The sequence below is a fragment of the Aquarana catesbeiana genome, linkage group LG05 (genome assembly GCF_042186555.1).
Source record: "Aquarana catesbeiana isolate 2022-GZ linkage group LG05, ASM4218655v1, whole genome shotgun sequence".
In the NCBI taxonomy this organism is placed as follows: Eukaryota; Metazoa; Chordata; class Amphibia; order Anura; family Ranidae; genus Aquarana; species Aquarana catesbeiana.
This window is the reverse complement of record NC_133328.1, coordinates 367846907-368423622: the sequence shown is the minus strand read 5'-3', so window position 1 is coordinate 368423622 and position 576716 is coordinate 367846907. Positions and strand designations below refer to the sequence as shown.

Genomic DNA, 576716 nt, shown 5'->3' with positions numbered 1-576716 from the left:
TTTATATACTGCATGGAGTTGTCTTGTTGTGACAGTTTTCTCTGCTTGATGTGATTTGGATTAATGTGAGTGTAATGGTGGAAGAGTTTTTTACATTTTTTATTAAACTGTGAATGCAATATCACACTATTTGAGCACTTTTATCATTTACATATGGAGAAATTATATACATGTGGAGATATCCTGGATGCACACAGTTGAAGTCTGGAGTCCATTATTTACCCCTTTTGTGTGGGTTAAGGCGATTTCAGCCGAACACGAGAGTGTGAGGCAGATTGAGCTGGTGAGTGCGTTTCCCAAGGGAGTGGAATCACTAACACGAAGGTGTGGTGGAAGATTATGAAAGCAAGATTTGTTTTGCACGTCACATCGCAGTGAATTTTATTGTTTTATATTTTTGTGATTTTTTTTTTGGGGACTTTTGTCACAGTGTACTATATAGTTTTGGTAAACCGCTGTGCCTCACCACCTCACATCATCTCATGTGGATTCGCCAGCTGTTTATGGACATGCTGAAGCCTGCAGTCCCTCTCCTCTCCTCTCATCCAGAGACATGCTTGAATGCAGATATGCTATCTTCCATGTGAGTGGATATTGTTTTTTATAATAAATGTTTTATTGGTACATACTCAGAGGCGCCCCTTTTCCTTGTTTCTTCTATATATTTTTGGTGTTCATTTTTTCAAGGAATATATACACACTTTTATTTTTATATAGACTTTTTTTGGACTTTTTTTTCTTCTTTTTTTCACTTGTCACAGGGTGATAAAATATTGAGTTAAGCACTCAATTTTGCATATAAGCCTAATAGGTTTTTCACTATCAGTGGTTCATCTAGCACTTTTATGACTCAATATTCTCTGTCTTTTTTTAAGATACAGTATTTGAGTAGTTACTTATTATTGCTTTTCAGTAGTTTAGTAATTTTAGCGACACTGTTTATTTTCGCTGTGTTAGGATTGTCGGTATAACCGAGAATTTAAACATCGCTCACATTGGTTTCTTTCACTTAAGTGGCTGCTTGAGTTAGTTGGATTCCACTTTTTTTCCAAGAGCGCAGTGCTGGTATCATAGGTGTGGGCGGGTTACCTATTTACCATCAGTTTTGACATACTTAAATGTACACCCATGGGAGGGCCACGTTAACCTGTTCAGTCGCTGCATCCCAGTTGACATGAGTGTGACTGCCTGCATCTGGATGCATTTGACACTTGTTCATCCTCGTGTGGGCAAACACAGCCCTGGCATGGATATATGCTTAAATATGCCCATGCGAACAAAGCCTAAAATGCAGTTTGTGACAAAGTTTAGTGGTCAGTAGTTTGTGATGCAGAGTTGCCTTGCACCTGTACAATATTCAAATCAGTGAGAAGTATGTAGTGGTAAGGCAGTCAGTGATAAGTATGTATTGGTAGGATGCTTAGTGATCAGTATATAGTGGCAGGCAGGTCAGTGGGCAGTATGTAGTGGCAGGGTGGTCAGGGAGCAGTACATAGTGGCAGGGTCGTATTTTTCGATGCTATTAAATGATTCAAATTCACTGTGGGGTGCCACAACATTTGGCGTTATTTTGGCTTATACTTTGGAGTGTTACCCCCTTTCCCACCCTCATTATAAGGCCCGTTGCTTTACAAAAGAACCTATGTATTAAAAGACATTCCACACAAATGGAGGTTGTGGAGGTACTTCTTCTGTTTATCACAATCATAACCCATAGCACCAGTATTGTATGGTTTACAGCAGGTTTTTTTCAAGTATCAGTAGTTTGTACAAGATTTGCTGGGCTGGCTGGTACCATGCACAGAGGCTGTAAGGCTATAGGGAGAGTACTAGTTTGCCAGGTTTATTGGGTTCATTGTAAGCAGAACAGTTTTTTGCTCCATCTCTGTGTTTCAATAACCCTGTATAGCAATTGTTTTACATCAGGGTGGAATACCATGGTCTACTTAACCACTTAAGGACTAGCCTCGTTTTGGATTTTAGGTGTTTACATGTTTAAAACAGGTTTTTTTGCTAGAAAATTACTTAGAACCCCCAAACATTATATATTGTTTTTTTTTTTCTAAAACCCTTGAGAATAAAATGGTGGTCATTGAAATACTTTTTCTTGCACCGTATTTGCATTGCGGTCTTAAAAGCGCACTTTTTTTGGAAAAAATTCACTTTTTTGAATAAAAAAAATAAGACAACAGTAAAGTTAGCCCAATTTTTTTTATATTGTGAAATATAATGTTACGCCAAGTAAATTGATACCCAACGCTTGTCACGCTTCAAAATTGGCCTGCTCGTGGAATGGCGTCAAACTTTTACCCTTAAAAATCTCCATAGGCGACGTTTAAAAAATTCTACAGGTTGCATGTTTTGTGCTACGGAGGAGGTCTAGGGCTAGAATTATTGCTCTCACTCTACCGGTCAAAGCAATACCTCACATGTGTGGTTTGACCACCGTTTTCATATGCGGGCGCTACTCACGTATGCGTTCGATTCTGCGAGCGAGCTCGTCGGGACAGGGTGCTTTAAAAAAAAAAAAAAATTATTTTCTTATTAATTTTACTTTATTATATTTATTTTTGCACTGTTTTTTTAAAAAAAATGACATAAAAAAAATGCCTTTAAGATACTGTATATAGGCGGAGCTGACGTCATGACGTCGCTTCCGCCTTCCTATGGTATGGAGACGGGTGGCAGCCATCTTAGCCTCACTTGTCTTCATACCTCAGCAGTGAGAGGTCCCGATCGCTTACCGGAGCCGTCGGTAGCGGTGGAGGGTGTGGGAGAGCGGCGGGAGGGGGGGTGGCACCTCTCCCGCCGCCGATAACGGTGATCTTGCGGCAAACCCGCCGCAGAGACCACCATTATCCTACAAAGAATCGGCTCCTGTAAAGATGGATACCTCGGTTGTGGCAGCAGCTGCTGCCGTTACCGCGATATCCATCTTCAAAGTGCCGATGTATATGTACAGGAGCCGGTCAGTAAAACTGCAACCAAATGGTTGTCAGACCAAATGAATAGACTGAACCTGAAAAAGATGACCATGAGTTATCTGGCCTGTAGCCTGATCCCAGTTAACCAACCCATTATTATTATTATACACGATTTATATAGCGCCAACAGTTTGTGCAGCACTTTACAATGCAGAGGGGAGACAGCACAATTACAATACAGTTCAATACAGAAATGACAGGAGTGCCCTGCTCATGGAGCTTACATTCAAAAGGGAGGGGGTACAAAAGATAATAGCTGCGGGGGGATGATTTGATGGGGTTGGCTCGGGTACAGTTCTTAGGTGAGTGTGGGCTTCACTGAATAAATTAGTTTTTAGGGATCTCCTAAAGGTGGACAGGGTAGGGGCTGATCGGACATACCGGGGCAGGGAGTTCCAGAGGATGGGAGAGGCTCTAGTGAAGTCCTGGAGGCAAGCATGGGAGGAGGTAACAATGGAGCTAGAAAGCAGGAGGTCCTGGGAGGAGCTGTGGGGACGATTTGGGCGATATCAGCAGATGAGGTTGGTGATGTAGCTGGGGGCGATGTTGTGGATGGCCTCATGTGGTTAGTATTTTGAATTTTATACAGTGGGGTAGGGGAAGCCAGCGAAGGGATTGGCAGAGAGGGGCGGCAGTTATGGATCGGTTAGTGAGGTGTATATGTCTAGCAGCAGCATTCATAATAGACTGAAGAGGGGATAGCCTGTGTAAGGGTAGGCCATTAAGGAGAGAGTTGCAGTAGTTGAGGCAGGATATAACCAAGGAGTGGATAAGTTGCTTTGTGGTGTCGTTAGTCAGGAAGAGGCAAATTCTGGAGATTAGGCGGTTAAGGTTAAGGCGGCAAGATTTAGCCAGTGATTGGATGTGGGGGCTGAAGGAGAGGTCAGAGTCAAGAATTACACCCAGCATCCTGGGATGTGTGGAGGAGCCAATGGTTGTGCTGTTGATCTTAATGGTAAAGTCAAGGAGAGGGAACCGGGAAGGAGGAAATATAACAAGCTCAGTTTAAGAAAGATTGAGTTTGAGAAAGTTGTGTGACATCCATATCATTCAGTAAGTTTGTGATCCGTGAGGAGATCGAGGGGGTGAGTTGAAAAGTGGAGAGTTAGATCTGGATGTCGTTGGCATAGAGGTGGTATTGGAAGCCATGGGAGCTTATCAACTGGCCTAGGGAAGAGGTATAGAGAGAAAAATAGGAAGGGCCCAAGGACGTAGCCTTGGGGTATCCCAAAAGAAAGAGGAAGAGGAGCGGAGGAGATGGCGTTGTAAGTGACACTGAAAGTGTGCTGAGGGAGGCGTGGCTTGGACATGGCGGAGTGAGGAAGCTTTTTGTTAGTGCTCCTGACTCCCGGCTTACATATTTCAGATGAAATGTCCCAAAATCTTATGAAAGCCAGCTGGAAATGACTTTTAAAAGAAGGGGGAAGACAAATAGATCGCCACAGGCTAACCCAGTGACATCGATCGTAAAGTACCTCAAATCCCAACCTAAAACAGCAAGCTCCTCTGCGGAACCACGAGGCAAGACAAGGCCGCAAAACCTGCCATCCGTATCTATGGCTGCCTCTCAAAGTCTTACCTCGCACTCGCTGGAGGGGATGCCCTCGCTGTTGCTTCCATCACCGGGTAGTCCGGGAGGCTCGGAGGCATCCGCAGGATCTTCACACCCCCGAGACTTCCACGAGCTCCGCTCTGAGGTCCGCACTCTGAATGAGAGGGTCGGGAAGGGGGAGGCGGAGACGAACGCTTTGGAACTCCGGGTCTCACAACTAGAAAAAAGTCAGCCAGAGACCCAAGATAGGCTGGCAGAGGTACAGTTACAAGCCGAGGACCTGGAAAACAGAAGCCGCCGGAACAATCTCCGGATTCGAGGGTTGCCGGAGGCAACGGGTCCGGAGAATTTACAAGAAACCATAGCGGCCATTTTCCGACAGCTATTGGGAACAGACTCGCCAGCCTCCATGGAGATCGATAGAGTCCATCGCACGTTGGGGCCAAAGCCACAAGATCCTGATCACCCCAGAGACGTTATTTGCCGTCTGCATCGGTATACACTCAAGGAACAAATTCTTAGAGCGGCATGGTCTGCAGATCAGATAGACTTTGATGGGGCAGAGCTGTTGATCTATCCGGATGTCTCCAGGGCGACGCTGCAGCGGAGGGCTATGCTGAAACCTCTTCTTGAGCGGCTCCGTCGGGCTGCGCTGCCCTACAGATGGGGCTTTCTGCTCCAATTGACAGTAAGGCAGGGGGGAGCCTCCTTCACGTTGAAGCACCATGCGGATCTCCCAGCCCTTTTCCTTTTCCTGGACATGGAACCTTTTCCCATACCCGACTGGATGAAGCCACTGCCTGCGAGGGACTTCCATCAAGCCCCACGGGCACAAGGTCCCAGTCTACCACGTCACTCCAGCAGAAGAAGGAGAGGGGGCATGCAGCTGGCTACCGGCCGAGACCCTGAAGCCTGATATGGTTGCGGGGTGGGAGGTAGGTGGAGAGTCTTCTCCCCCTTCTGTACCCACTTCGGTTCATTTTGTTGAATGTGCATGGCCTCTGCAGATCTCCAGACTGGACCCCTGAGGATTATCGACCTCCCATCGGCATATCATATTTAGGGAAGTGAAGCCTTCATTATACATGCGACGAAGTGGGGAGTTTTGCCCTTATGCTTTACAGGGATGATCCGTGTTGGGCTCCTGCGGGGACACTGCGCTGTTGCTTCACCTCTGAACTAGGACATATGGAACCATTCTAACACCACAGTTTTCACATACTTGTTGACCCCGTATACCTTGAACTGAACCGCGTTGGACTACTATCAACAGCTGAACCTCGTGGCTCCGATCTGGGGAGGTTTGCCGGGGGGGGGGGTTGTGGGGAGGTGTGGAAGGGGTACAGGGGGACTTGGGGTGAGTTTACCAGAGTACAGTATATGTTGACTGTGTTTATTTTATAAATGTTCAAGCTGAATGAGCACGCCCCATGGAAGTATCTCGGGAGGAGGGCTGTAGTAATGTGTTGGCTCTCTACTTTCTCCCCCTCTCATGTAGCGGCACTTTCTCCCCTTCCTCCCTCCTCTTCCCCCTTCCTCCCTGTAGGGGATAGTCTCATATTTAGGGGGGGAATCTTGTCCTGGGTTCTCCCTGACCCCCCGCATGCGTAGGTGGTGGGATCTAGATACTGAGAGGGATGGTCTGTGCATGTGGTTTCTCAGACCGCGGCCTCCATGCCTCCTGACTGTTAAGACATAGTGAGGGCGTGAGGTCCCCCCCCTCCTCCCCTTGTTACTTCACGTTCGGGCGGGGGGAGGTTTGATTGACTGGGAAAAATAAGGTCCATCCCCACGGGATCTATGAGAAAAGGTCGATGGGACCCTTCCATACAAGTGCCTGGCGTCACTCCCCTTACCAGGGATAGGGCCTGGGGGCATATGGGCGGGGCTATGTAGAGGCTATATGCAATATTGTATTTCTGGTTTTTCTTGAGTGTTCGGTGTTTTTTTTTCTATCTGTACCGCATATACCAACGTTTTTTTTTTTTTCTGATTAGCTATGTTATATATTTTTTTTCTTTTATTTGTCTCTCATTAAACAGGTTGAATGAAACTATGTTGTTATTGGGAACCAAATGCAATAAGTATAACATTTTGAGGTTAAGCCAAAGAGTCAGGTCATGTCGGCGGGGCCACGCCTGTTCCGAGCAGCCTTATACGGGAGCCGGCGTTGCCGGGCCGGAATGTTATGGCAGTTGTTCTCTGAATCGGTTAACGCATTTGGCTCTAAACATTTTATTATGTGAGTCGGGATAGGGAGCCTCCGATCCCTGTTGTGTCTCACCAATTCCCCCACATAGAGTTGCGCCTGATTGATGCCCTCTTTCCTTCAAGAGGTCATCAGGGTGCACTGAGACTAGGTCTCACATACGCCTTAGGCGTACTAGTTCTCCCTCTACCTCCACCGCTTTCTTTACTGTGGTCCTTTTTCTTTGTTTCTGTTCTTCTTTATCTTTTTAACTAATATCATTCCTTTTCATTTTTTCTATTTTTTTCTGCCTTAGCCAACTTTTGTTCACTTCTCCCCGCTCCTCCCCCCCCTTTTTTTTTTCTCTTTCTTTCCCCTTCTCTCCCTTCCCCCCCTGCTCCGGTCGTAATCATGACTAGAGAGAAACTGGATCCAGTCCGTCTGATGTCCATCAACGTGAAGGGGTTAAATTCCCCCGGAGAAGCGCTCTATGGTGCTTGCCAACCTGAAAAGTATGAAAGCTCACGTGTGCTTCCTCCAGGAGACGCATTTCCGTGAGGATAAACCACCAAGACTCCAGGACCGCTGTTTCCCGACAGCATACCATGGTTGCTCCTCTGAGTCCAAGTCCAAAGGGTGAGCATTCTTATCCGGAACAATACCCCGTGGGTGTTGAAGGATCGATGGAGCGATGCAGAGGGAAGAGCGCTCTTTGTAAAGGGAACTCTGGGGGTAACCCTGGTTACTCTGGTGAATCTTTATCTCCCTAACTCTAATCAGATAACCTTTCTGGAACAGACCTTGAACAATTTGGGGGACTTCGCCGAAGGGGAAGTAATCATAGGGGGCGACATGAACTATATCTTGGATCCGAGTTTAGATTCCTCCAGAAGCACCACACAGCATTCTTACGCATCACTGAGGCGTTTTAAGAGAAATCTTCATGCTTTTCACTTGGTGGACGTGTGGCGAGTCCTCCATCCAAACCAAAAAGACTATACTTTTATTCGCACCCCCACAACTCTTACTCCAGAATTGACTTGTTGATGGTGCCACAGTCGCTCTTATCCAGGGTCGTTTCAGCCTCGATCGGCTCTATCACATTCTCAGATCATGCACCAGTCTTTATGGAAGTGGACCTGTTAAAGCCCACTATGAAACAATGGATATGGAGACTCAACGACTCCATGATACAAACTCCAGAGATAGTGTCGGAAGTGGCGGGAGAATTAAAACATTATTTTTCCACCAATGTGACCCCAGAGGTACACTGAACAATAGTGTGGGAGGCGCACAAAAGCTGCATTAGAGGCGTCATGATAAAAATAGGATCTCGTATAAAAAAGGAAAGGATCAAACAAACTGCTAATCTATTAGAAAAATTAGAAAATTGGAGATTATTCATAAAAAATCGCTGGCATCCCAGGCCTTGTCAGATTTAACCGCTTTGAGAAACCAGCTCCGGTCCTTGGCACTGTTTAAGGCCAAAGAGACAATATCTAAATGTCGCCGCACCTTTTATGAGCATAGCAATAAATGCGGCAAGATGCTGGAGCGAGCACTGCGAGCTCAGAGAGCCCGCACGTTCATCTTGGAAATGAGACACATAATAAAATACATACTACGGAAGGGATTGCCGCGCTCTTTAGGGACTATTACACGGCGCTGTACAACCTCCCGTCCCCACGGTCAGAAAGAGACAGTTCCGTCAAACAAAAAGCCATTCAAGAATATCTATGCAAGTCAGGCCTCCCGCGGATTCCAGAGGAGGAACTGAGTGAACCGGACAAACCAATCTCAACAGAGGAGGTGACGTTGGCAATGGCTCAAATGCAGCTAGGCAAGGCCCCAGGCCCAGATGGATATTCCCTCTTATATTACAGAACTTTTGGAGATGTATTGATTCCGCATTTCCTGTCCGCATACAATGCGGCAGGAGAAGGGACGATCCTTCCAAGGGATACATTGAGAGCCCACATTGCAGTGCTACCTAAAGAAGGAAAGGATCCATTACGCTGTCAAAATTATAGACCGATTTCCCTATTAAATGTTGACTTAAAATTTTTTACGAAAATCCTCCCAATGCGGTTGATTAACTTGATCCCATTATTGATTCATTCTGACCAAGTAGGATTTGTCCCGACGAGGGAGGCACGGGACAACACCATAAAGGCGATCAATTTGATTCAGGCGGCAAGAACGCGGAAGATCCCTATGCTGCTCCTCTCGACGGATGCCAAAAAGGCGTTCGATAGGGTGAGCTGGCCTTTTCTATTTGAAACCCTAAGATGCATTGGTTTGAAAGATCGAATGATGAGTTGGCTATATGCCATATATTCATTTCCATCAGCTCAGGTCAAGATTAATGGCTATCTCTCGTCAACGTTTAACATACTGAATGGGACAAGACAGGGGTGCCCTCTGTCGACACTAATTTTTATTCTCACCCTCGAACCTTTTTTGAGGTCTATCAGAAATAACCCAGACATTGAGGGCATACACCTGGATGCCACCTTGTCCCCAAAATTTGCGTCCTTTGCGGATGATCTCCTCTTCTTCTTGACTAAATCCTTAGTGTCCATCCCGAACTTGCTTAAGAAACTAAAAACATACGAGGGATTATCACAATACTGCATTAACTACCAGAAATCAGAAGCACTCGATGTTAATTTGCCATCCTCCCTAACCACAGTACTTTAGTCAGACTTCCCTTTCAAATGGGCCACTTCAGGTATCAAATATCTGGGTACCTGGTTACCCAGCAAGACAGAGGATATTTTTCGTCTCAACTTCCCCCCTCTCCTGACAGAGATAAAAAAAGATTTGAAAGAATGGCAGCATGGTCTCTTTACCTGGTTCGGGCGTTGTAGCATAGTGAAAATGAACATCATGCCCAGAATCCTATATCATCTACAGGCACTTCCAACACCAATCTCTATCGCTTTCTTGAAAGCGGTAAATAGAACGATTACTCAATTTGTCTGGGTGGGTAAGCCTCCACGGTTGGCACAAACAATACTCCACCTTCCAAAATTGAGTGGCGGTATTGCCCTTCCTGTCGCCATTCTCTATCACACAGCTTGCCACTTAACTCGAGTATTAGACTGGAGCAGACACGCCACCCTGAAACAATGGGTACAAATAGAGAACGCCTTAGCGGGGTTCCAATTGGACCAATTGCTCTGGTGTCAGCAACCTCTGCCAAAACAGGTACTATCTCACCCCACAATAGGGGTGACAATCCGGACAGCGCGAAAAGTTTTTCGAGATCGGTCACTCGCACCGCTTCCTTCTCCACTCACTCCTGTAGTGGGCAACCCGGCCTTCACTCCGGGAACTAAAGATCCCAGATTCCAAGATCTGAAATTGAAGGAGAGATCACAGGCCAGGCATTATCTCATCAATGGACAATGGAAAAATAGACAGCAGATCATAGATGACCCTGCATTGAGGGGACTTTCCTTTTGGCAAAAGATTCAACTGTCCCATTACCTTAGTTTATTAACCTCACCAGAGGCCTATGGTAGGCAACTAACTCCCTTTGAATTGCTATGCATGGATCAGTCTCCACTGAGACACGCAATTTCACTAACATACCAGCTCCAGGTGTCCCCACAGGCGCATACCAGACTTCCCTACATTGACAAGTGGGAACGGGATCTGGGGCTTAAATTCACAGTCAAACAGATTGAGTGGATCATCCTTTTTTCCCACAAGACTTCTATATGTGCGAGACACCAGGAGATGGGATACAAATTGCTGTCCCGGTGGTATTACACGCCAGTTAGGATCCACAAGATGTTTCCCCAGAGCACAGACCTGTGCTGGAGATGTGGGGAAGAAGTTGGAACACTCCTCCATGTTTTCTGGTCATGCCGGTTGATACAATCCTTTTGGACCGAGGTCCATCGCATCGTCCAAAAGTTCTCGTACCGGGCTTTGCCGGAGTCCCCTGAATTCTTCCTTCTGCATCATCATGAGATCCCAATCAAAAGCTACAGGAAATCTATATTGCCTATCTTGCTCACGGCAGCAAAAAGCTGCATCCCACTGTACTGGAAGCAGAGACAGCCTCCGACATGGCGACATGGTTGAACAGAGTAGCGGACATACACGCAATGGAGGACTTGGTGGCCACGGAAAAAGTCTTAAATGAGAAATTCTCCAAAAAATTGTACTTTTGGCATGAGTTTATATACTCCAAGGAATACGAACGGCTGGTGAACCGGGGGGTGAACCGGGGGATTGGGAAGGTTGTTGTCAGTGAGGTAGCAGCTCATTCAGCCATGGACAAGGTGTTCGATGAGTTTGAAAGAAAACGGAAGCAGGGAGATGGGTCTTAAGTTAAACAGGTGGGGTCTAGTGAGGGTTTTTAAGTATTGGGGTAACCGATGCATGTTTGAGCGGGGAGGAAAAGGTGCCAGAGGAGAGGGAGAGGTTGGAGAGGTGGGTTAGAGAGTTTAGGATAGAGTGGGAAGGTGGTCGCAGTAATTGTGACAGGGTCCAGGGAACAGGTGGAGAGGTGGGCCATGGAGAGGAGTTTGTCAATTTCCTTGGTGGTAACAGGGCAGAAGCAGGAGAGTATTGAATGTGGTGTTGGACCTGATGTGTTGGTTAGGGGAGGAAGTTGGATGCTGGATATTTCCTTGTGAATTGTGTCGATTTTGCTTTTGAAATGGTTGGCAATCTCCTAAGCGGTAAGTAAATTGGTGGGTGGGGGCAGTGGGGGGTGAAGTAAGGAATTAAGGGTAGAAAATAGTTGACGAGGTTTAGATGAGAGGGTTTTGATGAGAGTGTTGTAATTTTTTTAGCAGCATGGAGGCAAGAGTTGTATTTGAGAAGGGCAGATTTATAGAGGGTAAAGTCTTGCAGGGATTTAGATTTATGCCACACTCGGTCAAGAGCACAGCTGCATCTCTTGAGACTTCTGGTGTGGTCTGTTTTCCAGGGTTGTGGCAGATGAGACCTGGTTCTGCATGTAGAAAGAGGAGCAAGTGCATCAAGGGAGGATAACAGCATGTTGTTGTAGATGGAAGTGGTTAGGTCTGGGCAGGACAGGGGTGCGATTTTGTCGTACAGGCTGTCAGTAGCAGAATGAAGGAGGGAAGGGTTGTGGTGGCGAAGGTTTCTGCCGGTAGCGGTTTGCAGGTTGGCAGCATGGGAGGTATGAGGCAGGGAGAGTGTGAAACAGATAAGGTTGTGATCGGAGAGAGGAAAGGGGGTGTTAGGGAGGTTGCAGGGAGTGCAGCGATGGGAGAATACGAGGTCAAGAGTGTTGCTGTTGGAGTGAGTGGTGGTTTGTGTCCATTGCATTAGGATAAAAGAGAGGGTTGAATAGTTTCATAGTTACATAGTAGGCAAGGTTGAAAAAAGACATCAAGTCCAACCTATGTATGTGATTCTATGTCAGTATTACATTGTATATCCCTGTATGTTGTGGTCGTTCAGGTGCTTATCTAATACTTTTTTGCAATTATCAATGCTCCCCGCTGAAACCACTGCCTGTGGAAGAGAATTCCACATCCTAACTGTTCTTACAGTAAAGAACCCTCTACGCAGTTTAAGGCTAAACCTCTTTTCTTCAAATTTTAGTGAATGGCCGCGTGTCTTATTAAATTCCCTTTTGCGGAAAAGTTGTATCCCTATTGTGGGGTCACCAGTACGGTATTTGCACATTGAAATCATATCCCCTCTCAAGCATCTACTCTCCAGAGAGAAGAAATTCAGTGCTCGTAACCTTTCCTCATAATTAAGGTCCTCCAGTCCTTTTATTAGTTTTGTTGCCTTTCTCTGGATTCTCTCCAGTTCCAGCACATCCTTCCTGAGGACTGGTGCCCAGAACTGGACAGCATACTCCAGGTGTGGCCAAACCAGAGTCTTGTAGAGTGGGAGAATTATTTTATTATTTTTATCTCTGGAGTTAATCCCCTTTTAAATGTATGCCAATATTCTGTTTGCTTTGCTTGCAGCAGCTTAGCATTGTATGCCATTGCTGAGCCTGTCATCTACTAGGACCCCCAGGTCCTTTACCATCCTAGATTCCCCCAGAGGTTCTCCCCCTAGTGAGTAGATTGCATTCATATTTTTGCGACCCAAATACATTATTTTAAATGTTTCCACAATAAACCTCATTTGCCATGTAGTTGCCCGCCCCATTAATTTGTGCAGATCTTCTTGCAAGGTTTACACATCCTGCGGAGAAGTTATTGCCCTGCTTAGCTTAGTATCATCCGCAATACAGAGATTGAGCTGTTTATCCCACCCTCCAGGTCGTTTATAAATAAATTAAATAGAAATGGTCCCAGGACAGAACCCTGGGGGACCCCACTTTCCACCCCGGAACCATTCCGAGTACTCCCCATTTATCACTACCCTCTGAACTTGCCCCTGTAGCCAGTTTTCAATCCATGTACTCACCCAATGGTCCATACCAACGGACCTTACGTTGTATAGTAAATGTTTATGGGGAACTGTATCAAATGCTTTTGCAAAATCCAGATACACCACGTCTACGGGCCTTCCTTTATCTAGATGGCAGCTCACCTCCTCATAGAAAGTTAATAGATTGGTTTGGCAAGAACGATTCTTCATGAATCCATGCTCATTACTGCTAATGATACCGTTGTCATTACTAAAATCTTGTATATAGTCCCTTATCTTCTACTCCAAGAGCTTGCATACAATTGAGGTTTGGCTAACTGGTCTGTAATTCCCAGGATGTATCTCGGCCCTTTTTTAAATATTGGTGCTACATTGGCTTTTCTCTAATCAGCTGGTACCATTCCAGCCAGTAGACGGTTCGTAAAAATTAGGAACAAAGGTCTGGCAATTACTTGACTGAGTTCCTTAAAGATCCTCAGGTGCAAGTCATCTGGTCTTGGTGACTTTTTAATGTTAAGTTTTTCCAGTCTCATTTTAATTCTGTCCTCTGTTAGCCATGAGGGTGCTTCCTGTGACAGATCATGAGGATAAACATTGCAGTTTTGGTTACTGAAGCCCCCCGATTCCCTAGTGAAGACTGAGGAGAAGAATAAAATCAATACCTTCGCCATCTCTCCATCCTTAGTAACCAGATTCCCTTCATCATTCCTTATGGGACAAATATGATCTGACCTCCCTTTCTTACTATTTATGTACTTAAAGAATTTCTTGGAATGTTTTTTTACTCCCCTCCGCTATGTGCCTTTCGTGTTCTATCTTAGCTGTCCTGATTGCACCCTTACATTTCTTGTTACATTCTTTGTAAAGTTGGAATGCTAATGATGATCCCTTAGCCTTGTATTTTTTGAAGGCCTTCTTCTTTGCTTTTATATGCATTTTTACATTGGAGTTAAGTCATCCAGGACTATTATTAGCTCTTTTAAATTTATTTCCCATTGGGATGCACTGGCTAATGCCCTTATTTAATATGCTCTTAAAGCATACCCATTTTTCCTCCATGTTCTTTGTTCCTAAGATTTTATCCCAATTATTGTCTTCTAGCAAGGATCGTAGTTTATAGAAGTTAAAGCGGGGTTCCACCCAAATTTTGAACAATATCTGTATGTATTCTCTTCCTTGCCTAGATGCTGACATGCCGTTTAAAAAAATTTAAATCGCCGTAATTACCTTTTATTTTTCTATTCTTCTTTGCACTTCCTGGTTTTCCTCCCATGGGAGTAGGCGTGTTTCTAGCCTCTCCCAGACTCCGCACAGAATCCTGGGAGCTAGTCTCAGGCTTCCCAGGATGCCACTGAGCATGTGCGGGAACGAGCAGTGAATGCTGGGAGCACAGTATTCACCACATCCAGGAAATAAATGCTTGTGGGCTTCAAATGCCCACAATGAAGATGGAAACCGCCTGCAGTGAATAATATAAGTTATTCTTTCCGACGAAATCTGACACAGGCGGACATATTACACAGAATATGTGAGTATGTAATGCTGAGAAGAAAAGTTTGTGAATGAACTAAAAAAAAAAAAAAACGATAGATAGGTGGACCCCCGCTTTAACTCTTTTGAAATTCAGTGTTTTTGTGTTTCTGTTTCCGGCAGGGCAAAGAGTGAAGGGGTGCACAAGACCTTAGCCACTTTGAGGAAAAAATGTTCCCTGCATTGTGGCGACCAGGAAAGAACCTCAGCACGAAGCCAATCAAAAGAGGGGTTGTGCCTCTGTAACCAAGGATAACCAATAACCCCCAGAAAATGAGGTGAGGAAATTACTTGGAATTGGATTATCTCATGGTGAAGAGCCCCCACAAACATGGTCAATGGAGCAGTCTCATGAGTCACCTGGGCAGGCTGTAGAGGTCTCCCATCAATAGCCTCAATGGCAAGTGGAGTGCCATGCAGCTGCAGTGGAATTAAGTGCTTAGACACTAAGGCACCATCTATGAACCGGCCTGCAGCCCCAGAGTTGATTAGAGACAGTATCTCGATGGACGACTTGGATCAAGAAAGGGCAACTGGTACTAGGGGCTTATCCTTCTGGATAACTGGGGACATAACAACACCACCTAAGGTCTGTCCCCTACAGGATCTCAGGTGCAAGCGTTTTTTGGATGGGTAGGACAAGACTTCAAAAAGTGACCTGCCTGGCCACAATAAAGGTACAATCTCTCCCTCCTCTTAAAGGCCCCCTCATCCACAGAGAGACATGTGAAGCCCAACCCCATGGGTTCTACCTCACTGGCAGACTTGGTACCAGGAGGTATGGGAGGTAAGGGAGGCAAGGGTGGGACTGCAAAGCTTGGAGCCAAACGTACAGGAGGTTTCTGCAAGCCCTCCTTAAAGGAGGGTCTCTCTCGGAGTCTGGAGTCAATCAGGATGGCAAACATGATCAACTTCTCCAGCTCCGTGGGTATGTCTTGGGCTGCTATCTCATCTTTGATGTGATCCGAGAGACCATGAGAAAAAGTAGCCACGAGGGACTCATTATTCAAAGCAACCTCTGCTGCCAGAGTATGGAACTTAATGGCTTAATTGGCAACAGTTCTCGTACCCTGTTTGATGGACATCAGATGTTTGGTAGCAGACGTGGAGCATCCGGGAATGTCAAATACCCTCTTAAAGGAAGCCACAAACTCTGGATAACTCTGGACAACGGGTTTTTGTGTCTCCCATAGAGGGTTTGCCCAGGCCACGGCTCTCTCAGAAAGCAAAGATATCATGAAGCCTACTTTGCTTCTGTTCGTGGGAAACGCCTGGGGCAGCATTTCAAAGTAAATCTCAACCTGGTTGAGAATCCCTCTGCGTTGAACTGGATCACCCCTGAATCGCTGGGGAAGCAGAGCGGAACCAGACATACCTATTATAGAGGTAATATTTGAGGTGGGTGCCTGCACAGAGACTGGAGCAGCAGCAGGCACGGCCTGCAACACAGGTTGTACTGGAGCAGAGGTTCCAGGTGAACAGTGTGAATCAGGAGCGTCTGTTACGCTAAGGCAAACTGATCCATGTGGTAATCCTGCTCATCCAATCTGGAAAAAAATATTACTATTAACTAGTGGATTGCCAAATTTTTTGTTAAAAAAATTAAAAAAGACCAAAAATTAAAAAAAAATACTAAACTGTTTTATATTTTGTTAATAAATTTTGCAAACAGGTAATTTTTCTCCTTCATTGATGTACGCTGATGAGGCTGCACTGATAGGCTGCACTGATGGGCACTGATGGGCACCGATAGGCTGCACTGATGGGCACTGATAAGGCGGCACTGATGGGCACTGATAAGGCGGCACTGATGGGCACTGATAAGGGGGCACTGATGGGCACTAATAGGCGGCACTGGTGGGCACTGATGAGGTGGCACTGGTGGGCACTGAGAGGTGGCACTGATGGGTGGCACTGAAGGGCATTGATAGGTAGTGCTGAAGGACACTAATAGGTGGCACTGATAAGTGGCACTGATGGGTGGCAGTGATGGGCACTGATCAGCAAAAAATGCCCTGGTCATGAAGGGAATAAAACCTTCCAGAGGTTCAATGGTTAATGTAGGGAATGCATAAACGTAAAAATGTTTAGGCTTTTAGAACCACTTTATTTCTGCTTTGGCATTGCCTTCCCTGCCCTGTGCACACTAGCTGTTACATTGATATTTCTACCCATGCTGCAGAGCCTCATACAAGTACACAAATAAATAACAATAAAAGTTACAGCTTTCCCTCTGATGTAAACCCACGCACCCTGCTCCTGTGAAAAGCACAACATTTTACTGCGTATATTTCCATTCATACAAAAGTCTTTTCAGTACAGACCAAAGACCAAAAGGAGCCAAATAAAAGAGGTTATTGTTTGGCTTTATACCACTTTATAAATAAAACTTTAGAAATAATTAAACCAAAGCTACTAACTATTTTATTTATTTATTCCAAATATATTTCACAGTGTTTGTCAGCTTAGTATATTTTAGTACTATTTAGCTTCAAAATAATATTCATAAAAATCCATAGTATAGAGGTATATTATTTTTTTCCCAATAAAAATACCTTAGCATTTTTCTGAAAACTATGACTTACTAATTTAACTTTGATACTTCTATACGTACAACAGTTTTTTCAGTAGAGAATCTAGAAAAGAATAGCAAAAAAAAAACCTGCAATGCTTTTACCACAAAAACCCTTTTCTTCACAAATACATAATGCATACCTTTATATACATGTGGCAATCTGAACAGAAAGCATTTTTCTCTGCTTACCCCCTTCCTCCCAAAAAAACGAATTCTAAAGTAAAATAGCAATAGAGAAATTGTGATTTGCAGCAAGACATCAAAGCAAGTCAATTATATCTATACCAGGGGTGTCCAACCTTTAGCCCACAGGCCGCATGCAGCCCATGACGGCTATGAATGTGGCCCAACTCAAAATTGTAAACTTACTTAAAAATTTTGATTTTTTTTTTTTTTGTAAAAATGTGTTTAGACCTAGCAAACACATGCAGCTGAAGAAAACTTTGTCTGTCTCTTTACTGGACTTGTATACTGTAAGTTTTATCTTCCCAAAGAAAAATATTCCAAATATCTTCACGATCACACCTTATTTATGTCATCAGTTTTCGACAGCACCTTTATTTGTGAGCAAATATTTTCAAGGATAAAGCACACGAAGGGCAAAATTAGAACAAAAATATCTGATGAGCACCTCGACAATTCAGTGAGAATTGCTGCTACATCCATTGAACCAGATATTTATGCGTTAGTTTATAAAAACAGTGCCAAATATCGCACTACTTTTATGTTGCCCTTGTTTACTTTTATAATAAAAAATATTACCAAAAAAATGAAGTTTTATTACTCATATAGGTACATTATATCAGTGATCGTTAACTTGTGATCTGCCCCACTTTTTCTGCTCATCGGCTATCCTTATTAGTGTACTTAATGCGTGGCCCAAGACAATTTCCTCTTCTCCCAGGAAGGTCAAAAGGTTGGACACCCCTGATCTAAACATTAGTGTACTATGCCACAGTTTGTCTAATACAGGTTCCTAAGGTCTACAATTGCATAATACTGGAGGAGTAGAACTGAAATTTACATTTGTTTTTACTTAACATAATACTAAAGGCTCGTTGTTGTTTTTTTTTTGTTGTTTCTTTTAAATTACCAAACATTTTATACCTACCTGCTCTGTGCAATGGTTTTGCGCAGAGTATCACTGATCCTCCTCTGCTGGGGTCTCCCACCACAGCTCCTTACTCCAACCAGGGTTGCCAACCTCCCACAGCATTTTTTACTGACAAAACATGGAAAATTTATTGGCGGAGCACATTTTTTACTGGCAAATTGAGAAATTACAGAACTCCTATTGAAAACTAACACAGTGAATATTTAAACAGTATAAACATGATATGGAAACACTGACAATACCTATAACAAAGTCATTAGCTTGATTTACACTTAAAATGTCAACACAGCATGAGATTATCAGCCCCTGATATTTACTGTCAGTTGTAAAAAAATCACAGATTTTTACAAACTGTCAGTAAATTTACTGGCGGTTGGCAACCCTGAATCCACCCCCACTGAGTGCCCGAATAACAAGCTGCTTGCTATGGGGGCACTCACTCATGCATGCTCCCAAGCCATGCTCTGTGTGTTCAGAGGATGCCCCACCTCCTGTTTCCTCCTCACTGGCTCTGATTGACAGCAGAGCCAGTGCTGCTGTATCTGAACCAATGAGGTGCAAGAGACCTGAGAGAGCCTCGGCTCTCGTGCACATCATTGGATCGCGGTCGGGTTAAGGTATGTATTTAGGGTGGGCTGTGGCAGAAGCTTCATGCTGAAGGTTTTTTAAACTTACAGAATGCAGTAAGGTAAAAAAAAAAATTCTGCCTTTAGAACCACTTTCATTTTTAATTATGTATAGAGTCACATAACTCATAGCAATCAATCAAATATAATCTTTCTTCAGCTTATAGCTGTTAGAACAACAAAACATAATTAATAATTTGTTGTTGCAGTTTACTGTTTTTTTACATATTGCTTTTTGCTTCATTCAGTAATTCAGAATGTGGACAAACAGGCATAAAAAGAAGCACTGTGCATTTTTGTGGTTCAAAACCAAGTAGCATTTCCTGGCTGGCTGTACATTTTAAAATTTGTCTGGCCCAGTAATGCTACTGGCACCAGAGGCTGGCTATAATATATTTTTTAACACCATGTGCTGGCACAACACTTTTTACTGGTTCCAGGGGAGCTAAAGGAGACCTGTCACAAATGTACAATTTAAACCCAGCACATAATGAAAGAAAGCATACATGGTGGTTACCATCAGTGAAAACCTCAAGTGAAAATGATTAGTAGATCCAAAGATAAAGGCAGCTGACGTTATATGCAAATGTAGACTTTACATTCTCTGTTGGCATCGGCGTTCAGATTTTCTGAGACTGGCACTTTGCATTTTGCTAACATCCAAATTTGGCACAATATATTTTTTATTGATGCCAAGTGGAGAGAAAATACAGTTTATTGGTACTAGGGGGTGGCGGTATAATTTACGTTGGCTGCACAGACTGGGGGAATACAGGCTCACATTTTATTGTGCTTGCTTTGATTACAGGTAGGTAGTGTTTTTTCTTGTAATGCCAGCATATGACTTGTTCTGACAATATAGAGAGCTGGCATGTTTTCCAAACACGTTTGGTAAGACAGATGTAATAAAACATATTCTTGGTTTTAAAAAGTACAGAAAGTGCTGTTTTTTAATTCATATTCATACTCTTGCAAAGGAAAGCTATATAATCTATAGAAGACTTTCAATTTTTTCCCTTTTTTCTCCCCTTCCTTCAGCTATAAAAGAGGTTATGTGTACACACTTCTATTACTTTCTATATACCAGTACTTAGAATGTATATAAAACATTTATTAGAACTAAGCCATCTGAGGTCCATTGGGTGGAGAGTATAGTATCTTCCTGCTCGGTAGACTCAGACAGTAAATGTAATTTTTTTTTACCACATTTTTATCAACATAGCTTCTACAACAGAATCTAAACTCAATAACAAAGGTTTAATATATTGCAGCTTCCCAGGCTTTGATGTGGTGGTTTTATTCGTTTTTTCAAGCTTTTTTTCCCCAACACACTTCCCTGCCAGTAATGCACGTCCCATCCTAGAATGAACGATCACTCAGTAAACTGTATCTAGAGAAAAAACTGTTACCCTAGGACAGAACTACAAAATACCTGCCCTATTCTCATCTCCAGAACAAAGAGGGGAGATGTTCTGTAGTACGCATAGATAGCTGGAAATAATGTAAATGATAACAAAGAGGACAGGAAGTTATCAGCTCACAAAATTACTGACAGAATTAACAGGTATTGTTTCTAACATATCAAACAGATATTGCAACACTTTTCAATTATATTTTTATCAGACAAAAAAGAGATCAAATAAATAAAGGTTGCTGTTTGATTTTATACAGTGCACACTTTAATATAAAATAGATAAACCAATATTTTAATTATCTCAAATATATTTTAGGATGTTTGTGAGCTTGCTACATTATCGTACCATTTACCTTCAAATAATTTGCTCCTTAAAACAATGCCCAAAAAACTATGGTATAAATGTTTGTTTATTACTTTTTCCCCAATAAAAAAAAACAAAAACTCAGCATTTTTCTGAAAACTATGATTTACTAATTTAACTTTGATAAAATACCCTCTTTAGTGGTATTGGCCTGAGCTCACTGGCTGAACTCCCGCTGACTGCATGTGGCGCAGAAACAGACAGATTTAGTGTTCTTGCATAGCTGGGCCTTCCTGTGACCTGAGTGAAACCCTTTGCCTTTTTCCCACATCTCTGTGTTAAAGCCCTGTTACAGTTCTTAGTTTATTTTTTCAGGTGAGTAAACGCTGTATCGAATACTAGTTTCTCAGTTGCTTTTAATTAGACTTCTGGAATCTGCTCTTTCATCTAATGGAATCTGCGTCACTTCAGCTCATCTATTTTCAGTTTCAGAGCTGTGGGTTTTTCTTTTATGCAGCTAATTAAAGGCATGCAGGGAAGCAGTGATGCCTAATCCCAATAACCTGAGATGTTTTTTAAGTTATGATAAAACCACACATTTTTACAACCACTTTCTAAATTTTATGTCATAACCACTTCCCTTGGGGTATATGAAGTGTAAACCAAAAAGGCATGCATACCAGGGAATTTGAACATCTTTCCCTATACTTGCAGACATAAAAGCATCATAGGAATTTAGTAAACAAAATGATTCTGTTGCACGTCTTTCCATGAATTCAATACATAAATTACCTTCAATCATGGAGCTAAAAAAGGTACAGAGGTACCCACGTCATGAACTTTATTTCAAACAAAAGTAAACACCATACTCGTTTGTGTTTCCAAGTGTCTGAGCCTCAGTATATCATTCAGTAAAAGAAATTGTATTCTATGTATGTATGATTCATAACTTGAACCACAAAATAAAAGGTTACTATCATAGATGAGCACTTCAGTTTGCCAGTTTAAAGGCTGGATCTGTATCATTCTAATTCATTCAAGGTGGATAATTGCAAACATTTAGAAGTCAACATTCCCTATAGTACTTGGGGCACAGCATCCATATAGGGTTGCCACATCATCCCTTTAATCCAGGACACATGTAGCCAAGGGTTTGCTACTATAGATATTATAGTTAAACAGTTCATTGTTGTTTACAAATGGGTTTGGCTCCCCCTAGTGTTTGCTAGGATCTTTCTCTTACACAGAAGGAGGGATGCAGCAAAGTATTGTGGGAGATGTAGTTTGGAGGAGGAAGTGACTCTGTTAACTGGATTGGCCCTGAACTACAGGACAGGCATTGCAAAGCGCGCAGAACTGCCTGCTTGGAGGAGGGGTAAAAGGACAGGCGTGTCCTGCTTTCAGCCTCTCGGGACGCCATTCAACACCTGCCAGTAGGAGGTCTGTGTGTGTGACCAGGAGTGAGAGACTGCGGCTTATACAGCAGAGAGCCGGATCGCCCCCCTCTGAGGGATCTTGGAGGACAGCCCTGCTATTCCAGCAAGCGGACCGGCCTGCACTTCAGAGCAACTGGAAGCCACCTGCACTTCAGCCCATCGGGGATTTGCAGCATGGCGTGGCAGCGCCATCTTCACCAGACTGAGACATCAGGAGGAGATTCCAGGCGGAGCCTCACAGTCATCAGAGTCTGTTGTGGTGAGAGGGCACCTGCCCATTTCAGTAGAGAGTACAGTATTGCTGAGTGAGTTCTTTCTACAGACTGCTGGTGAGGCTTGTAGTTCCACGGAGGTGAATCTACTTCTCCACAGGAATCATACAGCTGGACTTTGGGGCCTTGTCTTTCTCTCCTGCGCTGTAAGGTCAGTACTGTATTGCACTCACATGTAAGGAGGAACACACAAGTGGTGATATTTCTTCAGTTAAGTCGTCATCAGTATATCTTTTGTCCTACAGTCATTTCTTTCCATTTGTCTTTGCTGATTACAAATACTGCAGTTTAAACATCAGGCTAGCTGAAGATATCCAGAGTTGAAAAGAACTTTCACCATCTTCCTCTTTTACTAAGCATTGCTGCTTCACTCACAAGTTGAACTCTGAATTATAGCCTAGGAGGAGCCATTGAGTATATGTTAGACATTACACTGTTCAAAGGGGTTGGAAGCCAGATCCCCAGTCAGGCGACCAAAAATAGGGGCATATTGGACTATTCCGGTACAATAAACAGAGATAATAATATGAAGTATATAAATTTTTATTACCATCTTTATATACTTCATATTATTATCTCTGTTTATTGTACCGGAATAGTCCAATATGCCCCTATTTTTGGTCGCCTGACTGGGGATCTGGCTTCCAACCCCTTTGATTATTGATTTCTGGATGATGGTACATTTATACAATTTTTGCTACCTCAACTACCCATCATAGAGGCCACTCTACTAATAGTAGACATTACACTGTGTTCTTGAATGTAAAGATTATATACTGCATTTTGGTCTGTGTGTTGAGGCCTCAGTGGGAAGGTATTTAATATATGTTTTAAAGATATTGAGTACTTATCCCTTATGCACCTGTTCACATATAAGGATTTATGTTCTGTATATGTTCCGATTATAAGGATATATGTTCTGTATATGTGCATAAGGTCAATCATAATTTGTGTTATTCATGCTCTTTATTGTGTTCCATTACTTATCTCAGTAAACTTTTCTGAGTGGTTCAGTGATAGTGTGAGTTTCTCATTGCTAACGTCACATTGCAGAATGGAACCCAAGGTGTCAGAGGTAAGAGAGGATCTGCAGAGTCGGGATAGCCAGTGGGGTATAGAGTCAATCAGCAGCCCTCACGGGGGTACCGCTACACACATTAATTACACAGGTTCTGAGGCTGATTTAACGCAGATAAGGCACCAAGTGAGTTTAACTACAATCGTAACCACCTCCGGACCGGCTCACGTGATATACGTCGGCACTTTGAAGAGGGATATCGTTGTTATGGCAGCAGCTAGCTACCATAATCCCGGTATCCTCTTCTTCAGTGAGCAGTTCGGTTTCCGATAAAAGTGGTCTCTGGGGGCCCCCCTCCCGCCACTCTCCGTTGCCCTCTGCCATTTACCAGAGCCACCAGCAGCGGCGGCGGTGATCGGATCCTTCACGGTGTTAGGTATGGAGACGAGTGAGGGGAAAATGGCCCCCACCCGTCTCCATACATTTGCGGGCCGGCAGCGACATCAAAACGTCTTTTCCGCCCATAGCTCTTAAAGGGACATTTTTTTTTCATTGCATTTTAGGGGTAAATATGAGATCTGAGGTCCTTTTGACCCCAGATCTCATATTTTTTTCTATTACACAGGATGTTTACATTCCTTGTAATAGGAATAAAAGTGACACATTTTTTTAAAGAACAGTGTAAAAATAAAAAATAAAAAGTAAAAGAAAAAAGAAAAAAATTATAATTTTTTTAATGCGCCCCGTCCCGACGAGCTCGCGTGCAGAAGCGAACACATACGTGAGTAGCGCTCATTGAAAACAGTGTTCAAATCACACATGTGAGGTATCACCACGATCGTTAGAGCGAGAGCAATAATTATAGCTCTAGACGTCCTCTGTAACTCAAAACATGCAACCTGTAGGATTTTTTAAACGTCGCCTATGGAGATTTTTAAGGGTAAAAGTTTGTCGCCATTCCACGAGCGGGCGCAATTTTGAAGCGTGACATGTTGGGCATAAATTTACCCGGCCTAACACTATCTTTCACAATATAAAAAAAATTGGGCTAATTTTACTGTTGTCTTATTTTTTTATGCAAAAAAGTGTATTTTTTCCAAAAAAAGTGCACTTGTAAGACCGCTGCGCAAATACGGTGTGACAGAAAGTATTGCAAAGACCGCCATTTTATTCTCTAGGATGTTAGAAAAAATATATATAATGTTTGGGGGTTGTAATCCTGTGGGTATAATTGAGAAAAAGGCGTCACTACTCAAAATACCGCTACTGCGCCTCTGGATAGATACAGAGTATGTGGAAGCTGCCACTTAAAAAGATCAAATATAAAAGCTGAATTTTAACTACTGGTCAATCTGGGATAATGACACAAAGTCAAAATAGCGGCGCTAAATGTTTGTGCACAAGGAGTATTAAATCCCCTAAAGTGACATGTGACTCACAATTTACAAATGACACATGTGCTAAAATATAATAAATGCTATAGCACTAAATTGACAAATAGCACTAAACACCCTGTGACAAGTGAAGTGATATGATGTAGCTAGTGAAGCTACAAAAAAAGAAAACAAAAAAAAATTTCCAAAATATAGAAAATAAAGTCCATAAAGTATTGAAGAGGATCTATAGTCAATGTGAAGATCTCTTAATCCATTCACCACACCAATGTGTCTGTGATTCCACTCCCCTTAAGAAACACACTCACAAATTCCAATGCCTACATTCTCATGTTAGGCTAAAGTGCATTTAAACCACATGGATAGGGTTTTAGAGCAAGCATCCGAACTCCAGCCGTGCGTCTCATATAATATGGTGCAAGTTAAAAGACAGCAAAAGTGACTAAGGTAAGCCTTTCAAAGCCTCCAGAGCAGCGGATAAAACGGCCACGGTGGACCCAAGGTGTGCAGGCATAAGGTTGAATCTCACCCCTCCCTTGGTTCTGGATCTAAACCTGCTCGTCAACTTACTGGTGTGTCAAGCAATGTCCTGCCTCAATGATGTTGATTGCCGTACAGCCACGCCCCGACATGTTTCGTCACAAGGACTTACTCATGGGATTGCCATGAGTAAGTCCTTGTGATTAAATTAATAAATATGTCTAATTTTTATTTCATTATATTCAAAAACACAAGATTATATCAACATCAAAAATACATACATTTAAAATAATCTAAAATCTTTCCTCGGCAGAGCATGCATATATGACACCTTATGTTTATCATCACCAAATCTTCACATTATATACAGGTGCATCTCAAAAAAATAGAATATCATCAAAAAGTTAATTTATTTCAGTAATTCTGTTCAAACAGTGAAACTCATATATTATATAGATTCATTACACACAGAGTGATATATTTCAAGCATTTCTTTCTTTTAATTTTGATGATTATGGCTTACAGCGAGTGAAAACCTGAAATTCAGTATCCCAGAAAATTAGAATATTACATAAGACCAATAAAAAAAAAGGATTTTTAATACAGAAATGTTGGTTTACTGAAAAGTATGTCCATGTACAGTATAATATGCACTGAATACTTGGTCGGGGCTCCTTTTGCAAGAATTATTGCATCAATGCGGCGTGGCATGGAGGCGATCAACCTGTGGCACTGCTGAGGTGTTATGGAAGCCCAGGTTGCTTTGATAGCGGCCTTCAGTTCCTTTGCATTGTTGGGTCTGGTGTCTCTCATCTTCCTCTTGACAATACCCCACATAGTCTCTATGGGGTTTATTTACATAGTAGTTACATAGTTACATAGTTTGGTTGAAAAAAGACACAAGTCCATCCAGTCCAACCTTAAAAACAATAAATAAATAAAATAAAAAATATCGTACAATCCAATATACCCAATTTTATACCCACAGTTGATCCAGAGGAAGGCAAAAAACCCCAGCAGAGCATGTTCCAATTTGCTACAGCAGGGGAAAAAAATTCCTTCCTGATCCCCCAAGAGGCAATCGTATTTTCCCTGAATCAACTTTACCTATAAATGTTAGTACCCAGTTATATTATGTACATTTAGGAAAGTATCCAGACCTTTCTTAACCGGTTCCCGACCGGCGCACGCCGATGTACGTCGGCAGAATGGCACGCCTGGGCAAATGGACTTACAGGTACGTCCATTTGAATTCCCCGCCGTGCCATTGCGTGCGCGCCGCCGGTGGTGCGCACTCCAGCCGGGAGCTCCGTGAGTCGGGTCGCAGGTCCCGCGGAATCGATCGCCGTGGGGATACCCACAATCGCCTCACGGAGAGGACGAACGGGGAGATGCTGATGTAAACAGCATCTCCCCGTTCTGCCTAGTGACAGTGTCACTAGATCTCTGCTCCCTGTCATCGAATCAGAGATCAGTGACGTCACACACACAGCCCATCCCCCCTACAGTTAGAATCACTCCCTTAGGACATACTTAACCCCTCCCCGCCCCCTAGTGGTTAACCCCTTCACTGCCAGTGTCATTTACACAGTAATCAGTGCATTTTTAATCGCACTGATCGCTGTATAAATAACAAAGGTCCCAAAAATGTGTCAGAAATGTCCGACATGTCCGCCATAACGTCGCAGTCACAATAAAAATCGCTGATCGCCGCCATTACTAGTAAAAAAAAAAATTATTAATAAAAATGCCATAAAACTATCCCCTATTTAGTAAACGCTATAACTTTTGCGCAAACCAATCAATAAACGCTTATTGCGATTTTTTTTTACCAAAAATATATAGAAGAATACGATCGGCCTAAACTTTGGGAAAAAAAATGTTTTTTTTATATATTTTTGGAGGATATTTATTATAGCAAAATGTAAAAAATAATGCGTTTTTTTCAAAATTGTCACTCTTGTTTGTAAAAAATAAAAATCGCAGAGGCGATCAAATACCACCAAAAGAAAGCTCTATTTGTGGGAAAAAAAGGACGTCAATTTTGATTGGGAGCCACGTCGCACGACCGCACAATTGTCAGTTAAAGCGACGCAGTGCCGCATCGCAAAAAACGCTCTGGTCAGGAAGGGGGTAAAATCTTCCGGGGCTGAAGCGGTTAAAGCAATCTATTGAGCTGGTCAGAACCACCTCTGACGGGAGTCTATTCCACATTTTCACAGCTCTTACTGTGAAGAAACCTTTCCGTATTTGGAGATGAAGTCTTTTTTCTTCTAGACGTAAAGAGTGCCCCCGTGTCCTCTGGGTTGACCGTAAAGAGAATAACTCAACACCAAGTTCACTATATGGACCCCTTATATATTTGAACATGTTGATCATAGCCCCCTTATTCTCCTCTTCTCAAGAGTGAATAAATTCAGTTCCTCTAATCTTTCCTCATAGCTGAGCTCCTCCATGCCTCCTCCATTAGTTTGGGTTTAGGTCAGGCAAGTTTGCTGTCCAGTCAAGTACAGTGATACCATGATCATTAAACCAAGTATTGGTACTTTTGGAAGTGTGGACAGGTGTCAAGTCTTGCTGGAAAATTAAATCAGCATCTCAATAAAGCTGGTTAGCAGAGTGAAGCATGAAGTGCTATAGAATTTCCTGGTAGAGGGCTGCGCTGACTTTGGACTTGATAAAATACAGTGGACCAACACCAACAGATGATATGGCTCCCCAAATCATCATTGACTGTTGAAACTTCACATTGGGCCTTATGCAACTTGGATTCTGTGCCTCTCCACTCTTCCTTCAGACTCTGGGACCTTGATTTCCAAATGAAATGCAAAATTTACTTTCCTCCAAAAAGAGGACTTTGGACCACTGAACAGTCCAGTCCTTTTTCTCTTTAGCCCGGGTAAGACGCTTCTAACATTGTCTCTAGTCCAGGAGTGGCTTGACACAGGAAATGCCACAGTTGTAGCCCATGTCCTGGAAATGTCTGTGTGGTGGCACTTGAAGCACTGACACTAGCCGTAGTCTTCCCCTTGTGAATCTCCCCCAAATTCTTGAATGGTCTTTGCTTTACAATTCTTTCAAGACTACGGTTATCCCTGTTACTTGTGTACCTTTTTCTACCACACCTTTTCCTTCCACTCAACTGTCCATTAATATGCTTGGATACAGCACTTTGTTAACAGCCAACTTCTTTAGCAATGACTTTTTGTGACTTACCCTTCTTGTGGAGGTTGTCATTGACTGTCTTCTTGACAACTGTCAAGTCAGCAGTCTTCCCCATGATTGTGTAACCTACTGAACCAGACTAATAGACAATTTAAAAGCTCAGGAAACCTTTACAGGTGTTTTGAGTTAATTCGCTGATTAGTGTGACACGATAAGAGCCCATTCACACAGGGGCAACTTTGGATCCGACTTCAAGTCGCCCCAAGTCGCCCCTAGTCGCCTCAAGTCGCGCTACATGAAAAAATCAATGTAAGTGAATGGATCCATCTTAATGCACACTACTGCAGTCGCTCCGACTTCAGAAAAGGTTCCTGTACTACTTCAATCCGACTTGAAGGCAACTTGTACCCATTGATTTCAAAGGAAGTTGCCTCCAAGTCTGATCACTGTTCATACTGAGGCAACTTTACAGGAAGCAGAAAGGAAACAGAAAGTAATTTCCTCCACTAAACAGCCAGCCCCCTCCTTCTCACACACAGTTGATAAGCTCTGATTGGCCACTTGTAAAGTTCCCTGTCCTGCAGGCGACTTCAAGTTGTGTTGTAAGTTGCCCCAAGTCGTGCTATGATTCATACTCAAGTCGTGTCCAAGTTGCCTCCCAAAGTCGCGCTGGAAGTCGTGTTGCCCCTGTGTGAATGGGCTCTCAGTCTACAATATTGAACTTTTTCACAATATTCTAATTTCCTGAGATACTGAATTTTGGGTTTTCACTAGCTGTAAAGCCATAATCATCAAAATTAAAAGAAAGAAGTGCTTGAAATATATCACTATGTGTGTAATGAATCTATATAATATATGAGTTTCACTTTTTGAATTTAATTACTGAAATAAATTAACTTTTTGATCATAGTCAAATTTTTTGCGAAGCACCTGTATATCTCTGTCCAATCCATTGATTTTCCAATGTAGGATAATAGTGTCTTTTATCCCAACCCATGAGTTGTATTAACAACCAAGTGTGATTGTGTATACTAGTTCACAGAAATGAGTAAAGAAGTTCAATTGGGATTTCTAAGTTGCAATACTACTCTGTTGTTAAATGTAAAGGCTTCAAGGTAGTTGCTGCAAAAATGCAATTGTAAATGGCAAACGCGCGTTACGTCACCACATCACATGACTTTGTCATGTGATGTGGTGATGTAGCATGTAGGGAGGAAGAGCCGGCGAAGCCGGTCTCATCAGACCACAGGACATGGTTCCAGTAATCCATGTCCTTAGTCTGCTTGTCTTCAGCAAACTGTTTGCGGCTTTCTTGTGCATCATCTTTAGAAGAGGCTTCCTTCTGGGACGACAGCCATGCAGACTAATTTGATGCAGTGTGTAGCGTATGGTCTGAGCACTGACAGGCTAACTCCCCACCCCTTCAACCTCAGCAGCAATGCTGGCAGCACTCATACGTCTATTTCCCAAAGACAACCTCTGGATATAATGTTGAGCACATGCACTCAACTTCTATTGTCGACCATGGCGAGGCCTGTTCTGAGTGGAATCTGTCCTGTTAAACCGCTGTATGGTCTTGGCCACCGTGCTGCAGCTCAGTTTCGGGGTCTTGGCAATCTTCTTATAGCCTAGGGAAACTTTATGTAGAGCAGCTATTCTTTTTCTCAGATCCTCAGAGAGTTATTTGCCATGAGGTGCCATATTGAACTTCCAGTGACCAATATGAGAGAGTGAGAGCAATAACACCAAATTTAACACACCTACTCCCCATTCACACCTGAGACCTTGTAACATTAATGAGTCAGATGACACCGGGGAGGGAAAATGGCTAATTCGACCCAATTTGGACATTTTCACTTAGGGGTGTACTCACTTTTGTTTCCAGCGGTTTAGACATTAATGGCTGTGTGTTGAGTTATTTTGAGGGGACAGCAAATTTACACTTTTATACAAGCTGTACACTCACTACTTTACATTGTAGCAAAGTGTCATTTCTTCAGTGCTGTCACATGAAAAGATATAATAAAATATTTACAAAAATGTGAGGGGTGTACTCACTTTTGTGACATACTGTATATATATATATATATATATATATATATATATATATATATATATATATATATTGTGACAGTAGGAGATGCTGTTACTGTAAAACTGGTAGTTTGTGGGACACAGGGTGTGCACATTGGCTTGGTGCAAGACTGCAGAGCATAGATGTGGACTGGAGAAAACTGTTTTCACAGCTTTCTCCAGGTTTTCGTATTCCGGCATGGGGCTCTGTAGTTTGGAGACTCCATAGTGTCTTGGGTGGGACGGGATCTCCAACCCTGTGTCCAGATTTTGTAGATGACCAGCAGGGTGTGTAGCCCTTATAACAGTCCTTATAATGAGGGTATGGGAATACCTCATGGCTCCCAGATGGAGACTTCTCTACACCCAGAGAAACAGGAGGTCTCCAGGAGTCAGAGGGGCTGCAGGTGGCAGCCAGAATGTGTGTGACTGTAAGAAGCAGTAAATGGCCTGAGGACTAAGGCCAGATCGTAGCTGTGGGTGCTAAAGTAAAGCCATCCACATTGAAGAATCCTGTGGTCTGTGTGACCAGAATAAAGAGCAGAGGTGCTGCTATAGAGAACCAGGTGAGCTAGTATTTTCTGTTGTGTGTATTTGGTGGAGAAGAACTCTTATGTTACAGACTTTTATTTGCCTTTTTAATAAAAACGGGCTAACATGCCCTTAAATATAGTTCCTGACTGGCTTGAATCACTGACAAATGCATCTATCACTGAGCTGAACAATCCCCCATAGTACAATATATATAGATAGATAGATAGATAGATAGATAGATAGATAGATAGATAGATAGATAGATAGATAGATAGATAGATAGATAGATAGATAGATAGATAGATAGATAGATAGATAGATAGATAGATAGATAGATAGATAGATAATTTATATATATATATATATATATATATATATATATATATATATAAATATATATAAATAAATTATATATATACACAGTCAGGTCCATAAATATTGGGACATCGACACAATTCTAATCTTTTTGGCTCTATACACCACCACAATGGATTTATTTTTGCAATAATATATACAGTATATTTGCGCTGAAGAAACTTCACAATTTAAATTTTGACATAAGTATAGCGCTATGCCTGCAGGGGCCGCTGGTAATGGCTCGTTCTGTCCTAATAATACAGAGGCTGCTCACCACCACAAGCACCAGTTCATACAGTCTGGCTCCAATAACTTAGTCTTGGGGGATGTCTTTTTTAAATGTATTGCTTGAAGAACTCTAAGCAGGAGGCACCGTAAAAAGAGGACGCTCTTTTCTAGGCTCTCACTCCAGGATTCTGCAGAGGTCATGGGAATGGCCAGTATTCTGAGACCTTATGAGAGCTGTCTTGGTTCCCACCTACCACTGGCACTTACATCCCAAAAGCACAAAGTCAACAGGGATCACAAAACAGGGTCGTTACTCACAAGTCCCCAGGACAGCTGTCCAGCTTTCTACAGTTCAGTGACAATCCCTATGGTGGTAAGTCCCACAGCCGGCTCCTCAGGAAGATCACTCCATAATCTGGTGCACCATAAGTGAAGTCCTTTTTTTTTCATATTTAATATTTTTATTACTGATTTAAGAGGAAGAAAGGCATACACTTTACCAACATCAAATATAACATATTATGCATATCTATATATGCTAATCTAATATACCACCATAAGTGAAGTCCTAATCGTTCATATGGCTGAAGGCACATAAAGACAGTCTCTGTATTACAAATAACCAGGAAGCGAAGCAGCGACAGCCACTGAGCTTAGCTTCCTGGTCATTTAGGATACAGAGACTGTCTCTATGTGCCTTCAGCCATATGAACGTTTGGGACTTCACTTATAGTGCGCTTGCTTACTCCTTCCCTTTGTACCTCTGGGAGGCAGCAGCCCTCCTAAGGCTTGGAACCTCCTGGCGAAAGAGAACAATCTTTCCAGGGCTTCAGACTACTTATCACCTCCACAGCCACCTGCTGAACACTCCTCTCCAGGAATTGGCTGGGCTATGATAAAAATTCAGGCTGGTCATCTAAATCTCCCTCCCTATTTTCTTGAGTCTTCTTCCACAGGCAGGGGGAGGCAATCAAACTCCCAGCCTGCAAAACCCTAAGCAGACCAGAACAAATAATCACTGTACCCTTGACTACAAAAGGAGCCAAAAACTAACCCTTTTATACACAGTCTCTGGACTTTCAGTAAAAAATGTGGATAATTTTCCAGTGTTTTTGGAACATCTATGTGATGGCATTACAGTAGGTCATTTACCTCCTACTTTTTAATTCCTTTACCTGCTGGCTAGTGTTTGACTTTTTGCAAGCCTTACATAAAACTCTATTTTATATCCATGTTGGTTCAACCTATTTCTAAGTTCTTTTGCCCCCTTCTGCAATTTTAACCTACCCAGACGTATTGTCCATATAGAATACTTTTTAGGAAAGGTTTAGGATGGTTGCTACCTGCCTCCAGGATATTATTCCCTGCTCCTTCATCCTTGCAAATGTTCAAGTCAAGAAAGGGAAGTTGCCATTTACTTCCCATGTAAATTTTAAATTATATTTATTAGCTAATTCTCCCAACAAATTAGTTCAACATGTCACTTCAGAGAAAAAAGATGTTATCTATGCACATGATAATACATGGCACAGGTACACGTATCATCCCTGGGCCATATCTTGTTTCTACCCCCCAGGTACAAGTTAGCATATGATGGTGCACAAGCTGTGCCCAATCGTTGTCTCCTGCACCTAGAGGTAGTGGGACCTATCAAATAGAAACATATTAGGTTTCAAAGAAATTCAAGTAATAACAGCAGAAATTCATTATGGCCATGTTCTGCCAATCCAAGTTCATCCAAAATATTTTTATTGTACCTAATCCTTTATTGTGAGGCATTTAAGAATATAAGGCATCTGTGTTCAAAATACAAACAAGTGGCCACTGCCCCCCACCTATAACTGGTCTAGTACAGCAAGGAGCACTGGAAGGGTGACGTATGTCAAAGTAAATACAAGGAGATCCCAAAGCTCAAACTTACCAACCAGCCAGCGACCAACCGAATTGGCATCTGTGTTCAAACCTGGAAGCAAACTTTTTTAGGGAATTTCAAGATTACTTATCAACTAAATATGGTTGGATGTATTCCTTACATAAGACAGCAATGATTCCACATGAGATGTTAAAAAAACAAAAAGAAGGCGCCTCTAAGTGCAGAAACACCACAACTTATTTATTGCCAAAGGATTTTGGCAATAAATAAGTCTGCGGCTTCTCTTTGCTGGATGGCCGGGATATCTAGCACCTTGCTGCATACTGGATCCTTCCAGGACTACCATCACTGCTGGACTCCCTTTTTAATATGATGAGCCTTTTTTACTTCAGACTTCTAGTAAGTGCTTTTAATCCTTTGGCAATAAATAAGTCGTGGTGTTTCTGCACTTAGAGGCTCCTTTTTGTTTTTTCTTCCTGAGAGTTGTTGCTTCCCTCTTGGAGTGCTGCCCTAATGTTTGTTATTGACTTTTATTAGCCAGATTCACATCTGTCTCTTTGGGGACACCTTCTCTAGTTGGATGTTGTTGTTGGGGGATGCCCCTTCATCCTCTTATCCTATGTTAAAAAAGAATCTATAAAAACACATTTTCATTCAACGATCAATTTCCAGAAGTATTGGGCCTCCACGGAGGATAGTCTTGATTTTTATGAACCTTTAGTGGAGGTGTTCTTGTAAACTTCACTTTTAAAAATTCTGCCATCTCCCTAGCTATGATTCCATTTTCTAGGGATTCCACAATGATTTTAAACAGTTCTCACTGATAGTGCATCTAGAATTCTCCTATATTCATTGATATTTTTCTACATTCGCATTACTATCATATGATATTATACAATACTGGTCCAAAGTCATTATCACCACATTACCCCTTTGTCCACCGGCTTTGTCACAATATCCTGCTTCTGTTCTAACCTTGAATAACATCTCTTTGCTATTGTTATGTTGTCATTATGTTTTTTTTAATTTTTAAAACTATACGGAAATACACATTCCAATAATTTTCTATGTCCTGCAGACGTTCAGTGGGTTCTCCCATACTTTCATGCATGCTTCTCATCTATGCCTTTGCATGTTTGCCTTCTGCACAGCCTCCCAAGAGGGACCATGTTGTTAGACACAACCATTGTTTACATTGGCCCTGGGATATCTTTATTTTATGCCCCCCCTCCAAGTTACTAGGAGAACAGATATAACTTATGTGAGGCACCTGCCAGTTTGACTCCTTATTAAAAAGCCCTATTGCCGTTGTTAACCATTGAACAAAATTGACCTGTTTATACAGTCTACTCACTGGTGCTCTGTGGTAACCTATGCACCTATTCCATAGTGACACACCTCACACTGGTACCAAATCAATTTTCTCTTTCTTGACATCCACATAAATCCAATAGTATATATAACTAGGGGGAAAGGTGGAATATAACAGAGCGCATGGGAAAATAAAGCACATTTAATTTTGAAAAATAAATTGCACTTACAACATAGTGACTTGATCAGTGGATGTAGCCGGGTAAATTAACTCCCACTGAATGTCAGGTCATTGTACACATGCAGCAACTATCATGCAAAAAAGGCATCAAGAGGAGAGATAGCATGCAACAATGGGGATGACTCTGGAGTACAGCAGAGGTTTAGCTGCTAAAATATTTCAAGAATGGTGGAAAAACATGGAGACTGATTTTACAGCCTCAATATTTGGTCCATCTAATTAAATGTTTCCAGGCAGTTTTGTGTCTTTCTCCCATGAATGGATCATGAAACATTATCATATACCACAAAGTATAGAAACAGGTGCTCAGTGAGTCTCACAAATTTTCCTTGGACAAGTGTTTTTAGATTCTGAAATAATTTGCTTGTATGGGGTCACACACGTGTGCCTCTGAAATGAAACATTATAGAGGAAACTTAAAGTGGAACTAAATAGTGTGGGTAGTTTAAACACTTACCATTTGAGATTAGGACACCTAACTTTTCCTCAGCTATCAGATACATAAGATGCTATGGAGAAGGGTTACTAAAACTGGTGCACCAGTTTTAGTAAATCCCCCTCTATGCTCCTGTTATGCCGCGTACACACGAGCAGACTTTTCGTTGGACTAGTCCGGCGGACCAGACTCCGTCGGACAATTCGACCATGTGTGGGCTCCAGCGGACTTTTTTTCCCCAAAAGTCAGACGGACCTAGAAATAACACATGTTTCAAATCTGTCCGACGGACTCGAGTCCGGTCAAAAAGTCTGCTCGTCTGTATGCTAGTCCAAAAGACAAAAACCGACGCTAGGGCAGCTATTGGCTACTGGCTATGAACTTCCTTATTGTAGTCCGGTCGTGTAGGCAGGTCCGTTCATTTGAAAGTCTGTCAGAAAGTCCATCGGAAAGTCTATCAAAGTTCGCCGGACCTAGTCTGTCAAAGTCCGCCCGTGTGTACGCGGCATTATTCTAATAACAAGACCAGAACATTATTCTGCCCTGTGCCAACACAGATGTCAAAATAATAGGATAAATATTGAGTTATGGAATGTCGATAAGGTAATACCATAGTAGTTCACTCACTATTGTTGAAACCGCAACTTGTAAATAAAACATGTGATAGTAGTGTTTTTATGCCCTATACAGCTGTGCTTTGCAATGAAATGCTTTTAAATAAAAGAAGTATTTTGATTTATGTGATCTATGGTATTTCCTAATTTTTTCACCAATGTATATAAAGGGGGCTATCTTATATGCAATTTTTTCTTGCTTTTCATTTTTTTGTTTACAGAACATTTCTTTCTTTGCACTGCTGGCTACAGACAATAAAATTGTTAAATATCTTTGACAGTATATAAAAACTAATTATTTTGTGTATTTGGACTAAAAGATAAGCTTATTAAACAGAAGAGAGACTATGTGCCCATTTTCTATTCTGATTCCTAGGCTCATTCTACAATGATTTTTGGAGTTTTTTTTTTTTAATCCCTGCTCTGTTAGCTTGCCATAGCAATTTACTTGGTTGACTTCTATATATACATTCTGCTTGCTCTGCTCCCTTTGGGTTTTTTTATTTGTAAAAACACTGTTATACTTTTTTAACATCCCCAAGCTCAGATGTAACATCCTACAACATCCAGGCAAGAAAAGGTACCAGAAACTGAAACGTACAAGATTAGTATCATACGGGGGTGGGGGAAGAGACAGTACTGGACAGAGACAAAAAGCTGACATACAAAAGCACTCCATGACTTTACTCCCTTAACACAACCTCCCCTACTCCAACTGGATCCTTGTAATAAAAAGACCCCTTGAGGGCAAACGCTCATCTTAAGATTTATCCCTCATTGCAGAGGTCAAAATGCACATCTTTATTATACCAGAATCCAGCAAGGTACTTAGCAATGGACACAGACATGGCAACCCTACAGTCTGTTTCATCCAACATGTATTACTAACATGACTCCATTAGGCTCATAAGGAACGGCTTCAGTAATTATCCAGCAGGTTAAACCATTGCAATGAGGGTCAAATCCTAAAGTGAATGTTTACTGTCAAGAAGATGGTGGTGGCTATTCACCTGGAGTGCACCATTATACAGAGTTTTGTATATTTTGGACTTTTCACATATTGCACAGACTTTTTGCACCATTTAGATACTATAGTGCACTGTTTCTTTCACCTTTTAATTTATGGAGTTTATAAACATATTTCTGTATTTGATTTAATAGTTACACATTTATGTATTGTGATTGCAATATTTACACTTTTGTTTTATTTTCTGGTATTTTTATGTATTTAATTGAGAACTCCCTAAGTGGTTTGAGCATGGAACATACAGTATATACTCAGATGATTTTGGTCACATTGCCCGTGCAGCTTGTTCATTTTTGAGTTGTTACACAAATCTAATTATTCACAATATATATATACAGTATGTTTATTGGCCATGGTTTCAATAAGATAACGTTAATATAAAAGAACTGTACAATTCTGAAAAAAGATTCCCCTTTTTGGCTGACCTGAGATCTTATTAAATTACTCCGTTCTACAAAACCAAGAAACAACTTTTTATGCCTGAAGCCAACACTGCTGTCAACCACTTATTCTGATTAAGGAGCTACTAGAGCTACAGATGTTTTCAAAAAGCTGCCATAATAATTAAAAGCCATAAACTGACATACTGTATTTAAGAAGTCAAAACATTTTTTTCCTCCCTTGCTGTTGGGATTGATAAACTGACCAGTTGTGCTGATTCTATTCCTCGCCAATGGCCTCATTTTACTGCCATCTCTGTCAGCCAAGGGACACTGCCTACTGTGACAACATCACCTGTTACTGGATATAACATCAACACAATACAAATACAAGAGAAACAATTAGTATATTGCCATTTTTTTTTCATTTGTTGAATCATTGGGAATAAAGAAAGAAACAGCCTGACGAGTGTGATACTTACCTAGGAATGGAGAATCAATATTTGACCAGGCTGCCTAAAGCGCTACTTGACCACTCAATATTTTGGGGGTTAATTCAGTTTGTTAGGTGTGGAAGTCTTGGTGATTCTTATTTATCTTGCACATTGACCATTCTTGGTTATTAGCACTGGAGTTTAAATTGTCCACTGTTTCAGCACTGAAGTTATTACCTTGCAACATACTGGAACTGTATATGGACAGTTATAGAGTATATAAACAGTATATATATATATATATATATAAATATATATATATATATATATATATACTGTATATATATATATATATATATATATATATATATATATATATATATCTATAAGAAATTCAGTAGATCATGATTTTCTGAAGAAGGGCGTGATCCAGAATAGCCCGAAAACGTTTACATATCATGTATGCCTGATTGTCGGATGTCATGTTGATGTCCTTTTGATGAATATTTTCTAAATACAACCAACTGTGACTGTTGTGTACCTCACCCTCTGGACGGCTTCTATATATATATATATATATATATATATACACACACAGTAATACCTTGGATTATGAGCATAATTTGTTTCAGAAGAATGCCTGTAATCCAAAGCACTCGTTTATCAAAGTGAGTTTCCCCACAGGAATCAATGAAAACTCAGATAATTCATTCCAGTGTCACTGCTAGTGTATGCAGTACCACATGTGGCCAGAGGTGGGGGGGCGCCGGAGACAATCGGAAACGCTCAGAGACCACTCTGAGGCTTTTCAGAAACACTCAGAGACACTCAGGAACGGGGTGTTTCCGCGTGTTTCCGAGTTGCTCCAAGCGTCACCGGCGGCCCCGCACCTCTGGCTAAATACGGTACTGCACACAGCAGAGGCTTGAATGCTCACAAAGCAAGTCAGGATTTAAAAAGCTTGTATTACGAAACACTCGTAAACCATGTTACTCGCAATTTGAGGTTCCACTGTATACAGTATATTGTAGGTGTTAGCTCAAATGGGGATCACCTTTCCTGGGAAAAGGCAGTCCAATGGCAGGTCTTTTCTTAAAATTCTGACTTGTAGTCAGCTTTATATAAAAGGTTGCACAGAAAACAAACAAAACAAAACAGAAAATAAATCCTTTTCATCCAGGCACTAACTGTTCGGGTTCCTAACTCACAGATAACGGGCTTCTCCCAGTCACCAACAAAAACAAATGTTATGCAAACCTTTTCCTATCTCATATAGAGCAATCTCCACATTCACAGCTCTCTCAGGGTAGCTTCCTGAGTCCCAGAGCAACCTTTTGCTCCAGTTCTTCCTTATTTATATCACCTGCTGCTAGTCACAAGTGGAAAGCAAAATCCGGTTCTGAACCAACACTGCCTAGACTGGATTCCACCTTAGTTTCCCACATATGAATGCATGTGAGGTGATACATACAGTAAATATCCCCTTCCAGCCCAAGCCTATTCTGGCACTCCTCTCCTACATGTAAAAATCCTCTGTTTTTGCTAGAAAATTACTCAGAACCCACAAACGTTATATATGTTTTTTTTAGCAGAGACCCTAGGGAATAAAATGGTGGCATTGCAACTTTTTATGTCATACAGTATTTGCGCAGCAAATTTTCAAACGTGTCTTTTTGGGGGGAAAAAATGTTTTATGAATTAAAATAAAAAGAAAACACTAAAGTTAGCCCGATTTTTTTGTATAATGTGAAAGATGTTACGCCGAGTAAATAGATACCTAAGATGTCATACTTTAACCACTTCAGCCCTGGAAGGATTTACCCCCTTAATGAGCAGGCCATGTGATGTTGTAAGCAAGCAAAATGAATGTCCTTTTTTCCCCACAAATAAAGCTTTCTTTTGGTGGTATTTGATCACCGCTGCAGTTTTTATTTCGTGCGCTATATTTTTTTAAAAATAAAAACTATATTTTTTACTTTTTTGCTATAATAAATATCCCAAAAAAAGTAAAAAAACAAATGTATTCATCAGTTTAGGCCAATATGTATTCTACATATTTTGGTAAAAAAAATCACAATAAGCGTATATTGATTGGGTTGCGCAAAAGTTATAGCGTCTACAAAATAGAGGATAGTTTTATGGCATTTTTATTATTATTTTTTACTAGTAATGGCGGTGATCAGCGATTTTTGCGCCATTGCGGTGGACAGATCGGACACTTTTATCATTTTTTGGGACCAGTGACATTTATACAGCGATCAGTGCTAAAAAAAAATGCACTGATTACTGTATACATGACACTGGCAGGGAAGGGGTTAACACTAGGGGGAAATCAAGGGGTTAAGTAAATCCTAGGGAGATTTTTCTAACTCTGGGGGAGTGGACTGACTGGGAGTACAGAGAGATCGTTGTACCTAATCACTTGGAACAGACGATCACTCTGTAATCCTCTGACAGAACGGGGATCTGCTTTGTTTACATTGGCAGATCGCCGTTCTGGCTCTCTGTGGAGCGATCACGGGTGATGTCCGCCGGCCACATGCATCAGCTCCAGCGACATGCTGCGGGCACACACGCGCTCCTCTGGCGCTGTGCACGTGCCCACTGTATCTATTACACAAAGCGCCGTACCAGTATGCAATAGAGCCGTCCTACCGCAGTATAACTGCTGCAGCTGGTCGGCAAGTGGTTAAACTTGCATACACTCGTGGAATGGCGCCACACTTCATTACTTAAAAACCTGCATAGGCGAACATGGAGCTGAACAGTCGCTATGATTGTTTTTACATGACAGGGAATCGCCTGCAGTTATTACCAAAGTCTAGGACGTCATATGATGCCCACCTAAGGAGAAGTGGATATGTGTGTGTGTGTATATATATATATATATATATATATATATATATATATATATACACACAGTAAAAATAAAAGTTCACACACCCCTGTTAAAATGTCAGATTTCTGTGATGTAAAAAAAAATGAGACAAAGATAAATCATTTCAGAACTTTTACCACCTTTAATGTGACCTACAACTCAGTTGAACATCAAACTGAAATCTTTTAGGTGGAGGGAAGTAAAATTAAAAATTAAAATAGTGGTTGCATAAGTGTGCACACCCTTAAACTAATACTTTGTTGAAGCACCTTTTGATTTGATTACAGCACTCAGTCTTTTTGGGTATGAGTCTATAAGTATGGCACATCTTGACTTGGTAATATTTGCCCACTCTTCTTTGCAAAAACACTCCAAATCTGTCAGATTGCGAGGGCATCTCCTGTGCACAGCCCTCCTCAGATCACCCCACAGATTTGCAATCGGATTCAGGTCTGGCCATTCCAAAACCTTAATCTTCTTCTGGTGAAGCCATTCCTTTGTTGATTTGGATGTATGCTTTGGGTCGTTGTCATGCCGAAAGATGAAGTTTCTCTTTATGTTCAGCTTTCTAGCAGAAGCCTGAAGGTTTTCTGCCAATATTGACTGGTATTTGGAACGGTTCATAATTCCCTCTACCTTGACTAAGGCCCATGTTCCAGCTGAAGAAGAACAGCCCCAAAGCATGATGCTGCAACCACCATGCTTCACTGTGTGTATGGTGTTCTTTTGGTGATGTGCAGTGTTGCTTTTGTGCCAAACATATCTTTTGAAAGTATGCCAAATAGTTCAACCTTGTTTTCATCAGACTATAACACATTTTCCCACAGGCTTTTGGGAGACTTCAGATGTGTTTTTGCAAAATATATCCAGGCTTGGATGTTTTTCTTTGTAGGAAAAGGCTTACGTCTTGTCACTCTACCCCATAGCCCAGACATATGAAGAATACCGGAGATTGTTGTCACATGTATCACACAGCCAGTACTTGCCAGATATTCCTGCAGCTCCTTTAATGTTGCTGTAGGCCTCTTGGCAGCCTCCCTGACCAGTTTTCTTCTCATCTTTTCATCAATTTTGGGGTGACGTCCAGTTCTTGGTAATGTCACTGTTGTGCCAAATTTTCTCCACTTGATGATGACTGTCTTCACTGTGTTCCGTGGTATATCTAATCCCTTGGGAATTCTTTTGTACCCTTCTCCTGACTGATACCTTTTAACAATGAGATCCCTCTGATGCTTTGGAAGTTCTCTGCGGACCATGGGTTTTGCTGTAGGATGCGACTAAGAAAATGTCAGTAAAGACCTACTAGAACAGCTGAACTTTATTTGGGGTTAATCAAAGGCACTTTAAATTATGGCAGATGTGTACTGACTCCTATTTAACATGAGTTTGAATGGTATTGCTTAATTCTGAACACAGCTACAGTACATCCCCAGTTATAAGAGGGTGTTCACACTTATGCAACCACGTTATTTTAGTTTTATATTTTTATTCCCCCCCCCCTAAAAGATTTTAGTTTGTTTTTCAATTGAATTGTACAGTTTATAAGTCACATTAACCACTTCAATACCAGACACTTAGATACCTTCCCGCCCAGGCCAATTTTCAGCTTTCAGCGCTGTCACAATTTGAAGGACAATTGCGCGGTCGTGCTACACTGTACCCAAACAGTTTTTTTTTATCATTTTGTTCCCACAAATAGAGCTTTCTTTTGGTGGTATTTGATCACCTCTGCGGTTTTTATTTTTTGCGCAACAAATAAAAAAAGACTGAAAATTTAGAAAAAAAACAAGTTTTTCTTTGTTTCTGTTAAAAATGTTTGTAAATAAGTACATTTTCTTCTTCAATGATGGGCACTGATATGGCTGCACTGACGGGCACTGATAGGCAGCACTGATGGGCACTGATAGGTGGCACTGATGGGCACTGATAGGTGGCACTGGTATGCGGCACCGATGGGCACTCATAGGTGGCACCGATGGGCACTCGTAGGTGGCATTGATGGGTACTTAGGGGTAGCACTGATGGGTACTTATGGGTGACACTGATAGGTGGCACGGATGGGCACTAATGGGCATTGATAGTAGGGCACTGATGGACACGGATGGGCACTGACAGGTGGCACCGATGGACACTGATGGGTAGCACTGATGACACTGATTGGTGGCACTGATGCTCTTAAGGTTGGCATTGCAGGGCATCTAGGCAATATTATGTTGCCAATCGGTGCCTAGGGCCCCTTTCCCTGGCTGATCTATTGGTCTTCCCCTCTGCATTGCTCCCACCCACAGTCATGTCGCACTGTGCTTAGGGGCACAGCGTGATCCTGAAAGTGAACACAGAAGGTTTACTGGGATGGCAGTGCTAGACAGATAAAAGACTAAGAGCACAGGAGACAGACAAGGCAGAATCACATATCTGAAGACATGGATAGCAAGGCAATTTTGCTAAGACTGGAAGTAGCAAGATCAGAAAACAAGTACCGTATTTATCGGCATATAATACGCACAGGCGTATAACACGCACATTCATTTTAAGAGGGAAGTTTCAGGAAAAAAACTTAAATTTTAAATAAGGAACTTTGAAGCAAAATAAGGGTCAGTGCCCATCTGCAGCCTCACTATTGCCATCAATGCAGCCTGATCAATGCCCACCTGCAGCCTCACAAGTGCCATCATTAGAGCCTTATTAGTCCACATCAATGCAGCAGCCTCGCCATTGCCATCAATGCAGCAGCCTCGCCATTGCCATCTATTGACTTCCTATTACAGAGGCTGCCAAGTAAACAGGAGATTCTCACTGTATGTAATCTGATGGCACTCGTCCCGCCCCCCCCCCCCCCCCCCCCCCCCCGTTGCCTCCGAGGCAGCCGAAATTGTAGTATTGGCGTATAACACGCACACGCTATTTGCACCCGATTTTCATGGTGAAAAAGTGAGTGTTATATGCCAATAAATACAGTAAGTAGAAAGAAATAAAAACAATGAAACAGAAAAACATAAAGAGATACCTGCATGCTTACAAAGGAGTAGAATGTATTAGGATAGGAAAACAAAATGTAGCCTAGGCCCCTATAAATATGGCTGCTCTAGGCTGTAGGCTCTGACAGCTTTGGCTCCTCTGTGTTTGCTGTCTTGTGTCTAGCCTTAGTATCACAGTAGCAAGAAGTTATACCCACACAAGGCATGTCAAGGCTGGGGATGGAAAGGCTGAAAGACGCAGTTTGTCTATTATGAATTAGTACACCTAGAAACAAGAATTAGAAAAGCAGGACAAACTTGGTGAAGGGACCTAAAGTGGGTGAATTGTACACATTATATTATTTCAAAAACACAGACCCACCAACTATGCAAGGACAGAAGCAGAAATTAAACAGCTGTATGGCATTGGCAGGCAGGGTGGTGGCCTGGAATCTTTTATTATGCACAATAACTTCTTGTTCCAGGTTTTAATTCTTGGTATAAATAACCAGAGTGAGTGAACTGTAAAGCCCCAGGAGACATCGGCCGGTTAAAAAAAAAAAAAACAGTCGACATTTGGCCCGTGTTTATGCCTCCCTGTCCGCTTCTGTTGGACAAGCATGTTGGAAAACTAGCAGCCGACCGACTCCCGATCAGCGCTCTCAGCCAATGGCAGAGAGCGCTGATTGGAGAGTTCTGGCGGGGGGGGGGGTGTTCCCCTGTTAGAACGCAACAGCTCAGCAGGGGAGATCGCTATACTAACTTTGCATAGTTAGTGCAGCAGCTCTGACCAGCTTTAGTGTTCTTTTCCACCAACAAAAACCCACCAACTCTGCAAGCACAGAAACAATTAGGATACAGCTAGACTGTAGTGGTAGGCAGGGTGACGGTCTTCTTTTATTTTACATGATGTAGGACCCTCTTAGATAACTTGCTATTTAGGTCAGGCAAATTCATTTTTTTTTTTGTAATTAGTGGACCAACATGTGATTACTTTGGGTTGTTCTGGGGTCTGCAGGCTGTAGGTTTCATTGCTCTCCCCTGACTTCTGGAGGATCTGATGATGCTTTTGATGCGTTTTGCATTTTGCTAGGGTTAGAGTTAAATGTTAAGGTTAGGGTTAAATGTTAGAGTTAAGGTTAAATATCAGTTAGGGTTAAGGGTTAGGGTTAGAGTTAAGGTTAGCAGTAATGGTTAGGGTTAGTGGTAATTGCTAGAGTAAACCCTAACAATTACCACTAGCCCTAACCCTAACATTTAACCCTAGTCCTTAACCCTAACATTTAACCCTTACCATATCCCTTAACCCTAACCTTTTTTTTATAATTAATATTTTATTAAATTTTTATCACATTCCAATCTTAAATACATTACAAAGCTTTTCATCCTGCTTACATAATATATAAACACACACTCTGTTGGGTATTTCCCTCCCCCCCCCCCCGTAAAATAATAAAAAAAAGTATTGAATGTATACAATGTATACATAATTAAATATACATATGCTTTTCCCTTTTCCCTTAGTCCCCCCCTCTTCCCCCCCTCCCTCTCATCACCTCCACCCAAAACATTCACCCCCTTGAGTTATCTACATTCCCAATCAATGTGTTCACATATTTCACTTTACCACATCGCCTAGTGTTCTACAAGTGGGACAATACCAAAAAAAAAAAAAAAAAAAAAAGGAAACACCCCACATCAAATTTTCCAGTGTCAACCAAAATTACACTCCCCACTACCATTACTCATAGCTTTAAAACCCCAATCCTTCTTTAGCTACCCCTGTGATTCTGTTTACATTCCTTTTTCTTGTGTTCACACTCTTTCAACATTCCAAATTTTCCTTTTCTTTCCCCCATTCCCAATGTGTCCATTCCCTCCTTCCCTCCCGAAACTCCCCCCACATCACCCAGTAATCCCACCCCACTCAAGATTATATTCCTCCATACCTTCCCATTCTAATTCTTACTCCTTTAATCCCTTCTTTAATTCAATAACCCTTTCATTGTGATCATCTTATTTCTTTATTCCCCTTTACCCTTTCTTTCCTCACCCCCAGTATATTATACACCCCCCTCCCTCTACCCCACCCTTATTCCAGTTACAATATTCTCTTTCCCCCCTTGTGGCCACAAATTACAATAATTACAAGTGTCTTAACATTTAACTGGACTAGGGTTGGGGTTAAGGGCTAGGGTTAAGCACTAGGCAGCTGACAGGTGAATGTAAGCAAAAGAAAGCCAGCATTAAAAAATAAAATGCGTGGGGGTCCCCCCAATCCATACCATTTCCTTCAAGTGTGGTACGTATTTTAACACCACAATAAAAAAAGAGTGTAGGGTCCTCCCCAAATCAATATCAGACCCTTAGGTCTAGCGTGTTAAGGGCATGTGGCCTGGTATGGTTCAGAAGGGTGGGTGCGCTTGCACATCAAACCACATCAAAGGCAACCACATAGATGTGAACCTAGCCTTATTAGCTAAAGTCACAACATCATGTGTGCATGACTGTATGTTGGCTCTGCTGCTGCCTTGGGCCATGACCTGTGCTGGCCATACAGAAACCTGTCCCTAGTCTTTTATGCCTTTCCACAAATCTGAGCCTGCTAAAGTTGTATACTATTCTAGAATGTTTTTCTTTTCTTCATTTGGGCATTTGTTTAACACTAAAATATTCCAAGGTCTAGAGATAAAAACCCTACTACCTAAAGATTTAATCAATGACGGCCAAAAAGGCCTCCTGCACAAAGTAATATGCCACAGTCAGTGTAGGAGGGAGACAGTCAGAGAGATATTAATATGTTTTAGCTGGACATCGTGTTTCAGATTACAGAAATGCTCCTGACCCAAGTCTTCTGATTCTTAAGTATTGTAATGTTTATTTTTAAATGTCACAAAATATATATTTGCTTTCATTTCTGTTTAAATACATTAACTATAAAGTGAAAAGCATATTGTATTAATCTTATCTCCCAGCTTGTTATATTAATTTGAAAGAGAAAAAATGACATAGACTACCGATTAAAATATTTTCATGCTTCCCTGACATATTAAGAGTGTTTGCAGTCATCTTTTTCTCCCCTGCGAAATATTAGCTGCGTTCTGACCACACTCCTATCTGCCTCCTTATGGATGAACTGTGTAGAACATTCATCTGTTAGACTAACATGATGACCTGACAGAATGTAGGATAGAGAGAGACTCAGGTGCCACTCAAGAATGGGGCCTTTCACTATTTGCCAAGAAATTTATTAGAGGTTTAAATTTTTAAAAGCCTTTGAAGATAGAAGGATGCCATTCTTATGACAAGTTTGAAATCACTAAAACTGTGCTATGCAGTGCTCTTGCCAGCAGCAGCCACACGATAGGTAGGCCCAGTGAAGGGCTTGGTGGTCACCCGTTCCTTTGTTTCTGATTTGGACTGCTGCTTGGCTGGCAATAGACTTTCCCCAGTATGTCCTTCTGTTGAGTCTTCTGTTGTTTTCTGCTGTTGTTCCCACTGTCTTCCTCTGGTCCTTCAGACCACCTGTAGCTCTTGCTGCTGGTTGCTTGTTGCCTGGTTGTTTCCTGAAGTCCTCTCTGGCTTCTCTTGCCCTCCCCTCTTGTGCCCCAGCATTATTATACTCCTATAAATTGATACTATAGAGTAGACCATAGTGTTCAGATTGCTGTCACTAGTATGTGCCACAGTATGATTCTGTGTTGATTACATATTGTCATTCTGCCTAGCCCCGCTCCTGTCTACTGTATTCCTGGCTCTGTCTCCTAGCTTGTACGACTCCTTGTTCCTGCCTGCTTGCTATTAGGGGTTATCAAATTTTCCTGGGTTTTGTTAACAACGGAGACAGCATTTTGTGTTACCCCTGGGTTCTATATGTGTGGTTTGTGCTGAAAGAGTGAATGGGCTCTTCCACTTGGGACAGTGGTATTTCTGAACAATATCCCTCAGGAAATTAATTCCACCTTTCCACCTTTCCAACTGCTGGAATATTGTATGAGCTTGGTCTCATAAATTGTTGTAGACTTTTTACTAGATTGTTTGAGGTGTGGCTGTATCCCATTGTTCTATTGTTTGTCTGCCTTGAGAGCAACCTATTATGGGATGTATATGTGTTTCTAGCATGTAGAAAAGGGGCAGGGTGGAGGGAGGAATTCCTCCAACAGCCCTCCCTGCTGATAAGACAATCTACTCATGGGAAGTTTGAATACACCTGTGTGTCTCTTGTTACTGAATGTAGAGTGGTTACTGAATAGAGTGGGACCCAGTGGTCGGTCGGTCACCAGCCCCGCACTTACCCCATCTATTAGGCAGCGCTTCCTCCGGGTGATGGCTTCCCCTGCGTCTCCTCCTCCTCTGCATCATGGCGGCTTCCGCCGTGTGTCCCCTCACTAGGAGCACTTCTCCTTTTAGCCAGTTGGGTGATGGGTCGGGAGGAGAATCAGGAAGACAATAGCGAGACAATAGCGAATATTCATTTGCTATTGTCACACAACTGGGTGGGCCCACCTTTTTTTAAGCCTTTTCGAGCCTTTGGCTCAAATCACATGCTTCAAAAAAAAGAAAAAAACCCATTGGAATCCATACATCCGGCGCCCCACATGTAGATATGCAATAAGGGGACACCACTGGTGGGGCCTTGATAGAAGTTGCATTACGCTTCTTGTGTCTTCCTGTTCTTGCAATACTTGTTTGCTTTTTCTCTTGTTCTAGTGTCACAACAGAAAGTGAGGTGAAATCTCCTCAGTAGAGTAACAGACATCAAAACATTTGAATGAACAAAAGAGGGTGCACCAGCCTAGTGCATTATCCCAAAAACATTTATTCAAATATAAAATCACAATACTCACAAGCATGAGAATAAAAGATCGCTTAACAAGCCACTTGTCCATAGCTCACGAGTCTTGGGCTCAGCAGTCTCCAGACCATACGTGGAATAAATGTTTCTGAAAAAATGCTCTAGGCTGGTGCACCCTCTTTTGTTCATATTTATAGAGGCTCAAGGACATCCCCAGCCTTGGAGGGCAGTGAGGCTTCAAGCAATTTCCCTTGTGATGTGGAGAACCACTTTTATCTTTATCTTTGCCAGTCTATCACACTTAAGCGCAAGAGACATTTGCTGTTAGTGATTAGCAAAAAATTTGACACACATTCTCTTTCACTCAATCCAATATATAAATATATATATATATATATATATATATATATATATATATATATATATATACTCTGTCAGTATAACAACCTTGGGGGGACATTGAATATACTTCCACCCAGTAATTCACTTTTGTCTAGACTACTGCCCTGACCTCTGCTCTCTCTGCTCTACTTACTGGTGACTGATCTCTCTCCATTCATTTCTGCTGACATGACTTCTGATTTCTTTGCGTAACTTACTCCTGACCCGACCTCTGCTCTCCTTGTGTTACCTACTGTATTCCTGATTTCTGTCTGTGTTATTTTTTCCTGACCTGAGCTCTGCTCTCTCTGTGTAACTTATTCATATCCTGACCTCTGCTCTCTCTGTGTTGCGTAATTCTGAACTGACCTCTGCTCTCTCTGTGTTACTCACTGCTGACTTGACCTCTACTCTCTCTGCTTTACTTGACCTATGAATGGATGCTGGATGAAGGATTGAAGGTCAGGCCCCTCCATTTATAGATTCCTTTTCATCCATAGATGCTATGGCTTCTATGAATGGAGAACCTGGGTAGAAAGGACGGGCATAGCTGGGTACTCTCGAGGAGTGCCTGTGACAGCTCCCTCAGTTCTATTTACCACCACTGCACCAGGGACAGGACAGAAGCACATGGGACACATCACACTGAAGGTAAGTAACGCCACTAGGCTTTAAGTTTTAGAGTTAAAGTTAGGAGTTAAAGTTTAAAAGTTATACTAAAAGGCTTTTTCTTATATCGATGCATTCTCTACACTTTGATTAGACCGAATATTGGTACTTAAGTTCATAAGAGTACCTGAGTATCTGACAACAGACTATTCCTAAAACATGCTATAGCTTTCCCCTCTTGAAAGGGTAATAGAGTAAACTGCATACATTTTAAAGTTTATCCTTTTTTCTTTTTTGCCTGATACATATTCTCATATTCATTTGTTTGACTTGTCCATTTTACTTTATTTCTTTTCCTATATTTATTACTGTTTGGTATTATTATACCGTGGCTCAATACCCTTAGTCAATTAAGACTTGCTGCTTTCATATTTCTTCAGACAATTGCTGTTTAAATAAGTTTGCTTATACACAAGGAAAGCTGTATTAATGTTAAAAATCTATGTTTTGTTACTGGGGCACAAAGGTTGATTCCATTTTGCTAATATCTTGTGCCTGGCATAATATAAGCTATTTTTAATAGCGTTTTATAATGTGTGATACAATTATGTTATCAGCTTAAAGCAACAACATAAGTCTGGACTATGAATAAGGAGAAATGTTAGGTACATGACTGATAAGCCATGTCACTTTTAATTAAGAACTCTTAGAAACGCACTATATCCCTGCCGTCACTAAATATCGACCCTCGGTCCGAACACGGACCGATCGACGCTCCTGCCCAGACCGTCAGTCTGCCAGTGTGGTGCCCCATTTTAGCAATCATTGGTTGCTGGACCATGGGTGTCCCAGCAACCAGTAATGTCGCGTGTGCACTCCGCTGCTTTCTGCTGAGCGCAGCTCTTATTCCCGAATGCAATGGGTTCCCACACCAGCCACATCTTTACCAACCACTGACATTACCCAGTCTATTCACTTACATGGCAGGAAATCCACATCCACATAAGGAAAGGGGCAGGGATAGGGGAACATCAGCCATATTGGGTAATGATATCACCACTACCTCTGCTCCTTCTGTTATATTGCTGATGACAGCTCGGGGAGTTTTCATTTGGTGAGTGGTATTGTCGCACATAGATCATTGGGTTTTTTCTTTGGCAGGCAGTGAGCATCGTCATTGATGTGGATCTATATTGTGGATTTTTTTTTGTAGCCTCCCTGACGGTAATCCCAAGTGTGGCTTGGGGTTAAATTTCAGCACCATTAGCGTTAACCCCCAGCCACACTCGAGATTGCATTGCAGGATCCTGGTGCGGTATACTTACCTTGTCCCCAGGATCCTGCAATGTCCCCCCGCGCTGTCTGTGGGCTCTGTCCTCCTCCAAAGCCTCTCTTTGCCAGGCTCCATTCCCTGCGAGTGTCGCAACGCACGGGGGCAGAGCCTGGCGGCGAATTAAAAATCATAACACATACAGTACTGTAATCTTACAGATTACAGTACTGTATGAAATCATGTCACTTCCCTTTTGTCCCCTGCGCTTTGTTCAATGCCCTGCATGCAGTTTGATATTATATATAATGTTCTTTCTGCCTGGAAACTTGAGATTGTCCATAGCAAACAAAAAGTGTCCCTTTAAGTCAAAAGTGGCTTTAGACCTGCTAAAAAACAGCGATAGTTAATTAGAACACTTGCAGAATTAAGTGATAGTGAATCGTGGGGACATTTATTTTATTATCATTATATTATTATATTTTTTTAATTATTAATATTTATTATATCATAATTTATGATTTTGTGCTTCAAACTTCATCATACCCGGGATATCTACTAGACTCTTGGTGGATAGATCTAAGTGTGTTATTGTTAAGAATTACAGGCCTACAATATAAAACGTCAAATTTCCATGCAAAATAATTGTACCGCTTTCAGCACCTAAAATCCGAAATAATCATACCGCCAGGGAGGTTAAATAAAGGGCTTTAACTTTTTAATGTGAATTGCCTATGTTGTGGGGAAGAGGCCTTTATTTACATCCACATGGGGGCAAAGAACAACCCCGTGTTTAGAACATGTGGCCTGACATAGTTTGGGGGGGTGCACATTCATCCTGGCTTGCCAGGCTGCATGCTCGGATAAGGGTCTCTAGTCGATTTTTGGAGGGAATGCCACACACCCCCCCCTGTAAAATCTATGCAAGGTCTGAAGGGTCTGGTATAGAATTTAGGGGGAAATCATGCCATTTATTTGTTTGTTTTTTAAAGGGTCCTCTTTGTAATTTATTCCAGACCTGAAGGGCCTGGAATTAATTATGGGAGAACCCCCCATGTCATTTTTTTTGTGTGCCCCATTAACATTTACACCAACGTCTGGTATAGATTAAGGGAATTCCTGGCCACTCCGTTTACAAAAAGATGCTTCTGCTAGGAGCTGCCATTTTTTCCAGCAATATAAAAAAACTTTTTTCTTTGTAAATTTCTTTTACTGTAGTTTTGCTGTGGTAGGTTGCATATTTCAAACATACAGTATGTCATAGGCAGGGTCAGGGCATCCCCAAGACATGTTATTTATTGAACTTTTTCCATTTTAATTTTTCACTGTAAGCTTTACTAAAATCACTGCTCCTGACAAAATGCCAAATGGCTCCCATGCCATTTGTTTAACAATCCCTTGCCTATCAGCCTAGAAAACATCAGTTACCATTTTTATTTTTCCACCTTTATTGACTTCCATTACCTCTAAATTTACATTCAAATTATGTTAAAACTAAGCACTTCCAGATTTCACATAATCCCAAGCCCTACAACTGGAGAGTCCTGTGTAGCGCCACCCATGAAGGAGCCTCTTGGTTTGATGGGTCCCCTGTTCCTGGTCTCGACTTCCTCAAAAGTCCTCCTGACACACCCGACTGAGTATACAAACCCACAATATTGCAAGAAATGACTAATAACATTATTGGATCATCAGCAGTAATGCAGTTTTAAGATTACACTTGCAGATGTTTCAGGATGGAGAGTGGGGGAAGGGGCTAATCAATATGTTATTTACCGGCCCCTTCCTTTACTCAATGAAGACAGTGAACACACTCACTGTGTTCAATCATAACTAAAGTATAGTAAACTGTGTCCAAAGACATGCTGGTAGGTTAATTGGCTTCTGTCCAAAAAAATGGCCCTAGTATATGAATGTGAGTTGGGGACCTTGGATTGTGGGCTCCTTGAGGGTAGGGACTGATGTGAGTGTGCGATGTATGTGTGGTGCGCTGCGTAAATTGACGGCGCTATATGGATACCTTAAATAAAATAATAATATAATAGATGAGCATCTTAATGAGACACAATGTACAGGGATAGGGACAATTGTAGACACTCACTCAGGTTGAACTGGATGAACTGGTGTCTTTATTCAACCTTACTATGTAACTATGCGTGCTTCAGTTTGTGAGTGAACAGGAAGCTGCTCAGCACAGAGCACTTCCCATTCATTCACTGTCCAGTACAGCTGAGGATGCAGAAAAGGCATGTGTGTTTGAGCTTTGGGGTGCACACCCTAATGCAATGGGCTGCGCACACCTATGCTGCTGCTGTTGCTCTGTCCCTTTGTTTAGTGGTGGTGGGAAAGGTGAGTAAGAAACTATACACCTGTTATATTTAGATTTTTTTATTAGCTTCACTGTCATAAATATTGTGACATTAAAGGCAATTTTTAATAGAGTGGAGAGGGATTAGAACACCTGTCAGGTTTTATTGCTAGTGGTGTCCCCAGTAGAGAGATTCGCCCTCTCTATTTGTCCTGTTTACCGTTATCATAGAAAGTGAAAGTGGAATAAAATGCCAAATTTTGGGATGTTTCCAAAACAGTAATAGAGGGGAAATCTTCCAAATGGGACACTAATTCTGGGGACCCTGGTGACACTCACTTCCTGTTGTGGGTATGAGACAGGAAATGAAGGGAAATCTTGGCAATGGGATCCAAAAAAACAACAACCGACAGGGGTTATAATCTTCCCTTTCTCTATACAAAAAAAAAAAAAAAAGTTTTGCCTTTTTGCCTTTAGACACTTTAACTGACAGGTAAGTGCTGTACTGAGAAGCTCTGTGTGAACAGACATACATAGTGCAAGTGAATAAACCCAAATAAAATAAATAACACATTAGAGCATTTGGTCTAATCTGCATTTTAATGAAATTTTGTCCCTGTAAGGATTGCTGACAAATGATTTCATAGCCTTCAAATACAAACATTTATGATGAGACAAATTGTTGCTTCACAAAATTAAAACCTCATGTTGTCTTTTATAACATAATGCAGTCAAGGACAGAAAAGTGGTTTCATAATTCGTCTGTTTTTATGACATCAGTGAGCCCCATCGTTGGAAAAGCAATATTCCTTCTCAAGTTGTGACCATATGTCATCTGTTATTTCCTTTGTATCACATCGTTTGAAATATGTAGCAACTACCACAAACAGTAATGAGATATCCCTTAACTGCACTGATGTCCCAAACAGCTGCTACTGGAACCTTACAGTTTGAAGACTGTATTTTTGAGACAACAGCGACCTCTGCTGACAATAGTGGAACAGTGACAACAAGTTAAAAAACAAAAAAAAAACAAAAAAACAAAAGAACTGTATAGCAGATCTAAGAACAGTTGCACCCTACAACCATCCCTTTACATGACTAACAGTTCACATTACATGAAATCTTCTGGTGTATGTCCGAATATGTGACCCAAATACAGGCTCACTAGATCAATGTAGGAATAACTCCCTATATACTTGGAAACATTCAAATCGCTCTTGAAAAAAAATATTGTATGCTGGTAACTGTATGTGATTAGTATTTGCAATGATAGTATTTGGTATAGGAATGCTCTTGACTTTTTGTACATGTATTTATAATTTTCTCCACACATACACACAGACCAAGCTAGTAAGCCAAAAATTAGAGATAAAGAACTGATGCAATTTACTGTTGGTGCATGTTTGTGTGTATATATATATATAGATATATATAGATATATATCTATCTATAGATAGATAGATAGATAGATAGATAGATAGATAGATAGATAGATAGATAGATAGATAGATAGATAGATAGATAGATAGATAGATATAAAATATAATTGTATTTATTTTTTATTTTTGTTACATGGCTTTTGGTTTAAAAAATTATTTCATATCATCTTGCATTTTTTTTATATGCAATCCCTTGGTATGAATGCATAAAACTGTAAAAAGCACCAGTGTTAAAAAAAAAAAACTAGTGTTAAGTAAAGTATAAATGTTATTCCATATTTTGTTCCATTTATAATGATGCTAAAATTGCAGAGATTTTTATTTTCACAGCACTTAAAAATTATTATACAAAAAAAAGTAAAATGTTATTGGTAAACAAAAGTTAGTAAAAAAAATCACTAGTAAAATAATAAAGAAGGAATGAGTTCATTAGGGCTGATTAGGGATTCAGCAAGAGTTAACAGGTGGTAAATAAGAAAACTAGAAAGACAAACTTTTTTTTTATTTTTTTATTTTTATTTGTAAGGTTAAAGTGGATTTCCAGTCAAATACTAACTAAGCCTAAACCTGCTCCCACCCCCATTTGAAGCCTATTCTATCTACCCTGTAAAAGAAAGATGCCTATACTTACCTATTCTGAGGGAGCTCCTGTCTGGTCACATGATCAGGTCCTGGCACCAGCTTCAGTGTAGAGGAGGGACAGCTCACAACGGATGTCTCTTAGTAAGCATGTGGGAGATGTCATTGCCCAGGCTCTGCAGCCATTGTCAGCGATGTCTCCTCTTCATTGAAGCTGGCTGCTGGAGGGATCATGTGACCGGACCAGTTTGCCCTCAGCATAGGTAAATATAGACATCTTTACTTTACAGGGTGGTTAGAATGGGCTTACTTTTTTTTCTTAACCTCAGATGGAGAAATCTCCCACTGCAGTGCTGCATGCACTGATGAATGTATTCTGAGAGCAGCACCCTGCTGCTGTCAGCATACAGAGATCAGTGCAGCAGCTGATTGGCATTCTGCAAAGCAAATAAAAGTTGACAATAACACACAGTAACAATATAACATTATTTCTATAAAACAACTTTGTTTTTGTTTTTTTTTGGGGGGGGAGTAGGCTTAGGCCTATTTAGTATTTGTCTATATTTCCACTTTAACTGACATCATATGCAGATCAAATGTCACCACTTTGATTTGAACCTGAAAGAAACAATATGATGTAACAATAATATAAACTTAATAATAACACTGTTCAGGGGCTTCACTTTAAACAGCAGTGACTGCAGAGCAAGTCCCACCTCTCATTTTCACAGTCATGATTTGCCAACATTAGCACTGGAGGGGGGTTAGACGTGGGAGGAGATACACATGGTGAACAGTATATGCCTAAAGTATTAGTTTAAGTTTTTTAGGATATGCACCATATGCCCAAAGCCTTCACATGGCTAAAGTTGATCTAAAACTATATGTCCATCAAAAACGACCTTGTCCACAGGATAATAACACTGTCCATCCTGCAGTGAAATCACTTTTAAAGGAATGCTGGGAGATTTAACAGAGAATAAAACTTAAAAAGTCACGGGGGGGGGGACACAGATATAAAACCGGCTAAAGTGGAACACCAGTTCTTTGCCACCCTCCAACTACATTCCTAAAACTCCCCTAGAAACATACTGGTGTTGTCAGGACAGGGAGGACAAGCTTTCTCGGTAGACCGAGCAGCTTTCACGTAATAATGTCAGTCCTGGAGTATTGTAAACACAACCTGTGTGATGCCCCCCCCAAAGCTGAGCTCACATGAAACGGGCAGAATGACATGAGCATTGTCCTGGCTGAAGAGGACTGGCAGCACTAGACGAAGGGACAGCTGGAGTCAGTGCTGCGGCATAGGAAGGGTAACTTGAACTTGGAAACATGTTTTTTTTCATACAGGAGGAAGAGGTATTTAAAAGGTATAAAAAAATGAATCAATAACAGGGAGTTTCAATATAATGCTGTCGTGCTGACAGACTTATATCTTTTTTTTGTTTATTTGCCCACGGTCCTACTTTGCAAAAGAAAAAAACATTCCCCTGATTAAGAATTAACGTTTGAGTCAAAAATGTTGGTCTGGTGTTATTATTAGTTTCTATATATAGCAGAAAATAGTAGTAAATGTTAAAACACTAATAAATAAAATAGAAGTCTATAAGTAGTTTACTAAATTATCAGAAGGGTTGATCCACTTAAAAGTGACATGTCATTTGTATGTAGAGTCTGCTTTCATTTACCTTTTAACTCTAGTACAAGGGTTGTTCACATCAACATCAGAGCAAGACTGGGATGTCTTGAGACTAACAGAGCAATTATACTGTATGTCTGGAAACTCCAACAGAGGGATCTCACCACCATAGTCCCTAAGAGACTTAAAGTGGTTGTAAAGGTTCAAGGTTTTTTTACCTTCATGCATTTATGCATGAAGGTAAAAAACCTTCTGTGTGCAGCAGCCCCCACCAGCCCCCCTTAATACTTACCTGAGCCCCATCTCGATCCAGTGATGTGCACAAGATCAGCAGCTCTCCAGGTCTTTTCCTCCTCATTGGCTGAGACAGCAGTGGGAGTCATTGGCTGCCACTATTGTCAATCACAGTCAGTGGGTCATTGAGGAAGAGTGGGGGCAGGCCAAGCGGCGCTCTGTATGTGAATGGACACACAAAGTAGCAGCTAAAGAGTAAGGCTACTCGGGTGCCCCCATAGCAAGCTGCTTGCTGTGGGGGCACTTGCAGGAGGGAGGGGCCAGGAGGGCTAGGTAAGGGGAGGATAGGGATTGCATTGTGCAAAACCACTACACAAAGCAGGTAAATATGACATATTTGTTATTTTTAAAAAACATCTGCCTTTAATATCACTTTAAGGCAGAACATGAGGGATTAACTCCCTAAAATATCAGTTTTGGGTATACTGACCCTTGAACACCTTATTTGTACAAGGTGCAACCATAAAAAACTAAATCTAAATACCTTGAGCATAGCTGGCGTGCCTTGGGCTTCTTCTCTTATGTTTAATGTCCCCAGCAAAATAACCGGCACTGGCTGTAGGACTGCTCCTGTATAAACAAAACCTGCAAGCAGAGTTTGCAGGCTTCATTCAAGTATACATTTTGCTAGAATTGTTTTCAGGCTATTTAAATTTGTGCGCTTATGTGTAGTATCCTTTGAGCTACTGTAAACTTAATACTGATTCAGCAGCTTAGCAATTAAGATAAAAATTATTATTTATGTCTGTATACAGACATAAATAGCAGAATAAAAAGACTACTTTTCATCTGCAGTAACACTAGTTGTTTTCTAGCTATACTGGTCAAATTTGAAAAAATCAATTTTTTTTGCATTTTGATATCTCTTTTTTTGTCTGCTTAGAAAGACATTAATAGCAAAATAAAGCTTTGTTTGTCCAGAAAAAAAAAAAATTACTGACAAAATCACAAAGACATAGGCCTGTAGCTGAAATGTAAAAGATGCTCTGGTCAATAAGAAGTAAAAAAGGACAGAAACTGATGTGGTTAATCAACTAGAAACAAAATAAGTCACTAAATTAAGCAATGTGAACCTACAAAATGTTATCTAAACACATTTTGAAATATATAGCTACATTTTATGTGTTCGTTAAAAATGCCTCCCACTGTCTTTATTCTCTGTAATATGAATACATCCTAGTGAGCTAGAATTCTGATTTAGGCTAGAGCTACAATTATTAGTAGCTCAGTCTTCAAACTAATATCTTGATATCTTTATGTGCCATGTTTTTTTCACAAGCGCTCTGATTAACAATTAGCCATTGATTTTGCATTTTCACACAATACTGCAGTTTATTAATTACTGCAGAATGTATTCATCACTATTCTCATCTCTTTCATACCCTTCAATGTGTGTAGAGGATTCATCACTCTACAATCGTCCATTGCCCCTTTTCACTATCACAAAACTGCAATTTTGTCTGTAGGACAATTGTTTTACTCTCTAGATTTAGGAATTGCTTCTTTAACCCCAGCCTTGGTCTAGCTTTATTTGATTATATGCAAATACATTCTTTCACAATGTGGGGAATAAAAATTTTATGAAAATGCTGGAAATTCACAAAAGGAATAAAGATAGAAAAGATCCAGACTACTTTACAACAATTCTTCCATCCTTTCTTAGTATTTCATTTGTTGTGCATTTTAATCTCTTTTTGTTTTAGTCCCATTTTCATTACATTAAAAAGACTGAAGTTTAAAAAAAAAATTGATTGAAAAAAAAAATAGAAACCAAAAGAAAAAAAAAAAGAAAAAAATAATCAAATATTTTAATGTGATTTCCATAGACTATGATGTAAAACTACCAGAAAGAACATAACTACAATATATTGTAGCTTCAAGGAAGGAAAATAACGGGTTGACTTTGTTAAAGCAGCAGAGAATAGTAATGTTTACTGAGCTTAGTAAATAGAATGCAGCATGTTAATTTCAATCGACCAGTCTCAAACTATAATTCCTGTTTTTTTTTTTTCCTTTCTCTTGCTCGATTGGTTATTTAAAGGGAACATAGCTTCAAATTATTTACTCACACTCACTCTGCAAAGTAAGCATACACTTTGCTAATTAAATAGCCTCTGCTCTTTTAGAAAATTGCCCCCTATAGACATTATAAACAGTTTCCCTAAACCTTAAGAAAAAAAAAAACTGCTCTGTCCTTTATAGTGGAATCACAATAAGGTTTTAATAAAATTAAAATAAAAAAAGCTGTGTTTTATTCTGCACCTCTATCTCTGTATTTCTGTGCTTTTCCATGCTTTATTGCAGCTTAGTGCATTAAATATGCAGCTATACACACAAAAACAGCAAAATACACACTCAAATGCAGTAAAACTAAAATACATGGTAAACTGCCTGCTAAAAATAATTTTCATAGCACCTTAGTGTAAATCCAACCTAATGAGACAATTCCTTGCAATTTCAGGCAGTTGGGACATTTTACTGCACATAAGTCTGCTGTAACCAATCAGAGGGTTCCTTTCTTTGAGGCATTTTGCTATGTTATGTTTATGGTTCATGGTAATGAAAGCATTGCTCATAAAAATGAGAGAACTGATTCTCTAGTGTATCCGAGAACCTGAAAGTGAACAAGTGACTCATCTTGTATTAATTGCACGAATATGCGTGTTCCTATTTGAAATTTGAGTACTTTGTTAGATTTGCATGACCTATTTTTTTTTTATCTTTTTTTTTCTTCCTACTTTTCTTATTCATTTTATTTTAAAATCAGTTAACCCAATTTTAACCCCCAGGTAGATGCCAAATTCATGTTTTATCTTTTTTTTTTTTTTTTGCTAGTTTAATAAAAATGTTTATATAAGTATTTTCCCTTTGCTCAAACATCTCATCATGCAAAGGAGAATTTTTAAAAAATTAGACAGTTTCCCCAGTCCTGATTGGATATTTAAAAAACATGAGCTCAGGTGATAATTATTTCTTTTGTAAAGCAGCTCTTTATATTTTATTCAGGGATACAAGTGTTCTACAGGAAAATCTTCCTTAATGAATGCATATTGTATGAATACATCTATTGTTCACATTTTATGGTACTTTATTCAGTGGTTTGCTTCATTAACTCACATCCCATCTGTACATAAGCTTTGTAATGTACAACTTGTGTGGTCTGCTCTCTCATCTCTGTAAACACAATATGTGGAATACATATTACGCCATTTTTTATTTCTACTTAAAATATATTTTAAAATAAATTTAATAAAGCTTGTGCATGATTTATGTTTTGGATTTTTCTATTAGAAACACAGTAAAGTTAAAGCCAATAAATAAATAAACTTGCATATAATAATTCTCGGCTTACATTTAAAGTAAACCAGTGCTATGAGTAAAAACAGGAACTGCTATTGCTGACCTGCTTTTAAGCAAACGGGCTGCCTGGTTGTTTCTGTCTTCTGAAAAAAATAGTTGCTTGGTTGTCATGCTGATCCTGTAGCTTCATTACTCTGAGTCACAGACCTGGAAGGAGCATGACGATTAGAAAGTCAGAGTGCAATCAGAGTTGATCTGTGTTTTTTACGGCTAGAGCCTCAACATATTGAGTGGATAGCAGTGGATCAACATGATAGCCAGGCAACTAGCATTTTCAGAAGGAGCATACAGCAATGGTTTATTCTATATTTTCTTAGTACGGAAGAGGAATACAGAGCAGGTAGAGAAATGCAAAAATCTCTTTTATATTTTAATGTCATACTTCCATCGCCCCAGTAATCCATTATGGTTTTAGCACCTTTTCTTTACAAGTCCTGTCAAATTTGCATAGACCATCCTTTTAGCTATACAGAACTTGCACGGAGTTTTACAGACACTGTCGCAGGTCTGAACATTACAGGGATTCTTTTTTTTTTTTAAATGGCAGTGCCCAGAGCAAGCATTATTGCAAATACTGATAAACTTGGCTAAAACTTGGCTAAAACATATTTTTGTTGTAGAATAATCTGACACCTACAACAGAAAGCTTAGACATGAATGCAGAGTGTTGCTATTATTATTTTAATTATTATTTAATCTATTAATATATCTAGATTAAAAAACACTTGCCAACTGCCCAACTGCGAATTTATGTCATGATTTTGACGATAAATGCCAAAACAACCGGTATCATTTATTCCCTTAGGTGGCCAGTTTTCAGATAAAAGTGATCCCAGCGACGGATTCGCCGCAAGATAATTTTTATAGGTGGTGGGAGAGGTGCCAGCCCCCCCCCCCCTCTTTCCGGCCGATTCTGAGCTTACTGGAGCCGTCAGTAAGCCCAGAACAGATCCGACGCAGCCTATGGCTAGGCAGAAAGTCGAGTGAGGGCAAGATAGCCCCTACTTGGCTCTATGCCCTTGGAAGACTGGAGTGACCTCTGACGTCACTTCCGGTTATCAGGCTTGAAGACATTATTTTTCAGACCCCAGATCTCAATAAAGAGGACCTGTCATGCTTATTTCTATTACAAGGAATGTTTATATTCCGTGTAATAGGAACAAAAGTGATACAAAAATTAAAATAAAATAAAGGGACAGTGTAAAAATAAAGAATAAAAAGTAAAATAAATATGATTTTTTTTTAAAGCTCCCCATTCCTCTGTGCTTGCGCGCAGAAGCAAACATATATAGGTAAGTTGTTCCCGCATATGTAAATGGTGTTCAAACCACACATGTGAGGTATCACCATGATCATTAGAGCGAGATAAATAATTCTAGCGCAGGACTTCCTCTGTAACTCTAAACTGGTAACCTGTAAAAAGAATTTAAGCGTCGCCTATGGAGATTTTTAAGAACCGTAGTTTGTCGCCATTCCATGAGCTTTTCACAGCTAATTGACAAAGTAGTTGTTCAGCGTTTCAGGTCAGTTTTTTAATCAGTATCAGGACAGATTTACAGTGCCTTGAAAAAGTATTAATAACCCTTGAAATTTTCCACATTTTGTCACGTTACAACCAAAAACATAAATTTATTTTTTTTGGGATCTTATGAGTTGGACCAACACGAACTGACACATAACTGTGAAGTGGAAGGAAAATGATAAAGTGTGGCTTGCATTTGTATTCAGGCCCTTTACCCTGATACCCCTAACTAAAATCTATTGGAACCAATTGCCTTCAGAAGTCACCTAATTAGTAAATAGAGTCCACCTGTGTGTAATTTAAACTCAGTATAAATACAGCTGTTCTGTGAAGCCCTCAGAGGTTTGTTAGAGAACCTTAGTGAACAAACAGCATCATGAAGGCCAAGGAACACACCAGACAGATCAGGGATACAGTTGTGGAGAAGTTTAAAGCAGGGTTAGGTTGTAAAAAAATATCCCAAGCTTTGAACATCTCACAGAGCACTGTTCAATTCATCATCCAAAAATGGAAAGAGTAGGTCAGAACTGCAAACCTACCAAGACAAGACAGTCCACCTAAACTGACAGGTCGGGCAAGGAGAGCATTAATCAGAGAAGCAGCCAAGAGGCCCATGGTTGACTCACTCACTTTTTTGAGTGAACACTTTCAACCTCGAAGCAATATCTTTGTCTCCAGCCTAAATAAAGAACAGGGTGGTCTTAGTCTAATAGCGGCCCTGAATTGTTACTGTTTGGAAGTAACAAAAAGTTAACTGGTGGCTGGTGACCAGCTATGATTTTTGTATGTCATGTGGTTATCTGGAGGACAGTAAAGTTGTTCGTAAATGTCACTGTTGTTTGTTTGGAGAATACAAGCATTCTTCAGAATAAAACATATTTTGTATACTTTGCACCAACAAATAGTTCCTGTACACAAAATCTGTGTTGTAGCTCATTATTTGAGGTCACATCTGTACTTAAACTTTGTAGACTACAAAATGTGTGTGGTCTCTGATGTTTGGAGTACATAAGTCTTTTTAGATAGAGATGGCAGATAAAAATAATGACAATTATCTGTAATTTTCTTTGGAAATTTAAATACTTAAATAGATGTAGAGATATACCAACTGACACCTCTGCATCACATTTTGTGATTAAACTAAATGTCTTTTTTTGTTTTTTTGTCTTAAGAAAGGCGAAAGAAATTAGTGTAGAATGTAGGTAAAAGACCCGTTATTGCAAATGCCCCTGTACGGAGCTTTTAACGTAGTGATAGTTTCATCATTTCAAATGCTGCCCCTAAGATAGATTAAATGACATGTAAAACAAACAGTCCCTTGCCATCCTTAGGCTTCCCACTGCCTTTATGTTTCAATGAAGATATTTAGCTAAAATCTATTCATTGTTTTAAAATGGAAGTTGGTGAACAAAACATTCTATGTCAAGAAAGCTGCAGTTTTTTTAATTACTTTTATTTATCTATTGTGTGTTACTGTAAATTTGAATGGTCAGTAGACTGATGCACAGCTTGCTAGTGGTGACATGGACTTATTTTGTGTCATTGTCAAGACTTTACTTTTCAGCAACTGTAGTTTGGCATGGCCAAATATGGACTTTACTGAAAGCGCACATACCCCTAAATTATCACCCTCATACTTAACTTAAAGCTATACATCCCCTAACCTTAAAGTGGAAGTTCAGTCAAATCCTAACTATACTTAATCCTGCTCCTATTCTTATTCTAGGCCTATTCTAACCACCTTGTAAAGGAAAAATGTCTATAGTTACCTATGCTAAGGACATTCTGGTCTGATCTCATGGTTGGCTCACAGCGCCAGCTTCAGTGTAGAGGAGGGACAGCTGACAATGAATGCCCCATAGTAAGCCTATGGGTGACATCATCACCCAGGCTCTGCACCCTTTGTCAGTGATCTCTCCTTTTCACTAAAGCCAGCCACTGGAGAGATCATGTGACCAGACCGAAGCACCTTCCGCATAGCTAAGTATAGACATCTTTCCTTATAGGATAGTTGGAATAGGCTTAGAATAGGGGTGGGATCAGTTTTAAGTATAGTTAGAATTTGACTGGACTTCTACTTTAAAGCGCAACTCTGGACTCCCTCAGGCCCTCGGGCTTCTCAGTGCTCCTTCCTCTTCTTCCTTCCCCCGAGGGCATCCTGACTGTGTGTTTTCCTTTTCTAATACTTACTTTTTGCGAATGTCTTCAGGTTGGTCACATAATGTGCAGCGTCCTATGTCTCTTCGTATTTTTTCCTTGCGATGGGTGGTCCTCAGTGACGCAGAAAGCAGGACTGGTGTGATAACATCAGGGTCGTTCTCTCCCTTATTACACTGTGGGTGCAGAGTGCCAAAGTGACAATTTCTCAGGGGGTGGGTTTATGATACCCTGACCTGCCCTGCATGTCCTTGGTCTTCCAAGTTTAATCATACTCAGCATCATGTTGCAGAATGGCATTACTGGAGGGGACAGCACTAAAAAGAAGTGAGTACTATAGCCAGAGCTGTATTTTAGTTTACACCTGTGCTGGTGGAATATTTTATAGAATTGCCTGGATTTGGACTTTAAGGTTGGATTCACACCATTCTTTGGACATTTTCACAAATTTTTACATGAGTTAACAATCATGAGTCTTCATACACTACCATTGTCATCAATAGGCCCTATCAGGCGTGTCAATGCAATGTCAACCTTTAGAGGGAAAGTATACCTTTTATTTACATTTTTTAAACATTTTATATTTAATGTATTTATTTTGTATTTATAGAATTGTATTGTAGAATGGGCCAAACAGTAACTATTCCTTTTGTGATTGTCTCTCTAATTGAAACGCCACACAAACCATATATAGCAGGGAGGGAGTAGGGGATATGTCACTCATTCACCTGTATATATGTATGACCTCCTCTATTCAGCTATATAAACAACAGCCTTTTGTCACCAAAGCAGTTGATGTCAGCCAACATGTGAATAGAAGCCAGGAGCTCTACCCTCTTGCTGGATTATGTAATTATGAAATATTCCAAGCATATAGAAAATGTGTACACAATAATGTACCTACTTAACACACTTCAATACAGGGCATTTTCCCCCCTTCCTGCCCAAGCCAATTTTCAGCTTTCAGCGCTGTTTAAATGACAATTGCGCGGTCATGCTACACTGTACCCAAACAAAATTTTTATAATTTTCTTCCCACAAATAGAGCTTTCTTTTGGTGGTTTTTATTTTTTGCTAAACAAATAAAGAAAGACCCAAAATTTTGAAAAAAAAAAGTTTTTTGCCGTTTCTGTTATAAAGTTTTCTAAATACCTAAGTTTTCTCCTTCACTGATGGGCACTGATGAGGCTGCACTGCCGGGCACTGATAAGGTGGCACTGATGAGCACGGATGAGGTGGCACCAATGAGGTGGCACTGATGGGCACTGATGATGGGCACTGATATACGACACTAATGGGCACTGGTAGGCGGCACTGATGGGCACTATTAGGCAGCACTGATGAGCACTGATAGGTGGTACTGATATGCCGCACTGATGGGCACTCATAGGAGGCACAGATGGGCACTCATAGGTGGCACAGATGAGCGCTCATAGGCGGGACAGATGGGCACTAAAAGGTCGGCACTGATGGGTACTTATGGGTGGCACTGATGGGCACTGATTAGGGTTGCCACATCATCCCTTTAATCCAGGACACATATTAATTACACAGGTTCCGTGGCCGATTAAGATGGTAATTAAACTCACTTGGTGTTATCTACATTAAATCAGCCTCAGAACTTGTGTAATTCATATGTGTCCTGGATTAAAGGGATGATGTGGCAACCCTAGCACTGATAGGTGGGTACTGATGGGCATGGATGGGCCCTGATAGGTGGCACTGATGGACACTGATGAGTGGCACTGATTGACACTGATAGATGGCACTGGCATCACTGATTAGGAGGCACTGGCAGGTATTGCTGGTGGGCACCAATTGGCATCATGTGCGGGCACATATTGGTATCATTTGTGGACACACATTGCCACCCATGGCCACCAGGGATGCCATACCTGATGGTCATCAGTGGTGGCCATCCCTGGTGGCATCCCTGGTGGTCCTTGGGTGGGCATCAGAGGAGGAGCTGCATTGATAAACAATCAGCGCAGACCCCCCCTGTCAGAGGAGCAGCCGGTCGGCTCTCCTCTACTCGCGTCTGTCAGACGCGAGTGAATTAAACCCGATAAATGTCTCTTCCTGTTTACATCGTGATCAGCCATGATTGGACATGGCTGATCACGTGGTAAAGAGTCTCCGTCAGAGACTCTTTACCTAGATCGGAGCTGTGGTGTGTCAGACTGACACACCGTTTTAACGATTGCCGCGATGTGCGCCTCCGGGGGCAGTGGCTTGTTATCCTGACCACGTCATATAACATCCGGTCAGGATATCGCAACCACTTTGCCGATGTCATTTTGCTATATGGCGGGCGGCAAATGGTTAAACACATTTTTAACCACTTGAGCTCTAGAAGGTTTTACCCCCTTCATGACCAGGGTATTTTTTGCTGTTCAGCATTACGCTAATTTAACTGGCAACTGTGCAGTCATGCAATACTGTACGCAAATTACATTTTTATCATTTTTTTGCATAAATACAGCTTTCTTTTGGTGGTATTTGATCACCATTGGGTTTTTTATTTGTTGCGATATAAATGAGAAAATACCAACATTTTTTTAATAAAAAACAACAAGCTTTTCTACTTTCTGTCATAAAACATATCTAATAAAATCAAATGTTGTCATAAATTTAGGCCAAAATGATTTTGGCTTCATATCATTGGTAAATAAAACCCCAGTATGTGTATATTATTTGGTTTGTGTTAAAGGTATAGCATCTACAAACTATGGGATATATATTTGAAAATTGATCGATCCTGATGTACTGATCTCATTTCCTGAGGCCCCAAAATGCAGGACAGTACAAATTTCCCCCAAATTTCCCTTTTTTGGAAAGTAGACAGTCTGAGGCATTTATTAAGAGCCATGGCAAGTTTTTTGAAGTTGTAATTTTTTGTCACTACTTTTTTGAAAATTAAGAAACTGAATTTTTTTTTTTTCACAATTACCATCACCAGTGCAGTACAGCATCATCATATGACTGATGTGGCAGTGCTTAGGGACACTGACTGGTAACAGTATGTTAAAAAACATAATAATAATTTGTATTCAATTTTTAAATTTTTTCTTAATTTTTTAACATTTTTTATAATCTATTTACTTTTTTTTTACATACTTTCAACTGAGTAGTTTAGTGTCACCATAGTAACACTGCACGACTCTGGGGGGGGGGGGGGGCTTGGGGGGTGATCAGGGATTTTTTTTTTTTACACATTGTTGTTATAGTGAAGATTACTGTAGCAACAAATTTTTCAACTAGTGATCTGTGATTATCTACAGCTAATCACATGGTACAGGTACCATGTGATAGCTCTGGGCCAGTCACAGCATAGTCAGCACAGCTGTTATGAATAAATTCATAACAACTTTGTTGACATTGTGATCACATGATCATCGGGCCACGAGTACCATGACCCTCAATCCACTGTGTCCGCTGGACACAGTGGTTGCGGTGGAGGGGTGCCCCCCTTAGCCCGAGAAGGCAAAACGTGATTTTGCCTGCATGTGCCAACCTGCCTCAGTATATGTACTGTAACTGTGTAAGGAAAGGTCTTCTGTGTACAGGCTAAAACATGTTCCCTTTCGTGCTCGCAAGAATTGGGCACTGACTGATGCATATGCGCATACACGTGCACACAAGTCGTCGCTCATTCTTACCGCTTGTGTGCACCTGTGACAGATGCTGATGCCAAATGGGCTTTTAACTGTAACTACTTAAGGGCCAGCCCTATGTTTCAGACTCAGTGTTTACACGTTAAAATCATTTTTTTTGCTAGAAGATTACTTAGAACCCCCAAACATTATATATATATTTTTTCAGACACCCTAGAAAATAAAATGGCGGTCATTGCAATACTTCATGTCACACCGTATTTGCGCAGCGGTCTCACATGCGCAATTTTTTGGGAAAAAATACACTTTTTTGAATTAAAAAATAAATTCAGCCCATTTTTTTTATATTGTGAAAGATAATGTTATGCCGAGTAAATTGATACCCAACATGTCATGCTTCAAAATTGCGCCCGCTCGTGGAATGGCGACAAACTTTTACCCTTAAAAATCTGCATAGGCAATGTTTAAAAATCTCTACAGGTTACCAGTTTTGAGTTACAGAAGAGGTCTATTGCTAAAAGTATTGCTCTCGCTCCTACGATTGCAGCGATACCTCACATGCGTGGTTTGAACACCGTTTTCATATGAGGGGCGCAACTTACGTATGTGTTCGCTTCTGCGCGTGAGCTCAGCGGGACGGGGGATGTAAACATCCTTTGTAATTAAAAAAAAAAAAAACATGACAGGACCTCTTAAATGTGAGGTCGGGGGTCAAAAAGACCTCAGATTTAACATTTACACTGAAATGCATAGAAAATAAAAAAAATCAAAATACAAATTTTTTTTTTTTTTTTTTACAAAATATAAACAAAATTGCCCTTTAGGACCATTGGGCGGAAGTGACGTTTGACGTTACTTCCGCCATCCAATGGTGTGGAGCTGAGCAGGGGCCATCTTTCCCTCACTTGGCATCCAGCCTATGAGGAAAGAGGACCTGATCGTCTCTGCTGCTACCGACGGCTCAGGTAAGTGGCAGAGATGACCATAGCACAGCGGGGGGGCCCTCTCCCACCACTGATAAAAGTGATCTCACAGCGAATCCGCCGCTGAGACCACTTTTTTCTGAAAGAGGACCGCTAGCTGCTGCCATAACAAGATTATTCCTCTTCAAACAGCCAATGTACAACTGCGGTAGGCGGTTCTTAAGTAGTTAAACACAGCCAGTGCTCAGGATCAGTGCTGCTTTGTCTTCAGCCTCCTGTTTAACCTGTGACCCTGTGACTCTGTAGCCTGCTTCCAGTTGCTAACCGAGCTTATCTTGACCATTCTCTGAACCCCACCTGCATCAACCTTAGCTTGTCTCCTGACATCTGCTTCTGTTTGCTCCATTGGCTCCTGCTTTACTGATTTACTGATTTCTTGACCATGCTCCTGTTACTGTGCCCTGTACCTGATCCATCCTGTCTGTATATGGCATGGCCTGCCTAACTCTACTACTCTGCCTGTTGTCGCCAGTATCAGCTGCCTGCCTGCTCGCCTGCTTGATGGAGCGATCTGACGACTTCTCCTGCCCAGTGTGGACATCTGCCCTGATGCTAGCAAGACATACAGGCACTCGTGCCACTCTGTACTCCTGAGCCTTCTGTCTACACTACCAGGGGCCCTGAGTCAGAGGTGTACGAGAGGCCTTCCTCATCATATCAGGCTCTGCTAATAGATATGTGGTAGGCTGGTCAGCAAGTGGTTAAAATGTGTTTTAGGTCTGAAAATAGTAAAGAAAATATAAACATGTACACTATACTTTTCCTCAACAGTAAACTTCCTTTTAACATCTGAATTAAATTTAATTTAACCCCCAACATAACATTTAAAAATTAACAAAACCTTATCTTTAACCTGCCACTTAATCTAATTTAACTATTATCTTGTAATTTACAACACAATTTAACTTTTAACCCAATCCTATAAACAGTAAAGGCATACTGTAAAGGTAACAGTTTGATGCCAAAAAGTTATTGTGCCCGATCTGCAACACTGACACACGTCTTAGGCTCTATTGTCCACAACTACTAATTTTCTTCTCCTTTCGTCATCAAAACTTGAACTAGAAGGGACCAGGGTGACTACTTTGTTGCTATGTTCAAAGCAAACAGTGCTTCTTTCAGATACCTTGATAAATGAGAGGCAGAAAAATGAGCTGTAAATGGGGTGAGAAAGTGATGAATCTGCATGTGACACAGATGTCAGGTCATGTCATGTGTTGTGTAAAGTGTAGAAATCCTGTCCTTTTTCAGTATGGATTGATGGAAAGGCAGCTGTATTTTATAGACATTAAATAGTTAAGATAAACATAGACATAGATTTACAGGGATATTCTGAGGGTAATGCTTTTTGAATGTATCCTTATATTCCATCACTCTAACACATCCATTATTTAATACTCTCTTTTAATTTGTCTGAGGGAAGGCAAACTTGAGATTCAATGCATAAAAATGTTTTACAAAAATGCTTTAACTGTAAGAATTAATTAAAAAGACACCTAGAAATGCGCCTCTAGGGATTCGGCTATATTAAAGTTGTAAAAATATATTTGGCCTAAAATGGATTGTGAACAGGTGTTCTGTAAATGGTGGAAAAACACTGAATCATGGGTTGCACTGAGCACTTAAGTGCCTCAGAAATTTTGTGTGCAGCTTTGTACATAGTCTCAGCTTGGGTTTACTTTAGATTTATCACACAGTGATAGAAATACATTATTACCTATTAAATAACCCGTTAACCTAAGAATACCCATAGGTGTCCTTCAGTTAAAACAAGTTCTATTTATGTACCTGCAATATGAAAAGTGTGCTAAAGGTAACATTTCTTGTTGGTCAAATCAACCAATTGGCTTTCTTGGTTTAGTTCCAAAGCCGAATTGTAAAAACAAGGGTTGGAAGTTGATTAGTTGGATACACATGAAACCAGTAGGTGCCCATTTTCAGACTTCTTTTATGAGAAATGTCCTTTCCTTTTCTCTCCAATATTCCCTTTAAAAATGCAAGTTTCCTGGTTGTTGCTGTGGAACAAATGTGCAGATCAGGAGTTCCTTGGATTTTGCTAGATCACAGTTGCTATTTGGCAGAACTGTCCCTCTTTTGGAACCAAGCTGTCCCCTGTTGTACTGCTCTAAACCTTTCCTGCAACACCTGAAAGATTGTATTTGTTATTTTGAAGATGCACTATAAGGCTTCATGCACACAGGCCTTAAAAAAAACGCATTGCGTGTTTAGATGTGTCCAAGCTTAAAAAAGATTCCAGTGCTCAGAAAAAAGCTATTGTGATTAGTAAAATGACAATTCAGGAATTCCTATCTGTACAGGGCTTGTCCCCTCAAGGTCTTCTGCTTTCTGGCTGGAGTTCTGTGGTGTGCTGCTACTGTACTGGTCTGCAATGGTGAAAGACGTTGCTCAAACTCAGGTTATCACTGCGCTGGAGATGCACCCTGAACTGTGAGACCTTTCCCATCCCTGTTGTGCACACCACATCTTCAAGAAAAAATCTTGGCAGAAAATAGCCCATGGTCTCACTTCGGAACTGGCATGGACTCAGTAGAAGGCAGAAGACAGATAGGGATACGTGCATATCTTTGATGATTCACCTATCCATGTAAACTTTCCAGTATACATGAAATATTGACTTTTTTTCAGGGAAAGCACTCTGGGAACTCACCTTGGGGAAGGATGCAGGCCAAAGTGGAGCCCAATCCCACAACCCAAAACCCTACCCTTTGTCATTGGAGCTTGTCTGCCTAAGAAGGGCAATGGAGTCTAGAGATTAAGTACAGTTATTCATTTTTTTGGGAGGGGTGGGGCCTGTGAGAAAGGGAGAACTTTAATAATGTTTTGTTACTAATATTAGATAAATGGTTGGTCAGATGTAATGGATTTACTCCTGTTTTAATCTGACCACATCCAAGTACAACTTCACAGAGACAGCATAAGAATTTGCTTCTGTTTGATCTAATTTGTATTTTTTTCTCTTTTAAAGGACCACATCCAACTGGTCTGTGGATGAGAGAAAGGAGTAGGTGGATTAGAATGAGGTTGGGCCCTTCAACTCACCCACGATCGTTAGCACCCTGCTCAATCCACCACCAGCCACTTAGGATCCAAACATTCAGAAAGCCTAAATATGTCACTTCATTATCTATCTATCTATCTATCTATCTATCTATCTATCTATCTATCTATCTATCTATCTATCTATCTATCTATCTATCTATCTATCTATCTATCTATCTATCTATCTATCTCCATAATCTATCCATCTTCTATACATTGTTATTATTTTTATTATTATACAGGATTTATATAGCGCCAACAGTTTACGCAGCGCTTTACAATGGATCCTTTAGCTGCTTGGGGAAGTGTGGAAAGAATGAAGTGCCAGGTATCCTCTCACAGTAGGATACTGGAACAACTGGAACACTTTGGAACAGCTAGAGCAAAATGACCAACAACGCACTGCAGCAGCAGCAGCAGCAGCAGCAGCAGCAGAGAAACAGCAAACCTGATCTTGGGATTCTTTTGCTCACCCTAGATACGGCACAACAGCCTTGTGGTCTAGTAGAAAAAACCCCTGTAACTCTGTCTCACAAATGCATGTGGTCCAGCAGCTTTCTCTCTCTACAGCAGGATGTGGAACCCAGCCAGGATACTTTCAATGTCATCTGACCACTAAAGTTTCTGAGCCCATCACAGGGGCATCCCTACCTCTATGGGTCCAAGGTCCTCAGAAACACCTGTGTGTCTGAACAAGCTGAATGGGTGATATATCCGCCAACGGATGAGCTTGTCAGTCTACTGCTGCTCTTTCACTGTTCAGTCAACAGGCTGGGATTGGGAAGATGACACTAACTAATTATCCCAAATGTAATAGAGAAAGTGGTATTCTCCTCCTGGCTGTGCTGTCTGATAGGGCTGTGTAAATAACGGCATTGGAAGGACATAATTACAAATCCTTTGACAGCTAAAAGAGCTGCCTTATATGTATTTCATCTGTGGATTTAGCTATTTGCCAGGAGTTCAGCTTTTAAAACAATATGTTTTAGGTTCTCAGATACCCTGTTTTTGGTATAGTCACAATTTTCGTTCCATAGGACAGAACTGCACCTGAAAGACATTACTTTAAATAAAGATCTCTTGCACATAGTTGAGTTCATTATATTTTAATACTATCACAGCACCAGTAGTCTAACACAAGGCTCAGGTAGACTAGTAGGAAATGCCCCTTACTGGCAAGGCCAACGGGCCCCTTTAGTGTAGCAAAGAAAATCCTAGTGCACAGCTGTCCTATCTGTGGCTACTACTCCCAGTACCACCTCTTCAGGCACTGCCAGCCCACCTGGATGCAGCTGCCCCTTTCTCCTGCCCTTTCCACCACAGTCCTTCCGACTGACTCTGCATCCATCCCAGGCTGCTTTCTCCCAGTCCTCTCAGACATACCTCCCAGTTCTCCCGACTGTGTGTCACTCACCAGCACGTCTTCCTCCCTGGAGATTTGCCCAGCAATGTCTTCCTGCTGTCCTCTCCTTTCTCCCGTGCCTTCTGGTCAGGATCCCTCCATGTGTCATGAGAAGGGTCCCTTCCACACCTGAGCACAGGCCTGAGTTCACCTCCCCCCCTGACTAGGGGGTTACTCTCAAATGCCTCTGACAGCCAAACACTCCATCTCCAGCTTCCACCCGAACTCCACTGCACCAGCTGGGCTGACCCTGAGTATTTGAGGGGGCATGTCCCCTGCCAACCCATCTGTTGGCAATTGGTCAGGACCCTTGTCAATACTCCAGGCAGCTCCTCCTTCCCTCCACTCCCTCCACTCCCATCCTTCTAGAATCTTCAGCATGTTTCTAGAAGTGGGGGAGGCCTTAGAGATGCTGCCTGTGAGTCTTTCAGCGCTCCCTGAGTAACTCAAACCCTGTCCCAGAAAAACACACAGGCTTGGCTGCCAGCCAATTTACCTATACTCAAATAAAACCTGACTCTAGCACTCTAGCAATGCTAGGGGGTGATATATATATTTATATATATAGTTAGTGACATGTTGGGGAATTTGGTCATTGGTAGCACCAAACAGTGAGTTTACTCTACGCCAGAAGTATTATTATATTATTATTATTATACAGGATTTATATAGCGCCAACAGTTTACACAGCGCTTTACAATATAAAAGGAGACAATACAGTTACAATACAATAAAATACAAGAGGATTAAGAGGGCCCTGCTCAGAAGAGCTTACAATCTAATAGGGTAGGGCAGGTGGTACAAAAGGTTGTAACCAGGGCCGATCCTGGCCGGGGTGCACGGGGTGCAGTGCACCCAGGCGCCACAGAGGTGGGGGCGCTGTCCGCTGAGTGCTCCCCTCCCTCCTCCTCTCCTTGTCCGTAGGCAGCTCTCTCCAACGGTCACCGCCACTGCCGCCACTGTGCCCACCATCCCCCCTTCCTCCTCCTGTCAGAGGAGGAGAGCGAGACAGCTGGAGACCGGAGCGGCTGTCTCTGTGTTCAGAGAGAGGCCAGCCGCGGCCGTGCAGTGACGTCATGGGGGGGTGGGGCGGCCCGAGCCCGACATGTTCCACTTCTCCTGTCTGTAACTCCGAGTCCCGCCTGCTGCCCAAGCCTGAACTCTGTTCTTCACCCGGGCGGCGGGGCTGCACACTGTCCTCTCCTCTCCAGCTGCCGCCCGGGTGTTTTTAATTAGCCTAACGGAGGGGGGTCTGTACTAATGTAGGGGGGTGATTTGTCCTGGGGGGTCTGTACTAATGTAGAGGGTGGTTTGTCCTGGGGGGTCTGTACTAATTTAGGGGGGGTGATTTGTCCTGGGGGTCTGTACTAATGTGGGGGGGTGATTTGTCCTGGGGGGCTATACTAATGTAGGAGGGGTGATTTGTCCTGGGGGTCTGTACTGATGAGGGGGGTGATTTGTCCTGGGGGTGTCTGTACTAATGTGAGAGGGGGTGATTTGTCCTGGGGGTCTGTACTAATGTAGGGGGGGTGGTTTGTGCTAGGGGGTCTATACTAATGTAGGGGGGGTAATTTGTCCTGGGGTCTGTACTAATGTAGGGGGAGTGATTTGTCATGGGGGTCTGTACTAATGTAGGGGGGGTGATTTGTCATGGGGGTCTGTACTAATGTGGGGGGAGGTGATTTGTCCTGGGGGGTCTGTACTAATGTAGGGGGGTGATTTGTCCTGGGGGTCTGTACTAATGTAGGGGGGTGATTTGTCATGGGGGGCTGTACTAATGTAGGGGGTGATTTGCCCTGGGGGGTCTGTACTAATATAGGGGGGTGGTTTGTCCTGGGGGGTCTATACTAATGTAGGGGGGTGATTTGTCCTGGGGGGGTCTATACTAATGAAGGGGGGTGATTTGTCCTGGGGGGTCTGTGCTAATGTAGGGGGGGTGATTTGTCCTGGGGGTCTGTACTAATGTGGGGGGTGATTTGTCCGGGGAGGTTTGTACTAATGTAGGGGGGATGATTTGTCCTGGGGGGTCTGTACTAATGTAGGGGGGTGGTTTGTCCTGGGGGGTCTGTACTAATATGGGGGGTGATTTGTCCTGGGGGGTCTATACTAATGAAGGGGGGGTGATTTGTCCTGGGGGGTCTGTGCTAATGTAGGGCGGGGTGATTTGTCCTGGGGGGTCTGTACTAATGTGGGGGGTGATTTGTCCGGGGAGGTTTGTACTAATGTAGGGGGGATGATTTGTCCTGGGGGGTCTGTACTAATGTAGGGGGGTGGTTTGTCCTGGGGGGTCTGTACTAATATGGGGGGGTGATTTGTCCTGGGGGTCTAAACTAATGTAGGGGGGTGATTTGTCCTGGGGGGTCTGTACTAATGTAGAGGGGGTGGTTTGTCCTGGGGGTCTATACTAATGTAGGGGGGTGATTTGTCCGGGGGGGTCTAAACTAAGTAGGGGCGGGGGTGATTTGCCCTGGAAGGTCTGTACTAATGTAGGGGGGGTGGTTTGTCCTGGGGGTCTAAACTAATGTAGGGGGTGATTTGTCCTGGGGATCTGTACTAATGTAGGGGGGGTGATTTGTCCTGGGGGGTCTGTACTAATGTAGGGGGGGTGGTTTGTCTGGGGGGGTCTGTACTAACGGAAGGGGGCAGGTGGTTTGTAGCTGAGGTCTGTACTAATGGAGGGGGGTGGTTTGTCCTGGGGGGTCTATACTAATGGAGGGGGATGATTTGTCCTGGGGGTCTGTACTAATGTAGGGGGGTGATTTGTCATGGGGGGCTGTACTAATGTAGGGGGGTGATTTGCCCTGGGGGGTCTGTACTAATATAGGGGGGGTGGTTTGTCCTGGGGGTCTATACTAATGTAGGGGGGTGATTTGTCCTGGGTGGTCTATACTAATGAAGGGGGGGTGATTTGTCCTGGGGGGTCTGTGCTAATGTAGGGGGGGTGATTTGTCCTGGGGGTTTGTACTAATGTAGGGGGGATGATTTGTCCTGGGGGGTCTGTGCTAATGTAGGGGGGGTGATTTGTCCTGGGGGTCTGTACTAATGTGGGGGGTGATTTGTCCGGGGGGTTTGTACTAATGTAGGGGGGATGATTTGTCCTGGGGGGTCTGTACTAATATGGGGGGGTGATTTGTCCTGAGGGTCTAAACTAATGTAGGGGGTGATTTGTCCTGGGGGGGTCTGTACTAATGTAGAGGGGGTGGTTTGTCCTGGGGGTCTAAACTAATGTAGGGGGGTGATTTGTCCAGGGGGGGTCTAAACTAATGTAGGGGCGGGGGTGATTTGCCCTGGGGGGTCTGTACTAATGTAGGGGGGGTGATTTGTACTAATGTAGGGAAGGTGATTTGTCCGGGGGGGTCTAAACTAAGTAGGGGCGGGGGTGATTTGCCCTGGGAGGTCTGTACTAATGTAGGGGGGTGGTTTGTCCTGGGGGTCTAAACTAATGTAGGGGGGTGATTTGTCCTGGGGATCTGTACTAATGTAGGGGGGGTGATTTGTCTGGGGGGGTCTGTACTAATGGAAGGGTGCAGGTGGTTTGTCGCTAGGGTCTGTACTAATGGAGGGGGGTGGTTTGTCCTGGGGGGTCTATACTAATGGAGGGGGGTGGTTTGTCCTGGGGGGTCTGTACTAATGTAGGGGGGTGGTTTGTTCTGGGGGTCTGTACTAATGGAGGGGGTGGTTTGTCCTGAGGGGGTCTGTACTAATGGAGGGGGGGTGGTTTGTCCTGAGTGGGGTCTATTCTGATAAAGGGGGGTGTTTTGTCCTGGGGGTTCTATACTGAGGGAGGTGTTTATACTTAGTGGGAGGTCTGCACTGACGGAAGGGGGTCTATACTTAGTGGAGGGGGGTCTGTACTGAGGGGCGACTATAATTGGTGGAGGGGGGGTGACACCATGTTTTACTGCACTGGGTGACACCAAGCCTTGTGACCCCACTGCAGCCGCGGGCTCGTTTCCCCTCTCCCTCTCCTCCTTGCACGCACTGCTATACTAGTGAGCGGCGCACTATGTTTCTTCCCCCGCCTTCATATCGGCCAGGGAAGAAAAAAAAGGAGCAAAGAAGAGGATTGTGGGACATGTAGTCCCAAGGACTGGCAGCCCCACTGTAACACAGAAAATGCAGCCCACACAGCATGCTCAGCTGAATGGGAGAGAGAGAGCAAGGAGCCCAGGAAAGCTTTCAGGGAAGTGCACCCAGGACTCCAGAGGGAGAGGACAGTGCTGAGGGAACACCACCAGAGAGAGAACCCCGCTGCCCTGCACCACATGAGGGAAAGCAACACAGCCTGGCGCCATCCCTGGTGGAAAAAGGAATGGAGTCTTTGCCAGAATATAGATCTGGGCTCTACCCAGCGGAGTCACCACGGGCAATTCAGAGTGAGCTGACTCCTGATCAGAGGAACCGTTGTTGCTGTATCGCTGGGTCAGGTGAGAGGGCCGATCGGCCATTATTTACTGACGTCCACAGGAACTGCAGTCTCTGACCATCTCTTGTAACATGTCTGCAGTCTCCGACCATCTCCTGTATCATGTCTGCAGTCTCTGACCATCTCTTGTTTCATGTCTGCAGTCTCTGACCACCTCCTGTATTATGTCTGCAGTCTCTGACCATCTCCTGTAGTATGTCTGCAGTCTCTGACCATCTCCTGTACTATGTCTGCAGTCTCTGACCATCTCCTGTATTATATCTCCAGTCTCTGACCATCTCTTGTAACATGTCTGCAGTCTCTGACCATCTCTTGTAACATGTCTGCAGTCTCTGACCATCTCTTGTAACATGTCTGCAGTCTCTGACCATCTCCTGTAGCATGTCTGCAGTCTCTGACCATCTCTTGTAACATGTCTGCAGTCTCTGACCATCTCTTGTAACATGTCTGCAGTCTCTGACCATCTCCTGCAGTATGTCTGCAGTCTCTGACCATCTCTTGTAACATGTCTGCAGTCTCTGACCATCTCTTGTAACATGTCTTGTAACATGTCTGCAGTCTCTGACCATCTCTTGTAACATGTCTGCAGTCTCTGACCATCTCTTGTAATGTCTGCAGTCTCTGACTATCTCTTGTAACGTCTGCAGTCTCTGACCATTTCTTGTATCATGTCTTCAGTCTCTGACCATCTCTTGTATTATGTCTGCAGTCTCTGACCATCTCCTGTAGTATGTCTGCAGTCTCTGACCATCTCCTGTAGTATGTTTGCAGTCTCTGACCATCTCCTGTATCATGTCTGCCGTCTCTGACCATCTCCTGTATTATTTCTGCAGTCTCTGACCATCTCCTGTATTATGCCTGCAGTCTCTGACCATCTTCTGTATTATGTCTGCAGTCTCTGACCATCTCCTGTACCATGTCGGTGGTCTCTGACCATCTCCTGTACCATGTCTGCAGTCTATGACCATCTCCTGTACCATGTCTGCAGTCTCTGACCATCTCCTGTATCATGTCTGCAGTCTCTGACCATCTCCTGTACCATGTCTGCAGTCTCTGACCATCTCCTGTATCATGTCTGCAGTCTCTGACCATCTCCTGTACAATGTCTGCAGTCTCTAACCATCTCCTGTACCATGTCTGCAGTCTCTGACCATATCCTGTACCATGTCTGCAGTCTCTGACCATCTCCTGTATCATGTCTGCAGTCTCTGACCATCTCCTGTACCATGTCTTCAGTCTCTGACTATCTCCTGTACCATGTCTGCAGTCTCTGACCATCTCTTCTACTATGTCCGGGGGCTCTTTCTAACAGATTCTCTAACAGAAGCTCTCTCTGTGTGCATCAGAGAGACTCCGCTACAGGTCTCATTAGTGTACGCTCTTCCTGTATTTTCTTTATTGTTAAAAGATCATGGGAGGATCCCAGGGAAACGAAGAGTTCTTAGGGGAACATCTCTGTGTATGAGTCGTTGCCGTAGAAACATTTGTAAAGGGGAGGAGTTGGTAAGATGACCACGCCCACGTGGGGGTGTAAGAAATATTTCTGCACCCAGGCGTCTGTGACCCTAGGATCGGCCCTGGTTGTAACTGTGGGGAATGAGCTGATGGAAGTGGTAGGAGATTAGCTGGAGACGTGATAGGCTTTCCTGAAGAGATGAGTTTTCAGGGATCGCCTGAAGGTAGCAAGAGTAGGGAATAGCTGGACCAGTGGAAGTAGCGAGATCCAGAGGATGGGAGAGGCTCTGGAAAAATCCTGGAGACGAGCATGGGAGGAGGAGACGAGAGAGCTTGAGAGTAGGCAGTCTTGAGAAGAGTGGAGAGGACGATTTGGGTGATATTTGCAGATAAGATTGGTGATCTAGCTTGGGGCAAAGTTGTGAATGGCTTTGTATGTTGTGGTTAGTATTTTGAATTTAATTCGCTGGGTGGTTGGGAGCCAGTGTAGGGATTGGAGGAGAGGGTTGGCAGACACTGAGCGGTTGGTAAGGTGAATAAGTCTAGCAGCATCATTCATGATAGACTGAAGAGGGGATAGCCTATGGAGAGGCAGGCCAATGAGAAGGGAGTTGCAATAGTCAAAGCGAGAGATAACAAGGGAGTGAATTAGGAGCTTGGTGGTTTCATTTGTTAAAAAGGGGCGAATTTTAGAGATGTTACGGAGGTGAAGTCTACAAACTTTTGACAACAATTGGACTTGGGGCTGAAATGACAAGTCAGAGTCTAGGATTACACCTAGCACCCTGGCGTGAGGGGAGGGACTGATGGTTGCATTGTTGATTTTGATGGAAAAGTCATGGAGGGGGGCACGGGGGGGGGGGAATATTAATAGCTCAGTTTTAGAGAGATTTAGTTTAAGGAAGTGGTGCGACATCCATGCTGATATGTCAGTTAGTAAGTTAGTAATGCAAGAGGAGACTGAAGGAGTGATGTGAGGAGTAGACAGATATATTTGGGTGTCATCGGCGTATAAGTGGTATTGGAAGCCGTGGGCAGTTATCAAGTGACCAAGGGAGGAGGTGTAGATAAAGAAGAGAAGGGGTTCAAGAACAGAGCCTTGAGGGACCCCCACAGAAAGGGGCAATGGAGAGGAGGAGACAGAGTTGTAGGTGACACTGAAGGAGCGCTGTGATAGATAGGCAGAGAACCAGGATAGAGCAGAATCTCGGAGGCCAAGGGAATGTAGTTTATTGAGAAGGAGCGGGTGGTCAACAGTATCAAAGGCCGCAAAGAGGTCAAGTAGTAGGAGTATGGAGTATTGGCTGTTGGTTTTAGTAGTTAGTAAATGGTTAGTGAGTTTTAGTAAGGCAGTGTCCGTGGAATGCTGCAAGTGAAAGCCAGACTGTAATGGGTCAAGAAGGTTATTTTCACTGAGGTAGGAGCCAAGACGGTTGTACACTAAGTGTTCTAGAAGTTTAGAGGTGAATGGGAGCAATGAGATAGGTCTTAAGTTGTTTAGATTGGTGGGGTCCAGTGAGGGCTTTTTAAGTATGGGAGTGATCTGTGCATGTTTTAGAGGGGAGGGGAATGTGTCACTAGAGAGGGAGAGATTGAAGATGTGAGCGAGGGAGCATAGGATAGAAGAAGAGGGTGACCGTAGTAGTTGTGAGGGAACAGGATCCAAGGGACAATTGGTTAGGTGGGCATCTGAGAAACGTTTTGTAACCTCTTCAGTAGTAGCCAATTCAAAAGAGGAGAGTGATGAATGTGCTGTTAGGCAAGGTAACTTGGGTGGGGAAGATGTACTAGTGGAGGTGTCCTCACGAATTGCATCAATCTTGTCTTTTGAAGTGATCGAAAATCTCTTGGGCAGTGAGAGAGTTAGTGGGTAGAGGGGGTGGGGGACGAAGCAGATAGTTAAAGGTTGAGAAGAGCCGACGGGGACTGGATGACAAAGTATTAATAAGAGAAACAAAGTAGGCTTGTTTGGCAGCATGGAGGTATGAATTATATTTTAGAAGGGCAGATTTATATAGGGTGAAGTCTTGCAGGCATTTGGTTTTACGCCACAGTCATTCAAGAGCACAACAATGTCTCTTAAGATTTCTAGTGTTGTCAGTTTGCCAGGGTTGTAACGGTCGGGGCCTGATTCTGCGTGTGGTTAGAGGAGCAAGTGCATCTAGTGATGATGAGAGCGAACTGTTGTAGACAGAGGTGGCCAGGTCAGGACAGGACAGGTGGTCAGTAGCAGAATAGAGAAGAGAAGCGTTAAGGTGGGGAAGGTTCCTACAAGTAATTGTTTGCTGCTTTGAGGGATGAGTGGTTGGAGGCAAGGATACAGTGAAACTAATGAGGTTGTGATCAGAGAGAGGAAAGGGGGAAGAAGTACGTTTCAAGACTTTTTCTGCCCACTTTTATTTAAAACAAAGCAAAAAGTTCACACTTGAATAGTTTCCCATGCAGGGGGTTCTCACCATCAATTCAACAAAACATAGAATTCACCTGGCCACCTACGTGGCCCAGACCACCATTTCAAACAGTGGCACGGGCTCGACCTGCCACAATATACTATCCCCTTAGCTCCGACCATACGCACATATGCGGCCTCGGCTTTAGGGGTTATACCAAGATAATGCCTGCAGCTACCATTTTTTAGAGCGGGCGGTCGGCTCTTTAGGGATAAGAACCGATGAGGCTGAAAGCCGCTCGGCTGTTATCCTAAAGGAACGGGAGGGGACTCCCCCCTCCCGCCACCTTCTGCCGCTCTTCCATGGCCTTCCGTCCCACCGGGAGACCTGAACCACGATCCAGATCTTCCGCCGGCTAGAGTGAGACTAAAACAAAGCTTGACATATTTCAGGTGTAATTTCAAGACCAAAATTTGACAAGGCCAGAGCAACTCTCATGTCTAACCCGATAGCGTCAGAGGTCAGAGCAGATCCATTGCCTACCCAATTACTGTTTTTATTAGTTATTTATTTTTATTTTTTGGTTTTTATACTTATCTTACCATCCATCCCCGTTCCATTCAAGCGCTGAATGTATTTCATAGAGTCAGTGTGCCACCTTAGTGGATCATGTGACTGGGCAGGTTTATCTCCCCAGCACACATATACTACAACAAAGATGACATTTTGTATGGCCTGAGAAAGGAGCAAGCACGCCACCTCCTCTCCCCCTGCACATGGAAGTGACATAATCTCCGATCGCCCCTGTGTTCCTTGCTGTTCTCATAGACTGCGAATGCTGGAATCCACCTGCATGAGCTGTCAGCTGTACTTCAGAGACACGGATGTTTAGGAGAAAACCACCCCCAGATTTTGCTGTAGGATTACTATCATGCTTGTGTTTATGCTCCCTTTGTGAGTAGTTTCACTTTTGACTTATCATTAAATGGTTTACCAATACTGCACTTAGAGGCGCTGTGTTTCTTTTCCTTTAATGTCAGAACTAGGCTTAGGCATGAAAGGGAAATAATACAGAATCATAGTGCTCTGAAAGCTAGCTTTCAAATGTTTTCCAGCTACAACTTAAAAGATTTCACTTCAACAATACTTTTTTGTTAATTTGTAAACCCATCCAAAAATTTTAGCATTACTGGTTCAGGGGGTGTTTTTTCACTTTTTCTTTTCACTTCTGCAAATATATTATGTACAAGTAGTTAGTGAGTTAAAGCTCTTTATTAACCACATCAGCCCCGGAAGGATTTGCTCCCTTCCTGACCAGGCCATTTTTTGCGATATGGCACTGCGTCGCTTTAACTGACAATTGCGCAGTCGTGCGACATTGTACCCAAACAAAATTTCTGTCCTTTTTTCCCCACAAATAGAGCTTTCTTTTGGTCATATTTGATCACCTCTGCGTTTTTTATTTTTTGCGCTATAAACAAAAAAATAGCAATAATTTTGCAAAAAACAATACTTTGTAGTTTTTGTTATAATAAATATCCCCAAATTTTTAAAAAAAAAAAACTAATTTTTTCCTCAGTTTAGGCTGATGTGTAAGTGTATTCTTCTACATATTTTTGGTAAAAAATTGCAATAAGCGAATATTGATGGGTTTGCGCAAAAGTTATAGCGTCTACAAAATAGGGGATAGATTTATGTAATTTTTATTATTATTTTTTTTACTAGTAATGGTGGCAAACTGCGATTTTTATCAGGACTGCAACATTGCGGTGGAAAGATCGGACACTTTTGACACTATTTTGGGACCATTGACATTTATACAGCGATCAGAGCTAAAAATAGCCATTGATTACTGTAAAAATGACACTGGCAGGGAAGGGGTTAACACTAGGGGGCGATCAAGGGGTTAACTGTGTTCCCTATGTGTGTTCTAACTGTTGGGGGATGGGACTGAATAAGGGGAGGAGAGAGATCAGTGTTCATACTTAGTATGAACACACTATCTGTCTCCTCTCACCTGAGAGAACCAACATTTGTGTGTTTACACACACAGATCCCGGTTCTCGCTCTGTCACGCGCGATCGCGGGTGCCCAGCGGTCATCGCGCCCGCCGGGCAGTGCATCGGCTCCAAGGACACGTGACAGCGTGTGCGCCTGCTGTAACGTCTTAAAGGAGCGATGTACAGCTACGGCAGTGGTTAAAGATTTATTTATCGGTCTGTTAACTCAAATTTTTTGGAAAAGTGACCCCTAAAGTGGCTGTGGTCCCTGGCTTGCTACATAATGTAGTCATTGAAAGAGACTTCCCTTTGTTTTGGAAATTATGGGAGGATGCCTCTTTTGTGCTGCACTATAAAATCCAGGGGTTGGAGGAATCCTATCCAGGATAGCCTTGTAGACAGTCTAATGCTAAGACCCAGGTGAATAATCTACCAAATTGCCAGGAGTATAGGGATATCAAAAAAGTGGTGTTCCCTGACAGGGTAAACAGGGGTAATGTTGTTAATGATATATCTGCCACGCTTACTCCCAAGCTATTGGTACATAGTACAGAGGTACAGATGCTGGGAGTAAACGTTCCAATGACTGAGTATGTTTCCTCTAGATGTGCTACTGGGAGAAATTGAAGATCACCAGGAAACTCCTAATGCTCCTCCTATGGGGGGTTTGGAGGTGTTGAGAGAACATTTTGATATGCCACTGGTAAATAATCCAGCTCTCCAGAAAGCTCAGAAGAATATCAAGAGACAGATGTAATTCCTCAAGTTCTAGGGGTGGCAGACACATTTACGAGAATGAGGATAGTGGTAGTTAACAACCTTTTGTGCAACATTGTCAAAATAAATGCACTAATCACCCTCCTGTTGCCACAATCCCCTTAAATGCACCAGGCACTTTCCCTTTCCATGATCCCCATAACCCTGCTGCCCAGGCCTTCCTGTGTGCCCCTTTCCCCTGCCGGCTGCTGGCTTCTCTTTCTCTCTCTCCCGCCAGCTTCTGCAGCCACATAGGGGGATAGTTTTAGGATGGAGAGCGGGGGCTGCTAAATATGTCATATTTACCAGCCCCTTCCTTTTCTGAATGAAAACATTGAGTGATTGATATCATGTACAGTACATCTAGCATTTGCTGTGTTCTAGCATCTACTTTTTAGAATTAATTAATAAACTAATAATACGCATCCATGATCCATTTTACAGATCTCACCACTTCATACTGATATCCTGGTCCCCTACTTTCTGAGCTTAGAGCAATTCATATAATGATATAACTTTATGTATACTTATTATATTACTTATGTTTAAGTTTTTGAAGAAGTGGTTTCAGATTTAAAGATGTACTGTACATGATCGGTACCAATCACTCAATGTTTTCATTCAGAAAAGGAAGAGGCTGCTAAATATGACATATTTACCTGCCCCCGCTCTCCATCCTAAAACTATCCCCCTATGTGTCTGCAGGAGCTGGTGAGAGAGAGAGAAAGAGAAGCCAGCAGTCAGCAGGGGAAAGGGGCACACAGGAAGGCCTGGGCACCATGTACTTAAATGATGTGACTACCTATATCTGGGCCATGCTCTCCGGTAGGGATGTAGGTAAGGGACCTAACGGGAAAAGAATCGATTTATGCCAATTTATGGCAAAATCTGATAACTGTCCAAACTGGTCAATAAACTGCATCACCTCTGTCAGAGAACCCTCAGTGTCCCCCAAATACAATAGAGTGTCATTCACATACAGCGAGATTTTGTCTTCCCTTTGTCCTCCCTGAAAGCCCACAATAGTCAGGAAGTTCGAGCCGCAGCTGCCAGAGGTTACAATGAGAGGGCAAATAGCAGGGGAGACAAGTGGGCACCCCTTGCCGTTTTCCCCCGAAACAAAGGGAAGGATTCTGACAATCTATCATTAACTCTAACTTGTGCCGTAGGAGCAGCATACAAAAGTTGTATCCAAGAAATTAAGCGCTCTACTAGGCAAAATCTATGGAGCACCTCCCACAGATAAGCCCACTCGACGCTGTCAAAAGCGCTGGCAGCGTCGAGGGACAAAATAGCTCAGTTTCCCTAATTGTCCACAGTGATTTGAATATTTAAGAAAAGCCTACGGATATTCAACAAAGTAGAATGGGCAGGGATAAAGCCAGACTGGTCCAAATGCACCAAAACCACAATAACACCCACCATTCTGGTAGCCAATACCTGTGCCAACTGTTTAACATCTGAGTTGAGCAATAAATTAGGCCCATACGAATCCGGTTGTAGATGGTCCTTGCCTGCCTTAGGAATAACTACTATTATAGCCTCATTCATAGATACAGGCAAACAACCATTCTGGAGGGCATCATTCAGGGTCTTTAAGAGGGCAAGTAAACATTTTATACGTTTCAGTTGGTAGCTTGTCAGTTCCTGGTGATTTACTATTGGCCATCTGCGCAACCGCTAAGAGTTTATTTGGGGCATTGAGCACATTAAAATTCTTTTTTGAGATGCATGGAAGGGAGCTTCGATCCAAAAAGTGATCAATCGCCTCCTTCGTGGGATTCACCTTGCAAGTGTATAAATCTTGGAAAAAATGTGAAAATACTGCAGAGATCTGCTCCTGACCAGTGACCATCTCCCCGTCTACAGTTTGGATGGCTTATATGTGCGGAACTCCTTGTTGGGCCCTAGCTATCACTGCTAGCAAATGTCCCGTGTTTTCGCCTTCATTAAAGTATCGCTGCTGCATAAAAAAATCTCTTATTTTCCGCCGCATTAGTGGAGACCTGCTGATAAAGTGCCTGGGCTTCCAGCCACTTCCGTTCAGAGTCTGAGGTGGGGGCAGTAACATAAAGCTCTTCCACCTTAGCAGCTTCCCTTAGCACTAGGTTCTCCCATTCTTTAGTTTTAGTTGTAATGGCAGGTATTTGGGTAATAATTAGCCCCCGCAGATGGACCTTAAGGGCGTCCCAGACCACCACGGGCCTGGCCGTACCTCGATTGTATTCCAAAAACTCCAGGATTGCTTTTGGAAAGGGATTGGAGGCCGGAAAAAGAGTAAACCAAAAGGGATTAACCTTCCACAACCTACATTTGTGAGTGTGAGACATACCAATTTTAACATTAAGAAGGGAATTGTCAGAGATGTTTCAAGGGGCATAAATCGCAGAGTCAACCATCTGGTGTGCCAAGGCATTACCCAAGCACATATCTATATGTGATAAACACTTATATGATGCTGAATAGCACAAAAGTGGTCTAGCAAAAGAGGTTGGACCCCCCTGCTGAGGACTACCGCCAGATCTGGATGAAAACGTATCCATCTGTTTATCCATGACATTATTAAAGTCACCCAACACCCAAATAGCGATATTGGAGTATGAAGCGATAAATTGTGCCAAGCATTTCAGGCTATAGAGAGAGAGGGGCAGAGGGACATACCGTATATGTTCGCTATGATACAAACTAACCCCGCCAATTTACTAAGTAAAAAAATACAAAAGATTATTAGGCCAATGATATTGCACAGGGGTTAGTGCCACATCCAGTATCAAACAAAAACAAGAAAAAATCCCCTATGTGGTGGACTTTTAAGGCACTATACTATTTTAAAGGATTTTAGTGAAAATGTATTGATAGTTTCAAAAATGTATTTAGCAAATATATAAACGAAAAAGGATCCCCCTCACTGCTGTGCAGGATGTGGAGGCGAGCGGTCACGCAATACACACTCTGGCTGCTAAGAACCTTTGGTTCTATGTTCTTCCTTCCATCTGCTCTGTGCAAGAATATCTTTACCTTCAACAGGGCTTCTTCTTTTCCGACCCCAGTGTGTCCTCAGGCTCTCCCCACCCCCTTTCTCAGGCCATCCCTCCCTCTGTGGAGGAGGGGGACTTTTGGGTTAGTGGTGAGGTCTCTCCTAGGTTTGACATCTATGAACCTCTACACACATGTGCAACTGTGGGTCTCCAGAGCGAGAACTTAAAGGAACCTGTACCCTTGCACGTTTTTAAGATACAACTATTGGAATGTTGACTACACTGTTATAATATTTAAATATGGTTTCTCCTCGCACATACCCCTGAAGAAGGAGGCAACTTAGCACTCTGAAACTCGTTGGGCGCGAGAGATTATAAACTGTATTGTATATATATTTTTATATGTATAACAGTGTACAAATCTACAGATATGCTCAAACATTCCCTGTTTTTATACATGAATATTGTTTTTCGTTTATATATTTGCTAAATAAATTTTTGAAACTATCAATACATTTTCACTAAAATCCTTTAAAATAGTATAGTGCCTTAAAAGTCCACCACATAGGGGATTTTTTCTTGTTTTTGAGTAAAAAAATAGGCCTGCCTTGATCATCCACCATGGAATGCATCAGCTGAAAGGGTACAGCATGAGATATGAGAACACTGACACCTCTGGAGTAGGCTGTGTGAGTGGAGTAAAACTGGGTAGGTTGGCCACCGTGTTTAAGTACAGATTAAGAGTTAACATGTAGATGTGTTTGCTGCAAGCACACCACTGCTGGTTTGTGGGCTTTAACAGTTTCACTCCATCACCCAGCCCCTGAACATTCCATGATATTAGGGTACGTACATTAGCCATAACAAAAAGAGATAACATATGTTAGACTGAAAAAGGCCACTCATGTTCCAACCACGGATAAGCAAAAGGAGGGATCCCATGGCTAGGAAGGCACCATGGAATTTCCGATATCTCCACATGAGCATTAAAAACAAAGGGGTGTTCCAAACAATGTCCTGATGATAGGGCATTAACCTCTGCCAGAAGAAGTTGATTCAAGTCAAACAAACAGAAAAAATCAAATCATATTCCCTGCAACCAGCAGGGGTCAGAGTACTCAAAAAAAAGAACAAGTATCCATGTCCTTGAAACAGTCAAGAAGACAGGAAACGTGAAACATGTCCACACAGGACAATCGTGTAGGGGGGCCCCAATGTGTCAGTTCAGTCAATGATCCGAAGGAACTTACAAATCCAAGTCTTTGTAGGAATATAGCATGTATGCTTTACACATAGGCTCCTTACCACCTTAAAAGGAAAACAAATAAGAGAAAAGAACAGGTATTTGATTCGTCTCCCAAGATTCTTTTACCCTGCAGGGATAAACATCCTGATAATCAGACCATATTGGTAGATGCTTTTGTAAGAGTGTGCTCCACACGATCCAGCCAGATGGAAGCATGAATAGGGTTATCAAAGAATTGGCTTTCGCCATTTGCTGCGATGCAAAGCTTAGCAGGATACAGCATGGTTTATGTGACATCATATCACCTGAGACGCTTTTTCACCTTTGTGAATTTGGCCCTCCGGCGTTGAAGGTCAGCAGAGAAATCAGGATAAAACGATATGCGCACATTATCCATCTTCATAAGGTTGCCTTTGGTTCTGGCCTGATAAAGTATAGCATCCCGGTCCTTAAAATTTAACTTGAAAAGGAATGGCCTAGGAGGCTCTCCAGGTTTTGGTGGTCTGGGGGACTCTATGAGCTCTTTCAATAGCAAACATGGAGGATAAAGTTTATTTGCCAAATTAATAAAGGAGCCAATTTTCCATGAAAGCAAGAGGATTGTTCCCCTCTGTCTTCTCCGGTATACCCACAGCACAGACATTATTGCGTCTTTGTCTGTTTTCCATGTCCTCCAGCAGAGCCTCATGGCCTGATGTAATCGATTGCATAAGGCGAATCTCTCTCTGTAATGGCACTACTTCATCCTCCACATTGCTCATCCTGTCCTCCAGGGCCGCATTGCGGTCTCGAAGTTTCAGCATGTCCTGTCTGACTAATTTAAGCTCCAGTTTTACACCTTTAATCTCAGAGGTTAAGGCAGTGATGGATGTGCTACAAGATGTGACAGCAGCAAAAATATCCCTAAGGGTAGGTTCAGGAGCAAGCAGGTCTGAGCCCTCTGTATCACTGACTGCGCCAGCAGGGGCTGGAGTACTCACCGTGTCCCACAAAGGTGCAGCGTCTGGGTCCTCAGGCCAGAGAGGCTCTGGGCCCTCATGCAGGGACACCTTTTCAGTAGGTTCCAGGAGGAGAGATGCGGCTTTGGAAGGAATGTCCTTGCCAAGCATTTTGGAGAAGAGCTTTATGGCAGCCTTTTTAGCTGACCGCTGGGAGCGGCCACCATCTTGCTCCGCATGTTCTGCTGCTGGCTGGGAGTCTTTACCTCCTCTCCTGGACATGTCTGTCGCTGGATTACAGGCACCAGAGGATAGATCACACTGCAGGGTTCCCCGCTGAGCAGGAGAGGTATAATGGGGCTAGATCAGGATAATGGAAACAGGAGATTTTCAGAAGAGTGATCACACCACGTTGCCTACTCCATGAACTGTAAGCTACACCCCGACTATTTTTTAGCATTGGAGATATTATGGTGATTACATTTTGGGCACCTAATTTTTACTACTTTATGTTGATCTATACTTGCATTCTTAGACATCTGGCTCATATGATTTTACTTTGATTTGGGAGAGTTTTGTGCTCCTGAAATGTGTTGGCTACTTTTATATCATAAACCTTCTACTGGACATATTTTATTGTCGTCGTGCTCTTGACTTACAAAAACCCTAAATTCTTTTGCTGGGGACACGTGCAATGCCACATGTTGATGAAGAGTAGACTCAAAAGCTTTTAATCCTTTGTACTTTTGAATCCCAGTCAAATTGGAATCCACAGCCCCTACATCACACATTTTGCTCCAAAAATGTCTACTGTTACTGTGGCCAGTCTCGTTTTTGACTGTATGTTCAATAGCACACTGTAAAAATGTTCTTTTTAAAAAGCAACTGCTTTTTTCCTGGAATAACTCCTATGTAGGTCAGTAGATGCAATCTCTTTATGATTTTATAGGAATGCAAGAGCCCTTGAAATTTCAGGGTTCTTGAAGACCTCTTTTAGCATCAAATGATCAGTTCTTGTGCTGGCCAGTGCTGGACAAATAAGCAGTCAGTTTAATCTTCACCTCTTGTAGAACACTTTCTCTATAATTAAATTATTGATTTCAAGTTTGTTGGAATTTTTTTTAAAAATCCATTCCCAGACTTATTGGCATCCACAACCTTCTTTTTGAGGGCCTTAGAGAGCTCTCTTCATGTTGGTGATACCACACATGTCAATAGGAAAGAAAACACCAGAACATAGCTATCGAAGGTTTAAATAATGTTATTAAACATGTGTAACCAAATGTAGATGAGTGCAGATGTGAATATACAAAGCAAAAAACACGTAAATAAAGTCCAAATAAATGTGCTGAATGTTCTGATCCGCAATGGGAAAAAAACTTTTGAAGTGCAATGGACCACAGACACTCCAGGACTTTTCAGGTGCAGAAACGCCACCCCCACATGTGTCCCCACTCACCAAATGACGATGACCCCCAGCTTTGCAGTCTGGGGGTCACTTCAGGTTTATGCAATGGTATCCAGAGAAACTCAGGAGTGGTGTTGTGCACCTCAGAGGCACAGAGAAACACACATGGATTACTTTAGAAAAACAAAAGTTCAATTTTTTCATCCTTTTTTGGTGCCTGGTAATTCTGCTGAGAAATTCCAACAAGAAATCCTTTGATCTGATGTGCACAACACCACTCCTGAGCTTCTCTGGATACCATCACATAAGCCGGAAGTGACCCCCAGACTGCAAAGCTGGGGGTCATCGCCATTTGGTGGGTGGGGACACATGTGGGGTTGGCGTTTCTGCACCTGAAAAGTCCTGGAGCATCTGTGGTCCATTGCACTTGAAAAGTTTTTTCCCATTGCGGATCAGAATATTCAGCACATTTATTTGGACTTTATTTACATGTTTTTTGCTTTGTATATTCACATCTGCACTCATCTACATTTGGTTACATGTGTTTAATAACATTTGCGAGCGCCACATTTTCATAATTTTACATTTCTAGTGAGTAGCACTTTGTGTGTGGCAGCTGCTTTAGTTTTCTTTTTCACTGTTTTTTCACCATTCAGCGCGAGTTTAAATGTTATATTATTCACTAAGGTTTAAATAAGACAGGTTCCACCTGCGTATTTCCAAAGAATGTTCTGATCATTGGCACGTAATCTGCAACACTTATTCATTTGATTTGAGGGTCCAGAGGCAGAGATAGCCAGCGCGGAAGATATTCCAGAGGGTAGTATTGGGGGCATTAGTGGTAGGTTAACCAAAGCACAAAAACACAAGGTGAGTATAGTAGCAAGTCCTAGTTGCAATCTCGAAACACCCAATACGAAGACAATATGCGACCGGTCTAAACTATGTGGCATGTTCACCAATGCCAGGAGCATGGCGGACAAGATGGGTGAACTAGAGATACTGTTGTACGAGGAGGATTTGGATTTTGTGGGAATTTCAGAGACCTGGTTCAACAGCTCTCATGATTGGCTGGCAAACATTCAAGGGTATACCCTATACCGCAAGGATAGAGAGGGTAAAAAAGGGGGAGGGGTATGCCTATATATCAAGAATAATGTACAAGTGAATGTGAGAGATGACATCACTGAGGGAGCTAGAGAGGAGGTGGAATCCTTATGGGTAGAGCTCCAAAGGGATAAAGCTAAGGGGAAAATAATACTGGGAGTATGCTATAGGCCCCCAAACCTGAGGGAGGAAGTGGAGACGGATCTCCTATCACAAATTGGAGTAGCAGCAAGGATGGGAAGTGTTGTCATAATGGGGGATTTAATTATCCAGACATAGATTGGGCGGAGGGAACCGCGCATTCATTTAAGGCTCGCCAGTTCCTTAATGTCTTGCAGGACAATTTTATGGGTCAGATGGTAGACGCACCAACTAGAAATAAAACATTACTGGATCTACTGATTACCAACAATACAGACCTGATCACGGATGTGGAAATACGGGGCAATTTAGGTAACAGCGATCACAGGTCAATTAGTTTCAGTATAAATCACACAAATAGGAAACATAAAGGGAATACAAAGACACTGAATTTCAAAAGAGCCAACTTCCCTAAACTACAAACCTTGCTAAAAGGCATAAACTGGGATAAAATATTAGAAACAAAGAATACGGAGGAGAGATGGGTTTGCTTTAAGAGCATATTAAATAAGGGCATTAGCCAATGTATCCCATTGGGTAATAAATTTAAAAGAGCAAACAAAAGTCCTGGATGGCTTAACTCCAATGTAAAAATGCATATAAAAGCAAAGGAGAAGGCCTTCAAAAAATACAAGGTTGAGGGATCATCCTCAGCATTCAGACTTTATAAAGAATGCAACAGGATATGTAAAGGTGCAATTAGGACAGCTAAGATAGAACATGAAAGACACATAGCGGAGGAGAGCAAAAAAAATCCCAAGAAATTCTTTAAGTATGTAAACAGTAAAAAAGGGAGGACAGACCATATTGGCCCCATAAAGAATGAGGAAGGACATCTGGTTACAAAGGATGGGGAGATGGCGAAGGTATTGAATTTATTCTTCTCCTCAGTCTTCACGAGTGAATCGGGGGGCTTCAGTAACCAAAACTGCAGTGTTTATCCTCATAACACAACACAGGAAGCACCTCCATGGTTAACAGAGGACGGAATTAAAATTAGACTTGAGAAACTTAACATTAATAAATCACCGGGACCAGATGGCTTGCATCCGAGGGTACTTAGGGAACTCAGTCAAGTGATTGCCAGACCGTTGTTCCTAATTTTTACAGATAGTCTACTGACTGGAATGGTACCAGCTGATTGGAGAAAAGCCAATGTAGCTCCTATATTTAAAAAGGGCCCAAAATACATCCCTGGGAATTACAGACCAGTTAGCCTAACATCGATAGTATGTAAACTCTTGGAGGGGATGATAAGGGACTATATACAGGATTTCAGTAATACAAACGATATCATTAGCAGTAATCAGCATGGATTCATGAAGAATCGTTCTTGCCAAACCAATCTATTAACCTTCTATGAGGAGGTGAGTTGCCATCTAGATAAAGGAAGGCCTGTAGACGTGGTGTATCTGGATTTTGCAAAAGCATTTGATACAGTTCCCCATAAACGTTTACTGTACAAAATAAGGTCGGTTGGCATGGACCATAGGGTGAGTACATGGATTGAAAACTGGCTATAAGGGCGAGTTCAGAGGGTGGTGATAAATGGGGAGTACTCAGAATGGTCAGGGGTGGGTAGTGGGGTTCCCCAAGGTTCTGTGCTGGGACCAATCCTATTTAATTTGTTCATAAACGATCTGGAGGATGGGATAAACAGTTCAATCTCTGTATTTGCAGACGATACTAAGCTAAGCAGGGCAATAACTTCTCCGCAGGACGTGGAAACCTTGCAAAAAGACCTGAACAAATTAATGGGGTGGGCGACTACATGGCAAATGAGGTTCAATGTAGAAAAATGTAAAATAATGCATTTGGGTGGCAAAAATATGAATGCAATCTATACACTGGGGGGAGAACCTCTGGGGGAATCTAGGATGGAAAAGGACCTGGGGGTCCTAGTAGATGATAGGCTCAGCAATGGCAGGCAATGCCAAGCTGCTGCTAACAAAGCAAACAGAATATTGGCATGCATTAAAAGGGGGATCAACTCCAGAGATAAAACGATAATTCTCCCGCTCTACAAGACTCTGGTCCGGCCGCACCTAGAGTATGCGGTCCAGTTCTGGGCACCAGTCCTCAGGAAGGATGTACTTGAAATGGAGCGAGTACAAAGAAGGGCAACAAAGCTAATAAAGGGTCTGGAGGATATTAGTTATGAGGAAAGGTTGCGAGCACTGAACTTATTCTCTCTGGAGAAGAGACGCTTGAGAGGGGATATGATTTCAATTTACAAATACAGGACTGGTGACCCCTCAATAGGGATAAAACTTTTTCGCAGAAGAGAGTTTACCAAGACTCGTGGCCACTCATTAAAATTAGAAGAAAAGAGGTTTAATCTTAAACTACGTAGAGGGTTCTTTACTGTAAGAGCGGCAAGGATGTGGAATTCCCTTCCACAGGCGGTGGTCTCAGCGGGGAGCATTGATAGCTTCAAGAAACTATTAGATAAGCACCTGAATGACCACAACATACAGGGATATACAATGCAATACTGACACATAATCACACACATAGGTTGGACTTGATGGACTTGTGTATTTTTTCAACCTCACCTACTATGTAACTATGATTTGAAGTGGTGGTAAATGTTGGGGTTGTACTTACTTTTTCCACATCAAAAATCAGCATTTTCATTAATATAACTTATAGAAATCACAATTATAGAACGTGTAGGCTTTGTGTAAAGATATAATGTTTGCTATATTGAAAAAGTCCACAATGGTCCAGATGGTATACTTACTTTTTTACACGACTGTCAATTGTTTTTGCATTTTAAAGCAGAATTCCACCTGAAAAAAAAAAAAATTAAAAGTCAGCAGCTACAAATACTGTAGCTGATGACTTTTAAAATAAGGACACTTACCTGTCCGGGGCGCCCTCGATGTTCTCCCCCCAAGCCGGCTCGTCCCTTGGCTCCGGGTGGAGGCACCGACATCTTCAGTAAGGGAATCAGGAAGTGAAGCCTTGCCGCTGCAAAGCCTGGTTCCCTACTGCGCGAGTTGCGCTGCACACTCTGAGTGATCCCTGCTGTCTTCTGGGACCTGTGTGTCTCCCAGAAGACAACGGGGGGTGGAAGAGGGGCCGGATAGATACTGCGGTGATGATTCACCAGAAGTGGGAGCAAATACCTGTATTAGACAGGTATCTGCTCCCCCCTCTCCCCTGAAAGGTGTCAAATGTAACATCGGAGGGGGGGGGAACAGGATCAGCAGAAGTTCCATTTCTGGGTGGAACTCCGCTTTAATGTGTTTTTCCTAGGCAATATAATATCTATCCTATCTATGTTTCTGCGGGGTGATATGATTTTCTGTTGTAGTCTATACTCTTGCTGGATGGTATATTGGGTAGTTTCTGGTGGATGTCATTTGCTAATCAAGTGTAATATGTTCTTTTGCTCATTTTCATAATTTTATGTAATGGCATGATACAATAAAATGTGCTGTTGCAGTGCAATGTGGTATGGTTATGTGGCAGTGACATTAGGCTTAATTCATAGATGAGTAATATCGACTCAATTCCCATTTTATCTCATAACAATATTCTTCTATAATTGAAAAAAGAAATACAACTTTAGTATGGATTTTTTTTTTTCATGAAATTATTATTTACACAATTCAGTGAACTATAATGCACAGTTTGCATGCCATTAGCATAGTTATTTTTAGCCATAAGAATCTTCGTCTTTGGCTTTTATAAATGTTTTTGCACAAGATTGACAAGATTCACACAAATTTGACCCAGGATTTACACATTTTTTTCCAATTAAAAATTAGAAAATTGTGTGAATCATGGGTAAATGTTGCGTGAATCTCTAGTGAGCATATTTATAAATAGACCCTACACTTCAAATTAATTCAGTTATATTAAGTTATTTATATATTTTTTTACAAGTGACGTGCCACATTCATAGAACATTTCAACTTTTAAAAATTAAGACAAATCAAAACAATAACAGATAACTTCTTATTTTATTGCTCTAAACCATAAATACATTACAGACCAAAATGTTCACAATATTGTTTTTAAATCTCTCTGAACTCTAAACCATACACTCCACCATTTGAAGTAAGCTCAGCTTTAATTTGTGTGCCTTTGCTTAATATCAGATATTCATTTCTATATATGTGACCTATTAGGTTTAAGATAAGTTTAATACACATTAATAGCAGAAACAAGATGTCTGATCATTAATTTTAATTTAAACGCAACGCTGAGCAATGGGGTTGGGGCCTGAACTCTACTGGCACCTCTGACTGTGTTTTTCAGTAAAATAGCGTCAGACTTTTATGAACTTTGACATACGGACAATCAACAGTTCAGTATTTTAGCCATATTTTTTTTTCTGTAGCAGCAGTGACGTGTGCCTTACCCACATACCCACCCTGCTGAACACATTTCGGGGAAGCGCTCCATGGGAAATGTTGTGTTTGGCCAGTCCGTCACACATTAGCAAGAGTGAGGAAGAGTTTAGCCAGAGTGGAAAATAAACAATGAAAGTTAAACAACAGGTCATTAAAAAAAGCAAACGTTACAATAATGCAATATGCATGAAGTGAAAAGTATACCAAAAATATGGATGAATGCAAGGTGAAGATATGTTGAAGCAGTTGCTAAAAATCAAAGGACTGTCATCCAGAAAAACGTACCTATATAACTGAAGAGCTTACCCCCGAAGTAGCGGTTAAATAATTGTTATATACGCAATTCACTTTTACCACCCAACCCTCGCAGCCCATAGATTCATAAAACACAGTCCATAATGCTTTTTCTCTTGCTTTATTGATTAACATAAACTGGGATGGGAGAAGAACTTCTTTTGAGATGCTCTTTTGTTACATTATCATCTTTCATGGTCTCTTACGGGAAAACTAGAATCACTTGCGGATAATTGGGAAATCACTTTGTGTGATTTCTTCAATCAGGGAAGATGGAAGTAGATTTGATAGAGAATGATTGATAAAGAGTCACTCTGAATAACTTCTTCATCTGCATGACTTTTAAAGAATAGTCCGTATCTCTATATGTGTGCTTGCAGCGTCACCGCTACCTTTTTACCACTACTTCCCATCTGCATGGTACTTCCAAGTTGAGCCGAGAAAGAGTCACTCTGAATAACTTCTCCCGCCCGCCTGATTGGAAACCCCGGGCACTGCTGAACCCAAAATCACAGGCCATCACTGCCCATCTCACTGACTTGCATACCAACATGCCTCAGCCTCTGGCAGTACCCTTCCCTTGGGCTTTCACTCACATGATCAATAGTCCATGTGCCACTCATAAACGATCGATCGCCCAGTTTTCTTCCGCTTTGTTGCTACTTCTCATCTCAATGATTCTTAGTTCCTGTTCTCCTTTATGGCCCGCTCCCCTCCCCGCAGGGGCGGACAACGACACCAGCGATTACATGCTGTAAGATGTCGTCTCTTCCTCCACAGAGACCGGTTCCCCACCCTTCTTGCAAGGGGGGAAAGCTCCGTTGGCTCCCCGGAGGGGAAACCTCTCCCCTCTGGGAACCAGGCTCGCTTCTCCTCGCTCCTACAGGACACCCGGAAGACCTCTCCTCAACCATGTGACCCTGCTTTTATATGAGAGTCCCGGGCATTACCAAGCAAATTAATGATTGGCCGAGACCAGCATACAAACTACCTGTCACTCAAAAGAGAAATGAACAACAACAGGCCTGTTGTAATAGCACAAGCCTGTCTAAATTTACCTGACATAACGAACTACCAGGAAAGGTCACCTACCGAAAAGTAGGTGCCCGCTACATAACATTTAGAACTTTTAATATGGGGTTATTTTGCTAAGGTTTTTTGTTCCTCAGTGAAAGAATTACTGCACATCCAGGTTAATTGCATATGGTTAGATAAGGATTGGTCAATAACACATTTTGGTGAACATCAGTTACATTGGTTGTTTGCCTGAAGTTATTCTTTTTTGTAAGCTGTTTATTGCTTCTTCTCTTATGTCTCAGCTTTCTAGTAATCCTTAAATAACAGCTGTGAAAACTCTGTGTAAAAACAAATAGTGTTAAATTTCAAAAAGATATTATCTATATAGGGCACTGATTTATTGAACCGATTCTTAAAACAAACCATGCTAATCCTCCCCGGCAGCATTTTTGAAATTCCCTTGGGCTCTCCTCCAAAGCACCTTGTCCCCATGTTGATGGGGACAATGGCCTCTTCCCCACAACCCTGGCCAGTGGTTGTGGGTCTCTGCAGGTGGGGGACTTATCAAAATCTGTAAGCCCCCTACTCATGCTCAAAAAGTCACTGGGTGGCCCGCCGCTTTGTTTATTTAGCAATGCGAGCCAGCGCTGGGTGTGGACATCTTTTTCTTTTAAAGGGGGCTTTCAGATTCTGATAAGCCCCCCACCTGCAGACCCCCACAACCACCTGCCAGGGTTGTGGAGAAGAGGCCATTGTCCCCATCAACATGGGGACAAGATGCTTTGGGGGAGAACCCAAGGGAATTTCAAAAATATTCAGGAAAAAAACTGATAGTTCTATTTGACACAAAAGTTAACAGCCTAAATTTAGACTTAGGGTTTCTTACTCATTATCCAACAATTTTTTGACCCCCCTCTCTGACTGTCACTTCCCCCCACCCCCCATCCCCTTCAGTCCATGTATTTCTCTCTGTCTTATCTTATTAACTATCATAGTTTCATTACCATTGCTGTGTACATTTGTTTGTGTTTTTTTGCATTGTGTTTTTTACTCCTTTTTTTTTCTTCTCCCTCAGAAGTTGTCTTTTTTTAACATTCTGCTAAAACTTTGTGCATTAGTACTGCTTGGTCCTTGAAAAGAGGACTAACCCCCCGAAAGCTTGTCCTAAAAAATTGTATGTTAGTGCAAATAAAAAAAGTACCACGGACAGTACTCAATTGTTTCTGTCGCAAGTGCACTAATACAGCTACATTCACCTCAAGCTAGAACCAATTTAAGTGCTTGTTCACTATTTGCTGTATACACATTTTATCAAGTACTGTATATTTAAATTTAAAGTAAATCTAAACTTTTTTTTATTCTGAATAGAGTAGGACAGAAGTAAAACTGCTGTCATGTTTTTGCCATCTGTGTCTTTGGGGAGATGTCCTTTTTACTTTATGTCCTGTAAACCCATCAGGAAGTAAGAGGATATCTTTCCCATGTGAGGGAAAGGTACTCTTAGATAGTTGCCACAGGAACAAGTGTCTTTATTGGAAGGTGTCCAATGGTTTTAACCACTCTATCTAAATAATTTACCATTATTTATAATTTAACTTTCATGGAATATTATGTGACAATAGTTTCACATTCTATGTGTAATGACTTGTTACAACTCCCTGGTATGGGTAGGTGCAATTACTACCCTGTTTCCCTGAAAATAAGACCTAGCGTGATTGTCAGTGATGGCTGCAATATAAGCCCTACCCCCCAAATAAGCCCTACCCTGTTTCCCCAAAAATAAGCCCTACCCTGAAAATAAGACCTATATGGACTTTAACTAGGGCTTATTTGGGGGGTAGGGCTTATATTGCAGCCATCACCAACAATCATGCTAGGTCTTATTTTCGGGGAAACAGGGAAGATTGTCCGCTAGGATATGTGCCCTTCATGTGCCCATGAAGAGATGGTGCTCAGTTATTTCCTGTATTTTGTTGAAGCTCAGTAAAGACAAAGCAAAGGTCTCTTGCTGTTCACTGAACATAGCCTGCTGTATGCATGTGTGAAAATGAACAGGAAGTGTCCATACTATGGGACTGAACTTCGGTACATCACAAGGCTAGAAGCATAATTCTCCCTCTGGGAGTGGGGCATAACTTACAGTCCATAGGATGCATCACTTGTGCTGATTCCTCTTCTTTTAGTGAACATCTTCCTCCATCCCTGACCCCTTACCCCACACCCTCTGCCATACCATTCCAGTGCATCTGAGGTTAATACAACAAAGGGGCTGTCACAGGCTCCAGTCCTCCATTCATAGGAGCTGTTAAACAGGGTCACTGAATGGAGGATGGGTGGATGATAGATCGCTCCACTCCTTCCATTCATATGTGCTGTTTTTTCCATTTTTAATTTTTATCACACTTTAAAGTGTAATTCCAGGGAAGGGTCAGAATCTCTATCAGGCTATGTTTATTTCTATCTGTATCTCTGGAGTCAAAACAGGAGGTTAGGGTGACCTCTCCAACAGAAGCATCACCATTAATAACAATCTGATAGAGGGGCTGATCCTTCCTAAATGAAAAAAACTGACAGCTCCGGTGGGAGCCCCCCCACTGAGCTGTTGTGTTCTGACAGGAGGACGCCCCCCCCCCCCCCCCGCCAGAACAGTCCAGTACCAGATCTGATCTTCCTGTATGCTCATCTGACAGAAGCCATTTTTGCCGGCTTCTGTTGGACCAGCTGACATACACATGGGCTGAATGTCAACCGGTTTTTATTGAACCGACCAAAGTCTCCCAACATTCAGCCCATGTGAACTAGGCATTACTCTGTGCAAAGCTATAAAAGTGTTTGCTGCATTTTCACCAACTTTTGCAATGCACTACAACTATTGTAAATACTCTAATTTAACAACAGTTATAATTGTATGCAGTTGAAGTTGTAAATCTTTTGTATTTTATTTTCTGTATCAGAAGAGGATGGTGCCCCTGAAAGCCTAAAATCAACAACATTACACACACTGCACACAGTAAATATATATTACAACTAAAACACAAATATTTAAATAAAATGTATTTTATTTCATCTACAATAGTTCATCTATTACATCAAAACATGTAGCAATAAAAATGTACATTGCATGTTAGTAACAATTACAATCCAATGTAAAGCAAACTGCTGCAGAGTATAATTAAGCAACACAGTTGATATAGCTATTAGATGCATAATATTTTCTGGAAAAGCAAAATATAATGTGCTATTAAATAATTTAATGGACATTTCCAAGGTTTTCTTTTTTTCAATTGAGGACATTGCTTCATACCCATATCTTGTCCTCCTGAACACCTCACATTTCTAAGGAGCCTGAGTCATGATTCCAGATTACTTGTATGCTGGCACCAGTTAGTAAAAACTGTCACTGGTCCCTCATCCCCAGGTGACATTCTAGGCACATATAATAGTTGAAGAGGACAGACTTTGGTCTGCAAAGTAAAGGTAAATATCGCATGGGTTTGAGGTTACTATAAAACACAGTTTTTTGGTTTTGTGCTGCTGGGAGTCATATGAAAAGTTGCCAACTTTTAAAGCCAAAGTGATATGACAGAAATAGAAATGTAATTAGACAGACAATGCACTAAAACCTCAATTTACATTGTTTTACCTCATCTTTCCTGTTACAACAATTTGGCAAGGTGTCTTATTATGGCTGTGCAATCCAGTAGGCACCTCAGAAATCAGCACTCACTTACAGGTCTGTCGGGCCCTAGCTCTTCTTCTGCAAGTCCCTGTGAGGACATTTGTGTTGAGGGTTGTGACAGTTAATCTGCTATACCAGCATAGAGAATAGTAGTGAAAGAACAGAAAGCAGCATTTTTACTAAAAGAAAAAAGTTATTTTAGGAAAAAATAATTTACAAGGACTATAAACTGCTAAAACGGTGTGAGATTTTGTGCTTTAAATAATCCTGGATATCAATTTTACCAAATGCCTTCATGGAAGGCACAACTACTGTAGACTACCAAAATATACTAGCTAGGGAAATCCCCCTTTATTCTATGCAAATGGCATGTTTGAAAATCTGTTTGAAAATTAGTGCAGCAAAACAACATCAATATGCTGTGACAATTAACCCCGACAAATTGTGAAATTTTCTTGGCGGTGGTCAGTTAATCCTTTTGGGACTCTAAAAATAAAGAGCGCCATCCTATCCCCTTAGCCTTTGCCTTTGCATTGATTAAAATATGTGAGGTCCATAGCACTCTCTGAATTCTAAGTTTGACTCACTGGTTTTACATATATTAACAATATGATAACACAGCCAAAATGTCAAATTTTGTACTTTTATGCAAAAACATAATACCAACATTATAGTACTGAGAAAAGTTAATTAACAGTATGCAGCAGTCTGGGTGCCTGAACTGGAGCAAAGGGGATACTCTCAATAGCCTTCAAAGGCACCTTTCACCCATTCCTGAAAACCATCACTCATCATTTCAACGTTTGGGAAATCAGTGGGTTATTAAGGATGACACTGGATCAGCCTTCTTCCCAGATTAGGGATGTTCTATGTTCTTGAGTGTTTGTATATAGTGCTAGAATAACAGAGAGCGGGGGACCACTGCTAGACACTTATCCCAAACTGCAATTTTCCATTTGCACATAAACTGTAAAGTTATTTGAAAGCAGCCTTTGACGAGCCCTGAGAACTCTTTTTCTTATCAAACTGTTGCCAACATGCAGCCATGATCCCATAGCCAGTGACAGGTGCATTATAATAATGGCGAGGCATTAGAGGAGGGGAGGAAATACCATGGCTACATTACACCATGAAGATTATTTATACAATTTGGAGGAAGACAGTCTCAAAAATATAATGACCAGTGAGATCTTAGCTGTCTTTTTCTATCCTGCATATTAATCTATTGATAAATCCACCCCAGGTTAAACTATCAGGTCATCTGACTTATAAAACATGCAATATCATATAAAATTGTGCTCTTTCAGCTTATTCATACTTTAAAACTCACTCAAAAATCCTTATCACACCTTCAGTGACTGCTCATAAATACAGAAAATGCATTATAATCAACTTACAAATACATTGTAAACATTATGCAGTTGAATACAGAGGGTATTTATTGCACTAAAGAGAAAAGTACTATGTGCAAGGGCGCAGCAAAATTGCTCTTCAATTTACAAAATATATTATACCAAAGTATCACATCAATAAAATTAATTGTTTATTAAATAAAATGTATCATTTCTTGCATGCTGATTAGATTTTTAATATGTGGCTCAGTTTTAGTGAGCATATACTGTACATTTCTCTTAAACACTCTTTATAACGGATTATAGTTAGATATATGACTAACACAGAGACTGGAAGACATTCAAAGTCTTAATCATGTGACCCATAAAAGGGGCATTATATAAACCCAGGAAAAAGAGCATGCCTACTTACATATTAAATTTTAAGGTTCCTAAAATATTTGTATTGTGGTTGAAATAACATATAACATATAACATAGAAGATACTTGGAGAAAATTTTAATATGTACATAGTTTTACATATTTTTAAACACATTTCTGAATGCAGAACTAAGCTCACCAAATGTCAATCCACATACATAACAATCAATATGTAACTCCAGCCAAAACTTGTTTTTTAGTTTTGGATAGCATGAGAAAAGGGTCTGAGGCTCTCTTAGATTTTTATTACTGTTTTACATTAAACAACAGGAGTTTTTCAACAGTGGAGCTAAGGAGATCCTGGAAAATATTTAAAAAAGGAGCAGAAAGATCCACCTGCTGGCTGCTTTTAAAACCATAGAGTATTAATATGCAGTCTTTGATCTTATCAGCAATTGAACTGTAAAACATTTTGTAAGTCCGGAAAATAAAAAAATACAAACCCAGTGCATTTTTCCTCTAATTTTTCCTCTAAATATGATAGTTAATAACCATTGCATACTCAAAACAAAAAATAAAGGTTTGGCTGGGGTTTCATGTTCATAGATGAATGCAAGGGGCAATTTATGTAAGATGTCTGTAGTATGTGTACACACGTAAAGATCCATACCCTATGCCAGTAGCATATTTACTATATAAAGAAGGGGATGTGCCATTGTCCAAACATTCACTGCAGGTAAATCTTCCATGTGAATGTGTTTTAATATATAGTGAGTAATTCATCACCAGTGAATGTTTAGTAAATGACACATTTACTGTTTTAAAAGTGACTTTTTTAAAAGCAGGTCTGTTTTGCAATGCTGTCAAAGATAATCACTTGAAACTGCATAACACAGTAATGGAACAAACAATATGTATGTTTCTCCTTGTTGTATTCATATATTAAGGACAAAAGAATAGTATTTTTTGATGGACCAACTGAAAATGCACTAGGAACCAAATATGTAGTAGTGCTCAACTTTGCTCTTAAGCTACCTTAACAGATAGTTATATGTTTTCTTACAATAGTACTAATTAATACAGCTGTCCCCCACCTAGTAGTCAATGAAGATGAGTGAATTGTTTTGCCAGGTTCGTAATAAATTAGTAAATTGCTATGCTGTCACAGGAGTTCTTTAAGCTTTGCCTATTCATCTTGATGCAAATAAATTAAAAAAAAGACACATAGGGGTTGATTTACTAAAGGAACATAGACAAGTGCAGTTGCTCCAGAGCTTAGTAAATAAGCAGAAGCCCTGCTGACTTCCATCATCCAATCATGTGCATGGAAAAATGCAGTTTTTTCTATTTTCCTTGCAAGTGATTGGGTACTCATTGCAAAGTGAAGCCTTACCTCATTTACTAAGCTCTGGAGCAACTGCACTTACAGAAGGCAACTGCACTGTGCAAAGTGCACAGTCTATTTGCCTTTAGTAAATCAACCCCATACTGTTTTATTAAAAAAAGGGTGTAAGGGTTTAAGTTTGGGTACGAATGCTTCCCCTCAGTTTTACTCCAGGGTTTACAGCCACAATATGACAAAATCATGGAACAGTGTAACAGCAATGTTTCCTACTGAATAAATAATGTTATTAACATAAATAGTAACAGAACTAGAGATCCAGTTGCCACATAGAATCTCTTTGAGATTCAGGAACAGTTAATATTAGCATTTTTAATGTTTTTAATGCTGAGTAGATATGAATCAGGGCAATTGTATATTTTTATTATTTTCTCCCTTCAACTTTCACAGGTAGATTAGTTAATGGAAACCCAGCAAAGCTAATAATGAGAGTGGTTTGTGGAACAATATAAACAGAGGGTGCCAGATCAGTATAAGACAATTAAAAACAACAATTTATTCAGTATCACTGAGAAACCTCAGAAACGTTGCGGCCCGCCCCCTCTCTTGTTCTGTTTGTCTGCAGACCTACTATCAGTGGCATTTTGTGAGAGCCTAGCAAGCTGCCCTGTATGCAGCCTGCAGCGATTTTATATGTAAGTAATACTGAATAAATTGTTGTTTTTAATTGGCTTATACTGATATGGCGCCCTCCTTTATTGTTTATATGCCTTGAAGGGAGTTCCCAACCCATCGAGGAGCTGCCGGTAAATGTTTTTGAGTCATTCCTCCTATCAAGATCACCATCCCCCGCATTTATTTCCCATGGACTCCTTATGACTGTCTGCTTGCCAGTTGAACGCTGACTCACCTGCTAAATTTAGTGTTCGATTTTGGCTGTTGGGGAACAATAGGTTGGGAGAAGTATATTTCTCTTATATTCTGTGGTAGTGCACAATTTGTTAACGGTCCTTTAGGGCCAGAGCTGAGTACTTCCGGAGTAAAGGACAGTGCAAAATAAATACACAATTTTATTTAAAGTGAAAATCTGTTACACTTTTTTATTCAGCAAAATTTCAGAAGGAAGGTCTGAAGCCTAACAAAGCCAAAGCTTTTACACCTTAAAGATTATGTTGGTCCAGTCAAAGGTATCATCAAGCCCAGAGAAAATAGGCTTCTCCAGCACAATGACTACTAAGGAATCTGCACTACACGTGACTTACTGCATATGGCTATGATTCATCCCTTTTATTAGGCAGATCTCAAACTACTTGTATTATTGACAAAAGACCACCCAGACATGGAAATACTGATACATGTCCAGGCTGAGAGGGTGTAACAGCTTGATATCTAATGTCAAACACATTTATGAAGCACAAATGTGTAAGTAGTATGTTTCATAGAAGAGAGCCAAGACTGGGCATGTAGTACAAGTGTGAATGTTGTAAGATTTTACAGAACTATATAACAACCCTAAACCAATGTATTTAAACTGGCACTATGAACATATTCCTGCTTTCCTTCTACAGGTAAGAACACTTCAGCATGGCAGACCCTAGTAAGTAGTTAGTGAGACTCGGGAACTCATGACATCAGTTTAACATAACACATGAAAAAAATAATTGAAGCTAGGCCAGCAATGCCAAGACATGCGCCAGAGGTGAAATGGCACTCATCCAGCTAGTAAATGCCCCAGTCATGTCATAGAAGGTCACAGCACCAGAATTGCTTCAATGTCTCACAGTAGAAGCCACACAGCAGTGTTTCTGTAAAACAAAATACAATACTTTATTTTTTTTTAGTTCAGTGGTTAACTCTGCTACTTTCCTTCAGTTCATTATTTTTATTACTCAGGGTTATGGCTCTCTGAAAACCTTATTATTAGTTGCCTTGAGGGTAGATTAGTAAGAATGGCCATGCTTCTACAACACAAAAAATGTATTTAATAATGCAGCTCAAAGACCAATGATGTGCTGCAATTAACCTCAAATCAGCTTCTAGCAGCTTGTTAGATTTAAAGATGCTGAGTGCTGGATGCTTGCTATATTTTACAGTGAAACATTATTTTTCCGATTAGTTACAAAAGAATTGATTATACTATTTAGAAGAAGAAAAATATATATATCTATATATACAGTGGGGACGGAAAGTATTCAGACCCCTTTAAATTTTTCACTCTTTGTTATATTGCAGCCACTTGCTAAAATCATTTAAGTTCATTTTTTTTCCTCATTAATGCACACACAGCACCCCATATTGACAGAAAAACACAGAATTGTTGACATTTTTGCAGATTAATAAAAAAAGAGAAACTGAAATATCACATGGTCCTAAGTATTCAGACCCTTTGCTGTGACACTCATATATTTAACTCAGGTGCTGTCCATTTATTCTGATCATCCTTGAGATGGTTCTACACCTTCATTTGAGTCCAGCTGTGTTTGATTATACTGATTGGACTTGATTAGGAAAGCCACACACCTGTCTATATAAGACCTTACAGCTCACAGTGCATGTCAGAGCAAATGAGAATTAAAGGAACTGCCTGAAGAGCTCAGAGACAGAATTGTTTGAGATCCAGCTCTCAAATTTTTGTTGGCAGAAATTCCGACAACAAATGTCCGATGGAGCCTACACATGGTCAGAATTTACGACAACAAGCTCACATCGAACATTTGTTGTTGGAAATTCCGACAGTGTGCACGGGGCATTAGTGTCACATACTAACCATCAGCTGAGAGGCAGAAAAAATAAAATGACAGGGTAAAAAAAACTGTTAAAGGTATTTGTCATTAACCAATAATATTTCAGTATGTGACATTAGCAATAAGTATATTCCTTTATCCCTTAACGAAACTAAGACATGACTTAGCAATAATTCTTAACTGTTCAAATAAAAAAATGGAAATATCATTTTGGTAAAATCCCATTTTATGTTGTAAACACAAGTTTTCTAGTCTGGCCTAAATCAAACACCTCTTGGGATATTAAGAAAAGTACCAAAAAGGAACCCAAACATTTATGACAATGGGTTAAGATTATAAACAGTGGAGAAAGCAACTTTCCTTCATGTTATTACCCACACTGGGAAAATATCAGTTGAAATCTGGTAGCTTCAGACAACACCCTCATGTATCTCTCAATTTTTAAGTCAGCCCAGTTTGTATCAGAATACAGACAGTAACACTCACAGCAGACATTTGTTAAACACGGTATATATGACACAGCGAGACTGTGCAATGTACGCAATTTCAACAAACCTGCTTATTACAGCCTGGAATATGTCACTGCTCTACAGGTGTCTCAGACACAGGGCAGCTTTGCTTTTTTCTCTGAAATGGAAAGAAAGAATGAATAGTAGCTTTTATTGCCTACTTGCGAGTAACATATATAAGGGAAATAAAGCCATTAAACACACTGGTAAGAAATTAAGACTGTTGGCACTTCAAATGACAGCTATGTATTAGAGGTCTATGATTACTTTGTGTTTCATTATAACAATATTATGGCATTAACTTTGAGATTAAAACATGATAATGAATTCTGAGCTTGTTCATTTTCTTCTGTATTTTTCCATGGGGTATGTATGGTAGAATACATTAATTTAACTATTAAACCAAAATTATTCTTGTAACATGTTATATAATATTTAAATACAATATGTTATATGCAACATAAAAGAAAATATCAAAGATAATTGTTTTTTAATTGAAAAATAAAACGTTAGGGTTGTTTTACTGAAGCAGTAAAGTCTTTTCACCAGGCTTAGTAAATAAGGTGAAGCTGCGTTCACATTGAATATTCAACGTGCAAGGGAAGTTTAAAAAAACAATGTAAAGAGTAAAAAAAGTATTTACTAAGCTAAGTGAACATTCACTTTGCAAAGTGAAAATTTACTTGGCTATGTTAGCAGTTTCCATCTCTTTAGTGAAGTGAACCTACTGAATGATATTTTTTTTTCTAATCTAATGATTTGTTCATGTTTTTAATAACTTATACTTGATAAATAATATTTAGCACTTACCAACATGGTTGAATTCTGGCTAATGGTATAGTGCAATTTGGAATTTGATAACCAAGAATGCTTTAATGTTTCAGTTGCGCTCATTCTCCAACTAGAATTAAAACAACCATTTGTGAAATAGAGTAAACGGCCATAATCAAATATAATAAAAAAATATATCATACAAATTAAATTAAAAATTGGAGTGAAGTTATCTAGCAAACTGTGACTGGTTAATTTAATCAACACAATAGAAATAAAAATAAACTGCCATATAATGAAAAGTGTTGAAACTAATTTGCTGTTTCTGGTCACAGAAAGAAGCTCATCTCTAATAACAAATAACAACAGACATTCTGATCCTTCCACTTTATATAAAAAGAGCTTGTATTCTGTATTTGTGTATTTTGTTATAGAGTTCTTAAGATCACTCAGAAAGAAATGGGAAATCTCCCCACCGGAAAGAAACCTGACAGAGGTTGTAATCTCTTCACACTTTATCCAGAGCTTTGACAGATTTACTACATGCCACTTGCTGGCTTAGATACCCTATATCAGTGGTGGTCAACTTGAATTTCATGTAGGGCCTCAAGTGCAGCCCCAATCACTTCCAGAGGGACTCAGAATAGCAGTTTTTTGTACATTGTGTTGAGTTAGGCATGCCATTCACAATGAATGGGCTATAACACACCTCAACTCCTGAAAATGTTGGTCCTGCTGCATTTCTTTCATTTGTAGTGATTATTGGAGTTGGTGGCTGCTATAAATACCCCAGCATAATCAATGAAATCAATAATAACCCCGAGCATTAGTGTTAGTGATCGTAATAAAAACCCTCAGGAATGATGGCAGTGCTGTCAACCACCCCCTGTGCCCAGTAGCGATGCTATTTATTTAATTCCCCCATTAATTGTCAGTGACAGTGATTTTGAATCCCCCCCCCCATTTGTGGTCAGTGCAGTGGCAGTAAAGTGTATCCCCCCCACCGCCTCGCATTAGGGGTCAGTGCAGTGTCAGCAAAATTTGCCTCTCCCTTACCTAATCCAATGCTCCTGTGCAGCTCTCTCTTCCCAGCAAGGTAAAGACTATAGGTGTACTGTGGGGCAGAAATCACTAATCTTGACAGTATTGTCTATTAAATGCCAGGTGCTGAAATGCAGGGAGCACTTCAGAACCTGCCACATCAATTCTTCTCTGCAAAGCAGTTTCTACTGTTGGTTAGAGATTTAAACCAAAATACTAGTAGTTCGGCAATCTGCTATATTAAAATGTAGTACACATATAGATTTTTCATTTGCATTAAACAATTTGGAGGATTATATTTCTTACCATTTTTCCTTGATGAGTAACTTATTAATGAAATCTTTTGCAATGTCTGAAATATTTTGAAATTCTTCACCTTCAAAATCAAATTGTGCAGCCAAAATGTTGTTTAGAGTTTCATTGTCGTTTTCCCCTAAAAATGGTGAAAGCCCACTCAACCTATGGTTCAAAAACAAAAATATTTTAAATAATTATTGGTTATAAACAATAAAATGTTCTGAAAAAATACAAAAACTGTGCTACTAGATCTAATTTACACATGCGGCTTTCCTCTGAAAAGCGATCTGCAGTGGATCACTTTTTACAGGAATTTGACAGGTGACTTGGAAGCGATATGTCCCTTTCTCCCTGCCTATGTTAACCATTAAAAGTCTGAGGGAGCCATTCTTCTTCTTCTCTTCCAGCCCCTCTCCTCCTGTGTGCATTGCAGGCAGTGTGAAACCCACCAGCTGAATGATCAAATTCAGCTGCTTAGCTTTACACTTCCTGCGGTGCATACACAGGAGAAGAGGTGCAGAAGTAGAAGGAGCAGAATAGCTCTCTCCTCTCCCATCCATGCAAGGGAGGAGGGAGGGGGAGCTGTTAGTACAGGCTCTGAGCTGTATGAGAGATGCTCTTAGCACAGAACCCTGCGACAAGCAACCCTGCTGGGGGCCCCCTGACAGTGGCAAAAATGCCAGGGCTTGGTCGCAAATGCAACCTTTGCGACCCTGGTTGTTTCACCATTGGCATGCACTACTTTAGTGCGATGCAGTGCGATTGGAGCCCATTTAAAATGAATAGGTTCACATCACACTGCACTTAATCACATGTGAATTGCACAGGAATGTAGTGCGCATCCCTGTGTGATTCATTGGTGATTCATAGTGTGAACCTAGCCTTATAGAATAAAATGTATACTTTTATTTACAGTAAAATATTCTCTTTTTTAATTAACACTGGTCAACATTTAAGAGGCATTTATGTCTATCAATGAAATAAAAAAATAAAACAATTTTTTGAATACTAGAGAAAAAGAAGAGAATTTTTGCAATACAAAAGAAAGCCATGTTTGTTCCTAAAAAAGCAATGTATGTATTAGTTTGTCACCTTGCGTAATGAAAACACTATCACTAAGTAAACAGGGCCATATTGGAAATGAGAAAAATGATCTGGTCCATAATGTGCATACAGATGAAGTCATTAGGCCCATTTAAAACTACCCTGTCAACAGGGTGACAGTATTGCAGTGGTTTCCTTCTCACAGTGTTAAAGTGGAAAAAAATGGATCTACTATTAGAACAAACACATAATACAATTATGTTACTTGGTGATTCAGAAAAAAATGCTGTGCTAAAGCTAGAGACAGAGAGCATCATATACAGTATGTATTTTATTTTTTTTTATATTGTACATAGCTCCACTTTAACCAAAACAATTTAAATATGATATGTCTATCCTCACCATAAGTACATTGCACTGTGTGCTGTAATAAAACTAACAGACTAAATTTGTGAGGCATGCATCCCACAGGGTGCACAGAGGGCCACATTAAATGTGATTGATATAACTCTCTTTAATAGATGATAAATAATTCTACCTCTTTGTCTCTCTACCCTGCTGTATAAAAAGATAAAAATATTTATTTTTCATTTGCCCTTGCTGTTTCAGCTATAGCACTCTCGTTTTCCCTTTCAAATATCAGCACAAAAGCTAGTTCAGCAAAAGAGCCCACATAGACAGGAAACCAAGAATAAATCTGAAAAAGAAATTGATAAAGAATATTTCACACAAAACAGACGTATGCTCTTGGCCAACTCACAGCATGTAGGCAATGACTCCCACACTCCACATGTCTGTGGGAAAGGAGACAAAATCATAGTTCACAACTTCAGGGGCAAGGAACTCTGGAGTACCAAAGTGCACTTTCAATTTTTCCCTTGGCTTGTACCTAGAACATGAATAAAAAGAGAGATAAAGTATCATTTCAAAGAGACGACAAAGCATAAAAGCTCCCCACAGACTGGATTCTGGCAAAGTTGTAGTGACATGCTGCACCATTCCTTCCAGTATACTCCACAGGAAGAATGAAGTCTGACACAGAACATAACCAGCCATTTATACATACAATGAGTAATAACCAGAATGGAATAAACTGGCATGTAACCTTACAAAGAAATGCCTAGGAGGTTTTTTCCACATAAATCAAATCTGAGGAGTTTCTGTAAATAATATGACAGTCTTTATGCTTTATTGTAAATGTTGTCACAGCTCATACAGTAAGAACCCAACAAACAGCCTTAGCTTCCTAAAGCTATTCTTCATTGCCTTTTGTTTTGAACCTCATAGAACACTTATCATAGACTTTTACAGCAGGCTGTTTTACCTGGTACTCTGCACATAAGGCAGGTAGAAACAGACCTACTGGTACCAGAAGCCCCCCCACATAGAAAAAATGCCTTTACATCTGTCTAATGTCCTTTGAAAAAGACTACGCTATCTACAAAATGAAAACTTAAAAAAATGTACTGTTCAAAATGATATGTTATCAGCACACCTGGATATTTACTTCAAGTTACAGTATATTAGATATGTTGAAGTTGCGTGATCACACTCTGGCCAGCTTTGACAAAATATGTTCTGAAATTGTTTAATGCTATACTGTTGGTTATTCTTAAATCAAATTACTTTATTGTAAAAATTAAAAGCACATTTATTTTTTACTTTTAGCTCTTTAGTTTGATTATGGTACTCTACAACCGCTCATGCCGCGTACACACGAGCGGCACTTTACGGCAGACTTTGCCTGGCGGACTGGATTTCGTCAGACAATTCAATCGTGTGTGGGCTCCAGCGGACTTTGTTTTCTCAAAAGTTGGAGGACTTAGATTTGAAACATGTTTTAAATTAATCTGTCAAAATCGAGTCCGGTCGAAAAGTCCGCTCGTCTGTATGCTAGTTCGACGGACAAAAAGCCACGCTAGGGCAGCTATTGGCTACTGGCTATGAACTTCCTTGTTTTAGTCCGGTCGTACGTCATTACGTACGAATTCGTCAGACTTTGGTGGATTGTGTGTAGGCAAGTCCGTTCATTCAGAAAGTCTGTCGTAAAGTACGCTGAAAGTCCGCCAGTCAAAGTCTGCCGTAAAGTCCGACCGCGTGTACGCGGCATAACTCCTGTGTATATATATATATATATACTGAATTTATGCCATTCCCTATGTTGATTATTTAACAAAATTTTGCTGTGATATGTATATATAACATGATATGCAGTGATCTATTCATGTGTACCTTCTTATTAACTCAGTAGATACTTGTGAGAAGTAATTGGCGTGCAATCAATTCTTTCCCTTTTTTTGCCTTGAGCTCCAGCGCTGGAGCTACTTGAAACATATACCCACTTTACTAGAATGAGGGATAGAAACCCATCTTAGTCCCATATGTTTAGGTTGTTGGAAAGAGGAAGTCAGAAGACTGAAACTTAGGACTTGTATAAAAGTGAATGACAAAATGGCCTGCGGGATAAATTACTGAGCCTCATTGCTTGAATTGTGCTGGGAGACTGTAGTGCACTGCATGGCTAAACAGCAAAAATACAGATGTATTTTGGTATATCACACACTCTATTATACACAAAGCACCATTCTGCTCATAGTGAGGCTTCGCGGGCACCTTGGCCTCAAAGAGCAAACTGTTTTGGAGTAGAACGTGGTGTGTTTTCCTAATTTGCATAACATTATGTGGGGAACAAATAATTTTATTTTGCCTTAATTCTGGACTACCTTGTTAACACCACAGATAACAACCACCAGCAAGGCCACTGATTCTGTTTTTTCTGGGACCTTTATGACAAACTTTGCATAGGCTGACTGTATAGTCTTGCCTGTTTCTATTAAAGAGTTGATACATTTCGCCATTAATTCTTCTATTGATGAAATATATACATTACTCATGATCATTCATTGGATTAGTACTCGGATGTGCTTTTTTTTTCCCCATAATTTTTACTGTTTTCTGGATAATTTGTACAAACAAGAGGTTATCATACAGCATGTGTCAAATAACACTTATATTGGAAGAATGGTAATTACAGTATGTGCGGTTCATCTGATAACAATTTGTACTCTTAACGTAATAGTAATTGTTAAGCATGGATGAACAGTTGGACCATTTTACAGTTTAACATTTTAACAATATTAGATTCCTTGTCAAAAACCCATTCTGAGTAATTTAGAGTATCTTAGAGTATGATAAAGTATAATAAAATAAAATAGGTGCTTTTTTAACCACAATCCATTGAACAGAAGTATAGAAGCTGCAAGTACAACAGGGAAAGGATATAAAGCATTTGCCTGCCACTAAAAGTGTTTACATACAAAGTGTATGCTATGAATGTAGAAGGCTTTTGGTGTGACAATTTTATTGAAACAATTAATGATGTCATAGCCCTGTAATTATAAGGATATCATCACATCAGCAAGCCTTGGATAAAAGGATTCATAACAGAACATGAAATATACTTTGTTGACACAAATAATACCCCAACAGTTTTCTGTTTAATTTAATGGGTTATTAGAATTATTATATCAATAAAATGCAACTATCTTGGGCTCTTTTTTTCAGAATGACATCATGCGCACATATGTATTATGTGTTGTAGATGATATGTGAAACTAGAAGCTTTTTTTTAAATGATTACAGATCATTCTGTAGAAATACATTAGCTTTATTTTAAATTATTATTTGCTGTACCTTCAATATTATGCTAAGACAATTGTTCAAGCAATAAAAGTTTACCTTCTAGCCAGGCCAAAATCAATAATTTTGATCTGATAATCTGCACGGCTCACACACATAATATTCTCTGGCTGAAAAGAAATAAGAATAAAGTCAGAATCCATCCTAGAAACATAAATACAGCGTGCATAGGAATGTTGTAAATCAGCTCATCTTACATGTGCATAAAGTATTCATTTGCAAAATGGAGTCCAGATAACAAAGGTATAACCAGCCAGATTCATGTACTATTGTAGATTTGACAATGAATACTAGGATTTAAAACTTATTGGATTTAAATTGGGAAGAATAGACTAGTCTCCCCCCCCCGACAGTGCTCAGTGCCTAAATATGCTTTAGTATTTTGCTAGCCTATTTATATATTTTTTGCCTTTTTGAAAGTTAATATTTGCATAAGAATGCATGCTGGCTCCAGTGGCACCAGAGAATTACTAAAGTGTGAAAGATAAAATGTGGCACACTAGAGGGTTTTTTTAGGAAAGCTGTTTTTATTTCAGCTGGGTACACTTCAAATATACAGAACAAAATACAATATTAGCTGTACTCTGCCATACTGCTATGGTCTTGTTCCCCCTTGCCTTAAAAACAGCTTGTAAGTAAAAATGCCCCAAGTTACAGTACCTTAAGGTCTAAATGTATAATGTACATTTGATGCATGTACTGAATTCCTTCACAGATCTGCTTTATAAATAATATTGTATCCACTTCAGAAAGATTGCAATTTTCATCAATAATCCTGTCAAACAGTTCACCACCATCCACGCTGTTGAGAAGAGAAAACAATATTTCATATAAATATTTGTTAAAGGAAATGGAGGGGATAAAATCGCTGTTGTAAAACTGCAAATGATTGTACAGCAAATTAATAGCATAACATGAACAAAACATATGCTCATCAGAGCCATTAACTAAACTTGGGTCAGGTCCTTAGTAACATGGTACCCCATTGGGTTTCAAAATACAAACAGGTAGTCCTTGTACTTTTTTTGTGTTCTGTCAGCAGTCAACTTTTTCAAACAGCATCAGTCAGCTCACATTTATGAAGGCCTGTGCACAGCTGAGACTAATTATTTCTGGTTTGGCAACCTTTTAAAATGTGGACCTAGGAATATTAGACACTTTATTCCACTCAAAGCTCTACAAAGTCTCCATGCTCCAGGACCCAGAACAGAATGTATTAACCACTTCAGCTCCAGAAGATTTGGCTGCTGAATGACCGGGCCATTTTTTGCGATTCGGTACTGCGTCGCTTTAACTGACAATTTCACGGTTGTGGGACGCTGTACCCAAACAAAATTGGCCTTTTTTCCTCACAAATAGAGCTTTCATTTGGTGGTATTTGATCGCCTCTGCAGTTTTTATTTTTTGCGCTATAAACAAAAAAAGAGCGACAATTTTGAAAAAAACACAATATTTTGTGCTTTTTGCTATAATAAATATCCCCATTTTTTTTCTGAGTTTAGGCAGATATGTATTCTACAAATTTTTGGTAAAAAAAAAATCACAAAAAGCGTATTTTGATTGGTTTGCGCAAAAGTTATAGCGTCTACAAAATAGGGGTTAGATTTATAGCATTTTTATTATTTTTTTTTTTTTACTAGTAATGGCGACGATCAGTGATTTTTATCATGACTGCGACATTATGGCGGACACATCGGACAATTTTGACACATTTTTGGGACCACTGGCATTTATACAGTGATCAGTGCTATAAAAATGCATTGATTACTGTAAAAATTTTACTGGCAGTAAAGGGGTTAACACTAGGGGGCGATCAAGGGGTTAATTGTGTTCCCTGGCAGGTGATTCTAACTGAATGGGGAGGGGACTGACTAGAGGAAGTGACGGATCGTGGTTCCTAGCTAATAGGAGCACACGATTTGTCACTCCTCTCAGAACAGAACAGGGAAGTGTGTGTTTACACACACGTGTCCCTGTTCTGTGTCTCCTGCTCACGATTGCTCATGGCCGGCGGCCATCGCGACCATTGGCCACGAGCATTGGCACCCCCGCTGTGCAGCGGGTGAGCTGTCCCGATCCCGCAAGCCGACATATAGCTACAACGGTTTTCGGGATTGTGCTGACCTGCCGCAGTATAATGACAGGGGCTGGTCGGCATTAAGAGGTTAAGATCTAAAAATAAGAAAACAAAATGTTTACTTTTTTCACATCCAGCTGTAAAACATGGAGCCCTTAGACCCCTTTCACACTGGGGTGGTTTTCAGGCGCTTTAGCGCTGGAAATAGCCTATGCTACGCGCCTGAAAACCACCTCCCATTCATTCCAGTGTGAATTTTCACACTTGGGCGGTGCGCTTGCAGAACGTTATGAAAAGTCCTGCAAGCAGCATCTTTGGGGGGAGGGGGGTTGGGAGCACTGTATACAACAAGCGCTTTGAAAGCACGGCAAAACTGAAGTTTTTAACCCTTATTTTGGGGTAAAAGCACCCCGCTATTGGCCAAAAAAGCGTTGCAAAAGCACCACTTAAAAAGCGGTAAAGCGCCGCTCCCCCAGTGTAAAAGGGGTCTTAATCATGTGCATGTGAGAAACCTGGTGACACATTAATTGCTACATTCACACGAAGGATTTTGGCTGGCGCAAATTGTAGCGGCAGCAATCTTCTGATTCCTGCTGCGGCTTTGAGCGACTAGGTGCGTCCGCTGGCCCCCTTCACTATAATGATAGGTCTCTGGCGGCTGCAGCTATTTGTGGCTTTTCTGCACAGCCAGTGATTACCTGTGGTGATCGCTGGCTCTACGAACAGCTGCGAATACCTGTGGCCTCTGGTGATCTGTCATTATGGTGAATAGGTCTAGTGGACGCAACTAGCTGCTCAGAGCCGCAGCAGGAATCAGAAGATTCCTGCCGCTACAGTTTCGATATTGAAATCATCTTTATTTTTTAGCAAAAGGTGAAAAGTGAAAGCACTTATTTTTAGCAAAATAGCAAATAAGTCCAATAAAAAATATATTGGCCTGTTTCGAGAACAGATGTCAGGAAGGTACTGTCAGAAGACAGAATAATAGCGACAGACAAATCCATATTCCCCAAATGCCTGGAAGAAGAGCTAACGTGCGCACGCATATGCGCATGCACCGGAATGTGAACAAATGTGTGTGGCACATACCGTAACAGATAAAGGCGCCAAATGGGCTATTTAAGCTAGATCAGCACCCAGGATCAGTGCTGTCTCATCTACAGCCTTCCCGTAATTGTCCTGTTACCTGTTGATCTGTTTCTGTTCCAGTTATTGACCCAGCTTGTTCTGACTACTCCTGCTCTCCACCTGCATCAACCTCGACTCCTCTACTTCCTCCGCATCTGTACCCGATCTGACCGCATGTGTATGACCTAGCTTATTTGACCCTGTCTGTGTTTCAGTCCTCACGGAACTAACCAGCTGCAAGCATCTGCCCGTTAGCCACTGGGACCTGCTCTTCTGCTTTTTACATCCAAACACCAGCCTGTTCCAGTTTACAGGACATCCGCTGTCATCTGGCATGCCAGCCTACCAGCAACCCAGCAGTCAACAAGACCACCGGCACTTGTGTGACTCTGCACTCCTGCGCAGATAATCTTATTTTTTTTATCTTGGAGTAAGGATGTTCCTGTACTATCTGGACCACTGCCCACCTCTTTTTCCTTTCAGGGTTTGATAAGATTAACATGTTAAATTTGGTAGCATGTTCTCTTTGGGGAATAATGGAGACTGGGTTCCAGGCGCTAATAGCTGAAAAGTCATTATATGTGGTCACAGCTCAACAGTGCTGCTGTCCAGTAACATGGGATTGAATGCTAGGAAACTGAAGACACAAAGCTGACAGCGCTCAGGAGCTGAGAAGATGTGATGAGTGGTGGTTCAATAAGTCATAGGGAATTCTCCAGTACAATTGTTGGCAGTTTATTCACCAAATGTAAAAACAACAATGTACTTAAATGATTATGGGGTTACGTTACCACGCTGGTTGTGAGGTTGGCTAAAGCACTGATGAATAAGCTCTGGGATGGGAAGATCTGTGGGAGGTGTCAACCATAGCGGCCATGGGATGGAAGAAGCAAGCAGTGTATGCAAGCCAGACCAGCCAGTGTGTGTGGATGAAATCACTGGAGCCCTGGACGGAGGCACGGTACTCAAATAGAGAGGCCTCATGTAGGAATGATGTCACTGGTACTCTGGATGGAAACACGATCCCGGAAGAGGAAGCTGCCATGGCCAGCATGGAACGCATGCTCCCCTGTTACCCTGACAATGCGTTGCGCGCGCATTCGCTTTATCAAGTCAGATTTCTTTACATTTTGTGAATAAACTGCCAACAATTTGATGGAGAATTCTTATGACTTATTAAACCACTACCCATCACATCTTCCCAGCTCCTGAGCACTGTGAGCTTTGTGTGTCTTTGGGGCATGGTAGATCTTATACAGTGCCTTGAAAAAGTATTCACACCCCTTTAAATTTTCCACATTTTGTCATGTTACAACAAAAGACTTAAATGTATTTTATTAAGATTTTATGTGATAGACCAACACAAAGTTGCACATAATTGTGAACTGGAAGGAAAATGATAAATGGTTTTCAAATTTTTTTACAAATAAATATGTGAAAAGTGTGACGTGCATTTGTATTCCACCCCCTGAGTCAATACTTTGTAGAACCACCTTTTTCTGCAATTACAGCTGCAAGTCTTTTTGGGGCTGTCTCTACCAGCTTTGCACATCTAGAGGGTGACATTTTTGCCCATTCCTCTTTGCAAAATAGCTCAAGCTCTGTCAGATTGGATGAAGAGCGTCTGTGAACAGCAATTTTCAAGTCTTGCCACAGATTCTCAATTGGATTTAGGTCTGGACTTTGAATGGGCCATTCTAACACATGGATATGCTTTGATCTAAATTAGGGTTGTCCCGATACCACTTTTTTAGGACCGAGTACAAGTACCGATACTTTTTTTCAAGTACTCGCCGATGCCGATTACCGATACTTTTTTTTTAATGTCACGTGACAGTTTTTTTTTTGCTATTTTTTTTTGGGGGGGGGGGTGAACGTTGTATGTGTGTGTGGTTTTTTTTTGTTTTCTTTTACAATTTTTATTTTTTACAATAATATTTTTTTATTATTTATTGTTTTTTTTTGTTTTTTTTTAAATCAGCCCTGTTGGGGGGCTTTGGTGAAATATCAGGGGTCTTAACAGACCTCTGATATCTCCCCCTTGAAACAGAGAAAGAGACAGAGGATAGAGATTCCCCAGTCCCTTTCTCTGCAGCGTCAGCTGCACTGAGAATGAATGGAGAGAAGACAGCGGCTCCTCTCTATTCATAAACTGACACATCGTAATCACAGAAGATTACAATGTTTCAGTTATGTGAATGGACAGAGTCAGCTGACTCTATCCATACACAAAGGAAGGAGGGGGAGGACGGAGGAACTGAGGGGGAGAACGGAGGGGACAGATGAGAGAGGAATGCAGGGGACAGATAAGGATAGAGGAACGGAGGGGGAGTACGGAGGGGGACAGATAAGGATAGAGGAACGGAGGGGGAGTACGGAGGGGACAGATAAGGATAGAGGAATGCAGGGGACAGCGGAGAGGCACAGAGGAACGGAGGGGGCACGGAGGAGGATGCAGTGACAGTCAGCTGTGAGCGATCACCGCTGTATGTCACTAAAGCTGGTGAAAGCCGCTGGGGGAGAATCCTGTAACTCCCCCACGCGCCGATCACAGCTGTCTTCCAGGTATCGGGGGAAGCATCGGGAGCATTTGCCCGAGTACAAGTACTTGGGCAAATGCTCGGTATCGGTGCCGATACCGATACTAGTATCGGTATCGGGACAACCCTAATCTAAATCATTGCATTGTAGTTCTGGCTGTTCTGATGTTTAGGGTCATTGTCCTGCTGGAAGGTGAACCTCAGCCCCAGTCTCAAGTCTTTTGCGGACTCTAATGCCCTGTACACACGACCGGTTTTCCCCTCGGAATAAACTCTGAAGGTTTTTCCGACGGAGTTCCGACGGAATTCCGCTCAAGCTGTCTTGCATATACAAGGTCACACCAAATTCTGACCATCCAGAATGCGGTGACGTTCAACACGTACGACGGGACTAGAAAACGGAAGTTCAATAGCCAGTAGCCAATAGCTTCCGTCTCGTACTTGCTTCAGAGCATGTCGTGTGTACACGGCATAACAGGTTTTCTTCTAAGATTTCTGTATCTATCTCCATCCATATTCCCATCAACTCTGACCAGCTGAAGAAAAGCATCAACACAACGTGAGGCTGCCACCACCACGTGAGGATGGTGTGTTCAGGGTGATGTGCAGTGTTAGTTCTCCACCACACATAGCATTTTGCTTTTATGCCAAAAAAGTAAAATTTTGGTCTCATCTGACCAGAGCACCTTCTTCAACATGTTTGCTGTGTCCCCCACATAGCGTCTCGCAAATTGCAAACAGGACTTCTTATGGCTTTCTTCTTGCCATTCTTCTATAAAGGCCAGATTTGTGGAGTGCACGACTAACAGTAGTCCTGTGGAAAGATTCTCCCACCTGAGTTGTGGATCTCTGCAGATCCTCCAGAGTTACCATGGGCCTCCTGGCTGCTTCTCTGGTTAATGCTCTCCTTGCCCAGCCTGTCAGTTACGGCCATGTCTTGGTATGTTTGCAGTCATGCCATTCTCTTTCCATTTTCCGATGATGGATTGAATGGTGCTCTGTAAGATGTTCAAAGCTTGGGATATTTTTTTATAACTTAACCCTGCTTTAAACTTCTCCACAACTTTATCCCTGACCTGTCTGGTGTGTTCCTTGGTCTTCATGATACTGTTTGTTCACTAAGGTTCTCTAACAAACCTCTGAGGGCTTCACGGAACAGCTGTATTTATACTGAGATTAAATTACACACAGGTTGACTCTATTTACTAATTAGGTGACTTCTGAAGGCAATTGGTTCCACTAGATTTTAGTCAGGGGTATCAGAGTAAAGGGGGCTGAATACAAATGCACGCCACACTTTTCACATATTTATTTGAAAAAAAATTGAAAAACATTTATCATTGTCCTTTCACTACACAAATATGTGCCACTTTGTGTTCCCAATAAAATTTATGAAAATTTCAAAGGGTATAAATACTTTTTCAAGGCACTGTAGTTAAATCTTCCTTTCGTACCGCCTGCTATTTTATCTAGAAATTTGCCCTCAACAGCTGGCACCAATACAAGAACTCAATCGACAGGCTGAAATTCTCTGAACTTAATGAACTAGTTGGATAATCAGCTTTGAGCCTCTTGCCCAGCCTGCAAATGCTCTCTTAGTATGGACATCACATGTGCCATTCAGTTCTGCATTTGTGCAATGTGTCCCACTATACTGCAATAGGGTCTAGTTCCCATGTATCTTTAACCACACCTGTTAATGAACAAGCTCAAAGGGCAAGAACCTAGTGGATGCCTTGGAACCTGCCATATGGCAAATAACAAATGCTATAGAAAACAATACCAATCACAACCATTGTTTTCAAGCACTTTCTCAAATGTCCTATTTAGGGTTTTGCTGACCCGTTCAACTAACCCATTAGTTTAGGAAAGATACACAGAAGTCTGTAGATGCTTAATTTTAAACACTTTGCATAACCTCTTTATAACCATAAAGAAGGTCCCTTTATTAGTTAGGATCTTGGACAAAAACTATGTTCTTGCAAACATCTGAAACATCTCCCACAGGGCCGATCCTGGCCGGGGTGCACGGGGTGCAGTGCACCCAGGCGCCACAGAGGTGGGGGCGCTGTCCGCTGAGTGCTCCCCTCCCTCCTCCTCTCCTTTTCCGTAGGCAGCTCTCTCCAACGGTCACCGCCACTGCTGTCGCTGTTCCCACCATCCCCCCTTCCTCCTCCTGTCAGAGGAGGAGAGAGAAACAGCCGGCTGTCTCTGTGTTCAGAGAGAGGCCAGCCGCGGCCGCGCAGTGACGTCATGGGGCGGCGGGGCGGCCCGAGCCCGACATGTTCCACTTCTCCTGTGTGTAACTCCGAGTCCCGCCTGCTGCCCAAGCCTGAGCTCTGTTCTTCACCCGGGCGGCGCGGCTGCACACTGTCCTCTCCTCTCCAGCTGCCGCCCGGGTGTTTTTAATTAGCCTAATGGAGGGGGGTCTGTACTAATGTAGGGGGGGTGATTTGTCCTGGGGGGTCTGTACTAATGTAGGGGGGTGGTTTGTCCTGGGGGGTCTGTACTAATGTAGGGGGGTGATTTGTCCTGGGGGTTCGTACTAATGTGGGGGGATGATTTGTCCTGGGGGGGTCTATACTAATGTAGGGGGGGGTGATTTGTCCTGGGGGTCTGTACTGATGTAGGGGGGGTGATTTGTCCTGGGGGTCTGTACTAATGTGGGGGGGTGATTTGTCCTGGGGGTCTGTACTAATGTAGGGGGGGTGGTTTGTGCTGGGGGGTCTGTACTAATGTAGAGGGGGTGATTTGTCCTGGGGGTCTGTACTAATGTAGGGGGGTGATTTGTCCTGGGGGTCTGTACTAATGTAGGGGGGTGATTTGTCATGGGGGGCTGTACTAATGTAGGGGGGGTGGTTTGTCTGGGGGGGTCTGTACTAATGGAAGGGGGCAGGTGGTTTGTCGCAGGGGTCTGTACTAATGGAGGGGGGTGGTTTGTCCTGGGGGGTCTATACTAATGGAGGGGGGTGGTTTGTCCTGGGGGGTCTGTACTAATGGAGGGGGGGTGGTTTGTTTTGGGGGGTCTGTACTAATGTAGGGGGGTGGTTTGTTCTGGGGGGTCTGTACTAATGGAGGGGGTGGTTTGTCCTGAGGGGGGTCTGTACTAATGTAGGGGGGGTGGTTTGTCCTCGGGGGTCTGTACTAATGGAGGGGGGTGGTTTGTCCTGGGGGAGTCTGTACTAATGGAGGGGGGTGGTTTGTCCTGGGGGAGTCTGTACTAATGGAGGGGGGTGGTTTGTTCTGGGGGTTCTGTACTAATGGAGGGGGCGGCTTGTCCTGAGGGGGGTCTGTACTAATGGAGGGGGGGTGGTTTGTCCTGAGGGGGGTCTATTCTGATAAAGGGGGGTGTTTTGTCCTGGGGGGTTCTATACTGAGGGAGGTGTTTATACTTAATGGGAGGTCTGCACTGACGGAGGGGGGTCTATACTTAGTGGAGGGGGGTCTGTACTGAGGGGCGACTATAGTTGGTGGAGGGGGGGTGACACCATGTTTTACTGCACTGGGTGACACCAAGCCTTGTGACCCCACTGCAGCCGCGGGCTCTTGTTTCCCCTCTCCCTCTCCTCCTTGCACGCGCTGCTATACTAGTGAGCGGTGCACTATGTTTCTTTCCCCGCCTTCATATCGGCCAGGGAATAAAAAAAAAGGAGCAAAGAAGAGGATTGTGGGACATGTAGTCCCAAGGACTGGCAGCTCCACTGTAACACAGAAACTGCAGCCCACACAGCATGCTCAGCTGAATGGGAGAGAGAGAGCAAGGAGCCCAGGAAAGCTTTCAGGGAAGTGCACCCAGGACTCCAGAGGGAGAGGACAGTGCTGAGGGAACACCACCAGAGAGAGAACCCCGCTGCCCTGCACCACATGAGGGAAAGCAACACAGCCTGGCACCATCCCTGGTGGAGAAAGGAATGTAGTCTTTGCCAGAATATAGATCTGGGCTCTACCCAGCGGAGTCACCACGGGCAATTCAGAGTGAGCTGACTCCTGATCAGAGGAACTGTTGTTGCTGTATCGCTGGGTCAGGTGAAAGGGCCGATCGGCCATTATTTACTAACATCCACAGGAACTGCAGTCTCTGACCATCTCTTGTAACATGTTTGCAGTCTCCGACCATCTCTTGCATCATGTCTGCAGTCTCTGACCATCTCTTGTTTCATGTCTGCAGTCTCTGACCATCTCCTGTATTATGTCTGCAGTCTCTGACCATCTCCTGTAGTATGTCTGCAGTCTCTGACCATCTCCTGTACTATGTCTGCAGTCTCTGACCATCTCCTGTATTATATCTCCAGTCTCTGACCATCTCTTGTAACATGTCTGCAGTCTCTGACCATCTCCTGTAGTATGTCTACAGTCTCTGACCATCTCTTGTAACATGTCTGCAGTCTCTGACCATCTCTTGTAACATGTCTGCAGTCTCTGACCATCTCCTGTAGTATGTCTGCAGTCTCTGACCATCTCCTGTAGTATGTCTGCAGTCTCTGACCATCTCTTGTAACATGTCTGCAGTCTCTGACCATCTCTTGTAACATGTCTGCAGTCTCTGACCATCTCTTGTAACATGTCTGCAGTCTCTGACCATCTCTTGTAACATCTGCAGTCTCTGACTATCTCTTGTAACATCTGCAGTCTCTGACCATTTCTTGTATCATGTCTTCAGTCTCTGACCATCTCTTGTATTATGTCTGCAGTCTCTGACCATCTCCTGTAGTATGTCTGCAGTCTCTGACCATCTCCTGTAGTATGTTTGCAGTCTCTGACCATCTCCTGTATCATGTCTGCCGTCTCTGACCATCTCCTGTATTATTTCTGCAGTCTCTGACCATCTCCTGTATTATGTCTGCAGTGTCTGACCATCTCCTGTATTATGTCTCCAGTCTCTGACCATCTCCTGTACCATGTCGGCGGTCTCTGACCATCTCCTGTACCATGTCTGCAGTCTCTGACCATCTCCTGTACCATGTCTGCAGTCTCTAACCATCTCCTGTATCATGTCTGCAGTCTCTGACCATCTCCTGTACCATGTCTGCAGTCTCTGACCATCTCCTGTACCATGTCTGCAGTCTCTGACCATATCCTGTACCATGTCTGCAGTCTCTGACCATCTCCTGTATCATGTCTGCAGTCTCTGACCATCTCCTGTACCATGTCTTCAGTCTCTGACTATCTCCTGTACCATGTCTGCAGTCTCTGACCATCTCTTCTACTATGTCCGGGGGCTCTTTCTAACAGATTCTCTAACAGAAGCCCTCTCTGTGTGCATCAGAGAGACTCCGCTCCAGGTCTCTTTAGTGTACGCTCTTCCTGTATTTTCTTTATTGTTAAAAGATCATGGGAGGATCCCAGGGCAACGAAGAGTTCTTAGGGGAACATCTCTGTGTTTGAGTCGTTGCCATAGAAACATTTGTAAAGGGGAGGAGTTGGTAAGATGACCACGCCCACGTGGGGGCGCCAGAAATATTTCTGCACCCAGGCATCTGTGACCCTAGGATCGGCCCTGATCTCCCATGTGATAACTCTAAATGAGGTAATTCTTTAACTGATTGTTTCTGGGTTTTTGAGTGTTTATTGACAGACTGGGCAGGAATCACAGAAGTTCTGGATCTCCCTGTCTACCCTGGGCCAGTAAAAATATTGCAAAACCCATTCCTGAGTTTTAGCTTTCCTAAGATGAGCATCAAACACATGAGCATGAGCCAAATGTAACACGTTGTATCTAAAAGGCTGGGGTATCACTAGTTGTTCAACCACTTTGTCATGCCCCTTGGTGTTTCTGTGTAACAGATTATGATTTACAGCAAAGTGGGGAACTGCACATCCACCCCAGATTGCCGTCTGTGTCTTACTGTTTAAGACTAGAGATAAGCCAAATGTAACTAGATTTTGGTTTGAGGCAGATTTGGTAAACAGTACTAAAGTATGGATGCTAAATGCAAACCCCACTGAAGACAAAGGGAGCTGACTGTTAATCTTTTGTCATGTAATTTATTTATATGTTGGCAAGAGAGGTGGGATTTAACATAGAGATACAGCACATATGCGTCCATGGTTGCAAGAGATTATGCACCCTCAGTATGTGCTCCAAGCACACCGACCAAGCTATCAACAACAGCTCTCAGTCAAGGATTCTGATCAGAAGACAGTGGGATGGGCTCCCTATTATGTAACCAAATTTTGAGGGGGGTGGGGGTGGGGCTGTGCACTGATCCATAGCAGTCCAAATGCCTCAACATGGGGTGGTCTGTGTGTGTGTGTGTGTGGGGTGTACCTGAATCTGTAAGCCCTCTTTAATAATAAGAGGGCTACCAGATACTAACAAAATGTGTTTTTCAATCCGTTCCCCTTTGTTTACATTCTGCTCTCAATCGTGAATTCTCTGGTGACGGCTGAATATATTGGGGTAGGGAAGAGTCATGGTTCTTAAGATGGTGGCTTCCTCACAACAAGCCTGAGGGGAACTTGTTAAATTTAGTAGCAGTAGTAATAATGCTGCTAGATATATCACTTCCCACTGCTGCTGGAGGTTCAACTTGGCTAAACACCAATTTAGTTCGGCCTCTTTCCAAACTTCTAATCGGGATAATTTTGGTCTGAACATAAGTTCGGACTGAACTGGCATTAGACATTTCTTCAGATGGCTCCTTCTTATTTTCAAAGGGTTACAGGATCTTTAACACCAATTTAGTTCGGCCTCTTTCCAAACTTCTAATCGGGATAATTTTGGTCTGAACATAAGTTCGGACTGAACTGGCATTAGACATTTCTTCAGATGGCTCCTTCTTATTTTCAAAGGGTTACAGGATCTTTAAATTTTGTCCATATATGACCCAGTCTTGCTTCATTAACAGTTCATGGTGTGACCCCTGCATCACTTCCACCTTTAGTGAGGCAGTCCCCACTGGGGTGGATAGCTTTGGGATGTCCACATCTCTCTACGCACAAATTACATCCACTCATTCTTCAGGTATCAGCTTTCCTTGTAACCTGTCAGATCCCATAAGAGTGATGACATTCCAAAAGTTGAGGCGTGCCACAACCTCCCATCCATTAACCCGCATCACACAATCCTGTGGATTTACAGTTGCAGCAGTATGCACCACATAAGGATACATGGAGAATTGTTGGCCCAAGGTAGACTCCATCATGCCATTCTCTTAGGGCACTGGGCTGCTAGAAAACCCAAAGAACCTTGAGGGGTTCTCTTTCAGCTTGACTTTTTTTTGGAGAGTTAGTTGTCAAGGTGCTTTTTGAGGCAGTTTTACACCCCCAGGGGACCTTGGGGCTGACGTGCATTCCTAGCTCGGGAGTGGCTCTTTCGATAAAAAAAGCACCCCTAAGAACCCTACCCAGTAGTACAGTTTCCTGGAAAGACAACTATAAATCTGCACAGGGTGACCCATTCCACAATCTTAATGGGGATCAGCACCTTTGGTTGTAGCCAATTCTGGTGCACGTGCATCAGGGAATAAAGTTGTGCACGTGCAGGTTTAGTCTTGTCAAAGCTCCAGGTATGGACAAGGATTGCCCTCATGGTTGGAGGTACTCCCTACCTGGCCAATATTTTACCCTTCAACAGTTTTTAGTTGCATGCCGATTCCAGGGGCAAGCTGAACTATGCCTACTGGGGATCCACAATCAGAATTAGAAAACCAGCCAGCCCTTTTCTCATGACAATTCATTCAAAAAGCATTGGAAAAGCTTCAATGCACTGCCTTTTGCTTGTCTAGAATGTTTGCCACATTAAGCTGGCTGTTAGCAGGATCCAGTTACCTAACAGTTACCTTCAATATTATCCTATGGCTCGATGCTGGAAATATTTATTCAGAATGGCTGCAGCTACAATGACGTTGGCATGAGACTGTAGCAATGATCAGGACAGTGACCTACATCTTATGCCCTGTACACACAATCGGACTTTCCGACGAAAAATGTGCGATCAGAGCTTGTTGTCGGAAATTCTGAACGTGTGTGGGCTCCATTGGACTTTTTCCATCAGAATTTCCGACACACAAAGTTTGAGAGCTGGATCTAAAATTTTCCAACAACAAAATCCGTTCACGTAAATTCCGATCGTGTGTAGACAATTTCCGACGTACAAAGTGCCACGCATGCTCAGAATCAAGCAGAAGAGCAGCACTGGCTATTGAACTTAATTTTTCTCGGCTCATGTTCTTGACGTTCGGAATTTCCAACCAACTTTGTGTGACCGTGTGTATGCAAGACAAGTTTGAGCCAACATCCAAAGGAAAAAATTCGATGGATTTTGTTGTCGGAATGTACAATCGTGTGTACAGGGCATTACTCTACATCTACAGTTAGAAACTATTTTGCATCCAGACTTTCTTTGCTTCATGACAGATGCAGATGTGGTAAACACTTTGGAGTTCATTAATATCAGAGAAAAGAGAATTGCAAAAGTAAAGTTGTTGCCCATAGTGACCTGTCAATCTCCTTGCTTTATTTGTTTTCATAACATGAAAGGTGATACTTGAGTAGTTTACTAATCAGAATGCTTGAAAGTCATATGATACCTTACCTGGTTTCTGCAATTGTATGTGAGCCATGGCTTTTATATATACATCAAGAAAAGGAAAAAAATAAATACACTTACTATTCCATAACAAGGACTAAGTCATTTCGGGACTCAAAGGCATCATATAACTGAATGAGATTAACATGATTCAGCTGGTTCATGACTTGAATCTCATTTTTCACTTCCTCCTAAAAAAAATAAACGTAATATTTTTATTAGCAACATTTCTGCTCCCACTTTGAGTATCATAGCTGAGCAACCAAGTACCATTGATGTTTGTTCACACTTGTGCAACAGCCAGCATTGCACAGCCACGACTAGGGTATAAAAGATTACGTTAAGGCCTTACCAAGCTGCCTGGTCACTCCACTACCCAAACTTGTTCAAATCAGACACTCTGACACCAACTGGAATTTAATGGCCCTAGCAGCCACTTTATTTAACAAAATATAAATAACAAATTAAATAACCTATATAAATACCAAATATACATAACGAAAAACAGCAACAGATTGAATGTATACTGGAGTCTCAAGTCCCTTGTAGGCAACCAAGTTATACCTATGACCCATAACGTAGGCCTCCAGTAGCACCCCATTTACTCAGAGACAGGGCGAGGTACTCAATTACTGAAATAAAGGTACTAAATTAGGGGAAGCCATACCCAAGACGGGTCCTAACCTATAGACCTTCACCACTGCTTAAATTCTAGGGCCTTGAACCCTGCCAGTCGCCATGACAGATCCCCTATCCCCAAGAAAACTCAACCCTGTAAGAACAAAATCCACCACTGTGACACTCACCCGGGATAGAGGCTTTTGGAGGGGACTGAATGCAAGCCTCTTGCCGACCGATTATGGGCCCTGGCATTTGGGGGAACAGTGCTCTTTGTGAGCTGTATGCCTGGGGACCCTTGAGATGGTATTACTGTGGATTCGGGTCCTGGTCCCCCAGGACACACAGACTCTGGGGACCCTGGATTTGCAATATTGGAAACAGTGGCTGATTCATAATCCTGGGACAAACACTGTTAGGAGATGCTGATGTCAATTCCAGACACCCAGCTGAAGCACTGACAGCCAGACAGAGAGTTAATGACTTCTTACCCACATCTACTGAGGTCAACTATTCCTTGCAGCCAAGAAAGGAGATCATGTGGACAGACTTTGCGAGTTCACTCTGCCTGACTAACGCATGTCCAGACCAGGTGGAGGTCTGGGACCTTGTTAGTCAACCTTTGATGGGGGAGAAATGTGACAGACTCACCCGGGATGGACGCTTTTGGAGGGGACTGAATGCAAGCCTCTTGCCAACCGATTATGGGCCCTGGCATTTGGGGGAACGGTGCTCTTTGTGAGCTGTATACCTGGGGACCCTTGAGGTGGTATTACTGTGGATTCCGGTCCTGGACCCCAGGACACACAGACTCTGGGGACCCTGGATTTGCAATATTAGAAATAGTGGCTAATTCATAATGCTGGGACAAATACTGTTAGGAGATGCTGATGTCAATTCCAGACACCTGTCTGTCTGTTGCCTGATAGAATGTGTTTATTGTAAATAAGTCTAGTATGGGATCTAAGAGTCATTAGATCCCCATTGTTGTTTGTGTTAATTAACTCTGCTATTGTGTAAAGAAGAGTTCTGTGTTGATTTGTGATAATGTTGATTGGATTTTCTGAGCTACAAGACGGACAGTCTGGCCTAAAGGTCATGACTGAGTCATCTAGGCTGTCTAAAGGGATTAGTTAATTAGCCCATGTTAATTAGGTTTCTGGTCATAGGTGTATGTTCAGAGTAATATGAGCAGGAGGTATGCACCTCCTCTTTTACTGTATAAAAGAGCCTGTATTACTTTCAATAAAAGAGATCCCTGTTTGAACTTACATACAGCCTGCCTGGTGTTTGTTCTGAGCTATCACAACTGGATTCGAATGGCACATAGCTGTAGTTCAAATCCCAGAGCATTGGATGACTGAACCATCAGACGTTGCGATCTGCAATATGATTCTATAGCAGCAGAGGAGTGTCGGGAGAGTGGAACCGAGCGAGCAGGGGCTCGTTACATTGGTTGGCAGCCGTGGGATTTGCTCTCCAGTTACTGGGACACTCCAAACCAGCCTGCAGGAGAGCCACACTGAAAGACTTACTTGAGAGCCGGGAGGGACCGATGGGATCGCGCTTCCTTGCTGTGAACACATCCAAACCATCACCTGGAAACAAGGTCCAGATAGCAGGAGAGGAGAGGTACAGATACCAGCCACCATGGATGAGGAATTCAGAAGGAGGTTGCGAGAGATGCAGATACAGCATAGAGGACCAGTATCAGAGCAGGTCTTGCTGGGATGGTTTGATTCTATCCGCTGCAAACTCTGGAAGGAAGCGCTAGCCCGTGAGCAGCGAAACCAGGGAAAAGTTCTCCCCTCCATCCATGTAAGGTACTGGTCGCAGTATGAAGTGCGAATGCTGTTATTGGGGGAACAGCCGAACCAGGAGTGGACAGCTGAGTTAAGCAGGCTGATCCGGGCAGAAATGCGGTTGGACGAGAGCTACAGAGCCCTCCAGTGGTATGTAGCCCAAGTGTGCCCGTGGACAGCGGATGACAGCCCCACGGAAGGCTTTGATGGTCTGGGATTGTTGTACTGGAGGCTGTCCAGGGACCCTGACTTTGGGAGTGATCGGGAGTGGCGTTTGGAGGAAATAATGGAGCACAGAGAGCGAAGACTGAATGTCTCGGAAGTGCACTGGACACAGGAAGATTTGGAGTTTCTGGCCATTCAGGAATGGGAGCTGGAGATTGCCTACAGACAGCTGCTAGACTCTGCTTAGCAGCAGGGTAGGGCTCCCTTTGCCTGGGACTATCAGGAAATACCAGTTGACAACTCTGAAATCTTGGCTGAAGAGTCGACAATGTGGCAGAGTAACAGTGTGCTTTGCCAACCTGCCCCCGCAGCTATGGACGTGGAGGTCTTATGGCGGGTGGAGCAAGTGCTGACTGACCTTGATGAACCTGTTTCTGCATTGGATGATCTTGGATGGAGGAATGTGCCTGTCCAGCAGAATGCCAGAGAATCGGCAGTGGAAAATCTGGAGATTGCTATCCCCAAAGCTGAAGTGCTGACAACAGGGCAGAGCTCTGTTAACCTCTGCCCAGCACTGATAGCATCTTCTGGGTTCCACGGAGAGGAGATGGTGAACCTTTATCCCCAGACACCAGTTGCAGAGACAGGGGATTTGATAGACTTTTCTGCTGAGGAAGAACAACCTGGTGAGCCTCCAGCAGAAGAAGAGCTGTTATTAGGGCCAAACTTCACTGTGCTCTGCCCAGCACCAACAGCAGTATCTGTGGAGTTACAAGGAACTTCCCCAACTGAAGTGCTGGTCACCAGACAGAGGGGCCAAGATCTCTTCCCTACACCTGTAGCAGTTTCGGAGGCTCAGGGTGAGAAGGTGGCAATCACTTCCCAGCAGCAGACACAGGGGGAGAAGGGAGAGGTGTTCTTTGTCCCTCCCCAACAGTTGGGCAGGGTGGAGGAAGCGATCTTTCCTCCCCAGCAAAGATCCGTGCACCTGGGAGACAGTACCACAGACATGTCATCCCAGCAGCCAGATGAGGGAATGGAACAGGAAGCAGCCGGCTCACCTCCCCAATGGCAGCTGCACAGTTTGGGAGTGGAGGAATCCAGCCTCCTGCCCCAACGGTTAGCCAGAGCAGAGGGTGTGAAGTCACCAGCAGAAGTGCTGGCAACAGGGCAGAGTGCTACCAACCTCTGCCCAGCACCAGCAACAACTGTGGAGATCCAGGGAGCTGGGGCAGTCGGCCCCTCTCTCCGGCGACAAGCTGATGTAGTGGAGCTGCTACTCCCAACTGAATGGCTGGCAACAGGGCAGAGCGCTACTGGCCTCTGCCTCGCACCTACAGTTTCTTCTCAGCTTCAGGGAATTGGGACAGTGGGCCCCTCTGTCCAGCAACAGGCCAAGCCATGGAATGGTAAACACCACCCAGATGAAGCGCTGACAGCCAGACAGAGAGTCAATGACCTCTGCCCCACACCTACTGAGGTCAACTATTCCTTGCAGCCAAGAAAGGAGATTATGTGGACAGACTTTGCGAGTTCACTCTGCCTGACTAACGCATTTCCAGATCAGGTGGAGGTCTGGGACCTTGTTAGTCAACCTTTGATGGGGGAGAAATGTGACAGACTCACCCGGGATAGAGGCTTTTGGAGGGGACTGAATGCAAGCCTCTTGCCGACCAATTATGGGCCCTGGCATTTGGGGGAACGGTGCTCTTTGTGAGCTGTATGCCTGGGGACACTTGAGGTGGTATTACTGTGGATTCCGGTCCTGGTCCCCCAGGACACACAGACTCTGGGGACCCTGGATTTGCAATATTAGAAATAGTGGCTGATTCATAATGCCCGGACAAATACTGTTAGGAGATGCTGATGTCAATTCCAGACACCTGTCTGTCTGTTGCCTGCTAGAATGTGTTTATTGTAAATAAGTCTAGTATGGGATCTAAGAGTCATTAGATCCCCATTATTGTTTGTGTTAATTAACTCTGCTATTGTGTGAAGAAGAGTTCTGTGTTGATTTGTGATAATGTTGATTGGGTTTTCTGAGCTACAAGACGGCCAGTCTGGCCTAAAGGTCATGACTGAGTCATCTAGGCTGTCTAAAGGGATTAGTTAATTAGCCCATGTTAATTAGGTTTCTGGTCATAGGTGTATGTTCAGAGTAATATGAGCAGGAGGTATGCACCTCCTCTTTTACTGTATAAAAGAGCCTGTATTACTTTCAATAAAAGAGATCCCTGTTTGAACTTACATACAGCCTGCCTGGTGTTTGTTCTGAGCTATCACAACTGGATTCGAATGGCACATAGCTGTAGTTCAAATCCTGGAGCATCGGATGACTGAACCATCAGACGTTGCGATCTGCAATCTGATTCTATAGCAGCAGAGGAGTGTCGGGAGAGTGGAACCGAGCGAGCAGGGGCTCGTTACAACCACTAAATAGAGGGGAAGGAGGGTGCAAAGATTCCCTGATGTCTGACATCTTCCTACTGAAACTTTCTTGGGACCGCCCTGCCTACAACCCCCTACGGACCCCACCCGTCTCGTCCGCTTCACCAATCAGGTCAGTACTCTTCCTTCCTGCATCCTACAAATTTTACCAACTTTCCACCCCAGTCCACCACTCCCCTTTTAACCCAGTCATGCTGTCCCTCCGTCTATTCCTTCCGGGTTTTTCCTCCAGGCCTGACTTTTCCTTTCCTGGCCACAGTCTAGTTCATACCCCTCTGTAGTTCTTAAAACTACACGAGAGACATAATTACATTGCTGGTGCTGCCAGTGGATGTTACTAGTTGCAGAGATACACCCACATGGCATGACTGACATCTCTCTCATCCTTGCTTATGATGTATTTAGGAATGACAATGGATGTTACTATGTTCAAATATGAAACAGCCTACTGCATCCCACAGCATGAGATGCTAGGTCTTCTGGGAAATGTAGTCTCTATGCATGCCTCCCAACTTTTTGAGATGGGAATGAGGGACATCTATTATGTAGCCATAGGACACACCCCCTGCTATGCCCCTTAGAGGAGAGTTATAAAAAAAAGATTAATTAAACCCAAAAGTACTTTTTTTATTCCTTTAAACTGGCTCTGAAATTTAGAAATGCAATTCAGAAATTGGATGAAAGGTTTAGCACTGGGGAACACTTTTCGAAAGATAAAAAGTGCATTTATATATATAATTATATACAGGGCTGGCCCAAGACATTGTTCTGCCTGGTACCAAGAATTAAATGCTGCCCCACCCACCACAAAAAAACAAACACGCCCACCAAAATGCCCCCACATGCATTATTTTATATCATGATAACTAAAGTGGACCTGTCATGGCTCTATACATGTATATAGGAGTATAAAGCAGACCTGTTAAGGATGTTTACAAGTATAGGAGTAGAAAAAGGACCTGTTATGGCTCTATTCATATATAGGAATATAAAAATGACCTGTTATGGCTCTATTCATGTATAGGAGTATAAAAAGGACCTGCTATGGCTCTATTCATGTATAGGAGTATAAAGAGGACCTGTCATGGTACTGTACGTGTATATATAAGTATAAGGAGGACCTGTCATGGCTCTATTCATGTATAGGAGTATAAAAAGGACCTGTTATGGCTCTATTCATGTATAGGAGTATAAAAATGACCTGTTATGGCTCTATTCATGTAAAGGAGTATAAAGAGGACCTGTCATGGCACTATACGTGTATATATAAGTATAGAGAGGACCTGTCGTGGCTCTATTCATGTATAGGAGTATAAAAAAGAACCTGTTATGGCTCTATTCATGTAAAGGAGTATAAAGAGGACCTGTCATGGCACTATACATGTATATATAAGTATAAAGAGGACCTGTCATGGCTCTATACATGTAAAGGAATATAAAGAGGACCTGTCATGGCACTATACGTGTATATATAAGTATAGAGAGGACCTGTCATGGCTCTATTCATGTATAGGAGTATAAAAAGGACCTGTTATGGCTCTATTCATGTATAGGAGTATAAAAAGGACCTGTTATGGCTCTATTCATGTAAAGGAGTATAAAGAGGACCTGTCATGGCACTATACATGTATATATAAGTATAAAGAGGACCTGTCATGGCACTATACATGTATATATAAGTATAAAGAGGACCTGTCATGGCTCTATACATGTAAAGGAGTATAAAGATGACCATCATGGTTGTTTACATGTATAGGAGTATAAAGAGGACCTGTCATCGCTCTATACATGTATGTAGGAGTATAAAGAGGACTTGTCATGGCTTTATACATGTGTATAGGAGTGTAAAAGGACGTGTCATGGCTCAATACATGTATGTAGGAATAAAAAAAGGACCTGTTATGGCTCTATTCATGTATAGGAGTATAAAGAGGACCGGTCATGGCATTATACATGTATATAGAAGTATAAAGAGGACCGGTCATGGCTCTATACATGTATATAGGTGTATAAAAAGACCTGTCAGGGCTCTATACATGTGTATAGGAGTGTAAAAGGATGTGTCATGGCTCAATACATGTATGTAGAAATATAAAGAGGACCTGTCATGGCTCTATACATGTATGTAGGAGTATAAAGAGGACATGCCATGGCTCTATACATGTATGTAGGAGTACAAAAAGACCCGTCAGGGCTCTATACGTGTGTATATAGGAGTATAAAAGGACATGTCATGGCTCAATACATGTATGTAGGAATATAAAGAGGACCTGTCATGGCACTATACGTGTATACATAAGTATAGAGAGGACCTGTCATGGCTCTATTCATGTATAGGAGTATAAAAAGGACCTGTTATGGCACTATTCATGTATAGGAGTATAAAAAGGACCTATTATGGCTTTATTCATGTAAAGGAGTATAAAGAGGACCTGTCATGGCACTATACATGTATATATAGGTATAAAGAGGACCTGTCATGGCTCTATCCATGTAAAGGAGTATAAAGAGGACCTGTCATGGCACTATAAGTGTATATATAAGTATAAAGAGGACCTGTCATGGCTCTATCCATGTAAAGGAGTATAAAGAGGACCCATCTTGGTTGTTTACATGTATAGGAGTATAAAGAGGACCTGTCATCGCTCTATACATATATGTAGGAGTATAAAGTAGACTTGTCATGGCTCTATACATGTGTATAGGAGTGTAAAAGGACGTGTCATGGCTCAATACATGAATGTAGGAATATAAAAAGGACCTGTTATGGCTCTATTCATGTACAGGAGTATAAAGAGGACCGGTCATGGCATTATATGTGTATATAGAAGTATGAAGAGGACTGGTCATGGCTCTATACATGTATGTAGGAGTATAAAGAGGACCTGTCATGGCTCTATACATGTATGTAGGAGTATAAAAAGACCCGTCAGGGCTCTCATGGCTCAATACATGTATGTAGGAATATAAAGAGGACCTGTCATGGTTGTATACATGTATAGGAGTATAAAGAGGACCTGTCATGGCTCTATACATGTATATAGGAGAATAAAGAGGACCTGTCATGGCTCTATACATGTATAAAGGAGTATAAAGATGACCGGTCATGGCTCTATACATGTATATAGAAGTATAAAGCGGACCTGTCATGGCTCTATACATGTATATAGGGGTAGAAAGAGAACCTGTCTAGGCTCTATACATGCATAGGAATATAAAGAGGACCTGTCATCACTCTATACATGTATGTAGGAGTATAAAGAGGACCTGTCATGGCTATATACATGTATGTAGGAGTATAAAGAGGACCTATGATGGCTCTATACATGTATATAGGAGTATAAAAGGACCTGTGTGTGGCCGGGAAGCCACGATGTCAGCCAGCCACCCGCAATCGCTTCACAGGGAGCCAGAACGGGGATCTGTCAATGTAAACAGACAGATCCCCATTCTGACACGGGAGGCGAGACAGATCTGCTGTTCCTAGTGATTAGGAACAGAGATCTCTCTCCTCCTCTAATCAGTCCCATCCCCCCCGTTAGTAACACCTCCCAGGGAACACATTTAACTCCTTCCCTGACAGTAAAATTTACATAGTAATCAGTGCATTTTTATAGCACAGATCGCTGTATAAATGTCACTGGTCCCAAAAATGTGTCAAAAGTGTCCGATCTGTCCGCAATGTCGCAGTCTCGCTAAAAATCGCAGATCACCGCCATTACTAGTAAAAAAAAAATAATAATAAAAATGCCATAAATCTATCCCCTATTTTGTAGACACTATAACTTTTGCGCAAACTAATCAATACACACTTATTGCGTGTTTTTTTTACCAAACATATGTAGAAGAATACATATTGGCCTAAAATGATGAAGAAATTTTTTTTTTTGGATGTTTATTATAGCAAAAAGTAAAAAAACATATATATTTGTTTCAAAATTGTCGCTATTTTTGTTTATAGCACAAAACATAAAAACCGCAGGGGTGATCAAATACCACCAAAAGAAAGCTCTATTTGTGGGGAAAAAAAAAGGACATAAATTTTGTTTAGGTACAACGTCACGCGACCGCACAATTGTCAGTTAAAGCGACGCAGTGGCGTATCGCAAAAAAAATGATTGAAGTGCAATATTTCTATTATTACATTGTTATATAAAATAAAATAGTTCAACTCACCATAATGCAGAATCAGTGGGAGCCCTGAGCGTGTCACTTGCCAACGTCACCTGCCTTCAAATGTGGATTGTCACTTGCCGCGTCACCTGTCACCAGATGCGGATTTTCACTTGCCACGACGTCACCTGCCACACATTGCAGATTGTCACTTGCCACAATGCCACCTGCCACACGTAGTGGATTGTCACTTGCCACGTCACCTGCCACACATTGCGGATTGTCACTTGCCACAACGGCACCTGCCACACGTTGCAGATTGTCACTTGCCACAACGTCACCTGCCACATGTAGCGGATTGTCACTTGCCACGTCACCTGCCACACATTCCGGATTGTCACTTGCCACGACGTCACCTGCCACACGTACTGGATTATCACTTGCCACGTCACCTGCCACACATTGCGGATTGTCACTTGCCATGACGTCACCTGCCACATGTTGCAGATTGTCACTTGCCACGACGTCACCTGCCACACGTAGCGGATTGTCACTTGCCACGTCACCTGCCACACATTGCGGATTGTCACTTGCCACGACGTCACCTGCCACACGTTGCAGATTGTCACTTGCCACAACGTCACCTGCCACACGTAGCGGATTGCCACTTGCTGTGTCCCAAAGTAAAGGCAGGCAGTAGAGAGATGATGTAATCTCTCTGCTGCCCGCTGCTGCACAGTGAGGGCGGAACTGCAGTGATGCAGGGAGGGCAGTGAGAGATTATGTCATCTCTCTGCTCCCCCGCCCACCGGTGTTCTGACGAGAAAGGCCCCCTGTCGAATAATGCCCGCCCTGTACTGCGCAGTACGGAACGGCCGAAAGCCGCCGAACATAAGAATAAGCTCCCGATGCTCATGCAAGTCTGCAAGGGGCGGACTTGTTCATGATGGGAGCGTGTGAGCGGCGGATGGCAACAGAAGGGGGCGTATTATGTAATGATGGGCAGTGGTGCTAAGATGGGGACGGAATATGTCACAAAAGCTGAAACACATCTCCTAAGCAAATATATCTCTGCTATTATTCCTACACAAATTAAGGGCAACACGTGTAGGAAGAATAGCAGAGATATATTTGTTTAGATGATGTGTTTGCGTGTCGTGACAAATTCTGCCCCCATCTTAACAGCACTGCCCATCATTACTAAATACGCCCTATTGTGTGTGCAATCCGCCCCTCACACGCTCCCATCATGAACAAGTCTGCCCCTTGAAGACTTGCACGAGCATCGAGAGCGCGTGGCACTATGTCGGCTATAGTGCGCAGGCGCCGTCTACAGCTGATCATCAATTTGGATGTTCGGAGGCTTTCGGAGGCACGCTACTGTGCAAGCACTGCGCATGCGCAGTACCGCGCGGGCATTATTCGTTAGGGGGCATTTATCGACAAGACACCTGCCCGCTGATTGACCATCGGCGCCGGGCTCCTCACAGTGGGATCCCCAGCGGAGCAGGCGGAACAGGCTGGCTGGCTGGAGGCAATTTGCCGCCCCCCTGAAAGTGCCACTTGGGACGATGGTACCATCGGGTCCCATGGTAGGGCCAGCCCTGATTATATACATCAGACCAAACTGAAGGTCAAATGAGGACAAAAGAGGGACAGATGGATTTTGTTCCTAATATTCTTCCTTGCCTCATGTGAGGGCCATGTTTACTCTGAGTGCAGTCCCTCGAAATCAGGGACAGTTGGGAGCTATGCCTATGCAGGTATATGAGGATGTTGAGCTCTGCTTCTTTCCACCCTCAGTGAGAGCACTGCAAGGGAAAGGTGAAGAATGGAGCAGTCATGAGACAAACGTTAGCAAGAAATAATAATTATATTTTCTAAAATGTAGCAAAAATGTATCAGGGGAGGGGGTGGTAACGGAGGCTATGTATGATTATTGCTGACTAGGGCTCTGTTTTAACCACTTAAGCCCCAGTCCACTTGGGTGGCCAAAGACCAGAGCACTTTTTGCGATTCGGCACTGCATCACTTTAACTGACAATTGCGCAGTCGTGCGACGTGGCTCCCAAGGAAAATTGATGTCCTTTTTTTCCCACAAATAGAGCTTTCTTTTGGTGGTATTCGATCACCTTTGCGGTTTTTATTTTTTGCGCTATAAACAAAAAATAGCGACAATTTTGAAAAAAACGCATTTTTTTTAATTTTTGCTATAATAAATATCCCCAAAAAATATATTAAAAAATTTTTTTTTCCCTCAGTTTAGGCTGATACGTATTCATCTACATATTTTTGGTAAAAAAAAATCACAATAAGGGTTTATTGATTGGTTTGCGCAAAAGTTATAGCGTTTACAAAATAGGGGATAGTTTTATGGCATTTTTATCAATAATTATTTTTTATTAGTAATGGCGGCGATCAGTGATTTTTATCATGACTGTGACATTATGGCGGACAGATCGGACACTTTCGGCGCAATTTTGGGACCATTCACATTTATACAGCGATCAGTGCAATTAAAAATGCATTGATTACTGTGTAAATGTGACTGGCAGCGAAGGGGTTAACCACTAGGTGGAGCTGTAGGGGTTAAGTGTGTCCTAGGGAGTGATTCTAACTGTGAGGGGGAGGGGCTGTGTGTGACACAACACTGATCACTACTCCCGATTACAGGGAGCTGTGATCAGTGACAGTGTCACTAGGCAGAATGGGGAGAAGCTTGTTTACATCAGCATTTTCCCGTTCTTCCTTTCCGTGAGATGATCGCATCATCAAGACATCAAGTCCGCAGGACCCGCAATCGCGCTCAAGAAGCTTCCGGCGCACATGCCCGCAAGCCGCCTCTTACAGGGCAGCGTACAGGTATGTGATTCTGCCTGTATGTGCCCTTCTGCCGACGTATATCGCCATGAGGCGGTCAGGAAGTGGTTAAAATAACAAGGATGTGTTCCTGTGGGTAAAAAGCACACATTTACTCTATGAAAAGGTTTTATGCAGCGCAGAGGAAAAAGTACAAGCAGATGACCTTTGGAATGAACTGCTGCCCGTATTAATATACTATCACCTAAGTGAAGTACACAATTGTAGTACAATTCGTTTAAAAGGAGTGTAGGTGTGGCACGGTTCCAATTTAGAAAACACTTGAGTGTTTAACTTTTAAACCTGATAAGTGGTACCTTTGTGTTGTATCTTCACTCTTAAAGGTAATTTCCTTTTTGGTGTTGCACCTTGCAGAGAGTGTAACACACCGAACACCAGCATACTAATTCAGTGAATGTATTTGTCATACGGAATCTCTTCCTTAAGCCCGGGTTCACACCTATGCAAATTAGATGTGCGTTTCCCCGCATCTAATTCGCATAGTATGAGAATGTGACTGGCTCCCTATGGAGCCGGTTCACATATCACCGGGGCGGCTGCGGAGCGCACTGCACAAAAATGATTTGCGTCTTTGGCTCCGTTTCAGGGCCGAATTCAGGCATAGAAGTGCCCCTGATTCGTCCCTGAAACGGGGAACAGGGATGCACAATGCTCCTCTGCGATCCGCAGCCCGGTATAGTGTGAACCCGGGCTCAAAGTTTAATTTATTTAGTGCTGCACTCTGCAGAGGGTACAACACAAAAGTACCACCTTATCAGGTGTAAAAGTTAAACACTCAAGGAGTTTTCTAATTGGAACAGCGCCACACCTACACACATTTACTCTATAACTTGTGACATTTATGATGATTCTACTGTAAAGCATTCTTAAGTTATTTACAAATTTAAAAAGTATCTATTTTTAAATTTTGCTATCTTTTTAAATGCAAAATAACATTAAAACAAAAAGTTTAATTGTTAAAAGGGAAGTATGGGAATGTTTAATTTTTTTTTAATCATACTTTCCTAGGTGGATGCAGCATCGGTCCAATGTTGCATCTGTTCCCCGCCAGGTCTAATGCCCTGTACACACGGTCGGACATTGATCGGACATTCCGACAACAAAATCCATGGATTTTTTCCGACGGATGTTGGCTCAAACTTGTCTTGCATACACACGGTCACACAAAGTTGTCGGAAAATCCGATCGTTCTGAACGCGGTGACGTAAAACACGTACGTTGGGTCTATAAATGGGGCAGCCAATAGCTCTCGTCTCTTAATTTTTTCTGAGCATGCATGGCACTTTGTGCGTCAGATTTGTATACACACGATCGGAATTTCTAACAACGGATTTTTTTGTTGGAAAATTTTATAGCAAGCTCAATTCCGATGAAAAATGTGTGATGGAGCCTACACACAGTCGGAATTTATGACAACACGGTTCTATCACACATTTTCTGTCGGAAAATCCGACCGTGTGTACAGGGCATAAGACTGAGAACCAAGCGATCAAACACCTCTGTTCACTTGGTTCTCAGAGCTCCCTGAGCAGAGAGCTGGTAACTGCTCTACCCCCCCCCCCCACCTCGCTCACTGGAGTGCTGGACTGTGAAGGGGTGGGAGCGGCCGGCTCAGACTCACAGCAGTTTAACTCAGCTAGGCAACTAGCATTTTCAGAGGGAGACCAACTACTGAGTAATATAATGTAACGGTCCCTTGCAGAGGTCTGCAAAATTCCATCTGTACAACACTAAAATTATGCAATACCCATGCAAAGGGGTATGCCTTTTTTATACACTGTATTTATTGGCATATAACACACATTTTTTCACACTGAAAATCGGGTGCAAATAGCGTGTGCATGTTTTACACCGATACTTCAATTTTAGCTGCCTTGGAGGGGACAGGGAGGGGGGCGGGATGAGTGCTGTCAGATTACATACAGTAAGAATCTCCTGTTTACTTGGCAGCCTCTGTAATAGGAAGTCCTGTCTCCTGGGCCGCCATTGGACTGTTCTGTCTATCATAGAAGAGTCTCACTGTATGCAATCTGTCGGCGTTCATCCCGGCCCCCCTCCCTGTCCCTTTTAGGCTGCAGATGGGCATCCATCAGGCTGCACTGATGGCAATGTTGAGGCTGCTGCATTGAAGGCAATGGTGAGGCTGCTGTATTGATGGCAATGGTGAGGCTGCTGCATTGATGGCAATGGTGAGGCTGCTGCATTGATGACAATGTTGCGGCTGCATTGATGTGGACTGATGAGGCTGCATTGATGGCACTTGTGAGGCTGCAGATTAATATTGATCAGGCTGCATTGATGGCAATGGTGAGGCTCCAGATGGGCACTGCCCCCTATTTTGCTTCAAAGTTCCTTATTTAAAATGCAATTTTTTTTTTCCTGAAACTTCCCTCTTAAAATGAATGTGCGTGTTATACACCTGTGCGTGTTATACGCCGATAAAAATGGTAATTACTGTAGTATAATCATTTCTTCAGTTGACTTGTCTTGTTCTATAGTGAAACTGTGGAACAATTGTGTCTTTCACACTACAGCATTCACAAACATAGAAAATAAAGAATTTTCTAAGAAAAAGATTCTGGATCAATTAGATACCCAGTAATTGCTACAGGCAGTTCTAAAAGTTTACAATGTATACAAGAGTAGCTCTGCCCATCACTAGAGATCTCTATTGGATGACATATATTTCTATTCATAGCTATCAGATGCCTATAGTAAATTATGCTATTAAATAATTTCATGGTAATTAATCAACAGTTTACAGATAGACACACTTCTTTTCATCTTAAAGTATAGCTAAATGAGAAACTTTTTTTTTTTTTTTAGTTTTGGATAGAGGGGAGATGAATTAGAACACCTATCAGGTTTTATTGCTGTCTGTATACCCAATAGGGAGATTTACCCTCCCTACTTGTCCTGTTTACCATGTTCATTGAAAGTGAAAGTAAAAGAAAATTCTATATTTTGGGTTGTCCCCAGAAAAGTAATACAGTTAAATATTACAATGGGGACACTAGTACTGGTGACCTGGGGGTTCTCAAGAGATTCCCTAATTTGCAGAATTTCCTCTCACTTCCTGTTTGACTACGGGACAGAAAGTGAAGGGAAATCTCCCCAATGGAACAAAGATGGTAAAAATAAAACTTACAGTGGCTATAACCCTCCCTTACTCTATCCAAAATGAAAAAAAAAAAGTTTTGCCTATAATTCTACTTTAAAATTGTGCAACTGGTGCATTCTAGAAATTACACTGACCTTTTCTTTATGTCCTCTAACCTTAATGATTTTAGCCGCCAAGGTAAGTCCTGATGACTTTTCTGTGCATCTGTGTACTTGTCCAAATCTTCCACTGTAAATAAATGTAACACATTTTTCTCATATTTTAAAAAGCCCTCATAAAATTGCAGTCATTACTTCTACATAGTTGCTGATGTGATCAATAGTTTTTCTCACTTGAAATAGGAGAATATCACTTATCCTATTACTTACCCTCCCAGTAAATGTGCTGTTTCCACGGTATAATAACTATTAATCTGAGTATGTTTGGCAGAGACAATTCTGTGGTCGAAAGGGGCCGGAGGAGGAGGTGTGACATCTACAAGGGATTGAAAAGCAAATAGCATGTTATGGATGTAAAAGCCAGTAGAAGGCATTTCCGATAAGATATTAAAGGGCCACAAAACCATACAACACAAGTTCAATAAAACATTCCCATATTCATACAATGTAACATATAACGTTTTGTACATTTTCTCCTACAAAGAAATGTGATGCAGATTGCAGATTCTGTCAGTTGAAATTCCTAATAGGATTTAACTTTGTACAGCAAAATATGTCCCTAAACATGATAAATAACTTCACATAGTCCTTAACATGGTCAAGTAGATGTATGAATGTTAATAAAACCATTTTAGAAGCTAGACTATAATTTAGGTATGTTCATCTATTTAACATATAGGCAGGTGCAGTCTACTTTCTCCACAGCAGGTGGTGCTCTTCTCCTGTTGCTGGAGAGGAAGTCAGGAGGAACAAGGTTCCTTTATGGTTTCCTGCATCACTGGGGAAGCTATCCTATTGGATGCTGCCACCCCATGTGACTCAAGCAGCCATCTTGGGACATGCAGAGCCTGTTTAAGACCCTGGCTCCCGGGTTTTGGCACAGTTTGGTGAGTAGGCAGAGTAGGGACATGTACCCATTTGTGAGGGACAGTAATAGTGCTAGGGAAAGGTTCCTGACAAGGAGGGTAAGAGTTGGGCCTCATCTCTTCTGGACATTCTCCCTACAGGGGACCAGAAGGCCAGGCCACATTCAGTCCCCTTGCAACAGGCACTGTCATTCTGGCCTGGCTAGGTGGCTTTCCCTCCGGGTTTGTGGTAAACTGTTGCTGTATTTCTTCAACACAAGTTTATTGCACCTGCCTGTGTGTGAATTATTAACTACACACCAGGCTGCACCCCACCTACAAACATACTGAGACCAAACTAGCATAACAACTGTATGTTATTAAATTCAAAAAGCCAAGTAAAACCAGTGAGTGACCTGTACATTGCTCTGTAGCTAGAAGTTAATTAATTGTACCTAAAAAGTGCATTTAACCTGATCTGAATTCTCTGCAATTCTCTGCAACCTACATTCACAGAGCTCCTCAGTGAGATAATCTGCTTCCTGAATCCACACTGTCTAACTTTCTCCACTTTACAATCATTCGGATTCCAAACCTCCAAAGCACGTTTAAACATAATAAGAGGCTGTGAGAAACCTATTAAAGCAGTAGTAAACTCTTTTGTCTTAAAAAAAGAGGTCCTCCTGCAGGTTAATGTCATAATGTGCTAGCATGCATTGCATACTAGCACATTATGACAGACTTACCTGTAAAGCAGGTCCCTCCACCAATGCACTATCACCAGTGACAGAACTTCCATCCTTACCCAATCTTCCTTCCGGGTTCCTGTAATTTAAATGGACGGACCATGATAGCCTCATCCCTGTGCATGGGCGTCACAATAGTGGCATATATCTCTAAATGAGGGGCGCTCAGTCTTTTGAAGAGTGAGGGCCACTTAAATAATTTTGGTAACCAGTCGTGGCCACAATGAACTGTGCTGTTTTTGAAGCCCCCCCCCCCCCAAATGAGTTCTTACTGTCCTGAGCCCCCTATAAGGCTGCTTTCACGCTGATGTGCTGCGGTTTACCCGCACCACAGCTGCAGCACAGTGCACCTGTGGCTTTCATGCGGGTTAGCTACACTGAGCCATAGACTTCTATTACAGCTTGCGGGTGTGGTGCACTTTCTGAAAGTGCTGATAAACTTCTGCATTCAGTTTTGTGGATTAGCGTGAAAGCAGCCTAATAACCTTTTGTGCTAATATGCCCATTTTAAAAGTGCAGTGTATGTGGCTGCCTGCTTCCTCCGCTGCCGGTGCCGACTCCATGCACTCTGATGCTCTGCAATGGTGGCTCTGCAACCCGTTGATCATGATCTGTGCTTGCCAACCCACCATCCCAGAGCATGGGCATGCCTTTCCTGGTTTGAGGTCGTTTGCCATATCAGAGGGCTCTGTGGGCCATGGGTTGAGCACCTCTGCTCTAAATGGACGGCACACTTAACTGTATTCAGAGTGCAGTGTGCACGTGCCAGTGACGTCACCAGCTGCTACAAATGTAATTATCTCCTAAACGGTGCAGGTTAGTTTTTTGCCGCGATCAGCGGCCGTTTACCGTGATCCATGATGCGGACCCGGCAGTCACGGATGTGTTCAGGTGCACGCCCCAGGGGGTGTGCGAGAGCGGGATTCTGGGAGGACGTCACTGTATGCCATCCCAGGGTTATGCAACCGCCCTGTAGCCGTCATTCGGCTATGGGCCGGTTGTTAAGTGGTTAAATAAATAAGTAGTATCTGGTTGATTAGATAATGCCACACTGAAAAATTCTAATGCAGGGTTGGAATTACAAATTCATCTAAATCTTGCCAAATAAAATGTTATATGGCTGTTTAATGCAGTTAGTGAACAGCTTGTTGTGACCAAGATGTGAATGTTATATTTGTGATCAATCCGCCTAGCCATGAGTCATGGGAATGCACCACTGGATATTATGAGGATATTATGAGGACATATTACTTTCATGTTCCAATACACATTTAGACTTTAACAAAAAAATAAAATTTTGACTAACATAACAGAATTTCCCCGATTGCAAAACTCCGAAATGACTAATAACTATTTAATAAAACCTGTATGTTTCAACTTCTTATAACCAATTATCCAGTAACATTTGTTTTGCTTTCTCTTTTTTGTCTATATTCCTGTATACCACATTCAAAACTGCACAATCAATACTTTTTATTTAAGGGCTGAGGAGTAGGAGTAGGAATTAATCTCCTATAGAAAATTAATTAAAGCACATATCATGCAAAAACTTACAGTTTGGATAGAATAGTGAAGCATTGGAATACTTGTGAGGTTGCTGTCTATGTCCCCAGGTTTATTAAAGCTAATTGGGGGAATGGGGGAGGCGCAGTTTAAAGGACATAAAATATATCTGTGTTTTTTTCCTTGTTAATTTTGTATATTTTATTGATATTTTAATATTAATGTGATGGCACAACATTTTTTAATGCTCATTTTTTATTTTATACTTCCTTATGTGGGAAATATTTATTTTTATGAAAAGCTTTGCTAAAACAGTCCACATGGTAAAATTTAAGTCTCATTTTGACAAAATTTTGGCAAAGACAAAATCCGAAATTTTCCTGAAGCCAATCCACTCATTCAAAATCCTTATTTTTGGCCAAACAATAAACAGAATGATACAATTTGAATCCTGAACTTTGCTGCTTGATTCATTCATCTCTCTTCTAGCTGATCATACACCACTCCCCTCTGCAATCATCTCCACTGTCTGCCAGTTAATAAATACAGTTCAAATGTATATCTGAAGGATACAAGGTACTTTCCAGCATTGCTAATTTCTAGATAATACCCCCAGATAATTCCACCTTTCCCACTTACATCTTCATACTCTTCATCTTCGGGATGTCTTTTGAGTCACTTCTGTATTCTAGGATTTGCTCTCACAAGCTGTTTTGGCAATCTCCAATCCTTGAATCTTAAAGCACACTCTTAACTAAAGCATTTCATCTTAACTAAAATAATGCCTTAAGTCATTGATCCAGCACTACTTCCTTCTCTGCTATTCACCCTTGTTTATAGTATTTACATTGCGTAACTAACTGAAACAGGAGTAAATCATCAATAAGGATAATAAAATATGAACCACTAGTCTCACTGGGAAGTTTGCTTGTTATTCCCCATACACACGGTCGGACTTTGTTCGGACATTCCGACAACAAAATCCTAGGATTTTTTCCAACGGATGTTGGCTCAAACTTGTCTTGCATACACACGGTCACACAAAGTTGTCGGAAAATCCGATCATTCTGAACGCGGTGGCGTAAAACACGTACGTCGGGACTATAAACGGGTCAGTAGCCAATAGCTTTCATCTCTTTATTTATTCTGAGCATGCGTGGCACTTTGTCCGTCGGATTTGTGTACACACGATCGGAATTTCCGACAACGGATTTTGTTGTCGGAAAATTTTATATCCTTCTCTCAAACTTTGTGTGCCGGAAAATCCGATGGAAAATGTGTGATGGTGCCTACACACGGTCAGAATTTCCGACAACAAGGTCCTATCACACATTTTCTGTCGGAAAATCCGACCGTGTGTACGGGGCATTAGCAGGTACAGTTAGCTAGTCTGCCACCAGGTGGCTAGGTGCGTTTTAGGCCCCTTTTAGAGAAAACCTTCCTCTAGTGATATATAAATACCAGGGTGGGAGGAGCCAGTGAGTTGGGAGCCAAACACCTCAGGGCTATTATTGATGTAGTCAGCTGCTGCCAAGGGCCCTCCATGGAGCTGAAACTTTGGATGAGGTAGGTCAACACCCAGAAGGACTAGCTGTAGTCAACCTGACTATTTTATGGGCTGACATGAACTGTGAGAGGAATGCAAATGGCCTTTTGGGCCAGGCTAATGCCCCGTACACACGATCGGAACTTCCATCAGAAAAACCTTAAAATGTTTTCCGAAGGAATTCCGCTCAAGCTTGCCTTGCATACACACGGTCACACAAAAGTTCTTTGAACTTTCGACCATCAAGAACGCGGTGTCGTACAACACTACGATGAGCCGAGAAAATGAAGTTCAATGCTTCCAAGCATGCGTCCAATTGTTTCCGAGCATGCGTAGGAATTATGCGTATCGGAATTGCAATAGGAACTTTTTCCGTCGGAAAAATAGAGAACCTGCTCTCAATCTTTTGCTGGTGGAAATTCCACCAGCAAAAGTCTGATGGAGCATACACACGGTCGGAATTTCCGACCAAATCTCACATCGGACTTTTGCTGGCAGAATTTCTGATTGTGTGTATAAGTGTCCTCTGAAGTGAGTACTAGTACACCTGGGTATAAGTGTGTCATCGGAGAGCATGTCTGGCTGGGTAGAGCTATACATATACAGTGGGGAAAATAATTATTTGATCCCCTGCAGATCTAGCAAATTTGCCCACTTACAAAGAAATTAAGGGTCTATAATTTTTTTTATCATAGGTGTATTTTAAATGATAGAGACAGAATATCAACCAAAAATCCAGAAAAAAAGAACACATAAAACAAATGCTATAAATTAAAGTGGTTGTAAACCCACTTTTTGGACTTCTACCTATAGGTAAGCCTAGAATAAGGCTTACCTATAGGTAGTGGAAATATCTCCTAAACGTGCGCCGTTTAGGAGATATTTCACTTGTAGTCCGCCGGAAATTCCAATGGCGCATGCGCAGGGAAGAAACGAAACTAAGTGCCGTTTCTTCCCTAGCCTATGCCGTTAATCACGACTCCCGTGCGCATGCGCGGGAGTGACGTCACGCGGCTCTGGCAAATCACAGAGACAGAATCCGCGGCCCGGAAGGAAGAGGGCCAGAAGATGGATGCTGCCCACACAGGGGACATCGCTGGATTCTTTTGCAGGTAAGTGGCACATAATGGGCTAGTATGCGATGCATACTAGCCCATTATGCTTTTCATTTGCAGGCTGCAGCAGCGGGCAAAAGAGGAAGTAAAACCCATCAGGGTTTACTTCCTCTTTAAGTTGCAGTTCAGTGAGTAAAATAAGTATTTGGTCCCCAAACAAAACATGAATTAGTACTTGGTGGAGAAACCCTTGTTGGCAAGCACAGAGGTAAAACATTTCTTGTAGTTGGTGACCAGGTTTGCACACATCTCAAGAGGGATTTTGGTCCACTCCACTCTATACAGATCTCTAAATCCTTGAGGTTTCTTGGCTGTCGATTGGTAACTCGAAGTTTCAACTCCCCCCATCCATTCATTTTCTATAGGATTAAGGTCTGGAGACTGGATAGGCCACTCCATGACCTTAATGTGCTTCTTCTTGAACCACTCCTTTGTTGTCTTGGCGGTATGTTTTGGGTCATTGTCATGCTGAAAGACCCACCCATGACCCATCTTCAGTATTCTGACTGAGGGAAGAAGGTTCTCATCCAATATTTTACATTACATGGCCCCATCCATTGGCCCCTCAATGCGGCAAAGTTGGTCTGTACCTTTAGCAGAGAAACAGCCCTATAGCATAATTTTTCCACCTCCGTGCTTGACTGTAGGGATAATGTTCTTAGGGTCATAGTCAGCATTTTTCTTCCTCCACACACGGCGAGTCCCCCTCCTCAAGAAGGCACATGTACAGTCATGCCAATGAACATCAAAATGATTCAGAGAAGGATTGGGAGAAAGTGCTGTGGTCAGATGAGCATTAACTGGACTCGCAGTGTTTGGAGGAAGATAAATGCTAACTATAATGACACTAAGAACACCATCCATATAGTCAAGCAAGGAGGTGGAAGCATGATGCTTTGGGGCTGTTTCTCTGCTAAAGGTACAGGCCAACTTTGCCACATTGAGGGGCCATATGTTGTAAAATCTTGGATGAGAACCTTCTTTCCTCAGCCAGAACACTGAAGATGGGTCGTGGATGGGTCTTCCAGCATTACAATAATCCAAAACATACCACCAAGGCAACAAAGAAGTGGCTCAAGAAGAAGCACATTAGGGTCATGACGTGGCCTAGCCAGTCTCCAGACCTTAATCCTATAGAAAATGAATGGAGGGAGCGGAAACTTCGAGTTGACAAGAGACAACCAAGAAACCCTAAGGATTTAGAGAAGATCTGTAAAGAAGAGTGGACCAAAATCCCTCCTGAGATGTGTGTCAACCTGGTCACCAACTACAAGAAATGTCTTACCTCCAACAAGGTTTTCTCCACCAAGTACTAAGTCATGTTTTGCTTGGGGATCAAATACTTATTTTACTCACTGAACTTCAACTTAATTTATAGCATTTGTTTTATGTGTTTTTTTCTGGATTTATGGTTGATATTCTGTCTCTATCATTTAAAATACATCTATGATAACAATTATAGACCCTTCATTTCTTTGTAAGAGGGGAAACTTACAAAATCTGCAGGGGATCAAAAAAATATTTTTCGCCACTGTATATATTTTCTAAATGTATTTTATCAGTACCCCATTCTACTATTACGTGAATCATATCAGTTAAAAATAAAAGTCATCAAGCAGCACTAAGCCTGCTTTGACCGGTGGAAGAAGCTTGGTAAAAAATGTCCCGTGGCACAACAGTTTGATGGCATAGTTCAGCGTTTCTCAACCGAGGTGCCGCAAAGAGCCCTTAGGGGTGCCGTGGATAAAGGACAAAAAAATCCATTTTTGTTAACTCCGCTATACAGAGAGGAGGAAGAGAGCACAGTCCACACCTTCTACAGACTCTCTCCTCCTTTCTGACGCTATCTATACTCCTGTTGGCAATCCAGAATGCCGTATGGGCCGACTGTCTCCGTCCTGCCAACTGATGACATCATCAGTTGCTAAGAACAGGTCGAGCGGCCCTCACAGCTTTCTGGATTGCCGACAGGAGTATAGATAGCAGCACAGAGAAGGAGAGAGTTGGGAGGAGGAGTGGGCTGTGTTCTCTTCCTGCTCTCTGAATAATGGAGTGAGAAACGCCACCCTTCGTCTCTCTCTTCCTCTCTGCTGCTGTCAATACTCCTGTAGTGATGAGAGGTTTTATGTTAGGAGGGGGCATTTGGATGGGGAAGGAGGAACAGAATTTGTGCTAGAAGGGTGAATATGAGAGGGGGGATTTGGGAGGAGGAATGTGTGCTATGAAAGGGTTTGGTTGGTGTATTTGTGCTAGGAGAGGGGATTTGTGCTAGCAGAATGGACTTGGTGGGGGGAAGGAGTTACAAACTCTGCCTCACAAACTCCATTTTAAGGCTTGCTCACATCAGGTGTAGTGCAGTAACATGTGCGAAATCACATGTTTTCCCACACTGCACAAAAATGTGCTACCTTTTGCACTGTTAATGGAACCCACATGCATCTAGCAAATTTGCTCTAGATTGCACTAGTTTGCACCCGCTAAAGAACATAGTACCGTAGTACTATGAGTCTTGGTGCAGCGTGATTTTAAAAATCATGCTGGCAACTTTTTTCTGTTTCACACAAATAGAGCAGCCTATTAAACAACACAATTTGTGGGAATGCGCAAAAAAGGGCACATGTTCGGACGCACCTCTTGGTGTGAATGAGCTCTCAGACTGGTGTGCGCCGAGATTGTGCACAATTCTAAAGGGTGCCTTGACTGAAAAAAGGTTGAGAAACACTGATTTAGCTATACGATTCTAGAGGACCCTGGAGGAATGGCAATGTGAATTTTTTATAAATAGACCCCAAGTGTATTCTTCTTAATATTCTTTGTCATAATCTATTGGTTGCTAAAACTGGCTTAACTTAATTTAAAATACAGGCACATGTAGCACTTCACCTGTACCATTACTGTATAAAACAGAATTTCTCAACCAGGGTTCCTCCAGAGATGGCTAGGGGTTGCTTGAGCTGTGGCTGATTTACCTCTTGTTTGATGGTGCCTACATACTTCTGAGCCAATGCCACTTGGAGGAGCCAGTGGTATGACACCAATGATCTTTATAGCTCTCTGTAAGAGGGCCATTCTTACCACCACTGTAAAAAAATGGCATTCTTCTTACTGACCACCAAAGTAAGGGGCATTGTTCCCACTGACCCCCAATTAATTGGTTTTATCAGGGGTTCCCCGAGACCTGAAAATTATTTTAAGGGTTCCCCTGGGGTAAGGAGGTTGAGAAAGGCTGGTATAAAGCTTGTTTTGTAGACAGGATTGGGAATGTCTTTGGATTTATTTTTAACATCTAATAATGAGACACCCTTTGCCTATATTATAAAAAGCAGGGTATTCAGAAAGAAAAAAAAACACATGTTATACTGTATATGTATTTGCTATAAAAGCAAAACTTAGCCACAAATAAATCAATAAGGCATATTAATGGTATTGTATAAGAAACAACTTCATGTAACAGTTCCAATATAGCAGGGCCAAGTCTTTAGCATTAACTTTTTGTATACTTTCTTTTGCTCATTTTTGACATATTGTATGCAAATTGTACAAACAGTGTAAATAATATTGATAGTTCAAATAGGCTTTACCCACTTGCCGACCATGTTACTCAGATATACTGCGGCACAATGGCACTCCTGGGCGAAATCCCGTACGGGTACATCCTACCCGTTTTCGGCCACCAGAGGGCCTGCTGCACGGCGGGGGCCGGTTGCGCAATCGCGTGCATGAGTGCTAGCATGGGGATTTGTGTGTGTAAACACAAAAATCCCTGTGCTGTCAGAAGAGAGGAGCCATATAGTTTCTTCCCTCTAAGGAAAAATGACATGGCTCCTCTCCTAGTCACTCCCATCCCCACACATTTAGAACATGCTGAGGGAACACGCATTTAACCCCTGGAACGCCCCCTAGTGTTAAACCCTTCCTTGCCAGTGACATTTACACATCAATCAGTGCATTTTTATAGCACTGATCGCTGTATAAATGCCAATGGTCCCAAAAAAAAGTGTCAAAAGTCTCTAATCTGTCCATCACGATGTTGCAGTACTGCTAAAAATCGCAGATCACCGCCATTACTAGTAAAAAAAAATTATAAAAATGCCTTAAATCTTTCCCATAGTTTGCAGACCCTATAACTTTTGCGCAAACCAATCAATATATGCTTATTGCGATTTTTTTTACCAAAAATATGAAGAATATATATTGGCCTAAACTGTCCAAAATTAGTTTTTTTAAAAACTTTTGGGGATATTTATTATAGCAAAAAGTAAAAAATATTGTTTTTTTTTGTTTTCTTTCAAAATTGTCGTTCCTTCTTTGTTTATAGCGCAAAAAATAAAAACCGCAGAGGTGATGAAATACCACCAAAAGAAAGCTCTATTTGTGGGAAAAAAAGGACGCAAATTTCTTTTGGGTACAGCGTCGAACGACCGTGCAATTGTCAGTTAAAGTGACACAGTGCCAAATTCTAAAAAGTGCTCTGGTCAGGAAGGGGGTAAAATCTTCCGGGGCTGAAGCGGTTAAAGCCCTGCTATAGGGACAATAAGACTGCCAGAAGCAGAGCAATCCACCAGAAGCTAAGCATTAGCAATGACTGTAAGTATGAGCATAGGCCTTGCGCTTCTGCTTTGCACTGGTTCCAGGATAAAGGTTATGTTGGGCATCATAGACATGTTCTGCACTAAATATTGTTTCTTACCAAGAAACAAGGACAGATCTTCTTTCTTTAATTTGGTTTGTTTTTTAACTCCAGCACTTTGGCGTGTCTGCTCATTAATGATCAAGTTTTGTGTTTTTTCTTCAGTGTGTTGGATACTGGTGATATCCTCTGTGTCTAGTTTGCTTTTTTTGTTGTCTTCTTTAGTGTCCACTTCATCAGTTACCCTCCTCTTACTGTTACAGCTTAGTTCCTGGTTGATGTCACCATTCTGAGAAAATTCCTCCAAAGTTTCTTCTTCTTCTTCTTCTTCTTCTTCTTCTTCTTCTTCTTCTTCTTCTTCTTCTCCTTCTTCTTCTTCTTCTTCATCATTGTCCTCTTCTATGGATAGCGCCTGTGCATCCTCTTCATTCTTCTCACTAAAACATATATGTATTTTCAATTCAATATATTGCAACTTTTCAGAACAGAGCTAATATGGTTTCTGGTGACTAAAGGTGGTCATTCATGCACAATATATAAAAAAGTAAACAGTGGGAGTTATTTACTAAAGAAGCCAAGTATGTTCATTTAGCTGGCCAATTGGCCATATACTGATAGATTTTTTTTTCAGCCAGCAGCCTGAACGTAAAAACATTGAACAGATTCCTCCAGCCATGCTAACAGCGTGGATCAAGGAATCCTCCTACCAGGCTGTCAGAATACCAGAAAAAGTGAACCACTATGTAAATACATGCTTTGAGTTTATTTCTGTTGACTCCTGGCTATTTCATTTTTAAATCCAGATGTATATTGCCACTATGCATAATACATTCTAAATATAGAAAATGTGTGGAACAAAAACAATGGCATTGATGTAATGAGGGAGGCATGGGCCAGAGAGGGGAAATATGCCCTACTGGGAGCTTCGCTATGGCAATTCAACGTAAGAAGGCTCTTCTGTTAAATTCAGCTTCAAAAGATGAACCTAGCCTTTAATCATCCAGTCATTTACAAGCAAAAATAAAACATTTTTGGTTTTCCTCACATATGATTGGATATTCTTTGCAAATTTTGACCTTAAAATCATTGCTAAGTTTTTATTGCTAAATGTGACAAAATTCTAACAAGCATTTCCTATTGACAACAATTACATGGAAAAAATTGCAACATTGTGAAAAATATTTAAATAAAAGTCAATATAATGCTGTGAATTCACAAACTATCACAGTTACAAAAACTGGCGCTACATTAAAGAGTTGTTAAAACCTGTGAAATAGTTTGACCTTTTTGGGGTTATATCAAGTGCAAAAATTTGCAATCATGGATTTTGCCTGTAATATATGTTTCTAGATTTTCTAGATGAAAATGATTTTAATGTAGATGAGTTTAGTCAAGTCAGGTCTTAGTGTATGAAATACAGTATGTGATTTAGGAATCACAGCACTCTTATGCCCCGTACACACGATCAGATTTTCCTACAACAAAACCGTGGATTTGGACATACACACGGTCACACAAATGTTGGCCCAAAATTCCAAACGTGAGAACACGGTGATGTACAAGACATACAACGAGCCGAGAAAAAGGAAGTTCAATAGCCAATGCAGCTCCTCCTGCTTGATTCCAAGCATGCATGAACTTTTGTGCGACGGACTTGGGTATACACGATCGGACTTTCCGACAACACATTTGTGGGTGGAAATTCTGACAGCAAATGTTCGATGGAGCATACACACGGTCTGACTTTCCGACAACAAGCTCACATCCAACATTTGTTGTCGGAAAATCCCATCGTGTGTACGGGGCATCAGTATGTTACGTTATGAAAAAAAAAACACACAACTAAGTTCTATCAGTGTGTCTGCTAAGGCAAGAGATGGTCTACAAAGAAGATACATTTATGATATCTTGCATAATAACTATGATTTTAAAGGGTAACTCCACTTTCATGGAAAAAAAATAGCAAAAAAAAAAAAAAATGATAGAGCATATACAATTGCGACTCAAGTCATATTGTAATGTAATGTTATTTAAAATTACCTTTCCTTTTCAATCTACAGCTCTGTAATTTTCTGTAAAGTGCAATGCAATATGGCTACCTGGAGTTGTTCTATACACAGATTATGTACAGAACGACCCCTAGAAACATAATTTCCTGCGTGTGCGATTGGCACACTAAATTTCCCAGAAGTCTGTCATTTTTGGTGAGATACTCCCAAAAGGATATTGCATCTAAAGGGATATTGAATTAAGAGTATAGCCTCATATAGAAGTTTTTAATTCAAAAGTAACAAAGTACCATCATCCAAATTAATATACAGAGAAAAGGGATGAGAATGGAAGAAAAGGACAGTATTGAGGCTCTCCATGAATCTATTCACAGACTCAAAAAAATGTGATGGACTATCTCGGTACTAATAACAAACTATATAAATCATATAAAAAACTATTTATTACATTAAAAAAATTACATACAGGGTGCATTAAAACAACAATTTAGAAAAGATCATTTTTCAAAAAGCAAATACTCATGGTTCCTCCCAAAATTAAAACAACAATTTAGAAAAGATTATTTTTCAAAAAGCAAATACTCAGGGTTCCCCCGAAAAGTATCTCCTAGATAGATACTTTTCGGGGGAACCCTGAGTATTTGCTTTTTGAAAAATAATCTTTTCTAAATTGTTGTTTTAATGTACCCTTTATGTCATTATTTTATGTAATAAATAGTTTTTTATATGATTTATATCATTTGTTATTAATACCGAAATAGTCCATCACATTTTTGAGTCTGTGAATAGATTCATGGACAAACCTCAGCAACTGTCCATGTCTAAAGGGATGCAGACCCTGCAATTTTCCTCATCAGAGCCCTGCAAGTGCAGCACTTACTTACCACTTACCACATAGACACAGACAAACAAACAGGGTTCTCATCAAATAAGCGAAAGGTAGAAATCTGCTACAAAGTTTGTTAAAATTCTTGCAATGTACATAGATCATCCAAGAGGGATGTTTTTTCTCAACAAAAGTGGAGTTACTCTTTAAATTACTTAAAAAACTATCAGGCTATATGAAAATAATTTAGAAAACATGCTGCCTTCTATAGTATATTTTAGCATTTTTTTTTTATCAGAAAAATCAAATGCCACAACAGTTCTGGCTTTCACAGAAGACCATCTTGGATCTGGATTTTGCTTGGGCAGCATAATATTTTACAGCATTCAATATGGCCAAAATTCTCAGACTAAGATTTCCTAGTGTTGGCAGTTATTTAAGCTATTGTGAACTCAGTTTCATAAGCAAGTATAGCTACTTATATATATTCAACCCTGAAAGTAGGAGTATTTTTATAGTAGTTGCATAAAAATAGTATAAGGTAAATACTGTCTTTGATTAATTGTTTTCTTAAACTCCTGTTGCATTATGGCAGTTTTTGTTTTAAGAATATCAACATATAGTCCATTTATTAAGCCTCTTTTGCATGGCATGTTTATATCAACAGAAAATGAGAATAGTAGCCAATAGTACTTATGTTAGTAGCTAATGTTCTCAATGTTAATGTAATGAGCACTTGTTAAACAAGTCTGGTGCCTATAACAGCATGAGAGATAATATTCATGTCTACTCCAAGTCCATAAGATATCCATGTAACACTGTACAAGAGATGCCTTACAGTCTCCCACTTACAGTAGCAATAACATTGATGCCTATATAAACAAACCGCATTGTTTTGCTTGGCTTTGAATTATCAAGATGAAAATCCAGTTCCAGTAGGAGAAAACATGATGAGGTTTAGAATATATGCATCAAAAATACTCAGACAACAAGATTGTATTCTTTGTGCTTTAAAGGGATTTTCCATTTTAAACCAAAAAAGGATTTCTGCTTCAGATTCCCTCCTACAGTCCCAGCAGCAACTACCCATCTGTTGCTGGCTGGGTCCAATTTTTTTTTTAGAATTTTTAGCATGATTATCACCCAACGGACAGGAATTGTAACAATCTACTTTTTATCTAATATCAGGGACATGGATGCCCAAGGGCATTGATATAAAACTCACAACCTATTTGCTAATTCGTAATTTGTATTACAGTTGGTTCTTTATACCCCCCCCCCCCCCCCCCCAGAGAATTTGTATTATAGTTGGTTCTTTGTACCCCCACAAGAAATCTATTACATATAAACCCTTAGACTTTATTTTGGAAATGTGCATTTTGTGAAACTGGAGTTGCACATTAACTTCCCTGGCGGTATGATTATTTCATATTTTTGATGCTGAAAGCAGTACCATTATTTTGCATGGAAATTTGGCGTTTTATATTGTAGGCCTGTAATTCTTAGGAATAACACACTTAAATCTGTCCAGACAAGAGTCTAGTAGACATCTCGGGTATGAGAAAGTTTGAAACACGAAATCATAAATTATAATATAATAAATAACTATAAATAATTATACCAAATAATAATATAATAATAATACAAATTATTCAATAATGTAATTAAATCAAAAACACTGAAATTTGCTCAGTTGCAGAGTTGTCACTGTCATTACTTTTCAGTGTTTGATGACGGATCTCCCCACATAACACTATCGCTCAATTCTGCAAGTGATTCTAATTTATTATCGTTGTTTTCTAGCCGGTCTAAAACCCCTTTTGATGTAAAGGGACGGTTTTGGTTGCTATAGACAATCTCCAGTTTCCAGGCAGAAAGAACAGTTTTTATAATATAAAACTGCATACAGGGCACTGGACAAACCACTAGGGACAAAAGGGAGGTGAAATAATTTCATACAGTAATGTAATATGTAAAATGTTTCACTTTTTGAATTTTGTGCCGTTCTCTGCCCCCATGCGTCGCAACGCTCGCAGGGAACAGAGCCCGGCTCCGTGATGAATCGAGCGGAGGACGAGCCGCTCACACTGCAGGGAGACATTGCAGGATCCTTGTGACAAGGTAAGTAAGCTCTTCCCGGATCCTGCGATGCGATCCCGAGTCTGGCTCGGGGTTACCGCTTTTGGTTCTGAAATTCCACACCGAGCCAGACTCTGGAATACCGCCAGGAAGGTTAAATGTATCAACCCATTGACCAATCGTTTCCACATTTCAGATTAACCACTTGCCACCCCAGCACAGTACATTTACTGCGGTGGGGTGGCAGATGCAGGCTCAGTCATGTATATATACTGTATGTGGTTATGCCTCTTCTGGGTTCAGAACCCACAGCGCACTTTGCTTGTAACACAGCGGATTACTGTTACCGGTAACCGCACATTATGTGATTGCTATGATTGGTTAATGTATGATAACAATGTCTTTCAATTCATGAACAGCTTGCTTACTGTTGTAATCTGTGACTGGCCCACTGCAATTACATGGTACCTGTTTACCTGTACCATGTGATTAGCTGTAGCCAATTGTAGATCACAACCATAAGCAAGCTTTTCATGAATGGGAAACCCATTATACTAATGACAGCTAAAAATATTACTTATGCAGTGTTTACCTTCCCAGAGTAGTACAGTGTCACTATGGTGACACTGACCCACTCTGATCACAGGATTTAAAATATATATATATAAAAAGAAAATAAAAAAAAGTAAAAAAAATGAATAAAAAGCTGTTTAATTGTTTTTTACATACTGTCACCAGCCAGTACCCATGATCATTGCCACACCAGTCAAAAATGACCGTGCAGTTGGCAGTTAAAGTAGCACGTTGCTGAATAGCAAAAAAATGTTCTGGTCAGGAAGGGGGTAAAACCTTTTGGAGGTCAAGTAGTTAAAAGAAAAGTTTCCTAAAATGGAAAAAAATACCATTTATTTGTGGCTAGAAAGTGGGACATTGAGACATTCTTCTATCACCAGGAGCAAAAAGTTTGTTAAGGTTCCCCAGGGGATACTGGGCACATAACTCGTGTCCCCATTACAATCTAAGCAGTACAAGTTAAATAAAATACATTTTTGTTTTGTGTCATTGCTGGCTGGAACTTCACCTCTCCTGAAGCCTCAAAAATATGTGTTTCAGGAGGTGTGGAGCTACTAAAGCAGGGGGGCTCTGTGTACACTGCCTGTTATGCCTCCTCTCCTCTTGAGCTGTCATTCAGAAACACATCTTGATTGATCTGTGTTGTCAGATAGCTAGGCAGGTGGAAGGGGTTAGCTATCTGACAGTACAGCTGAGCAACCAAATTTATATGGAGGCAAGTGCCATGTGCAAAGTATACCCTTGGGGGGGTTAAAATCATTTTATGTTCTTCTGGTGATAGATCTTATTTAAAGTTCAATGAGGTCAAAATTTTCCATTGAGAGAAATAGATATGTTCCAGGCAAAACCAGTTACAAATTCTAACATTCCTTTAAAAACATAAAAAGGTGTGAGACTTCAACTAGGATTTAAATGTATGTATTCAATTAAATAGTTTATAAAATATACTATTGCTATTCCCCTGAATAAATCAAAGGCATAAAGGACAGGTTTAAATACAAAAACAATATGTACTAGGGCAGCTTACCTTTTTGCTACAGAGGCTGTCTCCTGTTCTGTATCATAAGCAGGGCATGGTGAGAGAGGTTTAGAAGTGTCCGTGACCCTAAGTATTTGCTTAGAATCTTCTGAAGCTACCAACTTTGTGGTTTCCAGTACTTCTTGTATTTGATCATAAACTGCAATTGTATGGCTGCTGTCATTATCATTATCTTCCTCGGTGATAGCTTCCTCGCTTTCCTCATTCTCTTCGTGTTTGTCCTCACACTGTATTTCTAATTCATTTTCAGTCACTAACACAATTAGTTTTTCTTCAGCTTGGTCTTCAAGGACATTGACCAGTTCTTCTTCCTCCTCAACTCCTGTTGGTGCCTTGACATGCTCTTCATTTGTAGAAATGGGTTCCTCCTCTTCAACAGAGCAAATGATGGGCATTCCATCTTGTACATGAATTTTAGTATGTGAAACTGGTATGTCTATAGATATAAAGCTTTGTGCCTGACTGTTCTCTTCATACTTTATTTCTGAAGATTTGTTCTCAACAAATATAACAGTTGCCTTTTCTGCATTTTCTCTATTGAGTTTTTGGACCTTTTCTTTATATTTGCTGGACTGGGTTCTTTGGACACATCGCTCTAAAAGGACAGGACAGCAAGCGTATCATAGCTGGTTTGATTAGTGTTTAAAGCTTACGCCCAGAGGCCTGTTTACTATGTTGTGAGTAGCAATAGCCATACAAAAACAACACACAAAGCACCATCATCAAGCTATATTAGCTGGTTATGCAATTGGAGAGAGATTTCAGATATTTAAGCTCAAGAAATATAGAAATGAACAAGAAATGAAAAGGCAATTAATAGAATCATTTGAATGAAAATATGTGAATAAAAATATATCAGAGATCTGAAAATGACATTTAAAAAAAAAAAACAATAATAGTAATCTTTCCTAATTGTTTCTTTTGGGAACTAGTCAACTATGTGAACATCTTCATAATTACTAATATTTCTATGTACATAATACCAAACAACAAAACTTAACATGGAATGTGTGGCACTCGTGCCTTGGTGATGTGGATAAATTAATTAGGCCGCTGCTGTGAGTGATGTCCCTCCCTTGGGGAAACAGAGAACTAGAAAAAATAACTAAACTGCACTTGCCTTACCACACCTTGGATATTACTAATTAACTATGTGCGATTACTCCTGTGCCTATATCTGGACTGATAACATACCTGAAATGCAATTTTTGCTATATTAATCAATCAATGAATAAAATAAAACAATCACATGCTACATTAATCAAAAAAATATATAAATGTGATTATGGTTCCACACTCACCAGATAGGTTGGACTTTACCATAAGGTAGAGAAGTCCAACTTATCTGGTGAGTGCGGAACCATATAGCCCCATAGGAGGTGGATGCACAGTCACTGTTGGAGCATGGATCACAAGAGCACTTTAATAGACTTTGTTCACACATGTTATCTTACATGTCACTTAATTCATTTAATTTATATATTTGTCATCACTAGTCACTATTTATTTATTTAATTTCCAACAAAATTGGTCAAATAAGTCATATATTCACATGAGTAATCACATTTATATATCTATTGATTAATGTAGCATGTGATTGTTTTATTTTATTCATTAATTAATTAATATAGCACAAATTGCATTTCAGGTATGTGATCAGTCCAGACACAGGAGTAATCACACATAGTTAGTTAGTAATATCCAAGGTGTGGTGAGGCAAGCACAGTTTAGGATTTGTTTTCTAACAAAATTTAACCATCACATAAAGTTGATAGAAAAAGTTTGATTAGTCCATTCATTTAGTCTTAATCCTTTTACTGTATATAGTATTTATCGCACATTTGTTGTACAGATCTACTAATCTTTTAGAGATACAAATATATTTATCAGGCCTCTGTTGACTGTATCTACTAGGCTTTCTAGTGACATATAGTTTAATTAATTGTATCAGTTCAGCTGAAATTAAAACAAACTCTATGGGGTTGACACCAGTTTATTGGGAAATCCTTCCTGCCAATATCAGTAGCAGTTTTACAAATTCCTTTGACTAATTCTTTTCCACCTCTGTCAATTATTATAGCAGAGAAAACAGACACATGTCTGAAAAGCATGTGTTTATTTGCCATAAAGATCATTATTTTCAGCTATGTGTCTGATATGTTCAGCTCTCATTGCAAGAATAATATTATTTATGGCAAATAACGATCATTAAAGCTTAGTTTAATTCTACTTTAATGTAATCAAATGCTTCTTGTGCATAATTTGCAATTTGTACCTGCATATTTACGCACATAATTACAAACACCCACATTTAAAGATGTACTGTGCATCTGGTGAACCTGATGTAAATAATCTGCATTTAAAGTGTTTGTAAAGGTCATTTTTTTCTTAAAATAACAAAGATGTTATACTTACCTGCTATGTGCAATAGTTGAAAACCTCGTATTTTTGCCCCCTCGCCAGCACTGCCTACTCCTCTTATTCTGTGTTTGCCCCCATAGCAAGCGGCTTGGCCTCAACCCCCATTTCCCCCTCACTGGTTTTGACTGACAGCAGCAGTAGCCAATGGCTCCCGCTGCTGTCAGAGCCTCTAGTGGGACACCAGGAAGAGGAGAGAGGAGCTGCAGCAGATGAGCTCAGTGCTGGATCGAAAATAGTAAATATTTTCTTTTGGGGCGGGGGGGGCACTGGTGAAGCTACTTATGACAGGTTTTCTTTGCCTTAATGCATAGAGTGCATTAGGGTAAAAGATAACTATTACCTTTAGAACCACTTTACCCACTTCAGCCCTGGAAGATTTGGCTGCTCAATGACCAGGCGATTCGGCACTGCATCATTTTAACTGACAATTGCGCGGTTGTGCAACGCTACACCCAAACAAAATTGACGTCCTTTTTTTCCCACAAATAGAGCTTTCTTTTGGTGGTATTTGTGCATCTCTGCATTATTTGTTTTTTGCACTATAAACAAAAAAAGAGCAACAATTTTATTTTGAAAAAAACACAATATTTTGTAATTTTTGCTATAATAAATATCCCCATTTTTTCTTAAAAAAAAAGCAAATTTTTTCTCAATTTAGGCCGATATGTATTCTTCTATATATTTTTGGTAAAAAAAATCGCAATAAGCATATATTAACTTGCAAAAGTTATAGCATCTACAAAATAGATTTATAGCATTTTTATTATTATTATTTCTTTTTACTAGTAGTGGGGGGATCTGCGATTTTTATCAGGACTGCGACATTATGGCAGACACATCAGACACTTTTGACAAATTTTTGGGACCATTGGTATTTATACAGTGATCAGTGCTATAAAAATGCAATGATTACTGTAAAAATGTCACTGGCAGGGAAGGGGTTAACACTAGGGGGCGATCAAGGGGTTAACTGTGTTCCCTGTGTGTGTTTCTAACTGTAGGGGGAGGGGACGGACCTAGAGGAAATGACAGATCGTGGTTCCTAGCTATTAGGAACTCATGATCTGTCTCTCCTCACAGAACAGAACAGGAATTTGTGTGTTTACACACACATGTCGATGTTCTGCCTCTCATGCCCGTGATCGCTCGTGGCCGGCGGTGCGCGTGCGTGTGCGCCTGCTATCCCACTTAATGGAGCCAACGTATAGCTACGATGGCTCGCGGGATCCTGCCTACTTGCCGCAGTATAATGGCGGCGGATGGTCGGCAAGCTGTTAAGCACTTGCTGACCGTATAACTTAAATATAAGGTGGCAAGTTGACACTGCTGCACCAGATCATGGATCAAGGACATCGATTCATGCCTTCGCCTAGTAAAAGTACCTCCCACACAGTAAAAAAACACTAGCTAGGAACACAGCTAACTCTTTTATTGTCCTTGATGTTAAACTCTTCCCAGCCAGTGTCATTAGTACAGTGAATACAGTAAAGGTAGGAGATTAGGGCGCTCAGACCTTCATTGATCTGTAAAGTCTCTATATAAATAGTCCAAAATGTGCTGATGATGGCAATAATGTAGGGAAAATCTTCAGCACAGAGGGCTGCAACTTAGCAGACTGAAGCAAAATCTATGAGACATAAACAAAACAAAAGGCGCCTCTAAGTGTAGAAGAAAAGCTGTATTTAATACCCCCACAGGGTTAAAAACACTTACAAAATAGAAGAGATAATCAGGCACATCATAGGTATGGTGAGCGGCTGCATTGGAAGGGGTCACGGTGGACGGAAGTCCTCAGGAGGATGAATATTTGACTGGTGGAAATCGTCACAGTCCACAGCAGGATGGAGTACTCCAGCGCTGTGAAGCCGGCGTCACAGCGCTGGAGTGCTCCATCCTGCTGTGGACTGTGACGATTTCCACCAGTCAAATATTCATCCTCCTGAGGACTTATGTCCACTGTGACCCCTTCCAATGCAGCTGCTCACCGTACATATGATGTGCCTGATTATCTCTTCTATTTTGTAAGTGTTTTTAACCCTGTGGGGGTATTAAATACAGCTTTTCTTCTACACTTAGAGGCGCCTTTTGTTTTGTTTATTAGTACAGTGACAGTGCATATTTTTAGCACTGTTCACTGTATTAGTGTCACTGGCCCCCAAAAAGTGTCAAAAGTGTCAGTTAGTGTTCGACTGTACATCGCAATATTGCAGTCCCACAAAGTTGCTGATCGCTGGCATTGCTAGTAAAAACAATTAAATATCCCATAGTTTGTAGACGCTAAAACTTTTGCACAAACCAATCAATATGCGCATATTGGGTTTTTTTTTTTTACTAAAAATATGTAGTAGAATACATATTGGCATAAATTGATGAAGAAATTTGATTTTTTTTCTATTTTTTTATTGGGTATGTTTTATAACAGAATGTAAAAAAATTGTGTTTTTTTCAAAAGTGTTGGTCTTTTTTTTTGTTTATAACACAAAATATAAAAACCACAGAGGTGATCAAATACCATGAAAAGAAAGCTCTATTTGTGGGGAAAAAAGTACATACATTAATTTGGGTACAGCGTCACATGACCACGCAATTGTCAGTTAAAATAACACAGTGCTGTATCGCAAAAATTGGCCTGGTCAGGAAGGGGGGTAAATATTCCGGAGGTCAAGTGGTTAAGGCATTTAGTGTCCTCCAATTGCACCCCTGGGCAAAGTTCAATCTGCACAGGAGCTAAAAAACATGCAGTTATACGTCTCATACAAACAAGAGGCAAACCAGTTTAAAAAGAAGGTGTTTGCCTGATATGTAAAACAAAGCTCAAACAAGCAGTACAAATTGTACATTACTGACAACTGCTAAACCCTCCCTCCCAGAACAACAGGCAAACTTCACTAAAGCTAAAGCTTTAAAAAAAATAAATAAATAAAAAAAAAAAAAAAAAATATATATATATATATATATATATATATATATATATATATATATATATATATATATATATATATATATATATATATATATATATATATATATATATATATATATATATATATATATATATATATATATTGTGTTGAGTGAATGTCTTCTGGAAATGTGAAGGTTAATAGCAACAGTTCCCAATCAGGAAAGTAGCTCTACTCATCTGCCCCTCCTGTTTCCTCCGCCATTTATAGAACTTGTCTTACTACACTCCGATAACACAAAACGTTCTGTGAATGGAGAAGGAGAAGTTGATTGACAGCATTCCCTCCAACCATTCACAGAACTCAACCTCCTTCTGACCTGTTTGATTTCCTCCTATGCTGCATCAAGCTGCTTTGCACTCCCGTTAACTTGTTCTAGTGCAAACAAAAGTCTGTTGCCCCAAATCTATCCAATATTCCAAGTCCATTCATTCCTTAAATGTGAAATCTCCAATCAAAAGAGTTGTGTCCATTCATTTTAGTTGTTGCAAAGTCTACCTGCATCTGGTGGCTTCTTTTTCTTCAAAGACTTTGTTCCCTTCACACTAAAGGAGAGGTTTTTCTTTTTTTCAGTTGTGATTTCATCCTTGACAATCTGTCATGAAATATAATATGAAATATAACACTAAATATGGAGAGAGTAAAATAAGGATGGTACAATACAAACATACATGCTGCATCAGTAAACAATTTTATGTAATTCTTTACACGACATTTGGCATTACTTTAACTGTAGTGTTTGTTTTTTCCTGTACTCAGACAAATGAATATCAGAAGAAAGAAACATAATCAAATCACCCAATGGAAGCTCCATGTCAGAAGGTGTCAAAGCTTACAAAGGGTACTTTGAGGTGGCTGTAATGGAAGAAGTATTGTACATGGGATGGGGAATAGTAAATATAAGTGGGTTGAGTAGTGGTCATTTTTCTGTGCATTATAGAAAGAAAGGACAAGTTCAAAATTTTCCACAAGTTACCTAAAGAAAAAAAAAAACGGCCAAATGGGAACTTCCCCAGTACGGCTGGAGGTACCTGTATGTCTTTCCACTTGTGTGCACCTTCAGACATAAAGGATCACAACTCGGGACCTGTACCATGTGATCACTGTGACCAATCGCAGCTATCACATATGTAAACAAACGCTGTGGGATGTGAGAGGGAACTGAGTGCTTAATGCAGTCATTGGGACTGCAAAAAAAAAGAGTAGCTATGGCGACACTGTAATAATTGAAAGAAACAGGTGCGCTAATCTAAAAAAAATTCTCAGTGCAAAAATACGCATAACAAAATTAAAGTCATAAGATCCACTCCTCCAAAAACAAGTGCATAAAATAAGTGAAAAATAGATATGATGACTCATAAAGTAAAATATATACTATTCAGTCCATTAAAAGTGCCTAAAAAAGCTCACACTTTTCCTTCACCAGGAGGGTAGGCTAAGCGCAGGATTTTAATCCTTTTTGATGGTGACACTGTATTACGTTGTCTATTGATCAGAGACACTGACTGCTGCATTTTTTGTTTTTGGGTAATTCTAAGTATGTCTGTGGTGTGTGTTAGAAATATATTATTAATTGACAACTTTGTGTAAAAATACATTTTATTTTTTTTCCCGCATTTTCAAAAAAACCTGTGGCAAAAAAATAACACTTTCAAAAGACTCACTAAGCCTCTCAGAATATACCTTGGGGTGTTTGCTTTTCATAATGGGGTCATTTTGTGTGTGTTTGTCCTGTCTTGGCACTTCAAGGGCTGAGAAATGAGACAAGTAGTCAGAAAATGATATGTGTAATTTATGCTCTTGAGAGACCAAAAGTGCTACTTGGATTTTGGGCCCCTCTGTGTGTCTAGGCTGTGAAAAAGTCTCACACATGTGGTATCTTCATATTCAGAAGGAGTAGCAAAATGTGTTTTGGGATGTAATTGTAAGTATGCCAAGCTGTGTGTGAGAAATAACTTGTTTAAATTAAAATTTTGTGATAAAAAAAAAAACTTTAGCCCTTATTACTTGCCGACCGCCCACCGCAGATATACTGCTGCAAGGCGGCTCAGCTGCACGAACCGGCTTACCTGTATGTTGATCCGTGCATGTGATCGTGTGGGCGCATGCGCGTGCTCGCTGCACGCGGGGGGAGCGTGTGCACGGGCCACCCGCGATCGCTCCTTACAGCGGCGGAACTGCCAATGTAAACAAGGCGGATCACCGTTCTGACAGGGGAGGAGAGAGAGAGATCTGCTGTTCCTAGTGATCCGGAAAAAAGCGATCTCTCTCTCTCTACTCCCTGTTAGTCCACTCCCCCCCACAGTAAAAAAGCACCTCCCTAGTTAACACTTAACCCCTTGATCGCCCCCTAGTGTTAACCCATTCCCTGCCAGTGTATTTATACAGTGATCAGTGCATTTTTATAGCACTGATCACTGTATTGGTGTCACTGGTCACCAAAAAGTGTCACTTAGGGTCAGATTTGTCCACCGCAATGTCGCAGTAACGCTAAAAATCACAGATTTGTACCAGTAAAATCAATTAAAAAATCTAAAAGTCCCTAAATCTATACCCTATTTTGTAGACGCAATAACTTTTGTGCAAACCAATCAATATACGCTTTTTGGGATTTTTTTAACCAAAAATATGTAGCAGAATACATATTGGCCTAAGCTGATAAATTAATTAGTTTTTTTACATTTTTTGGGGGGATATGTATTATAGCAAAAAGAAAAAAATTTGGTTATTTTTTTCAAAATTCTCTGACTTTATTCCTGATATGTGTCTGCTGTACTATGTACTTGTAGGAAAGGGTATCCTATTCTCTCTGTATTGCTTCCTTGTGTAAAGTCCCTGGGGTTCCTGCCTGTCCCTTTGCTTTCCTGTTAAAAACTAACCACACAAAGCAGGCAAACAGCAGGAGGTCAGTTCTCTAGCTATGCTTGGAACTCAGACCCCTTTCACACTGAGGCGTTTTTCAGGCGCTTTTGGGCAAAAATAGCGCCTGAAAAACGGTTCCCCTGTGGTCTCAGTGTGATGCACTGGCAGGACGTTAAAAAAAACTCCTGAAAGCAGCATCTTTGGAGCGGTGAAGCAGCAGTGTATACAACGCTCCACCACCACTTCTGCCCATTGAAATTAATGGGCAGCGCTGCCGAACTGCAGGGTTAAAAGTGCCCTGCTAGTGCCCGAAAACCTCTGCAAAAACGATGGTAAAGCACCACTAAAAATAGCAACGCTTTACCGCCGACGCCTCGGTATGAAAGCAGCCTCAGTGTGCTGTCCTGGCACCCCCCCCCCCTTGCACAGCCTTTCACTGTGAAGATCAGTATGCTGCTGTTTCTCCTCCCCTAGCGCTTATGCAGCTGAGAAGAGATAGAATGTGATCACTTATAAAAAAAGAAAAAAGGTATTTATCATTTTTTATATTTATACACAAATGCTTTGCCTTTCATTTCTATTTTAAACCAAAAGGATTGTTTTAAGAGGTGAGGGTTTACAATCACTTTAAACTAGAAAACTGTCTTTTTCTAATTTTCACAATATTTCAGAATGTTTGTGTTGATTTTTGTAGAACTATAGAACGTTAGTACATTTTTGCAGAATACATTACCAAATGACTGTACCCTCTAATGAGTTTAATGTATTAATAATTCATTTAAAAATGTCCTTCATGTAAGAAAATAATCAAGTGAAAGTACGTTCACATGTAAAGGATGAATATTCTTGTGGGTTGTGTGACCTTCTCTCAGAACCTTGTATCCTCTCAGACAGAAAGACAGATGTTAGAGTCAGACATCAGCTCTGGCTATAAAAAGTATCAAGGGTTACAAGTGGCAAGGAAGATGAATAGCTGAAGTGTCTTGTTACTTACCAAGTCACCCTCTTGCATATGTTCATTGACTTTTATGTAACAGATGCAAAGGCCTCTTCACCAGTTTGCTATCTGTTGTAGACATTTGGTAACATATTTTTTCAGTGACCAAATTTTAACCATTAGAGTATATCTAAAGCCAGATTGTTTGTAGTTTGAATATAGTAAGTTAAGGTTTAAACCCCTGCCATTTTATTTTGCACTGCCTACAACCCATTGGTAAAATTTCCTTCCGTTGCCTGTTTCAGAAACAACAGGAAGTGAGAGGAGATCTCTCTAGCTTGAGAGAAAGCTTCTCCTAGACCTAGACAGATGTCCCATCAGAAGATTTCTGCTATATTCCTATTCTAATGACAACTCAACATTTTTTCTTCACTTTAAGTCCCTGTGACAATGGTCAATAAAGAGGGTGAAACTCTCCAGTGGTGGAACACACAATAATCAAAACCTAGTACAAGAAATGTCAACAAAAGGCTTGTAAAGTCTCATTAGTTCAAGATCCACATCTATTTCTACATCTATTTCTAGCATTTGACAGGCAGTGACGAAGCATTGTATCACCTCCTCACTACTTGCTTTAAAGTGTTGTAGAACCCAAAAGCAAACATTTAGTATATTGCAGCTTAAAGTGGTTGTAAACCCTGTTACGCTACTTGTACCTACAGGTAAGCCTATAATAAGGCTTACCTGTAGATACTGTAAATATCTCCTAAACCTGCATGGTTTAGGAGATATTTACCATATATGCTTGCGCCGACGTCATCGGGGCATGCGCTGTAGAAGAAACGTCCCTTCCTTCCCTTTTTTGTTCACTACCAAGTGCCGTAACTGACAGCTTCCGCACGCATGCGTGGGAGTGACGTCACGTGAGCCTGGACAGTTACAGAGCCAAAGTCCATGGCCCCGGAAGGAAGAGGGGCGAAGATAGATGCCAGCGGGGACAATGCAGGCTTCCTTTGATAGATGCCAGCGGGGACAATGCGGGCTTCCTTTGCAGGTAAGTGCCACATAATGGGCTAGTACGCGATGCATACTAGCCCATTACGCTTTTACTTTGCAGAGGAAAAAAGAGGAAGTAAAACCCATCAGGGTTTACTTCCTCTTTAACAATTTTTAACTATAAAGGCTGAATTTGTTTTCTTTTTTTAAGCTTTCGTTCCTTTATTTTCATCTGGTGATCCAGCCAGTAAGTCTATTGTTTTTCAAAAGAACAAGCAGTCCTGCAAATGTAGAAGTTAGAGTTTTCAGACAAAACATTTGCCACTGACAGGGGTGCTTACAATGATCAGCTTTCATTTATGTAAAACCTTTATGCCAAAAGAAAAAAAAAAGATTTCAGTAGCTGCTTGTGCAACTGCAGTGTTAGCTGAAGTTTGGCTTCAATGTGTTAGTGTATCTAAAGCTGCTAGTACATCTAACACTCCCCCCCCCCTCAAACTGACAATGTTGCTGTACAAATGTGCCCCCTGTGCTCCATCATCCAGAGTGTAGGCACTCTAATACAGGAGGGCATGTTACTGGCCAGATCACCAGAGAGAAAAAAAAGCCTAAAATAAGAAAACGAATGCAGCCACCACATCTACTAACTGGTAGGTTTCAATATACCCCATTACATTTTTGGTTTTGGGTTTAATACCGCTTTGATCCTGTGAACCCTGCACTGGCGTGCCACATCCTTATACATTGCATGTGGTTGTAAGGCGGGTTGCAGTGTGGCACAATTTATTTGAATGGGTTGTGTTCAGCATGCGGTAGTGCCCGCTGAAAGTGACAGGAAGTATAATTCCTGCCATGAAGCAAAGTATTGTGGCCACAGTATGTGTTCACCCTCAACTAATACCTCTACAGCTACAGGGGGGATCATTTGGGGGCAGGATAGTGCAGCTTACCCACAGAGCTTTAACGCTTGGTGGCGGCTGTGCGCCAAGGAATTGTTTCTTTTTTTTTTTTTTTTTTTTTTTTTTTTTATACTTTCCTACTTTACAGAATTTCTTCACACCTGCTTAAAACAAATGCCCAGTACTGTGTGTATACCTCATGTTTAATACTAATATTGTGCACAATAATAAAAAAAAAACATTTTAAGTCTGAAATCCAAGCATATAGTTAAGCAGTGAATTCAGATATGTAATAAAAAAATGCAAATAGTGTAAGCACCTAAAATTTCTTGATATCTGCCTAGTAAAATCTCCTACACTGTAGCTCTCAGACACTGTGAGCCAATCAAACTCTACTGAAGAATGTATGCGCTGAAAGTAAAAATACTGACAGGAGAAAAAATAAAAATGCGCATTCTGCTCTGTCTTTTCGGATCATCCAGATTGGAGTATACTGTATTCCTTACCATGGTGTGCTGATGGAAAAAAGGTCAAGGATCTCAGTGTACTGTCTGGTAGGGTTGCTTAGGTCACAAGAATAGTCACACGGGATTAAAACCTTTTTGGCACATACTTTATTAAATCTCAGCTAGCTGAAAATCTTTTTGAGAGCAGTTTGAATCCAAATGAATGGCAGAAAGCTAGGCCAAGAACATGCTATTCCTAATGTACTCCATATTACTCCAAGACATTGATTCACCACTCTCATTAGTGGTAAATTGAGAAAAAGGCTTAAATATCTAGAGTTCATTTGAACAAAAAATCTGAAAAGATCTTCCTATAGTGCTCCTGTCGCTATAGTCAATATGATGTAAATATGACAATAAACCTGTAAAAAAAAGTCTGTAAATACAGTAAAACCTTGGTTTGAGAGTAACTTGGTTTGAGAGTGTTCTGAAAGACAAGCTAAATTTTTAAATACATTTTTACTTGATATACAAGCGATGCCTTGATATACAAGTAGTGTCATGTTACAACTGAGTGTAAAAGAGAAGAGAGGCGCCTCTAAGTTTAGCAATATGGTTACATTTAATGAAGGTACAACATTTAGTAACATATTGCTTAATGTAGAGGCGCCTCTCCTCTCTTTTATACTCTGTAGCTCCTGCAGGATTTTGTTTCTAATCCCCTTGTGGATGCTTCCATTTGTGAATGGACATTTTATGGTTACACAACCTGGTCACATTGCTATAATTGTTTTATATGGACTATAAACTGAAAGACCTATGAATAAATGGCTGTGGAACGAATCATTTGAGTTGCCATTATTTCTTATGGGGAAATTCGCTTTGATATACAGGTGCTTTGGAATACAGCCATGTTTCTGGAACAAATTATGCTCGCAATCCAAGGTTTTACTCTAATTACCTTCCCTGCTGTCCATGTCACCAAACTCTGCACTGAATCTTCATGTGACATCCGCAATGAATCCGACACTTTGCGATTGCTGATCTCTTGGGAACCCAGTACCTCTAACTAGTTTCTCCTGTTGACCTCCCCACATTAAAAGATACAGTAGTGGCATAAGGCTCACCAGGAACCAGGGAGAGTTCTGGGGGATCCAGGTGATTGACACAATTAGAATTGTTTCTCAGCATTGAAGAAGAGTTCTTTAACAAGTGCATTTCATTTAAAATATTAACTATATTAACAGTGTCCATTAGTAAGGTTCACACTATTGTGGCTATGCAGGCCGTGTTTGCATGGGCGAGTCAGCCCGGAGCTACGGTGCCCCGTGCACACATGGCCCGCAAAGCCGCAATAGTGTGAACCTAGCCTTATAAATCGAAACACAATGGTACAGAGCACCAACCAAAGAAAGAGGAAAGGAGGGCGCACCGACCTTGTGCATTACCAAATATAACATTTATTAAAAAACTAAAACAGTAGTAGACATATTCACAAACAAATGTGTTTAAAAAGCGCTTATCAGTACATCAGAAAATGGAACTGTGTCTCTAGACACCTGCAACCTGGACCGGGTGTTGAAGGGACCCGATGGCTTCGCAAACGTCTAACGCGTTTCGAGGAAGAACCCTCTTCCTCATAGCCAAAGCAGTGAAAGCACCAACCACCCTGCATTCTCTAAATCCATCCATTTCAGAGAAATGTTGAAGATGCGAATCGGCAATAGAATAACTCTTTCACATATTCTGGACATCTCCTGTGACATCTCCCGGAAATATTAAAAATAGCAAAAATGTACAGCCATTCGCATTCTACCAGATCCCACACTCTTTCTGCGTTATATAGCTCTTAAAACATAAAAGAGTTTTGATACAATTGCTGAACTGCACACGATCCTTCATCTCTTGGTTGTGGAAACAATCCACACTACCAACCACAGCAATGTGGCCCCAGAGAATTAACAATATTAAAGGAGTTCTATGGTCACAGCATAGAGTTAAATTTTATAACATCAGCATTGTAATAACAATACAAACAATAGGTGTTTTTGAAAAACCAGTATAAGCTACAAAGTCTTTCTTGCTGTGAGTTTTGCCTGTCTGCTGGCCACCTCTTTCCATAACTTCCCTGCATGCTTTCAGCTTCTCCTTGGCTGTTTACTTTGATTTTCCAAGGACTACATATCCCATGGTACCTTGCTTGCATTGCCTGCAAGCAATGATTCCTGTACTGACTTCACCTCCTGAAACTCCTCCTCTCAGCACCTCTGTAGTTCAGAAAGCAGGCTCTGTGACACAACAGTGCCTATTCACAGTGAACACTCGTCATAGAATTCAAGGAAGTAAATGTGTGGGGTTCTTCACAGAGGAAATGTAAAAACTTAAATATTGTTTAGAATAATAGGAGTTGGCTAGAAATAATTGACATACAATGTAGAAATGAAAATAGGATTTGGATTTTTGACCATAGATATACTTTAAGCTGATAGAGGACTACACCAGCCCAGTTAAAGCGGAACTTCAGTCATTTTTCATCTTTCTATCTATTAAATCTTCTGCCCTTATTGTTTTAACTTTGTATAGTAAAACATTTTTTTCTGCCAGTAAATACCTTATACAGCCCACTTCCTGTTTCTTGTCTGGAAAACAAGCCTAGGCTTATGACATCATGCACAGCTCTCTCTCTCACTCTCGTGAAAGTTTAAGAGGAAGGGAGGGGGGATGAGTCATAAGAGGGCCAATGAGAGCTGCAGAGCTGGAGGTGTGCCTCTATGTGTCTGTGTAAATCCAGGAAGTGAACAGGCAGCAGCTTCAGCTGCACACACTTAAAATGATTGCAGCCAGACTCGGTGGAGGGAGATTTCTGCAGCATATTTGGCAAATACAGAATCACATAGATTCTGTATAGTATTCTCATATATAGAATCATATACAAAATAATATGCAAAGTGGTTGAAGGGAAGCTTCAGAATGGCAAAGATGTTTTTTTATTACAAATTATGTGAGCAGACTGCGGTTTCTCTTTAAGGGATGGTCTAAAAATGTTGCAATGCAAAAAAGGTACAAACAACACTGTAATGCCCTGTACACATGATCGGACATTCCGACAACAAAATCCATAGATTTTTTCTGACGGATGTTGGCTCAAACTTGTCTTGCATACACACGGTCACACAAATGTTGTCGAAAATTCCGAACGCCAAGAACGCGGTGACGTACAACACGTACGACGAGCCAAGAAAAATGAAGTTCAATAGCCAGTGCGGCTCTTCTGCTTGATTCCGAGCATGCATGGAACTTTGCGTCGGAATTGTGTACACATGATCGGAATTTACGACAACAGATTTTTTTGTCGGAAAACTTGAGATCCAGATCTCAAATTTTGTGTGACGGAAATTCTGATGGAAAATGTCCGACGGAGCCCACACACGGTCGGAATTTCCGACAACAGGCTCACATCGAACATTTTCCATCGGAAAATCCGACCGTGTGTACGGGGCATAAGGGATTCAGTAGTTCCATAGACAGAATCAAATGTATGCTTCTCGTCTTAAGAAGTTACTGGTATCACACATACTGTATACCACATCAATCAAGTTGTATATACAACACCACTAGTGTAGGGGAAATACTGGAGTGATCTGTAAGTTGTCTTTCAATATAGGTTGACAATATATCTGGTGAAGAACTTAAAGTAGAACTAAAGGAAAAACTTGTTTTTTTTTCATTTTGGATAGAGTAAGGGAGGATTATAACCCCTGTAAAGTTTATTTTAGCCACCTGTGTCCCATTGGGGAGATTTCCATTGGGGGGACCGAGTCACCAGAACTAGTGTCCCCATAGGAAGATTTCCCCTCTATTACTTTCCTGGGGACAACTCAAAATTTGGGATAATATTTTACTTTCAATGATAATGGTAAACAAGACAAATAGAGAGGGATAATCTCCCAATGGGGGGCACAGACAGCAATTAAAACCTGATAGTTATTCCAATCTATCTGCACTGCAATCTAAAACTAAAAAAAAAAAAGTGTGCAGGTAATTTTATTCCCTTTTATTTAGTTATATACTGTGCACATGGTAGCTGAAACGGAATAAGATGGAGACTGCCGGCAAACATCAGGGATGGTGAAGGGCTTGGAAGGGGGGAGTCCACCTCTACCCAGTACCCCCCTAGATCGGGGCATATTCTTACCACTGCTGTGCTGGACGGATGGGTTTCTGGATGTAGGGTGCTCTGAGCAACAAGACTAGCCAGAGATATGTCCGCAGTATAGATCCCAGTTTGGCCAGCAGATGGAAGCCACAGATGGAGACACCCAGAGGTCAGCCGCGCTGCTGGTGTTCTGTCAAAATAGCCAACTCCTCAGAAACTCCAACTACTTAACTTCTGGTTTCTTTAAACCATCAGTAATTGGAGATTTTGACAAATTGCTGTTTGGACACAACACCAGCAACCGAATAGAGTCCGGGGCACAATATTATGAGCGGAGATTGTTACTCCGCTCCGATACTAGCTGACAAAATGGTTGCCTCCGAGGCGGCAAAAACGTTGTCCTCGTTAGCCGCTGCGCTGTCAAAACAGCTAAATCTTCCTGTACCAGACTGTATTCGGTTGCCGGTGTTGTGTCCAAACAGCAATTTGTCAAAATCTCCAATTACTGATGGTTTAAAGAAACCGGAAGTGACATGGTTGGAGTTTCTGATGAGTTTTGGGACCAGTGTGGAATGCAGGGCCTGAAAGTGACGTCAATGGGAAGTAACCGTGTGACTGCTTTGATCCCTGCTGCTGGAGGGGAGGAGGAGGCATTAGGCGAAAATGCGTAGTATCGGCACCGATATCAGTATCGGTATTGGTGCAACTCTACTCCCTACACAGAATTAAAATCAAATTTCCACATGGTTACTAACCCTATCATTACCAGCATCACATGTGTAATGACAACTGATCCACTGAAAAGAATTAGGTCCTAGCACGGTTATTAACCCCATTTGCAGCATCACACGTAAATGACAACTAGGTCAATTATTATAACATCTGTACTATGACATGTAATGTAAAGTAATAAAAAGCTTTATATGTTCCTTTGGTTAAAATCCAGTATATAGACCAGTGTTTCTCAACTCCAGTCCTCAAGGCGCCCGAACAGGTCATGTTTTCAGGATTTCCATTATTTTGCACAGGTAATTTGATCAATCTGACTGCCTTGGTAATTACCACAGCCGGTTCATCTGAGGGAAATCCTGAAAACATGACCTGTTGGGGCGCCTTGAGGACTGGAGTTGAGAAACACTGATATAGACGTATGTAATTAAAACTGTAGATAGGAGAACTGGGACTGGATGCACTGCAGCCTGAGCGAGCTGCAGCAAATCCAAACCAAAGCCAGCCAAGCGCAACAAACCAAAGAGTGGAGATAGCAAGGCAATAAATCATCCTGCCCACTGCTATTCACTTTCAAGCAGGGAGGCAGAACTGACAGGGAACTACTCTTCTATCGTCTCTGACTGGCAGACCGAGTACTCTCCCTAATCTGCATCAAAGGCCTATACTTGATCCCCTGTCTATAATACCCAATATACCCACTTGCGAACCAAACATTTTCTGGCACATTTTGTTTATAAATTTAAATCAGTATTTTTTACTAGAAAATTAATTAGAACCCCCAAACATTATACATTTTGTTTTAGCAGAGACTCTAGAAAATAAAAAGGCAATCATTGCATTATTTTATGTCACACGGTATTTGTGCAGCCGTTTTTCAAATGCAAATTTTTGGGAAAAAAAAATACACTTGAATGAATTAAAAAACCAAAACATAATATATACCCCAAGAGCAGGTAAGTATAACATGTTTGTTACTTAAAACAAAAAAAGAAAGCCTTTATTATCACTTTAACAATAAATTACAATATGACTTGTGTAGCAATTGTATATGCTATATAATTTTTTTTTATTTGCTATTTTTTTCCCCACATAAGTAACCTTTTAAGGCCTGAAGATGGAATTCATTACACCTCTCACTGTAATATATCTAATCTATCATTTGATTTCACAGAATAGGCCCAAAGTATGTGTATTTGAAGTTTAAGACACAAGCTTGGGTATGCAGACATCCACTATGTAGTGTATAACTAAAAACAAAAAAATGATAATCACTGATAAAGCCACACTGTAAAGGATATTATGTATTGCCAATTTAGTATGCAGATCATGTGATATATAGTGTATCTGTTTCCAAACACATCCTATGATGTCAGGCATATAGAGAACTTTAGGAAACGTACTGACCTATATCATGGATAACCCTTGGATGTATCATTTAAAGAGGTTCAGTCACACCTGTTGGTTCCAGTCAGTCACTGGAAATGACAACATATTTCACACATTATTTGTTACATTAAACGGCAGAGTAACTGAAGTAATTTAAACCAAGAGACTATTTGTCCCCAATTTAAATGAATCCTTAAGTGTAAATATTGGAGGTCTCAGATGCCTTCAGGGCCCACACAGGGAAAATATAGACAAGATTATAATGCAGAACACTAATATAATGAGACTGTCAACAAAGTTTATAAATGGAAAAAAATTTAAATGGTACTAAGATTTGCTGAACCAGCAGAACATGAAAAATGCCTAAGCCTATGCAACCCCAGCACACGTTCCTAAGCTTTAGAGGGCAGCACTTATTAAATGCCAGTAATAGCGGCTGGTTACCAACATTGGTTTTTAACAAGCATGAGTATGGAAGGAAATACACTGCTCAAAAAAATTTAAGGAACACTTTTTAATCAGAGTATAGCATCAAGTCAGTGAAACTCCTGGGATATTGATCTGTTCAGTTAACTAGTACGGGGGGTTGTTAATCAGTTTCAGCTGCTTTAGTGTTAATAAAATTAACAACAGGTGCACTAGATGGGCAACCATTAGACAACCTCCAAAATTGGAATGGTTTTTCAGGTGGAGGCCACTGCCATTTTTTCCCTACTCATCTACAGTATTCTGACTGTTTTTCACTAGTTATGCATTTGGCTAGGGTCAGTGTCACTACTGGTAGGAGAGCTGGACAGGGCCGTAAAAGGTCCTTAATCCATCAGCAGGACCAGTATCTCCTCCTTTGTGCAAGGAGGAACAGGATAAGCACTGCCAGAGCCCTACAAAATTACTTCCAGCAGGCCACTGGTGTGGATGTCTCTGACCAAACAATCAAACTTCATGAGGGTGGCCCGAGGGCCCGAGGGCACTGTGGAGCTCGATTAGCATTTGCCATTTAACACCAGAATTGGCAGGTTTGCCACTGGCGCCTTGTGATTTTACAGATGAGAGCAGGTTCACTCTGAGCACATGTGACAGACGTGAAAGGGTCTGGAGAAACCTTGGAGAACGTTATGCTGCCTGTAACATCGTTCAGCATGACCAGTTTGGTGGTGGGTCAGTGATGGTCTGGGAGGGCATATCCATGGAGGGACACACAGACCTCTACAGGCTAAACAATGGCACCCTGACTGCCCTTAGGTATCGGGATGAAATCCTTGGACCCATTGTCAGACCCTACGCTGGTGCAGTGGGTCCTGGGTTCCTCCTGGTGCATGAAAATGCTCTCCTTACCTAAACCCAATAGAAAACTGCTGGGACATTATGTTTCGGTCCATCCGACGACGCTAGGTTGCACCTCACTCTGTTCAGGAGCTTAGTGATGCCCTGGCCCAGATCTGGGAGGAACTAGGCCAGAACACCATTCGTCGTCTCATTAGGAGCATTCCCTTATGTTGTTGTGCTTGCATACAAGCACGTGGGGGCCATACAAACTACTGAGTACCATTTTGAGTTGCTGCAATGACGTTTCAGCAAAATGGTTTGATTTTTGGAGTGTGTTTGAATTCAACCCTCTGTAGGTTGATAATTTTAATTTCCGTCAAACAATGTGTTCCTAACACATTACCCAGTCCATATCAGTATAGATACCCAGCATGATATTTTTCCCCATTGAGATCTGATGTGTTTTCAAAGTGTTCTTTAAATTTTTTTGAATAGTGTATATGCTGCTGTGAGATAAGAGAAAAGGGAACATATTTTAAACATAAGTGTTCATTTGTATAAGCAAAAAAAGGTGTAAATCAATGGTGCCAAGTCTCTGATTCCTTATTTGCAGCAGCGCTATGTGCCCGATGTCAAGACACATATAAATAAGACAAAAAATGGTAAAGAAGATGTGCAGGACAGTTCAAAAGAATTCCAGTCTGTGCATATGAAGAGTTTCTTGTCACCAGGAAAAAGACAACACCGCGTGAGGGGGTGTCCCCCAGTGAGTTTGCACTCACCACAATTCCAGAAAATACAGGCCTTTGTACTGTTGTTATTTAATAACCATCCATCTTCTATCACCAACCACCAGATGTCGCTAGCATTCTCGATTAATAGTATACCATAAGGGGAAAAAAACAAACTCATATAGCGTAATATTGCTAATGATAAGTTTATTAACATATAATGTTCCCTCCCCCCTTAAAAACTGCGTACCAAAAATAAAACAATAGTAAAGCAGAAAGAGCGTTTGTAAAGTGCACTGTGCCTTAGTCTACGTCTCCCGGGAGGAGTTGCCAGAGCGCTCGCTGTATGCGGCTGGTTTCACTTGCTTCCTGGTTCCTTCCGGTGCGTGGAACGCACACGTCACTTCCGGTGGATTACGACCCTAAGGGTCGTAATCCACCGGAAGTGACGTGTGCGTTCCACGCACCGGAAGGAACCAGGAAGCAAGTGAGTAATCCACCGGAAGTGACGTGTGCGTTCCACGCACCGGAAGGAACCAGGAAGCAAGTGAAACCAGCCGCATACAGCGAGCGCTCTGGCAACTCCTCCCGGGAGACGTAGACTAAGGCACAGTGCACTTTACAAACGCTCTTTCTGCTTTACTATTGTTTTATTTTTGGTACGCAGTTTTTAAGGGGGGAGGGAACATTATATGTTAATAAACTTATCATTAGCAATATTACGCTATATGAGTTTGTTTTTTTCCCCTTATGGTATACTATTAATCGAGAATGCTAGCGACATCTGGTGGTTGGTGATAGAAGATGGATGGTTATTAAATAACAACAGTACAAAGGCCTGTATTTTCTGGAATTGTGGTGAGTGCAAACTCACTGGGGGACACCCCCTCACGCGGTGTTGTCTTTTTCCTGGTGACAAGAAACTCTTCATATGCACAGACTGGAATTCTTTTGAACTGTCCTGCACATCTTCTTTACCATTTTTTGTCTTATTTATATGTGTCTTGACATCGGGCACATAGCGCTGCTGCAAATAAGGAATCAGAGACTTGGCACCATTGATTTACACCTTTTTTTGCTTATGCATATATGTTTTTCATTTAAGTAGCTGCTTTTCTTTTTACTACATTTGATTTCATGGGCAGTCCTAGGCGCAGAGCATTGTGAGATATAGGCGTCAGTTTTTCACATATTTTGCATAAGTGTTCATTTATTGAAGTAAAGATGGGGTGGATAAAGACCAAAGTAATAAAAGGTGAAAGGATTTTTTCAGTTGCTAATAGAAACACCATTGAAATAGGAGAGAGGATGAAAATTGTGGAAAAGAAGTGCAAAAAGAATATATAAGTATTCAAGAGTTGAGCTTTAACTCCATGGGGTTGATTTACTTAAGACAAATAGACTGTTCACTTTGCAAGGAAATTTTTCCTGGAGCTTAGTGAATGTGGTGGAATTTCACTTTGCCAATTACTCAATTATGTGCAAGAAAAAATGTAAAAATCAGCATTTTTGTTTGCATATGATTGGATGATGGACATCAGCAGAGCCTTTCCTCATTCATTAAGCACTAGGGAAAATTCCTTTGCACAGTGAACAGTCTATTTGCCGTTAGTGAATAACCCCAAATCTCCAATATTTGGGGGGTGGGGGGGGGGGGGTGGGAGGTAGCTCTTGCTGTGTATAGTTCTACTCTTAGTTGGTACAACTATGAATATTGCAAAACTAGATAGCTGAGCAAAGCAATAATTTTTTTTTTAAACTTCAGTGTCCTAGGCTGGCAGAATTTCAGTTGTAAAAATGTTCATACTGCCGTCAATTCTATACCTAATCCTGACCCTACCTATGTCCTTTGCCACATCTTTTCTCTCTAGTTTACAATCATCACTCAGCCAATACATCTGGGGAAGGTCTAAGCCCAGGTTCTGGGGCACCACTAAAAAAAAATCAAAAAATTAAAATAATAAACATAGTATACTTACCTGCTCTGTTTAATGGTATTGCACAGAGCTAGCCCAGTAATTCCTCTTCTGGGGTCCTCTGTCTGTGCTCTTGGCTCCTCCTCTTCTCTGCGTGCCACCATAGGAAGCTACTCCCCAGCCAGGCTGTGTACATCCATCGATACGTGTGGCGTAGCTCAGCCCCGCCCCCCACTCCCACTTTACAAGACTTGATCGACAGGAGCAGGAGCCAATGGCTCCCGCTGCTGTCTCTGAGACTTTAAGGAGAGAGACAGAGAAATCGGCACTACTGCACATGGGCACAGTGTTGGATCAAGATAGGACTCAGGTAAGTATAAAGGGATGTGAGGGGGGGGTTCCAACTAGTGGGACATTTTTTACCATAATGTAGGGAATGCATTAGGGTAAAACATATCTAGCCTTAAGAGCCCTTTCACACTGAACCGCGGGAAGCGTTATCGGTAAAGCGTCGCTAGTTTTAGCGGCGATTTACCGCTGTTTTAGCGGCGCTATTCGTCCGCTAGCGTGGTGTTTTTAACCTCCGCTAACGGCTGAAGAAAGGATTAATGTGCCCGCTTTGCAGGCGCTTTGGCAGTGGTGCCCATTCATTTCAATGGGCAGGGGCGATGGAGGAGCGGTGTATACACCGCTCCTCTACCGCCCCAAAGATGCTGCTTGCAGGACTTTTTTTAACGTGAAAGCACTTGAGCTTTCACATTGGGGTGGCAGGGAAGGTGTTTTTCAGGCGCTTTACAGGTGCTATTTTTAACCCTTTAGCGTCTGAAAAATGCCTCAGTGTGAAAGGGGTCTTAGATCCACTTCTTTAGCAACCATTGACAGATAGGAAGCTGTCATATATATACTACTATATATGATGTTAGGCTCCCTACTGCTAACCCTCATCCCTACTACCGACTCATTCCTTCATACTTGGATGGCCTGAGGTTACCAAAATGTTGGACAACTGTATGTCAAAAACATGTTGAGGACACTCGAAATACAATCTCCCTAATGAAGAATTTTATAAATATCTTTGCTTTAGGCTTTAGAAACATGTTATTTTCTATAGTGCTGTGCAAACCTTGCATACGAAGTACTCTCTCCTACTACAATTGGCAAATTACCAAACTGCAAAAGGGAAGATCTCATGACATAAACTCTACAATTGGATAAAACTGAAATCATGCTCCTCTGGGAACAGGATCTAGACCCAGTTTACACAGATACTCAATGGCAGCAGGTTACAATTTGGACTTATGGACCACATAGTGTCTAATACACTGGGGGTAATCTATTAACCTCCCTAAATGTTGATACTATACACCACAAAGATTGTCATTGTCAAATTATTTCCCAGACTCCTTCCACTTGTGCTAGACAGACTGCAGTCAAAAGGGTACTCTGCTACACACTTGGTGGTCATGTATCAGAATTGCCCCTTTCTGGGGCATGGACTTTAATCAAATATCATCAGTTACTCATCTGAGTACCCAGGCCAAATCCAGCACTAGCCTTGCTCCATCTTGAAACGGAAATTTAGCCTTGTAGTTTCTGGACATTCCTTATGCACTCTCTCATCGCTGTCAAATTGCAGTCATATTTCTATAAAGTTTTCATTCAGCAAACCCAATTTGAGTATAGGTTCACAATGAAAAATGGTAAATGGGAGCACTGTTGGCAACATTGGAATGGATGGTTCGCACTTTACAGATGTATGGTGAGCTGCTAATAAGTAGTATCCTGATATTCCTATTTAATCTTGGTTCTACTTTTATCACTATAAGCACATACACACAGGTTGGACTTGATGGACTTGTGTCTTTTTTCAACTGTACAAAGTTATTATCACAGAGTGAGGTAGACTACTCCACCGAATAAGGTATAGGAATAAGCCAATCTGTACCTTATGGAGGCTGTTTTATGTTCTTTGTATATAGTTTTGTATTAGCCTTATTGTTTGGTTAGACTGCCACTAGTGACAATATAATCTTCAAAAGTGCTGTCAGTGCTCCAATGTTCCTGTGGCAGTAAATCATATGGGAGCACTGTTGGCAACATTGGAATGGATGGTTCGCACATCACAGATGTATGGTGAGCTGCTAATAAGTAGTATCCTGATATTCCTATTTAATCTTGGTTCTACTTTTATCACTATAAGCACACACACACAGGTTGGACTTGATGGACTTGTGTCTTTTTTCAGCTGTACAAAGTTATTATCACAGAGTGAGGTAGACTACTCCACCGAATAAGGTATAGGAATAAGCCAATCTGTACCTTATGGAGGCTGTTTTATGTTCTTTGTATATAGTTTTGTATTAGCCTTATTGTTTGGTTATACTGCCACAGTGACAATATAATCTTCAAAAGTGCTGTCAGTGCTCCAATGTTCCTGTGGCAGTAAATCATGTTTTTGCATTTTATTCATAAACTCTATTTATGAACTTTTCTCATGATTGGATTTAAATTGTAGTCTGATTGTTTGTATATATATATGATTTTTTTGTAAAATATGGGGATAGCGATGGGATTTGTATACATTTAAAGGGATATCGCACCTTCACCCCAGCAGCCGTCCAATCAGGCACGATCACATTTGAACACACCGTAGCGTGGGTACACAAACACTAGAATATTATCCATCTTGCATTCTGTCTCTACTGTAGCAGGGGCAGCTACTTCCATACCTGCCTACTCTGATGCACTGTGATTTTTTTTTTATCTAACTGTGCAATAACATGTCATTTATGTGTAACCTTTTGTAAGAAACAGTTATGTGCTTTACAAATGTTCTTTGTGCTCTGCCAGCTTTAGAGTCCCAAAAGTCAGATAATCTGCTCTCCTAAAATCATGGTGCTTTCTCTGTTCAATGGAGCAGAGAGATTTTTTGGGGGCTTTGCAGGCTTCACACCATGGTCCAATTTTTTTTTTTAATGCAATGGGCCACGATGTGAGTAGTGCAACGGTGCACAAAAGAGATTGGATAGATATATATGCTCTCTTAATTAATCGAGCCCCTAAGTGCCTGAAGCCTTTTATGGAGGATAAAGTAGGTAGTTACCAGAATTAATTCATGAAGGAGAGATGGACAATTTACCATATTTTTACAATCTGTGAAATTATTTAAGGTAAGTTAGATTGAAGGTAAATAAGGCATGAAATACATGATCAAGACAAGAAAAAAAATGGCGAAAGGAGTACAAAAATGTGAAGCAAATATGCTGTTAATAAATGGTACGGTACATAAAAAAGTAAAAAATCATTCTGCTATCTGGGCTCCAAAAAAAAATAAACACAATGATGAGCAGGATCTAGCAAGGATGCATCAGAGACTTGGGTATTAATAAAAAACCGAGGTGGACAGACAAAACAGGAGAAAATGAAATGCAGTTTGAAGTTAACTAACTAAATGAAAAATATGAACAAAAAAAAAATTGAACAGCTATGAACATCAAACTATAGTAAGAGATAGACAGAAGCAGAATCTTTGTGATAGGAATGTAGGAAAGAATCTCTAAGAATAAATACAAAATCTAGTAGGAAGAAGAAAATTGGGAAAACTAGGAGAGTCATGAGTCATATAAGACTTAGAACTACACTTGAGGTTGCTCACAATAAGCATTTTTCTTTTTTTTTTTTGCTCTCTGCCTTTCAGTTTGAACATCTGCTTCAAAAAGATATTCTTATTGCCAAGTATAGCTCACATTAAACAGAATTGTGGTTCATGAGTTGACAAACTTAAACGTTTGGAAGTTTCTGATTTAGATATAAAGCATAATGAAACTATAAAGTAAAATTCCAACCATTTTTTTTTCCGTTCTTTTAGCACAGCAGAGAAGGATAAGAACCTTTGTGCTGTGCTCTTTTTAATATCATAGATTTTAATATTGCTGTCTGTGTCTTCAAATTCATGGCAAACAGTGCCTTTTTATTAAGGGGGACCTTCACACTAATGCCCTGTACACACGATAGGATTTTCCGATGGAAAATGTGTGATAGGACCTTGTTGTCGGAAATTCCGACCGTGTGTGGGCTCCATCACACATTTTCCATAGCAATTTCCGACACACAAAGTTTGAGAGCTTGCTATAAAATTTTCCAACAACAAAATCCGTTGTCGGAAATTCCGATTGTGTGTACACAAATCCGACGCACAAAGTGCCACGCATGCTCAGAATAAATTAAGAGACGAAAGCTATTGGCTACTGCCCCATTTATAGTCCCGACGTACATGTTTTACGTCACCGCGTTCAGTACGATCGGATTTTCCGGCAACTTTGTGTGACCGTGTGTATGCAAGATAAGTTTGAGCCAACATCCATCGGAAAAAATCCATGGATTTTGCTGTCAGAATGTCCGATCAATGTCCGACTGTGTGTACAGGGCATAAAGGTCATATTGTGCCACCCTGCCTCTTTTCCCTTCCCCCTCAAACGGACAGTTTATTTTCTAGCAAAGTAATTTATTTGTGCTGCGCTTCTGGAAGAATGCAAAGCAGCACTTTCGCATTTTTCGTCTCCCTGCCCTTGCATGTGCACAGATGTGGTGGAGGGCTTAAGCCCGGAAAAAGCCCTGCAGCACATATGTGCATGCGCTGGTTTCCCCAGCCATTTGTGCACGTGTGGGATTTCACACGCATGCCCAAAAACTCTGTGTGGGTAAGCCCAAAACATTCCCCGCCTTTGCGCACCTGCAGAAAATCACCTGCCCATGCGCAGATGTGCCAACAGGCTCTGCCAGGACCCGAAGGCCGGTCAGAGCCTGTGGGCACATCTGTGCATGCATCATAATGATGGCGCCCAAGGGAAAGGCAGAGCCAACTGGGTGACAGAATGAAGTTGTACTTTAGCCCACGTTCACATTGGGCTAATTTGGCATGCAATTTGACATGTCAAATCGCATGCCAAATCTGCGGCTATTGCCGGCAATGGCACCGTCCGAATCAGCGACGCACCGTTTCCCAAAATAAGTTCCTGTACTATTTTTGGCAACTTCAGGGGGTGATTTGAACAGCCATCTGTGCAGGAACCCGCACAGATGTCTGTCAAATCGCCCCCGAAGTCAGACTGCAATGCCAGTTTGAAATCGTGCGAGTTCAGCTGAACCGATTTCTAACCCACAGCAGTGTGAACCTAGATTTAATGTTTTGGTGTCACAGGGACAGAAAATGAGGGGGGATCACCTCACTGGTGTCATAGACTGGAATAAAAATCTGAAATGCCCCGTACACACGGTCGGATTTTCCGATGGAAAATGTCCGATTGGAGCGCGTTGTCGGAAATTCCGACCGTGTGTGGGCTCCATCGGACATTTTCCATCGGATTTTCCGACACACAAAGTTGGAGAGCAGGAGATAAAATTTTCCGACAACAAAATCCGTTGTCGGAAATTCCGATCGTGTGTACACAAATCCGACGGACAAAGTGCCAGGCATGCTCAGAATAAATAAAGAGATGAAAGCTATTGGCCACTGCCCCGTTTATAGTCCCGACGTACATGTTTTACGTCACCGCGTTTAAAACGATCGGATTTTCCGACAACTTTGTGTGACCGTGTGTATGAAAGACAAGTTTGAGCCAACATCCGTCGGAAAAAATCCTAGGATTTTGTTGTCGGAATGTCCGAACAAAGTCCGACCGTGTGTACGCCCTAAAAGAGTCCCTAACCTTCCTACGTTCAATCAAAATTAAAATAAATAAATAAATAAACACAAGTTTTGACTAGACTTGGGCTTTAAAATGTGCAGCAATAAATACAAGCCTCTTAAAACCATGCCCATGAATGTAAAGTCTGCTGGCATATAGCAAATGATGAAACTTGTGTACATCACGGACAATTGTACTGCTAAATATGTTAATAGTAATACTTGCTCATAGACCCAATGCATTATTTTACAACTAATGGAACCAAGTGGCCATCAATAATTAGACTAGAATTGGGCTATAAAATGTGCAGCGTCAAATACAAATCTCTTAAAACTATGCCCATGAATGGAAAAGACTGCTGGAATACAGCAAATTATGAAACTTGTGTACATCATGGGCAATTGTACTGCCAAATAAATTAATAGTAATACTTGCTCATAGACCCAATGCATTATTTTACATTGGAATCGAGTGGGCATCAATAATTGTGTTAGTTCCTCATACATGCCCCTAGGTGTTTCCAGTTTTACCCCATTCATTGTGTGGCCACTTATTTCCTTCAACTAAACTATAGGCAATCAACCTCCTGTAATGTCCTTCAATAGTTGTAGCCAGAGCGATTTGGGACCCAGTGCTGTGCAATAGGCTGAACTGAACAGGATAACCTCTTTATCTCTATATAGACATTTCTATGTTACGTGGATAAAGCTTTAGCAGAATAAAACAAATTGAATACATTGTATTGTATCTCTACATGTTGATCTCTGATTAAATTATAGGACTTGTTCTATCTACATAATAGTGTTTGACAATGCAGCTGTAGCCCCAAAATAATTCTAAACCAGGACCACATTTGGATTCATATGCATCAAGTAAGAACAATAGACGTCTGTTCCTTTTTATGTCTGACCTGCGAAACATTCTTGGATCATTCTCAAGTTTGTTTCTTCAATTTTAAGAGGTGATGAGTGCAACAGCACGCCTTCCAGAGGACAAAGCATGCCTGAATAGACGTCAATTTACTAAGTAGCCTATCATGTTCTCTCATGCTGTGCTGAGGGAATGTGCTGCCTACACATTAATATCAACCTTCAGAGATCTTTAGATAGTTTCTCTCTGTTCCAAATAGATTCAATTTTCATGTGTTATGTAACAGGGCTTCTGAAAACTAAAAAATAACAATCCATGAGAAAGTCAGCCACACTGAAAGAAATTATGTGGTTCTTATATTTGGCTTCTGTGGTCATTTCTTGGCCGGATCACAAATACAATAGAGGTTATTAAAGGCAGACTCATTGGAACTTATGTCATAACATGGTACAGTGTGCTAAGATATATATAGCAACCAAGTAGGTAACCTAAAAAATTAAAAGTAGTAATGATACACTGCACTGTTACATATTTAAAACACTTCACATTCACTAGATAATCAACCCTCACGTCCGTTGCCATTGTTCTTTGAGGTTATAACACACAATCGACAAGTCAAGCCACATTTGTTGCCAGCCACGATTTTATATTGTTCCATAGGAAACCTAATTCTCAGAAGCATTAATTTAATCGGAAATATTTCCAATAATATAGCCACTAAACCCTTTTCTGTATATTCACTAGTTGCAGAGGGCAACACCTGCACTCTATTTCTTGTTTTCACGCATTCACTGCACCTCAGATGCTCTGCAAATGTTCTTTTTAAACTTAAAATCTTCATTTGCAGGTTGTATTGGATAGATTTTCCAGCATTTTATTAATACTACCCATTCCAGAATGGGCAAGTTGACTGATAATACATATAATGCGGAAGAAATGGCTTAGCATGCAGTATGTGCAGGAGTATATGTAGGAGTAGTGAAACAAGAGGTATAGGTTAGGACTTTATATGAGACCATGACCATCCGGTACACAGGTCTCCATCCAATTATATCTGAGAAAAATAAGGGGACTAGGGGAAAAAAGGGGGACAATGGGGACTTTATATGAAACACATCACTAGGGCAGGCTGAGTCATCAGATGTAAAAAAATGTAAATTTATTGATACCACATGAGAAACAAGGTGCAATAGATGATACTCGCATATAGTCAATAGATAAGGTACAAAGTATGTAAAACATGGCAGTAGAACATATAATAGTAGTATTACGCGTCGAGTAATACAACTGAACATTCATAACTTCTTGACATGTCACAACGAATATGTATCTACCATGGGCATTTTAGTGTTTTAGCCATCAGTTGGATTTTAATACAATATTAATTACGTATACACATGTGGGGTGTAATTTTGATGATGCTGCAATCTATCTATGTTACAATGTATAACATGTTACTATGCTACTATTATATGTTCTACTGCCATGTTTTACATACTTTGTACCTTATCTATTGATTATATGCGAGTATCATCTATTGCACCTTGTTTCTCATGTGGTATCAATAAATTTACATTTTTTTACATCTGATGACTCAGCCTGCCCTAGTGATGTGTTTCATATAAAGTCCCCATTGTCCCCCTTTTTTCCCCTAGTCCCCTTATTTTTCTCATATGTAGGAGTAGGGTACATAGTGTATGTGCTGGAGAGAAGTCTGGAAGGTATGACAGTGGGCAGTAATTGCAAGAAAGATGTATGGAGAGCATGGCAGAAGGCAGTATGTTCAGGAAAGAAGTGCGGGAGGGTATGACAGATTGTATTTGCAAGAGATGAGTGTGAGGCATGATGGAGGGCAATATGTGCAGGTGAGGAGTGCCAGAGGGTATGACAGTGGGTAATATGTGCAGAAAAAGAATGCCTAGAGGTTATGAGAGGGATACTATGTGTAGAGAGGAGTGCCAAGGGTATAAAAGCAGGTGTAATGTTTGCAAGGAAGATGAAAAAGTGTAGGAAGACCGCCTAGGATAGGCTACATGTTTTTATGCCTTGCACTTTTTTTAACTGTTGTGACAAAATCTCATTATGGAGACATTAGAGAGTCCTTGATTTTCATGTTAAATTTCTGTTCTTGAGTTTATATACACTTTTAATTTCAGCCTACAAGTCCCTAAATATGGTGGCTGCTCTACATTCCTTTGATCATGTTTTCTTTCCTTTATTTTCACCTGGTGATCCAGCTAGTAACACGCTTCCTGCAGTAGAGATACAATGCTCATTCACAGTACAGTATCTGTGGAGGAGTACACTGTTACCCTAGGCCAGGAAAACAAAACACCTTCGCCTCTTTAACATAGATAGAGGTGCTTTGTAGTTCTCAGAGATGCACTATATTGTCAAAAGTATTGGGACACCTGCCTTTACACGCACATGAAGATTTTAAGATTTGAATGGCATCCCAGTCATAGTCTGTCGGGTTCAATATTGAGTTGGCCCACCATTTGCAGCTATAACACCTTAACCTTTTCTGGGAAGGCTGTCCACAAAGTTTAGGAGTGTGTCTATTGGAATGTTTGTCCATTCTTCCAGAAGCGCATTTGTCAGGTCAGGCACTGATGTTGGAGGAGAAGGTCTAGCTTACAGTCTCTGCTCTAATTCATCCCAAAGGTGTTCTATCGGGTTGAGGTCAGGACTGTGCAGGCCAGTCAAGTTCCTCCACCCCAAACTCCCTCATCCATGCCTTTATGGACCTTGCTTTGTGCACTGGTCCAAATCATTTGGTGCAGGGGGGATTATGGTGTGGGGTTGATTTTCAAGGGTTGGGCTTGGCCCCTTAGTTCCAGTGAAGGGAATTCTTAAGCAGCATACCAAGACATTTTGGACAATTTCATGCTCCCAACTTTGCGGGAACTGGGAAGAGTTTGGGGATGGCCCCTTTCTGTTTCAACATGACTGCACACCAGTGCACAAAGGTCCATAAAGACATGGATGAGTGAGTTTGGGATGGAGGAACTTGTAAGGGCTGGAGTGTGAGAGGAAGAAGTCATGCAAGGAGCCAATCAGTTTTATATGCTGTCAAGAAACATGCTGATAGGAAGAGAAAGCAGAGTGACAGTGGGATGAGCTCATTACTGTACTGCTCCATTCATTCATTATCCAGTCACGGGCTAAGGGGGGGGGGGGGGGGGTTCAGGTGGATCTAGGTTCAGGGGGATATAGAAAAAGGAAATTCCCCTAAATGGATTTTACCGGCACTTGCTAAAAAGTATATATTTACATAATAAGTGTGTGTAACAGAGTATAAGGAATAAAAAGATTTTTTATTTAGACATAACAAAACTTAAAAACATAATATTTCATAAATTCAACGGAGCATATTACATGATCAACAGGTATGATATTATTAACAAGCAGTAAATTATGCAAGGGCTCTTTTTCACACCCAAGGCGTTTCGGAATACACAGTGTTTTTGTCCTTCTTCAGGGATGTAGCAAAAAAGAGCAATTCATTTATAATATGCTAGGTTGGGTTACTTTAAAAGTCCAAAATTGGAGTGGCATTGGGCATTGTTGCTGGTACAGTTGTCATTAGAACATAACATCATGATTAGTACTGGATGATATCAATTGGTGATGGTCCCATTTACTGGGGCATGGTATCTCACCTATCCCTGTCCCTCCCGGATGCATGCAGGCCAGAGCAACTACTGAGGCAAAAGAGGAGGGAAGGCGTTATGCACGCTGGATGCTGGGATCCGCGGCTGGCAATTTTGAAACTTGAGCTTAATAGATGTTCCCTCCTCTTTTGCCTCAGTAGTTGCTCTGGCCTGCACGCATCCGGGAGGGACGGGGATAGGTGAGATACCATGCCCCAGTAAATGGGACCATCACCAATTGATATCATCCAGTACTAATCATGATGTTATGTTCTAATGACAACTGTACCAGCAACAATGCCCAATGCCACTCCAATTTTGGACTTTTAAAGTAACCCAACCTAGCATATTATAAATGAATTGCTCTTTTTTGCTACATCCCTGAAGAAGGACAAAAACACTGTGTATTCCGAAACGCCTTGGGTGTGAAAAAGAGCCCTTGCATAATTTACTGCTTGTTAATAATATCATACCTGTTGATCATGTAATATGCTCCGTTGAATTTATGAAATATTATGTTTTTAAGCTATGTTATGTCTAAATAAAACATATTTTTATTCCTTATACTCTGTTACACACACTTATTACGTAAATATATACTTTTTAGCAAGTGCCGGTAAAATCCATTTAGGGGAATTTCCTTTTTGTATATATATATATATATATATATATATATATATATATATATATATATATATATATATATGTATTTGGATGTGGCACAGCCTCTCTCTACCTAGGGAAGCAAATCACCCTATATTGACTACTAGGTTCAGGGGGAAGTTGGTGAAAGGGTGTTGGCTATTAGACTGAGGACATCTAATGGCACAAAACGTACTACAGGGGAAATCTCTAGACTGAAGTTGAATGATGCAGCATCAGCTAGTATTGTTATTTTAACTTGTATTATGCTATTAATTTGTATTATTTTTGGTTGGAATTCTGCTTATATGAGTTTTTGACCTTAGCTATAGATTTATTCAGCTCTCGTGTTCTCTCAGATATAAATCAGCTGAACGCTAAGGATACACATTTGTATAGGACAGCAAAAATATGTTGTTGCAACAATCATAAAAATGTTTCATCTATAGATCAGTGTTCTGGCAATTAGATTCATCACAAACCTGTAATAAATCACTATAGAGTAACTTATCTAAGACAGAGCTGGCTGGTACTATGAGGCTGCAGACAACAGTTAGGATCTTAGAGAGTAATATATTTTATACCTGATTACAGCTTCATTTAGTTAACACCATTTTCACTAATATATGAATTCTGTCACTTTTTACTGTCTTAAAAGAACATGTTATGAATTTGAATTTCCCCTTATATCAGGACGTAGACAATTATGGGATACAATATTTTAATTGATGTTTAATAAAATGTATGAACGTTCTTTACCCACACTCAGTAACTATAACTGTAGCAACTTGGACATCTGATAGCACAAAAATAATATTAGACTTAAAATACGGAAACCAGACACATGAGACTGAAAATATAATTTGCTGGATTTCCCCTGGCATGCCATTATATTAACTACACAGACAAAATTATATTTGAACTTGTGTCAAGGTTAAGACAGAGATTAAATATTACCCAGGGAAATTGTTAGAAGTTTTAGGATAACTAACACAAATTCACTCTTTAACCTACCATTAGACATAGCAGCCTAAGAATGATATGCATTATTTTTAGCATTCGTTGATACATTTGCAATACAAGCACAGACTCCTTGAGCACTCACGCCATTGATCTCTCTTTCTCATGTAGCGCTAGCACCCAAGGAACCGCTTGAGTATATTTGGTTCTGTACTCTGCCTCTCAATCCCAAGAACAGTCTCAGCCCCTCTGGCACACCTGGTGTAAGTGTTAGTGCAAACACCACCAATAAGGGCCCTTTCACACTGGGGCGGTTTGCAAGCGCTATTGCGCTAATAATAGCGCCTGTAAACCGACCCGAAAGTGCCGCTACTTTGTCTCCAGTGTGAAAGCCCCGAGGGCTTTCACACTGGAGCGGTGCGCTGGCAGGACGGTAAAAAAAGTCCTGCTAGCAGCATCTTTGGAGCAGTGAAGGAGCGGAGTGTATACCGCTCCTTCACCGTTCCTGCCCATTGAAATCAATGGGACAGCGCGGCTATACCGCCGGCAAAGCGCCTCTGCAGAGGCGCTTTGCGGTGGTTTTTAACCATTTCTCGGCCGCTAGCGGGGGGTAAAACCGGCCCGCTAGCGGCCGCATACCGACAGTAAAGCGCCGCTTACATTAGCGGTGCTTTACCGCCGATGCCGCCCCCGCCCCAGTGTGAAAGGGCCCGAAAAGACACAAGTTATAGTAAAATACAGAAATGGTCTTTACTGTGAAATTGCTCAGAAATAGAAACAAACAGAAGCAATATAGCTGAACAGTAGACAAATATATCTCAAATAAGTCAACTGTGTAATAATGACTGAAATCAGGAGCAATAGAACTCAAGGGTACTGTATGGCTGCTTTCAGGGGGCTCCTCAAGGCGAGTAACCCCAAGAGCAGAGGCAAAACACTTTAACAATTGACAGATCACAAAATTGCAAACACTGTAATGGATTGGTCACCACTCTACCTAAATTGGGCTCTATAAGTCCAGGCAGGAGGAGATCAGAGTAATGACCCTCTCTTATGACAGACCTCTTCCTTCTGTCTCCTGACACCACAGGCCCACAAAACCATAAACAGTGCACCTAATTCAATGGTCAATAGCGTAACTCCCAAGTCAGACTACCCTGTTCATACACTACATATACTGAGCCCTGAGTATATGTGTGTGCCAGTATGACACCAGTAACTTCAGTGCCTTGGAAGAAGAAGGCCTTGAATCTTCTGCTAGCCACTTTAGTTGGTGCACTTAGATATCCCATTTGGTAGGAGTGATGCAAAATGTACTCTGTAACTCCTGCAGCAGAAAGAACACTTTTACTACCTGGCAGCACAGTGTTTTTTTAGTGTAGGTAACCACAGGCAACATTATCTGCATGCAGTGTCTCTGTATCTCGGTAAAATGGGCAAGTGCCCACTCACCAATCCTGCGCTCAAGGTCCAAGCAAAGTGTCTTGCATCAGGCAGGTTCTACAGATAGCCAGACCGGCTACCTCAACAACTGGAACACTTCACGCCGTCTGTACCAGTGCGCCTGGAGAATGCATCTGGGATCCCCTCTCAGGCAGGATGCCCCCGACCGGACGTGGATATGTGGGAGGAATGGCACACCGACCGGGGAAGGCAACACCTCTCCACTGGGTCCGGTCTTCTCCCTTGCCTCGTGGTGTCTGTCTAACTCCCAGGCAGCCTATTGATCTTTTTCCTCTCTTTTCACACACAGAAATTTTCAGTGAGGAGAGGGAGGGGGAGAATTCCCCTGTAGCTGCTGACAGGCACGCTCTCCCTTCTGAGAGTTGATCCGTGCCTGTGTTAAACCTGGCGACGGACAGCAGGAAGTGCTAAAAATTAACTGCTCAGTGCAAAAAATAAAGTGCAGTGGGGAGCCAGCTGTGATTGTTCCGGAAGTCACATCCAGCTTTCAAATTCAAGATGGCAACGCTGTGGAGCCACAGTGGTGAGAAGAATCAGTTGCCGGAAGAAAGCACTGTACTTTATGGACCAGTAAGTACCTTATTTTTAAAAGTCAGCAGCTACAGTATTTGTAGCTGCTGACTTTTAATTTTTATTTTTTTTAAATGGGTGAATTTCCCCTTTAACTTTTTTTCTAGAATTCATGTGTAATTTAGTTTTTTTGCAGAACTGAAGGAACTATAATCCAAGCAGTTACTAAACTAGCTTCAGAAGCGAGTTCTTTGTGGCATGTTCAGTGCCTTGCAAAAGTATTCACCCCCTTGGCATTTTTCGTGCTTTGTTGCCTCACAACCTGGAATTAACATGGATTGTTTGAGGATTTGCATCATTTAATTTACAGAACATGCCCACAACTTTGAAGATGTTTTTTTTTTAGGGCTGGGGAAATTAACGATTAATTTCTCAATTAATCGTTAATTTTTTTTATCGATCAAAATTCTTTTGATCGGTACTCATCTCTCCGCTGGCTTCCGGGTCTTCAGGGAGGTCCATTGGAGATCCGGTGATGTCACGGACATCGACGTCACCGGACTCCTCCCCCTTCCCCAAAGTGCCTCCGTCTGCTAACGAAGGGAAGGGGGGAGGAGTCCGGTGACGTCGATGTCCGTGAAATCATAAATTGAGGAAAACAGATCCTAACAATTTGATTGATCTCACTGGTCAAAGTATTCAGTTAAACATCTATGTAAATCCTGGACTTGGCTATGAAAATCAACATATCTGAGGGCTTTCCTGGTTGTAAGTCAGTTTGACAATGAACTGACATTGATTGGTTATCCAGCAATCAAGAAACATTTATGATAAGGGCACTTTTTTTCCAAAGAGCTGACACTTTGCTGTCTCAGCAGGTGATAGATGTCTCTGGCTCTCCATCGGTCCTCCTGATGCACAACTGTGTTATTTAAATATACTAGGGTGACGCCGCAGCCCCGCTGAGGAAGTTCTGAGAAAGTTCTGATTAAACGTAACGCGTACGGGAGAGGAGCTACGCATGACGTCAGCTAAAAGTAGTTGGATCTGTATGTGCATTATAATTAATCGAAATTAGTCGATTAATCGATTTTTAAAAAATCGATTAATTGAACACGAAAATTTTAATCAGTAACAGACCTAGTTTTTTTTTTTTTTATTATTGTGAAGTAAACAACAAATAGCACCAAATAAAAGAAAAAGTCAATATGCATAACTATCCCCCCCCCCCCCCTTAAGTCAATACTTTGTAGAGCCACCTTTTGTGGCTATCACAGCTCCAAGTCACTTTGCATGAGTCCCTATGAGCTTGCCACATCTTACCAATGGGATTTTTGCCCATTCTACCTTGCAAAACTGCTCCAGCCCCTTCAAGTTGGATGGTTTGCGCTTGTGAACAGCAATCTTTAAGTCTGACCACAGATTTTCTATTGGATTGAGGTCTGGGCTTTGACTAGGCCATTACAACACATTTACATGTTTGAATCAAAAGAGGGCTGGCAACTCGGATGCTCTTGAATAAAACTATACTACATTCAGAGTCAAGGTGCATCTATGGGGGCAAAATTTTCCCCCTCTTTGACGAATCTCTACATGGGCTGGTGGGAAGAATCTCTTTTATTTGCCCACGGTAATCCATTTAAAACCAATATCGCCTGGTATGGTCGTTTCATTGATGACCTGATTGTAGTATGGCATGGATCGGGTGATGCCATTGGTGATTTTTTTAATGAAAAATATTAATACTAACTCTATAAATTTGGAGTTCACCTGTGTGCACCACCCAACCCAAATAAACTATTTGGATTTGACCTTGATGGGGCATTTAGATAGCAACACAGTGACTTCCAGAACCTTTAGGAAGCCCTGTTCAGGGTATTCCCTTTTATTGGCTGATAGCTGTCACCCCAGTCATACCATTAAGTCTTTACCCACTGGTGAATTCATCAGGGCCAGGAGGAACTGCTCTACAGACAAGGATTTTTTGCAAGAATGTACAGCAATTCAAAAGCGACTCAAAGAAAGGGGCTACAATACACGAACAATAGCTAGAAGTAAAAATATAGCGTTTCACAGAGATCGGGTGGAGATAATTTAGAATAGTAGTATAAATAGACATAAACAGTGCAGTGATTTCAGTAGAAATAAAGTAAATTTTGTCACTACATTTTCTTTAGAATACAACAAAATTGTTGTGATTCTTAAAGAACATCTTCCCATCCTATATGCTGACAAGGACCTGTACAGTGCCATCCAGGGGGGTTGTCATTTTTCCAGTAGAAGGGCTCCCAGTCTGGGTAATATGCTGTCACCCAATTTGTTTTGCTCTCAGAAGACAAACAAACCACAGACCTAGCTCTCCACTGTAGGTTCTTACATGTGTGGCCATAATACTTGCAGGCAGTGTCATAGACATAAAAAAGCACCTCAGTTTTTTCCTTTTCTACGAAGAAAACCTATACCATCAAACAGTATATTAACTGCAATTCTCAATCGGTGGTTTATGTTATTCAATGTAGTGCCTGCAGCCTGCAATACGTTGGGTGTACTATACACCCTTTGAGAGTTAGAATCTCGAACATGTAAATGACACTACAAATATTAAAGCTAAAAATATCTCAAATGTGTCAAAACATTTCCGAGAACTTCATCATGGTAATCTCGTCAGTTGTTAAAAATCCCCCAAGAGGAGGTGACACTCATCGTATTTTGCTTAAGCGTGAAGTGTGGTGGATCCATACTCTTAATACTAGGAAACCATATGGCTTGAATGATAGGATGGACATAAATCTTTTTCAAACATAATCACATTGTTTGATACATTTATTGTACCACTTTGAACATGTTTTATTTTTGCCTGCTGTGCTTCTTCCTTTCTTCTCTCCATTTTTTTTTAAATTGTTTTGATTGCTTCTGATTAGGATGCACCCGCCCTATTTGGAGTGCTTACTTTGTTATAAATATCAGTTTTTAAATCAAACATGTATGCTTTGATGAAGACTTCTTAGCCAAAACACGTCAGCGTATAGCCTGTACCGTTGTACCCATGTAACCAATAATGACTTTTATTCAAGAGCATCCGAGTTGCCAGCCCTCTTTTGATTCAAGTATTGTATTTGGGGCCTGAGTTAGCTGGCTAGAGCACCGGATCACAGATCGTGGACTTTCATATTGGCAGTGGAGCTGGGGTAACATTTTGTTTCACATTTACAGGTTTCCCCTTAACCACTTGCCGACCGGCTCACACCGATATACGTCAGCAGAATGACATGGCTGTTGGCAGATCAACGTACAGGTACGTTGCCCTTTAAGACGCGGCATTGTGGGCGCACACCGCAAGCTCCGTGAGTTTGACCGCGGGTCCCGCGGACTCAATGTCCGCGAGGATACCTGCGATCGTCTCACAGAGAGGAAAAGCGGGGAAATGCTAATGTAAACAAGCATTTCCCCATTCTTCCTAGTGACAGGACACTGATCACAGCTCCCTGTGAGCGGGAGCAGTGATCATTGTCGTGTCACGCATAGCCCATCCCCCCTACAGTTAGAACACATCCCTAGGACACACTTAACCCCTCCACCCCCTATGGTTAAACCCTTCACTGCCTGTCACATTTATACAGTAATTAGTGCATTTTTAATCGCACTGATCGCTGTATAAATGTGAATGGTCCCAAAATGGCGCCAAAAGTGTCCGATGTGTCCGCCATAATGTCGTAGTCACAATAAAAATCGCTGATTGCCACGATTACCAGTAAAAAAAATATTATTAATAAAAATGGCATTAAACTATCCCCTATTTTGTAGACGCTATAACTTTTGCGCAAACCAATCAATAAACGCTTATTGCGATTTTTTTACCAAAAATATGTAGAAGAATACTATCGGCCTAAACTGAGGAAAAAAAATAGTTTTTTTATATATTTTTTGGGGATATTTATTATAGTAAAAAATATTGCTTTCTTTCAAAATTGTCGCTCTTTTTTTGTTTAGCGCAAAAAAATAAAAACCGCAGAGGTGATCAAATACCACCAAAAGAAAGCTCTATTTGTGGGAAGAAAAGGATGTCAATTTTGTTTGGGAGCCACGTCACACGGCCGCGTAATTGTCAGTTAAAACGGCGCAGTGCCGAATCGCAAAAAGTCTGGTCTTTGGGCAGCCAAATGGTCCGGGGCTTAAGTGGTTAAACCACTCAAGTGTTGCTTTAGCAGTGTGTTTGGGGTCATTGTCCTGCTGGAAGGTGAACCTCTGTCCTAGCCTCAAATCACACACAGAGTGGTACAGGTTTTGCTCAAGAATATCCCTGTATTTAGCACCATCCATCTTTCCCTCAACTCTGACCAGTTTCCCAGTCCCGACTGCTGAAAAACATGGTGATGTTCTTTGAGTGATGTGATGTGATGTGAGGACAGAATTAAAATTAGAGGACAGAATTAAAATTAGACTTGAGAAACTTAACATTAATAAATCACCGGGACCAGATGGCTTGCATCCGAGGGTACTTAGGGAACTCAGTCAAGTGATTGCCAGACCGTTGTTCCTAATTTTTACAGATAGTCTACTGACTGGAATAGTGCCAGCTGATTGGAGAAAAGCCAATGTAGCACCAATATTTAAAAAGGGCCCAAAATACATCCCTGAGAATTACAGACCAGTTAGCCTAACATCAATAGTATGTAAACTCTTGGAGGGGATGATAAGGGACTATATACAAGATTTTAGTAATAAGAACGGTATCATTAGCAGTAATCAGCATGGATTCATGAAGAATCGTTCTTGCCAAACCAAGCTATTAACCTTCTATGAGGAGGTGAGATGCCATCTAGATAAAGGAAGGCCCATAGACGTGGTGTATCTGGATTTTGCAAAAGCATTTGAAACAGTTCCCCATAAACATTTACTGTACAAAATAAGGTCTGTTGGCATGGACCATAGGGTGAGTACATGGATTGAAAACTGGCTACAAGGGCGAGTTCAGAGGGTGGTGATAAATGGGGAGTACTCAGAATGGTCAGGGGTGGGTAGTGGGGTTCCCCAGGGTTCTGTGCTGGGACCAATCCTATTTAATTTGTTCATAAACGACCTGGAGGATGGGATACACATACTGTAGCTGCTAACTTTTAATATTAGGACACTTACCTGTCCTGGAGTCCAGCATTGTTGACACCGCAGCTGTTTCCAACAGCTGTCGGTTGCTTCACGGCCGGGTCCCTACTGCGCATGCGCGAAGCGTGCTGCGCTCTCTTACCGGCCCGGCGGTGGAGGAAGGAGAAGGGAGCCGGACCTCTGACATACCTCGCCGCAGCGAGATCTGACAGAAGTGGGGACAGGGTACCTGTCAAACAAGAGACAGATGAGCGGAAGTTCCACTTTTGGATCGAACTCCGCTTTAATAAATTTTTAAAATTTTTTGGACTTTGTTTTTTTTCTATTATATTTTGTGTATTACACTGGATGTGGACATTATACGTCTGTGCACTATAAGGAATTTTTTGGTCATTGTATATCATATATTTGTTTGCAATTTTTTTTAGGGTATTACCGAATGTGGCTATTGTGTTTAAGGTGCACTATTCAAAATGATATCTTGGTGATATTTACAAGGTTTTGATATACGTTTGATACACAATACTTAGATTGTATAACAAGCGCACCATTAACCATTTAAATTGATGCCATTGAACAGCCACTCATTGCATAATTTTCTTTTCCTCACCAAACAGAAAGCTCTGAAATAGATAAACAATGATTTCTTTAGCACTTAGGAGATGTTGGGTGAACACTGGCAGCTACACTATGCAACCTCAAACCTCTCCAGATGTTATTTTTTTAGTCCCATTAATTTATGTTGCTGTAAAGTTCTATTAAGTATACAGGCTACCTCTGTTAAATGATCTGTTTATGCGTAAGCAGGCTACAATAATAAAGGCACAAGTTGCTTGTTCGCCCTAAAGTGTATGTAAAAATGTTTTCAGTTATGGATAGAGCGAGGAAGGTTTAGATTAGAGGTCTCAAACTGGCGGCCCTCCAGCTGTTGCGAAACTACAAGTCCCATGAGGCATTGCAAGGCTTACAGTTATGCCCAGTACACATGGTCGGACTTTCCGACGTAAAATGTGCGATTGGGGCTTGTTGTCGGAAATTCCGACCGTGTGTAGGCTCCATCGGACAGTTTCCATCGGAATTTCTGACGCGCAAAATTTGAGATCTGGTTCTCAAATTTTCCGACAACAAAATCTGTTTGCGCAAATTCCAACCGTGTGCACACAATTCCTACGCACAAAGTGCCACGCATGCTCGGAATCAAGCAGAAGAGCAGCACTGGCTACTGAACTTCATTTTTCTCGGCTCGTTGTACGTGTTGTACGTCACCGCATTCTTGACGTCTGGAGTTTCCAACCAACTTTGTGTGACCGTGTGTATGCAAGACAAGTTTGAGCCAACATCGGAAAAAATCCATGAATTTTGTTGTCGGAATGTCCGATCATGTGTACGGGGCATTACAAGCATGACTCCCACAGGCAGAGGCATGATGGGACTTGTAGTTTTGCATTAGCTGGAGGGCCTTCAGTTTGTGACCCCTGGTTTAGATCCTTCCACGTTTTTATTGTTGTCTGTGTCTTTGCTCTGGAGATTAATCTCTCCATTTGTCCTGGTTCACTAAGGTGAAATCTTAAATTTAAAGTTGTCACAAAAACAAGTGTTCAAGTGGACAAATCTCTATGAATTCCTATGAATTCCCCTCACTTTGGGGAGCTTTCCTTGATTCCAGGTGCATCTCAATAACAGAAAGTTAAGGAAAATTTCCCCACCAGGATACAGACAGCAAAAAACTGCTAAAGATTTTAGCCCTTCCCTACTCTATTTAAAACTTAAAAATTGGCTATACATACACTTTAGAAGCAACAAGATACTAAAGGCCACAGACTGCTATAAACAACTGGCATGTTTAGTATCACACCAGCATTCACCAAATATTAAAATATTAGTTTTAAGTAGACTTAGCATTTAAAAATAAATATATACAGTGCAACATTAAAGGGCTTTAGTTATGTTACATTAAACTGGTCAACAGCAGGGGATGCCACTACTCAACCATGCTAGCATATTGTTGCACATGTGGAAAGGTGGTCTTCTCTATTTCACCTGCTTGTGGCTTGTAACGTACGAAAAATGACTACCACACCCTAGCCAGGATTTTAACAATACTGTTCACTGTAGAACATCTGCTGTGCAGGTGATACTAGATATATAACAATGAATGCAACCCTACATCTTTGGCAGGTTCTTCACCGGTGTTGACATTTCTCACATAAGACAAATCAGCAAACTGGACATTTTATGATGTTCTCTTAACACGTTTGCAGATTTGTTTAGTCTTCACAGAAATATCCAATTTATAGTACCCCATACTATGAATTGTACATTTCATTGAAAACTAAGCAAATATGCAAACGTGTTAAGAGAACATCATAAAATGTCCAGTTTGCTGATTTGTCTTATGTGTGAAATGTCACCACCATAGAAACCATTCAGCTTCCAGGTTTTTTGCAAAAGCTTAATTGAACAAGCTGAAGTTAGAAGCTGATTGGCTACCATGCACAACTGCACCAGATTTTGCACTTTCCAGTTTTAGTAAATCAACCCTAATATTTGGCTTTCTGAAATGTATAATTATCTGCCAATCAGACACATGTGTATACAAATATACAGGTGAAGATGTGTAAATTTCAAATTCTCCAGGTTTAATGTATCACTATTCTATACTTGCCAATGCAGACTGAGACTGTTTGGTGTTTTGATAAAGAATAAGGATGAGCCAAGCTGCCCTGAGTTTGGTTAGAGCAGGGTTTGTCAAACATTGTCAGAATCTGTATCCCTTTGAAATCAATAGGTGCCTAATCTGTCATCCTAAAAATGCCCATTTTTTGGACTAATAGGCAAGGGATTGTCAAGAAATAGCATGGGTGTAGTGGGTGTTCATCTGGGGAACATGGAATTTTTTACAAATCTAATTTTGGCCAGGAGCAGTGATTTTTTTAAATGCTTAAATTAAACATTAAAAATGCCAGTCATTTACTGGACCTGTCATTTGGTGGGAGGCAAGAGACCAGACAGGCTCAACGCCTGTGGTTTTTTTTTCTGTTGGCAGGCATTGTGATTAATGTGGATCTACCTAGGTGGACAATGTTACCCTTCGCATGTTAAAGAAATGTGGCCTAGCATGGTTCAATAGGTGGGGACCACATCTCCCTCCCTTTCTTTTATACTTGGACCCCCCCCCCCATACAACCTGTACCAGACCCTAAGAGTCTGGTGTAGACTGGGGGAGAAGGGCTCATGCCATTTTTTTTTTTTTTTTTTTTGCACCAGGTCCCACTTAAAATTCCTTCCAGACTTTTCAAGCCTGGTAGGAATGGGGGGGGCATGCTGTTTTATTTTTTATTTATTTACCTATGCTCGTCCCTTCGCTTACTTGGCCAGGGATTTCCAGCCATGTAAGTGAATAGGGCCAGCAATGTCACTGGTTGTTAAAACGGACCTGCAGTCATTTTTTTCAACTTTCCATCTATTAAATCTTCTGTCCTTGTTGTTTTAACTTTGGATAGGTAAACATTTTTTTCCTGCCAGTAAATACCTTATACAGCCCACTTCCTTTTTCTTGTCTGGTAAATAGCCTAGGCTTATGACATCATGCACAGCTCTCTCTCTCTCACTCTGGTGAGAGTTTGCCAGGAAGGGAGGGGGATGAGTCATAAGAGGGCCAATGAGAGCTGCAAGGCTGCAGAGCTGGAGGTGTGCCTCTGTGTGTCTGTGTAAATCCAGGAAGTGAACAGGCAGCAGCTTCAGCTACCCACAGTTAAAATGGATGCAGCCAGACTTAGTGGAGGGAGATTTCTGCAGCATATTTGACAAGTGCAAAATCACGGTATATATAAAATAATATGCAAAGTGGTTGGAGGGAAGCTTCAGAATGGCAAAGATGTTTTTATTACAAATGATGTGAGCAGACTGCAGTTCCTCTTTAAGGGCTCTGTGGTGTCTTCAACCACTGGCGTCCTTAATAACCTTTAACAGCTGTCATGTGTAATAGCAAAAGTAACGTTTGGCTCCCGTCAAACAGGTAAATGTTTGGCATTTGTTTGAACACCAAAACTGCCAAAGTTTGGTCTGAACGTGTGTTCCCCTAATAAAGCACATGCCTTTTGCCTAGCTAATTAACACACCCTGCAGTTTGCGTAGTCTTCAGAATTCATATGATCAATGATACAGGTTATGGAGGCGACAAAAATATTAGTAATTTGAAAGCTCTAAGGCCTTTCCAAGAGGCCAGATCTGGGGCCAGTAAAAAAGCTATGTTTTTTTATTAAAAGAGACTCCAGCACATTTATACAGCACTGCTTTGTGTTGAACAGAGAAAATAAATGAGAAAAAAAAGGTGTCAGAAAGGAACAGGCCTTCTACCTGCGAATATTCTCTCTAGCATTGTGCAGAGAATATACCACATGCTGCAATTTAGTTTCCACATTGTATTCTACATTTTATAAATAAGATGTAAAATGCAAAGGACAGTGTAAAGTATATCATAGCAAATCATTTTTATAATATAAATAAGCTCTAATTTATTGTATATTGTAATGCACAACACAATAAACATTGCAGTTAATATTCATGGATCATAAAATGTTCTAATGTTTTCTTATGCTAATAAACATATTACTGTTATTAATGATTTTCATATAAAGTCTAGACAAAATATAGAATACGTAGAAAGTATTTTAGGAATCTGACCTCTTTAACCTTGACTTTACAATTTATTTGAAGCACATATCTTTTATTTTTGTACACACATCCTCCTAGAGAATGATACAGAAGTTATTTTCCATTGTACAGAGTAGTATTTAATATCTCTGTTTATCTCTATTTGTATCTCTATTTAATGACTTTAGTATCTTTCTGACACCTCTCAAAGCCTCAAAATGGGCCCCCAGATAATAAAAAAGACAGTCCATGTGGACCGAGACAAAAGTTCATTCTGGTTCAGAGATGTCACTTTTGGGGGGAGGTCAGCACAGTATGTTTACACAACCGTGAGGAATCATATCCGTCAGTAACAGGTGGTGTGTCCGTCCTACACAGAAACATGTGCTGCCTTTTTTCTTTATTCAAAAAGCATCTGTCCTAAGGAGATTTAAATAAAACAAACTGGGGATGAGTCAGAACTGCCATGAAGCAAAAGCAGAGAATGGACTGAACAGTCAGAAAATAACGACATAAAAAGTGAGAACTCCACCTGGACATGTAAAAGCAGTTTATTAGTAGTTATTCTGCAAGTTTAGACCACCGAGTAGCAATTAAAGAAGATCTCCACAAGGGGATAAACAGCAATGTTTTAGAAGGTAAGTGGAACCAGTATGTTGCACTTACCTATGTGCTCTCTGTCACTGAAAACATTTTTTTCTTAAACATTGTTAACTCTCCCCTCTACCATGTAGCTCAAACACTGCAAACAGTCTTCCTGTACAGGCAATATTGTTTATCCACTTCAATACTGGGCACTTTTACCCACTTCCTGCCCAGACCTATTTTCAGCCTTCAGCGCTGTCACACTTTGGATGACAATTGCGCGGTCATGCTACATTGTACCCAAAATACATTTTTATGATTTTTTTTCACACAAATAGAGCCTTCTTTTGGTAGTATTTGATTACCACTGGGTTTTTTTTTGCAAAACAAATTAAAAAAGACAGACATTTTTCTAAAAAAAAAGTTTTTCTTTGTTTCTGTTATAAAATTGTGTACATAAGTACGTTATCCCCTTCACTGATGGGCTTTGATGAGACAGCATTGATGGGCACTGATGAGGTTGCACTGATAAGGTGGCACAGATGAGGAGGCACTAATATGCAGCACTGATGTATGGCACTGATATGCAGCACTGATGGGCACTGATAGATGGCAGTGATAGGCAGAACTGATGGGCATTGATAGGTGGCACAGATGGGCACTGATAGGCGGAAATGCTGGGCACTGATAGGTGGCACTAATGGGCACTGATCGGTGGAACTGATGGGCACTGATGGGCAGCACTGATGAGGAGGCACTGACAGGAATTACTGATGGGCACTGATTGGCATCTGTGATGGGCACTGACAGGCATTACCGATGGGCACTGACAGGCATCACTGATGGACACTGACAGGCATTTGTGATGGGCACTGATTGGCAACTGTGACGGGCACTGACTGGCAATTTTTTTTGCACTGATTGGCATCTGATGGGCACTGATTGGCATCTGTTGTGGGCACCTCTAATGAGGGCTGCACTGATAATCAATGCCAAATTGGGCCCAAAGTGTGAATATTTTGTGTGGCCACCATTATTTACTTTATATGGTCTCATGTGTCAATGGGGAGTGGGTGTGTTAAATTTGGTGTTATCGCTCTCACTCTCTCATACTGGTCACTGGAAGATCAACATGGCACCTCATGGCAAAGAACTCTCTGAAGATCTGAAAAAAAGAATTGTTGCTCTACATAAAGATGGCCTAGGCTATAAGAAGATTGCCAAGACCCTGAACCTGAGCTGCAGCACGGTGGCCAAGACCATACAGCGGTTTAACACAACAAGTTCCACTCAGAACAGGCCTCGCCATGGTTGACCAAAGAAGTTGAGTGCACATGCTCAGCATCATATCCAGAGGGTGTCTTTGGGAAATAGACATATGAGTGCTGCCAGCATGGCTCCAGAGGTTAAAGGGGTGGGGGGTCAACCTGTCAGTGCTCAGACCAATTTGATGCCATATTGCATCAAATTGGTCTGCATGGCTAAAGTCCCAGAAGGAAGTCTCTTCTAAAGATGATGCACAAGAAAGTCCGCAGTTTGCTGAAGACAAGCAGACTAAGGACATGGATTACTGAAACCATGTCCTGTGGTCTGATGAGACCAAGATAAACTTATTTGGTTCAGATGGTGTCAAGCATGTGTGGCGGAAACCAGGTGAGGAGTACAAAGATAAGTGTGTCTTGCCTACAGTCAAGCATGGTGGTGGGAGTGTCATGGTCTGGGGCTGCATGAGTCCTGCCGTCACTGGGGAGCTACAGTTCATTGAAGGAACCATGAATGCCAACATGTACTGTGACATACTGAAGCCGAGCATGATCCACTCCCTTTGGAGACTGGGCCACAAGGCAGTATTCCAATATGATACGACCCCAAACACACCTCCAAGATGGTGTAAAAGTGATGGACTGACCAAACATGTCCCCAGATCTAAACCCTATTGAGCATCTGTAGGGCATCCTCAACGGAAGATGGAGGAGCGTAAGGTCTCTAACATCCACCAGCTGCGTAATGTCTTCATGGAGGAGTGGAAAAGGACTCCAGTGGCAACCAGTGAAGCTCTGGTGAACTCCATGCCATGCTGGAAAATGATGGTGGCCACACAAAGTATTGACACATTGGGCCCAATTTGGACATTTTCACTTAGGGGTGTAATCACTTTTGTTCCAGCGGTTTAGACATTGATGGCTGTGTGTTGAGTTATTTTGAGGGTACAGCAAATTTATACTGTTATACAAGCTGTACCCTCACTACTTTACATTGTATCAAAGTGTAATTTATTCAGTGTTGTCACATGAAAAGGTATAACAAAATATTTACAAAAATGTGAGGGGTGTTCTCACTTTTGTGAGATACTGTATGTAATGTTTACGTTTATTTCTGATTATGTAAGAAGGAGGCTCTCCCTCCTGTGTGCATTTATGTTTTTCATGTCGCCAGTCATGGCCCATGCTTGGGCAGACTAGGTGCCTTTTTTTGTATTACTTTACATTTTTTTGATATATTTACAATGAAAATTATTGAACCAGAAAAGCATCAAATACAGCCACTTTAAGATGCTCCTTAGTACATATCTAAGAATGTACCGCCTGTCAAGTGCTCCTTTTGGTCGCAATCAATGGAGTAGCAGCCTAGGACCAAAACGAGGTTTACCCACAATATATTTTCATCAGGGATCTGCTTCTTTGAAGAAAAAAAAAAGAAAACATACCTCACTGTTTATCTGTCGGAACCAATTTTTTCTTCTATCGGTCCAGAGCTATCATACTCACATCATGTAATTGGATGTTCTTTGCAAAATGAAATTTCACTGCATGTACTATGTTTTGAGGAAAACTCCCTTGCAGTGTGCAACTTCCTTTGCAAAGTAAACAACTTTTTTTGTCATCAGCAAAGCCAATTAGCCCAATTCAAGTAAAGAAGTTCAGGACTGGAAGTCTTTGCAGTGTTTACAGCTAGGGACCCTAAAGAGGACCATAAACCTCTAATCTAGGCAGATTTCATAGATAATACACCTAGGTACACTTGCTAATAACATCAATATGCACTAAACACGCTGCACCTGCAGTAACTAATAGCAAACATTTTTCACTTTTTACGTGAGCTAACCACAAAAATCACATATTTAAATAAGCCATAATATAGGCCATGGCCTATTTTCATCACATATTAAGTAAACATCTGTAATACTGAGAATAATGGGGGAGATTTACTAAAACTGGAACACTCAGAATCTGGTGCAGCCGTTCATAGTAGCCAATCAGTTTCTAAATTCAGCATGTTCAAATAAGCTTTGGCAATAAACCCTGCAAGCTGATGTTTCTATGCAGAGCTGCACCAGATTTTCCACAGTCCAGCTTTAGTAAATCCCCCTCAATGTGCTTTAAAACCCAATAACGAAAATAAACATGATGGGTGTAACATACTGCAACTAATCAGAAATCACTTTTCATTAGTATGTTTGTTCACTGACTGTTCTGGGATACTGAAGCTTTTTACTGTGATTTTACCTTTTTCACCAAAAATGCTGTATTCAATGTTTTTTCATATTTTTACTATATTTATATATATATATATATACTATATATTTTTATTATACAAACAATAAGTCTGTCTCAACAAAATGCATTTAAAAAATATATACCTTATTACATAAGATCTACGTATAGAGTAAATAATGTTGTAATGTTAGTTAAACAGTTAAGGGTATGCATAGTCTAATAAAAAAAAATCTGTATTTCTAACATTAAATGAGACAAATGAAATTGTGTGATCAAAAAAGTAAATTCTGTACAATGATATACAATAGTCTCACCTTTTTTTTGATCAGACAAGCTAGCTTTTTTCTTTTGGTCTCCTGCACCCTTATACATTTCTTCTTTTTCTCTTTAGCTTTTAGATGGGCTTTTTCTTCAGCTTTGGTCATTTTTCTATTATTCGGAGCTGGCTTTGTAGAACTTTGTTTCTGCTGAAGAAACTCAAACAATGCAGAAATCTTGGTTTGCTTCATTACAAAATGAAACACACTTTGCATACCAAGCAATATGCATTCCACTCCTTCCAACCTTTTTGATTGCTGCTCTGAATATTTACTTATTAGCGAGAGGTAGCTTATCATATCCATAAAATGATATCTCATGTCTAAGAAAACATCTTTAACTTCCATATGATTGCTGCTATTGTCAGTTTTAATACCCTCTGTTTTGAGCTCTTGGAGTCCTTTCGCAATGCCCACAATATCCCGCGAAATATCCTCAATCTTCTCAGAAACATTATTGTTTTCCACCAGAAGCGTGTCGATTTTGCTGTGCAGGAAGTCCAGCTTTGTGTCCATGGTGTTTTTGCTTGTTGGTGACTTTGTGGCTATGGGAATCTGTAATGCTTTTTGTGCATTGGCAGGCCCCTGGTTTTGTAGAGCTTTCGGATCATACCTTTTGGCCAGAGAGTTCACCAGTGATGATTTGGAAATCTTAGCGGCTGTGCTCATACTCAATGCTTAGTCAGTGGAAATCTATATTCTGCTGAGAAGACGAAGCTGTCTGTTTTCTCTTGGTGTAAATCACAGCTGTTTACAGACCAGTCTAAACTTGAAGCAGAGCTTCCTCACAATTAACAAGAAGGGACAAAACTGTCTTGAAAAAAACAACTGGTCCCCTTTACATTCAGTTTACTTTTAAATAGTGAGGGGACTGACAACTGTGGGTCCTAAATCCACTCTGTTTTGTGACGTCACATTGAGTACAGGGAATGGGTCTATTCTAACTTCAATGTAATTTGACAGCAAGAGGCCTGCAAGACATTTGAGAAGTCTCCTTTTACACAGGCTCTGTCTAGCTCTTGCATGTCAGATTTGTGCTTGTTTCACGCAACTTGATAGTACAGCTCAAAGAATAAAGCCCTTTAAAGACTCTCAAAAATTGATGTGGATTAATGGGTTATAATAAAATAATGAGCCAATATATCAAATAAATTATCTCAGTAAATGACAGTGAAAGACTACTTCGGTTTTTTGCATGCAGAACAAATTAGTGCTTAACCACTTCAGCCCCGGAAGGATTTACCCCCTTCCTGACCAGAGCACTTTTTACAATTTGGCACTGCGCCGCTTTAACTGCTAATTGCGCGGTCATGCAATGCTGTACCCAAACAAAATTTGTGTCCTATTCTTCCCACAAATAGAGCTTTCTTTTGATGGTATTTGATCACCTCTGCGGTTTTTATTTTTTTGCGCTATAAACGTAAAAAGACCGAAAATTTAGAAAAAAATGATATTTTCTACTTTTTGTTATAAAAAAAATCCAATAAACTCAATTTTAGTCATACATTTAGGCCAAAATGTATTCGGCCACATGTCTTTGGTAAAAAAAAGTCAATAAGCGTATATTTATTGGTTTGCGCAAAAGTTATAGCGTCTACAAACTAGGGTACATTTTCTGGAATTTACACAGCTTTTAGTTTATGACTGCCTATGTCATTTCTTGAGGTGCTAAAATGGCAGGGAGGTACAAAACACCCAGAAATGACCCCATTTTGGAAATAGACACCCCAAGGAAATTGCTGAGAGGCATGTTCAGCCCATTGAATATTAATTTTTTTTGTCCCAAGTGATTGAATAATGAAAAAAAAATAAAAATAAAAAAAATTACAAAAAGTTGTCACTAAATGATATATTGCTCACACAGGCCATGGGCATATGTGGAATTGCACCCCAAAATATATTCAGCTGCTTCTCCTGAGTACAGGGATACCACATGTGTGGGACTTTTTGGGAGCCTATCTGCGTACGGGGCCCCGAAAACCAATCACCACCTTCAGGATTTCTAAGGGCGTAAATTTTTGATTTTACTCCTCACTACCTATCACAGTTTTGAAGGCCATAAAATGCCCAGATGGCACAAGACCCCCCCAAATGACCCCATTTTGGAAAGTAGACACCCCAAGCTATTTGCTTTGAGGCATGTTGAGTCCATGGAATGTTTTATATTTTGACACAAGTTGCGGGAAAGTGACAAATTAATTTTTTTTTTGCACAAAGTTGTCACTAAATGATATATTGCTCACACAGGCCATGGGCATATGTGGAATTGCACCCCAAAATACATTTAGCTGCTTCTCCTGAGTATGGGGATACCACATGTGTGGGACTTTTTGGGAGCCTAGCCGCGTACGGGGCCCCGAAAACCAATCACTGCCTTCAGGATTTCTATGGGTGTAAATTTTTGATTTCGCTCTTCACTGCCTATCACAGTTTCGGAGGCCATGGAATGCCTAGGTGGCACAATCCCCCCCCCCCCCCCCCAAATGACCCCATTTTGCAAAGTAGACACCCCAAGCTATTTGCTGAGAGGCATGGTGAGTATTTTGCAGCTCCCATTTGTTTTTGAAAATGAAGAAAGACAAGAAAAAAAAAAAATTTTCTTTTTTCAATTTTCAAAACTTTGTGACAAAAAGTGAGGTCTGCAAAATACTCACTATACCTCTTAGCAAATAGCTTGGGGTGTCTACTTTCCAAAATAGGGTCATTTGGGGGGGTGGGTTTATGCCACCTGGGCATTCCATGGCCTCCGAAACTGTGATAGGCAGTGAAGAGTGAAATAAAAAATTTACGCCCTTAGAAAGCCTGAAGGCGGTGCTTGGTTTTCGTGGTCCCATACGCGACTAGGCTCTCACACATGTGGTATCCCCGTACTCAGGAGAAGCAACAGAATGTATTTTGGGGTGTAATTTCACATATTCCCATGGCATGTTTGAGCAATATATCATATAGTGACAACTTTGTGCAAAAAAAAAAAAAAAAATTGTCTCTTTCCCGCAACTTGTGTCACAATATAAAATATTCCATGGACTCGACATGCCTCTCAGCAAATAGCTTGGGGTGTCTACTTTCCAAAATGGGGTCATTTGGGGGGGTTTTGAACTGTCCTGGCATTTTATGCACAACATTTAGAAGCTTATGTCACACATCACCCACTCTTCTAACCACTTGAAGACAAAGCCCTTTCTGACACTTTTTGTTTACATGAAAAAATTTTTTTTTTTTTGCAAGAAAATTACTTTGAACCCCCAAACATTATATATTTTTTTAAAGCAAATGCCCTACAGATTAAAATGGTGGGTGTTTCATTTTTTTCACACAGTATTTGCGCAGCGATTTTTGAAACGCATTTTTTGGGGAAAAAACACACTTTTTAAAATTTTAATGCACTAAAACACACTATATTGCCCAAATGTTTGATGACATAAAAAAGATGATCTTAGGCCGAGTACATGGATACCAAACATGACATGCTTTAAAATTGCACACAAACGTGCAGTGGCAACAAATAAATACATTTTTAAAAGCCTTTAAAAGCCTTTACAGGTTACCACTTTAGATTTACAGAGGAGGTCTACTTCTAAAATTACTGCCCTCGATCTGACCTTCATGGTGATACCTCACATGCATGGTGCAATTGCTGTTTACATTTGACGCCAGACTGACGCTTGCGTTCGCCTTAGCGCGAGAGCAGGGGGGGACAGGGGTGCTTTTTTTTTTTTTCTTTATTATTTTTTTGCTTTTTTATCTTATTTTTAAACTGTTCCTTTCATTTTTTTAAAATCATTTTTATTGTTATCTCAGGGAATGTAAATATCCCCTATGATAGCAATAGGTAGTGACAGGTACTCTTTTTTTGAAAAAATTGGGGTCTATTAGACCCTAGATCTCTCCTCTGCCTTCAAAGCATCTGACCACACCAAGATCGGTGTGATAAAATGCTTTCCCAATTTCCCAATGGCGCTATTTACATCCGGCAAAATCTAAGTCATAAAGTGCTCGTAGCTTCCGGCTTCTTAGGCCATAGAGATGTTTGGAGCCACTCTGGTCTCTGATCAGCTCTATGGTCAGCTGGCTGAATCACTGGCTGCATTCTCAGGTTCCCTGTTGAGACAGGAGAGCTAGAGAAAAACACGGAAGACGGTGGGGGGGGGGGGCATTCCCTCCCACTGCTTGTAAAAGCAGTCTAGAGGCTAATTAGCCGCTAGGATTGCTTTACATGAAAGCCGACCGCTGGCTGAAAAGAATGATACCAAGATGATACCTAAACCTGCAGGCAGCATTCTGGTATAACCACTCAAAGTCGTGAATGGCGTACCTGAAGACAAAAAAATGGTTAACAATAAAACACAGTAAACTGTAAAGTATAAAAAATTGCATACCTGAAAAGCAAACATGATAAAACATAATAACAATAAAACATTGCAGAATAGATTACAGTAAAAAAGAGCAGAACAATAGAGAGAGAATAGAGAGAGAGAGAACAATAAAACGACAACTATTTTTTTTTAATTTTATATTTTTTTTTTTACACTTTTTTTTGTAACTGTAACTTTTATAACTGTAACCGGTTCCAGGTTCGGGTCTCTCAAAATGCGATGGCATCTTGGGAGACCCTGTGAAAGTGTGCCTAGTCTGTGCAATGCTGTAAACATTCACCAATGCAAAGACCAGGATTGTCAGGACAGGAGGGAAAATAATAGCGGGTGTCACACCTATATCCGCGCTTGCTGCAGACACAACATCTTTTTTGGGGGGGTTCGTTGGGTAGGGGTACTCGGGAGGACATAAAGAAAATGCCTCTCATGCAGCCGACTGCATTTGGTTGGGGATGTGAATGGGGGAAGTACGGGCGCTGCAGAAGTGGTGGGTTCCCAATTAGGATTGGCGAATGCAGCAGGAAGGGCACTATGGGCACAACGGGCCTGTGTTTGTCTTCTTGGTGGCAGCGGGACACTACTTGTGCTTGCCACCTCACCAGCTTGAACTGCACTTATGGGACTCGCCACGTCACTAAGTGTTACTGCAGTGCTGGTTTGACTACGACCGGGGTGTACTAGGCCGCTGGTGCTTGCCAGTTCACCAAAACGCTACCAAAAAAACTGTTAGCGATCGCAGGGATCAGGCCTGACTCTGCGAACGCTGCAGTTATGTGTTTAGTGTTTTGTAAGTGACAGTGATTGATCGATACTGCACTTGGGTGGGCTGGGCTGGGCTGGGCCGGGCGGAGGGGCAAAACGCAGGTGCTACCAGGTATCTGGGCTGATCCCGCTAACACTGCGTTTTTGGGAACCCTAAACTGCTGGGGACGCTAGTATAGATCTGATCGGATCAGATATTGATCCATTAAGATACTATACCACTAAGGGAGGTGTACGGTGCATGCGTGGGTGTTAGCGCTACTGGCACTAACCTGATGCTGCCTGGGGCTGGTGCTTGCCAGTTCACCAAAACGCTACCAAAAAAACTGTTAGCGATCGCAGGGATCAGGCCTGACTCTGCGAACGCTGCAGTTATGTGTTTAGTGTTTTGTAAGTGACAGTGATCGATCGATACTGCACTTGGGTGGGCTGGGCTGGGCCGGGCGGAGGGGCAAAACACAGGTGCTAGCAGGTATCTGGGCTTATCACGCTAACACTGCGTTTTTGGGAACCCTAAACTGCTGGGGACGCTAGTATAGATCTGATCGGATCAAATATTGATCCATTAAGATACTATAGCACTAAGGGAGGTGTACGGTGCATGCGTGGGTGTTAGCAGTACTGGCGCTAATCTGACGCTGCCTGGGGCGACGCATATCACCGCCGGGCGATCAGGGGGCTAAACCTTTATAAGGTAATAAACGGCGGGTGCCCTGACACTATAAAAAATAAACGAACTAACCAGCGTCACCCGTAACGGTTATACGGTGATCAGTGGTGAAAGGGTTAACTAGGGGGCAATCAAGGGGTTAAAACCTTTATTAGGTAGTATATGGGGGTCCCTGACGCTATAAAACGCTGACGGCGAACCTAAATATTTACCTCCCTAACTAGCGTCACCAGCGACACTAATACAGTGATCAGAAAAATGATCGCTTAGCGACACTGGCGACGGGGGGTGATCAAGGGGTTAAAACTTTATTAGGGGGGGTTAGGGGGGTACCCTAGACCTAAAGGGGGCGAACACTAACTGCCCTACCACACTAACTGTCACAAACTGACACCAATGCAGTAATCGAAAAAAAAAAAAACTGCTTGGTGTCAGTGTGACGGGGGGGGGGGGGGGGTGATCGGGTGGTGATCGGGGGGGGATGGGGGGGGGGGATCGGGGGTGTATTGTATGCCTGGCATGTTCTACTGTGATGTGTTGTGTTTTACACTCACATTGCAGTCTTCTCTCCTCGGCGCCGGAACGGAAATGCCGAGCCGAGGAGAGATGACATAATTTCCTCTGCCTCTGTGTACTATACAGAGGCAGGGAAATGATCTCATTGGCTGTGAGCGATCGCGAGGGGGGGCCATGAATGGATGGTCTCCCCCTCATCTCTGAACGCTCCCAGACCAAAGCCGACTGCCAAAGCCAGGTACGTGATTTTGCCTGCCCGTGCCATTCTGCCACAGTATATCTGCGTGAGGCGGTCGGTAAGTGGTTAAAAGCTATAACCAGATTATTTTTTTATTATATGATAGAAAATTACTTTTTAGTTTTGGAGTGACAACTACAGTTGTTTTGGTGCAGTATGAATTTGTATTACAGTAACCACCCCAGTGTTTGTAGTCACATCTACTTACTTAACCTCCCTGGCGGTATGATTATTTCAGATTTTAGGGTACTGAAAGCGGTACAATTATTTTGCACAGAAATTTGGCGTTTTATATTATAGGCCTGTAATTCTAATGCCCTGTACACACGGTCGGATTTTCCGATGGAAAATGTCCGATCGGAGCGTGTTGTCGGAAATTCCGACCGTGTGTGGGCTCCATCGGACATTTTCTATCGGATTTTCCAACACACAAAGTTTGAGAGCAGGCGATAAAATTTTCCGATAACAAAATCCGATCGCGTCAATTCCGACCGTGTGTGGCCTGTTCCGACGCACAAAGTGCCACGCATGCTCAGAAGAAATTCCGAGACGGAACAGCTCGGTCTGGTAAACTTAGCGTTCGCATTGGATACAACACTTTCGTCACGCTGCAATGTTAAAAATTATTTAATACAGCGCACTCTCTTCTTCTTTATAATGTGAGAAGAATGAAGTAGTTTTGCTGCTCATATTCACACAGACTTCTCACAAACTTCTTTCTTTATTATTTATTGGGATTCCCTTAATATATTTTGATTTGTCACATCTGACAAAAATATTTTTGTGTTTTTTTTTTTTTGTTTTTTTTAAAGGCAGATTTTTTTCTTTTTTTTTAGGTTTGTATTTTTTTTAAGGCTGATCTTTGTTTTATTTTAGTTTTAGTTTTACTCCAGAATATTTTTGTGTGTGTTTTGTGTGTCAAGTTACCACAACACCATTGATATCTTATATTATTTAATCTCAAGGAGATTGTTTGGTGTTGGTGTCCCTTGTTAATTTCACATTGTACTTTAGAAATGTACCTGAATCCTCACAAACAAACTGTCCTTTTTGAAGGAAAACACACATAGGAGAGTATAATTGAACCAAAATCCTTTATTAAGGGCTCAGAACCAAACAAAGAGGGAGGCAACGCTGGAGAAACAGCAGAAATTGGCGAAGCCTTGGACCCCCAGGGCAGACATCAATTCTTTAACATCAAAATTGGTGGCCTGAGGAGTCCATATGTAAGTGAGTGCAGTCTGGTCCAGAAGTCCCAGAGATCCGGAAAGCAGCAGATAACATCTGTGTCCCCAGGCTGTGGTACCACAAGAGGCTGCATCTTTTGCCAGACCAGACTGAACCCAGGTCATCACTTTCTGGTCTTCTTTCCACGCTTCCTTCCCGGCTGTGGCTCTGCTGTTGGAGATGTGGCAGGAAGAGGAGTAGGACCTGGAGGAGGAGGAGGACTAGAAGGACCTGGAGGAGGAGGAGGAGAAGTAGAAGGACCTGGAGGAGGAGGACCATGTGTGAGGTCACAAATGTGGGTAGCAGATGTTATTTGGCCCCTCAACCCCTTATTGAGAGCTTCCAATATTAATGACTCACACATGAGTTGTTGGCCCTCCTCCATCCGCTGCATTTTACAGGCAATTATGCCAGCAAAGTCTTCCTCCACAGTGTGGGGGGCTGTCAGGGCCTCTGTAGCCTTCCAAAAGAGGCCTATGGCAGCCTCCTCTAGGGTACTCCTCTTCCTGCCACTTTCTCTTTGCGGGTGTAGGGGAGGGACCCGGATATCAGGCAGCCTGCTCGGCCCGGCCACCTCCTGGCTGAGACTTCCCTGTGTATGAAAAAGGGACATGGTTTTAGTTTCTGCATCATCAATCACAATCAAATTAGTACTCCAAACTAACATCTAGTTAACATCATTGATTGGACAACCTGAACTATTTAGAGGAATGCTATACCTGGCTCAAGCTGGGCTCCTCCACATGTTGCTGCCTGGAAGGCCAAGGTTGGGCGTCAGAAGCCTCAGCTGGGGGGGAAGGAAGACTGGAGAGTGATGACCTGGGTTCAGTCTAGCCTGCCAGAAAATGCAGCCTGTCATAGTACCACATCCTGGGGGCATAGATGTCATCTGCTGCTCCGAGTCTCTGGGAATCCTGGGGCTTCTTGTGCTCCCTTAGATAAGTGCTCCTCAGGCCACCAATTAGGATCTTCAAATAGTTCAAGTCTGCCGTGGGGATCACCGTCTTCACAAATTCCAGCAATTGATCCAGTGCTGCCTTCCTCTTTGTTTGGTTCTTATAATGTGGGTGGTTTATCTCCCAAAGACAAGGCAGCTCCCTGAACATATCTATGAAGATTGCCATAAAGTCGGTATCTTTCAAGATATCCATTTTCACTGCAACACACAACACAAGACAATCCCTAATGTCAGGCAAAACTCTCCTAATCTAGTTACAATATAGGCCTCAATTTAGAAGCAGTATAGGCCCAAGTTTGGCTCTTACCTTCGTTATCACGATTGGCGCCTCCGATACTCCTTCCTCCGCTCACAGATCGTACGTACTACGCACGCGTGTTACGCTTTATACACACTGCGCATGCATGTAACTCCGCCCGCCCCAGACGTTCTTTCTAATCTATTCCCCGCCCCTTTTCGTTCGGCGCAGTGGGTGAAGAGCACATGGTGGAGTCAGAGCAGGTGCGTGCTAATTATAGCAACGAGGAGGAGGAGGAGGAAAGCCCGGATCCGGAAACGTCCCGATCCAGAAGGAGACGATTTAAGGCATCAAATATGTCCTTTGGGGAGATGTTGGAGATGGTGGACATCCTGAAGAAGGCCGACTATGATGGAAAGTATGGACCTTACCCCAACCCCAATATCAGAAAGGCCAAGATCATGGCGAAAGTGGTCAAAAGTCTGCACTGGAATTTCGGGGTACGACGATCGAAAGATCAGCTCAGGAAGCGGTGGTCGGACCTGAAATTAAGAGAGCCCGAGCAGTACAGAAAGATCCGGAGAGTGCTGCAAAAAAGTAAGTAGTTGTACTGTGTTCCTATTCTTTTTGTCTTTATTACGTTCGTTCTGCTCCATGTGATTTTCTTAAGTGTTGTACAGTTTAAAATGGCAACTTTCATGTTCATGGGCACATTATTCGTTTGTATCAAACATTTTTCTTTCGGCCTATAAAACACCATTGTTTAGGCCATATGCATTTGCCCACATTTTTTAGGGCCTAATTGTATGAAAAATATTTGGTTGTGTAGATGGGTTTGTTACTAGAATGAAATGCAAACTAGATTCTGTGTAAGGAGAGGACACTCAGCAGCTGTTTTCACATCTGGACGCTGGAGCATTAGTGTGGGACACAAGAACACCCTTTTTATTAGGGGGCCCACACAGGTGCTCCAGTGTATACTATAGAGGGATCTCCATCTGTGAAGCTTGTACAAAACAGGTAAAGTCTTGAAGCTTGACAACGGACAATAAAAATTCTACATCTTGGAACTCTGCAAAAATAGACAATTGTACACCACTTCCAAGCAATGTTTCATCTGTATATTTCGGCCATCAAATATCTGTGTGCTAATTATACCATTTTTGTTTTACATAGGGGAGAAAAGACTCGGAGGACACCCCTCATCCGAGGAGACCACAGACCCCCCACCTCGGGAAGAAGGGGAAATACCCCCAACCCAAGCAGAGCAGGAGGAGGAAGAAGACGTGGTGGAAATTGGCACCACAACAGGTGAGTGTCTGCGACCACAGGCTCAGGTAAGAGATGGATGCCGGCATATTTATAATACCTGTTTTTTTGTGGTTTTCTCTCTTTTTAGGTGATCGTGATGTTGTGGATCCAGGGCATTTCACCTCAGAAAGTCCACAGATCCTGATTGGGGAGATCAAGGGGTGTAATTTAGCTTTGGAAAACATCAAGAAAAACATCAATGATATTATTAAAAAAAATAATAACATCATTGATGTTTTGGGGAGAGTTTAAAACTGCTCCAAATCCCTGTGTTTTTTTGTGTGCTACAATGTTAAAAATGTTTTAGCGATTTTTAGAAAAGCCAAAGGATGCACACAGTGTGTCAACATGTGCTATCTGCCATCACGGGAGATCAATGGACGCGTTTTGGGTAGGGATGAGCTTCGAGTTCGAGTCGAACTCATGTTCGTCTCGAACATTGGCTGTTCGCAAGTTTGCCGAACAGCGAACAATTTGGGGTGTTCGCGGCAAATTCGAATGCCGCGGAACACCCTTTAAAAGTCTATGGGAGAAATCAAAAGTGCTAATTTTAAAGGCTTATATGCAAGTTATTGTCATAAAAAGTGTTTGGGGACCCGGGTCCTGCCCCAGGGGACATGGATCAATGCAAAAAAAAGTTTTAAAAACGGCCGTTTTTTCAGGAGCAGTGATTTTAATAATGCTTAAAGTCAAACAATAAAAGTGTAATATCCCTTTAAATTTCGTAGCTGGGGGGTGTCTATAGTATGCCTGAAAAGGGGTGCATGTTTCCTGTGTTTAGAACAGTCTGACAGCAAAATGACATTTCGAAGGAAAAAACCCATTTAAACCTACTCGCGGCTATTGCATTGCCGACAATACACATAGAAGTTCATTGATAAAAACGGCATGGGAATTCCCCACAGGGGAACCCCGAAACAAAATTAAAAAAAAAAAAAATGACGTAGGAGTCCCCCTAAATTCCATACCAGGCCCTTCAGCTCTGGTATGGATATTAAGGGCAACTCCCGCCAAAATTTTTTTAAAAAATGACGTGGGGTTCCCCCTAAATTCCATACCAGACCCTTCAGGTCTGCTATGGATTTTAAGGGGAACCCCGCGCCAAAAAAAAAACAGCGTGGGGTCCCCCCAAAAATCCATACCAGACCCTTATCCGAGCATGCAACCTTGCAGGCCGCAAGAAGAGGGGGGGACGAGAGTGCGGCCCCCCCCCTCCTGAACCGTACCAGGCCACATGCCCTCAACATTGGGAGGGTGCTTTGGGGTAGCCCCCCAAAACACCTTGTCCCCATGTTGATGAGGACAAGGGCCTCATCCCCACAACCCTGGCCGGTGGTTGTGGGGGTCTGCGGGCGGGGGGCTTATCGGAATCTGGAAGCCCCCTTTAACAAGGGGACCCCCAGATCCCGCCCCCCCCCCGTGTGAAATGGTAAGGGGGTACTTACCCTTACCATTTCACTAAAAAACTGTCAAAAATGTTAAAAATGACAAGAGACAGTTTTTGACAATTCCTTTATTTAAATGCTTCTTCTTTCTTCTTTCTTCTTCTGGTTCTTCCTCCGGCATTCTCGTCCAGCATCTCCTCCGCAGCGTCTTCTATCTTCTTCTCCTCGGGCCACTCCGCACCCATGGCATGGGGGGAGGCTCCCGCTCTTCTCTTCATCTTCTTCTTCATCTTTTTCTCTTCTTCATTTTCTTCTCCGGGCCGCTCCGCATCCATGCTGGCATGGAGGGAGGCTCCCGCTGTGTGACGGCGTCTCCTCGTCTGACGGTTTTTAAATAACGGGGGGCGGGGCCACACGGTGACCCCGCCCCCCTCTGACGCACAGGACATGACGGGACTTCCCTGTGGCATTCCCCGTGACGTCACAGGGAAGTCCCGTCAAGTCACTGTGCGTCAGAGGGGGACGGGGTCACCGGGTGGCCCCGCCCCCCATTATTTAAGAACCGTCAGACGAGGAGACGCCGTCACACAGCGGGAGCCTCCCTCCATGCCAGCATGGGTGCGGAGTGGCCCGGAGAAGAAAATGAAGAAGAGAAGAAGAGAAGAAGAGAAGAAAAGAAGAAGAGAAGAAGATGAAGAGAAGAGCGGGAGCCTACCCCCATGCCATGGGTGCGGTGCGGCCCGAGGAGAAGAAGATAGAAGACGCCGCGGAGGAGATGCTGGACGAGAACGCCGGAGGAAGAACCAGAAGAGCCAGAAGAACCAGAAGAAGATGAAGGAAGATAGAAGAAAGAAGAAGCATTTAAATAAAGGAATTGTCAAAAACTGTCTCTTGTCATTTTTAACATTTTTGACAGTTTTTTAGTGAAATGGTAGGGGTAAGTACCCCCTTACCATTTCACACGGGGGGGGGGGGGGCCGGATCTGGGGGTCCCCTTGTTAAAGGGGGCTTCCAGATTCCGATAAGCCCCCCCGCCCGCAGACCCCCACAACCACCGGCCAGGGTTGTGGGGATGAGGCCCTTGTCCTCATCAACATGGGGACAAGGTGTTTTGGGGGGCTACCCCAAAGCACCCTCCCAATGTTGAGGGCATGTGGCCTGGTGGAGGTGGGGGCACACTCTCGTCCCCCCCTCTTTTCCTGCGGCCTGCCAGGTTGCATGCTCAGATAAGGGTCTGGTATGGATTTTTGGGGGGACCCCACGCCGTTTTTTTTTGTTTTTTTTTTTGGCGCGGGGTTCCCCTTAAAATCCATACCAGACCTGAAGGGTCTGGTATGGAATTTAGGGGGAACCCCACCTCATTTTTTTTTTACATTTTGGCCGGGGTTCCCCTTAATATCCATACCAGACCTGAAGGGCCTGGTATGGAATTTAGGGGGACTCCCACGTCATTTTTTTTTAAATTTTGGTTCGGGGTCCCCCTGTGGGGAATTCCCATGCCGTTTTTATCAATGAACTTCTATGTGTATTGTCGGCAATGCAATAGCCGCGAGTACTTTTAAATGGGTTTTTTCCTTCGAAATGTCATTTTGCTGTCAGACTGTTCTAAACACGGGAAACATGCGCCCCTTAACAGGCATACTATAGACACCCCCCAGCTACGAAATTTAAAGGGATATTACACTTTTATTGTTTGACTTTAAGCATTATTAAAATCACTGCTCCTGAAAAAACACCCGTTTTTAAAACTTTTTTTTGCATTGATCCATGTCCCCTGGGGCAGGACCCAGGTCCCCAAACACTTTTTATGACAATAACTTGCATATAAGCCTTTAAAATTAGCACTTTTGATTATTCATGTTCATGTCCCATAGACTTTAATGGTGTTCGCGTGTTCGAACAAACTTTTTTCCTGTTCGCATGTTCTGGTGCGAACCGAACAGGGGGGTGTTCGGCTCATCCCTAGTTTTGGGGGTGCAACCCCTTCCTCAATAATAAAGTAGCTGAGAGGAAGGGGTTGCTCCCCCAAAACACGTCCCTTGATCCCCCGTGATGGCAGCTAGCACATGTTGACATTCGTAAATTGGTGTGCATCTTCAAAATTTGGCCTTTCCTGGGGTGACTTCACCCCATCTGAACGCAATATCAAATACAGTTCCTAAATACTCATGTCTGATATTGCCTTCAAGTTTTACCATATGTGAACTTTGTAAGTTCAAGATTTGTGTCTTTCTTGTTGTTTTGAAACATGCCTGTTTTATCTTAAATGGACATTTCTATTTTTGATAATGCCACCCAAAAAATTGTTATACAACAAACATGTTGGTTTGTTTTAAAAACCTTTTCTAAATGCACATGTGATTGTGCAGGTATTAAAAAGATTGTTAATCAAGAATTTGTGGATTATTGTCTCAACGCTACAACACTTTTGTGGTGATGTAACTGCTGCTTTCTGTGACAATGGGTGTTATTTCCTAAGGGCAAATCCACTTTGCACTACAAGTGCAGTTTCAGTGCATTTTCAAGTGCACTTGTAGTGCAAAGTGTATTTGCCTTTAGTAAATAACACCCAACAGTGCTTTGTATAAGGTTACACAATCACGCCATTTTCAGGACTCACCACATTTCGGTCAGCTAAAACAAACACAAGCAGTAAATGTCACCAAAGATTTGCTTATTTTTTTTTATTTGATCAAGGTTTCACAAATTGTCTGGCATATTGATGGCCCCCCTACCCACAAAGAACTCAAGGTATCTTAGCCGGACATCACAGGCACTCAGGGAGGGCAAGCCAGGACGGCCACTTTCAAGCGCCGTTGGGGTTGTTTCATTTATAATTCCGGCCTCAGGCCCAACTGAGCCAGCATAGTTGGCAGAATGTTGCCGTAAAAAGTTATGTAGAACACAGCACGCCAGGATTATATGATTCAGTTTATACTCCGCCATATGGATGGGTGTAAGAAATAGGCGGAACCGGCTGGCCATGATTCCAAATGTGTTCTCCACCACTCTTCTGGCTCTGGCCAGCCGGTAATTAAAAACCCTCTGTTCCGGGGTGAGGGTCCTCATCAGGAATGGCCGCATAAGATGGTCCCCCAGCGCAAATGCTTCATCCGCCACGAAGACGAATGGGAGTCCTTCCACATTCTCTTCTGGAGGTGGTAAGTCCAAGCTGCCATTCTGGAGACGCCTGTAAAACTCCGTCTGGGTGATGACTCCACCATCGGACATCCGGCCATTCTTCCCCACGTCCACATACAGGAAGTCGTAATTAGCCGACACCACCGCCAACATCACAATACTATTGAACCCCTTGTAATTATAATAGTACGACCCCGAGTTGGGTGGTGGGACGATGTGGATGTGTTTCCCATCAATTGCCCCTCCGCAGTTAGGAAAGTCCCACCGCTGGGCAAAGTGGGAGGCCACAGTCTGCCATTCCTGTGGCGTGGAAGGAAACTGTGGAGGAAACAAAAAAAATTTGTATTTTTGCACATTAAAACATGGAAAGCAGATTAGACACAAACATTCTTGGCCAACATCAAGATAACATTTATTAATGTGAATTTTTAAACACCAAAGTATAAGGTACACCTATCAGATCCCCCCCCCCCTCATGGGCCATTTCTAACATTAGAGGGGGGGAATCTTGGACAGGTAACCCTCACCACTTCGTTGAGAGATGAATGCCTAAATAATGGGTATTACTTGGAACAGCCCCTCCTTAGTTACACTATTGGCAGACCACTGGACAGGTAAGAAGTGTCATAATACAAAGATATAAATACACACTGTACACATTTGAGCACATTTGGAAATTCTGCTATTACCTATCAAGATAATAATATAATACAAAAACTTTAAACAGTACCATTTGAAAGTATACAGGCAGGCCCTTGCACTACATGCTTTGGGGAATTCATCAATAAATCTGAGCACAAAAGAGATGGCTATAGTGTGTATGGGTTTGGCAAAGTCAGCAGATAGAGGATTGAGGATAGATAGAGAATTGGGATCAGCTGACTTAGCAGTTGGGGGGGAGGGAGGGTTCAAAATGATTTGGGGACACCACAAAAACAAGCCTCTGGCACTCATTCACTGCCTGAATTTAAAGCACTAATCACATTTCAAAACATTTTAGGGGGTGTTTGGGGTAAAGCACTACTATGGAGCTGATAAAATACATTGTTAAGTGACTACATGATGTGAATATAGGGCCAGGAGAGCATGCTGGGGAGGTAAGTGAAGGCAAATATGTATGAAGGACAAAAAAAAATTACATAAAATTCCAGCATGAATGAGGACAAAGGGGACATTCACAGCATATTACAATCATGGTAATTAGGGAATGAGAAAAGAAATACAATATATTAGCAAACATTTAATACAATAAAATTTGATATTAAAGGATAAAAATCTTACCTTCATATACTCCTTCTGCAGGACCTGGATGATGGCAGAACAGGTCTCTGGGATAATGATACCCAGAGCCTGGGGGGGAGATGCCTGTTGAGAACTTCAAGTCCTGCAGGCTTCTCCCCGTCGCCAAGTACCGCAGGGTGGCGATGAGCCTCTGCTCCGGAGTGATGGCTTGCCTCATGCAGGTATCCTGCCTGCTGAAATAGGGGGTGAGCGAAGCCAACAAACGGGAAATACGGGGTCCGTCATCCTGAGAAAGTTCCTGAAATCATCAGGATTATTCTCACGGATCTCACGGAGCAAAGGCATATGAGAGAACTGGTCACGCTGAAGCAACCAATTCTTGGTCCATGAACTCCTCCCCACCCTGTTCATGGACTGGGCTTGTGTAAAGGTCAGGACCCCAACACCAAGCTCCGCACAGCACGAACTCTACGAGGAGTACGTATACGCAACATGGCTAGAAAACGGTCGGCTGCTCAGAACGTAGTAACAGAACGCACTGAAGAACAGCAAGGCCTGTGAAGAGCGACCTGAAAACAGCAATGAGCGGACAAGATCGCACAGAAAACTCCAATACGAACTGACTGGCACCACCGAAGAGCAGATACAAACCCACAAGCACAAACTGAACCGCAGAAAACGATCTGAAAGCCACGAGTCTGAAAAAGCGCGAATCGTCTCTCACCAAACTTTTACTAACACGAGATTAGCAAAAGGAGCCCAAAGGGTGCCGCGCTTGGTTCTGAACTGGCCTTTTCTAGTCTCGTCGTATGTGGTTGACGTCACCGCGTTGTTGGCGATCGGAAATTCCGACAACTTTGTGCGACCGTGTGTACGCAAAACAAGTTTGAGCCAACATCCGTCGGAAAAAATCCTAGGATTTTGTTGTCGGAATGTCCGATCAATGTCCGACCGTGTGTATGGGGCATTAGGAATAATTCACTTAAATCTGTCCTGACAAGAGTCTAGTAGACATCCTGGGTATGATAAAGTTTGAAAAATGAAATAAAAAATTATAATATAATAAATAACTATAAATAATTATACCAAATAATAATATAATAATAATAAAAATTATTCAATAATGTAATCAAATCAAAAACACTGAAATTTGCTCAATTGCAGAATTGTCGCTTTCGTTACTTTTAGTGTTTGGTGACGGATTTCCCCACAAATCACTATCACTCAATTCTGCAAGTGATTCTAATTTATTATCGCTGTTTTCTAGCGGGTCTAAAGCCGCTTTTGATGTAAAGGGACAGTTTTGGTTGCTATGGACAATCTCCAGTTTCCAGGCAGAAAGAACAGTTTTTATAATATAAAACTGCATGCAGGACACTGGGCAGACCACTAGGGTCAAAGGGGATGTGTAATTATTTGATACAGTACTGTAATCTGTAAGATTACAGTATACTGTATCTGTACTGTGTGTTTCACTTTTTGAATTTGGCGCCGAACTCCGCCCCCGTGCGTCGCAACGCTCGCAGGGAGCGGAGCTCGGCACTGTGAATCGAGCGAGACACGGCGGCTTGCAGATCACAGCGGGGAGACATCACAGGATCCAGGGGACAAGGTAAGTATCCTCTACATGGATCCTGCGATGCGATCCCGAGTCTGGCTCAGGGATACCGCTTTTGGTATTGAAAATCCACCCCGAGCCAGACTCAAGAATACCGCCAGGGGGGTTAAAGTGGTTGTAAACCTCAGACATGAAATATGAACAAATCATATCCCTCTATAGCAGGGATCTCCAAACTACGACCCTCCAGCTGTTGTGGAACTACACGTCCCATGAGGCATTGTAAAACTCTGACATTCACAGACATGACTAGGGATGATGGGAATTGTAGTTCCTGGACAGCTGGAGGGCCATAGTTTGGAGATCCCTGCTCTATATTGTGTACTTGTCTTAATTAAGAGCACTAAGGGGTTCATTTACTTAAGGCACCTAGACTGTGCACTTTGCAAAGTGCAGTTGCACTCAGCAAGTGCAATTGCTTTAGAGCTTAGTAAATTAGGTAAGGCTTCACTTTGCAAAGAATATCCAATCACATGCAAGGAAAATAAAAAAACAACATTTTTGCTTGCACATGATTGGATGATGGAAGTCAGCAAAGTTTCTTCTCATTTACCAAGCTCTGGAGCAACTGCTTTTGCAGAATGCAACTGCACTTTGCAAAGTGCACAGTCAATTTGCCTTTAGTAAATCAACCCCTGAGTGTCACTTTTGTCTGCTGCTTTGTTCCTCTATTATCAACATGAATCACTTCTAACATGGTTTCCTGACACCAAGACAAAAATGGTGACAGGGGAGGGACCTCCAGTTGATTGACAGCCTCAGCTCTGTTCCTGTGAGCTGTGTGAAGGGAGTGTGTCCCTTCCCTCCAACCAGCTCTCAGAGCTCTCCTCACTGAGTGTAACTTCAGCTCTCCACACCCTTTTTTAAACTCAGACAAGATTTAAAATGTAGCACTTTGAATGGATGCAGGGAATAGAGGGCTGCAGACAGACAGGTACAATTTATGTAGAATGATTTGTTTCATCTCTGTGTATCACCTGAGGCTATTCACTTCACTGGGTATATGTAAGGGTTTACTACCACTGGGTATATATAAGTCTTTAACAATGTCATCAGTGCCTATAATTTTAACAAAGGCAAAATAATGGTTATCTTTTACACTGGGGTGTTAACCTGTCCTTTATAGTCCACTAACACAAAAAATGGTTTGAGTGATGTGAAAGAACACCTACAATGTTTACATAACTACCCTGTGGTATTCATGTATGACAGTACTTGGAATTTCAGTATAGACGGATACTGCCAACAGATATACTTTATTAACATGACATTTCATATACAGTATGTTAGTGTTTCTGTATTGGAGTTTCATTATGGCATCCACAGGTTGTCACATTAAAGCTAAACTGGGGCATATGTATGAGCTGATACAAAATATAGGATCGCTATACCTTACACTTGTAGGATACACAAATGTATTTCATGGAGAGGCAGCATTGTGCATGCACTGCAACACATCAAAGGAAAAAGAGAGCAGAGTTTTGAGGGAAGTGATATCACACTAGATCAGCACATGTAGGAAGACTAGGCAAATATTGCAGATGTCAAGAGCGCTGTATCTTCACTATGATGTCCAATATCTTCTGGGGTGAATGGGTGTTAGGGACATTGCCTGCATTCTTATATGTAGTGAAAGTTTAGGTAACAGGATCTGATTCTTTTATATATCAGGACTACTGATTGGCACATTTTCTAACTCTCCTGAACATGGGAAGCATTGAAGCCCCCCCCCCCCCCCCCCCCACATTATAATAGATGCTGTTCTGCCCCATTTCCATGCTGTTTTTTTATCCTGTATTGAACCGCATTAGGTTATTATTGTTTTGTAGTATGCTGACATCTAGTAGCGTTTTTTAGCCACTGATGCCGCGTACACACGAGCGGACCTCTCATCGGACTGAACTCCGTAGAACTTTTCAACGGAGTTCCGACGAAACAGAATTGCCTACACACGAGCCCACCAAAGTCTGATCGTTTCGAGTAGCCAATAGCTGCCCTTGCGTCGTTTTCGGTCCGTCGGACTAGCATACAGACAAACTTTTTTTCGATAGGAATCAAGTCCATCGGAAAGATTTGAAACATGTTCTATTTCTAAGGTTCGTCAGAATTTTCGACAGAAAAGGTCCGATGAAGCCCACACATGATCGGAATGTCCGACTTAATGATCCTGTCGGACCTTTTCTGACGAAAAGTCCGGTCGTGTGTACGCGGCATTAGACATGTTTACAAAGTGATTTTGGTATCTTCTTTTTTCCCCTCCTTTTTAATACTAGTTATTTTAGTCTCAACTAGTCTCTCCCAACTTCTTCCATGTTCCCTCAGTCAGTATTTCACAGAGCCAGGGAGGCCACTGTCATCTAATACTTCAAGAGACTGTATAAACATCCCCTGTACTGAATTAGCTGAAGAAAAAATGTGTTAGATTCAACTTCTGTGTCTTATTGAAGAGTTAAGCTGCCTGTGGATGGTGTCAAGTAAGCAGTTGACCATAATGCCCAGATAGACTGGGTCTAAAGAGGTATGTCAATGCATAAAGCAGAACTTGAAACAGAGCAAATGCCATGCTTTAGATCTGAGTTAAGTGGAAAAAGTGAAATTCCTACTTCTGGTGTGATTCAGATGTGTAGCACTGTAGGAACAGGAAGGAGCATATGTGGTATTTAAAAAGAAATTGATTTGAATATTCCATCACATTTTTAAGTAATAATATCAAGATTTGTAGGCTGGAAATAAGTGGTGGCAAACTGGTAAAGGTTGTCAGAAAAATAGTCGTAGCACAGGCCTCTTGCCGTATTTGGACTAGGCCAAGGTATGACCTCTCTTATCTATTACTATGCCACTGATACTCATCAGTCGTACTGGGAATCCAGAAGTCCACAGACCACCAGTACAGAAAACTTCAAAATACTCTCTAGACCAGGGGTAGGCAACCTTAGAGAGATGGAGATCTACTTGAACAACACACAGTCTGTCTCCTCTCCCCTGACAGAACTGGGATTTGTGTGTTTACACACACAGATCCTGATTCTCGCTCTGTCACAATCGATCGCGGGTGCCCGGCGGTAATCACGCCCGACGGGCACGCGCATCAGCTCCGGGACGCACCCGCCTGCTACGGCGTCTTAAAGAGCTGACATACAACTACAATGTCTCGCCCAGGGGAGCCAACCTGCCGCAGTATAACTGCAGCGGTTGGTCGGGAAGCGGTTACACCCGAAAGCAAACATTTATTATATTGCAGCTTACCAGTTCTTAAATGTGATGGCTGCATTCATTTTCTTTTTGGTTTTCTTTCTGTTATGTTCATTTGGTGATCCTGCCTGTAAGTATGTTGTTTTTTAAAAGCACAAGCTCTCTTTCCGATGTATCAGTTACAGGGATACGACAAACCATTTAACACCAACAGGGGTGCTTACAATGATCAGCTTTTATTTATTTATGTAAAACCTTTATCCTAAAAGGAAAAAAACTGCTTGCTGTTTGGCTTTAACGTGTTAGTGTATTTAAATTTGCTAGTGGCCTACAGATACAAGTATAGATGGGCAATAAGAATACAGTACCCACTTTAGGTAAATTGGCCCTTTGTTATGATGATAGTCTGTGGTGGCCCGTCCACTTTTTTTTTGAAGCACGTGATTAGAGCCAGGGGCTCTAATGGGCTTCAAAAAAGGGTGGGTTTGGGGCGCAGTGCCCACCCAGCTGTGTGACAATAGCGAATGAGTATTCGCTACTGTCACACTGATTCTCCTCCCGGCTAAGACCTGTTTCCTGATTGGCCGACAGGAGAAGCAATCCTATTGGCCAAGGAGGAGAAGGGAGGAGACGCACGGCCGCCGTGATGCCGCCACTGCTGCAGGGGATATGCTTGCAACAGCTCTGGGCATCCCCAGGCTGTATCCAGGAGTGTGAACCCGAAGGAGGTACCGGGGTCAGCATGGAAATGATGAGCTACCCCGGGGTCAGCGTCCTGCTGTCTTCTCTCCTCCACCTGACACTAGCTAGGTGACCTAACTTCTCATTAACTCTTCAATCCCCTGAGGCCCCAATACCAGCCATATGATACCCATCTGTGCCATCCTGTACCTGTCATGTATATCCTGTCTCTGTGTGCCATCCTATGTGTGCCATCCTATGTGTGCCATCCTATACCTGTCATGTACATCCCCTGTCTGTTTGCCATTCTGTACCTGTCATGTATATCCTCTGTCTGTGTGCCATCCTATACCTGTCATGTACATCCTCTGTCTGTGTGCTATCCTGTACCTGTCATGTATATCCTCTGTCTGTGTGCCATCCTCTACCTGTCATGTACATCCCCTGTCTGTGCCATCCTGTACTTGTCATGTATATCCACTGTGTGCCATCCTATGGCTGTCATGTACATCCTTAATGTGCCATCCCATACCTGTCATGTATATCCTCTGTGTGCCATCCTGAACCTGCCATGTGCATCCTGTCTGTGCCATCATATACTTATCATGTACATCATCTGTCTATGCCATCCTATACCAATCATGTATCCTCTGTCTGTGCCATCCTTTACCTGACATGTGCATCCTCTCTGTGCCATCCTATACCTATTATGTGCATCCTCTGTGTGCCATTCTATACTTGTCATGTACATCCTCTGTCTGTGCCATCCTATACTTGTCATGCACATCCTCTGCATGCCATCTTATAATTGTAATGTACATCCTCTGTGTGTGCCATCCTATACTCGTCATGTACATCCTCCGTGTGTGCCATCCTATACATGTCATGTACATCCTTGGACTCTGCTCAGTGATCACACTCTACATGTTTTTGATGTTCTATGTACATGTTACATTGTATCTGATAGAATGTTCAGTGTCACTGATCCTCCGCTTCCCTCCCATCCATCTCCCGTGGGGGAGATTTGCTGCCCTTCCCCAAAATATTGAGAGAAAGATTTAAGACTATGATATGTGTGATCATATCATGTGTATATGTGTGATCAGATGTGTAGTCTTTCATCTTTTATAATATATGCTGCATATATATATATATATATATATATATGTATTGCGATGCCTGCATTAAATTTTAATGGCATCCCAGTCTTAGTCCGTAGGGTTCAATATTGAGTTGGCCCACCCTTAGCAGCTATAACAGCTTCAACTCTTTTGGGAAGGCTGTCCACAATGTTTAGGAGTGTATCTATGGCAATGTTTGACCATTCTTCCAGAAGCGCATTTGTGAGGTCAGGTACTGATGTTGGACAAGAAGGCCTGGCTCGCAGTTTCCGCTCTAATTTATCTCAAAGGTGTTCTATCGGGTTGAGGTCAGGACTCTGTGCAGGCCAGTCAAGTTCCTCCGCCCCAAACTTGCTCATTCATGTCTTTATTGACCTTGCTTTGTGCACTTATGTGCAGTCATGTTGGAACAGGAAGGGGCCATGCCCAAACTGTTCCCACAAAGTTGGGAGCATTAAATTGTCCAAAATGTCTTGGTATGCTGACGTCTTAAGAGTTCCCTTCACTGGAACTAAGGGGCCAAGCCCAACCACTGAAAAACAACCACACACCATAACCCCCCCTCCACCAAATGATTTGGATCGGTGCACAAAAGCAAGGTCCATAAAGACATGGATGAGCGAATTTAGGGTGGAGGAACATGACTGGTCTGCACAGTCCTGACCTCAACCCGATAGAACACCTTTCAGATGAATTAGAGCATGGACTGCAAGCCAAGCCCTCTCATCCAACATCAGTGCCTGACCTGTGCTTTTGGAAAAATGGTCAAACATTCCCGTGGGGGGTTATTTACTGAAAGTGTACTTGGAAGTGCAGTCACTCTAAATCTAAGGGGTAGATCTGAAATGAGTGGAAGCTCTGATGATTTTATCATCCAATCATGTACAAGCTAAAATGCTGTTTTTTATTTTCCTTGTATGTCCCCCTCGGATCTACAGCGACTTTACTTCCAAGTGCACTTTCATTACACTTTCAAGTGCACTTGCAGTGCAAAGCGGATTTTCCTTTAGTAAATAACCCCCATAGACACACTCCTAAACTTTGTGGACAGCCTTCCCAGAAGAGTTGAAGCTGTTATAGCTGCAAAGGGTGGGCCAACTCAATATTGAACCCTACAGACTAATACTGGGATGCCATTAAAGTTTATGTGCTGTGTCTGCACTACACATTTGCAGTATCTCTATTATTAGGCAAATTTTAAAGTAAGAGAAGGTTATAACCCTTCTCAGTTTTTTCTTTTTTTTTGCCATCTGTGTCCCATTGGGGAAGTTTCCCTTCACTTCCTGTCCCCTAACCAAAACAGGAAATAAGAGGAAATCCCTTAAAAGTGAGGGAATCTCAGTGTGTCACTAGGATCACCAGAACGAGATTTTCCCTCTATTACTGTTCGGATGTCAACCCAAAATAAGATAGAATAAGGAAAGAAACTGGCTGAACACCAACATTCTTGAAGTCCATTTTTTGAATGTTCCATACAAACAATGACACACACTACGGTTGCAGTAGTCAGAGCAGAGCTGGACTAGTTTCGCACAGCTACACTGTGCTTGCTCAACACCTTGAGTTGTGCTACTGACATTCCTTAAATAGCCCCCCTCCTCACACTCGTGTACACAGGTGTGGGTGGGTATTAGTAGACACACCACCTGTTCCAATTACCTATAGAGCTGCACATTCAAAACCAGATGGGGGGGGGGGTGACACATGTAGCACCTTCTACCTAGGTAGTTGATAAAGCTGAGATTTTTGTCAGTGCAGGTAAATTTAGGCAGGCCTAGCTAGACTTGTTTGTTTTGATCTGTGGCTGGGAGTAGTTAGAGTAGGCTGGAGACCTACAGTTAGTTTCATCTTTTGGTTACCTCCCTTCTGCTTCTAGAGGCTTCTAGAAGGAAGGCAGGGAAGAGAGGTGGAGCTGGCTGGGGTGTTCTGAGGAGCCCTGACCAATCCCCAACCTGGATTGGCAGGGAGCAGGCCTCCTTAATGTCAGGGCTGGGCTTAGCCCTTCCTTCTCTGAGCTGGCTGCCCAGCTGTCGGCTAATTGCCAGCTCCTATCTTTCCACAGCTACTCACCTGTTCATGATATCCTGCTTGTCAGTCCTGCCTACTTAAGCCGTCTAGCCCAGAAGATCTCTGCCTTCGCCTTGGTCAACATCACAGAAACTATCTCCTGCATTCCTGTTAAAGACTGCTTACTGTTTTACTATACTCATCTCCAGCTCCTTGACATTTGGCTTGTCTGACTATCTGTGCCAGTTCCTAAAATCTGGCTATGTTTTGACTACGTTTACTCTGTTTACCTTTTTTTTATATTATTAAACAAGTGTGGTTTAACTGTACTTCTGTCTCAGTCTGATTCATGGTTTCTGACAGTAGGCAAAGGCCATGAATTCAGAGAGTCAATCCACTTGTTGGTAATATTTTTTCCAGATTGGATGAGCAGGATTACTGCATGGATCAGTTTGCCGTGGCATTACAAACGCTCCTGAGTCGCACTGCTCATCTGGAATCTCCCACTGTGGCTGCTCCAGTACAATCTGTGTTGCAGGCCATCCCTGCTGCTGCGCCAGTCTCTGTGCAGGCACCCGCCTCGAGTATTACCTCTATAAGAGGTATGTCTGGTTCCGCTCTGCTTCCCCAGCGATTTGGGGGTGATCCAGTCCAATGCAGAAGGTTTCTCAACCAGGTTGAGATCTACTTTGAGATGCTGCCCCAGGCATTTTCCACAGACAGAAGCAAAGTAGGTTTCGTGATATCTTTGCTTTCTGAGAGAGCCCTGGCCTGGGCAAACCCTCTATGGGAGACGCAAAAACCTGTTGTCTTAAGTTACCCTGAGTTTGTGGCCTCCTTTAAAAGGGTAATTGATGTTCCCGCATGCTCCGCTTCTGCTGCCAAGTGCCTCGTGTCCATCAAACAGAGTACGAGAACTGTTGCCGATTACGCCATTGAATTCCGTACTCTGGCAGCAGAGGTTGCTTGGAACAATGAGGCCCTCGTGGCTGCTTTTTCTCATGGTTTCTCGGATACCATCAAGGATGAGATAGCAGCCCGAGATATACCCACTGAGCTGGGGAAGTTGATCACATTTGGTATCAAGTCGGTCAGTGAAGGTGAACCCATGCACTTGGGTTTCACATGTCTCTCTGCGGATGAGAGAACCTTTAGGAGGAGGGAAAGATTGTGCCTTTATTGTGGCCAGGCAGGTCACTTTTTGAAGTCTTGTTCTACCCAACCAGGGAACGCCTGAACCTTGAGGTCCTGTCATGGACAGACTTTAGGTGGTGTTGTTATGTCCCCAGTTATCCAGAAGGATATGCCCCTGGTTTCGGTCACCCTTTCTTGAGCTGAGTCGTCCGTCGATACAGGCTCTAATCGACTCTGGGGCTGCAGGCCTGTTCATTGATGCTGCCTTTGTATCAAAGCACTTGATTCTGCTACAGCTGCGTGACACTCCACTTGCCATTGATGCTCTTGATGGGAGACCTCTACAGCCTGCCCTTGTGACTCATGAGACTGTTCCGTTGTCCATGGCCATAGGGGCTCTGCACCATGAGATAATCCAATTCCAAGTTATTTCCTCACCTAAGTTTCTGCTGGTTATTGGTTATTCTTGGTTACAGAGGCACAACCCCTCTTTTGATTGGCTCCATACTGATGTTCTCTCCTGGTTGCCACAATGCAGTAAGACCAGGGCTTTTTTTCAGCGGGAACGTGGGGAAACGCAGTTCCGGCACCACCAGCACCAAATGTATGTAATAGCAAGGGATGTGCTAGACTAGAGGGTCTATTAATGCTGTCTGCTGGGGGATTTATGGTCACTGGTGGGGATCTGTTTGTTTATATACCACTCTATATATACTATCTTTTAGTGGATTGACGGACATTTTAGTGGACGCTCTCATAATTTGTGTTGAAAGTAGTGTAATATGACAGTATTTGATCATTGAATAATCTAAAAAAGGGGAATTGGCGCTGTCCGGCTATATGTGCATAGATTGTTGTTCATATATAAATGCTCGTAGAAGTATATATACAAAAAGAACATATATAAAAAATAAAATTATTTTTACGTTCAACCAATGTGCTCTGGGGGCTAAAAAATATATGTGCAGAAGCCCCACCCACCAATATTATATAATAAAGTGCAACGTGCTAAAAAAAATATATATGTATATATGTACCCCTTCGTCATCAAGACGTCATCTGAGGCGGTGAGGCTTTGAATCTTCCGGTTTCAGGCAGGCGGGCGGTGGAACACACACCACACCACACCATGCTGCCCACCAGCTGTGAGCCGGTTATTGGAGGGCTGTCAGCTCCTGTTTTAAATAGTTTTAAAGTTTTATGGATCTACTTAATAAATCTAATTTTTTTCGGATTCACGCTATGAGGTCCTTTTCTTTTTTGCCTCATATGGATGTTTACTATTGGGGACACCGCAACACCAGAGAAGGATAAACATCTTTGGATGGAGGATCGCTTCCCGGGTTCATCATCGCTGGATTTTATCCACACGCCTTTTACCCCTGCAGGGGTTGGGCAGTCCAGTGAGTGAAAGCATGAGTGGGGGTGTAGTGAAGGACGGGGAACACCAGTCACACTGAGACTACGGTTTTTTTCATCAGAAGGACACACATTTTTTTTTCATCAGAAGGACACATTTAAGGAACTTTATTTTTGACATTTGCTGTTTTTTATAGATTTGGGATTTTTTTCAGCAATGTTTTTTATAAATAAAATTTTTTTTTTTTTACATTTTTTCACCACTGTGTTTATGAATTGGATTTTTCACGTATTCACGTTGGGGACTTTTATTCTAAAGGTTTAATTGTAAATGAGTTTGCATCTAGGATTTTGGATTTTTTGAGATTTTTTGCTTTTTATAGACATTTTTTGGGCACATATATATATATATATATATATATATATATATATATATATATATTCAGGTTCTGATCTTTCCAGATGTTATGGGGTACATATTTATTTTAGCACGTTGCACTTTATTATATAATATTGGTGGGTGGGGCTTCTGCACATATATTTTTTAGCCCCCAGAGCACATTGGTTGAACGTAAAAATAATTTAATTTTTTATATATGTTCTTTTTGTATATATACGTCTACGAGCATTTATATATAAACAACAATCTATGCACATATAGCCGGACAGCGCCAATTCCCCTTTTTTAGATTATTCGGTTATTTTGAATTTCACCTAGGTGATATTCAGTTTTAGGGGGGCTGCAGTCCCTTCTTTCTCTTCCTCCTAAGCGCGGAACTACTGCCATTCAGTATTTGATCATTGCACTACATGAGATATCATACTGTTGAATATGTTTTTATTCATATGAAGCGCTGTTAATGCTTGGTTTTTATAATTGGGCATATTTTTATATAGCGGCTGAAAAGTGCAGGTAACATTTTTAGATTGAGCGCTGGGTTCAGGATTACTTAGTATTTCTGATATTTATTTTATAATACTATAGACTAGTTTGGCTCAGTCTAACCTTGAGGGGCAACATGTCTGGCAAGACAACCTCACTAAGGGTGAACGTCTGTCTTTAAAAACCCTAGAAGAGGATGAATCCATTGTAATCCGAAATTCAGACAAGGAGGGTCTTATTGTGGTGATGAATGTACATCAATATAGGGAGGATGAAGCTAACCCTCAGTTATTAGATTCCAATACATACACCACACTTAAAGGCGACCCCACACAGAGATACAAGGTCTTGCTTTCTGGTCTGATGGACAAGGGGGGCTAGGTTAGGGTTATTTACCCATAAACAAACAGAGATACTGGTCCTGGAACATCCGCAGACTCACTATTTCCACCCCCTTCAGTGCAGAATTCGTCTTCATAAGGAATATCATTCTTAAACGACTACCGATTTTATGTACTGAGGAGATTTGTGCAGAGATTCTAAAGGAGGGAGTAAATGTGGTATCCCGCCGGTCACCTACCCTGGGACACTCCCTGTCCCCTCAGTTTTTTTTTCAATAATTTTTTTGATTAGGTTTTACATAAGAAAGAACAAGGTATACATAAACATGCAATCCTTCCATTGTACAACAATTTATAATGTAGAATGACATATAACATTAGATTAACTAGGTTTGGATCATAAAAACGCTTTGGATATTGTTTTTTGTGGAAACGGGAGGAATTAGAGATGACCCTACCGCCCCAACACCCCTAATGGGATCAAACTGTGTCCAGGGCAGTTTGGTCAACCCTCGTCTCACTTAACAGTTCTGATCAACTAAATGTACAAATCACTGTCAAAGAGTATACTCCAAAATGAACCATAACTGTAACATACAAGGGCGATTGCTTGCAAAAACATAACCATAGAGGTCGGAGATCGGGGATACTCCAAAAATGAACCATAACTGTAACATACACGTGCGATTGCTCGTGAAAACATAACCATAGAGGTCGGAGATCGGAGATACTCCAAAAATGAACCATAACTGTAACATACACGGGTGATTGCTCGCGAAAACATAACCATAGAGGTCGGAGATAAAGAGTAGGGGGGGGAAAGGACTGGGGGGGGGGGAGAATAGAAGGGGGGGGAGAAGGGTATAGGTGAAGAGTTCAGTGTGTCTTGATGGAATGCTAACAAGGGCTTAAAGCGGGGTTCCACCCAAATTTTGAACAACATCTGTATGTATTCTCTTCCTTGCCTAGATGCCGACATGCCGTTTAAAAAAATTTAAATCGCCGTAATTACCTTTTATTTTTCTATTCTTCTTTGCACTTCCTGGTTCTCCTCCCGTGGGAGTAGGCGTGTTTCTAGCCTCTCCCAGATTCCGCACAGCCTCCTGGGAGCTAGTCTCAGGCTTCCCAGGATGCCACTGAGCATGTGCGGGAACGAGCGGTGAATGCTGGGAGCACAGCATTCACCACATCCAGGAAATAAATGCTTGTGGGCTTCAAATGCCCACAATGAAGATGGAAACCGCCTGCAGTGAATAATATAAGTTATTCTTTCCGACGAAATCTGACACAGGCTGACATATTACACACAATATGTGTGTATGTAATGCTGAGAAGAAAAGTTTGTGAATGAACTCAAAAAAAAAAAACGATAGATAGGTGGACCCCCGCTTTAATAGCCCTGTGGAGGCTTCAATGGGATGCAAATATAGTTAGCCCAGAGTTTCCATGTGGCTTCAAACTTCCTTACGTTATCCTGTAGTATGCTGACAATTTCTGCTGAGCCATGATCCACAAGATCTTTCTTTTCGTCATGGCAAGGGATACACAGGGTGGCTTCCAGGCTCTGGCTTATGTTAATTTAGCCCCAAGAAAGATGAAATAAATCAGTCGCCCCGCATTTCTAGAAGTTTCTTCTATAGGGGAAATTCAGTAAAGCTATGTGTGGGGATTTGGTCACTTGTATGCCTGTAGTCCCCCAGTTTTTTTAATAGGAAATCAATTAAATCCTTAACATGGTTGCACAGCAAGGGGAACTACAAATGTGGGGCTGCTGAATGTCCCTGCTGTAGGTATATTCTGGGGAGAAATAAGTTTAGCTCCATGTCCAACAAGAGAGAATTTGATAGGGACTCCTTTTACAATTGTGTCCAAAATGTGGGGAGGACAACTAGACGTCTACGTGACAGGTTCTATGAACATGTCTATAGTATTGATAAAAATAAATCTACAAATATAGCTAAACATTTTATTTCATGTCATGGAGGTAATAAATCCACCATGCAAGTTCAAGTCATAGACAAGATTAAAGTCCAAGAGAGGTGGAGATGCCTTTCGACTGCTGTGCCGCAAAGAGGTATTCTGGATATTCCATCTGTAGACTTGCATCCCTTTGGGTTTGATCTTTGAATGGGATGTGAGTCATTTTTATGAATAAGTCCCAGTGCCTCCCTGCGGCCCAGCAGCACACATCTTTTATGCAGGTAGTTTATAATATACTCTGTTTTGCGTTATCTTTGCCTTTTGCTCCATGTGGTTTTACTAGTTCATTCTTCCATCCCTTACAGTATCCATCCCTTTTATATATATATATATATATATATATATATATATATATATATATATATATATATATATATATATATATATATATATATATTCATATACCATTTTGGTGTAATGATCTGGAAGGTGGGAGCTCACATGTATGGTACACAAAGTCCTATACGTGGCATGGATTTGTCGAGATGTCTAGGACAGTGTGAGATAGTCATGTTTAGAATTTGTTATTTATTAATCAGTCCTTCCATTGGTTATTTTATAACCATAAGACATATGCATTAAATATAAAGGTTAATTTAGTATATGATACTTATATGTGCACTCATGATTTTTCTCTATATAAAGAAGATTATTCATGATTTTACATGCAATTTTTGGTCTTATTTTTTTTTCCTTTTCCTTTTTGTGTGTGATTTTGAAGTTTGTTTTATTATTATATATACATAGATGATATTTTTTCTTCTTTTTTTGTTTAAATTTCTTTATATGGTTATATCTATTTATATTTGATGGTTTGATATGTATTGTCATGGTCAATTGTCTGTGGCATTTTTGCATATGGGCATTTTCAGATATGTAGGGGGTGATCAGTTTTTACTGATGTGCATTTGACATTTTAAGTGAAATCTTTTTCTTTTGCCTATTTTCAAAACAAAATGAGATAATGTGTGTATTTTCCCTTGCCCCCAATCTGGTTTTGAATGTGCAGCTCTATATGTAAGTGGGACAGGTGGTTTGTCTACTGATACCCACCCACACCTGTGGATATGGGTGTGGGGGGGCCTATTTAAGGAATGTCAGTAGCACATCTCAAGGTGATGAGTAAGCACAGTGTAGCTGTGTGAAACTAGTCCACCTCCTTACTGCACCCATGGTGTCATTGTTTGTATGGAACATTCAATAAAACGACTTCAAGAAGGTCGGTGTGCAGCCAATTTCTTTCCTTATTCAGTCTTCTATGGCAGGTGAGCCGGGGCATGTGAGGTGTCTCACACTATTCATTGTGCCTGGAGTTTCTCACCTGGAGCAGTGATTTTCCTTTGCTATCTACTTCTATGTTACATAAGATAGACCTATCAGGGGCGGCGCATCCATTAAAGGGGCACGTGCGCCGGCCCCTCTATCCATGGTTGCCCTCCCTATCCATACGTCTGGCCCCTTTCAGGATGCCGGATGCATGGATTTGGAAGCACCTAATTAGAGCCAGAGGTTTTAATAGGCTTCAAAATAGGGTGGGCTTGGAGCACAGAGAATGCAAACGGAGCCCACCCAGGTGTGTTACGATAGCAAATGAACAGCGAATTCCCTATTGTAACACCGATCCTCCTCCTGGCCAATCAGGAAGCGGGTCTTGAGACCTGTCAGACGAACCTATTGGAAGCCCAGGAGGAGGGGAGGAGACACATGGCCACTGTGATGGAGGAAAGGACAGAGGAGCTGTTGCCCAATGCCCACTGCCCATCCCTTGCCCGCTACTTGCCACCTAGATTGGGTAAGTGCCAGAGCGGCAGAGAGCGAGTGGGCGGGGGGGTCTACAATAATATTATCTTGTAGAACATTGTAACAGTTTCAGCATTACAAGTTCCCTAGGATTTAGCCCAAGTGTGTCTAACCAGGGGGCCCAGAGACTCTTGAACTTGCCTGCAATAAAGCTTGGGAGAAGGCTGTTCTGGTCATGTCCCCTGGAATCACTTCCTCCAAAACAATGTTTGTTATTTTAATTTTAAAAGGAATTGAAAGTTTAATGTTACTTGAAATTCTAAAGTAAAATTAAAAATAAAAACAACAGAATTGGGAAGCGCAGATCCAGGAGGTGGCAAGGAATCAATTGAAGATGGAATCCATGGAATCCAAACCTACTTGCCTCAGGTTTACATTTGCTGCTAAGGTGGGATTCACCATCCTTCTGGCAAGATCCATACTGAGTACACTGTATTGGAGCATCTGCTTTGCGATATTTGTGGTCTGACGTATTTTCTAAGATCTACCCCTGTACAGTAGTATTGAATCTGGAGGAAGATAAGTATTTTACTAACCTTTGCATCCCTGCAGGCTTTTTTTGATTTTTTAAGCAGCCTTATGGCATGAGGAAGAAGGGGGCTTGAATAAACAAGTGGACCTTGTTTGTAGTGCAAGGCCTGGTTTAATGCACAAGACTGCATACATGGAAGATTTGCTGAATGACTGCTTTCGCAACCAACCCGTCTGCATTGATGACAAATTAGGAAAGGATTAAGGAGATTTTCTGTTTCTTATTTTTTAACTAAAGCACAGTTATAAATACCCCCTTATTGTTTCAATCCAAACTATGTGCTCTGAACTGCATAGGCATATTTTGACTGGAGGGAGAGCATTCTAACCCACTGCGATGCTTGGCACCCTAGTGCTGTTGACAGTCTGAGAAGGACACTCTTTACGTGCACAGTTTAAGAGTAGAATGAGGCAATTAAAAACTTGCCAGGTTTTCTATCATTTCTATAAAATAGTAACATTTTGGCTGAATTTTCTATCCAATGAAACATTTTGGAAGCTATTGCCGTGAATAAACAGAACCAAATCCAGAAGTGTTATATTTTAGTACTCTATATATGAAAGAGCCTCTGTGTACAGGTGTAATGTCTTGTTTGATCAGTCAGAGCACTTGTTTATATCCAGCAGTAATCCAGCAGCAATTACCCCACATTCAAAGCCTTTGCTTGCAGTAGAATCACTACATTTTGACTGCCATCTAGCAACTCTATGGTTTTATTTCACTGTATAATCGTTTTTTTTTATCATTTCTAACTTAGTGGTTGTTAAACTGCTGCTACCATTACCAGAATTTCTTGGCAACTTTAAGAATAAAATGTATATTCTCAAGACTGCATGAATACTGAACACTCTCAATGTGCTTCACATTTTTCAGATACACATTACTTTGTGTAGCTGAGCTTGGAAAATTGCTATTTAGACTTTATGGACAAAGCTTTACTTCTATGATGAGTTAAAGTCAAGTTCAGAGGCATAACTAGAACCTTCAGGACCTTCAAGCCGTGGCCCCTTTATTCCCGTCATGGGGCCCTTTATTTCGTCCCTGCAGTGGGTCTCTTTCACATGTTCTGCAAGGGGGTCCCCTTCCTGCTGTCTTGGAGCCTTCAACGTTGGGGGAACACCAGGGCCTGGTCACAAGTGCGACCTTTCGACCCTGGTAGTTCAGCCACTGTGTGAAATACTCTGTAGTATCATGGGATGGGCGGAATGCTCTGCAGTGTATAATGGGATGAGTGGAATGCTTTGCAGTGTGTCATGGAATGGGTGGGATACTCTGCCGTGTATCATGGAATGGGAGGAATACTCTGCACATATACACACATACAAACAGATATAAAAGCACATATAAACACTCAGACACACAGAATCACACACAATTATACACACAAATGCACACACACAATTATCTATATATATCTATCTATCTATATATATATATATATATATATAGATATATATCTATCTATATCTATATATATAGATATAGATAGATATATATCTATATATATACACACAACCGGGTACTGCACTGTAGGGGGAGTCAGAGGGTTAGACACTTCTCCCTCCTTTGCTTTCACTTTGCTGAGTGTGTTCACTGTTTGACAGAGCTCCCAGTGCCAATGCACGATGGAGAGTTTGATCTGACAGCCTCTCTCTACAAGCTGCACGCCCCCCCCCTCTTGGCACAGGGGCAGGGTTGCCATTATGACCCCTGTAGCTACGCCACTGTATCATTTACCTATTGGAACTTCAATGGTAACATACAGTATGTTTTGAGCTCCTGGGTCTGCCCCCCTGCCCATCACTTACTTAGTTGGTCAAAAGTGTCATGCTAACTCCCTCCCTTTCTACAAATTTTAAAATGAATGAATAAAAGGATAGCCTATTGGCATGACTGGAATACCTTTGCAATAACATTAGCAGGAGGCCAGCATCTAACTGTGGAACGATATCAACAATATTCTCAAGTGGCTTTAAAGAAAGGGTTGAAAAAACACCCCGCACCTGAATATCAGTTCTGGCCTTATACCTAACAATAAACTACTGAGTGATCATACATTCAAATGCTTCAAAAGATCTCTGGTACAAAAATTATCATTGGGCAGGAAAGAAGCAATTTAATCAAATTCAGCTGCATTTTCTATCAATCCAGATCATTCCTTCCAGAATAAAACCACAATTTGTTTATCAACAATCAGTTACTATAATTTCTGAAATGTGATTCTTTCAACAAACATTGCTCTATAGAGCAACTGCTCTGAACATCCTACATTGGCATATCTTTATTACACATTTAAATTCTTGTATTTGGTAAGGGACATGCTGTTTTATCCAGCTTCTCTAAATGACTGTAATATGTCCAGAGTCAGCAAATTTCCCACACAGTTATTATTGTATCACCAAAATTAACAATGATATGTGGTTTTGGTGCTGGTGCGTAGACATTTGTGTACATTTACCAAGACAGCCAACATTTGTCATATCTTTCTACAGTATACTACTGCAGCGGTGTTGTTGAACATGGGCGGAAAGTGCAGAATACTGCAGCTCTTCAGATGTCCTTCTTGCATCTTTGTCACCTGGGAATTGTCTGCCATGGATTTGCATAGCATAGTAACAATATGCACTTTCTTTCTTTTGCAAATTACATGCCTGACTTTGAATTATTGGAAGACAAACACTCCGAGTCCTTTTTCAGTCTTGCAACAATTTTTACGAGCTGCTTTAAAATAAATTTAGATAAGGCTATATGCAGTCCAACAGAGTTATGTTAAATCAGAACTTCACTCAAAAGGGGAATTTCCACTCTTCCTCCTCCTCTCCCCCTCCTCTGCCACATTTGGAATGTTTTTTTTGGATGGGGAGCAGGTACTTAGTTTTTACAGGTACCAGCTTCCACTTTTGGTCAAATTGCTGCAGAGAATCAGCTGGATGTCCCAGTCCCCCCCCCCCCCTTCTCTGCCCGCAACCTTCTGGGACACATCACAGGTCCCAGAAGGCTGTGGGACCATTCATAAAGTGCAACGTGGCTCGCGCAGTGGGCATCTGCCTGGATCCCTAGACAGGTGAGTGTCTGTTTATTAAAAGTCAGCAGCTACAGCTTTGGTAGCTGCTGACTTTTCATTTTTGTAGACCTGACTGAAGCTCCTCCTTAATAAGAACAGGTGACCAAAATTACATATTCTATTTTCATATGGCACAGAAAGACAAGCCCATACTTTACTAAACTTTAGCTAAACTTTAGGTTAGAGTACCCAATTCATTGATTGTAATATCTGACTCCAATTACCCTTTTTTAGGATGACATTATGCAAAGGGTCACATACTTTTTCCATAACTGACAACTGGTTCAGTTAGGGTACAGCAACGTACAATGTAGTAGGTATTCTTTGTTAAAAAGTTTATTTTGACATTGAAAAAGATTAGTTTGGATTTTAGGAGCCATAACAATCATCCCACTGCTGTGTAATTCTTGCAGTCTTTCTAAAATGTTCCAATTACGCTTGCTGCTGACATCTGCTGGATGATATTTAGCACTGTGGCATGACCGTGTTGCTGCTGTACATTTGGCTTCGATTAGAATTCAAATTGAAAATTACAGCACATAGGGCTCATTTACACCATGTTCAGTGATCTACATTGTTCTGCACTGGATAAACATAGGTCACTGCAAAAGCACTGCAAACGCACCTAGAAAACAACGGTTTTCCTTGTGCCTCACTCACATCGCAACACACATTAATGCATATAAATGCAAGGAAATGCGCATAAAAATGCCTCAATGGATATGCATGTCTCTGTGTAGTATGGTATAAAAGGGCATTTTGTGAATACCAGATGAAATGAAAGATGTTTGCATCCTGACATACCAGGTTGCTATTGTGTTTTTTGGATCTGTCTTCCTGAAAATTTGACTTGTAATCAGCATATGTCTGTGTATTTTCTCATCTTATCTTTGGACACTGAATCTGGTTGCCTCTGGTTACAACTAGAACCGTTTTCAATTTTCACCTTCTGTCTTCCCCAAACTTCAGCTTGTTATTTGACTTGACTTCTTGACAATCCACACCTCACCTCTGACCTAAAATGCGGTTCTGTGTTCTTGTCCTGTGTGAACTAACAGATGTTACCATCCAAGCAATCCTAAGGGTTGCATTCTAGTGCTGTCTGTAGCACAACATCCTCACAAACAGTACACCATCAGTGTCTTTGAAGAAGATCAAACAATGCTAGACCCTGGGCCTCAATAAGAGCCTTCTGTTTTCTGCAGGTTAAGGATTCAAAAATATACAAATACACTATATTACCAAAAGTACGCCTGACTTTTCACACACATGAACTTTAATGGCATCCCAGTCTTAGTCTGTAGGGTTCAATACTGAGTTGGCCCACACTTTGCAGCTATAACAGCTTCAACTCTTCTGGCTCACAGTCTCTGCTCTAATTAATCCCAAATGTGTTCTATCGGGTGGAAGTCAGGAACTCTGTGCAGACAAGTCAAGTTCCTCCACCCCAAACTCACTCATCCATGTCTTTATGGACCTTGCTTTGTGCACTGGTCCAAATCATTTGGCAGAGGGGGATTATGGTGTAAGGATGTTATTCAGGGGTTGGGCTTGGCCCCTTAGTTCCAGTGAAGGGAACTCTTAAGACGTCAGCATACCAACATGTTTTGGACAATTTCATGCTCGCAACTTTGTGGGAACAGTTTGGGGATGGCCCCTCCATGTTCCAACATGACTGCGCACCAGTGCACAAAGCAAGGTCCATAAAAACATGGATGAGTGAGTTTGGGGTGGAGGAACTTGACTGACCTGCACAAAGTCCTGACTTCAACTCGACAGAACACCTTTGGGATGAATAAGAACAGAGACTGCGAGCCAGGCCTTCTCGTCCACATCAGCGCCTGACCTTACAAATGCACTTCTGGAAGAATGGTCAAACATTCCCATAGACACACTCCTAAACCTATAGACAGCCTTTCCAGAAGAGTTGAAGCTGTTATAGCTGCAAAGGGTGGGCCAACTCAATAGTGAAACCTATGGACTAAGACTGGGATGCCATTAAAGTTCATGTGCGAGTAAAGGCAGGTGTACCAATACTTTTGGTAATATAGTGTATGTGTATACAAATTTATCAGGAAAACTACAAAAAAAAACCTGGAACTAGTATCTGCAGCAATAAATTGGATGTTACCTTTCATTCTAACTTGCACCAAAGAACAAACAGGTGACATTTAATTGTTTATGGATTCAACTCTGACTTCATCTGTAACTATAGACCAGGTATCACTAAATGCTGTCCACAGTCCACATCTGGACTATCTGACCGGACCTCCGTGGCCACATCAATTAGCTGCCAATGTATCCTCTCTTCCACCCACCGCTGCTGTCATCTTCACAGCAGGGCAGAGGGCAGAAGGTGTGACAGGTCTGGACGGATGGTAGGAGCCGCCCCACCTTTTGCAAGTTAACAGCAACTGATTATTTGCTAGTGTGGTCCTCGCAATCGATCACTCACCTATTATCAGGAACAGTTGGAAAGCTCCCACCTGTCCAGACCTGTCTCACTTCCTGCTCTCTGCCCTGGTTTGAAAGGCAAGACTGGGAAGGGGGGCTGTGATGTAAAGAGGGGGGACTGAGGACGGACACTAATGTAGAGGGAGGAGGGTTGTGCTGTTCAGAGGGGCTATGATCTAAAGGGGGGCTATGATGTACTGGGGGAACTGTGATTTAAGGGAGGGCTCTGATGTAAAAGGGACACTGTAATGACAAGAGAGGGTGTATTACAAAGGGGGCTGTGATGTAAAGAGGGGGACTATGATTTAAAGAGGGGGGGCTGTGATGTAAGGGGGCTGTCTTATATAAGAGGGGTTGTAATGTAAGGGGAAAGCTGTATTGTATAAGGGGCTGTGATGTAAAGAGTTGAACTGTGATGCAAAGCAGTGGTCATCAACCCTGTTCTCAGGGCCCACTAACAGGCCAGCTTTTTATGTATTACCTTGGGGAGATGCAAACTAGAATACTGCAATCACTAAGCAGCAAATTATATCACCTGTGATGACAGGGTTGATGACCACTGATGTAAAGAAGAGTGCTGTGATTTAAAGAGGACAGTGTGATGTAAAGATGGGGCTGTGATGTAAAGGGGGAACTATGATTTTTAGGGGACGCTGTGATGTAAATGGGGTCGTATTGTAAAAGGGGGCTGTGAAGCAAAGGAGGGGGGGTTGCTATGAATGGAGGAAGACTTTGAATTAAAGAGGTGTGCTATGATGTAAATGGGGGCACTGTAATGTAAAGAGAGGGCTGTGATGTAAAGGGGAATACTGTGATGTAAAAGCGGCGCTGCAATGTAAAAAAGGGGCCTTGATATAAAGAGGGGCACTTTGATGTATTAGGGGGATGCAATGTAAAGGGGGCTGTGATGAAAAAGTGGCACTGAGATGTAAGGGGGGGTTGCTATGTAAAAGGGTGCTGTGATGTAAAGAGGGGCAGCACTGTGATGTAAAGGGGGTTGCTATGTAAAGAGGAAGACTGTGATTTGAAGGGGTATATTGTGATGTATATGGGGGGCTGTGATGCAAGGGGGGGTGTGATGTTAAGGGGGGGACTGCAATGTAAGGGGGGTACGGTGATGGAAAAGGGTCACTGTAATGATGTAAAGGGGGACTCTGCAATTTAAAAAGGTCTGTGATGTGAAGGGGGCTGTAATGTAAAGGGGGGGGGGACTTGTGACACTATAGTAAAGAGGGAACTGTGATGTTCAGACCTTTCCTGGAAGAAAAATTTACTGAACGGACCAATATGAATTTTAATTCAATACTTCTGCTATTGATTGTATATTTGGTCATGGGCACCTCACTCATGTACGCTGCCTGTTTTTCTTGGCTGTAGCCTCCAGTCTGTATGCCTAATCAGTTTTGCAACCAAGGAATACAAAGACCTGTACACTGGTGGGACAAAACAATCAGCACTCAACAAACAGATGGCCCAACATAGAATTAATCTGAAGTTTAGGACTGTACAGTTTTCCTACAACTTAAGAAAAAGAAAATAGGGCAATATTTAGTGGACAATAGGGTGTGTATTTTGGACAGAGGACACATGCTTCACAAAGTCATGAGAGAGGCCATGTATTTCAAACTGGAACAACTATTCTTAAACAGGAGTGGAGTTCTTCGAACAAGCAGCACCTGTCCCAGGCCTCATGGCACCATGGTGACTGGATTATGTAATTAGGACAATATGGTTTCACAAACTTCACACCTTACATCATGATCTTGAAGAACCAACATCTGCCTAGACTCATCACATAGTTATTGGATCAAGCTAAATGAGCTACCCGTATGGCTATAGAGTATGTAGCAGACACTCATTTCAGCTTGGGAAGCCACTTGGATGAGTGGCAAAACATCTTCAACATTACAGAACAAGTCCAGTTCAATGTGACGAACTACTACTAGCTATACAATGATAAGGGTTCACAGATATACTCAGTTTTGATTTGATCACTTGCTTCATAATCTGCTATTCTTTTTCTTTATTTCCTGGTATGCATGCCCACCTAGTTACATTAGAGTATTTTAAGAACAGTAGGGCAAGAGGCAACTAATGTTAGACAAATTACACTGTTAAAAATATTTTTCATTCAGGCAGCGAGCTCAACAAAAAACAAAACAGATTCCTCTATCCCCCACAAACAAGGTGAATGGAAGAATCTACCCCTCCCCCTTCCCAACAAGAACACGGTATTTTGACAGTGGCACCCACTACTATCCGAATAAACTTATCAGCAGCTGCGCCCCACCTCTTCGATTCGACTTGGCTCCAAATTATCATCTCCCTTCAAATTGTTTAGGGGAACTAGGCAGGGCTGCCCCCCTCTCTCTTGTTTGCCATAGCTATTGAGCCAGTTGCTGAAGCCCTACGTACATCACCCCACATTAAGGGGCTGCGTATTGGCTTGCTGGAGGAGAGGGTAGCCCTATACGCTGATGGTATGGTCCTTTTTCTCGCAGATGCTGGCCCGTCGCTCCAGGGTGCATTATCGGTCCTAGACACATTCTCTGAGGTGACGGGTCTTCGGGTCAATTGGTCAAAATCCACCCTATTCCCCATAGATCAGGAAGCAAAAAACACCTCTCCCCCTGATAGCCCGTTGAGATGGGTAGACACCTTCAAGTATCTTGGGGTCCAGATCTCTGCCCATGCCCAAGATTTCATTAAACTAAACCTTGACCCAGTGGTGGGAGATATGAAACTTAAACTCAAATCATGGAGCAATCTACCCTTATCGGTTTGGGGTAGAGTTAATCTCCTTAAAATGAAAATCATCCCCAAATTTACTTACCTCTTTCGCCACTCCCCACAGTGGATCCCCAAATCATTCTTTACCAAACTTAACCAAAAATTTTCAGACTTCTTGTGGGGCCCCACCCCACCCAGATATAAACTGTCTACCTTGATGAGGCCCACATCACAGGGAGGCATGGCTTTCCCAGACTGCTACAAATATTTCCTGGCCTCTCAGTTAGTGACAGTGGTCTGGTGGTTGGTCCCTGACAAAACTAACGCGGCCTCAGCTCTGGAGGCTACGGTGGTGGGTTCCTGGGAGACCCTTCAGTTTTTAATTCACAGAGGTCCACGCGCCCTGCACCCACTTACCCCCTCCATGCACACTACTCTGCGAGCATGGCGAATAAGTCTTAGTATTGGTAAATACAACCGCTCAGAACTTTCCCCCAACGCTCCACTATGGTCAAACCCCAATTTACCACATATCTTTAAGCTCACAGACCCCCAGGCATGGACTAAATATGGTATTAAATTAATTTCACAAGTGGTGTCACAGACCTCATTGCTTTCTTTTGCCCAGTTATCTTCAATGTACAATCTTCCGAAACACTACCAATTCCGTTATTTTCAGCTAGCACACGCATTTGCGGCTCAATTTCCCCACGCATCTTGCATCCTGACTCAATCCGAGCTGGAGAAGACGCTCAGATCCGGCTGCGCTGAGAAGCCTACATCATCTCTGTACGCGCACCTGGTGTTTGTGTCCCTACCACCTCTGGAAGGGCTCTGGTCCCGTTGGCAACGCGACATTCCTGCGTTGGATAATGATGACTGGGATGACGTCTGGGATTTCCCCTTCAGGTCACTTGTTTCCATAAGAGACAGAGTAGTACAATTTAAAATTGTTCATAGGGCTTACTTTACCCCACATAGACTACATTTGATGAACCCTCAGCATTCTTCGGAATGCTGGAGATGTGGTCTATCCCCAGGAGACTTCGCACACATCTTCTGGCGCTGCCCAAAAATACAGCAATATTGGGGAGAGGTACTCGACTTGACTAACAAGGTGGCTTCAACTAATTTATCACCGCTGATGGAGATATGCATACTAGGTTTACTAGAAAATATTGTTCCAACCATAGCCAAACGCACGTTGACCAGTCTATTACTTTTCTATGCCAGGAAGTGCATCGCAATACAGTGGAAAAAACCTAACCCCCCTTCAATTACACAGTGGAAACGTTTGGTCAATGAGAGCCTCCCGCTATACAAAGACACATACGCTAACAGAGGTTGTCCTTTGAAATTCGACAGGGTCTGGTGTAAATGGATGGAGGTTCTGAATATTTCACAATGAACACAGATTCACAATAGTCCTCAGGTTAATGTATTGATTAAAATACTATGTTTCTAGGCTTAGATATCTGAAATCTCAGGCGTAATTTGTTATGGTATCTAACTAATTAATTCCCTCTGAGGAGAACCATATACATACCTTGATTGCTGTTAATTAACCTAGCAACTCACGTTGTCATATGTTCTATCAAATGTTCTATTTAATCTGGCGCAGTCTTGATGTACTGTAGCAGCCATGTGTTATTGTGTTGTTTGTCTCAAAAATCTAATAAAAATATATTAAAAAAAAAAAAAAACTTATCAGCAGCTGCATCTGACTGGCTGCAGCTGTTGATCAATAAAAAATTCCCAAAGTCAAACGATCAACTTCTATTAAGCAAAAACTGCCACACACTGTTTGAAATTTGGCTGATCACTTCTGAACCATCTGAATTGCGATCAGTGTATCGCCAGCCTTAGTACTGCTAAACTTATCAAGTTTATAAAAATGTGGCTGCTACAGGAAGAAGAGATTGCAGGGACTAAGTTGCTTCTCCCTTCCCATGTAATTTGTATTTTCATGTCTCCTTGCATGCTACTTGTGCTGGTGCAATGGAATGTGCTAACAGAAATGGTGCATGTTTGCTTTCTTGGATGTTGAAATGCATTGTCAACCGATTCATTTTGAACGGGTTGTCTAATTGCAGTGCACATTAACATACGAGAAAGCATAACCTACAGTATTAGGGCTCATTTATACAGGTACTTGCTTCCACTTTGCCTATCGCTTCAACGTTTATGATGCTTCAGTGATGCTTCAGTGATGTTTTTTTGAAGCTTGGCAAATGCCCTGTGTGTGTGTTGATTTTCTATTTGCTTTAAAAGGGCCCAGTAGAACATCGGCTCAGTATTACCCCCACTTGGTAGATCCTTAGCTCATTAGTAGCCCTGTTCAGCAGATCCCGAGCTTATTAGTACTCTCGTTTAGCAGATCCCCAGCCCTGCTGATGCGCCACTCAATAGTGCCCCCAACTTTGCTGATCCCCTGGTCAGTAGTAACCCCCAGCTCTGGTGATCCCCCGCTCAGTAGAAACCCCTTGTTGTGCTGATTCTCTGCTTTGCTGCTCCTCCTTCCTCCGGTCCCCACTCACCTCCTGCTATATTGATCCCACGCTGCTCACCACGTGTGACATCTGCTAGTTTCTCCTGCTCTGATCCTCTGGCTCTAGTGATTCTCTGCTGCTCACTCCTCTCGCTCCAGTCCCCGCTCACCTTCTGCTATAGGGTTCCCATGTTGCACACCACGTGTGCCGTCTGCTAGTTGCTCCGCTGCAATATGGACTTCACTCGCCTTCCTGCTGCTCCATACTGCACACCAAATGTTACGTCTGCACCAGACACTTCCAGAATATATACTGTACACATGAACCAGACGTGACTGTTGATGACGTCTTTCCAGTTTGCTTGTTGGTTTTCCAGTGCATCCTGACATGTCTCATACCCGCAATACCTCCAAAACAAAGTGACTCTAATGCTGAATAAAAACCCATCAAAGCTTCAGGTTCTGTAAGAGAGTGCTGTCATAGATTTCTATGGAGGCTTTGGAGAAAGGAACATGGGGTATCATTTTTGAAGGAGGAATGTAAGGTAACCATTTTATTTAGTGACAGGGGCAGAGATAAATAGATTGGTGAACTTCTCTACACAGACCGTAATGAAAACGATCTAACTCTTCCTCCCTCTATCCAAAACTAAAGAAAAGAGTGTTTCCTTTACAGACACTTTAAATATGATTACCGGGCCTCTGCTGCACTTAACTCAACAACTGGTGAGATTTCCCCCCTATTAGCTAAATGACAAAAGAGAACAAAATTAAAGCTGGCAATACACTAGTAGAGTTTCATTTGAAAATGGTAATTTTAAGAACGTTCATTGAATTTTCTAATAGTTAGTGGAGTAAAATCTGCGGTCGTTTTCAGCTAATTGCCGCTTCTGAACCCAGCAACACTCAGTCAGCATCTATCGTCAGCTTGTTCAGCTAAATTTTGAAAATGCAAGACAGAAACTGATTGGTTGCCATGCACAACTGTTCCAGATTCTGGCTGCTTCAATTTTGATAAATTCCCCTATGTATGCAGCCAGACATGTGCAGAAATGCCGACACTGGTTGCACACTGTCTATGTTCTATTCACATGTAACTGTTCGGATGAACAATTACTTTTGAACAGCAGAGGAACCAGCCATAAGTCTGACAGCCATCAGTGACAGCTGCTTTTGGGTGCACACAATGTGTGCAAGCAGCCTTTACAACTGCTGTCAAGAATCTACTGATTGTTGTCAACGACTGCCCCTAGCCACTGCTATTTGGGCTAATGCCGTTTACACACGGGCGGGCTTTTCGACCAGACTGGTCCGAAAGAACTAATACGTCAGACAATCCGACTGTGTGTGGGCTTCATCGGACCTGCAGCAGACTTTTTTGGAAAAGTCCGGAAAATCTGACGGACTCTAGATTTGGAACACGTTTCAAATGTTTCTGACGGACTCGAGTCCGGTCGAAAAATCCGCTTGTCTGTATGCTAGTCCGACGGACAAAAACCGACGCTAGGGCAGCTATTGGCTACTGGGTATCAACTTCCTTATTTTAGTCCAGTCCTACGTCATCACGTACAAAACCGTTGGACTTTGGTGTGATCGTGTGTAGGCAAGTCCGTTCGTTCTAAAGTCCGTCGGAAGTCCATCAAAAGTCCGTTAAAAGTCGGACCTTTGATGCTGAAAATTCCGCCCGTGTGTACACGGCATAAGGCTGGCCATAGACGGAGCAAATTTCTTTCCTGTCCCATGGGTTTCAGGAAAGAAATTCACCCGATTCCCCCATCAACACAGTGTTGACAGTGGAATCCGTCCCACCAAGACATTGTGTTCTCCTGGTGGGTGGGTGGGCGAAGCTTCCCCCCCCCCAGGAGAACACACTGATTATTGCTAGCAGCTATAAAAAGTGATGATTGCTAGTGGCATGAAAAGTCCGGCAGGCTGGTTGCACCCAAGTTGATCGATTGATCAACTTGGGTACATTCAGCCTGCCCATATATGGTTCAAATGATTTGAACCATCTATGGCCGGCTTTAGAGTGATACTCGCAGAGAACCGCACTAAAATACATTGCTCCTAACTGTCTCTCTTTTATTTGTTATTTTGCATTTAACCAATCAGTTTTTTGTGCAGAACTCCTTTATGGCATGCAAAAGAGAGGCTATGTTAGGGATGTAGGGATCAAAATTTGTGCTAAAAGAAGTCCCTCTCTCCCATCTCAGAATGTTGTAGGTATGAAAATGTTTACTTTATGGGTTATTTACTAAAGGCAAATACACTTTGCACTGCAAGTTCACTTGGAAGTGAAGTCGCTGTAGATCCGAGGGGGACATGCAAGGAAAATAAAAAACAGCATGTTAGCTTGCACATGATTGGATGATAAAATCGGCAGAGCTTCCACTCTTTTCAGATCTACCCCTTAGATTTAGAGCGACTGCACTTCCAAGTGAACTTTCAGTGCAAAGTGGATTTGCCTTTTGTAAGTAACCCCCTATGTGTCATAAGGCACTGAATGTGATTACACAGTGTTTCCATCTACTTTTCGCCAGCAGGTTCTTTATGGGAACAGAACAGGTCACATTTTTACTTCTCCTTTTACTTGACTGGTGCTGCTGCAAGGGGGCAGCTGCCGGTTTACTGACAATCTGAATATGTTTCCATGATGCAAATCATGTCAGCATATTTTCTCAAGGTCCACGTTATCTTTATATAGTCATGGTATACATGCCTATTACACTGGCTCATTTATAATATAGTACAGAGAAATTAATATCATGGATGTACGTATTGCAGTTTTCATGTGAATGTTAAAACATAGTGCTTTAATGCTTCACATATACTGACAACCTTAACAAAGAGCAAGGGCTTGGGGTGATAACAATAAATCAATAAAAAGAACATCTACAAAATCAACATTTGAATGAATTGTGGAGCCAAGTAATAATATTTTTGAACAGCATGCATCATTTGGCATAGAATGAGGGGTGTGCGTTTCTCCATTTATACATATAGGATGGAAAATAGCAAAATATTATAAACATTTAAAGCAATCCAATTTTATAAGAAAAGATTAGCTAAAGCTTTTTGCAGTATAGTCTGGACTTATTAACTGACTTCCACGTGTTAAAGCTACATCTGCTTAACAGATATATGAATATAAACTCATTTGGCTTCTAGGAAACTAGGACCCATTTACACTTATGCTTTTAAGGAATGTGCAGAGAATTGCCATTGTTTTTAATGGTGCTAGTTCACATATATACACTCTTCCAGACTGACACTCTCCCATGGAGACATTTTGATATTTGCATAACTCCTTCCAAGCACTGCATACGCCATGACCTATGACTCTTGAGATAGTACAGAGGCAGGGTGCTGTGATATTTTCAGGAAGCTATGTACACCACCTTGCCTGCCCCTCCTAGCAGCCATGATCCGCCTACATTGCATAGAGAAGCACAATGACCAAATGTTGACATCACTCGGTCCAAAATACGTTGTTTAATGAAAATGTAAAGGTTTTACTTTATTTGTAAATTAATTAGCATGTTGGTTGGGGGTGGGGGGTAGTGAAGTAATCGGGGAATGCAAAATATAGGCAGATTAAAATTCAATTTTAAAATAGCAGTATGGGCAAAGCTTTTTTGGCCATACTTCTTTTTTGGGTCAAAGGAGTGCATTTGTACTCCTGTGACCCACAATTGGCTAACAGTGGGCTAAAGTCTGCTGTTAGTTGACGTTACTCAGCTGTTCCAGGCACTGGAAGGATCCTGACAATAATGTTGGGATCCACCAAGATGCCTGATTGGCCGCTGAGAGCCTGAGCACGCTGCTTGCACCCCCCTCCCAAGCTCAGCGTTCCAGTGAGCGCTGGAGGGGCAAAGCAGAGAGCGGTGAGTGACAGTCACCACTATCTGTTAGAGATGACTGCGCGATCAGTGGTCATGTGATTGCTCAGTTCTTGGGTTTAGAGCCATCGGGGACAACTTCAGCTTTAGATAGATGCTGCATCAGGGCGGTATGTATATTTGTTTTGTTTTTGTTTTTTAATCCTACACTTCTTCTTTAAAGTGATTGTTAAGTCTAATTTTTTTTTTCATTTAAAAATAACAAACACGTTATACTTACCTGCTCTGTGTAGAGGTTTTGCACAGAGCAGCCCAGATCCTTCTTTTCTTGGGTCCTTCTTCAGTGCTCCAGGCCCCTCTGACCTGTTGAGTGCCTCCACAGCAAGCATTTTGCTATGGGGGTACCCAAGCCCCGCCCCCTTTCTTTCCTCACTGGTTGAGCCAATGGTGCCCTGCTGCTGTCTCAGCCAATGAGGAGGGGAGTCCCGGGCAGCTGAAACACTCCTGCAACATCGCTGGATCTAAAGGGGGCTCAGGTAAGTATTAGGGGGGCTGAGGGGGGCTTCTGTAAACAATGCATACAATGTTTAAAAACTTTAAACTAATTGGGTTTGATTTGGATTTGCAAGGTCTGACGTTAGTAGTTAAAGTCCATGGGAACTAGCCACACAAGTTATAATGTGATTGCACAATCTGCTAAGTTTAAAGGGGTTGTAAACCCTTGTGTTTTTTCACCTTAATGCATCCTATGCATTAAGGTGAAAAAACACCTGGCAGTGACCGACCCCCAGCCCCCCCCCCCCTGTTTTACTTACCTGAGCCCTGTATTTCTGTCAGCAGAGATGCGCTATCCCTCTCTCCATGAGGTCTCGGCTCTTGATTGGATAGATTGATAGCAGCGCAGCCATTGGCTCCCGCTGCTGTCAATCAAATCCAATGACGCGAGCGCTGGGGGGGCGGGGCCGAGTCCGGCATTCGTGTCTATGGACTCAAATGTTGGACATGGAAGCGTGCCCGCAAGGTAACCCCCCAGGAGAGCGCTTCTCCTAGGGGGTTATCTGATGTGGGGAGGAGCCGCGAGAGTCGACGGGGGACCCCGGAAGATGAGGTTCAGGGCCACTCTGTGCAAAACAAGCTGCACAATGATGGAGGTAAGTATGATATGTTTGTTATTTAAAAAAAATTAAAAAAACGAACCCTTACAATCACTTTAATAGAACTGTAGGGAGATCGAAAGGCTTTGAGCTCCAAAAAGATCTAATATAGTCATAACATTTGGATAAGTTAGCACATTTTTGTTAGACCTAAATTAATTGCAAAGCTGACCCCACACAATACAGTTTTATTAAATGATATCCTTTAGGCCCCTTTCACACTTGTGCGACTCCAAAGTCACGCGATTTTGCTGCGATTTCGCAGCCGTGATTTTGACAAGACAGTCATACGAAAGTTGATCCGACTTTGCCTTGCGACTCGAAGTCCGACTTCAATGAACAGGGATCCAACATTTTAATCCACAACAATACCAGGCACTGTCTGTTATGAATCTTTAGGGGGAACTCCACGCCAAATTTTTTAAAAAAGGTCGCTCGTCACCACCCCCTTTCCTGACCTGCCGGGCTGCGCGCTCGGATAAGGGGCTGGTATGGATTTAGGGGGGGGGGGGCCCTCACACCGAAAAAAACGTTCCCCTTAAAATCCATACCAGACCGAAGGGCTCTTGGAGGGAGAGCCCATGCCGTTTTTTTTTTATTTGGCATGGAGTTCCCCTTCAAGTTCATCAGAGCACAAGTCACATGCCAAAGTTGGATCCATTAATACTTTGATCCGACTTCAGTGATATTCAATGGGCTGAAGCAGGATCAAAGTTGGACCAAAGTAGTGCAGTCGAAGTTGGCATGACTTGAAGTCGTACTAATATGAATAGTTGTCATTGGAAATCATGGGGAACGAACTGTCTCGCTACTTTGCAGTCCCAAATCGTGGGACAAGTCGTACAAGTGTGAAAGGGACTATATAAATGTATCCACTTTTTATTAATAATTGCCTCTATGTTCAAATATTACTGGTTTTAGTAATAACTTATAACTTAACTTAAGTAATAACTTAAGACATATGCCCTGTACACACAATAGGATTTTCCCATGGATAATGTGTGATAGGACCTTGTTGTCGGAAATTCCGATCGTGTGTAGGCTCCACCACACATTTTCCATAGGAATTTCTGACACACAAAGTTTGAGAGCTTGCTATAAAATTTTCCCACAACAAAATCCGTTGTCGGAAATTCCGATCGTGTGTACACAAATCCGACGCACAAAGTGCCACGCATTCTCAGAATAAATTAAGAAACGAAAGCTATTGGCTACTGCCCCGTTTATAGTCCCGACCTTTGTGTTTTACGTCACCGTGTTCAGAACGATCGGATTTTCCGACAACTTTGTGTGACCGTGTGTATGCAAGACAAGTTTGAGCCAACATCTGTCGGAAAAAATCCATGGATTTTGTTGTCGGAATGTCCGATCAATGTCCGACCGTGTGTACAGGGCATTAGTCCCCTTTTACACTTATACGACTTGTCCCACGATTTTGTACTGCAAAATTGGATGACAAGTCATTCTCCATGATTTTCAATGACTACCATTCATATTGGCACGACTTTAAATCGTGCCGACTTCAAAGTAGTCCCTGCACTACTTTGGTCCAACTTCCATGCGAGTTGTACTCCATAGACCTCAATGTTAAACCCTCAAGTAGCATGCAAATCATACCTGAATAGTATAGACACGATTTCAGTACGACTTTGTAAGCACAAGTCTCACACCATGTATGTTTTCATTTGTTATTGCCAAAGTTGTGGCAAAGTCGTACAAAGTAGTACTGATCCCAAATCGTGGCAAAATCGCGCAAATTCGCTATAAAATCTTGCCCGCGAAATTGCTGTAAAATCGCACTACTTTGAAGTCGCACAAGTGTGAAAGGGGCCTTAAGCTGTGAAGGACAGGCACAGACCAACACAGAGCCCACTCATACTCATGTAGCAGATGCTGCAAGTCTGAAAAGGAGGGTTGCACATCGCTGGTATCATCCACAAGAAACTCTATTGTAAACAGCTCAGATAGAACATGATTCTGCCATGGTGTTCTGTCTGAGCAGTCTCCTATAAAGTTTCTTGTGGATGATACCAGCAGTGTGCAACCCTCCTTTTCAACTGGCATAGAATTGTATTATTCTCATAATAATAATAAGCAGATGTCTAGAGCACCCCGTCACCCTCTTACATCAAGTGTCAAGAGAGCCCCCCACCATCAGAAGTCTTAAATCACCGTGTACCCCCCTTACCATGTGCTGCCAGGAAAAAGCCGGGGGCAGATCTGGGAAGTAGAAAGTGTAGGGTCTGGAGGAGGACCAGAGGAAGGCTGGAGTCTGTGAAATGCTGAGACTAAGGGAGGCTGAGATGAGAGATTGCTGTGGCTGCAGAGAGAGGTGCAGAATCTGTAGGAGGAGTTCTGCCCTCCTTTCTATGGCTGACAGCTAAGACAAGGGTGGTGCCGCAGCTGCAGGAGAGGTGCGAAGGCCACATGAAAGGGCCTGGCGGGCCACATTCGGGCGGCGGGCCTTGTGTTTGACATAGATGAGCTAAATTATTATATCAAACCATCACATTGTTATGGCAAACTTAACACTGGACAAATCGTACAACCTTTACTTTCCACTAGTTTTCTTACTTTTTGCTTTTAAGCAGGGCTGTATTTAGGCTTAATGGTGCCCTGCAAAATTGATAATACCCCTTTCTTATAGAACAAAATAAAGCTGGCCATACACTCCTCAAATTTTGATCCTGATGAACCTGCTTAAGCTTACTTAGATGGTGTCCAATTGGCACCCTCCTACCTGACATTTTTAAATCGAAGGAGCTAGGCATAAAATAGTCAGACAAACAGCAGCTACATCCAATCAGATGCAGCTGCTGGCCAGGGATTTTAGGTAGTGGATGCCAGAATACAATGGCCCGGCAGGGGGATTTATCCATCCACATCGTTAGCCTCAGCCAAATAAAAATATAAAAAGTATATAATCATATAATATGGATAATAAGGATGGGATGTTTACCTGCCAAGTAATTTCTATCAATCGGCACTGTAAGGCAGACAGCACAACACCACAGAGCCTGCAGCTTTCTACAGGAGCTATCCAGGTGTCTAAGATGAGTGCTGACCAGAGAGCTGTCACCTACAAAATCTTCCCCACTCAGTTCTACTAAAGTACTACAGCCTATATATCCAGCAGCATTGGGAGAAAGAAGCAGAGAAAAAAATATTTAAACATTAAAAAAAAAAGTTTCCATGTTGTAGTGCCATATTGAGAAATGTGGCCAAGCCAATAAGATATTTTCATTTTTGCACCATTCCACCTAACACTACATATGTCATGTGTGTATATTCTGAATTGTAAAGTAAATGTAAATGTGATGCCTTTGTTAAACACGTAGGAAACAAATATTTCTGGAGAATAAGGATAGTGCATTCAGCAGGTGCTGTGCACAATTCAAACATGCAAGGAAGGCTGGACTTGAAAACTACATAGCAAATGTGGAGAATCAAGAAAAAAAAACACATTGTATGAAGTTGGGCTTATTTGTTACAATTTTATTGTACAATCCATTGAGTTTGTTTGAAAAAGGTCTCTCACGCTACTTAAACTAAACCCATAAAAGTACAAATAAAAGTGCAGCAAAATCTATAAGTGTATCACATAACACTAAACACTCAAGGTGAATAAAGTGATTTCGCGCAAATTGTGATGAAATATTCGAAATAAATCGTCCCAAATGGGGTGTATATACAAAATAAAGAAATAATAAAAAAATGTTTTTAAAGGATTTTCAAACCGTGTATTAAAACATCTATCTGAAGTGACAATGTATAATATACAAAATACACGTATAGGTCATATATTCTCAATCAGACCGTGTATATTCCACATGTGTCCTTATATAAACTCATGTGAAAATAGGTACCACCTTATGTGAAGGAAAAACAAAAATCAAAACGTAAAAAATGAAAAATAAAAACTAAAACAAAGCTTCAAAATATCAAAAATCTAAATAAAATAGTAATGTAAGTGTCAATAAATGTCCTAAACCTCCTAAAGTGATGAAATTCTGTGGCTATTAGGATTAATGAAGATGATTATCCATACATGATCCTGCTCTGGCTTCTTCAATATTTAAGTCTCCCAGAACTCTTACCTCAATGCTATAGATAGCAGGCAATCACCATCTCGCAACATTGCCTCATGTTGCCTCACATGGAGATAGCAGGCAATCACCATCTCGCAACGGTCCCCAGATGAACCAGAGGCAACCTAACGCGTAGGGATTGGCCTAGGGATTTTTGTTTTTCCTTAACATAAGGTGGTACACACCTATTTTCACATGAGTTTATATAAGGACACATTTGGAATATACACGGTCTGATTGAGAATATATGACCAATACGTGTAATTTTGTATATTATACATTGTCACTTCAGATAGACGTTTTAATACACGGTTTTAAAATCCTTTAAAAAATGTTTTTTATTATTTCTTTATTTTGTATATACACCCCATTTGAGACGATTTATTTAGAATATTTCATCACAATTTGCACGAAATCACTTTATTCACCTCAATCCATTGAGTTTAACAATATAAAAATGCAAATGTTCATAAAAAAAAATATAGAATATTGAAACATTTAATGAATATGTTGGGTACATTTCTTTGTTAGACTAAAGTGGGTTGTAAAACATTACAATCTAATGGTACAATCTTTTAGAAATTTAGCAACAACTATCCAGTGTGAGGTTCTACGTGTAAATTTAGTGAATTCTACAAGTAGGCCAAGTACTAGAGGTTGGTAAGTCTAAGATTTGGTGGCAATGTCTGAAATTAAAAAAAAAAACAGCATTGGTGCCAGTGGCTGCAATAATAACCCCTGCAACATCTGGAGAATGTTTGACTGACTACAATAAGACCCAATGTTAAATAAGGCCCAATATTTGCAAGAGTTAATAAAATACAATATTTACTATGTTATCCCTGGATTTTTATTAAATAACAAAGTTAAAAATCAATATAGTTACAGTATATAACAGATTTAATTGCACTGTGTGTGTTATATGAATGTCCAGTATCTACACTAAATAGAATTATTACTAGTTATATTAAGTAAATGGGTAGAATTCATAAAATATGATTAAATATTAGTGTCTTTAAATAAAAAACAGCAGCGATAGTAATGCCAATATATAAAGACATTCCTAAGGGAGAGGAGACAGAAGAACTGTAATGTTACCAAATGGATACAGAAATGTGAATTGAAGCAAATAAAAAAATATTAAAAGGGAACATTTTTTTTTTAGAAAGAAGCATACGAAAATAAATGAGGTAAGCTATTTTTTTACTACTAATATTAATACTACTACTAATAGTACTAATTATAATAATAATAATTATTATTATTATTATTATTATATTTTCTCTCATTTGAATACCCCACAACTATAACAACAGATTAGCATAATCTTTATCTATCTTTATCTGTTAGCAGAACTACAAATTCTAAAAGGACATTTGAATAGTATTAATAGCCATACAAATAAATGTATATAAAAAAAAAATTAGCCACACGCGTCCATGGCAGTAGCCTACAAAAAATATAGCATAACAATAGCATAAAGTGAAAATTCTCAAGGTAGAAAAGATAGGGGGACTTTAGGGAAAAATTAGAACAGAACAATCATGATAAAAATGGATGCTAAAAACATTGCATAAACAACTAACTAGGTTCTCTCTTTCCATAATAGAATGTCATACACCTATAAGAGGTGAAAATAAACATTTTTATATACCTTTGCCTATTTGTTACCTAAAACTTGGCAAAGTATGGATGGGTATAATATGTATTACATTGAGGTAAACAAGTGCTTTCATATATTTTGAATGCAACTTGTTATTTGCCATTAGTAATATTTAAATTAGAATAACGTTAATCTGGATGGAACCATTTGTGTACTGCAAAGAAACTAATTTAACAGAAGTTTTTTTAGTACTATACATCAAAATGACAACTTACAATAGGCAAAATTCCCTGGTATTAATTTTGGCATATGCACAATACTTGCAATATAGTGTTTAATTTCAGCAGCATTAACATGAAAAACACACATAATTGCTATACCAATATTGCAATGCAACTAGCAATTAATTGAGTAACCAAAGTTGTAGGAAAGAATGTGTAGCCAAAATTTGTGTAAACAATTCCAAAATGTTTTAGAGCAATCAGATAATAGACGTACATAAATAATGCTGAACATATAAAAAGAGTGTGCACAAATTAAACAGTGTATACAAATGAAAACATCCATCAAGAAGTACCCTTTGTTAAATTGAATACTTCATATGAAATTGAAGCATTAATGAATCATTTTATTTTTCTGAGTAAAAAGTGGCACTTCACTGCAAATTATAAGAAAAGTGCTTCCTCAGAGCTCCCTTATGTAACCTAAAAACTGCAAAGCCTAAACCTCATGGTTTCTGGTTATCTGCATTTGGGGTGTATTATAGACTAGAAAGTCTATTGATTTCAATCACACAGATCCTGTCAGGTAGACTTGCAACGAGATAAGAGACAAAATGCTGTCCATCTTACCATGCAGGAAGTAGTGCCTGCATATGTAATGTGTAAAAATGGCTGCCCCCATGTAATGCATTAACTGATACTTGTTATGTTAGTTAACATTATGCTGATTTCTTTCACATCTAAATCTTCTAAATTAAGAAAAAAACCTACAGTATAATCCCCTTTTAAGGAACAAGAAAAAATAATTTAAACAGTCTGACATTTCTTTGACTACAATGCCAAAAAAAGCATTTACAACAGCCTGCTGCCAGGCACCACATGACAGAATGAAAGTATGTGAGAAATCTATACATATGCAGAGGGTTTGATACAATTTAAAAGACACCTAAAACTTCACTTGTACAAAATATGATATCACTAGGGCTACCTGAGAATTTCCAGAATCTGTTGTCCTCTTGTCTTTCTTGACATGCAACACATTCCACAATAGATGCCAGAGTAAACTTGCTAAAATGCAAAGGTTATCTGTAATCCACAGTAATCTGCCCTTAAATGATATGTCCATTTTTATAAAATGTTGGTTGTCTCTTGTATAAAAATACTCCCCTATTTACTGCACCCTTGTCTTGCTAAGCTGCAAAGAAACTAGGCTGCAGCAGGAGACATAGTAAAGGACAGGTTGTATCTGGTATCAGGCATCAACAAGTTCAATGTACCTAAAATGGTATAATGTGACAAGTGGCTGACAAGCCTGGAGCAGATGCTAGGGATAAGGGGAAAGGAGGACTGAGTCTGTGCTTGACAGGTATTTACTGTGACACTCTAGCACTTGTCGACTGTGCAGGAACTCAAGGCACCATCAGCAGTAGCAGAATGTACCAAGCACATGTTCCCCATCAACAGTACACACTTTTCCCACTGCAAAGGCTGGAGGGCATATTTTGTTAGGATAGTAAATCTTGGAAGCCATGTCTACATTCATCAGGGAGGAAAATGTTTATAGAGTTAACACTGCCAATAAATTTCTGCCATATTTTGGAGTCTGAATAAAATGAAAGCTCTTGGAAAGTGTTAACAGCTAACTGTTGTCTTGTATCAAACAAATGGGCTGATTCACCGAGTCAGCATTTGCCTGGCCAAGAAATATTTGTTACTTTTGAAGTACAACTAAAGGCAAAGCATTTTATAGGTTTGGATAGAGTGGAGAGAATGACTGTCAGGTCCCATAATTGCTGTCTGTGACCTCATTAGGGAGATTCACTCTCTCCTTTTCTCATTTTTACTGTTATCTCCACAAGTGAAAGATAATCCCAAATTTTGGGTTATCACCAGAAGAGGGGAAATCTTTCAATGGGTACACTAATTCTGGTGACCCCCTAGAGAACAAGGGATTGCTTCACTTTGGAGGGATTTCCTCTCAATTCCTGTTTTGGCTAAGGGACAGGAAGTGAAATCTCACCAATGAGACACAGGGGGCAAAACAATTGACAGGGGTTATAACCCTCCTGTATAAAACATTTAAAAAAGAAGATTTTCTCGTAGTTCTACTTTAAAAAAGCTTTAAATGTAAATTTGAGCTAAATACACTGCACAAAACAAGCTGCCTTCGCAGTTTTTAGAAATCTGGTATACATGTAGCTTAGAATGAATTTAAACTCATACATTGTTTATACTGAATATAGTTGCTGTCATTACACAGAGCTTATGGGTAGAGATAAGCACATCTTTGTAAACTTTGCAAGTTTCAAAGCTATGAGTGTACATGGTTTACCATTATTTTCCACTAGGGGCATTAAAATGTTTTTGTGTGTGCCTGTATGAAAATATAGCCATTATTGTACCATCTCTTCCAAATGCACCTAAATAGCTAGTAATAAATTGATTGCCCTACTACCACTTTCTATCTTTGCTGAAATTGAGTAATTTTATATTAGGCAAGAATGCATTTATTGATGGCCAATATGCATTTGTGTTGCAATATATTTTATCTGCCAAATTCTCCGTAAGGCTATACATGCATGCGTTTCTCTTGCTAAGCCCACTGCTAAACAGTATGGATGGAGAAATTTCCCCTGCCAACTATTGTGTTCACACAGTCAGCACCCACAAATGTCTAAATACCTGAACAGTGACTGTATCCGGTTGGATGCAGTGACTGTTAGTCCAACAAGTCTCCATTTGGCTCTTTTGATTTTTCAGTCAAAGTTTGTTGAGCTGGGTGGTGGCAACAGGGCCACCGATGGGTCGAATTTTGTCTGATTCTGCATAAATTGGCTTAAATTTAAGTGGTGTATGACAGGCTTAAAGTGTTTGTTCACCTTTTCAGAAAAAAAATGAAAAAGTGAACTAATGCCCTACACCCTCCCACTCTCCTGGTCTCTGATGCACTTCTCTCTTTGGATGATACAGTTTCAGGGATACGGCCAAGTGCAGAGGTTCCAGGGTTCTCTTCTTACTCTAGAGATGCTGGGACAGATCGGAGAGGTTCTGATTGGTCAGCTCAGTAACGTGTATCCGATTTGTCCTGGATGGTATAGCTGTATTACCCACGTAGGTGAGTAGATTGTAGAATGTTATTTGTATAGAATAATAAACACTGAGGTTGATATACTAAGGAGTAGAGCATGTTCAGTTTGTAAATTATTATATTCGTGTGCATTAACCACTAGCCGACCAGCCGCCGCAGTTATACTGCGGCAGGTTGGCTCGGCTGGGCAAATCGCCATAGCTGTACGTCGCTCCTTTAATACGTCACAGCAGGCACGCGCCCGGAGCCAATGTGCGTGCACAGCGGGTGTGATGACTGCCGGGCACCCGCATTCGCTCGTGACAGAGCGAGAACCAGGATCTGTGTGTGTAAACACACAAATCCCGGTTCCCTCAGGGGGGAGGAGAAAGATTGTGTGTTCATACTAAGTATGAACACCGATCTCTCTCCTCCCCTAGTCAGTCCCACCCCCCTACAGTTAGAAATGCACCTAGGGAACACAGTTAACCCCTTGATCGCTCCCTAACCCCTTCCCTGATCTGATCTAGATATGCTATTAAAGCTACCATTGCACCATTTTACTAAATCACAATATTTGGAGCGCCGGAATCCCTCCCCTTTTTTATGTTAACCCCTACCTTGCCAGTGACACTTATACAGTAATCAATAGCTATTTTTAGCTCTGTGTCCGATTTGTCCACCACAATGTCCATATAAAAATCGCAGATTGCCGCCATTACTAGTGAAAAAAATAATTAATAATAAAAATGACATAAATCTATCCCCTATTTTGTAGGCGCTATAACTTTTGTGCAAACCAATCAATATACGCTTGTTGCGATTTTTTTTACAAAAAATATGTAGAAGAATACATTTTGGCCTAAACTGAAGAAAAAATATGTTTTTGTTTTTTAAAAATTGGATATTTATTATAGAAAAAACTTCAAAATATTGTGTTTTTTGCAAAACTGTCACTCTTTTTTTTTGTTTATAATGCAAAAAATAAAAACATAAAAAAACGTAGAGGTGATCAAATACCACCAAAAGAAAGCTCTTTTATGGGGAAAAAAGGACATACATATTGTTTGGGTATAACATCGCACGACTGCTCAATTGTCAGTTAAAGCGACGCAGTGCGGTATCGCAAAAAAATGGCCTGGTCAGGAAGGGGGCAAATCTTTCCGGGGCTGAAGTGGTTAAAGGCATGTATAGTACTACACCCACATTTAAGAGCAAGTACATTTTTTATAACACCACTAAAGCCTTTTTTACATTTTATTTATTGTATTTTTTATGTGGCACTACGAAAAAAATTGATAAAAAAACAATAAAATTAAAAATTAAAAAAAAAGTTTGTTGGTACTGACTGTAATGTTCAGATTTGAGCCTTCATCATTTGCTGGTTGTTATGCAGCACTGCAGCTCAAGTTTCCGATATGCACACCTAACTTCATTAGCAGACTTAAAGTGATTGTAAATGATCACCTTGTAAAACAACCCATTCAGTTTAAAATAGAAGTGAAAGGCAAAACATTACAAATATATGAAGATATAAAAGAACATTATAATATTTATAATTATTTTCCCTTTTTTATAAGTGATCACATTCCCTCTGTTCCCAGCTGCATAAGAGCTGTGAGGAGGAGAAGCAGCAGCACACTGTGTTTCCCAGTGAATAGCTGTGCAACGGGGGTGTCAGGACAAGTCTGATAATTGGAGGAGAGTACACTGAGTTCCTAGCATAGCTAGAGAACTGACCATGGTGTGCTCTCCTGCTTAGTATGGTCAGTTTTTATTAGGAAAGCAAGGGGACTAGCAGGAACACCAGGGATTTCACATAAATAAAGCAATACAAAGAGAACAGGATACTTTCTCATACAAGTACATGGTACAGTAGACACATATCAAGAATATTAAATGTTGGGGTAACAAAAGCTTTAAAGCAAGGTCAGAAATGTAAAGTGGCTCTAAAGTCAGAAGGTAATTTATCTAGATCCAACAAAGTTACACGAGAGACTCGGCTGTCCACGGCTCTCCCTCCTGATTGGCGCCATTGGCTCCTGCTGCTGTCAATCAAAGTCAGTGAGCCAATGAGGAGAGAGGGGGCGGGCCGAAACACGGTTCCATGTCTGAATTGACACTGAGAGCAGCGGCTCGGTTCTGGTGACCCCATAGCAAGCTTCTTGCTGTGGGTGCACTCGGCTGGGGGGGGGGCAGGAGCACTAGCGGGGGATCCAAGAAGAGGAGGATCTGGGCTGCTTTGCACAAACCCACTGCACAGAGCAGGTAAGTATAACATGTTTGTTATTTTTAACCAAAAAAAAAGAGACTTTAGTTTCACTTTAAGCATGCCAGTGATCAACAGGTTTAGGCCCCTTTCACACGATCGGACCGTTCAGGTCCGCCTGTCAGTTTTGACGGCGGACCTGAACGGGCGCTCCATGTTAGCCTATGGAGCGACGGATGTCAACGGAGACATGTCCGCTGACATCCGACCCAGTCCGATCCGCAAAAAGCAGACAGATGGCCCTACGTTCAGATCCATCGCTGGCGGATTGGATCGGGTGAGATCTGATGAAAACGGACATGCTGTCCGTTTTCATCTGATCCCTCCATAGGCAGCAGCAGCGCCTGACAAGCCCCTCCCCGCTCAGTGAGCAGAGAGGGATCTGTCATCCGCCGGCTCAGCGGAGATCAACGGAGTGTGAATGAGGGTCTAGTCTGTATTCTCATGCCCTGGGCTTGACTATCTGTTCATGTAGGATTATTCCTGTATATTGTTTGGACTGTGTTTGTCTTTGCTTATCCCGATCATTTCCCTGTTGCCTATTAACCTGTTATTGTCAGTCATTGCTCCATTTACCTGTCTAGAACCTGGACATCTATTGACTCTGCTTGTCAGGAACATTGGGGTCAATAACGGCTAATAAAATGCGGTAAAATACTGCATGCAATAACAATTGTGCAAGTGTTCAATTCATTAAGAATTTTGTGTTAAATACCGAATGTGGCACTTGTTAGATTTAGCGGTAATTACCGCATTATTTAACGCAGTAATTTACCACATTGAGCTGGTAGCTCAGAAACGGCCACCGGCCGCCGAGTTCTTGACAACAGATGACTCATCAGCTGTCAGCAGGTTCCCCGCTGACAGCTAAATGAAAAATAAAACAGCGTGGGGTCCCCCCCAAAATCCATACCACAACCTTATCCTAGGCATGCAGCCCGGCAGGTCAGAAAAGGGAGGGGGGCAAGCAAGCGGTAAGCCCCCTCCTGAACCATATCAGTGGGTGCTTTGGGGCACTGCCCCCCCTCCCACCCCAAAGCACCTTGTCTTCATGTTGATGAGAGCCTCACCCCCCCCAAACCCTGGTCTGTGGTTGTGGGGGTCTGCGGGCAGGGGGCTTATTGGAATATGGAAGCCCCCTTTAAGAAGGAGGCCCATAGATCCCCCCCATGTGAATGAGAATGAGGTACATACAGTAGTACCCCTACCCATTCACCATAAAAGTGTCATAAAGTAATAAAAACACAGAGACAGTTTTTGACAATTCCTTTATCAAAAAAAAAAAAAGTGTTCTCCAATGTAAATCCATTGTCAATCACGCCGGACTGTATGCTCATATAAGGGTCTGATGTGGATTTTGGGGGCGTAATATTTTTAAAAAATGTTGGCCTGGCATGGAATGGGAGGGGGGGACACTCTGTTTTTTTTTCATCATTTTTAATTCTCTGCATTTATGACAGCTGATGAGTCATCCGTTGTTAAGGATGAAAGGGCCGGTTTCCTGGCCCACTCCTTAGCAACCAGCTATTTGTCAAAAAAAAACTGTGTGGGGGTATGGTATCGCATGGTTTTTTACTCTCTGGTCCATTTGAGAATTGGACTTAAGAGCTTTTAAACTATATTTACAGCATAATCGTTTTTTTTTTCTTTTTATGAATTGGTCTTAATTTACCACATGCAATAATTTATGCAAAGTCATGTGACCATGGTATCGCATGCAGTAAATGTTAATAAATTAACCCCATTGTGCTAACCAGGGCCAGACTTATCATTGGGCTTGACTGGGCTCAAGCCCATGGGCCCTGTCCAATAGGGGGCCCTGCGGGCCCCAGCTGAGTGTACTCAGCTATACTCGGCTAGTTCCGCTCACAGTCACGCCTAGTCCCACCCTATGATGGACATAACACAGGGACTGGGAGTGACTGTGAGCAGAGCTAGCCGAGTACACTCGGCTATGTATGTCGGCGCTTGGCTCCCCTCACAGTCACGCTCAGTCCCGCCATTGGACCTGTGTTATGTCCATCATAGGGCGGGACTGGACGGGACTGCGAGAGGAGCTGAGAAAAGCTTTCAGGAGCCGAGATACACAGGACCGGCTCTGTGTATCTCGGCGGCGCCATATTTAAACTGCAGTGACACTGACAAGTCACTGCAGTTTAACTGCAGCCTGGGCAAGGCTGCAAATGATACGGACAAGGCTGCAGATGGACACTGATAAGGCTGCAGATGGATGCTGCAAGGCTGCAAATGACACTGACAAGGCTGCAAGGCTGCAATGTCACTGGGCAAGGCAAATGACACTGACAAGGCTGCAAATGACACTGGACAAGCATGCAGATGAACGCTGTGCAAGACTGCATTGATGAGCATTTAAATGTAAGTTTTTTTTCCTTAAAATTCCTTAAACTCTTATCTTGAGGTTTGCTGATTGGTTATTGGCAGTTACGTAGTGCCTCATTTACTGCCGTTGAGAAAACCTGTCTGCATTAGACAGTGATGTAATGGCGGACAAACGGTATCAGAGTGGCGCGCTTAAAAGAAAACTAAAGGTTTAAAATAATGTATAGAAGGTAGGGCCCAAAAGTGACTCAAGCCCAGGGGCCCCCACCACCCTAAGTCCGTCCCTGGTACTAACCATCAAACTCATGTACATGTGCATAAACATACATATCTCTCTATGCATAGAAGCCTAACTAGATGAGGACTTTGTGCATTTGCATTAGCATGACTGCATGACAGCATGTGCAGGAACATGCATGCACATCCACCATAGACATTAGAGCCGACTGGGTTATTTAACCACTTCAGTACTGAGCACTTTCACCCCCTTCCTTCCCAGGCCAATTTTCAGCTTTCAGCGTCATCGCACGCTGAATGACAATTGCGCGGTCATGCAACACTGTACCCATATGACATTTTTTTTCATTTTTTTTTTAGACAGATAGAGCTTTCTTTTGGTGGTATTTAATCACCACTGGGTTTTTTTTTTGCTAAACAAACAAAAACATTTTGAAAAAATGCTGTAATTTATAAATAAATAATTTTTCTTCCTAAATGATGCTCACTGATAGGCTGCACTGATGGGAACTGATGAAGCGGCACTGATGAGGCTGCACTGATAGATGGCACAGATGGGCACTGATAGGCAGCACTGATGGAGCTGCAATGATTATCAGTGTAAACAATGTGCTGACAGGCTTGCCAGTTAACAGCTCTCCTTTCCTCACACAGACACAGCGTGCGAGGAAAGGACTGCTGATAACTGGCAAGTCTGTTTACATGTGATCAGCTGGGATTGGACACAGCTGATCACATGGTAAAGGGCCACCATAATCTGTGACCTGAAGAAACAGAGCAGTCCCAGAGCATGCCAGATGCGAGCCCCAGGGGGCATGTGGGAGGCGGGGTTCTGGGGGGTCATCCATGGACGCCCTCCCAGAACTGGAAGCCTGCGCTGTAGCCATATTTTGGCTATAGTGTGGGCAGGAAGAGGTTAAACCTGAGTTTTGCATAGGCTCATTGCTGAATGGTCTTTCAGTCGGTATTCTGGTGATTGCTGATTCTGAGGTTTTGCCTGACCTTTGTCACTGACCTGGCTTCCACCTTGACCTACTTATACAAGATGCTCCCCTCATCATCCGAGCTCCTCATACAGAAAAGTGATACTACTGCTGTATGTTATTTTCTTTGACTATATGTCTGGGGTCTCACATCTCTGTAGCTTCTGTCTTGCCTGTTGTTAGGCTCCCGGTAATAGAAAGGATTTACAGTATATAGCACAGAAATATCACTTTTGGAGTACTGCAAGAGATATGAAACCCCAGATGGTTTTTATTCCATCTGAACCTGTAATATTGATTTTTGAGAAAATGGACCTCTTAGCTCACAAAGAGCCATATAAAAATGAAAATAAAAAAAAATATGAATATTAAAACATACACATTGTTAATCCTTATTACAAACACACATGTACCACCAACCTATTATCAAAGAATATCAAACATTGATTTTTAAAGCCCCCACACAATAAAGGGGTCAGTCCTCGGAAAACCAGTATTGCCGTAACTCAGCAGAAGTTAATGGGCTGATTTACCCTATTTTCTTAATTGACGTGCTTTACCATGACCTGTAGTTGATATTACTTCCCACTTCCTTTAGGCTCGGTTCATACCTAAAGCGGCCACGGATCGCACAGCAACACTGTCAGTCCCTGTTCCTGTTACAAATCAGGGCAGAATCTTTGCCTGAATTCGGCCCTAAAACGGAGGCAAAGACGCACAGCAATTCTGTGCAGTGCGCTCTGCGGCTGCCCCGGAGACACATGAATCGGCTTCATAGAGAGCCAGTCACATTCTCCTGTTATGCGAATTGGATGCGGACAAACTCGCATCCAATTTGCATAGGTGTGAACCCAGCCTGAGTGTTTTTATTTGATTATACCTTATAGAGAATGCAGCAGGAATAGAGTATCAGAATAAAGAGAGAAGACTTTGGAATCACAACGGGAAGATTTAACCACTTGTGTTCTCGAGATATAAGAAAGTGCAATTGTTCTATTCAGCCTACTATTATCCTCCCGTAAGTAAAACATCAATTTTGGGGGGGGTGGGTTTAGGCTTATACATAAGTATAAAAACATACTTATACAAAATTGACGTAGAAGCTCAAATTAATCAAGGTAAACTAAACAAAACTAATGTAGGTGTGCAAAACTATGCTAGATTTTAACTTTGCTTAATTCGTGTACAATCACGATTGTTATATTTATTAAGTACCAAAATAGGTATTATACTTAATGAGGCACTGGCACATATTTCTAGGAATGACAAAACTAAATAGAAAAAAAATCTACAATGATCCTAATGTTTTAGCAAATGAAAAATTGACAGGTGCACACTGATAATTTTACCTTATGTGTAATTTAGCCATTAGCTGAAAAATATAAACTCCTAATATATTTTGTATATACATGTAATTTGACTGTGAATGTTTCAACAGTGTTTCAAAAACAATTTAAATATTTTAAGTAACTATTTAAAATTGTATGTATTTATTATATATTAAACATTTAAATATACATAAAAATAACATCTTATATTGAACACAAATGCATAGTATATAAAAAGTATACAATTTACTCAACTACAGATTAGGTTCTGGCTCCACCTAGTGAAATATATGAAAAAAACACATGCACATGAACTTCTAAGCAAAACGATATCAATTGGAATTTTCTCTATACTCCAATGCAGCCTTTTTCAATCAGGGTGTCCAGGCGTCTTGGGGTGCCTTCTGGATCCTTCAGGGGTGCCTTGGCAAAATGTCTAAATTTGTTTTTGTAGGAAAAAATCACCTCTAATTTTGAATGTCCTACATGTGTAAATGTTGCCGACTTATGTAAATATATTAGTTTATTTATTTACATTTTAGAATAGGGTGCCTTAAAGGGGTCCTCCTCCTAGGCGTACAATAGGATCGCCTGTCCTTTCAGCCAATCGGGTGATCTGTGTCAAAACCCGCTTACTGTTTCTTCCTATCAACCCTTTGAGCTCTATCCCAAATCTGCTTGCGGAATTGAAGGCCTATGAAACGCTGTCAGGGTTCCGAGTTAACTACCAAAAGTCAGAGGCACTGAATGTCTCCTTGTCGGCCTCCATGCTAGCGCTGCTACAAGTTGACTTTCCTTTCAAATGGGCCTCGGAACACATTAAATATCTGGGTATTCGCCTCCCCAGAAAGCTAGAAGATGCTTTCTCACTGAACTTCCCCCCGCTATTGACGAAGATCAAAAAAGACTTGCAGTCCTGGCAGAACGGCATGTTCTCATGGTTCGGAAGCTGCAACATTCTAAAAATGAATGTGATGCCTCGCCTATTGTATCACTTTCAGGCACCACCCATCAAAGTTCCGCGCTCATTCCTTAGGGCGGTGAACCGAGTGTCAGTCCCTTTCCTATGGACACTGAAACCGCCCCGGTAAGCACAATCTACCTTGAGATTACCCAAACTCAGGGGGGGCATGGCCCTCCCAGATGCTAACCTTTACCATATGGTATGTCATCTGACCAGGGTCCTAGACTGGTGTCGCCACGGTGAACCTAAACAGTGGGTCAAGGTAGAGCGTATCCTGTCGGCACTGCCACTCGAGTCCCTACCATGGTGCCAAACAGACCTACCCAGGCAGACAATGGACCACTCCATGATAGGGGAGACTAAGAGGATCAGTCGGAAGGCTTTCCGGGACTTCTCGATAGCGCCTCTGCCGTCACCACTCTTGCCCATAGTGGAGAATCCAGCTTTTACCCCTGGACTCCAGGACCCCAGATTTCTAGATTTGAAAATAACAGAGTGGTCACAGGCTTGAAATTTTGTCACAGGCAGACGTTGGATGACGAGACAACAAATTATGGCCGACCCAGGCCTGTCACTGTTGTCCTTCTGGCAAAAGATCCAGCTATCACACTTTCTTGGATCTCTTCCTCCCCCGGCGTTGTTTCAGAGGTCTCTTACCACCTTCGAACAGCTCTGCCTGGATCAATCTACACTCCCCCATGCGGTCTCTCTAACCTACCAACTGTTGACATCACCTCCAGCAGACCATAGGCCTCCATATATCGCAGGGTGGGAGAGGGAGTTGGGGTTAGAACTGACTGAGAAGCAGGTAGACAGACTCTACCTATTCTCCTACAAAACTTCGATCTGCATGAAACACCAAGAGGTGGGTTTCAAGGTACTAACCCGGTGGTACCACACCCCGATAAAGATCCATAAAATGTTTCCCCAATGCTCGGATTTATGCTGGAGACTGGCTCCCTCCTACACATTTTTTGGTCCTGCTGGCTCTTGCAACCCTATTGTACTGAAGTTCATCGAATCGTCCAAAAATGTACCGACAGAGACATTCCAAAAGATCCAGCCTTTTTTCTCCTGCATCACCACAACATCCCCAGTAAAGCATACATAAAGTCTATTCTGCCCCTCCTGATCACGGCTGCCAAGGGTTGCATCCCACTGTACTGGAAGCAGATGCAGTCTCCGTCGATTGCCACCTGGTTGAAAAAGTTTGCCGATATAATTGCAATGGAAGACCTGGTAGGTACTGAGAAAGGCTTTCACGAGTAATATACTAAAAAATGGTTCTACTGGCATACATTCGTATACTCTGAGGAGTATGCAGGACTAGCTCTAAGTTCCCCACGAAGGGAGGACACATTTGGAGAACTCCTTTGCCTGGATGGTGGGTTACACTGCTGGACCCCTACCCCCTTCCTTTTTTTTTTTTTTTTTTTAGAGCCTCTGGCTCTAATCAGTGCTTCAGAAAAACAGCTCCTCAGCATTGGAATCCATGCGCCGATGCCCTGAAAGGGGCCAGACGCATGGATAGCGGAGGTGGCGATGTACGGGGGGGGGGGCGGCGCCTGTGCGCCCTTAATGGACGGGCCGCCCCTGATGCAAAACTGGTATTCAAAAAAAGCTACTACTTGTTCTTCCTACAAAAATGAGTGTAACAGAGAAGGTCATACTCATTTTCATTTGTTAAAAAAGACCCTGTCATGTGTGCAGCAATGTGCTACAGTGCCATTCATGTTTAACCTCATTGCAATATTGAGCCTACAAAATGCAATTACCATGTGCTGAATTACAATGTAAAACAAAAAAATGCTGTATGTACAATTTTAGGCTCCTTTTTGTGCATTAATCAGCCCATTCAAATTATTGGGCTTCCTTAATGCAATGCATGTTAAAATGTTATTTTAATGCACCTTAATGGATCTGACTAGTAAATAAGCCATAAGAGTTACTGGTCCAGAATAGGCATGCAGATTCAGACTTCAGACATTTCTTTAACTGTTCTTATTGGCATTCTAATTTCAGGGCAGGGACTTATTTCAGGGCAGGGACTTCAGGGCAGTAAATATTAAAAGCAGTTGCCAACATAAGAGCATGGCAACTAGCATTTTCAGAAGACGATCAACAATGGCAGCCCCTGACAGGTTTACTTTTAGGACTTGTTCACACAAGCAGCTGTGATGATTGCATGACCACTGGTGTGCACTGGTTTCTTTTTTTTTTTTTTTTTAAGTTAAAACTTTAGTTGTATGCCAAGAAGACAGGGGAACAATCCTCCATGTATTCTGGTCCTGTCCAAAATTAGAACAGTTCTGGAAGACAATCCAGCAAGTAGCACAAAAATTCACGGAGAGTCATATCCCAAATGACCTGGCCTTCCTCTTGCTCCATGCTTCTAGTATCCCAACCAAAGCCTATAAAAAAATCCATCCTCCGCCATCTCTTCAATGCAGCCAAGGCGTGCATTCCCTTATGCTGGAAATCCACACAAGCTCTATCCATAGGCCTGTGGCTCAAAAAAGTAGAGGAAAACAAAAAACTGGAGGATCTCAGCCTCACAGCACAACCCCAAAATGAATGCTATACCAAGACATGGACACTCTGGAATATGTTAATTTTTTCGGACGAGGGAAGAGACCTTCTTGAAAGCGACACGGCAGCCTAATCTAGTTTCTTAGGGTCACACAATGGACTATGGCGGAGTCTTACCAACCCTCCCTGATGGTGTGGAGACCCGAGAGATGCACATTTGCCACCCCCCCTTCGTGCCCTTCTGCCCTCCCCACTTCCCGGCCCTAGCCTCCCCCCCACTTCCCCATTCCTCTCCCCCCTTCCTTCATCTCCCCTATATTGTAGGGTGTTACCCACCTCCCCGCTAATCTCTGGCTCCCGCTTTGCTTTGTCTCCCCTCCCTATTCTTCTGCAACTTTCCAAAAGAGATACACCCTATCTCTGGTCAATTAGGTTTGAAAAACTTAGACGGGAAGCACGGAGGGAAAAACCCGAGGGAATAGACACTTAATAGACACAGAAATAGTGGCTCAAGCCTAGACCCTATAAAAGGGTAAATGTATTTGTAGAAATGGTTGATAAGTCTCCCACGCTATATGTACCTGTACCTTGAAACACTATTTCTGACAGAATAAGTTAACTAGTCAAACTAGATACGCTGTCATTTGATAGGTTGTCATTCCTCATTTCCCATGTACTTGATGATGTTGTGTTTCATGTTTTCTGGTCTCTTCAAATAAATGATTTGAAAAAAAAACAGCGGCTTTGCGGTGTGGTAGTTTGACATGCAGCACACCACACTAAAATAAGAACAGGCCCGGAACAAAAGGGAACCTGGGTGCAGGGCCCACATGACTGGGGGGTTGCTGGGAAAGTTGCACAGGTTAGTTCCTGCAAAATGTGCAGGTCAAGGGGTGGGGGTAATTTTTGCACTGAGCAATGGCAGGGCTAGTAGGTGCGGCCTGGGTACTGATCATTCTCGGGGGGCGGGGGTTTGTTTCAGTTAGGGGTCAGCAGAAGAAGAGACAACGTCACAGAGATTTTTTATTTCCCTACCTCCCTCCCTGTATTTAAGCTGTGTGGTTTGTTTAATGTTATGTTTTATGTTTATAGGTTGATGGATGCAGGGGTTTCTGGTTCGTGATCTGGTCGGAATGGTGGAAGGTATACAGTATATGGTGTGGAACAGGTTGGGCCTATCTCGGTATGGGTACCTTCCCTATCTGGAAATAATGGGCTGTCGGTCATTGGGCTGCATTGGGCAAGAAGGTGGCAATAGTTTGTCCCTGAGCTGGTGGGATTGCGGCTAGGGGCCAGGAAGCCGAGATGATGGTGGTACAGCCATCACCTCGGCGATAGAAAACTGGCCTTCATGAACCCCAGACATAGCAGTCAGTTTAAAAAAGTTGGGGATATATTTAAAATTTAATTTATTTTTATAGTAATTTTGTTATGGTTGTTAATAAAGGGGCCATATGGCCATTTAAACCAGAAGGTGTGGCGTGTTTGTTTCTTTAGGTATTCTAAGGGGGTAAAGGTTGTGGGTTGGGGGTAGCAGGTGGGGCAGATGGCACATCAGCCATACACCAGTCAAGTACTTCATGCAGTACTTTTTCCAGTCCACCCCACTGCAATACATGACTTCATGGCAAACTAGGCAAACTGCCTTCACTTTGTGTTGGTACTGCACCAAGCAAGACTACACAGCTTAGCCCAATGCAAATGTTATGAATGGGCCCTTATATCCACACTATGCAAAGGGCTTTTAACACCCGCTACGAGCAAAAAGCTAAAAGACATCCATTTATAAAATTGACTTTTGATAACATTAAATTTACTTTTCTCATTTTCCAAATTGCTTAATCCACATCGTTGAGGATGCAGGAATTGCAGCTACTTCAGAGTCATTAGAGCTAAAGGGGGCCCAGTTTGTTACCCTTTCATATATGAGGAGAATAAATTGGATGCTGTGAGTGCTTTGTATTAAACATGGAATAATGGGGGTAATGGTTAAATAAGTTACAGATAGGAGTAAAAGTAGAGATTTATAGTTATTGTTTGTTTGTATTAGATTTTTTTTTTTTTTTTGGTATATGCACCATAATTCGTATTGCCATATAGACTGAAACAAGATACCTATGTACAGTATATTAGTGCTGAAATGTTTACATTAAAGCGGTATTAAACCCAAAAGAAAACATTTAATACATTGCAGCTTACCAATTCTTAGATGTGATGGCTGTGTTTGTTTTCGTTTTAAGGCTTTCTTTTTTCTTTATTTTCACCTTGTGATCCGGCCAGTAAGTCTGTTATTTTTCAACAGAACAAGCTTTCCTGCAAATGTATCAGTTAGGGTGTTCATAAAAACTATTTACCACTGACAGGGGTGCTTAAAATGATCAGCTTTTATTTATTCATGTACTGTAAAACCTGTACAGGACACTGGGAGTGTGTCCTGCATGGCAGATATACAGTATTGCAACAGTATTTGAGATATGGTCCCTTTTTAATGGGGACAGTTTTAAGACTTGGCTGAGTACTCAGGGGTTCTCACCCATGCATGGTGAAGGGTTCCGGTGTGATCTGTTTGAAAGAGAGGACTGATTGTCAGTACTATCTTAATTGATCTTATTAGCGATCCGACATTTTGGAGGTTCAGGTGGGAAGAACCTCCAAATCCTGATTACCAGGACTTTGGTCCTGAAGAGGCTAAGCCCCAGGCCGAAGAGGCTTGAAAGGCAGCAGAGGGAAATCAGCACCTGTGTCAGGGAAGCAGAGAGGAGAGAAAGGCTCACAAGCTTTGAGTAAAGCGTGAGCTCTTGGACAAACTGAGATGCTGGTTGCTGACCCCCTTGTTGTACCAAGACTTTGGACTGTTAAACAAAATAGCTTTTTTCAGCTTAAACAAGTTATCTGTTTTTTCAAATAAACAAACTGGTTGATTTCACCAAACCAGCTGGCTGTGATTCCTGAGCTGTCTCACATCACAAAAGAAGAAACAACTGTTACAGTAACTGCTTGTGTAACTGCAATTTGAGCTGGAGTTTAGCTTCAATTTGTTACTGTATCGAAATCTGCTAGTCCATCTAACTCAATTCCTCCCCTAAGACTGACAATGCTGCTGTCCAAAAGGTTGTCCCTGTGTTCCTTCATCCAGAGTAGAGGCACTCTAATACAGATGGTGTGTTACTGGCCAGACCACCAGGTGAAAACGGAGGGACAAATGCCTAAAAATAAGAAAACTATTGCAGTCACTACATCTAAGGATTGGTAAACTGCAATATATTACATTTTTGGTTTTGGGTTTAATACAATTGTAAGACTCCCATACAAAAAAAAGCGCTAGATTTCACAAGCTGGAACCCAACATAGCATTCACACCACCTTCTGTTTTAGACCTTGCAAGAAAACAGAATACTGCTGTGGCTCAGATCCAATGCATTTGGCAGACTGGGTAATTTTAAAAAAAATAGGGAATCTCATTAAATATTTAAGCAAGTTCTGATTACAGTTCTGATTACAAGTCACTGACTCATAATGTGACTCATATAGTGGTCAAAATGTAAAATCATATATTCATTTCCATGTTGTATTTTCATTATTTGCAGTATACTCCTAATAATCTAAATGACCTTAAAGTTCGTACACTTACTTTGTGAAGATCCTCACATATTTACATCATTGAATTCTGTGAAACATATTCACTATGCCCTGTGAGTAGGCACTGCTGTGTCACACATTTCACAGAGCTTGCCTTCTGAACTACAGAAGAGAAGTTTAGGAGGCGGAGTCACCACAGCAATTACTGGCAAGGTACCATGGGATATGTAGTCCTTAGAAATTGAGAGTAAACTGTAGAGGAGAAGCTGTGAAGCATGCAGGGAATCCAAGAAGTTGTGGAAAGAGATAGCCAGTAGAAAGGCATCACTCATAACATGAAAGGAGATTTTTCAAGTAAACCTATATTGGATTGTCAAATATAACTATTGTTTGTAATACTATTACATTACTGATGTTAAATGTACATGTATGCTGTGACCATAGATCTCTTTTAAGATATCAGCAAAAACAATTATGAATATATACAGTATGAAAAAAATTGATTTACCTCTGTACTGTCGCTGTCTTCCTCAAATCCTTCACATTCTTCTTCCCAAAGACAGTTCACGACTTGTGTGTTATGGCATGTACCCATTTTGTCCAATGTCATTAGTTGAAAAGGCATACATATGTGATCTCCTATATCCCCATTTTCATCTGGATGCTGATTGGCTTCTATCCTCTCATTCCTAAATAAAGAAACTTTTTTGCTTCCTATGCCTCCAGTATTTTGCCTAAAAATAAAAACATCAATTAGCATGTAGTACACATCTTATTAAAACACAGTATATATAAAAAGTGTGATCATGTGTGATTCTATACTACAGTATATCACCTTGTATATTCGTAAAGACATATACCGGTACATTCTTTATGCAAAAACTGTGATATGATATGTGCATTTGTATTCTTCTGTAAAATGTGTTAAAAATAATAAAAACAGATGATATAATCTACTAAAAATACTATAAAATACTAAACATACTAAAGTCAATTACTAAATAGCAATCTGCTACACTTCATTTTAAATGCAGAATAATTCTTTAACGCTGCCCCTGTAAGAGCCGCTGATTAGAATGGGTGCTCTGTTCTTTGCCTTGACCTTTTCCAAAAAAACTTGGCCCCTCTAGTACACCAGGTTGAGTGTATAAACATACAGAATCACAGGAAATCACTGAAGGTAATGCTTAGCACCCAGTAGTAGTGCTATATCAAAGAAAACAGGCACCAAACCAAGTAGTAAAGGCAAACTTAAAGAGGACCTTCAGCCTACCCCTCCCCCCATTTTTTTTACTATACTCCTGCTTATGGGGTGGTGTTGTAGGCATAGTACAGATATTTTACAGCCACCAGATCCAGCGCTGTCCCACTGACATCCTTCTGTCAACAGACACAGCTCAGCCCTGTGCTGCCGTCTTACTTGTGGCATCATTGAGAGGTCCCCCGGCTCTTCCAGGTTCAGCTGGCCTGGTCCTCACGATCATGTGCCACTTGGCCCGCCCGCTCCTACTCACTGAATAAATGATTAAGGGCCTCCTGGGACATGCATATCCAGCAAGCACTGTGCATGTCATTCGCCTAGGTGAATGAAGTGCACAGAGGGGAGGGCCATGCTTTTGTTAAAACATTTTAAAAAAGGTAAAAAAAAGAAACACGGCCCTATTTGTGTGAAGGAGGGGTCGAGAGGGGGGAACTTCACATAGAGGGTGAAGATCCATTTTAGTATATTGCCACCTAATATGGTTGGTAACTAGACAAGCATAAAATAGATTAATATTGGTAAAAATCAGATCAGCAAAAACAGTAGCAAGGCCACCTCAAATGCAGCAGTGAGCAGTAGTAAAGTTTAATCTACCAGGTGCTATATTGTGAGAGCGCATCTATGGCAGTGATGCTAGTCCTAGACCGAGTGGGTATGCACTATATAAAAGTAAAGTAGGCTGGTAGCATAGGGGACAGGGAAACAAAAGGGGCTTGCAAAATAATTATTACGGGAGGGGCAGTCCTTTGAGATGTTCTTTAGCCTGCTATCGTTGGGGCCCTTTAACCACTTCCCTACCCGGCCATAGTAATATGACGTCCACAGATGGGATCTCCCATCCTGGGTGGATGTCATATGACGGCCTGGGCTCCCCGGCCGTCTAGGGGGCGCGCGCGCGCACGCCTGCCGCGTTGCTCGGGACCTGGCGCGTGTGCCCGGTGGCCGCGATGTCCGCCGGGCACCTGCGATTGCCCGTTAACCGGGCCGGACCGTGGATCTGTGTGTGTAAACACACAGATCCACGTCCTGTCAGTTGAGAGGAGACCGATCTGTGTTCCCAGTACAGCGGAACACTGATCGGTCTCCTCCCCTTGTACGTCCCCGCCCCCTACAGTTAGAAACACTCCCTTAGGAAACATATTTAACCCCTTGTGTCCCCTAGTGGTTAACCCCTTCACTGCCTGTCACATTTATACAGTAATCAATGCAATTTTATAGCATTGATCGCTGTATAAATGTGAATGGTCCCAAAAACTTTGTCAAAAGTGTCCGATGTGTCCGCCATAATATCGCAGTCACGAAAAAAAATTGCGATCGCCGCTATTACTAGTAAAAAAAAAAAAAAAAATATATATTTTTTTAAAAATGCCATAAATCTATCCCGTATTTTGTAGACGCTATAACTATAACTTTTGCGCAAATCAATCAATATACGCTTATTGCGATTTTTTTTTACCAAAAATATGTAGAAGAATACGTATCGGCCGAAACTGAGGAAAAAATTTGTTTTTTTAAAGAAAAATTGGGATATTTATTATATCAACAAGTAAAAAATATTGTGTTTTTTTTTCAAAATTGTCACTCTTCTTTTGTTTATAGCGCAAAAAATAAAAACCGCACAGGTGATCAAATACCACCAAAAGAAAGCTCTATTTGTGGGGAAAAAGGGACATCAATACAACGTCGCAGGACCGCGCAATTGTCGTTTAAAGTGCGACAGCGCTGAAAACTAAAAATTGGTCTGGGAAGGAAGGGGGTGAAAATGCCCTGTATTGAACCGGTTAAGAGCGTTGTCGCACTTAACAACAGTCTTTTTTAACCTGCATGTGGTATAGGTGCAATACAGGTACGTATAGTCTCTGCGCAGGTGCAAGGTAGATGTAATTCAGATACAGTAAATGTTCGGCTTAATGCAGAATAGGCTTAGTATAGGTGCAGTCCAGGTTAGGAAAAAGTGCAGTATAGTGTGCAGTATGGGTGTAGTATGGTATAAGTGTCCTGCTCTGAGTGGCTCAGTCCCTGCTAGCAGTATCAGCAATGGACGAATAGCCCTCTCAATAGTACCCAGGCTGCTGCAGTGACCTCTCGCTGTAGAAGGGGGGCCCCCCTTAGTCTCTCCCTGAAAGCCTCCAGTGATCAGTGGTGGGAAGAAGAGGGTGAGTGGATGCTCCACTCTCAGTTCCAGGCTCAGATCTCTGCTGGTATGGTCTGCAGCTAAGACAGAAGTGCTCTCTCTAACTCCCTTGGTGCCAAGAGGAAGTACCTTCCCAGGCAGTTTAATAAAAATCCTCTCTCCACCCTTCCTACTTCACAGTGTATATTGGGAAATGTAGTGTAACCATTAAAGTGTAGCAATTATATGGCTGCTGTCTCAAACTACAACTCCCAGGATTCTCAGTGCTCTGCATAGAAGTCTATGGGCTTGCTTGGTTTGCTTGGGGTGGGGGAAGCAGTCCCCGCCGGGAGAACACAGTGATCATTGCTCACAGCTATAATTGCCGCTAACGATAATAGCATGTAAGATCCGGCAGGCTGGTTGTGCCTAAGCTGTTCGATTGATCAACTTGGATGCTTTCAGTCTGCCCATACATGGTTCGAATCCCGGCCCCTTTCTGCTGAATCGGCTGAAATTCGAACTGTCGATGGCTGGCTTTACTCACCAGTATATGGATGCCTTTCTTAATAAAAATCATGTGAGTATTTAATCAACACCTAAGGGATATCTAAACCCAAGAATAAAAATAAACTAAAACCATCCTAACCATAGATGGAGTGGCTGCATTAGTTTTCATTTTTCAGGTCAAAGCTAACTGGTAGCGTTTTGCTAGTAAATTGTAATTTTCGGGATGCTTTTTCAATCTTTTAAAGGTTAGTGGAGTCAAATCAACATTTGTTTTCGACCATAGTGATAAAAAATTTTGAAGTAGCAGGATGGAAAATTTTTTTGAACAAATTAAATTAGAATTTTTCGTTTGGGGATAATTAGAAATAATATTAATGAAAACTGTTGAGTATGTCCGGGATTTTATTCCAAAAGCAGGTCTGGACAAAATTTTATGGGCTTTCAAATTAAATTAGATGACACAGTGATGGTAAGAAAGAATGTTCTAAGGAACAGTTTTTCTATAAACATTCCAATGGAAATGTAACTGTGTATGGCCACCTTAAAGCGGAGTTCCACTTGTTTTTCTGTTTATTAAAAGTCAGCAGCTACAAAAAGTCTCACGGTCCCACGGTCCATCGATGCAGCTGCCCGAAGCCTCTCTTCACTCCCTCTCCTCTCTGCGGCGCCGGCATTGCAAGTGTGAGCACTCGCATGTGCGAGTCGGCTGTGCATCCTGAATGGCCGAGCAATCTTCTGGGACCTGTGACATGTCCAGGAAGATTGCAGGAAGGGAAGGAGAGAGGATTAGACGCCTAGGCGGCATGAGCGGAAGTGGGAGCTGGGTATCTGTCAAAACTAGGTACCCCCCCCCTCCAAAAAAAATGACATGCCAAATGTGGCATGTCAGGGTGTCAGGAGTCCTTAAAGCAGAAGTTCCACTTTTGGGTGGAACTCCGCTTTAACCACTTCAGCCCCGGAAGGATTTGCCCCCTTCCTGACCAGGCCATTTTTTGTGATACGGCACTGCATCACTTTAACTAACAATTGCGCAGTCGTGCGACGTTGTACCCAAACAAAATGTATGTCCTTTTTTCCCACAAATGGAGCTTTATTTTGGTGGTATTTGATCACCTCTGCGGTTTTTATTTTTTTTGCGATATAAACAAAAAAAGAGCGCCAATTTTGAAAAAACACAATATTTGCTATAATAAATATCCCAAAAAAAACAAAAAAACACAAATTTCTTCATTAGTTTAGGCCGATATATATTCTTCTATATATTTTTGGTAAAAAAAAATCGCAATAAGCGTATATAGATTGGTTTGCGCATAAGTTATAGCGTCTACAAAATAGGGGATATATTTATGGCATTTTTATTATTATTATTTTTTTCACTAGTAATGGCGGCGATCTGCGATTTTTATCAGGACTGCGACATTGCAGTGGACAGATTGGACACTTTTAACACTATTTTGGGGCCATTGACATTTTTACAGCGATCAGAGCTAAAAATAGCCACTAATTACTGTCTAAAAGTAACTGGCAGGGAAGGGGTTAACACTAGGGGGCGACTGGGGGATGAGACCGATCGGTGTTCCTACTTAGTAGGAACACAGGATCAGTCTCCTCTCCCCTGAGAGAACGGGATGTGTGCGTGTTTACACACACCCATCCCTGTTCTCGTTCTGTCACAAGCGATCGCGGGTGCCCGGCAGACATCGCGCCCACCTGGCATGCGCATTGGCTCCAAGGACATGCGGCGGGCGTCTGCTATGATGTCTTAAAGGATGTATAGCTACGGCGATTTGCGCAGCCGTGCCAACCTTCCGCAGTATAACTGCGGCAGCTGGTCGGTTAGTGGTTAAGAACATTTTCAGCGAGCTGAAAAAATATCTGTTGACTTTATCTTACTAACAAACTATCTTCTGTAATTCCAAATGAAGTGCAGCTTGTGTGACAATCATGGCTCCTTCCATAGATACAGTAGAGTGAGTAAACATAGTCACTCTAGGACAGAAAGTGTTATTTGCAGGATTACCAGCTGAAAATAAAGTAAAAAAACTAAAAAGGGAAAACAAAAGTAGTCATCCAATTTAAGGACTGGTAAGTTGCAATATAATACATTTTTGTTTTTAGGTTTTGATAAACTTTAACATTTATTTCTGCCTGGATTTTCTTGTCTGGGTGATTTCACCTTATAAAATTAGTGGAGGTAGGACTGGTGAGAAATGAGCCAAGGGAGCATTAAAAATTAAACTGTAGGTAAGTATAAACATCCATGCGCCCAGCCCCTAATCTACATGCAGAGCGCCAGACGCATGGATTTCAATGTTTTTTTTTTTTTAAGCACATGATTAGAGCCTGAGGCTCTAATTGGCTTCAAAAAAGGGTGGGCTCGGGGCGCAGAGCATTGTGCTCTGAGCCCACTCAGTTGTGTGACAATAGCGAATTAATAGTCGCTATTGTCTTCCTGCTTCTCCTCTCAGTCAATCAGGAAGTGGGTCCTGAGACCCGATTGGCCAGGGAGTCTTAGGACTCCTGGCCAATCGGGTCTCAGGACCCAATTCCTGTTCGGCTTGGAGGAGAAGCAACAGCCCCGGCTCTTCCCTCGGCAAGCTGGAGTGAGGAGCAGCTTTCGGCCTCCTAAGGTAAAGCATCGCTGTCTGTCTCCTGTGGGGGGGGGGCACTGATCGCCACCATCCGTCCACTGCAGAGGGGGGCACTGACTCCCACGGAGGGGGAACAGATCGCCGCTGTCCGTCTCCCGGGGGAGTAGATTTGTTTGCCACCCCTACAAAATATTGAGCACCAGACTCCACTGGTGCCCTCACTATGCTGACACTTCTAGATTGGTGATGTTGGACACTAGCTCCTATGTTCTAAACACCGGCGACAGTTACTCATATGTCTAGCTTTGAGTGGCACTGTAAGCTTTCCAAAGGTCGCAGCTCTAGAATACAGTTTATGCAGAGAAAACAGACTATGTATGGGCTAGAAAATGGCAATAGCAATTTTGATATGTATTGGACTGAGATGACCATTGTTAACAATATCATTTTTAATATTACATATAAACAGTATACTCGCTGCAGTTTTTCACTACTGTTCACAACAATCTTAGTGTAGGCTACAATGTATAACTGCCAGTCATAAGTCTTGGCAAAGATTTTGCATATTTATTAAGCTAGACTAAATTTTTATTTATTTCCCTAGAGCCGTTAACGATACGTATTAAACATTTTCATCACATTACTCGATATTGACAGAAGTGAATCAACATAGATCTTTAACCTGGTAGGGAATCCGGTTACAGTGAAATTTCAGCTGAAAGATGACACAGGGTCTGTCAAGTTCAGTCTTTAGGCCTTGGCATTCTCCTCTTTCTTACTGAGTGCTGGTCCAGAGACAGCAAAATAATCTTTGAACTGCAGCCAACAGAGAGCAAACTTGTCCAGGTTTGTTTATATTTCCAAATATGAGCTACACGTAACAACCCTGCTGTTCTGTCTCATTAGGCATAATTTAAAGCCCAAAAGATTTTAGGAGGCCCCCAACCCTCTCTCTGAAACCCCCACAACGTTTAAAAAAACCTAAACAACGCTATATAAGAAACGTAAAGCAGAATTTCAGGCGGAGGATGAACATTTTACAAAATGTAAGCACCCAAAATTTCCAAAAGCACCCCAATCCCCCCCCTCGCTTTTGGAAATTTTATATATTTTTTTCTTTATACTCTTTTCTTATATTTTATTTGGGACTTCTGTCCCAACGGCTTCAGCTGTTTTTTTTTTTGTCCTCCTCATCCCCCCATCGCCTTCTGGGACCTGTGTGTGTCCCAGAAGACGACGGGACCATTCAGAAAGCGCCGCAAGACTTGCGCATGCGCAGTAGGAAGCAGGCTGTGAAGCCACAAGACTTCACTTCCTGTTTCCCTTAGTCAGGATGCTGGCGCCTGCACCTGGAGCCGATGGACGGGTCAGCTTCAGGTGCCAACATTTCTGGCTTCCTGGACAGGTAAGTGTCCTTATATTAAAAGTCAGCAGCTAAAGTATTTGTAACTGCTGACTTTTATTTTTTTTTACCCAGGCGGAACTCCGCTTTAAAGAGGAACTTCACCCTTATTTTAAAATTACAACAAAAGCAACTTTAGGGACGTTCACAGTGGAATGCAGTGGGGGAGAACCGCATTCCACAATTTTCTTGTGATTTACTGCAGGGGTAGGTTCAAGTTAATGACACCCCAAACGCAGGTCTCAAACTCAGTTTGCCCGCACCAGATCGCATTGTACAAAAGTATACACTCCATGCACTACTTTTGGTTTGGTGAGATTTCAGCCCATTCAAAATGAATGGGGCTGAAATCGCACTGCACAGAACTGCCCAAAACTGCATGTGAAGCGTACAGGAACTGCACAGCGTTCCAGTGCACTTAAGGTGCAGTTCCTAATGTGAATGGTCCCTAAAAATGTGAGTAATAGCAATCTACCAACAGATATTTATAGATAATTGCAGCTTTTTATTCTTCGCATATCTTTTTTTTCTTTTCCTCCCCATTCTTCATTCTTCTCACAGTGGCCAAAAGGGAAAGTTCCACTTGTCTGCCTCTCCTCCCCCCCACTTTAAGTTTTAGCACTTTATTGTTTTTTTGGGGGGGGGTAGCGGGTACCTGGTTTTGACCACCTCCGCTTGGATCACCGCGGCAATCCAAACGGAAGTTTGACGACCCGCCCCCCCCCCCCACAGTGGGAAGCCGTCTGTGAAGCCACAAGCAGTCAAAGCCGATTTCCCAAAGTGAACATGCTGCCGCCTGGACCCCAAGACGGCCAAAGAGCTGGCTCAGGTGAGGACTGCGCTGGATCCCTGGACAGGTAAGTGAATAATTATTAAAAGTCAGCAGCTACAGTATTTGTAGCTGCTGACTTTTAATTTTTGGTTCTAGGGTGAAGAACCGCTTTAAGGACAGATGAGTCCATCTCCCTTTATTCCTGGAAGTCTGTCTTAAACTCTGGGCCTGCCTCCTGGAACATGTGACAGTGTAAATCGGGGATATGCAATTAGCGGACCTCCAGCTGTTGCAAAACTACAAGTCCCATCATGCCTCTGCCTCTGGGTGTCATGCTTGTGGCTGTCAGAGTCTTGCTATGCCTCATGGGACTTGTAGTTCTGCAACAGCTGGAGGTCCGCTAATTGCATATCCCTGGCGTAAATCATCTAAAGGGGAGGGGCTGGTGATGTCGTTTTTCCAGGATGCCTCTGTGAGGCCCTGGTTACATCACCAGAGCCTCAAGAAACCAGGACCTGTAAAAACAGTAATTGTAAGTAAAAGCAAAACATAATTTCATCACACAGAGCTGCATACTGATGTGCTTTTTTGAGGGGATTAGATCCCCTTTAAATTCTGCAGTCTTCTTTCTGAATAGGGAACTGCATGGGTCTGGATACAGCTGGATAGATAAACAGTCATAAGGAGTCTGAATATAATATGTCAAACAGTGTAAACAATAGTTATAACAACACAACAGAGAAAAATAAGGTGCATAACTGCTTACCAGTGACTCAATGACCAAACAATATCTTGGGGGGAACCTTTGGGCGACTGAAGATATTGTTTGGTCATTGAGTCACTGGTAAGCAGTTATGCACCTTATTTTTCTCTCTTGTGTTGTTATAACTATTGTTTATACTGTTTGACTTATTGCATTCAGACTCCTTCTGACTGTTTATCTATACCATCTACTTTATAGATTTATCCTCCTGAAGAAGCGGTCCTATGATCACGAAACTGATGAGGACTGTATAAATCTGTGAACATACTCTTTAACCAATTATCAAGCCTGGAAGTCTATACGTATCATATTAATATATTGATTTTCCCATTGCGTTTATAATTTCTGTTGTGAATAATATTTGTATGTAATAAATGAATTTTATGATAAATCTAACCTTGTTGTTGGTGCTGAGATAGTCCACTGCTTTTAGGAGGCTATGGTCGACAACCTAAGCAACTGTCCCCATCTCTCTCCTCTGTTCCTATATACATTTACTTTTTTGGATGCTGGTAACATTTAAATTTTATCAAATTTTTGATAATGATTGAGGCCAACTCATAATATAGTTTTGTGCTGATGACATTGCTGAACATCTTTCTTTGTGGAAGGGAAGTATGATGTGTCTTTCATCTGCTACATTATGTTTCCTTGGCAGAACACTGTGTCTATGGTCCTCAATGTTGCCTGTTTCTTTGTGCTTCTTCAAAAGGGCTTGAACAGCACATCTTGAAGCTCCGATCTATTTGGAAATCTTTGCTTGGGAGAGACCTTGCCAATGCAGTATCTGCAGTAAACCACCTTGTGTCTTGTTGCTGTGCTCAGTCCTGCCATGGTGACTTAAAACTATCTTCCACAACCTCACCTTAGTAACAGTGTTTGGCTGTTCCTCACCCAATGTTAAGCCTCTTACACAGCTGTTTCTGTATCACCTTTACAGACCACTTTTTACTACAGGTAAGCCTATAATAAGGCTTACCTGTAGCTACCCCGGATAATTTCTAAGGCTGCATGGTTTAGGAGATATCCCTTGTATCTGCATGTGCCGATATCATCAACACATACGCACTGAGGTAATGGCTGGTTCATGCCGTTGCTTCAGCTAGTGTGTCGTTACCGGCGGCTCCCGCACACATGCACAGTGCCGGAGCCCGCGATACCCGGAAGTAACTCCGGGAGCGATGTCGCCAGCCAGAGCAGTGTACTGGGACCGCTACGGGGGGCTTCGATCTAAGGTGAGTATATCATAATGAGCTAGTATATTATGCATATTAGCTCACTATGCCTTTGTCTTACTTAATTACTGTGTTTCAACCTACATATGAAATTGATGATCATTAGCACCTGTTTGGTATAATTGGTTAATCATACACCTGACTCTAATCCTACAAAACCTTTGACTTTGTGAAAGTGTTTGATGCTGGCTTGAAGCCAAAGGATAATCACACAAAATATTGGTTTTATTTAGATTTTGCTTCTGTTTGCTCACTTTGAAGTTTGCAAATTGTTAAAAATAAACAATAAAATATATATTTTTTAACGCATGCTTACTTTATAACATTTCTAAAACACCTGCCTAAAACTTTTGCACAGTAGTGTGTATATATATAAATATATATATATAATTTATATAGTATTTGAGTGAATGTGCTCCACACCAGAAGTACTTTTCAGGGCTTTTTCTGCCCACTTTTATTTAAAAGACAGCAAAAAGTTCTCAAAGTACTTGATGTCCACCAGCCACAAGTGATAGAGAAAGAGAAGGCAGAACGGGATCTGCCTTTGTAAACAAGGCGGATCCCTGTTCTGACAGGGGAGGAGAGAGAGATCAGTTGTTCCTAGTGATCAGGAACAGCGGTCTCTCTCTTCTCACAGTCAGTACACCCCCCCCACAGTTAGAAACACCTCCCTAGGGAACACTTAACCCCTTGATCGCCCCTGATGTTAACCACTTCCCTGCCAGTGCCATTTATACAGTGATCAGTGCATGTTTATAGCACCGATCACTGTATTGGTCACCAAAAAGTGTCGCAGATCGCAGCCATTACTAGAAAAAAACAATAACAAAAATAAAAAGTCCCTAAATCTCTCCCCTATTTTGTAAACACTAAAACTTTTGCGCAAACCTATCAATATACGCTTATTGGGATTTTTTTTTTACCAAAAATATGTAGCAGAATATATATTGACCTAAACTGATGAATACATTTTTTTTATATTTTTATTTTTGGATATATATTATAACAGAAAGTAAAAAATATTGGTATTTATTTTCAAAACTGTCGCTTTTTTTGTTTATAGCGCAAAAATAAAAACTGCAGAGGTGATCAAATACCACCAAAAGAAAGCGCTATTTGTGGGGGGAAAAAAGGACGTCAATTTTGTTTGGGTACAGCGTCGCACGACCGCGCAATTGTCAGTTAAAGCGACGCATCGCAAAAAATTGCATGGTCATTAAGGGGGGAAATCTTCCAGTCTGTAAGTGGTTAACCAGTTGATATCCGCGCTATAGCCGAATGATGGCTACAGCGCAGACCTGAATTCCCAGGAGGCTGTCATATGACGGCCTCCCCTGTGCACGCGCCCCGCGCTCGCCCTACAGGGCGTGCATGGAGCACGCTGTGATCACCGAGTCACTGAGACTCAGGTGATCACCGATCCAAGTAAGGGGCCGGACCCGGCCCCTTACCATGTGATCAGCTGTCAGCCAATGACAGCTGATCACATGAGCAAAACAAAAGCTCTGTGATTGTTTTTTTTTCTCCTCGCGCTGACAGTGCGAGGAGAAAAAAAAGCAGATCACCGGCTCATCAGCAAGGGACATTGGTCCCGAAGAGGAGGAGGCAATAATGCCTCATACGTGCCTCCAGTACCCCCTGCCATTGCCACCTGCCAGTGCCCACAGTGCCACCTATCAACGCCCACGAGTGCCACCTATCAATGCCCACCAGTGGTGCCAATCAGTGCCACCTAGCAGTGCTGCCTATCAGTGTACCAGATCAGTGCCCATTATTGCCCATCACTGCCACCTATCAGTGCCCTTCACTGCCACCTATCAGTGCCCATCAGTGCCGCCTCATCAGCATACATCAATGAAGGAGAAAAATTACCTTTTTTAAAATTTTATAACAAAATATAAAAAAAAAAATTTTTTTTTTAAGTTCGGTCTTTTTAAATTTTTTTAACAAAAAATAAAAACCGCAGATGTGATCAAATACCACCAAAAGAAAGCTCTATTTGTGGGGAAAAAATGATAAAAATTTCATTTGGGTACAGTGTTGTATGACCGTGCAATTGTCATTCAAAGTGCGTCAGCGCTGAAAGCTAAAAATTGGTCTGGATAGGAGGGGGGTTTAAGTGCCCTGTAAGCAAGTGGTTAAACAGCGGTAAAGCGCCACTAAAACCGCTAATGGCCGGCGCTATCAGTGTGAAAGCAGCCTTAAAGTAACGCAGTGCGGTATTGAAAAAAAAAATGGCCGGTGTTCTGCCGAGAAAGTTCCGCTCGGCGTATAAGTTCCCCCCTCTACTGCGCCTGCGCAGTAGGTATCGGCGGAAATAGCCGAAGCAGAACAGCTGAAAATCAGCTGTACACGGCGCCTGTAAGAGGGCCCCTCGCGGGCTCGCTTCGCTCGCCACGCTTCGGGCACGGCCTCGCTGCGCTCGCCACTTTTAGATTCCCCCTCTAGGTCCACTTGGATGGTGGGGAAGGAATCTGGACCCAGAGTGCAGGCGCCGTGTACAGCTGATTGAAGCATTTGAGCTTCGGCTATCTCCGGCGGCTGACAGTAGTATGTACTGCGCAGGCGCTGCGCCTGCACAGTACGGGGGGGAACTTATCCGCCGAGGGAACATTTTCGGCAAGACACCGGGTCAGGAAGGGGGGCAGCTCTTCTGGAGGGCAAGTGGTTAAAAATGAATGAATAGTGTTTGTGGTGCTCAGATGCAGCAAAGTTTTCCTTACATGGTCTATTCCAGACGCGTCTGCTAGTGATAGTAGCTATGACTGGAATACAGAGTGCTTTGGTAAAGCTAATGAGTGGCTATTGTTTGCTCTCCAGCCCACACAGTGCACTCTATACAGGACGCGCTGTGGAGCCAGCAGCATGTAATGGCAGCGCGCCATGAGAGGAGGAGCAGAGCTCCCATACTGCCTCGGTCTGTCCGCTACCTCTGACCCGGGAGGAGGAAGCTGGGCTAGATAGAAGAGTGTGTGTAATGCCGAGCCTCTACTAATTCTTTACATTGTCACCTCTAACGTGCTCCTGACTGAAATAACCCGGGAGCTAGTGCTAGTAGCGGCTGTGCTGCCTTCATTGAGGTTCCTCACACGTTGTGTAGTAACATGTACTAGTGATAGGAGGAAGCTGCACGTGTTGGTTGGAAGGCTGCAGCAGTCCTGTGATAACTTGGGCTCATTTATTCAGTGCAAACACATTTTGGTTTAATTAGTGTAAGTACAGAATATCATTTTTCATTTATAAACAAAATTGCAATCCTTGGTTCCTCAATTGAGTACCGAGATGGAAGAAGGTGCTGAGATGCAGGGTATGGCCCTCAGCGGCAGCTCGGACAGTACTGTGACCTGCCCCGTGTGTGACCAGGCCATGCCAGCCCAAAACATCAACAGCCATCTTGATTCCTGCTTGGACGCGAAGCCAAGCGGGGTGATGCCTAAGAAAAGGCGTCTCTCCTCATATGAAGAGGGGCTGGAGGTTCAAGGGAAGGTCTTTGGCTCAGCAACAGCCAGTTTCCCCGTGTTCCAGAAACATAAGACCGCTGAGCACTTACGCGAGGAGACCCCGTCTAAGTCCCCCTTTTTTTCCATGACCTCCCCTACGAGGACTGATATGAATGACAAGTGGAGGGATATCAATGCGGGATCCAGTGCTAAGGTTGTACAGAGTGAACCATATAATAGAGAGTTGCCCCAGCCAAGTGAGGTCATACAAGGACACCCCAAAGGGAAGAATATGGCTGAGAAATTGGATGGAAAGCCGCTAGCTGACAAAATGAGACCCTGCACCCTCCAACATTACATGGGCCAAGAGAAGGTCCTCGGAGAAGACACCATGCTAAGAAAACTCTTACAAGCCAACGATATTCCTTCTATCATCCTGTGGGGGCCTCCTGGTTGTGGCAAGGTGGGTGTACATTTCTGATTTTTGTATTGCCTCTATACCAGTGTTTCTCAACTCCAGTCCTCAAGGTGCCCCAACAGGTCATGTTTTCAAGCTTATCATTATTTTGCACAGGTGGTTTGATCAGTTTCACTGCCTTAGTAATTACCCCAGCCGTTTCATCTGAGGGAAAGCCTAAGGCCCCTTTCACACGATCGTACCATTCAGGTCCGCCTGTCAGTTTTGACGGTGGACCTGAACGGATGCTCTATGTTAGCCTATGGAGCGACGGATGTCAGCGGAGACATGTCCGCTGACATCCGACCCCGTCCGATCCGCTAAAAACAGATGGATGGCCCTACGTCCGGATCCGTCACAATCGGATCGGGTGAGATCTGATGAAAACGGACATGCTGTCCGTTTTCATCCGATCCCTCCATAGACCGTAGCGGCGCCTGACAAGCCCCTTCCCCGCTCAGTGAGCAGAGAGGGACCTGTCATCTGCCGGCTCAGCGGAGATCAACGGAGAGATCTCCCGCTGAGCCAGCGGACTCCGTGGAAGCGGAGTCCGCCTCGTGTGAATGAGGCCTAAGGCCGCGTTCACACTGGATCATTTTGCAGGCGCTATTGCGCTAAAAATAGCGCCTACAAACCGACCCGGTACAGCCGCTGCTGTGTCTCCAATGTGAAAGCCCGAGGGCTTTCACACTGGAGCAGTGCGCTGGCAGGACGCTGAAAAAAGTCCTGCTAGCAGCATCTTTGGAGCGGTGAAGGAGCAGTGTGTATACCGCTCCTGCCCTTTGAAATCAATGGGGTGGCGCGGCTATACCGCCGGCATAGTGCTGCTGCAGCGGCGCTTTGCAGGCGGTTTTAACCCCTTTTCCGCCACTAGCGGGGGTTAAAACCGCCCCGCTAGCGGCTGAATACCGCCAATAAAACGATGGTAAAGCGGCGTTTTACTGCCGACTCACCCACCACCCCAGTGTGAAACCGGCCTAAAAAAAAATGACCCGTTGGGGCGCCTTGAGGACTGGAGTTGAGAAACACTGCTCTATACATACATATTGCATACATGCTGAAGCTGGCTATTAACCACTTCAGCTCTGCAAGATTTTACCCTCTTCATGACCAGGCCATTTTTTGCTATTCGGCACTGCGCTACTTTAACTGGTGATTGGGTAGAGTTGCATTAACCGCACAAACTAAATTTATATTATTTCTTTCCCCACAAATAGAGCTTTCTTTTGGAGGTATTTGATCACCACTGGGGTTTTTATTTTTTGCAATATAAACGAAAAAAGACAAAACATTTAGAAAAAAAACAAAACATTATTTTTTACTTTTTGCTATAAAACCTATCCAGTAAAAAAAAAAAAAAAAAAATTGAATTTTTAATCCTAATCCCAATAAGTGTATATTGATTGGTTTGCATGAAAGTTAGCACCTAAAAACTATGGTGTGTATATATATATATATATATATATATATATATATATATATATATACTGAAATTTTTTTTTTTAACCACTTCAGCCCCGGAAGAATTGGCTGCTCAATGACCAGGCCATTTTTTGCGATACGGCACTGCGTTGCTTTAACTGACATTTTGACATATTTTTTAGCGCTATAAATAAAAAAAGAGCGACAATTTTGAAAAAAAACACAATATTTTGTACTTTTTGCTGTAATAGCCCCAATTTCTTTTTAAAAAAAGCTAATTTTTTCCTCAGTTTAGGCTGATATGTATTCTTCTACATATTTTTGGTAATAAAAATCGCAAAAAGCGTATACTGATTGGTTTGCGCAAAATAGGGGGTTAGATTTATTGCATTTTTAATATTATTTTTTTTTACTATCAATGGCGGCGATCTGCGATTTTTATTGAGACTGCGACATAATAGCGGACACTTTTGACACATTTTTGGGTCGATTGACAATTATACAGCGATCAGTGCTATAAAAATGCACTGATTACTGTATAAGTGTCACTGGCAGGGAAGGGGTTAACACTAGGGGGCAATCAAGGGGTTAAATGTGTTCCCTATGTGTGTGTGTTCTAACTGTGGGGGATGGGACTGACTATAGGAGATGAGAGATCGTTGTTCTCAGCTCGTAGGAACTCACGATCTTTCTCTCTCCTCACAGAACTGGGATGTGCGCGTTTACACACACATGTCCCTGTTCTGCCTCTCTTGCCCCTGATCGCTCATGGCCCGCGGTCACCGCGACCGCCGGTCACGAGCATCGGCACCCCCGCTGTGCAGCGGCCGTGCACTTGCCTGCTATCCCGCTTAAAGAGACCGACATATAGCTACGACGGTTCGCGGGATCGTGCCGACCTGCTGCAGTATAATGACGGCGGCTGGTCGGCAAGTGGTTAAAAACTTCTAATGACGGTGATCAATTACTTATAACGGGACTGTGATATTGTGGCGAACAATCTTACACTAACTGACACTCAGGGGAACTGACTAACTGCTACTGACATCACCAGTGCCATTATTACAGTGATCAGTGCTACAAATATACACTATCACTGTAATAATGAAGGGATTAACAGCTAAGGCAATCAAGGGGTTAAATATGTGTAATGTATGTACAGTGTGCTGCATTTTCCTAATGATCTCCCAATTGCTTATCCCTGCTTTACAGATGAGAAACTGACAGATCTCTCCCTCTGTACAGAGTTCTGTGTTGAATTCCAACACAGAGCTCTCGGCTGTGAAAGTACGCAGCCAATCAGCACGTCCCGACTGTGAATCGTTGGCCGTGAATTGCTGACAGGCTCCTGTCGTGTACAATAACTGTGGGAGCTCGTCGGGGGGCGCATGTGCAGGTCCTGAGCCTGTTAGTAGCCAGTACGTTGCTTTGCCTACAGTGGCTGTCCATCCACAGTACAATGTGGGCAGGCAGTTGTTAAGTGGTTAAATATGGCATCTTCATAATTTCATGGTACTCCCCCATTTTATTGGGTGTGATTACATGTTTAATTCATTTATGAAACCTATATTTTGTGAAGATAATATACTATAATATGCCTTTCAAGTCAAGCATGCAAAAAGTGACCTTCAGGCAGCACTCTGTGAATAAGTTTACACTAGCAGCAGCCTTTGATACCCCTTGGAAACGTGTTCCACATTAGATGGATTTTCAGAGGTGTTTGACAGATAATGAGGAGGCGATATGTTGCCTCTGCGCTGCCTTTTTTAACCCTGTACACCGATCAGCCATAACTTTATAGCCGCTGAGAAGTTAAGGGAATACATTAATTATCTTGTTACAATGGCATCTGAAAGTCAGTGGTATATAGTAGGCAACAAGTAAACATGTTCTCCCAGAAGTTGACGTGGTTAAAACAGAAAAAATGGCCATCGCAGTTTGTTGTGTATGGCACTGTGTAGCCACAGACTAGTCAGGATGCCCATGTTGACCTGTGCCCACAGCCAAAAGCACCTGTAATGGGCACATGAGCATCAGAACTGGACTACGGAGCAATGGAAGAAGGTGGCCTGGTCTGATGAATCACATTTTCTTTTACATCATGTGGATGGCTGGGAGTATCAAAAAGGAAGGGGAGGGGAAACCTCTAGGGTCACCCCGCCATGTCCAGAGTTGTATAAGGAGGACCAACTACGATACACTGAGCAGGTGATTAACACTTAAAAAAATTCTATATATCAGATTGGGGGTAGGCACAATGGGCCTGCCCTTCCAGACACATGGAAGGGTTAAAAAGAGATAACGTTGTCACTTAAACTAAACACTCAGGACGTCCCTCACACATACAATTCATACCACAAACAGCCTATGCATGGCTTCCAAATGTCTGAGCCTAGAAGTCTAGGTATGGGGTTATCAGGCGCCAAGCAATACTTGTCCCAATCAGGGCTAATGGTATGCTAATGGCACCATAGTACCCACTAAACCTTAAGACAATGCCAGAATCTCGCAGGACTAGGCTCAATGATACATATTGGAAGAGCTACTCCATATGTTGTGAAGTGGTGGTAAAGGGCTGTAGCTGGGTGGGTACCCCGAATGGCTGCTGCATACCACCAAAGAGTCTCAGATATATTGCCTCCAAGATAGAGGTTGGTAAATGAACGTCAGTCCAGAGAGAAAATGCATATAGCAGTGATGAACTTCAAAAGTGCCATATAGTTAACTTCATGCGCATTTCACTTTCCTCATCAGCCGAGGATCCACAGTCAATAATATTCAACATTCAGAGTGCATGTAATCCAGCGATGTTCACTTTGAGTCAAAAATGACTGTACATACGCTCCAGTGGGATCAGGAGAGGGTAGTTGGAACCGGCCCCCTGGAGGCTCTCACTGCTCCTGGATATGGGTAACCTTGTTCCACTTGATTCCCAATATCTCTGTCAGACCACGATTGGTGGCAATTGCATTACTTGCAGCTGAGTCTCCCCTGATATTGGTCTATGACCTCAGCATGGACATCTTGTAGTATATCTTATGGACTCAGATTGCAGCTTCCCCCTTGCAGCAGTTGGGGTGTACTAGGGCCGCATGACAAACCCCGCCGGTCTACTAGAGCGCATGGTGAGGCCGGATGTCCCGTAGTGTAGTAAGTGTCATTTACCTGGGGAAGAGATTTCACCAGGATGTAGTATGGGAAGAAGGCAAGCCAGTGGAAGCAATATAATGCTTTAGGCAATGTTCTGCTGGGAAATCTGGGTCCTGCCATGCATGTGGAAGTTACTTGACACATACCTAAACATTTCTAGTGACTAAGTACACCCCTTCGTGGAATCAGTATTTCCTGATTGCAGCGGCCTCTTTCAGCAGGATTATGCGCCCTGTCACTTTGCAAAAATGGCTCAAGAATGATTTGAGGAATACAGCAACAAGCTTTGAGGTGTTGGTTTAGCCTCTGAATTCTCTAGCTCTCAATCCTTCGAGCATCTGTGGGATGTGCTGGAAAAACAAGTCCAATCCATGGGAGCTCCACCTTGCAACTTACAGGACTTAAAGGATCTGTTACTGATGGCTCCTTGCCAGATATCACAACATACCTTTAGAGGTCTAGTGGCATCCATGCCTTGATGGGTCAGTGCTGTTGTGGTGGCAACTGGGGGACCAACTCAGTTTTATGTGGGTGGCCATAAAGTTTTGGCTGGTCAATGTAAATCCTGCACCACCATGCTGCAACTGCTTACATTGCATGTGGTTACAGGATGGTCATGAAGCAGCCCCAAGTAGTTAAGTGGGTCACAGTCGGCCGCGGTACTGCCTACCGAACACAAGAGCACATGTACACCCAGGTCTGGCTGCCTTTGCAGCTTACAGTGGAACTGTGCTCCCCTTCTCCCCAAGCGCTGCATCATCCCCGAGCTCCCTACCTTCCACTGACATCTTCAGCCAATCTGTTTTCAGGTATCGATCTCCGTCTGTTTTCATTGGCTGGGCTGAGATGACGTTACTCCCTGGCATGCACAGGAGTTAGTTTATTTTGGCATTGCCAAAATTGTACACTCAGTGTACAGTGTGGACAGGAAGGTAAAGAAACTTTTTTTTTAATCAAAACTTTTTTATTGACAAGAATAATGGGTAACTGAGTTACAGTAATAGGGATAAACATATTTTCCCACAGTTGGATTGTGCACAAAATCAAAAGGTAAGAAACTTTAATGTAAAAGAGACATAATATATCTCTTCTGCATTCAAAATTCTGCCTGGTTTTGTACTAAATTTCCACTTTGGGTTGGGACCCAGCTGCCTGTTTTATCGCCTGACTGCAGGTGTAAATGAGTCTAGGTATGATCTTTATTGCATAGTTACATTGGGCCAACATGGACCGATTTAAATCTGCATATCTTTAAAGACCGTCACTGTAGTAGTCAGCGCTACTACAGTGATCACGACTAGCTTCCAGGTCCTGTGCCAAGCGGCTTCTTTTCTGCGTAGTGACCACAGGGATTTGCTCATTTAGCATTTGCCCCCATTCACAGAAAACCATGTATTTTTTTGACGAATACAAGGGTTTCTCTTGGTGGGTGATGTGTAGGTCTTGATGTCACCACCCCACCTCTCCATTTCATTCGATCAGAGAATGCCTTCTATTTCTAAATAAAAATACAAGTTGTTTTGTGAATGGTGGCATTGCTCAGCATGTTTACCTCTGCGGTCACTATGAAAAGACAGCAGTGATCACTGTAGTAGTGGTGACTACTACAGTGATTTTCACCTTCCACAACAGTCCCCCCATGTATGAAATATGCATATTGGTGCAAACTGGACCTGTGTAACTATGCAATAAAGATCATACCTGGAGTTCAGTTTTAATAGAATATATTTTTATGTCCAAGAATTCAAAAACAGGGCCGTATTTATAAAGCAGTGAATGTGACTTTCACTGACTATTCACTGGTGGTAAATCAAGCAGTCCATCATTTTAACAATCAGTCATTTAAAACACATGAACCAAAAAAGAATAATTTTTTTAGCAAATGTTTTGGTAAATGTCCGATTGCTTTATAAATATGTGTCCTGTTGGTGGCTAAGACGCTAGGTGACTTGGGCCACCTGCATCCTAGCAGTAGTGTGGGAAGAGCTAATGCTCTTTGTGTTAGGGATGTACTGGTATCGGTGCCGATGCCGAGTATTTTCACGAGTACTCGTGAAAATACTCCCGATACCCGCAACCGATCCTTTGCAGTGCGATTTGCGCCCATACAAAATTAATGGTCGCAAAACGCACTGCAAAAAATTGCATGCAATTTGAACAGGAATGCGGTGCGATTCCTGTCCGAATCACATGCGGTATCCTGCATCACTCCTGAGTGAACCCAGGCTGAAATCACTTTGACAAGCCTGGGTTCACACAGAAACAGTGGGGAAACCGCATGTGATTTTGGACAGGAATCGCCACTGCATTCCTGTTCAAATTGCATGCAATTATTTGCAGCACGATTTGCGTCCATTCATTTTGTATGGATGAAAATTGCACTGGAAAGTATCGGTACTCGTATAGATGAGTACTTGACAGAAAGTATTGGTACTCATACTCGCCGAAAATCCGGTATCGGTGCATCCCTACTTTGCATAAATGGTTTGGTGTTGAGTTTCCCTATTAGGTCTGCTCAAACAGCCTGTGTAGAACTTTATTGGTCAATCAGATTATACGCAGGCAGAAATGGCTCCTCCCACCGGCTGTCTGAGCAGACCTAAGGCCCCTTTCACACTTGTGCGACTTGGGACTGCAAAGTCGCATGACAATTTGTACCTAATGATTTCCAATGAGTACCATTCATATCTGTGCGACTTAAAGTCGCACCGACTTCAGAGTAGTCCCTGTACTACTTTGGTCCAATTTTGATGCAAATTGAGGTCCATAGACCTGAAATCGTGGCACTTTCAAGTCGTGGCAATGTGAAAGGGGCTTAATGAGGAACTGTAACACTTTAAAACAAAGCCGGCTCCGCTTCCTATGTTTTACATGTTCTCCTGAATGAATAAGTCATTAGTTATTGGCCACACAATGGAGACTGGGCATTTTGCGCATAAGCCGGCGCTGTATGAGCCATTCATTCAGGGCTTATGTAAACATCAATATAGTGATTACACACAATTTACATGTCAGCCACAGCCAATAGTACCGCCTGCCTCCTAGTAACAATTACCTCAGTTGAGGTCCATGGTTCTAGCAGATGTAAATATATTTTGATTTTGAATTGCACCCTCGGCAGTGCTGTATTTGAACACATTTTAAAATGCAGAATGTTTTATAAATGCATTATTTGGTTTAGTCTGTAGAGGGCACTACCAGTTTAGCTGGTAGAATGTACTGAGGTAAGGATAAGGATGACAACTGTTGAATTTGCACCATCCAATAAAGTCAATATTTCTCTGCAGACAGGTTTACGAAAGGAGTTTACTTTGCAAGAGCAAGTTGTGCTAACTTCTGTCATATAATCATGTGCAAGCAAAGACCCTGTTTTCTTACTTTTCCTTGCAAGTAATTGGACATTCCTTAACAAGTACATTTTCCTAACATTCACAAAGGTGAATGTTAAATTGGATGCAATAACTTGGAATAAGTATGCAAATTAGAAGTTGTGACATCACTGGATTCTGTATTTTAAATCCAGGTCAGTTTTGACGTCACAGACAGCCAGGTATTTTTTTTAGAGAAAAGGAAAGAAATGACAGATTCCATATTTTCCCAAGTATAGTACACCTAGCATGAGAAATATTTTTCATGTAAAAGTTTGTGGTGATCTACTGCACGGACTAAAATCCACAGGTGCTTACAAGTCTGAATGCTCATTTGTAATTCTGTTACATGCAAATGTAGAATAAAAGCATTCTTTGTGAGCTTGGCCTTTTATTGATTTTATTTCCTCATTTTCGTAGGCACCGGTGATGTAGCCAGTGCCGTTCAGCTGCCCTTGGGAAAGGGCTATGTCACCAGTGTATTCCAGGGGGATCTTGGGAGTAATATTCGAGACTTCGCAAAACCTCGTAAGATTTTGGGGGAAAGGCTCAGGGGAGATGTGAGATCTGGCGCAGATGTCAATGAAGGGCCAGCACTGAGAACAAGAAAAAAAAAAAGCTGGCCACAGATGACTTTAAAAAAAGGAAAAAAAATAGTGGGTTGGGATACTGAGCATGGGCAGGACCAAACAATGGGCGTGTGGAATGGGAATTTAACACAGAAAGAAGTTTGTTCCTCCAAGTAAGTCTAATGGTTTCCCTAAATACATTTAATCAGCGTTTATGTTTTTGTTTTTTTATGAGGGTGGGTTGATCCGTTTAAAGTTCAGCATTTTAAATATTGTATAAGTGTACGTATATGTTCCGCCTTACCAAGATCACAGTATTAACCCTGACAATGCCTTCATCTGCTTTTCTTTCCAGGAAGATGAGCCATTTTTGTTTAGGGATTATCCAGGCTCATCTTCTATTCTATCTGTTCTGAGATGATGGCTTGGAGATGATATAACCATATAAATCCTGGTGCCTTTGTTGTTCTTAGCTGTATAAAAAAATGTCTAAAACAGACATGACGCTCCAGCATCTTACCTTGTAACTTTCTACAAGGATAAACAATTTCAATCTGGTCAGTCTGGAATAGAGACTGAGGAAATGCTTTCTCCTGCCTGAAGCAGACTGATGACATCATCATCCAATATAAAGTCACATAACTGGTGCTTAAAGTATAAGTTCACCTGTAGGTGACCTTACACTGGACCTGCTCCCTCTCCCGGTCCCGCTGTACCAGACTGCTGCAATCCCCCTGCTTTCAGACACAGAATAGCGGCTTCACCGGTCCAGGGATTTGAAATCCCGGTGGCTTTCTCTCCTCTCAGTGCTGACAGTAGAGGCTAGATGGCTTCTGATTGGTCAGCGCCATCCATGTGACAGTGCTGGCCAGTTATAATCCCTGCAGTCCATACTGGCCAAGCAATACAGACACAGAATAGGGGTTTCAAATCCCCCCGACCGGTGAAGCGACTTTCTGACACTGGGGGATAGCTGCAGTCCGGTACAGCGGGACAGGGGGGAGATGGTGTCCGGACTAAGTTCACCTTACAGATTTTCTAAAAAGGTAAACTTACACTATAAGCATGGCTGTGCTGTACCCAAGCAAGGCAAAGAAACAGATCCATTTTAAGGCTTGGTTCACACTAGTGTGACTCCTAAGTTGCTTGATTTAGCGTGAGACTTTGGAGGGCATCTTTCATGCAACTTTACACTCTCTTGCATAGATTGAAATAAGTGCCATTAAAATTAATGGGCTGTAACTGTATGTATCCAAAGTTGCATGACAAGTCGCACTAGTGTGAACGGAGCCTATAGCAGACAATACACAGAGCTGCATGATTAATCATTAAAAAATTGCGATCTCGATTCAACTCCCGTCACAATCCTAATCCAGCATTTCCACGATTCATGTAAACCGTGCAGAGCAGTTCTCCTACTCACAGCTGTCAAAAAAAGCAGCTACTGAAAGAGAGATAAAAAGAAACCTTGTATCCTTCTGTTCTTTTAGAGATCAAAGGGATGAACTTCATTTTGTAAATGAGGTCAGTTTAGCTACTTAAAAAAGGAGTTTGACCCAAAAGTGGAACCTCCGCTTATCTGCTTTCTTCCCCCCCCTGCAGTGCCACATTTGCCCCACATCGGGGAGACGTCGGAAGTTTGACCCCCCTCCTTCCTCTGCTGCTGGGCCAGTTAGAAAGCGCAGCGCACATTGAGCATGTGCAGTCGGGAAGCGGCTGTGAAGCCAAAAGGCTTCACTGCCAGTTTCCCTTACAACGAATGGCGGCAGCAACCGACACCCGATCCAAAAATCGTCTTGGATGCCGACATCACGGGCTTCCTGGACAGGTAAGAATTTATATATTAAAAGTCAACAGCCACAGTATTTGTAGCTGTAGCTGCTGACCTTTAACACCGCTTTAAAGAATAAGCCTTTTTCTGACACTTGTTGCTTACAAGTTAAAATCTGATTTTTTTTCTAGAAAATTACTTAGGACCCCCAAACATATTATATATACCGGTATATTTTTTTAGCAGAGACCCTAGAGAATAAAATGGCGATCATTGCAATATTGCATAACACTCTATTTGCGCAGTGATCTTTCATATGCAATTTTTTGGGACAAAATACACTGCAATGAATAAAGAAAAAAAAAAACTAAACAATAAAGTTAGTCCAATTTTTTTGTGTAAAGTGAAAGATCTTACGCCGAGAATTGTGAGAGAGTCGTAATCTTTATTCTAAGCAAAAATCATGATTCTCATTTTATCTAGAATTGTTCAGCTCTAACAGATGTATATACTTCTTTTTATATTCCCATCCACTCTATTTTGAGCGATAGGAATTCCCTGTAAAGTTACAGGTTGCTGGACTCAATAGGTTACACAGGGCTGTAGATGTGATTGCTGTGAGTGAGTGCTGTCCAGCATTGTCAAATGGCACCCAAAAATGATGAGTGTTTCCTTCTGCTCCTGGTGCAAAACCACTTGGCAGAGAAATGCAAAAAAGAAAGGTAAGTATATGCTGCTAGGAATGGAGGAGTTAAAGGATACGTTCACCTTTTGTAACAAGTTGCATGTTGCACCCATATTCAGGGTGCAACATGTTACAGATGCACTGGCCCCCCGATCACCCATTCTGATAGCTAGCTGCCCTACGGTAGACAGATACAGTCTTCAGGACCATGGCATTACGCCCATTATCAGCTGACCGTGGGTGCAATGCTTTACAGGTTTATTACAAAAAAATAATAAATACATATTTTTTTTTCATGCAAAAAAAATGAATTTAATATTTTTCTTTTGTAAAGGTGAACTTATCCTTTAAAGAAAACTTGTTTCTTTTCCCTGAAAGGGGATAGCATGGGATGTTTTAATGTTGAAATGTATTCTGAATTTGTAAAGTGACTGAAGGTCAGTTTTTAAGGACTCATTCACACTAGCAATTGAGGGAAAGGTAAAACCCAACAGTTGAGCCATGTTTTTACTACCCTACCAACTGCTCCCTGTTGAGCTGCAGAGGCAGTGGTTGGAGATAAACACATACCGCAGCTGTGATGCCTTTATTCGTGGCCATGGCAGCAACTATACCCCCTATTGCTTTCATTGGGTGTAGTGCTCACGATGCGTGACCCATTTAAGTGAATGGGGCTGCTCTGAAAGCATCCCACATCCTTGTGCTAAGTTTGTAAGTTTAAAGCTGGATACACACTATACAATTTTCTGTAAGAGTTGAAGAGTTTCAATTTGTATGCAATTAGGCAGGCCCTTGCACTACATGATTTTGGTAAATCTTAAAGAAAATGGACAACAAAAGTTGTATAGTGTGTATGGGGTCTAAGGGGTTAAAGCAATCTGAGAGGAGGTGAAACAACGCCGCCTCAACCACCACTCAAATGTTGTCTGAAGAGCAGTCTGAGCGTGGATTGTTAATCAGAGGACAAAGTGAGTGTGAACAAGCCCTAAGGCATTCAACTGTGCCAAACAGGTGCAGCTCATCATACCATACGTTGGAAACTCGGGGATAAAAACCCCAAAACTGCTGCTCCAACCAGTTACTGACAGACTCTTCACTTGTCTTGTCTTTGTGCAGTACATATCATTATCCATCTTTAAGACCCCTTTCACACTGCCAACGGTTTTCCAGGCGCTACAGCGCTAAAAATAGCGCCTGAAAAAAGCGTCTCAATTCACTCCAGTGTGAAACCCCGAGGGCTTCCACACTGGAGCGGTGAGCTGGCAGGGCGTCACAAAAAGTTCTGCCAGCAGCTTCTTTGGAGCAGTGAACTCACCATTCCTCCACCGCTGCTCCCCATTGAAATCAATGGGGCAGCGCTGCGATACTGCGGCAAAACGCCGCTTTGGTGGCGTTTTGCGGGCAGATTTAACCCCTTTATGGCCGCTAGCGGGGGGGCTAAAACCTCCCCCCACTAGCGGCTGCTAAGAGGGCTTTCACACCGAGCCGCAACCGAAAGCGCCGCTTTAACCGATTACATTTTTAGTGCCATTTTAGCGACGCTATTCGGCCACTAGCGGGGGGCGGTTTTAACACCCCCCCCCGCGCTAGCGGCCGAAAGCCCTTGGGAGCCGCTTTTTTCAGGTGCTATGCAGGCGCAATTTTTAGCGCTGTAGTGCCTGAAAAATGCCGGCAGTGTGAAAGGGGTCTTAAACGACGGTAAAGCGGCGCTAAAAATAGCACTGCTTTACCGCTGAAGCCGGTGGCAGCTCGGTATGAAAGCCCTCTGCAGCCAATGCATTGGCTAAATCCTTTATCCTAATTCATATTCGAATAATAATATATACCTGGAGAAAATAATTCCAGGTGTGCTGCTTTAATCTCAAATCAGTTTAGGCACAAACTATAGGAATCGTTTGGTGTGAAAAAGCTGCAAGCCAAATACGTTATCCAAATACCACCACAAAATACCAATAGGATAACCCCAGGGTTCCAGCGCCAATCTTCCTGCCTTCCCATTGATCAAAGTGCTAACTTAGTAGGTCACACCTATCAAGTTTGGTCATTAGTAGCAGTTCCTATAAAACCACAGTCCTGAGCCTGTAAATGTGGAAGTATGGTATTCTCACCTCTCTTAATAGGTAAAAATGTAATTGTGATGCAAAGTTGCATTTCCACAAATTATTACAATGAAACGTGATTCATTATGGCTTTAATAGATTAATCAAAGACAGGGTTTTGTAAGCAGGGTTCTGGTTCCACAAGAGGTCCCCACAGGTTTCACCACCTTTACTGTTGCAGCAGACTCCTATCATCCCAATGGTGGCTTCTGTATCTTACCAGCTGGCTACTGCTGCAGTGGATTCACATCAGCAGAACAGTGCAACAGGTGATTACCAAAGTGCAATAAGTCTAAGGGCTTTTCTTCACTGGTGTTACATATTCAATGCTCATAAACACTTTGAAAATGCGCCTTGAGTTGATTTGTGAATGTGTCATCATGGCAGAAATTACAGAAATATTTGGTTGTTTCTCCTGTGAATGACAAGCATACAATTTGTATAGTGTGCTAGCAAAAAATATGCCCCTATTTGTAAAAGTAGAAATTACAAAATTAAAACGTGTACAGAAAGATGACCCACAGTCTCTTTAGAAAGCATCTTATGGTGAGAGATTAATGATGTTTGCCATTTAACAGATAGGCAGGATTATTTATTGTTGGCACATTCCCTGAAATACTTCTACCCCACAGTGTTGCTTTTGCGCCAGCCACCCTCAGATTCCTGTGGTTCATCATGTCATTTTTGAGGTTGAGAAAACTCAGATGGAGAGGGCCCAGGGGGCCCACATAACCTAGAATAAATAAAGACAGGTGCAGGAGAATGCTCCGAGGGCAGGAAAGAGATCATATTAGAGCAGAGTGATGCGGATAGTATCAGTTTCGAATTTTGGCCCATACAAACTTAGTGCACTGGGCGTAATTCCATCCTTCACATGCATAGAACTCCTGCGTTGTTTTGACATTCATCAGGTGTCCTAACAGTAATCGGATATGAGAAGTATTGGTGCTGGTAACCTTTGCTTGGGTTTTTCAATTGGAATTTGTCACCTAGATAGATGAGCCAACTGTGTAATCTGAGCTAACATCAGAAAAAAAGGATATTCACATGCATTTGAGTAGCAAAAGTTGGGCCTGGCTCTGCCCCTCTGTTACCCAAACTTCTCTTTTTGTTCTTTTCGTTCTTTAATATACTAGTCTGCCTCACTGACGAATTGGCTGGCTGGCAGGCAAGGGCAGTTGGGACCTGCCCTTGCCTGCCTTTCAATTTTCATGTTGGCACCTAGGTGGACAGCCTCACGGAAGACTTAGCACAGGGGTGCTCAACCTCCAGCTGTTCCAGAACTACAAGTTCCATCATGCCTTTGCCTTTGGGAGTCATATTTGTAACTGTCAGTGGCTTGCAGTGCCTCATGGGACTTGTAATTCTGCAACAGCTGGAGGTCCACACATTGAGCACCCATGGCTTACCGGGTTGGTGGGCAGGCCCAAGATCAATTACAGAAAAATTATTTTTACCACTAAAAATATTGAAATCCCATGTAAAACTTCCAGACCACCAACAAATCACCACACTTGTGCTGCCCCAATGGTTATAGGCTCACCTCTGGGATTGCGACCACCCCAACTAAGCAGGGTCAGACAACGCCTGTTAGCCACCCCAGGACTAAGTGAGATATCCAACACAGCTGGCTCCTAAACGTCTCCCAAGATCTCCTCAGAATGTCAGCAGCAGAGTATATGCAAAGAAAAAGACAACAATAGTGCTTGAATTGTTTAAAACACTTTAACATGTGTTTAATAAAATGTACAGGATACTCACAATATGCGGGTGCTTCCAGCGCACCACACTAATACGGACATGGATTTAAGGTGTAACATAGAGCCACGCATCCAAAATCTCAATCAGCTCAAATCGCTATAGAGCCCGAGTGCCTTTACCGTCCTAGCCCTCTACAGAGATCCCACTGAGAAAGACACGTGACCCTGTGTCAAACACGCGTAGGGGAGGGGCTAGGACGGTGAAGGCTTTTGGGCGCTATAGCGATTTGAGGAGCTGATCGAGATTTTGGATGTGTTGCTCTATGTTGCATTTTAAATCCATGTCCGTATTAAGCTGCTTGCAGGACTTTTTTTGACGCCCTGCCAGCACAGCGCCCCAGTGTGAAAGCACTCGGGCTTTCACATTGGGATTGTAGATGAGGCTTCTTTCAGGTGCTTTACAGTCGCTTTTTTTAATGCTAAAGCGCCTGAAAAACGCCCCAGTGTGAAAGGGGTCTCAGTGTGAAAGCACTCGGGCTTTCACATTGGGATTGCAGATGAGGCTTCTTTCAGGCGCTTTACAGGCGCTTTTTTTTAACGCTAAAGCACCTGAAAAACACCTGAAAAACGCCCAAGTGTGAAAGGGGTCTTAGTGTGCTACACTGGAAGCACCCGCATATTGTGAGTACCCTGTACATTTTATTAAATGCATGTTAAAATGTTTTAAACAATTCAAGCACTATTGGAGTCTTTTTCTCTGCATATACTCTGCTACTGACATCCTGAGGAGGAGATCTTGGGAGAAGTTTAGGAGCCAGCTGTGTTGGCTATCTCACGGAGTCCTGGGGTGGCTCACAGGCGTTGTCTGACCCTGCTTAGTTGGGGGTCACACTCCCAGAGGTGAGCCTATAACCATTGGGTGGGGGGGGGGGGGCGGGGACGAGTGAGGTGATTCTTTGGTGGTCTGGAAGTTTTACAATATATGTAGTTAACATTCATTTGTGGAATTTTCACTGTTTTAATATGGACTTTTTTGCACTTTATTGCACTTTATCGCATGGACATTTAATTATGCACTTTATATGTTGTTTGATTCGATGATTCGACACAGTTTCTAGTACATATATAATTAGAAAAAAGTGTAAAAACCGCGTTATGGAAATTAGAAAAAACTAAAAAACTAAAGGGGTGGTGGCAAGATGATTACCAACCATCCACCACATTGGGAGCCGCAATGATTATGTACAACATCAATACACTCATAAATAGAAAAAATTGGAAAATTGTGCTACCCTTAGAGAACTTAACCAAAAACCTATGTGGAAGTTCTTGGAAGTAGAGAGGAGACATTGCTGGAAGTGGCAGCAGAGGAGTTAAGAAGGAGAATGAGAATCTGCTACTGATGAAAAGCATTTATTTTCTTCCATGCACCACGACATTTATCTGCTGATTTGAGCCGTTGTGAAGTGACCTTCCATCATCTGGAGTTTGTTTGCTGTCCCGTGGAGTCGGTGTATAGTACAACACACGCTTTCCCTGATCCTCTGTGATGGGGGATCGTGGTGTTTTGGTAAGGGTGCATTCTTGTTGATTGTGGTGGTGGATTTCACATAACATCTGAAGACAACAATCTATTCAGAATTTTATTCACTTATTTATGGACTATGATTTACCACTCTGGTGTATGTTATAAATACATTGTCCATTGATTACATGTTTTTTTTGTTTTTTCTATTTAATATATCAAACATCACTTATTCATTTATTTATTTAATTTTTTGTACTGTTGATCAACTTCACAAATTTATTGTATATTGGCTTTGGATTACATTTATTATTAACCACACAGGTTAAGTTCTCTAAGGGTAGCGCGATTTTCCAATTTTTTTCTTTTTTTTTACATATATAATTAGTTTTGTTTTTTGGGTAGCTCACAAGACTCTATCACATATATATATATATATATATTTATACCACTATTCCTCCAACTGACACCAATGATGGGCCATCATTCCTTCCACTAACATAATCAGTGGGAAACTTCTATTCCCACTGACGCCGACCGTGGGTCGCTACGCCTCCCACTGACGCCGACCGTGGGTCGCTACGCCTCCCACTGACGCCGACCGTGGGTCGCTACGCCTCCCACTGACGCCGACCGTGGGTCGCTACGCCTCCCACTGACGCCGACCGTGGGTCGCTACGCCTCCCACTGACGCCGACCGTGGGTCGCTACGCCTCCCACTGACGCCGACCGTGGGTCGCTACTCCTCCCACTGACGCCGACCGTGGGTCGCTACTCCTCCCACTGACGCCGACCGTGGGGCGCTACTCCTCCCACGGGAGTAAACCACTGGTCAGTCTGCCCCCCCCCTGAAGCCTGAAAGACCATAAACGGGCCCTTTGCTTAGAAAGTTTTGGGACCCCTGATTTTATAATTTTCCTGGTTTTTAAATTCTTATGCAATCAGTGGTAACAGATTGTGTTGTACATGCATAATTGTTTACCCTAGAACAGGGGTCAGGAACCTTTTTGGCTGAGAGAGCCATGAACGCCACATATTTTAAAATGTTATTCCGTGAGAGCCATACAATATGTTTAAAACTAAATACAAGTTAATGTGTGCATTTTATGTAAGACCAACACTTTTAAAGTACAATAAGTCTCTGAATTCTTTTTAATAACGTTGTTATGCTGTTGCTAACCAATGATGAATGTACTTCTTACCATTAAAGCGACTTTGCGTGTTTGATCGTTTTTTTTTTTTGTAATCGATTAATGGACTAATTTCAATTAATTATAACTGTAATGTCGTCATCTCCCCCACTGTAATATCCACGTCATCTCCCCCACTGTAATATCCACGTCATCTCCCCCACTGTAATATCCACGTCATCTCCCCCATTGTAATGTCTACATCCTCCCCACTGTAATATTCACGTCATCTCCCCGACTCTAATATTCATGTCATCTCTCCCACTGTAATGTCCACATCTCCCCCACTCTAATATTCACGTCATCTCGCCCACTGTAATGTCCACATCTCCCCCACTGTAATATCCACGTCATCTCCCCCCACTGTAATATCCACGTCATCTCCCCCACTGTAATATCCACATCTCCCCTACGATTGTCTGCTTGCTTACCACTGCACAAGCAGGCAGATCCACGAGCAGTTGAGGCGGGTGATGATAATGTCAGCGCGCCGCTAACCTAGGCCGCCGCTGGGTGTACCAAGATGGCCGCCACTCCGGAGCTAGGCCGAAGCCGCGGCCTTTCCTATGGGCTCAATCCGTGGATCGGCACACCACGCGATCCACGGATTGAGAGGCGAGAGCCAGATGCAGCCATCAAAAGAGCCACATCTGGCTCGCGAGCCATAGGTTCCCGACCCCTGCCCTAGAAAAAGAGTACACAAAGCAAAGTGTGGTTGCCACCACATGATTATACATGTTTAAAAAAAATATTTTTTTCAATAATGATTTTAAGCTGGTAATCGTTGACCTTGAAATTATGTGAAGTAAGACCTAGACGCAGACATGAGCTTCCAGCGGCTTATATTCTCGAGTCAATCAGTTTGCTGTGGTTTCTACATTGCATTTTACATTTACATATTTTCTCTTTACACTGCTGTTTTTAGAAGCAAAACTAAAATATTGGTTTATGTAGTTTTTATCATACAGCTTGTGATGCAATTTTCCATTCATTTTAAAGCACTTATCCTATCAGCATTGTAAAACTGGCAGAGCAGTGTCTGTTCACCTAAAGCATGTGTATTCTCCGTATTGCTGTATCAAAAGAGGCATGCTCATTAAACGTTTGCAAGAGTGGTCCTTCAAATAAATGTTCGTAGAGGAACAAGATGGCCCAGACAGCTTGAGAAACTAGAATAGGTGTGAGCCATGATCTGGCAGTGTCTGTGATACTCTGCAAGTGTTTATTGCAGGCCATGTCCTTAGATATTTTATTTAGGATGAGACATCCAGGTTTCGTTTTTTGACTGGCTAATCCCTTCATATTTATGTACTTGTTTTTGTGTTATTCCTTTTAAACACTAGTAATATATAGAGCACTGTTTAATAACTGCAATAACAATTACTTTGCAGTGGAACAATTTATAACTGTCTGGTCGAAGTTAAAGCCTAAGCTTAGTCAAAAATAAAAAACTCAGCACAAGGGACATCACTTACTATCATCGAGATATGTTGTTCTGCTGGCTGCTGCTATAGGCCCCTTTCACATGGGCTGTCCGATCAGGTCTGCCTGTCAGTTTTTCAGGCGGACCTGATCGGACCTTCCATTCACCCCTATGGAGCAGCGGATGTCAGCAGTGACATGTCCGCTGATGTCTGTCCGATCCGCCAAATCCATACGGATGGTGGTCCTATTTTTCATCCGTCTATCGGATCAGATGAAATTGGACAGGCTGTCCGTTTTCATCCGATCTCCCAATAGAGGAGAGTGGGACTAGCTCTGTCTCCGCTCTGCTCAGTAAGTGGAGACGGAGCTGTCATCCGCCTGCTCAGTGGGGATCATCCCCCACTAAACAAGCGGAGTCTGTTCAACAGAGGCGCACATGTGAAAGGGGTCTTAGGTGTTCTGTTGATGAAAAACATATTTTTTGGATGAAAAACAGACAGCTATTCATTTCTATGGACTGGACTACATACGTCAATGAGGAAGAAAAAAAAAAAAGAAACCCCACGAGCCGCACATCACGCAAAACCCTTGCGTAAAGAGTGGAAGCAGCCTCAGCCTAGATTCCTTCCAGGCCACACTCCCAACATGTTTCGCCCTGCCCCACCCATTCCCATGACTAAGCCTCATAGGAAACATTTCAGTATGGCCTGGACAAAGTCTAGGCCAGTGATGGCGAACCTTGGCACCCCAGATGTTTTGGAACTACATTTCCCATGATGCTCAACTACACTGCAGAGTGCATGAGCATCATGAGAGATGTAGTTCCAAAACATCTGGGGTGACAAGGTTCGCCATCAATAGTCTAGGTTAAGGCTGGTTCCACACTTTATATGAGGGTTTTGTGTGATGTGCGACTCCTGGGACTTCTTTTTCTTCCTTATTGGCTTCTATGGAGCTGAGACGAGCTCCTTCCCTGCTTGCACTCCCAGCAGTTGTCAGCAAATAAGGACCCACTTGATTCTGAAGCGGCCTCCCCTTAACTTCTTTTTTTTTTTTTATCTTGATGTCTGTTTCTGCACACCTGCAGTCCATGTCCATGCCTGTATTTCAAGCTTGTTTGTGAGTATATACTTGCTATTTTACAGTTTTAATAAACGCTATCAGTGGTAATGCGCTAGGTCGGTGCGCCCTCTCTTCTTTTTTGTTCCTTTTGTAGTTTTTGAATGCCCAACGTTCTGAAGAGGGCTGCAAGACGGCAGATACCATTGAAGCATATTGGCCTTATCACACACTGAGCATCTAGACACTTGAGCGCAGGAGAGAGTTTTTCTCTTTTGGTTACAGGTCTGATTTTTTAAGTTTTATCCACCTAGACACATCTGATTGGATGTAAATGGATGCTGTCTGTGACCATTCTATTGATGTCCTTTTTTATGCAAGAAAAAAAAAAACCCTTTTTTTTAAATTTTGTTTTAACTTTTGTCACTTATGATTAGTTTTTTCAACAACTAATAGGATGCAAAAAAGGATGGGAACTGAACTAAAGATAAAACTGATGTAAAATTACCTGTATGCAAGACGGATGTGCAAACTGATGTAACCTAAATCAGTATTTATCGGTTGTTTTTCTTAGCATAAAAGTGGCTGAACTGAGGACGCCCGTGTGAATAGACCCTTAAGTCAGCCATATGTGGATTGAAATTAGGCTGGTTCAGCAGGGACCGGACAAATTTTGATTCATGCGTGGACAGGAAGGTTGTACAGAAGTCAATCTACCAAATGACTTCTGTACAACTGCCCTCCTGCTCGATTAGCGCCGCTGGCTATAGCTGGGATCACTGTTCATTGTATTCTGATGGCGGCAAAGTCTCCCCGCCGCGAGAATACAGTAGCTTAGCATGGAGGATACCCACATCGATATGTGGATAGGGAAATTGAGTCTCTTTTTTTTTTTTTTTTTCTTTCAACCTGCTGTTTGAATGAAATAAAAATTACTTGTCTATGGGCTGCATTGGTTGAAATCTTTCTCCTCCAATTCTACCCTCCACGCAATCTTCTGATGCAGTGGGGGTTAATAACACTGAGGGACCTGTTACATGCAACATCAAAAGTCTTTTTTGCCCACCACCTCTATTCCTCAAAGCTGTACTATGAATCTAGAATGATCGCTCAATAGAGGATGAGCAGATGAATGAAAGGTCAACCACCTGCATTCATTTTTCATTCAGAGAAGCTGTAGTACAGCTTCTCTGAATGGAGGAGGTGGATAGAAAGGGTTTTTGATAAGTACATATGACAGGTCACTTTTTTATTAAAGTGGTTGTACAGTGTATGTTTACCATAACTTCCTATCCCAGATGAGTTTTGGTCTCAGTGTTACATATTTGCTAATAATTCACATAACAAACTAGTTAGAGAACTGTAAAATCTGAAATGACAATGGGAGTTATTTACGAAAGGCAAATCCACTTTGCACTACAAGTGCACTTGGAAGTGCAGTCGCTGTAAATCTGAGGGGAAGATCTGAAATGAGGGGAAGCTCTGCTGATTTTATTATCCAATCATGTGCAAGCTAAAATGCTGTTTTTTATTTTCCTGGCATGTCCCCCTCAGATCTACAGCGACTGCACTTCCAAGTATACTTGCAATGCAAAGTAGATTTTCCTTTCGTAAATAACCCCCAGTGTCTGTGTCTTTTAGTACATGTCAAAGTGTTAGGTTTGTCTTCTGGTTTTTAAAATGATTTTGTCCACCTGTTGTCAATGCATTTACACAAACTCTTCCTAGTTGTTTGCATGTCTGTTAAAGCCATTTTCTTTTGCTTTCCAGACAACGTTGGCTCACATAATTGCCAAAAATACCAACAAAAACAATACACGCTTTATAACTCTGTCTGCCACAAGTGCTTCTACCAATGATGTACGAGAGGTCATCAAGCAAGCCCAAAATGAGATTAAACTCTTCAAAAGAAAAACTATCCTCTTTGTTGATGAGATTCATCGTTTTAACAAGACGCAACAGGTAGACTGCAATTGCTAATTTTTAATTACTAGAGACTATATTACACATTTTAACCAACCAATGTCAGTTGCTATAAACCAAGATGAAACACTAATAATAAACAAGCATAACTGGCTGATTAAAATATATATAAATATATATATATATATATATATATATATATATATATATTACAGTGGGTAAAATAAGTATTGACCACGTCACCATTTTTCTCTGTAAATATTTTTCTAAAAATGCTATTGACATTAAATTTTCAGCACATGTCAGTAACAACCCATGCAATCCTGCAATCCATACTTACAAAGACACCAAAACAAATCCGTTCAGAAATTAAGTTATGTGGAATAAAATGGACTGAGACAGGGAAAAATTACTGAACACGCTAACTGAAATTTATTTCATACTTGGTACAAAATCCTTTGTTGGTAATGACAGCTTCAAGATGCCTTCTGTATGAAGAAACTAGTCGCGTGCATTGCTCAGGTGTGATTTTGACCCATTCTTCCACAGAAGGTTCCGTGGGTCTCTCCTATGAACTCTGATCTTTAGTTCTTTCCATAGATTTTCTATTGGATTCCATTCAGGTGATTGGCTGGGCCATTTTAGCAGCTTTATTTTCTTTCTTGAAACCAATTGAGTTTCCTTGGCTTTGAGTTTGGGATCATTGTCTTGAAGAAATGTCCACCCTTGTTTCATCTTCATCATCCAGGTAGATGGCAGCAGATTTTTATAAAGAATGTCTTGGTGCATTTTTTCATTCATCATTCCTTCAGTGACATGAAGTTTGCCAGTACTGTATGCTGAAAAACAGCCCCACACCATGATGTTCCCACCTCCAAACTTCACTGTTGGTATGGTGTTTTTGGGGTGATGTGCAGTGCTATTTGACATCCCAACATGGTCTGTATTATGGCATCCAAAGAGTTCAATTTTGGTCTCATGTGACCTGACTATATTCTCCCTGTATTTCACAGGCTTGTCTAAATGTTGTGCAACAAAGTTTAAACAAGCGTCAACATGCTTTTTCTTCAGCAATGGAGTCTTGTGTGGTGAGCGTGCATACAGGCCATGGCGGGTGAGTGCATTACTTATTGTTTTCTTTGATAACAGTGGTGTAGTGGATAGCACTTTCGCCTAGCAGTAAGAAGGATCGCTGGTTCGTATCCCAGCCACGACACTACCTGCCTGGAGTTTGCATGTTCTCCCTGTGCCTGCGTGGGTTTCCTCCGGGTACTCCGGTTTCCTCCCACACTCCAAAGACATGCTGGTAGATAGATTGGATCCTGTCTAAATTGTCCCTAGTATGTATGAATGTGAGTTAGGGACCTTAGATTGTAAGCTCCTTGAGGGATTAGGGACTGATGTGAATGTACAATGTATATATAAAGCGCTGCGTAAATTGACAGCGCTATATAAGTACCTGAAATAAATAAAATACAATTGTACCTGCTAATTCCAGGTCTTTCTGAAGCTCTCCACAAGTGGTCCTTGACTCTTGGACAACTCTTCTGATAATTCTTTTCACTCCTCTCAATCTTGCAAGGAGCACATGGTCTTGGCCAATTTATGGTGAAATGATGTTCTTTCCACTTCCAAATTATGTCCTTCAACAGAGCTCACTGGAGCATTCAGAAGTTTAGAAATCCTTCTGTAACCAATGCCATCAGTATATTTTGCAACAATAACGTTGCAAAGGTCTTAAGAGAGCTCTTTACCCATCATGAAATCTTTCTTGTGTGACACCTTGGTAAGGAGACACCTTTTTTATTAGGCCATCAGTTGAGACTGAACCAGCTGATATTAATTTGCACTGACAAGGGGAAGGATTGCTTTCTAATTACTGATAGATTTCAGCTGGTGTCTTGGCTTTCCATGCCTTTTTTGCACCTCCCTTTCTTCGTGTGTTCAATACTTTTTCCCTGTGTCATTCTATTTTGTTACACATAACTTGATTTCTGAACTTATTTGTTCTGGTATGGATTGCATGGGTTGTTACCGACATGGTGAAAATTTCATGTCAATAGCATCTTTAGGCTGGGTTCACACTGGAGAACATAGCGGCTCAAAGCAATCTGATGCGTCCCTATTCACCATTTCAGGTCCGAATTTTGGGCTAAATTCAGGCCTGAAATGGACCAAAAGACGCACAACAATTTGCACCAGATCCGCTAAGGAGATGTGTAAACTGGCTCTATTGAGAGCCGGTCACGATCTCCTGCTAATGCAAATATATTTACCTAGAAAAAATGGTGACGTGTTCAATACTTATTCAAATAGTTATTTTCCCCTTTGTATGCAGTGCTGAGAAAATGAACCAGAGCTGGTATATATAATTACAACCACATACAATCTGATAACTCATACAGCAACAATAAACAGATTCAAGAATACACCCAATGTCAAAAACTTGGACAATTAAACAGACTCTTGAAACTATCAATTTAGCTGAGAGCCATTCTCCACTTTTGTTACGGGGACAACTTTTTGGCTTCCCCAGCAGGGGAACTGGGACCTGTATTATACCACGCTGGTGTCTTATAAAGGTTTGTAGATACAAAATGTCTTGTTACACCGGAGTTCAGAGCAGCATGCTTGAACCAGAGACGCATGCAATCTCTCAGATAAATTGATAGTTTCAAGAGTCTGTTTAATTGTCCAAGTTTTTGACATTGGGTGTATTCTTGAATCTGTTTATTGTTGCTGTATGATTTATCAGATTGTATGTGGTTGTAATTATATATACCAGCTCTGGTTCATTTAATCAGCACTGCATACAGAGGCGAAAATTAATTATTTGATCCCCTGCAGCGTTTGTTACAAAGAAATGAAGGGTCTATAATTTTTATCATAGGTGTATTTTAAATGATAGAGACAGAATATCAACCAACAATCCAGAAAAAACACTCGATACAAACGTTGTAATATGAGTTGCAGTTCAGTGAGTAAAATAAGTATTTGATCCCGAAGCAAAACATGACTTAGTACTTGGGGGAGAAACCCTTGTTGGGAAACAGAGGTAAGATGTTTCTTGTAGTTGGTGACCAGGTTTGCACACATCTCAGGAGGAATTTTGGTCCACTCTTTTTTTTACAGATCTTCTCTAAATCCTTAAGGCTTCTTGGCTGTCGCTTGGCAACTCGAAGTTTCAGCTCCCTCCCATAAATTTTCTATAGGATTAAGGTCTAGAGACTGGCTATGTCACACCATGACCTTAATGTGCTTCTTCCTGCGCCACTCCTTTGTTGCCTTAGTGGTATGTTTTGGGTCAATGTCATGCTGAATGACCCATCTTCAGTGTTCTGGCTGAGGGAAGAAGGTTCTCATCCAAGATTTCCAATGTTTGGAGGAAGAAAAATGCTGACTATGACCCTAAGAACACCATCCCTACAGTCAAGCACAGAGGTGGAAACATGATGATTTGGGGTTGTTTCTCTGCTAAAGGTACAGGTCAACTTTTCCGCATTGTGGGGCCAATGGATGGTACCATGTATTGTACAATCTTGGATGAGAACCTTCTTCTCTCAGCCAGAACATTGAAGATGGGTTATGGATGGGTCTTCCAGCATGACAATGACCCAAAACATACTACCAAAGCAACAAAGTAGTGGCACAAGAAGAAGCACATTAAGATCGTGGTGTGACATAGCCAGTCTGCAGACCTTAATCCTATAGAAAATGTATGGAGGGAGCTGAAACTTCGTATTGCTAAGAGACAGTCAAGAAACTTAAGGATTTAGAGAAGATCTGTAAATTTTTAATTTTATAGCATTTGTTTTATGTGTGTGTGTTTTTTTTTTTTTTTTTTTGGTTGATATTCATTATCATAGGTGTATCATTTAAAATACACCTATGATAAAAATTATAGACCCTTCGTTTCTTAGTAAGTGGGCAAACTTACAAAATCTGCAGGGGATCAAATAATAATTTCCCCCACTGTATGTGTAGCCAGAACACTGAAGATGGGTCATTCAGCATGACATTGACCCAAAACATACCGCCAAGGCAACATAGGAGTTGCGCAAGAAGAAGCACATTAAGGTCCATGGTGTGACATTTTATAATTTTATAGCATTTGTTTTATGTTTTTTTTTATGGTTGTTATTCTGTCTATCATTTTAAAATACAGCAATGACAAAGTTATAGACCCTTCATTTCTTAGTAAGTGGGCAAACTTACAAAATCTGCAGGGGATCAAATAATAATTTTCCCCACTGTGTAAGTGTTTTTAAGTGGCATTCTGAGATGAGAGGAGGAAGAGCCTTTTAAATTGACTGAACCTTATACCCTCCATGGCTGATGATGCATATAACCCTGATGTGGACCTTCACTCCCACATTACGATTAAGCCAGAGGGAGTATGAAACGCGTTAGAAAGGCATGACACATGGGAAGAGTCTGAGTTGAAGCCGATCCTTACATGAAACATTACCTGGCTAATATACAATGCGCGGCTCCACTTCTCTTGTTGGGCGATTTGGATATTGAGCCAGACAGGCTCAGCTTGGAGCATCGGCACTTGGCAGTAGCCTTTTGCAACTAGCAGGTGAATATACACAGTAGCTTTGAGTGGCACTTTTTGTTTATGGGATCACAGGGGAAAACATACCGGTATATCTTATATATATTTTTTTTTTTTTACCGCGTTGTGCTCTTTTGAGGAAAGCTTCTTGCAATTCTTTCTCTTACTATCACGCTAATATTCTTGGTTGTTAATACTAGGGTCTCTACCCCCAGCTCCTACCTTTTTTAGGAATCTGAGTATCGGGTCAGGCATATTTACATTGTGGTTATCATGTCCCTAAGATGCTTTTAGGTGAGAGATGACTGGTCCCCTCAGCTTTCTGAGACAGGTGCCCTTTACCAGCTAGTTTCTGCTACTATTTTTTATCGCTTCTGCCTGCTCTTCTTCTTTTCATACCAGAGTTGTAGATTACCCCTCCTCTTTACAAGAATTTAGGGCTACTACCTACTTACCCTTCTATTTTTCCCTTTTACATAAAAATGTATCTGCTGAGAGAGACTTTTATGTACCTTTTCCCTGAATATCAAGGGTTAGATTTATTAAGCTTATGCCACTACCTTAGTGAACATTTTTTTTTTTGTTGTTGACTTGTTTTTTTTTTATTTTTCTGGACACACTTTGTCCAAATGTCCTTTCCCTCAACGTCAAAGGTTAGGATTAAAGCTTTAGTTTAGTAACATTTCCTTCTTGTTGATCAACTTAGCTGTTGGCTTTTTTTTTCTCTGATTTTCCACTGGTGTTACCATATTAGGCGCCTTTCACACGGACGGCTATTCTGCCGCAGTTAAAAGCATATTTTTTTTTATGTGAAATTTAAGACTCCAGGCACTGCGATTAGCTGCATTTGTACTGCATTTAGCTGCGGTTGCGTTTTAGCTGCAGTTTGCCATTTCCATAGCAACCCGACAGGGTACCGACTCGTATTGAACGGGGATCTGACTTGGATCCCTGCCAATGCCAGGCACTGTTTGGTATGAATCTTGAGGGGGAACTCCACGCCAAATTTTAAATAAAAAAACGGCATGGGTTCCCCCTCCAGGAGCATACCAGGCCCTTGGGTCTCTTATGGATTTTAAGGGGAACCCCCTACGCCGAAAAAACGGCATGGGGTCCCCCCCAAAATCCATACCAGACCCCGATCCGAGCACGCAGCCCGGCCGGACAGGAAAGGGGGTGGGGACGAGCGAGCGCCCCCCCCCCCCCTGAACCGTGCCAGGCCGCCTGCCCTCAACATGGGGGGCGCCCTGCGACCCCCCCACGCCAAAGCACCTTGTCCCCATGTTGATGAGGACAAGGGCCTCTTCCCGACAACCCTGGCCGGTTTGTCTGGGTCTGCAGGCGGGGGGCTTATCGGAATCCGGGAGCCCCCTTTAATAAGGGGGCCCCCAGATCCCGGCCGCCCACTCTACGTGAATGAGTGTGGGGTACACGGTACCCCTACCCATTCACCTAGGGAAAAAGTGTATTCTTCTTCTTCTTCTTCTTCTTCTTCTTCCGGTTTCGGGGGTCTCTCCGGTTCTTCTCCCCGCTCTCCGGGTCTTCTGCCGGGCTCCTCCGCTATCTTCTGCTCTTTTTCCGCTCTTTTGCTAGCGGTGGCCCGGACTTCTGCCTTCTTTCTTCTTCCCTCTTCTCTTCTTCCAATGTTGACACGACGCTCTCTCCGGCTGGAATGCTCTGTGAGCGCTCCGATGTGACTTATATAGGCGGTGACCCCGCCCCCTTATGCCGTCACAGTCCCTGGGCATGCTGGGACTGTGATGTTTTAGGGGACGTGGTCAACATCACCTGGTGACCACGCCCCCTAAAACATCACAGTCCCAGCATGCCCAGGGACTGTGACGGTTTAGGGGCGTGGTCACCAAGTGATGTTGACCACGTCCCCTAAAACGTCACAGTCCCAGCATGCCCAGGGACTGTGATGGCATAAGGGGGTGGGGTCACCGCCTATATAAGTCACATCGGAGCGCTCAGAGAGCATTCCAGCCGGAGAGAGCATTGTGTCAACATTGGAAGAAGAGAAGAGGGAAGAAGGCAGAAGTCTGGGCCACCGCTAGCAGAGCGGCAAAAGAGCAGAAGATAGCGGAGGAGCCTGGCAGAAGACCCGGAGAGCGCGGAGAAGAACCGGAGAGACCCCCGAAGCTGGAAGAAGACACCCGAAGCCGGAAGAAGACCCCCGGAGCTGTCTAATAAATTACTTTAAAAGCCTGTGCAGTGTGTTTATTTTTTATTGACACTTTTTCCCTAGGTGAATGGGTAGGGGTACCATGTACCCCATACTCATTCACGTAGGGTGGTGGCTCCCAGGTTCCGATAAGCCCCCCGCCCGCAGACCCCAACAACCAACGGCCAGGGTTGTCGGGAAGAGGCCCTTGTCCTCAACATGGGGACAAGGTGCTTTGGGGTGGGGGGGGGCGCAGGGCGCTCCCCTCCCCCAAAGCACTCACCCCCCATGTTGAGGCCATGCGGCCTGGTACGGTTCAGGAGGGGGGGCTGCTTGCTCGTCCCCACCCCCTTTCCTGACCAGCCGGGCTGCGTGCTCGGATCGGGGTCTGGTATGGATTTTGGGGGGGACCCCACGCCCTTTTTTCGGCGTAGGGGGTTCCCCTTAAAATCCGTACCAGACCCAAGGGCCTGGTATGCCCTTGGAGGGGGAACCCATGCCGTTTTTTTATTTAAAATTTGGTGTGGAGTTCCCCCTCAAGATTCATACCAAACAGTTCCGGGCACTGGCGGGGATCCAAGTCGGATCCCTGTGCTTGTCGCTCATTGGGAAAGGAAAACACATTTTTCCTTTCCCGATGAGCAGCTCGGCGCTGTTATCCGCAGCTGACACAGTGCACTGTGATTACCTGCGGTTATGTGCGGATAGCTGCGCTAAATCGCTCCTGGACGCAGTCAATTCTATTTTTTCTATCCGCACAGAACCGCATGTAACTAAATCGCAGCTAAACACAGTGTGTAAATGGGGCCATAAGAAAGCATTGTGTGCTTTTAGCTGCGGTAGAAAACTAGAAAATCCGCAGCTAAAAGCACCATTCTATCCGTCCGTGTGAAAGGGGCCTAAGATGGTTGTCTTCAAAATTGTTAATTGAGGCCCATCATTCTTTCATTATCAATTTTCCCGTACAGTGGTATTGAACCCAAAACCAAAAATGGTAATCTACAATATATTACAATCATTAGATATGATGTCCACATTAGTTTTTTCTTTTTAGGTTTGTATCCTCTGTTTTAACCTGTTCCTCTGGCCGGTGTTCTGCCGAGAAAGTTCCGCTCGGCTGATAAGTGCCCCTGCGCAGTAGGATCCAGCGGAAATAGCTGAAGCGGAATAGCTGAAAATCAGCTGTACACGGCGGCTGGAAGAGGGCCCCTCGCGGGCACAGCCTCGCTTCGCTCGGCTCTTTTAGATTCCCCCTCTAGGTCCACTTGGATGGTAGGGAAGGAACCTGGACCCAGGGCGCAGGCGCCGTGTACAGCTGATTGTCGATCTTGAGCTTCGGCTATCTCCGGCGGCTGTCAGGAGTTCGTACTGCGCAGGCGCTGTGCCTGCGCAGTACAGGGGAGGAACTTATCCGCCGAGGGAACTTATTCGGCAAGACACCGGTAACACAGCTCCTGTATTAGTGTGCCTACACTCTGGATGGAGGAGCAACAGTGATACCTTTGCACAGCAGCATTGGCAGTCTGGGGGGAGGGAAGTGTTAGATGGATTAGCAGTTTGGAGTAAACAAAAGCCAAACTCCCGCTAACACTTTTTTTAAACAGTTAAAGTGGATGTAAACCCAATGTCATCCTTTCTAAACTACTGCCATAGGGGTTATCTATAAGGATATACATGCCTCCTGCATGTATCTTTACCTGTCAAATGTCTCCCCTCTGTCTGTTATGAGAGCCGAAAAACTGCAGATTGTGCAGGTGGGTCTGTTGTCTGGAGCCCGGTGGGTGGAGTCATGATGTCAGTAGACTCCCCGCCCACCTCTACACTCCCCTTGTCAATATGCATTTTCTCCTGTATATTTCTTACACTGAACTTCTGCTATGATCTCTAACATCCAGTGAAAAGACAGGAAAGTAACCACATGACTTCACCATGCCCAATCATGCTGAGGTGTGGAATAGCCAATCCTTGCAGAGCTGCTGAAGAAAGGAGAGGGGGTGGGAATTTAAAAAAATACTACATGTCTTAGGCTAGTGCACGAGATATGTAAATCACCTGTCACTCACAGCAAGGGGGAGGATTTGACAGAGTTTTTCTCTGTTTGTCAAGATTTATCTCACTGAACAATAAAAGAGGATTGCTCAGAGCTGGACTAACTCTTTGTGACAAGACTGGACCCAAATGATAGGAAATCTTATACTCTACATTATGACATAAAGAAAAAAAATTTAGGTTTACATCCACTTTAAAGCAACAGTTTTTTTTTTCCTGTTGGAATAAAGGTTTTGCATAAATAAAGAAAAGCTGATCATTGTAACACCCCGTCAGTGTTAAATTGTCTCAGCTCTCTAACACCCCCGTCACACCGATTGTGACATTGAAATCATGCTATTTCTATTGAAGTTGCATGATTTCAAAGTAACATTTCAGTGCAATTTCAGGTGTGACTTGGAAGACATCTGTGCAGGGTGGAATTTGATTTAAATCATGTCAATTTAAATCCATGATTTAAATCACTAGTAAAAAGACTTGATTTAAATCATAATTTTTAAAGAGCAACTGTCATCTCTGTCCCACAGCAGTTCCTCCTCTGACCCGCTGTTGACTCACCGACAGAATCTTTAATATTTGCAAACAAAATGAAGGTTTCCTTTTTAGAATAAAAAGCTGTCAGGTTTGTAAACCTGTGATATCAGAACCGATTTTAGGTTACTCACACATAGTTGGGGAACTACTCAAATTATTTTATTTTATTAAAACAATAACATTGCCAGTGCATGTTATCTCAGCTCGCAGGGATTGGATTCATTTAATGTTTTCCAAAAATGTAAATATTGCAGAATATACAGCTTCATGCTACATACAGTATTTAAGCTCCATTTCATGCTGAATAAACTAAATTATTAATGTATCTTAAATAGAAAACTATCATTAAATAGATTTTTACTCCAAAAGCATTTTAATAAAATAAATTTGATAATCTAAAAAATCTGATTTTAAATTAAAAAAATTCTTTTTTTTTTTTTTTAAATCATCAATTTTTATCCACCCTGCATCTGTGTGACTTCATGCACAGATGTCTATGCAAGACGCACCTGAACTTGCAAAAAGTAGTGCAGGAACTACTTTCAAAATCGGCACGGATGTAACTGTTTCCAGTGCAGACAATGGGGTGCGACTTTTCATGCAATTTGAAACTGTCAAATGACCACGTATTGCTACATCTGCTGGACAGCTTGTTTTGTTGAAAAACAGCAGACTTCTTGGCCAGATCAACAGATGAAAGTAAAGCAAAGAAAGCCTGAACAAAGGTTTTACATAAATAAAAGCTGGTCATTGTAACATTCCTATCAGTGTTAAATGGTTTGTTTCAACCCTCAACTGCTACATCTGCAGGACATTTTTTTTTTGTTGAAAAAGGAGAGACTTATTGGCTGGATCAGCAGCTGATAATAAAGGAAAGAAAGCCAAGGCAGCCATTACATCTAAGTATTGGTAAGCTGCAATATAATCGATGCTTGTTTTAAGCTTAATACCGCTTTAAAGAAGATTTCCTGCCCTGGTATTGATCCTCAGGTGTCTTACCTGTGGATTGTGGCAATTTTACCATATTGTATGGCATATTCCGTCAAACCTCCTGATGCTATTATAAAATGGTTTCCACCTCTGTTGGGTCTCTCCGTGACTGCTTTTGGATGACTCCACATGTCCTAGAATATACTACACTCCCATGTCCCTTAATGGACAATAAAGAATTTCATACTTACTATAAAAGCTTTTCATTGTGGGACACAGGTCCTACCAGTCTGTATTATTGGCCTTATGTACCACTAGTTCACAAAATTGAGCCATGATAGTTTAAGGCAGCTTGTTTACCGGTGTCCCAACCTCCTGTAGGTGGCGTATACACTAACCGGCCACTTTATTAGGTACACCTGTTCAATTGCTTGGTAACACAAATTGCTAATCACTCAACCAATCACATAGCAGCAACTCAATGCACTTGGTCATCTATACGTGGTGAAGATAATTTGCTGAAGTTCAAACCGAGCATCAGAATGGGGAAGAAAGGGGATATAAATGACTTTGAACGTGGCATGGTTGTTGGTGCTATATGGGATGGTCTGAGTATTTCATAAACTGCTGACCTACTGGGATTTTCACGCACAACCATCTCTAGGGTTTACAGAGAATGGTCCAAAAGGGAGTAAATATCCAGTAAATGGCTGTTGTGTGGATGAAAATGAAAATGTCAGAGGAGAATGGGCAGACTTCAGATGATAAAAGGTTTGAGATGATAGAAAGGCAATAATAACTCAAATAACCAGTCGTTACAAGCATGGTATGCATAATACCATCTCTGAACGCTCAATACATTGAACCTTGGAGCAGATGGGCTACAGCAGCAGAAGACCACACCAGATGCCAGTCCTGTTAGCTAAGCACCTAAAACTGGGACTACAATTCACACAGGCTCACCAAAATTGGACAATAGAAGAATGGACAAACGTTGCCTGGTCTGATGAGTCTCGATTTCAGATGATGGGGTCAGTATTTGGCGTAAACAACATGAAAGCATGGATCTACCCTGCCATCAATGGTTCAGGCTGGTGGTGGTGGTGTAATGGTGTGGGAATTATTTTCTTGGCACACTTTGGAACCCCTAGTACCAAATGAGCATAGTTTAAACGCCACAGCCAGTTTTTTTTTTTTTTTTTGTTTTTGTGCTGACCATGTCCATCCCTTTATGACTACTGTGCACCCATCTTCTTATGGCTACTTCCAGCAGGATAATGCACCATGTCACAAAGCTCAAATCATCTCAAACTGGTTTCTTGAACGTGACAATGAGTTCACTGTACTCCAATGGCCTCCAGTGTCACCAGATCTCAATGCAATAGAGCACCTTTGGGATGTGTTGGAACAGGAGATTTGTATCATGGATGTGCAGCCGACAAATCTGCAGCAAATGCGTGATCCTATAATTTCAATATGGACTAAAATCTCTGAGTAATGTTTCCAACACCTTGTTGAATCTATGCTATGAAGAATTAAGGCAGTTCTGAAGGCAAAAGGGGGTCCAACCTGGTTTTAGCAAGGTGTACCTAATAAAGTGGTCAGTGGGGGTATAACACATATGCCCTAGAACAGTGATGGCAAACCTTGGCACCCCAGATGTCATGCATTCCCATGATGCGCATGCACTCTGCGGTATTGTTGAGCATCATGGGAAATGTAGTTCCAAAACATCTGGGGTGCCAAGGTTCACCATGACTGCCCTAGAATATGCACTATATACTAGGTAGTACTAAATGGGACCAAATATCCTGAACAAAAAACACAGAGGAGAATTGGATGTTTTAAATAATGGCATTAGTCCGTGCATTCCACGAAGTGACAATATAGATGAAAGTTAAACATGTAGTACAAAAGTGAGTATACCCCTCACATTTTTGTAAATATTTTATTATATCTTTTCATGTGACAACACTGAAGAAATGACACTTTGCTACAATGTAAAGTAGTGAGTGTACAGCTTGTATAACAGTGTAAAATTTGCTGTCCCCTCAAAATAACTCAACACACAGCTATTAATGTCTAAACTGCTTGCAAAAAAGTGAGTACACCCCTAAGTGAAAATGTCCAAATTGGGCCCAATTAGCCATTTTTCCTCCCTGATGTCTTGTGACTCGTTAGTGTTTCAAGGGCTCAGGTGTGAATGGGGAGCAGGTGTGTTAAATTTGGTGTTATCGCTCTCACTCTCTCATACTGGTCACTGGAAGTTCAACATGGCACCTCATGGCAAAGAACCCTCTGAGGATCTGCAAAAAAAGAATTGTTGCTCTACATAAAGATTGCATAGGCTATAAGAAGATTGCCAAGACCCTGAAACTGAGCTGCAGCACGGTGGCCAAGACCATACAGTGGTTTAACAGGACAGGTTCCACTCAGAACAGGCCTTGTCATGGTCGACCAAAGAAGTTGTGTGCTCAGCATCATATCCAAAGGTTGTCTTAGGGAAATAGATGTAAGTGCTGCCAGCATTGCTGCAGAGCTTGAAGGGGTGGGGGGTCAGCCTGTCGGTGCTCAGACCATACGCCGCACACTGCATCAAATTGGTCTACATGACTGTTGTCCCAAAAGAAAGCCTCTTCTAAAGATGATGCACAAGAAAGCCCACAAACAGTTTGCTGGAGACAAGCAGACTAATGCCGCGTACACACGAGCGGACTTTCCGGCAGACTTGGTCCGGCGGATCGGACTCTGTGGGACAATTCGATCGTGTATGGGCTCCAGCTGACTTTTTTTCCCAAAAGTCCAACGGACCTAGAAATAAAACATGTTTCAAATCTTTCTGACGGACTCGAGTCCGGTCGAAAAATCTACTCGTCTGTATGCTAGTCCAACGGACAAAAACCGACGCTAGGGCAGCTATTGGCTACTGGCTATCAGCTTCCTTATTTTAGTCCGGTCGTACGTCATCATGTACGAATCCGTCGGACTTTGGTTGATCGTGTGTAGGCAAGTCCGTTCGTATGAAAGTCTGTCGGAAAGACCGTCGGACCAGTCCAGTCGAAAAGTCCGCCCGTGTGTACGCATAAGGACATGCATTACTGGAACCATGTCCTGTGGTCTGATGAGACCAAGATAAACTTATTTGGTTCAGATGGTGTCGAGCGTGTGTGGCGGCAACCAGGTGAGGAGTACAGACAAGTGTGTCTTGCCTACAGTCAAGCATGATGGTGGGAGTGTCATGGTCTAGGGCTGCATGAGTCCTGCCGACACTGGTGAGCTGCAGTTCATTGAGGGAACCATGAATGTCAACATGTACTGTGACATACTGAAGCAGAGCATGATCCCCTCCCTTCGAAGACTTGGCCGCAGGGCAATATTCCAACATGATAACGACCACAAACACACCTCCAAGATGACCACTGACTTGCTAAAGAAGCTGAGGGTAAAGGTGATGGACTGGCAAAGCATGTCTCCAGACCTCAACCCTATTGAGCATCTGTGGGGCATCCTCAAATGGAAGGTGGAGGAGAGCAAGTCTCTAACATCCACGAGCTCCATGATGTCATCATGGAGGAGTGGAAGAGGACTCCAGTGGCAACCTGTGAAGCTCTGGTGAACTCCATGCCCAAGAGGGTTAAGGCAGTGCTGGAAAATAATGGTGGCCACACAAAATATTGACACTTTGGGCCCGATTTGGACATTTCCACTTAGGGGTGTACTCACTTTTCTTGCCAGCGGTTTAAACATTAATGGCTGTGTGTTTAGTTATTTTGAGGGGACAGCAAATTTACACTGTTATACAAGCTGTACACTCACTACTTTACATTGTAGCAAAGTGTCATTTCTTCAGTCACATGAAAAGATATAATAAAATCTTTACAAAAATGTGAGGGGTGTACTCAGTTTTGTGAGATACTGTATGTGGCTCAATTTTTGTCTTAAAAAGCTAATAAAGGAGGAGGAACTGTCCTTTAAAAACAACAGAAGGGACCACTTCAACATTTAGGGGATATAAAGATGCCATAAGGAATGCAAAAAAAAAGAAATTGAATCAGCTAAAATAGACTATGAAAAACATATTGCTATGGAAAGCAAGAAAACGCCCCAGAAATTCTACATACTTTTTTTTTTTTTTTTTTTTTTTGTCCGTTATGCACATGAAAAAGATAGATTTAATAGAAAAAATAGTAATGTCAATACCAACTGAAGCAAAGGGCTTTTATGGTTGTCTGAAGCTAGGGTTCAAAGCAGACTAGAAAGTCTAAAATGTAAGTAACTCCGCAGGACCTGATGATTTACTCCACAAGTCGGGAAACTTAGCTCATTGATAGCAATTCCACTATTCCTGATTTTTAAAGACACCTTAATAACGGGAATGGTACCGACTGATTGGCAAAATGTGCCAGATCCAAAATAGGATTTAGATGTATACCAGAAAACTACATGCCAGTTATCCTAACAGTGGAATGTAAGGTGTTTGCAGAAGGACTCTTCTTTTTAGAATTTGATGGGAATTATAACAACCAACGTGAGTTTATGAAAAACCACTCCTATCAGACCAACCTGTTAACATTCTCAGCTGAGGTGAGCAGTAACTTAGATAGAGGTAGGGAAGTAGATATAATTTATCTTTTATTTTGCAAAAGGAATTTACACTCTTTCCAATAAATGCTTAATTTACAAACTAAGATCATTGGCAGCGGACAATAATTGTGTGTGTGATAAAGAGCTGGCTTTGTGAAAATGTACAGAGAGTAATGGTAAACGATTCAGCCTCCAAGTGGGTGCCCCAGAGTTCTGTCTTGGGACCAATACTGTTTAACTTGTTTATAAATGACATTGAGGATGGAATTGAGAGTTCAGTTTTAGCATTTGCTGGTGATTCCAAATTATACAAGGAAATCATGTCAGCACAAGTTGTAAAAACATTACAGGAAGGCTCCGATAGAATAGGGGGATGGTGGCTACTTGGCAGATGAGGTTATAAATGAAAAAATGCAGAGTTATGCGCTAGGGTACTAAAATTGTGCATGCAAAATATTATTGGGAAGTGTAGGAATTAGTGATGGAAAAAGCTTTGGGTGTCCTGTAGACCACTTAGCAACAGCATACAATGCCAGGTTGCAGCTAATATAGCAGGTACAATATTTTTGTGCATTCAAAAGGGTATTTATTAAAAAATTCAATACTTTTACTCCTTTATAAAACATTAGTTTGACCTCATCTTGAGTATGCAGTGCAGTTTTGGTCACCTATCAACAGATAGATTGAACTAGAAAGACTTCAGCATAGAACAACAAAATTAAAACGGGAGCAGGAAGAACTCAACGGTGAGGAACGACTGAGAAAATTCTACTTGTTCTGCTTAGAGAGAAGGCACTTAAGATGAGATAGCAAAAAGCTGTGTAATCTAAAGATCCCTGACATGCAAATTATCTTTTACCAAAAAAGAATCTAGCTATAACCATTTTTTTATGTAAAGTAACAATTTAAAACAGGATCATCCAAATACATAAGTCCAATACATGAGGCACCATCAGTGAACTTTTCCAAAGTATGTATAACTATAAGGTTATATAGATAGAAGCAGAAGAAGAGAAGGGTCAAGACCTTAAAGAAAGATAAAAAACATAAATTTGATTTGGCAACATTAGAGAAGCTTGTAGGTCAAGGAGGGCATAGTAGGCTGCCATGGATTTCCTGATAATTGTCAGAAACGCAGCACTGCCAGAAAATCCTTAATAACCTTTTCACTATTTGTTTTTCTTTTCAGCTTTGACCCCTAACATCAAATAATCAAGCAGGGATGCAAGCAGACCTTGTTGTGTTCAGTTCACCAAAAAGCCCTGCATTGATAGACATTTGTTTTTTTTAAGACAATTTTTTTTTTTTTTAAATAACATACACGTCATACTTACCTGCCCTGTGCAGTGATTTTCCACAGAGCAGCCCCAATCCTCCTCTTCTTGGGTCCCTCAATGGCATTCCTGGCCTTTCCCTTCTCCCGAGTGCCCCCAGAGCAAGCAGCTTGCAATGGGGCACCCAAACAGGCCCGCTCCCGAGCCGATGCTCTGTATGTCCACTCACACACACAGAGCGGCGGCTTGCCCCCCCTCTTCTTATTAGCTCACTGGCTGTGATTGGCTTTCATGCACAACGCTGGATCCTGATGGGGCTCAGGTTAGTATTATGGGGGGCTGGAGGGGCTGCTGCACAGAGAAGGTTTATTTACCTTCATGCATAAATACATGAAGGTAAAAAGCCTTGAGCCTTTAGAACCCTTTTAAGCGGGTTTTGCATTCCTATACTGGTCAAATGCAGTAAACAGCAGGTTAAATGTACCTGTCAATGAATTATAAATGATTTCAGAAGCATCTCAAACTGATGCAATCAACAAAAGCCCAGAATTAATCAACACTGGAACAAAATGTAAAATGTTTTCATAAGTATTGCCTAAGTACTTTCATATTTTTTTACTTGTCAAGGTCATGCCAAAAGGATTCCCAGAGTTATTGATAACTGCTTTTGAGCTGTTCATGGGAAATGGACTAATTCTCCAAAGCATTTGTAGCTCTAGAGGCATCTCTATTATTGACAAATCATAATGAGATTTTGCCTTTCCTAAATTGTATTTGTATCTGCCCCACTATACTTGCTGGATTAAATTTCCTGTATAATCTTCTATGTTGTATAGCCATAGGTTTGGCTTTGTAACTTGTCTATTGCAAGTGGTCTGATGTAGACACTTTATGCCTGGGTTCCTGTTTTAGGCACATATGTTGAGATTACCATCAAGATGGCCACAAATATAAGGTGAGTCAGATGTACCACTAGAGCAAGTCATACTTTATTTGGCCAGATGAGATATTTGACCAAGTGATATTTATGACATGAAAGATGGAGGCTGCCATTTCTGACTTCTCACTCAGTATGACAGCCAGGTAACTAGTGTTTGCAAACACCCTTCACTGACTTTCCTGATTTTCATACATGTTTCATCTCAGTGATTTGGAATGTATTGAAGCCAGAGGGTTAGCAATAACTGCAAGGAAAGTAGCAATTTCAATCAGCATTGGAAATCTCTATATTTATTACAGCCAAAGGTTTTCTGTATACTCAGACTTACAATTTAGAGTGTTACAAATGTAAGTTGTACAAGTAATCTGAGCACTTCTGAGGTTCTTGTGATAAACCATCACACACTGGGAGTACTTTTATAAACTTTTGTGCTTAGAACAGGGCACACCATTTATAAGGATGTAAAAAAAAAAACAGATCTAGATGTGTTGGCAGTGTCAAAGCTGCACTGAATTTGAGGCTACCTAGATGTACTTCTTCAGGATAACAAATGGCTTCATCACATATTCTAACGCTTAATAATTGGGTTATGCATATTTGCAAAACTAAAGTGGCCGTGAAAGTGCCCTTACAGGTAGAAAATCCTTAAAAATCCATTTTGTGCTTTAAAATCATTTCAATCTTCAGGATTTGAGAGGGTTTACAAGTGGCAATAGCACCTGTCTCAAGATTAGTGTTCTATTCCTGATCAGTAGAAGCACATTATAAGCACTAATGATGCTTTACTTGAACGTAGAACTGAATCTTGACACACTATCAAATGTACAGCACAAGTGCACAAACAACGCTTACTAGGAATGAATGAAGGGTCTGGATTATCTTGTAGAAATGTAAATGGCTGTAGAACATTGCCGTGTATATTAACTAGCTGAGAAGTATGGAAGCTGTCACTTGAACACTTAGGATTGTTGTGTCAGGCTTGCAGGGAAGGAGTGGAAGGATTTTGTTGGCTTTTTTTGTAATCCTTCATAATATGTTGCTTATGTAAACTGCTTAGTATTGTCTTCCCTGCAGTTTTTATATATACGTATTAAAGTAAGTTACCTTGATCTTAGTTTTTGTTACCTGAGCACTGGTTCTGTACTTCTGCATGAAAAGATGTAGCACTATTCATTTCCAAACAACTTTAAGAGTGTACTTACTCAGGATATATCAAATTATCTTTTTGCTTTCCTCCCATCTTCAGGACACGTTTCTACCGCACGTAGAATGTGGGACAATCACTCTAATTGGAGCAACAACGGAGAACCCTTCGTTCCAGGTGAACAATGCGTTATTAAGCCGCTGCAGGGTTATTGTCTTGGAGAAGATCTGTGTGGAGGCAATGGAGGCTATTTTGAAGCGAGCCGTAGACTCCTTGGGAATCCAACTTCTAAGAGAGGATGAGAAGGCTGAGTGCAGTAGCAGCGATGCTTCAGAGTAAGTACTAGAGCAAGAGGCAGGCGGCGGCACAGAAAAAAATCACACAAGTGTCTCATCTGTCAAAGAGACAAGAGAGGGGTGGGGGTAGAGGGGGAACGTGGAGCAGCAACCTGTTATAGCAGCCTAAAAGTGTGTACAGATTGCTGATTTTTTTTTTTTTTTTCCCTATTGCTGCTATTTCGTATTGTTTTTACCAGTTTTATCATTTTAGTGGATTCTGCTTGCTTTTATCTTTTTTTAAACTATTATGCTAAATTTTATTTTGTTTTCCCTTAACTTTATTTTATGTTTTTTTGTTTTATAATACCAAACCAATTCCGCGCTAAAGTGTTAAGAGAACATTAACTAGTCTCTTCAAATAAAAATTAATGAATGGATAAATACATATATGGGAGACAGCAGCACTCACTATATCTGCACATACTGATGCAAAAAAAAATTATAATACAGTGCAACAATTGGACAGCGCAACACATTTAGTATTATTTTTTTATGTTAGCTTGTTCTGCTTAATGCTTTAAAAATGATAACGTTAGTATTTTCAGTAGTGGCAATGCTAGTTTTCACAGGATAACAGCCACAGCAGAATATCATAAAGATGTGTTTGCTGTACAGCCTATAAGGCCCCCTTCACACGAATGTTCTGATCAGGTCTGCCTGTCCATTTTTCAAGCAAACCCGATCAGACCACCCATAGCTCTCTATGGAGTGGCGGATGTCAACAGACATGTGTCCGCTGACACCCTCTGGCATCCAATTCGATCCAGGCCGCCAAAAACAGACAGATCCATCCGGTGGATAGGATGGAAATGGACAGGTAGTCGGTTTCCTTCCCACTGCTCCATAGAGGAGAGCGGACTGTGTCCGTGTCGGCCATGCATAGTGGAGCAGACACAGACCTGTCATCTGCCTGCTCATCAGGGATCAGTGGAGAGATCCCCTGCTGAGCAGGTGGATCAGCTGTACAGAGTCTGCCCCATGTGAAAGGTGCCTAAGGGCATAGAAAATTTGATTTTGTCTTGAACTTTAAGAGTTTAAAAAACACCATTTCAACCACTGACGTTTTTTTAAAACATTGATATTCAAGGAATTGTAATCTTTCATTTTAATTTCTGGTTTTGGTATCTTTTTCATTTCTGCATTGCTAGGTTTCAAACATTTTTGGGGAGAAAAGCAAACAAGCATACTACATATTTAATAGGTGTAAAATTGTGTCAGAGGCTGACATATATTTATAAGAGAAAAACATAATGGGGTTGATTTACTAAAGAAGTAATGTCTGTTCATGTAGCAAAGCAATTGTTAAGTAAGATGAAAACTATGCTTGCCTTATAGACCCAGTCATGTGCAAGAGGAATTTAAAAATGGATTTTTACTAGCACGTGATTGGGTATAAAAGAGTGAACACAGGTCCAACATATTTAGTAACGCCTAATAGTTTCTAATTCGCTGAACTGGGACAAGCATGCAGCAAGTAAAATCAGAGAAAAGTCATAATTCCCAATCTGCATACTTGCACCTTGATCATTGAGTCAGAAATATTTGAAACCAATGAATCAGTAGGACAGCTAGGAAACTAGCATTTGTAAAAGGAGAAATTAGCAAGCCACACTTTACATTGTTCTTTCAGTAAAGATGTACCTTTATATTGATACTAAACAGAGAAGTGTTAATTGCCATAATTCATTCACATAAATCATATATATGATGCCACTGTAAAATCCTCTAAGTACCTTATTCATTTTGCGCTGTTGTGTAGTGCCATGATCTTGTTTTTTGGTATCTGCAGGGAAAGATCCTTGCAAAGGGGCTTCTATTACTCTGCTGGTTATGCTGTCTACAGTGTGAGTCTGTGTCTGGTCAGCCCTGATTGGTGTTATGCCAGTCACATGACTAAAACTTACTTAACAGGTATTACCAATTTGATACATTTTATATGGATAAGGCCCCTTTCACACGAGGCGGCCTCCGTTTCTACGGAGCCCGCCTCGGTCCGCCGGCTCAGCGGGAGATCTGTCCGTTGATCTCCGCTGAGCCGGCGGATGACAGGTCCCTCTCTGCTCACTGAGCGGGGAGGGGCTTGTCAGCCTCCGCTGCCGCCTATGGAGGGATCGGACGAAAGCGGACAGTGTGTCCGTTTTCGTCAGATCTCACCCGATCCGCCAGCGACGGATCTGGACGTAGAGCCATACGTCTGCTTTTAGCGGATCGGACGGGGTTGGATGTCAGCGGACATGTCTCCGCTGACATCCGACGCTCCATAGGCTAACATGGAGCGCCCGTTCAGGTCCGCCGTCAAAACTGACAGGCGGACCTGAACGGTCCGATCGTGTGAAAGGGGCCTTATACTGATAAAAACTAAGCTTTTTTGTGAGTTTCTTAGTGAATGTAATCAATCGGCATACTATATCCTGCCCCATAGTGTTTAGCAATAGTAGGACATAGAGGAGCAAGGAGGGAGGGGAGTGTCATTTACCACTGTGTATAGAGTCACATATGTGGGCAAATAGTCACATGGGCTGCACAGATAGAAAAAAGCAGGTAAAGAAGAGCTTAGAAGGGAATTGAAATATGAGCAGGGACAGCCGAAGACAGGATTAACCTGGTACAGAAAAGGAAGGCTTTAGTGCAGGGGTCTCCAAACTTTCTAAACAAATGGCCAGTTTACTGTCCTTCAGACTTTCGGTGTCTGTGGAAGGAATATTGACTTATTATTGGTGTCAGTGGCAGGAATTATGCTCCACTGTTGGTGTCAGTTTGAGGAATACTGTCTCATAAGAGTGGAGGGAATATTGCATCAAGGGCCAGCTAAAGACAAGCAAAGGGCCGCAGTTTTGAGACCACTGCTGTAGTGGCTTTGTGAGTATGCACACAATGTTATATAACATGTAATGAGAGTTTTTCATAGTCTTGTGGACCGCCCACCGTACATGTACTGCAGCAGGGCAGCAGCTCTGTGCCAGTTCACGTACCTAGTACGTGATCTGACACTTCCGGGTCTGGGACGCATGCACCGACCCGCTCCTGCTGTGATCACACATAGCGGGAGCCCAGTGGTGGGTACACTACATAGGCAGAACGGCAATCTACCTATGTAAACAAGGCAGATTATCGTTCTGTCAGAAGGGAACGTATATTGATCCTATGTACCGGCAAAGCAGGAACATGGATCAATGCCTTCCCCTAGTCAAAGCACCTCCCACACAGTGAGAAAGCACAGGCTAGGCACACAATTAACCCTTTGATTGCCCATTCCCAGCCAGTGTCAATAGTACAGTGACAGTGCATATTTTTAGCACTGATCACTGTATTGGTGTCACTGGTCCCCAAAAAGTGTCAGTTGTCCAACACTTTGTCGGTCGTTTATTTGTTTATAGCGCAAAAATTAAAAACCGCAGAGGTGATCAAATACCACCAAAAGAAAGCTCTATTTTTGGAGGAAAAAGGACAACGTTTTATTTGGGTACAGCTTCGCACAACTGCGCAGTTGTCAAAGTAACGCAGTGCCATATTACAAAATAAGGCCTGGTCGTAAATCTTTCAGGGGTCAAGTGGTTAATGACACCTCAATTGTAGGGAGTTTGTTTTGGACGTGTAGGCATTTTTAACAACATTTCACCAGTATTAAAGAGGAAGTAAAGGCAGGAAAAAAAAACAACACACACCCTGTAAGGCAAAGGCATAATGAACTAGTATGCATAGCATACTAGCTCATTATGAATAACTTACCCTTATTCTTCACCTTCACCGCCGCCATCTATCCCGGAGTGACTTCGGGGTATCGCGGCTCCGGCGCTGTGACTGGCCGGAGCCGCGATGATGTCACTCCCGCGCATGCGCGAGGGAGCCGCCACTAATGGCATGATCACCGTTAGCAGCGGCATGCTCAGTGCACCTGCGCGCCGCTGTCTATGGCTCATGCGCCGTAGACATCAGTGCCAGTTTTTTGCAAATATCTCCTAAACCGTGTAGGTTTAGGAGATATTTGTTGCACCTACAGGTAAGCCTTAATCTAGTGGTCCCAGAGGGTTTACAAACGCTTTCATAATCATTAACATAATAAAGTATAAAAATTTACAGTATGGTATTTAACCCCTAGGCGCCGACGGCATGCAAATATGTGGCCTCTCGGCGGGTGGGTCTTGGCGTCGAGCGGCCGCATATTTGCTTACCAATTTCCAGACACAGCTGTGCCAGGAGCGCAAACCCTGCACACTTCCAGTTACCGGCAGCTAATGGAAAACTTTATGATCATGTGATCACTAATCACGGCAGTCACATGATCATAAGCCTTGCCCTACCTCCCACCATCTGAAACCTCTTAAAGGGCCAGGAGGAGCCAGCGCAAAGGGGTTAAAGTAGGACAGTGCTAATTGGGGATTCTAGAGAGATAGCTATTGGAATGATGTTATTGGTCATGGCGTGTGTTTCTCTGTTTATTACTGCAGCAAATGCTCATGTTTTGCTTCATGTACACATCACTAAGCTGTGCATGATTGGCTTATTTTTATTTTACGTGGAGCTGTCATGTCAGTTCCTGTTTAGAACAATGAAATTGGTGCTGCACAAAAAAAGGAGTACACTGTTGTAAAATGTGACCTGGGAAGAAAGAAAAATATACAGTAGATTGGTTATTAACTACCGGTGTATAACTCCAGATTGTAAACTAAGAAAATCTTTTAAATACAATTATTGTAATTTGATGCTTTTTGACATCCCAATAATATAACAACATTTTATCATGCAGATATTATATTTAGCTTTAATGCAGTAATTCATTTGCCATAGACCGACATTGTTCTTTTCTTGCAAACAACTTCCCAGTTCTCGTCTGTAACAAAGAAATGTGTGTCATTTCCCACTGTCCTTATAAACTGGAACATCACTAAGGGAAGCCTATGCATATATTATGGAGGCAGCACAGAATGTAGAGGTATCACCTTACTGTATGTCAAGAAGGGATTCCCTCGGCTCTTTAAATTTCTTCCCCTTCACACTCACTTGTGCCAGTACTCAGTATATCAATCATTCTGGGCTGATGGAGTTCATAATTTTAAACCACAAAGAACATAATGTGACAAACAAGGAACAGTGCTTGTTTTTAATAGAAATTGGTTAGCAAACTCAGCCCTCCATGACCTTGGGCATATCTCTTCTCTGCTCCCTTTTTTTTATTTGGGTTATTACTTTTAAATTAGCATATTTTAAAGAATTACTGGAAATGTGCTCACTGGCTATACAGAGGCTTTTAGAACATCACAATTTAACATGGCTGTGTGTTTAAGGAGCTCCTTGCTAAAATGATGAAAATGGCATAATGCTAAATATTATAATTTAATGTAAACACTAATCAACTTAATTGCTCCATTTAGGTTTGTTGCGAATACCATTAGAATAATTTTGTTATATCTGTTCAGTAAATGCAAAAAACAAAAACAAAAAACTGCTGAGCCTACCTGAATGTAGTGTTGTTCTGTGCCCTGTGCACTCTCTAGTGTTATCTCACACAATGTCTGTGAAAGTTTTCATTTATTCAGGTCACGGTATAGCTTGTAGTAGTTGGTCACAATATACTGGACTTGTTATATAATGTTCAAGACGGTTCGTAACTTATCCAAGGCATTTCTTCATTTCTGATGATTGTCAGGAAAACACCAAAGCACTCGTTCTGCACTCCTGTGATCCGTTTTCAGCAGACTGAAGTCACAGAGCCCCAGCTAAGAGCCTGAGCCAGCAACTCCAAACCAGCGCTCCAGTGAGCGAGAGGGGGAGCAGAGAGCTGGTAAATGAGAGTCACCAGCTCTCTACTCAGGGAGCCCTGAGAATTGAGCTTTCGGCAGTGTTTGATCATTCGGCTCTCAATGTTAGAGCCGGCGGGGGACAGATACAGCATCGGACCAATGCTGCATCCACCTAGGTAAGTATGATTCTGATTTCTTTTCTTTTTTTTTTTTTTTAAAGTGCACTTTCAGACAAAGTACACTTATTCTTTTTGCCATTGTGCCCTGACCTAAATCACCCCACCCTCCCCCTCCATAGATCTGTACTTACCGAGATATGTTGCCCGTGGGATTGTTTACATCCCTCTCTGCAGTACTCCCTCTGCTGGCCGCACCTATTCATTACCCTCTTATAGACTTCTCGGGGGCTGTTAACCCAGTCTGGAGATACACAGGGGAGGAAGAGGAAATGTAAACAATCCCAGAAGTATGCTGGTGAGAAATCTAAGTAAGTACGGATCCTTAGAGGGTAAGAGTGGGGAAGGTTTAGGTCAGGCATAGGGACAAAAAGAATAAGACCCCTTTCACACGGGCGGATAGAATTATGCTTTTAGCTGCGGACAGATGAAGTTATCTACCGCAGCTAAACGCACACAATGCTTTCTTTTGGCCCCATTCACACACTGTGTTTAGTGACGGTTTAATTACATGCAGTTTTGTGCAGATAGAAAAAATAAAGTTGACTGTGTCCAGGAACGATTTAGCACAGCTATCTGCAGCTATCTGCACATAACTGCAGGTAATCGCAGTGTACTATTTCTCCTGCAGATAGCAGCGGCAAGAAAGAAAGAAAAACAACAGGAAGCACATAAGAAATGGCAAGTATATTCCAATGCAGCTAAATGCAGCCGCATGTAGATGCACGTAAACGCAGCTAATCGCAATGTACAACTGCAAGTGAATGCTGTGCCAGGATTCTCTGAATTTCAAAATAACAAAACATGCTTTTAACAGCGGCAGAACAGACGCCCGTGTGAAAGGGGCCTAAGGCATGCCATACATTATGCAATTTTTTTTTCCTTCATATAAAGCACTATATATTACATTAACGGATACAATGATACTATTAGATCTGGTGACAGGGTACACTATATTGCACCAAATCAAAGAATTGAAATCTTGTCTTGCAATATTGTCCAGGATGGACATTCAGTATGTAACGGGGAAAAAAAACATAGACAACACTTTACCCTGGGAATGTGTTTATGCACATTTAGGGTATGAGTTGTTATAAATATACATAGGGTTGATTTACTAAACCTGGAGAGTGCAAAATCTGGTGCAGCTCTGCATAGAAACCAATCAGCTTCCAGGTTTTATTGCCAAAGCTTAATTGAACAAGCTGAAGTTGAAAGCTGATTGGCTACCATGCACAGCTGCACCATGTTCTAAGTACTCCAGTTTTAGTAAATCAACCCCATAGTGTTGTATGTTTGATAGAAACCATTCTGTAGGTAAACAATTCTGGAGCAGCAGAACTAAGTGCAAAGTTCATAGAACATCTCAGAGATTGATATATGCTGTGTTATTTTGGATACTGACAAATGCTGTTGCCAAGATCTTTTTCCATCAGTGGCTCAGCAAATCCCAAGCATGTACAGTAGTAACACATTTAAATAGAGCATGAAAACATTGTCTACAAACCTTATTTTGGGGCGTTATATATATAAACAACTAAACTTTCCATGCTTGTCCACATCTGTGTGTTTACTTATAGTTTTTTTATGTTACAGGTAATTAAAGGAACAGTAGAATTATGAATTGTTGCTTATGTAAGCTTATTAGATTGCTGGGCTGCAAAATGAAATGCCCCTGCTTTTCTTTTCAACAACAATTGCACACTTTATCATGTGCTTTTACTATCTGGATTTCTTTTTCTTTTTTTTTTTGCAGGATTACAAGGTATTATTGTAATAAATGCTGCAGATTTTAAAGATTGAAATAAACTTTTAAAATGATATAAACATTTGAAATTTGAACGCCAGGTACGATCTTAATTGCATAGTTATGTTGGTCCAGCATATACCAATGGGTATGCATATCCCATACCTGAAGGACCACTGTGGAATCTGCCAATCATTGTTGTGATCACCAGGATCTTTCGGGATCTGTGCCGGAGGCATTCTCTGATTGGCTGTGGTGGAGGTCATGACATCACTGTCTCTCCTCTAATCATCCAGTCAGAGAACGCCTTGTATTCATTGGCGCTGACTACTATAGTGATTGTCAGCTTCCACAGCAATTCCTCAGGGATAGGATATGCATACTTACATTGGTCTAAACAATTAATATCATACATGGAGCTCAGTTTGAAAGCTTTTAAGGGGTTTTTATTGATATTAATTAAAACCTAACAATTAAGTTCTCGTATGATCTCTTTAACTATACCAGCATTTTGTTATGTTTGCTTGTGCAAAAAAACCCATCAAAAATTCAGAGGTGTCGTGTGTTCTCTGCACACCTCCCATGTTATCCCAAAGAGTCCTCCTAGTTCTTTGTCTTGGACTACAGAATAATTCGCCTTTTTATTGTAGAGATCTGGGAGTGGCAGTGGTTGAGTAGTTTAGCAAAATACACTGGGAGTGCTGACAACTCTTAGTCCACAAAAATCCTGTGTGCTTTTAGCCCACAGTAGGACTTAGGAACTGAGTGCTATTCTGACAGATCAGCAGTTGTTTTTCTGTACTTTAAATAGTGTACAGGACGCCAGAGATGGGTCCTGAACAGGAGAAACGTTTCACCGTTCTTTGGGTTGTGGTTACTTTTAGGCTGAGGCGGTAGGGGTGTCTGCGGCAAAGCACCGCTATTTTCAGCAGCGCTTTACCCACGTCTTAGCGGCATGCTTTTAACCCCTGCTAGCGGCAGATGAAGGGGTTAATAGCGCTCGTGTAGCGCCGCTGCCGAACGCTTTCTAAGTGCTTCGGCGGTGCTGCCTATTGATTTCAATGGGCATGGGCACTTTAGGAGCGGTGTATACACTGCTCCTAAAGCTCCCCAAAGATGCTGCTTGCAGGACTTTTTTTTTAACGTCCTGCAAGCGCACTGCTCCAGTGTGAAAGCACTCGGGCTTTCACACTGGAGTGACAGGAGAGGCGCTTGCAGGTACCAATTTTATTGCTAAAATGCCTGTAAAGCGCCTCAGTGTGAAAGTAGTCTAAGAAGGGCAACTTTATGCATTTTGAGTAATCAAGGGTTCTCTCATGCAGGGTGAGGGGGTTTGCGAGGTAGTCCAGTTGGAGAGAAAGGACTGACTTCCAGTTCTCTCAGGATTGGTAAGTTCTAATTTGGGACCCCGAGTTCAAAGGTTCAGAGAGACTTTGGGTGGGAAAGAACCTCCAAACCCTAAGGACTTTTGTCCTGAAGTGGTTAAGCGACATGCAAGGGAGTCTTGAAAAACAGCAAGAAGGAAAGCAGCACATGTCTATGAGGTGGTGTAGAGTGGTTCAAAGCTGTAAACAAATGTGGACTCTCTGGAGCCTGAGACTCTGGGTTGCTGAGCTCCTGCGGCTTAGCTTGTGACAGAAGCAGGTGGGAACCCTAAACCCAAATGTGGGACTGAGATACTGGTGGTGAGCCAGGCATTTGGTTATGTTATACCAGTAGTATGGACTGTTTGCTTTATTTTTGAGGAGGAGGCTGTTTTGTTTGCCTGTTTTGCAAGTTCGATAAAGACTGTTACATTTACAAGCAGCTGTGGCTGGTGGTTTCAAGATCCAAGGGATAAAATATTGGAAGATATTTGTGTATTGCAGAGGTGTATTGCATATTTTTTTTGCCTAATATATGCTTTTCAGGGCACAGTCACACCGATGTGTTTTAAATCACATCAAAGTATGTACATAAGTTAGCCATTGTTTTTAAATGGTGGTAGTTCGCAACCTGATGAAAAAGTGCATGCAAAGATGTGAATCCAGCCTAAAGGAAATATACTGAGAGAAATATAGGAGACAAAGTACTCAAAATTCTATTTGCCTGACTGTCTCTGCTTTCACTACTTCGTGAGCTGAAACAAGCATGCACATCAAAAAGTATGTAAATCCAGAGGTTCTCATTTGTATACGGGTTTATTGGATCAGCATACCAGCTAGAAAATTGCCATTTTTAGAAGACAAGTTAAACAATGTTACATAGTAGGTGAGGTTGAAAAAGACACAAGTCCATCAAGTCCAAACTATGTGTGTGATTATATCTCAGTATTACATTGTATATCCCTGTATGTTGCGATCGTTCAGGTGCTTATCTAATAGTTCTTTGAAACTATCGATGCTCCCCGCTGAGACCGCTGCCTGTGGAAGGGAATTCCACATCCTTGCCGCACTTACAGTAAACAACAAAGAACCCTCTACGAGGTTTAAGGTTAAACCTCCTTTCTTCTAATTTTAGTGAATGGCCACGTGTCTTCTTAAACTCCCTTCTGCAAAAAAGTTTTATCCCTATTGTGGGGTCACCAGTATGTGAAGTATGTGTATTGTGAATTTTAATCATATCTCCTCTCAAGCGTCTCTTCTCCAGACAGAATAAGTTCAGTGGTTGTAACCTTTCTTCATAACTAATATCCTCCAGACCCTTTATTAGCTTTGTTGCCCTTCTTTGTACTCGCTCCATTTCCAGTACATCCTTCCGGCCGGACCAGAGTCTTGTAGAGCGGGAGAATTATCGCTTTATCCCTGGAGTTAATCGCCTTTTTAATGCATGCCAATATTCTGTTTGCTTTGTTAGCAGCAGCTTGGTATTGCATGCCATGTAAGTCTACTTGTTCTTAGATTTCCCTTAAAATGTATGTAAAAACATTATTTTGTCTATTTTTGAGTAGGATAGGGAAGGATTAAAACCCTGTCAAGTATATTTTTACTGGTCGTGTCTCATTGGGGGGGGGGGGGGTTCCCTTCCGTTCCCTTCTGTTCCCTTCCGTTCCCTTTCTGTCCTAGAGACACAACCGTAAATAAGAAAAAATATCTCAAAATTTACCTAAATTCACATTCTAAAGAGCTTTTATAGAAAGAGGATGTCCATTGGAGGATTTTCCCCCTACCTTTTACTCTCATCAGAACTCAAAATGTTTGTATTTACCCTCGCTTTCTGTCTTGATGACAGTGTTGATCAGGACAAATGGAGAGGTGAATCTCCCCAGAATGGACACAAACAGTAGAAACCTGACAGATTCTATCTGCTCCGTACTCTATCCGCAAAATAAAAACCAAAATTTTCCTTTGAATACACTTGGGTATGCTGCTCTGGTGTTTGTCACTGCTGTTTAATTCCTATGATAAAGCAAAGAAAACTAATCATAAGAGAAAAATACTGGGGTTCCCATTGCTGACCCCCCTCTGAAAGGAATAGTTCCTAGTTGTTATTCTCTGGCTTCAATCACTTCTGTGTCATTGGGCCAGCTTTTTTTTTTCTTTTTAGAAGGTTGGCAATCAGTTTTGGAATGTTTGTTTGCTTTTCTAATGGTTGGTGGGGTCAGATTGATGTTCATTTAAATTTCTGTCAGGTTCTTTGGTGTATCTTTAAAGAACTGAAAAGTATGTGATAAGCAGTAATAATACTTTTCACCATTAAAGTAAGAAACAAATCTATAGAGAAAGAGGAAGTCTTGTTTTAGTCTTGTGCTAACTGAAAGCTAGATTTTGGGACAAAGCGATGTGATAACTTGTTTCCTGTTCAAGAACTGTCTGTACATTGTTGGGCGAGATATGTTATGAATAATATGTATATACATGGGGGGGTGTTTAGCCTGGCCCAGATATATCTTGTACACTATTAGATATGCTGTACCCGGAAAAATAAACTGAGCAGTTTTTATGAATTCTGATCTCAGTTGGGTCATTATATATTGCTCCCTGCGCAGATCTGGGTTGGTGGAATGGAGAAATGCCGGCACATAAGGTAAATTAATTAGACAGTAATAAAGGTGATAGCTAAAAAAAGGTGATAGCTAGAAACCGAGATAAAGGAGGTTCTTCAACACTGATAAGTCCTTAGGGAAGTGTTTAATAAATGTTATATCAGGTAGGAAATAAAATGCCTCATCCCTCCTCTTCACCACAAATTCCTTATGATAAGTACACTGAAACTAATAGGAATGTACCTGTCTAATGGTAAAAAGTGATAAATGTGGAGACAAGTCTTCTAGATAAGACTAAAGATGTGCATAGATGGACTGAATCATGGCTGGTTCAACAGGGACCAGCTGAGATTCGATATATTTATGGCCAGGCTGGTTGTACTGAAGTTGTTTCATCAATCGTTTTTATTACAAATGGCCTGTCAGAATTTTTTCATCTCATGAGATTCACTGCTAGCGACCATAGCCAAAAGCAATGATTATTGCATTCTGCTGGCAGGGAAGGCTCCCCACTGGCAGAACACATTATAATGGCGAGAAGCAATTTTCTTCCCTACCACCTATGGTGGAAATAAAATAGCATAATCCATGGGTTGCTTTAGTGATAAAAGCCGGGAGGCTGACGTAAGCCCATTTCCCTTGTAGACGGAGTAGGAAGGAGCAGTGCATTTTTATTATAGACATCTTCAATTAGCCCTTTTTTGATGAGGGGAATTTAATTTTAGCTGCAGCAATTGTTGCATTCAACTCAACACTTGCAGTTGTTGTAGCTCAAGAGAACATCAGGAATGTTAGGCGCAGGACACTTTCTCATAATGATGTAGAGTACATATTAAGACTGAATCACTAGGGGGTCCTTGAGGTTTATACCGAATTGAAAAGGATATTGTGCCCCTGGTAATGAGAGGGGCATGCCATCTCCGGTATGGTAAAACAGTTTGTAGTGTTTGTAAGGAAAGAAAAACTTGGGCTTGGGACTTTCTTGGCACAATAAATATTGTAGTAATAAAATTTTTATTACTACAATATTTATTGTGCCAAAAAAGTCCCAAGCCCAAGTTTTTCTTTCTTTACACATAACCTGTTAGGACGTGGCACTGAGTATCCTCTATCACCAGTATCCACATCACCACTATGTGCTGATACTTCAATGACCTAACAGTTTGTAGTGTTTAAACTAGCAGGGAACTGGTAATTTTCAGTCTTCCAGTGCTCACTTCATTGTAATGAGTAGCTCTAGCCTATGTCTGTTTTTGAAACCTGTTGAGGACCATCAGGAGACACATGGATTTTTAAATCCATTTTCCTCAAACCACATAAGATTGTCAGGAGGTAAGGGTGTGTTTTTACTGCCCTGGAAGGATAGCAAATTGCCTAGGGGCCACTGTACACATACCATCTTTATACCACCTCGAAAAATGTACTCCTTAAATTTCCAGGTGATGGTTGACTCCAAGCAGTATTTTATGTGAGCAGCAGTACATCCTGCAGCAGTAAGCTCTGTTTGACTGGATCGAGCAAGGACTCACCTGAGGGATGGCTGGTGGGTAAGTAAAACAAATGTATTTTTATTTGACAGATGTTAATTTTGTACCCTAACTTATGCTACAATTATTCTACTCCCTTTTTTTCAGGAGATGCTGGATACCATGGTAGCCTGTGGTTGCAGACACCTCTGTGAAATCCTTGGACGAGAACTGAGGTTAGATATATTAGTGCCTATCAAAAGACCTGCACATTCATTCTGAGGACATACTGGGGTATAGGCTTTCAGTTACTGGGCTTGAGGAAGTGTCAATGGACGATGAGTGCTGTGATCACAGCACTTATGTTTACATTGAGAAACACAAGTCCATTTTGTTACATATATAACTATATATGTAACTAAATGGATTTGTGTTTCTCGAACTAGATGGACTTGTGTCTTTTTTCAACCTGACTATATAGTTAGTCAGGTTGAAAAAAGACACAAGTCCATCTAGTTCAACCAAAAGAAAAAAAAAAAAATCATACAATCCCATATACAAAATCCTTCACTCACAGTTGATCCAGAGGAAGGCTAAAAACATTTGTTACAGTGATAGATGGGACTTGTAGTTCATTCATTCAAGGATCTTTGTGAATGAATGATGCGGCTGTGTGGACTGAGCTCTGCATAACCACACAAATTTCAAAAGTGACAGCAGCTGGAGAGGAGAAGAACCCCCACATGCGTTTATAGAGGGATGGAGCAATTTTGGGGTGGGGCCTATTTACACCATGTTGCGTGTGTAACAGGTGCAGTTTAATTGGTAAGTGTAATCAATATTACAGTCCATGTCGAGTCCACCTGTCCATTTTTCAGGCGGACCCCATCGGACCACCCATTGTTATCTATGGTTGGCGGATGTCAGCAGACATGTGTCCACTAAAAACATACGTATGACGATATGTCCACAATCCATCTGGCAGATCAGATCAGATGACAATCGGACATCCGACCGCCCCATAGAGGAGAGCGGGCTGTGTCCGCTCTGCATAGTGGAGCGGACGCGGACCTTTCATCCACCTAGTCAGCAGGGATCATCGGAGAGATCCCCTGCTGAGCAGGCTGATCCGCTTGGATCGATCCACTTCCACTAAAAGGGGCCTAAAACTTCAAGATAAGCAAATATTGTCTAAAAACAAGATGCATGTATATTCTTTCTTGAATCTCAGTATGCTTTGTGTATTTCTTCCAGATCTGTGCAGTAATCTACTGTAAAACTTTTTGCAGAAGTTTCCTGCAGTCAACACTAGTCAGTGCTGCCCTCTCTCTCGGGCAGGCTGATTGGTCTTGTATACACCCCTCCTGTCATTTTCTGTAGGCAGCCTGTAGTGGGTGGACCTAATGGGGCCCACCCACTGCTCTGTTTTCTGCACAATGTGCAGCATAATAATATCACTGCTACTTTTACTAGGTTAGTAACTGGGTTTGTAAAGGCACTTGCATTTCTATCCTTTGTGACTATTGCGAAATGCATGGAGTTCAGCTTTAAGACAGAAATAGTTGTCTAGAGCAGCAAATAATTTGCCTCCACACCCTATTGTGAATCCACTTTTCTATAGGCTACCACAATGATGAAACATGTCATATAGTTGTTGGTTTTCTTTATATTTAATCATTGTTTTCACAGTTTTTTTTTTTTTTTACAGGAAAGAAACAATAAAAAGAGCCATTGTCTTTCTTCTATTTATTGTGTTATATTTAAGTCAAACAACATTTTGTTATAATGTTTAAAATAAGTTCCGAAGACATGTGCCACGTGATATTCTTTTTTATGTATTGTTACTAATAAATGAGTTCTCTATAATCCATCTTTGTTAGTTATTATTGTTTTGAAATGAGATTCTTCCATGAGTGGTGGGGATATTTTACCATGCGTGACAGTCACAGGCCAACAATGCCATTTCCAGCTGACCAATGTCATTTATTAACACTCATTTGCATACTAGCCTCACAAAGAGACATATGGCCGAAGCTTTTTTGGCCATACTTCTCTTCCAGGTTATAGGCGTGCACTTACTTTTGCTCCTGTGACTAGAATCATCCAACAGCAGGCTAATGCCCGCTGTCAGCTGACTTCACTGAGCTGCTGCTGGCTCTGGAAGGATTCCAACCATATTGTTGGGATCCACCCAGCATGCTGCTGAAAGCTGGAGCCAGTTGCTTCTGTTTCCTCCCCAGCCTGGTGTTCCAGTAAGAGCAGTGAAGTCACCACTGTCTGCTCTGAGCGGATCGAGAACTGAGCAATCAAAAGTTATGAGATCATTGAGGTCTTAGGCTTAGAGTCAGCAGGGGACACCTGCAGCATCAGACAGATGCTGCAGCATGGAGGTGAGTCTGTTTATTTTTTCCCTAGTCCATACTTTTTTTTTTCTTTCTTTCTTTTTCCTATATTCTGTGTTTAATTGGCTGTTGTGATCTATTTAAACCTCCACCATTATTATACATGTGCCCATCCTAGATAATGCTAAAGCTGGCCATACACACGAACTCAATGTGGATGGGTGAATCCTTCCTACTGAAGTATTGGATTCTGGCAGTGGGGAGACTTTCTTGCCATCAGACTATACTGATCAGCCTTGCTGGCTTTAGCCAGCGGTACTGATCATATGGAAATTTTCCAATAGGCTGTTTGTACAGAAGTTGGTTGGTAGGTTGACTTCTGTACATCCAGCTTGCCCATACATTGATCGAAATTTTAGCTGGTTCCTGCTGAACTGGCCAAATTTCAATGATTGTGTGTCTGGCTTAACTCTGGTTAAGCTTTGCCTCTCTAAAAAAAAAAAAAAAAAAACTACTATCTGCATATAAATGTAAACTGTAAAAAAAAAAAAAAAAAAACACACATACTCACCCAGATGTCTTACACCATCTCTTACAATCACAGGATCCAGCAGCACATTCACATGCCTTCTGAAACATTTATGATTTGGTTGGTGATTTTGATTTGGTTGATTTTCCATAAGCCTTCTGACATGTGCCTTGGACAGTTGGCACCTGACAACAATACACCGCCCTGCTGTCATGTAGTCCTCTGTGCTCTGACCTATACACCCCTTACAGGTACATGATGGAGTTTACGTGCAGGTCAACTGTGCTTTCCCATAGACCTTTATGAGGCCTGTGGTTTTGGTGCAATTTCAGAAAGCGCACCAAAACTCCCTGCACGCTCTATCTTTGGTGAACTTTCTGAAAGCGCACACTGGACATCATAGAAGTCTATGGGAAAGCACAGCTAACCTGCACGAAACTCGCTGTGCTTTGCCCAGAGTGCAGCGGGATGGCACTGGGGCAGTGTGAAGTAGGGGGTGGCAGGGTGTTAAAAACTGATTTTTGCTACTTGATGTGTTGTGTTCTCCACCTGCGGTGACTTTCCCAGGGTTTTCCTGGGCAATCAGGAAGCCCGGCATCTGATCTGGCTGATGGTATGGTCAAGGACAGGGGTCTTCAATCTATGGCCCTCCAGTTGTTCAGGAACTACAGTTCCCATCAAGCCCAGTCATGTCTGTGAATGTCAGAGTTTTGCAATGCCTCATGGAACATGTAGTTCCGCAACAGCTGGAGGGCCATAGTTTGGAGACCCCAGGCCCAAGCATTTTGTCCAGTTAGGGCAGATGTAAACAGAGCCATTTTTTACCTCATTCTTTCAAGGGTAGAAGAGAGATCTGGGATATAGACTCCAGATGTTTCTATAAAGAGGACTTGTTCATGCTTTATTGCTATCACACGGGATGTTTACATTTCTCGTGATGGCAATAAAAGTGTTAAAAAAAAAATTATAGGGACAATATAAAAAAATCATAAAAAAAATAAATAATAACAAATTTTTTAAAGCTCCTCCGCTTTCCTATGTGCTCATGCGCAGAGGCAAACACATACCTAGGACGCACACGCATATGTAAATGATGTTTGTGCCACACGTGAGGTATCATCATGAACGATATAGCCATAGCAATTATTCAGGCCCAGGCCCTCTTTGTATCTGTAAACCATTTACCTGTAAAAAATGTCAAATAATGAAGGAATTTGGGACTTTGAATGAAACTATTGACATTGTGGAGCTGGATTGGTAAAAGCACATATTTAATAACATGAAAGCATGTAAAAAATGCATATCAATGATACAAAACAAGTAAAAAGTATTGATCATATATATATATATATATATATATATATATATATATATATATATATATACACACGTATACATATGCATATGCATATATAGTGGACATCAAGGATACATAAATATATATCAGCTTGGCAACACATAGTAGTGCAGAGAAGTTGATTGATAAATTCTGTAGATTCATATATATACATGTCATATAGGCAGCAAATTGCAATAAGAGTAAATAATAAAGAATGGTATAAACATGATTAATGTAAATTATGGACTGGAGTAATTTCTGATACAGGCATGTATCTGCATCCTAAAAGACTGACGCGTTTCGTGTATGAACACTCATCAGGGGCGGATGCTCAGGAGTATCTATAAAGAATAAATATAATTAATCTGATATGGCACTAAACATGACAGGAAGAGGCAAATATGCCAGTCCTGGATACTTACATATGATGAAATATAATGGATAGTGAGTGTGGGGCCAGGGCCAGAAGGGTAGTCTGTCCCGGAGCTGAGGTAAGTGGAGCTGCGTGCCAGCAGGGCGCACACACAGAGCCCCCCAGAACACAGATAGCTTTCTTCACAGTGAGTTTAAGTGATGGACACGTGGTGACTGTCAGAGAGTCTATAATAAATGAATAGGGTTTCAATGAACTACATAATGTTCATGAGAAAATCCAGTGAAGATAAAAGATGACCAATTGGAATGGTGAAGATAGTGAGAAGTCAGTGGATGTAATGATATACCAAAAACCCATTTAAGCAAGAATAGTAGTATAAAGAGACATCAGGGACAGTCCCACATCACCAAGACCAGTTGGAGAGAGAAAAAAAGTGACTGGCTAACCAAGAAATTTGAGGGGTGATGGTGTAGTTACCTTCATGTGATAAAAAAAAAAAAGAAAGTGCTTCTGTGAAGTAGAGAGTCTTGGAATGTGTGGCAAGGAAAACTGTGTCCGTGGAGGCGCCATATATACGCATGCACCGCACGTCAACTCCTACCGGCGCCACACTGGCACGTCATGTTGCTATATCGTCTTAAGCTAGAGCTACACGATTCTGGCAAAAATGAGAATCTGCTTAGTAGATAGATCACGATTCTCGCGGCGTAACATCATCTTTCACATTAAAACAAAAAAAATTGGGCTAACTTTACTGTTTCTTTTTTTTTTAATTCATTGAAGTGTATTTTTTCCCCAAAAATTGCGTTTGAAAGACCCCTGGGCAAATACAGTGTGACATAAAATATTGCAGCAATTGGCATTTTATTCCCTAGGGTCTCTGCTAAAATATATATAATGTTTGGGGGTTCCAAGTAATTTTCTAGCAAAAAATATTGATTTTACCTTAAGAAACAAGTGTCAGAAAAAGATTTAGACTTTAAGTGGTTAAACTTCCTGCATTTACACATTGTTTAAAAACTTGGAAGAACTGCCTGGATTTTTTTCTTTACACACAGAAGTTTCCCTTTGATCCAAGAAGGAAGTTAGTTGCAATGTTTCATTTTAAAAACTTGGCAGACTGATGTTTTCTTTTGACAGCTGAGGGAGCAGATAAGTCTCTCCACTTGTTATATGAAAGAATCAGCAAAAAAAAAGCAAGTGCTTCTGTGAAGTAGAGTCTTGGAATGTGTGGCAAGGAAAACTATGTCTGGGGAGGCGCCACATATACATACCGCACGCACGTTGACGCCTACCAGCGCCACATTGGTAGGGTGTGTTCCAGAACATAGCCGGCCATTCACAAAGCGCCACGTGACTCGCGCATGTGCAGTAGGAAATGGGCAGTGAAGCCGCAAGGCTCCACTGCCTGTTTCCCTTACTTCGAATGGCGGCGCCGGGACCCGATCTGATGGACGAATCAGCGTCGGGTGGCCGACATCGCGGGCATCCTGAACAGGTACGTTTTTTAATCAGACCTCCTCTTTAAGTATCGCCATTCCACGAGTGTGTGCGTAATTTTAAAGCATGACTTGTTAAGTATCTATTTACTTGCCATTGCTGTAACGTCATCATTTTTATATTTTACCAAAAAATTGGGTTATATATGTTTTTTTTTTTTCATTAAAGTGTATTTTTTCCCAAAAAATTGCATTTGGACATAAAAAAAACACCAACATTTTACTCTCTAGGGCCTCTGCTAATAAAAGATATATAATGTTTGGGAATTTGGAAGTACATTTCTAGCAAAACATACAGATTTTTACTTGTAGAAAAAAGTGTCAGAAAAGGCTGGGTCTTCAAGTGGTTAAAAAACATTTTTTTATGCAAATATACTTTATTATATTCATAAAGGTTTGTTTGTGTTATTTTTCTAACATATTTTAAAGGAATAACTTATGATGCTTCTAAGTGGTTCATATGTTTTCCCACACAAGACGCTGCTGTGCAACTGCATAAACATTCCCAGCATTGGTTCCTCTGTCTATTGCAATGATGCCCCACCACTATCACAGCTTTTTCATGGTGTTCTCGTTACAATAGGCAGAGAAAAGATAAACTGTAATAATGCATGCATTATTGTGGTTTCAACATACACCTTTTTGTTGTATCTATCTGATATGGATACACATTATATTTTATGGGACCTCTGTTTCTTTTCCACACTGTATGTTTGTAATAATGGTACATTTGCAACATTCTTTTTTGTATGTGCATTACATAATCAACATGATTATGTGCATTGCTAGTTGTGAACATTAATTTAGAAAGCCACTTTAGGCTCGGCTTACATTTGTCTGGCTGCAGTTTTACCTGCGAGTCTGATGCCCTTTGGTTAACTAAATCAGGGGCAAATTTTTACTTGAAATTTCAACTGAACTGGACTGAAAAACGCACATTTTAAAAACACACCACAGCCGGCCCACAGATATGTGAACTGGCTAAGTGTAGAAGGCTGTCGGTTCACATGTCATGCGAATAGGATGCAGTTCAAAACGCATTCAATTCGCATATATGTGAACCGTGCCTTCGTGTGTGAACAGTCATCCTGTGAAAAACATTATTTATTCGGACTCTTCTCCGGTCACTTCTTTTGTATTTTTGACACCTTTTTAGTAAAAGTCCTAATAAATCATGGGCAGCAGGTGACATGCACTATTTGAAGCTTGTCTCCTCACCGAAGATACGTGGGAGTGTCAGGACAATATTATAGTATTAAAGTTTCAGCTCTGTGCTGCTGTTTTGCAGTCTTGAAAATTAGGTACCAAAACACATAGAGGTGTATTTACTAAAGGCAAATAGACTGTGCACTTTGCGAGTGCAGTTGCACTTATTTTCCCCAAAGCTTAGTAAACGAGGTAAAGCTTTACTTTACATGGAATACCCAATCATATATAAGGAAAATACATTTATAAAAAAAAACTGCATTGTTTTTTTTTTTTTTTGCATCTGATTAGATGATGGAAATGAGCAGAGCTCCCCTTCATTTACTAAGCTCTGGAGCAATTGCACTTGCAAAGTGCACAGTTTATTTGCCTTTAGTAAATCAACTCCTTAGGGCTGGATTTACTAAAGGCAAATAGACTGTGCACTTTGCAAGTGCAGTTGCACTCGTTTTCCCCAAAGCTTAGTAAATGAGGCAAAGCTTCACTTTACACACAATACCCAATCACATGCAGGGAAAAAAAAAAACTATTTTTTTTCCTTGCACCTGATTGGATGATGGAAATCAACATAGCTTCCCTTCATTTACTAAGCTCAGGAGCAACTGCACTTGCAAAGTGCACAGTTTATTTGCCTTTAGTAAATCAGCTACATAGTGCTGGATTTACTAAAGGCAAATAGATCTTGCACTTTGCAAGTGTAGTTGCACTCCTTTTTCCCAAAGCTCAGTAAGGCCGGGTTCACATATGTGAGAATGGGATGCGAATTTCTCTGCATCCAATTCGCATGACATGCAAGTGTGCCCGGCTCGCAATGGAGGGAGTTCACACATGTCCCTCGCGGCCGCGATCGGCATTCCAAAAGGATCCTGTGCGTCTTTGGGTCCGTTTCAGGTGAAAATTCAGGCAAAAATTCAGACCTGATTCGCACCTGAACCGGTGAACAGGGACGCACCGGACCCCATGATGGGAACCACGGCCACACATATGTGAACCCGGCCTGAATGAGGTAAAGCTCTGCCGATTTTAATCATCCAATCATGTGCAGGCTGTTTTTTTATTTTCCTTGCACCTGATTGGGTATGCTTTACAAAGTGAAGCTTTACCACATTGGCAAAGCTTTGGGGAAAATTAGTGCAAGTGCACTTGCAAAGTGCACAGACTATTTGTCTTTAGTAAAAACCACCACCTTAGATTTTCCCCAGCTGTTTACCTGATAAGGACAGCATGAATCTGAAAAATTTTAAATCCGCTCTTTCAATATTTCAGCCAGTTTTGCATCCCTGTAATTTGCCCATGTTATAGATGAAGATACATTGGTTTCGAATTCAGGCAAATCAGGCCAATCTAAACGTCCATAATGTTCATAACTAGGTTCAAAAATTGTCTTTAGCAGTTGGACTTGCATGGTATTAGATTGTCACACCAGTTAAAAAAAAAAAAAAAAAGTCAACAAACTTCTTGTGTAGGAGCGCATATTGGTGGGCCTCTGTACCACAGTATTGGAGTTACAAGGTTGCAGTTTGGAAAGTTTATTTCCTATGTACACTTCCACTTCTCTGCTGATGAATCAGAGATGTGAGGCAATTACCTAATTGGCATTCTTTTGGGTTATTCATAGATATTTATGAAAAATTCAATCAGTAGGTGATATCAGAAGACTGGCTGAAAAATGGAGCTTGACCTGTTACAAACATAATTGTGATGAGCATCTTATCGTGTTTCTCAAAAGCTGTAAAGGCATGACAAGGGTTTAAATTTTGTCCATTTCAGCTACAATTTAAAAACAACTGTTCTATGTTGAGGTTTTTCTTAAGGCTCATTTCCACTATTTCGTTAAAAAAAAAAATTTCCACATTTTACTTAAACAGCACAAAGCCTGCATGTTTTGAAAACCAGAGGGGAAAAAAGCTGTTTTTTGCTAAGCACGATCCACAGAAAAATATATACTAAAATATTGAATGCTATGGTACAGACTTTTCTTTATTTCTGTGCAATTTAGTTTCCAGAAAACATTTTTTTTCCACAACACTGGACAAAACACTGGGAAATGGGCTCTTAGACTTTGGAACTTTTGTAGACCCACATATGGAATATAGCAGTAAGTATAATATTTTTAAATGCTGAGAGATCAGTGTGTGATTCCTGTCATTACACGAATGTTGATTTCCTTCCAAACTTGATATAGTAACAAATGACAGATCTAATGTCTGTAGAAATTAATGAGAAATTAGAGCCAACACTTTCAAGCTTTTGGCGGTTGAGGGTTCCTAAAATAAATTTTCACGTGGTCCATGTACCTCGTGCCTGATGTGTCTGTTTTTTATGAACTTTGGTAGTATGTAGTACATATTTTGCTATATCATTTTAGGCAGAACTGTATTGTTTGACCATCAGAGATGACTAAAATGGTTACATCCAAACTATCTCTCTAATAATTATTACATGAGTATTTTCATTAATAAATCAGAAGGTAGCTCCCACTTTTAGGTCCAAGTAGACATTGAGCAATCATAAACATATGATCTTAACTGCACTCTTACCTTTAAATCTTTTGACAACAAATATTTACACCTCTACGCAGTACTAATTAGTAAATGCGTTGTGCCTGGATCTCAAAGATGTTCAGCATCAAAAAAATACCAATTCTGGTAAGGTCAATGATCACTATATCTACAAGAATTCACAAAGCAGCCTTAATATACACCGAATCAAGCTAATCCATTTAATTTGGTTATTTATAAACCCACAATGTGTTATTCACGTCTTGTTTGACACTAATGCCAATCTGCAGCATTTAGGCTTTCATTCAAAGAGCAAAACATTTTCCTTTAATTACTCACAGTGGGTCACCTAACAGTGGTGTGTCCCAATTTGTAATTAGCCATTTTCTCACCACAGTAAATATATTTGTTGGTGCTTAACATATGCTGGTGAGTTTGTGTATTTGAGGAAGTAAATAATAATTTTGTAATTTAAATTGACACAGGATTGTAAAATAATCCGATGTTTGGGTTATATTGCTGTCTACAGAAGGTTTGGACACTGACAAAACAAAAACAGTTAGAGGAAATCCGCCTGGGGAACAAAAAATTAAAAGTCAGCAGCTACAAATACTGTAGCTGCTGACTTTTAATATATGGACACTTACTGTACCTGTCCAGGGAGCCCGCGATGTCGGCACCTCAGCCACCGTTCATCGTTAGGGAAACTGGTAGTGAAGCCTTTTGGCTTCACAGCCGGCTCCCTACAGCGCATACGCAAAGCGTGCTGCGCCTTCTAATTGGCCCAGTGGCAGAGGAAGGAGGAGGGGGGCCGAACTTCCGAGGGACGGTGCCGTGGCGCAATCTCCCAGAAGTGGGGAAGGGTGCCTGTCAAAAACACGTTTAAACTTGGAGCAACCTGCATCATCTATCTCAAAAACATACCAACCTGGTTTCCCTAAAGCAGGGGTGTCCAAACTTTTTTCAAAGAGGGCCAGATTTGATGAAGTGAACATGCGTGAGGGCTGACCATTTTGCCTGACATTCTTTAAACCATTAAAATTCGGTCTAAGTGTGTTCGTTCGAGCACTAATACACTGCCCAACAAGCATTCTCTTGACTTTGTGGCTGTGTGTGGTGATGAGATGAGCTTGGGCGTGTTATTTGGATATACCGTATTTATCGGGTTAAAACACGCACCTTAACTTTAAAAAGGAAGTTTCAGGAAGAAATCTTACATTTTAAATAAAGAACTGTGAAGCAAAATAAGGGTCAGTGACCATCAATGCAGCCTAATCAGTGCCCATCTGCAGCACCCACCGTATTGCCATGAATGCTGCACCCACTCCATTGCCATGAATGCAGACTCACCATTTCTGTCAGTGCAGCCTGATTCATGTCCATCTGCAACCTTGAGGAGACCAGGAGGGGGCGAGACGAGCACCGACAGACATACAGGAGAAACTCCTGTTTTCTCTGCGGCCTCTTTAATTGAAAGTCCTGCCTCCTGTGATGGACAGAACAGTTGTCCAATGGCAACGCAGGAGACGGGACTTCCTTTTACACAGGACGCCGTGTAAACAGGAAATACTCCTGTATCCTGTATGGCGCTCGTCCTGTCCCCTCCAAGGCATTTATATCTTTTGTGGCCTCCGGCACTCGGGGTTTCGTTGGGGGCCACAAAAGATATATATATATGTCAAAATTACCAGGCGGGCCGTCCGAAACCAGAACGCGGGCCGCAATTGGCCCGCGGGCCAGACTTTGGACATGCCTGCCCTAAAGAATACCCAGCAGGCTAAGACTTTTCTTGTACACTTGCTTCTACAGCCTTTGTTGTACAAGAATTAACCTTTTCCTTATTAGGCTTTTACCCATCCCAAACATTTTGTTCAGCAGTATACACTTGAGGAGGGTTTACTTAAAGTGGCGTTCCACCCAAAAATGGAACTTCCAGTTTAAGGGCTGGTGACCCCCTGACATGCCACATTTGGCATGTGATTTTTTTGGGGGGGGAGCGGGTACCCAGTTTTTACAGGCACACAGCTCCCATTTCCTCCCCTGGTGCCGCTGCGTCAGAAGGAAGATCACCTCTTCCCCCTGCCTCCCTGCAATCTTCTGGGACACGTCGCAGGTCCCAGAAGATTGCCTGGCCATTCACAGCGCGTGGCTCGCACATGCGCAGTGTGCACCCAGCTGGGGCGCCCACAGTTGGAATGCTGGCATCGCAGAGAGGAGCCAGGCTTCGGGCGGCCGCATCGCTGGACCGTGGGACAGGTGAGTGCCTGATTTGTTAAAAGTCAGCAGCTACACTTTTTGTAGTTGCTGATTACTAAATGGGCGGAACTCCTCTTTAACCACTTCCAGCCCTCCATACAGCAGAATGACGGCCGGAAAGTGGTTGTATTTTCCTGACTGGGCGTCATATGACATCCAGCAGGATAAGCCACTAGCTTGCACACGCTGCGTAACCCAGTGGGGCGATCGGTGGTGTGGTGTGTCACTCTGACACACCGCATCTCCGATCCCGTCAGCAGCTACACTTTTTGTAGTTGCTGATTATTAAATGAGCGGAACTCCTCTTTAACCACTTCCAGCCCACCATAGAGCAGAATGATGGCTGGAAAGTGGTTGTATTTTCCTGACTGGGCATCATATGACATCCAGCAGGATAAGCCACTAGCGCGCGCCGCTGCGGCACCCAGCGGGGCGATCAGTAGTGTGGTGTGTCGCTCTGAGACACCGCATCTCCAATCCCGGTAAAGAGCCTATGACGTAGGCTCTTTACCATGTGATCAGCTGTGTGCAATCACAGCTGATCACATGGTAACCAGGAAGTGCCATGTATTGGTTTTTCCTCTACTCGTGCTGACAAGGCCTGACGGGGGGAGGGGGGGGGGCTGCGCTGATTATCATTGCAGACCCATCAAGGATGCCCACTAGAGCCCACCAGGGATGCCAATCTGTGTCCATCAGTGATACCTGTCAGTGCCTCCTAATCAGTGCCCATCGGTGACACCCATCAGTGCCACCTTTGAGTGCCCATCAGTGCTGCATATAAGTGCAGCCTCATCAATGAAGGTGCAAACTTGCTTATTTACAAAGTTTTATAACAGAAACAAAGAAAAACTTTATTTTTTTTTCAAAAACTTTGTCTTTTTTTATTTGTAGAGAAATGAAAAATCCAGTGGTGATCAAATGCCACCAAAATAAAGTTCTATTTGTGTGAAAAAAAATGATAAAAATTTTGTTTGGGTACAGTGTTGCATGACCGCGCAATTGTCATTCCAAATGCAACAGCGCTGAAACCTAAAAATTGGCCTTGGCAGGAAGGGGGTGAAAGTGCCCAGTATTGAAGTGGTTAAAAATTGATCTGTCCAGATGAGAGAAAATGGCTTGCGTAGTTTATTGATGATCGTCTAACCTATTTACATATCAATGACACTGGAGACGCACAGACTACGCTAAATTTTTGTAAACAGATTTCCATTATTACTAATCATAATGGTAATGTTGGAGAATGTAAGCATGCTGGATTTTCATATTGTCGCTCAGAAAACTCAATTAACTGCTTCAGCCCTGGAAGATTTTACCCCCTTTCTAACCAGAGCACTTTTTACAATTTGGCACTGCGTCACAACTGACAATTGCGCGGTCATGCAATGCTGTACCCAAATTAACTTTGCGTCCTTTTTTTCCCACAAATAGAGTTTTCTTTTGGTGGTATTTGAGCACTTCTGCGTTTTTTTTTTTGCACTATTAACAAAAAAGAACGACAATTTTTGAAAAAAAACCCAATTTTTTACTTTTTGCTATAATAAATATCCCCAAAAATATTTTTAAAAAACAAATTTCTTCATCAGTTTAGGTCAATATATATTCTTCTATATTCTTTTATGCAAATGTTTTTATTGAATAAATCCTCTTTTTTTCACGATATACTTCACCATGGGGATTGTTCCTTATTTCTATGTCCAGCCTGGATGCGTATGACCATTCCTATTTTATGCTTGATTGGAAACATCGTCGGACCTGCTGGGACGGATGTCCAGATCCATAATATATGTAAAGGCTCCTATGATCTCTGTAATAGGGATCATCTCCATCTGGTGAGTAGGCTGTATGCTTGGTGTGGTGGAGGATTATACAGTCCCCTAAACATTGGATTAAGTACCTTCCTACTTGAAGTTTTGGATGACCTCTTTTTTGGACTTTAATTATTTTATTTTCATCACTTTGGACACTAATGATTTGTGATTCACTGAGTTTATGAATCACAGTTTATGCACATTATTGACCAATGTATTTACCATTGGAGTGAATCTGGTGGCTGTACATTTTTGATTCACTGTTTATTCACACTGCTTAGTATTCCCATTAAGGTATTTACTTATAGTAATCGTGGTTCATCACATACATATTTTCACTATATTGGTTTCTATGACCTTGGAACGGGCAGCTGTATTTTATTGATTTGATTATTTTATTTTCTTACTGCGCGGGTAGGGAACAATCACATTTCCCCTTATTAAAAATAAATATGTGCCTAACCAGTGTTTTTGTGTACACTGTGAGGTGCTTTTACTAAAGGATGTGATGGATTTTCTTTCCCTGCTTAGCCTTGTTTGCATAGACATTGCTCCTTCCTGTGTGTGCTCTGACGATTGGTTACAGCAGAAGCTGATCAGTGGGTGCCGGCCAATGGATGTTCGCCGGCACCCAGTGATCGGCTTCTGCTGTGACTAATCACAGCAGACGTGGTGCGCACACGAGCCCCCTAGGCGGCATTTCAGAATGATGTATATCTATAAATGAAATTCTTCACAGAACGGTCACCCTGTAGCAGGAAATCTGCTATAGGATGGTCGTTAAGTGGAAAAAAAAATAATAGTTTTCAAGTTCCGAAGAAAATCAGTTAAAGTAGAACAAGGCAAAACTTTTTTCATTCTGGATAGAGTAACTCCTGGCACTCTTTGTTATATTGCAGCCATTTGCTAAAATCATTTAAGTTCATTTTTTTTCCTCATTAATGTACACACAGCACCCCATATTGACATAAAAACACAAAATTGTTGACATTTTTGCAGATTTATTAAAAAAGAAAAACTGAAATATCACATGGTCCTAAGTATTCAGACCCTTTGCTGTGACACTCATATATTTAACTCAGGTGCTGTCCATTTCTTCTGATCATCCTTGAGATGGTTCTACGCCTTCATTTGAGTTCAGCTGTGTTTGATTATACTGACTGGACTTGATTAGGAAAGCCACACACCTGTCTATATAAGACCTTACAGCTCACAGTGCATGTCAAAGGAACTGCCTGAAGAGCTCAGAGAGAGAATTGTGGCAAGGCACAGATCTGGCCAAGGTTACAAAAAATTCTGCTGCACTTAAGGTTCCTAAGAGCACAGTGGCCTCCATAATCCTTAAATGGAAGACGTTTGGGACGACCAGAACCCTTCCTAGAGCTGGCCGTCCGGCCAAACTGAGCTATCGGGGGAGAAGAGCGTTGGTGAGAGAGGTAAAGAAGAACCCAAAGATCACTGTGGCTGAGCTCCAGAGATGCAGTCGGGAGATGGGAGAAAGTTGTAGAAAGTCAACCATCACTGCAGCCCTCCACCAGTTGGGGCTTTATGGCAAAGTGGCCCGACGGAAGCCTCTCAGTGAAAGACACATGAAAGCCCACATGGAGTTTGCTAAAAAAACACCTGAAGGACTACAAGATGGTGAGAAATAAGATTCTGATGAGACAAAGATAGAACTTTTTGGCCCTAATTCTAAGCAGTATGTGTGGAGAAAACCAAGCACTGCTCATCACCTGTCCAATACAGTCCCAACAGTGAAGCATGGTGGTGGTAGCATCATGCTGTGGGGGTGTTTTTCAGCTGCAGGGACAGGATGACTGGTTGCAGTCGAGGGAAAGATGAATGCGGCCAAGTACAGGGATGTCCTGGACAAAAACCTTCTCCAGAGTGCTCAGGACCTCAGACTGGGCCAAAGGTTTACCTTCCAACAAGATAATGACCCTAAGCACACAGCTAAAATAACGAAGGAATGGCTTCACAACAACTCTGTGACTGTTCTTGAATGGCCCAGCCAGAGCCCTGACTTAAACCCAATTGAGCATCTCTGGAGAGACCTAAAAATGGCTGTCCACCAACATTTACCATCCAACCTGACAGAACTGGAGAGGATCTGCAAGGAGGAATGGCATTGGATCCCCAAATCCAGGTGTGAAAAACTTGTTGCATCCTTCCCAAAAAGACTCATGGCTGTATTAGATCAAAAGGGTGCTTCTACTAAATACTGAGCAAAGGGTCTGAATACTTAGGACCATGTGATATTTCAGTTTTTCTTTTTTAATAAATCTGCAAAAATGTCAACAATTCTGTGTTTTTCTGTCAATATGGGGTGCTGTGTGTACATTAATGAGGGAAAAAAAATGAACTTAAACGATTTTAGCAAATGGCTGCAATATAACAGAGTGAAAAATGTAGGGGGGGTCTGAATACTTTCTGTCCCCACTGTACCCGAGCTCCCCTCAATCCAGTGATGTCCAGGAGAGCCTTGTCTCTCCAGGGACTCGCACTCTTGATTGGCTTTTGGCGGGAGCCATTGGCTCCTGCTGCTGTCAGTCACAGCCAGTGAGCCATTCAGGAGGCGGAGGGGGCAGGGCGGAGCCGCATCTCCATGTGTGAATGGAAACACAGATAAACGGCTCAGGTGCCCCCATAGCAACCTGCTTGCTGTGGAGGCAGGAGGAAGGGGCCAGGTGTACTGATGTGGTACCCGAAAAGAGGAGGATCCGGGCTGCTCTGTGCAAAATCACTGCAGAGAGCAGGTAAGTATAACATGTTTGTTTTTTTAATAAAAACTAGACTTTAATATCACTTTAAGATGAAATCCCTATTAAGTGAGGCAATCCCTGATTGTCATCAGAATTGGTCTCCATTCGAAGATTTCACCTCTATTTCTGTTCTGGTGGCCACTGAAAATATGGTATTTTCTTTATTTTTTTCGCTTTTGGTGGTAATGATAAATATGACAAATAGAGCGAGTGAATCTCTCCTGCCACAGACAGCAGTAAAAACTTGAAAGTAGTTTTAATCCCAACTGCATTCAAAAGTAAGAAAAAAAAAAGCTTGGCTTTTAGTTATGTGTTGTACTTTACTTCTTTTGTGGCCCCTGTTAAATGATTTGAGTTGTAAATAAGGAATATTTTCACAGGACAGAAGAAAAAAATGTGAGCAGGCATTTTTGTTTTCGTGTTTTTTTTTTCTATGGAGCTTGAAACATGTATTTATTGGTTAGGTTTTGCTCTTCTGCAACTGTTGTTTTATAGTGTGATACAACACTTGTGATTATAATTCCAGGAGAGCAGTAGGATCATTTAACCACTTCAATGCCACGGGCGTCATATGACGTCCTTGGCTTTGAGCGGGTATATCTGAATGATGCCTGTAGTTACAGATATCATTCAGATATTGCCGGTTTCAGCCGGCGAATCTCTACACCATAGGAATGATCATAGCGGCCGTTCCGCCGCTTGATCGTTCCTATGGGAGGCGAGAGGGGACGTCCCCCCCTCCCGCCGCCCTCCGGTGCTTGCTCCCACTCACCGTTACGATCGGTGAGGCGGAGAGTGGATCCGCCGGCACCGGATGTAGATCATAGAGATTTCCGGCGGACCAGATGGTCCCCGGAGTCTCTATGATCGTCGGAGGCCGGGCGCGATGTTATGTCGTCACGCCCGGCCTCTCCATTCAAAAAAACAGCGCCGCTTCAGCTGGGAAGCGGCGATCGTTTTATTTATTTATTTTTTTTTAATTTCAGGCCTCCCAGCCCCGTCCCCCCCTCCCGCCGCCCTCCGGTGCTTGCTCCCACTCACCGTTACGATCGGTGAGGCGGAGAGTGGATCCGCCGGCACCGGATGTAGATCATAGAGATTTCCGGCGGACCAGATGGTCCCCGGAGTCTCTATGATCGTCGGAGGCCGGGCGCGATGTTATGTCGTCACGCCCGGCCTCTCCATTCAAAAAAACAGCGCCGCTTCAGCTGGGAAGCGGCGATCGTTTTATTTATTTATTTTTTTTTAATTTCAGGCCTCCCAGCCCCGTCCCCCCCTCCCGCCGCCCTCCGGTGCTTGCTCCCACTCACCGTTACGATCGGTGAGGCGGAGAGTGGATCCGCCGGCACCGGATGTAGATCATAGAGATTTCCGGCGGACCAGATGGTCCCCGGAGTCTCTATGATCGTCGGAGGCCGGGCGCGATGTTATGTCGTCACGCCCGGCCTCTCCATTCAAAAAAACAGCGCCGCTTCAGCTGGGAAGCGGGATCATTTTATTTTATTTTTTTTTTATTTCAGGCTTCCCAGCCCCGTCCCCCCTCCCGCCGCCCTCCGGTGCTTGCTCCCACTCACCGTTACGATCGGTGAGGCGGAGAGTGGATCCGCCGGCACCGGATATAGATCATAGAGATTTCCGGCGGACCAGATGGTCCCCGGAGTCTCTATGATCGTCGGAGGCCGGGCGCGATGTTATGTCGTCACGCCCGGCCTCTCCATTCAAAAAAACAGCGCCGCTTCAGCTGGGAAGCGGCGATCGTTTTATTTTATTTTTTTTTTTATTTCAGGCTTCCCAGCCTAGTGGTGAGCTATGGGGTCTTATTGACCTCATATCTCACTATTAAGAGCACCTGACATGTCATATTGCTATTACAAGGGATGTTTACATTCCTTGTAATAGGAATAAAAGTGATCAATTTTTTTTTTTTTCAAAAAAGTGTCAAAATAAAAAAAATAAAATATAATTAACAATAAAAAAAAAAAAAAAAAATGTTTAAAGCGTCGCTGTCCCCGTGTGCTCACACGCAGAAGCGAACACATACGTAAGGCCCGCCCACATATGAAAACGGTGTTCAAACCATACATGTGAGGTATTGCCGCGAACGTTGGAGCGAGAGCAATAATTTTGGCCCTAGACCTCCTCTGTAACTCAAAACATGTAACCAGTAAAAAAATTTCAAGCGTCGCCTATGGGGATTTTTAAGTACCGAACATTGGCGCCATTCCACGAGCGTGTGCAATTTTGAAGCGTGACATGTTAGGTATCTATTTACTCGGCGTAACTTCATCTTTCACAAAATGCGAAAACATTGGGCTAACTTTACTGTTTTGTTTTTTTTTTAAACACAAAACAGTTTTTTTCCCCAAAAAAACGCGTTCGAAAAATTCCTGCGCAAATACTGTGTGAGATAAAAAGTTGCAACAACCGCCATTGTATTCTCTAGGGTCTTTGCTAAAAAAACATATATAATATTTGGGGGTTCTATGTAATTTTCTAGCAAAAAAATTATGATTTTTACATGTAGGAGCAAAGTGTCAGAATTGGCCCGGTATTGAAGCGGTTAATGAAGCTTTGCAGATTTACATGTCTAATGCCGCGTACACACGGTCGGACTTTTCGTCTACAAAAGTCCAACGGACGCCGACGGACTAAAGCTGGCTGGTAATCCGATCGTGTGTGGGCTTCTCCGGACTTTCAGCAGACTTTTTCAGCCTCAAATCCGACGGACTTTAGATTTGAAACATGCTTCAAATCTTTACGTCGTAACTACGACGGACCCCGAAATCCGCTCGTCTGTGTGCTAGTCCGACGGACAAAAACCCATGCTAGGGCAGCTATTGGCTACTGGCTATGAACTTCCTTATTTTAGTCCGGTGTACGTCATCACGTACGAATCCGTCAGACTTTTGTGTGGTCGTGTGTAGGCAAGTCCGTTCGTTAGAAAGTCTGCTGCAAGTCCGCCGAAAGTCCGCCGGAAGTCTGTCGGACAGGCTGTCGGACTTTTGTAGACGAAAAGTCCGACCGTGTGTACGCGGCATTAGTCCTGCTATCCCTGCTCCTGGCCAGACTTAGTTGTTCTCTTCCTGTAGATATTTAATGCCCCTTTTTTGCTATTTTGTAAATATTGAAGCTGTTCTGCATTTATACTTTTTTTTTTTTTTGTTGTTGAAATTTATATTCAGTAGGATCCTCAATTTAAACTTACTAGAGAGCCCAAAAGTTAAGTATTACGTTTTAAAACCAAATAAATGAATTAAACCTTATACCTTTGCATTATTTCAGATTTGTTTATGGATTATTATTATTTTTTTTTTTTTAAGTTTCAATAAAATACAGTTTTTTAAATTACTGAGTTACTTGATAGAATACACAACGCGAATCTGTCCTGCAAATAAGCAGATATTTCTGCTACTTGTACAGCTGAATTCTGCTCCATTAAAAAAATCATCTTATCCAAAAGTATTTTCAGAATCCAACATTTCCGGTAGTGTCAGTTTCCTATGTCCCACCCAGTACTCAGTGGTTCCTCCTGCTGACTTCTGCGATACTGAGTGTCCTTTAGTGACAGTGGTGTTGACAGGGGGAACCACAAAGCGCAGCATGGGGAAACTGTAAATGTTCGGAAAGGGATATCTAAAGCAAAATATGTAGGGTGTAAGGACCGAAAAAGGGGAATGTGAAGAGGATTGCTGGGGTATCTTAGAAAAGGAGGATTATCTGCGTGAAGTTTGCATGTTCTATAAGTTTGTATGTAGCTGCACACAGGTTTGAATTTTTATTATCCACGTTTCATGGATTCCAAAAGGCATACGCAGTGATCTTTCATCACTAGTGGATACAATAATATACAATCTAAGTGTAGTTACATCTGACAGCAGAGACATACGCTAGACCTGACTAAGGCAGCACAGTGGCTAAGTGGTTAGCACTTCCCCCTGACAGCACTAGAGTGTTGGTTCAAATCCCAATCACAACACTCTCTGCCTGGAGTTTACATGTTCTCCTTGTGCCTGTGTGGGTTTCCCCTGGGTACTTCGATTTCCTCCCACACTCCAAAGACATGCAGAGATTGCAAGCTCCTTGAGGACAGGGACTGATGTGAATGTACAATATGTATATAAAGTGCTGCATAAAATTATGGTTCTATACAAGTACATGTAATAACATTTCTGTATACAGACTGGTAGCACGCTTAGGGGATCTCTCTACCACTGGGGTTGACCACTGTTTCATGGAGCATGTGGAGCCTTGCTTCAGTTGTGATGGCATATTAAAAGCATGCAAGGTTATGTTCTGCACGAGTCTGATGTTCTTACAGATGAGCAGAGCACTCTGGCTGGTGTGCTGGGATTTTGATGACATATCCAAGAACATTCACACAGAATCTGGTGCAGCTGTGCATAGTAACCAATCAGCTTCTAGGTTTTATTATTGAAGCTTAATTGAACAAGCTGAAGTTAGAAGTGGATTGGTTACTATGCACAGGGGGGACTATATTGTTCATATTATGGAAGTCTTATATTGAGGTTCTTATTGTTGATGTTGTGCATTGCCATTATATATATTTTGTTTATTGATTTAAAGTGATATTGGATAAGATGATTATATCCTACACTATTTACACAGAGATTTCTGTTTAAGCATACTCGCATACAGCAGCACTTTTGCAATATATTATACATTTTTACTTTTTGTGATGAACACAAATATGTGGTGATTGCGGCAGCTGGATTTAAGTTTTTGGGGCTCACTGAAGCTTAATGATCGATAATTTCATTGGCTTGAAGTATGCCTACCCTTTAATTCTGGAAAAAAAATTCTTCTTCCAGTGATCCTTATCGCACTGAATTGGCCCAGAAGGATGTGATACACAGACATACCCAGACTCCTGGCAGACAAGCCTTGGCCTCTTTCAAATAGAAAAGACTTACTGGCACAAGGTCCCCTATTCCACCCTGTTCCTCCGTCACTGGTTTTAACAGAATGTCTGTTTCTCTCTTTCTCTGTTGTCGCCGCCTTGCTAAAAGCAAAAAAATCTAACAATGGCCTGTTTCACTTGCATGGACAGCTACTTTGAACGCATGATGTAGGTTCACAGTAATAGATTCCAAATGCAAATACCACATAATAAAAAAACAACTTCAGACCTTTTACCTGCTTAATGAAGAAATAACGAAGGAGTAGCCCACACCTGGCCATGAAACAGCTTTTGATTCAATTGTCCAATTACTTTTGGTCCCTTGAAAAAGGGGGATGGCTCGTCTTAAGAGCTGTTATTCCTAAACCCTTCCTCCCATTTGAATGTACATACCAGTGTGAGTGTGCACTTTCAGCCCATATCCATTATATAACTATAGCTTAACCAGTTAAGGACCAGCCATCGCAGTTAAACTGTGGCAGGTTGGCTCCCCTGGGCGAATCGCTGTAGCTGTACATCGGCCGCTTTAAGAGCTCTAGGTGGCGCAAAGAACGAGCCGATGCACGTGCCCGGCGGTCGCAATGTCCGCTGGGCACCTGCGATCGCTCCTGAGAGACACAACGGAGATCTGTCAATGTAAACGGACAGATCCTTGTTCTGTCAGGAGAGAGGAGACAGATCTGCTGTTCATACTGATTATTAAGGATGAGCTCCGACGTGTTCACACACTCCACTTGCCAAGCCCGCCAGGAAGTCGGCACAGCGATGCGCTAATCACAAACAGTGAGAAATTTCCCGATGTGCGGCTGCAGAGATTGGGAAATGTCTCACTGCCTGTGATTAGCGCAGCACCGTGCCGACTTCCTGGTGGGCTTGGCACGCGGAGTGTTCGAACACACCGGAGTTCATCCCTACTGATTATGAACAGGGATCTGTCTCCTCCTCCAAGCAGTCCCATCCTCCACAGTTAGAGACACTCCCTAGGACACACATTTAACCCCTTGATCGCCCCCTAGTGTTAACCCCTTCCATGCCAATGACCTTTATACAGTAATCGGTGGCTACTTTTAGCTCTGACCGCTGTATAAATGTCACTGGTCCCACAAATGTGTCAAAAGTGTCCGATCTGACCGCTGCAATGTCACAGTCCCACTAAAAATCGCAGATCGCCGCCATTACTAGAAAAAAAAAAAAAAAAAAGTAAAACATGCCATAAATCTATCCCCTATTTTGTAGACGCTATAACTTTTGTGCAAACCAATCAATACACACTTATTGCAAATTTTTTTTTTTTTTTTTTTAACCAAAAATATGTAAAATACATATCGGCCTAAACTGAGGAAGAATGTTGTTTTGGATTTTTTTTGGATATTTATTATAGCAAAAAAGTAAAAAATAGTTTTTTTCTTTTCATAATTTTCGGTCTTTCCTTGTTTATATGGCAAAAAAATAAAAACCGAAGAGGTGATCAAATACCACCAAAAGAAATCTCTGTTTTGTTGGAAAAAAAGGACATACATCTTGTTTGGGTACAGCGCAGCACGATCGCGCAATTGTCAGTTAAAGCGACACAATGCCATATCGCAAAAAATGGCCTGGTCATTAAGGGGGCAAATCCTTCCGGTCCTTAACCACTTCCCGACCGCCTCACAACTATGTACGTCCTAAGTTTGAACGGGGATATCGTTGTTATGGCAGCAGCTAGCTACCATAACCCCGGTATCCCCGTTTTCGTGCGGCGGCCGGCTTTCAGATAAAAGTGGTCCCTGCGGCGGATTCGCCGCGAGATCACTTTTATCGGTGGCGGGAGAGGCCCCCCCCCTCCCGCCGCGATCCGGTGCCCTCCGCCGCTTACCGTAGCCGTCGGTAGCGGCGGAGGCGATCGCGTCCTCTGCCGTGGTGTGTATAGAGACGAGTGAGGCCAAGATGGCGCTCACTCGTCTCCATGACACTGCTGGGCGGAAGCGACGTCAAAACGTCACTTCCGTCCACGCCTCTTAAAGGCATATTTTTTCAAATGTCATTTTTCTAAATGACTTTTTTTTTTTTTTTTATTGCATTTTAGTGTAAATATGAGATCTGAGGTCTTTTTGACACCAGATCTCATATTTAAGAGGTCCTGCCATGCTTTTTTCTATTACAAGGGATGTTTACATTCCTTGTAATAGAAATAAAAGTGACACAATTTTTTTTTTTTTTTTTTAAAGTGTAAAAATAAATAAAATATTGTAAAATAAATAATAAAAATAAAAAAAAAATTTTTAAAACCCCCCTGTCCCGACGAGCTCGCGCGCAGAAGCGAACGCATACGCGAGTAGCGCCCGCATATGAAAACGGTGGTCAAACCACACATGTGAGGTATCGCCGCGACCGGTAGAGCGAGAGCAATAATTCTAGCCCTAGATCTCCTCTGTAGCGCAAAATATGCAACCTGTAGAATTTTTTAAACGTCGCCTATGGAGATTTTTAAGGGTAAAAGTTTGACGCCATTCCACGAGCGGGCGCAATTTTTAAGCATGACATGTTGGGTATCAATTTGCTTGGCGTAACATTATATTTCACAATATAAAAAAAAATTGGGATAACTTTACTGTTCTTTATTTTTTTTATTCAAAAAAGTGAATTTTTTCCAAAAAAAGTGCGCTTATAAGACCGCTGCGCAAATACGGTGCAAAAAAAAGTATTGCAATGACCGCCATTGTATTCTCTAGGGTGTTAGAAGAAAAACCATATATAATGTTTGGGGGTTCTAAGTCATTTTCTAGCAGAAAAACCTGTTTTAAACATGTAAACACCTAAAATCCAAAACGAGGCTGGTCTTAAAGTGGTTAAGTGGTTAAATATGTTTTGGTATATACCTGAAAAAAACTAAAATTGTGCCAGTGTCCAGAAATATATGGACCTAACTGTATGTTATATGAAGCGGATGTTTTTCGTTCATATTTTTTAATCTCTGTCATTTTAGCAAGTTACAGAGAGGCAAGTTTATTTTGATACAATGTGGAGCAGCCTTTCTCAACCTTTTCAACACAACCCTTGAAATAACTTTCTGGCCTCAGGGAACCCCTGCTAAAAATAACTATATCTACAAGTTATGATACACTAGTGTATTATTCAGTGAGAAGAATACTCCTTACACTTGTGGACATTTGGAAGAATTACCCCCTTAAGCTAGCCATACATTATACAATTTTCTTCTTCACTTTCCTTTAGATTTACCTTTAACTATGTAGTGCAAAGGCCTGCCTGATTGCAAACAATCTGGAAGTGCTTAGGTTTGACCTCATATTATATAGTTTTGGTAAATCTAAAGGAAAATTGTACAAGAAAATTGTATAATGTATGGCCAGCCTTAGAGATAGCTAAAAAAGATGAATAGTATCAGCGGGAACTTATCTGAGAGGCAGAATTTGCTCATTGCTCATGGAACCCCTAGCAACCTCTGGAGGAACCCTGGTTGAGAAACAGTGATGTAGAATAAATGTCTGATGTGAGCAGCTGAATCCCTGTGAGAGTGAGACAGCCACATCACAAGGGCTCACTGTGATGCATTCTCCTACTAGGACAAGAAAGTAAGGATATACCTATGTGTAGTAGAAGAGTTTATTTGCTTTTTGTAAAGTCATACACACAATCTTACAATAACAGAGCTTGAATTTGGCAGAATGCTTTCAAAGATTAGGTTGTGTTTAGTAGGGCTGTAACTAACGATTATTTTCATAATCGATTCGTTGGCAGATTTATTTTTTCGATTAATCGGTTAATAACCTTAAAAGGAAGTGTAGTGTATAATTTAGTTAATATGTAAAGTTTCAAAAAAAGGCAATTTATTCTTCTTAAATATCTATATGCAATGGTAAATATAAATAACCAACTATATGGTTAGGGAGCAAAATATCTAATCCACTCTGAGAATAACAGACAAAACAGATATACTGTATATACTATTAGAGGAGATATACTGTATATACTATTAGAAGAGATGTACTGTATATACTATTAGAGGAGATATACTGTATATACTATTAGAAGAGATATACTGTATATACTATTAGAAGAGATATACTGTATATATTAGCGGAGATATACTGTATATACTATTAGCAGAGACATACTGTATATACTGTTAGAAGAGATATACTGTATATACTATTAGAAGAGATATACTGTATATACTATTAGAAGAGATATACTGTATATACTATTAGAAGAGATATACTGTATATATTAGCGGAGATATACTGTATATACTATTAGCAGAGACATACTGTATATACTGTTAGAAGAGATATACTGTATATACTATTAGAAGAGATATACTGTATATACTATTAGAAGAGGTATACTGTATATACTTTTAAAGGGTGAATCTAGTAAATATCATCAGACTCAAAGATCTAATTTTTTTATTTACAAAAACAACGTCTTCCTTCAAAAAAAATGTCATTTTAAGAACGTTCGTTCGATTTTCTAATCCTTAGTGGGGTCAAATCGACGTTCATTTTCAACCACAGTGACGGGAAAATTTTAAAATAATAGAAAACTTCTTGGTCAAAGGAATTTTCAGACAGTGTATGTGGTTTTCGTTCAGAAATTACATTCATTTTAAAAACAATGTTAAAAAAGTGTAAATTTCAAACAATATTCTTTCAGCGAATGTACAAAGATTTTTCATCTGAATATTCTCGTCGGAAAATTGATCCGTGTGTTTTGCTTTAAAAAAAGTCCCTGACCCTTTCCAAATACGCAGCGGCTGAAAAAAGCATAGAAGTGAAAGTGTCCCATAGGAAACCATGTAAATGAACTGTAGTGCATTTCTGCAAAAAGCACCAAAAAACACATAGATGTGAACCAGGTCTAAGACGTTTAGTAACATAATGGGGTTAAAAAAACTAAAATGAGCCCTTTAACCACTTGAGCCCCGGACCATTATGCTGCCTAAGGACCAGAGGTCTTTTTCCAATTTGGCACTGCGTCGCTTTAACTGCTAATTGCGCGGTTATGCAATGCTGTACCCAAACGAAATTTGCGTCCTTTTCTTCCCACAAATAGAGCTTTCTTTTGATGGTATTTGATCACTTCTGCAGTTTTTATTTTTTGCGCTATAAACGGAAAAAGACCGAAAATTTTGAAAAAAAATGATATTTTCTACTTTTTGTTATAAAAAAAATCCAATAAACTCAATTTTAGTCATACATTTAGGCCAAAATGTATTCGGCCACATGTCTTTGGTAAAAAAAATGTCAATAAGCGTATATTTATTGGTTTGCGCAAAAGTTATAGCGTCTACAAACTAGGGTACATTTTCTGGAATTTACACAGCTTTTAGTTTATGACTGCCTATGTCATTTCTTGAGGTGCTAAAATGGCAGGGCAGTACAAAACCCCCCCAAATGACCCCATTTTGGAAAGTAGACACCCCAAGGAAATTGCTGATAGGCATGTTGAACCCATTGAATATTTATTTTTTTTGTCCCAAGTGATTGAATAATGACAAAAAAAAAAAAAAAAAAAAAATATTTACAAAAAGTTGTCACTAAATGATATATTGCTCACACAGGCCATGGGCCTATGTGGAATTGCACCCCAAAATATATTCAGCTACTTCTCCTGAGTACGGGGATACCACATGTGTGGGACTTTTTGGGAGCCTAGCCGCGTATGGGACCCCGAAAACCAATCACCGCCTTCAGGATTTCTAAGGGTGTAACTTTTTGATTTCACTCTTCACTGCCTATCACAGTTTCGGAGGCCATGGAATGCCCAGGTGGCACAAAACCCCCCCAAATGACCCCATTTTGGAAAGTAGACACCCCAAGCTATTTGCTGAGAGGCATATTGAGTCCATGGAATATTTTATATTTTGACACAAGTTGCGGGAAAGTGACACTTTTTTTTTTTTTTTTTTTTTTTTTGCACAAAGTTGTCACTAAATGATATATTGCTCACACAGGCCATGGGCCTATGTGGAATTGCACCCCAAAATACATTTAGCTGCTTCTCCTGAGTATGGGGATACCACATGTGTGGGACTTTTTGGGAGCCTAGCCGCGTACGGGGCCCCGAAAACCAATCACCGCCTTCAGCGTTTTTAAGGGCGTGAATTTTTGATTTTACTCTTCACTGCCTAACACCGTTTCGGAGGCCATGGAATGCCCAGGTGGCACAAACCCCCCCCAAATGACCCCATTTTGGAAAGTAGACACCCCAAGCTATTTGCTGAGAGGCATGGTGAGTATTTTGCAGCTCTCATTTGTTTTTGAAAATGAAGAAAGACAAGAAAAAACTTTTTTTTTTTTTCTTTTTTCAAATTTCAAAACTTTGTGACAAAAAGTGAGGTCTGCAAAATACTCACTATACCTCTCAGCAAATAGCTTGGGGTGTCTACTTTCCAAAATGGGGTCATTTGGGGGGGTTTTGTGCCACCTGGGCATTCCATGGCCTCCGAAACTGTGATAGGCAGTGAAGAGTGAAATCAAAAATTCACGCCCCTTAGAAAGCCTGAAGGCGGTGCTTGGTTTTCGGGGTCCCGTACACGGCTAGGCTCCCAAAAAGTCTCACACATGTGGTATCCCCGTACTCAGGAGAAGCAGCAGAATGTATTTTGGGGTGTAATTTCACATATTCCCATGGCATGTTTGAGCAATATATCATTTAGTGACAACTTTGTGCAAAAAAAAAAAAAAAAAAAAAAAAATTTGTCTCTTTCCCGCAACTTGTGTCGCAATATAAAATATTCCATGGACTCGACATGCCTCTCAGCAAATAGCTTGGGGTGTCTACTTTCCAAAATGGGGTCATTTGGGGGGGTTTTGAACTGTCCTGGCATTTTATGCACAACATTTAGAAGCTTATGTCACACATCACCCACTCTTCTAACCACTTGAAGACAAAGCCCTTTCTGACACTTATTTTTTACATGAAAAAGTTTTTTTTTTTTTGCAAGAAAATTACTTTGAACCCCCAAACATTATATATTTTTTTAAAGCAAATGCCCTACAGATTAAAATGGTGGGTGTTTCATTTTTTTTTTTCACACAGTATTTGCGCAGCGATTTTTCAAACGCATTTTTTGGGGAAAAAACACACTTTTTTAAATTTTAATGCACTAAAACACACTATATTGCCCAAATGTTTGATGAAATAAAAAAGATGATCTTAGACCGAGTACATGGATACCAAACATGACATGCTTTACAATTGAGCACAAACGTGCAGTGGCAACAAAATAAATACATTTTTAAAAGCCTTTAAAAGCCTTTACAGGTTACCACTTTAGATCTACAGAGGAGGTCTACTGCAAAAATTACTGCCCTCGATCTGACCTTCGCGGCGATACCTCACATGCATGGTGCAATTGCTGTTTACGTTTGACGACAGACCGCCGCTTGCGTTCGCCTTAGCGCAAGAGCAGGGGGCGACAGGGGTGCTTTTTTTTTTTTTTTTTTTTTTTCTTTATTATTTTTTTGCTTTTTTATCTTATTTTTAAACTGTTCCTTTCATTTTTTTTTTTTTTAAATCATTTTTATTGTTATCTCGGGGAATGTAAATATCCCCTATGATAGCAATAGGTAGTGACAGGTACTCTTTTTTGAAAAAATTGGGGTCTATTAGACCCTAGATCTCTCCTCTGCCCTCAAAGCATCTGACCACACCAAGATCGGTGTGATAAAATGCTTCCCCAATTTCCCAATGGCGCTATTTACATCCGGCGAAATCTAAGTCATAAAATGCTCGTAGCTTCCGGTTTCTTAGGCCATAGAGATGTTTGGAGCCACTCTTGTCTCTGATCAGCTCTATGGTCAGCTGGCTGAATCACCGGCTGCATTCTCAGGTTCCCTGTTGAGACAGGAGAGCCAGAGAAAAACACGGAAGACGGTGGGGGGGGGGGGGGCATTCCCTCCCACGGCTTGTAAAGGCAGTCTAGAGGCTAATTAGCCGCTAGGATTGCTTTTACATGAAAGCCGACCGCTGGCTGAAAAGAATGATACCAAGATGATACCTAAACCTGCAGGCATCATTCTGGTATAACCACTCAAAGTTGTGAATGGCGTACCTGAAGACAAAAAAATGGTTAACAATAAAGCACAGTAAACAATAAAGTATAAATAATTACATACCTGAAAAACAAACATGATAAAACATAATAACAATAACAATAACAATAACAATAAAACACTGCAGAATAGAATACAGTAAAAAAAGAGCAGAACAATAGAGAGAGAGAATAGAGAGAGAGAACAATAAAACGACAACTATTTTTTTTTATTTTATATATATTTTTTTTTTTTTTACACTTTTTTTGTAACTAACTTTTATAACTGTAACCGGTTCCAGGTTCGGGTCTCTCAAAATGCGATGGCATCTTGGGAGACCCTGTGAAAGTGTGCCTAGTCTGTGCAATGCTGTACCCTACGCTAATACTCAACTAGTGTATGGTAGCGTTCAAAACATTCACCAATGCAAAGACCAGGATTGTCAGGACAGGAGGGACAATAATAGCGGGTGTCACGCCTATATCCGCGTTTGCTGCAGACACAACATCTTTTTGGGGGGGGTTCGTTGGGTAGGGGTACTCGGGAGGACATAAAGAAAATGCCTCTCATGCAGCCGACTGCATTTCGTTGGGGGATGTGAATGGGGGAAGTACGGGCGCTGCAGAAGTGGTGGGTTCCCAATTAGGATTGGCGAATGCAGCAGGAAGGGCATTATGGGCACGACGGGCCTGTGTTTGTCTTCTTGGTGGCAGCGGGACACTACTTGTGCTTGTCACCTCACCAGCTTGAACTGCACTTATGGGATTCGCCACGTCACCAAGTGTTACTGCAGTGCTGGTTTGACTACGACCGGGGTGTACTAGGCCGCTGGTGCTTGCCAGTTCAATAAAAAGCTTCCAAAAAAACTGTTAGCGATCGCAGGGATCAGGCCTGACTCTGCGAACGCTGCAGTTATGCGTTTAGTGTTTTGTAAGTGACAGTGATCGATCGATACTGCACTTGGGTGGGCTGGACTGGGCCGGGCGGAGGGGCAAAACGCAGGTGCTAGCAGGTATCTGGGTTGATCCCGCTAACACTGCGTTTTTGGGAACCCTAAACTGCTGGGGACGCTAGTATAGATCTGATCTGATCGGATCAGATATTGATCCGTTCAGATACTATACCACTAAAGGAGGCGTATGCTGCGTGCGTGGGTGTTAGCGGTACTGGCGCTAACCTGACGCTGCCTGGGGCCGGTGCTTGCTAGTTCACCAAAATGCTACCAAAAAAACTGTTAGCGATCGCAGGGATCAGGCCTGACTCTGCGAACGCTGCAGTTATGCGTTTAGTGCCTTGTAAGTGTCAGTGATCGATCGATACTGCACTTGGGTGGGCTGGGCTGGGCCGGGCGGAGGGGCACAACGCAGGTGCTAGCAGGTATCTGGGCTGATCCCGCTAACACTGCGTTTTTGGGAACCCTAAACTGCTGGGGACGCTAGTATAGATCTGATCGGATCAGATATTGATCCGATCAGATACTATACCACTAAGGGAGGTGTACGGTGCGTGCGTGGGTTTTAGCGGTACTGGCGCTAACCTGACGCTGCCTGGTGCTTGCTTGCCAGTTCACCAAAATGCTACCAAAAAAACTGTTAGCGATCACAGGGATCAGGCCTGACTCTGCGAACGCTGCAGTTATGCGTTTAGTGTTTTGTAAGTGACAGTGATCGATCGATACTGCACTTGGGTGGGCTGGGCGGAGGGGCAAAACGCAGGTGCTAGCGGGTATCTGGGCTGATCCCGCTAACACTGTGTTTTTGGGAACCCTAAACTGCTGGGGACGCTAGTATAGATCTGATCAGATCAGATATTGATCCGATCAGATACTATACCACTAAGGGAGGCGCATGCTGCGTGCGTGGGTGTTAGCGGTACTGGCGCTAATCTGACGCTGCCTGGGGCGACGCATATCACTGCCGGGCGATCAGGGGGCTAAACCTTTATTAGGTAATAAACGGCGGGTGCCCTGACACTATAAAAAATAAACGAACTAACCTGCGTCACCCGTAACGGTTATACGGTGATCAGTGGTGAAAGGGTTAACTAGGGGGCCATCAAGGGGTTAAAACATTTATTAGATAGTATATGGGGGTCCCTGTCACTATAAAACGCTGACGGCGAACCTAAATATTTACCTCACTAACTAGCGTCACCAGCGACACTAATACAGCGATCAGAAAAATGATCGCTTAGCAACACTGGTGACAGGGGGTGATCAAGGGGTTAAAACTTTATTAGGGGGGGTTAGGGGGGTACCCTAGACCTAAAGGGGGGTAATACTAACTGTCCCAACACTGTAACTGTCACAAACTGACACTATGCAGTAATCAGAAAAAAAAAAAAAAAAAAAACAAAAAACCTGCTGGTGTCAGTTTGTGACAGGGGGGGGGGGGGGGGTGATTGGGGGGGGATCGGGGGGCGATCGGGGGGGGGATCGGGGTGTTTTGTATGCCTGGCATGTTCTACTGTGTGTGTGTGTGTTGTGCACTCACATTGATGTCTTCTCCCCTCGGCGCTGGAACGGAAAATACCGAGCCGAGGGGAGATGACATCATTTCCTTTGCTGCTGTTTAGCATACAGCAGCAAAGGAGTGTTCCCATTGGCCGGCGGCGATCGCGAGGGGGGGGCCACGAACGGATGGCCTCCCCCTCATCTCGGATCGCCGGGGAACAGAACGGGACCGCTTCGGGCACCGGGGGGGGGTCCGATCGGACCCCCCACCCGCGAGAGGCAAATCACGTACATGTACGTGATTTTGCCTGCCCGTGCCGCCTTGCCGACGTAAATCGGCGTTAGGCGGTCCTTAAGTGGTTAAAGTACAAAAAAGCAGATAATCACTACTGTAAGGGGTTCATTTTGTTTACTGTAGAACTGTGAAAGTAATATTTACAGTAGCGGTTATTTGCTCTGTTTGTACTATACAGGGCTCATTTTAGTTTTTTTTAACCCCATTATGTTACTGGCCGATTAATTGATTCTGAAAATAATAATTGATTAATTTCATAGTCGATTAGTTGTCGATTAATCGATTCGTTTCAGCCCTAGTGTATAGCCATGCCTAAACCTTGAGGTACTTCATTGACAATGAAAAGTGTGTGGTGGGAATTCGAATCAGGATCTCAGCAATTTGCAGGATCAGGGCTAATCATGCTACCTACGCTTATCAAAAGTAATTGGAATCTTTTGTGTAACAGCCCCAATGTTCTTTCTTATATGTTGTTCAGATATATTTGCCTCTGTGTCTCTCTCTATACATAAGGAAATGGCCTTCTTTCCTTAAGGGTCAGGTGGCAGAGTTTTTATTTTTTAACATGTCAGGACAGTTAATTTGCTGGGATTAAAGCTCTTCCCACATAACCAGACAGTATGGTGATAGCTCGGGTACATCTGTCTCTCTACAGTGACGCATGTAGGAGACTTTCCATCCTCTTGATGTTCTATGTGTTGTGGTTAGAAGGGGACATTGCTGCAGTCCATTTCCTTTCCCAACATATTGCTGTTTCCCAGTAATGGGATGGTACGTTCATGAAAGCAGACTCAGCCACCTGGCACTGGCAGTCACACAAGATTAGGCACTTTAAATTTGGGATTCCTTGCCTGTGACTTGTTAGAGGTGTTTAGGATAACAACCAGACACAGCTTTTCCAAGATAACAGCTTGCTATCTATTGGACCTGCCATTCCGGGTTGGTTGTTTTTTCTTTTTTTACTTGTACTTGTCACGTTTTATAAAGCTGTGAATAACTACAAATAAAATTCTAAAGGTCAGGTTTGTTGATATTATCGATTTGTGGGAACTTTTTGCATTCAACAATTGCAATGTAATCATTGAAAAAACTGATTGAACAACTTATTAGTCCCTTTGCCATGACTCCCATAAATAAGCTGAAACCAATTACCTTCTGAAGTCAATTAATGATTAAATGGAATCCACCTGTGTGCAATTAGTGTCACGTGATCTTAAAATAAATACGCAGATTTTCTGGAAGGCCCCAGAGTTTGTTACTGATCATAGACCAAGGAGTTGACAAAACAGGTGTGCAATGAAAGGCATGTTATGTCTGTGCAAACCTCCAAGAAAGGGGACAAAGTCTTAATTTTATGCTGCATCAAAAATATAAAAGTTTTAAACAAAACCTGTCCCTCAAAGAACAGTGGACAACAGTACCCACTGGTTGTTGTCATGGCTATTGTTTAATTGGTTGTAGGACAAGAAAGAAATTAATGTTGTGTAATTCTCCTTTAAACAGTTAAAATTGTCATTAACCCCATGTGCACATGGTTTAATATATATGTAATGTATAGTATTATTGAAAGCCAAGGTATGTCTATTAATGAATTAGCTTATAAATGCCCGTTTTGTTTGTTTTCAAGCAGGTTATGTCATCTTTCTCAGTTTCTTTAGTGAGTCTAGGAGGACTCTATGGACAGAGCTGTGGCGGTCACATGATTGAATATTAAAGGGATATCAAGCTCATGTTTTTGTTTTTTTTTAAATTAAACATGTTATACTTACCCGCACTGTGCAGTTTTGCACATCGCAGTCCCAATCCTTTTTTCCGATCCCCAGCCGGCAATCTTACCTCCCACTTGCTGAGTTCCCCCATAGCAAACCATGTGCATGCTCGCTCCCGAGACACCTCTGTGCGTCCATAAGATACACAAAGCGTGGCTTGATCCCGTTCCCTCCCCACTGGGTGTGATTGACAGCAGCGGGAGCCATTGGCTCAGCCAATGAGGAAGAAGAGAAAAAATATGAAGAAACCCTGCGCTAACTAGTGACAAAAGGGAAAAGCAGCTACATACAATGTGACAAACAAACCATGAAAACTATATAGAAAACGTGTGATGGAAATCAGGCATTCATTTCTCCCATCCATGGCATCGGAGAAATGAATGCCTGATTTCCATCACAAGTTGTGCATCCCCACTGGCACCATCCAACCTGCACCCACCGGGACTACCCATTCGAGGACCAGGTCAACATCGGTGAACCACGTACCTGCCTACTTTGACGGTCCAGATATCGTTTTATATGCCCTGGGTGGCACCATGCCTTCATGACTCCATGTCTTAGACAGGGGAGTCCACTGGATCCGGTAAGAGTTTACGCCTACCATTTTCCGTTTTGATGCCATTGTGATTTGAGGAGGTGTCCATGGAGTGATTTTCCTAGTTTTTTCCTAGTCTCCTTCCAACACTCTGAACATCCATCACTCTTCAAAGACTTTTCTTTATATATATATTCAGAGACTCTGGTCTTTATTTACTCATCAGTCCTTCGATTCACTCAGTGTTATTTTTATTTGCTCTGTTTGCCACATATTGACAGGTTGTGGTCTCTGGGAGCAACACTTATCATTATTTTTATTTATATGTGCTACATTTTCTATATAATGAGGAAGAAGAGACCCTGAAGAGCTGTTGCTCTCGTGCACGTTGCTGTATCAAGATGGGGCTCAGGTAAGTATTGGGGGGGGGCTGCACACAGAAGGTTTTTTTTACCTTCTTGCATAGAATGCATGAAGGCAAAAAACCTTCAGCTTCAATAGCCACTTTAAAACCCATTCTAAATATGAATAACATTATGCTAAACAAAACACTGCTTTGCTTTCATGTGTCTTTTTTAGCCCAGTGGTATTTGCACGAGCTCCACTTGTACATCCCCACAGACCACAAAGATTAACAGCAGATCAATGGGGAAATGTTCCACGGTCAGTCACAATTCTTGACCTGCCCTGCATGATGTGCAGGATTGTCACGTGGGGTGGCTTGCTGAGCATTGGCAGACTGATTGGCAACGCTTAAGAATGTATTTGGCCCAATAGCATTGCCACTAAGAATAAGGGACTGGCAGGATCACCAGGTAATTAACTGGTTCCCGACCGGCTCACGCACATATACTGTGGCACAATGGCACCACTGCACGAAACCCTGTACAGGTACGGTGTTCCCTTCAAGAGCCGCCAGAGGGCGCGCACGCCCACTGCACGCTGGGGGATAGGGTTGCCACATCATCCCTTAAATCCAGGACACATATTAATTACACAGGTTCTGAGGCTGATTTAATGCAGATAAGGCACCAAGTGAGTTTAATTGCCACCTTAATCGGCCACAGAACCTGTGTAATTAATGTGTGTCCTGCATTAAAGGGATGATGTGCACGAGAGCCAGCACAGGGATTTGTGTGTGTAAACACACAAATCCTTGTTCTGTCAGGGGAGATGAGACATATCGTTTGTTCCTACTAAGAAGGAACAACAATATGACTTCTCCCCTAATTAGTCTTATCCCCATACAGTTAAAACACACCTAGGGAACACACATTTAACCCCTTAATTGCCCCCTAGTGTTAACCCCTTCCCTGCCATTGACATTTATACAGTAATCGGTGCATATTTATAGCACTAATCGCTGTATAAATGTCAATGGTCCCAAAAATGTGTCAGAAGTGTCCGATCTGTCCGTCGCAATGTCACAGTACTGCTAAAAATCGATGATCACCATCGTTAATAGTAAAAAATAAATAAATAAATAAAAATGCCATAAATCTTTCCCTTAGTTTGTAGACGCTATAACTTTTGCGCAAACCAATCAATATTCACTCATTGTGATTTTTTTTACCAAAAATATGTAGAAGAATACATATCGGCCTAAACTGATGAAGAAATTCGTTTTTTTTTTTTTTAAATTGGTGATATTTATTATAGCAAAAAGTAAAAAAATGTTTTTTTTTTTTTTTTTTAAATTGTCGCTCCTTTTTTGTTTATATTGCAAAAAATAAAAATCATAGAGGTGATCAAATACCACCAAAAGAAAGCTCTTTGTGGAAAAAAAAACAATGCAAATTTTGTTTGGGTACAGCATCGCATGACCACATAGTTGTCAGTTAAAACGACGCAGTGCCAAATTGTAAAAAGTGCTCTGGTCAGGAAGGGGGTAAAATCTTCCTGGGGGTTGAAGTGGTTAAACCACACAGCACATTCTGAGGAAAAATAATGGCACACAAGCAGATGTTATACATTCACATCCTTACATAATATTTATTTAATAATTAATAATATTGGCTTTTGAATAATTTTCAATAAAAAATTATTTAGCAATTTGTGTTGGCTTGTTCTTACAAAACCATCTACAAGGTACAAATACGATACTAAACGAAATAGTAGTAAATTAATAGCAAAGTAGAGGTCAGTGAAAGATGATTTTTTTGGTTACTGAAATTTAGACATCATCATTGCCCTTAGCACTGCCGTATTGAAGAAAACTGATCATACATTGGAAAATCTGTTAGGGACATTTCATTTCATATGTGTGACAAATAGGTTTTAAAAACAGGTGGTTGATATGCATTTTTACCACCCCCGGACACCCACCTAAATCTTAACATTGCAGCTGGACAGTGTAGTACACATGCCACTACAAACTGAACTTGGCTTGCAGAGCTTGACAGGTGGCACTGCCTGTCACCCTCTTATTGAGGTTAATGGGGCAGGTTTTTCAATATAAAAAAACCTCTGGAATTTAGAAAAAATAAGCCAGAATCGCCTTCTGTATGCCTCCTGAAAAGCAATTCATCTCGGATCAATTTTCAGAGGGTTGCACCAGTGTGGAAGAGCCCTCAGACAAATAATGAACAACAAATCCTTGTGAAGTCTTAATTTTTCCTGTTGTGCCCATTCAGTGCATATCAGGAGATCTTCCCTGTACTGCCTGTGAAATATGATGCACTGTTATCTTTGTCTTGCCATTAGAGTGAGTTTTTCTGCTCTCACAATAGAATTTATTTTTGAAAATACAGTCCCAACAATACTTGTGAACCAGTCACTTAGGGATCTATTTATAAAACGTGTCTGCTTCATCCATAACGTTATACTGAATTTTGTCCACTACATGGAGCTGACAATACAGGCATTAATCTCTTAGAAAAAATATGGGACATTTCGTTCAACTTCCACAAATGTGCAACAAAATTTTTATAGATAAAGCCATTAATGCTATCGTCTGTTGTTATGCCTGTTTTTGTAATCCTTCCATTGACAGTAATATTGTTGAATAAATTCTTTAAATTCTATGCTTTTGTTTTCCCACTTTTTGGACTCTTCCCTCCCTTTTTTCCTTAATATCTACCCTTAACTATGTACTATTCTAATGCTAGTTCTTGCCGTTACACTGTATTTTTGCAACATAGATATTGTAAAAGTAAACCATGTAGCCTTTTCTTTATTTGAAAAATTCAACACCATCTGCTTATCTTTTACACGATACACAAATATCATTCAAAGATTATAAGAACTCACTACTCAAACACCTCCTAAATGTGGCGAAAACTTGCATACTAGCTTTCTGGAAAAAAAAACAGACCCACCAACCTTAAAGCCCCATACACACTATCAGATTTTCTGCTGATTTTTGTCTTCAGATTTACCAAAACCATATAATATGAGGTCAAACCTTAGGAGTTTCAATTTGTATGCAATCAGGCATGCCCTTGCACTACATGGTTTTGGTAAATCTAAAGACAAAAATCAGCAGAAAATCTGATAGTGTGTATGGGGCTTAACACAATGGCATACAAGAGTTTCTGACATTCAATTAATGGAACACCTTACAGTATTTCTAAGAGCTCTTTCACACTGAAATAGCGCCTGTAAAGCGCCTGAAAACTGCCTCCCATTCACTTCAATGAGTGCTTTCACACTCGGGCGGTGAGCTTGCAGGACGTTAGGAAAAGTCCTGCAAGCAGCATCTTTGGGGTGGCTTGGGCTCCCAAAACGCCCCAGCCCATTGAAATGAATGGGCAGCACTTCCAAAGTGCTTTGAAAGCGCCCACAAAATGGGTCTTTTTTCTTTTTTTTTAAGTTCCCGTGGTCATGAGACCAAAAATAACGGCCCACTAGCGCCTGAAAAGCACCGCAAAAAATTACCGATACTTTAGCGCTGTTTGAGCTGTGCTTCAGTGTGCAAGTAGCCTAAAGAACAAGTCTGATAAACATTTGAAAATTTGGACACCCTGGTTGGTTGGTTACTATATAGAAACTAACTCTAAATCTGATAGTATGGAGCTACCAATAAGGGAAATTAACATTCTTCCCACTTTTTTTCTTCTTCTTCTTGCTTTCTCCCTATCCTCCTCCTCTTTATTGCTAATCTTTTCAAACCATATCTTTTTTTAACCACTTCCATACCACAGGCCGTCATATGACGTCCTGGACTTTAAGTGGAGATATCTGAATGATGCCTACCAGCTACCGGCATCATTCAGATATCTTTTCTTTCTGCCGGCGATTCCATGCACGGCAAAAACAATCATAGTGGCTGTTTAGACGCTTTAAATGTTTTTACAGGTGGCGGGAGTCGAGATCTGGGAAGGACTTATAGACCCCAGATCTCGCTGTAAAGAGGACCTGTCATGCCCTATTCCTATTACAAGGGATGTTGGCATTCCCTGTAATAGGAATAAAAGAGATAACATTTTTTTTTTTCTTTTTATGGAAAGTGAAACAATTAGAAAAAAAGAGTCCCCCCCCCTCCCTTCGTGCTCGCACGCAGAAGTGAACACATACGTAGGTCGCGTCCACATATGTAAACAACGTTCAAACCACACATGTGATATATCACTGTGAAAGTTAGAGCGAGAGCAATAGTTTTAGTGCAAGACCTCTTCTGTAAAATGGTAACCTGTAAAAAAGTTTAAAGCGTAGCCTATAGAGATTTTTAAGTACCGAAGTTTGATGCCATTCCACGAGTGTGCAAAATGTTTAAGCATGACATGTTAGGTATGTATTTACTCGGTGTAACATCATGTTTCACATTATACAAACAAAAAGGGCTAACTTTACTGTTTTTTTTATTTTTTATTTTTCCCAAAAAATCACGTTTGAAAAATTGCTGAGCAAATACCGTGTGATATAAAAAATTGCAATGACCGCCATTTTTGCTAAAAACAAATTAATGTTTGGGGGTTCTGAGTAATCTAGCAAAAAAATTATGATTTTTACATGTAGGAGAGGAATGCCAGTATGGAAGCGGTTAAACGCTAATCAAACTAGTTACTAAAAATAATACGGGACTATCCTTAAGTACCTATCTAGAGACATATTGAATTATATTATTTTTGACAAAATGTACCTAACACCAACAATTTTTTGAAATAGTGATTTTGACCAGGATAAATACATATTTCCTTATAGAGCTGTACGATTTGCATTTTTTTGTTTGCTTAGAATAAAGATCATGATTCTCATCTCATAACATCATCTTTTACATTATACAAACAAATTGGGCTAACTTTACTGTTTAGTTTGTTTTTTTTTAATTCATTGAAGTGTATTTTTTCCCAAAAATTTGTGTTTGAAGGACCATTGCGCAAATACAGTGTGACATAAAATATTGCGACAACGGTCATTTTATCCTCTAGGGTCTCTGCTAAAATATATAGATATATATATATATATATATAGATATATATATATATCTATATATATATATCTATATATATATATATAAAATGTTTGGAGGTTCTAAGTAATTTTCTAGCAAAAAATAAATGATTTTAACTTTTAAGCAACAAATGTCAGAAAAAGGTTTAGTCTTTAACCACTTAAGGACCAAGCCTCTTTCCACGTGGTGTTAAAAACTGTTTTTTTGCTAGAAAATTACTTAGAATCCCCCAAACGTTATACTTTTTTTTTCTAACACCCTAGAGAATAAAATGGCGGTCGTTGTAATACTTTCTGTCACACCGTATTTGCGCAGCATTCTTACAAGCGCACTTTTTTTGAATAAAAAAATAAGACAACAGTAAAGTTAGCCCAATTTTTTTTTTACTATTTGAAAAATAATGTTATGCCGAGTAAATTGATACCCAACATGTCACGCTTCAAAATTGCGCCCGCTCGCGGAATGGCGACCAACTTTTACCCTTAAAAATCTCCATAGGCGACGTTTAAAAAATTCTACAGGTTGCATGTTTTGAGTTACAGAGGATGTCTAGGGCTAGAATTATTGCTTTCACTTTACCGATCGCGGCGATACCTCACATGTGGGGTTTGAACACCGTTTTCATATGCGGGCGCTACTCACGTATGCGTTCGCTTCTGCACGTGATCTCGGCGGGACGGGGAGAGTTTACGTTTTTTTTTCTTATTTATTTTACCTTTTATTTTTTATTTTTACTCTGTTTTAAAAAAAAAAAATGTGTCACTTTTATTCCTGTTACAAGGAATGTACACATCCCTTGTAAAAAGCATGACAGGACCTCTTAAATATGAGATCTGGGGTCAAAAAGACCTCAGATCTCATATTTACACTAAAATGCAATAATAAAAAAAAATAATAATACAAACTTGTCATTTAAAAAAAGAATTGGAAAAAAATGTCCCTTTAAGAGCTATGGGCGGAAGTGACGTTTTGACATTGTTTCCACCCTGCAATGACATGGAGACGGGTGGGGGCCATCTTCCCCTCACTCATCTCCATGCCCAGCCAGAGCGAGGACCCGATTGTCTCCGCCGCTGCAGACGACTCTGGTAAGCGGTGGAGGGCACCGGAGCGTGGCGAGAGGGGGGGGGGGCCCTCTCCCGCCGCCTATAAAAGTGATCTCGTGGCGAATCCACCACAGAGACCACTTTTATCTTGTAGCGGACGGCCGGCCGGCCGAACAAGACGATACCGGGGTAATGGCAGCTAGCTGCTGCCATAACAACGATATTCCTCCTCAAATAAGGATGTATATCGGCGTGCGGCGGTCCAGAAGTGGTTAAGTGGTTAAACTGACCTAATTTACAGACTGAAGTTCATCCCTTTGATCTTTAAAAGAACTAAATGTTACATTTTTTTTTTTTTTTTTGACAGCTGAGAGTGAGCCCCGGTTCACACTGAGGCAGCGCAACTTGCAGCGCGTCTGCCTCAAACGGCCTGGACACAACAGGGGCGGCGACTTGCAAAATGACTTCTATATAGAAGTCTATACAAGTCGCTTCAAGTCGCCCCCAAAGTAGTACAGGAACCTTTTTCTAAGTCGGAGCGACGCAAACGGTTCCATTGTACAGAACGGGACGCTACTTGTCAGGCAGCTAGGTCGCCTGACAAGTCGTCCTAGTGTGAACCGACCTTTAGCTGAGAATTCTCTGCACTTGTTACATGAATGAACCAGGGAAATGCTGCATAGAGATTGTGATGGGGGTTGAATCGAGATCGCGATTTTTTAACGATTAATCGTGCAGCTCCATTTCCTTATGTAGAAATTACAGTTGATCTTTATACTATATATATCTAATATGCTAGTTAACCAGAACATGTATTTTCCTGATGCCTATTTGACCTGTTTTGTTCCCATATATCTTCATAAAATATATAAATAAAGAATTAAATAAAAAGGAATAATTCAGTAAATGTGTAGAAACAATAAATATATATATATATTAGCTGCAGTTACTCAGTCTGCCTTTGATTTTTTCCTTTCAGATCTCCAATGTATATAGAGGCTAAAGCTCTAACAACTTTAGCACATCTCTGCGATGGTGATGCCAGAACTGGCCTGAATGGCCTGCAGTTGTCTGTCCAAGCTAGACTTGCAGCGGGAGATGATCCACAGAAACACAGAATGATCATAAAGGAGGAGCACATTAAAGAAGGCTTGCAACGCTCCCATATTCTCTATGACCGAGCTGGTAAGCAAAAAGAATGTTTCTTAATAAGGCTGTGCTAAGTATTAAGCATGTTCTGGTGTTACTAAACTAATGTCAGCAACTTGGAAATGACATCCAGCTTAGCAAGTAAGAAGAGCTGCACATGCCCATATCTAGTTTACAAATAGCCGCATCTGTGTTACAGCTTCTACGCGATAGAGAATATTTTTCTGTTATTAGTCTATTGCTTCAATTACTTTTTCCACCATGTCATTCAGTAGCAGTACAACACTCTCTAATGACTTTATGTTCTCTTGCTAATAAAAGGCTGACCAATGCTGTGTACCTGTCGCGCTGTGCATTGTATATAAAAGGAGGGCACAATTATTTTGGGTGCACCTGCATGGGGTTGCCTCTGCCTTCCCCCAGGTGTTAAAGCGGAGGTCCACCCTAAAAAAAAAAAAAAAAAAATTACATAAAAATGCTCCTAAAAATCTGGGAAAAAAAATTAAAAAAAAAAAATTTTTTTACTTACCAGAAATGACTGTTGCTAGGCAGATCGTCTAATCTGCCACTTCCTACTCCGCGGTGATCTTCATTCTTCTCCTCCTCGCGTTGTCTTGTGGGGAATGGGGCGCGCTGTGTTCTGGGAACTGTGTGTGTCCCAGAACACAGCCGGCCATTCGCAAAGCGCCGCGCGACTCACGCATGGGCAGTAGGAAACGTGCAGTGAAGACGCAAGGCTCCACTGCCTGTTTCCCTTAGTTCGAATGGTTGTGCCGGGACCCGATCCGATGCGGGCACCCAGGACAGGTAAGTGTGCTTATTAAAAGTCAGCAGCTACAGTGTTTGTAGCTGCTGACTTTTTAAATTTTTTTTTCAGCTGGACCTCCTCTTTAAGCTGAATGGTTCAGTTACTCAGGCTAATTAAGGGACGTTGGCCCTTCCTGCTCACCTGAGGGCAAGGAGGAATGGGCCAATGAGAGTGGATGGAACTCTCTGGAAGCAGTGGGGCTCATTATATAAAGGGCCCACTGTCCCAGGAGTTTTTGCTGACAGGCTAAAGGTCCGGTTGAAAAAGAGATACATCAGCTGCCTCAGGACATGGAGACGCCCGTCAGGCAGCAGCAGCAGGTGGTGGGGAGGAATGGCTGAGACGTCTGGAAGAAACAACAGGAGGCTCTCAGCAGGTTGCTGTTGCGGAGGAGGTCGACATATCCGTGACTACCCCCCGGGCGGCTAGGTGACAGCGGAGGGCGGCGGCGATTACAGCAGGGGGATTACGACAATCTCATAGACTGCAGCGTAGCCGGCCCACTGGAGCGTGGGAGTGCAGGGGGTCCAGTGTCTGTGTCAGCTGACGGAGCAGGGGAGCATGGAGCGGTCGGCATGGCAGAGAATGGCAAAGTCAGTGCTGTAGTGCATGGCACGGTCGGCACTGTGGGACAGGGAACGAGCTGCCCTGGGGGAAGACACGGCCGCCGGGACAAGAGGAGAAGGCAGGCCTATTCTCCATCTCCCATCTGGAGCAACAAAAGCAGACCTGGGGTGAGAGACTCTCATTTAGAACAACAGGGCCTGCTCCCAACAGCCGAATGTGATCTGGCACCTCCGAGGAGCCGAACGGGGAGGCGCCAGGCACCCGAAGATTGTGATGAACAGATAGCCACTCCTCCTGGTTCCCCTATGGGCTCTATGGGAATCCAGCATCAGCAGAATCCCAATGCTGCTATGGTGCCACCTGCTGGAGTTCCTGGTAAGTTGCATATGCTTAACACACTGTTGTCATCTTTATCTAATATAGCTTAGTTTTGTGTGTCTGCTAATGGGAATGTTGCTGCTCCTGCATCTGTATGGTCTCCAGCAGCTACAGCAGTTAACCCGTTGGCATCTGGGGGTCCCTCAGTAAGGTCAATTGGTTCACTTAATATACCTTCTCAGGTTAATTCTCTCTTGAATGTACAGAATTCTGGTCCTATTGCTGAATCTGTTTCACATGTAGTGGTTAACCCTGCGGTGCCTGAAACCTGTTTTAAGGAGGTGTTGCCCTGCGAGTTATCCCCGCTGGGCTTCCATCTTTCTGCGACTGTGAAAGAGAAAATATGGAAAGGCGAGTTTTTGGATATGCTGTCCCACTTTCCTTCCTCTAAGGAATTTCTACCAAAGACGGATAGGAAAGCTGAAGAGAAAGGAGATGAGGATAGACACAGGCCCATTAGGTCATTTAAGAATAAGAAAGTTTTGACTGCCGGCCGGAAAACGCATCAAAAACGATTTTATTGCATTTTGCATTTTCCCACATCTAGCAGTCAACCTAGTCTGTGTATACATGAAGTTACTGCTACAGGGCGGTCACGCTGCGCAGGATCACTTATATATCCTGCACTTCCGGGTAGCAGACGCGAGTGTGCGCTGCCACCGGCACGCTCCTGCTGTGATTCTACACAGCGGTAGCCGATCGGCGGATCCTAAGGACTCGATGTCCGCTGGCACTCGCTGATCGTTCGGTACACAGGCAGAACGGCAGTCTGTCTATGTAAATAAGGCAGTTTGCCGTTCTGTCAGTAAGGAAGGCATGGATCCTGTGTTCCTGTAGAGCAGGGACACGGATCCATGCCTTCCCCTAGTAAAAACACCTCCCACACTACACTAAAACACTAGTTAGGCACACAGTTAACCCTTTGATCACCCCTGATGTTAACCCCTTCCTAGCCAGTGTCATTAGTACAGTGACAGTGCATATTATTAGCACTGATTACTGTGTTAGTGTCACTGGTTCCCAAAAAAGTGGCAGTGTTCGAGTTGTCGTCCGCAATATTGCAGTCCTGCTATAAGTCGGTGATCGCCGCCATTACTGGTACAATTTTTTTTTTAATTCCAAAAATATATTCTATAGTTTGTTGTTTATGTTGTTTGTACGCTTATTGGGATTTTTTTTAACCAAAAATATGTAACAGAATACATATTGGTCTAATTCGATGAAGAAATCTGAGTTTTATTTTACTGGATATGTTTTATAGCAGAGAGTAAAAAAAATTTTTTTCCTTTTTTTTTTTTTCAAAATTGTCGTTTTTAGCGCAAAAAAATAAAAACCAGAGAGGTGATCAAATACCACCAAAAGAAAACTCTATTTGTGGAAAACAAAGGACATACATTTTATTTGGGTACAGTGTCGCACGATCGCGCAATTGTCAGTTAAAGTAGCACAGTGCCGTTTCGCAAAAAATGGCCTGGTCATGAAGGGGGGTAAATCTTTCAGAGTTGAAGTCCTTTAAGGAAAAGTATAACCAAAGCTATTTTGGCTAGCCTTCTCCTGTAGGTCACAGGACTGCAGATTATTCTGCAGTCCTGTGACCCGTTTTCAGCCGACAAGGGGCTAAAGTCGGTCCGGGCGATCTGCTGAGAGCCTGAGCCAGCCCCTCCACAGACAAGCGCTCCAGTGAGAGCGAGGGGAGAACCTACCGATCAGTGGTGTTTGATCACTCCGTTCTCACTGCAGTGCCAGCAGGGGCCAAATAGGTGAATATAAATGTTTATTATTTGTAAGTTCATACTTCTCTTTTAACCAGGTTTTTGGTGTTTGCAGTTGTTTTTCATTGGGGAATGACATCACTTTGCCGCTTGAAAGATACCTGGCCTTTGTGTGCCTTCCTAACTCTCCCTCACCCTTAACCAGTGCCTAAACAGTTAGTGCCGGTTCACACAGGGGCGGCACGACTTGCAGGTCGCCTCAGCGAGGCGACCTGCAAACGACTTCTGAGGCGACTTGCAAAACGACTTCTGTATAGAAGTCTATGCAAGTCGGCCCAAGTCGCCCCCAAAGTAGTACAGGAACCTTTTTCTAAGTCGGAGCGACTTGCGTCGCTCCTATTAGAACGGTTCCGTAGCACAGAACGGGAGGCGACTTGTCGGGCGACTAGGTCGCCTGACAAGTCGCCCCTATGTGAACCGAGCCTCACAGCTAGTAAAACAAATACATTTGGTGTCAGGGTGGATTTGAGTTAAATCACGTCTATGTAAATCATGATTTAAATCATAATTTTTAATGAGCAACTGTCATCTCTTTCCCGCAGCGGCTCCTCCTCTGACCCGCAGTTAACTCACCGACAGTCCCATTCACGTTATTGGGACGGCTGGTGATGCGGCAGTGACACAACAATGTGAGGGACGTGGCGGCAGCAGATGAATGGATGTCTGCTAACAGGCGCTGCCATGATGGATCTGAAATGACAGGTGCTCTTTAAATGTAAGGACTTATTTTTGCTGGTAGTTAGAATCTTTAGTATTTGCAAAGAAAATGAAGGTTTCCTATTTAGAATAATAAGCTGTCATGTTAGTAAAACAGCGATATCAGAACCAATTCAATCATACAGTTTGTGGTGTACATAGATTTGCAAAACAATGGAATAAAGGAATATTCCTGAACTTTGTGTGAATGCATCAATGCAGTGAATGTTATCTCAGCTTGCAGAGCTTGGATTCATTGAATGAGTTTACCAAAAAATGTAAATATTGCAGAATATACAGCCTCATGCTACATAACTAAGCTCCATTTCATGTTGAATAAACTAAATTATTAATGTATCTTAAATAGAAAACGATCTTTAGATAGATTTTTACTTCAAAAGCATTTTTTTAAATAAATTTGATAAAAATAAAAAAAATCGATTGAAATAAAAAAAATAAGATTTTTTTTTTTTAAATCATTGCTTTATATTCACCCTGTTTGGTGTGGGGCTCATATGTTGCAGTCAGATTGTACAATTTATTTTAAGTTTTACAGCTGTCGTGTAGTACGAGGACTTACCGAATTGGCTATAAGATAAATGAATAGGGCAATTGTGTATATTGTGCAATCTGATTATGGTGTGTGCAGCCAGCTTCAGACATTCTTCTCTTCTTCCTTATTTTGTGTTTATGTAGCAGTGGTCACATTGATTTGAAAATGATTGCAGTGTTCAAGCAAATAGTGGAAATTTAATATATGAAACTGTCACATATAGTATAATACAAAAATGAAGTTTAGCATAAATATGTGTCTAGCGTTACTTGCATCTTCCACTTTTCTTTCTGTAAACAGATGTATAAATATGCAGTTACATTTTCCTATGTGCCTGCATTTGCACCCACACAAATATTTTTCTTCTGGGCAACACAAGAAGCTTCAATGTTGTCTGAATCTTGGACACTTTCCAGTATTTCAAAACCATTTCCAGGGACACTTTACATGATAAGTGGGTTTATCAAATTGCATAGCGTGTATCTTTGCCCGGACAGACCTTTGGATTTGAACACTTTAGACTGCGATGTGTTTATTAATATACAGTATATTGTTTCCTCCATCACCCAAAGCTCATGCAATTAAAACTGTAAGTAAAAATTTAATTTAAATATAAAGAATATGAATTTCTTTTGTGCGGTACAGAAAAACGATGGCTCCATTTTTCACCATATACAGTAACATAACAGCCATATCCTGCCTTGTGGTTTTCAGCACACTCAGCCGGCTGGCGAGTGGGCGAGCAAGCAGGGAGATGACATAATTTCTCCCCGCCCTGCATCACCACAGTTCCGCCCTCACTGTGCAGTTGTGGGCAGCAGAGAGATTACATCATCTCTCTCGCCCCACCCACACTCTGGGAACCATGTGCTAAAAAGCTGGGGAAAGACTGCCAGATCTGCTGTCACTGTTGCCTGCCACCAAATTGCCTTTACATTTAAAAAGTGACAAGCTGCATCTGGTATTGGTTGCAAATAACAGTGGGAAGCTTCAGCTGGTGGCAGGATAGTGACAGTCCACATCTGGTGGCAGGTGACATGGCAAGTGACAATTCACATCTGGTGGCAGGTGACATGGCAAGTGACAATTCGCATCTGGTGGCAGGTGATGTGGCAAGTGACAGTTCACATCTGGTGGCAGGCGAGGTGGCAAGTGACAATCCGCATCTGGTGGCAGGTGACATGGCAAGTGACAATCCACATCTGGTGGCAAGCAACAATCCGCATCTGGTGGCAGGTGACGTGACAAGTGACAATCCGCATCTGGTGACAAGCTGCATCTGGTGGCAGGAAACGTGGCAAGTGACAAGCTGCATCTGAAGACAGGTGACGTGACAAGCTACATCTGGTGGCAGGCGACATGGCAGTTGACAAGCTGCATCTGAAGGCAGGTGATGTGGCAAGTGACATGCTCAGGACTCCCACTGATTCTGCATTATGGTGAGTTTAACCATTTAATTCTATATTACAATGTAATAATAGAAATAATGCGCTTCAGTCATCCTGACACCATATCAACCATGGTGCCGTGATGATTGAAGCGCCAACACCAGCCATTGGGGACCACTGCTCTAGACAGCATAGATTGATATCTGGAGGAATCCAAACAAATTATGCACTTCATATAGTTATGATAGTTTCAAAGCATGTATATATTTGCAGACATTAAAATAGTTCTGAACTCCAGCATCTATATTTGAAGTATCCATACTGCGGCCCGAAGGCTGGGTGTGGCCCTTTGCTTGCCTTTATCTGTCAGTTTTCCTTCCACTAATACAAGGCATTATTCCTTCTATTGACACCAAAGACAGAGCACTATTCCTCGCACTGACACCAACAATGAGGAACTTATTCTCCCACTGACACCAATGATGGGGCACCATTCCCCCCACTGACACCAATGATGTCATTTTTTTTACTCCCACTGACCACCAAGCCTATGGCATTGTTTACTCCCACCAATGCCAGGGCATTTTGTATTCCCACCAGCCACAGTCTGGCCCCCCTAAGGTTTGAATGGCAGTAAACTGGCCCTTTGTTTCAAACGTTTGGAGACCCCTGATCTAAATGATTAGGCACACCACCAGCCATTCGTTTATATGGGAAACACTTTAGGAATAAAAGTAATAAATGCCTTTTTAAGTTTGTCCGTTTTGGGGTCCTATGACTTTTTCCTTTTTGATCACAGCATGGCCTGAGTTGGAGGTGGGGCTAAGCATGTCCTGTGATGTCACCCCAGCTTTCAAGCTCTCCCCCCCAGGCCAAGCAAAAGCAGAGTGGAGCTGTCAGCCAAGCATCTGATACACCCCCCCTTCCCCCAAGCCTTTGGGTGGATCAAATACTTGGCTGACAGCTCCAGTCCACTTTGCATGGTCTGGGGAGGGCCTGAAAAAGCTGAGGCGACATCACTGTGTGACCCACTCCGGCTAAGCCCAGCTCCCAACCTGGGCTATAGTGACATGGTCAGTTAATTAATTTCCTCCACAGTAAGCCACGTGGAGACACAGCTTGCTTACATAGAAGAATGCGAACTGTGGTGTCAAAGTAGCAGAGGTTCTTTAAGCCTGCAGAGCATTGCCACCAGGTATAGTTTTATGTTACTTTGAAAGATTAGGTTAGTGTTTTTCAAACTTTGATCAGCTGTGTAGTATCATAATTGGTGCATTGTCAGAACAGCACATCTCTTTACAAATTGCATTTTTGATGATCTATGAGCTGCCACCGTGGTAAAATATTTGGGATGATATCACTGTATTCAATAGTAACCCATGCTAGTACATTGAACAGTGACCAGTCATAAAATTATGACCACTAACAGATAACTTTGATTATCCCATTACAGTGGGATATATTAGGCACCAATAAACATGTTGTCCCTGACATTGATGTGTTGAAAGCAAAAAATGGAAAAGTGTAAGGATTTAACCAGATGCTGACCGCCCTACGCACAGTACATTTACTGCGGGGCGGCAGCTCCTGTATGCAGAATCACCTACAGGTACGTGATTTTGCACTTCCAGGGCCAAGTGGTAAAAGCTAGACAACTGAGTCAGAGCATCATCAAAACTGCAGCTCTTGTGGAATGTTCCCAGTCTTCAGTGGTCAGCACCTACCAAACCTAGTCCAAGGAAGGAAAACTGGTGAACCATGGGTAGTCAAGGCTCATTGATGCACGTGGGGAGCGAAGGCTGGCTCATGTACTCCTATCCAATAGAAGAGCTATTGTAGCTTATATTGCTGAAAAAGGTAATGCTGGTTCAGATAAAAAGGTGTCTGAACACACAATACATTGACATTTGTTGCTTATGGGACTGTGTAGTCACAGACCAGTCAGGGGGCCCATGCTGACTCGTGTCTACTGCCAAAAAAAAAGCACCTACAATGAGCACGTGAGCATCAGAATTAAACCACAAAGCAATGAAAGAAGGTGGCCTAATTTTTCTTACATCATATGGATGGCAATGTGTCTGTGCGTTGCTTACCTTGGGAAAGGATGGCACCAGGATGCAGCATTGGAAGAAGGCAAGCCAACTGAGGCAGTGATCTGCTACTGATGGCTTTGGGGGTATAAGTGATTTAACTCCATAATGTGTCACATCCCTGGATTCGAATATAGACATAGAAGTTCCCCAGTTATGGGACTTTATAGACACTTCAGTCATATAACAAATATATTCGTAAAAGCAGGTTTTTATTATAAATAATCAGTGAAAAACAAAAAGCATGGAATATACATGATATGGACCAACTTTGTTGATATACTTTTTAGCTGTCCATACCATATATATTCCATGCTTTTTGCTTCTTACTGATGATTTATAAAAAAAAAAAAACTGCTTTTACAAATTTATTTGTTATATGACTGAAGTGCCTATAAAGTCCCATAACTGGAAAACTTCTATGTCTATATGCTACTGATGGCTTGGTGCCAGATACCAAAACATACCTATTGAGGTCTAGTGGAGTCTATTCTTTGATCAGTCAGGGCTATTTTGGCTGAAAAAAGGGGACCTACTCAATATAAGGTGGGTGGATATAATGTTATGGTTGATCAGTGTATGTGGAAGGATTTTTACATTCCCACATCGCAAAAGTAAATTCCAGCCCTTCTGCAGCTATATGAAGTAAGGAGTTGGGTTGTGTCATTGGTGCTACGCCATACAGGGATCACCGATTAGGGCTATAAGTGCCTAGCAGCATTTTGCAGTAAGATTGCTAATGAGAAGTAAACTGAGTGTAGCAATATACTTACCGTAAGTATCAATATCATTGTAAGATGTGTATATTGGGATTGGATGTATTCCTGTAGAATTCAAAAACCAGTACTGTATATCATCTCAGAGCTAGAAAAGATGTTATAGCAAATGTAGGCACCAACAGCACATTTTAAACTTCTAGGATACCTTTTATTCTCTGCCCCAATGTGTGATATGCTCTTAGTGCCGGTTCACACTGCAGTGATGTCTGACATCGGATATGATTTGCACTGCAGTGCACATCACATGCAATCTGTGTGCAATGCGATTTCAGCCATACAGATAGTATGGCTGAATTTGCATTGGATTCGGACCAAACTCGCACAGGACCCTTTTTTTGGTACGCAGCAGAATCGGATCGCATGGGTGTTCCTCTCCAAATTTGCAGTTTGCACTGCGATATTCAAACTGATTTTGGGGGTGTCATTAACTTTTAATTGACACTCCCAGCAGTTCGCATAGGGCAGTGTGAACTGCCACTGGGAGACATGCGATGCGGGAACCCGCAGTGGATTTCCAGGGTTCCCGCATCGTTGCAGTGTGAACCGGAACTTAGACCCCTTTCACACTGAAGGCGTTTTTCAGGCGTTTTAGCGCTAAAAATAGTGCTTGAAAAGCGCCTCTCAAGCCTCCACATTTTGAAAGCCCGAGTGCTTTCACACTGGGGAGGTGCGCTTGCAGGACCGAAAAAAAAAGTCCTGCAAGCAGCGTCTTTGGTGCGGTGCGAGAACAGTGTATACACCACTCCTAAACTGCCCCTGCCATTGAAATCAACCCTTTCCTCAGCCGCTAGTGGGGTTAAAAGCACCCCGCTAGCGGCCAAAAAGCTTTACCGCTGACGCGGCCCGCGCCCCCAGTGTGAAAAGCATTTTTAAATATTCCAGAAAAAAAGTCTGGGCTGGTAGTGGAATGTGGTCAAATAAAAAAAAGAAACATGACCATCTTTGGATGGGCTTATTAATATGCCAGTACAAAATTAGATGTGAGGGTGAAAGACAGTGGTCTATGGATAGGACAGAGAGATCAAAAGCTTACTAGATCTCTAAATAAATAATGGTTACTAACATTAACCATAACAGAAGGACGAATGGCTAAGTGGTTTAGAGTGAAACAAGACCATGTTTGAAGGGACTAAATATATTTACCATTCAACCATTAGTCCTTGCCATCCACCCCAGCAGAGCCAAGTGTGAATTCACCATTCGCATGACTTATCTGTCCTCACTTCCATGAAGGGAAAACATAACCTAAGAGCTTACATTACAACGTTTTTGGCGTGGCTCTATTTGAAGATCATGACACTTTGCTACTGGATGCTGTTCTGACATATCTTAATATACAACAGAATTCTTTGATGGTACAATGGCAGTTACCAAACCTAAGATATGCGTATATGACATGTCAGAGCAGCCTGTAGCATTAGTTATGTTACTGACATGGTGCAGGATAGCTTTTTGCTTTCAAATTTTAAGAGGCTGGTCTTTTCTTATATGTCAGAGTTACTATGAAATGGTTTATGTAATCCAGCCTACACCTAGTTTGGAAGAGAGCCTAAAGCCCAATCCCAGGCAGCTAAAAAGTATCCTTTGCAGTGGGACTGGGCCTGCACCATAAGGGTTATTTGCTCGTTTTGGTCTAGGGGAACAAAAAAAAAATACTACTTACCTGATCCTCCGCTGCTCCCTGCAGCATCTTGTCCCCCACGCTTCAGTGTTCTAAGGTCCTGACGTTATGAAGACCAAAGCACAGTCCATAGCCCTGTCTTGGATGTGATGGTGCCAAAGGACAGTCCACCGTCAGAGTGTGGGGGAGCGCCGGCTGCCAAGGGAGCAGAGGATCAGGTAAGTAAATATAGTGTTCATTCAGTGATTATTATTTATTATCAGCTAGACTTAACTGACAAGACATAGGGGTTTATTTACTAAAGGCAAATCCACTTTGCACTACAAGTGCACTACAAGTGCACTTGGAAGTGCAGTCGCTGTAGATCTGAGGGGGACATGCAAGGAGAATAAAAAACTGCATTTTTGCTTGTACATGATTGGATGATGAAATCAGCAGAGCTTCCCCTCATTTTAGATCTTCCTCTCAGATCTAAAGCCAGTGCACTTGTAGTTAGTAAGTTAGTAAATCAACCCCTCAGTTACATAGTAGGTAACGTTCAATAAAGACAATAGTTCATCCAGTTCAATCTGTGTAGGTGTATGTGTGTCAGTGTCGATAATTATTTCCCATATCCCTGTAGGTTGTGTTCGTTAAGATGCATGTCCAAGAGTCTTTTAAAAATATCTTTACTCCCCTCTGACACCACCAATTGTGTAAGAAAGTTCCACATCCTTTCTGCCCCGACAGTGAAAAACCCCCTGCACAGCTTATTGTTAAACCGCTTCTCCTCCAATCTCATTGTGTGGCCACATGTCCTCTTACACTCCGAGACTGAATAGCTTTTTTCCTATGCTGGGATCACCATTGAGGTATTTGTAAATAGCTATCATACCCCCTCTCAAGCGTTTATTCTCCAGCGAGAATAAATATAGTGCTTGTAGTTGCTTCTCATAATTGAGGCCCTCCAATCCCCTTATTAATTTTGTTGCTCTTCTTTGGACTCTCTCCAGCTCCAGCACATCCATTCTGAAGACTGGTGACCAGAACTGGACAGAATACTCCAGATGTGGCCAGACCAGAGTTTTATAAATTGGCAGGTTTATAGTTTTATCTCTGGAGTATATCCCCTTTTTTATGCATGCTAATATTCTGCCAGCTTTGGTAGCTGCAGCTTGACATTGCATGTTATTGCACAGTCTGTCTTCCACTAGGACCCTCAGATCTTTCTCCATCCTTGATTCTCCCAGAGGTTCTCCCCCTAGTGAGTAGTTTGCTGATTTTTTTAGCCCCCAAGTGCGTTACTTTACATCTGTAGTTGCCCACTCCATTATTTTGTTCAGGTCCTGCTTCTTTTTGTGTCATCCGCAAAAACTGAGATTGAGTTATGTAGCCCTTCCTCAATATCGTTTATGAATTAAACAGAATTGATCCAAAGACCGAACCTAAGGGTACTCCACTTACTACTCCAGACCAGTCTGAGTATATGTTATTTTTCACTACCCTTTGGACACGCCCCTGTAACCAGTTTTCTATCCAAGAACAAACTTTATGGTCCATGCCTGCAGACGTCAGCTTGTAGATTAAGCGTTTATGAGGAACTGTATTGAATGCTTTTGCAAAATCCAGATACACCACATTCACAGGCCTCCCCCTATCTACATAGCAGCTCACTTCCTCATAGATTATTGACAGATGATTCTGGCAAGAACGACCCTTCCTAAACCCATGCTGATTACTAATAATAATACTGTTTTCTTCAGCAAATTCTTGGATATAGTCCCTTATCATCCCCTCTAATAATTTACCCACTATTGATGTTAGGCTGACTGGCTTGAAGTTTCCAGGAATATGTCTATGCCCTTTTTTGAATATTGGTACCACTTTTCTCCAATCAGCTGGTACAATTCCTGTCAGTATGCTGTCCGCAAAGATTTGGAACAATGGTCTAGCTATAACCCGACCAAGTTCTTTGAGGACTGTAAGCCATTGGTCCTGGTGATTTATTTGTGTTAAGCTTATCTAGTCTTTCCTTGACTCCAGCCTCTGTTAGCCATGAGGATACATCCTTTGATGTGCTACTAATAATACTGTTGTGGTATACTCCTCCTTTTAGTGTGTAAAAACGGAGGAACATTTAATACAGTTGCCTTCTCTGTGTCATCTGTAACCATCCTCCCTTCATCGTCTTTTATGTGGGCAATGTGCTCTGATTTCGCTTTTGTACTGTTATATCTAAAGAATTCCTTGGGATTTTTTTTACTCTCCTCTGCTGTGTCTCTCATATTCTTTTTTAGCCATCCTGATTTCATTCTTACACTTTTTATTGTATTCTATGTAGCGTTGGAATTCTGTGAATGCCCCCTCCGTTTTTTATAATTTTTAAAGGCCATTTTTTTCTCTAATAAGAATTATTACGTTACAGATTAGCCACCCAGGTTTAACCTTCGCTCTCTTATATTTATTGCCCATTGGAATGCATTGTGTGATACCTTTGTTTAATATGTTCCTTAAACATTCCCATTTTTCCTCCATGTTCAATGTTTCTAGGATTAGATCCCAATTGATGTCTTGTAGTATTGAGCACAGTTCAGAAAAGTTTGCTCTTTTGAAATTTAGAGTTCCTGTGCTACCCTCATGCCTCCTTTTCCTATGATTTACGCTAAATGTGATCACCCCGCAATCGCTAGACTCTAAGTTGTCCCATATTGCCACATCTCAGATCAGACTTGGATCCTTCGTAATTAATAAATCTAGCAATGCATTCTTCCAAGTTGGCGAGTCCACCAATTGAGACATGAAGTTGTCCTGTAAGACATTCATGAAATGATGGGCCTTTAATGAGTTACATATAGAGCACAATGTGCCAAAATGTGGAAGTATTTTATTTGTTGTAGTATTGGTAGTGTATGTAGATTACCACTTAAACTAGAACGTAAACTAGAACTTGATTCATGTTAAAATCAGACAGTAATATTTACAAATGAATATGTAAAACTTCCTAGAGATTTGAAGATAAGTGATGAAAACTTTTTATTGTTAGCCTAAAGATTTACTGCTGCACAGGGGCTCTGGGGTTAAGCAAAATAGCAGCCTCCAGCAAGAAGAAATAGAGGAATGTTGGAGGCAATTTACAGCACACACTAATTTTGGTAGCATAATTATTAATGTTGAATGTATGTTCCTTGCTAAAGAACATTATTGCTCCAGTCGTCTTCCAGGACACCGCATGAGACCTAAGGCTCCTCCTACCAGGACAGGAAACATGTTACCCCCACCAGATAAAGGTGGTCCTCTAGGCCTCCCCCTTCAGTATTAGTGTTTCCTCCTGACAGGGGGGGGGGGGTTAACATGTTCCTGGAACCTGATGAATCCCTGGGTCTCATGGGCTGTCCTATGGTTACTCAGTAAGGAAGCTGTACAGACCTTCTCCTGCCCAGAGTGATGCATCATACTGGAGGGGTGGGGGTGGCTGCTAATCCCCTCCCCTGTTCTCAGTGCCTGTGGAAGTCCAAGACCACTGGTGATGTCTGGGGAGCATGATGGACGTAGCCTCAGTTTGGCTCGGCTAGATGGATCTCACAGCCTGGGTTGGAAGTGTCCCCACCGGCAGCGTGGCTGGCCACGTCAGGGTGGAATGGCAGAATCGCCGATTCCTGGGCTTGGGAGGCAGAAGGGGGAGAGCTCTTATGCTCCAGGCTGGCCTAGAGGAAGTGGCGAGCAAACAGTGGAATTGCTGGGCGGCTGGTGTTTAATGTGAGACCCAGCAGAGGTTGAGGAATAACGAGGAGAGCAGGATGGATTCCTCTGCAGCTCCTGCTTAGGCAGTGGATACAGGCTCTGGCACCAGCACCTCGCAGGTAAGCCTGGGGATCTGCTTCCCTCTTGCATATACTGTGGGGCTTTTCTCTTCCACCATAGGCTTAGTGGGGCTTTGGTGAGGGGGCACCTTTCCTCTCCCCTGCAATGGGATGTGTTTTGGAGAACTGGGGAGGCTTGATTTTCAACCTTGCGGTCTATTGTTTTCTGATTGCAGGCCAAGGCTCAGGACAAGTGCAACCGCTCCAAGAGAAAATGTGCAGTCTGCGTGACCAAATTAAGCTCTTCATGGAGTAAAGCGGTCTACCGCACATGTATAGATAGCTTGGTAAAAGATGACTCAGCAGTATCTTGTCAGAAAATGCTTACTTCTGTAAGGGATGAGCTATCCTCCACCTTTTAGCTCTTTCCTCTGATAGGCCTGCGCTTCCTGCTGGTGCTCTGCCGCAGGGTGCGGAAAGCTAAGATCCAGAGGAGTAGACTAGGTCTCCCCATTCTTCCCAGGAAAAATCGGGATCAGGGGCCTAAGGCTAGGGAATCCGTCAGGGGCTCAAGGTAAAAACTATCACTGGAAGATGTCAATGATTTGTTAAAAGCTATCTATGTGACACTCGAAATTGAAGAGGAGAAGGTGCAAATGTCAAAGCATGATCTTATGTATGAAGAAATGCTTAAGAAGAAAGCCAGAGTTTTTCCTGTGCACAGCTCCCTTCTAGATACAATTAAATTAGAATGGGAGAATCCAGAAAGGAAACAATTTTTCCCGGCAGCCTTAAAAGGAGGTTTCCGTTTGATGAAGATGTGGCCCAGCCTTGGAACAAGTACCCCAAGTTGGATGCACCTCTTTCCAAAATTTCCAAAAGAATACGGACCTAGCATTTGACTAGATGGGCAGGCTTAGGGATCCCATGGATAAGAGAGGTGATATCCTTTTACGCAGGGTCTGGGATTCATCAATTGTCAGTCTTAAACCGGCCTTAGCACCTACGTGTGTAGCCAGAAATCTTGAGTTATGGTTATCACAAATACAAACTCGCTTCACTTCCCACTTCTGTTTCAGGGGGGTAGGTTTTCCATCCGATTCCTCCAAGTCAGTTAGGACGGCCAATTCAGCCAGAAGAAGGCCCTGGCTCAAGACATGGTCAGATCCCTCTTCTAAGTTGCGCCTGTGTGGTCTTCTCCTGTCAGGCGACCATCTTTTTGGACCTGGATTACAAGAAGCGCTGGCGCCCACGGCTGACAGGAAGATGTAGTTTCTAAAAAATAAAAAAAACAACTGCCTGAAAAAAATTGAGGTCAGGGGGGGCAAACAGCAGGGTCTGCGAGAGAAAAAGGGTAGGCCAAAGAAACATTGGACAGGGCACAAAGGCAGAGTTGGGGGGGGCTGTTTAACCCTCCAAAAACCCTCCAAGTCACAATGACTCCTGCCGCTGAAGATTGAGGGCCTTCCTCCCACAGTGGGCAGCAGTCACCTTTGGATCTGGTGACCAATGGGCACAGGCTGGAGTTCAATTCTCAGCTGCCAGCGAGATTTTTAATCACCAACCTGCCCCGCGATCGAGTAAAGGCGACTGCCTTGTGCCTCCAGGTTGGAGACTTGGTAGATCAGGAAGTTCTTTTCCTGGTTCCTCTGACAGATCAGGGCAAGGACTTTTACTCCTATATCTTTGTAATAAATCCTGATGAGTGAGTGTCAGTCTGAGTGCTGACACTCTGTAGAGCAGACCTCTGTCTAGCAGCTCCGTGAAGAGCTCGGCCACTGGCCACCCCTTCCTCGGCTCTCTCCCCCCTCCCTTCTATCCCACATCCCCTACATCCTATCCCCCTACCGTCACAGACCTACTCCAGACGCCGTTCTCAGTCGGCCGGCCGCTCAGGACACTCCGCGGCTCCGGCCCAGCCCCCCCTGCATCACCACGCCAGTCCCTCTCCCCTCTGACTCTCCGGCGGCCACCTTCAGCAGCTGGTCGGCCGCTCAGGACACTCCGCGGCTCCGGCCGACCTCGGCAGGCTAGCCCGCAGCTCTCCACTTCTCCCCCTGCAGAATTCTGCCGGTCCCCCCTCTACCCATCCGGACGCCGCCTAGTCAGCCGGCCGGCCGCTCGGGACTCTCCGCGGCTCCTGGTCGGCAGGTTACAACACTTACCGCCCCCCTCTACTGACCAGCCGCTCCGGCGGGTCCGCACCCCTCTTCCTACTGACCATCTTCACCGGACGGTGTGGGCAACAACGTCAGGATAGCCCGCGGCTCGGGCCTAGCCGGCGGCCATCTTGGTACTCCCTCTGCCGGCCAGCCACGGCTTGGGCCCAGCCGGCGGCCATATTGGTACACCCAGTGCCAACGGTGCAGCATCCGAGGACCCCCTCCTGAGGCCATCAGCCCCCAGCCACATCACCGCCCGATTGGACCCACTACCCCCTAGTCCATCTATTCAGCCAGACTCCCCCCCCCTCTGTGGCCCCACCGCAGCCGCGGTCTCAATCACCACGTTCTAGCCGCTAGAGTCGGTGGGACAGACCACGGCTGCAGCCTAGCCCAGTCAGCTTTCCACCACAACCCCCTCACTGTTGTCCTACAGAGCCCCGTGCCCCTCTGCACCGGGAATCACCCCTCCTGCTACTGGACCTCACTGCGGGGGCACTAGAGATTGACCGGGGGCCAGTCTACCTCAAATCGCCTGAGACGCAGCCACCGCACCACCTACCGCACCAAGCTCCCCCTCCTTCACCTTCCGGACCTTCAGCACAGGTAAGCCACCGGGGGCACTCGAGAAGTTGATCCAGGGGCCCTTGTCCGATCGCCCCTCGGGGGGGTCAGGAAGGAATTTTTTCCTCGACTGCACCATTGGCCTACGCAGCCAGGGGTTTTTTTTGCCTTCCTCTGGATCAACGAGAGGGAGGTAGGCAGCCCACCTCCCTCCAGTACCTCCGCTCCAACACTCAGCCGTCACTCTCACCACTCCAGAGCAGTGGTCAGCCATCCGATCCCTCCATCCCCCTGCAAGGCTATCATCGCCACACCAGTGCCTTCGTCATACAAATTTATTTTCTAGCAACGCCGCCTTCCGCATCATGTGCAACTTCAAGTACACAGCAGACACCCTCCACAGGCTAAGAAACACGGCCGCAACTTTACCGACCACCACGCAAAAAAGACTAAAAAAAGAACAATTACTAAGGACCAACCCACAATCAACCATCAAAGGCAGGGAGACACCGATCCAACCGCAACAACTAGCATGCGCCCTGATCAACACCAGATCTGCAGTCAAGCACAGGCTGGAAATCCGCGATTTCATCATCGAAAACAACATAGACTGCCTCTTCATTACAGAAAGCTGGCTAACTTCCGACTGCAACACCATCCTAACTGAATTGGTGCCCAAGAACTACAGTATCCTATCTGAGCATAGAATAGGAAAAAAAGGAGGAGGTCTAGCAGTGATTTTCAAATCGCACCTGGGGTTCACCAAACCAAACTTACAGAACTCAGTGCCTTTCATGGAAACACTCTCACTGCATCTTCAAACAACACCTCAAGACACCATTCACATACTACTATGCTACAGACCACCAGGACCAAAGACCAATCTCCTCACACCGCTCACTGAATTCTTCTCAATGCACACCTTGAAAACCAAAAACCTTCTGGTACTTGGGGATTTCAATCTGTGGGCAAACTCCGCCCAAGACCCTATTGCAACCGCCTGCGTTAACCAAATGGAAGAACTTGGCCTGCAACAACTGATAAATGCTCCTACGCATGGTTCAGGACACACTTTAGATCTCATCTTCAAACAGAATATGGACATCGACGTATTGAACAACACCCCACTACCATGGACGGACCACCATGCTATCAAATTTAAAATCACCACTAACACCACCCTCCAAAAACAGAAACGGGCAATAGCAACACACTGGAATAGATCTCAGAAGAAACTACACTCTGAACTCTTCAAAACTACATTGTCGAGCAAAATTCTTCTGCTAAACCCAAACCTCTCAACGGAACAAACACTCAACTCCCTAAACAATGTTTTACTACAAACAGCAGACTCCGTGGCGCCAAAACGCAGAACACCCGTCCGCACAAAAAACTCGAGTTGGTTTAATGGCACTCTCACCCTACTCAAGCAAGAACGCAGAAGAGCTGAGAGAACTTGGAGAAGAAATCCCACCAAGGAAAACCATGCTAACTACAAAGCACTCACGGTGAAATACCACAAGGCAATCTTCAAAGCCAAAAAAAAACATTTTGCAGACACCATTTCATCCGCCTTAAACCGCCCACGGGAACTTTTCAAAATAGTTGCTCAATCAATGAACCCGACCTGCCTAGAACCCCCTGAAAACGATACTCAAGAATTCTGCAATGAGTTATCAGATTTCTTCATCGACAAAATCGACAACATTCGGAAAGCAATTCATCAGAAAATAACAACCAACCTCACCCAACCAATGCAAAAAGAGGATATCGACACGAACATCACTCAACCACCGAAGTTCTTTTTGTCCCCAATCACCACGGACACGACTAAAAACATCATCGGAAGCCTTCGCGACAGCACATCACCGAACGACATCATCCCCACCAAATTGTTCAAAGAATGTTCCGACATCCTGGCCCCCACCCTAACACATCTCATAAATCAATCATTCAAAGAAGGGACTGTGCCAACCTCCCTCAAGCAAGGCATCGTCAAACCCCTGCTAAAGAAACCTAATCTCGACCCTAAAGACCCTAACTGCCGCAGACCAATAACAAGCCTCAACACCATCTCCAAGATTATAGAGAAAGCAGTAGTACAGCAGCTACAACACCACCTGGAGACACACCACCTCCTGGACCCTCTGCAATCAGGCTTCCGCCCAGGCCATGGCACAGAAACAGCACTTCTCAAAATATGGGACGACGCCCTCGAAGCAGCAGATGACGGGGAACCGAGTCTCCTGGTACTGTTAGACCTCAGCGCAGCATTCGATACAGTGGACCACAATACTTTACTTGTCCGCCTCTCAGAAGTTGCAGGAGCCACAGATTCTGCCCTAAAATGGTTTACATCCTTCTTAGAGAATCGCTCTCAGACAGTGAAACTGGGAACATTCACCTCGGAATCTCGGGCAGTCTCCTGTGGAGTCCCTCAGGGCTCACCCTTGTCACCAGTGCTATTTAACATCTACATCCGCCCGCTTCTCAATATCATCAGGAAAACGGACCTCTGCTTCCACTCATACGCAGACGACACCCAACTCTACCTTCGCATTAATGGACAAAAAGATCATCATCAGCAACTACAGAAATGCCTCACTTTAATCAATGACTGGATGACCGCTAGCTCCCTCAAACTTAACGAATCAAAAACAGAACTTCTTCTCCTGCAAGCCAACAAAAATTCCAAAATTAAGACTCCGTGGACACCACCCTCCATCCTCGGACAGACCATCTCCCCCAGCACCAAAGTCAAGAGTCTCGGAGTCATCTTTGACTCAGGAATGACAATGGATGCACAAATAGGATCGGTGGTGAGCGGATCCCACCACCTCCTCCGCCTGCTTCGCAGACTCATCCCCTTCATCCCAGAAGAGGACAAAGCGGCAGTTGTGGGAACGATCATCAATTCCCGACTCGACTACGCAAATTCCCTCTACGTAGGTCTACCCCAATATCAGCTTGCGCGCTTGCAACTCATGCAAAATACGGCGGCAAGACTGTTAACAGGAAAAAAGCCCTGGGAATCCATCTCCCCATCCCTAAAAAGCCTACATTGGCTAACTGTGAAGAATCGGATCATATTCAAGACCCTCTGCCTCACCCATAAATGCATACAAGGAAACGCTCCGCAATATCTCCGGGAAAAAATAAAACACTACACACCGAATCGCAGTCTTCGATCAGCTAACCAAAACCTCCTCCTCATTCCCAAATACCGCTACAAAGCAAAGGGAGAACGTAGATTTGCAGTCCAAGGACCTCGACTATGGAATGCTCTCCCAACCAACCTCCGCATGGAAGAAAACCACCAGGCTTTCAGGAAAAAACTAAAGACCTTCCTTTTCTAGAAGCTGGCTACAGAGAACACATCTAGCGCCTTGAGGCGATTCAGTTCGCAATTGCAGCGCTTTACAAATCATTCATTCATTCATTCATTCATTCATTCATAAAGAAGCCCTCGGGGAAGTATCGCCTAATTTTGAACCTTTGCTCTCTAAATCGTTCAATAAAATACAAACACTTTCTCACTCTCTGAGTCAGTTTGCTCAGTCAAAAATCTGCTTTACCCAGAGTGCTTTATGGCAATGTTGGATTTAAGGGATGCCTACTTACACATTCCTATTTATCCAGCATACCAAATTTTTTTTAAGACTAGCAGTGGGGATCAGAGATCCATCATTTTCAGTTCTAGGACTGCCCTTTGAGTTGTCATCGGCCCCACAAATCTTTACAAAAGTCCTGGGGGAAGTGTTAGCCCCGTTAAGACTGAAATCAATTACGATCAGCCCCTAACTGGAGGAACCCCTAGAAGTGGTGAAGTCGCGCGAGAAACTAAAGAAGGATCTCCAGACTGTACAAGAGTTTCTCCAGTCACTAGGCTGGCTAGTCAACAAGGAGAAGTCTTCTCTGACTCCTGCCCAGAGAGTGACATATCTTGGGCATGAAATTTCCTCGGTGGATCAAAAAATTTTCCTTCCAGAGGAAAAGATTGCAAAAGTGACTCACATGATGGCATCCTTTGCAAAACAAACAGTTGGTTTTGCTCAGAGATGTCTTAAGGGCAGTAGGCCTTATTGTATCTTGCTTTCCTGCCGTACCATGGGCGAGGTTTCATCAACAACCACTTAAGTTGTTCCTGCTAAGGAACTGGGATGGATCCACAAGTTCTTTGGATCTGCGGGTACAGATACCCTCTAAAGAAAAGAAAACCCTGTGGTGGTGAAGGTCGCTACTTCACCTGACCAGAGGCCTGGAATGGTTCATTCCAGTATCTCAGAGAATCACGACGGATGCAAGCTCCTATGGATGGGTATGAGTGACAATGATTCCGCGCTTAGGAAGATAGAAACAGAAAAGGACTGCAGCCCCCCTAAAATTGGAAATCACCTGGGTGAAATCCGATAAACCTGATTATATTAAACAGGGGAGTTGGCGCTGTCCGGCTATGTGCATTACTAGTGATTCATATAGGTGTACGAAAATTTAAATAAAACATTTTATGTGCAGGAACATACATATAAAAAAGGAACGATGAAATAAAAAAATAATTAATAATATTAATTATGCGTGTAATCAATGTGTTGTGGGGGCTGAGGCATACCCACGTGCAGACAACACACCCAACAATATAATATAATAAAATGCACCGTGCTACTAAAATATGTATACATGTGCCAAAAACTCAGTATTTACCGAATGCCTATATATATATAGGAATGTACCTCAAATTGAGAAAACAACAAAAAACAAAAAATTGCAAAAAATTTTAAATGCAAAAAAAAAAATAAAATCTAAAATGCAAACAATTTAAGAATCCCCAACATATGTACATAAAGAATCAAATGAAAACACAGTTATATTGAAAAACATTTTTTGAAGAAAATTAAGTAAAAAATGTGAGAAAAAATGTGTATGAAAAAAAACACACAAAATCTAAGAAGCAATAAGTGTCCAAAGTAAAAGTCCTAATGTGTATCCTTCTGGTGAAGAAAAACGTGGTCTCAGCATAAACTGGTGTTACCCCCGTCCTTCACCGCACCCCCACTCGTGTTTACACTAACCGGACTGCCCAACCCCTGCAGGGGTAAAAGGCATGTGTAGAAAATCCTGCAGTGGCGAGTCCAGGAAGCGATCCTCCGTCCGGGGGCGTTCTATCCTTCTCTGATGTTGTAGTTTCCCCAATGTTAAACATCCATGTGAGGTAAGGAAAGAAAAAACCTCATAGAGTGAATCCAAAAAACTTGAGTTTATTAATAAAATCCATAAGGATATGGTGGAATGGTTAAAACAGTATAAACACAGGAGCTGACCGCGCTCCAATAGCCGGCTCACAGCTGATGGGCAGCGTGGAGTAGCGTGCGTTCCACCGCCCGTCTGTTGGAACCGGAACAAGGCAGAGAGAAACTGACGTGTGCATATCACGAGGCCACGTCTTACGCGTTTCGTCATCAAGACATCATCTGAGGCGCGGCCATCTTGGTACTCCACACGTCTATATAGGGCAATGGAGGTGCCGCGATCACCAATCAAAAGGTCCCAGCCCGCCCTCGTGACCATTTAAATGGAATCTAATAACATCCATAATGATAGTCAAGCGCCATCAAGTGGGTAGACTGGGAAATAAACTTAGGCACCTCCATTTACCATGAAAACCGCAACATAAAAATACATGTTTAACATGAAAAATATAAATATATACATGTTACAAAAAGTGCGTAATAAGCAGGGAGGGAAGCATAGGAGGAAAAAATACCAACACTGAATACATTAATGTGTCTCAAAAAATGTGCAGATACACATAAGTGTTAAAAATAAAATAAAAATATAAATGAAAAATGGAAAATAAAAATGTTTTATTACATATCCAAAAAATATATAAGATAAAATGAATTGAATAAAAATTTTTATTTTTTTTTTGTATACGCCCAAAAATATTGATGTGTGTATTGGGGGCAGTATTAATTGATGTGGCTGCCCAAGGTCTATCACTTTACCAAACCACACAGAAAATATATGTCATTGGGTAAATCCAACCTCAAACTGCATTTCTGGAAAGTAAGTTACGGGAGGATCCCGCAACAATATCCTGATACATTAAATGTGTATATTATAAAAGAAACTGATATACATCAACAAATAGGAGAAAGTATAAAAATTAAAATGTTTTAAAAAAACTCTATAAAAAAACAATATAATAGTGGGCCTATATGTATGAGGAAAGAATCACAGAAAAAATAAGAACCAGGGAAGTAAAAAATCCATATGTTAGTTTACATTAAAATTAAAATAAGGACCTATGCAGCCAGGGACTAGGATCTCAATTGTGTATCAGCACAGAATAAGGTACAAAGAAAAATTGGAATAGAAATGGTTGATGTACTGGTGTAAATTAGAATAAGGGCCTATATAACCACAGACTAGGTTTAGGGGTGATCTAATTAGAAACACCTAGGAACTACAGAAGGGTTGGTTCAGCTTGTGGGGGAGGCCCCTAGAAATTAGACAGAAAACAATTTAAATCTATCTCTACATTCAATCCCCTTGGAACAAGACAATCCAAACGATGTATCCATCTTGTTTCATTTTGTGATATCAAAATCTTCTTATTACCCCCCCCCCCTCCAGTGGCTTTTTATGGTATCAATCCCATAGAAAACCAATCCAGACGGATCCCTATGATGAAATTCATCGAAATGTCTGGAGAGGTTATGTTTAGGGAACCCTTTTCTGATATTATTAATATGTTCCCTAATCCGTACACATAGGGGTCACGTATTGCAGTCGGCGGGGACATTCAATAATATAGGTTACATGGGTGGTGTTGCAGGTGACCAACTCCCTAATCTCGTACTCTTTACCATTCCTAGCCTTAAAAGATGTTCTTTTTTTGGGTTGTCGTTTACTGACTCTACAGGCCAAACATTTTTGACACCTAAAAAAGCCCTTCATATCAGAAAATAATTTCACGCTCTTAGGGGGATCAATCACATTATGGACCAGGTGATTTCTGAGAGTAGGTGCTCTCCTATAGATGAACCGAGGTTTTTTTGTAAGTATTTTCCCAAGAGTTCTGTCAGATTTTAAAATCGGCCAATACTTCCTTATAATGTGCTCGATAGACCTATATTGCTTATTAAACCCTGTGACAAAGGAAATATCTACTGGAGAATTCTTCTTACTGCTCCCCTCTTTTGTTAGCAAGGAGTCCCGGTCAAGTACTTGTATCTCATTTCATATTTTAACCAGGGTTTCTGGATCATATCCTTTATCTGAAAATTTTTTAATCAGGGTATCTGTCTGTTTCTGGTAGTCCCCGATGTTTCTACAATTCCTCCGTATTCTCAAGAACTGCCCCTTAGGGGTGTTCTTTTTCCATTTTGGGTGGTGGCAGCTCGAGACGGGTATATACCCATTACGGTCGGTGGGTTTAAAGAAAGTCCTAGTTGACAACTCCCCATCCTGTTTAAAGATCTGTAGGTCTAGGTATTCTATCGAGTCCTGATCGGCCTTGCCAGTAAAGGAAATGCCATATTCGTTTTGGTTAAGACCATCCAGGAACTTCTGGAAGGAGTCAGAATCCCCTTCCCACAGAATAATTACGTTGTCAATGTACCGACGGTAAAACTTTATCTCAAGTCTCCTGATACCATATATATAACGTTCTTCCAATAGGTCCATAAATAAGTTTGCCACGCTTGGGGCATACTTGGCACCCATAGCAACCCCCTTCTTCTGTACGTAAAAATCTTTTTGATACCAGAAGTAATTGCTCCCCATTGCCGATTCCAATCCTTCTAAGATAAATTGGATTTGTTCATGTTTGAGATCTGAACCTTCATGTAGGGCCTTCTCAACTCCCCTTAACCCATCCTTCTGTGTGATACTTGTATACAAGGAATTGACATCAATCGTTGCCAAGAGGCAATGGTCAATTCCAGTGATTGATCTCAACTCATTAATGAGTTGAGTGCTGTCCTTAAGGTAGGATTTGCCCTTCACTACTAGTGGTTTCAAGAATTGGTCAATATTCTCCTAATCTCAAAAACAGAGAATCCAATCCACTAATGATAGGTCTACCCGGTGGTTTATTCAGCCGCTTGTGTATTTTGGGCAGATAGTATATAACGGGGGTTCTTGTAGAATCCGGAATCAAGTACCTGGCTTCTTTTTTATTCAAAATTCATGCCTCTCCACCCTTTTTCACCAATCTTTTTAGACTCACTAGGTATTGTGGTTTGGGATTACGTTTCAATTTTTTGTAGGTGTTTTCAACTCCAAGTAAATTCTTCATTTCCTCTTCATTTTCCTCCTTCTTCAAGATGACCAAACCACCCCCCTTGTCGGCGGGTCTTATTACCACCTCCTTTCTTTTACCAATATCTTTGCTCGTCTTCCAAATGTCACTCTGCGACACACCAGATTCGAACATATAACTCCCAATAGGAGAGAAGACACCCAGACATTTGGAAAATAGGAGTAATGAGTACTATGGACCAAATTATGGAAGATCTCCAGGTACACCACGATATAACGTACCTACTCGCAACCGGTTCTCCCCGCTTAGATACGGGAGACAACACATGCCCCAGTGGGATTCTAGGAATAGGAGAGACTACCCAGGAGAGAGGGATTTTCAGCAGGGAAGACCACGAGACAGACCCCCTGGGAGATGGAATGCGAGGGTACAATATCATCCACCCAGTTGGAGAGGGACATGGAGAGATCCTCACGGTCCTCAGAGAAGAGACCCACCGCCTGGTATGAACAGAATACAGAGGATGAATGGACATCGAGATCATCTTTCCCCACAACATCCACATATGAATCCAGAGAATGGAAGGAACATGAACTCAGAGAGAGAGTCAGAATACCTGTACAGAGGTTATGAAAGAAACAGACCAGAGGGAAATGAGGAGAGAAGAAGAAAAAGAAGGGAGTACTAGGCCAAGGAATTTACAACCTAAGTGAGGCAACTTTCACAGATGATGAAATAAGGATATTGGATTTGGGACTGAAATATGCACCAGAAAAAGGTATTGACAAATTCGAAGTGTATATTGACTTACAGAAGTTTATTAGGAAATTGAAGATAAAGAAACACTACGCTTTGAACAAAAAAGTCATTGCAGCTACTGAACTGATGGTTATGCCCATACCGAACATAGGAACAATTCCATCTTCAAACCCAAGGTCCCGGGGGATCAATGCATAGGTGCATTTAAACGGATGGTAGAGAATGACCTGGCCAAAATGGATACAAAGAAATCCAGGAGTTCCCACATTTGGAAGACGATCAAAGATATTGGTAAAAGAAATGAGGTGGTAATAAGACCCGCCGACAAGGGGGGTGGTTTGGTCATCTTGAAGAAGGAGGAATATGAAGAGGAAATGAAGAATTTACTGGGAGTTGAAAACACCTACAAAAAATTGAAAAGTGATCCCAAGCCACAATACCTAAGGAGTCTAAAAAGATTGGTGAAAAAGGGTGGAGAGGCAGGAATTTTGAATAAAAAAGAAGCCAGGTACTTGATTCCGGATTCTACAAGAACCCCCGTTATGTACTATCTGCCCAAAATACACAATCGGCTGAATAAACCACCGGGTAGACCTATCATTAGTGGATTGGATTCTCTGTTTTCGAGATTAGGAGAATATATTGACCAATTCTTGAAACCACTAGTAGTGAAGGGCAAATCCTTCCTTAAGGACAGCACTCAACTCATTAATGAGTTGAGATCAATCACTGGAATTGACCATTGCCTCTTGGCAACGATTGATGTCAATTCCTTGTATACAAGTATCACACAGAAGGATGGGTTAAGGGGAGTTGAGAAGGCCCTACATGAAGGTTCAGATCTCAAACATGAACAAATCCAATTTATCTTAGAAGGATTGGAATTGGCAATGGGGAGCAATTACTTCTGGTATCAAAAAGATTTTTACGTACAGAAGAAGGGGGTTGCTATGGGCGCCAAGTATGCCCCAAGCGTGGCGAACTTATTTATGGACCTATTGGAAGAACGTTATATATATGGTATCAGGAGACCTGAGATAAAGTTTTACCGTCAGTACATTGACGACGTAATTATTCTGTGGGAAGGGGATTCTGACTCCTTCCAGAAGTTCCTGGATGGACTTACTGGCAAGGCCAATCAGGACTCGATAGAATACCTAGACTTACAGATCTTTAAACAGGATGGGGAGTTGTCAACTAGGACTTTCTTTAAACCCACCGACCGTAATGGGTAAATACCCGTCTCGAGCTGCCACCACCCAAAATGGAAAAAGAACATCCCTAAGGGGCAGTTCTTGAGAATACGGAGGAATTGTAGAAACATCGGGGACTACCGGAAACAGACAGATACCCTGATTAAGAAATTTTCAGATAAAGGATATGATCCAGAAACCCTGGTTAAAATACGAAATGAGATACAAGTACTTGACCGGGACTCCTTGCTAACAAAAGAGGGGAGCAGTAAGAAGAATTCTCCGGTAGATATTTCCTTTGTCACAGGGTTTAATAAGCAATATAGGTCTATCGAGCACATTGTAAGGAAGTATTGGCCGATTTTAAAATCTGACAGAACTCTTGGGAAAATACTTACAAAAAAACCTTGGTTCATCTATAGGAGAGCACCTACTCTCAGAAATCACCTGGTCCATAATGTGATTGATCCCCCTAAGAGCGTGAAATTATTTTCTGATATGAAGGGCTTTTTTAGGTGTCAAAAATGTTTGGCCTGTAGAGTCAGTAAACGACAACCCAAAAAAGAACATCTTTTAAGGCTAGGAATGGTAAAGAGTACGAGATTAGGGAGTTGATCACCTGCAACATCACCCATGTAACCTATATTATTGAATGTCCCTGCCGACTGCAATACGTGGGCAGGACTACCAGACCCCTATGTGTACGGATTAGGGAACATATTAATAATATCAGAAAAGGGTTCCCTAAACATAACCTCTCCAGACATTTCGATGAATTTCATCATAGGGATCCGTCTGGATTGGTTTTCTATGGGATTGAGACCATAAAAAGCCATTGGATGGGGGGTAGTAAGAAGATTTTGATATCACAAAATGAAACAAGATGGATACATCGTTTGGATTGTCTTGTTCCAAGGGGATTGAATGTAGAGATAGATTTAAATTGTTTTCTGTCTAATTTCTAGGGGCCTCCCCCACAAGCTGAACCAACCCTTCTGTAGTTCCTAGGTGTTTCTAATTAGATCACCCCTAAACCTAGTCTGTGGTTATATAGGCCCTTATTCTAATTTACACCAGTACATCAACCATTTCTATTCCAATTTTTCTTTGTACCTTATTCTGTGCTGATACACAAGTGAGACCCTAGTCCCTGGCTGCATAGGTCCTTATTTTAATTTTAATTTAAACTAACATAAGGATTTTTTTACTTCCCTGGTTCTTCTTATTTTTTTCTGTGATTTTTTCCTCATACATATAGGCCCACTATTATATTGTTTTTTTATAGAGTTTTTAAAAAAAAAAATTAATTTTTATACTTTCTCCTATTTGTTGATGTGTATCAGTTTCTTTTATAATATACACATTTTATGTATCAGGATATTGTTGCGGGATCCTCCCGTAACTTATTTTCCAGAAATGCAGTTTGAGGTTGGATTTACCCAATGACATATATTTTCTGTGTGGTTTGGTAAAGCGATAGACCTTGGGCAGCCACATCAATTAATTAATTTTATTCAATTCATTTTATCTTATATATTTTTTGGATATATAATAGTTTCTCTCTACTTTGTTCCGGTTCCAACAGACGGGCGGTGGAACGCACGCTACTCCACGCTGCCCATCAGCTGTGAGCCGGCTATTGGAGCGCGGTCAGCTCCTGTGTTTATACTGTTTTAACCATTCCACCATATCCTTATGGATTTTATTAATAAACTCAAGTTTTTTGGATTCACGCTATGAGGTTTTTTCTTTCCTTACCTCACATAGATGTTTAACATTGGGGACACTACAACATCAGAGAAGGGTAGAACGCCCCCGGACGGAGGATCGCTTCCTGGACTCGCCACCGCAGAATTTTCTACACATGCCTTTTACCCCTGCAGGGGTTGGGCAGTCCCGTGAGTGTAAACACGAGTGGGGGTGCAGTGAAGGATGGGGGTAACACCAGTTTATGCTGAGACCACGTTTTTCTTCACCAGAAGGATACACATTAGGACTTTTACTTTGGACACTTATTACTTCTTAGATTTTGTGTGTTTTTTTTCATACACATTTTTTCTCACATTTTTTACTTAATTTTCTTCAAAAAATTTTTTTCAATATAACTGTGTTTTCATTTGATTCTTTATGTACATATGTTGGGGATTCTTAAATTGTTTGCATTTTAGATTTTTTTTTTTGTTGTTTTCTCAATTTGAGGTACATTCCTATATATAGGCATTCGGTAAATACTGAGTTTTTGACACATGTATACATATTTTAGTAGCACAGTGCACTTTATTATATTATATTGTTGGGTGTGTTGTCTGCACGTGGGTATGCCTATGGATGGGTAGCCCATCTACACAATGAGAAAGCGCAAGGAAGATGGTCCCCTGTGGAAGCAAGGGCTTTGACAAATCAGAAGGAGCTTCTTGTAGTACAGAGGGCCTTAGAAGCTTTTTTATGCGGAGGTCAGCGGTCACCATTTTCAGATTCAATCCAATAAAAATACAATTGTATCGTACCTCAACAAGGCTTGATATCTGAAGAGCAGATATTAAGCTCCTAGGGATTCTCAGGCAAAGTTGTCAAAGCCCTGGTTAACTGTTGGAAGCCTGTTACAAGAGCTATATACTTTAAGGTCTGGAAAAAATGTAACCTTTGGTTGTCTGAAAATCTGAAATTTTCTTGCGATGTTCCGTCTAGTCTGGAATTTTTTCAGGAGGGTGCCGACAAGGGTCTATTACTTAGTACTTTAAAGGTTCAGGCTGCGGCTATTAGTGTGTTCCTCCAGTATTCTTTTTTGGAAAATCCTGTTATAGCAAGAATTTTTAAGTCGATCGCTAGGTCAAAACCAGTGGTTGTCAGAGCATGTCCTACCTGGGACCTGTCTCTAGTTCTACAAGCTTTAGTGGTTGTTCCCTTTAAGCCGCTAAAAACGACATTCCTGGTTGCAATTACGTCAGCTCGCAGGTCAGAGAATTGCAGGCTCTCTCAGTTAGGGAACCTTTCCTTATTATTTTTGATGATTGAGTGCTGTTAAAAACAATCAAAATGGGAAAATCCGGCAACTCCATGTCCATATCCAAATGTAAACATTTATTGGCACATGTAAAAAGATACAAGGCTGACTATATATAGTAAATAAGAAGGGACCAGCCCCACTGCCCAGAATGGGGGGAGGAAGAGAGATCATATACAACTAATGCGAAACATCAAAAAAGTAAAAATAAAAATAAAATAAACCTTAAGTAAAGAGCAAGGAACAGAAAGAAAGAGGAGAAGAGAGAGAAAGAGGGAACAAAGAAGAAGAAAAATGATGACAAATATTTCCAAATATCATTATAAACACTAGCATTTAAAATAGTGAATTGTAACATGCCTACAAGGACCTATTTTGCACACATAAATAGATGGGTGTGAAATTAAAAAAAAAATCCGTCCCCTCCTTTGTTTTTAAATTCCAATTCTATAAGAATCCATGTACAGGTCTCAAACACTACTTAATTGAATGTTGTAGAAAGCTGGAGAAAACTGTAAAACACAGCTAAACTTGCCTGCTATTTTAAGAAAAGATCCACATCATAGCTATGGTTCAAGCCTGTGAGAAATGTGCCGTGGAGGTTAAAAATCCACCAGACCTCTCTTTCCAAGAGTTTCCGGTGGATGTCACCCCCTCTGGGAGATCCTTTAATTCTTTCCAGACCACAAAACCGAAATGAGTCCACATTGCCTGAATGGGCATATTTAACCACATGCCGACCAGCGTAAGGTGATATATGTTGGCACAATGGCACGGCTGGGCAAATGGGCATCCAGGTATGTTCCCTTTAAATCACGCCATTGTGGGAGCACACGCGCCCGCCGCATACTCTGTGGCCATGCCCGCGGGTACCGCGGACTCAGTGTCCGGGGGCCTGCGATCGTGTCACAGAGCAGCAGAACGAGGAGATGCCTATGTAAACAAGGCATTTTCCTGTTCTGCCTCGCAACATGTCATCGGGAGCTGTGATCTCTGCCATGTTCTAGTGAGGCAATCCCCCCCACAGTTAGAATCACTCCCTAGGACACACTTAACCCCTTGATCGCCCCCTAATGTTTAACCCCTTCCCTGCCAGTGTCATTTACACAGTAATCAGTGCATTTTTATAGCACAATAGTGTCAAAAGTGTCCGATGTGTCCGCCATAATGTCACAGTCATGATAAAAATCGCAGATCACCGCTATTTTGTAGGCGCTATAACTTTTGCGCAAACCAATCAATATTGATTACCAAAAATATGTAGAAGAATACACATCGGCCTAAACTGAGAAAGAAATTCATTTTTTTTATATCTTTTTGGGGATATTTATTAAGGCAAAAAGTAAAAAATATTGCTTTTTTTTCAAAATTGTCGCTATTTTTTTGTTTATAGCGCAACAAATAAAAACTGCAGAGGTGACCAAATACCACCAAAAGAAAGCGCTATTTGTGGGTAAAAAGAAGACGTCAATTTTGTTTGGGTGCAACGTCGCACGACCGCGCAATTGTCAGTTAAAGCAACGCAGTGCCGTATCGCAAAAAGTGCTCTGGTCAGGAAGGGGGTAAATCCTTCCGGGGCTGAAGTGGTTAAAATGCTTAGAGACATTTGATAGACACTTGTCATTAATATAGGCTGCCCCATGATAGTGTTCACTAATTCTGGTTCATAATTGCCTTGTGCTCCCTACATATTGTAGTTTACACAAAACGCACTCCACTGCATAAACAACATTTGTATTTCCGCAATTAATATGATTGCGTATGGTGAACTCTCTACCAGTGGCACAGGTTACAATACTTTTATGTTCCTTAGTGTGTTTATTGCAGAAACAGCAGGTATTGAGACCGCATATACAGTCATGGTCGAAATTGTTGACAGCCCAGAAATTTTTCCAGAAAATCAAGTATTTCTCACAGAAAAGTATTGCAGAAACACATGTTTTGCTATACACATGTTTATTCCCTTTGTGTGTATTGGAACAAAACAAAAAAGGGAGGAAAAAAAGCAAATTGGACATAATGTCACACAAAACGCCAAAAATGGGCCGGTCAAAATTCTTGGCACCCTTAACTTAATATTTGGTTGCACACCCTTTGGAAAAAATAAGTGAAATCAGTCGCTTCCTATAACCATCAATTAGCTTCTTACACCTCTCACCTGGAATTTTGGACCACTCTTCCTTTGCAAACTGCTCCAGGTCTCTCTTATTGGAAGGGCGCCTTTTCCCAACAGCAATTTTAAGATCTCTCCACAGGTGTTCAATGGGATTTAGATCTGGACTCATTGCTGCCCGCTTTAGAAATCTCCAGCGCTTTGTTTCCATCCATTTCTAGGTGCTTTTTGACATATGTTTTGGGTCATTGTCCTGCTGGAAGACCAAAGATGTTGGACGCAAACACAGCTTTCTGACACTGGGCTTTACATTGCGACCCAAAAGCCTTTGGTAATCCTCAGATTTCATGATGCCTTACACACATTCAAGGCACCCAGTTCCAGAGGCAGCAAAACAACCCCAAAACATCATTGAACCTCCACCATATTTCACTGTAGGTACTGTGTTCTTTTTTTTGTAGGCCTCATTCCATTTTCGGTAAACAGTAGAATGATGTGCTTTACCAAAAAGCTCTATCTTGGTCTCATCTGTCCACAAGACTTTTTCCCAGAAGGATTTTGGCTTACTCAAGTACATTTTGGCAAACTCTAGTGTTGCTTTTTTATGTGTCTGTGTCAGCAGTGGGATCCTCCTGGGTCTCCTGCCATAGCGTTTCATTTGAATGTTGACGGATAGTTCGCACTGACACTGATGCTCCCTGAGCCTGCAGGACAGCTTGAATTTCTTTGGAACTTGTTTGGGGCTGCTTATCCACCATCCGGACTATCCTGCATTGCAACCTTTCATCAATTGTTCTCTTACGTCCACTCCCAGAGAGATTAGCTACAGTGCCATGGGTTGCAAACTTCTTGATAATGTTGCGCACTGTGGACAAAGGCAAATCTAGATCTCTGGAGATGGACTTGTAACCTTGAGATTGTTGATACTTTTCCACAATTTTGGTTCTCAAGTCCTCAGACAGTTCTCTTCTCCTCTTTCTGTTGTCCATGCTTAGTGTGGCACACACAATGCAAAGACTAAGTGAACTTCTCTCCTTTTTATCTGCTTTCAGGTGTGATTTTTATATTGTCCACACCTGCTACTTGCCCCAGGTGAGTTTAAAGGAGCATCACATGCTTGAAACAATCTTATTTATCCACAATTTTGAAAGGGTGCCAAGAATTTTGACCACCCCATTTTTGGAATTTTGTGTGACATTATGTCCAATTTGCTTTTTTTCCTTCCTTTTTTTGTTTTGTTCCAGTACACACAAATAAACATGTGTATAGCAAAACATGTGTTACTGCAATACTTTTCTGTGAGAAATACTTGATTTTCTGGAAAAATTGCTGGGGTGCCAACAATTTCGGCCATGACTGTATATGAGCCCTGGACCTTCAACCAGGTCCCCATCCGACCAGAGGATGAAAATAGGCTTGGGGACAAAATATTGCCCAAAGTTTGTAAACGATGGCTAGAAAGCCTGCAGATAAAATAGGGGCCAAACCTGGATCTGCATGTAGAACCAGCAGATATTTGGAAATTATCCCTTTTATGGAATTGTAATTTTGTGAAAAAGTAGTGACACAAGTTATAGGGTTGGACACCTCTACCTCAACACCTGTGCCACTATCACACCTAAGTTTAATTTTGTTGTTACTTTTATTCCTGTTTCTTTCTAGGAGATGGGATCTTTCTTTAGTTGAAGCCAAACAGATGGCTTTGTCTATGTGCCACTGTTTGTAGCCTCATTCTTTGAGTCCATCAGTATAAACCCGACACTCATTTAGGAAAGACTTCATCGGAGCAATTACGTTTTGCTTTGATGAACTCTCCCACAGGTATGGCCTTAATGGTGTGGGATGGACCAATCCTTCCGATATGTGTGGGAATGGACAGTGTTTGTTGAATTGTTGCTGGTGAGAGTAACATCCAAAAAGTTAATACAACTGGGATGACTCTCATAACTAAACTCCAAGTTTAAAACATTGTTGTTGGCATACATAATAAAAGACATCAAATCTCCAGCAGTACTGTCCCACACCAAAATTAGAACATCTATATACCTACCGTACCACTGAATGGCACCTAAATGGGGATTATTATGGAAGATAAGAAGTTCTTCCTCCCTCCACCCCATGTACAAGTTCGCCAGGGAGGGTGAAAATTTGGCCCCCATGGATGCTCCTTTGCACTGCAGATAATAAGTCTGGTTAAACATGAAATAGTTATGTTCCAAAAGAAAAACTACAGACAATATGCTGAAATCCTGAAGATTTTTGTCATACATGCTATCAAGATTAAGATGAAATCTAAGGGGTGGTAGTACCAAATCATGTGGGATGCAGGAACAGAGGGATTTTACATCCATGGTAGTCCATTGAAAGGACTCTTGCCACTGGATACTCTCAATATAAGATAATACTGTGGAAGTGTCCCTGATATAGCCAGGCAATCTAATGACCAGAGGTTGTCAATATTGATCTATTCATTGTCCCAGTCTTTCAAATAGAAATGTCATTCGACATTGTACAGGGGCAATATTCTTATAAAGCTTAGGTAAATGGTGTAAGACTGGGACCAATAGATTTTGAACATAGATTTTTTTTGGTGAGAACTCCCATCTCCACTCCACTATACAAAGGTCTCAATAACTTAGTTTTGGAGATACTAGTGGGATTGGAGCGTAGAGTGCGGTATGTGGTAGTGTCTTTAAGCTGTCTCGGGGCTTCCGTTATAATCAAAATCAAGCACCACTACAGATCCTCCTTTATCTGCTTCCCTTATGACTATGTCATTCCGGGAGCTGAGAGATTTAGGAGCACATCTTTCTGACTTAGTAAGATTATCATTGAAACGAGTGGAAGCTGCTGTGGCACTGGATTTGAGCTGTTCTAAATCCCTCAACAAGAGCCTGAAAGGTTTCAACTGCATTGCTCCTGGTTTGTACAGGGTAAAAGTATTTATCACCTTTATGTATACTATTTGTATCTACCCCGGACTCACCACCATTAAACTCAGAGTGCAGTCTATCTATCTAAACAGACCCGGGATTTTTACCAAAGGTAGCCACTTCTTTTCATAGATCCCAGGATATTGTGCTCCCAGCTTTTTGCAATTCATCTAATTCCGCATACAGACGATCGGACATTCCGACAACAAAACCATGGATTTTTTTCCTTCGGATGTTGGCTCAAATTTGTCTAGCATACACACGATCACTCAAACGTTGTCGGAAATTCCGAACCTCAAGAACGTGGTGACATATGACACGTACGACGGTACTAGAAAAAGGAAGTTCAATAGCCATTGCGGCTCTTCTGCTTGATTCCGAGCATGCGTGGAATTTTGTGCGTTGGAATTGTGTACACACGATCAGAATTTCCAACAACGGATTTTGATGTCGGAAAATTTGAGATCCAGCTCTCAAATTTTTGTTGTCATAAATTCCGACAGAAAATGTCTGATGGAGCCTACACACGGTCGGAATTTCCGACAACAAGCTCACATCAAACATTTGTTGTCGGAAATTCCAATCGTCTGTACGCGGCATAAGAGAAAAAAAAGAAGAATTTTAGTTACATAGATGTCAGAAGAAGAATTCTCTTCTACCTAGAGGTTACCAAATGCTTTAGGAAATCCCTCCCTAGACTGGTAAGTCCTGGCTCATCGTCTCATGGGCTGTCCTGGAAGAAGACTGGAGAAAAGCTGAGTTAGACTTACCAGTAACTCCTTTTCTGAGAGTCTTCCAGGACAGCTGGATTCCCACCCGGTTATGTCTTGAATCATATGTATTGTGTATATGTTTTGCAGGGACGTCCTACGGTTCTCGAGAATACTGAAGGGGGAGGCCTAGAAGACCGCCTTTTATCTGGTGGGGTTAACATGTTTCCTGTCCTGGTAGGAGGAGCCCTAGGTCTCATGGGCTGTCCTGGAAGACTGTCAGAAAAGGAGTTACCGGTAAGTCTAACTCCGCTTTTTTTTATCAAGTTGTTATGGGTAACGTTGCACTTTAAGCATTTTCTGACATTCATATGACAATAGTGTTACACTAGTGTTTTGCACTTGATATATTGAGGTTGATTTACTTAAAGGCAAATAGACTGTTCACATTGCAAGGGAATTTTAGTGAATTAGCTTAGTGAATGTGGTGAAAATCCACTTCGCAAAGAATATCCAATCATGTGCAAGGAAAACATTTTTTTTTCTTGCACATGATTGGATGATGGAGGTAAGCAGAATTTCACCTATTTCTCTAATTAAAGCGAATCTTACCTTGAAACGTGCCTCTAGTAAATTAACCCCTGGAACAAATGTGTGTTTATTGCTATTCTATTTATGCGAAAGGACATCTTGCCTCTGTGTGGGAAAAGATTTTCCATTGAACACGAGGATAATAAAAACGGCAGGATTTACCTTGCCCGTAAATTCATGGTGTTCTAAATAGGCTTGCCCTGTTCCCAGAATCTTGCACCAGGAATATATTACACACTATCTTTTCTGACATCCCTCTTGTGGATTGCAGTGAACACTGCAAAGATGAATGGAGGCTTTTTTTTTTTAAATTCCAGCCATAAATCTAACTGTCAGCACCCCTGTGTGTGCATACATGACATATATACGTGCAATGGGATGCTTCAGGCCTGGCGGAAACAATTTTACACCTGCTGGTAAGAACACTCTTACTTTCCACTGCTCATACGAATTACAGTAAGAATTCATTTTTGTAGTGCTATACATGCTGATACACAGTACCAATTTATAGTACATTCAATGAATGCAATTTCCCAGTAAATAAGATGGATTTAGTTACTAAGAGTGCTGTGATGCAAAGAAAGTGAAGATAAATTTCCCAAATAAAAAGCTAAGAGAGATTCTAACTCTGGTCCATTCATTCCAAAACATATGAAAAAAGAATTGGCTAAAGCTGGGCATTAGAATTCAAGTCCACAGCAACATACAGAAGCCTGGGATAGTATTTACATTGGGGAACATTTATGAAGCAAATTAGTGACATTAGTGACATGATTAGTCATACATCAGGTTTAGTCTACTTCAGCAAAGTCTCTGCATTAGATTTATATATTTCTGCTCTATATTCCTGGACAGCCAAGTGTGTCAGTTCACATAGTTTTGGGACAGATTTATTACTGAAGCTGAGATATTTTCACTCAGATGCACAATTAAGAAATGGTCATGGTTATGATTATTATTATACAAGATTTATATAGCGCCAACAGTTTACGCAGCACTTTACAGACAGTACAGTTGCAATACAATTCAATACAGGAGGAATCAGAGGGCCCTGCTCATTAGAACTTACAATCTAGAAGGGAGGGTCAAGTGATGCAAAAGTTAGAAAACTGTGGGGGATGAGCTGATGAAGAAAATTAAAGTACAGTTGTTAGGTGGAGGCAGGATAGGCTTCTCTGAAGAGAAAAGTTTTTAGGGAATGCCTAAAGGTGGATAGAGTTGAAGATAGTCGGACAGATTGGGGTAGGGAGATCCAAAGGATGGGAGAGGTGTGGAGAAGTCCTGGAGGCGAGTATGGGAGGAGGTGACGTGGGAGCTAGAGAGCAGAAGGTCTTGAGAAGAACGAAGAGGACAATTTGGTTGGTATTTTGAGACTAGGTTAGTGATGTAGCTGGGGCAGAGTTGTGGATAGCTTTATAAGATGATGTTAGTATTTTTAATTTAGTTCATTGGGTGAGTGGTAGCCAGTGGAGGGATTGGCAGAGAGGGGTGTAACATAAATGTAAGAGTTGGATAGTTTTGCCAGTAGTGAGATGTGATGTGAACTGTAGAAGTAGTGTAATTGTAGATGTAGTTTACCACTTCAGCCCCAGAAGGATTTGTCCCTTCCTGACCAGGCCATTTTTTGTGATACGGCACTGCGTCGCTTTAACTGACGATTGCGCGGTCATGCGACATTGTACCCAAACAAAATCGGTGTCCTTTTTTCCCCACAAATAGAGTTTTCTTTTGGTGGTATTTGATCACCTCTGCGGTTTTTATTTTTTGCGCTATAAACAATTTTGAAAAAAAACACAATACTTAGTACTTTTTGCTTTAATAAACATCCCCCAAAAATGTAAAAAAAACAAATTTCTTCATCAGTTTAGGCCGATATGTATTCTTCTACATATTTTTGGTAAAAAAAAAAAATCGCAATAAGTGTATATTGATTGGTTTGCGCAAAAGTTATAGTGTCTACAAAATAGGGGATAGATTTATGTAATTTTTATTATGTTGGTTTTTTTTTTTGTTTTTTTTTTACTTGTAATGGCGGCAATCTGCGATACTTAGTAGGAACACACGATCTGTCTCTACTCCCCTGACAGAACCAGGATTTGTGTGTTTACCCGGCGGACATCGGCCCCCGGGGACATGCTTCGGGCGCGCGCACGCCTGCTATAGCATCTTAAGGAGCCGACTTATAGCTACTAAGATTTGCGCAGCCGTGCCAACCTGCCGCAGTATAAATGCGGCGGCAGGTCGGCTAGTGGTTAATTGTGAGTTATTAAAGATATAGTATTCAGTAATCAGTCATACACCTATGTTATTTCATTAGCATTTGAAAAGGACAGAGACAGTTTCTAGGAACACCTAGATGCCAATAAAAGTTCCCATCAGAGTAAACATAGATTGCCACCCTCCTGATGCCTGAACGAATACTGCTAGTCATCTTGGCTACCGGACGGTCTGCAAACTTTGATTGATATTACCAGATATAAGGAATCTATTTTATCTCTCATAAAAGCTAAAATATTAGCGGCAGAGAGATGAAAATAATCCCTTTTGATCGTACACGTGGTGGGTTTACGTGTACATGTAACTCTGTATTTGTAGCGTGTATAGAATCCTAGTAAAAGACTCAAAACCGTTATATGGCACCTGATTGTGGCAGGCAGGCAGTGATTGGTACTGTCGCGATTGGACCTATGCAGTGATATTGGAAATCCTATCCCTGACACAGCGATCAGCGCTGTTCTCGGTCAGTTCTACTCTGGTCATTTCAGAACACAAAATATCCTGTGGGCTGAGACAGGAACACCTCCCAGGTTTATTGGTCAAGGGATAAAGTCCAGCCCACATCCATATTTCAATAAATTGGAGAACCTGAGATATGGACAGGGTTCTTCCACAAAGCCAGTTCGAAACTGGGGAGTCTCCACATGGTTCCAGTATGCTTTTACTAAAGGATAAACGTTTATAAAGTTTATTTCTGTTTTATCCCTTTTTATTTTCATAGCAAATTGCCAATTGTGTATGTCTTTTTGTATTTTTTTACATTTTTTTGGTAACTCCTTTTTCTTTGTATATTATTTATGCACTGCCCACTTTTGGGATATTAAATGACAACTAAGTGACTTCTGTGTACCAAGCTAGCACTCATATCTCTGGAGAGATTGTTGTATTTTAGTGCCTAAGTGCTCGGTTTAAGTTACGGGCCAATCAATCTGCAATTGCACTGCATGTTGGCAGATTGCATGCAGATTTTAAGCTAACAGATCTGGTAGGCTCTGTGTGTGTGTGGTGGCCCAGCAGGCTATCATTTGTTGTGTCTGGTGTGTGGACAGTGGGAAGAGTGATTAACTGGTTCCCGACTGGTTCCCGACCAGCTTGCATACATATATGGGGGCAGAATGGCTCGTACAGGGTTCCTTTTAACAGCCGCCAGAGTGCGCGCGCCACCGGAGGGACGCACGCGCCGCTGCACGGAGGAGGACCCGATACGTGTGGCCGACGTTCCAAATCGCTGCCGGCCACGCGCGATCGCGTGCATGAGTGCCAGTACAGGGATTTGTATGTGTAAACGCACAAATCCCTGTGCTGTCAGAGGAGAGGAGACATGTCGTTTGTTCCTAGTAAGTAGGAACAGCAAAATGTCTCCTCCCCTATTCAGTCCTATCCCCATACAGTTAGAACACAGTGAGGGAACACACATTTAACCCCTTGATCGCCCCCTAGTGTTAACCCCTTTCGCACCAGTGTCATTTACACTGTAATCAGTGCATTTTTATAGCACTGATTGCTGTATAAATGTCAATGGTTCCAAGAATATGTCAAGTGTGCAATCTGTCCGCCGCAATGTCGCAATACCGCTAAAAATCGCAGATCACCGCCATTACTAGTAAAAAAAATAAAATAATAATAAAAATGCCATAAATCTTTCCCATAGTTTGTAGACGCTATAACTTTTGCGCAAGCCAATCAATATACGCTTAGTGCGATTTTTTTTTTTTTTTTTTTTTTTAAATTTGTAGAAGAATACATATTGGCCTAAACTGATGAAGAAATGTGTTTTTTAAAAACATTTTTGGGGATATTTATTATAGCAAAATGTAAAAAATATTGTTTTTTTTTTTCAAAATTGTCACTCTTTGTTTGTGTATAGCGCAAAAATAAAGACCGCAGAGGTGATCAAATAGCACCAAAAGAACGCTCTATTTGTGGGGAAAAAAAGGACACAAATTTCGTTTGGGTACAGCACAATTACCAGTTAAAGTGACGCAGTGCCGAGTTGTAAAAAGTGCTCTGGTCAGGAAGGGGGTAAAACCTTCCAGTGCTGAAGTGGTTAACACCGGGGTTCCAGCTTGTAGAATAGCTGGGGGAACCCTAGAAGTGTGTGCTAATTGCTAGACTGCTCCCCAACTCTTAGAGTGCACCAGATTGTATGTAAGATTTGAGTGAAGTTTCCCTCTAGTGGTGGCCAAAGGTAGTGTGGGCTATGAAGGTGAATCACAGCCAGTCTTGCTCAGTATAAGTTCCCCCTTATTCCCTTATACCCCCAGTCACGGAACCACATCGCGGTTAGCTAGTCGCCCTGGGGGTGCGTATCCGTGAGAAGGGGTAGCAAACGATGAGCGGTTTGTGAGGTGGATGAGTCTGGCAACAACATTCATGATGGACTGAAGAGGGGATAGCCTATTTAAAGGTAAGCCAATGAGGAGGGAGTTGCAGTAGTCGAGGCGAGAGATAACAAGGGAGTGAAATAGAAACTTTGTGGTTTCATTAGTTAGGAAGGGACATATTTTGGAGATGCTGCGTAGGTTGAAGTGGCAAGCTTTGGAAAGTTATTGGATATGGGGCCAAAAGGAGAGTTCAGAATCCAGGATAACACCTAGCACCCTGGCATGCGGGGAAGAGGGGTTGATGGTTGTGCCATTGCTCTGGACAGGGAAGTCAGGGGAAGAGTCACGTTGGGGAGGGAATATTATGAGCTCGTTTTTGGACAAGCTGAGTTTGAGGGAGTGGTGTGACATCCAAACAGATATGTCTGTTAGTAAATTAGTGATGTGTGAGGAGACAGATGGAGTGAGCTGAGGGATGGAGAGATAGATTTGGGTGTCATCAGCTTAGAAATTATATTGACCCAGGGAGGAGATATAGATTGAAAATAGGAAGAACAGAACCTTGGGGCACCCCAGTGGAGAAAAGGGAAAAGGAGGAAGTAGAATTTGTAGTTGACACTGAAGGTGCGGTGGAATAGGTAGGATGAGAGCCAGTGAAGAGCACAGTCACAGAGACCAAAGGAGTAAAGCTTTTTTTGAGGAGGGGGTTTTCAACCGTATCAAAGGCAGCCGAAAGATCCAGAAGTAAGAGTACACAATAGTGTCCATTGGATTTTGTTATTAGTAAGTCATTTGTGAGTTTTAAAAGAGCAGTTTTAGTGGAGTGTTGAGTGCGAAATCCAGACTGAAGGGGATCAAGAGGGTTATTCTTAATGAGGTGGTCATTCAATTGGTTGTAGACCAGGCATTCAAGAAGTTTAGAGGAAAAGTGTTGCAAGGAGATGGAGCGTAGATTGTTAAGGTTGTTAGGGTCCAATGAAGGCTTTTTAAGTATGGGGATGACTAGTGCATATTTTAGAGTGTTGGTTGGGGAAGTTGCCAGAAAAGAGGGAGAGATTGAAGATGTGGGTGAGAGAGTGTATGATAGAGTCAGAGGGTGACTGTGTAGTATTTGTAAGGGAACTGGGTCCAGGGGACAGGTGGTTAGGTGGGTGTTAGAAAGAAGTTTAGCAACCTTGTTTATAGTAGTAGGGTTGAATAAAAGGTAAAATAAATAAAAAGAAAAAATTCTTAAACGCCCCCATCCCGCAGAGTGAGTAGCGCCCGCATATGAAAATGGTGTTCAAACCACACACGTGAGGTATCGCCGCAATCGGTAGAGCGAGAGCAATAATTGTAGCCCTAGACCTCTTCTGTAACTCAAAACATGCAACCTGTATAATTTTTTAAATGTCACCTATGGAGATTTTTAAGGGTAAAAGTTTGTCGCCATTCCACGAGCGGGCGCAATTTTGAAGCGTGACATGTTGGGTATCAATTTATTCAGCGTAACATTATCTTTCACAATATTGAAAAAAAATTGGGCTAACTTTACTGTCATTTTTTTTTCTTTAATTCAAAAAAGTGTATTTTTTCCCAAAAAAGTGTGCTTGTAAGACCGCTGCGCAAATACAGTGTGACAGAAAGTATTGCAATGACCGCCATTTTATTCTCTAGGGTGTTAGAAAAAAATGTATAATGTTTGGGGGTTCTGAGTAATTTTCTAGCAAAAAAAATGTTTTTAACTTGTAAACAAGAAATCTCAGCGGCTCAGTCCTTAAGTGGTTAAAGAATTCTGTTCTTGGGATGTTATATTTTTGCTGGAGGTGGGAGAAATAACAGAATTGTGAGTCTTGTATGAGGGAGTTAAGGGTAACTAGAGTGTTCCGCTTCCACCATAAATATTCATTAGGCAAGGTATATGCGAGGGGAAATCTTTTATCTCCCAAGAAGGAAAATAAGGGAGGCCTTGGGGATGAAAGCTTAAATTTCTGATGGTATAGTAACCATAAGTGAAATGTTTGAGAGATAATACTATTTCAAGGGCTCAGCGCCCTGGTCCTGACTGTATTCTGCCAAAGGAGACCTGGGAGGTAGTATGGGCAAATTGCTATACTTTCGAATTGGAGCCAAGGGATCGAGGTTGCCGAGGTATGCCGCTGTGCTGTTTGTACCAGTCTGGCCGTAACATAGTACAGCCATATATCTGGAAGTCCTAGACTTCATTTTGAGTGAGATCTACTTGCTATTAATTTGCCATATCTAGGTCGCTTACCCCTCCAAATAAATAGATTAATCTCCCTTTGGATCTGTTCAATGGTCTGATGGGAAACATAGACTGGCAGAGCTCTAAAGTAATAGAGTAGCTTTGGCGGGATGGACATCTTGATCGCAGTAACTCTGCCCAAAAGGGAGATGGGAAAGGTGGACCACAATCTCAGCCATTGTTTAACTTTTGAAAGTGCTTGAGCTAGTTAGAATTATACATCTTTCTTAGTGAAGGAGCTAGGCGAACCCCTAGGTATTGCAGAGTATTATCACTTACAGAGAAGCCAAAGAGGTCTTTAATGTTAGCTATTATGTTATGGGGATATTTATCCAGAGGGCGAAGCACTTGGACAAATTCACCCCCAGGCCTGAAATACTATGGAACTCTCGTAACACTATTACCAGATTAGGGAGAGATACCAGTGGGTCTGGTAGGAACATAAATACGTCGTCTGCGTACATGCTTAACTTAAATTCCTCTTCCCCTTTCAGATACCGTTTAATATTTGGGTTAGCCTTAATCACACTCACCAACAGCTCTATGGCCAAGGCAAAAATTAAAGGCGACAAGGGACAACCTTGCCCTGTACCCCTACCCAACGGAAAGTAGTCGGAGGAGCAACCGGGAAGCTTGATTCTGGTATGGGGGTTATGGTATAAGGCCTTATATCCATGTATAAATTCCCCACTGAATCCAAATTTAACTACGATACTGTCCATGTATGGCCATAACACGCTATCGAAGGCCTTATGTATATCTAGGCCCAAAATACTCTGCGTAAAAAGAGATCCGTGTCCTGTATGATGTTAGAGGCCTGTTGAATGTTATCCATGATCTGCATAGAAGGGATAAATTATGTTTGTTCTGGGGCTATTAGTGAGGAGATAATAGGGGCAAGGCAGTCTGCCAACAATCTACCCAAGATCTTTAAGTCATTCTTGAGGACCGACATCTGCCTGTAATTCTGAGGAACTGGCTTGGGGATTAATGTCATATTGGCATGGAGCATTTCTTCCGGGAGCTTATGACCCTGGAGGATATAATTGAAAAGATTGGAGAGTTTAGGGGCAAGGGTTCCTGCAAATTTCTTATAGTATGTAGGGGTAAACCTGTCTGGGCCTGGAGCTTTTGAGGTCTTCAGGGATTTAATAATGGATAAAATTTCTTGCTCTGAGGAGGGGGCATTCAAGCTCTGTAGCTGCTCCTCCAACAGAGATAGGAGGGATAAAGAGGCCAACCAGGAATCCGCCTGACTAGCGGATCCAGGTTTAGGGGCAGAAAGTAGAGCATCAAAGTAAGAAGTAAAGGTGTGTAGTACTTCTTTGGGATGAGAAACCATCTGACCCTTTCCATCCCTTAGTCTATATACATGTGTTGGCTGGAGGGACTGGTGAAGCTTATGAGTGAACATTGTTGAGGGTGAATTACTATGAAGGATAAAACATTCCTTGGACCAACATAGGGATTTTTCAGTTTGTTCTGATAAAATGTTATCTAGTCCCACTCTTTTTTGGTTAATTTGTCTCAATATTTCTGTGCGATTGGTAATGTAAGTGGTAGAGCTTGTGCAATTCCCTAGTAAGGGAAACAATTGCAGCCGCTCTTTGTCTTTTCCTTGTCGTAGCCAGATCTATATATCCTCTCAGAACTGCCTTATGGGCTGCCCAGAGTATGGAGGGGGGGGTCTCTTCTAAGTCATTCAACCTGAAATAACCTAGAAGTCTGTGTGATATTTGTGATATTACCTCTGGGTCAGTAAGTAGAGAATTATTCAATCTCCATATGGCCGTCTGGGGAGCCAAACCCACGTATGAAGTCCGAAAGGAGACTACGTGATGATCCGACCAGGGGCATGCATGAATCGGGTGGAGTTGGCTAGTAGGATGAGGGTGCTAAATATATAATCCCGTCTGGAGTAGCTATCATGGGGATGAGAATAGTGTGTAAATTCTTACTCCTACGTTCAAAGCCCTCCATGTATCTATTAGGTGGTGAGACTCCAGTGATCTTTGCATGGATCTAGAAAATGTATTTGTTGTACTCACCATCTTGCTTCTGTCTAGGCTTGAGTGTGCCACTAGATTGAAATCACCTCCAAACAAACACATGCGTTGCATTATATTTATCCAACATCTGGAAAAAGGACTGAAAAAACAAGCTTTAAAATGCATTCGGAGTGTACACATTCTCTAAGGTTAACACTCAACCCTGTAAGGAGCCCTGAAGTATAAGAAACCTACTCTCAGGGTCTTTGTTTATATGGTGATTATCAAACAATACAGTTTTTTTAATGAATATTGCCACTCCCCTTGACTTGGACTCAAACGTAGTAAAATGGTACTGCCTGTAAGCCTTGTCAAAGTACTTAGGATGATTGTTAGAGCAGAAATGTGTCTCCTGCAATAAGATGTCTGCCCCTAATGTTTTGTAAAATCTAAAGGCATTTTTCTGTTTCTTTGGGGAGTTAAAACCCCTTACATGGTGAGAGTTAATTCATATACCCATGTTAATTTTGGGAGGTAATTATCCAGGGTCCTAGCTAAATGCCATTTTGGAAACTCAATTGACCACAAGCTGTTTCTTACCGTGTCTGAGTCCACTTCAAATTTCCCCCCGGGAAGAGTGGGATGGCGTATATACACTATCATAGTCATATTCCTTACACATGGATAATTATAATACAGTCCCTTATTTGGCAGTAAAGTTAACGTATCTTTGTGGAAAAATAAGAAGAGAAAAAAAAAAGTAAAGGATAACCTAACCTTAGAACATAAAATGGTAAAGCTGTAAGGGGTCAGAGGGGTGAGACCCACCCTGCCATTGTAACAACCTTCTGTGGACTTTACACTCCAGTACTCAACCAGCGCTCTTCATCTCCCAATAAACAACTCCGACAGTTAGTGCGTCTGGGAGAACAGTTAATCAATAGCCCCGTATTAATGGAACAAAAGGGGGGGGGGGGACGATGGTACATGAAGTAGGGGGACTAAACAGATGGGCAAGAACAGACATAGCTAGGGTATCTGACTCGTTAAAGTCAAATTGGGTGGATATTTCAGCTTTTCAACTGCGGGGAACAAATGCATGTTGAGAAAGGAACTTCGTCTGCCATGCAGAATCGAGCCTCCCTGTCTCTGGATCTTCGCTGATTTCTCCTATCCCGTTGAGGTGAAGGAGTGGCCTAGATTGGGGTCGGACGGGGGTAGAAGGGAGCTTCGGGGTGTTGTGTGGTTCCAGTAGGCTCAACTTGACAATAAAGTCCTTGCCCTCTGATAAATTGAACACCGTGGAGGTAGTACCATTATGCAGCACCGATAGCTTGAAGGGGAAGCCCCATCTATATTTAATCCTAGCGGATTGTAGAACCAAGGTCACTTCTTTCATCCATCGTCTCTTATCCAGGGTTGCTGTGGAGATATCTGGGTAGATTTGTATAGTGGTCCCCTCATACAGGATTATGGGGGTGTTGTGGGAGGCCCTTAGAATCTCTTCCTTAACTAGGAAGTCTTTAAGACACATCACTATGTCCCTGGATGGTTTATCAGGTGGAAGTTTCGGCCGGAGGGCCCTGTGGATTCTGTTGCAGGTAAAGGCTGCTTCAGAGTGGTCAGGGAGCAGAGAGTGGAATATGTGCTTCACTGCTGCTTGCAGATCCACCACTGTTTCAGGGATCCCCCTCACTCTGATGTTATTTCTCCTATTGCCGTTATCAAAGCCCTCAAGGTGGGTTTGCATTTGGAGAACAGTGTCTGAGAGAGTATATGAACTGTTTTTATTTTTGCTAGATGTATTTTAGTATTTTATTCCATTTATTTTATTTTATTTAATTTCTATGCGCTGTACTGCTTTTTTATACAGAATTTTCGGGGATTTGATATTTTGACCCTCAGTATTCTAGCTGCTTATTGTAAGGTTTTTTTCTTATTGTTTGCGCTGGTTGATTTCAATTTACTGAGAGAGTGCCTCATGATCTTTGCATAGATCCTCATAGGTTAGATGAAGCTCATCATGCTTAGTATCTAGCATGTCTGTGTGGAATCCCAGAGCTGCTATCTCCTGCATCAGGGTGCTGGTAGATCTGTGCAGCTCCGCCAGGAACTTGCGGGCAAGTTTATTATACATGGCCAAGAGGCTGTTCTCCAGATCAGCCTTAATGAGATGAGGAGTGTACTTACTGTGGTCCTGTGTCATAGACTGTGAGGCTGCTGGAGTAGGAGAGACCTCATGTGCCTGCATCGGCTGAGCGCCATCTTGGGACATCGCTACTTGTTCCCGTACATGGAGCAGGTAAGTTGTTAGGGACCGCTGGGCGGTCTTCTTCTTACTGCTCCTGGAGTTCGGTATGCACCGGCTGATCCCCCAGGGGTGCAGCGGATAAAAGTGCGTGAATTTAGTGCTCACTGGCCCTGGGGAACAGGTTTAAGTCTCTGCTTCCCTCGGAGCTCCTGTGACTAGCGTCCGTCCAGTTTTGTGCCGCGCATGCGCCCCCTATGCTACCCTTTTTAATAAAAACTGAGTATATACAGAGAGCACTATTTGTCCTCCATTTTATGCTTTACATATGCCACTAATCTGCATTAGGAGAGAGATCGCAATACTTACCATCAGCCATCTATGAACCACGGGCTTCAGGTGTATAGAACCCCAGTGGGAAGGAAGTGCTGTTAGACATCATCTAAATAAGAGGTCTTATAAGAAGGTGAGCATCCACTTTGCACATGGTATTATGCACGTATATGGTGGTATCCAGGAAGAGAAGCAAATTTATAGAACACTTGGTGATTGGAGCACTTTAATATCGACATATTTATGGACTTTTTATGAATTGTTACGCATTGCACTGTGTTATTTTAGTATATTTTCTAGGTTGATGGGCTGCCTTTCTGAGCAGTAGGAATGCTCAGAATACAAGCAGGGGCAGGAAGGCTTCTGCACATCTATTTTGTACACATTGTTTAATTAGGCCTTGTTCACACAGATAATTATTTGCATGCCTTATGCAAGGCCATGTTTTGCTGGGGACAGGTGTTGCATCATCATGCTGACAGTCCCATAGATGTCTTTTGTCTTTCGGCAGCACAGACACAGCTATTGTGTCCCAATATGACATCCGTGTGGGCGTCGCCCTGGGTGCATTTGGGACTGTGCAACCCCACCCACACAAATATCATATTGGAACAATAGCAGCTTGGACTGTACGGCTGTGTGTGTCAATAGACATCTATGGGACTGCTGGTACGATGATGCACGCATCCCCGTGGCGGCCAAACACGGCTCTGCACGGGGCATGCAAGTAATCAACCATGTGAAAGAGGCCTAATGCAGTACACTCTGGGCAACTTCATTACAAAAGTCAAAAGATGTGTTAATTATGTACTCTGTATACATAAGTGTTGACCCATAAGCATCTATTATTCTTTGGACTAATGAATGGCCACTTTTAGCCCAAATGGGGTGATATTTTTTATTATTGTTGCCTTTTCATACTAGAAATAAGTTGGGTAATATTTGAAGTTGTACTGAGGAGAATGGTAGAAAGCTGGGAAATTAGAAAGTAAACCATCACTGTACTTGTCTTGGAGCTAGCTGATTTGTATGTGGCCTGAATTGTGTGCTTTCTTTCACAAGTCAAAATCACTAATTAAGTTTTGTGACAGATTCTCAATAGTATACCAGTAGTATTACAATCCTCTGCCACTATGTTTTCTTGGCTTATCTGGTCTAATTTTTCAATTTTCATGGTGTAAATTCCAGTTTGCACAGTAGCAAGCTGTCCTAAAAGTCCATTAAAGCCACAGTGCTTCTAACAGGGCGTCTGAATGACGCCTTAACCATCATCACAGCATGTTCAGCTGCCCGGGTGTATTGTTGCAGACTTAATCTGTAAGTTGAAGGCTTGAATGTAAGCCTACAGAACTGGTACATTGTTAAGCTTGGCATGATAATGAAGACATGCCAGGGAGTTCTTTTGTGAAGAGTATGATAAAAATAGCTGTTGTCAGCCATTCTGTTATCTACACTGGAAGGACATGTATACTGTAGCAAGATGGCAGCAATGTTTTTTTTTTTCTTTCTGTTTTTTGAGCTTTGAATAAAGCATAAACAGTGTAGAACATGCTTAAAACATACTCTTCATTAATATAAAAAAAAAACTTCCTTTAACTCCTTTCAAAATGAGTGGTCATTGTTTGCCATGGAAGATTATAATATGTAACAATCAGTGTAGCGCTGGACATAAAAAATGTGACTAGTGACTAAAAAAATAGTGCACAATCTCTAATATTACTAAGATATAATGTCAAAAACAGTATAAACACACGTAGATTATTCATCTAAGGCTTATATCTAAATATGATACATAGTGAAGTTTTCATGAGTGATATTCCTTATAAATGTGGGTCCATGCCCAAAATAAAAATAAATATAACATGAATAGTGAAATAAAAAGTTCGAAAAAAGTGTCCCAAATAACAATGTGTTAATTTCAAAGAAATCCAGAAAAAGATGTATTGCAGGGTTCGGGAATACTTGATCCACCTCTCGTGCAGCCCACCACCAAATGTTAAAATTGGAGGCTTACCGAAAAACCTGCGACCGCCCTTACTCAGGGGGGTCAAAACAGGCTTAGTTGTGGAAATATCCAGGGATGATGGACCCTCCAAGCCCTCTCTCACTTCATCGGACAGGCAGCCCACAGCAACGGGGACCCCGATGTGGAAGTATGCTCCCAGGAATTCCTTCAATATTTCTTCTCGGAAAAGGTCAAGTATAGGTAAACCACAGTGGTTCGCAGGGTGGAGGTGTTTCTTTGAGATGGAAAAGTGTCCTGGGATGTGCTGTTATCTTGTTTCCGGCTCAGATTTCATTCCTTCAGGCGTCTGGGTGTGGAGTCTGTACACAGGCTGAACCACTGCATCCAGTGCATGGAAAGCTCCACGCTGACCACTCTGGAGTGCAGAAGAGGAAATGACGTCACTGATGCACGGCAAACGTCCAGGCTGGTGTTGGGGATAATGCAGGGATAGCATAGGCTACGTGCTCGGGGCTCACAGCTCCTTCTACTGGCCTTTTGTAGAAGGCCAGTAGAAAAAGGCCAGTAGAAGGAGCTGTGAGCCCCGAGAGCGTAGCCTGTGCTATCCCTGCATTATCCCCAACACCAGCCTGGACGTTTGCCGTGCATCAGTGACGTCATTTCCTCTTCTGCACTCCAGAGTGGTCAGCGTGGAGCTTTCCATGCACTGGATGCAGTGGTTCAGCCTGTGTACAGACTCCACACCCAGACGCCTGAAGGAATGAAATCCGAGCTGGAAACAAGATAACAGCACATCCCAGGACACTTTTCCATCTCAAAGAAACACCTCCACCCTGCAAACCACTGTGGTTTACCTATACTTGACCTTTTCCAAGAAGAAATATTGAAGGAATTCCTGGGAGCATACTTCCACATCGGGGTCCCCGTTGCTGTGGGCTGCCTGTCCGATGAAGTGAGAGAGGGCTCGGAGGGTCCATCATCCCTGGATATTTCCACAACTAAGCCTGTTTTGACCCCCCTGAGTAAGGGCGGTCGCAGGCTTTTCGGTAAGCCTCCAATTTTAACATTTGGTGGTGGGCTGCACGAGAGGTGGATCAAGTATTCCCAAACCCTGCAATACATCTTTTTCTGGATTTCTTTGGAATTAACACATTGTTATTTGGGACACTTTTTTCGAACTTTTTATTTCACTATTCCTGTTATATTTATTTTTATTTTGGGCATGGACCCACATTTATAAGGAATATCACTCATGAAAACTTCACTATGTATCATATTTAGATATAAGCCTTAGATGAATAATCTACGTGTGTTTATACTGTTTTTGACATTATATCTTAGTAATATTAGAGATTGTGCACTATTTTTTTAGTCACTAGTCACATTTTTTATGTCCAGCGCTAGACTGACTGTTATGTACTTGATCTTTGCCTTATATCGAGGTTATTGTGTTTAGCAGCAGGATTTTCTTCAAATTTGGTCACTCACAATTCACTTATTTTATGTTTTCACATTTATGCACGTAGCGTGGTTCTTTATTTATTTTAAGATTATAATATGGATGCCACTGTATCTGAAAGTAGTTTTTTTTTTCTTATGTAGTGTAAAAATAAGGATTAGTTAGCCTTAATTCACACATGGGCAACACGACTTCAGCGCGACTTTGCAAGGCGACTTCAACGCGACTTCAGCACGACTTTAAGCAATTTACAATGCGACTTTGGCTGTGGCCAATCACAGAATAATCAGCTCTCTGGGAGGGAGGGGTTTGCCTGGGTAAACTAATTTCTTTTCCTGTAAAGTCTCTTCAATATAGATGGAGATCCGACTTGGAGGCGACTTCCATTGAATTCTATGGGTACGGGTCGCCTAGAAGTCGGATTGAAGTAGTACAGGAACCTTTTCTGAAGTCGGAGCAACTTCAGTAGTGTACATTAAGACGCTCTCATTGGCTATAATGCATTTCCCAAAGTCAAGCGACTTGGGGCGACTTGAGGGCTGACAAGTCGGATCCCAAGTCGTTGTAGTGTGAACCGACCCTAAGCGATATTGTTTCACTTTGTTTCTTAGCAGAGCAAATGTGGTCCTTTAACAAAACATATCAAAGTATAATCTTCATGGTTGTACTACTGAACTGTTATTTAGCAACTCTTGTTCTGTTTATCAGTCGTTTCTCAGCAATAAGGCTGTTTCTTTAATGCCTCTATATGGGATAAAAATGTGAGTAGCCATTCACCAAGACTCATATGTCCAAAAGAACAGTAGTATCATGTCCTCTAACATAAATTAAAGGAATTAGCATAGGTTGATATGGTAGATAGGAATGTTACATCACTCCATAATATTCTTACTGTAATTGTAGATTCACAGTGTCTCAGGGTTTATTCCTGATATTGTGAAATGTTAGACAGACTTTGATCTGAGAGGAACTGTGTAGTAGAAGCCAATTGTTTTTAGTGTCCGAGAACCACTTGTGATCCTGCCACTGTGGGCAGAGTTTTTGCAGACTAGATAAGACTTAGATATACACTCACCGGCCACTTTATTAGGTACACCTTGCTAGTACCGGGTTGGACCCCCTTATGCCTTCAGAACTGTCTTAATTCTTAGTGGCATAGATTCAACAAGGTGTTGGAAACATTCATCAGAGATTTTGGTCCATATTGACATGATAGCATCACGCAGTTGCTGCAGATTTGTCGGCTGCACATCTGTGATGCAAATCTCCCGGTCCACCACATCCCAAATGTGCTCTATTGGATAGAGATCCAGTGATTGTGGAGGCAATTGGAGTACAGTGAACTCATTGCTATGTTTAAGAAACCAGTTAACCAGAGATAATCTGAGCTTTGTCACATGGTGCATTATCCTGCTGGAAGTAGCTTCAGACTTTGTTCAGGCCTTCACATCAACTATAATAAGAGTAATATCCTTCCCCCTAGGCTCCTGTGCGAACCCCCTCTGGGTGTCGCACTCACCTTTCACTAAAGCCAAGTCTCACTTTACATACTTGGGTATCAGGATAGGGGCAATTCCTTCCTCCTTGTACACCTTACTATATCTATACTATATCACCTAACTATACCTTTACTACTAAAACATAAAGATACACAGCTATTAAATAAAGCCATTTCCCATTTTTTTTGGTGAAAGAAGAGGCCACGCATAGCTCTATCTAAATCATATCTTCCCAGAGGTGAGGGGGGCATTAGTCTCCATAATATTAGAGTGTACAATCTAGCCTGCCTACTACCAAATGTCAATAGGCCTAGACTGGACAATGAAGGCTTCCCGCTACTCAAACTTTTCCTCTGAATCTGCAATGGCCCACCCATATACGCTGGTGGCTCTACTACACTGCAAATGGAAATTGCACCACTCAAATCTACAGCACAACCTTCTTCTACAAGATACAACCATAGCATGGAGGGAAGTACGTAAGAGCTTAAACCTCTCCCCCTTCTTCTCCAGACACCTACCAATTCAAGGAAACCCCAGATTCTCTCCAGGGATGGAGCACCAAACATATTCCTTGTGGCAAAGAAATGGCCTTACTGAATTTTCCTCTCTCTGTGACATGGAAACAGGTGTACCATATGCCTTCAAGTATAGCTGAAAAATTCTTTCTGCCAAATTCCGATGCCTTCTACTTCTGGCAATGTGTCAACTTCATCCGCAACTCATGCAGGGAAAGAGGTAAGAGATTCAGGACAACAATAATGGACTGTCTACTACAACGTCTACATGGTAATTGACTTATCATGATTTATCTTATTTATTTCTTCCAGTGCTCGGGAGATGTGACCAGCCAGCTCCCTAGAACTGGCTCGGGTTTACCCCCCCTGTGGAGGGAGGACGTGTCTCATTGGGAGTGCCCTTTGTGGAGATGTGGTGTCTACTGGGGTTTACTGTCCATCTTGGGGACCAAGTATCCATCTTCAGGGGCCTTCCTTGCCTTCTGGTCCCCTTTCTTTTTTTCATCCCTTTCTGTCCCCTTGTCCTTGGCCTCTGTGGAGCTGCGGCTGATCGATTCCCCCTTGGATGTTGGGGATGTCCTGGAGTCTACTTAGAACATACATGAGCAAGGTCACCAGCCTAAACCCCTCCACCCCTCCCGTCACCCCCCGCTCGTCTTCCTGTGCATCAAAATGGGGAAAGGATTTTCCAGACCCAGAGCTAACGGACAAAATTTTGCTGGGATTCACCAAAGTCCTCCAGCTGACACCTTGTGAACAATGGAGGGAAACACAAATGAAAATAATCCATCGTGCACATATACCATACCTACTGCATAAAAACAACCCTCAATCGGCCTCCTGCCCTTTCTGTCACCAACAAAGACCTACTTTATCCCACCGCTTTTGGTTGTGCAAATACATCTCCACTTTTTGGGAACAAACCATATCCTTCATTCAAGGAGTTACCCTGCTTTACCTCCCTAAAGACCCTCTTCTCGTCTTCGGGTATTGGGACAAGCAGCTTTTGACATGGTTATCCAAAGGCAAGACCCAACACATAAATTGGATCCTACTCTGCCTTTTTCTAAAAAATTGGACATCTTCCACACATCCAAAAATTTTACAGATAAAATAAGAACTACTATTGTTGCTTCACAAAGAAATAATCAACACAGACCTCAACCACACGGCTGCCAAATAGCATTTCCTCTTACGCTGGCAGGCCTTCATGCACTGAACAATATCACCAAGCTCACTCAAGAACTTGTACAGTCGTTTCATTTACTGTGAGGGTCTCCAATCACATTACAATAAGGATGACACCTCTTGAGATCTTCCCCCCATTTTCCATCTTTTTTCAGGGATACGACCATCCAAAATTTCTCTCTCACTGGTACACTGGCAATCAACATTGGAGTACCTATTACTATTGTTGAGTACCAATGGTTCATATGATGTATGAAGGAATGCATTTACAGGCTCGATGCACCCCTTTGGCAGGGTAATGCTATTGTTGTTGTTAAATCTTCTGTAAATCATCAATAAATTCTTTTGAAAAAAAAATTAAAATGTCCTTTGGATGAGCACAGGGGCACAGATAGAAATGGACCCCTGAAGGTCACAACAAATACTGCCCTGGCACTGTTTCTTCTTTATTTTCATAGAATTATCTATATTTTTCCCCAGCTCCTTCCACATCCATATAATATAGTGAACAACAAAAAAGAGACTATATTGTTATCGTATTGTTAAGTATCATGGTGCAATCCCACCTGTTGTAGGGGCATCTATGGTAATATACAAGGCCAAGGGTTACTTTAGATTAGATCCCAATGGTCCCCCTTTGACTACAGAAAAAAAAAAGTGTTTTCTCTCCCCAGGGACATTTTTACCAAATCTGCCTCCTGAAGCTTATAGTCACTACATTTTGAAAAACGCTATATCACTCTCCTGAAGGTATGAATTCTGTGAAACGTGTTAAGAGCAGAAATCTCCAGTCCACCACCTATCTAGATATTTAAATATGCAGTATAGTTATCACAAGGCAACAATGCTTGGTATATACCAGTGGTCTCCAAACTGCGGCCAGAGGGCAAGATGTGGCCCTTCGCTTGCCTTTATCTGGCCCTATGGGGCACTATTACTCTATCTGACACCATCAGTGGGACACTGTCTCTCCCACTGACACCATCGATGGGGCACTGTCTCTCTCACTGACACCATCGATGGGGCACTGTCTCTCCCACTGACACCATCGAAGGGGCACCATTCCTCCCACTGACACCATCGATGGGGCACCATTCCTCCCACTGGTACCAAGAAAGGGGCATTTTCTACTCCTACAGTCCACACTCTGGCTCTTCTAAAGGACAGTTCTGGCTCTTCTAAACTGGCCCTTTGTTTTTAAAGTTTGGAGACCTCTGGGATATACTATTGGGTGTCGGATGAGAAAAAATGTGATTAAAGGAAATCTCTATAGTAACAGCATACACTTTTATTTTATAACATCAGCATTATAATGGCAATACAAAAGAGTAGTTATTTTGACTATCCAATGTAAGCTTACTTTAAAAATCTCCTTTCATGTTGTGAGTGCTGCCTGTCTGCTGGGCATCTCTTTCCACAATTTCCTGGACTCCCTGCATGCCTTGCAGCCTCGCCTCTGCTTCTTACTTTCAATTTCTAAGGACTACATATCCAATGGTACCTTGCTGCCTGCAGGCAGTGATTCATGTACTGACTCCACCTCTCGAAACTCCTTCTCTCAGGACCTCTCTAGTTCAAAAGGCAGTCTTTGTGAATCATGTGGCACAGCAGTGCCTACTCACAGGCCTACAGAGAATATGTGTCACAAAATTCAAGAAAGTAAATGTGTGGGGATCTTCGCGTAGTTTACAAACTCCAAGATCATTCAGAGTAATAGGAGTATGCTAGAGATAATTAAAACAAAATGTTGAAATGAATATATGATTTACATTTTTATCATAGATACTATTTAAACCGCTTCAGCCCCGGAAGATTTTACCCCCTTCCTGACCAGAGCGTTTTTTGCGATTCGTCACTGCGTCGCTTTAACTGACAATTGCGCGGTCATGCGACGTGGCTCCCAAACATAATTGATGTCCTTTTTTACCCACAAATAGAGCTTTCTTTTCGTGGTATTTGATCGCCTCTGTGATTTTTATTTTTTGCGCTGTAAACAAAATAAGAGCAACAATTTTGAAAAAAACGCATTATTTTTTACATTTTGCTATAATAAATATCCCCCAAAAATATATAAAAAATTTTTTTTTTCCTCAGTTTAGGCCGATCGTATTCTTCTACATATTTCTGGTAAAAAAAAATTGCAATAAGCGTTTATTGATTGGTTTGCGCAAAAGATATAGCGTTTTCTAAATGGGGGATAGTTTTATGGCATTTTTATTAATAATTTTTTTTTTTACTAGTAATGGCAGCAATCAGCGATTTTTATTGTGACTGCGACGTTATGGCGGACATGTCGGACATTTTTGACACATTTTTGGGACCATTGTCATTTATACAGCGATCAGTGTGATTAAAAATGCACTGATTACTGTGTAAATGACACGGGCAGTGAAGGGGTTAACCACTAGGGGGCGGGGAGGGGTTAAGTATGTCCTAAGGGAGTGATTACTAACTGTAGGGGGATGGACTAGCTGTGTCATTACTCTGATCACTGCTCCCGATGACAGGGAGCAGTGATCAGTGACACTTGTCACTAGGCAGAACGGGGAGATGCTGTTTACATCAGCATCTCCCCGTTCGTCCTCTCCATTAGGCGATCGCGGGTATCCCCGCGGCGATCGAGTCCGCAGGACCTGCGACCCGACTCACGGAGCTCCCGGCCGGCGCGTGCGCGCAATGGCATGGCGGGGAATTCAAATGGGTGTACCTGTAAGTCCATTTTCCCAGCCGTGCAATTCTGCTGACGTACATCGGCGTGCGCTGGTCGGGAACCGGTTAAGAAGCTATACTGACTACATGTATATAAGTTATTCTGTTTGCGGTATCCTCCTTTACTAGCCAATAGTTCTTTACGCTTGTGTAGACAAAAAACATTGTGCAACTGTGCAGTAGATAGACGTCTTCATGTTTTGTCTCTCTAAAAATGCGGCAAGTTTAGCAAAATACCTGTTGATTTGCCAGTGCAACCAGTGATCTACTAACTTTCTATAGGCAGTAGACACTGAATTCCCAAACTGTTATCAGCCGTGCCTAAGTTCTCTTTTGCTAGACTACAGAACTACATAATGTTACCATCTCTTCACATAATTTGTCAATCATTTTCTGTACAGGGTAGGGGGTGTGGAAAATGCAAATGCAAAGGATGGATTATGGAGATGAGGTGCAAGGGAGGTGTTTTGTAGCCCAGCAGAGGAGCGCACAGGCAGGGCTTTCTTGGAAATTCAGCAGAGGCATCACTGTCATCTCAGTGCTTTTCTGGCAGAATTTTTTGAAAAGTTGGTACATGGGGAAATGTGTATGAATTGCACAGATGTACTTCTTTCTTTTTGCCCAGACATGCACTGTAATAACATTGGGAAAATATTTTACGGCATGTTAAAGAGAAGATTACCTATTCTTTATTTTTCCGTAGTAACATCAATAAATGGTTATGATGGAGGAACTTTCCTGTCTATTATCATGCAAATGTTCTAATACACCATTGCAATTTGTTTTACTAGCTTAAGTGAAAATCAGACTTGTGCTAGTCAAGTTTGTGAGCCTCTTATCTTTGATGACTAACAGAGTACCAAATGTCAAGTAGTATAACTTTAAGGAATGCAGAACACTGGTGTCTGTTTAGTTACATAATTAGCAGGTCATCCGCATATAAATAGATGCAGCTAAAGAGTTTGGAGATAATTAAAGGGGAACTCCATCTTTGTGGAAGAAATTTTGCAAACAAAAAAATTATTATAGCATATAATATTGCTACACAAGCCATGTTGTAATTTGAGGTTATACCAGATTACATTTTCAATCTGCAACCATTGTAATTTTCTGTAAAATTCAATGCAATATGGCAACCTAAAAGCCATTCTGTTCTCGATTGACTCCTGCAGGAGTCCTTTTCCATCACAAGTAATTGCACTTGTTGCAGTATTTGATTCTCCCCAGCCCTATCTCTCTCCTGAGGGACCTTTTGACCTACAATCAGTTACGGCAGTCCTTACTGCTGCCTACCCTAGAAAGGACCTGGCAAGGTAGAGGGAAAAATGAACCAAATACCAGTCAATATTGGCAGAAAACCTTCAGGCTTCTGCTAGAAAGCTGAACATGAAGAGGGACTTCATCTTTCAGCATGACAACGACTCAAAGTATACATCCAAATCAACAAAGGAATTACTTCACAAAAGAAGATTAAAATTTTGGAATGGCCCAGTCAGAGCCCAGGCCTGAATTTGATTGAAAATCTGTGGGGTGATCTGAAGAGGGCTGTGCACAGGAGATGCCCTCACAATCTGACAGATTTGGAGTGTTTTCGCAAAGAAGAGTGGGCAAATATTGTCAAGTCAAGATGTGCCATGCTGATAGACTCATACCCAAAAAGACTGAGTGCTGTAATAAAATCAAAAGGTGCTTCAACAAAGTATTAGTTTAAGGGTGTGCACACTTATGCAACCATATTATTTTATTATTCTATTTTTACTTCCCTCCATCTAAAAGATTTCAGTTTGTTGTTCAACTGAGTTGTACAGTTTATTGGTCACATTAAAGGTGGAAAACGTTTTGAAATTATTTATCTTTGTCTCATTTTTTTACATCACAGAAACCTGACATTTTAACAGGGGTGTGTGGACTTTTTATATCCACTGTATGTCTGTTAGATTTTATCTTTAGGGTTCTTTTTTTTCTGAAACTCAGCTCAGTAAACTTTTTTTAATTTTTTTTTTACCACATTGGTTGTTAGTTTTCTCCTGTTCAGGTAGTTTGGGGGTTATTTACTAAAGGCAAATCCGCTTTGCACTACAAATGCAAACTGCACTTGAAATTGCACTGAAAGTGCACTTGGAAGTGCAGTCTCTGTAGATCCAAGGGGGACATGCAAGGGAAATAAAAAACAGCATTTTAGCTTGCACGTGATTGGATGATAAAATCAGCAGAGCTTCCCTTCATTTCAGATCTACCCCTCAGATTTACAGCGACTGCACTTTGCACTTGTAGTTTTTTTTTTTTTTGTTTTTTTTTTAGGTGGTGATGGTTGGACCTCCCATATCTCCTTTGGGTAGGGTTTCCCCTTATTTTTGAATATCTGCCCTGTTTTGGAGCACCAGTTTGAGGCTTGGTGCTCCCCTCAGCCGTGCTAATTTCTGTATTTGGTTGGTCCTTCTAAATATGTTCTTCATTCTGGAGTTTAAATAAATGAATAAAGTACTTATATAGCACTGTCACATTGCTTTACATATATATAAGGTCCCTAATTCATATTCCTACATATAAATACTAAGGCCAATTTAGACAGGAGCCAAAAGTTACTTACAACTTGTTAAATAGAGTGATATTACTAATATTTCATGTTGCTGACTTTACATTGTAGGGGAAGAACACTACAACTGTATATCAGCATTACACAAATCTATGCGAGGATCTGATCAGAATGCCTCTTTGTACTGGCTTGGTCGAATGCTTGAAGGTGGAGAAGACCCCCTTTATGTGGCTAGACGTCTTGTAAGATTTGCAAGTGAAGATATAGGTATGTAATTCTTGTTAAGCCACCTCATCGAGGTCAGCGGCTGTTAAGTCATGTCACGATTATACTGCTCTATTTAGAGACTTTGTGGATCCACCTTAATGAGCAGGTGGTACCATGAAACTTTTAATCACACTCATTATTATTAGAAATTGTCATTAAAAATTCACAATATTGATGGTAACAGAATTTTAACAAGAAAGTTTTTTTTTTTTAATTCTGTTGTATTGTGTAATGACAGTTTTAATAATGTTTAAAGGCACACAAGCCTAGCTATGAAGCTTGCTGTCTACAGCTGCATTCACACGGGAATGTGTGTGCAGCCCGGGTGGCCTCCAGCAAGGATCAGTAGATTTTTGTTGATAGTTGTAAACGCTGCTTGAAAACACTGTGGGGGTTATTTACTAAAGGAAAATCCACTTTGCACTACAGGTGCAAAGTGCACTTGAAATTGCACTGAATGTGCACTTGGAAGTGCAGTCGCTGTAGATCCGAGGGGGACATGCAAGGAAAATAAAAAACAGCATTTTAGCTTGCACATGATTGGATAATAACATCAGCAGAGCTTCCCCTCATTTCAGATCTTCCCCTCAGATTTACAGCGCCTGCACTTCCAAGTGCACTTTCAGTGCAATTTTAAGTGCACTTTGCACTTGTAGTGCAAAGTTGATTTGCCTTTCGTAAATAACCCCCAGTGGTCGATCTGCAGCAGCTGTGAGATTTGTACTGTGTACAAATAAATTGCAGGCGCCGTTGCTGTGTGTATGTAAGGCCTCATGGCAGGAGGAAAGCTGCTTGAAAATGCACCTAAAGCTGCGTTTGCACACGCGTTCAGGCGCATCAAGCACTAATTGATTTCTTGTGCCAGAATATAGTGTTGATCCATGGTGTGCTGGCGAATATGTACACTTGCTTGATGTTTTCAGGACCCAACTGGTAATTGCTGCAGCACCCATCATTTTAAGAGCCATACCTGCCAGGAATGTGTGTGTAAATTGACAAGAATATTAATTAATTAATTCTGGTCATTGGAATGAATGAATGCTCAAGTGCTAAAAGCATCTAGCGTTTAATCATGTTTAGGTGTGTCAAGTGTTTTTTAGGATCATGCCAGTGATGTTTTTTTTACTGCCCGTTAAATGCTTCTCTTGTAATACGACTGTAACGCCTATGTGTGCATGGACACATAGGCTAACATAGAGGTGCAATATATAAACAAGTCTGGTGCTACTACCAGAGTGCAGTAAATAGTTACCAGTGCCTGGATGGCAGCTGCACAATCTGTAGTATAGTATAGAATTCATACAAAGGTCTGGCAACTCAATATAAAATCCAGTCTTCTTTATTAGAATTCCATCAAGATATAGAATATAAAGGGGTTCAATATACAGAGAGGTTGACACTTTGCAGCCCTTGTTATGACTAAGGCCCCTGTGAGGGCTGAAATGCATCAACTTCTCTGTATATTGTCACTGTACTTCTCTGGAGGGAATGGTCAGGGATTTTTTTTTTTCCTGATCACTGTTATAAACAATAGCTTTAGCTGTCGTGAATGTATTTCATTAATGACAGCTTGTTTACTATTGTGATCTGTGATTGGCTACAGCTAATCGCATGTTACATGGTGTTGTGATTGGCCCAGGTACCATCTGATAGCGGTGGGCCAATCACAGTATCACAATGTTTTGCTTAGATGTAATCAGGATTGGTCATAGCGATCACATGATACCCCGGCCACTCATAGCGACCGGGTACTGAGCGCTGTGATCCGCTGTGTCCAATGGACACATCACTGTTACAAGCGATGCCTGCAGCTGCCACAGGCTCACAAGTACTGTGGGTGGACAGCAAGTGGTTAAAGGAAACAAAAACTGCAAGGCTTTGAACACCTTTTTGGATGTACCTGAAATGTTTTTAGCTCATTTAAACTGAAAGTTCAATTTGGTTTTAAGTTTCTTTTAAATATATTTATTTATTTTTATTTATTTCAGGTACATATATAGCGCCGTCAATTTACGCAGCGCTTTACATATACATTGTATATTCACATCAGTCCCTACCCTCAAGGAGCTTACAATCTAAGGTCCCTAACTCACATTCATACATACTAGGGACAATTTAGACAGAAGCCAATTAACCTACCAGCATGTCTTTGGAGTGTGGGAGGAAACCGGAGTACCCGGAGGAAACCCACGCAGGCACAGGGAGAACATGCAAACTCCAGGCAGGTAGTGTCGTGGGCCAAAGTGCTATCTACTACACCACTGTGCCGCCACTATTTATATTATTTTGGTAATGAATTACAGGGAAAATTGAAATCTTTTTGTATATTATGTTTAAGTTTTTGAATTTGTAATACATGTTTATTTTCTTTTGTCCAGGTCTAGCTGATCCCCTGGCTCTAACCCAAGCAGTGTCAGCTTATCAAGCCTGCCATTTTATTGGAATGCCGGAATGTGATGCAAGTTACTTTTTTTACTATACTTATCAACTCTTTGTCACCAAGTGCACAAGTGTAGCTTTAATTCCATGTGACATTTTGCAGTTCCAATCATGATAGTCTGCCTTTAACTCCTCTTGTGTTCATGCTTCAATTTTGGAAACCTAGAATATTGTGCAGTATTAAATTATCTGATAGATAATGCTACGTGGCAGCCTTACTATAATGCATAAGTAAACATAAGAAATGTAAATGCTATACTGATGTATTTCAACAAGCGATGAGCAGGCATCAAGGGGTGAGGCACAAAGAATCTCTCAGGAAGCCTAGACACCAGTTTCTGGCTTAAGTTCAAATAGTTTTCATATGTGTTCACTAAAGTTTACAATCTAACATTGACATACTATGGATTAAATACTACCACAGGAATACAAACGTATTGCATAGTGTCTACAATTCTTTATACCATGACGAAGGATGTATAAATAGGTGTCAACCTGTGAAGTATGAACAATAGAATGCCTAATCCAAAAGTCACAGTTCCTGAAGGCCTAGTTACTGTTAGCAGTAAGCCATAGAAAAGGGTAACCTGTCCGATGTAATAAAATAAAACAAATGGTATTATGCACATGGCAAGTAAACATTCAGGTACGGTTTTTACATACTACTGTGAAAATTGTATTTCTTTTTTTTTTTGCCTGGAATGATCAGTTACTCTTATTATTCTTACTCCTATCATTCCTAATTATAGCCTAGATGAAGCAATATAATAAATATATCACATTGCCTTTGTCATATCAAATGACAAAGCACTACTGGTGATAAACTGAAAGTACGTATTTGGCCATTCAATATTCTAAACCAGCAGTACATGAGCTTAAATAGAAGCTCTCTCTGTAGTTACTGACACTGTGGAGAAATGTATTAATTCATTGTAAGTACTGAGTAGGTGCTCTGGCAGAGAAAAGCAGGGTGAACTGTGTGCAGAGAGAGACCTGACCTGGACTGCTTTAGTTTTACTATTACGTCACTGTGCTTGCAAGTACAGAGGTCAATGAGAGGTAGTTTTAAACCTTGTTAAGTATATGTACATACTTTAGTGTCTATAACTTGGTCACAGATACACATTAAATACACAATGGGGGTTATTTACAAAAGGCAAATCCACCTTGCACTACAAGTGCAAAGTGCACTTGGAAGTGCAGTCGCTGTAGATTCGAGGGGGACATGCAAGGAAAATAAAAAAACAGCATTTTAGCTTACACATGATTGGATGATAAAATCAGCAGAGCTTCCCCTCATTTTAGATCTACCCCTCAGATTTACAGCGAGTGCACTTTCAGTGCAATTTCATATGCACTTTGCACTTCTAGCGCAAAGTGGAGTTACCTTTCGTAAATAACCCCCATTGTCCATTTTCAGCAACAAAGTTTACAAGTTCTCAAGTTAGGAGTACATGTGGATTTCTTCATCTGCAAACCATTGATGCAATTTGATTTACAGAGAAAGAATCATTTATTTCTACTTTGTCAAAGAAGGCATTTTTGAATAGACAATACATGAGGGAATTATGTATTGCAAAAATGTACTAGTGTGCTAACTTTTTTTTTTTTTTTGCTGAGACACTTCTTTTTTCAATGCTCTTGGTCTGAGAAGCAAGTCTCTTCTGTTGGAATTTTTTTTTAAATTTTTAGTCTTCAAGTGAAAGTCCCCTTAAATATCAGCTGTGTGCTGCTTTGATATTATATATATATATGTATATTTAATATTATAATCAGTGAAATGCTTAATGCTGGGTTCACGCTATCTTCGCATGTGGCTCACAGGAGGGGTCCGGTGTGTCCTTGTGCACCGTTTCAGGTCTGATTTCAGCCTAATTTTTGGCTGAATTCAGACCTGAAATGGACCAAAAGACGCACAGGTCTCCTGTGCAACTTCACACCGGAGCCACAGCGGAGATATGTGAACCAGCTCCATAGAGAGCCAGTCAAAATCTCTTGCTATTGTGAATTGGAATGCGGGGAATCCACATGCAATTTGCAATAGTTTGAAACGAGCCTAAAGGATAAGTTCACTGTTCATATTTAGGGTGGAATATGTTGCATATTCCAGCTCATGGCCCCCCACCCCCCAGTGTGACAGCGAGCAGGGGTGGTTCTTCCTGCCCCCGCTCCACCCACATGGCCACCTTATTCATACATAGCTTCCTGTGAATGAATACACTACAAGTACTGACTGCCACTGCGGCAGGCAGACCTGTAGTCTTAATGAACCACAGGTGTAGTTTATTAAAGTTGCTTGCGTGATTGAACTGCTGATTACGGATGCATTACTTTGCAGCCTCCTGATTTATAAAATAGTATATGCACTTTTTTTTTTTTTTTTACCTGCAAAAATATGTGCATTTTTTTTTTTTTTAATGCAAAAGTGAACTTAGCCTTTAACCACTTCCCGTTCAGCGATGTACCAGTATGTCACTGGATTGGAAGGGTGATATCTCGGTCATCGATGCAGCAATAACCGAGGTATCGGTGGTTCCAGCCAGAGATTCCAAAGCTGGTAAAAGTAATCTGGGCGGCTAAAAAGCCTCTGGATTACTTGTACATGCAGGGGAAGGGGGTCCCACCACCCTTTAGGCCACCTCCTCCTTTACCAGGCTCTTTTGATCGGTCGGGGAGCCTGGTAAGGATGTGATCGCTGGCATCCGACTCCAAGCACAGTGAGAGGAACTGAGGTTGTGAGATGTCAGAAATCAGAAAATTTGTCTCTTACGGTTTTGGCTCTTTGTTTCCCTGGCCGTTACTGGTCAAGGAAGCAGCCGATCAGACCAATCTGTGTCTGATCAGCTGCATATGAGGCCAAAGAAGAGGTCTGGGGCAGACCCAAGATCTCCATATATTGAGGACCTGACGCAGCCCATGCCATCACAAGGGGATATTGTTCATCCCTTGTGATAGCAATACCAGTTAATTTAAACAAAAATTAAAGGACAGTGTAAAAATGTTTTTTTTTCTTTATATAAAATGAATAAAAAGAAAAAAAAAGGTTCAAAGAGCCTCCGCCTACCCATGCACAAATGCGAATGCACACATATGTAAATGGTGATCGCACCATACATGTGAGGTATCACTGTGAACGTCAAAGTGAGAGCAATAATTCTAGCTCCAGACCTCCTGTGTAACCCTAAACTGTTAACCAGTAAAGGCTTTTAAAATGTCACCTATGGGGATTTTTAGGTACCCTAGTTTGGCGCCGTTCCTCGGGCAGATGCAGTTTTAAAGCATGACGTGTTTAATATTTATTTACTTTGCATAACACAATCTTTTATATTTTGCCAAAAATTGGGTATTATATTTAAAAAAAATTGCATTAAAAAAACGCTGTGCAAATACCGTGATACATAAAAATATGCAATGCACACCATTTTGTTCTCTAAGGCCTCTGCTTAAAAAAAATATATAATGTTTTGGGGTTCTAAGTAGCTTTATAGCAAAAATAATTATGTTTTTTTACAAGCAGGAGAGGAATGTCAAAATTGGCCTGGACTGGAAGTGGTTAAACAAACCCACAAATGTAAAATTAACAGGTTCACTTTACTGTAGAAAACCTAGGAAACATTTCTTTTCAATAAGCCCTCTTTATCAGGCTTCCTAAAGCCAAATTTTGCTTAAATGAAAAGCATAAAAATCAGAACAGGGGACATAACTTAGTGTGATGTGTCCCTTGTGTGGATTCTTCTTTCAGGAGAAATCTGACATAGTCAAGATGTCTTGATGAGAGCCCCTGACAGCTCTTTAGCTGTATTAACCCCCACCGCACTGGAATATTGAGGTGGAGGAGGGGGCAGGGTTTACACAAGAATTTACACAAGGGAGACATCAAACTAACTGTAAGTTATGTTTCTTGTGCTGATTTTTCTGTTTTTCATTATATTTAAACTTGGGCTTTAAGCACTTCAGCCCTGGAAGATTTTACCCCCTTAATGACCAGAACATTTTTTTGCGATTCAGCACTGGGTCACTTTAACTGACAATTGCGCGGTCGTGCGACGTTGTACCCAAACAAAATTGACGTCCTTTTTTTCACACAAATAAAGCTTTCTTTTGGTGGTATTTGATCACCTCTGCGGTTTTTATTTTTTGCACTATAAACAAAAAAGAGCAACAATTTTGAAAAAAAGCCAATATTTTCTCTTTTTGCTATAATAAATCTCCCACAAAAATATATAAAAAAAACTAATTTCTTCCTCAGTATGCCGATTTGTATTCTTCGACATATTTTTGGTAAAAAAAAAACAAAAAAAACGCAATAAGTGTATATTGATTGATTTGCGCAAAAGTTATAGCGTCTACAAAATAGGGGGTAGATTTATGGCATTTTTATTATTTTTTTTTTTTACTAGTAATGGCGGCGATCTGTGATTTTTATCGTGACTGCGACATTGCTGCAGACAGAGCAGACACTTTTGACACTATTTTGGCACCATTGACATTTATACAGCGATCAGAGCTAAAAATAGCCACTGATTACTGTATAAATGTCACTGGCAGGGAAGGGGTTAACACTAGGGGGCGATCAAGGGGTTAAGTATGTTCCCTCAGTGTGTTCTAACTGCAGGGGGGGTGGGCTCACTAGAACATGACAGAGGTCACTGCTCCCAATCACTGGGAGCAGTAGATCCCTGTCATGTTGCTAGGCAGAAATGCCTTGTTTGCATCTCCCCATCCTGTCTCTCCTCGTTGCAATCGCAGACCATCGTGTCCGCGGGCACACTCCCGCGGCTTGCTAAGGGAATTACAAAAGGAGGTACGGGTATGCCCTTTTGCGCACCCGTGCCATTCTGCTGACGTACATCGGTGTGCGGTGGTCGGGAAGCAGTTACGTTCAGAGAAAACCTTTCACGTTTAGGGGAGCAGATGACTTCCTCCACACAATGCAGATCTCAGTGCTTGAGCTGCCAAGTGTCAGACCCGAGCAGGTAGAATGTGGATAGGCTATCTAAGCTTAAATGGGGTATATGTACATTGGGGTTTTCAACAGACAACAATGGGCGTCAACAAATTGGCTTATATCGGGAGGTCACCAACCCAAGAAAATATGAAAACTACAAAAAGGGAAAGTATACAGGCGTTCAAGGGTGGCCTGCTGGTATTTACATATCAAAGAGAAACCGCAAATATTTATGTAAAAGAAAAAATATTGGAAACTTTATTATACAAAATTGAGGTAACATTAAAAACATATGTGGTTCATTATCCATCGATAGAATAGTATCATCTAAAAAATACTCTCAAGTGTGTCGATACAATTACATTCACGATTACACATATCTTGTTCAGATTATCATGTTCACTTAGGACAGTAATCCAAAATATTCTATTAGTTCTAAAGCTAAAAGACATATAATTAGAAAACGATAAATATGCATAGGTGCATTTTTCATAAGTATAAGTTATTTTTATCCACCTTCTATCCCCCACCTGGGTAAAATAAAAAAAATGAATATAACCCACACACTGCACAACCCAACACCACATAAAGACCCAACAACTACTTACAAAGACAAACGAAAGGCTTGGTTGCACAAATCGGAACATCACAGGGTACGGGGAGGCATATCAGAGGAACACAAAGTGGGAAAGAGTGAGTTTGGGCCACTCCAAAAAAATTCTAAATAATCAAAAATGCATAATTGTATCAACGCACTTGACAGTATTTTTCTACATGATACTATTCTGTCGACTCGATAATGAATTGCAAATGTTTTTAATGTTACCTCAATTTTGTATGATAAAGTTTTCAATATATTGGAAGTATATACAGTATACTTTTCCTTTTAGTAGTTTTGCTTATCTAAGCTTATATACAAACATGAGATGGCTTGGAGGTGGATTGGACAATAAGAGTGGAATGCAAATGCTCTTAAAGCTGAACTTCAGGTAGGTATAAAAGACACAAATAATGTAGCTCTGTAGTCATTATCACATTATGTAGTATTTTAATGCAAACTATGTAAGAGTCTAAGCTTTCTGCAGTCCCTGTACATCAGAGTTCACACAGAGCAAAGTAAAAGCAGCACAAGGAGCCAGCCAGCAGTGCTCAAAATAAGCACATGGACAGAAGCATATAGAGTAATAGAGATGAGCTTATTAATCAGCATCTTCTTCCATACTGCCCAGTCATAGACTAGGAGAGGAACGAGACCTGTAAGTGTTGCTTAACTGTAGCAAATAAAAAGCAGGGCTTCTGCGCTGCCAAACTGGATGGACAGAAACACATCCTTTGGCAGGTAAAATATATCCATTATATGTATTTCTCCTGTCTATTTAGGTGTTTGTCAAGAGTTCAGCTTTAAGAGTCTGTGGAACAAACTGAACATGTTACTTTTCTCAGTTGGGACAAAATACAGGTTTATTTTAAGTAGCTGGGTTTTAGTGAACTTGTTCTTAAAGTCACAGATCCCCTGCTGATTAGAGCAGAGCAACCAGATGACATATCCATGTCCACTCAGTTTCTGCAGAGCAGACATGGACAGAGCCTGCTCTGCTCTATGAGCAGCCAGGAGTAAACTGGCTACACTTTCAGTTTACATCCAACCAGCCTAAATGGAAGAGGATGGACTCCCTTCTGTTTTTTGTAGTGTACTGGATCGGACCTGTCCATAGTGCATGGACCTTCCGATCAGGTCCACCTGAAAAACTGACAGGTGAACCTGATGGAATCGTCCATGTGAAAGGGGTCTAAAGGTGAAATATTTTCATTTAGTTGTAATGGTGATTATTCTTATGTGTTTTACAGTTATCCTAAAATAACTCATGTAGGTAAAGAAATTAAGTTATTTTACATGATCTTATTATTTATGTTTCCTTACAGGTCATATTGGCCCAATGTGTTATGTACTTAGCCCAAGCACCAAAATCGATTGTTGCTTATAGTGCATACAATAAAGTGAAGCAGTGCTTGAAGAACCATAAGGGGCCACTTCCACCAGTTCCACTCCATCTGCGGAATGCCCCCACTAAACTAATGAAGAATTTGGGTTATGCTAAAGGCTATAAATATAATCCAATGTTCAGTGAGCCAGTACAGCAAGATTACTTGCCTCCAGAAATGAAGGGGATCAAATTTGTTTGAGCTTGATGTCTCTGCCTTAACTATGTTCTGTGAACATGCGTTGATATAAATACAATTTCTGAAATGTGCTATTATCAGTGCACTTCCAAACCAAATTTACGAATTGCTCCAAGTGCTTATTTTTGGATGTCTCATTTTTAGAATTACCTTGTAACTTTTTCTCAAAGTGTTATTTTTGTAATTGAGCATATTACAACTTGGAATGTACTCTTCTAGATAACTGGAAATAAGACAAATACATGAACGTACCTTGCTACACATCAGAACTGCCAGTGAAAGGTCTGTGCCAACAGACTGATGGGCACATGCAATGTGCTGAGATAATTTCAAGAAGCCATTCTGGAGCATAACAAAGCCCATCGACTCAGAACCTTTATAAGGAATATGACAAACTTTACGAGTGAGGCTTCCTGCACCTTTCCTCAAGTTCAATAACCAAAAACATTTTTAGTTCTAGATCAATTTTCAGAAAACCACTTCATGTCCATTGAAGGCAATTGCTTATCATAAACAAATGCAATCCAATTATTCAAATGACGATTTCTGATTGTTCACTAATAAAATACTGTGTTTTGCACATTATCAATGTCCATTGCCCTGCCTTTCTGTGTCGCACCTAAATGATTACTTTTAAGAGACTCTGTAACATGGGAAAGGGGGGATGTCATTCTGATGCATGGAGCGCAGCTACTGTACCTGCAGCAGTCTTCCAAATCTTCCTGGGATTCATTGATAAAGTTTGGGAGGCTGTCGCAAATATGTGCAGACAGTGACAGAGTATCTTTAATAAAAATAGGATCATATTTTCAGAATGTTAAGATCCATTTTGTTTCATTGCTCATCTGCACTGCAGTATTATGCTATGTAAGAATATGGAACCAAAATTATGTAATTTACTATTTTCACTGATTACCTAGTAAAAGCTACATGTCTCAGCAAATGGCTGAACTTGCCATGTGCCTGTAATTTGTAAACATGTATTAGTAATAAATGATGTCTCAACTTTCCAGAGACTAGGTTCACACTTGTGCAGGTTGGAAACACTCGAGCGTTCCCAACCCACAGGCAAATTTCGGTGCTCTTTAGCAGGTGCACAGGGATGCCATTATTTCTAATGGCACCACATGCATTGGGAAATGTGGCACGTTTTTTCACACACACCAAATTGCATGGTGCTGCAGCAATATGTGACTCAATTAAGCACAATTTAAAAAAAAAAAAGCCGGGGACTTTTTTTTCAATGCTTTTCTACAAATAGGGCAGCCCATTGAAATGAATGCGCTGACTACCCACAGAATGCAGTTCACACAAGTGTGAACATAGCAATATCAGATGTTCAAATTGAGCCATAAATGCTGTTACTTTAATGGTGGCTATTTTTTTTTCATCTGAAGGGCGGAACAAGCAGCAATAAACACTCTTCACATTGCTTTGAAGACACAGTGTTCCTCCCTCAGATTCCTTTGTAATTGCAAGAACAGGCATGCAAGGAACTTCTATTAGATTGACCCAATTTTTAATAACTCAGTGGTTTCAAATGTCTTCAGCATTCATTCCATATTCAGTTTCTCTCACCCCAAGTTGACAATCCAAAACGCTCTCATGGCTACAGAAAAACAAAATAAACTGTAAATGGAGTCCCAGAAATGTGATGTAGTGAACACATTGAATTTATTGTTCCCCATTCATGTTGTATGGGACAATTTAACATTAAGGGGACAGCTTCACTGCACTATTATCATGGATCATGAAATTTTCAGTAAATTCCAAACTAATTTCTTTTAGAGACTTCCAAACAAAATTGTCAGTTTATGTGTGCTCTTTCTTAGCTGTAAAATCATTGTAGTAAATAAAAAATACCTGGCGATCCTGCCAGTTATTTGTACTTTCTTCATTTTGATGGCAACACTTTCCTCAGCAGCTGTTCTTCAACTAGGTGATGGATAGTGGCTACTCCAGCTAACCTTGCCATCATAACAAGGCAGAGCTGAAAAGTTCTACTTTACAGATGGCGGCCTCGACAGTTAATAAGCAATTAATTCCCAAATTTACAAATATCGTCAGTAATTTTTTTTTCTTTTACTGAGCCAAGGTCACATGATGGTATTTGGCTGGGAATAAACAGCAAATATGTCACGTGAACATGCTACGACTTTCCTAATTTTACAGGATAACAGGCTTCTTTAAATCATCACGGCTGGGTTATATGCAGCTATATATAGGTTAAAAACAGAAAAGATGCAGGGACCTCTACATAACTCCTCTCACTCCCAGTCACTCCCAGCTAACCTCAACTTTTTGCAGGTTTCATGTGATGAACCTTTTCTCCCTACTAAGAGAAGCTTAAAAAAACTTTCTTCTCTCTCTCTCTCTCTCTCTCTCTCTCTCTCTCTCTCTTTCTCTCTCTCTCTCATTCCTCTTACTCCTGCTACAGAAGTCTTGAATACTTGCGTGCCATGCTTCTTCTACTTTGGATTTTGGCCAGTCAACATCTCCTGGCTCCTCTATCTGAGGGCACATTTTTAGGTGTACACTTGCAGATCCTGGGGGAGGGGTCAAGCTCAGCCTTTAGCTCTTTTGGGGGTTGTAGTACATCTGTTCAGGGCCTTAGTACCTTTTCCTATAGTGATGCCCCCATTCTGACTCCCTGCCTTTTTTTGGTGATTCAGCTGGCCAATTGACCTCAGTTTTGGTGTTCATGGGCATAATTTCTGTTTAGGCCCTGGATAGCCCAAGTCCATAGTCTGAAGATTATGGCTCCTCTCTTACCTGTTAAGGCACACACTACCAGATTTATTAGTGCTTTAGCTTCACTGACTTTTCAGCATTTGGCATCTTTCCCAGATTTTCTTGTCTGCCACCTAGGCTTCAGTTCACATATTTGTGTGAACTTGAAGCTGACAGAAGTAATTGACATCCATCATTGTTTATTCCATATTTTAATAAAAATCTCATTTGCTTTTGTTTTTTTCTAACAGAATATTTTGAATAAAAAAACACAAAAACAAATGAAAATGGCATGAACAAACATAATGGGACCCTTAACTTAATATTTTGTTGCACTTAAGACAATTACTGAAAACATGCAATGTTGGTAGTTCTCAATGAGGCTTCTGCACCTGCTAAAAGGTAGTTGACCCATTCTTTTTTATCAAACTCATTCAGCTGTCTCGAGTTTGAAAGCTATGTTCTCTGGACTGCATGTGACAGCTCTTTCCAAAAATGTTCAATAGGATTCAGATCAGGCCTCATAGAAGGCCGCTTCAAAACATTCTAATAGTTTGTTTTAAGCCATTCTGAGTGCTTTTAGCTGTGTGTTTTGGGTCATTAACTGGTCGGAGGACCCATGACCTGCAGCCGAGACAGATTTCTGACACTGGGTAGTACATTTCACACCAGAAATCCTTGAAAGCTTAATTTTTTCATCTAAGAACATAGAGCTGATGGAACTTGCCAAAGAGCTCCAGATTTGTCTCATCTGTCCATAGGACAATCTCTCAAAACATTGTGGTTTTTTGTTTTTGATATGGATTTTAGCAATTTCTACTGTTTTTTTTCTGCTATCAATAGTGGAGTCCTCTTCGGTCTTTGAGCCCACGATTGCTCAAAAAGCGATACATGGTGTGATCAGACACTCTGATGTACCTCGATCATTAAGTTCAGCTTGTATCTTTTAAAAGTTTAACTTGGCTGTTTGTCTACTATTCACACTATTTGCCTGGTCAATCATCCTCTTGTGGCCACATCCAGCGAGGTTGGCTACACGGCCATAGATCTTAAATTTGTTAAATACATTTGCAATTGTAGTCACAGGAAAACCTGCTTTAAGATGGTCTTTACCTTTCACCTGCTGGTCTATGATTTTCTTTCTGATCTCCTCAGACATCTCTTTCCTTTCCTTTACTTTACTTTATCTGGCCCATGTTCACTGTGGTGCTCAAGACGATAACAAAGAGCAAAGTGACTGTCCTTTTAAATAGACTGACTGATTGCAAGTTTGAAGACGTGTGATACTAATTACAGAAAACAATTAGTTTGAAATATTACTATGATCTAGGTGTTTTTTTAATCTTTGCTAGGGGTACTAACAAATCTATACAAACCATTTTAGAAAATCATTGTAGAATAAATAACAATGTATCTATTTTCACACTTTCTTTACTCTAAAGTCATGCATACATGAGACAATTGCTTTTAACTGAATCATTTTTCAAGAGGAGTGAAACATTGTTTTAATGGGCTGTGGGATTACCAGCACATTTGTCCATGTCTGTATATGCTTATAGCTTATAGAACAGTTTACATACGGTTTTACAGTACCATACTGGATCGTGTGTTATTAATACAGTATCTCACAAAAGTGAGTACTCCCCTCACATTTTTGTATATATTTTATTATATCTTTTCATGTGACTTCACTGAAGAAATTACACTTTGCTACAATGTAAAGAAGTAAGTGTACAGCTTGTATAACAGTGTACATTTGCTGTCCCCTCAAAATAACTCAACACACAACCATTAATGTCTAAACTGCTGGCAACAAAAGTGAGTACATCCCTAAGTGAAAATGTCCAAATTGGGCCCAAAGTGGCAATATTTTGTGTGACCACCATTATTTTCCAGCACTGCCTTTACCCTCTTGAGTATGGAGTTCACAAGAGCTTCACAGTTTGCCACTGGAGTCCTCTTCCATTCCTCCATGACGACATCATGGAGCTGGTGGATGTTAGAGACCTTGCGCTCCTCCACCTTCCATTTGAGGATGCCCCACAGATGCTCAGTAGGGTTGAGGTCTGGAGACATGCTTGGCCAGTCCATCACCTTTACCCTCAGCTGCTTTAGCAAGACAGTGGTCGTCTTGGAGGTGTGTTTGGGGTTGTTATCATGTTGGAATACTGCCCTGCGACCCAGTCTCCAAAGAAAGGGGATCATGCTCTGCTTCAGTATGTTACAGTACATGTTGGCATTCATGGTTCCCTTAATGAAATGTAGCTCCCCAATGCTGGCAGCACTCATGCAGCCAAAGACCATGACAATCCCACTACCATGCTTGACTGTAGGCAAGAACCGCTTGTCTTTGTACTCCTCACCTGGTTGCCGCCACACTAGCTTGACACCATCTGAACCAAATAAGTTTATCTTGGTCTCATCAGACCACAGGCCATGGTTCCAGTAATCCATGTCCTTAGTCTGCTTGTCTTCAGCAAACTGTTTGCGGGCTTTCTTGTGTGTCATCTTTAGAAGAGGCTTCCTTCTGGGACAACAGCCATGTAGACTAATTTGATGCAGTGTGCAGCGTATGGTCTGAGCACTGACAGGCTGACCCCCCCACCCCTTCAACCTCTGCAGCAATGCTGGCAGCATTCAAACATGTATTTCCCAAAGATAACCTCTGGATATGATGCTGAGCACATGCACTCAACTTCTTTGGTCGACCATGGCGAGGCCTGTTCTGAGTAGAACCTGTCCTGTTAAACCGCTGTATGGTCTTGTCCACCATGCTGCAGCTCAGTTTCAGGGTTTTGGCAGTCTTCGTATAGCATAGGCCATCTTTATGTAGAGCAACAATTATTTTTTTAAGATCTTCAGAGAGTTCTTTGCCATGAGGTGCCATGTTGAACTTCCAGTGACTTTTGTTGCCAGCGGTTTAGACAATGATGGCTGAGTGTTGAGTTATTTTGAGGAGACAGCAAATTTACACTGTTATACAAGCTGTACACTCACTACTTTACATTGTAGCAAAGTGTCATTTCTTCAGTGTTGTCACATGAAAAGATATAATAAAATATTTACAAAAATGTGAGGGGGTGTACTCACTTTTGTGAGAATCTGTATAGCAAAAATGTAAAAAATATGGTCATGCCTCATGTTATTACTGGATTTACAATAGAAGAGTGACGGCAGGAAAACACCAAGTGGTTCATCAAGTCTGCCCCATTTTTAAATTTTTTTTTTTTAATGTCTGAGTATAGATCTATGTTTGTTCCAAGCATGATTGAATCCACATGCCTGTTAGCTGACTCACCATCTCTGCTGGAAGTCTACTCCAACCATCAACTACTCTTTTCAGAGCACCATGACCCTAACAGACTGAGTGGCCATAACTTGCACAGATTAAGATCATCATAAGCACTTTTTGGGAACACTTTATGCTTGTAATATTTGTATGCACAAGTGTTTACGTGTTTTACGTGCAGAATTTATTATTTTGTACAGTAGTTTCCTTTAGTAAATGTTTCACAGTTGCAACATTTTTTTGTACATGCATTTATGTGGATGCACAAACTAATTTGTCACTAATTAATGCAGAATTTGAAGCATTATACGTAAAGATTGTATTTGGGTATTTGTGTTGGGGAATATTTTACTGACATTGTACATGCTTTTATGTGGCCGCACAGTCTAATAATTTATTATTTAATTCAGCAAGTGAGGCAGACCCTCATATGATCAATCTAAAAAATGATTATTACAAGCAATAATTTGATATTTCTATAATCATCTTTGTTAAGGGCTCTTGCACACAGGTGACTTGAGTCTTTCCTATGTCATTAACATGAGGCCATGCGCTGCTATACACGTGTATACGGCACTGCTGTCGTAAACACAAGTACAGCGTACAGGCATATGCAAAAGATATAAAGTGTAGGAAAAATAAATCTTATCCTGGATCTTTTCTCATGTTTACTCTAAAATAAGTGCTCCCATCAAAAGCTAAAAGTCATGAAGTGCATTCAGGCAAAAGCTTACCCTGCTGTCCATCATATTTAATTATTACAGGTATTTGTATAGCTCCAGCAGTTTATGCAGCACTTTAACTACTGAACATTCAAATCATTTCTTACCTTCAATAAGTTTACAATTTACTGTCCATAGCTAACATGCATACATACACATGCATACTAGGGGTGGTCCCGATGTTCGAATCGAACATATGGGGCATTCGCGGCAAATTCGAGCATCGCGGGGCATCCCATAATGCTCTGCGAGATCGCAGTGCATTGACGGCTGCTGATTGGCCAGTGCATGCACCTGACCTGCATGCTTTGGACAATCATAGCGCAATCTGCTGTGAGAGCAGGGTGCCTTTGGCCAACCATGGCTCGGGGGGCTAAGCCCACGCCCCACACTATATTAGGCTGCTTACACGGCGGCCGTATGTAGTGTGATAACGTGGAGATTGAGAAAACTTGAGCTAGATTAGGCAGGTTAGTTAGTGGCATGCAGGCAGTTTAGTGTGTGTGTTTGTGTGTGTGTGTGTATATATATATGGGCGGCACAGTGGTGTAGTGGTTAGACACTACCTGCCTGGAGTTTGCATGTTCTCCCTGTGCCTGCGTGGGTTTCCTCCGGGTACTCTGGTTTCCTCCCACACTCCAAAGACATGCTGGTAGGTTAATTGGATCCTGTCTAAATTGTCCCTAGTATGTATGAATGTGAGTTAGGGACCTTAGATTGTAAGCTCCTTGAGGGTAGGGACTGATGTGAATGTACAATGTATATGTAAAGCGCTGCGTAAATTGACGGCGCTATATAAGTAACGGAAATAAATATATATATATATACACAGTGCAGTCAGTGTAGAATATATATATAATATATATATATACAGTGCAGACATTGGATTAATATATATATATATATATATATATATATATATATATATATATATATATATATATATATACATACATACATACACACAGGGCATTCAGTGTAGACTATATATACAGTGCAGTCAGTGTAGAATATATATACAGTGCATGCAGGTATACACAGTGCAGGGTATATAGTCCAGTGCAGAGTATATAATACCCATACAATTTTTATGGCAATAACTTGCATATAAGCCTTTAAAATTAGAACTTTTGATTTTTCATGTTCATGTCCCATAGACTTAAATAGGGTTCGCAAGTTCGTTAGATCTTTTTGCCTGTTTGCGTGTTCTGGTGCGAACCGAACTAGGGGGGTGTTCGGCCCGTCCTGGCATACTAAGGCCAATTCAGTCAGGAGCCAGTTAGCCTACCAGCATGTCTTTTGAGTGTGGGAGGAAACCAGAGAAACAGTAGAAAACTCACGCAACCAAACTGAGAGCATGCCCTGACTGGAGTTCAAATCGGGGACCCCCACCAAAGCAGAAGTAATATCTACCAAAACCACTGCGCTGCCCATGCTACAGTTACTGTAAAAATACTTCACCCTCTTTGAAGTTTTGTTGCTGTAAAACATTGAATCATAGTGGATTGATTTTTTTTTTTTTTACACTTCAAGCGGTGTTCCGCCCAAAAAAAGATAAAAAATAAAAGCCAGCAGCTACACATACTGTTTCCATCAGATGTTGGGTGCTACTGCCGCCATTGCGGGTAAGGGTACCTTACGGCTTCATGCCGGGAACCCTACTGCGCATGCACGAGGCCCCGCTCCTCTCTCTTACTGGCCCGGCGACAGGGAGAGGAGGAGGGAGCCCCGCGTTGCTGTCATGGGCCGCAGCCCGGACTCCCGGAAGTGGGAACAGGTATCCTGTCCCCTCTCCCCCCCGAAAGGTGCCATTTGTGGCACCGGAGGGTGAGAGGTGACAAATGAGCGGAAGTTCCACTTTTGGGTGGAACTCCGCTTTACGCCCTGTTCCAAATTATTATGCCAATTATATTTTTCTCATTTACTTAAATAATTGATGTAAACAACAGTCAGCATGATTCTCATGTTATCAACTATTAAGAGTACAATTCAAATTTTATTGAACAAACCTCCTAATGATAACTGTTTGCAGCATATTTACTGAAATCAAAAGCCATTTCAATCAAACTTTGAACAACATTTTAACTTTTTAAACATTTTAACAGGTCACGTTACATTTTAACATAGGACCCCTTATTTGATAGCAGGTTCACAAGTCTTGCATCCATTGAACTTGTGAGTTTTTGGACTGTTTCTCCTTGAATTTGTTTGCAAGATGTCAGAATAGCCTCCCAGAGCTGCTGTTTGGATGTAAACTGCCTCCCACCCTCATAGATCTTTTGCTTGAGGTTCTCAATAGGATTGCGGTCAGGGGAGGATGGAGGCCACACCATGACTTTCTCTCCCTTTAGCCCCATAGCAGCCATTGATGCAGAGGTATTCTTTGCAGCATGAGATGGTGCATTGTCATGCATGAAGATGATTTTTTTACAGAAAGCATAGTTCTTCCTTCTGTACCAGGGAAGGAAATGGTCAGTCAGGAACTCCACATACTTTGCAGACGTCATCTTTACAACTTCTGGGACCCTAAAGGGGAGTCGACCAGCTCTCTTCCCATGATTCCAGCCCAAAACATGACTTCACCACTGCCTTGCTGACGTTGCAGCCTTGTTGAAACAGGGTGGCCATCCACCAACCATCCACTACTCCATCCATCTGGACCATCCAGGGTTGCACGGCACTCATCAGTGAACAGGACTGTTTGAAAATTAGTCTTCATGTATATTTCTGCCCAATGCAGCCATTTCTGTTTGTGAGCATTGGTTAGTGGTCGCGGAATGGAAGGTTTATGCACAGTTGCAAGACTCTGGAGGACTCTACACCTTGATGTCTGTGGGACTGCAGAGGCACCAGCAGCTTCAAATATCTGTTTGCTGCTATGTAATGGTGTTTTAGCAGCTGCTCTCTTGATCCGATGCATGGATCTGGCAGAAATATTCCTCAATGTGCCTTTATCTGCACGAAACCCGTCTGTGCTCTGAATCAGCCACAAATCTCTTACTAGTACGATGGTCACGCTTAAGTGAAAATATCATGAAAAATCTAATGTTTTCATACCTCGTCCAAGGCATTGAACTATTTCACTCTTTTCGGCAGCAGAGAGATCCTTTTTCTTTACCATATTGCTTGAAAATGGTGCTCTGCTTAATAATGTGGAACACCCTCCTTTAGTAGTTTTTCCTTTAATTGGGCTCACCTGGCAGTCTAATTATCACAGGTGTCCGAGATTGTTTTCAGTGATCAAAAGAGCCCTGAGACACAATGCCATCCATGAGTTAAACTGAAAAACAAAATATTTAATCTTTGTGACACTGAAATAGAATTTGCATAATAATTTGGAACAGGGTCTAACAGAAAAACATTTACAGTATATGAAAACTGAAAAACGATTTCTACAAAGTGATTTATTTACAATGAAAAAAACACATAATCACCAACTTTATAAGCATACACACCATTCAAGTCAGTATTTAGTGTATGCATCTTGGCCAGCAATTGCAGTCTTGAGTCTTTGCGGATAGTATTCGATTAGCTTTGCCCTCTGGGATTTTTTTTCATTCCTTTTTGCAAAACTGCTCAAGCTTTGTCCAGTTGTCTGGAGAGCAGGAGTGAACAATTTTTCCACTCCTGCCACATTATTTTATTAGATTGAGATCTGTACTCTTAAGGCAGGCATTCAAGGACATTTAAGCTGAAACAAAGTCTCCTATTAAAAAACAATGAGTAGGCAGGCTCTAAGGCTCCATTCACACTTGTACGACTCCAAAGTTGCACCAACTTTGGAGTGCAAATTTGGTGCAACTTGGATACTACTTTTGCTTTGACCAGTGATAATGGACTGTTGCACACAAGTTGCATTGTATAACATTCAGGGACCCTCAAGTTGCATGAAAGCCAGACCAAAGTAGTGCATTAACTACTTTGAAGTTGCTGCAACTTTAACTTGTGCATATATATGAATGGGTATCATTGGAAAACATGGGGAACAACTTGTCATGCAACTTTGATGTCCAAAGTTGCATGACAAGTCACACAAGTGTGAATGGAGCCATGCATTATCTCTTCTGCAATAAAACAAACCTATCTGTCCGCTTGCAGTCTTATTTAGAATGTACACTGAACTGCGCATACACAGAAATGATGTCATCCCACACTTGCCAATGAAGATAGAAGAAGCCCAAATGTGGCAGACTTTAGTTCCACTTTAAATTTGCTTTTTCTTTTCCTTTCATTAAGGGACACAGGATTCAAAGACAATTGGGTTACACTAATGCCCCGTACACACGATCGCACATTCCAACAAAATCCATGTTTTTTTTCCAACGGATGTTCAAACTTGAACAACTTGGCTCAAATCGTCTTGCATACACACGGTCACACAAATGTCGGAAATTCTGAATGTCAAGAACGCGGTGACATATGACGACCTGAGACAATTGAAGTTCAATAGCCAGTGCAGCTCTTCTTGATTCCGAGCATGTGTGGAATTTTGTGTGTCGGATTTGTGTACACACGGAATTTCCAACAACGGATTTTGTTGTCGGAAAATTTGAGATCCAGATCTCAAATTTTGTTTGTCGGAAATTCCGATGGAAAATGTCCGATGGAGCCTACACACGGTCAGAATTTCCGACAACAAGCTCCCATCGAACATTTGTTGTCGGAAATTCCGACCATGTGTACACAACATTACACTGTAGCCTAAAGGATAATTTGGGCACTGGCAAAAAAAAACAGTAACCAGCTTGGTATTAACCTCTTCCATTCCAAGCATGCCTCAGTTTTTGCTACTGTCCTAAGAGAATGGCCATTTTTTCTTAACTGAATAAAGTTTAACCAGAGTCTAGCCAATTTTTCTATTTATTAAACAATTATTCAAGTTTATCTGGTCCTCAGTGAAGACTTCATCTACACACTGCTTGAGCTAGTCTCTTTGTGTAGCTATCCAATTCAGCGTATCCTCAACAATAGTCTTGGAGGCTGTGCCTGGACCCACTGAACTGAAAATTGTGATGCTTGCCTGAAATGAAGCCTGGCAGTTTCCATACCAGAGTGTACTGTTTTAGTTAGACTCAAAGTGCGTTCCAGGTCTAGAGCCATGACACAGCCTCTAGTGCAACCCTGTTTCTGAAGACTTGCTTATAAAGTAGGCCATGTGGGCTAAGCAGTGGGGTGCCATTCGTCATTTCCCTTGGTCTCTGCAGGTTGGGTTCAACTTCTGAGGAATATAGTGCTGTTTCGTCAGGGAGAATGTTGCCTATGCTCTATTGACTGTCTTTTCCCGCCAATTGCTATTGTTGGCAAGAGATACAGGCTCAGTTAGCCCTTGATGTCACTTACTGTGTCCTGATCATTTTCAGCCATTTTAACCTCTACCCCTGCTTCCAGCAGCCAGTTCGTGAGTCACCAAGTCTTTGTTCTGTACTATAAACTCCATTGTCTTTGTTAAGCAATGCATCTAGTCAGATCACAAATGCAAAGCTTTCTGTCCAGCTGCATTGGGCCTCCCCAGTACACAATCCACTACCAGTTCTAGGACAACCAACAGTTCTCTTTTTCATGGGCCTGACACCAACAGCCTAGACCGTTGTCCCCTGCTTGAGTCCCTACATTCCTTGAAGTCTTCTTTAGCGCTGTTGGGTGTGGCCCCCTCTTTGGAGGACTTTTCTATGTTTTTAAGACTTTACGGGCCATATTGCAACTATGATTGTGGACAGTAAACGCATAGGAGATATAAATGTATTTCAGTGACTTTTACGGAGTCATTGTCTGATTTACCTACAGATGTGGTGGCCTATGAGCCTTTTGCTGTGGAGGCTTTATCTGATAAAACGTCTCTCAATACCTTCCAGGATCATTTTGATCTAAAGAGTTTTAGGCAGCTGCTCTAACGCTTAGGCTTAAAGAATTAATCTGGGTTCTTCCTTAAAATGGAAGCCGCAGCTTCTACTAGTACTGCTACTACTCTGGGATCCCTTAAGACCCCCAAGAGTATTAAAACTTTTCTCTAACATACACTATGCAAAGCTATTCTGTATAGAGGTTGGAAAACTCCTGATCAACTATTCATACCTCCCAAATGTTTTGTTGACCAATATTCCTCTGCAAGGATTCCTTTATTAAAGTGGTAGCAAACTCCCATCTCTGACTTTTACCTATAGGTAGTGTAAATATCTCCTAAACGTGCACCATTTAGGATATATTTACTATGCATGCAGTCAGTGACATCACTGGCACATGCGCTCTGAAGGAACGGCCACCTGGGCCATTGGGCTTCCGGCCAGTCACACAGCCGGAGTCCGCAAACCCAGAAGGAAGACTGGATGAAGACGGGAGTGCCTGCAGCGCTGACATTGGAAGGCTGGATGAATACTAGCACATTATGACATTATGGCAGGGCACAACAAAAAAAAAAAAAACGCCTTCACCATTCTTGCTGAGGATGAGTTTAAGGATCCTATTGACAAATATTTGGAAGTCTTTCCAAATAATTATTTTCTCTTTCAGGCCCTGCCTTGCAACCTGCCATGGCCATAATTCTAGTCTTTTAAAACCTTAGGTGAGTGGACTAAACACATGGTAAAAGATCCAGCTTCTATTCATACTGATCCCCTTTTTCTAGAATGCTTGTAGCTTATGCTGATAGCACTACACTTTGCCATAGATGGGTTGAATGTATCTTTGGAGCTGCTCTGCACACAAAGAGACAAAAAGAGTTTCTTTCCTTGCTCCCAGGCTTCTACCACCAAGTCTAGGTCCAAGCCAGGCACCTGCAGACAAGTCCTCTTTGGTATGAAGACACCAACCCACTTTCCAAAGTGGGGAATGTCTGTTCGGCAAGCATCATGTGGTTTCTGGGGGCTACAAACTAGAGTTCTACTCTTTACCCTCTCTCCCGATTTCATGTTTTTCAACCTGCCTCCATGCAGCTTTTCCAGACCTTTTGGATCAAGAAATTATCCTTACAATGGAAAAGTTTCAGGAGTTTTACTCCAACCTTTTTACTGTTCCTATTTTGAATCTGAAGGTCTTAAATGTCATCAATTGGGTGCAGAAATTTTGCATGAATTCCAGATAGGAATGTACTTGTACATTCCTATCTTTCCAGCATATCAGCATTACTTACGTTTTGCTGTGGTTCATCATCACTACCATCCAATGCTTTTGGTGGTTTTGTGGGATCAGTACAAATTGATATGCACCATTTTCCCTCAGAAACTCTTTTCCTGCCTTCTCCACAGGATGGAGATAAAGGGTGTTCCGGTGATACTGATTGTCCCAGGTAGATGTAATACTTCGACCTGATCAGAATCCTGGAAAATGAACTTTCCAGACATCAAGACCTTTTATCCCAAGGTCCAATTTACGGGCCTACTTTATGGCCACTGGGTTTAGCAACATGACTGTTGAACTGTTGAAGCCCAAGTCTTCAGAGGCAGGGGCGTTTTTGAGTAGGTAAACCCCACATTTTTAAAGATAGGAAATCTACCTCTTTCAAGGTCTGGCATCGCACATGGACGGCATACTTTGCCTAATGCAAGGAAAGAAGATTTCACCCCAAGAAATACTTTGTTGGAAGAATTCTGCATTTTTGTTTCTTTTTAATAATTGGGCCTGGATCAGCAGCTGGGACTGGGTACTATTAAGGGTCAAAACCCAGAATTTGTGACCATTTTTTAAAATATATTTAACTCCCTAGGGGACCAAGTGGACATATAGCACTCCATCCAGTTCCCTAAACATACCACCTATATGCAGCCTTTTCATCCCCCTCCCACCCTTCCTTTTGAATCCCAAATTATGAGCATTCCTGTGGGGGAAGAACAGTCATTACAGAGCCCCACCCCCTCTCCAAGACTATTTGATATGTCACTATTATGAATGAACAATCAGAGCTGCTTGTCCATAATTGTAAAAGGTTATTCAGAGCTTCAGCTATGTGTAAATGATCTGCCATGTGTGTGTACAAGAAGCTGCAGAAACATTACACAGAGCCTCAACTTTGTTATTTCGTAAAAGTGACAGATCACCCAGAGCTCTGGCTCTGTGTGTGTCTATCAGGGTTGCTTGTACACAGCCTAGCGATGGATGACACAGCTCTGCACCACGGTGTGAGCTTCAATATTTATGAATGAGCCGATCAGTGATGATGAGCCAGCCCCATGTATACCACAGCCTACAACATTGCTGATTGCTCATTCATAAAACTGACACCTCACACAGTGCTGTGTCTTCATAAAAGCAGCCTTGATAGATACACAGCATTGCAGGCTGTGCATTCTTTTTTTGTGAATGCAGCGCTGGATGATATGTGATAGGCTTTTTTAAAGTAGTTTTAAACCTCAGATATGAAATATGAACAAAGCATATCTTTCTATAGTGTGTACTTGTCTCAAATAATATCACTAAATGTCATTTCATTTCTGCTGCTTCATTCCTCTGCTATCAGCATGAGTCACTTCTGACCCAGAAAGAAACAAATCTGATGGGAGGGACCTCCAGCTGATTGACAGACTCTTCTTTGGTGCTGTATGAAGGGAGGTGTGTCCCTTCCCTCCATTCAGCTCTCAGAGCTCTCTTCACTGAGCTCTGCAGAGTGTAATTTCAGCATTCCGTCCTCTTTTTTTCAGAATGCTCAGTCAAGCCTTGTAAATTCTGGACTTTGAATGTAGAGACGAGAAACTGCAGTTAAACAGCTACAAACTTATGTAGGAGGATTTTTTTCATCTCTATCCATCACCTGCAGCTAGCCACTTCACTGGGTATATGTAAGAGTTTACAACCATGTTAGAATACTTCAAAAACCTAATTTTCAAACTCTTGGGGATATTTCTTTTCTACCCTAATTCACAAGATTGTCTTGACTTCTGCAACACATGTCGTAGTTCATGGCCTTGTGCTTTTAAGGAATCAATCTGATCCTAGGACAAGGAAAAGGTGATGTTGAGGCACAGTGCCTCTTTTTATTACAGAGGTTGTTTTGGCCTTTCACCTCAACAAGGACATTGTTCTTCCATATCTTTATCCAGATACAGTGCATCAGAAGGTAATTTCCCATTACTTTCTGGGTGTAGTTTGAGCTGTTTAGGTGAGTTTTGCAGCCACTGCTTCTACTTTTTGTCACTCCTGATGATCCTCATAAATGGGAACCATCTTCTAGTTCAACCATTTCTCAGTGGCTCAGACAGATTATTGTTCAAACTTATGGTCTTAATGCTTGGGTGCCACTCTTTAATGTGAAATCTCACCCTCTAGATCTGTGAATGCCTCTGGGCATCACACAGCTGTTTCCCAGATTTGCAAGGTCTGCCACCTGGTGTTCTGATCACACATTCTCAAAATGGACTTTCAGGACTCTTCTGATGCCAGCTTCAGGCATAAGGACTTTCTCTGAACTGCAGTCACTGGTTATATTTTTGTTGTTATGTGGGCTTGTTTGTGTTTGTTACTGTTGCCCACCCCTCAGTTAGACTGCTTTTGAATGTCCCAGTTGTCTGAATCACTAAACAGGAAAACATATAGGATGTTGGTGCTTACTGTAAAATCCACTTTTTCGATTTCATGACACAGGTCCAACTCCTCTGTACCTATGATTTTACCCTTAATACTGCTCTACAAAACCGAGGCATATTGAGAGAAGGGGGCTATATCAGGCTAGTCATTTTTTTGCCAGTGTCCAAATCCTCCTGTAGATGTCAATATAACCAGATTTGTCTCCGAATTCTCTGTCCCTCAATATAAACCCCAAGAAACAGATTTTACAGTAAGGACAAAAATCTATTTTTAAGCTTTTCATGTTCTTCCAAGGCTCTGGCTTCTTTCAGACTGCTAGGCCAAGTTGACTGCAGATTCTTCCATATGCCTTCCAAAAATGTAGGTGAGATGCCATATAAGCTTTAGTAAACGTTTTTTTTATTCTCCTATAAAAGTGCAAGTGGTAAAGCATCTATGCAACAGTTGCAGTCCGGATAGTGTCTCCAATCTAAAGCCTGGTACATGGGTCCTCCTCTCTGTTCAACAGAAGCTGGTCATTATCAGAAAATCCTGCTTGAAAACCAGCATTCAATCAGCGCTTGCAGCCAATTGCTGCAGTTCTAATCATTGTTTTCTCTGGGGGGGGGCAGAATACAATAGCACAGCATGGGAGATCCCTGCATCCACATTGCTCGTGTGGATGCAGGGATCTGTTGGAATGTTTTTTTTTTTCCTCAACCCCCTGGGGCTTGTAACTCCTTCAGAGTGGTCATAAAATGATCCCTCTCTGGCCTTTATTACTAGTCAACTTCCATAGTCACTTATTGTATTTTTTATTTTTTTGGACAGCCTGTTCTGGGGATTATACAGCATCTTGCGGTCCCTGTACTGAAGTGCTGGAATATAAATGGAAGAAACAGTATATGAAATTAATCAGGTCATCTACTGACAAGCAGAATGCAAATAGGACGAATAGGCAGAATTACAGAGATGGGCTCATCATTGTACTACTTCTTCAATATAGCATACAGGTACCACTGCACACTGTATTAAACTCCAGAGTAAGCCAAATGAAAGACATACTTTGGCTCAAATTCCCATCCATAGGATAGGTCACGCCCCTCTGACATGTTTCACCTACATGTGGATAAAACATGTCAGAAGGACGTGGGTGATTGGGGGGGACTCTGAAACCCTTCTTTCATTTGCCTTACCCTGGAGTTGAAAACAATGTGTGGTGGTACCTGTATGCTGTATTATATCTTTTTTTAGGCACTGTATATCAAATTGTCATTGCTTAACATTTTAGTCAACTGTCTTGGAAGTTTAAATATGGTTAAAGATACATTAAGCAGAGAGAAATTCTAGTAACTTCAATAAGTAGACCCAACCACCCCATATTTTCTTTGAATTCCCACTGCAGTCTTAGTTCAGATTATGTATGGTTTGTCACTTATCTATTAACATGAAGAGAAGGTTTGGGACTTTATATGAAATATGCGACTGAATAGGCAATGTGAACATGGAGTGGCTGGCGAGTATGAAGTAAAAAATAAACCTAGTAACATTGTGTCAGCTCATTTATACAATGATATAACATGAGCACATTATGTAAAATTGTAGTTGGATTTATTAAATATACATCACATAGTAACATGGTAGCATAATAGCATGTAAATTAATGGTAATGGCACAATAATGGTAAAAAACCACCAGACTCAAGAATCCATGTACACATAATAATAGCAAAACCATAACATATTCGTATAGGCCAGTATAGCATATTAAAAGGAAAGGTTGATGTCACTCTTGATTTGATGATCAGAAAAGCATCTATATAGCTCAACGCGTTTCGTGGATAACCTCTCATCTTCAGGAGCAGATGCAGTATCGCTATCTTTAAAAAATCAGTAGAATATCTGAGGGGCTATCCAGAGGACAGGCAGGGGAAAATAGGAATAAATATTGGACTAAGGATGATAACCTTAAATCATCCCTTGTTACTTACAGATGACCTGTGTGTGGGTGAAGGACACCAAGGGCTGAAACCGGCCGGGGGAGAAAACATATCATCAGTCCCGGGAGCTGAGGTGGTGACCTCATGTGCAAATAGATGGAACACCAGTAGGAAATGGATATGGCTGAGGAATGCTCCACCATAAAGCTTAAAAAGTGATATAGCCACATCAACATATACTTAAAACAATATAAAATACTAAAAAGTAAATATGAAATTATACATGAAAAAGTCACATAGTAATCAATATAGGCAAGGGTGTACTAATACCAACAAGGTATACTTTTGGTGATGTATTAATAGTGATACTAATAATAAGGGTAAAAAATAAGTAAGTGACACAGTGTTGACCAGTTTGGGGAATTAATGAAGATAATTAAACTAAAATATACACACCAAGGACTAAAATAGTGTGGGGACAAAAACAAGGACAGAGTAACTGCCATAGTATTACCTGGGATTCCCATGTGATTCCATAAAAATCGAATGGTGCATACTGACCACTAACAAGACGTCCAACAGGGAATATATAACTAGGAGTAAAAACACTCCAATGCCGCCAATGGGTGACCGCCAACACCATGTGGGCGGCAAATTAGAAGGAAGGCAGCCCCCACCTGAGCAGATCGCATCAATCATCAGTTTGTGCCAATTCCCTCATGACAGACGCCTGGATGTTGAACGCACAGCGCCGGCGTGATAACATCAGGAGTCGATGTCACACGCCCGATGCTGGGGGCGTGACGTCGATGCACAATGGGACGTTCGCCCGAACCCCCACGTCACAAGGGAAGAGGAGGGCTCCCAGTGCGCATCGCAGCTCCCAGGAATGAGATCCCCAGCAGGTGACAAGGCCCATAGAACGCACACACCCACACCACAAAGTCCTGATAGCAAAAAATGTATAAACCGAGTACCAGGCAAGTAGTATCAAACATTGCCAAAAATTGAACTCTTTGGCCTTCACCGAAAACACTATGTCTGGCACAAACTCAACACATCACATCACCCAAAGAACACCATCCCCACAGTGAAACATGGTGGTGGCAGCATCATGCCGTGGGGATGTTTTTCAGCAGTCGGGACTGGGAAACTGGTCAGAGTTGAGGGAAAGATGCATGGTGCTCAATACAGGGATATTCTTGAGCAAAACCTGTACCACTCTGTGTGTGATTTGAGGCTAGGACGAAGGTTCACCTTCAAGCAGGACAATGACCCCAAACACACTGCTAAAGCAACACTTAAGTGGTTTAAGGGGAAACATGTAAATGTGTTGGAATGGCCTAGTCAAAGCCCAGACCTCAATCCAATAGAAAATCTGTGGTCAGACTTAAAGATTGCTGTTCACAAGCGCAAACCATCCAACTTGAAGGAGCTGGAGCAGTTTTGCAAGGAGGAATGGGCAAAAATCCCAGTGGTAAGATGTGGCAAGCTCATAGAGACTTATGCAAAGCGACTTGGAGCTGTGATAGCCACAAAAGGTGGCTGTACAAAGTATTGACTTTAGGGGGGTGAATAGTTGTAGGCATTTTCTGTAAATTAAATGATGCAAATCCTCAAACAATCCATGTTAATTCCAGGTTGTGAGGCAACAAAACATGAAAAATGCCAAGGGGGTGAATACTTTTGCAAGGCACTGTATGAGATGACACAATGTTACTAGGTTTATTTTTTACTTCATACTCACCAGCCACTCCATGTTCACATTGCATACAAAGTCCCAAACCTTCTCTTCATGTCAATAGTAATTAGGGATGGAGGCACCTGACGTTCTATGTCTTGGCCTCATACAAACTCCCAAACCTCTTTCCTTTGTCACTTATCTATCCTTTGGGAAAGAAAAACGGTTCATATTTGTTTTGGGGAGTTTGTCTCCTCTATGGAGTACAGGGGTGCTCCAATAAATAAAGTGCCAAAAGATACTTTATTCATGAGTCAGCGTGTGTAGTAGCCTGAACCAGAAAAACCTGGGTTGGAAGATGCAGTACATTCACACATGAGGCCAGCAATGCCATGGGCAGCTTATGCTTTTTGACTGCAGCCAGTAGGCATGTCTTTTTCTGAACTCTTTCCAGAAAAACAGGTTAAGTGATTGGTGTGGCACTTTATAGACATTGTAGAAAGCATGGTGCTGGCTGTCACTGAGGAGCAGAACTGGGAAACAGAAAATGATCAGGGATGTGTGAAGAGTTCTATGTTGTACATCTCATCTGTAAAACACTTTTGCGTTTGTAACCTTAGTCTTATGGACATGAAAATTCTGAAGTACAAAGGTCTTCTTAGGACAGAAAATGAAAGAAAAGTTTGGGAATCCAAAACCACCAAAACATTTGATACTTTGACAACAGGACTTGAGTTTAGTGGTCAACTCTTGCTAGGACAGTGAATTCCGTGTCCATGTTCTAATCTCTGTCGCCAGAGTCTTCTCAATGTATCAGCAGACTGTCTGATACTTAGCACCTTCTTTCTGTCTGAGCGGTTTTCTTTTACTGTAACTGATGTGATGCCATCTAATTTATAATGCATCTGGTTGTATCTTTAACCATTTGTTAATTTTGAACTCTAAAACATTTCTGTATTCATAGTGCTAAGCACTATGGCAAGCTTAATTTATTAGTAAAAAGAAATATAACCCAAGAGAACTTATAGTATTTTAGAGAAATTGCTACATTATTATATGTTAAAGCTTTAAAAACGTTTCTATCTAAAGTTTGTAAATATACAGGTATACACAGGCTTCCTGCTTTACATTGCCACATAATGATTGTGCTCTACTGCTTCGTCTCACATTAAGACTGGGTTCACACCTATGCAAGTTGGATGCAAGTTTCCCTGGATCCAATTCGCATAGCAGGAGAATGTGATCGGCTCTCTAAGGAGCTGGTTCACATATCTCCGGGGCGGCTGTGGAGCGCACTGCATAGAAAAGCTGACCATCTTTGGCTCCGTTTCAGGGCCGAATTCAGACAAAGTTTCAGCCCTGATTCATCCCTGAACCGGAGAACAGGAACGCACAACATTCCTGTGCATTCCGCAGCCAGTTACAGTGTGAACCGAGCCTGAAAGTCAGTGAGATACACTATAGAGGTTTATGCCTTGTTCACATTTTATGTCAAAGGTTTAAAACCACTTTAATTGTACATTACAAGACGCAGGATGGTATCCTGGTACCAATTGGTTATGCAGCTGCCTTCAGGTTATTGGACACTGACAAACGAAGCAGTAAGGACAGCCCTGTATAACCCCTCCCACTCCCAGCAAGCCTCAAGTTTTTCCTAGTGTCCTTAGAATAGCAGATGTCTCTCTGCTCTGAGAGAAGCAAACCACTTTGCTCTTTTCTCAAGATTTTGTTAAACTAGCAATATTTTTTTAGCTGTGATAGCACCTACAATTACATACAAAAACACATCAGATTCAGCACTCACAGGAAATGTCAGATCCGCATTTTTAAAGGTCTGTAAATGCTTGTTTTAAATCTTTCCAAGAAAAAAAATAAGATCATTTGAAATTGATGGCAGCAACCTGTCTCAAAAAAGTTGGGACAGGGAAACAAAAAGTTGGCAAAGTAAGTGTTACTAACAAGGACGAGCAGAAAGAACATTTTGCAACTAATTAGGTTAACTAGCAACAGGTCAGTAACATGAATGAGAAGTTAAGATCGACAGAGGTTAACCAATCTATGAAAAGCTTTCTGAATAATGTTCCTTGATGTAAACCTGCAAAAACTTTAAATTCAGTGTATATCAACATATCATCAAAAGATATTGAGAATCTCAAGAAATCTCTGTGCGCAAGGGACAAGGCTGAAACACAATATTGGATGCCTGCAATCTTCGGGTTCTCAGACAGCAGTGCATAAAAATAGGCATGATTATGTGATGGACACGATGGCATGGGCTCAGAAATACCTCCAAAATCACTGTCTGTGAATACAGCTCGCCATACCATCCAAAAATGAAAGTTAAAGCTCTATCATTCAAAAAAGAAGCCATATCTAAACATAATCCAGAAACATTACCATCTTCTCTGGGCCAAATTTCATTTAAAATGGTCTTTCGCAAAGGGGAAAATTGTTCTGTAGTCAGATAAATCGCAAATTTTACATTTTTTGGTACAACAATGGGCGCCATGTCCTCTGGACTGAAGAGGAGAGGGACTTTCCAGTAAGACCCCTTTCACACTGGGGCAATTTTCAGGTGCTTTAGCGCTGGAAATAGCCTCTGCTAAGCGTCTGAATACCGCCTCCCATTCATTCAAGTGTGACTTTTCACACTCGGGAGGTGGGGCTTCTTTGGGGTGGGTTGGGAGCGCTGTATTTAGAGCTCCCAAAACGCCCTGCCCATTGGAATGAATGGGCAGCGCTTCGGAAGCGCCTGAAAATCGATTCGGAAGTGCCGCAACATGGGGGTTTTTAACCCCTTCTTTGGGGTAAAAAGCACCTCGCTAGCGGCTGAAAAGCGTTGCTTAAAGATTGCTAAAACGCAGCTAAAATGAGCGGCGCTTTGCTGTGGCCCCAGTGTGAAAGGGGTCTTAGTTATCAGCTCTCAGTTCAAAAGCCTACATATCTGATGTTAAGGGGGTACATTAGTGCGTATAGAATGGCCAGGTGTCATATCTGGAAGGGCACCATGAATGCTAAAATATATATCCAGGTTTTAGAGTAGCCTATGCTCAGGCAAAAATGGGACAACATTCTGCTCCCAAAACTCCAGCAACTTGTTTCCTCAGTTTCCAGATGTTTACAGAGTGTTGTTAAAAGAAGAGGGGATGCTACACCATAGTATACATGGCCCTGTCCCAACTTTTTTTTTGAATTGGGGCTGCACTACGCTTGGCTGATTGCTTGGGACTGCAGTATTTCCCTTTAAGGGCCCTAGTTCTGCATGTCCAGACTGCTGGTCTCAAAACTTGCTACAATCCTCAGTGGCCCCCTAACCTCTTTAGATACTCCTCACTCCTCCTACTTATCGAGAGAGGGGTTTTATTGTCTGGATTCATGGGGAAGTTTTCGGTCCTATTACAGGCCTCAGGGTCCTCTGGCTGCTTCTGTACTTCCTGAAGAGGAGAATGAGAATGGCACCTCATCTGTTTTGCAGGACTTGGTGCAAGATGAAGTTCAGTTCACTGATACAAGTTCCCAAACATAAGGATACTATTTCTATCTCTATTGAAGCAGTGTGCTTGTGCTTTGCCCTAGTTTAGCCTACATTGACCTTGCTAAAGGTCACCAGTCTAGGTGACCTGCCTCAACCTACTAAATCCTTCTCTTCTATGAACATGGTTTGGGACCCTGGATCTATACTAATGGGTCCCTCTGTCCTCCTAGCAATTATTGCTCCTGGCCATGTCCCTGCACCTTGTGTTGATGGGCTGGCAGATGCACTTTGCCAGGTATCCAGGATGGGTCTCCTTTCAGTACATATGAGAAGGATCCTTTTGCTCAAATGTTGGTCTGTGGAAATCCCATTAAAGAAGAATCTTGTGTGGATGCCTTTTTAGGAGGAACACTTTTTGGCGAATCCTTGGAAGAAGTCATGAGGGGAAAAAAAGAAAAATAGCCTTTTGCACCTGAAAAAGAAGGCAAACACTTCAACAGGTAAAATTGCTTCTGAGACAAGGAAAATATCCTTTTTTTTCTCTTTGGTCTCCATATCCAAATTCAAGCATGGGATTCAGTTCATAAGGCCTAGACTCCTAATCCAGTCAAGTCCTGAAACAAGTCTTTCTCTCAGTGAAGAGGTGCCCCCGCCTGTCAAAGTGCAGGGGGCATCTGGCAGCGTTCACAGTCATCTGGTCCCAGGACATTTCAGATATCCAGAAAGACATGTCCAGGGGATATAAACTAGCATTTTGGCCTACTTCACCCAAATTCATGCTGTAAAACCTACCAACATCTCTGCAAAGTAGGCAGACCTTCACACTGCTCTAAAGCAGCTCTTTTATCTAGGAAGAGTTCCAGAGTTTCTATTCACATCCTTTAACTGTTTCCAAGGCAGAAGGAGGCATTCACACCATACTGGAGCTAAAAATTGTTGGATTTGAGTTCAAGCATTCTGAATGAAATACACCCATTAATCATTACTTTCCTGTACTCGGGAGATCTTCTGATCTCTGTGGACATTAGGGATGCTTACTTGCAAATCCTCATTTTCCTGTACATCAATGCTACTCGCGTTTTGTAGTCAGCACACAATATTACCAAACTGTTGCCTTTCCCTTGCCCTGTTCACCTGGGGTCTTCAACAAGTTTTCGCTCTGTTTCACCTTTGAGGTATCAACATAACTGGATATCTGGACAGTCTCCTGCTGAGGGAACTGTCAGCACAGTCTCTGTTAGCCAATGTCTGACACACAGTGCAGAAACTGCAGAGATGCGGATGGATCCAAAATCTCCAGAAATCAGTAATGAATCTGATTCATCACTTGTAGTGTCTGGGTCTGATCTTGGATACAGCCCTCTGCAGAGTATTCCTTTCCCTGGACAAACTCAGTTTCTCTGCTGCTTTGATCAGACCCTATGGTCCAGGAGCGGCCCAACCATTCACATTTGCATTAGAATTCTGGGCCTAATGGTGGCTTCCTTCATAGCAGACCCATCTCTCAGGTTTCACTCTAGACTATTACAACCCAACATTCTGACAGCATGGCACAAGCAGGCTCAGTCTCTGAATTGCCCCTTATGCTTTATCAGTAAAACCAGGCTTGCCCTGGCATGTGGGTTTTCCAGTTTAGAAATGGAACTGGGCAAATCCTTTTACCCAGGGATCTGAAAGGTGCTTACAGCAAATGCTAGCCTGTCAGGTCCTTGGTTTAGGGGACTTGGTCTTCAGAGGAAGCTCAGCTCCAGATCAATACGCTGAAACTCAAGACCATTGCATTCCCTTTTTGACACTGGATCTGTCAATTGCAAGGTCACCCAACCATGATTAAGTTGGACAATGCCATGACAGTGGCTTACATCAACCACCACCAGTAGTTGGACATCTCAAAGAGAAGGAGACCTGATTCTGGCTTCTCATGCCTGCCCTGAACGCCATACACATTCCAGTCATGGAAAATTGGCAGATGAACCTCCTTGGTCATCAACATCTGGATTCTGGAGAATGGTCTCTTCATCTTAAGGTGTTTCAAACTCTTTGGCACAGGTGCGGGGCACTTCGACTTCCTAGCTCCCAGATTCAACAAAAAACTGGACAGTTGTAGAATAAATAAAGTAGCGCACCATCTATAACTACTATTAAATATAAATAAATAAAACAACAATCACCTCAAAATTGAAAAAATTCTAAATTACACATAAATAAAATACTCCAAATTCAATAATCACATAACTGATATATACAGTATTTGCACATTTATATTTTATATCAGTCCCACATTTCAAAGTACAAAATGAATATGTCCACAAATATGTGCCGATAGTCAAAAAATCCTTTTTAGAGTGAAATCGTGAAATGCGACAATCCAAACATTTTCTTGTGACAGTCCCAAATTCCAATGCAGGACTGTTGTCAAATGTGCACACACTCTTCCATGCAACAAATAATGTGCCAAAATCCTGTTCCTTGTGTTCACCCATGTAAAAATACATGAGCACTCATCATTATAGATGGACCTCTAAGCTGTAGAATGTACAATGGTAAACTTTCAGCATATACGGACCTCAGTTCACATAAACGAAAGAGACTACATAGTGCTCAATGTAATCTTATATTTATTAAAACCAAAAGGGGTTACAACCATCCACATTAAAATTGTAAACCCAACGCTTGTGTCTAGTAAGATCTGTACCAAGAAAATGCCTGTCCTCCAGCAGGTCTCAAGAGGCTCCTCCCAGCATGATGACATCACAGGGTAAAACTCTGCCTTATGTTATGCGGTCTGTCCCTCCCGAACTTCACCTTTCCTTCACCTTTCCCACAAAACACCTAATGCATACCAGGATCCACAGCACATTACATACCATTGCTCTGCCGGTAATGTTCAGGGAAAGAGCCTAAATTGCCAATTGACCTCCTCATAGGAGTTTCGACGATGGTATTAGTCATTATCAATATGTGGCTCACCTGAAAGATAACTCAAATCAGCTTACCACATAGCTGAAGCAAATACAGCTAAAACAAAGGGAACTAAAGAAGGTTTGATCTCCGTGTGAGATACAGAGATTTGAAAGCAAGTGAGTCTTGCTAAGGAACTTCAATTGCAGTCCAAAGCTTTTATTGCAGAGAGATCACCTCACAAAAGAACAAGTGCAATGTTTCAAAGCCGCGCAGGACCTCTTCGTCAGGCAGGTCTTGCTTGTTCTTTTGTGATGTGATCTCTCTGCAATAAAAGCTTTGGACTGCAATTGAAGATTCATGGTGTGCTGTTGAATATGTGTATTAATCTGTGATATATACAGTGTCCAGCTGGTAATCACCACAGCACCCGCTACAGATGAACCTGTGATCCAGGAATGTGTGCGATGGGAATATAGACCAGATTCCTTGGGAACTTGGGAGCATCTGGAAAACATAAGGTGGCTGACTGATGGCAGAAAGAGATTTTTACAGTCATGAACATATTGCCCAGTGTCCCAATATACAAAATAAGGGGGCAAGAAGCTAGGATTAAAGCCTGGCATAGAAATCATTTGCTACCTATCCCTCAGGATAGTGGTAAAGTGGGCTCAGAAGACACTTCAGAGTGTGACTGACCCCAGCTTCAGGCAGAAGCTGGGGTCATCTGATCTTCCTGATAACCATGAAAGTGATTGGACTGTAGTTACTGAGGTCTTTAGCCCAACGGTACTCTCTGTCCCAAGAAAGCCACTGAACCCTGACTCTCCAGAGTTTGTGCCTCAATTAGTAAGCACTTCTAGTCAGTGACCCTGTCCTTGCACACAGCCAGTGCCATCCCTTCCCACGGTTCAAAGTCCTAGTTTAGTGCCTGAAAACACAGGACAACCTCAAAGGGATGTGTGGAGAGGGCAGACATCCTCCACCTATTTTGACATATGATAATTTGGGGGAACCCAGGTTTATCACTCAGCCACACTTGTACAATGCTTGGGTAGGAGCAGCCTCCAGTTTAGACAACATATTGCTTAATTTTGCTTCACCTGGCATGCATTGCTACTAACTTGTTGTTTTTCCTCAGCAAGCCATTGTAATGGGGGGAGCACAACACTGTTTCTTACATTGGTGTTTATATGCACGATGTGTTGTGTTTGACTGGGTGTAAAGGTCTCACCATTGGGATTGTGTAAGGGTTTGTTGCTCTCTACTGTCTGTATTTGTAAGTAGCTGCTATCACAGAATTAATGTATAGCACTTCCTCTGTGCATTTGTGGGTTGAATATCCCAGAAGTAGTATGTGAAGAGAGAGAGATTTCATTGAGACCACATGGCCCCATGGGAGAGCTGTTGCTGAATCCAGACCAGAATACAGGATTACTAGGCAAATGCTCCTATATATAATAGTGTTTTTTTGTTGCCTATAGATTCTGTATGTATATATATATCTCACCCTCCTAGTTGCTAGGTGAGGTACATTTAGTTGGCTCCTCTGTAGGCAGAGGGGCAGGGGTTAATTTGTTGTGATTTGACTGTGCAGTGCTCCAGTGGGTATGGTTCTGCTACCCCAGTTTTCTAGAACTCTGTTGGTAGTTCTAGAATGTAGTGGGAGGAGGAGCAGATACTGCAGCCTGAATATTTATGGAGTTCCCACCAATCCCTGGGGAGGTGAGGCCCAGTAGGTGGGTTGGGGGGGGGGGGGGCAACCCTTAAACACTCTGGAGCCTGGCAGTCAGGGAGCAGAGTACAGGGTCCAGTCCCCTGTGCTGGGCGCTCTGAGAGAAGAAGCAGCTGGTATCTTCACCACCTTTACCAGCCTCAGCTAGGCTTAGCTGAAGATACCCTGAAATCAAGTCCAGGCCTGTATATCAGTGTGCCTCTACAGCAGCATCTTGGATTCCAGGATTCACTTAAAGGGACTGAGTGAGTAACTTCCACTTCTACCTACCCCAAGTCTGAATAGACAGTAAGGCTGCAATACTTTACAGGTCCAGGGGACTTCTGGTGGTGAGAAATCTGGTTGCATGATGGATTAGAAACTACCAGGGAGCTGCAGAGTAGATAGGCTGACTTTGAGTTCCAGTGCAACACCACAGTTCCTGCTGGTGAGTAGCTGCACTCCAGGCTGGTTGGAGGATCTCCCCATCACCGCTGATCTTGTCTTTAACACCAAAACAGATGCAGCAATGTGTTCATCCTCAGAGCCCTTGCAATTGAACTTTGCTGCAGCATTCATCTGGGGGCATCTTTATTAATAACTATACAGTATATACCAGGGTTTCAGGTCCTGGACTTGAACCTGGGACCTCCGCTGTGTCTGGTGATGACTCTTCTCTGCTGAACAGCTCTCTGTCTGATCCACTGGACAACCTCACCTTGTGCCTTGACTCCTGCTGAACCTTGGATTCTTTGCTCCTCCCATGAACGTTCTGATTTAAGCCATGACTCTGCACTTCCTGTTTGTCAGAATATTGTGCTCTGTCCAGCCAGTATCTCACTCTTGTCTTCCTTGCTTCTGTCCATATTGTGCTACCATTCATTATCATCTCATGGCTTGTTCCTCGACTACACTTCTGCCTGATCCCAACCTGTAACTACTTATTACTGACCTTTTGGATTGTTTTACTGACTTTGCTTCTGTTTGATCCTTCAAAGCATATCCAGTAGTAGATGGTGCAAAGGTAGAGGAAACAGCAGATCCAAGGTGACAGTGGATGGTAATGGCACCAAGGGACACACTAAAACAAGTACAGCAATGCTCCATTGGAAATTTGTGTGGAAGCACTAGGCTGCTATTTTTAATGTAAGTCTACTATTGTTTGAATAAAATTGAATAAAATATCTTTATATACTACACCATTGAGAGCAATTTGTTTGATTAAAGTGGATGTAATCCCACTCTCATCCTTTCTAAACTACTGCCATAGTGGTTATCTATAAGGATATACATGCCTCCTGCATGTATCCTTACCTGTCAAATGTCTCCCCTCTGTCTGTTATGAGACCCAAAACCTGCAAATTCTCTAGGTGGGTCTGTTGTCTGGAGCTTGGTGGGTGGAGTCGTGATGTCAGTAGACTCCCCGCCCACCTCTACACTCCCTTTGGCCAGGCATCAATATTTCTTACACTGAACTTCTGCTGGTCTTCTGGATTATGCCCCATGATCACTAACATCCAGTCAAAACCCAGGAAAGTCAGCACATGACTTCAGCATGCACAATCATTCTGATGTGTGGAGCAGCTAATCCTGGGAGAGCTGGAGAAGAAAGAGGAGGGGATCTGAAGTACACAGAATGCCTCTCTCACGTGCATGAGATATCACCTGTCACTCACAGCAAGGGGGAGAAATGGATGTCTATTTCTCTGTCTGACCATTTTTATCTCACTGAAAAAAGATAAGAGGACTGCTCAGTGCTGGATTAACTGTTTGTGTACAAGGTGCAAGCCTTAATTAAAAAAAACATTTCAGGTTTACATCCACTTTAAGGAATGGAGGAGGGAGGAGGAAGGAGGATCCATTTAAAGTATAAAGAGCCCTACAAGCATAATTGAACCCAGAGAGGGGAGGAGGACAGAAGGAATTTGAGCAGCTGATGAGTCGGGAATTGAAACCCAGCAGGGGAAGGTGCTTTTAGACCTGGAGACAGGTCTAAACTTAAAGTGACTGTAAATCCTCACATATACCCAGTGAAGTGAACAGCCTCAGATAATACACAGAGATTAAACAAATCCTCCTACATAAGTTTTACATGTATATCTGCTGTCTTCAACTTTATATACTGTTTATAAAGTGCGGATTGTGTTAGAATTTTCACTTCCTTATTCAGCAGTAGCAGTGTAGTGTTGGATTACACTGGGAGACAGCTGATTGGAGGAAAGGCACACTCCCCCCTCCACATAGGCAGAGACCTTTAGAGCTCTCCTGTGAGTATAGCAGCTTTCCTCTAACCTATTTATAACACCCTCTCCTACACAAAATGTAGGCTGGTTTTATCACAGTTGATGGAGGACTTGTCAGACGTTTTCATGCTGATAACAGAATTACGAAGCAGGAGAAAGCCAGGGGACTTAGTACTTTGGGGAGAGATAAGAAAACACTGCAGATATATGTGCCCAGCTCAAATTTCATGAATCGGGTTTACGTCCACTTTAAGGTGGGCGCAGTGGTGAAGGGTGGTGGGAATCACTATATATCATTTAAGACCAGGGCTGGACTGGGACAAAAATGTGGCCCTGGACTTCATCCAGACCGGCCCAGGGCACAACACATCAGGGCACGGTACATCAGGCCACATCAGGGTACAGAGCCCAGCACATCAGGGCACAAAGCACATCAGGGCACAACACATCAGGCCACATCAGGGTACAGAGCCCAGCACATCAGGGCACAGCACATCAGGGTACAGCACACCAGGCCACATCAGGGTACAGGGCACAGCACATCAGGGTACAGAGCCCAGTACATCAGCGTACAGGGCACAACATATCAGGGTACAGTGCCCAGCGCATCAGCGTACAGGGTACAACATATCAGGGTACAGTGCCCAGTACATCAGCGTACAGGGCACAACATATCAGGGTACAGTGCACAGCACATCAGGGTACAGAGCCCAACACATCAGCTAATAGGGCACAACACATCAGGGCATGTCAGGGCACAGTACATCAGGGTACATCACATCAGGGTACAGGGCACAGCACATCAGGGTACATCACATCAGGGTACAGGGCACAGCACATCAGGACACAGCACATCAGGACACAGCACATCAGGGCACAGAACATCAGGGCACAGAACATCAGGGCACACGACATTGAGGCACAGCACACCGGGGCACATCAGGGCACAGGACATCGGGGCACAAGGCACATCAGGGCATAGGACATCGGGGCACAGCACATCAGGGCAAGGGGCACATCAGGGCACATAGCACATCAGGGCGCATCAGGGCACATAGCACATCAGGGCATGTGGCACATCAGGGCACATCGGGGCACATAGCACATCATGGCACATGGCACATGGCACATCAGGGAACGGGCACATCAGGCCACGGGGCACATCAGGGCACGGGGCACATCAGGGCACAGGGCACATCAGGGCACGGGGCACATACAAGGCACGCGGCACATCAGGGCACAGGGCACATCAGGCCACATGGCACATCAGGGCACATCAGGCCACATGGCACATCAGGGCACATGGCACATCAGGGAACGGGCACATCAGGGCACATGATGGGGCACATGGCACATTATGGGGCACATCAGGGCACATAGAGGCACATCAGGGCATGGGGCACATCAGGCCACATGGCACATTAGGGCACGGGGCACATGGCACATTAGGGCACATTATGGCACATCAGGGCACATGATGGGGCACATCAGGGCATATTATGGGGCACATCAGGGAACATAGCACATTAGGGCACATCAGGCTACATGGCACATTAGGGCACGTGGCACATGGCACATCAGGGCACGGGGGACATCAGGGCACATGATGGGGCACATGGCACATTATGGGGCACATCGCACATCAGGGCATGGGGCACATCAGGGCACATAGGGGCACATCAGGCCACGTGGCACATTAGGGCACGGGGCACATGGCACATCAGGGCACATTATGGCACATCAGGGCACATGATGGGGCACATCAGGGCACATTATGGGGCACATCAGGGCACATAGCACATTAGGGCACATCAGGCTACATGGCACATTAGGGCACGTGGCACATGGCACATCAGGGCACGGGGGACATCAGGGCACATAGCACATTAGGGCACCGCAGATGCGGCTGGAAGTAAAACTGGCCCAGACTGAGCCATCGGCCCACCGGGAATCTCCCGGTAGTCCCGATGGCCAGTCCATCCCTGTTTAAGACCCACAAGGGTGAAGAAATGCACAATATAAGGATTACACTTTTGAACAACTATAAACATAGAAGAAACATCGGACACACATGAACTTTGTTATTCACTGTATATGAAGATTTGAGTTTATTATCCGTTTTATTAATTTTGTCATTGGATGGTATTGTATGGATGCATATTGTCATTGATTATTAGGCGCAGACAATTTTACACTTTTTTAGTCATTGTCAGTTGTGGGAACACAATTATTTGGTTTGCAGCCTGTTTGTTTGTTTTGTTTGTTTGTACTTTATAGTTTAGGGAGCGCGGGTTAATACACTAGTTTTGATAAGTACAGCAATGGCAGGCAGGCAGAGACAATCAGAAGGCAGCTCCCGGGAGATGAAGGAATCTCTGTACAAATCCAAGAACACAAACACAAGGAGCACGAATCCAAGTGCAGCATGAAATAAAATACCATAGATTTATCTGCTCAATTGGCAACTTACAGTGTAGTAGACATCAAAAGCGCATATCAGACCCACCTGGGGTCGGGAGGGCAGTTGCACCGGGACTCGCATGTGGAGGCAAGGATGTCCGCACTGTGTAGGGTCTTGCCTGTTAACATGCAGTGTGTGTGGGTGCTGGAGAGACCAGGTACCCACTGTGGATACCTGGTCTCTCCAGCACCCACACACGCTGCACGTTACCCAGCCAGACCCTACAGGGTGCGAAAATTTTTGCCTCCACAGGCAAACTGCCCTCCCAACCCCAGGCAGGTCTTATATGCACTTTTGAAGTCTACTACACTGTAAATTGCCAATTGTACACTATAAATCTATGGTATTTTATTGCATGCTTGTCAGAAACCATGAATCAGACTGAGACAGAAGTACAGTTAATCACACTTGTTTAATAATAAAAGGGTAAACAGAGTAAGCGTAGTCAATACATAGCCAGAGTTCAGTAACCAGATCGGGTAGTCAGCCAATGTCAGAGAGCCAGAGATCAACATAGTAGTACAGCAAGCAGGATCAGGAGCCAGAAGGGACGTCAGCAGAGCAAGTCTTCAACAGGAACGCAGGAGAAAGTCTCAGAGATGTGACCAAAGGCGAAGGCAGAGATGAAGTGAGCTGGACGGCTTTAAGTAGGCAGGACTGACGAGCAGGTAATCAACAGCTGAGTCACTGTGGAGAGAAAGGAGCTGGCAATTAGCAGACAGCTGAGCGGCCAGCTCAGAGAAGGAAGGGCTGAGCCCAGCCCTGACAATGCTGCACTTAGAGTGGTGCTCTTTGTGTTTGTGTTCTGTTCTGAGGACCGCAACCTGGTACCAATATGCAGCAAAATCCATCTCTACCATCAGAAGCTCTGGTGAATACCGGTTAGTGCTTAGACTCCGCACCTCAGGGGAGCCCGTGTCATCCGCCGCCAGGGAGACTGCCTTTGTACCTATCATGCTGGTCGGTGGTAGTCCCGCTTAATCTTTTATTATATAAAGCTCATATTATTTCCATACTGGTGTGCATTTAAAATGTATGGTTAATGTTATATGCTGGCTGAAGTAGTTCATCTGCTCCTAATTACTTTGCTTAGATTACTGGTTAGTTTCCCAGGAAGGAAATCCCTTCTGCTCACAGAGGCCCTGTCTTGGTTGGAGGCACAGTCAATTTTGTTATAAAACCCACTCTTCCACTTAATGAAGGTTCTAGTTGTGTTATTTACCAACAGGTTTAATGCAATATCCTGTTTGGGGATGGTCACTTCTCATAACCCCTTTCCCCCAAAAGAGGGCTGCAAAGTAATAGAGATGTAGTATATTCATGGGCATCCGCAAGGGGGGGGCAAGTTAAACTTTCGCATCAGGTTTCTCAAACCTTTGCATGTCTGCGCTTTATGTGATAATGACTAAGACCCTCCCCTTCATGACATTATCAAAAAAGGGGCGGAGCGTGGTTGACCTTAAAATTAGTATATTGATTACTGGAATGTGCCTACGTTTTCACATAATTGTAGCTAGTCGTTGCACTTCATGTCATCTTTCTTCAGGATGTTTGTTTGTATTTAGCCCTCTGAAAGTGTACTAAGCCTGGAGTTATATATGATCTATAATTATTTTTCCTGTAAGGTAGCAAGTCGTTAAAGCTAATTTAGTTCTACTACTTTTGCATGTGCTGCTTAGTGAGGGAAGCTGTCTTTGCTAAGTTCTGATTGATACACTAATGATACATATTGGAATGTCTATAATTATAAAAAGACATGCCAGTATCCTCTGAGTCCCTAAGTGTTACTGGAGCTGCAGCCCTCAGCAACTGTCATTGCATTATTGGACCGTGTGCATTTACTCTGGTTTGCAATTATAGAGGGGGTATCTCTTTCAATAGAAGATTTCAGTGCTGAAATGTGAGAAAACAAATGTAAACACGAGATTATTTCATAAAACTTGTTTACAGTGATATACTATATTTTCTGGACATTTGACAAAAATAGTTCATTAACCACTTGTCAACCGCCTCGCGCTGATATACGTCAGCAGAATGGCACGAGCAGGCAGAATCACGTACCTGTATGTGATCTGCCTCCCGCGGGTGGGGGGTACGATCGGACCCCCCCCGGTGCCGAGGCGATCGGCGTTTGTCCAGCGGCGATCGGAGGTGAGGGGGAGGCCATCCATTCGTGGCCCCCCCTTCGCGATCGCTGCTGGCCAATGAGATCATTCCTCTGCTGCTGTATGCTAAACAGCAGCAAAGGAAATTATGTCATCTCTCCTCGGCTCGGTATTTTCCGTTCCGGCGCTGAGGAGAGAAGACTGTAATGTGAGTGCACAACACACACACACACACACACAGTAGAACATGCCAGGCACACAAAACACCCCCCTTTACCCCTCACCCCCCCCCCCCCCGTCACACTGACACCAAGCAGTTTTTTTTTTTCTGATTACTGCATGGTGTCAGTTTGTGACAGTTAGTGTGGTAGGGCAGTTAGTGTTAGCCCCCTTTAGGTCTAGGGTACCCCCCTAACCCCCCCCATATAAAGTTTTAACCCCTTGATCACCCCCCGTCGCCAGTGTCACTAAGTGATCATTTTTCTGATCGCTGTATTAGTGTCACTGGTGACGCTAGTTAGGGAGGTAAATATTTAGGTTCGCCATCAGCGTTTTATAGCGTCGGGGACCCCCATATACTACCGAATAAATGTTTTAACCCCTTGACTGCCCCCTAGTTAACCCTTTCACCACTGATCACCGTATAACCGTTACGGGTGACGCTGGTTAGTTTGTTTATTTTTTATAGTGTCAGGGCACCCGCCGTTTATTACCGAATAAAGGTTTAGCCCCCTGATTGCCCGGCGGTGATATGCGTCGCCCCAGGCAGCGTCAGATTAGCGCCAGTACCGCTAACACCCACGCATGCAGCATACGCCTCCCTTAGTGGTATAGTATCTGAACGGATCAATATCTGATCCAATCAGATCTATGCTAGCGTCCCCAGCAGTTTAGGGTTCCCAAAAACGCAGTGTTAGCGGGAACAGCCCAGATACCTGCTAGCACCTGCGTTTTGCCCCTCCGCCAGGCCCAGCCCACCCAAGTGCAGTATCGATCGATCACTGTCACTTACAAAACACTAAACGCATAACTGCAGCGTTCGCAGAGTCAGGCCTGATCTCTGTGATCGCTAACAGTTTTTTTGGTAGCGTTTTGGTGAACTGGCAAGCACCAGCCCCAGGCAGTGTCAGGTTAGCGCCAGTACCGCTAACACCCACGCACGCACCGTACACCCCCCTTAGTGATATAGTATCTGAATGGATCAATATCGGATCCGATCAGATCTATACTAGCGTCCCCAGCAGTTTAGGGTTCTCAAAAACGCAGTGTTAGCGGGATCAGCCCAGATACCTGCTAGCACCTGCGTTTTGCCCCTCCGCCCTCCCTGCCCAGCCCAAGCCCACCCAAGTGCAGTATCGATCGATCACTGTCACTTACAAAACACTAAACGCATAACTGCAGCGTTCGCAGAGTCAGGCCTGATCCCTGCGATCGCTAACAGTTTTTTTGGTTGCGTTTTGGTGAACTGGCAAGCACCAGCGGCCTAGTACACCCCGGTCGTAGTCAAACCAGCACTGCAGTAACACTTGGTGACATGGCGAGTCCCATAAATCCAGTTCAAGCTGGTGAGGTACCAAGCACAAGTAGTGTCCCGCTGCCACCAAGAAGAAGACAAACAGGCCCGTCGTGCCCATAATGCCCTTCCTGCTGCATTCGCCAATCCTAATTGGGAACCCACCGCTTCTGCAGCTCCCGTACTTCCCCCATTCACATCCCCAACCAAATGCAGTCGGCTGCATGAGAGGCATTTTCTTTATGTCCTCCCGAGTACCCCTACCCAACGAACCCCCCCAAAAAAGATGTCGTGTCTGCAGCAAGCGCGGATATAAGCGTGACACCCGCTATTATTGTCCCTCCTGTCCTGACAATCCTGGTCCTTGCATTGGTGAATGTTTTGAACGCTACCATTCATTAGTTGAGTATTAGTGTAGGGTACAACATTGCACAGACTAGGCACACTTTCACAGGGTCTCCCAAGATGCCATCACATTTTGAGAGACCCGAACCAATCCTAGCGGCTAATTAGCCTCTAGACTGCTCTTACAAGCAGTCTAGAGGCTACACCGTCTTCCATGTTTTTCTCTGGCTCTCCTGTCTCAACAGGGAACCTGAGAATGCAGCCGGTGATTCAGCCAGCTGACCATAGAGCTCATCAGAGACCAGAGTGGCTCTCAGCAAATAGCTTGGGGTGTCTACTTTCCAAAATGGGGTCATTTGGGGGGGTTTTGAACTGTCCTGGCATTTTATGCACAACATTTAGAAGCTTATGTCACACATCATCCACTCTTCTAACCACTTGAAGACAAAGGCCTTTCTGACACGTTTTGCAAGAAAATTACTTTGAACCCCCAAACATTATATATTTTTTTAAAGCAAATGCCCTACAGATTAAAATGGTGGGTGTTTCATTTTTTTTTCACACAGTATTTGCGCAGCGATTTTTCAAACGCATTTTTTGGGGAAAAAACACACTTTTTTAAAATTTTAATGCACTAAAACACACTATAATGCCCAAATGTTTGATGAAATAAAAAAGATGATCTTAGGCCGAGTACATGGATACCAAACATGACATGCTTTACAATTGCGCACAAACGTGCAGTGGCAACAAAATGAATACATTTTTAAAAGCCTTTAAAAGCCTTTACAGGTTACCACTTTAGATTTACAGAGGAGGTCTACTGCTAAAATTACTACCCTCGATCTGACCTTCGCGGTGATACCTCACATGCATGGTGCAATTGCTGTTTACATTTGACGACAGACCGACGCTTGCGTTCACCTTCGCGAGAGCAGGGGGCGACAGGGGTGCTTTTTTTTTTTTTCTTTATTATTTTTTTGCTTTTTTATCTTATTTTTAAACTGTTCCTTTCATTTTTTTTTAATCATTTTTATTGTTATCTCAGGGAATGTAAATATCCCCTATGATAGCAATAGGTAGTGACAGGTACTCTTTTTTGAAAAAAATGGGGTCTATTAGACCCTAGATCTCTCCTCTGCCCTCAAAGCATCTGACCACACCAAGATCGGTGTGCTAAAATGCTTTCTCAATTTCCCAATATTTTTTACCAAAGACATGTGGCCGAATACATTTTGGCCTAAATGTATGACTAAAATTGAGTTTATTGGATTTTTTTTATAACAAAAAGTAGAAAATATCATTTTTTTCAAAATTTTCAGTCTTTTTCCGTTTATAGCGCAAAAAATAAAAGCCGCAGAGGTGATCAAATACCATCAAAAGAAAGCTCTATTTGTGGGAAGAAAAGGACGTAAATTTCATTTGGGTACAGCATTGCATGACCGCGCAATTAGCAGTTAAAGCGACGCAGTGCCAAATTGTAAAAAGTGCTCTGGTCAGGAAGGGGGTAAATCCTTCCGGGGCTGAAGTGGTTAAACAAAACTTTTCTATAAAGCTGGATTGTGTGCGATAAAATCTATTGAGGAAAAGAACATCAGGTCTTTGAAATTTGGTTTGATCCATGTTTTAGCTTTATTAAAGGAGCCTAATGATGAGAATGTTATTTAACCATCCAGTATGTTTTACACCAGACTAATGCATAAAAACAAGCTTTGCATGTCCTGTAGTAAAACTTTTTTTGAACACTCAAGGTGTAGTGTACAAATAGAGTGTAGTTCATACAGGGGCAGGCTGGCAATTTCCCCCTGGGCTGCCCTGATGCCCCATAAAAAGACCGGGTACAAGGGCCATATTTACACAGCCACTGGCCGCCACTACACTGTACTATAAGTGCTGCGGAGTGGTACAAGTGTTCTGAGTGGGCTCTGCCTCCTACATCCGGCCAGCACAGTCACTTCCCTGTCAGGCGGAGTGATGGAGTGATCTCCGCCTGATATGGGCTTCTGAGTCCCGGCCTGGCATGACGTAATTCAAAGGCCGGGAGGCGGGAAGGAAAGGGAAAAGGGAAAGCTGAAGCTGCTGCCGATACGACCCACAAGGAGCCAGTGAACCAGTGAGTGAGCAGAGGCAAATAACATAAGCTAAGGTACTGTTGTTCAACTGGCTGAAAAGGTTAACTTTGTTTTTTTTTTGTTTTTTGTTTTTTTTGGGGGGGTCTTCATTAATTTACAATGCTATTTGTAATATGCAGCATGGAGGGGGTTGATGTACCGTCAATGAACACTGATGCATTAGTGACCAGTGGCAATTAATGAACCCCTTTGTGCTGCATTAGTGGCGGTGGCACAATCAGTGTTAATTAAGCCCTTTATGCTCCAGCATACATGGGTTCATAAACACTGCCACTGGTGCCACTGCCACTAATGTATCACTGATCAGTGGCTGAACATTAACACCCTCCATGCTGTATATTACAAATAGCATTGTAAATGAATCACTTCAGCTCCGGAAGATTTACCCCTCTTTATGACCAGGCCACTCTTTGGGATACGGCACTGCGTTACTTTAACTGACAATTACGCAGTCATGCGACACTGTACCCAAATAAAATGTATGTCCTTTTTTCCCCACAAATAGCGCTTTCTTTTGGTGGTATTTGATCACCTCTGCAGTTTTTATTTTTTGCGCTATAAGCAAAAAAAGACTGCCATTAAAAAAAAACAATATTTTTTACTCTCTGCTATAAAACATATTCAATAAAAAATTGTAAAACATCAAATTTCTTCATCAGTTTAGGCCAGTATGTATTCTGCTACATATTTTTGGTAAAAAAAAGTCCCAATAAGCGTATATTGATTGGTTTACACAAAAGTTATAATGTCTACAAACTATGGGATAGATTTATGGCATTTTTATTTTTTATTTTTTTACTAGTAATGGCGGCAACCAGTGATCTTTAGCGGGACTGACATTGCAGGGGACAGGTCGGACACTAAGTGACACTTTTGACACTTTTTTGGGAACCAGTGACATTATTACAGTGATCAGTGCCAAAAATATACACTGACACTGTATAAATGACACTGGCAGGGAAGGGGTTAACATCAGGGGCAATCAAAGAGTTTAGTGTGTCCCTAGGGGGTGCTTTCTTACTGTGTGAGGGATGGACTCACTGGCAGAACAGAGAGATCCATTTTCCTGCTTCGCAGGAACACAAGATCTCACTGTTCATGCCTGACAGGATGGCGTTCTGCATTGTTTACATCGGCAGATCGCCGTCCTGTCTCTCTGAGAAGCTATCGCGGGTGGCTGCTGATTAGCGCCCCACTGGCTATTGCATGGAATGACGTACTGGTACAGTACATCGTTTCGTGCAATAGAGCCGACTTGCCTCAGTATATGTACTGCGGCCGGTCGGCAAGTGGTCAACGCACTCTTTTTTTCAATGGCGACGCCTCGATGTACCTCCGCCACATTCTCCTTTGGCGGAGGTACAACGATGGCGTTTTGCTCATTTAGACAGGCTCAGCAGATTTGCTCTCCGAATTTATGCAGTTTCTTTCTCTTAACGACTTCAATTTGAAGTTTACTACTATACAATCAGATACAACTACTATCCCTTTTTTGGACCTACGCCTCTTCTTTACTGAGGATGGCTCTTTTCTTAGCACCCTCTATAGGAAAGAGACAGCCGGTAACACCATACTGCACTATTCGAGTTCTCATCCACGTCCACTCGTTCGCAGCATACCTTTCAGCCAATACCTCTGACTACAACGAAACTGTGCAAAAGACGAGGACTTTGAACAGGAAGTAAAAGCCCTATATGATAGATTGAGGTTACAGTAAAAAAGTCCTCAAAAGGGCATACCAACGAGCGAAACAAATCACAAGAGATACTCTCATCTTCAAACAAAAAATCCGCGACCCGCATCCCACTACTAAATTTATTACTACATTTACAGCTCATCAACACATCATTCGTAAACTTAGCAGCAATAACTGGCACTTCCTCTCTGAGGATCCCATCATCTCCAAGTATGTAGCTACTGTACCACAAATTACCTATAGAAGATCTTGCTCCATTAGGGATTTGTTAGTCCATAGCCACCTGCAGCCCTCAGGCCCCACAAGGGGCAGAGGGGGGCAATGGGACTTTTCGCTGTGGGCACTGCGAATACTGCCCATGGATAAGAGAATGTACAGGATGTGCCCTCCCTAGAGGAGGTTTCCACAAACTCAAGGGCTACGCGGACTGTTCCACCACTGGCATTGTCTATCTGGCCACATGCGCTGTGGCGCATTTTATATCGGAAAAACCAAACGCCCATTCGCCAAATGAATTCAGGACCACCCAGGGGCGTGACTAGAAATAGCAGGGCCCCATAGCAAAATGTTGTATGGGGCCCCCCTGCAAACAGCCCCCCCCCCACAGCTGCCCTAGTGTCAATGCAGCGTGATCTGTGCCACATACAGCATGACCTGTGCGCAATGCAGCGTCACCTGTGCCCAATACAGCGTGACCTGTGCCCCATTCAGCGTGACCTGTGCCCCATGCAGCGTGACCTGTGCCCCATGCAGCGTGACCTGTGCCCCATGCAGCGTGACATGTGCCCAATACAGCGTGACCTGTGCCCCATACAGCGTGACCTGTGCCCCATACAACGTGACCTGTGCCCAATGCAGCATGACCTCTGCCCCATACAGCGTGACCTGTGCCCCATACAGCCTGGTCTGCCTGTGCCCCATACAGCATGACCTGTGCCCCATACAGCGTGACCTGTGCCCCATACAGCATGACCTGTGCCCCATACAGCGTGGCCTGTGCCCCATACAGCCTGGTCTGCCTGTGCCCCATACAGCCTCACCTATGCAGAGGAAGAGGCAAGCCACCCGGATCAGCAGAGAGCGGGACTGCCCGCTGTAATAGCTTTCATTTGAATTTCCTGTCTTCACGGGGCTCATCGTCACATAGCCCCACCTCTTGGCCTGACGCCTTTGATTACGTCACATGTCCCGCATTGGATCAGCGTTCTGTCTATCAAAGGCGTCGGGCCAAGAGGTGGAGCTATGTGACGTGAGCCCCGAGAACACTGGAAGTTCTAATGAAAGCTATTACATCGGGCAATTCAGCTCTCTGCTGATACGGACAGCACGCCTCTTTCTCTCCTCTCTCTTCCCCTGGCTGGGAGACTGTGCCGACGGTGCTCTTATCCTCACTGGGCCCCACTCGGCTGTGGGCCCCATATCGCCCGCATGGGTCGCTATGGTGGTAGTTACGCCCCTGGGACCACCTATACTATCTGGATGCAGGGTTACTCTATACCCCCATATGCAAGCATATTGGTCTCCATCATAGTTTTGACCCTTCTTATCTATCTTTTGTTGCACTAGAAGTCATTCCAGACTCCGAAAGGGGAGGCAATGTCGACAAAAAGATCCTTCAGAAGGAGGCCAGATGGATATTTGGCCAACAGGCTACTTCTCCACCTGGCCTCAACACAGCACTTTCCTATAAACCCTTCCTGTAATGACATATCATTTTAATTCCCAAATTCTATTCCCCATTTGAAGCTCCCCCTCCTCTCGCTATCATGTGCTATTGGACAGGGTGGGTGGTTTTTTTGTTTTTGTATTAGCCCTTACTTAATTATATAAATGCAATACATCTGTTTATATATACGGTTTTGCCTAAATAGATTGGTCTCTGTACATATGACTCTTTAGCTTTAAACCAATGTATTATTCTTTTTCATTATTGCAATTCCTGTAGGACCATTGAGTGACCTCTCTGAGTTGTTGCCGCTGTGTGCGTCATTTGGCTTGCATTTAGCCTTAGACAGGGGTATTCTGTCGTCCCTGCCTAAGAGGGCGGAGCATTCGGTCCGCCCTCCTATGCCCCTCACGCTTTCGAGCGTAGTGTGGGCAGTGTGCGCGCATCTCTGTAGGGACGTCCGGACCAGAAGTGATGCCGGAGGTCGTGTTTGACCTTTTCACTTCCGGTAGGACTGTGCAAACTTAAGACAGGGACGCCGGTGCGCTGTCTAACAGACGCATCTCGCGATCCCACGTCGGAAGTGGCGGACGCTGGCTGTTCTTACCAAACACCAGGACCTTATTATCTACCACTAGGTGAGCTTTATGCCCTTATGCCCCTCTTCTTTACATGTTAATGCTGACGACCTGACACGTGCGATTTGTGCATGAAGGGTTCCTTGTCAGTACAAGGGTGGTATCTGCATGCTATGCGCCGGCATAATGATATGCCCCTACTCTACCAATTGACTAGCACTGCTGTATAGTACCTTATAATGCCTTGTTTGATGGATGAGGTGTCATACTCCTGACATCCTCCACTGCTACTCTTTTGATCTCATTTGACTGGATTGGCACTCTCTCTCCTAAATATAGGTTAGATTTTTAATATCCTCTTCCACTTACTTTTCTAAGTTTTTGGTAATAATCTAACATACTTAATTGAAATAAAATGGTGTATTTTATTGTATTTTATCTTATTTTCATCATTTAAATCAGGTTGATTTTTTGATGTACACCTCTATACGGCTTGACATTACCTATACTGTCCTGCCTTATAGGAGGATAAGTCTTTTCATTGCCCACTGATATTATATCTTGGGGCAATTGATACATTATTTCTTTTGGCTAGGCTATCTTTATATGTATCCTTGCAATATATTACTAATTTAATTCCCCCCTATTAATTTCTCTGCCAGATTTCTGCCCCTTTTGTCTGCGCGGTCCAGTCCCCCTATCGGCACTACCCATTGGGATCTGGCACCTAGGGGTTTTTGCTCCGGGTGATGTACTAGGGGGTGCTCGGTTTTGGAGGTGGTTACTCTTTTGTCTTTCCGACTTGCAATAAATTAGGTGAGCACAATTATAATTATACATTCATCATGTATTTTTTTCATGGTCTGTATTTATTTATGGTCGAAAGGTATTCACAATTATATTAATTATTTATATTTTGTATGCAATCTAGAGAAAATCAGTGATGTCCCTAATGCCCTGACGAAGCAAAGTATATGCGAAACATGTTGGCTGACTGATCATAATTGTTCTCTGAACACAAGCTATTGCATGGTCATCCTGAAGTTTGATTGCTTACTCTGTAATGTATATTTTAAAATATGTTCAAATAAAATTTATATTTTTATTTTAACCATCGCTGTATTGGCTCACTGTTAACAGACACACTATCTCCCCCTCAAAATCCCATTTTTACTAGAGAGAGTCCTATCTCCCTCTTTACTTTTTATATTTTTGGTAAAAAAAATCCCAATAAGCGTATATTGATTGGTTTACGCAAAAGTTATACTGTTTATAAACTATGGGATAGATTTATGGCATTTTTATTTTTTATTTTTTTTACTAGTAATGGCGGCAACCAGTGATCTTTAGCGGGTCTGACATTGCAGGGGACAGGTCGGATACTAAGTGACACTTTTGACACTTTTTTGGGAACCAGTGACATTATTACAGTGATCAGTGCCAAAAATATACACTGACACTGTATAAATGACACTGGCAGGGAAGGGGTTAACATCAGGGCAATCAAAGAGTTTAGTGTGTCCCTAGGGGGTGCTTTCTTACTGTGTGAGGGATGGACTCACTGGCAGAACAGAAAGGTCAATTTTCCTCCTTCGCAGGAACACAAGATCTCACTGTTCATGCCTGACAGGATGGCGTTCTGCATTGTTTACATCGGCAGACTGCCGTCCTGTCTCACTGAGAAGCTATCGTGGGTGGCTGCTGATAAGCGCCCCACTGGCTATTGCATGGAATGACGTACTGGTACAGTACATTGTTTCGTGCAATAGAGCCGACTTGCCGCAGTATATGTACTGCAGCCAGTCAGCAAGTGGTCATACCTGTAAATTTCACTGTTATATACATAAATATATGTTATATAAATCTATTCGTTCAGTGTTTACTATTGTCATTAGCTTTGATTGGCCCTGTCTGTACCATGTGATCACTGTGACCAATCACAGAGATCAAGACAATAGTATACAATGAATCGCATGAAAAGATGCCATTAATTGTGTACAATTATCATGTGATCTGCTGTGACTGGTCCCAGTGATCACATAGTACTGGCAGTGGCCCGGTACACTGATCTGTCAGACAGACAGATCATACCACAGTGCAACCTATGGGTCGCACGCGAGGCACATTCTAGGGATGTGGGGTCAGGAGAAGGCAGGGAAAAGGGAGAGTGGGAGGGGGCCAAGTTGGGGCACCATGGGCCTCTGGGTTGTACTTGCCCCCTGGGCCACTAGTTGCCAGTCCTCCCCTGCTCTGGCTTCCATGCTTTCTGATTTTTATTTAGAACTTCTGTTCTTACTTGATCCCAATCAGTGATGGAGAGTGAACAGAAACCAATGGATCAGGATAACAGCCAGGCAACTAGTATATTCAGAAGGAGAAGTCAGCAGTCACAGTCTCTATATTCTCCCAGTACAGGTTTCCCATAATAAACAATCCATGGGACTTTACAAGATGCCCCCACGACCCTCATAGCAAACAAACACTGTTCTTTCTTCACACTCCACTCCACTTCACACTCTAAAAAATGTTTTCTCTTTTACAGATTCATTGTGGCGGAAATATTGTGTGGACTGGAGTTCCTTCACAGTAATGGCATCCTCCATAGGTAACTAATTCTATTCTATTGTAGACCATATACCTGTGTAAAATGTGTGCAGAAGGGAGCTTGAGGAAAGGCACATATATACACGGGTACTTAATGTTTTCCCACTTTTCTAACCAACTGATATAAGAAACTAATGGAAAACTTCTGTCACTAGCAGCCACATATAATTTAAATATCAGTTGGCGGTAAAGTGATCCTCAAAATCTGTTTTAGATGACCCATACCAGAAAATGACACTTACAGTCTTCTCTCTTCTCTTTGCAGGGACCTCAAGCCTGATAATATCCTAATGGATGAAGAAGGACATGTCCGCATTGCTGATTATGGACTGGCAGTAGGAGGTCTATGGGACAATAAAAGGACCACTGGTGTGGCTGGAACCAGAGGATTCATGGCTCCAGAGGTTTGTATATTTCTCCCTACTCATAACTTATCTATTCAGTATATCAGAATTCATCAAATACCACTCTGATTTTTCCTTACACCCATTCCTTGTATTAATGTTCAAAGTCCTAAGAGTGTTCAAAGCCAGCGGAGTGCCATATACCTTTGTAACACACTCCACTCTGCTTTATAAATATTTATTTTTGTAAAGCAGCAGTATGGCCATTTAAAGGACACACCATATGTGTTTGATGAATATACATTATAATGGATTATATATAAAATACTAAGTTGGGGGGAGGGGGCTTATGCTTCCTACAAGATAATGGGGTCAGCCTATGAGGCCCCTTTAAAAATTAACTTTGTGGGTTTCTTTGATGTATTCTGGTTTTCTGTACTGACCAATGTACTTATTGATGTCTTTTCTTTGGATTGGCAGGTTGTCAGCAATGACTTTTACCAGTTTGAACCTGACTGGTTTTCACTAGGAGTCATTAGCTACATCTTGGCCACAAAGCATATGCCATTTAGGAGCATGACCTTTGATGAATACAGGAGAGAGGTGAACTTCAGCCATCCCAATTACCCCCCTGAAATGGACCCAGACCTGGCGGACTTCATAAAAGGAGTAAGTAGGAGAAGACCTTTTTAACTCTAAATAGCAACAGGAAAGGCTTCTGCGCCTACTACTGCTCTAGGGGTTTAATGTAGGTTAGCTGACAAGTCTAGTCATTGGCTTGACTGTTGGTTAGTTTGGCTTCTTTTTCCCCTGGTAAAGGTTTAGTTACACAACCATGGTAACACTTTATCATGGGACTGAAGGGGCAGAAGATGCCACATGGGGTAAATCACTAATATGCACATTTTATAATTCTATCAAAGCAGAACTCAAACTCATTTATTTTTGCATCCAGCACCTGTACTAGTCTATATGTGTGTCTTCACATGCTAAGATGCTCTATTGGGTTGAAAAGAACCGCCCAGGAGGAGACGCACAGTAGTCAGAGTTCTTTCCTAATCTATACAGAGCCAAGTGATGTAACTTTTATTACTCATGCATACAAGTACTCATAGATAAATGTTCATTATTTTATAGCTGCTTAGCAAATATCTGGAGGAGAGACTGGGGATAAGTGAAGACATCTGATCCCACATCTTCATGGAATCCATCGACTGGGAAGAACTAGAGCAGGGGAAAGCATCGCCCCCTTTCCAAGTGGACATGGTAAGTACCCAAATCCTAATGGGATTATATTACTATATATTTGACAGATTGCAGCAATGCTGTATCCTTACAGATAATGTAGGGAACATAAACGTAATCCAGTCTGCAGGAAAATAAGAACATAACTTTCTATGCACCAGACACAATGGTGCACAGTTGGGAGTGAGTGGAAGTGAGATGGTACAATGGTACATGATACAATCCCTATGAGGTCTATAAGATGTGATGTCACCCATCACCATGTGGTGGAAGTGATCACCATAGACACTTAGTCTGCTTCTAGATTTATGTCCTATCTGTTCCCTCACTACATGGAAATGAGGAAGAAGAGGTTGGCCCTAATTTGTATTGGGAGAGCTGGTCATTATTAAACAATAAGTCCAGAGATCTATAAACATTGAATATGACACATTATGTTTTCTTTTTACAGCCCATGGACATGGAAATGGACGACCAACTTTCTCCATCGGCTATAATGCCAAAACCATCAAAGAATCCAGGAGACGAGATATACTTACCCATGTTCACATACATCAACAGCATGTGGGCATGTATGCAAATCTGCATTAGACAATGAGATCATCCTGTGAAGATTCAGAAAAAACTATTTTACGCATTTTTGACAATTATTTAACATCACAGAATTTTTACCAACATTATTTACACCACAGATGGTTGATCCAGGGAGTAATCCAATCGCCTATGGGGGTCAGGAAGGAATTTTTTCCCTGTTGGGGCAAATTATACCATGCTTCATAAGGGTTTTTCGCCTTCAACCGGATCAACAGGTGAGTTCCATATTGTACCAACAGCTGTTAAGGCTCAAATCCTGTACATACCAAAGTATTTCAGAGAATAAAATGAGCTAACATTTTACATCTTCAGCTGTACTTACCTCCCAGGGTGATGAACTGTTAGCACCCACAGAGCCTGTGTAGTGGTCCGGGGATTTGAAATCCTTGCCCCTCTTCATCTTCTATCTGCAGCACTCGATGTTCTGTGCTGGCGATGACCAATCAGAATGCCACTGATCTATCCTGCAAGTGCCATAGAGAGTAGAAGAGTGGGGATTTTAAAGCTACTACACAGGCCATGTGCCCACTGACAGCTCACCACAGATGGTTGATCCAGGGAGTAATCCGATCGCCTTCGGGGGTCAGGAAGGAATTTTTTCCCTGTTGGGGCAAATTATACCATGCTTCATAAGGTTTTTTCGCCTTCCTCTGAATCAACAGATGAGATCTATATTGTATCAACAGCTGTTAAGGCTCAAATCCTGTACATACCGAAGTATTACAGAGAATAAAATGAGCTAACATTTTACATCTTCACCTGTACTTACCTCCCAGGGTGATGAACTGTTAGTGCCCACAGAGCCTGTGTAGTGGTCCGGGGATACTATACAGGCCATGTGCCCACTGACAGCTCACCACAGATGGTTGATCCAGAGAATAATCCGTTCGCCTTTGAGGGTCAGGAAGGAATTTTTTGCCCCTTTGGAACAACCTACACCATGCTGCACAAGAGGTTTTTTTGCCTTCCTCTGGATCAACTGGGAGTTTTGGAATTCACCTGAAAAACATGCCATCATCAATTCCTACACATACAGAAGAAACCACCAAGAACTTGTGTCCTGCACCTACAGCGTCTAACTTTTGATAGAAACAGTCAAACTTTGTGCCCTGTGTCAAAAGACACAGTGATACCACCAAGAATTTCTTCCCTGTAGGTGCAATGTTTTTATACTGGAACCGCTAAGCCTTGCTCTGTATGTATAGGAAGCAAAAAAAAAAAAAAAATGTCCAGAAAGGGATTACTTTGACGCAGTTGGCCAGCTTAAACATGTATTGCGATATATGTGAACCAAAAATCCCCCTTTTTATGCAAAGTTTGTTTGAAATGGAAATGGTGTAAAGCAATGTGCAGAGCATTGATTTATAGATTATTTTCTCTCATCACAACACACCACAATGCAAAGTTGCTTGTTGTGGTGCACTGCACATGACCAGTGTAGATAAGATGTCCAACCTTCAGAAGAATGCCACCATTATCATACTCCAAAACCCGCCCCACTTATCATTACCTACTTGTTAACGAGACCACACTTGAACTGGAGTATAACTGGCCATAGCAGCCTTTGTATTCACAAATATTCAAAATATACAGTATAAACATGTAGTGCCCACCTACTTAGGTGTGTGCTAGATAGTTAGGTAAGAGGTAAGAGTTAGGCAAAAATTCCAGGCATTACCCTGTTTGGTTTAATCCTGGCTGGGTTTATTTTGGTGGTGAGGAATGACAGACTAGAATGGGGGGTGTGACCACCTGCATTCTGTCAGAAGTGACACCTTGTTTGACCAGTGAGAGGTGCTGAAGGACAGGTTGATGTGACACAGGATATAGTTAGTTGTATTGGTTAACCTGAGCCTATCATTAATTTGTATAGGCAGGGGCTTACAGGCCTATATAAACTGTGGGTCACATGCTCCAGGTGGTTGGCTGATGGGAAGAGAACAGCAAAGGAAGACATAATGTAGAAGCTGGTGCAGCTTAAGAACTCTCCCCTCCAGGGAGGGGAATATGCCTTCACAGGATGAGAGATGGAGATGATCACTGTGGGAACCTGCAACATCTAAAAAGGAGAGGCTGCTATTACCAACAGATGAAAAGGAAAACTGGGAGAGGACCCTCTTATGACAAACATGGATGGTCGCTCAAATGTACATGTGAGTGCAAACCCAGGGGAGCAGTATTTCCAAGGACTGAGGGTGCTGAAGATCACCCAGGGGGAAAATCCCATCAGTCTGTACAGGAACTCTATTCAGAGTATTGTTCTTAGGACTTTAATTGGATATGCTGATTGGTTGGGAAATAGTAGTAAACAGGAGGGAGAAGACTTGCAGTCCATTACAGGAACCAAGTTAAGAAGGCAACTCATATTTTCGGAGAATTTGTTCACATTCTTTCTGCCACATGCAAATGGAAAGAATAAAATGTCTTGTTATTTGTTACAAGACTGTCTGCAGTGTCATCAATGCAGGGAAGTGGGGGGTAATGGAACACACTGGCGGAAAGGAACAAACTATTTAGCAGCTCCTACGGGGGTGTGCGCTTCATGGAGGTCCCACTGAGATTTTACCTTTTTCAGCTAGTCCGTTACCCCTAGCAACCTTGCAGACAGTAACCGGCATTACCACTCTTTATTCAAAAAATTTTTTATCCTGCACTACAGATGAAAATGTGGAGGGAGTTGTGGGTGTTGCTGTTGCCCTTGGAAACATGGACACAGGGGGTGGTGTGGTGCAGATTATGCAGGGAGGAAGCATTTTCACTGTAAAATTCAGTTTGTTGTTTAACCTGCAGTTCTATTGTGCCTGCCGACAGGGGTCGCTGGTTCGCACAATAGAAATGAAGAGCTACAGTTCCTCGTGCGCTGGATCAGCAAGAGGAGAGGGTGGAGTTACACCACAGAGGAAAGTTCTTCAGCGTCACACACGTTGTGCTCTCAGCAGTGGAATATGGCGCGGAGCTTTACCCGCCCGCCAGCCATGCAGCAAAATACTGAATCGCAGGATAGGATTCTTGTTGACACCGGCTTCCGCCTGGAAGTTACCAGTGGGCTGGCGTTAGGAGTAGTGGATGGAGTAGAAAGACTATGCCTGATCTGTCCCGGTTGTCGGAAACCCACCATGGGAGTCACCGCTTGGGCCCGCTGTGGCCACTGCAGCCTGCAGCTTACGCGGGTGGGATATGATCAGCAGGAGGTGAGCTACTACTACGTGGACAGCGCCACTGGACTCTGCGCACCACAAGCCTCAAACCTGCAGAGGGCCAGAGAGGGCCGAGATACTCTGTCCAGAGTCCTTGAAAATGGAAACGCCGGAGGTCCAGGTAGGATCCAAAGGGGAGGCCTGTGGTCTGGTCGGGGCTCCAGGGGTTGTTAGAGTAATTGAGCAAGCCCCAAGAAGTTCCCCTGAAATGCCGATCAATATAAGTAAGCCCTTTGTTGAACCTGTGCAGAGGGAGCCATTAGATGGAGAGGGTGATCTCTCAGGTGAGCTGGGCAGGGGAAGCAAGGGCATAGATTGGGGTTCCCCAGAAGTGCTGGAGAGTTATGGATCGCTCGAACATTTGTTTGTCTGGTCCTCTCCAGAAGAAGGTGGTTCCAGTGATGAGGAGTGTTTTGTGGAGAGATCCACGTCTCTTATCTCCGGGGCTCTGGAAAGCATTGCCACCTTCCCAGCACCCCAACACCCCTAATTAAGACGTCCACGGACACATTGCTCAGTCAAATACCTTCATTTCAGCAAAGGGCTATTAGGGCCTCAGATTCATGTGTGTTACCTGGAAGAGGAAAACTTAGGGAACTTGCACGATTGTCAAGGCTCCAGAGGGACATTCAGAAACGGGTTACCCAAGAATAGGGATGAGCTTCGTGTTCGAGTCGAACCCGTGTCTGTTCGCCCGTTCGCCGAATTGTGAACGATATGGGCCGTTCGCGCCAAATTCGTGTGGCGCGTCACGGCCCATAATTCACTGCGGCATTGCAGTGCATTGCTGGCTGATGATTGGCCAAGCATGCACTATGACCCACATGCTTGGCCAATCACAGCGCCGTCTGAACAGAGAGCCGTAATTGGCCAAAGCCAAGGAGGCTTTGGCCAATTATGGCTCAGGAGATTTAGTACACGCCCCACACTATATAAGGCCGCCTGCACGGCGGCCCTGTGTAGTGTGTGTTCCGGCGTTGAGAGAGAGCGATAGACAGAGAGACAGTGTCATTTGATTTAAGTTAGATAGATTAGGCAGGACAGTCAGTGAGTTAGCTGCACTTACAGTGTATTGTGTATATATATGCATCCCAGGTGTTGTGTATATATATATATATATATATATATATATATATATATATATATATATAGAAAAAAATGCGAGGAACGATGCTTAGATGCAAAAAGTGTCCTTTTACTGAAAATCCTTCATTACATAATTCAATTGCAGACAAGCAAGCCACTGTACAGTTCCGAGCGCAACTCGCTCTTCGTCAGGCTTTTCTGGCTGTGTGTGTGAAAAGCCAAACCACATCATGTTCTCTTATCCACACCCGGTCCAGTTCACACCTGTGTTCACTTAACTAATTACCATAAACAAACTATCTATACACATACAAATACTAAACCCCACTACATAAATCCAATATAGTAAAACTATCTTAGATTTCCCCACTATAAAGTTATTCGCATCAGTTTCATCCTCATTATATATAAATCTTCCATTAATATAATATTATAAAGTAAATTAACTCTCTCACATATTTAAATATAATCTTTCCAATCATTTATCATAAATACAGTGATATTCTTGATTATGTCTCAGATCTCCACATAGATTCCAGCTGATATTCTAGTATCTAATATTCCCAACGGAAGTTCTTTCCAATCGATCTAAAAGAAATGTGATATAACAAGACCTGATTATAATTGTTTTGTATCTCTCTATATAAATAGGTATAAATCATAATCCTTGTTCATACCATCAGGATGCAAGGATTGTAATTTATTGATCCACCAAACCTCACGTTTTTTTAATTTTAAAATCCTATCACCCCCTCTTTTATCGTGAGGAATCTCTTCCAACACCATAAATCGTAGGTCAGTATCTTTGTGTCCCATCTCCGAGAAATGACGCGATACAGGAAGGCCTGATTGGGGATATCTGATCGTGCTACGATGCTGTGCAATGCGATCTTTGATTTTTTGGGTCGTCTCCCCCACGTAAAGGAGATTACAGGGGCATGTAAGAATGTATATCACATATGATGACTGACAGGTATAGAAACCATTGATTTTTATCTTATTATTTGTTCTAGGATGGAAGAAATCATTGCCTTTAATCATTAGATTACATTGGATGCAATTAAGACAAGGGTAACAACCCTTCCTTTTGCTACCTAAAAAAGTCATTCTTTTCTCCTCCTGCCTACTAGGTTTAAATTCAGATCGTACCAAAAAATCGCGCAAAGTTTTATTGCGTCGATATGCTTTCATAGAAGTTAATTGAAACTCCTCTATCTGAGGATATGATCGTTTTAATATCGTCCAATGCTTTCTTAGTACATTAAAGATCTTATCGCTATAACTATTAAATTGAAAGACAAATGGAATCCTAGGTCTATCAGATGAATATTTTTTCTTTCTACAACTGTCAATGGGGTTCAAAATTTTATTTAATTCCTGTCTGATCAAACCCTCCGGATAACCCCGCTCCTTAAACTTGCAGCACATTTCATCTAATCTCTGATCCCTTATTGTAGTGTCACTTACAATGCGCATCACTCTGAGAAGTTGACTTCTAATAATAGAACTAAAAACGTGAGGGGGATGATAACTGTCATATCTTAACAGCTGATTCCTATCTGTGGGCTTGGTGTATATATCAGTTTCAATCCGTCCTTGTTTTATGTATGCCCGTATATCCAAAAAGGGGACCGAATCCCCACCAATGTGTATTTTAAACTGGATGTTTGGTAAAAAACTGTTAATCATCTCATCAAAGGCTTTGAGTGATTCAATGTTGCCCCGCCATATGGCAAAAATGTCATCTATATAGCGCCACCAGGTGGCGCAATGCTTCCGAAAATTTTGGTGTCTGTGTTGGCTGAAAAGTTATCGGACATTTCCCTCCTATGGTTTCCATATTCACTACGACCTCGTCGGTTATATGGACGCGGCCATCGGTATACCTGGTTCCTCTCATAGTCCTCGATGTCCCGATCAAATTTATTGCGTTTTCTGGTCTCCAATTCACAACGATATTTGTTAATATTTTCATCAGCCAACTCTTTACACTTGTTGAACTCATCCAAGGTCATTGCCATACGCAAATCAGATTCAATCTTGGTAAGTTGCTCCGATAATGATGCAAGTTCTTTATGTATAAATGAGATGGTCAAAGTCATTAAATCAAATGAACACTTGTTCAAAATTTGCATAAATGTACTCTTAAATTCATCATTGTCACTGAATAAGGTCGGGGACAGTCTCACCCTCAAACCTCTAGGAATAGGTTGCACCCGATGGTATTCAGCTAAAGTTAGCCCGTGTAGTTCCAAGGATGTATGCTTCTTTCTTAATTTTTCCCATATACGAGAATTGTAAACCGGAGTATTTCCCGTCAGGAAATTCCTGGATCCTGAAATCTGAGACATAATGTGTGTGGTCTCTTCCTGGGTGTATGAAAATGTAGCTCCATTGATATCCATATTGAATGAAGGTAACTTACTCACTGGGAGTGTAATAAATAAACATCAGGTGGGTTACCCTCTTCTCTTTCAATCCTTGTTCAATCAAGGCACCGTCAAGGTGGACTCCCAAACTTCCACCGTAAATAGATAGAAAAAAATGCGAGGAACGATGCTTAGATGCAAAAAGTGTCCTTTTACTGAAAATCCTTCATTACATAATTCAATTGCAGACAAGCAAGCCACTGTACAGTTCCGAGCGCAACTCGCTCTTCGTCAGGCTTTTCTGGCTGTGTGTATGAAAAGCCAAACCACATCATGTTCTCTTATCCACACCCGGTCCAGTTCACACCTGTGTTCACTTAACTAATTACCATAAACAAACTATCTATACACATACAAATACTAAACCCCACTACATAAATCCAATATAGTAAAACTATCTTAGATTTCCCCACTATAAAGTTATTCGCATCAGTATTGGATTTATGTAGTGGGGTTTAGTATTTGTATGTGTATAGATAGTTTGTTTATGGTAATTAATTAAGTGAACACAGGTGTGAACTGGACCGGGTTAACTTTAGCTGAATACCATCGGGTGCAACCTATTCCTAGAGGTTTGAGGGTGAGACTGGGTGAGACTGGCCCCGACCTTATTCAGTGACAATGATGAATTTAAGAGTACATTTATGCAAATTTTGAACAAGTGTTCATTTGATTTAATGACTTTGACCATTTCATTTATACATAAAGAACTTGCATCATTATCGGAGCAACTTACCAAGATTGAATCTGATGGCAATGACCTTGGATGAGTTCAACAAGTGTAAAGAGTTGGCTGATGAAAATATTAACAAATATCGTTGTGAATTGGAGACCAGAAAACGCAATAAATTTGATCGGGACATCGAGGACTATGAGAGGAACCAGGTATACCGATGGCCGCGTCCATATAACCGACGAGGTCGTAGTGAATATGGAAACCATAGGAGGGAAATGTCCGATAACTCTTCAGCCAACACAGACACCAAAATTTTCGGAAGCATTGCGCCACCTGGTGGCGCTATATAGATGACATTTTTGCCATATGGCGGGGCAACATTGAATCACTCAAAGCCTTTGATGAGATGATTAACAGTTTTTTACCAAACATCCAGTTTAAAATACACATTGGTGGGGATTCGGTCCCCTTTTTGGATATACGGGCATACATAAAACAAGGACGGATTGAAACTGATATATACACCAAGCCCACAGATAGGAATCAGCTGTTAAGATATGACAGTTATCATCCCCCTCACGTTTTTAGTTCTATTATTAGAAGTCAACTTCTCAGAGTGATGCGCATTGTAAGTGACACTACAATAAGGGATCAGAGATTAGATGAAATGTGCTGCAAGTTTAAGGAGCGGGGTTATCCGGAGGGTTTGATCAGACAGGAATTAAATAAAATTTTGAACCCCATTGACAGTTGTAGAAAGAAAAAATATTCATCTGATAGACCTAGGATTCCATTTGTCTTTCAATTTAATAGTTATAGCGATAAGATCTTTAATGTACTAAGAAAGCATTGGACGATATTAAAACGATCATATCCTCAGATAGAGGAGTTTCAATTAACTCCTATGAAAGCATATCGACGCAATAAAACTTTGCGCGATTTTTTGGTACGATCTGAATTTAAACCTAGTAGGCAGGAGGAGAAAAGAATGACTTTTTTAGGTAGCAAAAGGAAGGGTTGTTACCCTTGTCTTAATTGCATCCAATGTAATCTAATGATTAAAGGCAATGATTTCTTCCATCCTAGAACAAATAATAAGATAAAAATCAATGGTTTCTATACCTGTCAGTCATCATATGTGATTTACATTCTTACATGCCCCTGTAATCTCCTTTACGTGGGGGAGACGACCCAAAAGATCAAAGATCGCATTGCACAGCATCGTAGCACGATCAGACATCCCCAATCAGGCCTTCCTGTATCGCGTCATTTCTCGGAGATGGGACACAAAGATACTGACCTACGATTTATGGTGTTGGAAGAGATTCCTCACGATAAAAGAGGGGGTGATAGGATTTTAAAATTAAAAAAACGTGAGGTTTGGTGGATCAATAAATTACAATCCTTGCATCCTGATGGTATGAACAAGGATTATGATTTATACCTATTTATATAGAGAGATACAAAACAATTATAATCAGGTCTTGTTATATCACATTTCTTTTAGATCGATTGGAAAGAACTTCCGTTGGGAATATTAGATACTAGAATATCAGCTGGAATCTATGTGGAGATCTGAGACATAATCAAGAATATCACTGTATTTATGATAAATGATTGGAAAGATTATATTTAAATATGTGAGAGAGTTAATTTACTTTATAATATTATATTAATGGAAGATTTATATATAATGAGGATGAAACTGATGCGAATAACTTTATAATGGGGAAATCTAAGATAGTTTTACTATATTGGATTTATGTAGTGGGGTTTAGTATTTGTATGTGTATAGATAGTTTGTTTATGGTAATTAGTTAAGTGAACACAGGTGTGAACTGGACCGGGTGTGGATAAGAGAACATGATGTGGTTTGGCTTTTCACACACACAGCCAGAAAAGCCTGACGAAGAGCGAGTTGCGCTCGGAACTGTACAGTGGCTTGCTTGTCTGCAATTGAATTATGTAATGAAGGATTTTCAGTAAAAGGAAACTTTTTGCATCTAAGCTTCGTTCCTCGCATTTTTTTCTATCTATTTACGATGGAAGATTGGGAGTCCACCTTGACGGTGCCTTGATTGAACAAGGATTGAAAGAGAAGAGGGTAACCCACCTGATGTTTATTTATTACACTCCCAGTGAGTAAGTTACCTTCATTCAATATGGATATCAATGGAGCTACATTTTCATACACCCAGGAAGAGACCACACACATTATGTCTCAGATTTCAGGATCCAGGAATTTCCTGACGGGAAATACTCCGGTTTACAATTCTCGTATATGGGAAAAATTAAGAAAGAAGCATACATCCTTGGAACTACACGGGCTAACTTTAGCTGAATACCATCGGGTGCAACGTATTCCTAGAGGTTTGAGGGTGAGACTGGCCCCGACCTTATTCAGTGACAATGATGAATTTAAGAGTACATTTATGCAAATTTTGAACAAGTGTTCATTTGATTTAATGACTTTGACCATCTCATTTATACATAAAGAACTTGCATCATTATCGGAGCAACTTACCAAGATTGAATCTGATTTGCGTATGGCAATGACCTTGGATGAGTTCAACAAGTGTAAAGAGTTGGCTGATGAAAATATTAACAAATATCGTTGTGAATTGGAGACCAGAAAACGCAATAAATTTGATCGGGACATCGAGGACTATGAGAGGAACCAGGTATACCGATGGCCGCGTCCATATAACCGACGAGGTCGTAGTGAATATGGAAACCATAGGAGGGAAATGTCCGATAACTCTTCAGCCAACACAGACACCAAAATTTTCGGAAGCATTGCGCCACCTGGTGGCGCTATATAGATGACATTTTTGCCATATTGCGGGGCAACATTGAATCACTCAAAGCCTTTGATGAGATGATTAACAGTTTTTTACCAAACATCCAGTTTAAAATACACATTGGTGGGGATTCGGTCCCCTTTTTGGATATACGGGCATACATAAAACAAGGACGGATTGAAACTGATATATACACCAAGCCCACAGATAGGAATCAGCTGTTAAGATATGACAGTTATCATCCCCCTCACATTTTTAGTTCTATTATTAGAAGTCAACTTCTCAGAGTGATGCGCATTGTAAGTGACACTACAATAAGGGATCAGAGATTAGATGAAATGTGCTGCAAGTTTAAGGAGCGGGGTTGTCCGGAGGGTTTGATCAGACAGGAATTAAATAAAATTTTGAACCCCATTGACAGTTGTAGAAAGAAAAATTATTCATCTGATAGACCTAGGATTCCATTTGTCTTTCAATTTAATAGTTATAGCGATAAGATCTTTAATGTACTAAGAAAGCATTGGACGATATTAAAACGATCATATCCTCAGATAGAGGAGTTTCAATTAACTCCTATGAAAGCATATCGACGCAATAAAACTTTGCGCGATTTTTTGGTACGATCTGAATTTAAACCTAGTAGGCAGGAGGAGAAAAGAATGACTTTTTTAGGTAGCAAAAGGAAGGGTTGTTACCCTTGTCTTAATTGCATCCAATGTAATCTAATGATTAAAGGCAATGATTTCTTCCATCCTAGAACAAATAATAAGATAAAAATCAATGGTTTCTATACCTGTCAGTCATCATATGTGATTTACATTCTTACATGCCCCTGTAATCTCCTTTACGTGGGGGAGACGACCCAAAGAATCAAAGATCGCATTGCACAGCATCGTAGCACGATCAGACATCCCCAATCAGGCCTTCCTGTATCGCGTCATTTCTCGGAGATGGGACACAAAGATACTGACCTACGATTTATGGTGTTGGAAGAGATTCCTCACGATAAAAGAGGGGGTGATAGGATTTTAAAATTAAAAAAACGTGAGGTTTGGTGGATCAATAAATTACAATCCTTGCATCCTGATGGTATGAACAAGGATTATGATTTATACCTATTTATATAGAGAGATACAAAACAATTATAATCAGGTCTTGTTATATCACATTTCTTTTAGATCGATTGGAAAGAACTTCCGTTGGGAATATTAGATACTAGAATATCAGCTGGAATCTATGTGGAGATCTGAGACATAATCAAGAATATCACTGTATTTATGATAAATGATTGGAAAGATTATATTTAAATATGTGAGAGAGTTAATTTACTTTATAATATTATATTAATGGAAGATTTATATATAATGAGGATGAAACTGATGCGAATAACTTTATAGTGGGGAAATCTAAGATAGTTTTACTATATTGGATTTATGTAGTGGGGTTTAGTATTTGTATGTGTATAGATAGTTTGTTTATGGTAATTAGTTAAGTGAACACAGGTGTGAACTGGACCGGGTGTGGATAAGAGAACATGATGTGGTTTGGCTTTTCACACACACAGCCAGAAAAGCCTGACGAAGAGCGAGTTGCGCTCGGAACTGTACAGTGGCTTGCTTGTCTGCAATTGAATTATGTAATGAAGGATTTTCAGTAAAAGGACACTTTTTGCATCTAAGCATCGTTCCTCGCATTTTTTTCTATCTATTTACGGTGGAAGTTTGGGAGTCCACCTTGACGGTGCCTTGATTGAACAAGGATTGAGAGAGAAGAGGGTAACCCACCTGATGTTTATTTATATATATATATATATATATATATATATATATATATATATACACTGCATTCAGTTTAGCTAGATCCGTTCCTGTTATCTTGCTACAGACAGGCAGGCTTGTGTTGTTACAGTATTTACAGCTACCTGAAGAAAATTAGTGTAGTGCATCCTGTTCACAGTGTTCAGCTAAAGCTACAAGTTAGTGTAGTGCGTCCTGCTCACAGTGTTCAGCTAAAGCTACAAGTTAGTGTAGTGAGACCTCTGCACAGTGTTCAGCTAAAGCTACCTGTAGAAGGTTGGTGGTGTTTTCCTGATCCTATCACTACCGCAGGCAGCTAAATAGGCTACAAGTTATTTTTTGGCGAGCTCTGCACAGTGTCCACCTAAAGCTACCTGTAGAAGGTTGGTGGTGTTTTCCTGATCCTATCACTACCGCAGGCAGCTAAATAAGCTACAAGTTAGTTTTTTGCGAGCTCTGCACAGTGTTCAGCTAAAGCTACCTGTAGAAGGTTGGTGGTGTTCTCATACTACAGGCAGGCAGTTGATTTTGCTAGCTGCAGTATCAGTACATATATATATATATATATATATATATATATATATATATATATATATATATCTCCCAGCTTAGTGCAGCTACAGGCCATTAGTATGTCTGGAAGGCCAACAAGGAGAGGCAGACAGTCAAAAGCCAATAAAAGAGTGCAAGCAGGCTCTGTGTCTAGAGGCAACAGTGCTGGTCGTGGAGACGGTGCATCCTCATCAGCACGTGACCGTGGGACACGCTTGGCCTTTTTTTCGGCAGCTGGCTGTGTTGAGCCGCAACATGCGGAAGACTTGGTCGAGTGGATGACCAAGCTGTCCTCATCCTCCTCATCCTCTCTCACCCATGCTCAGGGTACTTTGTCTGGCAAAGCAGCGGCCTCTTCCCTCGGCTCAATGTCATCAGTGACTCCATCCCTAGCCCCACCATGTCCTCCTGAGGAGTCCCTCGAACTGTTTGACCACAGTGTTGGGTACATGCTCCAGGAGGATGCCCAGCGTTTGGAAGGCTCTGATGATGATACTGAGCTAGATGAAGGCAGTAACGTGAGCACAGATAGAGGGGGTGCCCAAGAAGGACAGCGATCTGGCAGTCATGCTCCCCCTGCTGCAGCATACTGCCAGGTTTGCTCCAGTGATGAGGAGGGAGGGGATGATGAGGTCACTGACTCAACGTGGGTGCCTAATAGGAGAGAGGAGGAGGAGGAGGAGGCGGCACATCACCATCGAGGCAGGATGCCCTCCAGGGGCCAGCCTAAGGGCAGCACACTGACTGCATCACACCCCAAAGTTCTGCATGTGCAGGGCGCTGCAGTCTCTGCGCGTTATTCAAAAAGTTCTTTGGTGTGGGCCTTTTTTGAGACGAGTGCATCAGATCGCACCGCTGCTATTTGCAACATATGTCTCAAGCGTATCTCGCGTGGCCAAAACATCTCCCGCTTGGGCACCACATGTTTGACCAGACATATGTTGACCTGCCATGCAGTTCGTTGGCAAGCGTATCTAAAAGACCCACACCAAAGAACAAAGAGGACCTCTCCTTGGTCCTCATCAGCTGAGATCTCCAACCCTACTATACCTTCAGTCCTCTCTGAGACCTGCACTGAGAGGAATGAAGGTGTAGAATTAGGTGTGTCACAGGCAAGTACTTTTGGGCAATCTGCTTTCGGTACACCGACGTCAGATTGTACCAGGCAAATTTCCCTGCCCCAGCTGCTGCACCACCGAAAAAAGTTCGCTCCCAGCAAACCACACGCCCAGCGGTTGAATGCTAGCTTGGCAAAATTGCTAGCACTTCAACTGCTACCTTTTCAGTTGGTGGACTCTGCCCCCTTCTGTGAGTTTGTGAAATGTGCGGTTCCTCAGTGGCAGGTACCCAAACGCCACATTTTCTCACATTTCGGAACGCACATTCAGTGCTGCTGGAGGCTTTGTAACCGATCACAGGGTGCGTCTGTCCACCGACTCGGTCGATCAACTGACCTTCATAAAAATGAATCAGTCTTGGATCACCACCAGCTACCAAGCACCTGATGCTGATGTAACCGAATAATTTTTTTTGAAATGTCAGATCCCTTCAAAGACTGGCTATGCTGATGCTGAGTGACTATCCTGTTATGCTGAGTAATTATCCTCTTCCTCCTCAATGATCATGCTGATAGCTTGTAAGTAAATGTTTGGTTCTGAGCGCCGCCACCAGTGCCTAAGGCCCAATTTTTAAGCCCCTGTTTAACAAGGGCATGTAATTACAATTTTTGATGCAATTCTTTGCAGCAGGGCTAGTTCCTGCGCTCCAACCAGAGTATCTGTGAGGGGTTGCAGTGTTGTGGCACCAGCACCAGTGCCTTCGGCCCAATGTTTAAGCCCCTGTTTAACAGGGGGGTGTAATTACAATTTTTGATGCAATACTTTGCAGCAGGGCTTGTTCCTGCATTCCAACTAGAGTATCTGTGAGGGGTTGCAGTGTTGTGGCCCCAGCACCAGTGCCTAAGGCCCAATTTTTCAGCCCCTGTTTAACAGGGGCGTGTAATTACAATTTTTGATGCAATTCTTGTGCAGCAGGGCTCGTTCCTGCGTTCCAACTAGAGTATCTGTGAGGGGTTGCAGTGTTGTGGCACCAGCACCAGTGTCTAAGGCCCAATTTTTCAGCCCCTGTTCAACAGGAACATGTAATTAGAATTCTTGATCTAATATTTCACAGCAGGGCCCGTTTCTGCGCCCACCAAGATTAACTGTGAGGACTTACAGTGTTGTGGCACCACCACCACCACCAAAGGCCCAATTTTTCAGCCCCTGTTCAACAGGGGCATGCAATTAGAATTCTTGATCGAATATTTCACAGCAGGGCCCCTTTCTGCGCCCACCAAGATTAACTGTGAGGACTTACAGTGTTGTGCCACCAGCACCACCACCACCAAAGGCCCAGTTTTTCTGGCCCTGTTCAACAGGGGCCGTGGGACACGCTTGGCCTTTTTTTCTGCAGCTGGCCGTGTTGAGCTGCAACATGCGGAAGACTTGGTCGAGTGGATGACTAAGCCGCCCTCATCCTCCTCATCCTCTCTCACTAATGCTCAGGGTACTTTGTCTGGCAAAGCAGATGCCAACGCGGCCTCTTCCCCCGGCTCAATGGCATCACTTACTCCTTCCGTAGCCCCACCATATCCTCCTGAGGAGTCCCTTGAACTGTTTGACCACAGTGTTGGGTACATGCTCCAGGAGGATGCCCTGCGTTTAGAAGGCTCTGATGATGATACTGAGCTAGATGAAGGCAGTAACGTGAGCATGGACAGAGGGGGCGCCCAAGAAGGACAGCAATCTGGCAGTCATGCTCCCTCTGCTTCAGCATACTGCCAGGTTTTCTCCAGTGATGACGAGGGAGGGGATGATGAGGTCACTGACTCAACCTGGGTGCCTGATAGGAGAGAGGAGGAGGAGGCACATCACCAACGAGGCAAGATGCCCTCCAGGGGCCAGCCTAAGGGTAGCACACTGACTGCATCACACCGCAAAGCTCCGCATGTGCAGGGCGCTGCTGTCTCTGCACGTTATTCAAAAAGTTCTTTGGTGTGGGCCTTTTTTGAGACGAGTGCATCAGATCGCACTGCTGCTATTTGCAACATATGTCTCAAGCGTATCTCGCGTGGCCAAAACATCTCCCGCTTGGGCACCACATGCTTGACCAGACATATGTTGACCTGCCATGCAGTTCGTTGGCAAGCGTATCTAAAAGACCCACACCAAAGAACAAAGAGGACCTCTCCTTGATCCTCATCAGCTGAGATCTCCAACCCCACTATACCTTCAGTCCTCTCTGAGACCTGCACTGAGAGGAATGAAGGTGTAGAATTAGGTGTGTCACAGCCAAGTATTTTTGGGCAATCTGCTTTCGGTACACCGACGTCAGATTGTTCCAGGCAAATTTCCCTGCCCCAGGTGCTGCACCGCCGAAAGAAGTTCTCTCCCAGCCATCCACATGCCCAGCGGTTGAATGCTAGCTTGGCAAAATTGCTAGCACTTCAACTGCTACCTTTTCAGTTGGTAGACTCTGCCCCCTTCCTTGAGTTTGTGGAATGTGCGGTTCCTCAGTGGCAGGTACCCAAACGCCACTTTTTCTCACATAAGGCGATTCCGGCTCTCTACCGGCATGTGGAAGGCAATGTCTTGGCCTCGCTGGACAGGGCGGTCAGCGGTAAGATGCGTATTACCTCTGACTCATGGTCCAGCAGGCATGGACAGGGACATTACCTAAGTTTCACGGCGCATTGGGTCACTCTGCTGGCAGCTGGGAAGGATGCAGGACAAGGTGCAGTAGTGTTGGAGGTTGTTCCGCCACCACGCCTCCAAAATGCCACTACTAATGATTGTGACACACCTCTCTCCTCCACCCCCTCCTCTTCTTCTTCCTCCATGGCCTCTTCCTGTGCTTTGTCCTCGGAACCAGCGGTGCTCCGTAGGCATTCAAGGGGCTACGCAAGTATGCAGGCCAAAAGATGCCATGCGGTGCTTGAGCTGGTGTGCTTGGGGGACAGGAGCCACACTGGGGCAGAGGTTCTGTCAGCTCTGCAGGGGCAGGTTCAGAGGTGGTTGACGCCACGCCAACTTAAGGCCAGAATGGTGGTTTGCGACAATGGCACCAACCTCCTCTCCGCCCTCCGACAGGGACAACTGACCCATGTGCCCTTTTTGGCTCACGTCCTTAACTTGGTGGTGCAGCGGTTCTTGGGCAGGTACCTGGGCTTACAGGATGTCCTGAGGCAGGCCAAGAAAGTCTGTGTGCATTTCCACCGGTCATATAATGCAAGTGCTCGGCTGGCAGACCTCCAAAAGGAGTTTAACCTGCCCAACAACCGCCTAATCTGTGACATGCCCACCAGGTGGAACTCAACGTTGGCCATGCTGCAGCGGCTGCACACGCAGCAGAGGGCCATCAATGAGTACCTGTGCGACTATGGCACCAGGACAGGGTCAGGGGAGCTTGTTTTTTTTTCCCCACGCCAGTGGGCCATGATCAGGGATGCATGCACTGTCTTGTCATCATTTGAGGAGGCCACGAGGATGGTGAGCAGTGACAGTGCATGCATCAGTGACACTGTCCCCCTTGTCCACCTGTTGGAGCACACACTGCGTGGAATACTGGACAGGGCACTTGAGGCAGAACAGAGGCAGGAAGAGGAGGACTTCCTTAGCTCTCAAGGCCCCCTTTATCCAGACAGTGTTCCTGTGTGCCCACCGATCACACAGGAAGAGGAGGAGGAGGAGGAAGAGGAGGAGGATTGTGTCAGTATGGAGGTGGAGCCTGGCACTCAGCATCAGCAGCAGTCTTTAAGGGATCAGTCCCAAGAAACACATGGACTTGTACGTGGCTGGGAGGAGGTGGCTGCAGACCATGTCGTCCTTAGTGACCCAGAGGACTCCGGACCGAATGCCTCAGCAAACCTACGCTGCATGGCCTCCCTGATCCTGCAAAGCCTACGTAAGGATCCTCGTATTCGTGGTATCAAGGAGGGGGATCGTTGGCTGGCTGGGGGATCGTTGGATCGATGGCTGGCAACCCTCCTTGATCCACGTTACAAGGGTAAGGTTGCGGACCTTATCTTGCCGTTGCAGAGGGAGCAGAGGATGAAACATCTTCGGGAGGCCTAGCAGAAAGGTCTGTGCAACATGTTCCCAGAGACTGGGAGATTACAAACTTCTGTTTCTGGACGTGTTGCTGAGGCTTCGGTCAGTCAAAGAAGGAGCGCTGGAGAAGGTGGCCATCTGACCGATGCGTTCAGACAATTTTTTAGTCCGCAACCCCAAGGTATGATCGGTTCCAGCAACCATCACCAGCATCTGTTTTACATGGTGCAGGAATACCTAGGGGCAAGATCTGACTTGGACACCTTTCCCACCGAAAATCTACTGGGTTACTGGGTCTTGAAGATGGATCACTGGCCAGAGCTTGCACAGTATGCAATTGAGCTACTGGCCTGTCCTGCATCCAGCGTTCTTTCGGAACGCACATTCAGTGCTGCTGGAGGCTTTGTAAACGATCACAGGGTGCGTCTGTCCACCGACTCGGTCGATCGACTGACCTTCATAAAAATGAATCAGTCTTGGATCACCACCAGCTACCAAGCACCTGATGCTGATGTAACCGAATAATTTTTTTTGAAATGTCAGATCCCTTCAAAGATGCTTAGTGACTATCCTGTTATGCTGAGTAATTATCCTCTTCCTCCTCAATGATCATGCTGATAGCTTGTAAGTACATTTTTGGTTCTGGGCGCCGCCACCAGTGCCTAAGGCCCAATTTTTAAGCCCCTGTTTAACAAGGGCATGTAATTACAATTTTTGATGCAATTCTTTGCAGCAGGGCTAGCTCCTGCACTCCAACTAGAGTATCTGTGAGGGGTTGCAGTGTTGTGGCACCAGCACCAGTGCCTTCGGCCCAATTTTTAAGCCCCTGTTTAACAGGGGCGTGTAATTACAATTTTTGATGCAATACTTTGCAGCAGGGCTTGTTCCTGCATTCCAACTAGAGTATCTGTGAGGGGTTGCAGTGTTGTGGCCCCAGCACCAGTGCCTAAGGCCCAATTTTTCAGCCCCTGTTTAACAGGGGCGTGTAATTACAATTTTTGATGCAATTCTTTTGCGGCAGGGCTCGTTCCCGCGTTCCAACTAGAGTATCTGTGAGGGGTTGCAGTGTTGTGGCACCAGCACCAGTGTCTAAGGCCCAATTTTTCAGCCCCTGTTCAACAGGGACATGTAATTAGAATTCTTGATCTAATATTTCACAGCAGGGCCCGTTTCTGCGCCCACCAAGATTAACTGTGAGGACTTACAGTGTTGTGGCACCAACACCACCACCAAAGGCCCAATTTTTCAGCCCCTGTTCAACAGGGGCATGTAATTACAATTCTTGATCGAATATTTCACAGCAGGGCCCGTTTCTGTGCCCACCAAGATTAACTGTGAGGAATTACAGTGTTGTGCCACCAGCACCACCACCACCACCACCAAAGGCCCAGTTTTTCTGGCCCTGTTCAACAGGGGCATGTAATTACAATTCTTGATTGAATATTTCACAGCAGGGCATGTTTCTGCGCCCACCAAGATTAACTGTGAGGACTTACAGTGTTGTGGCACCAGCACCAACACCACCACCAAAGGCCCAATTTTTCAGCCCCTGTTCAACAGGGGCATGTAATTACAATTCTTGATCTAATATTTCACAGCAGGGCCTGTTCCAGCGCCCACCAAGAGTAACTGTGAGGACTTACAGTGTTGTGGCACCAGCACCACCATCACCAAAGGCCCAATTTTTCTGGCCCTGTTCAACAGGGGCATGTAATTACAATTCTTGATCTAATATTTCACAGCAGAGCCCTGTGAGGGCTTACAGTGTTGATGCCACAACAACACCTAAGGCCTAAGGCTGCTGAGTATATAGGGCAGGCCCCTACTTTCAAACATCCAACTTACAAATGACACCTACTTGCAAACGGAAGGAGATAACAGGAAGTGAGATGAAATCTACCCCATAGGAAGGGAAATTCTCTCCTGTAAGAGTTAATATGGGAAAAACTTTTCTCCTTTCCACTGATGCTTTATCACCAATCCTTGTTTCACTAAAAACCCCAAATTTTCAAAAAAGATTTGTCATTGGGACAAAAAGTGAGGTGAAATCTTCTGAAGAGGAGCACAGACAGCAAAACAAATGTTACAGGGGTGATAACCCTTCCCTATGTTTTCCAAAAAGCTTAAAAACAGATTTTTTGGCTGGAGCTACACTTTAAAAATGTACCAATTCAAAATTACAAACAGATTCTACTTAACAACAAACCTACAGTCCCTGTCTTGTTTGCACTGCCTGTATACTGCTGTTCAGAGTATATAGGGCCTGGGGGCCCCACGCCTTTCCTTTTTTTAATTCGGGTGCGCGGTTCCCCTTAATATCCATACAGGACCCAAAGGACCTGATAATGGACTGGAGGGTACCCATGCCGTTTGTCTCACTGATTTTCATCTATATTGCCAGGACCCGACATTACATTAAAGCCGCAAGCAGTTTTAAATTCCTTTTTTTCCTTTAAAAATGTCATTTTGTGCAGGGACTGTTCTAAGCACGGGAAACATGCGCCACTTTACAGGCATACTATAGACACCCCCCAGCCCCAGGTACGATATTTAAAGGAATATTTCACTTTTTTTTTTTTACTTTAAGCATCATTAAAATCACTGCTCCCGAAAAAACGGCTGTTTTTAAAAGTTTTTTTTGGATTGATACATGACCCCTGGAGCAGGACCCGGGTCCCCAAACCCTTTTTAGGACAATACCATGCAAATTAGCTTTTAAAATGAGCACTTTTGATTTCTAACGTTCGAGTCCCTTAGACGTCAATGGGGTTCTAACGTTCGTGCGAATTTTCGGTCCGTTCACAGGTTCTGGTGTGAACTGAACCGGGGGGTGTTCGGCTCATCCCTACCCAAGAATATGGATATGATTATCCTTATGTTCCAGAGGAAATTATGAACATAGTGGAAGCTTCCCGGGAACAATGGGAAAGGGATCTTGTTTGGGACTACCTGCATGTACCAAAGCCCCAAAGGACCCCTGACCATACAATGTGGGTACGATTTCAGGACATATTTAAAGAATGGCGGCAGGGACGTGCCATTTATAAAAACTGTGTTCTGGTGCAGAAACCTGGTCAGCACACCAGGAGCTATTCTATATCCGTTAAAGGGGAAGGAGACTCACAGAAAGGATTGCCGGACCCCCGGTATTACCTGTAAAGTGTTGTCACAGGTATGCTGGATTAATCCTTGAACTGCAAGAGCGCAGACGAGTTAGGGTGGGCTATCCCATGGACTTCCTTTGCAGAGCAACAGTACCAGTGCCTGTTTGGCCAGCATGGACACTATCCCTCTGTTGTCTCTGTCAATCCCTTTGTTTAGTTTAAAAGTTAAAGTTATGAACTCCCGTTTGGAGTCTCTCGGAAAGTATGCGGCTTATGGACAAAATGCAATTGACCTGGCGTGTCTGCTCAGGCTCTGTCCTGCAGGAGTCCCCAGACTCCTTTTGAGGGGACAGTAGTCTTAGTAGGTTTATACATGCCAAAAACATGCTTGTAATAGTTAGAATAAAGAATAGGATGCTTTGTTTGTTTTTTACAGGTATCATTGGAGAGACAGAGTTTGGATCTGCTGAAGAAAACAGAAGAAGGAATAATCAAAGCATTACCCGGGAGTGGTGGCTTGATTTATTTGATGAGATCTAGTGGTAGGGAATATTAGTGTAGATCATTCATATTGGAAACTGTAAAATAATGTTAAGTATTTTCTTTTATAACGTTTGCATCACATGCATTTCACTTCACACCTGGAGATATGAGATGCCTTGTGTCAGGTAGGGAAACTGTTCTCCTGATGTGGATTTCCTTTTCCACAACTGGGGACAGTTGTGTTTTCAGGAGGGGGTGTATGTAGCCCCCACCTACTTAGGTGTGTGCTAGATAGTTAGATAAGGTAAGAGTTAGGTAAAAATTCCAGGCATTACCCTGTTTGATTTAAGCCTGGCTGGGTTTATTTTGGTGGGGAGGAATGACAGACTAGAATGGGGGGTGTGACCACCTGCATTCTGTCAGAAGTGACGCCTTGTTTGACCAGTGAGAGGTGCTGGAGGACAGGTTGATGTGACACAGGATGTAGTTAGTTGTATGGGTCACCCTGAGCCTATCATTAATTTGTATGGGCAGGGGCTTACAGGCCTATATAAACTGTGGGTCACATGCTCCAGGTGGTTGGCTGATGGGAAGAGAACAGCAAAGGAAGACATAATGTAGAAGCTGGTGCAGCTTAAGAACTCTCCCCTCCGGGAAGGGGAACGTGTCTTCACAGGAGGAGAGATGGAGATGATCACTGTGGGAAACTGCAGCATCTAAAAAGGAGAGGCTGCTATTACCAACAGATGAAAAGGAAAACTGGGAGAGGACCCTCTTATGGCAAACATGGAGGGACGCTCAAATGTACACGTGTGTCATATTCAGAGTATTGTTCTTAGGACTTTAATTGGATATGCTGAGCGGTTGGGAAATAGTAGTAAACAGGAGGGAGAAGATTTGCAGTCCATTACAGGAACCAAGTTAAGAAGGCAACTCATATTTCCAGAGAATTTGTTCACATTCTTTCTGCCACATGCAAACGGAAAGAATAACATTTCTTGTTATTTGTTATAAGACTGTCTGTGGTGTCATCAATGCAGGGAAGTGGGGGGTAATGGAACACACTGGCGGAAAGGAACAAACTATTTAGCAGCTCCTACGGGGGGTGTGCGCTTCAAACATTTTAACCATAACAGAAAATTCCAGAATATCAGTTGCTCCCCCCGGTAGTCTTTGACGGCACTTCCCAACATAACTCCGTTCCACTTCCACACTGCGGGCTTTTGTGTATTAGGCCTCCAGCCATGTCACACCAGCTCAGAGACAAACCCATTCCCGTAGTGCCACCATTACCATCATCCAGTTAACCCGTGTTAACTGAATACACCGTGGGTCCATACCACCGATGGGTCTTCCACACTTCCATCTCATAGGTTACTTGCCACCATCAAAGACCACCACCACCATCTCCTTGCTGCCATGACATGTCCATTTTCACCTGAAATAAAGAAAAATTAAAACACAGGGAGGGTGGGTGGGAAACTGTTCCTCTGACACGTTCCCCTGCAGTGTTGCCCGGGTCACCCCCCTGCTCCTTAAAACTAAACTCCACCTATTTCCATCCATTTCTCATCCAATCATTAATCCCCCACCTTTTCACTATTTTATTAACCCCATGTTGTTCCCTTATCACCTTGTCATGCCGGCCCTCTTCTAGTCCTTTTCATTCCCTCGCTCCAAGCCTCTCTTTCTGTTGTGCAGATCTTGGAAAAATTCTGGAACGAGATGGATCAAGCTTGTGGCAGAAGAGGGGAGAAGGTGATCTTTATTGATATTGGCCACATTGTTTCCAAGGAGCAATGCCATTTTATTCAGATTTAATGTGAGGCTCTCATTAAAGATATATCCTTTAGTACAGTTTCAAACAGTTTAAAAGAATTAAGAGGGACACCTCAAAGAGTTTGAGAAGAAGCCTCTGTATAGACCTGCAGCTGGAAGAATAGTCTGCAGGAGCCTGAGCATTGCACCCGCCATCCACTGATCTGGTCATAATGTTTTTCAGGCTCAAATACAAAAATAAAATAAATGTACATTTTTTTCATCCATGTGGATGTGTTCAATATGTTTTTCAAAAGTTAGAATTAACATAAACTGTCGGTGAAAGTAGATTAATAAAGTTATGAACAAATACTTTGTGGGGCGGTACAGAAATCTAGTATAATGAGAGTATACATAGATTCTCTTAAAGTGACCCTGTCACCACTACAATGGCACAGCTGATAACAATGTATTGTAGGTAATCATAACATTCATTGTGTTATCATGAACTTTCCCATACACTTCTACTACCGCCATTTATACAGATTCTGTGACATCCGTATTCAGTAGTAAGTGAAGACTGTACAGAGAGAAATATGGGGGCTGCCATTGCAGGGATCTCCTTCTGGAAATACTAGTGTCCTGGCTATCCTGATGACCCAAAGCTTACAGGACTTTCCGAATCACTGACCCAGAACAAGTATGAGCATTAGGAGATCTGAATTTTCTCTGACTTCACTAGCTACATGCTTGTTCCAGGTCTGTGTGTAAGAAAGCATTGAAGTCAGAGACAGCCAAGCACCTGGCATCTTCAGGAGGAGGAGGTTAGCAATGACAGTCCTGTGTTTTTGTCAGAACATGCCTCCTTTAAAGGCCAACTCTGTGAAATGTGAAAATGGTCCCTTGCAGATAGGCTACACCCCGCACCACAAGAGTTAATTGCTTGTTCATTCGAAGGGAGAGAGAAGCACTTTTACTTACTTGATCCTCTGGTTCTCCAGCAGATGACGCTCCCCCACGATCCGGCAGTGCAATCCTTATGTCCAATGCAGGGCTATAAACCCTGCATCGGTCTTGATTATGTCAGGACCTTAGACTGTTGGAGTATAGGGGAGAAGATGCTGCAGGAGTCTAGCAGCATAGAGGAGTGGAGGATCTGCTAAGTAAATCTTCATTAACCTGTTGCTGCATTACTAACACATATGTGCTGCAGCAAAAGGGTGAGCTTACCACCAGCATGCCACACATATACATGACTGGGGAGGTGTGTTCTAACTGTAGGGGGGGGATGGGCTGCCAGGGACATGACAGAGATCCCTGTCCCTGATCACTGGGAACAGTAGATCGCTGACATGTCAACTGTCAGATGGGGATCTGCCTTGTTAATAAAGGCAGATCCCCATTCTGCCTCTGTAATAGGCGATCTCGGGCTGCTGACGGATATCGAGTCTGCCCGACCCGCGCCCGCCTGCAACAGCGCCTGTGCAAGCCACCATACAGCTACGACAGTTTGCGCAGGGGAGCCGACCTGCCGCCGTAAAACGATTGCGGCTGGTTGGTAAACGGTTAAGGGGACGTAGCAGGGTGTGTGTGTCCTATGCCTATATACTTTTGCTAATAGGTGCCCCTCATTCCCATCTCAAACAGTTTGGAGGTATGCAAAAAGTATACATGTCTCTGAAGCCTAAGGAAGAATATACTGTAAAATATAAACTACTTACGGACCGCCCGTCGCTGTTGTACGTCGGCTATTTGAAGAGGAATATCGTTGTTATGGCAGCAGATAGCTGCCATTACCCCGGTATCCTTCTCTTCAGCGGGCAGTCTGCTTTCAGATAAAAGTGGTCTCAGCGGCAGATTCGCTGCAACAGCTGTCAGTAGCGGCGGTGGTGATCGGGTCCTGTCACGTCCACAGCCTGGAGCCAAGTGAGGAAAAGATGGTCCCCACTCAGCTCCTTAGCAATGGGTGGCGGAAGCGAAGTCACTTCTGCCCAAAAAGAGGATTTTTTTTTTTTTTTTAAATGACATTTCAATTTTTTTTTTCTACCCCAGATCTCATATTTAAGAGGTCCTGTCATGCTTTTTTCTATTACAAGGATTGTGTACATTTCTTGTATTAGGAATAAAAGTGACCCAAACTTTTTTTTTAAAAGGACAGTGTAAACAAAATTAAAAAAGTAAAATAAATAAGAAAAAAAAGAAAAAAATTTAAAATGCCCCGCCTCGCCGACTCACACGCAGAAAGGGACACATACATAAGTCACGCCCGCATATGAAAACAGTGTTCAAACCACACATGTGAGGTATCACCACGATCGTTAGTCCGAGAACAATAATTCTAGCACTAGACCTCCTCTGTAAGCCTAAACATGTAAGCTGTAGAAATTTTTAAATGTCGCCTATGGAGATTTTTAAGGGTAAAAGTTTGTCGTCATTCCACGAGCAGGCGCAATTTTGAAGCGTGACATGTTGGGTATCAATTTACTCAGTGTAACATCATCTTTCACAATAACTTTACTGTTGTTTTATTTTTTAAGTCCAAAAAGTGTATTTGTTCCCAAGAAAGTGCGCTTGTAAGACAGCTGCGCAAATACGGTGTGACATAAAGTATTGCATTGACCGCCATTTTATTCCCTAGGGTGTTAGAAAAAATATATATATAATGTTTGGGGGTTCTAAGTAATTTTCTAGAAAAAAAAAATGATTTTAACTTGTAAACACTGATTCTGGAAAATAGGCCCAGTCCTTAAGTGGTTAAAGTAGATGGATACCCTTTACTGAATAATATTGAGTTGGCTGAACTCATCAAACAGGGCTGTCTTAATGTATGAGCACTGCCCAGGGGCCCCGGGTGCATGGAGGCCCCATGATAGTGTAGCACAACCCCCTAGAGGGCTTCTTTGATTTACCTGTTCATCTGCATCGCCCTGACCCTGTGAACACTCCAACCCACCTGGCACTCTGGGTTCAGAAATATTATTGCAGGCACCTTTAAATGACACTCCAACACAAGTCAGAGATATTTATATGATCTTAGCTTTTACTGGAGTAAAGAGGTATATGTACAAAAAGGGGGCAGTCGGTAAACTGAGTTCTGGATTACAGCCAAATCTCAGAAGAGGAATATCCCTTATAAAACAGCTTAATTACAGTTCAACAGTACAAAAGCACAATATACATATATGTACAAAGAAACCAATCACACCAGAAGCCCCCATTCACATCAGAGGTTCCCTTATTACATCAGGGGTTCCTCCATCACATGACAGGTTCCCCCATCACATTAGTGGTCCTGCCATTATATCAGAAGCTTCACGCCCCCATTACATCACAGTCACCCTTATACATGAGTCCTCCAATCACATCAGAGGTCCCCCATCCCATCAGAAGTTCCTCCATCACATGAGAGGTTCCCCCACCACATGAGAGGTTCCCCCACTACATTAGTAGTCCTCCCACCAAATCAGAGTTTCCACTATCACATCAAAGGTTCACCCATCAAATCAGAGGTTACCCCATCACACCAGAAGCCTCCCATTACATCACTAACCCTTTACATGGGCTGGCTATGCATGAGTCCTCCAATCACATACGGAGTCCTCCCAACACAGAGCTCCCCAATCAAAGAGCCCCATCCCACAGCCTCCCCCCTTTATTGAGCCCCCCATTCACACATTCCTCTCTTCACATCAGAGCCCTACCTTTTGCCTCCAGTAGCATTGCGAGGGGCGAGAGGAGGAGGTCTGATGAGGCAGACTTCCATTATCCCCTGAATGCTAGGGGCAGCTATGTATACCGCCTGCCCTAAATCAGAATCATGTGTTGTCATGGTGCAGGGGAGCCGGTCACCATCACCAAAGAAAGGAATGATGCCATGTGTTCTAGACTTGGACCGTTACTGGTTGTTATGGTGCTGGGAGCCGGCCCGCCTGCATTGCGCCAACTCATGATGCAGATTCAAGGCAAACTGAGTCCCATGCTCGCGGCACCCAGAAAACACCCCGATTAACAAACACTGAGCTAGAGTTCTGCTTTGATACCACTATTGATAGATGGGGCATCTATAATGCAGTCTGTATTAGGGCGGGCACTATGAGAAACAGATTTGTTGTAATAATACTCCTCTATGAATAGAATTTTAATAGATTTAGTATTCTCTCCTTGTTTCCTAACACTCCTATTAGAATAATTATGCGTATGACCAATGCATGATGCAAAAGTGCATCTTTAATAATATAACTGAATGTTTAGTACTTCAGGATTTTCATTGGCATTATATGAGTGTTGGCTTCCACACAACTAAATGAGCCTCTAGTGAACCCCATGACTTAAAGCAGAGTTCCACTTGAAAAAAAAAAAATTTAAAGTCAGCAACTACAAATACTGCAGCTGCTGACTTTTAAAATAAGGACACTTACCTGTCCAGGGATCCCGTGATATCCTCACCCGAAGCCGACCTCGGCTCTGGGTGGAGGCGCCAGCATCTTAAAGAGGAGGTCCGCCCACCGCTGCAAAAATGCCGGAGTCTCCACCCGGCATGAGAAGGCAGGCCCATAGACCCCCGCTGCCCAGTCTCTTTCTTACCAATGCTAGATCCATAGTCCCTAAAATGAATGAGTTGCAGTTGCAGGTTGCCACATGCAGTTAAAGAGTGCTGTCTGTTGATAATAACTGAAACGTGGCTTCATCTTCTTGTATCAGACACTATTATGCACATATCTGGCCGCACTTTCTATCGCCAGGATAGAAATAGCAATTCAGGGGAGGAGCAAAGTAGGTGGCCTTTGTATTTATGTTTTAAATGAGTGGTGCTCTGATAGTAAACTTGAGGACACTTATTGTTCGCCAGATTTGGAATTTATGCTGGTGAAATGTAGACCTTTTTACTTACCCAGAGAATTTACAGTGGTGATAATTATTGAGGTATATATATGGCCAGATGCGGATACTGCAGTGGCTCTGGATATTTTGTCAAATCTCATAGGCAAGTATCAACGTGCACATCCTGATGGGATTTTGGTGGTTGCAGGTGATTTCAATAAAGCGAATTTGGGGGCTGCGCAACCAAAGCTACATCAGTATGTTAAATGCGCTACTAGAGGTGAAAATATCTTGGATATGGTGTATTTCATTATTAAGCAGGCCTACAAAGCCATTCCACTATCCCATCTGGGTCAGTCAGACCACCTTTCTTTATTCCTTATTCCAGCATATATTCCTATCAGGCAGAAAATAGCTCCAGAGTGGAAAATAAGCAGAATTTGGCTAGAGGGCTCTCTCTCACAGCTACAGGATTGTTTAGAAAGAACCAATTGGGAGATATTTGAGCAACAGGATTTAAATCTGTATACAGAAACAGATCTGGACTATATAAAAACCTGTGTGGACAATGTTACTGAGGATAAGCGCATTCGGGTCTTTTCAAATCAGAAACCCTGGATGACTAAGGAAATAAAGAGTCTACTTAGAGAACGGAATAGAGCATTCAATGTCGGAGATAAAGCAATGTATAGTATTACGAGAGCTAATTTGAAAAGAGGCATAAAAGAAGCCAAATTAGCCTATAAAAAGAAAATTGAGGACTATTTTAATGGATATGATGCGAGGGAGGGTTGGAGGGGTATACAGTATTTGACACAACATAGAGGAACTACAAAAATGGAAGGGAATTCTAGTGCTTCACTGGTTGAGGTTGTATTACCACACCAAGATATAGGGTGTTCTTTAGGTCCAGGAAACTGTACACTCACTATACAGGAATATGAGGTGAGGCAGGCATTTAAGGCTATAAATACAAGAAAATCATCAGGCCCAGACGGGATCCCAGGGACAGTAGTTAAGGCCTGTGCTGTTCAATTAGCTGGAGTCTTTGCCAAGATCTTTAATCGATCACTATCATCTGCTGTTGTTCCGGCATGTTTAAAATCAGCCATTATTATTCCAATTTCAAAAAAGTCAACTGTGGGAAGTTCAGACGATTATAGACCAATAGCACTGACTTCAGTACTAATGAAGTGCTTTGAGAGGTTGGTCTTGAAATATATCAAAACGGGGGCAGGAGGCGGAGCCTAGCGGAGCAGACATGCATTGTTAGAGCTCCACACCGCTGAGGAGAGAAGAGAAGGACAAAGCGGAGCCTGCAGGCTCAAAAGGTATCCATTTGAACCTTTTTGCCCCAGGGAACAAACTGTGAAAGTTTGGGCAGGAAATATGGTACTGGGAGGAAACCGTGGCAGAAATAAAAATCACCTCACAAAGAGCTCACAGGCACTCACTGCAGCTGAAGCAGCTCCAGTCACCTCACAAGATACAGCATCAGGGCGCTCTCACAGACAGAAAATGTCACAGCAAGACTCTCCATTTGAGTCAGATACAGAACAAATCCTCTCACAAACTTCTCCACAAGCCTCCTCAGTATCCCCAGTAATATTATTACAATTTGAAAAGATGCTTCATAAGGCTTTAAAACAAACCTCAGACCAAATAACAAACAGCCTAACCAAAGAAATAAGAGAGCTGGGAAACCGCACCGCAGCCTTAGAAATAAAAATGGATGAAATTGAAATTACAACTCAAGAAAATATAACAGAATTGGAACAATTAAAAAAAGAGAATTTAATACTTCAAACTAAGCTCAAAGATTACGAAAATAGAGCCAGACGTTCAAACTTGCGCATAAGGGGAATACCTGAAACTGTGGCAGACCTGCAATCTACTATTACTGCTCTATTACAAGAACTAAAGCCAGATATCCCTATTGAACGTTTAGAACTGGACAGAGTACACAGAGCCCTCACAGCCAAAAAGAAAGATGGACCCCCACGTGATATAATCACAAAATTTCATTATTACAGAATGAAAGAACAAATACTAATTGCTGCAAGAGAAAAAAAGGAACTTAATTTTCAAGGACACAATTATCAAATTTTTGCTGACCTATCCCAACTTACTATTACTAAAAGACGATCCATGAAACCCCAACTAATGGAACTGCAACGCCACAACATTATGTATCAATGGGGCTTCCCCTTTTCAGTCAGATTTAACTACCAAGGTACAATTTACAGAAGCAGATCAGCAGATGAACTACAACAAACCCTTTTAAAATTAAATCTGACAGAACCCACAAGCAGCAACACTCCCACACGCAGAAAAATGGCATCATCTTCACCTTCAGGCAGCACCCAGAAAATTCCAGAACAAAATGGGAATCATCATTCTCACAAAAGAGGTCGTTATGCCACATCATCCATGGACCAAGAAGATTCAATGGACTGACATCCTAATTCCTGATATCTCTTCATTTATTATACTAAGAGATGGTTCTCTATAAAAAAACCTATATTTATAACTGAATGTAACTGCATTCTGATAGTCACACACTGTGTGGGATCATGTTACATTCCAGTTATATTTCTTATTACTTATGATTCATATAGCCTTAGAACATATAAGTGAAATAAGGAAATTCTTGTTCAGTTATATATTATCAGGTAATAACAATAGATTTATTACTTTTTAGGACAAATATGTTCAATAATCCAGAAGTAATGGAAGCTTTTTTTTTTTTTTTTTTTTTTTTTTTCTTTCTTTTCTTAAAACAAATATATTATTACCTAACTAGTTCCTAGAATTATGTTTTTGTTTATTCTAATCTGAAGCAATACAACCTCAATTTTATGAGTTAACATATCTAAACAGTTGCATATGAATAAAATATGTAATTGTTTACTCTAAAAAGGGTTAAAATCCCAAAATAATTCAAACTATCTTCATCAATACCAAAGTTATTAACAGTACCTTTCTAACTGAATTATTTAGCCTAGGGCAAGACTAACCATATACAACCACCCTGGAATAAATAATTTCAACAAAAACTATATTCTGCACTCCAACTAATGAAACATCATTTTGATGTCTTTTGACATAGCACTTCTCTCCTGTAAGCGGAAGATCCGTGTACCCCCATTAGCCCTCCTCATTCTCCCAACCATATTATGTGGGAGTGTGACGAAGGCACTTATTCCCCTGAGAGAGATATTTATTCTCTTTCACGGGTAAATTGTGATTACTTGCAAAAAATAATTTATACAATGTATCATCTAATCTCATATGTTTTTTGTTTACTCTTTACTCCAGAATTCACTGGTTTCTTTTCTATCTATTCATCTCTTCAGTCCACACAGGTTGATCTGCGCAGTCAGCTCTGCATAACAAAAAGTAAGTCAAAACTATTTGATCTATTGCCATGGCACCACTGAATATACTTTCCCTGAATGTTCAGGGAATAAATGTCCCTCAAAAAAGGACCAAAGCCTTCCGTACTTTCCATAACAAGAAGGCTCACATAGTATGCCTCCAAGAAACACACTTCACCAAAGATTCTACTCCAAAATATATTTCTCCTTTTTATCAACAAATTTACACGGCTTCTGCCTGTACCAAGCAAAGGGGAACTCTAATTGCATTTCACTGATCCACACCATTCACCTTATCATCAGAAATTAAAGACCCAGAAGGTAGATACCTGATACTCATGGGTTATATAATGGATACAGCAATCACGGTGATTTCCTACTACGCTCCTAACAAACAACCTACACCATTCCTCTCACATATATTACAAGTGATTAATACACACAAAATAGGAACAGTGATAATGTGTGGGGATTCGAACCAGGTCCTCCTCCCATTTCTAGATAAATCACCTTTTACACCATCCAAATTAACCTCTAGATTACCTTTTTCTCAACTTCTTTCCAAATACAATCTGGTAGATTCATGGAGAGAAAGTAACCCAATGAAAAAGAAATTCACTTATTTCTCGCACCCTCATCAAACCTTCACCAGAATAGATCATATTTTTCTAACAATAGGAATGATACCAGAAATTATTGCATCAGATATAATTCCGATTCCGTGGTCTGACCATAATGCAGTATACACTACTATAGCCTCAGCCATACCAAAAGCGCATGACCCAACGTGGTACTTACCGGACATAATGCTCAAACACCCACTACATCAGATGGCCATTGAACAAGCTTTAAAGGAATACATATCAATTAATAATACAACAGACATCTCCCCAATAACACTGTGGGAAGCTCATAAGCCTGTCTTGCGTGGTACAATACAAAGACAAATGGCACTATTTAAAGGGGAACGCAAAAATCTAGCAAAAAAACTAGAACTCAATTTTAATGCAGCCTACATATCATTTCAAGATAATCCATCTCAGAGTACAAAATCTCATCTGGAAAAATCTAGATTGGAATACGATCTATTTCTCACTGAGTCAGTTGATAAATCCCTCAAATGCTCCAAACACAATTTCTACATGAATACAAACAAACCAGGTACATATTTGGCTCGGGCATTAAATTCAACTAACAAATCTTTCAAACCAATACGTTTGAAATTATCAAAAAATGTTTACACTTGTAATCCAGTTAAAATAGTCCATAAATCTCACTCACATCTCGCAACTTTATACAAGACAAACAATGAATTTAATCCTACAGAGGCTGAATCCTTCTTCTCAAAAATAACCTTACCTGAGTTATCTCAGAATCAAAAAAGCAGTTTGGATGAGCCTATAACTATAGATGAAGTTGCTAACGCCATAAAAGACCTAAAACTTAACAAAAGACCAGGGCCAGACGGCTACTCGGCTTTATACTATAAAACATTCTCAGAAATACTCTCTCCCATTCTCACTGAAACTTTTAACAAACTTCTAGATGGACATTCTTTTCGGCAAGAAACACTAATGGCAACTGTTTGTATGATCCCAAAACCCCTTTCTGATTATACTTCCTGTGTGAATTATCGGCCTATCTCTCTGTTAAACCTCGATATTAAATTATTAGCAAAAATAATAGCAAAACGCCTCAATAGCATTATAGGAAAATTAATACATAGAGATCAAGTAGGCTTCATGCCAAATAGACAAGCAGGCGATAATATACGCAGGGCAGTGTTATTGGCACATATTGCTAAAAAACGGAAAATCCCTTTATGTTTTCTATCTCTCGATATTAAGAGGGCATTTGACACAGTATCCTGGCAATATATGCAATATTCATTACAAAAATGGGGTTTTGGACCCCACTTTTTAACATGGATCAAAGCATTATATAATAAACCCAAAGCCTATATAAAATATGCTGGATACAAATCTGAAGCCTTTAATATCGAAAGAGGTACCCGACAGGGTTGCCCATTATCTCCCTTATTATTTGCCCTTATACTTGAACCCATGGCCCAATATATCAGAACAAACCAAACTATAACTGGCATTGAAGTAGGAGGTATTACACACAAATTATGTATATTTGCAGACGATATATTACTTTTTCTATCATCACCACAGGTCTCTGGTCCTAACTTAATACCAGCTCTTGATGGATTTGCAGCCCTATCCGGCCTTATGATTAATCCTAAGAAATCAAAAAATAGAAAATACAGTGTGGCGCTAAAGTGAACTTGTTCCTCATTTGGGTCAGACCCACTGAAATACCAATCAGAGGGTCAAAAACTCCCCCATGAGGTATTTAATCAAATAGAATTTTATTCAAATCCTATAGAAAAGAAATAGTAAAATCCCTAAATAAACCCCCTATAGTCTGTCACATCGCATGTATATTATACTGTATCCAATCAAGTATAACCAGACAGAAGGTTGATGCAATACCCTGAAGGGGATATCTAAATAAGGATTAATAGATGTACTATCTAAAGAGAAAAGATCCCTATAAGGGGGAAGAAAAAAAAAAAAAAAAAATGATGTTTAAATTAGAATCCCGTGAATGAACACAAAACGTGATTTCAGCAGACGTATATATCCGCTACAAACAAGTATCATATAAATAAATACATGTGTTATATTGGTGTAAAAAATATGGAAATTATAAAAAATTCCTCCCAATAAAAGTGCAATGATATAAATAATGTTCATAAACAAACTAGATTTAAATCGGATGTCATACACCCCAGTTGAAGTCCTAGCGGACGAAACGCGTCGGGTTAGATATGCCTATTATGCCACAACCAAATTAAGCGCTTTTTTATTGATTTTATCAGTTTTTGTCTCCTGGCCTCTGTTATTGTCTATGGGCCATTAGACCTCTGCTATATCTGGTCTCTGGTGTGGTCCATGAGCCAGTGTGTCTTTTTTATTGTAAAGCTTTCATTAAAGTTTTTTGAAGCGGTTTTACGCTATGTGGAGTTTTTCCTTTTGATCTTTCCATCGGAGGAGCTATACGGTGAATGGAATACCTGAAGGTAGGGGACCGTTTGGTGGGGACCCTCACCCTCCAGCATCTCTACTAACAGATGAAGCAGCATTCCACTTATTGCCGTTCGTGTTATCACAAGCTCACCTTGACTCCGAAGCCGCTGGCCGACGAGTCCACCACTCTTGGTAAGAGTATTTTATACTTATCTATATCCACAGTTTCAGCTTTACCACTTCGGTATACGTGAACCATCCTGGCTGTTCGGAGGGAGTTCAAGCGGCCAAGTATCTAGGTGTACCTCCATAGGTCCAATATTGGGACTCACATCCGATTTAAATCTAGTTTGTTTATGAACATTATTTATATCATTGCACTTTTATTGGGAGGAATTTTTTATAATTTCCATATTTTTTACACCAATATAACACATGTATTTATTTATATGATACTTGTTTGTAGCGGATATATACGTCTGCTGAAATCACGTTTTGTGTTCATTCACGGGATTCTAATTTAAACATCATTTTTTTTTTTTTTTTTTTTCTTCCCCCTTATAGGGATCTTTTCTCTTTAGATAGTACATCTATTAATCCTTATTTAGATATCCCCTTCAGGGTATTGCATCAACCTTCTGTCTGGTTATACTTGATTGGATACAGTATAATATACATCCGATGTGACAGACTATAGGGGGTTTATTTAGGGATTTTACTATTTCTTTTCTATAGGATTTGAATAAAATTCTATTTGATTAAATACCTCATGGGGGAGTTTTTGACCCTCTGATTGGTATTTCAGTGGGTCTGACCCAAATGAGGAACAAGTTCACTTTAGCGCCACACTGTATTTTCTATTTTTTGATTCACAATTTGTCTAGTTGTTGTGTTGGCAGCTTTTTACACATTTTTTTGGGACTGGCGCAATATTACCAATTTTAATTTTAATCCTAAGAAATGCCTAGTGCTTAATATTTCACTCACAAACATGGAATTGATCCCGGCTAGGGCTGCACTCCCATTCACATGGGCAGAAAAATCAATCCCATACCTTGGAATTCATTTAACAGCCTCTCATTCTGACTTATTCTCAACCAATTATCCTCCTGTATTAAGACAGATCACAAATCTAATAAAACAATGGTCGCAACTTCCTTTATCCTGGATGGGGAAGATTAATGCAATCAAAATGACTATTCTACCCAAATTGCTTTATCTATTCAGAGTCCTCCCTATTCTAATTCCTTTCTATTTTTTGAGAATAGTACAAAAAAGAGCAACTTCGTTTATATGGGGCTCTACTAAACCATGTATACCTATACACACACTACATCTTCCCAAAAATAAAGGAGGCCTGGGATACCCTAATTTTACTAACTACTAGGGATGAGCTTCGAGTTCGAGTCGAACTCATGTTCGACTCGAACATTGGCTGTTCGCAAGTTCGCCGAACAGCGAACAATTTGGGGTGTTCGCGGCAAATTCGAATGCCGCGGAACACCCTTTAAAAGTCTATGGGAGATATCAAAAGTGCTAATTTTAAAGGCTAATATGCAAGTTATTGTCATAAAAAGTGTTTGGGGACCTGGGTCCTGCCCCAGGGGACATGGATCAATGCAAAAAAAAGTTTTAAAACCGGCCGTTTTTTCAGGAGCAGTGATTTTAATAATGCTTAAAGTCAAACAATAAAAGTGTAATATCCCTTTAAATTTCGTACCTGGGGGGTGTCTATAGTATGCCTGTAAAGGGGCGCATGTTTCCTGTGTTTAGAACAGTCTGACAGCAAAATGACATTTTGAAGGAAAAAACTCATTTAAAACTACCCGCGGCTATTGCATTGCCGACAATACACATAGAAGTTCATTGATAAAAACGGCATGGGAATTCCCCAAAGGGAAACCCCGAACCAAAATTAAAAAAAAAAAAATGACGTGGGAGTCCCCCTAAATTCCATACCAGGCCCTTCAGGTCTGGTATGGATATTAAGGGGAACCCCGGCCAAAATTAAAAAAAAAAAATGACGTGGGGTTCCCCCTAAATTCCATACCAGACCCTTCAGGTCTGGTATGGATTTTAAGGGGAACCCCGCGCCAAAAAAAAAAAAAAAACGGCGTGGGGTCCCCCCAAAAATCCATACCAGACCCTTATCCGAGCACGCAACCTGGCAGGCCGCAGGAAAAGAGGGGGGACGAGAGTGCGGCCCCCCCCCTCCTGAACCGTACCAGGCCACATGCCCTCAACATTGGGAGGGTGCTTTGGGGTAGCCCCCCAAAACACCTTGTCCCCATGTTGATGAGGACAAGGGCCTCATCCCCACAACCCTGGCCGGTGGTTGTGGGGGTCTGCGGGCGGGGGGCTTATCGGAATCTGGAAGCCCCCTTTAACAAGGGGACCCCCAGATCCCGCCCCCCCCTGTGTGAAATGGTAAGGGGGTACAAAAGTACCCCTACCATTTCACTAAAAAACTGTCAAAAATGTTAAAAATGACAAGAGACAGTTTTTGACAATTCCTTTATTTAAATACTTCTTCTTTCTTCTATCTTCCTTCATCTTCTGGTTCTTCTGGTTCTTCTGGCTCTTCTTGTTCTTCCTCCGGCGTTCTCGTCCAGCATCTCCTCCGCGGCGTCTATCTTCTTCTCCTCGGGCCGCTCCGCACCCATGGCATGGGGGGGAGGCTCCCGCTCTTCTCTTCTTCTTCATCTTCTTCTCTTCTTCTCTTCTTCTCTTCTTCTCTTCTTCATTTTCTTCTCCGGGCCGCTCCGCATCCATGCTGGCATGAAGGGAGGCTCCCGCTGTGTGACGGCGCTCCTCGTCTGACAGTTCTTAAATAACGGGGGGCGGGGCCACCCGGTGACCCCGCCCCCTCTGACGCACGGTGACTTGTCGGGACTTCCCTGTGACGTCACGGGGAATGCCACAGGGAAGTCCCGTCATGTCCCGTGCGTCAGAGGGGGGCGGGGTCACCGGGTGGCCCCGCCCCCGTTATTTAAGAACTGTCAGACGAGGAGCGCCGTCACACAGCGGGAGCCTCCCTTCATGCCAGCATGGATGCGGAGCGGCCCGGAGAAGAAAATGAAGAAGAGAAGAAGAGAAGAAGATGAAGAAGAAGAGAAGAGCGGGAGCCTCCCCCCCATGCCATGGGTGCGGAGCGGCCCAAGGAGAAGAAGATAGAAGACGCCGCGGAGGAGATGCTGGACGAGAACGCCGGAGGAAGAACCAGAAGAGCCAGAAGAACCAGAAGATGAAGGAAGATAGAAGAAAGAAGAAGTATTTAAATAAAGGAATTGTCAAAAACTGTCTCTTGTCATTTTTAACATTTTTGACAGTTTTTTAGTGAAATGGTAAGGGTAAGTACCCCCTTACCATTTCACACAGGGGGGGGCCGGGATCTGGGGGTCCCCTTGTTAAAGGGGGCTTCCAGATTCCGATAAGCCCCCCGCCCGCAGACCCCCACAACCACCGGCCAGGGTTGTGGGGATGAGGCCCTTGTCCTCATCAACATGGGGACAAGGTGTTTTGGGGGGCTACCCCAAAGCACCCTCCCAATGTTGAGGGCATGTGGCCTGGTACGGTTCAGGAGGGGGGGGCCGCACTCTCGTCCCCCCCTCTTTTCCTGCGGCCTGCCAGGTTGCGTGCTCGGATAAGGGTCTGGTATGGATTTTTGGGGGGACCCCACGCCGTTTTTTTTTTTTTTTTTTGGCGCGGGGTTCCCCTTAAAATCCATACCAGACCTGAAGGGTCTGGTATGGAATTTAGGGGGAACCCCACGTCATTTTTTTTTTAAAATTTTGGCCGGGGTTCCCCTTAATATCCATACCAGACCTGAAGGGCCTGGTATGGAATTTAGGGGGACTCCCACGTCATTTTTTTTTTTTAATTTTGGTTCGGGGTTCCCCTTTGGGGAATTCCCATGCCGTTTTTATCAATGAACTTCTATGTGTATTGTCGGCAATGCAATAGCCGCGGGTAGTTTTAAATGAGTTTTTTCCTTCAAAATGTCATTTTGCTGTCAGACTGTTCTAAACACGGGAAACATGCGCCCCTTTACAGGCATACTATAGACACCCCCCAGGTACGAAATTTAAAGGGATATTACACTTTTATTGTTTGACTTTAAGCATTATTAAAATCACTGCTCCTGAAAAAACGGCCGTTTTTAAAACTTTTTTTTGCATTGATCCATGTCCCCTGGGGCAGGACCCAGGTCCCCAAACACTTTTTATGACAATAACTTGCATATTAGCCTTTAAAATTAGCACTTTTGATTATTCATGTTCGTGTCCCATAGACTTTAACGGTGTTCGCGTGTTCGAACGAACTTTTTTCCTGTTCGCATGTTCTGGTGCGAACCGAACAGGGGGGTGTTCGGCTCATCCCTACTAACTACTACAGAGCGGCACATTTGGCCAGTCTGTCCAAATACCATGCAAAACAGGAAATCCCATTATGGGTATTTATAGAGGCTTCAGAAAATGACCCTCTATTAATATCAAATTTATTATGGCTTGATCCTAAAGACCGCTTTAAAATTCATAATCCCATAACTAAACACTTCTTATCTCTCTGGGATAAACTAAAAACCAAATATCAGTTACAATCTCCACACAATCCTCTCCTTTCTTTTATCAGAAATCCGGCCTTTTATCCGGCATGGATCTACCCAAATTCTTTTAAAGCTTGGACAACATCAGGCATTCAGACACTAAATGACTTCATAGCATCTAAATCATTCCTTTCATTCCCATCGCTTAGAGAAAAATATGATCTACCAAACTCTGAGATATTTAGATATCTCCAAATCAAAAATTTCTATACACCATTCCTAAAGGGGGATACACCATTATCCCAATTATCCATTTTTGAATCAATCTGTACAAAAGATCCATTTGCTAAAGGTACAATTTCATCACTTTATAATCAATTATATGGAGTAGCAAATCTTAATAGACCCTCTTACGTTCAGAGGTGGGAGGAGGACCTGGGACGAACTTTAGAAGACACGGACTGGTCTAACATATGGCTCACATCTAAGTCATCTTCACCCAACATCTTAGCACTGGAGACAAATTATAAAGTCCTAACTCGCTGGTACCTTGTACCCGCTAGAGTGGCAAAATATTCACCTAATACCTCAGCTCTTTGTTTTCGAGGATGCCCAGAAATAGGCACATATTTACACATATGGTGGACGTGCCCAGTAATCCAAACCTTCTGGAAGGAAGTCTTCGTGATTGCATCTAAAATATTTAAAAAAATAATACAACCAGATCCATATTTAACTTTACTTAATCTAAAACCGGAATGGTTAACACTCTCTCAATTCAAACTTATGATCCAACTAATAACGGCTGCAAAACAAACAGTGGCCAAGGCATGGAAATCTCCTACATTGGTACTAGCAGAAACAATTCACAGAATGAATAATACAATGTCCCATGCTAAGATGGTAGCCATCGATCAAAATCAAATTCCAAAATTTGAAAAACTTTGGCATCCTTGGATAAAACAACAGTTCCTGTCAAACTTCAATGACTCTGTCCTGTTGCCATGGTAACAGATTAAATGACTTACAGAGACACCCATTCTAAGGCTTCAAAGAGAACTAAAAAGAATAATAAACTGACGAGCGGGACAACCTTGTGGACCATACCTCTACCTTTCAACCCTTTTTCTTCTTTCTCTTTCCTTTTCTCCATCTTACGATTAAAGCTCATTATCAGAATTTATTTGACCTATATACACTCTACTTGTAAACAATATGTATAGTAGGTATAAATCATTTAAATACCTACAAAAGTAACTAAGGAAATGATATATATCTTTAATTTAGGTTCACGTGAACCCAATGTTTAATATTTGAAATTTCATGATATTTACCTATATAAACCCTACTGTAAAACAATGAGCTTACTTTATAGATCCTTGTAAACTTACTTTATGTATCTTTATAACATTGTATACTCAATGAACTTCTTTTGACAAGGAAATATATCAAAACTAGATTACCGGGTAGTTTAGATCCTTATCAGTTTGCATATAGGGCAAATAGAAGCACAGAAGATGCAATAGCTTTAGCATTCAGGAAACTACATAAGGATGTTGTTTATAGATTATAGCTCTGCCTTTAATACCATCATTCCAGATCGGTTAGTTGAAAAAATGCAAAAATTGGATTTGCCGTAATTTATTTGTTTTTGGATAAGGGATTTTTTGGTCCATCACTCACAGGTCGTAAAATTGGATAAATTTGTTTCTTCCAAGCGAGAAATAAGTACTGGAGCCCCGCAGGGTTGTGTTTTAAGTCCCTTTCTCTATTCACTGTACACATATGACTGCACCCCCTATTATAAGACCAATAGTATAGTTAAGTTTGCCAATGACACTACTGTGATTGGTTGTATCACTAGAGACGATGAGCAGCAATATAGGAGAGAGGTTGATAGGATAGTGGAATGATGTACAGCTAGTAACCTGATCCTAAACACAGGGAAAACAAAGGAACTGATTGTATATTTCAGAAGGAACAGGCCTGAACCAGCACCACTTTTTATTAAAGGCGTGTCCATGGAGCGGGTCTCTACCTTTAAGTTTTTGGGAACATGCATTTTTGAAAACTTATCGTGGACAATCAACATTAAAGCCATTATTAAGAAATCGCAACAGCTTTTATATTTTTTGCGACTCCTTAGGAAGAATGACTTGGGAAGGAAGGTAGAGACCTTCTATCGCTCTGCCATTGAGAGTACATTAACGTATTGTATTCTAGTTTGGTATCCTAGTTGTACGCAGGCAGATAAAAATGCTCTAAGGAGAGTGGTTCGAACAGCGCAGAAAATTGTAGGGTGTGAACTTGTTTCTCTAGAAGAAATATATGAGACTCGTTGCTTCTGTAGAGCAGGAAAAATAGTGAGAGACCAGACTCATCCTGGTTGTCATTTCTTTGAATTAATGCCATCTGGGAGACGTTTTAGGGTAATTAAAACAAGGACAAATAGATTTAAAGAGAGCTTCTTTCCCAGGGCTGTTAAGGCTATCAATGCAGGAATGAAATCAAAGAGGTTACATAGTTTTATTTTTTTTTGTCTTGTTTAGTTTTTTTTTTTTTTTTTTTAATATGAGGGCACTTTTTATACCTTTATAATATGGGGATACTTTTATATATTTATATATATTATACACTTTTTGGTATAATTAAATCCTATGTGGTAAATTCATGGTTGAAAATTGTGATGTATGAATAATGTGTGGAGTAGAAATATAATTTCATTGTGATTTGTTTTACAATGACAATAAATCTTATCTCTTATATGAGAGGAAGTTCCACTTTTGGGTGGAACTCTGCTTTAAGTAAGGGAATCAGGAAGTGAAGCCTTGCGGCTTCACAGCCTGGTTCCCTACTGCGCACGCACGAGTCACACTGCATATTCTGAGTGGTCCCTGCTGTCTTCTGGGACCTGTGTGTCTTCCAGAAGACAGCGAGAGGACGGAGGAGGGGCTGGACATGGCGTAGATCGCCATGGATACTGCAGCGATCTTTTGCCGGAAGTGGGAGCAAATACCTGTATTAGACAGGTATCTGCTCCCCCCTCCCCCCTGAAAGGTGCTAAATGTGACACCGGAGGGGGGAATCCGTACAGCGGAAGTTACATTTTTGGTGGAACTCCGCTTTAAAGTGAAACTCCAGCCCTCCCTTCAAGTCTTGCACACTTGTACAGGATCCTCTCCTGTCCTGAAATTGCTTACTCTGATTTCACTGCATACTGTTATGCCACGTACACACGGTCGGACTTTTCGTCTACAAAAGGCCGACGGACGCCGACGGACCAAAGCCGGCTGACAATCCAATCGTGTGTGGGCTTCCCCGGACTTTCAGCAGACTTTTCCAGCCGCAAATCTGACGGACTTTAGATTTGAAACATGCTTCAAATCTTTACGTCGTAACTACGCCGGACCCAGAAATCCGCTCGTCTGTATGCTAGTCCGACGGACAAAAACCCACGCTAGGGCAGCTATTGGCTACTGGCTATCAACTTCCTTATTTTAGTCCGGTGTACGTCATCACGTACGAATCCGTCGGACTTTTGTGTGATCGTATGTAGGCAAGTCCGTTCCTTAGAAAGTCTGCCGCAAGTTGGCCAAAAGTCCGCCAAAAGTCCGTCGAAAGTCTGTCGGACAGGCTGTCGGACTTTTGTAGCCGAAAAGTCTGACCGTGTGTACGCGGCATAAGCTTCTCACAGTGTACATTAGAAGCTGCAGCCAGTCAGATAGAGCTTACCTCATATCCTGGTTGGAGGACATCCAGCATCCTCTAGCTCTTCCCTGATATTTACTATCCCTGGCCTGCCCCATTAAGTAATTACATTTTAGTTCTTTCAGTTATGGAGGTTTTGACATCACATGTGTTCAGCTTCAAATTAAAGTTCTTGTGTTGCACTAGTATGGTGTGCGCTCTTCTTTTATGTTTTACTTTACTGTACACCATTAGAGATTAATGGAGACTGCCATTGCTGACCTCTTCTTCTGGGAATCTCACTTCTCTGGCTGTCAAGTTGATGCTAAAGTTTCAGAGCTGTGATAAGGAATTATAACATATTTTTTATGCACATTCACAGCATGAGTGTTCTATAACCCAAACATGTTATAGCAAGACACAGCCAGGCAACTAGCATTTTTCATAAGGACACCAGTAATCTTGGTTCCCATACTTTTCATAAAACAGACTTCTAAGAGGTTTGTATTTATACAAGAAAATATATATAAAAGAAAACCACCTATAGCTATAATACTGGAAACCTTCGCCACATCCTAGTACAAAATAGAAAATTGTAACAGGGGGTGTCCCGGGAGATTTTATGGGCAAAGGGTAGTAACCAGAAAAGGGAGTAACAAACAATTAAAAATATTCAAATTTTATTGAGTACAAAGCAGGGCCGATCCCAGGGTCACAGACGCCTGGGTGCATAAATATTTCTGGCACCCCAACATGGGTGTGGTCATCTTACTAACTCCTCCCCTTTACAGATATTTCAATGGCAATGACTCAAACATGCTCCCCTAAGGAGTCTTCGTTACCCTGGGATCCTCCCATGATCTTTTAACAATCAACAAAATACAGGAAGAGAATACATTAATGGGACCTGGAGGGCGTCTCTCTAATGGACACAGAGAAGGCTTCTGTTAGAGAGTCTGTTAGAAAGAGCCTCCAGACCAGAGATGGTCAGAGACTGCAAACATATTACAAGAGATGGTCAGAGACTGCGGAAATGATACAAGAGATGGTCAAAGACTGCAAACATATAACAAGAGATGGTCAGAGACTGCAGATATGATACAGGAGATGGTCAGAGACTGCAGACATGATACAGGAGATGGTCAGAGACTGCAGACATGATACAGGAGATGGTCAGAGACTGCAGACATGATACAAGAGATGGTCAGAGACTACAGACATGATACAAGAGATCAATACATCAAATGCAGCCTACCAGTGCCCACCAATTGCAGCCTACCAGTGTCCACCAATTGCAGCCTACCAGTGCCCACCAATTGCAGCCTGTCAGTGCCCACCAATTGCACCCTACCAGTGCCCCTGGATCACACAGAGCAGCAACGATCTCCTGCTGTCAGTGAGCTTGAATTTGAATCTCCTGGCACTGTAACAAACTCACGCATCCCTCAGCTCCCCTCTCTCTTGTCACAGTGTGGCAGCTTGTGTTCACTGGCGGACTGCACTCCCCCATAGTGACGCCCAGGGCTGCTGTTAGAAATCACAGGGCCCCATACAGCCTACCTGACAGTCCCCCCCAAAAAATAAATAAAAATCAAAACAATATTTTCACTAAAAATACATAATAATCATTATGACACAAACAAAACTTCCAATTACGGGTGGAACAGGAGGGTACAGTACAGGATGGGGGGGGGTGTGGTGTGCAGGAGGGCACAGTACAGCGGTTAGGGGGGTACAGTACAGGGGGAACAGTACGGGGGGCAGGGAGGTACAGTATGAGGCAGCAGGAGGGCACAGTACAGAGGGGCACAGGAAGGTACAGTATGGGGGGGGGCAGGAGGACACAGTATAGTGGTTAGGAGGGTACAGTACAGGGGGGAGCAAGTGGGCACAGTACAGGTGTAGGGGCACAGTATGGGGGGAGGAGGGTACAGTACAAGGGTAGGGGCACAATATGGGGGGGCAGGAGGGTACAGTACAGGGGGAGCAAGTGGGCACAGTACAGGGGGGGCAGGAGGGCACAGTACAGGCATACCCCACTTTTAAGTACACAATGGGGTTTATTTACTAAAGCTGGAAAGTGCAAAATCAGGCTCACTTCTGCATAGAAAGCTTCCAGGTTTTATTACCAAAGCTTAATTGAACAAGCTGGGGTTAGAAGCTCATTGGTTTCTATGCAGAAGTGAGCCTGATTTTGCACTTTTCAGCTTTAGTAAATAAACAACATTGTGTACTTAAAAGTGGGGTATGCCTATACAGTGGTTAGGAGGGTACAATCCAAGGGTGGGAGGTACAGTACAGGGGGCAGCAGGAGGACACAGTACAGGGGGAGGGTAAGAAGACACAGTACAGGGGGCAAGAGAGTACAGTATAGGGGCAGTAATGTATGCTACAGATATGGTCTCCACAAGCAGAGCTGCTCAGGGAAGTTGCTGTTACAGATTCCACTATTCTGGCAGGCTGTCACTGGGCTAAATCAAAACTGGAATGACATCTCCCCCTCTACCTTCCCCTGCAGAGTTTCTGGCTCTCTTTGGGCACTTTGCAGGTGTTAAGGAAGAACCCCGAGGTGGAGCATCTTATTGCTGCTGCTGCTTGTGTGGGTGGGATGTGTACTGTGCCAATCCCTGCTGACCCTCCCCTCCTAGTCATCCCATGTGATTGGCGCAGTACACATCCCACCCACACAAGCAGCAGCAGCAACAAGATGCTCCACCTCAGGGTTCTTCCTTAGCCCCTGAAGAAAATGGGGGGGGGATGGGGCAGTGGGTAAGAGATGGGGGGTGGGTAGAGGCGAACTGGAGTGAAACTAGGGGATCCTGGTCTGTATAGGGATACAGAAGGAGGAGAATTTGTGCTGGCATGAGAGAAGGGGGGAGGAGAGGCAAATAGATGGTGGTCAAGGGGCTGGAGAGGGATGGATTCTGGCCATTTGCAATGTTTGTGTATGGGGGGTGGGGGGGCACACACCTATGTGAAGGTGAAGTGCCTCCAGAGAAGAAGACTAGGAGGGGGGAGGGGAGTGAGGGAACTAGTGAGGGACTATTGTTGGCATGGTGTCAGGAAGAGAATTCCAGTCAGCTAGGGAAGAGGCTAAATTAGCATGACTGCTAAATGTTGGCAAACTGGCTGGCTGGGAGAAGGTAGCAAGGGTTAACAAGGACATGAGAGGGAAGCAGTGTGACAGGATTGATCTGTGTGAGAATGAAAGGAAAACAGGACCAGATAGTGGCTGAGGCAGGGAAGAAGATAATGGGGAGGGAGAGAGCACTGAAGACAGCTGGAGTCTGGAGATATGAGAAACAGATAAAATGACTGACCTGTAGAACATTTAAAAGAGCCAACCAAAGCGAGGGGAACTGTTGGCAGTACAGTGACTGCTGGGAGGAAACTTCAAGACCCCTTCATGCACCTAGGACCCCTGGGCAGTTCCTAGAGGTTCCTGTACATTAAGACAGCCCCTCTCACTCCAGACATATCCACTGGGACAGGAAAGCGCTGGGGTGCCCAGGCACACACAGGGGCATCATATGTGACCCAGACAGGGACAGTGTGGTGTGACAAGTACAGGAACCCTGTGTGTCTCTCCCTCCTGCATTCAGCTGCCAGAGGGAGAGACACAATGACATAGGGAATCATTCCTGTACATGTCACACATACACCACACTGATCTGCTTCCCTGTCCGGGCCCCCCTGTGTTTAAGGGTCCCCCCTATCAGCGGCCCTGGTGACGCCACTGCACACAAGGAGAGGGAAGAGGGGAGCACTCTGGTACTTCGGCGCCCTCCCTCTGCAGCACCCGGGTGCAGAGCACCCCGCGCACCCGCCCAGGATCGGCCCTGGTACAAAGCAGTAAAAGAATGGGTACATAAGGTATGTTAACCTAGAAACAGTTTAGTCAGACTGGATAGTTACATAACAGCTAGATACTGAAACACACAGTTGATCTCATAATGGGAGGACAAGTGATGTGCGTATACATAGGAGTCCAAACATGTTTGGGAATATAGGTATAAATAATGAATTCCTTCTTCAGGGGCTGATTTGAAACAAGTTGTTTTTTGTCTGGTAATGAAATGACAAAAATATCAAAGAGAGATAAGAAAATAAACAAATATACAAATGTAGGAGCACAGTAGGTAGTAGCATGGCATATAGATATGGCAGGTAATAAAAGCAGGTGATACTCACAGTGTAACTATCTTTTGTGAATTAAAGTACACATCAGGATTTACACAAAGGAAGGGCTTCCATCTCTGAACTGCTCCATCGCACAGTGAAATGCTCTAGATATTGGCTGGGGGGCTGAGTATACGTCCTCATACAGCACCGATGATACATGGTTGCTTGTGCCAAATCGGTTAGAGTATGTTGTGTGGTGTAAGTGACGCATGAAGCATCCCTGCCGGCAAGGGACACCAAGGCCCACGAGGATCAACCAAAATGTTGCAGACGAATCTGGCACAAAAAATGTGTCTATGTGAGAACATAGCATATTGGGCCAAAAAGGTATATAATAATATAGGTGTGTAAGTGCATCGCCATGGGGATGCAACATCATGACCTCCAATTGCCAATGGGTCAGGTGGCCCACACAGCAAGATATAAAGGTGGTGGAAGGACAGTAGGGCATAGGATCCATAATGGCACTTACCTACGGTAGCCGTTTAGTGTGGGTATCTCTAATATGGGACGTTGTATGGTCCTGGCTGTGCAGCAATGAAGGACTGAGCTTACCTGGCTTATAAGGGAATGGGGGGTCATGTAGTATACACCCAGAGTGTTGGTATGGTTCAATGGATCGGACTGATAGGTATCAGGTGATTGGGGGCCCAGCACAGGTGATGAGCCTTACCGATCACCTGCATACCAAATGTGCATCAGGACTCGTCTACCAGACGATCCCCGGCACAAGCGGCGTCCGGTGTCACCGCGTAGAACAGCACGATGATGTCAGACGTCACAAGGCCACTGACACGCTAGGTGGGCGGTACGTCTTAGGTCGGATTGACAAGACACTACTGCGCATGCGCGAATTGGCGTGAAACATCGACTCATAGCATGGCAGAGAAGACTGAGCCCAGAGGGATGCCCCGAGATGCAATTAGCACCAAGGGGCCCCTGCGTGCTCGGGGAGCCTCGGTGTCCACAGACAGTAGAGATGGTGAAGAGAAATTACTATAGAGAAATCACCAAAGCATGTGCGATAGAACAGGGATGGAGAGGATGAAGCCCAACCCGTACAACAAAAATACAAAATAAATGTATACAAGGGTGCCATCTAGTGAAATATATGGTGTATGACAGCCATTGAAAAAATCCAAAAAATATCTTCTTGCGAACACAATAGCACTGGAAAATATGTACTTTATTTGAAGCAGCATTAAAACAGGACTATTGTCAATGATTTTTTCTAATCCAGCACTGCTTATGCACTTTCAGAAACCACCCATGCACAGAAAATACACTTTAAACCCTAATGGTGGACATGCATGCTTTGATAAATGATCAATTTATTTTCTGATTGATCTCCTTTAATAGGAAAAATCAATCTAGAGATAACAACCCATATAATCAGTATAACACAATTGGGGAAGTGGATTTCAATCGAAAAGGGTACAATTTCAATAGATCATAAATACAATTAAATGCATTTCTGTTTCCATAATGTAATCCCATAATCTGATTGGTCACAATAGTAGAGTGGGAGCGGTTTAGATCCATCTGACAGGTCTTTATCAGTGTCTGGGTCCCCATTGTGGAGATTTACCCCTCACTTCCTCCGGGGTCAGAAGGACAGGAAGTAAGCAGAATCTCTCCCATAGCTACCCAGATAGTAATAAATAAGGGGATAAGGAGCATATACTGTACACACGGTGGCCAATGTAAATGGCAGAATCTCTTTCCAGGAAAGAATGCTTTAGGGAACTACTAGGATTCCCCCAAATGGTTAAAAGTGAACCCATCCTGAGAGAAATATGAAGGTGTCCATTGCTGACCATCCTCTGAAAATGCTAGACGCCTGTCTGGCTCTGTTCATATGCTTGTGAACTTTCACACTTGCCCATCAATATCTGTGATTGAACTTAAATGTTTTCTTTCTAAACTCATTTAGAACACCAGGAAGTGGATTGTGATTTCTCATCCTTTTAGGTTGTCTTTGGAAACACTTGCTATTGGTCACTTTCAGAATCATCAGCAATGATGTTGCGAAGGCAGTTTCAGTACACTAAATCACATACAACTTCTCCACCTAAAAAGAACATGCAGTAATTGGGATTCGAAAAATAAAGCAGTGTGTACTACACCTGTATTTATGCTAGAGATCATCCCTAAGTGCCCATTTGGACTTTTGAGTAGTTTGAGGTAGTATGTGGTAAAATGTGCATTGTGGCATTCAATTAGAATGGCACCGCAATTCAAAATAAAAGTAATCTACCCGTGCAGCACCGCACCACCACAAATGTTCCACTGTGGTGTTCTAAATTAGAAGGGTCATGTCATCATTTTTTGGCCCATTTCCATGCATTGGGCCAAATTTATAATGAATGGGTCGCCCGAATTATACATATATTGGTGCACTACAATAGATGTGTGAAGGTTTGAAGCCTGACTAGCATGAACCACAGAAAGCATCCCCACATACAAATGTGTAACTGCTTGCGTGTACCTGACTCCAAATGAACTTGTTAAATTGGTGACCATTTTAGGAGTTCAGCCAAGCTGGCCCAAACAAACTATTTCCTTCACTAACAGAAGTGCTTGCTGGGCATGCTGTATACAGTGGGGGAAATAATTATTTGATCCCCTGCAGATTTTGTAAGTTTGCCCACTTATAAAGGTCCAAGCAGTACTGATTCACACATTTTTAAGCAGCATGTTAAAGAAAAAAAAAAAAAAGGGGAAAGCCAAACACATACAAATCAATGGTAATAAAGATAACAGCAGAGTTTTTTTCTTTAACATGCTGCTTAAAAATGTGTGAATCAGTACTGCTTGGACCTTGAAGAAGGGGACATACCCCAAAAGCTTGTCCTGAAAAATTGTATGTTAGTGCAAATAAAAAAAGTATCACGGACAGTACTCAATTTTCTCTGTCACAATTGCACTAATACGGCTACAATCAAATCAAGCACCCACTTATAAAGAAATCAAGGGTCTATAACTTTTATGATACGTTAATTTTAAATGATAGAGACAGAATATCAACCTAAAAATCCAGAAAAAAACACGATACAAAAGTTATAAATTGAGTTGCAGTTCAGTGAGTAAAATAAGTATTTGATCCCCAAGCAAAGCATGACTTAGTATTTGGTGGAGAAGCCCTTGTTGGCAAGCACAGAGGTAAGATGTTTCTTGTAGTTGGTTACCAGGTTTGCACACATCTCAGTAGGAATTTTGATCCAGATCTTCTCTAAATCCTTAAGGTTTCTTGGCTGTCGCTTAGGAACTCAAAGTTTCAGCTCCCTCCATACATTTTCTATAGGATTAAAGTCTGGAGATTGGCTAGGCCACTCTGTGACCCTAATGTACTTCTTCTTGAGCCACTCCTTTGTTGCATTGGGGGTATGTTTTGGGTCATTGCCATGCTGGAAGACCCTTCCACAACCCATCCTCACTGTTTTGGCTGAGGGAAGAAGATTCTCATCCAAGATTTTCCAATACATGGTCCATCCATTGGCCCTCAATGCGACAAAGTCGACCTGTACCTTTAGCAGAGAAACAGCCCCAAAGCATAATGTTTCCACTTAAGTGCTTGACTGTAGGGATGGTGTTCTTCAGGATATAGTCACCATTGTTCTTCTTCCAAACATGGCGAATCGAGTTAATGCCAAAGAGCTTAATTTTGGTCTCATCTGAACACAGCACTTTCTCCCAATCCTTCTCTGAATCATTTAGCTTCATTCCTGCTGCACCGGCTGATACTCGAACTGTGTATTGCCGGCCTTAGGCTTAAAGATCAGTTTGCAGAAAGCAACTATTTTTTTTTTTTTGCACAACATCTGCATACAGAATGTAACATTTAATAAAAAAGTATGCCTAACAAAGATAGTTTTATAACAACTGATCTGAATATAGCGAGAATAACATATACTCAGAAAGGGATAGGTCGGTTGATTTCACATGGTTAACCACTTAAGCCCCGGACCATTTGGCTGGCCAAAGACCAGACCACTTTTTGTGATTCGGCACTGCGTCGTTTAACTGACAATTGCGTGGTCTTGTGACGTAGCTCCCAAACAAAATTGAGGTCCTTTTTTCCCCACAAATAGAGCTTTCTTTTGGTGGTATTTGATCACCTCTGCAGTTTTTATTTTTTGCACTATAAAAAAAAAAAGAGCGACAAGTTTGAAAAAAAAGCAATATTTTTTAATTTTTGCTCTAATAAATATCCCCAAAAAATATCTAAAAAAAAATATTTTTCCTCAGTTTAGGCCGATACGTATTCTTGTACATATTTTTGGTAAAAAAAAATCGCAATAAGCGTTTATTGATTGGTTTGCACAAAAGTTATAGCATCTACAAAATAGGGGATAGTTTTATGGCATTTTTATTAATAATTTTTTTTTTTTACTAGTAATGGCAGTGATCAGCGATTTTTATCGTGACTGCGACATTATGGCGGACAGATCAGACACTTTTGGTGCTATTTTGGGACCATTCACATTTATACAGCGATCAGTGCGATTAAAAATGCATTGATTACTGTGTAAATGTGACTGGCAGTGAAGGGGTTAACCAGGAGGGGGCACTGAAGGGGTTAAGTGTGTCTTAGGGATGTGTTCTAACTGTGGGGGGGGGATGGGCTATGTGTGACACGACACTGATCACCGCTCCCGATTACAGGGAGCGGTGATCAGTGTCAGTGTCACTAGGCAGAACGGGGAAATGCTTGTTTACATTGCATTTCCCAGTTCTTCCTCTCCGTGTAGCGATCGCGGGTATCCCCGCGGACATCAAGTCCACGGGACCCGCGATCACACTCACGGAGCTTGCGGCAGCGCGCACGCGACCACACGGCGGCATATTTAAAGGGACGTACCTGTACGCCCATTTTCCTGTCTGTGCCATTCTGCCGACATAAATATACATGCGGCGGTCGGCAAGTGGTTAAGGGGTTGTTTTGTCTTTCATGATACTTTGCTCAGTGTATTGACAGATTAGCCAACAGAGACTTTGGGGGTTATTTACGAAAGGCGAATCCACTTTGCACTACAAGTGCAAAGTGCATTCGCTGTAAATCTGAGGGGAAGATCTGAAATGAGGGGAAGCTCTGCTGATTTTATTATCCAATCATGTGCAAGCTAAAATGCTGTTTTTTACTTCCTTGCATGTCCCCCTTGAATCTACAGTGACTGCACTTCCAAGTGCACTTTCAGTACAATTTTAAGCACTTTGAACTTGTAGTGCAAAGTGGATTTGCCTTTCGTAAATAACCCCCTTTGTTTTGACTACAAGGATGACATGCTTTTGCAGTTGCAGTTATATTGTCATTGTTTAACTTCTCTATGGCTTTTCTGTATCCAAGCTTGATTTATATTTATTGCCATCACTGACTCCTAGGTATCAGTGTGATCCTGTGCCCTATATGACTTATTTTAAATGCTTTTCCTCCGCCCACAGTAGTTTTACTGCTGACGAGCGGCACAGGCAGAAGGCAGACCGGAACAACATACCTGTAAATCACTGCCTGACAATACATGCTGTGATTGGACACACCATGAGTTTGGCAGCAGATTTCAGCCAATGATTTGGGCTGAATATCAGCTGATTGGCTGTGTCCAATCACAGAGCTTTGTGTTTACAAAAACACAGAAATCAGTGTGCATTGGAACAGTGATATGGCTGATTATTCTCCCTGCAAAGCAGATCAGAAAGTAAAAGTAGCACATATTACACACATTGCACTTGTTAGGCACACAGTTAACCCCTTGATTGTCCCTAGATGTTAAACCCTTCTTAGCCAGTGCCATTAGTACAGTGACAGTGTACAGTATTATCACTGATCACTATATTAATGTCACTATTGATGTCAGTGTCAGACAGCGTGTTAGTGCCAGATTTCAGCCACCGTGCCGCATCACAGTCACACCATACGTCACTGATCACTGCCATTACAGTATAGCGTCTATAGCTGCGTAAATTCCAGTATATATACCATAGTTTTCAGATGCTATAACTTTCGCAAAAAAACAATTAATATACACTTATTGAGATTTTTTTTTATAGCAAAGGCAGGTAGCAGAATACATTTTGGCCTAAATGTATTATTTAAGTTTGATTATTTTATTTTTTATTGAATATGTTTTATAACAGAAAGTATATAATACAAAAAATTAAAAACCCATTGGTGATCAAATACCACCAAAAGAAAGCTCTATTTGTGTGAAAAATTGATATAGCTTTTATTTGTGTATAGTGTTGCATGACCGCACACTTGCCAGTTAAAGTAGCACAGTGCTGAATAGCAAATAATGCTCTTGTCATGAAAGGGGTAAAACCTTATAGAGGTCAAGTGGAAAATATATTTTTGAATTAAAAATACAGATAATAATAACATTTCTATAATGTTTTTCTCCCTGGGGACTTAAAGTGCTTATCGAATTTGTGTTGGGATCTTTGAAGAGAAAGATTTGTCAGGTGTTGCTATAAGCTTGGTTAAATAGATGTGTTAAAAAACATCTAGAGGGGGTGCTTCTAGGACAGTGGAAGGCAGTCAGCTCCAAATTATGAGTGCTACATGACAGAATGCCTGAGATCTAAAAGACTTTAAGACAACTCTGTGCATGTGTACTTTGACTTTCTCTGAGGGGCAGAAGGAACATGTGAGAGTATTGGTTACCAAAAGCTCTGTTGGAGTGGTGAGACCTAATTAACACGTGAGTAGACTCATTTTGAAGTATACCGTAATCCTCCATTTAGGCTGGGTTCACATATGAGCCGCACGTGGCTCACAGCAGGGATCCAGGACGTGCTGGTTCACCGTTTCAGGTCCGATTTCAGCCTGAATTTTGGGCTGAATTCAGACCTGAAATGGCTCAAAAGACGCACAGAGTTTTGGTGAAAATCGCACCGGACCCACCGCGGAGATATGTGAACCGGCTCCATTGAGAGCCAGTCACAATCTCCTGCTACTGCGAATTGGATGCGGTGAACACCACAGTGTGAACCCAGCCTTACTTGGAAGCCAGTGTGTGGCATGCAAAATTGGGATAGTGTGGCAGATACAGGACAGGTTAAGTAACCTGGCTGTTGCATTCTGTACCAGTTGCAAATGATGTTGTTTTTTCTCAAGGCGACCATAAAAGAGGGAGCTGCAGTAATTCAATCTGGATGAAACAAAACCATTTATTCATGTTGGTATGTCATCTGCTGGAATCAGTTGAGAGAAAATCTGAAATAGGGATTGGGAAAAATAAAATGAAAAATAAAAACTTCTATGTTGCTGTTAGAGATATTTCCCCTCACTTTCTGTCCTGGGGATATCCTAAATGGCAGTAAAACAACAGGTATTCTAATCTTTCCCCACTCTGAGTAAAGAAATAAATAAAAAAAGATTGGCTATAGATGCACTTTAAAGACCAATGTCCCTCAAACAAAAAATCACCAAGAAGTGGATTTTTCTGGCAGAAGAGACACTCATAATTTTTTTTGCCCAAAAACTCCCAAACTTTTCCTTGGCTGCTAGTGACTTTTTGTTTTCTGTGCACTTGACATACCAAGAATAGAAATGGGTGGCAAGACTTTTCTAACTCCTGTTTGTGTACATCCTCAGTGACTATCCTGTTACACTGTGTGTGTGCGTGTATATATGACATAGATATATGGACAGATCGTTTTTTTTCCCAACATTTCTCTTCTTTTAAGGATTACGATAAAATAGAATATGCAGTGTAAGCATCCCAATTTGTTCACAGCAGTTTATTTACAGTATATATTACAGTTATTTATATAGCACTGACAACGTGCACAGACACTTTACATATATATTGCACATTCTTATCAGTCCCTATCCTCAAAAAGCTTACATTCTATGGTCCTTACTCACATAAATGCATACACATACTATGGCAAAATTAGACAGGAGCCAATTACCTACCAGCATATCTTTGGGGTTTGGGAGGAAACTGGAGTATCTAGAGGGGGAGTATGCAAACTCCATGCAGGTAGTGTTGAGATACAAACCGATGACCCTAGTCCTGCAGAGAAGAAATGCTAGCTACTACATCACTGTGTAAGGTATCAATTCATTTCCACACATTTTTATGTTTTATTCTATTTTAATTAGTGGTTATAAAATAGAAAGAAAATGGTCATAGCCGTATTTATCCACTAGATGGCAGTATAGCAGTATTTGTACCAGAATTCACACAGCAAATGTGCCTGTTTTTAGAAAAGCATTAGGAGAAAAAATGCCAGACTTAAAGCGGTGTTCCGGCCGAAATTTTACTTTTTAGCTGAAAATACCCCTCTAATACTCATGCTTAGTGTATTCTATTAAAGGTATGCAGTAAACTAAGGAACGTCTTGTACTTGTGCAGCTTGGTTTTCTTACTTTGTGGAGTCTCATCAGACCACAGCCATCTCCTGTGTGGGCATCTGAAGCCGCACCGTTCTTCTTCCTGTATTCTGTGCATGCTGACTATCCAGCATGCACCTGCCGATCTCGCACATGCTCAGTGCAACGCAAGCGATTCTAATCGCTGTAGGTCGGGTTTCCATAGCTACGGCCGCGTCACAGAAAGTTGCCGCCCGTTTGCTATGGAAACATCTCCTCCCTCTCCAGGAACCAGGAAGCGATGCTGCGACTCGGCAATGCTACAGCATGTATGTTATATTGAAGACACACATCTCCCAGGAGCCAATGCAAAGCCGGAAATGACGTGCAGGGCCCGCCACCACAAAGGAGATAGTGAAAAATGATAAATTCTGCAATAAAGTAAGTGATCCCAAAAAAAAAAAAAAAATGCGAATTTGTTTTAAGGGTACACATTAGTGCTGGATGGTGAGGAGTGTAAAATGTGGGTGGAACTCTGCTTTAAGAGGTTTTGATTGCCCCATCTAATCAGGCCTAAGTTCAGTTCAGAACCCAATTTTTTTTTTAAATATTGGTAGCAACAAGCTGACACAATTCTAGGGTTCAGATGACCCCCGTTCCTCAGGACTATAGGGCAATACAAAAGCCCTGTGTGATGCACACTAAGACAATGCTTATCAGTGGTTAAAAAAATTAAGTGTGATTGGGCCAGGGGCAAAAAGGACGCAGAAAAAAAAAGAAATATATAAAAAAAGAATGGTAATAATATAAATAACACAAGATGTTATTTATTTGCATAGTATATACCTCTTCTCAGTTATGCTGAACCAAGATATAAAGTATCCCCATGTGGAGCTCCTTCTCTGACTTGAGCAGCCTACACACAATAATTACTACAACACACTAAATATAAAATAAAAGAACAATACTCACCCCAGACAACTGCCATCCTATTCATTTCAGCCCCTGAGTAACCACTATATTTACTTTTTTTAATGTGCATTAATCTGTTGATTATCTAATTTTCTGACCTGAAAGGCTTTTCCAGAGAGGGAATACTCTTCATTGGGCCACAGCTAGAACTTCGCTGATCAGAGGTCTTGAATGACCCAGTAACACTCAGAACTGCCAGCTGATTGCTAATGTTCTAGGATGGGGTACCCTGGCATCAGGAAATAATTCAGTTATTGGGCTATTGAGCATTTATTGAGTCTTTGAGCTTCAGTGTTTTGGATTGTTATACTTTAAATACCCTATTATGTAAATGCATTGGCCACTTTATTAAAGTTTATGTGAACCCTTATCTTGTTAAACGACGCATTCAGTTTAACCACTTGCCTACCGAGCACTTACACCCCCTTTCTGCCCAAGCCATTTTTCAGCTTTCAGCGCTGTCGCGCTTTGAATGACAATTGCACGGTCGTGCTACACTGTACCCAAACAAATTTTTTATGATTTTCTTCACACAAATAGAGATTTCTTTTGGTTGTATTTATTCACTGCTGGGTTTTTTATTTTTTACAAAAAAAAAAAAAGACCGAAAATTTTGAAAAAAATATGTTTTTTACTTTTTTTCTGTCAGTAAATTTTGTAACTAACTAATTTTTCGCCTTCACTGATGTGCGCTGATGAGGTGGCACTGATAGGCTGAACTGGTGGGCATTGATGAGGTGGAACTTATGGGCACTGATTAGGTGGCACTAATATGCCGCACTTATGGGCACTGATGAGAACTGTTAGGCGGCACTGATGGGCACTGATAGGCAGCACTGGTGGGCACTGATAGGTGACACGGATAGACGGTACTGATGGGCATTGATGGGCAGCACTCATAGCCAGCACTGACTGGCATTGCTAATGGGCACTGATTGGTGGCAGTGGGGGGCACTTATTTGTGACACTGTTTTGCAATATTGTGATCAGTGCCCTGATTACATTCCTAAATGTCCCCCTGCGTGGAGATGCTGCTGATCGGCTCTCCTTGCCACACACTTTGTCAGTGTGAGGCGAGGAGCGCCAATCACCAGCACTTCCTTGTTTACATGTGACCGGCTGTGATTGGACACAGCAGATCACATATATAAAAAAAAAAAAAATATATATATATATATATATATATATATATATATATACCCTTTTTTGTTTACAAGTGATCACATAATCTCTGTTCTCAGCTGCATAGGGGGCTTAGAAGGTGGATGTAGAGAAACATCAGGACACCGATCTTCCCAGTGAATGGCTGTGCAGAGGGGCGTGTCAGCACAAGCCTGATCATTGGAGGACAGTCAGGCTGAACTCCCAGCACAGCCAGAAAACTGACCACACTGAGATTGATGTAATTCTATGCCTAGTGTGGTGAGTTTGAAGTAGGAAAGCAGGGGGACTGGCAGGAACACCAGGGATTTCACACAAAGGAAGCAATACAAAGAGGACTGGATACTTTTTAACACAAGTACATGGTACAACAGACACACATCAGGAATATGAAATGTGGGGTAGCATACAGTACTGTGCAAAAGCTTGTGAAAAAGTTTTAGGCAGGTGTGAAAAAATGCAGTAACTACCTTTTAGCTTCAAACCAGCATCAATACTTCTAGGCATAGTGCTTGTGCACACAGTTTTTTAGGGAACTGGGCAGGTAGGTTGTTCCAAACATTGAATTACAGCAACATCAAAGACCAGCTGTTTCCGGAAGATGACTCGGGTCAAAGCAGTGGCTCATGGACTAATGCTACCACCTGGTGGAGACCGCAACATACTTCCTGGAAGATGTTCAGGGAAAGAATATACTTCCTGGTGATTAGGAAGACTGGCCTCTTATGGCATCTCAGCGGGCAGAGGATGTGTGTGTGGAGTGTGTGAGTGCTCTTTAAAAAGTGAGGGCAAATGATGAGGCTCCCTCTTTTCCCATTAAGCCCGGACGAGAGATACAGCATATTGAAGATGACCATACGCAAAGTATCATCTTATGCTTTTGTGTTTTGTATGCTCTGTAGTATCATTTGTGTTTTATGTTAGCATTTCTACTTTCTTTGTAAATAAATGAGATCTTTGCTTATTTAAGCATTGTGTTTATTTATATAGCTAACATTGTTATTATCTAACCACCATTACCCTTATCATATCTTTGATAGACTAGTGGTTTATAGGAATAGACAAGATAATACATATTTATAACAAATAGGGGAAATCCAAAGCCATCCCATATTTATTTCATTGCATCAAACTGAATACTAAGAAAGAAAAATCGTAAGATTGACTTGACTCTGTGACTATTCCTCGTTTCCCTTAAAGAAGATGGATGAAAATGATTAGACTAATAGTGCTGGAGTTTCTGCATACAACAAAAAACCTAATATAGGTAATTCTAGGACTTTTAAATGAAATATTATACATGATTTTATTTTATGCTATGATTTGCATGCTAATTCATAGTGTACAGTTTCTAATACAGTGCAGGCGGTGTACACAGTATATAATACAGTGTGTACAGTTTCTAATACACTTCAGGCGGTGTACACAGTATATAATACAGTGCAGCCAGTGTACAGTTTCTAATACAGTGCAGGCGGTGTACACAGTATTCAATACAGTGTGTACAGTTTCTAATGCACTTCAGGTGGTGTACACAGTATATAATACAGTGCAGCCAGTGTACATTTTCTATTACAGTGCAGGCAGTGTACACAGTGTATAATACATTGTGTACAGTTTCTAATACACTTCAGGTGGTGTACACAGTATATAATACAGTGCAGCCAGTGTACAGTTTCTAATACAGTGCAGATGGTGTACGCAGTATATAATACAGTATAGCGTGCTGTGAAAAGAAAAAATCCCCATCATGTCCAGAAGGCCACAAAGGAGAGGCAGACATTCACAGGCCACTAAAATAGGGCAAACAACCTCTGTGTCTACAGTGAACAGTGGTGGTCATGGACATGGTGCATCCTCTGCAGGCGGAGCAAGCTTGTCCTTTTTTTCCTGTGCTGGCCATGTTATTGAGTGACAACACGCAGAAGAGTTGGTGGCGTGGATAACGAAGCTGTCCCCATCCTCCTCATCCTCTGTGACCCAGGCTTATATTAGTTTGCCTTCCAACACAGCTGCCAAATCGACCTATTCCACCTTGTCCACAGTTACGCCTTCCATAGCCCCAAAATCATGCATGGAGGAATCACCAGAATTATTTGACCATAGTGTTGATTACATGCTGACAGAGGATGTGCAGCAATTTGAAGGCTCTGATGTTGGTTCCCAGGTTGAGGAAGGGAGTAACTTGAGCCTAGAGAGAGGGGTGCCACAGAAGGACAAGAAATTGGCAGTCATGTTCCCCCAGCAGCAGCATACTGCCAAGTTTGCTCCAGTGACGAGGAAGGAGGGGATGATGAGGTCACTGACTGTACTTGGTTGCCTGAGAGAAGAGAGGAGGAAAGTGAGGAGGCACAACTCCAACAAGGCAAGATGTCCTCCAGGGGGTAGCTTAAGGGCAGCCACCCTATTGCATCACACCACAGAGCTCTGCAGATGCTGGGCGCTGCTGACTCCTTGCTGACTTGCAAAAGTTCCTTGGTGTGGGCTTTTTTCGACGCGTGTGCAGCAGATGGCACTGTTACTGTTTGCAACTTATGCCTGAAACGGATCAAGCGTGTCCAAAACAGCAGCTGCTTGGGCACCACATGCTTGACCAGACATATGACGACCTGCCATGCAGTCCATTGGCAACAGCACCTAAAAGACCCACATCATAGAAAAAGGCAGACTTCTCCTTGTTCCTCATTTAAACCCTACTATACCTTCAGTCCTCTCAAAAACCTGCACTGAGAGGAATGAAGGTTTAGCAATAGGTGCCACAAGTACGTGCAGCCAATCTGCTAGCAGTACACCACCAGTTGATTTCAGCAGGCAAATATCGCTACCCCAGTTGGTGAACCGTATGTACCAGCCATCCACATACTAAGCGTCTGAATGCTAGCTCGGCCAAATTGCTAGCACTGCAACTGCTGCCTTTTCAGCTGGTAGACGCTGCCTTTTTCATGAATTTGTGGAATGTGCTGTACCACAGTGGCAGGTTCCAAAACGGCCATTCTTACTCTCTACCAACATGTGGAAGGCAATGTTTTGGCCTCGTTGGACAGGGCGGTCAGCAGCATGGTTCATATTACCGCTCACTCATGGTCTAACAGGCATGGGCAGGGACGTTACCTTTCCTTCACGGTGCACTGGGTAACTCTGCTGGCAGCTGGGAAGGATGCAGGACAGGATTCAGTGTTGTTGGAGCTTGTTCTAACTCCACGCCTCCAAAAAGCTGGTGATTCTGCTACAGCTCTCTGCTCCACCCCCTCCTCTCCTTCTTCCTCTATGGCCTCTTCTGCAGAATTTTCCTCTGAACCAGCAGTGCTCCGTAAGCGTTCAAGGGGCTACGCAAGCAGTCCGGCTAAAAGATGGCATGTGGTGCTTCAGTTGGTCTGCCTAGGGGAGAGGAGCCTCACTGGGGCAGAAATTCTGTCAGCTCTGCAGGGGCAGGCTCAGAGGTGGTTGACGCCACGGCAGCTTGAGCCAGGAATGGTTGTAAGCGACAATGGCACCAACCTTCTCTCCACCCTCCGACAGGGACACTTGACCCATGTTCCACATTTGGCACAAGTCCTGAATTTGGTGGTGCAGCATTTCTTGACCAGGTACCCAGGCTTAAAAGATCTCATGAGGCGGGCCAGAAAATTCTGTGGTCATTTCCACCCTTCAAACAATGCCAATGCTCAGCTGGCTGACATTCAACGGGAATGCAACCTGCCCGCCTCATTTGTGACATGCCCACCAGGTGGAACTCAACATTGGCAATGCTGCAGCAGCTGCACACACAGCAGAGGGCCATCAACTAGTACCTGTGCGAGTATGGCACCAGGACAGGGTCAGGGGAACTTGGCTTCTTTTCGCCACGCCAGTGGCTACTAATCAAGTATGCATGTCACCATTTGAGGAGGCCACAAGGATGGTGAGCAGGGACAATGCATGCATCAGTGACGCTGTCCCTCTAGTCTTCCTGCTGGAGCACACGTTTATGGAATCATGGACAAGGCACTTGAGGCAGAACAGCCAGAGGAAGAGGAGGGCTTCCTTTCCTCTCAAGGCCCCCTTTATGCAGATAGCATTCCTGCTGGTCTACCAAACACACAGGAAGAAGAGGAGGATTGTGTCAGCATGGATATAGAGGATAACACGCAGCACTCTTCAAGGGATAGTCCCCAAAAACCCAAGGAGTTGTACGTGGCTGGGAGGGGGTAGTTACAGTTAATGTCATCCTTAGTGACCCAGAGGACTCAGAATCTACTGCCTCTGCAAACTTACACTGCATGGCCTCCCTGATTCTGCGAAGCCTACGAACGGACCCCAGGATTCGTAGCATCAAGGAGAGGGATCATTACTGGCTTCTTAACCCTTCTTGATTCACGTCTGCAGGAGGCCTTGAAGAAAAGTTTGTGTAATGCATTTCTAGACCCAGGGAGGTTACCATTTCCTGGTGCTGGACAACATGTTTCTGAGGCTTTGTTGGTCAGAGGAAGAGCGGCGGAGAAGGTGGCCGGATGACCATTGCCTTTAAACAATTTTTCAGTCCTCAGCGCCAAGATCTGATAGGTTCAAGCAACCATCACCAGCGTCTGCATTATATGGTGCAGGAATATCTAGGGGCAAGAGCAGACTTGGAGACCTTTCCAACAGAGCATCCACTAGGTTACTGGGTCTTGAGGATGAACCACTGGCCAGAACTTGCTCAATATGCAATCGAGCTACTGGCCTGTCATGCATTTAGCGTTCTTTCTGAACGCACATTCAGTGCTGCTGGAGGGTTTGTAATGGATCAAAGAGTGCACCTGTCCACAGACTCCATTAATAGGCTCACATTTAGTAAAATGACTCAGTCCTGGATCAGCAGCTATCAAGCCCCTGATGCTGATGTAACTGATTGAATTTGCTATGGATCTGGGATCCCTTAAAAACTACCTATGCTGCCTATCCTATTCCTCCTAAATCTTGATGATGCTAGCTTCCAACAATATTTTTCATTTAGGGCACCACTGAAAGGGTTAATCCTGTGTCTAGGGGGTCCCTTTTAACCTCTCAGACCTCGGATCGATGTATTGTGCATTTCAGATATATCCGGAGCCAAGTCCCAAATTACAAACGAGACGCACACGGTATTATGTCTTGGGAAATCACTGTATTTGATTTGCATCCCAGTGTCTTTATAGCAAATTACAGTTCACACAGAATACTAAAAAGAAACATGCGCAGTAGATGTTAAATTTCATATGCAGTTCCAATTAGTTAAAACAAATACTCATTGTTTTTTGTTTCTCAGCTGCTAGATACAAGGGAATGTGAGAACAAGATAACAAAACGTGAGACAATTCATTTTACAAGACTCTCATGTTTAGACAGATATTTGTGAAGCTTAAAGAGGCATTCTAACTGTACATATTATTTAAGATAGCGAGCATAACCTTTCAACCCCCTCTTAAGTCATGAATATGACTTTCTACAGATCTGCAGCCTCCTGAAATATTGCTACGTTTGTTGTATTAATTTACATAAAGCTGCAGATATTGTGTATATGTGTGAGAAGGTTGGTCTGGTGTAGTGCATTTGCTAATACAAAGTAAAATAAGCTTGAAAATCAGGTAGCCTATCAATAAGTTAACCTATGTACTGGACTTGAAGTAACTTGTATGTGATGCTTGTGGCCTGCCAGCCCTTGTGGCCCAGTCCATGGTATTGTGCAACGAACAGGGGGACGCTAGCAACAGGAATACACAATCTCCTCTCTTGGCATATTAATCCTGTTTTAGGATCCTTTTGCACTATTCCACCACAGTTCCATTGCGCAATATCATCAGGGGTGGCAAAGGCCTGTAGTTCCGTGAGCCAATGTGTCTCTTTCAGAGAACATGGCTGAGGTGTTAGCATGGGCATTTGAATGTCTTCCTTTTGTGTAGATGCAGCTTCTTTGGCGATTCTGTCAGCTAGTGCATTACATTTTGCTATATCAGTCATTTGACCTGTATGTGCCTTATGCCCCATACACACGGTCGGACTTTGTTCCGACAACAAAATCCTAGGATTTTTTCCGACGGTATGTTGGCTCAAACTTGTTTTGCCTACACACGGTCGCACAAAGTTGTCGGAATTTCCGATCGCCAAGAACGCGGTGACGTACACCACGTACGACGAGACTAGAAAAGGCCGGTTCAGAACCAAGCGTGGCACCCTTTGTGCTCCTTTTGCTAATCTCGTGTTAGTAAAAGTTTGGTGAGAGACGATTCGCGCTTTTTCAGACTCGTGGCTTTCAGATCGTTTTCTGCCGTTCAGTTTGTGCTTGTGGGTTTGTATCTGCTCTTCAGTGCGTGCAGTCATTTCGTATCAGAGTTTTCTGTGTGATCTTGCCTGCTCATTGCTGTTTTTCAGGTCGCTCTTCACAGGCCTTGCTGTTCTTCAGTGCGTTCTGTTACTTCGTTCTGAGCAGCCGACCGTTTTCTAGCCATGTTTCGTATGCGTACTCCTCGTACAGTTCGTGCTGTGTGGGGGCTTGGTGTTGGGGTCCTGACCTTGACACAAGTCCAGTCCATGAACAGGGTGGGGAGGAGTTCATGGACCAAGAATTGGTTGCTTCAGCGTGACCAGTTCTGTCATATGCCTTTGCTCCGTGAGATCCGTGAGAATAATAATCCTGATGATTTCAGGAACTTTCTCAGGATGACGGACCCCGTATTTCACCGTTTGTTGGCTTCGCTGACCCCCTATATCAGCAGGCAGGATACCTGCATGAGGCAAGCCATCACTGCGGAGCAGAGGTTGGTCTCTACCCTGCGGTATTTGGCCACAGGGAGAAGTCTGCAGGACCTCAAGTTCTCGACAGGCATCTCCCCCCAGGCTCTTCTTTGTGGACATTTACTGCTTGTGTTTGTTTTAGCTGACCCTGACAGAAATGTGTGGAGTGCAGAAAATGTTGTGATTGTGTAACCTTATACAAAGCACTGTTGGCTGGTATTTACTAAATGCAAAGACATTTTTCACTACAAGTGCACTTGCAACTGCACTGAAACAGCACTTGTAGTGCAAAGTGGATTTCCCCTTAGGAAATAACCCCCATTTTCTCATAAAACAACAATTACATCACCCCAAAAGTGTTGTAGTGTTGAGACAATAATCCACACATTCTCTGATGAACAATCTTTTTAATACCTGCACAATCACATGTGCATTTACCAAAGGTTTTTCTGACAAACCAACATGTTTGTTGTATAACAATTTTTGTGGTGTCATTATCCAAAATCAAAATGTGCATTTTATAGAAAACAGGCCTGTGTAAAACCAACAAGAAAGACACAAATCTTGATCTTACAAAGTTCACATTTGGTAGAACTGGAAGGCAATATCAGACATGAGTATTTAGGAACTGTGTTTGATATAGCGTTCAGATGGGGGGAAATCCCCCCTGGAAAAGCCAAATTTGGAAGATGCACACAAATTTCACAATGTCAACATGTGCTATCTGCCATCACGGGGGATCAAGGGATGTGTTTTGGGGGAGAAAGCCCTTCCTCACCGATACTTTATAATTGAGGAAGGGGTTGCACCCCCAAAACGCGTCCATTGATCTCCCGTGATGGGAGATAGCACATGTTGGCACACTGTGTGCATCTTCCAAATTTGGCTTTGTGAAAAATCACAAAAACATTTCGCACATTGTAGCACACAAAAGAAGAAAGTGATTTGGAGGGGTTTTAAACTCGCCCCAAAACATCAATGATGTTTTTATATTTTGGAATAACATCATTGATGTTTTGCTTGATGTTTTCCAATTGTAAATTACACCCCATGATCTCCCCGATCAGGATCTGGGCACTTTCGGATGTGAAAGGATCTGGATCCACAACCTCACGATCACCTAAAAAGAGAGGAACCCAAAATAAATTAGTTTTTAAAAAAATGCCGCAATCCATCTCTTATCTGAGCCTGTAGTCGCAGACACTCACCTGTTGTGGTGACTAGTTCCACCACGTCTTCTTCCTCCTGCTCATCTTGTGTTGGGGGGATTTCCCCTTCTTCCAGAGGGGGGGGGGGCTCTGGTCTCCTCGGTTGAGGGGTGTCCGAGTCTTTTCTCCCCTATGTAAAACAAAAATGGTATAATTAGCACACAGATATTTGATGGCAGAACTATAAAGATGAAACATTGCTTGGAAGTGGGGTACAAATGTCTATTTTAGCCGAGTTCCAAGACGTAGCTTTTTTAGTGTCCTTTGTCAACATGCAATACTTTACCTGTTTGGTACAAGCTTCACAGATGTATCCCCCCCTATAGTATACACTGGGGCACCTGTGTGGCCCCCCTAATAAAAATGGTGTTCTGGGGTCCCACACTAGTGCTCCAGTGTCAAGATGTGAAAACAGCTGCTGAGTGTCCTCTCCTTACACACAATCTAGTTTGCATTTCATTCTAGTAACAAAGCCATCTACACAACCCAATTCTTTGAAGACAAGTATAGGGCGTCAAAATGGTGGCCAAATGCATATGGCCTAAACAATGGTATTTTATCGTCCGAAATAACAATGTGTGATCCGAACGAATAATGTGCCCATGAACATGAAAGTTGCCATTTTAAACTGTACAACAGTTCCTAAAAGCACATGGAGCAGCACGAACGTAATAAACATAAAGAATAGGAACACAGCACAACTACTTACTTTTTTGCAGCACTCTCCGGATCTTTCTGTACTGCTCGTGTTCTCGTAATTTCAGGTCCGACCACCGCTTCCTGAGCTGATCTTTCGATCGTCGTACCCCGAATTTCCGGTGCAGACTCCTGACCACTTTCGCCATGATCTTGGCCTTTCGGACATTGGGGTTGGGGTAAGGCCCATACTTTCCATCATAGTCGGCCTTCTTCAGGATGTCCACCATCTCCAACATCTCCCCAAAGGACATATTTGAGTCCTTTAATCTCCTTCTGGATCGGGACGTTTCAGGCTCCAGCCTTTCCTCTTCCTCCTCCTCCTCGTTGCTGTACTTAGCACTATCCTGCTGTCTCTCCGCCATGTGCTCTTCCTCCACTGCGCCGAACGAAAAGGGGCGGGGAATAGACTAGAAAGAACGTCAGGGGCGGTCGGAGTTATACGCATGCGCAGTGTGTATAAATCGTAACGCGCGCATCTTACGTACGATCTGTGAGCGGAGGAAGGAGCATCGGAGACGCCGATCGTGCTAACGAAGGTAGGATCTAAACTTGGGCTTATACTGCTTCGAAATGGAAGCCTATATTGTAACAAGATTAGGGGAGTTTGGCCTGACATTAGGCTTTGTCTTGTGTTGTGTCTTACAGAGAAAATGGATGGGTTCAACGACCACAATTTCCTGCCCCTGTTCATAGACAAGTACAGGGAGCTGCCCTGTCTGTGGCAAGTGAGACACCCCCACTATAACCACAAACAGAAAAGGCAGGCAGCGCTGGAGAAACTGCTGGAGTTGGTGAAGCCGGTGGTCCCCACAGCAACCATCCCTTATTTGAAAGCTAAAATTGGTGGCCTGAGGAGCACTTATCTTAGGGAGCACAAGAAGGTCACAGATTCCCAGAGGTCCGGAGCTGCAGCAGATGACGTTTATGTCCCCAGGCTGTGGTACTATGAGAGACTGCGATTTCTGTCAGACCACACTGAAGTCAGGGAATCCCTCTCCACTCTTCCTTCCACTCTTCCTTCCACCCCAGCTGAGGCTTCCGATGTCCAACCTGGGCCTTCCAGCCAGGAAGAAGTGGAGGAGCCCAGCTGG

The 576716-nt window shown here is 42.2% G+C and overlaps 2 protein-coding genes and 1 long non-coding RNA gene across 6 annotated transcripts; 2 read left to right on the top strand and 1 right to left on the bottom strand.

Annotated features, from left to right (window-relative positions):
* Positions 1-100778: 100778 nt before the first annotated feature.
* Positions 100779-337360, bottom strand: MYLK4 (myosin light chain kinase family member 4). 3 transcript variants are annotated; one of them, XM_073630957.1, is made up of 15 exons: positions 337013-337360; positions 282853-283078; positions 166923-167019; positions 161029-161635; positions 154575-154951; positions 144340-144445; positions 144106-144199; positions 128906-129015; positions 115210-115351; positions 114589-114659; positions 111611-111739; positions 109816-109968; positions 108508-108598; positions 107744-107815; positions 100781-106249 (listed from the first exon to the last, which is right to left on the bottom strand). In XM_073630957.1, exons 1-14 carry the CDS (start codon positions 337048-337050, stop codon positions 107768-107770), a joined length of 2289 nt encoding a protein of 762 aa, XP_073487058.1. In that variant the 5' UTR covers positions 337051-337360; the 3' UTR covers positions 100781-106249; positions 107744-107767. The 3 variants fall into 3 exon arrangements, with proteins under 3 accessions (XP_073487057.1, XP_073487059.1, XP_073487058.1); XM_073630956.1 differs by lacking the exons at positions 282853-283078; positions 337013-337360 and adding an exon at positions 210693-211546 and having other exon boundaries at positions 100779-106249; XM_073630958.1 differs by lacking the exons at positions 282853-283078; positions 337013-337360 and adding an exon at positions 266037-266269 and having other exon boundaries at positions 100780-106249.
* On the top strand, positions 295899-463032 carry WRNIP1 (WRN helicase interacting protein 1). Its single transcript, XM_073630959.1, has 7 exons — positions 295899-296897; positions 318625-318816; positions 337057-337289; positions 392430-392635; positions 452724-452879; positions 455258-455337; positions 462190-463032. Exons 1-7 carry the CDS (start codon positions 296277-296279, stop codon positions 462448-462450), a joined length of 1749 nt encoding a protein of 582 aa, XP_073487060.1. The 5' UTR covers positions 295899-296276; the 3' UTR covers positions 462451-463032.
* On the top strand, positions 346637-354502 carry LOC141144869 (uncharacterized). 2 transcript variants are annotated; one of them, XR_012244478.1, is made up of 4 exons: positions 346637-348961; positions 350360-350467; positions 350555-350622; positions 352095-354502. It is a non-coding gene; the product is annotated as an uncharacterized lncRNA (long non-coding RNA). The 2 variants fall into 2 exon arrangements; XR_012244477.1 differs by lacking the exon at positions 352095-354502 and having other exon boundaries at positions 350555-352084.
* Positions 463033-576716: the final 113684 nt, after the last annotated feature.

Bases quoted from the DNA above. Each gene is read 5' to 3' on its own strand.
- MYLK4 (XM_073630956.1), bottom strand. From the start codon at position 211,364: ATGAGCACAGCCGCTAAGATTTCCAAATCATCACTGGTGAACTCTCTG. The intron at 161,636-166,922 runs GTAGACTTTGCA...CTGTCCTTTTAG, and splicing joins AAAGAAGCCACCAGATGCAG to AGCGATGTGTCCAAAGAACC. The intron at 107,816-108,507 runs GTAAGTGCTAAA...TTTCCATTTCAG, and splicing joins GCCAGAATTCAACCATGTTG to AGAAAAAAGCAAAGCTGCCC.
- WRNIP1 (XM_073630959.1), top strand. From the start codon at position 296,277: ATGGAAGAAGGTGCTGAGATGCAGGGTATGGCCCTCAGCGGCAGCTCG. The intron at 392,636-452,723 runs GTAAGCAAAAAG...TTTACATTGTAG, and splicing joins TATTCTCTATGACCGAGCTG to GGGAAGAACACTACAACTGT. The intron at 455,338-462,189 runs GCAAGTTACTTT...GTTTCCTTACAG, and splicing joins TTGGAATGCCGGAATGTGAT to GTCATATTGGCCCAATGTGT.